At 42.5% G+C, this 576,513-nt stretch overlaps 22 protein-coding genes across 49 annotated transcripts; 12 read left to right on the top strand and 10 right to left on the bottom strand.

The window, feature by feature from the left end:
- Positions 1–1,172: 1,172 nt before the first annotated feature.
- Positions 1,173–3,118, bottom strand: lyrm7 (LYR motif containing 7). Its single transcript, XM_047604052.1, has 5 exons — positions 3,037–3,118; positions 2,768–2,840; positions 2,595–2,665; positions 1,805–1,886; positions 1,173–1,670 (listed from the first exon to the last, which is right to left on the bottom strand). The coding sequence occupies exons 1-5, from the start codon at positions 3,052–3,054 to the stop codon at positions 1,606–1,608; spliced, it is 309 nt and encodes a 102-aa protein (XP_047460008.1). The 5' UTR covers positions 3,055–3,118; the 3' UTR covers positions 1,173–1,605.
- A 16-nt stretch (positions 3,119–3,134) lies between these two features.
- On the top strand, positions 3,135–4,658 carry hint1 (histidine triad nucleotide binding protein 1). Its single transcript, XM_047604051.1, has 3 exons — positions 3,135–3,303; positions 4,073–4,177; positions 4,334–4,658. The coding sequence occupies exons 1-3, from the start codon at positions 3,193–3,195 to the stop codon at positions 4,496–4,498; spliced, it is 381 nt and encodes a 126-aa protein (XP_047460007.1). The 5' UTR covers positions 3,135–3,192; the 3' UTR covers positions 4,499–4,658.
- A 795-nt stretch (positions 4,659–5,453) lies between these two features.
- cep170aa (centrosomal protein 170Aa) lies at positions 5,454–43,831 on the bottom strand. Of its 10 annotated transcripts, none has more exons than XM_047603183.1 (23): positions 43,498–43,831; positions 31,266–31,325; positions 30,856–30,995; positions 28,201–28,290; positions 25,749–25,827; positions 25,572–25,630; positions 25,242–25,467; positions 23,709–23,846; positions 20,810–20,989; positions 20,184–20,489; positions 15,832–16,206; positions 15,346–15,635; positions 13,722–13,814; positions 12,906–13,017; positions 11,215–12,789; positions 10,959–11,009; positions 9,872–10,145; positions 9,546–9,726; positions 8,913–9,080; positions 8,705–8,793; positions 8,508–8,601; positions 8,345–8,396; positions 5,454–8,054 (listed from the first exon to the last, which is right to left on the bottom strand). In XM_047603183.1, exons 3-23 carry the CDS (start codon positions 30,958–30,960, stop codon positions 7,726–7,728), a joined length of 4,866 nt encoding a protein of 1,621 aa, XP_047459139.1. In that variant the 5' UTR covers positions 30,961–30,995; positions 31,266–31,325; positions 43,498–43,831; the 3' UTR covers positions 5,454–7,725. The 10 variants fall into 10 exon arrangements, with proteins under 10 accessions (XP_047459139.1, XP_047459135.1, XP_047459137.1 ...); XM_047603179.1 differs by having other exon boundaries at positions 9,495–9,726; positions 43,498–43,830; XM_047603181.1 differs by having other exon boundaries at positions 9,495–9,705; positions 43,498–43,830.
- A 2,735-nt stretch (positions 43,832–46,566) lies between these two features.
- On the top strand, positions 46,567–53,628 carry rtkn2 (rhotekin 2). 2 transcript variants are annotated; one of them, XM_047602365.1, is made up of 14 exons: positions 46,567–46,774; positions 46,906–47,109; positions 47,498–47,599; positions 48,758–48,957; positions 49,175–49,233; positions 49,361–49,414; positions 49,510–49,627; positions 49,768–49,968; positions 50,545–50,639; positions 51,093–51,199; positions 51,285–51,416; positions 51,793–51,961; positions 52,179–52,286; positions 52,582–53,628. In XM_047602365.1, the coding sequence occupies exons 2-14, from the start codon at positions 46,975–46,977 to the stop codon at positions 53,274–53,276; spliced, it is 2,175 nt and encodes a 724-aa protein (XP_047458321.1). In that variant the 5' UTR covers positions 46,567–46,774; positions 46,906–46,974; the 3' UTR covers positions 53,277–53,628. The 2 variants fall into 2 exon arrangements, with proteins under 2 accessions (XP_047458321.1, XP_047458322.1); XM_047602366.1 differs by lacking the exon at positions 47,498–47,599 and having other exon boundaries at positions 46,569–46,774.
- Positions 53,629–56,329: 2,701 nt separating this feature from the next.
- On the bottom strand, positions 56,330–128,819 carry arid5b (AT-rich interaction domain 5B). Its single transcript, XM_047602224.1, has 10 exons — positions 128,757–128,819; positions 128,177–128,431; positions 118,580–118,814; positions 96,903–97,133; positions 76,910–77,058; positions 75,132–75,408; positions 69,983–70,035; positions 68,855–68,952; positions 60,751–60,961; positions 56,330–60,557 (listed from the first exon to the last, which is right to left on the bottom strand). Exons 1-10 carry the CDS (start codon positions 128,775–128,777, stop codon positions 58,545–58,547), a joined length of 3,543 nt encoding a protein of 1,180 aa, XP_047458180.1. The 5' UTR covers positions 128,778–128,819; the 3' UTR covers positions 56,330–58,544.
- A 10,516-nt stretch (positions 128,820–139,335) lies between these two features.
- LOC125018414 (transmembrane protein 26-like) lies at positions 139,336–148,062 on the top strand. The gene is made up of 6 exons (XM_047602271.1): positions 139,336–139,760; positions 140,706–140,802; positions 140,989–141,081; positions 144,602–144,810; positions 145,036–145,115; positions 146,575–148,062. Exons 1-6 carry the CDS (start codon positions 139,570–139,572, stop codon positions 146,868–146,870), a joined length of 966 nt encoding a protein of 321 aa, XP_047458227.1. The 5' UTR covers positions 139,336–139,569; the 3' UTR covers positions 146,871–148,062.
- Positions 148,063–150,449: 2,387 nt separating this feature from the next.
- LOC125018854 (p53 apoptosis effector related to pmp22) lies at positions 150,450–160,033 on the top strand. The gene is made up of 3 exons (XM_047603250.1): positions 150,450–150,830; positions 155,878–156,015; positions 157,909–160,033. Exons 1-3 carry the CDS (start codon positions 150,626–150,628, stop codon positions 158,121–158,123), a joined length of 558 nt encoding a protein of 185 aa, XP_047459206.1. The 5' UTR covers positions 150,450–150,625; the 3' UTR covers positions 158,124–160,033.
- A 7,511-nt stretch (positions 160,034–167,544) lies between these two features.
- Positions 167,545–179,408, top strand: tnfaip3 (tumor necrosis factor, alpha-induced protein 3). Of its 2 annotated transcripts, none has more exons than XM_047603615.1 (9): positions 167,545–167,836; positions 169,291–169,712; positions 173,352–173,542; positions 173,850–173,991; positions 174,260–174,430; positions 174,525–174,705; positions 174,944–175,941; positions 176,108–176,289; positions 176,474–179,408. In XM_047603615.1, exons 2-9 carry the CDS (start codon positions 169,406–169,408, stop codon positions 176,753–176,755), a joined length of 2,454 nt encoding a protein of 817 aa, XP_047459571.1. In that variant the 5' UTR covers positions 167,545–167,836; positions 169,291–169,405; the 3' UTR covers positions 176,756–179,408. The 2 variants fall into 2 exon arrangements, with proteins under 2 accessions (XP_047459571.1, XP_047459572.1); XM_047603616.1 differs by lacking the exon at positions 167,545–167,836 and adding an exon at positions 167,846–168,141.
- Positions 179,409–184,951: 5,543 nt separating this feature from the next.
- Positions 184,952–225,015, top strand: sdccag8 (SHH signaling and ciliogenesis regulator sdccag8). 4 transcript variants are annotated; one of them, XR_007113962.1, is made up of 19 exons: positions 184,955–185,249; positions 186,284–186,439; positions 186,563–186,648; positions 186,769–186,882; positions 186,968–187,093; positions 187,338–187,430; positions 187,991–188,055; positions 188,146–188,346; positions 188,569–188,707; positions 188,818–188,970; positions 189,231–189,365; positions 189,955–190,071; positions 190,849–190,991; positions 205,346–205,473; positions 208,906–209,014; positions 210,437–210,568; positions 223,688–223,814; positions 224,091–224,190; positions 224,753–225,015. XR_007113962.1 is itself a non-coding variant. In XM_047602530.1 (18 exons), the coding sequence occupies exons 1-18, from the start codon at positions 185,183–185,185 to the stop codon at positions 224,127–224,129; spliced, it is 2,115 nt and encodes a 704-aa protein (XP_047458486.1). In that variant the 5' UTR covers positions 184,955–185,182; the 3' UTR covers positions 224,130–225,015. The 4 variants fall into 4 exon arrangements, 3 of the variants coding, with proteins under 3 accessions (XP_047458487.1, XP_047458486.1, XP_047458485.1); XM_047602530.1 differs by having other exon boundaries at positions 186,769–186,867; positions 224,091–225,015; XM_047602529.1 differs by having other exon boundaries at positions 224,091–225,015.
- Positions 224,514–274,198, bottom strand: akt3a (v-akt murine thymoma viral oncogene homolog 3a). Of its 5 annotated transcripts, XR_007113963.1 has the most exons (15): positions 274,080–274,198; positions 267,177–267,617; positions 247,292–247,417; positions 243,147–243,258; positions 240,946–241,090; positions 240,274–240,426; positions 240,060–240,125; positions 239,102–239,170; positions 237,084–237,206; positions 236,288–236,416; positions 230,898–231,112; positions 230,049–230,136; positions 229,527–229,629; positions 226,923–229,108; positions 224,514–224,915 (listed from the first exon to the last, which is right to left on the bottom strand). XR_007113963.1 is itself a non-coding variant. In XM_047602532.1 (14 exons), the coding sequence occupies exons 2-14, from the start codon at positions 267,220–267,222 to the stop codon at positions 229,023–229,025; spliced, it is 1,461 nt and encodes a 486-aa protein (XP_047458488.1). In that variant the 5' UTR covers positions 267,223–267,617; positions 274,080–274,198; the 3' UTR covers positions 224,514–229,022. The 5 variants fall into 5 exon arrangements, 4 of the variants coding, with proteins under 4 accessions (XP_047458488.1, XP_047458489.1, XP_047458491.1 ...); XM_047602532.1 differs by having other exon boundaries at positions 224,514–229,108; XM_047602533.1 differs by having other exon boundaries at positions 224,514–229,108; positions 240,274–240,405.
- Positions 274,199–293,065: 18,867 nt separating this feature from the next.
- Positions 293,066–303,085, top strand: zbtb18 (zinc finger and BTB domain containing 18). 4 transcript variants are annotated; one of them, XM_047603295.1, is made up of 2 exons: positions 293,066–293,514; positions 298,127–303,085. In XM_047603295.1, the coding sequence occupies exon 2, from the start codon at positions 298,144–298,146 to the stop codon at positions 299,848–299,850; it is 1,707 nt and encodes a 568-aa protein (XP_047459251.1). In that variant the 5' UTR covers positions 293,066–293,514; positions 298,127–298,143; the 3' UTR covers positions 299,851–303,085. The 4 variants fall into 4 exon arrangements, with proteins under 4 accessions (XP_047459251.1, XP_047459250.1, XP_047459249.1 ...); XM_047603294.1 differs by lacking the exon at positions 293,066–293,514 and adding an exon at positions 294,602–295,471; XM_047603293.1 differs by lacking the exon at positions 293,066–293,514 and adding an exon at positions 296,706–296,905.
- A 14,940-nt stretch (positions 303,086–318,025) lies between these two features.
- LOC125018807 (adenylosuccinate synthetase isozyme 2) lies at positions 318,026–341,841 on the bottom strand. Its single transcript, XM_047603173.1, has 13 exons — positions 341,551–341,841; positions 334,198–334,300; positions 328,799–328,867; positions 328,649–328,699; positions 328,415–328,481; positions 325,308–325,415; positions 324,835–324,916; positions 324,629–324,755; positions 323,324–323,478; positions 322,500–322,624; positions 321,859–321,956; positions 321,487–321,636; positions 318,026–319,666 (listed from the first exon to the last, which is right to left on the bottom strand). Exons 1-13 carry the CDS (start codon positions 341,737–341,739, stop codon positions 319,614–319,616), a joined length of 1,377 nt encoding a protein of 458 aa, XP_047459129.1. The 5' UTR covers positions 341,740–341,841; the 3' UTR covers positions 318,026–319,613.
- Positions 341,842–343,242: 1,401 nt separating this feature from the next.
- On the top strand, positions 343,243–345,422 carry LOC125018452 (zinc finger protein 8-like). Its single transcript, XM_047602354.1, has 2 exons — positions 343,243–343,504; positions 344,074–345,422. The coding sequence occupies exons 1-2, from the start codon at positions 343,324–343,326 to the stop codon at positions 345,042–345,044; spliced, it is 1,152 nt and encodes a 383-aa protein (XP_047458310.1). The 5' UTR covers positions 343,243–343,323; the 3' UTR covers positions 345,045–345,422.
- Positions 345,423–349,107: 3,685 nt separating this feature from the next.
- Positions 349,108–385,092, top strand: LOC125019267 (equilibrative nucleoside transporter 1-like). Of its 3 annotated transcripts, none has more exons than XM_047603939.1 (13): positions 349,108–349,182; positions 374,477–374,557; positions 374,713–374,794; positions 375,329–375,510; positions 376,536–376,675; positions 377,631–377,765; positions 379,414–379,511; positions 379,665–379,746; positions 380,413–380,498; positions 380,689–380,794; positions 381,017–381,102; positions 382,630–382,829; positions 383,569–385,092. In XM_047603939.1, exons 2-13 carry the CDS (start codon positions 374,529–374,531, stop codon positions 383,678–383,680), a joined length of 1,338 nt encoding a protein of 445 aa, XP_047459895.1. In that variant the 5' UTR covers positions 349,108–349,182; positions 374,477–374,528; the 3' UTR covers positions 383,681–385,092. The 3 variants fall into 3 exon arrangements, with proteins under 3 accessions (XP_047459895.1, XP_047459894.1, XP_047459893.1); XM_047603938.1 differs by lacking the exon at positions 349,108–349,182 and adding an exon at positions 361,829–361,900; XM_047603937.1 differs by lacking the exon at positions 349,108–349,182 and adding an exon at positions 373,472–373,636.
- A 1,093-nt stretch (positions 385,093–386,185) lies between these two features.
- On the bottom strand, positions 386,186–400,400 carry LOC125019266 (atlastin-2-like). Of its 2 annotated transcripts, none has more exons than XM_047603936.1 (14): positions 400,259–400,400; positions 395,398–395,564; positions 394,895–395,107; positions 392,466–392,603; positions 392,260–392,364; positions 392,115–392,165; positions 391,965–392,021; positions 391,417–391,509; positions 391,130–391,268; positions 390,898–391,025; positions 390,637–390,693; positions 390,463–390,534; positions 389,928–390,359; positions 386,186–388,304 (listed from the first exon to the last, which is right to left on the bottom strand). In XM_047603936.1, the coding sequence occupies exons 1-14, from the start codon at positions 400,329–400,331 to the stop codon at positions 388,185–388,187; spliced, it is 1,845 nt and encodes a 614-aa protein (XP_047459892.1). In that variant the 5' UTR covers positions 400,332–400,400; the 3' UTR covers positions 386,186–388,184. The 2 variants fall into 2 exon arrangements, with proteins under 2 accessions (XP_047459892.1, XP_047459891.1); XM_047603935.1 differs by lacking the exon at positions 386,186–388,304 and adding an exon at positions 388,311–388,849.
- Positions 400,401–444,995: 44,595 nt separating this feature from the next.
- Positions 444,996–447,043, bottom strand: olig3 (oligodendrocyte transcription factor 3). Its single transcript, XM_047603474.1, has one exon. The coding sequence runs from the start codon at positions 446,600–446,602 to the stop codon at positions 445,742–445,744; it is 861 nt and encodes a 286-aa protein (XP_047459430.1). The 5' UTR covers positions 446,603–447,043; the 3' UTR covers positions 444,996–445,741.
- A 16,070-nt stretch (positions 447,044–463,113) lies between these two features.
- Positions 463,114–471,353, bottom strand: si:ch73-52p7.1 (uncharacterized protein LOC100321084 homolog). The gene is made up of 2 exons (XM_047602174.1): positions 470,815–471,353; positions 463,114–465,235 (listed from the first exon to the last, which is right to left on the bottom strand). The coding sequence occupies exon 2, from the start codon at positions 465,167–465,169 to the stop codon at positions 464,396–464,398; it is 774 nt and encodes a 257-aa protein (XP_047458130.1). The 5' UTR covers positions 465,170–465,235; positions 470,815–471,353; the 3' UTR covers positions 463,114–464,395.
- A 683-nt stretch (positions 471,354–472,036) lies between these two features.
- On the top strand, positions 472,037–484,112 carry ifngr1l (interferon gamma receptor 1-like). 3 transcript variants are annotated; one of them, XM_047603141.1, is made up of 8 exons: positions 472,037–472,322; positions 479,230–479,347; positions 479,773–479,957; positions 480,600–480,802; positions 481,036–481,201; positions 481,275–481,349; positions 481,611–481,723; positions 481,794–484,112. In XM_047603141.1, exons 1-8 carry the CDS (start codon positions 472,259–472,261, stop codon positions 482,157–482,159), a joined length of 1,290 nt encoding a protein of 429 aa, XP_047459097.1. In that variant the 5' UTR covers positions 472,037–472,258; the 3' UTR covers positions 482,160–484,112. The 3 variants fall into 3 exon arrangements, with proteins under 3 accessions (XP_047459097.1, XP_047459096.1, XP_047459098.1); XM_047603140.1 differs by having other exon boundaries at positions 472,038–472,322; positions 481,033–481,201; XM_047603142.1 differs by lacking the exon at positions 481,275–481,349 and having other exon boundaries at positions 472,041–472,322; positions 481,033–481,201.
- A 3,456-nt stretch (positions 484,113–487,568) lies between these two features.
- il22ra2 (interleukin 22 receptor, alpha 2) lies at positions 487,569–492,372 on the top strand. The gene is made up of 6 exons (XM_047603418.1): positions 487,569–487,896; positions 488,535–488,655; positions 489,343–489,527; positions 489,954–490,096; positions 491,418–491,575; positions 491,974–492,372. Exons 1-5 carry the CDS (start codon positions 487,833–487,835, stop codon positions 491,565–491,567), a joined length of 663 nt encoding a protein of 220 aa, XP_047459374.1. The 5' UTR covers positions 487,569–487,832; the 3' UTR covers positions 491,568–491,575; positions 491,974–492,372.
- A 927-nt stretch (positions 492,373–493,299) lies between these two features.
- map3k21 (mitogen-activated protein kinase kinase kinase 21) lies at positions 493,300–519,561 on the bottom strand. 2 transcript variants are annotated; one of them, XM_047603789.1, is made up of 10 exons: positions 517,469–519,561; positions 505,143–505,323; positions 504,884–505,032; positions 503,984–504,159; positions 501,521–501,761; positions 500,320–500,442; positions 498,011–498,161; positions 496,929–497,023; positions 496,012–496,839; positions 493,300–495,921 (listed from the first exon to the last, which is right to left on the bottom strand). In XM_047603789.1, the coding sequence occupies exons 1-10, from the start codon at positions 518,259–518,261 to the stop codon at positions 495,557–495,559; spliced, it is 3,102 nt and encodes a 1,033-aa protein (XP_047459745.1). In that variant the 5' UTR covers positions 518,262–519,561; the 3' UTR covers positions 493,300–495,556. The 2 variants fall into 2 exon arrangements, with proteins under 2 accessions (XP_047459745.1, XP_047459746.1); XM_047603790.1 differs by having other exon boundaries at positions 496,012–496,836.
- Positions 519,562–519,706: 145 nt separating this feature from the next.
- pcnx2 (pecanex 2) lies at positions 519,707–549,048 on the top strand. Its single transcript, XM_047603948.1, has 40 exons — positions 519,707–520,185; positions 521,360–521,562; positions 522,198–522,315; positions 522,400–522,436; positions 523,409–523,926; positions 524,008–524,202; positions 524,535–525,017; positions 525,120–525,297; positions 525,923–526,073; positions 526,177–526,319; positions 526,680–526,758; positions 526,998–527,133; positions 528,584–528,726; positions 529,156–529,309; positions 529,574–529,606; positions 530,460–530,631; positions 530,755–530,865; positions 531,083–531,174; positions 531,463–531,572; positions 532,217–532,325; positions 532,804–532,896; positions 532,981–533,131; positions 533,714–533,855; positions 533,940–534,117; positions 534,562–534,670; positions 534,753–534,882; positions 535,716–535,774; positions 535,928–536,143; positions 536,245–536,498; positions 536,933–537,166; positions 537,410–537,513; positions 538,528–538,672; positions 538,852–539,082; positions 543,067–543,224; positions 543,361–543,477; positions 545,879–546,057; positions 547,048–547,214; positions 547,296–547,370; positions 547,453–547,629; positions 548,644–549,048. The coding sequence occupies exons 1-40, from the start codon at positions 520,033–520,035 to the stop codon at positions 548,815–548,817; spliced, it is 6,411 nt and encodes a 2,136-aa protein (XP_047459904.1). The 5' UTR covers positions 519,707–520,032; the 3' UTR covers positions 548,818–549,048.
- An 866-nt stretch (positions 549,049–549,914) lies between these two features.
- Positions 549,915–571,903, bottom strand: rgs17 (regulator of G protein signaling 17). The gene is made up of 6 exons (XM_047603410.1): positions 571,725–571,903; positions 568,608–568,991; positions 563,884–564,014; positions 560,290–560,364; positions 559,978–560,209; positions 549,915–559,491 (listed from the first exon to the last, which is right to left on the bottom strand). Exons 2-6 carry the CDS (start codon positions 568,608–568,610, stop codon positions 559,303–559,305), a joined length of 630 nt encoding a protein of 209 aa, XP_047459366.1. The 5' UTR covers positions 568,611–568,991; positions 571,725–571,903; the 3' UTR covers positions 549,915–559,302.
- Positions 571,904–576,513: the final 4,610 nt, after the last annotated feature.

Below are 576,513 nucleotides of genomic sequence, written 5' to 3'. Positions count from 1 at the left end.
GGAAACTGAAGGACATAACTGGCCCAGAGCCTCCAACGATTCCGCACCTCAAGTCTCCTACCCCTTGAGGACAACTAAGATTCATGTCACATAGAGAAATTTTCTGATGACTCTGCAGTTGTAGGGTGTATAAGCAGTAGACTGGACAAGGTGTATAAAGGACTGGTGGACAAATTTGTGGGGTGGGCTGGAAGCCACGGACAAGACCAAAGACATGGTGATGGACTTCAAGAGAAAGCTGCTCTCAGCTGCTCAGCATCCTTGGTAGGGACATGGAAGTGGTGGAGGAGTACAGATACCTGGGAATGACCATCGATAACAGACCGAACTGGAGGACCAACTGTACGGCTGCGTACAAGAAGGGCTGCAGCAGACTCTACTTCCTGAGGAAGCTGAGCTCCTTCAGTGTGTGCAGTAAGATGCTGGAGATCTTCTACCAGTCTGTTGTGGCCAGCGCCCTTTTCTCCGCTTTGGTCTGCTGGAGGAACAGCACTGCAGCCAGTGACGCCAATAGACTGAATAAACTGATCAGGAAGGCTTCTGGGGTGGTGGTGGGGAGGAGGACACTTAACAAACTGTTATCAATCATGGATAACCCCGACCACCCTCTCCACCAGATGATAGACAGACAACAGAGCTCATTCTCCAAGGGACTAAGACAACTCCATTGTCTCAAGGAACGCTCCAGGAAATCTTTCCTGCCTCAAGCCATACGCATGTTCAACTCCTCATCAGTATGTGACAGATAACACTCATATATTCATATATTTCAGTTCTCTTATTTTAATAATTCTTTAAATATCGTGTATATAGTATATCGTGTTTTCCTGTTATATAGTACGTATGGTGTTGAGTGCCTGTACATTGCTACTGCAACTGTGAAATTTCCCAGTTTGGCATGAATAAAACGGCTACCTATCTATCTTATTTCAAAATAAATTACATAATAACCATGTACCAATAGCATTTGTGGTCATGAAATGGATATCAGTTGAAATCTTTAGTAACATTACCAACTCTATCCTGTCAGATATATTTTAGTCTTAATGTGGAGGAAGCATAAAAAATATTTACATGAAAAATATGACTCAGAAAAAATACATTTCCATGTAACTGCCATGTATCCACAATCTGTTGTATGACAAATGTCTTTGATAAAACAAATCTTACCATTTAACCTGTGAAGAGTCACAACTTTATTATTGATACATTTCACACTCATGGGCAAATGCAACATATCAAGCTATTAGAATATGATCAGTGAGCTTGACAGCAGATTCAGTATGGGACTTTCAAAGAATACTCTCTGTGAATCAAAAATATTTATTTCATAAGTGAAATATTGCGATTCCTTAGGTTGAATCAAGTATGACTCAAAATGTAGACAGAAAACAAATTGCATTAATTATTACAGAACATGTCAACAAAAAATAATGTACAGGAAATTACAGCATGAAGTTTACAGCTCAGATTTATTGAAGCTTTTTTGCATCTGAAACATCTGTGCTGTGTTAATGAATGCTTTAAATCGCAGTATGATGGTTGATCAAATCATATGTATGAGTTTTCCTGATGAACAGGATAAAATGAGATGGTGTATCATGGCTATTTCCTGGGTTGGTCACAATAGGGTACGTTTTCTAGTAGTAGACTCTCTCTGGGTCGAAGCACTGTAGAAACAGAGAGTGTGAGAGAGAAAAATACATGTCAGATTATTATTTCCAGTGTTCTTTACACGTACAAATTGTTTTCACATGGATACTAAATTTTAAGAAATTGTCAAGAGAATAAAAACATATCATACAGAGTTTGTTTTCTCCTACGTGTTCCAATTGTAGCACATTCTGCCGAAGAATGGTTTCTACATCTGAGCCCATTTTGATCATCTGTAAAAAGACAGATAACGGAAACACACACAGATTACAGCAGGACATTCTTAAAAAAAATAAATACTACATAAACTCTTATACAACAAATCTTTCTCAATCATCACTTATAACCCTCTAGAAATGTGTGTTCTGGTGCAATCAGCAGCAGAGATCCTGTCCTGTTTATGTTGAGGGCATTTTAGGCCACGTGGTAAGCACCACAGCCAGTCAGCCATCAGCTCATCTAACATTTTACACCTTAACCATATATCTAACGTGTTGCTGTTGATAGACACTTCAGAATAATGTCACAGTTAATGATGTCTGACAAGCTGGTGTAACAACTTTCTATCTATTTAATTAACTATTTTGCGAGAGAGTGACTCTTAAACACCATCTTACATAAGGTGTGAATTGTGCTGTGTGCTTATTGGGACTCTTACTGTGCACCAGTATGAACGTACAAAACGAGTTGGACAATCTATTAGGTGCTAAAGGCAATCAAGATATTAATAATTCCCACAAGTATCTGAAATGGAAACATGTTAATTACTTAGTTTCTTCAGAAACCCACCCAACTCCAGATTAATGACAGAATACCAAGGCTTATATACATTCTTATTTCAATGTCAGTACACAACACACTCTGTACCTGATGACTGATGACACGTTACATTCATCTGAAATGGCAAAGCAATAACGCTGGATATGAAATTGAAATGGTACCTGCTGAATGTTTTCTTCTGACGTTTCATGTTTGTTTTTTCGGAACTCCTCGTTGATTTTTAATCTTGCAGCTTTGTGGAAGAAATGAGTTGTAATTATCTACTGCTTGATTTGTACACATCATCCATCAGTACAAGATACAGTACTAGACAGTCTTCTGATAAGTGCCTCACCTGTCAGCGCTCTGTTATCATCCTTGAATACCGTCATCCTTGTTCTGTGGAGCCTTTTAAACACTTCTAGGACCTGCGTTTATACAAATAGCTTTTAGCAAGTACAGAAACCTAGCAGCTCCATGAGTCGTATATTAACAATTTCGTACAACGTTCGCGCTTCACTTCATACATCATGCAATTCAGCTGAATGTACGTAAAGAAAACATACTAGTATCCACGTTATTTATGATAATAATTTAAAAAACATGCTCATAACCCAGCATCACCTTCAAACGAGACCCCATGTTGACTCCTTGTTAACTTCCGGCATTTGGTGTGACGTAACCGCGAGAACCAATCAGCATTCAGCTTTGTTTCACCTACCAGAAAGAACCGAAGGCGACGCAGCCGCAGACCTTCCGCAGTCTGCTGTTCATCCCAACATGGCTGACGAAACGGCTAAGGCGCAAGTCGCCCAGCCGGGTGGAGACACGATATTTGGAAAAATAGTCCGCAAAGAGATTCCTGTCAACTTCATCTATGAAGATGATCAGGTATGCAATGGGTGTTTCCGCTTACGGCTGCATTTATGTTCCAGGGGAAGCTCTGCGCAGCAGCACGAAATGTTAGCTCCGCGCTAGTTTTCTAGAAACTGTTATATTTGGAAATGCTAGTATATCTGTGATACGTGAAGACGGTGTGTCAGCATAAACCAGTTTAATGCGACGCGTTGGGACTGCGACAAAGTAGCGTTTATGCAAACTGTATAAACTATTCATTAAGTCAGAACAAGCAGTGAAATGAAATATTATTGGCAGGCTCTTGTGCACACTTGCTGCCACTTGGCGTCTAACGTTACACTGTCTTCATATCTGCCTGCAGCTATCAGATCATTGTTAAAAAGCCGATGTTGAGTGAATAATAAAAATGAGTTAAAAGTGTGACGCTGAATTATACCTGCAATCTTTGAGTGTACAACAATTAGAGAGACAGAAAGGCAACTCCCAGACATTCACTGCACCGAATGTTAAACTGGATTTACTACATTGTGTTCGTGCATTGGCACGGACCTCTTGTGCCCTCAGTTATAATTGCAAAAACAAACACAACACAGTGCAGATAAAGATCCTTGACCTGGCCTCAGAGGCAAACTGTCATTTGTTTACAGACAAATGAAATGGTTTCAGTTGCATCAGAAACGTACTCTTTCCTACGTGTCGTGAACTCACCACGCCGCAACTGCTTTCACCATTCATATGTGTTACATTATATTATACAGATGCTGCTGCACAGTCTAATTCTTATTCTCATTTTGTATTTCAGTGTGTGGCCTTCCCTGACATTTCGCCACAAGCTCCTACTCACATCCTAGTCGTCCCTAAAAAGCCAATTATTCAGCTGTCACAGGCCGAGGAAAGCGATGCTGCAGTAAGTATCGTTGGAGGATATTTCTATTCATCTATTTTCCCAATAGCTTTTTTTGTGTGTGACCACTAGAGGGAACCATTTGCAGACACTTCCTGAGCCTGCATGCCAACTTATTTTCACCTCGTCATTAATTAATTAATTCTCCCTGCCTTTTAGTTGTTGGGCCACATGATGATCGTCGCAAAAAAGGTCGCTCAAGATGCAGGCCTGTCTAAAGGATACAGAATCGTCGTCAACGACGGACCTGATGGAGGCCAGTCTGTCTACCACATCCACATCCACGTCCTCGGTGGACGCTGTATGGGCTGGCCCCCCGGCTAACCTCTTGTCTTCCTGCACAGTCCGACCTGCCATACGTGTTCACGTCTCAAATCTGATATCCTGTACTGTTAAATCTATGCTAAATTCATTTGTCATGTGTGACAAGAGTCAAAACAAAACCTTGGAGTTCATCTGTGGTAATAAAGTTCACAACAGTTGAGACTCTTGTTTGTCGTTATTCCTTAAACGCATGTTTTAGAATATACAAAATGCTTTTTTGAGACAAAAGTTTTGTCCCAATACAGTTGGAAAGGATTGGTTTATCTCTAAGAACTGCCACCATCATCGATAAGTTCTCGTGTAGGCCCTCACCTTATTTAAATCACATTAGACCACTTAAGTTGGTGTGGTTCATACATATGTCTAACAGAGCTCAAAACAATGAATAGCTGCGTTATTCACATTTTCAGTTGCTTCATTATATTCGTACCCTTGAGAAAGGACAGATCTATCAACTAGTAAATGATAGAAGTTCACGTCTGAATATAGAATGATGTCACTGTGTACCTGGTCTGATTAGACTTAGACTTAAACAGACTTTAATGATCCACAAGGGATAGTTGTTACAAAAAGATGAGCTGTTATACAGCTGGATAGAGCAGGTAGGGAATAAAAGAAGTTCTGTAGCGTTCACTATGGCAGCAGAGCTGGAGAATGAGCTTCTCTGAGTCTCTAGTGTTTGGTGTAGTGGATGAGATGGATGGTCCATGATGGAGAGCAGTTTACCTAGTGTCCTGCTGTCCCTCACTGAGACAAATGTCTCCAACTCCCTACCACTCACACTCATGTCCATTCCCTGATGAGTCACAACTGTTTTGAAGGCACAAGGTAAACCTACACAATATTAGGAAGGTGGTTATAATGTTATGCCTGATCAGTGTAGATTCTACGCAGTATATTGTTTTATAGGGGGAATGTTTGTTTCATTGGAGTCAAGTGCAAATGAAGAGAAACGTGAATGGCTCTGTTTTATTAACAGTAGGAATCAATGCAAATAGTTGAACAAATATAAAATGAAACATCCACATAATATTAAAACGAAAACAAAAAATAAATAAAACTGCTTTTCTTTACAAAAATAACAAGAAAAAAAATACAAAAAACACGGTTCATATGACACATGTAGAATTTAAAAAACAAACATGTACCTAGCATTCACAGTCCCCTCACTTCATTTTTCTTTTTTTCTGATAAAAATGGGGAAAGAAAAAAAAAAAAACACAATTAGATGCTTTGTACAGACAAAAGAGATCCAGACATGCAAGGCAGTCAATTCTGATATCAAACTAGGCGATATCACTCATTAAATGCAGCCTTGCACTCTTTTTGCATTTAAAAAAAAAAATCAATGCAATGTGCAAAATAAGAGAAATCTTTTTTTTGTTTGTTTTGTTTTTTTAGCCAACTACACATTTTTTTCGACTTTTTTTTAACCTATGCCCTTCTATTGTCAAAATGGGCACTTGGAGGCTTTGAAAACCATTGTACAGTACAGTAAAGAGAGAATGAAATGAACATGTATCCTGGTACCTAAATTCACTAGAGCATCTAAGTACTAATACACTGCCGTTATCTTACTCTAGAACACAGATGAAGCAGAATCAGAAAATGGTTAGTCCCCATAAAGTAACTACAAAAGCAGCGATGAATATGTAGTTAATTATACTGTCTGCAGTGCTACTGTACCAGTATGCTGCATTCCTTCTGTATGTACACCGATACGAAGCATTAAAAGCAAAGTAGAATAGAAGGGGAGCTTATTTCAACACACTGATTCTCCGTTTTAAATCACAAAAGGCCTTCTAGGGAGTCACTTGTGTTCTTTTTAGCACGTTAATTAAAACCATTTCCAGCAGCTTGATCATGCTCATGTTCTGCGTGTACTCACACTGGTTAGTGACGAGAAAACAAAGAGGACAAAGCATCAAAAAGTACAATACCGGTATCTAAATACTATAAAATATTTAGTTAAAACACTTTGACACGTTGTAAAAAGACGTCACGTCACCTGTGACTGGAAAAAGTAGAAAAGAAGCCAATTGGAAATCATAGGACACTTGAGTGGACGTAGTGCTGTAGCAAAAAAATAAGGGCACAGATTCTTGTAGGCTTTGTCGTATGGGCCAAATAAAATCTATCAGCAATGAGTAAAATAGTGTTTCGTTAAAATAAATAAGCTTCTGGAGTCTTTGACTTGTTGACATTCAGAGAAACAGGCGAACTGCAGAGGAGGATGAACCGCTTTTGCACAACAAGGTGAATTTCAAGATGGCTCTACTGTTTGAAAATGACTATATCAAGAAAGACGTTAACTTTGGTAAGTGATTATTAATCATTGGTCTCCCAAAGGCTGCCATTCGTTATTAGTAAGAACAACACAGACATCAACTTGCAGCTCTGTCCCGAACATGCTACTGCGGTGACGACTACGTGTTTTCGTGTTTAGCTACTGGGAGAGAAAGGAGGGGAAGGAGAGGGTGAAACAGATGGGGAGGCTCTACATATAAGTTTGAGAAATGGCTCGATGGACAGTTGCAATCCTGAAGTGTATAAAACATCTGTAACTCTGCTTGATTTGTGAAATAACTGTAACAGTTGCCATAAAGCGTGTCTATTCAGTTTCGTCAGAGTGGTTAATTAAGGCTGCAGAAATATTCTTGCTAATACAGCTGATAAATTATTGCAGTGTGTTTAATGTAAATAGATATTTGTTTTTTACATTGCATTCTGTTAGTCTGAAATGACTGTGTTAAAGTCTTACAGGTTGTCTTGTATATTTATCTGAGAGGACGAGGGGGGGTTAAGCTGCTACTATCGAGGGCGTGTTTTAAGGCATGTCCTTAGCGTAGAAAGGGTCCAGACACATGGCGAAGGCAAGAGGACTGGAAGAGACTGTACAACCACAGAGATGTGTCCACTGAGAGAGCAGCCTGGTAGAGAGGTTACGCTGGCCAGTTTGCATGAGCGGTTAAAAGTTGAAATATAATTGTCAGTCCATTCAAATCTTTCAGGTCAGTTTCTGTCCATGATGGATTAGTTGGGGAATATAGGTCAAGGCTGAAGCGACTTCCAAAGAGACATTTTTTTTTTTCCAAAGGATGTTTGTGTGAATACTAGAGTGGTTTACTAAGCAGAATGTCCACTTTTCTACATCTTCTCAGTTGTCATGAACACTGACCATCAGCTACTTGCTCCAATGCAGACTTCTATTCACATGAACCTCCTTCTCACTTCTGTGCAATGGCCTCCTCTCCGCTGGGCCGCATGCGGCTGAAGGGCAGTCCGACTCCTGTTAGCCCCATTCCTGTGCTGGTATCTCTTGCATGTTCCTCTGTGCTAACAGAGGAAGTCTGAACCCTGGCAGAGGCGGATGAACATCCAGGACCAGGGAGGATCTCGGGGAGAGATTCTTTGGCAGGAGGCGCTGACGCGGGACTGGTGGCAGACGGGGAAGTTGTTTTGGCGGTTTGGGGCTTGGTGGGGGTGGTGGGGCTGGTCAGGCCGAGGCTGGCCAGGGCGTCTAGAGTCCCATCTGGGTCGACCATCACATTGATCACTGAGACAGAAACAAGAGAATCGATGCATGAGCAGCTGTGATCTCTGTCTGCATTAAAGGTCACCTGAACACAGCACTGACGAGGCAGATCAACTGAAGTTTACAGTGTCAGTCAAGTAAGTCGTACTCTTAAGTCCTACGTAATAGCCCTTCCATTTATATTTTCTATAAATATTTAGGATTTGATGCAAAGTCAGTCACTAACTATTCAGGTCAGTCACGTATTGTGCACTTGTAGATCGTGTAATTTCATACTTCTAATGAAATCAGAGGTATATCTTCAAGTTTACCTTGAAGCTGCTTTTCAACCCTCTTCAGTTCAAGGAGAATAGATGAGAATTCCTGCAAAAAGGAAGAAAAGTAAAAACAAAACAATTACCTCCAGATATACTATAAATATACAGAAATGTTCTCTAGTCACTATGTATAATTGAGCCAGATGGGTTTCCGTACCTTGTTGGAGGTTTTAAGGAGTGGTATGTCACTCTCCGAACGCAGTTTATTCTCAATTTCGTCCCAGTTCCTGTCCTTATCCTTAAACAAAATCCTGAAAAGCAGCACACAACAGGACACATCAGTATTCATAGCTGACTTTCCAACACAAAGGCATGCAACAGAACCGCGAGGGAAGAATGAGACTATAACGTCACCTGATTTTTCCTGCCGTCTTGTCCACAGAGTGTCTGATCTTGCTGGACAGCTGAGAAACTGAGTGGAGCAGCAGGCTGTCCAACACCGCCTGAATACAAACAGGACAAGAAATTAACTCTGACGCATTATGATGAGAAGTTCATTTGTTCTTTGAGACACTTCACCCTCATATGCCTTTGATGTTAAGCGCTCTGGTTTGCCTCTCACCTCTTCTCGGTTCCAGGTTCGTCTCCTCAAAGCTCGGGGTTCCAGGCTGTCGGGCGCGCGGGGGCGGAGCTCCACTGGCTTACCGTTGATCTCTGGTGCCTTATTGGCTGAAATCACAGGTGGGATCTTCCTGAAGTTGAGGCTCTCGTCAAACACCCGATCTACCAGCTGGGAAAACACAAGGAGAGATGTAAAAGAGAAAAATTTAAATTCCAAAAAGTGTCCACAGTATTACTCCAGTTTTATTTAATAGAGTTAAACAAATTTTATATATATTTGTGGGAAATGAATGAATTTGCAGCTCCACCACAGAGAGTTAAGCACAAATGCAGCTTTATTGTTCAACAACGAAAGTCAGATTTCAATATATTAAGTCAGTTAATCCTTTGCATGGCAAAAGTTACAATAAACAAATAAAGGAACAAAAGTGGAGCAGATGGGAAAGAAATAAAGGAATACCTCTCAAAAAAGATGAACGATACAAAGCAACAGAGAGGTAGCCATTTTTACTGAAGCAACACAGGAGGAATGGCGATGGAAGCGAACGCAGAAAGGCAATAATAGAAGAAGAAAAACTGGCACCTTTTTCATGCTCTCCTGTATGTCCGGCTGCGTGGGTCGTGCAGAGCCTACCTCTTCCCGGGTGTCGATGGCCGATCCCGGGGTGGTTGCAGCGGTGCTGACGGTGGTGCTGGGCGCGGTGCCGGACGAGCTGACGGAGTCAATCTCGCCAGCCACGTCGTGGATCTCGCGCGCCAAGATGGCCAAGTCCTTAGCCAGGTCCTGGCTGATCCTGCGCACACAGGGGAATAACCTGTTAACCATCAGACAGGGCGCTTTAGGACTCAGGAAAGACATGGACACATGCAACATGCATACACCATCAATAGATGAATTAAAGTATGTATTTCAATATGAATAAGTGAATCAGTCCTACACAGATCAGTGTAGATCAATACCTGGCTATCTCCTCGCTGTGTGCTGTCCAGTCTCTGATGTACTCCTCCTGCTCCTTCATGCGGTGCTTGATTCCCACTCCACCCGGACCTGTCGCCGCACCGGGGCCCGGGCTCGCGGTGGTGCTGAGTCTGGCGTTGCGGTGCGGGACGAGGTGGTGAGGCCGCACGTGAGAGCGCCCTCCGTGTTTCGGGGAATTACGGTTGGAGCCGAACTCTTCCTCCGAGGTGGAGCCGTACTCCGGGGGCAGACGCCTCCATCTGCTGCTGCTGGACACTGTGATGGCAGAGGAAGAGGAATGACAATGTTCAGACAATGTTATCGTTACTCTAGAACGTGTGTTATTCATGGAGTTAATGAGCTTGAGGACATGAAAAGCTTTGTTACTGAGACAGCCTCCAGCTTTGTCGTGCAAAGGCTGGTAGTAAATCTGTATTTTTGGGCAACAGGCAAAAGAAAAACAAGTTCTACCTTAGTTCCTAAAAGCTCCCGACCAGACAACCTACACAAATCTAGATGGAGCCATGAAACTGTATGTTAATCTGCCTTAAAATGGAAACACAGCAGCTGCAATAACGTAACTGCACCATGATGAGACAACACTGTGCTCTATCAGCCTCATCATGGTAAAATGGGACGCAGCGGAGACAATTTGTATCTCCACAAGGTGGCGCACAACTCCAAAAACATTTCCTGCTGGGGCTTGAGCTCCAGTGTAAAATGTTTTGGCAGCAATAAGAGTTTGAGTAGAGCATCTGGGTCATCATTACAGCATTACTCTATGGACTTAAGGGAGGAGACGCAGAGTTAATGCAACATATGCTAGAGCTGGGTCATATTAATTCAGCTAAAACTAGAATTTGAATTTATATCTTCAAAATATTCCAAACCAAACTGGAAATTCATTGCAAATGTTCAAATCAAATTGACAGCAACACGTATTTTCTATTTATACCTAATAGCATCATCGTGTTAAACGAGGCTGTAAATCTGATGAGCTTGGCTGCAGTTTCTATTTCTATGACCCAGGTCTGACACACACACTACACACAAGCGGTCTAGTTACGCTCTGTGGTTCTGGTACAGTACCCATCAGCTCTTCTTCTGCATCATCACCTGCAGGTTCAGGCTGAGAGCTCTCTGGACGATGAAAACCAACGCACAAGTTCATCACAACACAGAGGAAACGTTGACACATGAGATATGCAACGATGTGGAATCTTTTGACTTGATCAAAATGAACAAACTTTAAAAGCTTAACTGAGAATACTGATTTTCCTCCATTTCTTGTTTCTAAAATCAGTCTGTAACAAGTCGACATTAGACTTAAAGCTGCTGTGCTCACCTGTGGGGGAACAGTATCCAGACGTTGTGGTCTTAGACTTGGTCTCGTTCAGTTTGGACACGCTGTTGGCTCTCATCCTGGGCGTCATCCTGTTCTCCGTGGGCGTCGACGAGCGGAGGCCCAGGCGGAGAGCGGTCTCCGCTGACAGGCGGGATGAAGAGGTGGAGCTTCGGGTCACTGTGCACTCGGAGTCACTGCGCGCAGAGATGGAGCCCAGGCGGGTCCTTCGTGGCTGAGCCAGCAGGTCCAGCCGTGACATTCCCTTCCGACCGGATGGCGGCTTAGATGTGGAGCTGGTGGTGGACACCTCGGAAGCCACAGAAACCCTGTCTGCGTCGGCTAGATCTGTGTCGGACGTGTCTCCTAGTCGCGCGCGGCGGAGAAGGGAGGCCCTTGTGGGTCGCGGCTGAGGCAGCGAGGCCTGCTTGCTCAGGGAGGAGGCTGTGGCTGCCTGGAGATTGCGACTGGTTTTTGAGGAACTACTGTTGGAAGTTTTGGTGGACCTGCTGTCAAGTTTGGAAAGGAGGACGTCGTCTGAGCCACGTCCGTGTCCAGAGTGCCCCAAAGGTCCAGAGTAGGTTTCCTGGTCTGAGGAGAGAATATCAGAAATGGGGAAGGAAGAGGTCTGGTCATCATCGGTGAGATCCAGAGAGGGCTGCCGTGCTCTGGAGGAGGCAGAGGAAGGCTGAACGGAACGACGTGCATCAGTCCGGGTCGTTGACTCCGTTGTTCTGCTTTTAGTCTTCCTCTCCAAGCGTTCCCGGGCGCTGGCGTTCGTGACGCTGCCCTTGGAAGCGGTGCTCATGTTGCTCTTCTCCCGGTGCATGCTGCTGAGAGAACGGCGTTTTTGTACGTCCCTAGCTGCTGTTTTCCTCTCTGCTTCTCCGGTCACGTGACTAGCAGTGCTGGCCGTGTCCACATCTGACTCAGGAGAGATGGAGTCAGTCCGAGGGGGGAGGCCAGAACCCTGATTCGTGATGCCAGTTTTACTGCTTTTCTGGTCTAGTTTGTTTTCATCCCTAAGCTTGGCCTCCAGGAAAGCCATGACCGCTTCGGTGTCCTTCAGGAGTGTAGCAGTGTCCATGCTCCCCACAGAGTCACTGCGTTCGCGCCCATTGCTTCCTCTGTTGATGCGTGGGATGAGCTCTGCAGGGACATTACCGCTGGGCTTCTCAATGGTGAAGCTACCCTGGCGGACTAGAGGCTTCCCAGACTTCTCTCCTCCTTCTGCTGCGGCGCCGCCTCCTCCTCCTTTCCTCTCCTCTGACCTCTTTCTCCGCTCAGTGCTGCCGGAGGTCCTGAGAGGAGCCTTGGATGGAGAGGATGTGGAGCTTTGTTTCCGTTTACTGGTCATGACGCTGTCGTCCATGGGAGTCGGGGACTCCCCGTCTCCCTTGTTCTCCTTCTCCTGAGGTTCAGTGTCCTGTTTCTCCCCTATCTCAGACCTCAGAGGTTTGGTACTGGATTTAGCTCGGGGGTCATCGACAGGGAGCTGGGGGAGGGTCCGGCGCTTGCGATCGGTCAGGCTGGAGGGCGATTCACCTCTAGACGCACCAGACTCAAAGGCATCAATTCCTACAACAGAAAACCCACAGAACTCAGACTGATATTTAAGAGCTTTCAATTATTGCTGCTTTAGACTTTCTTATTCCATTTAAAGGAAAATTAAAGATTGAAGTGACTGTACATACCTCTCTCTTTGAGCAGAAATGCAGCTGTCTCTGCTCCCGAACCCTCTGGATCTGTCCTGGTGTGATTGGCAGCTAGACTAGCCCACTGAGATACCCAGTCACCAGGAAGAGCCTGAGACGACACGTGAATGAGGAGCAACAACAAGAGACGAAAACAGGGTTGAGAAAACTGTGTTTCACAAAACATAGAGAGCAGGTCATGAGAATCTAAAAATATGTAAAAACAAAAAAAAAAAGACATGAGTTGCAATAATGGGGGTAAAGGAGGTGATAAAATCAAAATAAACATGAAGCTGCTTGTGTCCTGCTCTTTTTTTTTTTTACAATAGTAGACATGAACAAATCACCCGCACTGGAGACAGCCACCACTTTAAAAGAAAGATTTAAGAAAAGCAACTGCTCCTCATTTCACTTGGAAAAAGATATACAGTATCTAAACTGTATAAAAGAAATGACAGAAACGCTGTCAGTGCTAATACACACTCTTTCCTTCCTCTTGTGAAATTGCCTGGAGGGCAGAGAATGCTTCTCCTCATCTTAGTATGATCTAGGTCATCTCTGGGAGGACTCGCCTACTCCCACAGCAGAAGAGTGGTCAAGCTACAGGAGTAACTGTGACTCACATTACAACATCAGCCACGAATACTGGACTGGGAGTACCAATGAAACATGGTGCTTTCCTAATCAAAACGTATTCAACGAAAAATTAGTCACTGTCTGTAACATTAATAGTCCAACAACTGACTACTTGTGCATACGTGAAGATATAGGGACATACAAATGAAGAAAGAAACATAGAAAGACAAAGTTTTCTACCTCTTTCCCAGTCTCTCCTGTTTCCTTTCCTTTTCCTTCTCCTTGCAGTTCTGACAGAATAGAGGGGTCTGTGTTCTGCTGCACACCAAACACCTACAAGTAAGAAGGACATTTTGTTCAAGTTTGCTCAGTTCAAATGAGAACATTATGTGTGTATTGTATCTAATTTGTCTGTAAGTCACATAAACATATAAGAACCACATCAGTCTATGTATTGAAGTGACCTGGACAAACAGACGAAGACCCTACTGAATTAAAGATCAGATCTGCACGAGTTGGTTGACTACCATGGCAACAAACATGCATCACCCACACATACACACAGTATTTACAAAAGGCGAAGAGGGCGAGAGCGGATAGACTGTGAGCAGTGTGCCAATTAGTGTGTCAGCTAATTACAGGAATTAGCATAACAACACTTCCAGTTTTGAGCGTAACACACTCGGATGAACGCAGGACTAGAAATACACCCCGTTAATTATATCACTGCTGCTACCGAGATAACACCTGCATACAGCACTTGAAGGGGCATGTGTCAGTGTAAGATGTCATTAAGTAAAGTTTAAATTATGTCTGGGTAATAAACCAATTGCAACAACCTAAGTGCCTAAAAATAAATGTAAATGATACCTTTTCAAATCTGGTAGGTGACAATTAAAAAGCCCAGTGGACTTACGTCTAATCAGACAGTACAGAGGGAGGGCTTTTTAATTCTTACTCTACTGGTCAAAAGAAATGTTAGTTTTTTAAAATATTTTTAGCCTCTGCCAGTAAATTCCACCGTAAATCCCACAAAGAACTACTCCTCTCTAAGTGTATTGCTTAGCGCCTTTCAGATATGTTTTCTGTGACCATGAAAGAGCACTACGCCACAAGACAGGGGCAGCAGAAGAAAAATTGATGGCAGTTTTTCAGCCTCCCTGGAGCATTGCTTTAATAAAACAGGACAGCGCTTGATGGAGCAAGTCTCTCCGGGCTATTACAGAAGCATTAGGTTCACCAGTGGGACAGAGAGGATGAGTGGTGGTCAAGCAAGGCAATGGAAGGATGATAGGTTTGTTTTAGTGGGAACAACCCTGAGAAGTCTCAAAGGACTCGCTAACCCTAAAAGTGCCAGCGAAGCAGGTAATAAACAGACTGTTAACCTTGTTCTGCTCTGTTTGTGTTTGGCCTCTTTTAGATTTACTGATAGGCAAATTTAAAATATGCTTGTGTCATTTTTGTCTTCTGCTTTAATGGTCACAATTTGCCATAGAACGTACTTTGTTTTTATGAAGTTTCTGAGGTGATTAAAGGGGACAGAATAATATAAACAAGAGTAAAGAAGAAACAACAGACCTTTTAATAATCCAATTTTAAAGTTGCAAGCTACTGTAATGTATTCTAACGAATTTCTATCCACTGACGCTTTTGTGTGTCAGTCATCCAGATCATGGCAACAAAGGCAACTGGACTGTTCAGCTTATATGTATGTTTATATATACATTTATACAAAAAAGTGATTAACTCTCTGATTCCTAGCTGTTATTTATTATCTGAACTGCAGAAACTGGATTGAAACTGAAGCAGAAAGGTAGGTGGGAAAGATGAGGGGTTTCTGGAAACATCTCTGGTCCACTCCCACCTTGTCTATCATGCGCCTGGCCTCCTCTTCCTCAGGGTTCCTGTTCTCCAGTTCGATGGTGTAGGTCCCTTTATCGCTGTGGTCGTCCTCCGCCTCCCCTCCAGCTGTCCCTGCCCCTCTGCCCACAACCGAGGCGTCCTCGCTGGGGCTCGTGGGGCTTCCTGTCGCCAGCCCGGTACTGGCCGAGCTCCGGCCGATACTCGGATCCTCTGACCTCTGCTTCAGGAGCACGCGGGCAGCTGTCGGGGCGCCTGCAGTCACGGTGGCTGGTATTGGAGCTGGGACCTTACCTGGAAGGGACATAAAGAGTGGGAAACACATTTCACACAGGAGGTCTCTATGTGCTCTCTGAGAGCGGTGTCTCTGCGGTGCACTTCTAATTAAATTACTCCCACATAAACCTTAAAGGGCCCAGCTCTTAACTTGACATTTACTTTAGGAAGCACTAAGATTCTCATAGACATAGTGTATACAGACATTAAATACCTGAGTCGGAGGCTGTGGTGGCTGAGGTGGAGATGCTAAACACCTTGGGATGAGAAGGAGGCTGAGGACAAAGACCCTCCCCACCAGCTCCTCCCCCCAGCAGGGGTGCAGTCTGGGAGAACGAATAGGACCGACGCTTGCGAGGGTTTTCCTCGTCGTAGAACTCGATCATGAAGGCGGTGCGGCTGCCAGTTGTTTTGGTCCCGCTCACCGTTACGTTGCCCCCTCCTGCTCCTCCCGCTCCTCCCGCTCCTCCTCCTGCGTGGCCGTGCGCTGCTTTTAGGCGCTCCTCGAGTGCATGGCGGCGGTTGGCAAAACGCAGGCCTAGTCCATTCTCTGAGTCGCTCTGGGTGCCATCCTCATGTTTGCTGCCTACTGGGACACAGAAGAGAAATCCGGTCAGTTTAATAAAAGAACATTTCTGTGACGTCACATAGAGACATCTAATATTTATAATTTACAATTTACAATCGAACCGAAGCAGTAAACTAAATCCACCAGATAAGCCAACATAATTAAATTGCTATCATAACGTGCATAGCAACAGATAATTACTTTTTTACTTGATATCGATACTGAACTACACAGCTGTACTGTGCAAAACAACAGTATGTGAGCCTGTTCAGACTGCACTTCAGTGCACTTCAATTAAGAAACCACACGCAGAACCACATCCACCTGAAAGCACGTCCATTGTGGACACCGCAATAAGAAACAAATGTTTTCTAACCATTACAGCTAAAAGCCACCCATAAACTTTCAGCTGTGGCTTCAATCTCATCATCCAAAAGCAGACTATATCTTAACAAAGGCCAATTTACCTACCACATCACTGCATTTCCTACATTTTGATCAAGTCTGGGTTGAATCAGCATGTCCTCTCGGCGCTGTGCGATGACAGACAGTGTGCCACGCTAATCCAGACATGCCACCCACACAACTACTAGCCCTGCCTACTTCACTGGCAGCAAGAGAGCCAAGGGGGAGGGGAGGAGGAAAACGTGGAGGGGGAGGCAGACCACTGACTGTCTGTGTGCGGGGAAAGGTTGTATGGGATGGAGAAGGAGGGGGGAGCTGAAGGAGAAAAGGGAAAGAAAAGGGGAGGCTAAGCAGGGATGGGGGAAGTGGGAGAAGAGGAGGCCGGAAAAGAAAAGCAAAGGAATGGGATTAAGAGGGAGCAAAGAAAAAAAAAAAGAGACTGAAGAAGGATCAGGATATAGTATATTGTCATTAGAGTTGACAGCCACTCACTCAGTTAACCAGTCAGGCCCAACCAGGCAGTTAACAGTCAGCAAATCAGGGGAAGAAACACTGCATGACTGCTGCTGTAGATGACCACCGGAAAACTACATGAACTATTGTACGACTATATTTAATTCATATACTTTCTCCAACATAATACATGTTCTAGAAGAAATTACAACATGAAATTATATATATATATTAGATATAGCACTGCTCTGGGGTCTACAGTCTACACCTTTTGATTGCTTCACAACAAAAAGTAATTGTAAAATGCAATGTCTGTATGTTGGCATGTTGTTTTTGACCACATGGTTGAGTTTCAGGCTCTTTTTCCCTCCAGTCACAGAGTACAAAAACCCAAACCCTGTATCTATCCACTGATCTATCCATCTATCACTATCCATGTGGGTAATAAATTTTAAACAAGCACAGATGTTCCTGTAAGTACAACCTACAGTGTAAAAAGCACTTGTATAATGTCAGTCTGTGGAAGCTTGCTTGCTTGCAATGATAATATAGTATAATAATATAGTATAAGTTTGGGGTTGAACTTGTGGCCCTTCAGTTCCAAAGTTGCTTCTCAAACCGCCACAGCCCCCTATGTAATTTGGCCAGTACAGGACAGAAACCCACAACCTTGGCCTCATTAGCACCATGCTCTAAAAACTGATCTAACTGGGCAGCAGAGCCATATCAGAATGCACTCGTTTTCATTAGTGTACTTGTAAATGTATTTGCAGGTGAGTGTATCTCATCTCAGCCTATAATATCGAAGTCATCCACCTTTATGGAAAGAGCAACGTTAAATTGACGGAGTAGCCATTAAAGAACAGATTCTACAAGAGAGAGTAGAGTGTTTTTTCAGAGTTTGCAGCTACTTTGTTAAATTCCGCCACCCACGTCCTTCAACTTTTATCACTGCCTGTTAATGCACACTTTTCATTAAAAATACAGCATAAAGGGAATGAGAAAAAAAAAGTAGCAGTGTTACAGCAGCCTGAGCAGATGAGCAGATAAGCACCCACAGAGAGAGGCAGGTCTTTCATGCTGTGTGCCCCAGACAAAGAAGCCCTTGGCAGGGTCGGAGGAGAACAGAGATGTCTGTGAGAGTCCGGTGATGTGTCCCGCTCGCCCCACCATGACTCACAGTGGAGCCGGCCTCTGCCTCTGGATGCACACACACTCCCACTCACAATGGAGCACCCGTCACAAGCATGCACTTAATTGATGCGTGCCCACCATGCACAATACAACACAACACACACAGACGACTGAATGTTCAAGCCTTGATTATCTGCTAAGCAGCTCTACCTGAAGAACTCGTGATTAATTAAAATCACATACATAATCCCAGAAACACTGCAAATCACGCATTTAAATTCCTACGCTGCCGAGAATAACATTTTGCTGGAAACGCACAAATTTCCAGACGTGACAGTGACGAACACGTGGCAGTTCATTTTCCACACATCTAACAGTACGAAGCTGCATCCTGTGCCTGGTTCCCTGCAGCAAGAAGAGAAAAGACTCACCTTGACAATTAGAAATGAAAAGCTTCGCCCCAGCTGCCTCTGCCGCTTTCTCTGCCGAGCACCTCTACGACACACCCTTAGCACATCTCACACACGCTGCACTGCTTGCCTGCGGATCAGCGCTGAGCATGATTCAAACGTGCGCACACAGCAAACACAGACGTGGCGAGTTTCAGCCACACGGACCCACATGCTTCACGGACCATGCTTCACGGACCGCCAGCAACGGAAAGCGTTTTTCATTTTTGCCCTTTGTAAATTGAATTTTCTCTTTCCCTCCCATCATGTGCATCACTGTTACTATAACAACTATCTGCCAAAAACTGCTCCCTTCCTTTGCCACCTCCCCTCTCTGCTTCTACCGCAGTCAAGACAACAAGCCTCTCTCTGCCTTTCTCTCTCTTCTTTTTGCTGCTATTGCTGCAAATACAGCTGAGTTCTACAGACAAGTTTTTCAAGCTTCTTCACCCTCTCATGCATCTCCCCAGCTTTTCACACATCACCAACATCGACACAGCTTTCACCTACCTTTTTCTCAAGCTTGTCCTTCTTGTCCTTCCCATCCTTTCACTCCTTCTTTTCTCTGTTTCTCATTAATATACTTAATTTTCTCATGTTTTATCGTTGGCTAGAAAGACTGCAGTGTTTACAAACTGTCAATCAGTCAACAAGATAATCATCCCTGAGTATTCTCTCAGCCAGTTGACATGCATGTTGTGCTAACTCCATCTAATAAATGAGCCTCCCTGCCATTCGCGTCTGCCTCAGAGCTTCATTTCAATCAGCCCTTACGGTTAACCTAGCCCCCTAACACACTCACAGCGTCATAAATTGGCCTCCATTTAATTCGCTCATGACCAGCGTGTAGTCTTCAATTGCCTAGCATCCCATCAGACCTTGGCTCTTTTTACTGGAGAGCGAGCAAAGCCTCGCCTAGACTGCCAGCAGGAGCCTACTCAGCAATTGGCTGCATGCAGGTAAAGGGAACAAAGAAACACATAGGTGCAAGAAATTTACAGTCGTGGCATTCTCAAGCCTTAGACCAATGATACATAGCAACAAGCCCGTAGAGATAAACAGAGAGAATTTCCTGTAGGTCCCATGCTGACAACATCTAATGCTCCTGGAGTCAGACATTAAGTGCAATGAAGTAGCATTTACTGCATGTAGACTGTGCTCGTCAGTGGTTAATATTTCTGTAAATGGTGAAAAATTGAAAATCGATGTGGAGGTAATACTACAATACTCATGCAAAGCCTCGTCGTCTGCTCTCAGAACAGTAGACTAGGGTTAAATGTTTCTGTCTGCCATTTGCTAATCCCCCCGCTTGGTTACCACTGCCAACAATCTCTGGCAAAGACTCAACATAATGCTCTTGTAGCATAGCAAGAGACAAATGGAAAATTGAGACAGTGTGTTTTATAGTGTAATGTTGGGATAATGTTAAGTTGAAAAATCTCACAGAAGGATTATTTTGGCAGCCAGTGTGCTGTGAGAGAAAATAAACGACCAGAGCGAAGTGCGACAAAATCACAAGCTGCAGACACAAATGTAAAAGAGAAAAGCTGCCTCCACCTTTCAGTCGTTTCAGATGGACCGGCACGTCACTCTTGATGCTCTTACTGTCGTCCTCCGTTGACTCGCTCCGCACCAGAGTGGGGTCGTTCTGTGCCAGCCAGTCGGCCACCTTGCTCTCGGATGCCATCATGGCAGCTTGTAGCGTGCTAAGGTCCCTTCCTCCGCCGCCTCCGCTTCCTGCTCCGCTCTTCTTGGAGCGAGATCTCTGGTGGTCGGGTGTGAACTTTGACACGTGGTCTTTAATGGTGACTTTCCCGGGAGAAGTGTTGTCAAACTCTATGGTGAAGGAGGCGTGACCTTGAGCTGTGGAGAAAACATTGCAGTTTTATTGTTGTGTCAGATCGTGCTAAATATAAGGTTGCTAACTGAAGCACTTTTAACACACTGGACTGGACACATGACATGTCCTGCTATAACCGAATACACAAAAACACTGTATGCATCTGTTATTTAGTTTAGCCCACTGACTAAAACAGAGCTGCAGTGGTCTCTTCTCGTTTTGTTTCTTCGTGCCATAAAGGATTTCTCATTAAGGCCAACATGGCGACACCCACTTTGGCTTTTAAAGATACGATTTTATTCACAAATAAACCAGAATAAGTAAAATAAATGATCCATTTCACCTGTAGTGACGTGACTGTCGGTGGCAGCGCCCTCCGTGTCTTTGGTGGGAATCTCATGAATGCCGTTATTGGCCATGTGACCCTCCTTGGTCGGGATCTCAAAGTAACTGGAATCGTGGGCAGCGGACGCATGAAGGCCGTCCTCTTTAGCCCGCTCCGCTCGACGCGCCTCTTTGCTGTCTGAGTTTGGAAAGCAGAGTCCAAAAACAAATATTTCTAAGATTAATGGCATTAATTTGAATGTTTATGTGATTTTAAAAAAATGGTTAAAGCTTCCTGAATTCCACTGGGTTATTTAACAGATCTGTATGACCAGTGTAAAAAAACAATATGACTCCCCTTACTGTGTAATTTAACTTACTTGGTGGTATCCCTATTATTTAGACATTAGTTTAATGACCTAACATCCCAAAGCTCCAGATGAATACTCTAAGTTGTGATCAAAAATAATTAAAGTCAAAATTATGGTAGTCGTGTTAGACCCCATATGGGTCAGTTCACTCTGGATTAGTTCATCAGTAATGTTCATGGAAGATGCACATGTATGTTCTGTTTGCATTTTTCTTTCTCTGTGGCTCTATACAAGAACTGCCGGTACTGCCCTGTAAAACCTGCTCTGGGGCACGGACAATATGGAGCACTTATTTTCTCATCTGTTCATATTAACAAACAGATCCTCTGTGCAATCTGAATATGACAAACGATACTCTCAGAAATTAGAGGGGCCATCTGCTTCATGTTGGGGAGCAAATGCAGGAACATATGGCAATCGTCAAAAAGAAACAGAAACGGTCTTTTCAGAACAATATCACAACATATATTTTTAAGATGTGATGCAGTCATTTGCGCTGCTTGACTGCTCAAAAGACAAAAGCATCCAAAACACAATATCTGAATTTAAAAAGTCAAATAAAAGATCCAGTTTTTAACAGTGTTCACATTTCTATCTGTACCTTCTAATATACTCATCAAGTACTTCTTGGAAATTATGAATATTGAAAGTGACTAAACTTCCTCTATCTCACATAAGTAAGTGTGAATATGTCAACACCATCCACATGCCTCATGTGGGAATCACCTACCTTAATCTTTTCTAATAAAGAGTTATATCCTTTATACAAAGACAAAACAGTGAATAGCTCAGGTACCTCCTGTCATAAACTTGAAACAGATGATTACAGAATCATCTTTAGTCTTTGTGTTTTATTAGGCTCCATACAAAGATTAAAAGGGAAATGAAACTACAGTTTCATGATATCATTCCACACATAAAAAAGCATTTACTGTAAGATGTGACTAACTTATAACAGTGGAAAAACTTAACACAACAACCAACATTTAACCTGCCGAGACACTTGTGTTACCTTTAACACAGTTAAGAGATACAGAGTTAGCTGACCAAATACGTTCTGAAAGAGCAAACAATAAGTACAAGTGCAAGTTAAATGGATGTCAGACTAATACAAAACTGACTTAAATTAAAAGCGCTTTAACAGCTCCATTAGCTAAAGTATATATGGATTTTAGAGCAATAGTTACCAGGGAATTAGCTGCTGCAGTGTAGAGAGTGGTGTGTTTGTATGAATGTGTGTGTGAGTGTGTGTGTTGGGAGGAAAGGGGGAGCTGGTGCAATGGCGTAACCCAATCAGGTTGAGTGACAATACATAAGGAGGGGGGGTCGGTGGCTCCGACAACACAGCCTATTCACTGGGAGAAATAAAAGGTCACACACTAAACTTAACTGACATGCACATGCAAACAGAATCGCTTCCCAGCCTAAACCTTTCTCTCTTTCTTTCACTTCCTCTCCGCTGCTTTATGTTATGTGAACAGTTTATTGGAAAAACACTGCTTTCAAAATATGTACATTGATAAGATGCGGTTTAAATGCTGACGCCCGCATTACCTACATAAGCACTCTGCATTAGCAGTGGAGAACAGTGATTCACAAAACAAAACCAATTTCACAACAATGATCCAATGATACAAATGAGCAAACTGCCTTTCACTCACCCACTTCCATGACTGAAGTAGACAGCCCCATTCTCCTGTTGTTTCTGGAAGGATTTTAGGGTCTCACCCTTCTACTCTTGCACAGATTTACTCAACACTCACAGTCTTTTCTCATCTCACTTCAACCGAAAAATATTTTGCAATAATCCACGAAGTGATGATGCATGTTACAGCAGCAGAAAGAATTTCTAATAACTAATGTTGTTAAAAAGGCCTTAAAAAAGTCTTCCTTTTTTCAGCCAGTGAAGATGCTGCCGGGCCGTCTACCCAGATGTGGTGGGAGATTTGAGGACTCTTCAGTCTGCTCCAGTGTTTGTGTGTGGTTAACCTCCCCCTACCACTTCCAACAACACTGGTCCTCACTAAACCAGCCTGGCACAGACTGATTTTTTATCACTGAGCTGTAGCCCCTAATCCTGTTACTCCGACTATCCGCCAGCAGTTAACAGGATCCCCCCAGTCCAACGGTCACTATACAGACACAGTGTCCAGTGGGCAACAGTCATACATACAAGCTCTGAAAAAAGCCTTTGTGTGCGGTTGGATGTGGCAAACGCAAACACACAGTTTAGCCTGGCATCACCATTTGTGATGTGAAAATAGGAGACATTACTACTGAGAAACAAAATACTCCACTGCATGATTCAATATCATTCAACAGTACTACAAACCACAACCTTCAAAATGACAACACAGTTGAATCAACAGCTCTCTGATATTTTAAACAAATATTGAGGAACATAACCTTCATGTACTTAAAATAAATAAATGGCATCATCTGAAACTATATGACTGCCTGTGACTGTATTTAGATTTTAGCAACAGAAATGAGATGATGATGTGTGCGATGGTAGAGAAAATCACCGGAAATGTCACAGGTTCCTACCTGAAACAGAGCCGTCATGTTTTTTCGTGGATGACTTGGTTTCTTGTTTGAAGGAGTTTTCATCGTCTGCGTCCCCATCCCCCCACCAAGACGGCTGGCCATACAGGGGGGTCCCGCGAGGCAGCGCTGCGACATCGCCTGGGGAGGACGCACCCACCGACACATTTCAACAAAGCCTTGCCAAAAGTCGTTGTGGTCTGTCAAGTTAAGTGTTTATTATGGACTTTACATACTCGGGTATTGTCTTGATAAACAGTTCACTGAATCATGGAGCCACAAAGTGAACCCAGCTGCTCTTTGTGTGTATGTGTGTGTGTGTGTGTGTGTGTGCGTATTTGTGAGTTAATTCCACTCTGGCTGGGTCTTGCACCACTGACCTATTTTCAGAGCCTTAGCCAGCAGGATGGACACACACACACACACACACACACACACACACACACACACACGTAAACACTCCCTGTATCATGCCCCTCTCTCTTACAAGCGGTGTAAATGAAAGGGACTTTCCGTTTACTTCTCTGTCCTCACCAGAAAAAAAGCTCACATTGGACAAGCTGTCCTGTGGCAACTTATTTTCTAAACTGGGTAAAGGAGGCAGAGGAAACACAACCTGCAGAAAAAGTCTGAGAAATGTTGTATCTTTATGTCAGAGGATTACTTTCTACTGTTTCCGTCTCTTCTTTTATTCACCCCTTTTCCAGAGCTGTGTAACTTTATTCACAGTATATTCAGATAATTATAGATGCTCTGTACCAAATTACATGCAGGAAGTGGTTCCTTTCTATATAAAAGCTACTGAATGTATGTTTACTATGAGGTCTAATATCTGGGTGAGGCCTGGTACTACAGCACTAACGCTCCAGGATTACACCCTCAGAACCACAGAAAGAAAATCATTAAAAAACAAGTGGCAGATGGGGTCTACTGAAGCCCTACATGTGCAGAGTTACTTGTTAGCTACGTAAATTTATGTGCATGTCTGTGCGCATGCATTTGTGAATCATACAATAAAATGAGTGCTATTGGTTTGTATCATGCACGCACTGTGACTCTGTTACCACTTAATCTGAAATCACAAGGCTTGTGTGGCCTTGTTTTAACATCTGGAGATTAACCAGGACCCCTGCTAGTACCTCAGTCTGGCAAGTGATGTTATTAGGGACGTCCTCAGAACTAAACTGCCTTCACGATAAAACAGTGTGTGCATGCAAGCGTGGTGGTTGACGTCGACTTGGTGGCCATGTTCACCCCCTACTGGTCTGAGTTAAAACCCCACCCCATTTATTTCACAATATTTTGTCTGGAAAAAAAAAAAAAAAAATCAGGAATCCACCCACAATGATTAATCACAGTAAAAAAAAAAAAGTCTGTGTTAGACAGACAAGCATTTTGTTCTAGGGTGCATTAAATTAGTTTACGATGATAATATAATAGTTTCTCTAGAAGGTATTATTATTATTATAGAAGGTATTATTTGTATATTTAAGTGAAATGATTTCCTTGTATTTATTTCACTGTCCTGTCTCTTACCTGCCATCCTCTCCTCTATTTTGTGTGCCTCCATGGGTTTCGCTGATGGCTCTTTGGATGAACTGAGGCCATCTGCTACCCTGCTCTCCCCTGGTTTCGCGGTGCCGCCACTGGGGGACTTCAGCGTCTTTGTTGGGGTCTTAGAGGGAGACCTGGTCGTTGTGGTAGTGGTTTCACCACTGGACGGCTTCTTGCTGAGCTGGAGGCCACTGGTGAACTTCTCATGCTGAGGGGAAAGAAGAAATTGAAAAACAGATGGAGTAGAGATATCAGTAGTATAACATGACTGTTATGGTTATTGCTGACAGGACACAGGTGATGCGTTCTCACCTTTAGAGCCTCCTCTGGTACAGTGAGCTCTCCTCTCACCACGGTAAACAGGTTGGTATGTGAAACAGGTTAAGGAAACACAGACACAACTAAAAGAAAACTACCCATTTTTTTTTAAGCTCAACTGGTGGACATACAGGGGTAAAGACATTAAAGGATCAGACAGTGAAAGGATATCATATCCAAACCTCAGCTTGTCTTCCAGCTTCAGAGTGATGTACATCTGCTCCTGAATGCGGACATCATTCACAAAAGTCTACCGAGGGATGGTAAATACAAAAAACACAACAACCAATATGTCAATTTAAATAAACTGTGACGATATGTAAACATAAAATAAGCAAAGATTCTTCTACAGCTCAAATGGGAATGCGAACAGCTAAAATTTGGATTCTAAGTAAAGGAAAATATCTGATGAAGTTGGTCCACATCTGAGTCATGTGTGACGGTGTCTGTGGGAATAAACTGCAACTAATGATCATTTTCATTATTGAATAATCTGAAAACTATTTGGTCAGTTAATCTAGTAATATTTTGATTTTAAAGAATTTGGAAAGCAACACTTGTAGTAAATGGAACAATTTTATTGGTTTTACGCATTTCAACTCGTGACCTTCATCAGAGCCATTTCCAAACGCTCACAACAACAGCTTATTTTGTTTGATGAACAATCCACAACGAACATTTGAGAAACTCCGAAGAAGTATAACACACGTCTAGGTTTCTGGAGTTAGGAAAATCTAACTTGTCAGGTTGCAAACACCAGTATTAAACAAAGACCTGGTATGCAGGAAACATTAAGTCAGAGCTAGAAGCCTAAGCACAATAAAGCATGTATTCCTCTTTCTCTCTCCCACTCCCATTTCTCCCGTCTTCTACTATACAGCTCAGATTCAGATCAGGTTTCACTGAACTGCAAATGAAATACTATCACGTTTGCTCTGCTGCTGCAATAAAACAGTCCCGTCCTCTCTCTGGCGAGATGAAATCACAACAGCTTAACAATACGTCAGCGAAGGAACTTCTTTAAGAGAGCAAATGGCGACGCTGTCTAAACACAGCTCTTTATCTACAGCAGAGGCGAACCATCAACATATCCACTGACTCAGCAGGAGAAAACTTCCTCTGAATCCAGCCAAAGAAGCGGATGGTTAATGACGCAGCAGGAAGTGGCTCTGACTCCGGCTTCCCGTCTGAGAGCTGGGGAGGATGTGAGGAGCAGTGCGCATATGTGTCTAATCTGGTTGGCTGTGACTGAGTAGGAATCACTACACATGACTAACGCTGTGTGGCCACTGCAGCGGCCACGTTAAAAAGACAGAAGTCAAGGGTAAAAAGAAAACTTGAGTTTAAACGTAGTCATCACGGTCATGAATGAATATATTCCTGTAAAATGAAATACAGGTTTTTATATCTGCTATCTAAACCAACTTAATCTCATCAGTATAAATTTTATATATTTCCACAAATACCACTTTAACATTCAACACAGATTATATAGTAAATGTATCCACACACAAAAAAAATAGAAGATCTACAGCACCCCTATTTAAAACACATGAGCTCATAAGTTATTTTTCACTCTTCCTTTGGTCTGCTTTTTCTACGGTGTCTTACTTCCTGCCTGTCTCCTGTGTTTACAATATGTACTCATGTAAAAAACCCTTATAAAACACACTCACAAAACAGGTCTATCTATGAAGAAGTGGTGACACTTCTCAAGTCTGTGTGTTCACATTCATCGGCATAGTGACCCATTGCTTCAGAGTTTGCCCTTAGGTGGTGATTTGCGTAATTAGGTTTAGAATCAGATTGACCCGAGCCTCGATATCAATCTTAATCGACAGAGGTATTGATTAGCAGCAGAGACACAGAACTGACTCCTTAAAATAACTTCGTTTAACCCTCAGAACCTCATCTCATCTCCAGTATCATGAAAATAAAAGAAAGACACACATTGTAGACTTTGGCAATTCTCTCGGACGTGTTTCGATGCCAAATACTTTTTAAACACATCTAGAGGAATGCAATGACAAGGACAGATGAGCAAATGTGCTGCAGTCTCCAAAAGAAGTGCCGTGGAAATATTTGGTGTAATATTATCATTACTTTAATTGGAAAATCTGCTGTGCATCAGTTTGTAGCTTCATTTGGTGAAATAACTGTCCTGAAGTCATAAAATGCTCATTCTGGCATCTTGTTTAAACTACAAGCACACTCACAGTATAGTAAAGATGTTAAGGTAAAGGTAAAGCAAAGCCAAGAGAGCCAACTGTGGAACAGATTACCAGAGCCTGGATATCAATCTTAATCAACAGAGGTATTGATTAGCAGCGGAGACACAGAACTGACTCCTTAAAATAACTTCATTTAACCTTCAGAACCTCATCTCCCTACTCTAACCTTCAGTGCTTTGTTCCTGTTTGTCCTGGTTTCTCTCTATATGTGCAGTTTCTATCCACCTCCCTCTGCTCCTCTTCTAAGCCTACTGACCTACACTTCTACACTACACACTATCCATCCATCCATCACTCATCACATCTCCCCTTTCTCTGCGCCTTACTCTCCTGTCCTCTCTCGTCCTTTTATCTTTGTCCTCTGTTTTGTACATATTGCTCTGCGTACTCACCCCATTCAGGCTGCCCAGGTCCTTGACCTTGTGTTCATCAGTCCCAGCCTCGTAGTTGATGACTGCATGCTGCTTATCCACACTGCGGGACTTCAGACAGAAATATACATGGAACATTAACCCAGTGGTCACAGTCAATTCATTTACTTACTCACAGTAAAATCATTAAGTTCAGAAATTCATTCATGTTCTACTTTTCTTCACATCGCTTGTATATACTGTACATTGTGCTATATTAAACTAAAAAGAAAGCGTGGCCAGTAGGTGTTTCTTGCATAACCATCAGAGAACTGTGTGTGGCTGGAGCAATTCTTGCTATGCCAAGAGTTTGGAGGAGGAGGCATTATCGTTCAATGTCGAGAATGTAATGTCTGAAGGTAGACCTCAATATCACTGCGCTTAATATCCACCGTCATGTCATTGAGAGCATATCAGCAGGCATTTCAATGTCTGCTCACTTCATACCGATGCGCTCACGTTCATGTACACTAGTAAACACACACACACACACACACACACACACACACACACACACACACACACACACACACACACACACACACACACACACACACAAGCAGACAAAGGAGACAAAGGCGAACAGTGGAACAATGAAAGACTGGAGGTGAAAAGTATTGATTTGGTGCGAGCTGTGAGCACATCAGCTGTTTTGAGGATAAATAGTTTCAGGCAGAAACACTGCAAGCTTCAAGCTCTCATGAAAATAAAAGAAAGACGCACATTGTAGACTTTGGCAATTCCCTCGGACGTGTTTCGATGCCAAATACTTTTTAAACACATCTAGAGGAATGCAATGACAAGGACAGATGAGCAAATGTGCTGCAGTCTCCAAAAGAAGTGCCGTGGAAATATTTGGTGTAATATTATCATTACTTTAATTGGAAAATCTGCTGTGCATCAGTTTGTAGCTGCATTAGGTGAAATAACTGTCCTGAAGTCATAAAATGCTCATTCTGGCATCTTGTTTAAACCAGAAGCACACTCACAGTATAGTAAAGATGTTAAGGTAAAGGTAAAGCAAAGCCAAGAGAGCCAACTGTGGAACAGATTACTTTAGTTGGATTAGGATATATCAAACAGGATAGAAGCTTCTGAGCCCTGTGTCGTACCACACACTGGAGGAGAGATGACTCATGCTCTTGCTCTCAGATATAATGTTCAGTAACGGTACATGTGCAGAGGAAAAGTAGAACACAGACACGACTAAAATGCCTCAGCAAACTACATTAGCCTTGAAGTCTAAGCTAACGTTTTAAAATGTGCATATACCAAGAAAGCACCAGCCCTGCCTCACTTTTTTAAACCAGTATCTGACAGTATCAGTATCCCTAATACAACTGATGGGGGGAAAAAAGAAGAAGCTGTTGGAGAATTCCTGAAGATGACATCAAAGCATTTAGAAAACACTGTCATGCATTCATTTGGAAGCTGATAATCTGTGAGTGTGCGTTTGTGTTTTATTTGGTGCATGACACAAGCAGCTTTTAACGTTTAGCCATGTGATGAGGCCTTGGCTCGTTAAAGCAGTCACATGGAGGACAACTGTAAGCGGCTTCACAAACACACACATGTTATAAAAACACACACGCACAATACACAAAGCCGAGAAAATGTTTGGAAGATTTCCATTATCTTTATCTCATTCTGAAGACATCACAAGGATGGGAATACCAGAAAACATGAGGGAGAAATAAAGTGTTTGAAAAGAAAAAGAAGCTGGTCTTCAACGACTCTTAACTTCTTTGTGTATTAAACTAGCGCTGGAATCAACAGATCTACTGTACATGACATAACAAAACTGTGTAATAACTGGGAATCAGTGTGACTTTAAAAACTATTAAAACTCTCTCATAAACTCTTTTTGTTTTACATCTGAACAGCTTAAAGTCAGGGTTCAGGATACTGGCTACAAAACTGGCTACAAATCACACTGTCTCTTCCCAAGTGAAAATGGAAGTTAAAATAGAAACATATCACATTTTATCAAATACAGAATCCAACTGTTGTTTAATGCAACTCATCCTATTAAATCCATAAACCCGTTACATACTTTACACATCTCTGAATTTTGGATTTGACAGTATCAAATGATAGAGCACTGGGGAACCCAGTGTCCTAAATGTGTTTTTGATGGTCAAACTTTCAGACAGGCACTTCTCAGTTAGAGACTTCTCTCCAGATACGCTGTCATAACAAATATAGCTGCAGCCACGGATGCGCCGTCTATCCACAACAACCAACTCTGTCAGATAAGATCTAACTCAAGAGGTATCTGCCCCACTTTCTATTAATAGTGCGGTGACCAGAGGTACACATGAGCGTACACGTGGTTGTTCTGGATGTATGCACAGCTGCACAGCCCCACTTTCAGCACAGACTGAGCATACACACAAACACCAACACGTTCAGATACTGCAAGAACAACAGCATGAGAGTCGTTTTCCACTGTGATTAGTACAGTTAAGTTGTGGAAAAAGATCGGAGTGAACTCACCAGCTCGTCTACTCGGCTGAGAGAAAGTCCTCGCTGTGTTCACCAGTTATTACGATATCTCTAACACTCAAAAACAGCACTGCTGATATCAAGCTGACAGAGTGAAGAGTGAAAAAATAAATCACCAAGCCAGCTCCTCACCTGTAGCATGAGCTCACAGTCATCCCGGCCTACAAAGATCATTTCCCGGGGGAGTCGGTGGCGAGTTCCCCCGCTGCTCACCAGGAACCAGGAGGTCACACTCATGGCTGCGTCCTGTTGCTGCCTCGTGGAGACGCCTCCTGAACAAAAGAAATAAGCATTAGTTTAAGTGATCACTAAATGACCCTGTGTTGGGTCAATGTTGGCGTGCTGACCACAAACCAGAAGGCTTCTTTCTTTTGTCAAGTCCTGCCTAGTCCTACTTAGCATATTCGCAATTCTTGAAAAACATAAAAACTGTACAGCCAACAGCTGGAGGATTTAATACATGAAAAAAGACATCTCAAAGGAAGACGTTTCAGACATAAGAAAATAAACAGCACATTATTTTGGTGAGTAGCGCTACAGACCTCTGGTCCAGGTAGCTCACTGCTGATAGACCGCTGGCAGCACAACACAGCTAGGCCATCCTGAAAAAGATGAAGATGTTTTTATTACTTTATCCTTTGTTTTGTTTTTTTTTATTCCCACAGCAAGCAAACATATCCAGTATGATTCAACACATCATAAAATAATAAGCACAGATGCATGAACAAAAATGTGAAGAAGACACGGGCCAAGAAGTGCAGAGACACAGAGAATCAATACACTTGTTCTTTCTTCATTTTGTTTTGCTGCTGGGGGAAGGAGGTTGAGTGGGCGGTCTTGCAATGTGACGCCGCCGTCTGAAAACGAACGCTAAGGCAGCCACTAAGAGACATCCTCTCTTTCTCTCTGCCTGCTCTGATCACTGCCAGATGTTGAAGGAGGAAGTGACGTAGGAATGTTGGCTGGCCTCCCCATCAGGACATTTATTTTCCCTGCTGCCTCCTTCCCCGTCTCCTTCAGACGAGCTGGAAAGGAGGTCAAAGCCAGCGACTCCGACTTTTTAACTGCCCAGGCGTGGAAGAAGCCCATTAAGCAGATCTAACCGATGGCGAACGGCTTCTATGAAGTCTGACAATCCTGTATGTTTGATTTAACAATAACTGGCGTAAAACGGAGAAGTCAAAACTACATTTTTGAATTTAATTTTTTATACTGTCAGATGATGTCAGCAAAATTTTCAGCACAATGAAATTGAGAATCTGATAATTCTGTTTAAATGATTGTTTGTACACGATTTTGAAAGTTATTTGGAAAATAAAACCTCAGAAGCCAAGCTTTTCATAGTTATTCCAAGTGGCACTAGAATAACATTAGTTCTCTGTCGTGTGTAGAAAGTGCCAAGAAAAGCCCATCAAAGTGGAAACTAAAGATTATTGAGCTAAGCTCTTGCACGCTTGACCTCATAAGTACTTGGTATACCAACTCAATAATCCCTTGGGTAAAATTTTAATCAACTGCACACCTCCATGCACGTTCCACGGAACATGAATCTATCATGAGCTGTCTCTGATGTAAAACAGATCAGACTTTCATCCTACAAACCACTCAGAATATCTGACAATTTTACTGCTGAGTGAAAGATTTAAGAGGGAAATAATTGTAGGAGGCATTGGGTACTCTGCTATAAGTAACACGCAACAGGCTTACAACCCTGATGTCAGGTTTATATGACACACATCCTTCTCATGAGAAGGTGATACCACTTGTGTTTACAAACCACAAAACACTGCAGCTACCTGACAACGATATGTAGAAGACATTACCGATATGAGACAGGCATTGTGCTTGAATGCCACACTGGAACAATGAAGTATGCACAGCAAGCGCAGCAGCAGCGTTGGCATCACACTATAATTATGTGTGGTCTCCCTCAGGACTGTAACCAAAGCATCAAGAGCTTTCTGGCTCTATAACCACTGTACACTCACTGCTGAATGCAAGGTTAATGAGAATGTGGTTGAGGAGCCTGGGTATGAAGCATACCAGCCTTTATGGTGCCATTAAAAAAAAAGTCACTATCACACATGAAAGACGTGGCTCAGATGGAGGAATGCAGTGGTAGGTCTGAGGAAGGAGCCACAGCTGAGGACGACATACTGCCTGTTTAACATGTGTGATCGTGTTATTAGAGGGTCAGTTCATCCAAATTATAAATAACACGGGTGTAATTTTAAAAAAATAAGTACAAAAGAGAAAGTCTTAATGTTCTGGAAATTGTAAAATGTAAGACACTTGATGACACTAGCCAGGAGGCTACATGCCTTCATGGGGTCAAGTTATGAGAAAAATCCAAATGTCGGCTAAATGTAAATTTAAGTAAGTTCACAAGTTGTGACGTGTTTCCTGACATTTCTGGAAATAGTGGAGGTTGTATATTTCCATAATGGCTTTTCTTTATAATATTTTAATAGTGCTGACTTCAAATGAAACTTGTGGTTACAACATGGGAAAGTGTGTACCCAAATTACTTGGCATTTAAATGGTGGCATCAACTGTAAGTCACGTGAACAGTGGTGCTGGTTAATGATTCACATCTAGAAACCACGAGGCTAACAGTTTAGCAAGCTAATGATGGAAATGTAAAGACGTAATGAAAACATGAGCATGTTGGGAATATCAGTGTTTTACTCATACGTATTGTATACGTAAACCTCTATACAAGTCCAACTTCCTTTACTTATGAACAAACGTGTCACAATTTGTTCAGTTATGAGGTCGTGAATACCAATGAACATGATAAACACGACACCATTTGGAGGCAGCATGTGTGAGACAGCTCCATACTGTCATTATGTATTTTCCCAATTGTTGGCTTGCTGAAGCCTCGCTGGCTTCTAGACGCCAGCAGTTGCCTAGCAGCGGCCTTCCCCCGGCTCACAGCTGATGCTAACATCTGAACGCCAAGGCTTTTGTGTACAACACTTCTCAGTTTGTAACCACAAGTTCACCAGTTCCATTTGAAGGCAGCAAGCTGTTCGTCAAGCTAATGCTACTTCTTACAACTTCCAATATCGGCCTTAAGGAAACACTACGTGTTATCATCTGAAATGCAAACAGGAAAAGATGCTTCTCTAGATAATGGCATAAGACATCTTTAGTCTTTGGGCCTTTGCAGAAACACACCAGTAATACTCTTGGTTCTCATCTCCATTACACTCTTTCAGCAACATTTCTTGCTTGGGCTAATAAGGAGGAACAGTGACCTCATGGTTTTGGCAGGAATTCCCCAACCCCCAAACATGCACTTATACTATCTCCCACACACATATATACACACACACACAAGCAGAATTGAGTGAAAGAGCAGGATTATTCTAAGATGACTGTGAATTCTTTGTGCAGAGGAGACGGCAGTGGAGAGAAAGGAAGTATGAGCAGAATTTCTTACTGTGGACACTTATCTTTGAGTTCACCGCAATTTTGCAGCCAATTGGGACTCAGAATAACATCTATCCACCTACTTACACGTATATACATACAGTGGGGGAAATAAGTATTTGATCCCCTGCTGAATTTGTAATTTTGCCCACTTCCATAGAAATGATCAGACTCTGGTTTTTATGGTTGTTTACTGGTTATGGGTATAGACAGAATATCAATCGAAAATGCATAAAAAACACACAATCTAAAAGTTATAAATTGTTATGTATTTTATTAAGGGAAATAAGTATTTGATCCCCAACAATTCACTTAGAATTCAGGCTCCTACAGATTGGCTGGTGCGCATGTGGCACACAGCTGTGCTCAGTCAACTAATTACCAATACTCCTGATCTTAACTCGTCATGTATATAAAGCACACCTGCTCTAAGAATCAGTTTCTTACATTCCAACTTCTACAGCACCATGGGCAAGACCAAAGAGCTGTCAAAAGATGTCAGGGACAAGATTGTAGACCTGCACAAGGCTGGTATAGGTTACAAAACCATCAGCAAAAGGCTTGGTGAGAAGGTGACAATTATTGGTGCCATTATTCGCAAGTGGAAGACCCATAAAAGGACCATCAACTGTCCTCGGTCTGGAGCTCCCCGCAAAATCTCGCCTCATGGAGTGAGGATGATGATGAGAAAGGTGAGGGAGCAGCCTAAAACAACACGGCAGGAGCTTGTAAATGATCTGGAAGCAGTTGGGACCTCCGTCACCAAGAAAACAGTTGGCAACACACTGCGCCGTTATGGATTGAACTCTTGCAGTGCCCGCAAGGTCCCCTGCTCAAGAAGGCACATGTACAGGCCCGCCTTAAGTTTGCCAGTGAACATCTAAATGACTCAGAGAAGGCTTGGGAGAAAGTGCTGTGGTCTGACGAAACCAAAGTTGAGCTATTTGGCATTAACTCGACCCGCCGTGTTTGGAGGATGAAAAAACGTGAGTATGACCCAAAGAACACCATACCCACGGTTAAGCATGGAGGTGGAAACATCATGTTTTGGGGCTTTTTTTCAGCAAAGGGTACAGGGCAACTCCACCGCATTATGGGGCCAATGAATGCAGCCATGTACTGTAACATCTTGGACAAAAACCTCAGCAAGAACACTGAAGATGCCTCGTGGGTGGGTTTTCCAACATGACAATGACCCAAAACATACTGCCAGGACAACAAAGGAGTGGCTCAAGAAGAAGCATATTAAGGTCATGGAGTGGCCTAGTCAGTCTCCAGACCTTAACCCGATCGAAAACCTGTGGAGGGAGCTGAAGCTCCGAGTTTCCAAGAGGCAGCCAAGAAACTTGAAGGATTTAGAGACTGTCTGTAAAGATGAATGGGCCAAAATCCCTCCTGCGCTGTGTGCAAACCTGGTGACCAACTACAAGAAACGTCTCATCGCTGTGCTTGCCAACAAAGGTTTCTCTACAAAGTACTGACTTGTGTTGTGCTTGGGGATCAAATACTTATTTCCCTTAATAAAATACATAACAATTTATAACTTTTAGATTGTGTGTTTTTTATGCATTTTCGACTGATATTCTGTCTATACCCATAACCAGTAAACAACCATAAAAACCAGAGTCTGATCATTTCTATGGAAGTGGGCAAACTTACAAATTCAGCAGGGGATCAAATACTTATTTCCCCCACTGTATATGTGTGTGTATATATGTGTATATATATATATATATACATACACACACACACACACACACACACACAAGATAGATGTAACACAGACATATAATAAATAAACATGTTCATGTTTATCTGCTGCGACTAGATTTCCATTGTCCAGGGGGGGAAAAAACATTTAAAGCATCCTATCGTTGTTCCAAGAATTCAAATCTCTCCCCTCTGCTCCGAACCAGCCAACCACAAACACTGGCTGAATGCAGGAAGTGATGTCAGTCGGCGCCAATTTATTTATTCGCCGTCCGATAGGTTTTTCCAGCTACTCTAAACGTAGCATCTGCCCGGAGGATGATGCAACAGCTGGGTAACCATCAGAGGCACTCATCTGCTTTCTCTCTCTAACTCTCCGAGATGTCACGTCATGGCTGCGACCCTGGCACCACACTCATCCCACGCCACACACCTTGACAGCAGCCAGACACATACACGCTAAGCACGGCAAAGAGACAGAGGCTGTTGAAGACAGCGAGAGAAAGAGGCCCAGAGAGAAAGAGATGAACCGATAAACAGGGAGACAACTCATTTTCTCGTCACAGTCATTTCCACACGGTCTTATGACGAGAGCCAAACTCAGCCCCAGTCAGGGTGTGGTTGTGTGCTTACGTTGTAAAATCTTAGTGCAGCTACATTAAAACTTAAGAGCGGCTTCAGGAGATGCTACGTTTTACTAGCTTTTACTTTCTGATTGAGGAGTCTAAATGGTGATTAAACTGTAAAGCTTTTAGGTATTTGCTACACTAAACTTCCATGTGTAATCGGTCTTTCCCAGGAGACATCCTCTGGCAAACAGGAGGCGATGAGTTTAATGTTTACAATGGCAGCAAAAGCTGTTACAATACAGATGGCACGTTAGTAGCTGCTGCACTGATAGCCTTCCTGGCTAAAAACAGGCAAATAAAACACATTTAACTGTGTAATCCTTTAAAATTAAACTTATTAAAAAATTATGAGAAGCATATAATGACGCTCAGCAAGCATAAACATTGTAAAAAAATGCTGTAGCTGTGGAACAAGGGAAAGGGAAATTTAATTTGGGATTAGGGCTGGGTTTAAAAATTAGTTTTCTTTTCGAAATATCTAGTTTCCATTCATATAATGCTCTGATCAATTTGTTTGAAATATTTCCTGTATCCTCTCGTGTGACAACCGACAAGAATCGGGCAAACGCAGAGCCATATTAAAGATGAGCCAACTGGAGATAAAATATGACGGAAATACCACTAATCTCTGAAACCAGTGACAACATTAGTCTCGTGAAAATCTCTCTCATAACTAAACAATCTTGATTTAAAGCTGAAATAGCACTAAATCTATCAATTCAGCAAAGCAGTAGCGGTACCCAGTCCTAGTTGCATCTGATGCAAGAGAGAAGCCTATTCCCCAAATAATAGATATGGTCAGTTAACGCTTCAAATCCAGAACTAAGGCAGTAAATAACAGGTAAGGAACCCTGAATCAATTCTGCGAGCTCAGAGATGCTCTGGGTGCAGTGAAGCCCAGACACCCTGAGGGAACAAACAAGGGAACAGATTCAACACAGACAAAGGCTTTCTAGGCTCCAAAGGCTGAGTCTTCAATAGACTTACAGACTTGAATAACTGAGGTATACAGTCTATTGTTCTCCTATTTACAGGGCAAACAGAGCAGCCAGTTTGTTTTTTCAATGATACTTATAATAATGCAGACTGAGACTACACAAAATGTTGTCATTTACATGAGGGAACGCTGGCTGCTTTTTCTTTTTAATTGCTCTGTAAAATGTTGTTTCATACAGCTTACGTGTTCGTATATTGTGTAACAATTAACAGTGTCTTAATGGCTCATAATGGTCTTTGTCGGGTGATGTCACACTCACAAAGCTGCAGTGCATTTTGGGTCATTTGGCCATTTTTGTGGGTAAACAACAGGGTGAAGCGCAGTTGCGTGAAAGGATGCAATAATAATTCAAACGTGAAAAAGTTTATCTTGGTGTTAGTTAGCTGTTAAAGATGTGGAGGAGACTAGAAAAATACCTCACAGACCAGTGCCCAGTTATAGTTGAAGGATATGACAGCTGAACTATTCTTCGCAGTGAATATTTCTCACACAGCAAAAAAAACTTCACACTCAAAACATGCAGAACAGTAAATTAACATGTGAAGTGAATTGTTTGGTTTTGTATACTGCAACTGCAGTGTTTGAGTTTCACACAACTTTGGTGTTATTGACTACTGTTCTTCAACAGACTGACAAGCCAGTTGTGGATATAAATCAAATGAAAGCAAGATTTACAGAACAACCCTGTTAAAAAGGAGTTTTTCCTGCCACCATTCAGGGTCATTCTGGAGGTTTCAGGACAGGTTTTCTAAAGCATCTTAAGACATTGTTATGTTATCTATGCTATATAAATAAAATTGAATTGAACTGATTTGAATTGAATGCTATTACATGTTTCTACCAAGTGCACAAATCACAGCTCTTGTTCTGCATCCTCACATTTCCAGGGAGGTGCACGTCCTCTCTACGCAGGTCTGCTCCGCACTATCTCTGTAACTTCTGCATCCATTTGACGCAGAAGTCTAAAGCGCCTATGACGGAGAGTGTGATTATAGCTAAGCTAATGTCTCATCCATAATGGCATTGATAAGGGACACACGTGCATAACAGCAACTTCTTGCATAAAACTTAAATGTGTGTGTGAAGAAGGAGCAAATCTGTGTCAAAGTGAAAAGAAAAGAAATCCAGTATTTTACATCGCAGTAAATAAAAGTCAACAAGGCTTCCAGTCAGTCACAAATATTGTATCTAAGAAATTAAGTGTATCTTAAATGTTCTTAATCTAAAATTCAGAGTGCCTGGAGGAGCAAGTCACGGCCACTCAAGGGACATCAGTCTGTCAGATTTTGATTTCATTTGACTTTTGAGCTAAGATGACCTACTTTAAGTACTTTACCTGCCAAATAGTTGGCAGAGAGGAAAACACTTGAACACTTTTGACTTAGTCATAAGAATAACATTAGCTAAGCCACTTCCTTTATCCTGGTATATTTTGGCCGTGATACACATGTCTGTATTTTCACTTAGTCATTACACAAACTCATTAAGTGTCCTAAGGTTGAACGTAGCAGCCAAGGATGCTGTTCCAGCTGCCAAACACTGCTTTCAGCAGCAAAAGCGACATAGGGATTCATTTAAACCCGGATTAATTGTAATAATACAATAAACTCCATCGTTTTGGTATTTGTTCTCAAACTCTGTTACTGACATCTGACAACAACAACAACAACAATATACAGTACCTGTCAAATTCAGGCAATTTAGCAGCGATCAATAAAGTTTTTCTGACTTTAAGGATTTTTTGAGGTTTCACGCTTGAAACTTCGATGTCTGTGTTTTTGTAACTCTGTATCCTGCTTGAGGGTAATTTTAAACATTAAATAGTAAAATAAAGGGAAACAAAACTTTCATGCTATCGAACCGAACGTTTCAAACAGATTACACGTAGCTAGATGAAGACTATACACCAACATTAACCTATTTCAAGAGGATCTCAGCACTATGGAGGGAGGTAATAAATCATCACGGTGTCAGTAAAATACAGAAAGTGCAGAAACTTGGGCGTGCGTGCGCGTGTGTAGCTTTACATGCGTTAATGCAGCATGTCGGTGGAAAAAAAAAAATTGTCCCACGCAGCACAAAAGACCATATGGCGCAGAAAAACCTCAACGCGCATCACATGAGCAGTTGGCGAGAGGAACAAACAAGCAAACGCCTCCGTGCAGCCAGCATCCATCGTTGTTGTTACCAGTCACTGGCCTTAACACATAAGCTCGCCATGTGACCAGTGACCCCCATGTTCAGAATGACCTACAGACCTACATATGGAAATTTATTCTTCATGGATGTGGAGAACTCTGCAGTGCTATAGTTTAAAAGACATTGTGCCCTTCAGCCCTGTCGCATAGAGTAACGTTATTATTCGCGTTGCTTCTAAGGATAGAACCAACACTCTGAACAATGTCTTATATTGATAAGACATTGATTATTAACGATCCAAGAGAAATAATGAAGCACATGCCTCCAAGCCAAATCTTTTTCAGTGCACATGATGCATCCTCTGAGGCATGTGTACATGGAAAACGAGGAAATGGAGAGGAAGTGTGTAAGTAGCAAACTATAATTATCAATCCAAATGTTTGAGCGAGGAATAATTACAATACAGCTGAATGATTTATTCAGCTAATTATTGTTATTATTTAGATATTTTAGCATATATGAAGCCTTGGTTGTTTGATTAGGTGTATACATTTGCTCTGGTGAGTGCCCTTGTGGCCCCACATGGGCAGATAACGAGTGAGCAGTGGCCCTTTAACAGGAACATTAGTATCTGGCCAACCCCGCCATATTTATTATGGCACCAACATTTATGCTGCCCACTGCAACAGCCTCAGCGGCGAACAAAAATAGTGAACTCCCTCACATTGAAATCTACACTGGCACTTAGAGGAGGGGAAAAAAAACAAAGCGCAACAGGACAATCAGGGCAGGTCTGGCAGAGGGAGAGATGGGAATAGAAACCGCCTAAATACAAGATCAATATCTGCAGTGGAAAGAAGCACAAAATAAAGGAAACAAACTCGGAGGGGAGCACGCTACACCCCAAAACAGATGTGAAGCTCACTATTTTATTATTAATTTTGAGAGGTTAAATAAAGAAGGGGGGGGAAAAAACGCCCTTGATGTTCCATAACAAGGGAGAGGCTGATGTTTCTGGATATAAATTGCTCCGAGCTTCTTTTTGTTTTCTACTTTGCTGTCTCTCCCATTATTTAACCACAGACTTTTCCTATTCACCTCCCTAGTTTCACTCAGACTCTGAACACAAGCAGGAGTGTCACCGGGCGAAGCTATCCCGCTCTGCTAACCCTTTTCTGCCGTGGCAGATTGCAGAAGTGAGATTCACTGCTATTTTTAGGGAAACAGACTCCCTGTTGGAACGGTACTTTTTTAAAACAACTTCAATAACATGGAATCAATTGAGATATAAAGCTCCAGACTAGGTTGTTTTCAGACACAAATAACACTCCCTGGCCACAAAAGTAAAATGAACTCACTTCCTAAGCTTCCTTCTGTACACAATGGCCGTGGGCCGGCCGGACAACAGTCCTGACAAAAGTCTCCGATCCCAACTATAGACTAAAACAGCAAATATTACTGAAGGATGTCCCTGCTATACATGTATACGACGCTCTTTGACTAGAAGAGTGACGCAGGAGTTAGGATGCTGAATAAGAAAGAGACTGGGTTCAGATGAGATAGGAAGCTGCAGAGGATGTAAAAGCAGGGAGTCGCCAGCTCTGCTCAACCTTAACTCGTGACAGTGAACCTGAAATGCTTCTAAACTAACCAAAGAGCTCTGACAGCCCGGTGACTGCAAGAATTTACAATATGCTCTTTTCTGAGGGAAAACTAAACACAGCTATAAAACTGTGAAACCAGAATGTATCATCTGTTTATTTGGGAATCCCTTATCCCTAAATGTCACGCATAATTGTCCAACCTGCATATGGTACATCATATATTCATAGATTATTCCAGCCTGATCACCAGTAATTTAACAATTACCGTCAATGACACAGTTTTATGCCCCTTAGCTCTTAATTATTCTTATAACTGGTTGAGCTGTAAGATTTTCCACAGTGATTAATTTGAACGTAGCCTCTATCCATCCTTTCTATCCATGATCAATCTCCCATGTATCATGCACAATAAGGTCTCATATACCCTTGTTTGTATCATGTTTCTGACAGCTTTATGAAGCTTCTGCCTCTTTCTGTTTGCTGTTCTCCTCATTCGCTGCTCTTTCTTTCTTTTCCCGTCTCTCTACCAGGCTGGCCTCAAGCACATGCCCCCCGCCCCCTCCACACGAGCTGGGTTCTGCTCAAGGTTTCTTCCTGTTAAAATGTTTTTTTTTCCCTGCCACCCTCGCTGCAGTGCTTAGCAGTACTCTGGGGGTTCCAGGCCCCGGGTTCTGGGATGTGTCTCCAGACAGTCGGGATTGTTATATAAATAAAAAATTGAAATTGGCAAGGAGGCCTGTGTTATCATCTGCGGTATAGCAGCGCAGTGGTAGTCAGGCTAGGAGCGTTACAGCTAGGAGCGTTGCCTCCTCTCCAAGAATGCAGCAACCGCCCTGTGACACTGACACAGATTTTAAAAATGCAACCGCCTGTAGAGCCATCCAGCCTGCCTGCAGCCACATATGCGGAGAGAGGGACAGGAAGGAGGCGGGAAAAGTCAGGGTGAAGGAGAAAAGGGAAAGCGAAGAAAGGCAAGCCGGACTCGCTGGTATTATCTTGCACATTCTGTGGCTCATCCCCAAAAAAATTTGAATCCTCACAGATGAGGGAGGAGACTCCGGAGACTCTCACAGAACACGTCGGTCGCGTATGTGAACGGCTAACTGTCTACCAAACTCTGAACAGGGATGCAACCTTTGAACCAATTCAAGGAAATAGTAAATATAATGTATCAAACTGCTTTCTAGAAGCATCTGGAAAAATGTGACTTTTGTATTTATTCTGCATCTGCCTCAAGCATTTATACTGATTCAATAACCCTGATACGTGACAAATAAACAATAATTATTACACAGTTCTGCACAAATAAGCATTGCCCAGCCTTGGTTAGACCAATGGCAGCTTATAAGACACTCTTTAAATTTAAGGTTATCTTTGCATATTTATGACACATCTTTTGTCTATTTTCCAAAGTTTTACATCTAATGTGACGATGAGAGGAAAAAAACACTGAAACACAAAGAGAGCGGATGCAACCAGGCCAGCTACATCTGCCCCACGAAAACAAAGCCCCCACACAGAAGCAGAGGAGGGGGTCCGACATCGGGAAACACTCTGTACACACGCGCACACGTACATAAACGCACATGAATGTGCGTATTTATAACAAAACACCTAGCTAGAATCAGACCCTCAGACGATCGACTCCAGGAGGACCCGGGGGCTAGCGTGTTCCCAATAAAGATAAACAAAAGCGTTCAATGTGACCGACCTTCATTGATGTGCATCTCGTCTCGAAAGCCTCCGTGCGGCTGCTGCACAAGGATGCAAGTGATTCAAAAAATAAAAAAAAGCCAATGGTCAATAGTGTAGGTTTGACCAGGATGCAATCGGGACAATATGTGGCCGCAGAGGCTGTAAAGTGGCTCGGCTGAGTCGCTTTCCTAAGGTGGAGCAGGGCAGGCTGGTCATATGCTGCTGCTGACAATAGTAGCCATCCAGTTAGCCGGCAGGGAGTCACACCAGCCCGTTCACACACAGCCCTTTATATATATATATATTTTTTTTTATTTTTAACACTACAAGTTAAATCTCCGTCTTACTGTTTTATAATTTTCCGTGTCACCTCGTGTTTTTTTTGTATCAACACCAAATCATCAATAGATGTGCTGCCTGAAAATTGACTCTTTCCTCTTTCGCTCTGCCGCAAACTTCACGTGAGTGTCGGTCGACTAGCTCGTCAAAAAAACAAACAAACGGTAAGCTACATTATAACGTCGCTGTTAGCTAAATAAAACCGAAGTGTCCTGTCACTTACCCCCTCTCGTTATGCTGTGTGCTGCCTGCTGTTGAAGGTGTGTGTGTGAGTGCGTGGAGCCCAGCCCTGCCTGCCGTCGCTGCAGTTCAGTCTGTCTCTGAGCGGTGGTGGCCTTCTCTCCCTCCGTTGCTCAGCAATAAGCTACTCCCTGCAAAAAAAAAAAACAGCGGCGGCGAGTGGACCGACATCCCGAGAGGAGGCTCAGAGCGGCAGAGACCCGAGTCACCACTTCACTTCCGGCCAGAACTGTCGGAATAAAAGCACGTATCCTGGCAACGATACAAGATAATCACGCGATAACACCAGCTCACAACTTTTATTATTATTAGTTTATTGGATTGTGACAATGCACATTAATCAACGTTGATGCGTTAGTCATCAGTGTAGATGCGCTAGACTTAGCACAAATGCTAATTTAATTTAATGCTAATTTAGTAGTCCCAATGCAGGTACACAACACAAAGACTTTAAAACAACAATCATACAATAGACAGTTACAGGACCAGACACAGATAGACAATGTCAAAACAAACCAAAAAGTATACAGACAGTATCCAAACAGACATGGATGAAAAAACTATTGTACTAGGGAGTATGTACTATTAAGAACTAACTATTTAGGCTATGTGAGTACCTGTTTGATTTGTTTTTAATCAGTGTTTTTTTTTTTTGTTTTGTTTTTAAGTAGGTAGTTGTCGCAGTTTTGGATGTGTTGTGGTAACCTGTTCCAGGAATGTGTTCCTCTTACAGATAAGATCATTTATTCTGTTTTATGCCTGCGCACATTACAGTCACCTCTAGTTAGATCTCACATTCTTCGTCCTTCAGTGTTTTTTCTCCAGATGAATTCATTCAGTGGTGGGGGGCAAGAGCATTTAAAACTTTAAAAATGAGACAGGCATCAATAAAGAGTTGATAGCTGGCTAAATCAAGATTATTATACTCATTGCGTTTTTTGTACAGGGGTGTAAATGTGGGTAAGTCTAGCCTACAATAGCATCATCTCTATTGTATGAAATTTGTTTTATATGCCTGTTTACATAGTAACTATTGTTCCCTCGGTCAACAGACAACTAAAAGATCTCATCTTCTACTACATTTATCCTCATTAGGGTCACGGGGGTTGCTGGAGTCTATTCCAGCCTTGTCATCAGACGAGAGGCGGGGCACCAGTCCATTACAGGGCCCCATCAAAAAAATAGTTTAATTTGAAAAACTTTGTCCAATGTAATAATTACTCTGATTTGCAATGAATTTCTAATTCTTGCGTCTAATTGGGAAATGAAAATACATTTTAGGCTTTGTCATGGGGCAGTGTTTACAAAGTTTCCACACTAATGGGTAGATTCTTGAAATGTTTCTATTTATTATTTTATGTTTATTGTTGTTGTTATTTCCATTGAAGGAAAATCATATGATTTTAAAAAGACGAGACAAACTATAAAAACACAAAATGCAAGAAAATATTTGATAGGCTTCATGCTGGCTTGTACTTCTTTTACCATGTCATGTCCAGGATAAAATATTTAGCAAATGTATGTGACTGGTAAACATCTGTTAAGTTTTATAAGATAAGATACAAGGGTTAGTGTTCTGTCTGGAAATCAGAGCAGTCAAGTTATAGATTTCCTGTGAAGTAGGCTACTAAACTGAAGCTAAGATTTTTCAGCTAACATGTTCATACTGATTGGATTATCATAGCTGAGCTGCAGGAGTAATGGTAGAATTCACCATCATTTAAACTGCACAGGATGAAATAAAGCCTGAATTAATATATGGATTATGAAAGGTCTTTTGTTTATTTGTAACTCCCCTGCCAGATGGTAAAGCCAATGACATCACTGATTCAGAGGATTACACAGTATATGAATCTCATTAAATCACAGGTGTCAAACATAAGGCCCGCGGGCCAAAAGCGACCCTCCACAGGATCCATTCTGGCCCCAAGATGAATTTGCAAAGTGCAAAAAATTACATTGAGAACATGAAATGCATGTTTTCCAATAAAAGTAATTGTTATTCCTAGGTTTCACACAGTTTTAGTAAGAGTTATGGACATAACACGACACTCAAACCTAGAACTAAACAGCTAATTGCACTTGTTTTTCTTAAATGTCCAGTTGTTCACAAAACGTTTTGTAGTAGTACAGTTCTTTAAATGTAAATACTTTCATAATGTATATATTTGCACTAAAACAAAGGGAAATATTTGGAGTTGTCCTTGTTTATAAGTTAGTATTTATAAGTTAAGTTAATTATAAACTGAGATTAAATTGGACAGTATGTGGCAAAATGAGTTTGACACCCTTGCGCCCTTAAATTTTCAAAAAGGAACCTTTTAATTTTGAAAGAGGGTTTCCGGGGTTTGGATGTAGACTCTGGAGAACTTGACATCCATTTCAACCTCAGCAGCGCCTGCGTCTACACTTCCAACCATGGATGCTTCCAACGCGGCCAGAAGAGATGTCAGCTAGAACCGGGTGGGCGGGTTTCCTGGACTCACTGTTCATGTTCCGGGGTCTTTTGTTGCTGTACCACCATCTGGGTTGAAAGTGAAGGCAGTACCTGCTGCACGATACGTAGTTTAAATGAATAAGGAAGCACAAGACAAAAGGGATGTTCCCTTTAGTCTGATCCCTTGTGCTTCCTTATTCACACAACAACAATAGCTTACTTATTAATTTATTTTTTAATAATTTTTGTCCGTGACTTTAATCGCCTTAATAAAAATCTACAACGAAACGGATTGAAATCATTTGTGCATTTTTGTTTTATTTTATTTTTTTGATGTGCACGTTTATTTTGTTGTTTTTCTAAACATTAAGCCTACAGTGAAGTGCCACTACCATGCCATACAGACGGAGAATAATATGCTTATGTTGCATATATAGTATTTTGAAAATGGTTAAATGTAATTTGAAATGTATAAAATAAAATTATATTTCTAGTAAGATAGCTTTATCAATATTTATACGATACAAATTCAAAATCAAACAGAACGGTGGTGTTTTGTCCGGCACGATGACGCAATGACGTTCCTCCCCTGTTGGCGTGAGAGCACTCGGTTTAAATGTGAGGGTGTGCCGTCAGAAAACACGGAGCGTTTTCTCCATGTTTGTTTAACGGTAACCTATATTTCTGTTCATTTTTAACATTTAACCTCCTTCATCTGAAGTATACGCCCTTCTCCCCAGTTGATTATAACGCGGCGTCTGCGTCCGTTTTAAACCTTTAAACGCCTATGAGATATTATTTAAGTTTTAATTTCAACTATTAGGTAAGTTAAATAACTGTACTCTTATTTTGCACCGCATTAAACAAAATATAACAATCTACTAAATATATTCACCGTTTGAATTTCAATAGTCTTATTTTTCGATTTATGTGGTAATATTTTTATTCCGGCAGATAAGTTAACACAAATCGAGTCACCCCCGTCCGTTGGAGGGGCGTTGGACGTTCGTGTGGACGAACAACATGGAGGATCCGCGGGACGTTCAAACTAACAAGCGAAACGGGAGCTGCAGGTCGTTGTTATCGGCAGGTTCTGCGGTGGCCATGGAGGTTAAACGGAAAAAGATACGACAGAGTTCGTTGTTCCTTCAAACAGAGGTATGACAACGAGATATATAATGATTATTTTTATGTTTAACCGTCACCGATGAATCGTAATGACACCGCTGGAGGGTACAAAGTCCAGCGATACTAATGCAAATTAGCTAATATTCAGTTTTTACATCACACAGCTACGATTACACTATCCTAGTCGATAGATTGTGCTCTAATAAATACTTATAAATAATGGCTTCGCTCAGTGGCTAACGTCATTTTCAAGCATTCAAATACAAGCTGGCTGTCAGTTCCCCTGGAACAAAGCTCGCTGTGAGGAGTCGCCCCCTTTTATTCACTCCAGCCAGATCTTTTTGTGCTCCCTGCATTGTTGGACGTTGCTAAGGATTTTGTCTTTCCTCTAACCCCGTTTAAACTAATGTTCTTCCAGGCGAAAAGCATGAAACGATGCCCGAGTTTGCTGAATGACACCCAGCAGATAGTAGAGGACATGAATTTGTTGTACATTCGACAGATTTCCAGGAAGCTGCAGGTGCATATTTTAGATTAGATTAGATTAGATTAGATTAGATTAGATTAGATTAGATTAGATTGTAGCACCGAGAATGGTGATGTTTGCATCCCTGAAACCGCCCAAGACCATCATTTCTTACCAGAATGAAATGGTGGTATTGTAATTGACTTGAACAGGATTATATCAGACATCATCATACTCACATTTGGCCACTAATATTTTAGCTAGAATCAACCACGCATCTTTGTCATCAAAATAACTACATTAGATTCATCCAGCATGCAGACTAATCAGCCAAAACATTAAAACTAACAAACTTCTGACATGCCAGTTATGTGGATGTTACTTTGAAATGTACCAGCAAATGATCATTGGTGTGAGCCTGTTGTAGGTGTAGGACAACCTATCTGTGGCTACACAGTCCCATACAAATCACAATTTGATGAACTGTATGTTCTGGCACCGTTCTGTCAGAACCAGCATTAACCGTTTTTGCAATTGTGCCTAAATGAGCTTTGCCCGTCTTTGTACGTTTTTCCTTCCTTGGACCATTTTTGATAGTGACCACTGCAGACCTGGTGCACCCCACGAGACCTGCAGCCACCGAGCCATCACAATTCGGCTCTGTCAAAGTCCCTCAAATCTGCCTTTTAACATCAACTCTGAGTGCCTTGGTGGCGAGATTATCTGCGTTGTTCGCTTAGCCATTGATGATGTCATGGCTGATTGTTTTATTTTGGTCTTTGTCGAACCACCTCTGACTTTTTTGTATTTATCATTTCCTCACAGACATTGGCGTCACTGCCACAATGCTTTCAGGTTATTTATAGTAGTATAGTCCTTGATAGAATCACATTTCCTGAGAAGACTGTGCAATAATGCTGTTCTATATTTGTCATTTGCAATAAACTCTGAACGCTTTGGTTCTGTTTGTGCTATTAAAAAAACACTGACAGTTTGTATTGTTAGTCTTGTTAAAGATATCATTGTTTTTTATATAGAGAGATTATCTGAATCACTTGTTTCCACTGTTAAAATTCGAGGGAAACTTCGTTCTAACTTTTCCAATTTTCTTTGACTTACCAACACAGTCACTGTCCACCTACCACTCTGTATTTTGAAACTGATTCATTTGAAAATTGTGAAATTTCTTTTATGTGTATTCTGTCCATGAAGAGCACTAACATACAAGAGAAGCTAGACTTTGAGATGCGAATGCGAGAAGGCGCCTACAAGCTGCTGCTGGCTTGCAGCAAGAGAGAGCAGGTTTTAAACACTTCCAAGAACCTCTTGACCTGCAACGCCAGGATCAAGTCGTATCTCACTCAGCTGCAGAGGACAAAAGAACAGCAGGACATGATGGGAGCTGCCCGAATGTAAGAAGATGGGTGCTTCATTTTTTCTTCAAGTGTAACTGTAATATCTTACAATGTTCAACTCCAAAGGGGAAAAAGTGATAAAACAATTATTTGAAAACTTAAGACACAATATAGTCGATTTTAGAAAGATTGTTTTACATTTAAATTACTGTTTTACTGCAGATTAAAAATGGTCATCAACTGTAATGTTAAATCATTCAAAATTGTATTACAGGCTTTCTGATCCAGGTTCAGATGACCGTGTGCCCTGTAACGCAGCTATTGCATTGTCAGGTAAGGTTGCTTCCACTTTTATCCAGATTCTGCATTGAACACAAAATAAAGTCAAACTTTAAATGTTTTTGGGTTAAAAATGAAATTAACACCTAAATGATTTGATTTCTTGTTTCTGCTGATGTAGGCCTCCGGTTGCCTTTGATGTGGAGGGATTCAGACCACTTTAATAACAGAGGGAGTACGTTTGTGATGTTTTGGTCATATTCATTCTTTTCCTTTTGCTTGTTTTATTTGCAGCATTAACACATATTGTAAATCTCTCATATATGTTAGGCTCTCGTCGAGTGGCGGTGTTCTGTCTGATGCAGATTGGCTCGGAGGTGTATGACACGGACATGGTGGTGGTGGACAGATCCGTCACTGACATCTGCTTCGACGGAGTCACCATCTTGTAAGTACTTACATGAAATGTTGACATGTGCTGTGCAGTAATATGCAAAAATATATATATATATATTATTTATATGTCTTCGGTGTAACTCTCTTGGTTGTTTGCTAACTTTGAATTGACATTCCTGCCTTGTCTCATAGCAAAGAAGCAGTTCCCCAGTTTGAGCTGAAGGTGGAGCTGTGGAGCTGTCCCCTGGAGGAAGAGCTCACGTTGGTGAACACGCCAAAGAAACTGGCCAAGAAGCTCCGCAGCTCTTTCGGAAAGACAGCTGGAAAGAAGCTCTGCTCCCTGCTGGACGCTCCAGATCCTGACACTTTCCTGCAGTACAACCCAATTCCCTCGTATGTATTATGTTATCCCATAAAACCCTTTATAGCCCCCTAAATACCTATTTAAGATTTGTGCAGTTGGGAACTAACTCGATTATGACTTGTTACTGGAACAAGGGTGCAGCTGCAGGCCTTGTAAGGGTTTTTTTTATAAACAAATATTATTACTTATTGTGTACACAAAAAAATGAAGGTTAAACCAATATTTGTGGTTATGAATACTGATATGTTTAGCCTTCAGACATTCATCGCTGTTTTTGTACCAGTAAATAGAACAGTTTTATTGAATGTAAGTCATCGCTTTTAATATTTCCACTAGATTTTTATTTCCATCTGAAGAGAGAAGCTCACTAAAAAGCATTTGGGCATCAAGTTAGTCTCTCAGCTCATCGTATGTAAATGATACTCACCCTGTAGTGGTAGGAGAAACACTGGGATCATGAGATCCTTTAAAGGAGGAGATCATTTACAAAAACAAAATAGCTTAAGTGCATATTTTATTGTTAAAGGGACAGAGTCTATCATAGATTTCACTATTGTCGAACCAGGAAATGCTAAATTCTCTGTATGTGTGTCTACCTGTTGCAGTGGAGCCAAATATAGCCTTCTGGCCTACACAACTCTGAATCTGCCCGAGGCTGAAGGCAGCTTTCAGTCTCACTCCCTCATTGTCCTCCAAGGCGGTAAGAAACAAAGCAATGGAAATTTAATATCTGGGGATGTAAAGGAATTATTCACTTTAGCTCACGATTTGATTCTCTGCTGTGGTACTGATCAGCATTTTACACCACGAAAACTGAAACCTAAAATTAAACAAAATAATGTGTAATTGAAGTTTATCTTAGATTATTCTTTTTTCATTTTCCCAAGTGATTAAATGGATAAGAACGCTAAAGCTCAGGCAGCTTTTTCTTATCAAGTTTTAATTTCAGGGACAAACTTTTTGTATGTGTTTGCACCATTAGTGTTCAAGAGCTCGGTGCATGTTATGAGTTTTTTAAATGACCGTTCTAACAATAAACCCTATGGCAAGAACAGACATGAAATATATTACCTAATCAAATAAATAGGTTTAATTTGTTCTCTTTTCAAGCACCTTCATTTTCAAATAAATCTGTTGCTCTTCATCCTTACAGCGGAGTTGTCATCTTGGCTTCCACTTTATGGCAACCTCTGCTGCCGCTTGGTGGCCCAGCCCACCTGCATGACGCAGATCATGATGACTGGCTACCTGAGCCAGAAGGTGTGTTGACTGCTGATATCATTAGCTCCATAGCTAGCTCCTGGATCAGGTTCCCTAATTTAGTTGTTTTTCTGGTGATTTTCAGCAAAGTGTGGAGGGCTTAAACCGCTGCTGCAGCCTTTACTGTGTGTTGAGTGCTGGCTTTTTGTCCTGTTACTTCACCCCAGAAGAAATTGATGCTAAAGTGCAGCCGACCCTGAACGTACCCATCAATAAGGTAAGAAAGTACAAAAAATAATCAGGTTTTTTGATGAACATGAGAATAAAAAGTAATATGAACTATTCTGCTTTATTTAGTTATTTAACATTGTGGTAGCAGAGTTTACTCGAGCATTAAATTAAAAGCGACGTTAAATTTGTATTGATTCAAATCTCAGTTTAGCCTTTTCCCAAACATTTGCAGACTAACCAAAATACAAAATGCCACATTACTCACTGAGATCCTGCTCCCGTCTCTGGCATTTTGCTGCTTAATGTGTTTTTCCGTGGCATCAGCGCATGTGCTTTTTTAGCGCAGTATCTCACAAAGAGCTGTTTGTACGGTGTCAAACTCATTTTCAACTTCTGATAAGTCACTTGTTCCACTTCTGCAGGATACCCGGATCCGTGTGATGGAGAAGGAGACGGCCGGCCACAAATCCAGGACTATGTCCATCATCAACCCAACTCCAGAGGGATCTCAGACCATTGTCTTCACTACAGACACCAGGGAAGAGCTGGAGGATTGGCTGGATGCCCTCCACCAGCACCTCTATGATCAGAGTGAGTGTACTATTTGTGTGAACAAGATGTACTGTAGATTACTTGGATGTTTCTATAAAAGCTTTTATGTGTGTTTGCAGTCGTATAAAGCAAAGGTGGGGTGCATACATCAGTCTGGACTGGTGGCCATGCATACATTTAGCCGAGCTCCTCTTAGCAAGAGTGGATATTCTAACCTTTATCAGCGTCTCTCATGCCTGTCCTTGTTTACGACCAGGCCAGTGGCTGCACTGCTGCAACCAGCTAATGAAGATCGAGGTCGCGTCACCACGGAAACCATCACTCTTCCTCGCCAAGCAGGCTGACTCTGTTTACAACGACCTCAGTGAGTAGCATAATTGGAATGAGTGGCTGAAGTGAGTTAGATAGAGGTTTCTCGTTGAAGGTTTTATAGGATTTGTATTTGCATGGGTTCATCTAAAGAAGATAAGATACAAGTGCTTACAACAAATGAGACACCGCCGTCAAATATAATACATTCGATTGCGCATGCATCCTGGTTTTTATTTCAGTGGTAATGCATGCAAGTACAATTCCTTTTACACGCAAATTAGAGTACAAGAATGTGTGCCAATGTCTGTTTGACTTTATTTAAATGTTAAATTCTATCTGACTTGCAGGTATAAATTCACCGGGTAAGTTTGAAGGCATCACAGATATTATCCACAATAAAATCGAGGAGACCGATGGCCGCTTCCTTATTGGCCACGAAGAGGAGACGGAGGCCCCTAACTGGTCCACACTGTTTGATGGGTCCCACTCAGTGGTCGTACAGAAGGGTATTCTGTCCCAGAGCAAAACCTCCACCCCCTGTCCAAGCCCCAACCACAACACCAGCTCTACTACCACCAGCAACAAAAAGCGACGCGCTCCACCCCCTCCTTCTGACAGAGAGCCTTACTCACCTTCTACCCGTCCAGCCAGACCTCCTCTCCCTCCTCCTCTCCAGCATCGCCCTCCTCCTCCCTCGTACCAGGAGAAGGAGAACTCCGGCTCGTCACGTCCGGCCACGAGGTCCAAAACAGGCAGACCGTCTCTTGATGCCAAGTTTTCTGCCATCATCCAGCAGCTCCAGCGGAACAATACTGGAGGAGCCTCAGCCCGGAAAAATGCCCCGCTGGGTATCATTGATGTGCACCCGCAGGGTCAGTCTCAGCCGCCTCTCCAGCAGCTGGACTACCAGAACCACCACATCCAGACCCCTGAGTCCACAGATGACCACGGTTTTGTTAGAGCCAGTAACGGTCCTGTTCCTGCACCACGGAGCAAACTGAGGAAGTCTTTTAGGGAGAGGATGAACCTTAAAGCGTTGTAATCTCGATCTTATGTAGGTTAAGCTTAATATTTCTATCTTACCACTAATGTAAATAACTATAACATATCCTTTTTAACTGAGATTGATAAAAATCATATCACACAATATATTTGACGACAACCCTTCATCATCTGTGATGATATGTGATGATTGGGCTTGAATGTTGGTGTAGTCTAACAACGGTTAAAGGAATCTTTCTTGTCAAGTAAAATCAAGTTATTCATTATCATTCACACTGATCAGCCACAACATTATGACCACTGACAGGAGAAGTAAATAACATTGATCGTCTTGTGACAATATGTTCTGCAAGGAAACTTTTGGACTTGGCATTCATATAGATGCTACTTAGTCATGTACCACCCACCTAGACCAGACCAGGCACCCCCACCGCGTAGTAATGACACTCCTTGATGACAGCAGCCACCCCCAGCAGGATGCTGCCTGGCACAGACACACAAACGGTTTAGGAACAACAACAAAAACATGATAAACAGCACAAGGTGTTGACTTGGCCTCCAAATTCATTGATCCAGTATCTGTGGGATGAACTGGAACAAGCTTGATCCACAGAAGCCCCCCCCCCACCCCCTTCAACCCAGAGGACCCAAAGGCCCCCACTGACAACATCCTGTTGTCAGACACCACAGGACACCCTCCATGTCCATTCTCTGATGAGTCACAGGTGCTTTGGAGGCACAAGGGAGACCTACACAATATTATTAAGGTAGTCACAATGTTATTGCCTGATTGGTGTATATATGTATTTATAATCTGTTAATGTGGAGCCATAACCCAGTCGGATTAGGTTAAAATTTAGAAAGAGGGAAAATGGCTGGTCAGATTCTGTCCAAAAATAACAAACTACACCTACCTTAACATCTAAAACTCATTAACATGTTATATTTTTAACCATTTCAGTTCAAAAACTAAAGTGTAAAAGCAAAGTTATGTTCTTAGTTGGAACCCCCCCCCCCCCCTGCAAACACATACATTTTGACAACCACATTTCCCAACATGTCCACATATTATTTGGACCTAAAGGATGGTCTTAACAGCAGATCCTTCCTTCCATCACGACAAGTAGACGTCTCATATCACAGTATCAATACTTTACTGATACGCCTCACTTTCCATTTATAAAACTTTTCATGTGCAGCCAACCCACAGACGAAATGGAAAGCTGTGTACTGGCTTGGGCAGCACCGTCATCAATCCCACTAAAATGAAAAGGCTTCTTTCTCTGCCACTGGAACATGGAATGAAGAAAGAGCCTTTGCGAAAGCACTCAAATTGGAATTGATCCATCGGCCAACTGCGCACAAGTCATTCCTTTTGGAACTATTGACTTACTCTTCTTACTGTGACGACTTTATGACCACTAAAGCTGATTTTAAAGACAAGATTTTTGGAGCACTTGCAAGCACTAATGTGACTTCTCCAGTCCCCAGAGGCCTTAATAATGGAGTGACCTTGGTTTTCAGTGGCTACACACTATGTCTGACATAATTTAACACTGCAGCCAATAAATGCTGCAAATATAATTGAATGAATGGTCTTTTTGAGTGGCTAAAATAATGAATGCCCTTGTGTGTGTGTCTTGAACATATCCAGTGCTGCCAGACGCTAAATATTTCAGCCACTTAACAACATTGTGTTGAAGAATTACCTTCGCAATTACACGTAGTCTACAAAATATTAGGTTTAGCTACTTTCTCTGAAATTGCCTTCCCGGATGAAGGAGAAAGGCGAAAGCCACAGTCTCCAAATTTTCTCTTTACCCCCTGAATCGTGTTTAATTTAGAGAGGGAGATGTAGATTTGTGGGGAGGTGGATTACAGGAGGATTTAGTTTAAGCTCTAAAAGACAAAAAGGGAGAGAATGGATTAGACAAAAAGGGGATGCAGCTCTATATTAGCAGTGTGTCTTGTGCTTGGTGTGCATTACTGATGCATTAGTCACTTTGATCCTATACTGTATATACCTGGAAATACAAAGGAAGGTCGAGACTAAAACCTCATGGCATTAGCTCTTATTGATGATGATGATGTGTTTAGGTACTAAGCTGTATGAATACGATTATAATAGACTTCCTGCATCCTCCATCAATACCTTTTGCCATTTTCAGTGAAGACTAGGCAGACTAGAAATAACAGATACTGTGAAAGCGTGCGTTTGTGTTTTAATTTCGTCAGATAACTGTGTTGCCTTGGTGATATAAATTTTAATACAAGCATACAGGAAATAAATGTAGCCTCCGAGCACTGTGGCAAGCATCTCATTATCACAGCGCCAAATATATATTCATGCCAAGTGTTTTTTTTAAAAAAATTCTTTTAATTTCTCAATTACACAACAGCAATAACAGGAGCAGGAGTGTGCATTGTTTTTAATTAAAATGTGCTGTAACTCTTTCCCTGTCATATCATCTCAATGTTACTTAAGGCATATTAATTATTTAGTCCTTAAGTGGCACTGTGTTTATGCATATGGTCAGTAGAAATCCATTAATCTTGTCCTAGTAAAGTATGTGTGTAATGCAATGTATAAAAAATATAGTAATTTTTGTTTCTCAAGGTGCAATTCTCTCCTCACTCTCTGTTGTCTTGGAAGTTAACTGTGTTTTTTATTATTGCTGATCTGCAATAAAACGGCCTACATTCCACCCCGTAGAGGTTGCTTTATGTTTTTTGCTGAGCTAGGAAGTATTACTGAATATTTTTCATGTTAAAGGTTTACCAGGGGGTGGCAATAAAAGTCAAAGCATGGCTTTTATTGCAGCCCAGCACACATCCCATAGAGATGCATGCTCTGGCACATTTCTCTACTGCAGCAAACACTGGAGAGGCTTCTCTGGCTTCCAGCCCAGAAGTAGCCTGTTGTGAAGATGAAGGCAGATGGAATCTCATAGCCAGATAATGGCATTACAATAATAAAACCCCATTCACACTGCATTTTGAAAAAAAAGGAAACATTACATTGACATTTGCACGCTGGTTAAAATATTCGTTTCCATTTATCCGCCGTTCAGAACACAAGTGAAGAAACACGTGTAGATAGTAAAATATTTTAATTAAATATACAGGAGGTCATATCATACAAAATGTCTTTTATTTTTTTGTCTTGCTCGCCAACTGGGTGATTGGTAAACAGATGGCTGCTTTATCAAAAACACTTTCAGGATGCACATTAATGGAAATGACATGGAGGAAAGAAAAAAAAAAGGTGAAACGACAACAAACAAAGAGATTATCCTAATCGTTAAACTGTAGTGTTTGAAACTCACGTGATCATGGTGACCTTGAAACAGAGCAAACAATGACACGGCTAGATTGTGTAACCAACTTTTATACTGTTTTTTTCTTATACTATTTACAGGTTATAACAGTTTATATGATAACAGCCACACAGTACTATCTACAGTGCTATTTACACAGAAAATAAGACGAGAGAGAGAGAGAGAAAAAGGGACAGATAGAGGTTGCCATGAATTGATCCCGTATGAATGTTCTGTACAGGAGCCAGCACTAATGCCAGTTTTACCTACACACAGCAATGTACAGTACTTAATCAGAAATGAATGTCTTTATCTAAGTATTCAGTTAAACTTTACAGGTTTTTTTTCTTCTTCTTCTTTTGAAACACCAGACGTGTTTACTGTGTATTTCGACTATCCTGGATTGCAATTATAGTGGTTGTAAAAAGCCAGCACAGGTGTTGTCTTTGCACCTCAGGCTAAGGAGCATGGTAGGCATACTTTATGGAGTCTGGTACCTTTTCATCACTGCTAGATAACACGAATAGCACACATGCCCTGCAGGTGACAGACTTCAGATTTATGTCAACTAACAGTAAATCTTGCCGGTTTCTGTTTTATCAAAGTGCCTGACATGGTTAAGATAGGTGAATGGATGCATTTAAGCACAATCACTACCAATTAGTCGTGAAGCAGAACCGTTTCAGATTCTAAAAACACTGAATTTTGTGCCTTACCCATTAAGCCTGGTGTCTGATGGCCAAGTGTGCCGTATCGTTTTTGTGTGAGTGACAGTAATATTGACATTCCTACCCCGCGACAGAAGATAAACCTTAACAACTGTAGTGCTAGCTCTAATCCAAGACTGCGAAAAGGCACAGATATTTGCAAAGCAGTAATATCCTAAGTGACAACATTCCTATCAAATCATACAGTGAGTCTTTTCAGCGTGTTGAATAAAAGAGTCCGTTGAACAAAAAAAAAAGAAAAAAAGAGCTTTTCAAGTCACGAACAAAAAGATGAAATGCTGATTTTTTTTTGTGTGGTGAGCATTCCACAGCAGACGGCTGCTTCATTATGCTGGTCCTACAGACAACAACAAGCCGCTACAGTCTATTCATCACAAAAGGGTTCTTGGGTCAAATTCTGCTTAGAAAGTAAAAATTAAAATGTCTTTTCATTAACGCTTAACAAAAAAAAAAAAAAAACATTTGTGATTTGTCAACAGATCTTGAATATGAGCTGAAATACATAATGAATAAAAACCTGAACCGAGTTAAACGTAAGTCTACAGTACATCTGTCATACACAGCACCTCTGAATGTGATGTTATGATGAAGCTATTCATGTTACGCAGCACCGCGGTGAGTGTTAATGTTCCGAGGAATCCAGGTGGATTTACTGTGGCAAAAACAGGCAACAGAGTTCAGCGTGGAGACATGTAAACAGATACAACACCACTGGCTGCCTAAAGAGTAATAATGCACTAAAAAGCTGTTGAACATCGTTTGCGATCGTGAACGCACCTCTAGTTATATAAAGAATTTCATTTACATTGTCATGTTACTTGTAGTGTTTTTAAGCAACAAAGTTTAGCCCTCAGATGCAGTAAACAAATGGCTTTTCTCTGTTGCCCTCCACTTTTCACACATCCAGAGCAACAACCTGACTCATGTTTACTGAGGCAAACTGATTTGTGAGTACATACACACGAGCATTGTGCAAATAAGGATACAACAACGACAACAAAAAAGATACAGTAAGTGGTGATACAAATAAAGAACAGTGCAAAGTATATAAACAAAGGCATACACAAATAAAAAAAAAAAAAGGAAATGGAATTTTCAGTCTGCCTGACTGATGCATAATCAGTCTATTATCAGCCAAAGTTACATAATCAGTGTTTTGTTTGGACTGAGCCGCAATCCCCGAGCAAGAGAGACAGAAAGACAAAGAGAAGCTGAAACAGTTTCTGAGGATGAAGGAGGAGAGAGAAAACTGTCTTCCCTCCCTCACAGTCTAGTGCTGGGGTGTACCGAGGACAGCTGAGGTGGCGGGAGGGTTGAGAGAGGGTATAGATGGTGCAACAGGTCCCCGTACAGTGCTGCTCCACCTGGGTGCCGGTAGAAGGGGTGTGGGCTGGGGCTGGAGGCCAGCAGCTGCCTGTGGAGCATCATGGAGTGGAAGGCTAATGGGGGCACGAGAGGAGACACTGCTGACTGGCTTTTAAGGTACTGGAGACCTGGGTGCTGCTGGAGTCCGTCCTGGGTTCCGGGTGAGACCAGGCTGCCAGGCGGGTATAAGCTAGCGTAGAGATGTGCAGCATGGGGTAGAGGGTAGGTAGTTGTAGGGTGGCCCTCGGGGAGGTGGTTGTTGAGGTGAACAGCATGGGCCGGCTCAGCTGGTTTCAACTCTTCTGGGTCGCTGCGTCTCATAGTGCCGGCAGGGTGGATTGGAGTCACCACACGTACTTTCCTCTCTGGGACTTCTTCACTATCTGGTTCAACTAGGCTTCGCTTACTGGGTCTAATGGGACTGGTGAGGGACGATTCGCCCGAAGCTTTGGGGCTGGGAAACTGCTGCGATGACTCTGCTGGGCTCTGTTTGGGGGGAGAGATTGTCATAGGAGGAACTCTGCAGGCTTTGGGATGAGAGTCCAGACCCTGATGCAAGATGGAATAGGGGAGACTGCAGAAAGCAGGCTTTGAAAAGGACGAAACCCTCTGAGAGAGAGGTTTAGAAATTGTGAAGTCCCTGGGCTCATCTTCGGTCTCCCTGCTCTCTCTGTGTGTTTGAGTCCTGTCACTGTAGTGAGATCTGTAGGCCAAGCCCTCTTGCTCCAGGCTGCTCCAGACCTGGCTGCTTTCACGGTCCCTTGTGTAATGCTCTCTGCGCTCTCCACTGGCAAAGCCGACCATCTTCTCTTGGCTCAGGCAGTTCTCAGTTTGCCTGTACAGACTGTGGAGGTGAGGGGAGGAGTAGCAGTCACTTGCGTAGCTCCGGGACTGAGCAGCTGGGCCCTGGAGTAGCTTCTCCCCGTTGTTTTCCACACCATCCTGGGTATGGGTCCGGGGGAGATACGGCTGCCATGGTGCACTGACTTGAGGCTGAAGGTGGCTCGTCCGGCAGCTGTACGTCTCAGAAAGATCCCCAGCAGTGCTCCTCTCCGATAGGCCACTGGTAGCTTGTTGGTGAGGCTTACTGCTCTGGGCATGCTGGATGACTGACGGCCTAAAGATGGGCGCTACCTCCGGGATGCCGTCTGATTCACACCCATGCCTCTGCCCCGCCACGTCCTCCTCGCTCTTTCTCTTCTCTTTCTCCCTTTCAGCCGCTGATATGACGGGGAGAGAGGATGCAGCTGTGAGAGGTGGAGGTTGAAGAGAAAGAGGAGTATAGGAATAAGGATTGGACTCGCACACTTGGGAGAGTAGCTTCTTTTTGGCCAACGGAGACATGACCCCCTTGGTGGCCTTGCAGTAGGCAGTCGTCTGTCCGGGGCCCTGGGAAGAATCCTTCTTAACAACACCATAGTCTTCTTTCTCTGGGAAGGAATCTGTGCTCAAGTCTATACACTGTCTGTCCGCCTGCTTACACATGGGTAACACCTTCCCCACTCTACCGCCATGCATGTCTAAGGAGTCTTTGACCCTGGAGAAGGGCTCGGGGAGGGCAACATGTCCAGCAGGTTTACTCTGATCCCAACGATGAGGCAGATAAGGATTTTTAGGAATGAAATGACCATCAGTTTGCTGTTCACAGGTGAGTTTTGCTTGAAGGGCCTCAGTGATTTGTCTCCACTCAGGCTGGGGAACAGGCCCTGTGTGAAGAGATAGACCAGCATGTGGGGCTCTGCAGTCTGGCTCTTTGGGGCAGAGTGAAGGTGGCTGCTCCACTGCCAAGGACTCCTCTTTCTTCAGGGTAAGATGTAACTCTTCCTCCTCTATTACAATTGGTTCATCTTGCAGAGATACGTCCTGTTTTACAGCTGTGGGCAGCTCGTGATTCTCTTCTTTCCCCTTGTCCTGCAAAAAAAAACAGCCGTTACAGTTGTATCTCAAAGTGGAAGCTGTATTTTATTATTATTTGGCCATTTTCAAAGACAACATGAATTCAAGAGAGGGTGAAGCATTGATGAGAAAGCACATAAAATGAAACTGAATTTAGAGAGAGAAGGGATCTTGATGAGGCAGCAGTTGGGAGAGTTTCGTGACTGACCTGTGATTGTTCTTGCCCTTTTACCGTCTCCCCTCTGTCCTTTTTGCTCCCTGGCTTGGGATTGTTGGGGACTTTACATTTCTTGGCCCCTAGTCCTTTGGCTTTGGGCCCCAAGGCCTTTTCCTGGCAACCCTCCTGCTTCTTGGGTTTGGTCAAGGGGAGGGGTTTGTCCTGCTCGCCTTTAATGTGCCTCTCGTATGGTAGGAGGAGTCTGAGGAAGAATGCAGGTATGACCACGTTAAATCATTTTCAAAACAATGTAAAGTAAATACTTTTTCTTTTCCATCATCACACACAAAATCTTTCCTTTAACCAAACCAAACTTTAGATTGAGGAAAAGTCCCACAGAATTATACATTTAAATAGCTTAACGTGGGGTAAGAAAAACATTTGTTAAACAAACCACCTTTCTTTTTTAGCATAAAATACAATAAACCACTAAAATGACAGTAATACCAAAACCAGAGTGAGCAGCAGCTCCACAGCGAGCACACAGTGTATCAAATTCCTTGCTTTAAAACCTCCTTGTTTTAATACCTGGCAAGCATTAACAATCCCATTGTAATTAAACTAGGTTAGGGGAAATCCAGACTGCGATGGGTGCCAGAACGTATTTGTGTGTGAGAATGTGAATAACCAGTTATCTCCTGCTGAGACAGATCACATTTGGTATTACTTTAACCTTGACATGAGGAGTCTGAGTGTGTGGGTGTGGGAAGTTAATGGAAGAATATATCTGGAGGAACAGAAATCAGATTGTTGAAAAGAAGTTCTCAGCATATGATATCTAATTTAATATAGTAATATGATTAATGGCAGAGGCCGTTAAAGTGCTCACAATAATAAAATATTCCAGCTGGTAACATGCTCCAGTATTTAACATGTGTGATTAAATGCAGGATGGCTGCAAATGCTCCAGTGTAATTAAATCCATACAATCCAAGTGACAAGGAACATCCAGTAGAATAAACATTAAACTATTTTTGACTTCTGTTATTTCTCTTCTGAATAAATCCCAAGTCAATTTTCCATATCTGATGTCATAACTAATGGGAACATTAAGATCTGGATAACATAACAATACCCATGTGTAAAATAATGACATGAAGAAACCAGTGAGGGAAACTTTTAGACTTTTATTGCTCAGAAAAGAAAATGGAAATTGGCAGTAGACCAGAAATAAGAAACGCAGTAGAAGAGGAAACCAAGACAACTGAAAAACTACAACGCTCCAAACTTCAATAAGCTCCTCTGAAAATCTCTCCAGCTCCTCTGTCAGTTTTTTTTACAATAACAATCCATGAAAGCCAGACAGAAACATGACTTTCTCAGTCATGAGAAAAAAAATAAGGTCTCCTCGTGTAACGACAAGAGACGGTTGCACTATTCCTTTTAAGGGACATGGCGGTAAAACAAACAATGAATCAAGAGCTGTTTCGCCTCCTCTTCAAAAGGAAGAAAAAAGCCTCAGAGAGTTCAAGAGGCTCTGTGGGATTTTTTGTTATTTTTCCTCTGAACAAAAGTGCTGGCAGGGAAAGCGGTGAAACTACATTTCATACAGCTGGTCTGGCACCAGGCCCCAGGCCAAGAAAGGAAATGTACTATTAAATGTGACTTATTGGAGAGATGGAGAGCAAAGAGGTTGTGAAAGAGAAAAGGGGAGGGAAAGGAGGGCAAAAGGAATAAGAAACAGAGGAAGAGAGGGAGTGAAAGAAAGGATAATGATATGTTAATGAGGAGCAAAAATAATGAATGAATATTCCTAGAAAACGGATAAAAACATGGAGTCTTTTAAACTTTATAGTAGCAGTGGCATTTCATAGAAATAAGGACGTGCTTTCCAGACTTTCTATAATTAGCCATTAGAAAAGATATATATTGTACATATATATATATATATATACATACACACACACACACACACATATATATATATATTGCATGTATGCAATATAGTAAAATTATAAGGCTCATACATGGGTATTGAACATGCACATGTCCAGTTTATAATTAGTGATCAAAGGGCTACAAAAGTGGCATATACACTGCTTATAAGAGGGCGCTCTGTTGACTATCAGCATGATCTGTGGGAAAGAGATGGCTGCCTTGGCCTGGGTCAACTTTATGGAATGTCAATAAGGGACGGGGGTGGGTGGGTGGTGGTGGTGGGGCGGGGGGGCGCGTCGCTGGTCCGGATAATGTAAGAGCTGAGCCCGGGAAATTACTGGAGCCTTAAATAGTTTCAAATGGAAAGAAGTTATGTTGGCAAGCAAAGCAAAAATCCGTCTCAGAAAGTGCCCTTCATTGTCAGAATTATTTGCCTCATTACACGCAACAAAAATAAAGATGTCTTACTAAAAAATCGTATCATACTAAATTATATGATTAATTCCAGCCATCTGTCTTTTAGAAATTTGTTGCTTATCAAGGCACAAATGGTCAAACTTCATAAATCTCATTCTTTTTTTTTGTTTTTCCATTTTGATTCTATCAAAGTAAAATAAAATCAATCACTCAAGTGTGAAAAATTGGTGTAATTCCAAGCAGCGGACATATAACTTACTCATGATGATATAATAAGCACTCTTAATACAATACCACTATACTGTAAGTAGCAATTTCCTGCAAGGCAGGGGAAGGGTTGAGCTTGGCAGCCACTGCATTAGTTGAAAGGAAGCCAGGTGCAGTCAAGGATATGAGCCACTTGGGGGCGTACGCTGCACTGACAGATCCCAGTAAAATAATTTCATCAAGGCAGAAGAAGCAACATTTTTATGAGGTCAATAAATACTTAACTTCCTCTCATGTCAATTTATCACCTGGCTTTTGTTTAAGCAGCTGTTTTCCATGTTGATAACAGCTAAAATATACACTTCTGAGGTTAAACATAGTCAGGAAAAGAAGCTCTTTTGTATAATAAAGTAAAACTAGAATATATATACATATATAATATATATATTCTTTACATACATATATTCTTTTTACTTTATCTTATACATAATGCTATGTATCTGAGTGATCTTGGAATCGGGAAGATCAATAACTGTGTAATTCATCAAAGCACAATGGTCAGCTAAGCAGATCTGCCTTAGAAATAATGGATTACCCACAAAGCACTTCCCCCCTAAAGAAAAGACAACTTGGCAAAAACAAGGTGACTTTACCAGCAATGTGCTGCTCTCATCTGAGTTTTGTGTTACAGGAACAGGCAGCGTGCTCAAATCCAAGAAATGCCTAAGTCACCAAATAAGTGGAAAAAGCCCGCAGGCTGTTCCATTTCAACAATTTCCCTCCCATCCGTGCTGAAATTAATTTTAGCTGGTGTTGTGTTAAGATCACAAGCGCTGCTTCATGCGTAAAAAAAGACAGAAACTATTTAAAGAGTTGGTGCACAAGCCCCCGGGGATGTAGAAAGATTTAGAGGGGAGAAAAAAAAATGACTTACTTTTACAAGCTCACTAGGAAAAGAGAATAAACTTAAAAAAAAAAGGATAAAAATCACATCTATGTTTAATGATTATCACAGGGATGAGGAAACAATAACTGCTTCAGAGGAAAGATGAAGACAAGATGTGAGCAGAAGGATAAACATTGTAGGCTGTCCCTCTGCTTTGGATTCATGCCTCAAAGCCCCTCTTTTGTCTCAAAGCCAAACCACTTGAGGTGACCCTCATTCATGCAGTTAAAACAGGAGGGCAGCGCAGGAATGTATGAAAAACTTAAGTCCTTTGTCAAGTCTGAAAATACCAGATTTAAAATGACCTCTACTGTTCCCCCGGGGTTTGCTCTCATTAGCCGCTGCAGCTTTGCAGTAAATGTTCACCAAAGCAGGTGTGAGCCAAGAGCGCTAACTGTGTAATATAAATGTGTATCACTCTGCATTAAGGATCACTCAAGTCTTTAAGTCACTCAACTATTAATACCCCGTAATATACAGAATATGCTCCCCTTTTTCTGCCCTGGACTGAAATCTTCAGTGCGAATGTCATTAATTTAATTTGCTACACTGAACTAGTTATTAATCTCAGCGGACTTGAATAGATTCTCATACAGTCGATTGCCTGTCACACATCAGTGCCATAATTTGTGATTTCTCTTTGCCACCAGGGGAAAGGAAACCTCGGACCTTTTGATTAAATTCCGCACATAAAGAAATCAGCCTATATCGTGATTTGTTACTGCAAATAAAGAGGCTTTTTTTTTTTTCTTTGTCACTGAATGCTCAATGATGCATTAGTCTCCGAGCACTCAGAGGTTAAAATAGCTGCCTGCTATTTCAGTGTAAAGAACATGCTGCGCCTTGGCTGCTTTCCCACTGTAGCTGAAGTCCAGATTCAGTGGAAGAGTCATGGGTATACAAAGGATTTGGCCACGCTTTTGATATGGACAACGTGTTGAGACACTGTTTATAGTGTTAAGGAATGCTGACAGACAATACAATGTTCTCGTATTGCGACTTCCCCACTCTCTCTCCCTCCTCTCTCTGCTCCTTTATTTCTTAATATTGAATCATTTTAGCTTGTTTATTAAAATCTGTTGCTGTCTCTTTCTCTCTCCTCACCCCCCCACCCCACCCCAAAAGAGGGTATGAAGGCAATACTCCACAGCACCTTTTACTGCAATCTACTGATATCTCTGATTTAGAACGCGAGACCAGAGCAAGTGAAATCTATGCATAACAAAAGGCACGCTAAAGTAAAATATGTCACATGTGATTTATCTGCAACGCAGCAAGGACAATGCAGAGATGCCACCGAGCACTGGGAGAGAATAAAACTATCTCCTGCCCTTTTTTTTTTCTACTCCCCAAATTTTAACACTATCCATTTAAACTCTCAGTGTAAAGACTCAAGGTTTCCTAATAATGCATTTTTATATCTGGAGAGAGGCTTCAGTGAATGCGGAGGAACATCAATACCAGGAGGACTGAATAAAGGCTGAATCAATAAAACATCTAGTCGACTAAAATTGGAACAGGCGTGCGTCTGTCTTAAAAGAAACGCATATCTGCATCATCTGAGCCAGAGAATATTTCACAGGCCTCAGACTTTGTGGACACTACATCTGGCAAACATCTAACAGTTTTAAGATGAAATGATTTAATCCAAAGCCATTCATCTGCGCTCTCTCCGCTGTTGCCCAAAACCTCAGAGTTTTTAAATAGCAAATTATTCTAAATTGCTTCTCTGTTGCCATGGATACCCCCCTCCAAAACCCCCCTCCCGTCCCAATACCAACCCCGTTGTGCAATTACATTAGAGTGCCAAGGCATGGTGAGGTATTAAAAATCTGTAACAGGCAGAAATGAGCAGAGATAGTGGAATGTGATGTTTCTGTAACAAGAGATCACGTAGGAAACCAGGAAGATTAAATATGTAGGAGCTGTTAAAAGGCGCTGACCTGTATAATGAAAGAAACAGCATGAAGTGCAAGGCAGGGAGTGAGGGAGAGAGGGGAGAGCACAGAGAAAATGGCACAGCACAGAAGCAAAAGGCAGTCTATTTCAAGGTTATTGATGCCATCTTTTTCATGACCTCATTTTTAATTCAGAGCGCTGGGCCCTGACAGCTAATCTCGGGAAACGGTTTAAATAAATATCATTAAAGCTTCCCCGTAGCTGCAGCGGCAGACCTTGGCTTGGACATTTCTACATTGATTTTTTTTTTTTTTTTTTTTTTCCCTCCCTGCGCACTAATGAACGGCGCTCTACGACTAAACAACGGTAACTTTGAAAATGACAATTAGCTGAGGTTATCTCCTGTTCAATTCCAGCTATGTAACTCCATTTCTGCCAGTGATTACTGCCTGCTCCTGGACAGCATAAATATAGTGATTATGCCCCTGGCTCCATCTTTCACAATAACATCTCCTAGGAAACCATTTCATATGATTTTACCATTAGGGCTGTAAAGGGATAATGTGTATAATTTAAAAGGAGAGCTGAATGCTTGTGGATATTCACAGTCTTTAACCCAAATAACACAAAGACAGCCAAGAATATCCACTTAATTGAAAGCAATTATGTCCTGAATTTTTTTTTTTCTTTTTTCCCCCAGCTAGCTGAAGATTTTTTTATTTCCTGCTCTACTCCACTTCGGCCTGCCGAGACAAATTCGAAGTGATCGTTCTGAGAGAGGAGGAAAACAAAGGTGTTGTTTCAGTTTGTACACTGTACATTCTTCCCCGTGAATTATATTTCTGTAGCACATTGACTAATGATTAAAGGTGGAAACAAAGACGCCTCTGGGGAACAAACACACACTTCAGCGAGCCCACAAACAGCCTCATTCATCATGCAGAGAGAATGGCCGTGTTTGCTGAGTTAATACAATGAAGCTAATTGCCCTCGGAGCAGCCCAAACACCAAGGCTCAGCTAAAATGATTCCCCTGAATGGAAAGTTGCTCAGCTTCAGCTGATCTCTCTCTCCAACTCGCTCACTCACACACACATGCCCCATCACCCCCCCTCCCTCCCTCTCACACCTTCTCTCTGTCAGCCAGATATTCACTGCAGTGTGTGGATATTATTGCTTTGTATTGATTCAGCATTATTTTCTCTCAGCTGCTTCTCGGTGGCTGGAGAGGGAAAGGCCAGCGCAGCAGCAGTCACACCTCAGCGCTTCCCACGTGAATTCGCCCCGCTCCTCCCGCCTCCCTACGACCCTATTCACTACTTACAGACTAATGAACGCTACAGCTTTTCACATCTGGCTTTAAAGTCATTTCCAGACTCTCCACAACAGCACAAGGATGAAAGACACATTCCGACTCTTGCGATATAATAACTTTTTTTTTTTTTTCCCCAGCGCGGCCTGTGAAGTCAGGTATTTACACAAATAGTCCACGTGAACCTCCACCGTGTAGTGGCTCCTCCTTTAAAACACATCCCGTTCGAGGCGGTGAGAAACAACTGCAGCACAAATGCTAAATGCACCCACGGCCGAACGTTTGTCAGGCTGTCTGCGAACGCAACACGCCGAACAATGAACTCTCACACCTATGGTTTCACAAATTTCCTGGAAAAGAGGCTCGGCCCGCCACTGGCTGCGCTCTCGAATTCGCTTACAGCGTGCAATCTTGACACAATATGAAGCTTATGAAGCCGCCTGGCTCCCTCGTACGGCACTCCTGGCACACGGCTGCATTACTGACAGGTGTGTTTGTGTGCCCGGGCTGCGCTGATGCATGAGACTGCAGCAGCCGGAGGAAAGCGGAGGGAAGGGTCGCGGGCCTGGAGGAATGACCTGCTTCATGAGCGGCTGGTTATCTCTTGCTGGGAAGATCGGATTTGGCATTTGTTTAACCTTGGGAAAGTGGGCGTGTACGCGTGTGTTTGTGTGTGTGTGTGTTTGTGTTTGTGTGCGAGAATTTGCGCAAGCAGCCCTGCATAATATCCTCACGGCTCCCTCAGGATCACATCCATATGCTTGCTTTGGTTTGCTAATACCATCTGAGTGATTATAATGTGGAGGTTCAAAATGCTGCAGTATCTGACTGAATGATTAGATGAATACATTAAACGGGCGTTTTCATTTCATCTCGCGGATTTGTGCGCTTGCGATGCACATATAGCGGAAAGCGTAGTTAATGTACACACGTGTAGTCATGTAGGTCAGTTAATAATTCAAAACGCTGCTGTTATTTGCAGCTTTTTAATCCTCTTTGGTTCGCGTGTAGCACAGAATGGGCGGAGATTACAACGTAATTGTTTCCATAGTGCCACAAGACTAATCAATTAATCCTTAGAAAATAACTGAATCTCATCTTGAATCAATTTAGATCCATGACGAAAGTATTTTTTTTTTTTAATATATTCATTTATATATTTGATAAACAATGCCATAACAGCGAGAGACGGGGAGGAATGATTCACAGACTATCCCCCCGTGGGCAAGCGCGGCTCTTCATGTATGTGTAAGCGCATCTCTTGAATAAGATCAATATTTGTCTTGTAGTGTCCTGATGTTATGAATAAACCATTGTGAAATCATATTGGATGCAGCTGCGGAGGGGTTTACTCACTTCAGGCGACGCAAACTGTTCCATGTGTGTGTGCGCACAACAACAACGTGCCGTATAGACGCGGCAAAAGCGATAACTCACCTCTCGTAGTGTCTCCGCGTACACGTGGCGGCGCTTGTGCTGCTGGGGTTGCCGCCCAATTCATCATATACGTGCTTCCACTGTCTGCGCACTGTGATCTGGAGGGGTGAGAAACCAGAGGGATGAGACGGAATAAAGGAAGAAGGAGACCTAGAGGCACTAACGTAAATGAAGGAAAAAAGGACAATTGAAGAAAGATGACCAAAAAAAAAAAAAAAAAAACTCAAGTGGTTGACATCATTTCAAGGTCTCAGGGAGTTACTGAGTCATGATGTTCCAGTTATTGAATGCTCAACACTCAATTCTCTAACATAATAAGCTCTGTTAACATCATGCAGTCAGTTGTTCCTGCTACAACCCCTTATCCCATAACAGATGGGAATAACGGACGAGCTACAACACAAAACACAAAACCCCCGACTGCCACAAAGCTAACAAAGCCTCAACATGAAAAGTGAGATAATCAGCTGCAGATATGAGGGCTTTAAAGGGATATAAGCACCAAATTATATGAGCTGGATCCTGTTTACGGTCTGGTCTGGCTGTCTGTTTGGATGGCATTATAAAGCAGGATGATGAAGAAACGGGCATGAGCAATACACTTAACATCAGACATTGACTTCACTTTGGAAACACTTCGCACAGGAATAGCGAGTGAATAAACGGCAGGTGAGGCTGCCAAGTTAAATGGCTCATACACCCTTAATTCTGACTCATTGTGCACAGTACTGTACATGTGCACACTCATATGCATTGGTCTCCAACATGGGAAAAAATGAGCGATTTATCCAATTTCCTTCTGACCAGCGCAGAACAGAGGAACATGTGTTTTCCACTCCAAAGGGGGTTTTTGAAACAACAGCATCGTTTCTGCTAAAAGTAGCTCTGAGCACGACTTTCTTCTTGGGAAAATAGGGGCTGACCTCAAGGGGCAAAAGGAGGGCAGGAGAGAGAAAGAGAATGGGGAGGGGAAAGAGAGAGAGAGGGGGGAGAGAGACAGGTAGGAAGACATTGTTGGAGGGGGAGATAAAACAGGACAAGGCGGATATCACAAGGAGGGAAAGAAGGCGATGAAAGAAGGGAGGGACCTCGAGGAAAGAATATGCTGCCACATGTGTGAGTACTTACCAGCTCATATCCTCCAAGTTTCTGAGCAGCTTGAAACATAGTCCAAAGGTTGACTGTGGGAGGCAGAGGACAAACAAGGCAGTTAGGAACTCTGGGAAAGGACCTGAACTGAAACACATGACGTCATGTACAGTCATTACACCAGAGAGACTTGAATATTTAGGGCCTTCTTAGCCAAGAAGCAGCAGCAACAATACCAAAATGTGAAAATACATCATCACATATAAAGTAACTTAAGTAATACATATGCTTTTATATGAAAAGTAAAAGGAGTTAGTAAATAGAATAGCACCTTTCAGGGAACTGCTTTGTTATATATAACATTATGGGACCGTTTAATGAAAATGGAAAAAAAAAAAAAGAGTTAATCTTACAAAACATTGCATCATATAAGATGTATGATGCCTTTTGTTTGTGAAATCTAAATGTATTATAATTTTATTATCACTGTACATGGAATGCATTAATAAAAAGAAATGCGGTTTAGCGTCGAACCAAATAGCGCATATATGAATGATTTAATGTACCGCAAAAGCAAAGCAGAGAAACGGACAGAAGATAGTAATTACATATACGCGGACTGGTAAAATGTAAAGTGAATTTTATAATTTTCATTCAAAACAATGCTACACCTCAACAGACAGGATGCAAATAAGTACGGAGTATTTGTAAAATACAGCATATGCCACATCCTGACAAAGAGATTAGTTAACCTTCAGCTGCTGCCTGCAGGTATGAATGAAAACCATTATAAGCATCAAACGCTTGGCATTATGCTCAAACTTCTGTTTGAACTAATGCAAATTCATTTGCATTGATTTCCCCATGCAAATACCCCATGACAGGCCATATCAAAATACAAGCCTTGTGTAACATTTTCCTAAAAATAGCCATGTAAGCTTTCAGAAAGGCTTCATATGGCTGCCTCTCTTTGAAAGAAAATATTTCCCGCAAACAAAGAAGCACGAGTTCATTGGGGGACTTTTGTGCCAATGACATTTGTATTTGCTTTCTGTAACATCATTGTTTAACATTTTTTATATGAAGGCCTATAAATAAGAAAAGGAGGCCTCGCCTGGGGAGAAATCCATCAAAATTCAATCTGTGCGTACACAAAGCCTTGCATTTGTCAAAATGACATTTTCCTATCTCCGCATTTGACAGCATTGATTTTTTCCTTCCCTCCTCTCTGCGACCGTTGTCAATGCACGGGTGGAATAACAAAGGGAGCTGGGTAGGTTTTCCTGTTTGAACTGAGCACGCCGGCGTATTGTGCTTTCTGACTATAGAAGCAGAAAGATGGTCTATTTAACTAGCCTGTTATGCATCGACTGTAATTATCACAATAGCACACGGGACTGGGAGGGAACAGAACTCATAAAGGAAACGAGAGAACATGTCTTTTCATTAGCAATTTCTTTTCTTAATTCCCCTCTATTTGGCAGGGGCAATTATCACTGAGATAAGGATGACAAAACAGGAACACAATGCAGCCTCAATGACACACCGATGGCATGGCAATTAGACAACAAGGCTGAAAGAAGGAGACAAATTGGAACTGATGTTCGCAATCACATGCTGATGCCCGAGCGCTGAAGCACACATTTGTCGGAAATTGTCACACACACAAATGCGCGCGTACACACGCACGTACTTAACAGTTTAATCTCGCACATCAAGGGCATTCAGAATATACAGTGTACGCACTACTCCATTTTATTTCTCCTCAAACCACAGTTACAAGTTCTAATGTCTGTCCGTGCCAATACTGCACACATGCAACTTAAATGGCGGCAGCTGTAGAGATAGTCAATAATAAGTAATAAAAATAGAAGGACAGCAACTCAGATGAATAAACTGCACCCACAGCTATTAGTCATTTTCTGTGGTTCTAGTGCCAGTGTGCATTCAGCCTTTTAAATAGTCGAGGACAGCTAAATGGAGCCATCTCACATAATAGACGTTTATAAAAAAAAAAAAGGAGAAAGAACCGAAACAATAAGTCGATGGAAGGAAAAAAAATCTGTTTATGTCTTATTGTTTGAGTCATTTTTATAGTACATATAGTGAAAATTGATTTTTATACCCAGACTGTATGCAGATAGATTTCTGGTCTAGACAGAAAAAGCACACATGAGATTTTTGCAGCCAGGATCCAAACCACATTTGGAATTTCCATAGAACAGTTTCAGAAAGGAAGCTCTGACCACTCAAATTAGAAATCATAATGCCTTTTGCATGACTCCAAATGTGACACACAACAGTGACGTCAAATGCACAGAAACGAAGCTAAGGAGCATGCTACAAATAGCAGTGCTATGGGGGACAACACCGTGTCTGTGGAGAGAGACACTGAAATAAATTCTCTCCCTGTTCTTTTGCGGGAAGCTACTCGACAGGAAAAGCTGTGAGGAACCGGGGCCAGTGCACTGGAAGCCACATCACAACCCTAGGTGTGTGGTTACTAATGCCCAGGTTGTAACCACAGCAAGCCTTAAAAGATTAATATGGATCCATCTTGAAAATAACAGGCTATAATAAAGATCTGTTACAAAGCTTTTTATGTCAATGCCAAAGGAAGTTACTCTCTCCTACATAACACATCGCCCCTGGCCTGCACAAAATGACTTGTTTGTAGTCTGACATGTTATTCTGGTACTTATCTATATATGTCATAATGTAATATGTTAGCTTTATACCTAGAGGTTAGATTTGCATGCATAGCACACACTTGCCCAAAAAGAACAGCGAGGGTTAGGGCTGACCAATTTGACCTGGGCCTTTAGGGAAAGAGCTCTTAAAGACACAGGAGCCAAAACGGGGCATTTCACACCGAGACTGAGACGAGAAGCTGCAGCAGTGTTTTTGAAAATGAAAGCATATAAACTTACTTTAGCGGACCTGAAAAATGAAATTACGAACCCGTAAGTGGGCTTACCATGGCGTCTTTAACGTCTTAATCATTAGTTGCAGTTTCAAACGTTTTATTCTAAAGCAAAACTAGCAATTAACATTTTTTTTTTGTTTTTCACGCTAGCAAGTCAAGACAGCTATTCTACCATAAGATGTTTAACGCATACAAAACCTGGAGTAACACATAACTACACTGTGGGCAACTGGGCACTATGTTAAGCCAGCCATATTAATATTACTGGGTTTCAAATATGTATGAGCTATTCGAGTTAAAAGCAGATTGACTAAATTTCGGAGGTTCATTTCTCTCTGCTGGGCTGTAAAGTGAGACCGCACAGCTCAGAGATGAGGTGGAATACACTGAGGCAGTCCATGTCCAGACTCAGACTTTTCTTGTAGCGGAACCAAATGGATATTTTAGTGGATCAGCCAACAAAGCATGGGTAAATCTGGTAAATCACTCAACCATCTGTTGCTTTGTTAAACTCCAGAGAAACTTCATACAGAGATTATTCCTCCAATGCAACTTAAACAACACAATTTCCATTACAGGAAAGTGAGTTCTTGGATCTTTTAATACATTTGTAGCAAGTTTAAAGGGGAGAATATGAAAACGGCGCCTGATTACATCTAAGGGTTTGTTGTATTAATTATGATGTGTTTTCCTTTTTTTGCCTCCCTCCTCTTTACATGTGCTGATGTGTGCTCGCTGCCAAGGACGAAGTTTAAACAGCATGATTTCACCATTTAATGAGGGCCTTGCTTATGATGTGTCTGGTTTTGAGATTCAAAGCATGTACTGTATGTAAAACAGTTTGGCGCACGGACCTCGACTTTATTCTGAGCTCAAACCGAGAAATGCCAACTAAAAGTAAAGCGTGTTGGGTATGCAATTCTCCCTCCTGTCTGTCTGTCTGACTCTCTCTCTATCTCCCGCAACCACAATGACCTATTTAAGCAACAACATGTCGGCAGTCAAGATGACAGGACTGTCAAAATACCGCAGTGAGGTTGGCAGAGTCGGGGCGACCACAGCTTACCTTCATGTAATAGTTTAGGGTAATGAGTTTTACTATGCCATAAACTGTCACCGTTACATTCAATAGACATCTCCCTCTGCCTCTCCTGCCTCTCGTTAATTTGCCGGAGTCGTCGTATACGTTCTCGTCTGAGTGGCTAAATCCTTCTCGGTGCCTTTGACATGAATGCAAATGTGATTGCCTTGCCTGAGAAAGAAGCAAATCTGAAAAACCGCAGTTTGAGATGAGAGCACCCGTTCTCCTGTGCCTTTAGATCAAACACGTAAAACAAACACACTGTTTCGGCTTCAAGAGACCAGAACACGCCATTTATGACGCTTAGGTGTGCATGTGTGCGTGTGTGTGTCTCCTCTCACTGTCTCGTGCACGCCGAGTGCAAGCTAAGCATCCGACCTATATTAGAAACCTTTCATCTGGGGCAGACGTGTTTCCCATACATGTGATGTTCTTTTAGCACACTTAGAGGACGTTCTTGGCCTTCACAGGAAACTCCTTTGACAAGTGTGAGAAGATATTCTTTCTTCATATAAAAGCCATCCAAAATGTGCTCTGACAGGAAGCCTCCCGAGTCTTTTGCGAACTGCTAGATGTGATCCTTCTCAACAGAGACAATTATTTTTTCAGGTTTACTATCACCAATGACAGATGGCGTTTTTTTTTCACATTCTAACAGCAGTAATTGGCAGCCACCTCCACTTCATAACGTAAAGCAGTCACACTTTGGGCAGTTAGGAAAAACTCGGCCCTTCAGTGGATGAAAAACAGCTTCCTGTTTCTCATTTGATCACAGTATAGATAAGATGAGGCCGCAGATGCTGATTAAGAAAATAAACAGGGATTTTCCCCATTCTCCCTTACCAGTATATGTGACTTAGAAAGAGCAGTTTCGCTCCGATATCTTGAAAAATACACTTCGGTTTCTTTTCTTTTCTGCCAGAGTCAAATATTTTAGGGTTGAAACTAAGTTTTTTTTTCCCCTCCTCCATTTCGCAGGGAAATTCTGAGCGAGTTTGGTACTTTTATGCTCGCTTCTAAAGGTGTCTTTTACTCAACTTGTTAACCTTCCCCGACGGCAATGTTACAGCCTAAATATTCAAAATAAAATGTCTCCGCTCAAACTTTACAACCGAGTGTAAAGCACTCCCTTGTTTAAACACAGGCAGAGAGGGAGTAAGAGAATTAGCTGTGCTACTCACTCTGTTTGAAGCCGAGGAAGGGGATCCTCTCTATGGGCGTGTCTCTGTCTTTCATGTACTTGTAGAGAGATACTAAGAAAGCCTGCTCCTCCGCTCGGCTCTCCTCTGATGTTTCCTCCTCTTTCGTCTCTTCCCTCTCGCTCCTCTCCTCCTTTTCCCTCTCCCGTCCTCCTCTCTCCTTCTCCTCAGCTGAGGACTTCTTGCTGAGGCCGATGGCCCTCTGTTTGGATGGCGTGCTTATTTTCCCGTTGGGTACCGTTTTACAGTTGGGTTTGACCTGTGAAGAGACAGCGTTCGTGGTCAGCGGATGTGTTCAGAGGAAAATTAAACGCTTAACGGAGTTTCACCCAAACGGCGCGACACGTTTTGCGCGAGATGTTTTCGGGCTTAAGCGCAGACAAATATTGTTAGTGGCCACAGAGGAAGCCTCTCATTGATCATCAGTGAAGAAGCTCTTATTGTCGTCACAGATTAGGAAAAGATAAGTCTGACTTTTGCTTTGAGAGAGAATTGCTGATATTGATTTCACTGTCCAAGGTTGTAGGAGTAACAGCTGTGGGGAGGCTTTTAGGATAGATTGTCCCTTCACCTTGAATATCACAACCAGCGTCAGACAAAAAGACTCATGCAAAACACACAGATACACAGTTTTTTCAATAAGCACAACAATGTACCAAAGAGATGTGGCAATTTTACTTGTTTGTTTAAAATGAAATGTGATATTTCTAACATGATTTCAAAAGCAACCGAGGGATTCTTTTGTATTTACAGTGCTGCTTCTTGTTGAAGTGGAAAAGAAAAAACATCTTGTTCCACTGCGGGATCATGTTGTACTTGTTTAAAAGACTATTATGTCTTTGGAGGGGGAGAAAAGACACACAGACAAAGAGAGTGCTGCTCAATAACAGATGCTATTATGAATAATCTATCGAGTCCCACAAAAACAGATCACATCTTCTCCGAGCAATCGTTAGTCAGTCGGAGAAAAAAAAGAAGAAGAAGAAGAAGAAAAAAAAATCAGCAAATACTCCGATCGATAACTTTAAAAGCAAAACGCCAAACATTTAACAGTTCTAGCTTTCAATAGACAACTGTAACTACATCTACGGCGTGCTGCATTATGTTTTGCCTTTGTGCAACACGCAGCCTTCACGTTCACACTGAATGTAAAATTGTGACTAATGCACCGCACCGCTGTGCCGCGTCTGTCACCGGGAATCGTTTGGGAAGCTAAAATGCTGCGGCCTTGTTCTGTAACCGAAGATACAAGGACGACCTGGGCAGCAGTTGACTGGCAACACAAACTGCTCCATTAATGCAAAGCTAGTGCATGAAAGGGAGCTTTACAGTAACCTTTACTGTATACAGGAAACAAAATTATTATTTTTTCTTTGACAAACTTTCATACGCGTGCTACTTTTCGTACTACGGAGAAATGTAGGCATAACGCAGTTATATACTGGTCTAATGAAAACGATGATTACCACGCTATCATGACAGAATGTGGTGAATGAAAATCCATTTTGTCCTCAAAGCTGATTTTAGAAACAGGAAAATGATGCAAGGAACACCCCCTTGCCTCCACAATGTTCACCAGGGCTCGGATTTCCCAGAAGAACATTACATGTTAATGAGATCATCGATGCTGTTTGCTTCACAGGATGGTGATTTAACTGTTGTGGCCGATCAGTCCATTTTTTTTGTTTTATTCATTGTGTTTTATTTTTCCCGTCACTCTTGCGAGACGTGAAGTCTTTCCTCATCATGTGTTACTGTACCTTAGCCGTAGTTTTGCTCTCTGGACTGCAGGGGTCCTGCGTCGCTGCTGTTGAACCCTGGGATGACCCTGACGACCCGTGACTGTGGGAGTCCCTCCTCTGAGAGATGGACAGCTTTTTCTTTCGAGGTCGCCCCTTCAGGTTTGGAGCTGGGGGAAAAAACAAAAAAAAACAAAAACGGTATTTTAACCTCATGGTATCCAACATCTACTGTTTTTATCTTAATGCAGAGACATATATATAAAAAAAGAGGTTTTGAGCCAGAAATGCTTTTCCTGTCAGGCAACATTGACTTTCAGCTGAAGAGGACGGAGGCTATGAAGGGAACATTTACAATCAGGGAAAGGAATTTCACAAGCCTGCTAGCCTGTAGCTAATTATTTTTAAACTGGATTAGAGCAACATTGTGCTGAATGGGGTAGCTGGCTGCCAAATTGCTCCAGTGTGCTGGTAAACATGATTCTCAAGTTCCCCCTCAACATAAAAGAGAAACTAAATTCAGACAGATGTATTTTTAAGATTACAGATGAGGGCGTCGTAACAGTGGAGCAGTTAGTATAGTAATAGAAATGACTGATGCGGGTTAACCGACAAACCCACAAAAGGGAAGGCATTTTCTGCTGAGGACTATTTGATACAGATGCGCCAAAAAACTCAGAATGTACGGCTCTCGCCACAAAAATATATAACACAACAATGCTTTGCCTTGTTTTCTACTCGTCATCTCATCATAAGGAATTACGCTGAGCTTTAACAACCCAGATGTACTGATGATCGCGGCCCTATTTTTGGTTCCCCTCCGGTTAGCGCGCTCATGTCTTAAAGCTCAACACTGTTAATTAAAAACACATGAACTTGCCTGATAGGAGCTCTTTGTTTGAAAGGGTGGCAGATATAATTGCTCAGTTCACATTACACACACAATAAAGTATTTAAGCCCTCCAAGTCCTTTGTACACCCACGGTTATGTCAACCCGCGATTGTAATGTAACTTCTTGGCAGAGTGCCTTGCTTCCACGCAGCAACACAAACAGAGATAAGCTCAAAGGAGAGCGAGAAAATAGAGAGAAACTTCAAATAATCTAACTTCAGTCACGCATTTCTCGGTGTCAACTCTCTTTCTTTCCATCTGCAACGACAATTAAATCACATCCAAGGTTGTTTTCTGCCAAAAGGACTCTGTGATTATTTTTGTCGGTTCAAATTCCCATCAAGAAAATGTTACAACAACACCAGAGCCGAATAAAACCGAGAGGCAGTCATTAAAAGGGTAAAACGATCACGACTCAGCAACCTATCACTTCATGTTGTTATTTTCACAACCGCTGCGCTGTGGAGGAACAGCGCGGGGAAAATTCCAAGGACATTTGTTGTGCATTTGTCATCTCTTCAGCACTGAAAATAAATAAATAAATAAATAGTTTTCAACACTGTTGAAACGCTGGAGAACGCTGGGCGTGTTCCTCCCTCCTCTGTTTTCTAATTTTCCTGCTCGCTCTGCCTCCTTTATTCTCTCAATTACTCGGTAATGCTGAGAAGTCACGTAAATCCTATTTATTCATTTACTTTTGTTTATTTCTGAAGGCCCAAATACATGAGCACTAAATATTTACTGACTAGAATAATGCCGCAACACATCACAGTATTTATAGCCGGAGCCACAATTGCAGTGCTTGAGCTTCTGTGAAAAATTCATCTGTAATTAAACACAAACCATAAATAGAGAGTAAAAATGAGACCTTAGAGGAACACGATGACTACATGCCAGACATATACAGTATATAGAAAACATATGCAGTCATTCCAAACACAAACATCAAATGGCAGATGATTTAATTTGCAACATGTGACATTGGTTTAAACAAACAGGTCTGAGTGAGGTCACACTCTCTGTGCGGTTCTGTTTTTAGTCCAATCATGGACCTCCCTGACACCGTACACCCGGTTACATAACCTGCCTGTCTGTTTACATTTTTCATCAGGTCAAATACTGCTGTGTAAGAAAATGCCGCAATTACAGCGAAACCCTGCAGCATAACACCCGGCGACAGTGAGCGGGTTTAAATTTATTGAATTATTGACAGAGGACAGCCAGAACACATTGCAACAACACAGGCAGGTAATCCCGTGAACCCGGGTTAAACGGTGCGTTCGTGCATTTTTGTATACATGCACAAACAGGCACGCCAAGGTCAAGTCAAGGCAATCTTCTGGGCTGCAAAAGAAGACAATGCGCTGATCTGCTCTGTCCACGGCAGCGTTGCATAAGGGAGGAGTCATCAGCTGTAGAATAACACGTTGAAAAAAAATCAAACGCGCAACGACTCTGTGCAGATTGATTTTCACGAAGTGAAACACAGGCATTTATAGTCTGCAGAAAAGAAAAAAAAAAGAAATAAGCTAAGCTAACATCACAAGACAATGATTTTACAGCACCCTGGGTGATGTGGTATTTTTATCACTCTGTGGGCATTAAGTGTTTTTGTCAATGTACTAGAGGGGGAAGAAGCCATTTAAGTACACACGATACGTACTTCCCTCTACAGGCCAAAAATAGGCCCTATATTCATACACCAAAAATAGATACATACCAAGCTACCCAGTTCCTTTGTTCCCTTCTCACTCAGCCACTTATTTCCCAGTCTGCGGCTACTTCTTTGGGACGCTGTCTACATATACATGGCCACCAGCACCAACACTGGATCAGATGGTTTCTCTCTGTGGTTTGCCACACGTGGTGTAAACATCAGGTGAGGCATTTTAATGCGGGGCAGTTGTTGAAACAAGTGTTTCAAAAGGCAAACAAAGTTGGAAGTGGTGTGGGCAGTGCCACAGAAAAGCATTGCTTCTTCTAGTGCATGTATACAGTGTGATCAACCAAGTTCTGACTAAAAAATACAGACAACACTACAATAGAGAAACACAGTAAACAACATCCTGGGTTGCAGCTCGCTGGAGAGAGGCGAGGCCAAGTGCACACACACACATAGTTACAGGTGAGGGGGATTCCCAAGGGTGTGAATCCATCATGTCTCGTCTCAAAACAGGACCCCGTGAGCCACGGAAGTCGCGGCGACACGCAGCATGACAACTTGATCTCAGGATGCATCCGAACGCTCTGGGCTCTAAAAAGCGATCTCTGTCTAATAATTCCTCCTTCCTCAGATTGAATTAAATGCGGCCCCCCCCTCAATACCGCTGTTCCACTGCCATTCAGTTGATGTCAGAGATAATGAAAAACTCATTAGAGACAGGCTCAGGAAGGGTTCTGACGGTTCTTTGCATCAACGGAGGAGAGCCACAGGGAACCACAACAAAATGGACTGATTGATTGAGAGGCTGCTGGGAACAGAGAGACGTATCAAGCCGACAGGAGAATTCAACTGATGGATGTCTCAGTTGATAACGCTCACAAAACTGACTGGGGGGAAAAAAAGAAAAAAGAAAAAAAAAAAGCTCAATATCTACACGTTCACTAAATGAACAGCGTGTTTGAGTGGTTTCAAATATCCCACTAAAAGTACACGCACAAACAACTGATGGTGTTTTTCTATTTGTTTGGCAAAATTAAATTAAAGCCTCAGGGATCTAAAATCACTTCTTATGTACTTTATCAGATTAGCAGACGACTTATCCTTTCATTTAGCACTTTTGGAACACTTATGACTGGAATAAGCACTACAGATGTGTGGAGTGGTTTCCTATTTTTAGCGATGTGGGTTGAGGGACAGCAAATTCAGTTTGCCACAACCAAAAACATCGCAGCATCTACGGGAGAGACTCAGAAGAACCTGCGGAGACAGTCACGGCCTTCAGATGATGTATCCTAATAACTGATCTTACTTCTAGCGCCGGCACAAGGTTGACGGTTTCAACTGAAATGTCTTGAATGACAGAAATTTTGTACATTCATCCATTTTTTAAGCAGCAATTTAAAGAGGCCGAGTGCCGCCACTGTGATGTAAAAATTTTAATTTAATTGAGTTCATGACTAAAATAACTCTTAAGAAGGAATATAACCTGCGATCAGTCGTAAATTGCTTTAAATTAAACTGGTAAAAAGGGAGTTTACTCTCACTTGCTCTCGGGGGTTTCAGGCTCTGGGTTGTGTAAATCGCCTGGAGACAATTTTGATTGTTATTGACGCTTTATAAATAAAACGGCATTGAGCGCTAATTAGCGGTGGTTAGCGAGTCAACACACTAAAACTAAAATAATTAACATGGTAAACATTATATTAAACAAGAAATCACCATGTTTGAATGCCGATGTCACCTCAAAGCACCACTGCGAATAAGCCTCACAGAGCCACTTTCATGGCTGCAGACTCGTAGTCCTGTTAATTTACAATCTTCTTTGTAATCATATTATGCAAATACGCCACGATGCTGTTATGAATGTTGATAATTCACTTTATGAGCATTTACAAAGGTCAGGCTCAAATAAATCACTTATAAAAGTTGTTGAGAAATACTACAATGTCAAAGTTACTGATGACAAACAACTGCGATCAGCGTGGATCCAGAATACAAATGAAACTTCAGATACGACGACTGTTCTGACTCCTCAGATGTGAACATCTAAAGGTTTTTAACCTCCAGTCGAACCGATGAACTGATTAAGGAAGAATGTCCCTTCTTCACATTTTATGAAACTCTGAAACTCAACTCCTACTCGTGTCTGTGCTCTTATTGCCACATTTGAACTTCCTCTCACTATAATGAGGTCCAAGTTCAAACGAAGAGGTGAAGGTGCAGGAGCAAGGCTCGACTAGAACAAGCAGTGATAGCTAAAAAAAAAACAAACAACACACACACAAAAAAAAAAAAAAACATGTTTTGACGTATTTTGTTGTTGGTTGCAATTTCACTAAAGGCCTGACACCCACTCAGCAATTATCAGCATAGCTCACAGCCAAAGGTAACATTCGTGTTGCAATACAGGGCCTTGTCTGTACAATTTGTCCCCCAGGACAGAAAAGAATACAACGAAATATAACGTTGTTGGGAAAGTATGATTCACCTCCTATATAAACAGAAAATGTCTCCCAAAGATTAAAAGGCTTTATACAATGGGCAGCGAACAAAAGCTAAATGAAATGACGTTAACATCCTGTTAATAATTCTGGAAACAAAACTTTAGAGTAAATCTTAGTCAACACACTCGAGTAAGTTAAGCTGCACAGAGATATCGACAAGTGGGGTCACTTTCCAGCTGCTGCAATCAATACGAATTCTCCAATTCAACGTGTAGTCGCTCCCTAATGAGTTTCACAGCAAAGGGGGAAAAAAAGTGATTCTTAGATAAACACTGTGTAAAGTCATCTGTAAAACATCCTGCAATGACCGCAGCTTCAGAAAAGATGCGTATGTGTCTCCGCAGGTGAGGAGGAATCCTCCCCCCGGGAAGGATTTGTAAATGAAACTATCTGTGAATACGCCCACACGCAGACAAAGAAGGTCACTCAGGTCTGACATACCGGGTTTCAGTGGTGCGTTGGAAATTTACAGCGAGTCATAAAACAGCACGGCAGATGATATTTAAACCCGATAAGCACTGTGCACATGCATTTTTATACAAGTCTTCATCATCGAAATGCAGAAACGCCGAGGCTGGAAAAATAAAGGGGAACATTTTCAACGGAAAACAGAAGTTTTGAGGGCTAAAATTAAACAGAATAAAACAAAATTTAAGGGATAATAATGGCACCTGTCAGAATGCAAACAAAATAGCTACGAATGAATAATACATGACGCATCACGATACAAAACACCCTCTGATACATCTCTCAAGACGTAGGCTTTAATCTGCTGAGCAGCGGAGCATTAAATGTGTGATCAGTGAAGTGATATTACACTTTGGTGGAACATTTTAACTCCACTGGAGGCACAAGGAAGTGACAAGGGAGGCTCCAAAGCAGCAAGGCAACGGTACCAGAGAGAATATAAAAAAGGCAGCGATGACTGATTCCTCAGCCAGCAGTGACAGGCGACGGCGCGTCTTCACTATACATCAAAGATCTCAGAGGTTGGAGGGATTTCAAGTGTTTCTGCTCGAACGCTGCATGTTTCTGACCACAGTTTCAGGAGGCAATGCTTTTAAGAAATATGTCTGGGCTGACGTTACTCTCTCAAGCTTCTCTTGGTGGGATGGATTCACGACACGTGTTGTTTTCAGATCAAACGGTTCTCATGCACATCAGCGAGTCTATATCAAATCCACCACAACAAAGCGAGCTGCAGAATGTAACGCTTTACACCTGAGAACATGCCTGCTACACATCTAATACAATTACCACTGCTCGCTAGAATAAAAGGAGAGTTTTCCCTTTCAAACGGGCAATAAATCCAGATATGACAGATAACTTTACACTACTAGAGATTCGAAAAACACTCATTTGCTACCCACATTAACATTTTAAATAGGAAAGACTCACTTAAATCTGTCTCGGCGTTGTCCTCTTACCGTCCAGCTATCAAATTCCAAATGAAAGAAGAGAGGGAGTTCATTTAAATGTTCATTCATTAATTCATCAAAGACGGCTTTAATTATTACCACACACAGTAAATTCTGACATTCTTTTCACAATTTCGGTTCATGACTTTGCTCTTACAGCCTCCGGAGATTAAATTTTCTTTAAACAGGCAATGTGCCGGTGATGCAGTCTACAGCCCTGCCAATGGGCTCGCTCTGGTCCAATAATCTAGAGGCGGTGTTGGTGGTAATGGGTCGAGTATGCGGCCATGAGTCACTAGTAAAAGCTAGTAAACACGGATGTAAATAATGCAAGATTAAAGTAGCGCTTTTCAAATGTTTTATGAAGCAGACATGCTCGTGTAACTCAAGGAAACAGGACAGGTCGGATAAATAAACAGACAATAAACTATGCACAGATTTCAAAGAAATGTTGCCCCACCAGTGGCCCAAACCACATTCTCAATTTTCTGAATGCAAAGCTGCATTCTCCGCCCTCTCCGTCATTATGTTTCTGACTGTAGCCACGGTCGCATTCCACATACCGATATCGGCCGTTTCTGACATGCTAATAATTCTCACTCTGTCACATCTGACAACGGAGTCATTCCCCTGTTCCTGCACCGGAGCCACGTCTGAGCTCGAGGGGGGGGGTCATTCGAGAGACAATGGCAGCACAAGGAAAAGAAAATTAATGAACAGTAATACTTCAAGCATCTCTATCAACGCAATCACCAAAAATGACACAATGCGCCCACAGAGAGAAGCGAGTGCGTGGGTGGATACACAGGTTTTTTTTTTTGTTTAGTTTTTTAATTATTAATCATCAGAACCTACGTAGGTTGATAGATGATACAAGTGCTAATTAATTTCTCATAAATATACAGCGCAAGATTATCATTGATAAACTGCTAAACATTTTTGCATTTCGCGTCTCCCATTAGGTCAGCCTCGAGGGGATTTCACATCAATAACCTTGAAATGTTTTCATCAGTGGTATCGCCTGTTTTTTTTTTTTTTTGTTTTTTTTTTTTTGTTTTTTTGCCCATGAATGCCACTGCAACAGATATTTTTACACTGCTGTGCCTGAGAGCGATTCTGAATTTAATGAGGAGGAATGCATTTGGCTGCTTCCTGGGTCTGACAATGGATACTGGTTACTGTTATTACACGGACATATTCCAGGTTTTGCCAGGCCCTCAGCAACGACACCCAGACAGAGAGCGGGCAGCGTTGTGTTTGGTGACAGCACCTGTGCCCGGAACTTGGGCGCTGACTGCTCACACATAGAAAATCACTGTAATACAAGGCTATTAGAGCAGGGGCCCGAGTAAAAAAAAAAAAAGAAAAAAAAGGCAGGGATTAGTCCGGCTTGTTACTAAAAGAGGTGTGACAACAGCCCCCAGAGGTGCTGCCGACTCATCCGCAAGTCCTCAACAGCCTTCTTGTAAACACATATTTCCTTCTAACCGCACAGCAACGTTGTGCTTTTTACTTTAAAGAGCAGTTGACCTTTCCTGGTATTGTTTGTTTTCACCACTGTCTTTTTTTCTAATAGCCACGTTTGCTTACGAGAATATCTGGGGTGAAAAATGACGCGTAAAGTTTTTTCTCCGAGAGCCAGTGGAACAAGTCGAAAACACAACAATGACACATTATGACCCTGTAAAACCCTGTTAAATCACAGCTGCCCATGTTCACTTCCAACAGACATGAGGCAGCACTAGCATTCATTTAGAGTTTACTCATTGCAGTTTAAGCCAAACATTCAACTTCAAAAGAGTTTTTTTTTTTTTTTTTTTTTTTTGTTTTACAAAAACAACCCGTACAACAGGAAACGTTTTACCACTAAAAGTGTTTCCTTTCATATCTCAAAACAGATGTTTAGAACTGGATTTTCACTGGAACTGTGAGTGTTTTCTGCCAAAGAATTTATCCCAGCGTTTGTCTGTGGAGTGTCCAGAATATTCATTTCTGGAAAAGTTCAAATTCCAGTAACCTCCCTCATTACGGGGTGGAGACAGACCCCACCCAAACAAATTAAATCAAAACTATTTGCATGGTTTCATCAGTGGGAAAAAATAAACAAACTTTTTTTTTTCTTCATCTTTCACTCAAACATGCCTCTCTAATGGCCGACCCATTCATGTGTTCAGTGCGGATGCCTGAGTGTATGTGGACGCTGCAGAGATCCATGCGAGACTTTGGGGGGCAGATTTTCACCAGATCTCCTTGTTGCAACAACTCTGACATCCCGTTCCAGTCTATTTCCCAAACCTATCATTTCCTATACAAATGGCGCTTTATATTGGCAGCAGTCTGTTTTTATTCTCCTCAAAGATGATTCCCCTTAGCTGGCTGACTGACAGCTGTGTGTATATGCATCATTATCTCCTTCACAGAGTTTGTCTGTTGCCATAGCCCGTGGCAGACTCAATCACACAGTATTAGGGATGACTTCGGTTTCCGTGGAGCGCCGCACTTTTTGCCTGCTGCAGGTGTGCCACACATTATACGAACCAACGGGGACGTAGGTGATGTGCTTTCCCTGGCCATGTGGAACTACAGACATGTAAAATTAGATAAGCAGAGCTAATAAGTTAATTTGATTTAGCCTGAGGAAGCTTAGTCATAATGACCGAGAGAGTGTTGCTGATAATGCTCCTGCAAGCAAAGGTCACTGAGGCCAATAAACCGTTTGAATAAAGATTAAAAAATAACTTCATAAGGTGATTTCAAATGTACATTAAAGCACCCCGGGAAGCAGCTCAAGTTTGCTAGTTCTCACTGCTAAGAAAAACGGAACCCATTAGCGCCTTTTTGTCGCATAAACTCATCTTAACAGCTCCGATAATGTTGCCTTTGCAGGTGCAGTTTAGAGAAAACAGTAAGTATTGACTCGCTGCAATGTTTAATTAGAGCGTAGCCGAGGTTTAAAATGCAGGTCAGGTCTGAAGTCTTAGTCTCCACCATACAGTCAGGTAATAAGATTTACAATAGAGGGTGTATGCTAATGCCTCGGTAGAAAGTGCACAGTAGATAAATCATGTTTATAGATTGATGCCCTCTTCTATGGCCTCTGTGAATTTAACACGATTGCTTCCAATTGCATCTAAATATAAGCTTTATGCATGCAAACACAGCGCATAATAAAATACTGCCCGTATGGAAACGGAATAAAGAGTCTCACTTGCCATTTTAATCTGCAGTCAGGCTATTTTCTGGTGTTTATACGCTAAAATGTGACTATGCAGACAAAATATATATAAATATATATATATAATATAAATAATATAAATTTATATATATATAAAGGCTTTTTTGTGGCAATCCTTACAATTTGTCAAATTTGAATCCAGCAGCACCGCGCACAGCACATCAATTCAAAGTGAAATCAATTCTGTCCCCCTCTCCCTCCTCCGCCTGTTTTTGACTTTCTCCTTCTCCTGCGTCTCCTATCTATTCCTCTTTTCTTTCTGCAATAACTATGTGAGCGGCGGCAAATGTAATTACAAAGAGGTGGGGTGTTGGGAGGGGTGTGCGTCTGCGTGTGTGTACATAGTGGCGAAGGGAAGGTGGGGAGGCGGCGGGGCGGTGGGTGGTGGGGGGGCGGCTGATGATTGCTATGCATGCACAACAAAACGCAACATTAAAAAGCTATTATCAGAAAAGGGAACATTTTGGCAGATATATGGCGGAGGGCAGCTCCCGCCATATGTTTGTGGAGACGGGGACAACAAGTCAGGTAGTAATTATCAATCATCATCAGGAGAAACTGTCAAAACGCTAGGCCGGGCACGCTCTGACTAGTGTTGCCATGGAGACAAGCCCACATCCCAGCAAGTGTGTGTATGTGTGTGTGTGAGTGTTTACCAGGACATTAAAAATACTCACCCATATTTTTATCTAGCACTTATAACATCACGTAAATCATTCTTTTAGCTACTGTGAGGCATGAAGTACACACATACGCTCTCACACACACAGAATCACTGTGTTTGTGTTTTTGTGTGTGTTAAGGATTTCCTGCCAAGCCATACTAGGGAAAGAGATTTTTCAGGGATAGAGCTAAGGATAATTTCAGCTGAGGTTATGGTTTATGGTTTTACACCGGTTTCCTTGCCTTCAGGTCTTGGCATGTTAGGACGTAGAATTAGCAGATGAATATCTAAATGGAATATTCTCACTGTAGTAATATAAGATAAATGTGTATGTATATAATCTGTGTGTGTGCGTGTGCGTACATAATGTATTTACCAGTAATGAGCTCATTTCTGTGACCATACTGTTGCTGTACACAGACTCTGCACTCAGCCTGTCACTGTTAATATTCCTCAGCCAAGGAAAGAGGACATTCTCCTAAACCGTCACGACTTTGTCCGTTTCAATTTTACATATTTCTTTCTCCTCCTTTGCATAGCCTGCTCCACTTACACACACCACATGCCTTTAAACCAAATGTCACTACTTGCCAACGTGCAAGTTATTAATTTCCAGACCAGAGTCCAGTAACTGTGACTTTTCACAGAATCGCACGTGAGGAATGTTTCAGGAACGCTCCCAAATGTTTCCGACGACAATAGCCTCTCGCTTCAAGGGGGGGACAATCAGTTCCCGCGTGACCTCAATCCACCGCTCTTCCAGGAACCAGGATTATTTTCACTTAAAACTAGTTTCTGAAAACGAAAGACGAAAGCGAGTAAACATGAAAGCGATTTGGGGGGAAATGGTGTAAGTGCAATGTGAATTTTCCTGCTTTATAATGGCAGTCATTTTGGGAAAAAAAAAAAAAAAAAGGGTAGTGTTCTTAATTCATTATTTGTGCGTCGTTGTGCATGCTCCCCCTGGGGAGAAGCAACATTACTCTTTCATCAGATCAAATGAAGCGAAGCCGTGCCGTTCCAGGAAGAGCCAATTAAACAGTTCAAAGAAGTTTATTATTGCCATGGATTATGAAATCATTCTCATCGGATTCATTGGTGTGTGTGTGTGTGTGTGTGTGTGTGTGTGTGTGTGTGTGTGTGTGTGTTTGTGTGTGTTTCAGCCAGGGTGTGACACTGCGCAAACTCATAAACGCTGTCAGCTCAAGCTTTCCATTTGCAAAGTAAATAGGAAATGATGTTACAATGCTGCATGTTTTACAAGGGAAATTTCACCAACTTAATTTATAGTCAACATAAGCAGTAATTACAGGGAGAAAATCGCCCCTTCAACTTTCATTCCTTCCTCTTTTCTTCATCTTTCCTTCGTTCTATCCATCTCATGTGATCGCCTCATGATGGTAGCGTCGTCTGCTAAGTACTTATTAGCACACATCACATTCGAGACATTAGAGGGTTTAATCTTAGCCCAGATCCACTGACTGACACACACGCTGAGGAATGCGATGACCCCTGACCCCAGCGAAGTGAATAATATCACCCAGCATTTATCCCAGCACACGCGCGCGGGCATGCACGGTGTAATTACATGAGGAAAAAAAAACAAAACAAAACAAAAAAAACATGCTGGTGTTTGGGTGAACTCCAACGGAGAACAATGTCTTTCTCTGTGTATTTAAAACCATAATAATTCGCAGTGCTGCTTCTCTCTGTCAGGACAAAAATAAAACGACTACAACACAATAAAAGGCTGTAAAATATCTGACAAGTGAACATGTCACTTCAGCTTTTTCCTGTGCCCAAGTGTTGGCAAGTAGCTCTTAATGGCCATTGTTCCCGGAGAGGAAATTAAAAAATAAATCCCGTTTCGCGAACAACCGTCGCGGGCGTGCACGGGGACTGTCCCAAATTCACACACAAGCTCTGTTGTTCCAAGAGAATGTAAAACGCAGTCAAAGTTACATAATGTGGAGGATTTGCTAAAAACGGGATAACCTTCAAACGCTTCCACATCATTGATACTGACAGACTGCAGCAACAACTCAGGAAGAACGGGGCTTTAAAAAAAATACAGTATTTCAATTTGGCTTTTGGAAGAGGAGGGAGGGAGAGAGGGAGAGAGGGATAGACAGAGGGAGGGAGAGATGAAAGAGAGCAGTGGATAAGCTTCAAGGCTTATCCTATTCATTACTGGAAGAAAAAAAAAAATCTCAGCATCGACCTATAAATAAATGAATGCCAGGATAAACACGGAGCCCATACATCAATAAAACATATGTATTCTAATAGATCACGCTCTAGTTACGTTTGATGGGATTGAGCCGGCCAATGAGCCCAATCATGTGGACTTTATCATTCTAGAAAGATACACAGCATTAAGCCACGGTGATTAGAAATAATCATCATTCCCAAACAAAAAGGCCGCTGGATATTTTTATGTTTTTGCCCGTCTTCTTCTTGCTCATGTGCTAATGCACCGTATTTTGAGGATTTAAGGAGTTCATTCCAGAAATATAAGGATAATTAAAAAACAAACACATGTAACTAGATCACCAATAACATGAACTGAGATAAATATTTAAAACATAAACTGTCCCCGTTTAAGTAAATATTCTCCCTTCGAATAAATGTCACTTGGGAAAAAAAATTCAGCGAGCATCAGTCACATACAGTGTAATCCTCACTTTGTGGCAGCAGGAGCAGCGTAACAATGATTTCCCAACGTCACTCAAGTTACACAAGCTCTTTTGAGGAACAACAACTGGCAGCAAGCCTCTACCTGCAGAAAGATACTCAACACTTAACCCAGCAACCCGACTAAAAAGGCTGCATTCATGAGGTGTTTCTACAGCAGACTCACTGGCAGACTTTGTAAACAGCGTTTACTGTTACACAGATGAGTCAAACGCGTTCACTCCAGGTTGCAACACGCTGTTCCGTGAATTTTATTAGGGACATTCACAGGTTGTATCACTGCTCGCGTCTGGGATTTTGTGCAATCTGTCATAGTTTAGTTTATCGTAATGTTTTGCCATCTAAATATAATCTGGTTTGATTTAAAATCTCCGCTCAACCAACAGCAGTTCTTCAACAGCCGACAAGTGTATTAATGGAATAATCATCTGAGCTATTATGAATGAGGTCAAGGCGGCCTCCTCAGCTGAAGTGTAAAGTAATTAATAACAAGCGCTGCAGTTTATCAGTTTTAAATTACACAAAACCGTTTTGAAGGGAAAAAAAAAAAAAAACTTTCACATTTTGTTCCATCTTTTTTATCTCCCAGGCTGTTAATGACCTTTCAAAGTATTTGTAACAGCTATACCAAAGCGGTTAATCCCCTACTTTCTAAGTTCAGGACATGCATTTACATGTGGCTGTTCGGTAGCGTATATCTTTATTAAATATTTGCCAGATTTGTTTTCTTTCTAATTCCAGGCAGCCAGCAGATATTCGAACATACGTGTTACGACAAACTCGTTATGGGCGATCATTTCCACTGAATATTTCCCCGCCTTTATTATTTTTTGTCAGTGTTAACATCTTGTGGTACTGCATGTAGTAGCCAGTCTGAACTCATTCTTCCGTGGTGCGTTCAAAGACACTCCAACAACATCCAGCGTTCAAAACATCTGCCCCGCAAACAGCCATATTCAAAAATCACGTGTTGGGCGAAATAATTCTAACGTGAAGTGTGGAAACAAACAGACCAGCTGCGTTTGATTTGAAATGTTTCTTGTTTGCTAGATAAGTCTGATATCTCGGGTGCCGGAGTTTCCACAAATGCAGCAGCCGGGAGAGATTGCTCACAGCTGCAATAACATGTGACGACAGCAAGACAATAAAATGGTGACTAAATGATTCACTGTGTTGGATCACCTGTGTAAAGTACATTTTATGCTTCTGTAAAGAGATTTTCATGCCGTAGTAAAATACAAACAACAATAGCTGAATTAAAAGATTGGAAAATAAGTCTGTGAATGCCACGTCTGCATTTTAATACTGGACTAATACAATTAAAATGTACAACGATCTGTTCCTCCGTATTAACACACCATCCCTGATTAAAACAGAGCTTTTGTTGATAGAAACCTCACACTTTACGACTGATAAACATTTTATGTGACTTTTCAGTGTAAAGAGCACCTTTACTGCCTTATGTAATTGCGGTATTTTTCAGCGAGAGCAGTGACTGTGACCTATCAGAGAATCAAAAAAAAAAAAAGTACGTAGCCTGGGAGAAAAAAGCCACAGCGCAAAAACTGGGTTTGTCCTCATTCCCAGGGGAAACTATGCCCTTAAAACGATATATGATTCATTACACTGTAAAAATATAAACTGGTAGTAAATTAAAAGCTCAGTCTCAGATAATAATTATGGCCCTGACTGACAAAAACAAAAAAAAGGCAGGGATTAAAATAAGGGTGGATAAACTCCTGGAACCTGTCATATCATGTGCAATCACGATAACAATAGTCTTCCACTTTGTTTTATCTGCACACTGCCAATACATGCACCTGGTATGCTCGACATGACTCAAACAGGCTCAGTGACGACGTTTGGCTCATTTATTCTGATGCACTTTGTTAGTCATTTGATCTGATTCGTTGCATACGTTACTCTTCCAAATATTTCACAATGAAAGGCCTGTTGAGAAATGAAGAGTGTCAGCCGAAACGCTAACAGGCTTAAGTTCAAATGGTTACAGGAAGTGCACCTTTAATAGGGCAAATAAAAGCCTCGTACTATAATGCTGTCAGACAAAATAAACACCCGCTACACATACTGATCAGACGTAAGGTAAATAAAAAATCCTAGACACCATTATAGGAAATGAAGAATTATCTAAATCCTTGACCTGAAGTGCGGTCATATCTGAGTGTCCTCTCTTTCTCCAGTAAACAGTAAATTATTCTCAACCTGCTTCTTCTCTGAGAAACCTTTCATGTGAACCAGCAGGTCGACATCTCTGAAAGAAAGACTCCTCGCCTGTAGCCAGATGCTTTTTCTTCCACCTGTGCCACCTGCTATAAATATATAAGCAGCAAAAACAAAGCAATACGTGTCGAGCTGGTGTGCTGCTGATGACATAATAGGGATAATCAGAAAGATTGCGCCTCATTCATGCTAATGCTGCTGATGCCTGTAGAATAAAGTGCTTTTAGTTAAAATAGAACTGCCGCAGTGATTCTGCATGTGCATACCAGGTACATTAGAGCATCTAAACACAGCCACAAGTGTATTTTTATGACTATATTTGGTCATATTCTGTCTTTCACTCCTTAAATGAGCACATAACAATGTGTGTTGTCAGGTGTAAGCGGCCTTTCACCAGCTGCTCATTCAGTTTTACATACAGCCCTTGTCCTGATTATGAAATCCGACCATACAGCCACAGCCCGCGCTCCCTTTCTCCTCTCCTCTACGGCCGCCGTATACTATGACATATGGACAATGAAAAATTCATGGGCTGGTGGTTAACACAAATCTGCAGTGGAGATGGGAAAACATGAGCTTAGCAAGCGATTTGCCTATTACGTTAACAGACGGGGCCGTCTTGGGACGATATTGGCATATGCATATTTCATCTAATCAGGTTCGTGTTTAAAGAGCGGCGAGAAAGTGGTTTAAGTTGTGGAAACAATGACCTCATGCTGTATGTTCATCTGGTGGCCGAGCCCAATCAAGCAAGCGAGACTGAATGTTTTTAAAGATATTATCTCAGAGTTCGAGTTTAATGCTTTTCCTTTCCTCTTTTTTTTCTGCACTACAGTATATTTCAGTATCAGTTTCAGTCAGAGGACAAGCTACCTATCTTTTTTTTTTCTTTCTTTCTTTTCCTGTCAAACACAGATGCCAAACACCCTCATAAATGCACACAAAGTGAGGCCCAGTTCAGCCACAGATGTACAAAACCAGCATGCATGTAAGCGCGGTACAAAAATAGACTCCAGAAAATTCTGGCCGTGATCTTGCATCTGGACGACGCTAATATATTAAAGCAATAAATAGTTTTTTATACTCCTCCCACCCTAGAGGATTACAAAAGAAAAGAAAAAAAGGATTCCAAAGGATTGCACTGAAAATGTTTCTTTTTAATAAAAATCAAACCAGCACAGAGTGAGAGATGTTTCAAACAAAACACACCGAGCTGAGCATGAAATATAGAGTTTCTGTGCCAAGGAAAGAGACCTGGGGAATATAGAACAAATGAGAGAGCTAGAGCAAGAGGAGGGGGAGGAGGAGGAGGAGGAGGAGGAGGGTAGCTCTTCTCAACTGCTTTGCCTCAAACATGATTGCCTCACTAACTTTCAAAATACTGTTGATTTAAGCAGTGTGCACATAAGGAGTTAGGTTTCCGAAGGGGCGGGAGGAGGGAAGGGGAGAAGGAGGTCAGCAGTTGGGGAGCAACCTTCCAAATCAGAGAAAAATGGGAAAAATGCTGCTCATAATATTTTCCTTAACAGACGGCCATCTTGTTTAAATATATCATATGTGGCCCCTCTAGGTGCTGTAATGTTTATGTTATTGCTTTGCAGCACTTAACGTTTCCCTGCCAAATGAACGCCAACACTCAGCAGAACCATAACAGCTAATAACAAAAACCTGAACCTTGTCATCTGTCATTCAGCGCAGCAAAGGTCTGGCACACTCGAAACTATTTCAGGCTTTTTTCTCACAGCAGAGGAGCCTCACTAATGCCAATATTATTACAGTACAGTATGTCATACCTTTCTTATTCTTATTTATGTAAGAGATTGTTTTTCATTCAATATGTGACACAGTAAGTAGAAAAATATTTGTACCAGCGAGCTCTATACTTCTGAGGTTGTGCAGTGGTGATATTACATTCCTCCTGGCAAGGAATTAAATTGGGGACACAAAGTAGCATGGGTATAATCAATCCACGTTGGCAGAGAATGCACGATAATTATAAACAAAAACTGTGTCATTCCCCGTGAGGAAAGCAGCTGCAGGGGTGACAGGCGATGCTGAACATGAATATGGATCACAGGACTAAAGATCTGGGAACTGACGCAACCGCAGTTTTGCTCAAGCTGGTGCAAAAGCAGGGACACTGGCGGTGACGTGGAAGAGGAAAAACATGAATATAGATTGGAGTCGGATGAAGCGGCGTCTACGTCAGCCGTCGTTATGTTACCAGGAAAGGCTCTACATTATCGAGGAAAAAAAAAAAAAAAAAAAAAAAGAGTCCGAGAGGGGAAATCAAAGTTAGGGGAGGGCAGTCAGAGCTGATGCTTCATTGCTGCTAAAATGCAGATAAATAGAGCAGAGTGGAGGCTGAAGTATAACAACACATGCTGCTTATTACGCAGTAAATCTTCAAATGATTATATTGTACGTGTACCTGCTGCAGTGTTGTGTTAAATCGATAAGCAGGCATCCGAGAATAGACCGAATTTCACTGGCACACTTTCATCTGATGGCTGCACTTCACACGATACCTTACCAGTCGTCTCGCTAAAACTCCGCAATAACAGTTTTTATTTTATTTATTTTATTTTTTACTTTGCCTGGGCCCTCTCATCCCCTCTTCCCCCTGAGATACTTTGACACACTTTCACGAATTAGCTTAGACAAGACGGACGGCTATTACAGCTGCCACAGCAGATTTGGCTGAATCCAAAAGGTCAGAATTAACATTGAGGGATGCATACAGGAAAAACCCTAAAATCGTTCCCCAGATGCATTTTTTTTTTTTACTTTTTAATATTTCACAGCTGCGCAGCATTGCCTCCTTCGCGTCCACGGTGCTGGTATTTATCCTAATAAAGGTGGATTTAACGTGGCGTTTACGGCCGCTCCTTGACGTGGCAGGAGAACTTCACTCAGCAGCTGTGCATGTTTCTAAGTGCGCGCACGCAAGCGTTGGTGTGCGTGTTTGCGCCTATAAGTAAGACACCCTTGAGGCCTTATTCACCTGCCAGAGTGAAGGAAATTACTTAGCTCTGCTGTTATGAAACAAATCACAATCAAGTCTCCTAGCAGCAATTCAAGCAGAAATAAAACTCTGCTTTGAACCTAGTAAACCTTCATGTGAATAGCATTAGAAATCCGTTTGCCTCTGTAAGGGAAAAAAAAAAATAGAATTCCTTTAGGCTATGAAAACAAACCTTTAGCTTAAATGTGGCTCACAGAGGAATGGCATTATTGAGCCAAGTGAATGAGCAACAGCAGCTACAGGATGTTAGCGTTACTATTCATAACTTATTTTCCAATGCCTGAAAACCCATTTTTCCTTCTGGTCTCACCTCTGCTGCTCTCTTAAAAATGCAATTACCCACTTGTAAATTTACAGGAAAAGGAAAACAATGACTTCTGACCAGTGAAGCTGTTACATTGAATGTCAAATTGACGCCGCGTGAGAGCCCGCTGAGCTACAGAGCAGAGGAAATGTACAACGAGTGATGAGTCACATTATTCCCTTTGTTTTAGACCAGCTCGAGGTTAATAAAATGTGTGGATTCATGGGCGGCAGGGAAAGCACAGTGAGTGACAGTCAGACATGTTGAAGCACTCCAAAACTCCCCACTGAAACCACAGAATGCTTTTCATAGGTGTGACTGATGAGGATGGTTAAATGGCTCAGAGTACGAACTGAACTAAGTAAAAGAAGCATAATGTGAGCATGGATATGCTACTTGAAGTCATGTTCAGTTTAGATGTTAGTTTAGATTCAGCACACAGACTAATGACCTCCACTAAAATACAGATTACAGCTCAAATATAGAGCAGACTTCTTCATGGTGAGTAATAAACTCACTCCACTGATTTAACTTCCTTATAACGCAGGCAGACTCTCTCTATTGTCAAAGAACAATATTGAATTCAGTACTGAAGAACCACAGATATTGTTTCTTTTTATACAACAATTTGTCTTCCTTGAGACTAATCTGCCAACATTACCCACAATTCCACCGTTTGCAGACTCAGACGTGTTATACTAACAGCCGTTAATGTGGCCTCGAGCAGCTACAGTCACGCAGACATGCCAAACAACTACTTCTTTCCCACTCTACGGCTCCAGATGTGTTTTCAGACTTGTGACCTTCAGCCTCAGTCAACAAGTGACTCAAGCGATATCTCTCTGATGTGTAAACCCAGCGCACTTCCCTTTAAAGATGCAGCGGATTCGGTGCAAAAAGCGTAGTCAGAGGACCATAAACAGGGCAGTCTTTCTCAGCTCATTAAATGCTGTTGTTTTGGAGATTATGGGTGTTATATTTTGGAGCTCAAATAATACAGTAGCTCTGTTTTCTTTGCCCTTTGATTGTCTTCACTTTGATAGACCGCGTTTGTGTGAGTTACATTTTTAAATGGACCCAAGAACATTTTCTTCAGTTCACACAATGGAACTAAATGACTTAACACCAATTTCCCTCTAAAAGCAGACTTGAACAAATGGCCCAGCTAACCAAAATGACATAATTGGGAGTAGGAGATGAACCGTACAGTGGGAAGAGTGTTTTAAGAGCTTCTGTTCAGGGATCAGGACATGAGGAGTTTGATGTGCACCACTCCGAAGCCCCATAAACAGCTACTGTAATAGCTGCTGGCATTTCAGATGAGCTGATACGTCTACGGGCTACGATCAGACCTCAAAGTAACGCCAGACTCACCGAACTCGTCACAGATGCTCTCGTTCTGCAGCAGGGCGGGATGCTCGAAAGTGTCGCGGCAGTACAGGATCCTCGTGCTCCCACCCAACGCGGCGATGCCGCCCAGCGCCAGCACCGTGTGGTCTATGAGCAGAGAGGATGGCTGCTCTCTGAGCCGTGCCAAAACCGAGCGGTAGCGGCAATACTGGGGGTAACTGAGGACCAAAACTTTCCGGCCGTCCTCCTCTTGGCCTGAAAAACACACAAAATACAGACATACAGTTAGAAGGTCCACAAAGATTACAGCATATTGAATTTGACATTGGACAGGGAGAGCTCTGAAGGGAAAAAAAAAAGAGACATTTTGTTTTTCCAAGTGCTCTTGAGAATAGCAGCATTTAATTTAACAGGACACATTCGCTCTTCCATTCCTCTTTCACCATTTTATTCTCTCTCATAGATTATTATATAGCCGCCGTTATGTTCAGGCACATCCACTTGCCAACCGCTGCAAATGTGATCCTTTTACTTTTTAGTGCTTGTAATGTTCGAGATCTTAAACGTCTGTCCCGCTGAAGTTAAAATAAGTGAAGTTAAATATATTTTAATGCTTCACCACCTTGATTTCTGCCTCTGCTGTCCAACATAAACTCATCTCTCTGCAGGATATGCATCACCTTCAGGAAGCAAGATGCTCTAGCGTTGCCGTTTCATTGTGACTTTAAATAGCTTTCATGAAAGTTTCACATCCTTTCCTTGTAGTAATAATACATTTCCCCGAGCTGACAGGACGCCTTATCGCGTATGCTGTACAAATACATAAGGTTGTCGGACTGCATGTTTGAAACGCATGACATGCATAGCTGTTGAGGTGACAAGAGGAAAGTCAAAACAGCTCTAGGTGCTTGCTGCAATGACTGACCGGTGTTTTCTTATAGTCCTTCGAGCAATTCAGACAATGAAGGTGTGAATGGATGTTTGCTGGCTGGCTAATTGGGACGCCTGGACTTGTTGCCCTTCTAAACGCATGAGGAAGTCAACACTACAGTCTTTTATCAGGCTTTTAAATCTACACTCGGCTGTCTCATTGAGGTAATAGCGAAACCTCCCACTAAAGCCAAGACTTTTACCACCACACTGTGTACGCTGTTGCTGGGCGTGTGTCATTAAAATCCCACTGGCAACATGTACGTTCGGCTAATTCATTATCATCTGTGACAGCTAACTGGCAAAGAAATCTCTTCCGTTATTTGGAGAACCTCGGGACAGGAAGTACAGTTTGAGCTGACACAATAAACTGCCATAAAAGCTGGGGAGATATGCTGATAGACTATCAAACTGTTAATATTACACCGACACCGTGTAAGAACAAGGCCTCAGGACATATTCGCCGCTTGCTGATGTTCAGTAAGAATTTAGTTTCAGGTGTTCATGGAAAAAAAAACAAAAAAAAAAACAGCTGATGGAGTGTTTTTAGTTTTTCAAGGTATTTGGTCATAAAGGACAAATACAAATGTTGAAATGTGCTGACAGTGGTGGATGAATGTTAAAGGAAGTTTTCACAATTCACCCTGGGGGGGGGGGACGACTGTGTGTGTATGAAATTTCACAGCAATCCATCAAGTAGTTGTTTAGGTATTTAATATGTGGAGGTTCGCCTGCCATCCCAGGCTTATAAAAACACCATAAAGTCACAGTCTGAGAAGTTACAACGGAAAGTATATTATTATAGGCTAAAATAAAATAAAAAAAAAAAGTCAGATAAAGTCACGCTGAGTGTCGGAGACATTGCACAAGTCACGGCGTGGAAATAAAGTCACTACCAGATACAGCGTGTACACAGAAACGGTCTGTGAATTTTATCAGCGGTACGTGCTCACAAGATCTTCCCCTGCGTAATCCTCGCCTCACTCACATATGTTTCGTCGTTGTTGTTGTTATGCAACTAACAGGAAGTTGGCTGCAGGTTACTGCAGGTGATAGCAAATGCAGGTTGATACGCTTAATTACAACAGAGCACATCTCCTACCACCCACACGGCAGAGATATAATAATCTCGAGCTAATTACGTGCCTGGCTATTATTTTTTATGCAGCAGGAAATGGTTGAGAAAGTAACTTTAGGCAAGAAATACTGTGAATGAGAGGTTTCCCTGTTTTTAAAGACAATAAAGGTCCCAGTGTTTCCCTTTAGATTACTTTGGAGAGGGCCCTGTGCTCACTAAATCTGATTAGTTTTACGTGCCAATAAGTGCTACAGCCATAAAACAGGCCTTGAGCTTAGACACAAAAACACAGAGTGGAAACTCTCTGAATATATGCCGCAAGTGCTGAAGTTACAGAACGACTTTGTGCGATATATAACATCAGATAATCAGATTTTGAGAAGGCCTGAACGTCTTGCTCAAAATGACTCACGTGGATAAGTATTAATATCATAGTGACAGTAATTTTAACATTTATGAATAGTTTTAAGACATTATATAAAAAGAGATATGAGATGTCTTATTTGATCAGTTTAAATAATAAAAAATAAATAAAAATGGCGTCCCTTATCAACACATGACGTAGGAACAATCTGATCATAACACATCTCTAATCTTCGCACTGTGGTGGTTATATCACAACAGAACACACAACCTCAGCAGAGTTAACACAGAGGACAATGCCGTATAATAAACTGTCCAATCATAACGCGCACAGAAATTATGCATGCGCATTGTTTCTGGAAGCCGTCGCCTGTGCCACATTCTGCAGACTCACCACTCCCTCCTACAGACGGCCATTTGAAGTAAAGTGCTAATATTTTTATGGCTTACAAAGCCGGCTACACGGTTCAACAGTTGATGAAGCAGTGTCCGGCAGTTTGAAACACAATTTTTTACATGAATTATTCACCGTCCTGTCTGCGCTTTACAAAGCCCTTGGATATGACATTCATGGGAATTTTTGCTGGTAAGTTAATATTTCAGGGGTGGCCAACTATCCAGACTTTCACCTTGCCTTCCCAAAGGCAGGCGGCCTTAACAGATTCATTTTTTTTTTTTATTTTTGAGCTATTTTATGAAACTAGAGGCCGATGAAAATCACTGTAACGTTCAGCAGAAACAGGAGATGAAGGACTCCATTCATAACATTTTTACAGCAGCTGCATGGCCAACAAGCAGCGTAATTAGTTCCACTGTACTCCAGTGACGACCACTTCAAAAGAAATTATTAAAGCCTTTCAACCGCTGCGCAAACACATGCATGCATGCAGATGCCGTACGCCACAAAGGTGCCACAAAGACCGCAGATGTATAAATACTCATGCGTACGTGCACATCGCACCGCCACCACGCGCGTTTATCCAAGATTGCGGCGTGTGTCGCACGCAATTACAGCTCAGAGGTAGTGCAGGCTTTGTTTCCAAATGTCAGGGATTTTATTGTAAGCGGTCACCGTCAGACCTGCTCTTTCTCCCGAGGACCCTCACAGCATTTCACTTGATTAGATTCAATTTGGAGAGAGAGCCGCGGGGCATTAATAACTGTACAAAGGCGTTGTAAAGTATGCATGTCAGTGTGTGTGTTGGTGCGTGTAATGTGGAATGAGAGTATGTTCACTTAAAAAAATCCTCCTTTTGTTCCTACAGCCCGACCTTTCAAAATAAAGGACGTCCTTATCTCACTGTAAGCTCTCTAATTGGCTGGGGCTGTGTCGTCAAAGAGCTGGAAGACACTGTGAGAACAATTTGTTTCTTTCTCTCTGGACCTTTTTTTTCCCCCCCCTGTTTTCTCTTTCTGCTCTGCCCATTACTAGCAATAGCGTAGTGTGTTGATCAAACAGCTGCGGTGCGGCAGATTATTTTCAGAACACGCTGTAAAGCTCCTGACCTCATAAACTACAATAGTGTCAGGGTCATAACTGCTCTGCAGGACAGCTGACATTACAACCGCTCAGTCACTGCAGCACTCAATAAATTCAGATACTCTATAACACTGTATTATACATGTGTTGCTCTCTACAAATGTATTAAAGTTACAACTTACTTAACGCATCTACATCGGCCGGTGTGTCATGTTTATCACGGCCCTGGATAAGCTTTCATCAGGTGTCGAGTTATCTCAGCCTCAAATTTGTAATAGAGAACCCAAAGAGGAGAGCACTGAGTCGGGGGTTTACAAGCCAAGAGGGCCCTAATGAGAAACGCTATCAAGTTGCATTGTAGGACTTGATGCTTAACTCACGCTGAGGATTAAAAGCGGGAGTCTCTTCCCATTTCCTGCCCCACAGTTTTGATTGGTTCCTTTCGATACGCGGTCGCCGTTAATCGACTCCGCTGCTTAATTTTAAAAGACCCATCTCGGCTCCCTTTTCTGTCCGCCAATCTTCTCAAGTGGACGGCGCAATCTGCCAAAAAAAAAAAAAAAAAACCTGCATCTCCACTCTCCATATGCCTGCTGCGACTGCTCGATTCCAGACGCTTCTACACGTGCCAGGCCGTTTTCTACTAGTTGGAGAGTAAATACCTATTTACACACACACACACACACACACACACACACACACACACACACACAGCTTAAAATCATCTCTTGTTATGCAATTCATTTCACACACAATCGCAAGTGGTATTGTTATCTGAATGCTACATTGTCTGACAGCACACAGGCTCCTTGCTATGCTGCGCTATACACTCATACTCCTTAACCAGCATATATTTACGCAGATTTTTGGTTTCGAGTGACTAGGTACACTTGTGAGTTTTTCAAGGAACTTGGCAGTGTATATTTTCCAAGCTTGCCAGTTCTCCTGTGGATTTAGTCTTCCTCAGTGTCTCCTCACTCTTCATATAATCCCAGACTGACTCTGACATAGTGTTGAGATCCTGTTCTTCTTGACAATGGAGATGGTTCTTAAAGTCTCTGGCTGTACATTATGTTCTGGGAGGCAGCAGAATAAGACGCCGCTTTGATGGTACTGCTGCATGATGGATAAGGAACTCAACAGTGTTTTAAATCTAGAAAATGTGTTCCTGACATCATATTGTACAGTGAACTGGTGCTTAGTTTGGGAGCTATACATAGAAAAGCTGGTTCTCCTTTTGGTTCAGACAGACAGCTTAAAGGCTTTGATCTGTTTGTTAAGGATTCCTTCTACTTATAATAGTAATAGCTTTATTATTATCTAGTTAAAAAGCCCAGCAAAAAAAAATGATATAGCTGAGATATGGAAGACATTCTATATGACAATCTATGTCGTCTTAAAATCAATCTTACAATGTACTCATGCAAAAGGAGACATAAGTATATGTCTAGTCTTATTAACAGTGTGGCAGCAGAACTTTGTTCAAACTGCAGACACTTCAAGGATGGCTGATTTAGTCGAGTAAAGAGTGCATTACAATAATGTAAGCAGGATGTGACAAAGGCATGGATGAGTTTCACAGCGTCTGGAGATGACAGGCTGAAGCTGATCTTGCTAACATTTCCCAGATTAAAGAACCATGACCGAATCAGTTTGGTAATATGCAAACAGGAATCAGATTTTTACATTTTCCGACACAAGACACTGCATGACTACGGCAAGGGTCTAGAAATTATTGAGCCGCTTGTGCAACAGGGATAGGACCAGTGATTGAAATGTATGTTTCATCTAGAGGTTTGAGCCATTGAACCCCTGACAGTTATATAAAATGGTCAGCCTGCTAGAGTCATTCGTGGCCTGGAATACTTTAAAAATGACATCAGTCAGGAAGCACAACATTGGTTTTTCCTTTTATTCTTCTAGTGGAAAGAAGCACATTAGAATTGCAGGTATTGTTCTCGGCGTTAAGAAACACTGTGGTGTGGTATGGTACTGGTGTCATGACACGCAATGATAAAACAGATGCTGTGCAAATTACAGGGAAATGAGATGTGAACCGAAGCACAAAGAGTGAACAAAATGAGTAGGTTTAGTGCAGAGCTTTTGTTGTGCTGCTTTGAACCTATGAAATAAAACAACTGTACACCAGATGCCGAATTTCCTTCTTAAAGGGACATACCACTATTATGCCGACTTCCTGTCTCCCTGGCAGCCATTGTTCTCTATTCACCACAATATGAAAATCGACTCGCAGAGACTTTAAAGTTGCTAATAATATGTCTGGAAATCCATCATAGAGGAAAAAAAATAAAATGTTTTTCTTTGATGGTGCATTTAAGGAAATAAGGGAATTAGGGAGTCATCTGTCACACGGCAACTTTTTAATGCGAAACATGATGAAATTCACATCATCCCCTTTGCAACATCTGTTTCTGTCTCCTGAGAGTCTTCCAAAATTTGATTTCCTCTCAAAATTACTCATCAATGAGATGCTTTTTGGCACTCTTCTTTCTAAGACATCTTGCACAGTGAACTTTAGTGCATTTTAAAATGTACAAATCACTCGCAACTGCATAACAACAATGTAAAAGTGCGTGAAAGCAGATTTTCTTTCAACGCCCACAGAAACTGAATTGTGAAGTTTGATATTTGCCGTGCCATTTATGAGGATCTGCTCTCTAATGTGAGGATAAATATCTCAGACACAAGAACAATTTGTCAACATTTTACATATTTAATGGAACAATTCTTTGGTTTGTCACAGAAATGATCAACATTTATTGAACAATTCACAGAACTCAAAGTAACCACCCGAAAAGAGTAAAACACGTAAAAACTTTTACTGCATGTTACGGAAAATGCAAAGCTAACCACACGCATCACACTGTATGCGACTCTACTGCAGACCACAGCAGGCTGGTAAAGTCATTAGCTACGGTGGCTGTCATGAGACTCTAAAAATAAGCATCTTCATCTACTCCAGCGTTGCAAAAGCAACACGCTGCATAACATGTGCACAACTTAGCATCATAAATATGACAACATGCATGATGCTATTTGTGCAGGGAAATATTCCAGTGAGCCAGCCCTTCCTTTGATGAAATACATTTAGCAAAAAGGGAAGAGAGGAGGCCGTACTGCGCAGTCACACTGTAGACTGTATGACAGAAACAGGAAAGGAAATAAGTATGATGGGAACAAGCCCTGACACTACATTACATCAGCAAGAATATTTTCTGTAATTACCCCAAAGGAAGAATTTCTGTTTCTCTTCCATAACAAGCTTGATAAATTACTCATCGTAATCAAAATCTCAGAAATGCTGCATACGACATGAAACTCATTAGCCGAGGCTGAAGCAGCTGCTCCACTGGATGAATAGCTGCTGCAATGTTAGATGAAACATCATTGATATCATTGAATTTCCAAACAGGAAAAATAAATAGGTGATCTACTTGCTGCATTTCTTTTTTTTCTTTTTTCTTTTTTCTTTTTCTTTTTCTTTTTTTTAATTGGAGAATTTCTGTCGCGGCTTCGAAAGCTGGTAATAAAACTAGCTTTAATATGAGGGCTGGTGACAGTTAAAAGGAGATCTGCGCTGGCTAATTAAAAACCAAAATGTGACTCATGTAAACTGTGTCATTTACATTCGAGCGAGCTTAAAAATATTTGAGCTGCCCACAAGCTCTGACAAGACCTTTCAGGCGAGCGTGCTCATTTCTCTTGTCACAGAAAGCTGAAAACCATTACTCTCATGCTTTCTGTCACCCGCTGTAGTCCTTAAATCACTCACTCGGCTCAAATTTGCTGTTGTCAACATTTCCACATTATCTGCTCGGCCAAGGAATTTACTGGATTCCCCTGCTGCTTTTGTGGGGTTAGCGAAAAATGGCAAGGCATGTAACCCAGAGCCAATAATGTCAACCGTCATATTTTTATACCCCAATGTTTACACCAAACCGAGTCAGAAAGCTTCAAAAATAGGTAAAGATTAGCACATTGGTGAAGAAAAGAGGGATAGAGGAGAGAGGAGTATATTCTTATTTGGTATTCACACTCTATCCCGTAGGCTTTCTTATCCGTGCTCCGTATTGATCTCCGAGGCTGCCCTGTTTCCATTTAGCCTCTTCTCATAATATAGAACACATCTCTGATTCATCCACCTCCTCTCTCTTACTTTTCAATGAGGCGACATGACACTGAGAGGGGGCCATATAAGCAGCAGCAGGCGCCCGATCTGGCTATTGGTTTCATGTTATTGAAACCTGACCAAATAAAGAGGGAGCATCATCTGTCAATGACACCAAATGGAAATAATGTGTGCGGGCGTCACATTTGCACTAGACGCAACCTTGTGTTTGCTACGAAGAGAGAATTACATAAAACAATGAAATAAATTCATCGAATTTGCATGATTCATCGCCTATCCAATCTGTGAATGACTGCACCGTCTTGGGTAAGACAAAATGTGCTAGAACAATTCGCTAATTGCAACCTAGTCTTTGCTGTAAACAAAATCGCATTAATCACGCAGGGGATGCAGCAGCGATAAATCACCGCACAGGAGTAAAACAAAGCAAAGCGATCGCTCAGGCACCGGCACTCTGTTTATTTTCTTCAAAGGGAAAGAAATTGGAATAATATTACAAATTTGTTCAATGGATCTGCGCAGAATAACATACTGTGTTTGCAAATGACTCAGTGGCCGTCCGTCATCAACATCACATCAGTCACACACACTGACTCGCCTCTCCCCTGCTCATTATATCAGCTGCAAGCTGTGCTCTCACACACAAACACACACAATGTACACAACCCGCATGCTGCCTTTTTAGGCGGCTGACACTCCATCAGAATATTATTAAGGATTTGACGGAATTTCAATGAATGCGACTATGAAACAAAAAGATGAAGATAAAGACAAATGTGCAATGAATATTCTTCATATCGTATTAAAAATAGATTAAATGCCAAAACGTGATGAGAAAAAAAAAGAAACTTATTGTAACTCCATTACAACTATCACCGTATTTTAAAGTCTTTCAGCTCCAAGTTTTGTCTTTATGACTCATTTGTTTTCATGTGCTGCAGGCCAACAAGAGCAGCCGAACAACACTGAAAGGAGGCAGACAAGATTAGCAGCTAGCTTAAACCATTAAGCAGCTATAGCAAGATATTTCCTTCAGGAGCGAGTATGGGAATGATCTGTAATATTCCTCTCGTTTGCGGTCCTTAAAACCACAACCTCAAACACAAATAGAAGCCGTTAACAACCAGCTGGTTGTTGAGAGTAAAACATTTCCTCAAGGAGTCGGTGGAGACCAAAACAGAGCAAAATAAGAGTGGGTATCGGAATGAGATTCACCGGGTGGCCAAAACGTGGCTGCAAATGAATGCTACCACCTCACCATGTAATGTGACATATTAGTGACATATTTGCATATGTACCTCAGCAGCTGGTGGAGACTAAAACCGAGCTAAAATAAGAGACAGAGCTGAAATTAGATTCAGCAGGTGGCAAACATGCGACGCCGAGCGAATGCTACTGCGTCACCATATGATATATTTGCTGCATTTATGACCTGCCTGTTGTCATCTCCTTCGAGGCTCTGGGAACCAACAGAATGCCTTAAATCCAAATAGCTGCTGCTCGTTAGGACTAAGATATTTCCTTCACGAGTGGGCGGAGACCAAAACAAAGTAAAGTGTGGGAGCGGAAATGAGGTTCATCGGGTGGCCACAAAGTTACTCCAAATTAAGTATCAATATAGTAGACGTGTTCACAGGGAACGCAAACCACGGCAGAATTTAAAGAGAACACAACCTTGAGGCAGGTTTGGCAAAACGTGGGGACTGGAGCAGAAGCAGTGCCCATATTGTGCTCTAAATAAGATGTCTGGGATACAGTGAGCTCATGGAGGGATGTGTTGCAGGACTCGTTTGAGAAGGTGAAATCACCGCATCAGGAATTCAAGCCGATCACATTTGCTGCTCTGCACAAATTCTGTGACGTTAGAAAAAGATTCCGAGTGCAAAAGTGGGTGGAGCGTGGCTTTAAGAGCTATCTGGCTTTCACATTCACACGTCTAATTCTTCTAAGAGACTCATATTCTCACAAAAGGGCATCAACACCCAGAGGAAACGTTCCATTGAAACTGTGCAGAGAGAGAAAAGCGAGGGAGAGTAACACAGGCCGAGAGAGTAATACATAGAAAGGGAGAAAAAGAGAGCCCTCAATGCATGCTGGCTCCTGTTCTTAATTATAGTAAAGCACTAAAGTGGCTCATTCATTTCAGCAGGGTGGGGCAGCGGCCTGTGACAAAGAAAAAAAAAAAAAAAAAAAAAAAAACGTTTATATAATTTTTGCCTCAATTTATTCAAGTGTGATGCACAAGGATTGAGGACACACAGCTATGCGTGAAAAAACAAGAGTGCACACTGGTAATCACACTCATAAGAGCTGTACACGCACACACACACACACACACACACACACACTCACATAAACACAGAGAAAATTCAACTTCCCTCAGCTTAATTCCATCCCAGATGTTCTTGCGGTTGACAGAGGAGAGAGAGGGGGGGGGAAATGGTCGCACCGCATTCTCAAAAACACACACCCATATTAAATGTTTTCGGTTAAACAGGGGAGAGGAGAGGAGAGGATAGGAGAGGAGAGGAGAGGAGAGGAGAGGAGAGGAGAGGAGAGGAGAGGAGAGGAGAGGAGAAGAGAAGAGAAGAGAAGAGAAGAGAAGAGAAGAGAAGAGAAGAGAAGAGAAGAGAAGAGACAAAACAACATAAGCACTTTCCTCCAGTTGATTTATGTGATTCTATTACATTAAACATTCTTTCCCCTGAGCAGGCTCAGCTCCCTAGCAACCATCGCTCGCAGCCCTAATGTGTCTGGCACGGGGCCAGGGAAAGCTGCCTGCCTTATTGATTGCCAGATTGAAAAGTTTGCATTTAATAGGTCCTGTAATACATGAAGGAATTATTCAGTGGGGCTCCTTGTCAAAAACCCAAATTGGTTCTTTTGACTATCAAAAAAACAACGGGGGCCTCGTAACTAATGAGCTTTCACAAAACTCCAAATGGTCTACTTTGAGCCTGTGATGAAATTATGCGCGTCTTCGGCCCCTCAGAATCATCACCGTCGCGAGGAGGAAAACTTGAAACTGCGACTACCACGAGGTCCGAGGCCGGCCACGACGAGCAAGTTTGTGCCATGTTGATCCCCTTTTGTGAAGTGATGGATTGGCTCTAAACACAGTTCCCTGTCTGGTCCCCGGCTGCATCCTGACTAATGAAAGACTACTGCTGGGTTTGGGGGGTCAATCCACTTATGGCGCAGTCAATTCTGGGAGCAAACAAAGCTGCTGTGCGAGATCCTGAAATGTGCAAATACCACAGGGAGTAAATTTAATCAACTATCTTTGGTTGCAGAACTACAGCTGCTTTTCGCCTACACAAACAAGTGAAGCCCCTCTCGGCGTCTCTTCCCCTCTCCTTGAACGAGCCTAAAAGCTGTTATACCCAGGTGATGATACTCTATCCGCTATGACGGCCACTCTCATTTGTCACGCAGCCCTGTCCGACACAAACTCAATTGAGCAGCTGTGATCAGAGATCTCGGAGGTTGTCAGCGGCGGGAGAAAGAGGAATATACGGAGGGTTTCTTCGGCTCTGCTCGTGGTAGGCGGCGTTTTTCAACATGTCACACATCCCTCTCCTGCAGAATGAAACGGATGACATGTTTGGCTTTAAATGTATCTTTAATGGGACAGCACGTTCCTATTTGAGTCAGTTCTGCTGGAAGGTTAGAGCAAAGGAGGGAGAGGCAAAAAAAAAAAAAAAAAAAACATCTTATCAGGAGATTGGGAATTGGGTCAGGCAAGGAATTACATGCCATTCTAGATCAAAGTTGCCGTGTGTATTTCCTCAAAGATGGGCCCCTCATTATCAACTCGGACTTATTTCTCAGGGCGTATATTGTTTAAAGGGAAACATGATTTAATATGTTTTCAGGAAAAAGCAGGACAAAAGAATAACACTGGAGGCTATTTGGGACAGGCATGTTTCCCAATGGTAAAACTGTAATGAGAAAGAGGAGGGGGGGTGATGGGTGGAGATGTTTGGGTGGGTGGGGGTGGGGGTGGGGGGTGGGGGGGCGCTGTTGTCATTCAACATAGCTCCATTGTGAATTCCTGTCATTATATAAGAACTTCTCGTTCTCCCTCTCCCTCTCTCTCTCTCTCTCTATCATCAGATCTGTACGGAGGAGGAAGGCTTTAAATAAACAGCCCGTACAGTTAAGCCAACTGGAACCCTTTTCAATAATTACATCCAGCACAATACTCAATTTACATTGCATTTATTTAGCTGGAGGACTTGACAATGTGGCAAAGAAAAGAGTGACATTAGCAGCGGATGATAACAACTAGAGCGGTGCGTTCCCCAAGGGGAGACGTTTTAGTCTGTGGCTTAGAGGGAGACTTTACAGATAGCAATATGTCATTAAAAACCAGCGCCATCTGTTCAGATTTCTTGTTTATGTGCTGTCATGGATATAAAGCGTATTGAAGATACAAAAGCAAATCCCAGAAATGCAATCTGCAGGATTTTCTCTTGCATACTTTGCCGTGCAATTAGTTGTGATTACACATTCTAACGGCACCGCGAAAAAGAAAACAACAACCACTAACAATTGTTTTCCCTCCACAGTCCCTAATGATCTCCGTTTGAAGTTCCCCAGCTCGGTCCTGTGCAAACTGTTTTCACAAGACTGCCGCCCGATTCAAGTGACATACGCGGAATCTGGATAAACAGGCAGGTAATGTCTGATGTACTGCAGCCCGCTTGGCTTTAAACTCATTCATTCCAGATTACAGAACATGACCTCTGATGTGGCAAACCTCCATCCTCCGCTTTACTAACAGAGCTGTAATCACTGTAGTGCAGCACATACTGTGTTTGTAGCTGCTTGTCTCACATTGCACAGGAGTGATAAGGACTTCAGTGGAGAATATCTACCAACTGCGATAACAAGTTTATGTGCGCAGGTCACCGTGCACAAATGCTTCTGATTCCTCAGTAATATCGCTGTTGTTATTCCATCTCACAATAAAACTGATCCAATATGACAGTGAGAGGTATTCTGGTTTATGTGGTGTTTTTATTTATTCATTCTGGGGTTCTTTTTTTTTCCGTGTTATTATGTTGTGATTGTCTTTTGCGTGGACTATAATGACAGAGTGACATGAAATGGAAACAACATGAATCAGAGAAATTATTTGGCAGAGGCCTTTGTTGCCACAGAACGTGCCAGTCTTTGTGACGAGCGAAAACAAGGGCGTGCCATAAGACAGAATTGGACCCTCGCGAACGTCACGGCTGCATTTTTTCCCACATTCGGCAACAGTCTTTGAAAATATAATTCCGACTGTACCTGCGCTATGAATCTCTGACCGGGCCATTGTTAACTTTGAATGTTACGCTCCGATAAAATGAATGAAACAACAGCTTTCCTTGAGTTATGGCTGATGGGAAAATCAGAGAGGGGGGAAAAAAAACAAGACTGGCTGAATGCCTCTCATTTTGCCAAGTGCTCCTCAGGCCACTACATAACAAGGAAATGGACTGACAGGTTGAGAAAGAGGACACAGAGGCATCAATGATCTATTGTTTGCAGCGAGGGCGCAGCGTCCCGACTCCCCTGACAGTCAGTATATCAAAGAAACCAAAATATATATGACACCATCTGCACTGAGATAGTTTACAAATACAAATGACGTCATTTGTCGCTCTTTGGCTTAATAAAAGCATTAGGAGCAGTTATGTACTCAATGAAGTATGTGTGACTATGCAGCGCACACACACTCTGCTTCCAGTAAAGGTCTGGAATCTATCAAAGCCCACATTGGCAATTACCTTTTCAATGCAAGAAAAATGCATTACCTCTGCGCTGTGAAATGAACAGTGTTATTCCTGCAAGGCTAAAAGTCTATATCTTCCATACTACGTACTACAGAATATCTCCTGCAGCCTGGCTTTGTGCCGGCGCTCACTTCTGCCTTACAGATTATGAAAGACATTAAGTGGATGTCGAGAAGCTGATCTGCAATCAGCGACAAAAGCTATTTTTACCTTGGCACAGGTCTGACTGAAAGTGTTTTTCCAACACTGTAATGCTACGGTAGAATTAAATGGGTATTTAACGTTCACACGCTCCCACATAGCGTGGAAGTTATTATTATCGACGTGCACAGTTCAGTCTTGTTAAATCATGTAACTACAAAGCCTGAAAATAGTCAGCCAAGATCCGAGTCTCTCATCTCACCAAGAGACAGAGCGGGATGTTTAACAGTCGTGTTTAATTGGAAAGTCACGTTAAAAAACGAACGAAACGCGCGCTTAAGTTTGTGTACTGTAACAGCGAGGAAAAAAAAAAAGGAAAAACCTATAAGCACCCTATGAGCAAGCACTGAGGAGACCTTCTGTTTACTGTTTATCCTCCTTCTGCGCTGACTTGTCCGAGATAATGCAATAATCTGAATCATGTTCTTGTGCCTTTATCAGAAGCAGTGGAGCCCGCGTCACCAATATTGAGAAATAATTAAGTCATGGTATGAATACGGCGAAAAATAATTCACTGTGGCGGAAAATATAACTAAAATAAAAGATAAGACGATCTACCGAGAACAATGAAGGATTACGATTATGAATAGATCAATAAGGGGCATATCTGATGCTAATCATTACACCACTCAGGTGTCAAATCTTAATCTGTAAAGAAACAACTAATTCAAAGTCTCATAAATGTACGGTAAAAAAAAAAAAAAAAAAGCTACAGCATTTTATTGAGCAGCATAAAAAAAGGGAAATGCTTGAATCTGAAAGTACAGACACCTCAAATCTGTACCCGGGAGGAGAACTTGAGCATATTACTAACCTTGTTGTTGATTTGACTTTCGAATCCGTTTAATAGGCACGACAGGGTGTCCAGAGGAGGACAGTTTTACATGCATTCATAAAGCAGATGGACTGGCGTGCCCATAAAATATGCAGCGTTATTAATTGTACAATCTGTGATGTCTAGAAAACCCACTGAGCATCCATATCTATCTATCTGAAGGCAGAATGTGAAGCTGTCGCGCAGAAGGAAACATGTCTGGGAGAGATGTACAAAAGCTTTCTGCTGAAATATTAATGTTGCTGTGATACTTTCAAATGAGCCTCATTTCTGAAAAAAAGACTAATATAGAAATCTCTCCAGAAAGCCTGCCGGTTGGGTAACACTTAGGTATGAGTCAGAGTAACTGGAACAGGCAGGCAATTTGTTAAAGAAAGTGAATGTTGCTCCATCAACACGCAATCTCAAATAAAAACCTCATGATTCCTATGAATTACGAGCTTTTTATCACACGATAATCACTACAAATGATTAATATAAAACAAATCTTGCCGGAAATTTGCCTTAGAGTCAAACCAGCCTCTAAAGTGTATATAATGCAAGGACCTCAATCCCGTTTGTGTCTATTTAAGATGCTGGCAGAGGTCACATCAATAGCATCTCTGTTGTTCCAGACCTGACTAATGGAGAGAAGAGAGACACAACTGTTGTTTCAGACCTCCCTAATGGAGAAACGGAGCTCTTCATTTCCTCTGAGGCCAATCTCATTGTTTAAACATCCACCAGCCTTCTACCCCCCACCCCCCACACCCCCTTCCTCGCACAAGCCGAAAAACACATTATGTGACATTCCAGAAATAAAATAACACAAATTATTGATGAATATAGCCATCCAAAGGAGCTGAATTTGATTACAGTGTGAGCCATAACAGGATATGGCTCGGGTGTTGGTGGTCTCTCTCTCTCTCTCTCTCTCTCTCATTCTCTCACAGTGTGTCTTTCTCTCTCTTTCTCCCATTCAAATTCGAGGCATGCTCAAACATCTAATAGATTTTTCCACCCCGGCACACAATTTACTGCTTACAGATTTAGAATTCTCTGGCTTCCGGCCAGGCCACAGTCAGAAGGGAATTAATGATATGAGCACATCAGTGAGGAAAAACAGCTTGTGATTCTCTCTCCTACAGGTCTGAGCATAATGAAGAAGATACTGCCATAAACCCCTGAAAAGGAGAAGAAAAAAAAACATACTATAGGAGGAGAGAAAAAAAAAAGGGAGGGGGCGAGAGAGAGCACATAATCAATACAAACACTCCATTAAATTACTTCAAAAGGGATTTTGGACAGTTTCTAGAATTAGTTCTGCGGAGAAAAAAAAAACAGAAGGGGAAGCAAATATGTTTGAGGGGCGGAAAGCAAACAAGTGCAAACGATACAATCTGCCACATACTCTGAACGGAGGAGTACAGTGGCAGTGTGTCTTACAAAAGCCCGGCATTCCTTCTCAGTCACAACATACCATTACTCTTTGTAATGCCACAGCCCTGTTGTCATTATCTTTACTAAGAAACCGCTTACTCCTTCCCACGGTGCAGTCGAAACATAAAACAGCCTCACGTGTGATAGGGACTTCCAAATATTGTTCTGCATTGTCACCTAGACAAATCACCCATGACAAGACAGAATCTGTCTGTTTCCTTATCACAAGTTCCTACCTGCATAAACATTCGGCGATGGCCTGAACAGAATCTACCCTCTACATCAAATTGAAATGTTCCGACTGAAATATTGTCAGGATATCAACTTGGGTATATGTGCCAGGGCTGGCATGCTGATCAGATATTGCATCGGAGGGAAATACGGTGATTCTATCCCCCGAGAGAGGAATCTTGAAATGCAGATTCATGACACAGGCATACTGACCTATAGTGTCTTCAGGCTAAATCAACATAAGTGACAAAGAAAGCAGAAAGACAATTAAATGTCTGTACTACAGCTTGACAACATGAAGGCTTTGCAAAGTTTGAAAAAAAACTTTTTGTTGACTGCAGGTGAACTAAAAAAAGAAAAAAAGAAATAAAAACGAGAAGCTACCCTTTAAAGTCATTCTGAAATTGCATTTCAATCAAGTCTCATTTCCTGTTTGTATAAACTGATGTCAAGCCCAAAATGAGTTCCTAGTAGAGTCTGTGTGGCTCTACTAGGAAGCCGTTGGGGTTTTGCAGGTTCGCCATCTATTTCATAATTTCATCACTGGCCTCTCATTCACGAGTTAATGTGCCCTTGAGCAATATACTGCACTCTAAATTGATGTTGTGTCCATTGATGCAAGTCCCTTTTAGACAATAGCACCCTCTAAATGAATTTAATGTACTTACATACTTGCATACATACTAATCGAGGTCAGTTTTTATGGATTATTGGGAAAGGAAATCCATAAATTCATTCATTTTGCAACATAGAACTCATAACAAAGTGCACTCAGATTTAAATCTATTACGTGAAATTCGACTCTGGACACTGATGGAGATATTGGATGGGTAATGTCAATCAAAGGACACCATTTGCAGCTTTTCAGGCAGCAAAGAGCTGAATGAAAAACATCTATTTCCTTGGATATTAATAACAATAATAACCAACCTTAGTGACCTTCACACCACTGCCAGATGAATAGGAAACGGGAAAATATTTTCTGATATCTAATCCATCATGCAACCTCAGCTTTTGTGTGATCCACTGAATGCATTTGCTCTGTCAAACTAACAAATTACAACAGATACAAATACACCTAGGGATACAATTTTTATGGTTTTAGGGTTTCATTTATTTAAATGCTCAAAAGCCGATGCAGCACAGAAATAGTATAAAAAGCCAAGGAGATGGGTGAATATTTTTTTTTCCTGTCAGTGTGGTTACTTTTTCCTGTCTCTGTGCTTTGTCAGAGATCCCTGATCCTCGCAGTGCATAGGGATGAACGAGCCACAGATGATATTATAGGTGAGGGCAGGAGTCATGAACACCATCTGTGTTCTTTGAATGCAGGAGTCACAACCTTGTATAATCCGCCACATCATCTCAGCTCAACAATCTGCACGCTGGCTTCCTTGCTGAAGGCTTGAATTTGAAGAAAGACAAGACAGAAAGCCTATTGAGCTATTTTGTGAGCGAGAGCTTTCCTTTGTGTTTTATTTTTTAGTATTTTCCTTCAACAGCTCTCTGTTTCTCCCGGCACAAGCTAACAAACTGCATCAGCAGATACAGCTCTCAAAAGCTCGGCCTCGTAGTATACAACCAGAAACCAATTTCGGCAGGCAGCAATGAGAAAAAAAAAAAAAAAAAAAAGAATGAGGCCAGTCCTCTGGGGAGATATAGAGGGGCAGAATGTAAACTTCCCTGGCAAGCTATCCCTAGTGGATTGAACTGTAAAAAGAAGCCCTAATGCTCACTCCAATACAAGATAAACTGAGCGGACAGTTTGCATTACCCGATTAAGTGAATTACATTACAGATTACGTAAGGCCTGCAAAATACCATACATCAGCCTCTATGCACTCATACGGCTGTGTTATTTTGGTATTCTGGTCTAGGAACTTGTGGGAAAGTTTGTGGTATTTATGGACCACAACAGGGCTAACATAAGTTTAAGTACCATGGATCATTGAATAAACAAACAGCATAAAAAAATTTTGTTTGTCATTTTATCAAGCATGCTTATTTGCTAATTTGAAGATTGGCTTACTTTCGATAGAACCACGCTAGAGCGGTTTCCAAGTTTACGCAAAGCTAACTAGCTAAAGGAGAATCATATTTAGCATTAAAGTATTAATGTCGTGTATACATATATACATATACATACACATATATATATACATATACATACATACATATATATATATATAGTCACCTTGTAACAAAAAGGATACTAAAAACTAAAAGCAGAGCAGGATTCATTATCAGTTATTACGCTAAGCTAACTAACTATGGTAGCATCATATTTAGCATAAACATGGTATTGTTTTTTTATATAAGAAAATGAATAAGCATAGCCTACTGTATATACTAAATACTATCTTTGAAAGACAGCCACGATAGATTTCCAGTCATTATGCTAAGCTAACTAGCTACTCTATTGTTATATTTAACATAGAGTAATACATGCCTAAGTACTTTCTTTGGACAACGTTGAACTTGATAGGTTTCTACATGCTAAGCTACCTAGGGTACCATCACATTTAGCATGAAAATACTAGAATAGTGCTGATTGTCTGATAAGAAAGTTGATAAGTACATGTCTCTCAGTACTCAATACAGAGCCATGTTAGATCAGTCTACTCACATACAGTAGCATCATATTTAACATAAATCAGTTCAGCTAATAAGAAAGCTAATAAATGTACGTCCCTAAATACTTCTAAAGGATTAAAAGAAGACCAATTCAAGGCACTCTTGTAAAATACTTTCTCAAAAAGCCTCACTTAGGCTGGAATTTGAATCATGATACCAATCATCTCTGTTCCTCAAAGGCTTTAGAGAGCTGTGAGTGAACTGCAGCGAAGGTCACCTGTTTTTAATTAATTACTGCAGTTTGTAAGGGCATATTTGGTCATAGTTTTTCTGCATTTCAGAGGACACGACAAGAAAAACTTTCTGAATTCACAAAAACACAATGTCCCATGTATTACAGATCAAAGTAACACAACTGCCATCCTGCTGTTTGAGACACATTTGTTTTGTATTTTTCATATGTTGCCTGTGAGACACAAATGCACTACAGCGTGCTTCATTCACATTGGCAGCATGCCAGGAAAAGTTCGGATACGCACTTAGAAAAAAAAAAGAAAACATTTCCCTCCATAACAATGGCACACTTTATTGCTCTTTAGCTCACAATGGTTTTCAGTGCAGCTTGTGGTATTGCTGCAGTATCCTGTTATGGGGGAACAATCCAATTCTTCTGCCATAGTTACACATCAGCCTGAGAATAACAATTAGCCCATGCATCATTCAAGTCATACAAGCTGTAGCCACTGTGGGATAGAACAATCAAAAGAAAAGTATCACAAAAATGTACGTTCAGTCCATGAGCCAACATATTACACAGCATTACAGACACTCAGCTACAGGACGCTTTAAGGCTACTTTTATATCTCATCTGCTGCTGCTGTGCTATGAATATTTCATCTGGGTAGTCAGCAGCATTGCAGTGGCATATTTCATATTTCTATGCAAGCACTTGCTCAGAGTAGTGTTCATTTGCCTTGATGAATAAGAGATCTCTCTCGCTACTCTCTGCCCCTCTCATATTGTTAGACTGTCAACAACTGACACACGCCAAAGATGTAGCGAGCAAACAAACAAATGGATAAGTGAGTGCACACCACTGATTGTCGGTGTGTAGCATGTGTGCATCTATGTGTGTCAAAGTGTGTGCGTGTCTCTGGTGCCCTGCCAGAGTCTGAGCCCGTTCTGCTGAGTGGGCAGATTCTCTGGCGGAGTGTCCCATCGGAGTGACAAGTGCATTTAGAAACAGCCTGATGGAGTCATTAACAGCAGCGCTGCTCATTAGCAACACACGCACACACACACACACAAGCGCACATTCACACAGCCTCTCTGTAACAATAGCATTATTACACTGACTACAGTTAAATCTATAAAATCTAGACGATGCAGCACATTTATAAAAAGCCAAGTTATGGAACATAATACCATTTAAGAAGCAGGCTGACACATCTGTTTATGAAAGCAAGCAGTCACACAGACACACACCCACAAGCTCATTCACGCTGTATTGATTACTGGAATAACAACAAAGCATCCATTATTGATCACTTTGGCCTTTTTTGCGTATGAGATTCAAGCGGTGTCGAGTGATGAAGGACATTACAGCATCACACAGCATCACACAGAAACACACGACGACTTGTCTTCCTGGAAGATCCCAAGCAGAATAACACTACAAGAGTCATCAATAAACCACCATTTTCTACATAAAAAAAACACGCATTCTCCAGCCTGGAGCGGTTTCACTTCCGTGTAGGCTTTAGGAATATTAAAAATGTATTAATAGAAGCTCATGAAGCTAAAATTCTGGCTTATGTCACAAAGATACATACTTACAACCCGAACAAGAGGTGCTGCAACTGTGGTATTTTTAGCATGGTTGCTGTGCTTTATTATAGCATTATAATCGGCACTAGGTATTACATCATAGCCATGTTAGGGGAAGAGACAAATAAGTGGGAAACAGCATCAAAGGGAACATAATGTCCTTTGTGATTATTAGGCTCAAATGCCAGAGTTTCCTATTTGAATTGGATGACTCATCTGCGGAGACGTCCAGCTTTATGTTGGTTCTGATTCATATGTAACGCTGTAGCGGGAACCGGAGAGTTCCCGGTTGAAAAATCAAGCATTCGCTGACGCTTAATGGCACAGCGCACACGATGAATACACCAGACAACCATTCAATGATCCCTAAAGCTGCTCAGCAACACAGCCAATTATGATCTGAACTGATGGATAAGACGATATCAGAGGTGCTTCAGGCTGCAAGTTTGATGCGACTCAATTATTTAAGACGCAGCCAGCTGAATTCTTTTTTCTTTGTTGTTGTCACACTCAGAAAACAGAGCTGTTACACTGTAAGATGGTAATATGTTGGCAAACACGTTGCCATTAACTGTAGCCTGCCTCTATTAGCAGGATTCTCAGCTCATTATATCGGGAGTAATTTCAAGTACACACTGATGAATCACTCCAGTCAAGACAACACTTGTTAAACCAACCAAAGGACAATAAACACAAAATGATTTATGGTGAGCACATAACACAACTACATAAATATTCAGCACAGCACGGCTCACAGAGAACTGAAATACTGCAGTAACCTTTTGGTAGAAAAAAAAAAAAAAGTAATTGAGGTTTCTGGTGCCGCTCACCTAGCTGTGCTCTCTCCCTCTGGACATCCTTGAAGTTGAGTCCGCTGGTCAGGGTGCTCTCCCTGTAGCGGTGGAGGGCCTCCCGCCTCCCATTGGTCCCCAGCTCCCGGAGCACGGAGGGTTTGAGAGGCTCGGCCTTCAGACCGTCGGCCCATCCCGAGAAGTCCGGTACCGTCCACTTCACCAGGTCATCCAGCCGCACGATCACCTTCTCAGACACAGCGATTACCTCGTGCTGCAAGGAGGCAGAAGGACATTAAAGCAGCTGGGCCCGAGGTAACAGATCATTTACTTCCGCCGCGGTTTTACTGGCTAATACTGTTTTAGCCGAATAGACACAGACATTTCAAAACGGCACAAATATGCAGATTACACAACCAATTTAACAGATCAGAAAAAGCACCAAACAATTACCCCTAACAAAACAATACAACTAATGAGATTTTGTCCTGCACAACAACACTTTCAACTGTTTAATCTGCAAGTCCAGTTGCCTTTTTTTAAACGCTTTTCTGGATGACTGAGAACCTTCACAGACATATTCAATAAGAAAAGTAACAGATTATATTAGTATTTGTGGTAAAAGAACAGTCTATAGATACTGACAAATAAGAGTATAACATTACAATATTAAAGTATAGTAAACATTAGCAACAGATAAATTACACATTGTAATATCACAATAGCAAACAGCATAGAAGAGCATTTTAATGTCTGTCAGTGTGGAGACAGTTTTAGGTATTATATATACACAGTGGGGGGTAGATTAAAGGTTTTCACATCTCGTCACATGTGCACTTATTTGCAGTCCACTGTACATAATCACGGCCACAGCTTGACTTAAAAATAGGATTAAAATCAGGACATAGATCAGAATCCAGATCAGAGTCAGTCGAGGAAACAGGACCGACAACAGAACGTCCCTTATTTATCATCGAAATTGGTATGTGCGTCAAGTAGCATTACGGCTGTGGATGCACATTAATGTAAGTAAATTACTGCGCCATGAATATGGATGACGTGGATGATTGCTGAATTGAATTTATGCCAGCAGCTAAATCAATGTCAACGAGGACGGAGGTGTTTCAGACTTTTTTTGATTTGCATTTAGAAAGTGAGGCTCCTGGTAGCCGCTGTGAATGTTGAGAGTTTATGCTTTCAAACATCAAGTGGCTGTGAACACACCTTCAAAAGTGTGGAGGAGCAGATGAAATGTAATTTGTAATGAATTAAGAGGAACAAGCTGCGAGCCCGGGGGCCTCTCCGACACACAAAAAGAAAATTGTAAATGTAAATCTATAGCAGCGAAGGTACGTTTTTGTGTATACTTCAGTCTGTTCAGCAGGGTTACTCAGTAAGATTTGCTCTCCCTTCAGTATGCTCCAGCCTTTTTTTTTTCTCCTCAAGGTTGATTCAGCCGCTTTTAATAACTCATACTTGAAGAACTACAACTCCAGTAGAGAGGGAAGGAAGCCGAGATGCTTAAATGTGTTTCCATTTGAAGGGCTAATGGCTGAAGTGCTTGTTACAAACAGAATGGAGTGGTGTGGTGTAAGATGGTTATTGCAGAAACAAGGCAATCTGGAGGACAGATGTGTACAGGCAGAAAAACACAGACACACAGAGTAGGTCTCTGATGTTTACCTTGGTTATCTCCAGTTTACCAGGCATCTGTCAGCCTGTGTATTTCCCCCTCAGAGAGCTTGTCTCATTAAAATAACACTTATTTATGTCACATCTATATGTGTAACCTGAAGATGTGGACGCAATAAAGGCGGGCTAAGCTGAAGTCTGAAGCAAATCCTCCCTTAGCAAAGCTCGAAATGTAAAATTAGCCTTTCTTGGCATTTTACCCTGCATTTCACAAATTCTAAAGGATTATTTCATTCAGTTATTTTGTCACCACCTTCTAAAAACAAACACTTCTCAGAGTTTCAGACTCTCTCCAAGCGCTCTGTCTATACAATTACCCGTGTTCTGTTCTCAAATCATCAGCAACTACAGCCATATCAAATCCCAACCAGTTGGAAACAGTATTTCCTTATAAAGGAAAAGCCTGCAAGGAATGGCTTGATATAGCTGTGCCTCCCCACACTAAGTAGAAACATCAAACATGGGTTTTCGGTCTTCTTATAATGAGCTGTCTTCAGCTGTCAAGTGGTGGCGGGTGGTTGTAACCGGCTTTCCATGCAATGAAAAACTGACTGCTGTTTCTGCCTTCAGAAAAGCAGGCCATTTGAATAATGTAGAGCAACAGTAAATAGAATTCAGCCCGCGGCCAAAAAAAAAACACATTGCGCTGTATCGCTGCAGAATTATTTACTGTACTTTGATGCAATCTGTTGACAGAGAAACAATACCATAAAATATTTTAGTCCATTGAAGTCAAAAAAAAAAAAAAAGAAAATGTACTGGATGTTCTTTTGTGGATATACGCGGCGAGTCAAACAGCAATCCTTCAAGTGTTCTCAATAGCGCACCAGAGCAACATCAAACCTTAAAAAACACGCAGCCGTTCCCTCTGTATTAATCAGCTGAATGACACGGTGCCTTGTGTGAATGTCAACAGATCCTGTTTGGGGACTTGTTCGGCTTGAGAGCAAAACACAACAGGTGAGAGCAATTCAGCAGCTGTCAACACAGTCCAGAATATAATCAGTCTATGAACGGAGTCGCAGCTCTGGAAACAGCTTTCATCCATTAACTCTGCCATTTTACAGTTTTTTTGTTTTTTTTTGTTTTTTTTTTGTTGTTTTTTTTACGTTACCAGCCAACTTTGTACTGACTTAACCGAGCGAGCAGAAACAGGAAGGTGAACCGTCGCTTGTGGTTTGCATAAGTCATGATATGTGATTGAGAAATACGCAGATACTGTAGAATTAAGAAATGTTTGTGTGTAAAGGGTTTCTGAGAACCAGCCAGGCCAGTCAGTTATTGAGAAAGGATCACAACGACAGCAGCGTTGCACCAACCCCGTGTTCCACTTCGGTGACAACAATACTCTACTTTCATTATCATAACATGATCTTTCAGTCGTAACCAAAAAGGGCACCAGAAACCCGATATGATATCACGTAAAAGAGTCTAAAACTAAATCAGTTCTTGATCAAATAGATAAAATCAAACAAATTGGGAGATGAGTGAATAATTACATCTGAAAAGTGGTAACAACTTAATACTTTCGATCCAACTAAGAGAAGATTCATCTCAACTATTACAATATCTTTGAAAAGTCATAAAAAAAATGTTGCTTGGACAAAAAGAAGGAATTTAAAGTAATCATCTCAGGACCTATTCAGATTAAATAATTAATCGAGAATATCAATAATTCAACAATAATTGAAGGAATTGTTAGTTGTTAACCCTTTAAATGACTGACCTATTGCTAAAATTGATGTTGGCTAATGTTCAGTCGAACCCATTAATTGATTAATTGTTCCAGCTCCGGACGTACTGTAACTCTGCCGAGATGAATGATTCCAGCGGCTTTGCAGGGGTCCCTCGGCTCACTCGCTCGGGTTTTGGGCTTCAAAGATGTGCTTTGGAAACTCGGGGCCACGCTCCTCTGTAAATGCCGCCCATCCACACTGTGCTGTCATTTCGAGTTAGGCACTTGATAGCTTAGCAAAGCGGCAGACACAGCCAGCGGGCCACTTGATAATATAGGTCAGAGGACTGCAAGCCCACAGCCAAGAGGTGACACTCCACATCAGCAACACACCAAACAGCCGGGTGTCATTTCAGTGACACTTCCTACACAGATGCATTAGAAGCATTTATACACTCTGAATACTAAATATCTTAAAGTGTCCCCTGGATAAACACACACAAACTATTCCTGCTGTGGTTGGGTTTAAATGTAAGGTAACGTATTAAGAGCTAAACGCTACATTCTGTCTCCATCTCCATCCTTCCATCAATAATTCATGTTATTACTGCAGCAGCATGATATCACCAAAAACATTACTGAGTGAATTTATCGCTATGGCTGCACATAATGGACTGAAAAAAAAAAAAAAAAAAAAAAACTTCTGCTGTGAAACTGTAGATAACTCTGTTCCAGCAACACATGACTTCGGCAATCTCATTCAAATGAAACTCAGTAAAATCCATATCATTCAATTTATATGGACGCGTTGGCGCACTGGCGGCGAAGCAGCACATAAGGGATGTTTCCAGTTCTATATTCGGTGATCCAATTAGGAACAATGCACCCTGAAATATTCCATATCGCTCCGAACAATTCCCTGAGACGAATCCACGCCACCATCCGCGGACATTAAGGCGGGCATTCCTGACTGTCAGCGTTCTGCGGCCGAGCGTCTCATCGCTCAGACAGGACTTTCAGCTTGGGAGTCAAGGGGTGCACGCTCCCAGTGGGTGGGTGTCTTTCTATACTGTGGGCACACACGCTTACATGTACACACACACACACACACATACACAGAGTCCTCCTGTTATGCTGGGAAGGTTTCAGCCTGCTGCCTCAGAGAGGTCAGCACTGGAATTCCTAAGGCCAAAGGAGATTAGTAATTGAGTAATGGACATGGTGACATGGACAATGAGGAGGGAGAGAGGGGGGGTGGGGGGGGAGTGAAGGGACAGAAGGAAAGAGAGAGAACGAGGGTATGAAACACAATATGAGTTCATTATCTATCTCCCCTCCCCATGACTGACCTTGGCTTCAGTGTCCCAAAACAAACTTATCTGGGAATTAAAAAGGAGCTCTGGGGAGTAAGCCAGGGACAATTGAATTAGAATAAGTTTTCTGAGGCCGCTTTAAGACTACAAAGAGCTCAAGGTACAGCATTTAAAAGGTGAGAATTATGGTACATAATGTTCCGCCACCTAATTCATGCAGTTTATTCATATGCATGGAAGTTTCTGTAATATCGGCGGGGTGCTGAACTCATCTTTTATTCACTGATTCCATTAAGAGATTGCGCCTTCATGAGCCGCAGTTATATATGAACTTTGCATTCTCTCGCGCTTCTAATGACTGAGAGAAATAGTGAGATAACAGGAGTGTTTCAAAGCCTTTTCCTGAAACGGGTGAGGCATCCATCATGTAAGGTGACACCGCGAAAAAGCTGCGTCAGCTCCCTAGAATCACTGCAGCTTTGTATCTTGTATTTTAGCAAATGCACACGCAGACGAAAAAAAAAAAAAAAAAAGACTGAATGCACGATCCCACAAGCTCCATCTAAGAAGTTGAGAATTAAAAATACTGTCTGGAGTGTTGAGCAAGAGCTTCTCATCTGTGGCTGCATTCCCCTCAAAGGTTATAATAACGATCCACTGTAGCTGGGGGCGCTGGAGTCATGCATCAAGGCAAATGTTTGCCTGTTCAAGTGGTTAGTCAATGACAAAGTGGAAAAAACCAAGCTAAAGGGAACCAAAAGCCTCCTGTGTGTTGACAAACAGGCACCGCTGTAACATATCATTACTTAGGCTGCAAAGACGCAAAACAGTTGGGTGAAAAGAATCGGAATCTGAATGTTTGTAGGGATTTTTTTATGGCCTTTGAAGTCCAGGGTATTACATTTTAAAGGTTTTAAATTACACTATCCTAAAAAGCTGGTAATAATTTACATGCTATTTCAGCAATGGTGAGGAATTCACTGGAGGGCAGTGTTCAGAGTTAATGACTTGTTCTGCGGCAGGAGGAGGCACACACGCGCGCACGCCACACACGCACGCTAAAAAACACCGCCGCCCCCTCCCCACCTCTAAATTCCTGCCATTGTTGTGTGAATGGGGAGATTTGGGATAATGCACAGACCGGCCAAGACAAGAGAGCAGTATGGACACAGTAAAAAAAGATCACTGTAAAAATGTGCCATATCACATTTACACTCGAGTCATTCAGCAGAACGACCTTATCCATCAAAATGCTAGTCGCATATCTAAGCCACTTACACTTAACTCAACTAGCATCCCAGATGCCTGAATTACCCATTCAGGGTTTTTCCCTTAGGAAAAATCAAAGAAGCAGCAAATGAATACAATCTAATTTCCCTACAAGCTGCCTTTCCAAGCACTGAAACACATGCATGGACTACTGCCATGTACTGAAGAAATGGCTCTGGATGCATGCCAAAGTGTTTTCCACAGCAATCAATACTGGCCTACTGCTGCAGTCCCCAGCCTGTCAGAGGGTGTGTGTGTGTGTGTGTGTCTGTGTGTGTGTGTCAAAGCCTTGTCAGCTAGAGGGACAGAATAGAGGAGAAGAGAGGTCAGATGAAATCAGAGGTGATGATAATAGCACATTAATATAACATGATCCAGAAATATTCTCAGCAGTTGTGAGTTCCCATTAAGAGCTTCTTGCTGCATTTGCACTAAAGTGGGATATGTAGTGTAAGATAAGCATAAGCAATTAAAGGCCTGAAGCAAGAGTATACAATAAGTGGGTGTTTTGAGCCGTTATCTACAGGAGCTCTCTCCTGAAATAGGGAGTCCAAAAAAAAAAAAAAGGAAAAGCATTACAGCCAGTGAGCAGCACCAGCGAGAAGAGAGTCAGGCCATTTGGAGTGAGAAGAAATAATGTGTCACTCGGTGAGTTTTAAAACACATGTGACTGTTTAGTCGGTGGCAGTTTGCAGGCAGACAAATAGAGCAGAGGCCCCAATAGAGGGTTTGTCATAATGGGTGAGCAACCCGACACAAAGCCTGTTTAAAGAGCAAGCTGAGCTCAACTGGTGGGGGTAAACACTGCTTGTCAGCCAGATATACAATGAAAAATAGAGCTTCCTCCACATATGGACTTAATAATTAACTCAGTATAAATAGATTAATAAATTTTCTCAGGATCTGTTTATCAACTACTCAGCAAACACAGGCGCAGAGGGCTGCGTTTATTCAATGAATCATTATTTTTATTTTGAGCCAAAGCTGGCTGCATTTAAAAGGAATTGACCTCCAACCCCGCGACAGAAGAAAAACAAGCACAGTAGGTCATGGGTTGGTTCCTCTTGTCACTGCACAGCACAGCAAAAACACGGCAAACACAGCGCAGGAGAGGCTTCGAGCAAACAAATACCTGAGAAATAACCAGGAAATTACATCATACCTCAGCGCTGAGAACACAAGTGAATCAGTAATCCAATTCTGGTGAGCTAGTTCAATATAAGGCTGTTCTGATGTCTTGGAGAAAAAAAAAAAAAAAAAAAAAAAAAAGTGGTGCCTTTTGGTATTTGTAGGATATTGGCTGCAGGCTTAAGATAATAGCTATCTACAAGATACGAGCCCTGATCTCTCAGGGAGAATGAGCAACCCAGCACCAGCTGTTCACATGTCATAAGTCAGACACTGTTTTATGTTGTGTAAAAAAAAAAAAAAAATTCAAGAGTAAATCTAGCTCCATCTAAGAATAAATTTTACAAGCCACAATTTTACCAAGTGTGGTTTTACCTCGTGACGCTGTCTGAGCTCATTTAGTACTAAAACCTTGTGAAAACAACACACTTCCTGAGAGCTGTAAGTTATCAGGTTCATATCTGTATGAGTCACTGGGCTAATTTGAACTGCTGATTTTCAGCCAGTCAATTACAAATTTACAGTTCAGTGTAGCTCCACGGCCGTTAATCTGTCTTTATACACTACCGGTGTATAAAGAATAAAATGACTAATGTGAGATTTATAAATTCCACTTCTCAGCACGGCTAAAAGTCAACCCTTTGCTAATGTTTATCTTTTCACACATACATCACTGAGACGCAGAGTTTAACAGCTGCTGACTTTAGTGTCACAGCTTTATTTGGCAGGGCGGCTTTGCCGTTTCTGTTTTTTTTTTTGTTTGTTTGTTTGTTTTATGGATTATGTTTTGCATCTGTAAACGCTCCTGGCCGACTCATCCAGTGCAGATTAGCGTTGTGGGGCAAAGTCAGCGAGAATCTGAATGGGCTCAGTGAAGGTCATAAACTGACTCGAAGTTGTCAGGGCAATTTCCACTGTGTAATATACTGTAAGTAGTCCGATTCGCTAAGAGCTGAACGTTTGACAAGCCCTTTAATTGAGGCCAGCCTGCAGGCGCATACATTGCACTTAAACATATCATCCTCGAATGCTATTATTCCAGCGTCTGGTGTCTTCTGTAATCTGTACAACTTCAAAAGCAAGGCAGCCTTGCACGATTGTGTGCTGCAATTCATAATTTATGCAGGAAATTGCATTAATACCTCTTATGTTTTTACTAACAGGCACACTGCAGATGGTTTCCCCTTGTCTCTTCCCCCTATGCATGAACATTTGAGATTTCATTTGCATTGGCAGCACAGGCTCTCTGCTAGTAAAATATCATTTTTTTTAGATATACCCAAATGGACTGGAATGTAAGCACTTTGCAATGCAAATAAGTCTTTGGGAAAGGGGGCGGAGCTGACATCCCCTTGCGCAAGTGTGGCCTCGGAATTGGCAATCCATGCACTCCAAGTAATTACCAAATAATTGCAGCGTGTTAAAGACTAGAGCGAGAGGGCTTCGGGAGATGATACCCGTTCATAAAAGAATTCTGACACAAGGATGATAGCTTGTCTAAGCGGCAGCCCATAAATAGCCACCTTTCTCATGAAAGAGAAATGTGATAGCCACTCTATTACTCAAGAGGAAAGAATGTAAGTAAACCATCAGCGGAAGAGTCAAGTACAAACACGGCTTTGTCCTTCCACATAAACAATATAACAGCAGCGGAGAATTTCTATGCAACCGCAAGTGATCAAAAGCGGGGAGGAGTAATTAAAGTACTGCTGTCATATTAAGAGAGAAACCAACATTTGTTTCGTAGCCGGTGAGAGAAACTCTCAATAATCAGAGCTATGCAATTCAGTGCAACAATGTAACCGGATCACAAGCGCCACATATGGCCACAGTCAATCATAACTATTGCTTTTCTGTGCCAACAGCGGCGTAATGTAACGCAGGGGCGTTTTAAGTGCTGCCTCAAATGTGAGCCGACAATATCACATTGTCGAGGATGGAAATGCTCACATGGAAAATTATGCAAAACGTGGAGAGTAGTTAAAACGTGTCAGCACTGGCTGTGCTCTGCCACGCTTTATGACTCGCTCTGCCTCTTTCAACATCAGGCTGCATTACAAAATATCTAATAACTATCGTAGAGACCGATCTGAGCCAGTTTGATCCCGTGCATTCATTACCGTTTCGCAATTTCCGCCCATATGTCAGTATTTGACACGCTTTACCCAGAAATGAAATGACAGAGCACAGGCGCAGGATTGTTGCGGATTTTCCCCTTTATAACACAATTAACCCCATAGAGCGCAGCGGCAGCCTTATTGAGCGCAGCTGGACAAGTGCACATTCAGCATTTGACACCACAATAGACAAATAGGCTCAAGTAAAACTAGAGAACAAATGCCGCTGTAGGTCAGTCCTCTTACTGCCCGGATACGTCAATGTCAGTATCAATGCAAGTGTTTATGAAAGCCTCTGTCACCGGAGACATCCGCTGCCAACTCTTAATGCAGTAAAGATGCAGTTAAACAAATTCCTCGAACACAGGGAATAAACACACCCACAAAAATAAATAAATCCGCAGCGATTCATGATTATTCATCAGGCGATTGATATTCCTACCTCTCCGTGAGTGACTGTCCGTCCCTGGGGAGTATCCTCTGGTAGAAAATAAAGTTTGGAGCTTGATAAAAGTTGCTTGCTTGTTCTTTCTTCCCAGAGCAGCTGAAGCTCCGCTATGCAAATAGGATCCTCCGGTTTACATCTAACGAAGAAAAAGTCACCGAGAGACAGGATTCTCGGTTTGCCGTCCCGGTTAAATTTAAAGGCTTTATAGAATATATATGGTCCATGTAAACCGCAAGACGAGCCCACCCACTGTGGAGAGAAAAAGAAGGGAGAAATTAGTGAATTGCTTATCAACACATTTGGTAAACAAATCGTCACCAAGCGGACAGAAACATTTCAAACGCTAAACGCTTCATTACGCACGGCTGGCCAACAACACATGAAGAGATATTTCAATTCTCTGCACACAATTAGTATCATGTAACTATTTTTAGATGTTCAACATATGACACAGATGCAGTCATACTAGATGCAGTGTGTCAAAGTTTTGCGGATCGGGCGCAAGGGTGCAGTTTACAGAGGTAGCGATTAGCGCAAACTAAAAAACAAATCGACGGCTGATAACAAACATTACCTTCAGTGAGTTCGGCTCCATCTCGACGTTATGAATTGATTAAACTCAACACGCTCTCCAAACTTGCTGGCTTGAATGGATTGCCGAAGGTCCTGCAAGAGACATATCTCCGTGGAGTTAAAAACATCGCGGTTTAGTCAAAAAGAGGATCCGGAAAAAAACGTTTTCAATCACTCGCACTGAAAGAATCATATTATAAGACTATATCTTCATTTTTTGGGTTATTATATGGAATACACAAATTTTGGCGCATTTCGATTACGCGAAATACTGCAGTTGGGCGAAATATTGAACTACAACTATAAAGATATACATTATTTTCAATAATCAATAAAAGGCGACGTGTAGAAAGATATAAAATACAATCTGACAAATTTATATGTCGATAAAAGATTAATTTGTGCTTAAATGTCGTGTTATGGGGTTTTTCCTGGTCTATGTATCTTCCAGGACTGCAAAAGACGTTCAGTATGAAAGCACATTTCTCACAGTAATGACACTGAGGCGCTTGCTGTGGATGCCTTCAAGAAACAATGTTACATGAAAGTTAATAGGTCTATCAAATGATTCCTCAAAAGGCAATGTGGGACCCGGGAGGTTGCTTTGCTTTGAGCGGAACTCTGTGCCTGCATTATGGCTCAGATGCGAGCAGGTTTGCTTTAATGTTCCAACATAATGGCCTTTATATATTTTGAGGCGAGCATGAAAAGACAAAAAAAAAAAAAAAAAAAAAAAAAAAAAAAAAAAAATTGGCCGCGTTAAGAAAGAAAGGGAGCGGGGCGTCACGAGACGGTGTTCACGAGGTGTTCTCCATTATCCGGACATAAATCATATTAAAAACGTGGTGCTGACCTTGTGGAGACAGCGGGGTATATATTTGACACGTGTTAACACATTTGCTTGATCAAAGCCTCTTATGTAATTATGCTGAAGAATATTTATTAATTTAATAAGCCGGACATTACAGTCGCATTTTATTAAATATGAATTATTAATTGAAGCAACGTTATTGAAGCCAAGTTGCGCAAACTTCACGTATCGTATTTTTATCTGCGGATTCATTGTCCTTTGAGTCTCCGCTGGCTGTATGTGTCAGCTGTATTATATCTGCTGTCTGAAATTATTCATGTGTTGAAAAGTACCGAGTCAGTCCACAGCGCTGTGCTGTTTCTCCACCATCATCCCCCCCGCCTTCCCCTTGCCCTGCATTTATCCACCACTCTGATCAGAACAGGAGCCACATAGGCCTACTTCTGACACCAGCTATTTCAAGTACAGTATTACGCAATGCACCTTTTTTCTCCTCCTGAAATGACAGTCAGAGAATAGAGGCGCACCGATTCGTCCAGTAAACTGTGTATCTGCCTAGCATGTTTTCACCTTCTAGCTAACGGCTGGCCTTGTATTAGACATACAGACAATGATGGTGAAGAATGAATGTCATCATATATCTCTTAGATAAAGTCACTTATGCACTGTGACACTAAGATATTTTCGTTTAGATCATTAGCACGGAGTAAAATAGGTGGATCACACAGAGGCTCATTGTCTTAGAAGCGGCTGCAGCAGCGTTGGGATTCCTGCAGTGAATCCAATATAAACCACAGCTCTCAGTGTTATCTTTCCTGATTTCTCTCGCAGCCATTTCGGTGGCTGAATCAATGGGGTTGCATTGTTAATGGCAGCCACCATAATGAAGTCCCTGGTTAATCAATGGCACCACTCGAGCTCTTATCTGGCAATTGCCAAGTGTTTGCTTGTCAACAGCCAGAACCCAGCCACATTATGATGCGGATATTGATGCGAGTTGGTGAGAGCGGGGCTTCATGTTGTGAAATCTTTAATGAAAATGAATGAAAAGAGCGCCGTGGAAGAGAGAGATGGATATTTGACAAATATGATAATATGATGTTGAAATATGCGAGACGTCTGAGTTTAACATCCTGCTTCTCTTTATCTTGGCCTAATAAATGGTTAAACAGTTTCACCTCATGAGAGAGCAGGGAACACGAAAACAAAAATGAATGAATGGAAAGAATTAAGAGTCCCAAACATGTTCCTTAGACGAGTAAGTAGCTTAAGGGAGATGCTGGATGTTATTTTGAACACTGGATATTTGTTTAGTTTTCGATGCTCAGACAAAAAAGAAATAAAAAAACAACTAAATTTGTACCTTGTGTATTGACCGCATGTGCGCAAAGAAGCCTGAATAAATCTTCACAAGTGAACTCCCCGAAAGGCCTTACTGTGGGAAATAAAGGGAACACATGGATAAATACAGTATGTTCCAGAAAGACGCTGCCTATTTGTTGCCTGCAGCAGAAATGTGCAAGATACCTGGTGAAGTGGTAAAAGCTTACTTTTTCTCAGCACAGGTGTTCCACATTCAACATAATGAGGCGGCCTCAGTGGGGAGCCACAAATGTGGTTGCAAAGTCACCTCGGAATGGAGAGCTGGGGTTACACTTTCAACTGCAGCAAAGCAATACAAAAGCCATAAAATAGCACAAATAATTCGAACCACATGTTGACAGGCCTTAATGATGAATACGAATGAGTGCTAGGAGGGCTTAAAGATAATATTCTGCCACGGAGAGATTAAATCAGTCCTTTGATGACAAAAAAAAAGAAGAGGAAACAGCAGAAAAAACATTTATTTGTGTTACTTTGTTCCTTTGAGCAGTACAAAAGCAGACAACTAGTTATTGGTGTCTAGTTTGGTTGTTTTTTTTATAGCACTTTAATTACATTTAACTGTAAAAAAAACAAAACAACTAATGATTATATCGTTTATATGCAGTCACACTTCAGTTCACTCTGAACATCCTTTATATAGATATTGCACGCAACTGGTGACAAGAGGCGAGTGGGTCTACTGTGCACTTTAGCTGTTTTGGTTTACGGTCACCGCTTCGTTTTGTATTTGTTTGCTATTTTAAAAAAGGTACACTGATAAGATAACAATAGTTAGATGATAAAGCTAGAGAACACAGCAGGCAATTTAGCAGGTCAAAAGCCAAACATTTCAAAGATAGAGCCAAAAGTGGAAGAAATACAGTTCTAACAGCCATTAACACCACTTAATGCATATGCTGATATTTCTTTGCACCTACTGGAGGTGAAAATAATAAAAAAGGTTAAGAATAATAATGTGTAAAGTAATTTATCAGGTGGTTGTTTGTGTCGCCCCCAACTGGCCAGAAAGTCTTAAAACGTTGGATTGTTGAATAAATGTTATTGCCATTAATAGCCAACAGATGCTGCAGTATATATCTTTCTACAGTTACTTTCTACAATATTATTGTAATGTATGTGTTTGCGATTGGAAAACTATATTTTCCCTGAGAATAGTCCATTCTGTTAGAAACAGAAAGGACTATCAATTTTATTTATGACATGGCCAAGGTTTGGAGGTGGTGGGCTATTAATATATAATTTACAAGTAACAGTAACTTACTTCAACTCTATATGAGTATTTTTGAGTTTTTCCAAAAAATAATAGAAAAGGGACCCATATCCTTTAAGAAAGGCACAAGTACAAAATATAATAATGTAAAGTAAGAATGCCCCCACTGATGCAAAAGTTACAATATACCCTCATTGTATGTTATTGATTTCTTGCTCTGTATCATTCCCGATAAGTTTAGCATATATTTATATGTCTAATCTGCAATGGAGTTGAAAGTAGATTAAAATGTACACACAAGCGTGATTAACAAGTATATGGAGTATATGCAAATGATATGCTCCGCCAAAGAAGAGAAGACACCTAAATCCCCCTCATTTACCAAATTAGTCATCTAATAGAGTGTGGAATTATCCTGAAAGTGGAACTAATCAGACACATCCAGACGCATTGGGAACATATACAGTACATACATGGCCAAGCATCACTTTCACTGGTGGTAAAAGCTCTTGGCGTGATGTCACGATCCACATTTCTAATCGAGCTGCCAGGCATTTTGAAAATCTACTGATGACTAAAGCAAGAAAGCTTCTGAGAAATTAGGGCAACACACTCTATCTCCTGCTCATTTCACATGCACAATTGCATTACCCGGTGGATATCAATCTATCATCAGTGGAAAGCCCTGGGACATTAAAAATCCATCAAGTAAATTTGTCCAGGGGAACACGTTTCAATAGTAACTTTACACCTGCGTCTTTTGTGCTGCTGTAATCACATGACAATGGCACCCGTCTGCAGCACGACTTCGGGAAAGGTAACGGGAGATGTGGGAGATGTTGCTCGGCTAATTTTAGCCTCTTAGGCTCATTATAACGTGGTGTTACATTTCGGCCCGTTCAATCACACATGAGTCCACCTATCGCTGGAAAGCACAGGAAACCCAATTAGCTTATTGAAAGGATCACTTTTAATCAGGAGTGTGCGAAGTGTTCATGTGGAGGCTATTTGAGATGATTTCTGTGTATATTAGCTGGTGTCAGCCAGAGTACTGTAGGCTGAATATTAACTGATCTAGCTCATAAATATCTGGGATGCAGTAATATCTTCAGAACATCAAAGGAGCTGCTGCATGCTGTGAGCTTTGTGGATTATTACTGTTCAGCAAAATAGATACCCTCTCGAGAAAAAAAAAACTACACTTATCTCTTTTTGTTCTTATCTAATTCTGCGCTTGTTTATCTGAGGTACCCACCTCATCATGATTTATGCATAATTTATGGATTGCGTGATCCATCTTTTCAGTTTCACCGTTCAGCACCGAGATCCCTCATTTCCAGCGAAGCAATTGTTGTATCTATTTGTGGCCGCGACACCGATCACACCTAATGCTATGTATTTATATGTGAGCCGCAGTAATTCATAAGGCAAACAGTGGCCTGAATGACTGCCATGACAATGAACTAATTGCCTGCAAAACACAATTTCACATTCACGGGCGACTATTACAGTCGAATTGTTTGATAATGTCAAGTGAATCATTTTATTAAGCGCCACACAAATGTAATCATGCGGCAGGGCAACGTGAACTCGAGTGTATACAAGTGTTAACATCAGCATAGGTTTTAGGTTATTACTGCCACGGCAAATGTAAATTTGCCTCATTGATGGAGAGTGCTCAGCTGAATCAGAAATGTGCAAGCCACAAACAAAATAGGCCGCTTCATTCCCCTGCCATCTGCATACACACACACACACACAAACATCAGGACACACATACACACACAGTCGCATTTTACATCTCCCCATCTGAAACCAGGATTAGAACCATGAATAATGTATTTATGTAAATATCTGATGGGTATAACTATAAAAGATGAGAGTGATTGAAAAGGCATTTTGTTAGATTGAGTTACAGCTGCCTCTGAGTTATGGATGTTTTCGGTGCACGGAGCCTGGCAAACATCACTGAATCTAAAAAAAAAAAAAAAAAACAACCCAAAAATCATGTATTTTTGAAGCAAAGGAGGTCACAGAGTCACCTTCACATCTGAGGAATACATTAATACAAAACCCGATCTCAGCATTTTGAGGTTTGCTTTGCGGGTTTCAGACATCACTCTTGTTACTGCACCCAGTGGTCAAACCGTCGCTGACTATAAAATGGCTGAGGACAGTGACCCCGGCGTTTGGCATCTGCGTAATGCATCACCACCGCCCCGTGTGTCAAACGCTGAATTGTTATAAAATGAGCGCAAACATCAATGATCTGATTATTCACCGGTTCGCCCCATCTGGGCTGAGAGCGCTGTGTAATGTATATGTCAGATAAATGTGAGTGTATACTGTAATGCAGCCGTTTTACGCTGGCTGTTTTCAAGATTGGTCCCTAAACAATTCCGTTTGGGTACACATACGTGCGTGATCTGTGCGATCCCCCCGCAAATCAGAAACGGAGGCAATGTTTTGAAATATGACTGACAACTGCTAAATTGCTCCATTACGGCGATGCATGAAAGGTAATACAGCATTGTGTGCAGAGCTCAGAGCATGAGCACACATATTAAGGGAAAAGAAAAAAAAAAACTCTCAGCATTAATAATTTATCTCATTTTATAAGGCAATTTAGCAGTCACTTGAAGTTGCTATGGTGACAGGGGGGTATTTTGAGACAACTAATGACCTATGCAAAACCCACTCACTGTAAACTTCACTCAGGCTAAATGAGTGTTGCTGTCTGTGCTGTGTGTGATACATGGCTGAGAACTTAATCCCAACGCTATGCCTGGCCTTTTTCTGCACAGGACAAATTAAGGTTGTTAATATCAATGTAAAACATCTGTGGGCTGTTTACTGTACTGCGGAATATGAGCCAACGAGCAATCGGGGGCCCAGCTCTGCACTGCATAATAGTCTTTTGTTTTGATTGCTAATGCAGAATTCATAACAGTTGTCAGGTTAAGGTCAGGAAGGGAAAAAAAAATAAAAAAAATTCAAGCGACTGAAAGGAAAATGAATACTCATGATATGGTAACTCAATATGTTTCACTCTAAATCCGCCTGAATATCTCTTTATTTTTGGGCTTACGTCAAAGATTCCACATTGGGAAAGCTTTGAAGACTCGCTCTGTTCTGAGGCAAATCATATTTGTCCAATAAATGCTTGGCCTGTTGCAGCTGTCGGGGCTGAGACAGAATGAGTCATGTGTTACCCATTTAAGTCCAATTTCTCCCATGCAAATGCCTGACATGTGTGACTCCGCAGCGCCCTGAGTCGAAGCGGTATTTCTGAAGCGGAGGGAGAGAATCGAGGCCAGAGCTGTATGACCATTTAACCACCTGCTTCACCCGTGACCTGCGCTGTTTAAAGAAAGTTTATATTTGGGAAACAATCGGCTTGCGTTGTTTCTGACGGCGTTTTAAAGCGAGCGCAGCTGCCATGAAATTAAATGAATAAACAAAAGAGGAATGGATTCGGAGTTTCCATAAAAGGAGCTCGACAGCGTTGGAAAACATGAGTTATATGCAAAGAGCTGTGGTAACTGTGCGATGTCGAAACATGACATTTTTCATCTCCAAAAAATAAATTGGGAGCAGGAGTTTTAATCACGCCACTTCAGCTGCTCCTCCCTCGTTTTACAGCGTGCTGATCCCTTTGCCCATTAGCATGAATGTCAGATTGACTAATAAAGGTGACATTTTCAGAGCGCTGCTGCTGTGCCTCTCCTGGAAGCTGTGGTGTTGAGTGCCACCTGTTGGGAAACAACAGCAATGACATGGCCAAGGTGACGGTTGGATTATTATTATGAACATTTACATTGGAACATACACTAATGGTCATGTTGAGAGAGCCACAAACATCTGGTAAAAGCTACACCGTGGTCTTCACTTTCCACAATAAAAGCACACATTTCCAGATTGCAGATTTGTAAACAACCTGAAAAATATAACTAATAAATAAAGGACATCTGTGCTTGCTGATATTTTCAACTACTCCTTGGCTGCTTTTCATATTAAATTTTACAATACCAAAATATCTGCAGGAATTCAGTTTCTATTTAAATTTTCTTTTCATCAGAGCGGAGAAAAAGGGCCTTTTGAAGGGTGCACAGGCACGTAGCACTTAAACTGTCAGCTGAAGCCCAAACAAATGAAAATCTCGGGGGGTTAGTAGTTTCGCAAGGCCGTTCAACTCAACACATCTATTGACAGGAGAAGCTCAAGGCTACGCAGGCCTTCTATACTCGAAGCTACAGCCGTTCATAAAAATACACGGCGTGCCGTGAAGAGACAGAGATTAATAATGCAAGACAATAAACACACAATGTCTGAAGCTTAAAAAATAGCAATGCATTATTCTACACAACAGCACTATATCCTACCATCGCGTTTACCTTGTGTGGATCCGAGCTCTTGTGGATTAGACGGCTGAGGAGCAGATATGGAACCATCACTGTTCTTATGCACAAAATAATCCTTTATCCTTAATCCTTATATCAAGGTTTTTCTCTAGAGCCATAACCTTAATTAATAATGCAACAATTTAGCATTAATCCAATTATCGTCACAATATTACCCTCACAAAACAGTCTGCTTGCTGCAAAGTTGAGGGTTTGAGGGGTGGCTGAAGAACTCGAGTTGTGACCGTATCGCAAGTAAAGTACAAATCTTCACAAAGAATATCCACTCAGTTCCCCTGTTTGAAAATAAACCACTGCGTTATGCTCCAAAGAGTGGATCTCGACTATTCCAGGCGTCAACCCCAATAACTCCCAACTCTGCCCTAACTGGGCCAATGTAGCCAATAATGTTTGGTTAGATGAAGGGTAATGCGCCAGAAAATAGTTGTGCAATGTGTGTTTTTGCGTTTTCGTGTACTTCGGTTATCCAGGACAAAGGGAACCGGAGTTGTTTGAGCTTTCTTGAAGATGTTTCACCACATATCCATGTATCTTCTTCCGCTCTCAACGTGCTGTCCACCCGAAACTGGCATAACTAGAGTTTGCTTACGACCCGACACAGGTCAAGAATGCTGTCCTTGAGGTTTTCTCTAACAACCCATCAATGAAACTGAAATCAGGACCAGTCACAGGCCAGTTTTTTTCAAACTGGAGAAAACACTTGGATGAGTGGTTAAACATCTTCCAGAAAAGTCAAACAAGTCCAGCTGCCTTTGTTTTAGCTCTGCTGTAGATATGCCCTGCCCTGGGTGACTGTGGATCACAGCATACTGCATGAACTAATCTTAAAAATATGTTCAGTTCCATTTTCTCTCTAATTGCCACCATGCTTTGTGGCTATTTTGACTGGTGATATTACAAACACTGTTCCACTGTGTTATCCGTTTTGTTTTCTTGTGCTGAGACAGCAAATAACATCACTCTACGCAGGGCTTGAAGCGGCACCCATTGACGTAGCTTTATAGAGGGAATCACTGTTCTGTGATCCCTGACCAGAGCCCTTCGGCCATCTCTGTCATTACCATGTCCACACACGGCCGAGAGCTGAGTCTTGAGTCGCACACTCGCACAGAATCACTGAGTAACACCAGGCCTGGGGTGAGATGCTGGCTGGCCTTTCTGTCTCAGCCAACAGAGGAGATGTTTGTTCCCTTTGTGACTGACTGTCTGACAGAATAAACTACAAAGGGAACACTCTTGATTAAAACTGGTTTTATGTTTGTTTCAAGTGCTGCTTTTCTGCTTATAGTTTGTTCTAAGGTTCACTTGCTTGGAAAGGAGGAAACTGGACAATCACCAGGGAAATGATTCACAAATACACCAGGAGTTTCTCAAAACTCAACCTGGAGTGTGTTTTTTTGACGCAGAGTGTAACAAAACTCTTTTCTTCCTGCATGCAGATGGCTGCTCTCTTCCCTACTTTTTCTACTGAAATTCTCGTTGTGATTTTTGCGTGATGCAAGCTGAGTTATGATGATAGATGGTTCGGAACAAAGACAGGATGAGTCTGTCTCCTTTCCAAGGTCACAGGCCTTGCTACGGTTTCCTCTCTGCTACACAGACCGGCCAGATTCATTTGAATAGAAATCAACTCAGCACGCAGCCAAGTGGGACAAAAATGATGTGTGTGTTGTAGATTTCAGAAAGCCTGCACGGACTTCTGATGCATTGTTTCCTGCATGGTGAGATAATGACATGTGTGATTAGACTGCGTAATCATGGTTTTATGTTGGACCAATTCAAACAGTAGATGTTAAGACCTGTGTGTATTTCATTAAACAAAGTTGTTGTTTTATGAAAATAAACGTTGAATCTTTGTAAAAATTAACACGGCCTAATATCTTTTTTGAGTGATTTTGTCCGTAAATGTTGCTTCTATAGTTTCTGTGAAGTTTACTTTGCGTGCCAAGTTGTGAATAGGCCATTTGTTGTGCGGTACCTTAGCCCACAGAGCCTGATCTCGACATCAAAAAGAAACTAAATTCACACGACGACTGCGCCTAGACCTCCAGGATATTAAAAACAGTTTGACGATTCCAATATTGTTTAATTTGTCTTTTCTGCGTTGATCAATGACCAACAACAAAAAAACTACACATTGCATTTGTTTCCTCAAAACTTTGCCTGTTATTTATGCATGTGATACCTTTGAACGTTTGCATAGTTTTCCAATGTTGTGTGACACACAACAGTGAAACAAAGGAAACGTACAATTTGAATCTTGTGATTTAATGATGATCTATGAGCCTATTTCCTCTATGAAATGTTGTTATCGACCTGCCTGTTCATATAACTCAAAATGCATGTATTCATTTCTTATTATTTCACTACTTTGTCTTGTCTTTTTATTTCCTTATTTATTAATAAATCCATATTTCAGTAAAGATAAAGATCGTATCCTTGTAATATGCATGTATATGAAATAATACGCAGCCTAACAATAAATGATGTGTGGTTATGCGGTGATGTTTCACGGTGACGTTAACATTTGGAATCAATATTAAAATAACCTTTGAGATCATTTCACCACCGGTTACACTGGATTTGACTGGAAAAGCGTTCATGTGGGCTGCGAGCTAAAACCAGCTGTTGCACTTGTGACTGCCTAAACGAGGCAATGATGTGATGCTGCCATCTCCTGTACACTTCTAGATCTTGTGTTAAGCGGAAGTCAGGATGTCACACATAAATCGTTTTCAAAAAAATCCCAATGAGCTCTCGGTGACGGCGTTGAACTGCAGCAGACTAAGACTTTATCGCAGCGCCATAACTCTCCTGTATCTGATCGCCTGCCGGGGGAAACAGGATGGGACCTTCTCTCTGGGCGGGACTTAAAGTTTGGTGAATTGTTTCAAAAATCCACTTTTCTTTCATTTTTGCTCCCCGTGTGAGTAGCAGTCACCGGCTCTCTGTGTTCTGAACAGCTGGACAGCGACCAGTCGGCGTGATGGTCCTCTTCAAGTTTTTGTGTGCGATCATCACCAGGGGCTTATTCATCCTGCTGTCCCTGATCGGAGTGTGGAGGGTGACATGGGTGAAGAAAGACCCCATTTACTGGTTGCTGACTTTGCTGTTTTTACCGCTTGTTGTTGAAATGATAATAACGCTGAGGCAACGAAAGGGACAGGATTACAAATGGTATGTGATGCATGCTTAAATATTTCTAGTAACATTGTAATTATAATATAACCGGGGATGCATTAATCTGCCTAACTCTCTGCGCTATTTTTTTTCTGCACACATTTTCTTTGCTTCATAGTTGTGCAGTAACACACAATAAATTAAGTTTTTGTCATTTCCCCTCCAGACCTTATCCCTTCCCCCCAAATCCCTGAGCTCCCCGCATCCTGAATGTCGCTCTGCTACTATTGTTAAACTATCCTGGGACAGTGAGGATGGGGTGGTACCCCTACCTCCAGGAACTCAGCCTCCCCAAACAGTCTTCCTCCATGTATTCAATCGATCTCCTAAAAATAGCATATAGCATATTTTAATTTCCTTGAGTGTTGAACCTGCAAATTCATTCACTTTATTGTAGTGAAGAGATCTTTCATTTCAGGCCCCGTGCTCAGGTTTATGCAAAACAAATATTTGTGGTTAATTAGGAAGCCTCGCCAGGAAGAACAGTTTCTGTGGGAGTACCCAGAGGAGAGATATGAAAACAACGTGAGCATCACATACTTACTTGCGGGGCTGTGAGGAATGGTCCAACGTATTCTTCAGTATCAGACAAATCTAAGAAAAAAAAAGTTGAACAATTGAAAAATTATACATCTAACTGACGCACTTATTATTTTTTGCTTGAAATAAAATATGACACCAAGATACCATTATCATGTAGGGAGAGCTATGCTGATTCCCTACTCTATGAATAATTTCCAAATGTAACCGTAACATGCTTATTTGGTGCATATGTCCGCAAAATAGTCACAACACATCGTCCTTCAGAATAATCACCATTTGGGTGTTATTGCTCTACAAGTGGTAATATTCACAGATCAACATTACATGGACATTTAATTTATTATTATTATTATTGAATAAGGCTGGAGTGTTGATAAATTGTTGCTGATTGTCTTGCAGGTTTTCTCCACCTATCTTTGTGTTTCTGTTAAGTATCATTCCCACCATCTGGATCCTGGAGCTCAACCACCAGGAAGACAAATCTAGTGACCCACAGGTACTCCTTGCCAGAACCAAAGATACTTTCGCAGTTTGCAACTGCTTGAAACAATATTTCCAATTGAACTTGGCAAATATATAATCTATGGACAGATGTTGTTGGGCGTGGGGAATGTCGCATAACTAAAAAGTAAAAGCAGTTTGTGTAACTCAAAGTACTGAAGCATCTTTCAACTTTTTTCAGTGCAACAAGCTCAACTCCTGGGAGAATTTGCGTCGAGTGATCCACCTGAACGAGTCCATGGTGATGAAAAACGCCACAATCGACTACCTGGCCGTAAGATTGACTGAATCATATTCTTGTTTGATATGTTTTTTTTTTGTTTGTATTTCTTTGGAAACTACAAACCTTGCAGTTGGAGGCTTTTACTGGTGTTATGGGGTCACAGCGAGTGGGTTTATAAGTTTCTTTTCCCTGTTTTCCCTTGTGGGTTGTTTTACTTCCTGTCTTTGCATGTTTTTTTTCCTGCCCGTTTTCTCTGTCACTAGTGTTTATTCATTATAGTCTGCAACCAAACGTCCTCTGGAGGGCCATGGGGGCTCTGGAGTCTATCCCAGCTGTCACTGGGCAAGAAGCAGGGCATGCCCTGGACAGGTCACCAGTCTATAGCAGGGCTAACACAAAGAGACACAACCAAAAGCAAAGAGCTGAAAATGTTGAGCAAGTCCCTTGACATGCAAATATTTCCATGGCTTTGTCATTATGAGTTATAATGATTACAAGCTGTGTTTCGTGGAAACTGCTTGCAGGATTGATATATCACAACATGTATAACTTCAGAATTTAAACCACAGCTAACCCAATCATCTGACCCTCAAGACTCATGGTTCACACAAAAAATGTTCTGTCCATGCACTGCATTTTGGCATCTTCTGTATTTGCTATAAGCACATGTAGCTTTTCTTTCTGTTTTACATTCAAACTTGTTTCTTCGAATGTGAACCTAGTCCCAAATGATTTCTGCCAAGCTCTACAGTTGGGAAAAGGCTCTGATTTAAGGTTCTGATAATCCCTTTATTTAAATCACTTAAAACAAAGTGGCTATCTGAATCCTAAACAGGATTTCTGGTATGGTCATTTGAAATCTCCAAGGAGATTTATGTGGAAGAGGTTTTTATACAGACTCTTTGATTTCCAGTTAAAACACTATCATCAGTGGATCGGAAGTCCAGATGCGGTCTCAGCGTTTAAACAATTCAGAAAGAACTTACCAGTGTAGACAGATAAAGACTCTTTCTATATATACAGGCCATTATCTCCCCATTATCTGTGGATTTTGTTTTAGACAACTTGTAGAAGTCTTCAATTAACTGTGCTACTAACAAAGTTTAAAGAAATCTTTGGTGGAGGTAGCAAAGAATGTTGGACATCAAGGCAATAAATTAGCAAGACCTGAGAGGCCACAGGCTTCGCGAATACATTCACAGGCCACTATTAGGTACACCTTGCTAGTAAAAGGTTGGACCTGGATGGGTGCACTGTGGGTACACTGTGGTCATAAAGGGATGGACATGGTCAGCAGCAATACTCAGGGAGGCTGTGGCATTTAAGCCATGCTCAATTTGTACTAAGGGGCTCAAAGTGTACCAAGAAAATATCCCCCACACCATCACACCACCACCACCAGCCTGAACCGTTGATACAAGCCAGGATGGATCCATGCTTTCATGTTGTTTACGCCACATTTCTATCATCTCCAACCAGTCTGCCCATTCTCCTCTGACCTCTCACATCAACAAGGCATTTTCGTCCACACAACTGCCGCTCACGCGATATTTCCTCTTTTTCGGTCCATTCTCTGTAAACCCTTGTGGTTGCGTGTGAAAATCCCAGTAGATCAGCAGTTTCTGAAATACTCAGACCAGCCTGTCTGGCCCCAACAGCCATACCACGTTCAAGGTCATCACCTCTACATACCTAAATGCACTGAATTGCAGCCATGTGATTGGCTGATTAGCTATTTGTGTTAACAAGTAATTGAACGGGTGTACCTAATAAAGCGGCCGGTGAGTGTACATTACCAGCACGGGAAGGTTGAAAGATACATAAGATGAAAACGGAGTAGAGACGGAAGGATTAAAAGAAATTGTAGACTTGACCCAATCCCTGTGGAACTTCACTAAATTCAGACAAGCTGAATGAAACAATCTGTCAGTAATATAAACAAAAAACTTGCACTTTTATAAATAGAACGAAAAACACTCTACCAGATAGATAAGTCCTTTTTCTTAGAAAAACTATCCAGTATAATGATTATCACTATAATTGCTTTGCTTCTGATGATGTGAGACAGACGTGACAAAAAACTTACAGTTATATTTTTAAAGTAATTTCAGCGATAAAAATGAATGTCCATAATATGGACATTCATTTTTTGGTAGATGAACATATAATGCACAATGTACATGTACAATGTTCATTAATTAATTTGGTTCATTAATTTAAAACCACAGCAGCAATTCAGTCAAAGAATGTGGTGAATAGTCAACCATGAATAAATCATACTCAGGCAAACAGACTTTCTGCTATTCACTGTAAACACAAATGCCCTGAACTGTGTGTGTGTGAACCGTGTGAACTGTAACAATGGGAGGATCTGAACTGAGTAATACAAAAAACAGCCTGACCCCCACCACATTAAGATAAAAATTTAGTCAGACATACCTCTAAAAGCTGGCTCCGTGCCCCAGCTATTGTCCAAGCCTTGTGACATAATGAAGTCATTGAAGGATATGTGTGGCTATATTTGATTGCATTTTTCTTATTGTCAACAAAACCCATTTAAACTTGAAATGAGTGACGGGAATAACGATATATACATTGTCAGAGCCTAATTTGCTTATTCATTGGAGCCATAAACCTTCACCGTTATCTCAAGTATTTGTAAAATAGTCACAGCGTCACACTGGCTGACATGGGCTTTCATTATGAAGAATGTGGGTATTGTTGTTTATCCTGAGTCCGTTGCATACTGACCTTCCTGCTGCTGTAAACGCTCATGAGTGGACCAAATCCGCCGCTAAAAATAGCTCCGAACGACTGTACATGTGTGTTTTACCTGTGTTTTTTTCCTGTGTGCAGCTTTCAGGAAAGTTTTATGCCTTTTTTTTTCCAAAAGAACTGTGCTCACTTTGTGAGGAACATCTGGTTTACCACTGGTTTTCAGCCTTTGTGGTAAGCAAGGCTTATTTCATAGAAAGCTGACAAGCACAGATCGAAGAATGCTGAACACTTCCTAGACGTGGAAATGTGTCTAGTTCTAAAGAAAATTATTGTTAGTTCATGCTGTGGTTTTCGATAACCACTTACACTGCAGAATGGGTTTATCATAATCATAGGAGTAATAAAATTCTGAATTTCCAGCATATGATGACTAACCATGTCATCTAACACAGTATGTGCACTGCAGGAAATGAAGACTCTTGGCTCAAACATTTACTTAGGCTCAAATTATTTCTGTTGCCGTTACTTGTGCCATGATTTCTCGTGTTATCACTTTGTGAGTGGTTTTAGTTTTGAGTTTCACCTCCGCATCCTGTGCCTCCATGTTTATATGTTCCCCTGAGTACTGCATTTAGGACTGGATCATATGAAATTGGGAATGTAATACATTGTTGGTTTGGTGTTGCTGTTGGAGGGAAGGTTGAATTCCTGTTTTCTTATGTGATGACTTATTGGATAATGGCTCAACGTTCAGTAGGACGTAGGAAGTCAAGCTTATTTTAATGAAAAGCTTGACAAACGCAATGTTACAACTAATCAAATAAACGTTTGATGATCTCTCTTTCTCTTCCAGAGTGTAAACCAGATCTTTAACACCGTCTGCTCCAATGATTGGATCCTGGCTCTTCACCAGATCCTGCTCATCCTCCTCATTTTGGGGAAGTGGCTCCTACCACTGGGTGGTGGGGTCACAAGAGATGAGCTGTCTCAGCTTCTTCTAATTTTTGTTGGCACCGCGGCAGACATTCTGGAGTTTACCAGTGAGACGCTGTCAGATGTCAAGTGGGTGGATCATGTTGTTAGTTATTAAAATAACATTTCAGTATTTTATTTTCAGAGTGCGTGCGTTGTCAGGGTTTGTGGGTGATAAGGACCCAAGTGCATAGGGTGACCATTCCCCATCCCTGGTCTAGACAGAGCCTTATACAAACACACACATTTTACATTTACCATACACAGAGTAGAAGAAATAAACCTAAATAGGCAAACTCTTGCGTTTCTTTGCAGAGAGAGCAGTCCTCAGCTGGTCTACATCATCCTAGCTGTGTGGACCTGGAGCATGCTGCAGTTCCCCCTACATCTGGCTGGTCAGTGTGTGTGTTTGTTTGTGAAAATGATATACAGTATGTGGGGTCGATAGAGCAGTGACAGTGTATCTCCAACATTGTCAAATCATTAACCCAAGGGCCTGTTTTCGTTTCCCCGGCCTCTAATAAAGTATGAGGACTTTATCACAGAAAAGGGACATGTCTCTACTTTTAGACACGTGGCTCTGAAAGAACACACGCTGCCCCACAAAAAGAAATCAGTATTCCTCTTTGTTTTTATCAGTGAAGGGAATCCAATGTGGGAAATCCAAGTTGAATTAACAAGCTCTCATGTTCTCAGGAAACCGCTATCATGCAAGACCCAACAAGCAGATATTTTGTTTTTCATACAATAAAGAATGTGAGTCGATTTACTGAGCTCTGAGAGGATTTGAGAAGATGGGAAAGCCCCGCACAAGTTTGTTCTAGGGAATAGAACCTTCCAGATGATCTCAATTATTCATAACACAACCCTATAATTTCTAAATGGACATTAATAATGATACTACAGTGTGTGCCTTTACCATCACAGCGCATTTGCAACACAACAGAGCACTTGGGCTGAATGGACTCTGCTCATTTGTGTTTGCAAATGAAGCAGCCTTCCTGTCAGTCGCGTGGGTGGGTCTTGTTTTATGAGTGCGAGAGTAGACTTGTCCATTGAGTGTGAACGCCTCGTAAACACTCCAAGTGCTGACATACAAATGCAACATGTTCACAACATCCAGGGTAAAGGAAACAACTCGTTAGCTCTGCAGCTGTTCCGGAGTTTTTGATCGTGTTAAAATCCTCTAGGGTTCATTTTTCTTTTGAGCGTTGCAAATATTGTGTTGAAGGTCATTTGTCTGACAAATAATGTATTTTTTTGTCTTTTCCAAACTTTTGCAGAAGCTGTTTGTTTTTTTTTAATCTTATTGGACTGTTTTAATTCAATAAGGATATTTAATGAAGTGGGACTCAGATGAATGTAGAGTATAGGGACAGGGAGCCCTGGAGTGGCAGGTTGAGGTGGACGAGAAAGGAAGAGTGACAATGGTGACTTGGCAGTGTTTGAGAAAGAGAAAAGCAGATGACTGGCCAAGAACAGTAAAGTCGAAGTTGGCAGTTTGGGAAATCCGAAGTGATGAAGAGGACGGAGCAGCAGGACTAGCCCAAGCTGATCGAGAAAGAATAGAGACAGAATGTGTGAACACATCTACCGTTATTGGTCCACTCCATAAACTGAGGCCACAGGTTTTGCTGTTTGTCATCCCCTGTCTCTCGCCCCATTAGTTCCTGTCTTCCGTCACCACTATCTAAAAATATTAAAGCAATAGCTATATACTGTGATCACAGTAGGAGTTAAAGGCCTTGATGTAAATAACTGATGGCACGTAATGGCCAAAAAAACTGACGGTGTCACTGATGATGTCATTAAAAGAACACCAGTGAAACCTCTTTTTTTTTTTCTTTTGAACAGTTGTGAACTCCAAGCAAGATGAGGATGTCAGTCCGGGAGTCCAGGAGGGTTCCCTCTTGTCTAAACACAGCACTGACATTTGGAGCATCGTGGAGGCCTTGTTCATCCAGGATGGCCCTTTTCTGGTGGTCAGGCTCACCGTCATGTTCCACTTCAAAGTCTTCCACCAAATGCTCTGCTTCTTTGCCATAAAGAATTTTCTAGTTGTCATACTGAACATGTACAGGTTGCTCGTTATATTCCAGGACTTCAGATCGTCCAGGCAAAGCAGTGGTAATGGCAACCCTGTCCTCTGATTCAGACAGGTCAACTACAGGAGTAGATGGGACTCTGAGAGACGTAGGGGCCCAGCATTTTAAAGGAAAAAAAGGAAATGCTTGCTTTCTGTTTTCTTCTCACTCTATCCTATTTGGAATCAAGATATCAGTGAGTATCACTGACAGTAGAAGAAAGCTTTTAGCAACCATTTGATGAAGTTTCCAAGTTCACAATCTGCACTTGACTGCCTAGAATCCAAATAGTTTCAAAGCTCGGCCATTGCAATTTCAGTCTCTCTGTCAGCTCAACTAACAGCATTACATTTTATTAAGAAGCCCTGCTTCCAAAATAAATAAAGCAGGGCAGAACAGGAAAAAGGTGTGGGGTCCCAAGTAAAAAATGTCTTGAAATAAATAATGCACATTACAAAGCTTGTCAACATTGGGCATTGACTTCTTTACAAAAAAAAAGTGCAACATTTTCAGGCAGTAGTAGAAACCAGCCAACTAATGCGACAAGAATTTGGCAGATTTTAATCAGCGTGACTTCTCGTCTGAGTGGAAGTGAGGGCAGCGGGGACAGGAAGAGAGGACAGAGATATAATGGATTACCAGGAGGGTGTGAAGTGTTAGCTGAGATTGAAGGAGAGAAAATTCCTCATCTAGACCCAGTCAGGAAGTTAAGACTGATATCGAAATGTATCCTGTTATGTTAGAGAGAACCAGTTGGACAAGACTGGATCATCTTTCTAATCATTCGCTTTTGGCATCTCATGGATAACCGCTCTTTGGAATGCTTTTCACAAGATAAAACCATGATTGTACTGATTCATATCTTCGTGTCATTCTATGCTTACATTTACTCTGATGAGAAAATAAAGAGACTAAAAGCACATAAAGCTGCACTCAGGCAACAAGCTTTGCTGGAGCTGCATGTGTGTATGTGGCGCTTTTAAAAGGAATTTACATGAAGGCAATTTAGGATCTCAACTCAACTCAACAACATCGTTATATCCTGTGTCTTGTACTTACCTTATAATAGTCTCGTTATATCTTAATGTGGCTTTCTTGTATAATCTCTGCTCATGTCCACAAAGCAAAGTTATCCGATGTCCATGTTTCATTTATCATCTTAAATGTTTTTTTGTTTCTTTTTTTTTTCGTTTGTTTGGTGGTTTTTTTGTTAGTTTTTTTTTTTTTTGGCTCAAAGAATATAAAATGTGACACCTGCTCCCTTTGTAATATCAGTCCCCCCTTAATATTTAACACAAACTTCATCTGAGCACCAAATCTGAACCAGGTTGTATGGTAAATGTAACAAAGACAGCCTACTGTCTCCCCTCTGTGGACAACAGTGCATTAGCACTTACATGGTGGCATGCGGGGACAGTTTGCCTGTTGTTTGGGGCTTTGCATCAGAATCTGTTTTATTTGAGGGCAGACGTGTTTTCTTCTCTCAGTTCATCGTCTTGACAGCTGTCAACGTGTCATGAGAGCTGTCAAAGTCTGACTGACAAACCTTAAAATAGGAATCTGCAGTACATCCACAGAGCTTAACATGAGTATCAATTGGCACAAGAAGGTAGATAGATAGATAGATAGATAGATAGATAGATAGATAGATAGATAGATAGATAGATAGATAGATAGATAGATACAGTGGGGGAAATAAGTATTTGATCCCCTGCTGAATTTGTAAGTTTGCCCACTTCCATAGAAATGATCAGACTCTGGTTTTTATGGTTGTTTACTGGTTATGGGTATAGACAGAATATCAATCGAAAATGCATAAAAAACACACAATCTAAAAGTTATAAATTGTTATGTATTTTATTAAGGGAAATAAGTATTTGATCCCCAACAATTCACTTAGAATTCAGGCTCCTACAGATTGGCTGGTGCGCATGTGGCACACAGCTGTGCTCAGTCAACTAATTACCAATACTCCTGATCTTAACTCGTCATGTATATAAAGCACACCTGCTCTAAGAATCAGTTTCTTACATTCCAACTTCTACAGCACCATGGGCAAGACCAAAGAGCTGTCAAAAGATGTCAGGGACAAGATTGTAGACCTGCACAAGGCTGGTATAGGTTACAAAACCATCAGCAAAAGGCTTGGTGAGAAGGTGACAACTATTGGTGCCATTATTCGCAAGTGGAAGACCCATAAAAGGACCATCAACTGTCCTCGGTCTGGAGCTCCCCGCAAAAATCTCGCCTCATGGAGTGAGGATGATGATGAGAAAGGTGAGGGAGCAGCCTAAAACAACACGGCAGGAGCTTGTTAATGATCTGGAAGCAGTTGGGACCTCCGTCACCAAGAAAACAGTTGGCAACACACTGCGCCGTTATGGATTGAACTCTTGCAGTGCCCGCAAGGTCCCCCTGCTCAAGAAGGCACATGTACAGGCCCGCCTTAAGTTTGCCAGTGAACATCTAAATGACTCAGAGAAGGCTTGGAAGAAAGTGCTGTGGTCTGACGAAACCAAAGTTGAGCTATTTGGCATTAACTCGACCCGCCGTGTTTGGAGGATGAAAAAACGTGAGTATGACCCAAAGAACACCATACCCACGGTTAAGCATGGAGGTGGAAACATCATGTTTTGGGGGTGTTTTTCAGCAAAGGGTACAGGGAAACTTCACCGCATTATGGGGCCAATGAATGCAGCCATGTACTGTAACATCTTGGACAAAAACCTTCTTTCCTCAGCAAGAACACTGAAGATGCCTCGTGGGTGGGTTTTCCAACATGACAATGACCCAAAAAATACTGCCAGGACAACAAAGGAGTGGCTCAAGAAGAAGCATATTAAGGTCATGGAGTGGCCTAGTCAGTCTCCAGACCTTAACCCGATCGAAAACCTGTGGAGGGAGCTGAAGCTCCGAGTTTCCAAGAGGCAGCCAAGAAACTTGAAGGATTTAGAGACTGTCTGTAAAGATGAATGGGCCAAAATCCCTCCTGCGCTGTGTGCAAACCTGGTGACCAACTACAAGAAACGTCTCATCGCTGTGCTTGCCAACAAAGGTTTCTCTACAAAGTACTGACTTGTGTTGTGCTTGGGGATCAAATACTTATTTCCCTTAATAAAATACATAACAATTTATAACTTTTAGATTGTGTGTTTTTTATGCATTTTCGACTGATATTCTGTCTATACCCATAACCAGTAAACAACCATAAAAACCAGAGTCTGATCATTTCTGTGGAAGTGGGCAAACTTACAAATTCAGCAGGGGATCAAATACTTATTTCCCCCACTGTAGATAGATAGATAGATAGATAGATAGATAGGTGTTGAAATGCGCTGGGCTGCCGTCTTGTGGTCATTTATCGCACTGCATCATGTTGTCACCACATTGGGTGTACTCTCGTTTTCGATGTCTCATCTCATCCCAGGCACTTTCTCACACCCCAACTTGTTGTGATAACTAAGATGAACAATGAAACTTTTACACTGGAAATAATTTGAGTGTGTCGGGGCCCACCTTAGGCGCATACGCCTCAAGAGTCACAGTCTGCGTTTATACGGTGTGTAATACGACCCAGTGAATGGGGCTGGACCTGGATTAGCGTCTGTTACTCAAACAAGCCCTGCCCTTCGGGTCCAAAACCTGGTAAACGCCTGCATAACACTCTCGGGTGGGGCCGAGGCTTTTATCTTCTATCCACACCTCACCCAGCGACACTCTGCGCTAAGACGCATAAGACACCGGTCGGTAGAACCAGACGGACTACAACTCCCGCTGCCTGCAATTCTCTCCGTCCCGCTCCGCGCTTTCTTATCCTGATCATGTTTCGCTGTGGGATCGCCTACCCTCGATGCAGGTGGATCTTGCCCCTGCTGCTGCTCTTCGCCATTATTTTTGACATTATCGCCATCGCCGCGCAGTCGGGATGGGTCGAAGACGAGGACGCCAAGTCTCACTACGCCAGTATGTGGGAGAACTGCCGGGGCAGGAATGACGACTGGCGTTGCAATTCGCTCATGGAGTACCGTAAGTGTCAATTTACACCTCACAGAAAACACAATAGCTTACCGAAACTCACTAATACCAGTGGATAAATAATGGATACATTTAACGACCCCACTGCGTGTGTCTTTGTGCACACGTTGGTCAACTTGTAGGGAATCGACCTCTAAAACATTCCAGGCTGAAGGGATAAGGGAGGCCTGTAGTCTATCGGTCAGGCAGAATGAACTTTGGTCTATCATTAACTCTTCTTTTATCATATTCAGCCTGGACAAATACAGCAGAGAGTAGGAGAGGCTTTATGGAAGTGACGCATAACAAGTCATAACATCCTTCTTCCCCACATATTAACTTCAAAAAACAAACAAACAAAAGGTAATACAATGAGAATTCTTTCCAAAAAAATAATTTCAAACGTGGAAGAAGGCAGCTGTACAAACAGGAAAGAATGGGTTACTCAGTTTTCCTTTCTTTTGTCATGTCCACATCTTAAGATTTTATCAATGCAAGCTAAGTTAAGCGGTGAGAGGGAACAGGTCTACAGACTGTATTGTTACAGTAACAGTGAAATAAATCCATAATACTTAATCGGAACAGGTCCAGTTAAAAAGTCATGTATAAAACATACAAATGTCCACAGTTTGGTAGCCTTCTAAAACTCATCTACTGTCACGTTAAATCATTCCTTAAAAACACTTCCAATCAGACTGATTCACATTCACATGTACACACTTACAATACCTCCTTAAATCATATGTCCATTCCTTCCACTTACTTAACCACCTTTATTTTACTGTATTTTTTGAACAGGCGTGCTCCTACGGCAGCTACTTAGGCACAGCTAACACTCATGCTATTTGTCACAGATAAGGGCTTGGTGGATTCTTGTGAAGCAATCGGGGACTTTTGGAATATTTCAGATAGTTTTTGTTCCCCTCAGGAGAAGCAGATTTTAAGATGAGTCTTTAACACAGATACGACTATTTGTAGACATGGTATAGCATGTGTGTAAGGTCCAACCGAAGACACGCAACTCATTGACACACACACACACACACACACACACAGGAGTGCTGAACAATGCCTGCGAACAGGCAGGACTCCTGTTCTCTCACTCCCTTTCCTGCTCAGGTTGTATATTGTGCGCCCCCTACACCGACAAAGACGGTATTGTTCTGCTTATCAGACTGTTGATGTTGCCCAGCTAAGCTACAGACATGCAGCTGCGCAACACTACCTAACACAACCTGAGAACTAACCACAGATCTGAATGTATTTTTTTTTCTGTGGCACTTTTCTATTTTCATTCACGCACCAGTACACACTGACCGTCACCTCTGGAAATCACGACGGAAAGTGTTCCAGTATTTACTTTTAAATCTACTAGTTAGTGAGTGTGAGGCATGAAACGAAAACAATCCTTAGCTGCAGCGTTAATTGAGATCATTTTCAGATCGTGTGAACTCGTTCGGCTTTGTGACAGCTGCTCTGAGTCCAAACGGAAACAATTATCGGCGAAATAAACACTGATTACGCAGAAATGTCCTTGTTCAGTTCTCATAATTATGACTGGCACTACGCCATTATCATAGAGCCAGGTTGTGAGCACTGAAAGCACGAGTATTTTTCAGACACTTGAGTCTGGTTTCTTTTGATGTTTCAGACCAAGTTTGTTTGTCTGAACCGTGCTACTGTTTTGGCCGAGGCCTTCCTCGTTCTCAGTGGTACTCGAGTAGTTAAACAGAAGACGAGCACAGCTGCCAGAAGACTGCTGGCTGACTGCAGGATACATTTTTGCCCTGCGGTTCCCATGGCCTGAATACTTGTGGGGATGCTCTGAAAACCGAGGAAGCAAACATGAGGAGCTCTGATTTGGTGTACGGATAGAGGATGGTGTGTGTGTTGGAACTGGGCCAAACAAACTTTACATCAGCTTTTTTTTGGGACACTCCCTATATTGGTGGGGAGACTGTATTCCCAGGAACTGCAACAGGACTAAACGTGCCCATGACGATATGGAGGTGCGGTGATAAACATAAGAAAACAATATAATTACAGGTTTAATCTGAGTCCTGGCATGAGTTAAATGAGTTTCCATGGGCTGACATGACATAACACTGTACACATGGGTACAAAGCCTTAAGCTGGCATTTGGTCTGACATTTAACCCTGTAGTGATGAATAAATGGAGAAAAAAAGGGCAATTTTATGTTAATACCCAACTGTGTAGATCATTTTAAAATATCAGCGGCACAGCGATTTCAGCCAGTGTATATGTGTCATTGGTAAAGAAAAGAAGCATGTCCTCGCATTTTGAGAGATGGACATTAATGTGTTTTTGGTTTTATTTGACTTTAAACATGACTGAAACTATTATTTGTCCCTGACACCAATGTCAGTAAAGTAATCATTCATAAATTTCCCTGAAAACGTCTTTTTCACCAAGATACAAAAAACCCCCCAGTACATTCTGTAGTGTTAGTCAAACCTCTGTGTAGTTGCTGATCAGGCAGGTTTCCCATTAAGAGCCTCACACATTTATCATACACGTGCAAGGGTCAGCGTGTGTCAGTCAGCGTGTGTTTGTCAAACTTACGTCAGTCTTTGGGCGAAGCCGCAGTAAAGAACAGGTTTCAGGGTGCGTGAGATAATGTTAAATGTCTTTAGTCTTGATCAGAAGGGCGAAACAGGCATTGAACAGCTGGATGGCACAAAGTAAGAGTGGTTGCGACAGTCAGCCTGGGTGTACACTCACAGAGGGATAAAGATAAATAGATACTGTATTCATCTTTATGAGAAATTCTTTCACACCCATGCACACACCCAGATATGTGCTTATTGTAAGTTGAATACAAAACGTGTAATGAAGCAAAGCAGATGTGTTTGTGCACAGAACAAACAAGGTCTTTACATTGTTAGAAGACAATACGAACGAACTTCACGAAATTCAGTGGAAATGCAACGAGCATGACCTTTGTTTTCCCAAGAAATGTAGACATTTTAATTAGAAAAATGGGCTCATCAGCTGTTCATTTACTATGTAGTTAACTAGTTTATGGGCCCGGACACTGCTTAAAGCATAATTCCATCGATTATGTAGAGAAAACTCAAACTTTAGATCTTTATGAAGTAAGATACTTACCAAGTCTATCTTATTTGATATGGTGCGATTTTAACTCTATAGCGTCATCCACATAAAGTCTATAAAGCAATTTGCTCATTGCTGATATTTTTTGTTGGCGACAGTTGCTAGGTAACTTTCTTGTTTATTTTCCACTACAGATGTGTCTGAGTTTGGTCCTCATTTCAGAAGCTCAGATTACTTCAATTCACGCTACTAACCTTCGCCTTCCCTCGTCTTCCCTAGCCACGTCGCCCACGTCGTCCTGGGTTTAAGCCACTTTCTGTTAGACGAGGGGCAATAAGAACAAACACTGATGGAGTATTTAAAATCACACTGTTTATTTACGTGTGTGGCTTCGCCTTTTTGCTCAGGTCTAATTATTTTAATTGGCGCCCTCACACCCACACACAAACACGCACGCACGACGACAGCTTAAGAGCGTCTTCATTAACGTTAATGGAAAAACAGTTTCGAGCAGCGGTGGTTCTTGATCTGTGGATGAACCTCTTTCTGCCCCACGGGAACCCTGGATAGGTTCGCCGTGTCGTGGTCTGATTTACTTGGTGTAATCTTGACATGCTAGCTTAAGGCTTCGGAGTTAGCAGCAAGAGCAACAGTGTGTAGTTGAAAAGCTTTAACATTAACACGTTACTGTGAGGAGAGCATTCAACCAGTCAGACGAGTCTGATGTTTGTATAATAACAGCAATGCCTCAGGCTGAGGCAGGTTGGCCTTAACCCGAACACACACGCACACACATAGCTGTGAATAATTTAGGGTGTGGACGGATCCAGTATCGGCGACCTGGGTTTGACAGCGTGTAAAAAGTCCACCTGTATACTTACACTAAGCTAAGTGTTTTGGAAGTTCTACTTTACTCTTATGCTTGTCAAGTGTGTGTTTTTAGGGACGCGGGATGTTCCTAACAGAGTTTCTGATGCTGCTAAGTTTTCATAACTCGGTATCCATCATCCAGTTTATGTTCCAAATGACTGAAAAGCGAACACACAGTGGGAGGTGTTTTATTCTTCCCTATAATTACACAATTACATGTCTGCGCAACAGGCAGAGAAGTGACTTGCTGTTAAGGGTGTGGCGGGTGTGTGAGATGGAGGCAATCTGTCGCGCTGTCCTGATCGTCACTAACCTTAACGACTGTGCTGTCATGAGTTCAAGCCCTCAGTGGTACAGCAATAATAATAATAATAATAATAGGCGACACCGCGCAATTCATGACTCATTTATTTGCTGAGGCTTGCATGCAGTTTAAGAGCAGACTACACGCTGACTCGTCACAGTCAGATATTTTTTAACAAAGTCATACATGAAATGCATCTGGCAGATGTTGGGGGGCTTTGTTCTCGCACCTGGTTTCAGAAGTGGACGATTGAGTAATATATCAATGTAACAAAGCAAGGAAACAGGCTTGTGTAGTAGTAAAGCACACACTCAATAACTAAATACCTGTCAACAAGACGTAGTCTTGGTATTTACCACGGAGTTATTTCCATGCATCATTTTAGGATAATATAAATGGCAAATGCAAATATAACAAAATGTGTTTGCATTTCTCCACACAGCAGCCGGTAAAAGGATTGGCTGGTCTGTCTGTAGCCTGAAAGGGAAAACTGAGGGCAGAGAAATTATCCAAGGTGCTCCTGACAGCGCTGACTGCTGCTCAGAGCTTTGAGTGGTTGGTTATAACTGAAGGCGACTCAGATCAGATCAGACAGTCTCTGCACTGAGATGTTCGGATAGTCAGAGAAAAATGGAAATTCTAAAAGTGAAAATGGACAAAAGAGGGGTTTTAAAAATTGTTTTAAACACGTTCCAGTGTTTTCTCCAAAATGTTACTCGATGATTGAATTGAAAAATAACCCTCCTGTTCCTAAGGTACGAGTTTATGTTTGTATTCCACTCGTTAACGTGACGTGTGTTTGATTTCAGCTTGGGCCCAGGCAGTGGCTGCTCTTATGCTCATCGGCCTCATCATACTCATCATCGCCTTCATCGTCGCTGTTGCGGGAATGTGTAACGTCAACCCCGGTCTTCTGGTCGCCACAGGAGCACTGTTGCTCCTTGTTGGTAAGTTACACACACACAAAATAACGTGCATACAAATGCCACATTTCCACAAGAGCGATTACTCACACATCTGGGAATTAATTTGTATAGTTGGGTGAAGCAGTACCTGAGAAGAAAGCTAAAAGGATTAGGGAAGTCTTAGTTTTATTAGCTCTGTATATTCATTAACCGTGAGTCAACCGCAATGACTTTATAAGGATAGGATTGTCAAGTATCGGCCAAAAACTGTGGAGACTCAAAAACTTACTGAGGCCTCCTTATCGCTTTATGCGGAGGGGTGTGAAGGGAGTTAGACTTGGACGTCAGGGAGATGCTGAAAGGTTAACACAATGTGTAAGAGCAGCGTAGGAAGTGCTGTTGTGGCTGAACGTAAGAATTCCACAGAAAAAGGAGTCAAAGCGACAACTTGTGCCTGCTTGACCCTGAAAGGAGGAGAAACAAACAAAAAGAAAAAGGAGTGGTGGAAAAAGAAAGTGACTTGGATGTTTTCTACTTTTGTCTGACGTTGCTGTGACGACCGCTGGTTTAGTCCTTTTATCTGATTGAGTCACCCCACAGACAGTTTGAGAACATGGGAACGGAGCCAAGCCGGAGGGGAATTTACTTAGTTTGAACTTCCTGCCGTATCAAAGAGATTTTTTTCCTAATGCCACCCAGGTATCTAATAGGTACAGGTGTTGGATCTCCACTAGAACTGAACATAAGCTAACAAACTCATAAAATACAGTTTTTTTCCAAAAAGCTCTAAAAGAACGTGTGGTCGAACTTAAGGGAAGCATGGGCATTTTGTGTAAATCTTGACAAGTTGTGTTAGAGTAATGCTATGTATCTGGGCAGTGTCACTGGGATCCTTTATCTCCTGTGGCGTCAGTTGCGGTGTAGTCTTGGAATAAAGAGCTGACGAAACAGTTTCTCATAAACTGTCAACAGCTGTATTCTGACTAACTCGAACCTGTTTTAAGATTAAGAGTATAAATCGAGTTATTCACCGGTTGCCACGCCTCGACTCGGGGCTGAATGCAAATGAATTTTAGTGCATGAAAGAGAGTCACACCCTTCTCAAGTATAACTGTCTGGAAATTTTGACAATAAGTGCCAGGAATGATCACCGCCTGCGAATAGTCATGTGTGTCTCACAGATGTTGATGCGTTGATGCAACTCTTACATGCAGTCGTGAAGGTATTTTTCACGCCCTGCTGTTAGTGTCGGCGTTTGTTTGTTTGCTGGCTGCGCGCCTGAATAAGTATCTCAGGGTTCTGCTTCCTGGTTTTATGAGAATGTTTTTTTTAAATTGTCTTCCTTATGTAATTTATTATTTTATGGGTATGTTTTACTTCCATGGAGGACGCTAACTGATCTGATCAGGTGGTGCATTTTTCCAGTTTTCAGTGTTTGAGAGTTACACCGTTCCTCCTCTTATATGTGCTAAATTGTCATTTGATTCATTACCTGCTTCTCTTTTTTCTCTCATTTGCCAAATTTCGGACAATTACCCATAAAGTTAGGAAATTACGCTGAGCGGGCATAACGTTATGGCATTATGATCATCTTGGTATCTAGGCACGTGTCAGTGGGTGTGATATAGTAGAGCGCAAGTCAACACTTTGTACTCAAATGTCACAGAAGCAGGAATAAAGGCACGTTGAAGGATCTGAGCGACGTAGGGCCAGATGTAGAAAACAGCAGCTCTTTTGGGGTGTTTCACAGTTCTCAGTAATAAAAAGCAGTGAACTGGTGAGAGGGTCATGGGAGGCCAAGGCTGATTTCTGCTTGACCCAGCAGACGAGCCCCTGCGGCTTATGAATTGATAAAAACACGACATTTCAGCCAAATTTGCGTGTGAAAAAACTGAAACTGAAACTTTTCTCCCCCCCTCATCTTTGTGTCTGCAGTGATTGTCCAGGTGATCGCTCTGATCATTTACCCCGTCAAGTTCAATGAGACCTTGATCTACGAGGGCGACTACTTCTACACGTGGGCCTACGGCTTCGGCTGGGGCGCCACCATCGTCTGCCTCGGCTGCACCATCATCTTCTGCTGCCTGCCACGTTATGAGAGCCACCTGCGCGGCGAGGAGAAGATCAAATACCTCTACACCTCTTCCTAAACGCAAAACCTGCACACAGTTAGAGCCTTTACGGTCACTCCTCACTCTGAGCTGCGTCTGTACTGGCTGCTGAACTTTCTTTTTTTTATTTTACACTGTACCATTTCACCAAAGATGAAGATGAGTCTCAGTTCAGTTAAATTTGGTTCACAAACAGAACCCCCCCTCATATTACCTATCATATTACCTATATTAAGACCTATATTTTTAGTCAGCACCTTCCAAAATGTGTTTTCACATTTTGTTTTCACATGAAACATATTACTATTTATATAAACATTTTAACTGTAAATGCAAAATCACCCAAGTGCACTTAACTTACAGGTGGTAGTTTGATTTGAGCTCCTGAAACGTCTTTACAACAAACGAGTGCTCCAGAATCAAAATTTTGCAAAGCACGCAAAGTCGAATCTTTGTCGTAATTTGGTTTTGTCCCGTGTGTTACGATAAGTGTGTGCAAGCGAGAAGGAAAACTTGGACTCAGAAGCTGAATGTAGTCTGCACATAAAGAAATGTACATGCAGTATAACGGTCCCTTTTCTTATCTGCTGTTTGTGTCCAGGATTTTGTATTCACTTCCCAGCAAAGGGGTTTAACTGTGGGAGTTCGCTGTGTTGCTGTATTCGGAAGTGTGGTGAGCACTATTAATAATACACTTCACGGGTAGGGAGCGGTGTGATGGCTGATATGAAACAGAGGAAGAGGTGTGTGTGTGCGTGTTTTGTTTTCATTCTGAACTGTCGCTCTTTACTGGAAGCAAATTTGGATCATTTTCCTTTCAGCCCGGTAATTGATCTGACATAGTCTTTTTTTTCTTTACAATACATTTTTTGCTTTCACCTACTGAAAATTGTTATTCTGGACCTTGTAAATGTAAAAATCCTTAATGTACATTTTTAGTAGGGTTCAAACTCGTGTGAGCTGCCTTGTTTAATGACGATGTCAACATTTTGGTTCAAAGGGAACAATATACGATGATACTTTATTGATCCCCATTAGGGAAATTCAAATAAAGTGTTCTGGGTTTTTTTTCAGAATAATACATATATACTTCTTTTATATTTAAAAGATGGGCATAGCTACCAGATGTGCAAGTGAAGCCACTGTGGGAGTTAGCTAAAGCTGATGGTCACCCTTCTCTCATCCCCAGCTCCTCCTTGTTGTCCAATTATGGTCACACACAAAGGTGACAGCTGGAGGCTGTGTCAATCTTTTATAGACCTTCCATGGATTTTCATGTGTTTTGCCTCAAAGCAGTTTCATTTAAATAAAGTAGTTCATTTTTTTTTTTTTTATTTGAGTTATATTTTTTCCACAGACGAATGATGAGACGTGTATTTTATAATAACCTCCATAATATCTGATGATACCACTCTGGCTGACCATTTTAATGAGACGCTGAGACTACGGTCTAAAATCTTCAGACTTAACTGTGTGTAAAACCTGTGCCTTAGCTTCTTCTGTGTTGTGTTGTTCAATCCTTGAATGTCCTGTCTGACTTGCCAGTCTGGTTTTAATGACTTAGGCTGACTCTGTTCATGTCGCGAGCAAATTCACGTCCAAACAAGACCAGTTGACACTAAATGATTCTGAGTAAAATACGCTGTGTGGGGGGAGAAAAAAAGAGATGACGATTGATTGTAGGCTTTTCCACTTATGCTTTTATTTTGTGACCTCTTTTAGGTTGTTTACATAGACAATTACGAGATATAATGCTCCTATGTTTTTTAATCTGGTAGAAGTTTTAATTGATAATGAGCATCAATCTCTGTTTTTAGCACCAGCTTTCTAAACCATTGTTAGTCACTGTGTGGGTATGTACTGTACTATGGGGTATCTCTCACCCAACTGTTTTCCTGCTGTAGTATGAATTATGTATTTTTATGCAATAAAGAGTCTCCTTTTTTGAACTGGTTGATTTTCTGACTTTTTTTTTTTTTGCAATGCAGAGACCACATTTATATTTGAATTTTAGGAAAGGAGGACAAGCTTGTTTGTGTAATAATTGCGCAATTTGCCAGATGTTTCATTATCCAGCTCTGCTTTGGATTAGGAATTAAAGAAACACACATAATGTGATGCAAACTTCACAATAAATACAATACAAACATACTAAAACTTATTATTGTTAAACTCTGTGTGACTGTTGGTGTGTGTTTGTTGAAAATGTCACCCTTGCCAGGTTAAAATGATGGCGCAATTCATGCAAATGATGTTCCCGTCTCTGTTTACTTGTTACCACTCACACAAATGCAGGCTTGTATAGGAACATAGTTGACAAACACAACAGAGATCCACATGTGTGAGTCATGAATCATGACATGCTCCACCCTGGGACAAGCCTGAGTGAGAATTAGACCTTGCTCAGCATGTCCTGACAGCTCTGGCTTCTCTGTGAAAAGGGTGGGGAAGAGAAAGTATGTGCAGGAGATAATGAGAGCAAAGAAAGAAGAGAAGAAAATGACACGAGGTTGAGACACACACAGGTGGAGGGAGGCAGGAGGACAGCGGAAAGGGAAAGTAACACTGACACAGGCAGAGGGCAGAGAGGACAACGTAGCTCATTTATTGATTTGTTGTTTTTTACTTTAAGTCACGGGTAAAAAGCCTGCAGCTGCAAGGTGACATGTTCATGCAGCACCTCAGCACATTATTTCTCGTCTCTTCCCGACAGAAAATAATAAACAAATACAAAACCAATTCAACTCAGATCGTTCACAAAACCCGACTTTATGATGTATTTCTCCAATAAGTAAAGCAACATGAAAGCATTGGTGCACCAAAAAAGGCTAAACTTAGTCATAACACTTGCTTAAATCATTATAAGCTGTGGAGTAGTGGTTAGAGGCGCCGCTTGGGGGCCGAAGGGTCCCAGGTTTGCCTCTCGCCCTCTCCATGTGCCCTGAGCAAACACCTAACCCCCAATTTGCTGTGGGCGCAACCCACTCCACTATGTGAACAAATAGATGGGCCAAACAGCAGGAACAAGTTCCCGATTGTGAGAATTAAGGGTTACACTTTATTTATTTTTTATTTATTTAACCATAAAAACAAAAATAGTAACCTATTCATCTCCCAATGGGTCAACTGACTAATGATTGGATCACACTTTTCTAATCTTCTTATGCTGCTGTGTACACGTGTACTGTGCTGACCTCTTCAGTTCACACACGGAATTTTTTTTTTTTTTTTTTTCATTTGCAATCAGACCTTTTCAAATTAAAACCAAGTACTGAAAAACATATATAACTATTTAGTGGTAATTTAAATATATTCCGATATGTTCAGCTCATTAATCATAGCATATTTATCTCCTTTATATGAGCATTTTGTGTCATCACAAAGAAAATGGGAGCCTCAAGAGAAAAATATATTAGCAGCCCAAAAACCCAAGACAGGTAGGCCTGCAAGAGAGCAATAAAGAGACCTCAAGAGTCAAGAGCTAATTGATTCTGTGCTAATAGCATGTCTAATAGTGTATGAAGTGTGTATTCACTGTGTAATGTAGGCATCCTGTACTAAGGTTAAGACACTTTACATGATTGATCGTCGTCCATTGCTTCATTCCTCTCTGTAAACATGACTTTATCTGCCTCCTGGAAGCATTTTTTCACTTTAAAGAGTCCCACATGACATAACGAACACACAACTTCAGCTGTTGGTTTTTACAACACCAGCTGGGTGATCAGCCATCGCCTTGTGTCCTAGAAGTCCTTGATCCATAACCACCTTGATGCTTTTTTGGGAAACTTGATCTTGTGTCCATTTCTTCTGCCCTCCCCTGTGAGCTCAAAATATTTGACCTTCTTGTGTTGACGGGCCACCTGCACCTTGTCTTCCAATAGAATACGAGTTTCATCATGTCCACTTACTGAGAGGAGCCTAATGTCAAGGCCGAGTGTGGCCTGTGTGACCTCCTTGCAATGTGTTGTGGTGACTTCAGCTGTTTCTCTAACTCAACCTCCAGCTCGAAGACAACAACCTCAGTGACATTGTCAAAGTAAAGGGTATGTGTGCGTCCTTCAACATGGCTGCCATTGCTTCCAATAAAAAAACAAAACAGCTATGACTTACTTTAACAGTTTCGATCATTGAATGTCTTTAAGCTAAAAATAAAAGTAGATGCTAAAAAGATTTTTCCTTATATGAGTAAATTTGAAAAGAAGAGAAGAAAAATATATTTTTTGATTTGAAACAATTTCCAGCTGATAAAACTTACTGTATATAAATAATGTCTCTTTTAGATATTATCTCATTCTAGGTCACATCACAATAGTCAGACACAGCTACAACTATGACTCCAACTACTTCTGATCAGGAAGGCCCCGAAACAAAGTCAAAACATAAAGCACATGCAAATACACCACGGCACAAAATGCAAATGTAAATATCACTGCTACCACTACTACTAACATTGCAAGGTTTAAATAAGTAAACATTTTATCTTAAGGTGGCCACTATTGGTTTGACTTCTGACAGTTCACCCCCAGACAGCGTATCAAGGAGTGTCTAATTGTTGACTGGCAAAGATAAGAAGCTCGGCTCATGTTGAATGATTCCCTGTGGAGACCCAAGATACACATCGCTAGAGTGTGTTACGAAATGCTTAATGAGATTTTTGTCACCCAGTTTCAGATTAGCTAACTAGACTTTTGGAGAAGTGGTGGTTGTTCCCTCCCCGTGGGAAGTGGAAAAGACTCATACATTCTGCATCGCCACACCTTCAGCTGAATGGGTTTATCAGAAAGACATCAACTCATTCGGGCTGGTTCCTGACAAACTATTAACCACTCTGATGAAAGCCAGACCGATTCATATCTTTCACAAACTCATATTGGGAAGACACTTCTTCAGTGTTATGACATGAGAATATAGGCAGAGTACTGCAGCGTCAGATTTATTTTAGAAAAGGTTTTGCAATCAAAATATTTAAGTAAGAGTAAAAGTTTTTTAATTATTTTATCTTGCCATGACTGTATAACCTGGGAATCATCTTATGTGTTAATGGATTACTTTATTGTATCTGAATGCAAAGTGATGTTGTCAATTAAATAGAAATATTTGAGACGATCATAGCTGTTTGACGTCTGTGTTTGCTTGTGCTTCTTCATAAGTGCCACTAGATGTCAGGCTTGATCACTATATTGTCATCCATGGCTCTCTAATCTCTACCTAAGTCAGTGCCTGAAAATATACAAGTATCTTTCAAGCAAAGGCTCAGAAAAAGAAAAGTGTGACAATTAAACAATGTGAAGTTATTGTCTGCTTTTACCCCTAATCTGTGTGTCAAGTGCATTTCAGTAGGAGTTGGTTTCGATCCTCCTCCGAGGTGCTTTCCAAGAAGAGCCAGAAGAACACTGACATGTTTCCTCTTCACAAATCTCCTCTAGGGTTCTCCCCACTGTTCTGCCACCTCATACCAGGACAGGGTGCCGAGGCTTTTGGGGCTCTGATGGAAGGATCTGGGTTCAGAAGTCACTCTGAGGGACTGGCCACACTGTCAGAACACAAGAGACGTATGACTTTGGAGGACATATAAAGGTATGTGTTTTGGCTTTTAGAATAATGAGTAGAACAAGTACCCGGATTACCAGGAGATAGCCATGTAAATGACAAACATGAGTATTATTATCATAATCCCTTAATTACAGCTGCATTGTGCCCCTTTAAATAGAAAAGGAGCAGTCTTTTGCTGGTGCATACAACCCAACCCAAAACGTTGACATACTTTAGATTTATCTTTGTGAATCAGTAAAAGAGGATACAATAAGACACGTGATAAGGATTCTGTTCTTTTTTTGAAAAAAAAAGCACATTGCAGCATGTGCACATGAAGTAACATCGCCGTCAACCAGGAAGAAGAGCTGACATCACTTTTGTAAAGTGAAGGTCAAAGTGAGTCACATGTTCGCATCAAGTCTTAGCAATAGATGACTAGTGAATGAGTAAAGTTAAACAACATCAACAAAACGCCCTGCAATTAGATGATTTATTCACTGGCTGAGGCAGGTGATGCATATCAGCCAAATGAAATTTTATTGCTGTGTAGTTTTATTTAATTGAAGACAGAGCCCAGTCAGCAAAAGCACGATCTACCTGATTGTGAGAACACAAGTCATTATGGCCTTTTCGGTATGGGAGTGTTAATGTTTGACAATAGAGAAGTTGTTTAAGTTGTGATAAACCCCAATCAGACATAACACAGCACATGTCTCATATTGTTCAGATCTCCCTTGTGCCTCCAAAACAGTTGTGACTCATCAGAGAATAGACATGGTCCTTATGAAGGTGTCCCGTGGTGTCTGGTAACAGGATGCTGTTAGTAGGGAGAGCCCTTTGTGGATCATCCCACAGATACTTGATCAGTCTGGGATCTACGTCTACACATCTACTTTGTGCTGTTCTTCATGTTTTTTGAGTTGCTCCTAAGACGTTTTTATGTCTGTGTTTGTGTCAGGCTTCATCCCCCTGGGGATGGTTGCTGACATCATTGTTATGGGGGGTGCCTGGTCTGGTCTAGGTGGGTGGTACATGTCTTAGTAACATCCACATGAATCCCTGGTCCAGAAGTTTCCCAGCAGAACAACAATAAATTGTCACAAGATTGTCAATGTTATATTTTATATTTACTTCGCCTGTCAGTGGTTTTAATGTTGTGGCTGATTGGTGTATGTCAATAACACTGTGCTGTTGAAGTTAAGGAAGTACTCAAATGTTCTACTTCTGTAAAAATATCAAGAAGTAAGAGTTCTCCTTTCAAAATGTTGCTAAATATTACGTTATATAAATATGCTCCTATTATTAAGTCAGAAATGATATGTCAAGCATTATACCTGAAACGTGTACTTGAATACATGTGTGAGCGCCATTTTATTATTTATTTTCATATTTAGGAATTTTTGCATCATATCTTGTAAGCTCGTTGTGTGTTTTCTTAGGGAAATCTGGGTTTAATTAAGGGAAAAGGACAATATTTCCCGCTCGGCTGTAGTGAAGAGGACACATTTATGCTGATCTAACTGTGTGGTAGTGCCATGTTAAAGTGTTTTAATATGCGGAACCTAATGTTTTATTTTTGATCTAATACTGACCGCAGAGCCGAGCTCAGTCTAATTTAAATATGAGTGCTAAAAAGTCAGTAGCGTCACAGTCTGCTGGTCCGATACAGCACATTTAACGTTGGATGTGTTTTTTTTAAAAGACGCCCTCACACTCAGAAACAGCCCAGAGCTGATTGTTTTTGTTGAACTCCTCTCAGAACATCTGACCACCGCATTGTACTATTATGGAAGATTTGGACAGCGGGGAACTAATAGGATTGCTCATACTTGAACCACCTGGTGATCTGGAACAGTGGACTGGGTCAGTTGTCTCTTCTGGGGTTTTCCATGTGCTGATGACTGTGCCCCTCATTGCTTCAACAAGCAGCAGCTAGTATTAATGATTCTGGCCTGTGACTCAGACAGCATGTGATCCAACAAAGTACCTTTAAAATTTTTATAAAGATAAATCATTTGCATTGTTTCTGATAGCCACACTAATAGGTTTGAGCCTTTGTCACCAAATACTTCATAGATATGGGTGTATTCAGCAAAGGTGACATTATACTTCATCACTCTACAGTATGTGCTCAATGTCAACCGTGGGGCAAGAGCATGAGCCTTTTAAAGGTAAGGCTCCTTTAGTGAGCTCATCCCTCATGAATGCATGCTGTCTGGTTCTTATTGGAGTTTCTGTTCCCCGCATGAATAGGTGGGAAACTGAACGGTGGTTTACAGTGTTTGGATGGCATAACACAGCCGTAGGAGTATCTCCTCAGGGAAGAGAAAGGAAAATAGAAAGTGAGGACTCACACAAGATAACAACAAGTAGATAAGATAAAATACAGTAAAGGGGGGGGGTGAAAATATAGTTTGCAGTTTAGGTAAACATGTGAAAGTCAGGCCATTGTGAAATCTAATTTGAATTAATGATGTTGGTTAGAGTATAGATAGATATACTGATAGAATACTGAATATGATTTATGATGACGGAAGTCACTCAGGTTTTTTTTATTTTTTTCTTATTTTTTTCTTATTCATTAAAAATTAATCAACATATTAAATGAACATATAATTTAACTAATTCATTGTACAAAACACCAACTATACAGTACTCACTGATTCCTGATTCTCAGATTAAATTATTTGGTATTTTCATGTCATGTAAACTGTAAATACTTATGGTATCAGACTGTCTTGGACAATTCAAACAGTCTGGTTACTGCAAGACTATGGACATGAACTTTTTGTAATTGTGGGGATTCCTTACTTACAGAAGAACATTACCGCCATGCCAGGGAAAAAATTATCAGTATCTTATTATAACGTGATACTGATGCTTTTTTTTTGTGGCCTGTCAGCAATGCCCTTACGTATTCTCATTCGACCATCACACAATCATGTGTCTTTCTGCCTCATCTGTTATTCCTACGCATGAAGCAGTAGCTAGTCAAACCTTCTAGCCGAAGAGTTATGACTCCTGTTCGGTTGCACCGTTTACATTTGGTAAACCGCATTAAAACATTTGGTGCGCATCTCCACACACAGGTTTGTCTGAGCTGCTGATAATATAACTCGTAAACCACCATAACCCAATAGTACACAGATGTGTACCAGTCTGATGGCCACATGAGCTGAATATCTGGTATGGAAACCATTTTCTGTAAAGCCACAGTTGAGCAGAATTTAAATAACTGATTTCTATTTTTAGTGTAGAGCTGTGCTTTGGGAAAGTAGATTTATGGGTTCAGTCGGAAGCAATATATGTTTGTTGTTGAGAGAATCTAAATTATTCTGGATAGTTATTAAAACATATTCATTTTTGAGGAAGATAACAGGGTTCTTTTTGTAGCATATTTTATTTGTGGCGTTTGGTACAGGAGACATATTATAGTTCTTGTCATGTTTGAAATGTAATGTTGCAGGAAATATGTTATGTTCCTGAGAGCAGCTTTTAAGAGTCTGTGAGGGCTGGACATACACATGTGCACAATAAACCCAAATAGAAAGAAAGAAAGAAAGAAAGAAAGAAAGAAAGAAAGAAAGAAAGAAAGAAAGAAAGAAAGAAAGAAAGAAAAAGAAACCATTGGCACGCATACGCACATCAGTATCATCAATGCAACTGCAACATAAATAAACACATGCAGTAGTCAGCCAGTGTACTTCTGATCAAGTGATGAGTTATTCTTTCGTTTTCCTGAATCAGTTTACCAGTGCTGCTCTCATAGCAGCTTAATGATTTATTTCTGAGGCTGTCTCATGAAATAGAGTATGACGCGACCTGTCTGTCTCCGTCAGTGACGCTCCTTTGTGCTCGGTAGGTGGGATATGCTTCTCAGTATTGAGGCAGACAGATAGAGGCCCCCTAGCGACGGCGAGCCGAAACTGCACAGGTTGTGACTGAGTGAGGGAGGAAAATGGGTGGACGGAAAGTCCCCGTGTGGAAATCCCCTTCACTTTTTCCTTTTTTTTGAAAGACTATCGTCTGCGAACGTGTGTAGTCTTTTGAAAGCCTGCTGCAAGCTGCGGGGGCTCCAAAATAGATCTGATACTGAAGGAAAGAGAAGGTTGAATGGCGCCGAGGACCGCTGCGGTGAGGCTGAGTGAAGTGGCTGAGAGAGGACTAGCCTGAGCATCCGGAAGGCTTTGTTATTACCCCGACATATTACCCAGGTAAGACACCAGTCCTCCCCTCCTCGCGCTTCCACATGTGGACAACATTTCTCCCCGGTGGTGGGGTGAGACTTGGCGGCTACGTCGCGTTCGGGCCTCGAGTAAAAACGTACGGTCGTGTTTCTGGGGACATGGAGGAAGCTTGAAGCCTGCTCACGACAGTGGCTTTGACAGCCATTGTTTACAAAGACGTCACCCTCAAGCGGATAACGAGGCATTTAAACAGACGAATGTGGCATCTGCGCGGCCGCACCGTGTCGATACCTGCGCCGTGAGACGCGATTCAGCGCTACATTGTTTCAAAGGTAGTTGTCATTGGAATTACGTAAGCCTTTAACGTCAGCAAAGTCCTGTTATTGTGTGTGTTTTGTGTGTGTGTGTGTGTGTGTGCGTGTGTGTAGCCAGCCACCCTAAACCGCAGCGTCCACCTCTGGGTCTGCTGCCTGAACTCTGCTCTGTGTGGATCAACACCACCGCTCATTGATGGCAACACTTTGGTCTGTTGTCTGTTGTCTGGACCCTCGGTGGCGGACTAACCCCCCTTTAGCGTGGCCTAGTCTGTTGTTGCACCTGCTGCTGTTTTGGTAGTAAAACGCACAGAGGCCACTAGTAGCTCAGTGTCCAGGTGTGTCAGCTCACTTGACTAGCAGCTCTCTACCATACGAGGCAAAAGTTTAAAAGTCAGCACAACTTCGGGTCTACTTGCTGACCATCACTTTCTGCTTCCTGTGAACTCGTAATGCGCTGACACGCTCTTCGCTTGGGGTGAAAGGTTCCTTTAAAAACCCTTGAGTTGTCCAACCTTCAATTGTAAAGTAGGGTAAAAGTTTGTGTGGTTCAGTTGATCAGGAAATGGTCCAAACTTCAGGCTGCACTTTTGTTTAGAAGACCCTCTTGTGCAGATGCTGAATGTCACAATAACTCGGGGGGACGCGTCCAGAACTGAAACAAAGGACGGAACCGACGAAGTCACGGGGATTAGTGGCACGGCGTTTTCAGGAAAACCTGAAACAAAATGTCTGCACACGAGTTGTACTTTTCCCAAAGATCCCTCGCCCTTTGAACAAAGAGTGACGGCTGCTCTGGCGAGAGGGCAGGCCCTGTGACCTCCCCAGACGCCTGGGAAGCCCTGGGTGGCCTTCAGCTAAACGTCTGGAAAACACCAGTGGGACACTCTTGTGTTGGGGGAAACTCTCAAAAGCCATCAAGACAAAAAGGAGAATTAAAAGAACAAACAGGACTACAGAGGGGTCTTTGTGTACTTTATTCAGTTTGGTCTGGCAGAATCTCAGCAAACAGCCTTTGTGACGGGTGGTTTCCCGAAACAAAACTGTAAATTAAGTTGTGTCTTGAGTCTCAATTAATAAGGACGGGGAATCTCCACTGAAAAATTCCCATGAGTTTGTCTACTGTACTTAGCTTTGAAATAACACTGTCCTCTTGTCTCTATCCAGATTCCACGTTGTTCGGTCATCAGCGGTTGGTGCCTCCTCCTCCTCCTCCTCCTCCTCCTCCTCCTCCTTGGTCCTCTTCCTCCCCTTCTTCCATCCGCCGGTCCACCAGTCCGCCATGTCGCAGGGTCAGAATTTCCTCCCCAAGTTCCTATTTGTCTCCAACCTGCTGAAGGCGGTGAAGATCCGTCAGCGAGTGCCCAACGACGTGGTGAAGCCATCGGCCAGCGGCGGCCTCATGCACCACCTGCGGGGTATGCACCGTTACACCCTGGAGATGATCGCGATGAACCACTTCCCCCAGGCCTTCAGGGAGGTCGTGCAGGCCGCCATCCTGGACCGAACCATGCAGGCCTCATTGGAGCAGGAGAAGAAGCTCAACTGGTGTCGGGAGCTGAAGAAGATGGTGCCTTTACGCACCAATGGTAAGACAGATTTGGTCTACGAACTGTACTTGGAGATGGAGATGGAGATGGAGATGAAGGTGTTTTCAGTAGACCAGATTTCTTGTGTGAACCTGCCTGAAGTTGGGGACCGCGTTGTTGAGTTTATTTCGCGTGTCTTAGCTTTAATGTCTTAATCGGTATGAAAGTTGACATTTAAGACAAAATGGAACAAAACGACAAACGACTTCGGCCGTTTATTCTTTGAATTGAAGTTTTTTCCCCTCGATTTTAGGAATTGCGGCGATCCTCATTGCTCTTGACAGAGGATGTGATTTGCTTTTGTTTCATTTTCTGTGACAGAGAAGGTGCGCAATTATGAGTCAGGGCTATTTGATATGTAGATTCTGAGATGTCATTACTCACAAGTAGGGTTACTGTAAATGACAACAGTTGAGGGACGCGGGTGCCGCTTTCGCATAGACTCATTTAGCAGCCCCCCTTTTGGTTTTCACTGTGCTGAGCATTTGAGCTCAGAAAGCCCATTGCTAAGTCATGTTTTCTGTTACGTGGATGTTGTAACACAGGAACATCCCAAAGGCAGGCAAACATTCAGACCAGGGCCTGATTACTTGTGATCATAGCTCTGTACTGGGAAATTCTCTGGTGTCAAACACAGGACTGTTGTTTACTGTCAATGATGTTTCAGACCCGAATATTTCCACAGCTTTTGAATTTGATAACATTAGGGGCACGTCCCCTGTTTTCTGCGTAGGTGTGTGTATTTAAGGAGTGTGAATGTCAATGGGTCTAAAAAGAAAAGTCACATGATAATAACTTTCTGGCCTGCCCAGTGAAGGTTAACTGATTAGACCTTGTCCTAGTTCTTCATCTTGTGGTCTCCGCTTGACTTTTATTTAAATCTATATTGAAGTAACTTACACACATCTGGTATGTACATCAAATCTATTTTAAGGTGACGGGAAAAAAAACATTCTCTAAAGGACTCATCAGCTGTAGGGTTCACAAACGAAGGAGGAAGCGGAAACAAATCCGCAATGCAAGTTTTTCTTAAACAAGCGAGTTTCCAGAGGAAACTATTTGGTTATTTGTCATATGAGCAATTCCGACATTGGTGTTATCTCAGAATTTACTTTGAACAGTTACCGTATTAATGAGGAACTTACTGGATGTCTGTAAGATCACGACTCTGAAACTATTTGCCAGTGTCACTGCCAAATACTGAAGTCAGTAATGACTAAAAGAGTTGCTGTTGCACTCATCAGTACATGCTTCCTCTTCTGAAAGACCCCTGGGTTGGTGACAAACTCTTCTGACTTCTGCTGCCAGTAACTTGGATGGAATTTCCTGGCTTGCGAAGATGATGTCATAACGATGGGACAGAATTTAGAGCCGGAGCGTCTAACTCTGAAGGACCCAGACGTGACTTTGAGCAGAGGACGGAGAACACACTCAAACGCGCGCACACACACGTACACACAGAGGACTGACTGACCGCTGCTGAGTCACTGAAGCTCAGCAGACACACACACACAGAGAAAACGTGAGCGAAAAGAAGTCCGTCAGAGATCCATCTTCACGTCATTGCGCAGCTAAATTCACTCATTAACCCCAAAGTCTTCCTCCCAGACCTTCGGCTGTGTGGTAAGAACCACATTTTAGCTTCCCCCAAAACCAGACTTCATTACAAGACATGACTAAGAAATACAGCTAATAGAAATAAATAAATAAAACTCGTCAGCAATTAAACTAATAGGGCGATATCCGTTTTCCCGTTCCTAAAGGCCTTTCTGTCCAGTGGAGAATTTGTTTTCAGTGTGTCTTCTGTCTTGAACGTCTAGGATGCATCCGAAGGGTTTTCCCCAACCAGCATCCCATGTCTGTCATGTGTCCTCATCAGCCAGGATTTGTTCAGCTACAGCACACTGGGTCCACATACTGTAGCAGCAGAAAGGACACATACAGTACAGTGTGCCAGTGTTCCGTCTTACACGTTCAGATTCCTTCTTTGGTAGCCGCGTTATTCGGCTTTAAATTCTCCATTTCTCTTTTAGTACAGACGAGAAAAAAAAACATATGTTTTGGCCAGGATGGAGACAGAAAAGAGGGAGACATAAAGTGGAGGATGATGTTGGACACATACCTGAAACCCCACGAGAAACAGAACACTTGAAACTTGTGCAGTGGCCTGAATGGCGACCAAATAAAGTAAAGTCTGGTCCTACGCTCGTGTGATTTCAGGAAGTGCCCCAGCTCGCCAAAGAGGAAGTGTTTATATTTAGACCGATGGGACCTGCCGACCCTCTTTCATCTTTAGTCGCCAGGTTCCTCAGTTCAGGGTCAGAAGTCGGTGTGTTTTTGTGCACGAGAGGAAGTGCATTATGCATGCGGACGTTTGGGCGTTTTCACGTATGCCTGCGTGTGTGTGTATGCATCTCTATTGTGGATGGCTTTTTCTGGCGAGAGAGCTGTGCATTTTATGTTTTTGTTGAGTGATGCAAGAGCACAGAAACGCAACAACAGCTTGGCAGTCTGAAATAGGAGAGGATACTCTTTTTTCCTCAAAGTACAGAGAGATGTTTCGTGAATGAAAACAACAGTAATCTCACACCTTACGTAATGTCAATTGCAGAAATCTGATCACAGCTAACTTAAAAATGATTAGTTGTGAGGGTTAACATTTTCTTAGCCTCTCATATATTTAAATTTACATTCATTCTTGTGGCCACACTCCTGAAGGTCTTAAAGTTTTGGTTTTATACAGTGATATCATACAAAGGTGCGTAAGTAGATGCAAATATAAACATTAGAGCACATTTCTGTTTGTTGGTGCTTGTGAGGCACATGGTATCTCAGTGCTCATTAATCACAGACTACATCAAGTGTTGATAGCAGTAGTCAAAACGATAGCATTCCTTCTTGTCCAAGTCACGCCCCTGTGGAAAGTACAGGGACAGCTGAATAGCATTGATGATTCTGGATCATAGGAGAGGAACACACACACACACGCATGCACAAAAGGCAGAAGTTTGTGCAGGGAAATTCCTGTTCTTAGTGTGGCAACAGGGTTTTTCAGAGCTGCAGACGCACATGAGACAAATATGGGCTCTCCTGTTTCACAATGAGAAAAAGGCCCAGCACTGCCAAAGGACACTAAGTAAAATCCCAGGGTTTTTAGCCGTTTGTGCTCTCTAGCACACACACCTTTGAGCAACTGGTTCTTCATCTCAGTGCAATAAGTAAAATGTAGAAGAAATGATTTTCTGCGACATGCAACCACACAAAAAACTGTTGGTTATTCTCTTTGCCGATTGAATTAGTAAAAGATTTTTTAAATGTGTGTTTCAGGTGAACTCCTTGCTATTTCGCTTATAGGTCACCTGGGTAAATACTGAGCTTTATGTGTAGCGTGTGTACTGTTAAGGCATATGAGGGTCATATAATAGTCTAAACCAGATAGTGTGACAACCGGCCCGGCGGCCTGGAAATCCCCATACTTTTGTTACACTCGTGTGTGTCTGTGCGCACAGAACAATTGTCTGTTGTGGATACTGTGCGCTCAAAGCATTGTACACCCATGCACAGTTTTATGTAACTCATGTACAGAATCATTTACTAACGATGGATGTGTTTGCTTACCTCCTCTGTGTGTGTCTATAGGAGATGGGAACTGTTTGCTTCATGCAGCCTCTCAGTACATGCTTGGTGTTCAGGACACAGACCTGGTGCTTCGAAAAGCTCTGCACGGCGTTTTGAAAGAGACGGACACCGGTGTCTTTAAAGCTCGGTTCCAGGCAGAGCTGCTCCAGTCCCAAGAGTTCACCCAGACCGGCCTCCGATACACTACCATGGTATGAAGATTAGACTAGGTCGAATGACGAATGTCTCCTTCATTTATTTGTAGTGACATCAGTGCTCGATGGCAGGAGCCTGAGAGTCTGAGTTTAAAATAATATGAGTTAGTGAAACAGTAAAATAGTTTTTTTGTCCACGTAAATGCAAATAAATTCAAATACATGTTAGTGGCACAGTCCAAACCAGTTTACGTCCTTCCCTTCATTTTCCTACTGGCATTTTATGGAGGGAATTTTCTCAAATGTTATCCAAGTTTGCACAAGTTAATATCCCAACTCTGTGTGTGTGTGTGTGTTGTCCCAGAACTGGGAAGAGGAGTGGGAAAAGATTGTGAAGATGGCGTCTCCGATCTCTAGTAGCAACGGCCTCCAGTTTGACTCTCTGGAGGACATTCACATCTTCGTCCTCTCCAACATTCTCCGCAGACCCATCATCGTCATCGCAGGTACTCGCTGCTCTATCTTCTCGTTGAAGGTTTATCTCCCCAGCCATCAAAGACTCAGCCGTCTTGTGTCGACATGTCTGTCAGGGATAGAGAATGTTCCTCAACGTTTTGCCGTGCTACGAGGCCTTCGTGGTGTTGGATTTCACTGTACCTGTATAATTTGGAAAGCTATGTAGAGAGGAAGTGGTGACCGAAGTTCTGATCAATAGTATGTGCAGTGAGATAACACTGAAGTATTTCATAGTTGTTTTTTTTAATCTTTCAACAGACCAGGTGGTCAGGAGCATGAAGTCTGGCTCCTCCATCTCTCCTCTGAATGTGGGTGGGATCTATCTGCCTCTACACTGGCCGCCTACAGAGTGCTACAAATACCCAATAGTGCTCGGCTACGACTCCCAGCACTTTGCACCCCTTATCACCATCAAAGACAGCGGTCCAGGTAGGAAACACGAGGAAACATCTGCAGCTGACAGGATGAAGAGAGGAACAAAGAACCCCCGTAATACATCTGCTGTCTTGATCTCAATTTTCAGAGATCCGAGCAGTACCGCTAATCAACCCGAGACGGGTGGGCTTTGAGGAGCTGAAGGTTCACTTTCTGATGGAGAGGGAACAGCAGCAGAAAGAGAGGCTGCTTAAAGACTACCTGGATCTACTAGAGATCCCTGTCATAGGCTTGGGCCACGACACTACACGGATCATGAAAGCTGCACGGTACTTATTATACGGCCTGTCCCCTGAAATAGAATAGAAAAAATAAAATACTTTGAAAGAAGTTGCAGTTGAAACTCTTGGCCCCAGTGTTAAATGCAGTTTTGTACATTGCAACTCAGGGTTGGAACCATTGCAACTTTTTGGTTGATGATCAGTTCATTGCAGTTTAACTTCCCAAAATCCTGGCAGCAAACTGATCACAATAGCTGTATTAACTGTTTTGTATGTCTGTCCTAAGGCTGGATGAGGGGAACCTTCCAGAAGACATGAACCTGATGGAGGACTACCTGCAGCTCGTCAACCATGAGTACCAGCGCTGGCAGGAGGACAAGGAGCAAGCATGGGCAGCCCAGCCCCAGCGCCCGCCACCCTTCTCTGTCTCCCAGCTCTCCCTCATCGAGATCCGCTGTGCCACACCACGATGCACCTTCTACGTCTCTGTGGACACGCAGCCCCATTGCCACGAATGCTTTGAGAAGCGACAGGCCACGACGGGCGGAGGAGCGAGGATAGAAGGGGTGGTTCAGACCAAGGGAGGAGGAGTACAAGGTGGGGTAGGAGTGATAGGCGGATCAGAGACTGAGGTGAGCTCCAGAGGAGCCCGAAGCAGCAGTCCCCCGTGCTCTTCATCCGGGAGAGGAGTGGTGTTATCCAGCCCCCGCTCCGCCCCACCCACCGCTCCCAGCCTCAGTCTATACAGTGAAACTCATGCCATGAAGTGTAAGACACCCGGCTGCCTGTTCACCCTCAGCGTGGAGCACGACGGACTTTGTGAGCGCTGCTTTAACGCCAGACAAAACCATGGACCCCCTGGTGCTGGAACGGCTGCTACAGGACTCCCAGGCCCCAATGCGGGGCCTGTCGTTCCTCACCCGGCCCAGGGCTCCGGCTGGACCCAGTGGGGGGGCTGCGAGACAGAGACAGAGCGATGCAGCATGTGCAGACAGGAGGCTTTCAGGATATTCAATGGCCTGTGTCCACCCTGCATGCAGAGACAGCAGGCTCCGGAGAAGGGAGAGCCGCAGCAGAGCAACCCCAGGACTGAGGCCTCGTCTTCAGCGTGGAGCCAGGCCAGGGACACTGAGCGGCCATGCCTCAACCTAACCCTAGGGCACACCTCAGCCTGGCAGACCCCTCTGGCCCGGCCTTGTAAAAGATCTGGCTGCCAATTCTTTGGGACACCGGAGAAGTTGGGTTTCTGCACTATTTGCTATGTAGACTATCAGACCAACCACCGTAAGTCCTGAAACTAATCTGGAATACTTCTGTCATTTTATAGCGTTTTCACCTATGTTTTATTGAATCTTTCTTAGTAAATCTTTCAAGTTATTTCATGAATCTGTGTTGTCTGAGATGTCAGATCAGACGGGATATTGAGTATGTTGCCTGTTGTCTATTCCAGACCTGACTCCACCTACTCCTCCGGTCCCCAACCAGCGCGAGGTAGGCTTTCAAAACGCCTCACGGTGTCGTGGGCCTGGATGTGGTGCAGTCGGCAAAGCAATGCTGGAGGGCTACTGCGATAAGTGTTACGTCAAAGAGCAAAGTGCACGGCTTAACCAAGTGGCCCCACCTCTGGTTATGGTAGGTTCCTGCCATACCTTCTTAAGTCCTGCTCTTTTCTGTACTTCACCTATTTGTCCTTTCAGTTCTGTCTGCGGTTTATCTGACAATCTTACAATAGGCTGCTGACGCTCAGTTGCTAATTAAACTTTCTCTTCTTTTTTTTTTTTGTTCCTCTTTGCTCCTCGTCTGCACAAAAAAAAAGCGGGACCGAGCAGCAAAACCCAGATCTTCGCAGCAATCCCAGACCCAGACCCAGACTCAGTGCAGGCGGAGTGGCTGCAGTAACGTGTCCCCGGGCTGCACAGACCTCTGTCCAGAGTGCCACACGCGTGGCCAGGGCAGAGAAGCAGGCAGGAGGGCGCAGGCGCCCAAAGAGAAGTCCAAGCAGCGATGCAGGACGCAGGGCTGCGACCACTACGCCAACCAAGAGAAACAGGGCTACTGCAACGAGTGCGACCACTTCAAACAGATTTACCGCGGCTGACCACATACTCACCCAGGCACACAATGAAGACACACCTCTAGCGCGCTAGAGCCGCCGCCCTGCTGTGGGCCCCCCATGCCAGTCAATGCACCTCTGATACTAACTAACCAACTAACTAACTAGCTAGTGACTAACTAGTAACCTTATGGCCTGAAAATCAAACCCCCCATGTAGAATGTGAAGAGAGAGTGTGTGTACGTGGGGGGGAGGTTGTGTGTGCGTGCGTGTGCGTGAGCGTGCGTATGTGTGTGCGTGCATGTATGTGTGTGTGTTCGCAGTAGACATGGCCTCCACAATACCTCTTTGTGCAATTATTATCATCTGACGTGCCCCGTGCACTCACACGGTGAGAGGTTTGGCTAACATGTCAGAGCAACTGACTTAACTCTTGTGTACAATATGTATTTAGAGGTACGTAAGTGAATCGTGCCGGACAAAATGATTGTATGTTGACATAACAAGAAGCATCTGACATTGCTTTCTAGACCACAGCCAAGGATTTATACCCCCCCGTCTGTCTGTCTGTCTTAACCTATCTGTGTATCTGTCTGCCTGTCTGTCTAGCATTTGCTCTGTAGAGTGAGGGATGCAGTAGTTCGGCAAGCCCAGCAACCAACCTGCGGGAGCAGAAAGCGAAACGTTCTCCAAAATGATTTATGTCCTCCCGAAATAGATAAAGATTTGCCAAAAGAGGCTCTTGCAATCAATATTGTAAAATGATCAAAAATTTATTTCTTCCATTAGTCGGTTAATAGGAGTGTTTACTCATCTGTTTTATGAAGTTAACAATGTAAAACTGTCGCGGAACGTGAAAAACAAACCATGTGTCTAAACGGTGCAAGACAGACAGGGCAGGCCCCTGCTAGTTCTGGTGCTACATGTACAGAAATACAAGCCTCTCCATTGTAGCCAACACGCTGGTGGTGTTCGCGGACAGAAGGCAGAGAACACAGAAGAGACAGGACTCATTCTCTTTCTATTCCTCCTTTCCTTCCTCTTATTTCCCCTTTTCTCCAAAACGGATCTGTTGCCTTGGATGTTGTTTTCCTGTTTACTTACCACTTAAGCACCTAGAAACGCATAGACACATGCGCACACATACCTACATACGCACGCACAAAATGTAGTGTCGCCGGTTCCGTCGATAGGGGATTGCCAGAAGAAGAGAATGAAGTCTGGAGAGTCATCCACCTGACCACAACATATGCACACACGCACGCACATACAAAACGCAGCTCTGTGAGATTGTAAGCCCCACCCCCTGCCTGAGGTGTAGGTAACCAAACACATTGACGAATGCATTCCTTTCCGCTCCACCCCACTGGATGTGCCAAGGCGACAATTTCAAAACTTCAGAGAGCAATCCCATTGCCTGCTTCGGCTAATCTTGTTTATCTGAATGTGTTTTGTGCTGCCTCGACAACAGCACACTATTGGGGCTGATCCTCGATAAGTTTTTGCCTTTAAGTAGTGATTGAAATTTTATGGACCAGAGGGGCCTGATCAGTGATTACGAATCAGCGCTCCCACCTATAAAATACTTTTGTGAATATGGATCTTAGTCCATATTGTAGGACCTTCCAACCCGATGCCTCATCTCCAACACACAAACACACACACACACACGCACACACACATACACACAAAACGCATGCAAGTGTGCGTCTGGAATACACGAAAAACTGACATTCCTATTTTGTTTTTGTTATTTTTTTTGTTTTGGAATTTTTTATTGTATTTTGATATATTTGGTTTTGTTTCTGCCAAAAAAAAAAAAAAAATATGTGCCATCAATTGCCAAACAGTTGTTGTTACCTCCTTAACAATGGCCAGCCTGGACCATTCTAAACTAACTAGGCTGCCACAGATAGACATCTCCATTTCTGTGAAATCACACGTGAGACCTAATCAAGATCTCTCGTGTTAAAAATCCCCGAATGGACACCATCTTTCCACGAGTGTCGTTTTTTGTTGTTTTTTTTAAACCAAATTCAAAGAAATATATATCTACAGAGCAAACGTCAATTATAAAAACGTGTATCAGATTAACAGAAATGCGATATCAACTGTGAGTTAATCCCCTCATACTTCTGCTGAATCACTCTGCTGTAGGCAGATGTCAATCTGTGGCTCTAGTTAGAGAAGCATAGACAAACAGGCTCTTGGTCTGCCTTTTCATTCAACTGTATCTGAAGCTGTCAGGCTAGCCCACATGTTGACAGCCTGTACGTAGATCTCTGTGTGCTTTAATCACCTCTAGACAAACCTTAATCAATTAAAGGCCAATTAGCGGTCAGCTCATCAGGACCCCTTAGCAAGGCGTCCTGACTGAGTTTGACTGGGGGGAGATCATAGAAGTTGCACATGACTTGTCTAAGCTGCTGAGGCATTTAGGAATGGTACTCCGACTTGCATAGGGACATTCCAACAGTAGGACGAGCATTGGCTTAAGAGCAGAAGGTGTAACAAAACATGCAAACGGTGTGGAAGTTTCTTTGTGTGACTTTTTCGACAATAGGGTATTGTATGAAAAAAAGCCTGATTTTATTTGTTAAGTATTTATTCATATCAAGATATCTGTATTGTGTGATTCAATAATTATTTATATGTTGTCCTGAAATGAATTATTTTTATTAAGAAATCTGAAATCTGACTTGTGTGATTCTTTTTTGTGTTATCAGTGTTTGTGTGTGCGTGCGTGCGTGTGTGTGTGTGTGTGTGTGTGTGTGTGTGTGTGTGTGTGTGTACCATTGGTTTTCACATATTTGTTGGGGCCAAAATGCTTCACCCCACAAAGTATTAACCCTTCAATTGAGGGTTAATACTTTGTGTCAGGGACACACCAAGGCCTTCATCTTTGGGTCCATAGTTGAACCACCTATGGATCCTTGTAGGTGGCTGTTCAACTGCATGAATCATTGAGAGAGATTGTTCTCGTTGGCTGTTCATCTTAGAGAACCATGAGAAGAGATATGGAAAAAGATGAAAGTAAACAAAACATCTAAGGTCAAAAGGAACACGGAAAATACAAACGTATTTCCACAACCTGATCATCAAGTATAGTGGATTAACATGATTCAGATGAAGCCACCTCTGCACAGCATCTGGTGGATCTTTATAGCTTCCAGGCCTTCCAGTTATTTTCTCGCACACAGGTGCTGAATGTACACTATTCAGCCACAACATTATGACCCATTATGATCTTAACATTGTGTATTGTGTAACAATACATCCAGATACTTGATCAGTTTGGGGTCTGGTGAATTTGGAGGCCAGGTCAACACATCACTGTTGCTGTTTTTCATGTTTTTTGAGTTGTTCCTAAACAGTTTTTTTTTTTTTTTTTTTGTGTGTGTGTGTGTGTGTGTGTGTGTGTGTGTGTGTGTGTGTGTGTGTGTGTGTGTCAGGCTGCTGAGGATGGCTACTGCCATCTTGCACTGTCATTGCTATGGGGTGGGGGTGTCTGGTCTGGTCTAGGTGGGTGCTACATGTCTAAGTAACATCCACACCAATTCCAGGTCCGTACGTTTTCCAGCATAACATTGAATTGTCACAAGATGGTCAATGTTATTTACTTTTGTGGCTTTAATGTTGTGGCTGGTCGGTGTATGTGCTAGCTGACCATCAGCTGTGGTCTTTTTGGCGTGTCCAGCGACTTTTTGGTCCAGACACAGGTGACAGTTGGCCTTCACCTCCTGTATTTTCCGATGTCAGTTTTGTGTCTCTGTCATTGGTGGTGGTTAAAATGTAAAGGAGTAGGGAATGAGTTGGAAGATAGAACAAACACGTATGTGTAAACCTAGTAACAGGTTTTATGGTTTAAGTTAGTTTTAAGGGTTCGGTTTGGCACCTCGTTGTGATGGCTAACTGAATGCATTATGTCAGTGAATGTCCTCAGAAGGACAGAATTAAAAATGTGCACTTGTATGCTAACTGTGCAAGCATGAGTTATGTTTCAGACATCAGGAGCAAAAATATTTTGGCCTATCTGTAATTCTCTTGGGGTCAGGTATACAGAAAGGCTGGTTTAAGTTAGGGTAAGGGGCTGGAGAACGCCTTGTGTTAGAAAATGTCCCAGAAAAAGAAAAAGAGCCACACAAATGTGGTTGTGGGAGAGTAGTGTACATGTGCCATCGCAGGATATTCAGTATGTAAGCAACGCAACGTAGTTTGTTACCCTGCAAGCACTTGAACATGCAGTGTGTTTGTGTGCTCTCCGAGACATTGCACTCTTCTTACAGCATTGCCTAAGCGGCATATTGTTTAATGCTGTTTCTGTCGAAATGCACTCGCTTACTGTTGGTAATAAATCCATCTCCAGTGTAGGAAGTACGGTGGGTGCTGCAAGAAGCATCTGATAACTGATCACAGAGGCCTGGTTTAGATATGGCAGAGTGCACTATTTTCCCATATGCTTAACTGGGTTAGCGCTTTTTTTTTCTTCATCTTCTCTCCTCCTCTGTTCTTCTGTTTTCTTTTGTCATGTCAAAGATTTCCATGCGACAAAAAAAAAAAAGTTTAAATGTTGAGGTTTTTCTGCGGTGCTTTTTTTTTTGACACTATTCAGTTGTTTCCAGTCTGTCGTTAGGGCGTCGAAAAATAAGGGAGCCCCCACCCTCACATAAAAATTCACAGCTGACTCGGGAGGAGTGGATCATGCGGTGGGAGGGGGGAGTTCGGAGTGAGGGGAGCTATGGCAGTTACAGGTGGGGAATTGACGATGATTATATATGGCAGAGCAGAGGTGACATTTAACAAGTGTGGGACAGCAGGTTTGTGCGTGGGCAAAAGATCGGTAGGCTGATGTGGTTTCCTGGAAATACCCGAACATGCAAACGCTCTTGTACAACCATTCTTCTGCAGACAAGCACTGTTTCACTTAAGGTATGAGTGTCTCGCTGGTGTGATGCAGTAAAGAGTTCTGTGCATATTTACATAATTCTGTGAAGCAGACAGGTTATATTATATGGGAGGCCTATTTTTATTGCCAAATCCTGTTGTGAAATGTTGCGCACAAAGTCAAGTGGAGCCTGAAATTCCTATGAAGATGACTTACTATTTGAGAAACGCTTGCAAGTTCACACAAGATAAACAGATTTTACTTGATTCCTAATTTGAAATTCCAATATTTGTAGCATAATGAGCAACGTTATTGCTCCAACCATCTTTAGCGAAACGCTAACAAGGGAGTTTTCGTTTCTCTAGGTTGCTTCCCTTCTCTGTGCCTCATAGGTGAAGCTGTCAGAAACACTAACCACAATTTTAAAATATGTAAAGGGAGAACCCTATCAGAAATGTGCCTAGTGTTTTTGGGGAGAGGAATACAGATATTTAATATGTCACATATTATTTAATACTAACGCTATATCTATATATAATTTACTTCCAGGTTATGACTAAATTAACCTGCGGTTGGGGCCCCCTCGAAGCAGTTTAAATGAAACTGAAATGTGGTAGCCTACTTTAAAAAAAGTTCTGAAAATGATGCATTAGTTGTTGAAATCCCCTCACAAAAAGAAAAAAAGAAAAAAAAGAAAAAAGAAAAATACAATGGGGACCCTGCAGACCATAAAGCAGCCTGGGACTTTAGGTTCTTCAATATCTAACCACAATCACACCTTGTACAAGAAGGTGTTCATCTCGATGTTCTTGGAGCTTCACTGAGCCAAAGTGCACCAGCAGCAACAAAAACCAGCTGACTTTAAGTCCCAAACTGTGTGTTTAAGCTGTCAACAATAAACTGTGAATGAAAACGTCAAAGCTAGATTACAGCACACTGCGTGTTTCATGAATGGATCCACCGAACTCTGACTCACTGCCTCTTCTGTTCAACGCCGAAATGTCGCAAAAATCAAAAGTACAGCCAAGGCTCATTTGACAGGAAGTTATCTGTTATTGTGCAATAGGAAGAGGGTGTATCCATGGTTACCTTTGTCTGACCCTTTTTTGTAAGCGACAGCAAACATGCCTTACACCCTTCCATTGAACCTCCCCCGGGTCTGTGTCATTTTATATATTTTTTTTTGCCTGAACTTCACACAGCTTCCACATTTGGGTTATAGACTCATTGTGCTTCATGTGTCTTTTAGGGAGTCTTTGTCTTATCGTGAGTCTCACTCTCGGTTCTCGGGCTGTTAAGATAAAGCGCTGATTCAAAATTCATGTAATTAAGTGAGACGGTCTTTGTTTGGAGAGGGAAAAGAATAAGAAATAATTAAAAAAAAAATAGATGAAAAAAATAGCAGTAAAAAATGACAGTGACACTAAATGGTTCAGTCTTTTGTATGAGACTCCCAAGACATGTTCAATAAGTTGATCGGTGATTCTAAATTGACCGTAGGAGTGAATGAGACAGCTGGGATAGGCTCTAACAACCCCTGTGACCCTAGTGAGGATAAGGAAGACCACACCAAATATAAACATATGACACATATGACCTATGTAAAAGCTTTTCCGAGTAATCCAGCGAGCAATCACCTAAAGTTCCTCTCCTCACATCAGCAATCATATCACAGAGTGCAAGCATGTGTGTACATGTAGCAATATGACGTTGACGTCACCAGGCTGCCAAGACAATGTGATAAGAGAAGTGAAATTGATCACATCAGTGACAAGCGCGCTGAGCCAGCTGCAGCAGGTGATCGCTAACACAGTAGCTTCTAGACTAGTCGCTTGCTTTCCTAATGTTTTCATTCTTTAGTAACTGTTGCAATAAGCTAGTCAGTTGTTATATCATATTAGTGTCTGCATCATACTCTCCTCTATAGTAGTAACCTAGTTCAAACCTAACTTTGCAACCTAGTATCCTCATTTTATCTTGTAAAAATCCAAAACAAATGACACGTCTCTAAATGATCCAGATGTCCAGAAAACTCAGCAAAGAGTTTTTTTTATTAAAGTTCAGATTTTTCTTTTACAGCTGCACTGAGGGATTAAGGCCAACAGGGGGCAGAAAAATACCTGTGAACACAGAGCCATCTATATTATCTAATACATGGCTCTGTGAAGTTTCACGTTTAAAAAGTTAAATAACAACAAAACCCTTCAGTTCATCATAGCTTAAGTTTTGTCTTCACAAATGAGTCACCACATCTGAACTTCAATGATCACAGCCATGACAAAATGATGAATGTCTCGTATTCATTGACATTTTAACTCTTGGATCTCTGCTGGTTTGCTGGTTGCTGGTTTACATCATTCCATGACAAAAGAAATAAAGATAAATAACATAAAGAAGTTGTCCAGACTGTGTAATCGCCTAATTTATAAAGTTTAACCGCTTTAATACAATAATGTTTCCTATATTAATTAATTTTGTTTTACCGTATGCAGGACTCATTTTAATAGGTCAGCACAGAAGAACGTTGAAGTCTTCTGAATATATGTCATTCTGCACAGTTAAGATTAAACATCCAAGAAAAGTAACACATTGTTGATTATTTTAATGGCCAACATATATGTTTTATGTTTTAGTGGTAAACAGATAACTTAATTGTTGTATTTTTAACAATTTGGTTTTAGCATGTTATAATGCACTTGTGAGGAGATAATGAATGAATAAATTTGTCAACAGCCAGCCAATAACCTTTCCTCTGGACATTTATAATTGATGGCCACGGTATCAAACATTAAAAATATATGTGAAGCTTTATGATCACAAATATATTTTACTTTTAATATTAAGTTATCTGTTTAAGCAGTTGCAAATGTCTCACACAAGAATTTATAGCTGATAAAAGTATAACCCAATATTATTCGAAGTTATAAACTATTTAAGCATTTACTGTTTATAAACAAATGCAGCTGAGGCTGTTTCAAATTAAGTGTTAATATTTTTTCGTGATTAAAACATAGTTGTAATCATATAAATATGTAGACGACCTCGTTGTCGTTCACAAAGACTGTGCGGTTACTAAAACCTAAACTAAAGATGTTTTAGTGTGTTTTAAATTATTTACTTAAAAATGTGAAATTTAAGGACTGACTCCGATATTCCGCCATTTGCATGTTTAGATAAATAGTTTATATTGTGTTTTCATCTTAAGAATAAATCGGTATTTTTTTATATTGCGTTATTCGAATTTAGTATGTTGTTTAAATTTGACTACAACTCCCAGCATCCTCCCGAGTTTACGGAAGTGGCAGCCATCGGCAGAGCATTGCCTCGCTTTGGTGTTCACGGTCCACACAACGGAGTCCACGGAGGGGCGGTGTTATTGTTTAACGTACAATACGAGAAATAAGAGCCCCGCCTTCGCGGTACGCTGTTTTGTAAAGCAAACGCAACATGTCAGCGACTCGGTGACCGTTATGACGTAACGAATACGATGGCTGATGTTGTGGTTGTTGTGTTTAACTCATTGACTGTTACTTAACCTAGCATCTTTAATCAACAACGTAGTGTGGTTTAACGACGCCGGTACATCTATGAAGCCATTAGACTCAGATGAAGAGGAGTCAGAGCAGCTCGGCGCGAAGCAAAAGGAGCTGAGACGTACGTTTACGTTTTATAAAACCATGTTTGCTAACTTGATAAAGGGGAAGAAGGAAAGAAAGGGGGAGAGATAAGTTAGATAGTTTATTACAGTCTGGTATCTTTAAGCTAGCTTGTTAAAGATTTGTGTGTTAAAAGGCTGTGTTCATAAACTTCAGAGATACTGACACTGTGGTTGTTAAGGCGGTGAATGCACATCACTGCCACCTGTTGCTGTTTTGCTACCAGCGTAGCTGACTTCAGGAAAACACATTCATTTCTCAGCATCTGTGTTCAGAAAGGCAACATTACTTCAAAAATACCAGCTGATCTTTGCAACCAGCTCTTCCTGGTATTCGGACCAAAACGTAACAACCAAAACTAAAATAACAAGGAACTCTTTGCTCCTCAGTCTTTGCACATGAGATACAGAGACCTTAACATCTAAATTGACTAGCCACCATTAATAAATCCTGCTAATCATAAACATAAACATAAACCAGGGACTTCTTTATATAGAAGGAGTGAGTTTGTTGTTGACAATTGTGCAACATTTGTTTCAATGATTTGGGACTCAAACCATTACCTGCAATCATCACAATTTCATAATCACAATCATATAATTCATTGCATTCATTGATTTGTTGTCTATAAAATGACAGATAAAGGTGATCAAAAAGAACAACCATTAAAAATCCCAAACAAACAAATGTCTGAGCCTAAAGTCTAAGAGCCTAAAATAATACATTCCACAAAAATACTGGTATAATTTACTGTGGTTCTAGTTCCTCAAATGACACAATTAATGCTATAAGATGCTATAAGATTCATTTTGTTGTGTAAACTTGCTTCTTCATTCATGGTCTGTAGATAAATGTTATTTCATCCCTCATCCCTTCATCACTCATTAATTCGGGTGATTGTCAGGTTTTTTTACACCTGCACCTCTTCAGTTGTCCTTTAATTTAAAATGAGGTGTGCACAGACATTCACTGAACTTTAATTGGGTGCGGCAATCATACACTGCATGAGAATGGTGCTGATTTTGGTTTTAGAGCGGGCCGTGAAGAGCATGCAGCAGCTGAGTAACGTTTTGGAGCAGCTGCACCAGGACGGAGAGGAGACGGAGGAGGTCAGAGGCAGCGATGGCAACCGCTTCACGGCCGCAGCTGAAGAGGCCACATGGAGCCCGAAGACGCAGAGTGAAGCAGGTGACATTAGTCGTGACCTGGCCATCTGAGAGAGACACCGCCCGGAGGCTTCGCTCATAATTTTATTGACAGACAATTCAAAGTTATAATAAAATGTGTTGTGTGTGTCTTCTGGCATCGTAGTCAATCAGCTGAAGAGCCTTCTGCTGAAGCAGGGTAGAGAGATCCCGACTCCTCTCTCTCCTTCAGAAACACAGTCTCCATCCAAGGTAAAACATGCAACTAACCATTTAAATGAGGTTGACCTGTTACAGAAATCTGTCAGGCTGGGCTACATTGTCATGTGGCGTAATTTTCTAATTAAAACTGACTCTTCTGCTCTTTGTTAGAGAGGGCAGCAGGAGGGCAGGTCCACTTTGCCTGCCTTTCAGGATCTGGTTCCAATGATTAACAACCAGTCAGAGTACATCCAGCACCTGGAAGCTGAGGTCAAGTTCTGCAAAGTTAGTGCACAAACATACAAACGGGTGTGTGCCAGTTCTGATTTGGGTGATCCGTGTTAGAGTTCCTTTGTTTGTGTGATTTCAGGAAGAGTTGGAGGGACTGAAACAGAGGATCAGAGTGGTGGTGGTGGAAAATGAGAAGCTGCATTCGGTCCTGAAATCAAAAGCTGCGGAAGAGACCCTGAAAGATTACACAATCCAAAACTCCACAGTAAGATGTTTGTGGGAGATTCGCTCGTATTATTTATGAAAATGTATGTAATCTATGTAGATTCTTTGTTCATACTGTGCACTAGTGTATGAGGGTCCATTGATCTCAATAAGTAACAATAGTAAATGTATGTAAACATCATTCACAGGTTATCCAGCAGATGATACTGGCATTTTTTTTTAAAATAATGATCATATAATAATGGGAAAAAAGTGGCTCATGATCTGTTCTGATGTTTCCTCAGGTTAATGAGAGTATGGCCAACAGCCTCAAAGCCTCCAGTGCAGATCATAGTAAGCTGCAGAGGGCAGAACACCACACATGGAAAAATGAGCTGGTAGGGATATCGCATCTCTCTTACCTTTCACTGTTTAGGTAGATAGGAAGATCTGTTCTCTCGCTCTTTCTCCTTCATCTTTGTCCCACATTGTTCTCATCATATGTCAGATTTTGTCTCATGGGAAGATTGAAAATGCAAAAGAAGTTCACACATGTGTGACTTTAACCCTCCTATTATCCTCGAATATTACTAACACATTTTACCCTCAAGAAAATGATTTGCATCAACTTGTTGACCAAGTTTTTGTGTCAGGTACTTTGTTTATTTGTTGACTGCATAAATAACCCCTTGCTACCAGTGAGTTGACCTTCCCTCTACTGTTATTTTCTGAATGATGAACTTTGATTGCGATCAACATGACCCCAAAAATAATAGGAGGGTTAATAGAAAATCCAGGGTTTAAGTTTGTTTTCTCTACGTGTTTTGTGCATTTTTTCTTGTAAATATCGAGCACTGAGACTTATATAGTAACATTATTTTAGTACAGTTCTTATAGAAAATTGTGACAAACTTCATTTTGTCCACTGTTTTAAAGTTCAAACATTTGTTATCCTCAGGAACAATTGAAAGGGATCTACCAGGCCCAGACTGAAAGCTTGGAGGCTCAGGTCATCTCACTCAGGTTGGTGATAAGCTTGTGTAGCCAGTGACGACTCTAATGTTAAAACATGTATCTGCTTTTCTGCCTCATATCTTTTGCTTCCATCATCAGGAAGGATCTCTCAGTCAGTCAGAGGGAGTGCGAGGAGCTGAAGGTTCTTCTGAGACGCAAAGAGAAGCAGGCCGCAGATGCACTGAGGGCGGATGGAGCTCCCCGTGTGTCGGGATTGTGTTTGAAGTGTGCACAGCACGAGGCCGTGTTGGCCGGGACGCACACAAATCTGCACATCCAGGCTATTGACAGACTCACAAAGTCAGTGGTAACATATTTTGCAAATCACACACAAAATATTCATACTGTAGGATTAAGTCTGGCTGTGTTACCAGTCTTTGTTAATGTGTCTAATTATTTTTTTTTTGCCACAAACTGTTTTTATTATTTACTACATGTGCATAGATAAACATCCTTGCTTGTTTTATTATTATTATTCTTTTCTATGTTGACCGGACATTTTCTTGTCTGTTGATCTTTCAGAGAGCGTGATGAGTTATTGGTGGCTCTGCGTTCTCTGCGGGTTAGTCAACAAGAGGCGCAGCAGAGAGAGTGGTCAGCCTGTCTCCAGGTCAAACAGGCCGTGGAGATGGCAGAAGAAGCAAATCTGCAAAAAGCGAGGGTCAGTATATACATAACTTTCCAGCCATGTTCACTTAAACTGTATTTTTTGTTTTGCATTAATCTTCATTGGCATTGTTAACTTGTGTATGTGTGTATGCTTGTATGCAGGTGGAGGTTCAGTGCGAGCAGTTATCCAGGGAACTGGCTCGACAGAGGGAACAATTAGACCGAGAAGCACACGCTTTGCAGCAAAGACTGACTGAGGCCAGAGAAGAAGGCCGGGCTGAGGCCCACAAACAGAAAGAGGAGCTGGTACATACAGTAAGTCTTGTTGTTTACTTTCTTGTATGTACAGAAAACTCAACTCTAATGTTTTCCAAATGTTGCTTCAATCCTCAGTTTGTTTACTGAACTTTACTCACATAGCTGAAAGTGCTTTTTATTTGTGTAATACTTGAATCTTTCAAGCAAACACGCCTAGAGCAAAAACTAGTATTTATTCTGGACGTTCTTCTGAAGTTCTGAATGAACTTGCAGTGACATATGGCCATTTAAAAGCAGTGGTGTGTTTTGTGTGTTAGGTGGCCAGCCTCTCTCAGCGTGTAGCTGAGTTAGAAGGTCAGTTGGACAGAGTTCACAGAGACAAGAGTTCATTGACAAATCAGCTGGAAGATACTCTCCACAAACTTACCAGTCAGGAACAAGACAATACCCAGGTAAGCTGTGTCCTTTGTGCAAGAAAAAGCTCATTTTCACTTATTGTTGATGTTTTCATTGTCCAAACTTAACATAAGAGTATTTGGAATCAACATTATCCAGGATAACTGGTGTCACGCCGCTTTAGCTTTGGGAGGATACAGTTTAAGTTTTGCAAGCAAAGATTAATTAAGATTAATTAAATTAATTATACTGAGACCAGTGTCTAAAAATGTAGTTTTAATGAACAGAAGTAAATCACAATACTTGTTCTCAGATGGAGTCAGTGCTCTCTGCTTGTTATTTATTTGTGAATCCACTGGAGGGCAGCAAACTATTGCCTATTCCAGTATTCATTTATGTTAAATTAGTTGGTGCTTTCCGGAGAGGAGTGAAACTTGCAAAACAAATGTGTGTTAAAACATGTATTTATATCAGTGAACTTTAGGAGATGTCAGGACGTAATGGTTCAGTCGAGGGACTTTCAAAGAAGGAATGTAAACAAAAAAAAGGAAAATCAAAAATCTGTAAATAATGACACGACGAATGTGGGGTAATATTTGTTATTCAAGAGTCTGGCAGTTTTTAATCAGTTCTTGTAATCTCTAGGTGTGTGTGGATCTGCGATATCAGCTCAGTCAGGCCAAACTGAAGAAAGAGGAAGCAGAGAGAGAACTCAGAGATCTGAACGGCAAGACCAGCCGACAGATGGAGAAGGCTGCGCAGGTATGTCTGCATTTAAACCATTCATTAGTTTAGATTTACTAGATTTACTCAGCTTCTTTTCATACAACCACGCAGTCTAGTTGATAATATAGCGAGCGGTCCAAATTTAATGAGGAGGCATTGCAAATGCAATGAACAACTCAAATATTTATTTCCAAAGTTACTTAAATTAATTTTACCAGCATCTGTTATCCAGATAGCGTAAGTAATAATTGGATATTCTGGAAACATATTCCTTTGACTGTGAACAATAAGATCCTGGAAACTTTGGAAACCTGGAGACTGCTGTGAGAATGGACTCTTTGTGTCTTTTGAACAACTGAAGAGGAACTACACTGTGCCCTACCGACACCCACAGAGGTGGAGAAAGAGTTACAGGAACAAAGTACACATGTATTTATTTCCAGATATTCCATGTTGCTGAAAGAGTGTCCACTCCAGAGATCCATAGAGAGAGGGAATAAGATTTAAAAATATCAATTGAAGAGCTGCTTTCATTGGATTCTTGTCAAGGTCCCCAATGAAGGTACAGGCTTGTCTCCTAGAGAAATTACACAAGTCCCAACCTGAACTATTCGAAATGTACTCTAGATGCAGTAATCAGTTCGACTCTTTTCTGCTCTGTATTTGTTCCTATAATATTTAGAATTTTAGGTGACATTAACTCATATTATTAGCTGGGCTTTAATGTTGTGTTTCTCCGAGGACATAAGGTGGGTTGATGTAAAATATTTCCTCACCTCCTCTACCCTCTCTCCTTCCATCTCTGCGGGACAGGAAGTGGAAAGGCTGAGCTCAGAGCTGGTTGGCTGTCGGCAGCATCTGGAGGCGGTCCAAAAGGACGGGAGCCAATGGCAGGCCGAAGCCCTGAGCCTAGCAGAACAGCTGGCAAACGCCCAGCGCCAACTGCACCTCACCAGGTAGTACCTAATCCTATTATACATGCCACCACACTCACACACATACACACAGAGCTCCCCTCTGCCCAGCTCCTGCCCAGCTCAGCCCAGTCCAGTCCAGTTCAGACCAGCACACCAACTGTACCGCACCAGGTAACGGCTAATCCTATTATACAAACCACACACACATAAACACACACGCACGCCGCTGTGCCATGGTCCCGGTACCAACTGGACCTCACTAGGTCACCTCTAATCCTGTTAAGCATGCCACAACATAATGCAACACACGCACACAAACACACACGCAGGCGCACACGCAAACACACACACTGCCCACTCTGTGCCACCAGGCCAGTGCCCAGCCCAGCAACAGCTCCAGCAGAGCCAAAATGGCGCCTGAGCCTTTCTTCTGTCACTGGCGCGCGCACACACACACACACACACACACAGACACACACACACACAACAGCACGGCTGATGGTCACTGGACAGCCTGCCCTCAGTGCCACCTGCCAGTGCCCTGCACCCGCTCTCACGACGGGCGCTACCGGCTCCCCCCATCTCCCATCTTCTGTCTTATTATCTATTTTTGCATCATTCCCGCCTCCCTCCATCACTTCCTTTATTTTTCTTTCATCCGTTCATTCCATCCGTCGTCTGTGTTTTCTACCGCAGGCTCTTTTGCCCTCGTGTCCTCACGCGTCCTGCCTCGCGTCTTCCGCACTTTAAACCGTACACTTTAATCCTCACTTTCCCAGAATCCATTCCTGCATTCCTCCCTTCTCCTTTTCTTCGCTCCGTCCCTCCCGTCATCCGCTGGCTGCTGCTCCCTTCAACACCATCCACTGCCAAGGCCACGCCGGCCCATGCCAGCCGCTCATGGCACTCTCTCACCCCCGCTGCCCACAGCCGAGGTGTCTGAGATGGGCACAGATGTGGCGACGATGCCCTGTGGTGCCGGAGGCTGCGGGATGCAAGTTTGTGTAATCTGTGTGTGTGTGTGTATCCACTGCTGCTTCTGGCTCTGATCTGTGTTTAAGTGTGTTTGTCTGTCAGCTGGCCAGTGCTTACACACTGGCTGCATTGCGCACTCTTGTGTGTTTAAAGGAGAGCGTGTGTGTGTCTGTGTGTGTGTGGATGTGTGTGTTTTGCAGCCAGCTGTGGAGAATGACATGCATATTAATGTGGCAACATGATGACTTTGACCTGTACTAGAGGAGCCGCTGGACTAAACCGTTTTACTGCCGTGTGTGCGGCAGTGTGTGCATGAGAGAGTTTATAGTTTTATCTGTCCTCAGATGCATACTAGATGTTTGACAGCTGTTGACTTGGCTGAGCAAGGCGCCGTTCAAATTCAATTTCGGTCATTAGCGCTGAAAGCCACTTCTGATACTAATTTAATGAGGATATTTCTTTTCTTCAGCATTAAATGACAACAAGTCTTCCGTAGTTGGATGCACTATTCCAAATTCACATTTATAGTGCAGTAGTGTTGCAAAGTAATTTACAGGAAATGGTATAACCACTGTAAAAATTATAAATCTGTAGTAAAGATCAACTGAAAAACAGCACAGAAGCAAAATACAAAGACTTACATGTGTGTGTTACATGTGTGAGATATCACATGATCTGCTGACAAATTTTGCATAAAGTTTGGTATTGGTATAAGTATTTGTTTCAAGGTTTGAAGTAACATGATTAATCCTAATCAGACATTGTTTGAAACTTTCTTCCTGAATGATTCACAAAAGTTTCATGAAGCAACACAAATTAATTTTACACATCCAGCGTTAATAGTAACATTATTAATGTAGGGAAGTGTCATGAGATTGAATGCACAGTTCACATCACACATTATATGCTGGCCTCTTGCCTAACTCTTCTTTGCATTTCTTTCATCTAAAGAAACAGGACCTGTGTACCTAGTCAGGCTACCAGCTAACATGTGTGACAGTTGACCACATTTGAAGGCAAAACCGTTAACAGCTGCTCTGAATAAACTTTGTGAAGGTTTGCCGCAATACACGGGGTTAGACACAATAAAAAGTTATGATTTTTCACATTAACATTAACACATAAGATATTTGTGACATATGTGAAGTTAAGGGAGACGTTCAGCCCATCTGGTCAGCTGCTGCATAGAAAAGGTCTGACAGAAAGTTACAGAAATTATTGAATGCAGCATCCAGAACCAAAAGTACGGCTCCCAATGAGACCCCAAGAGAAGCCACAAGTCCTCACTGTTATTTTTGTCACTTAGCATTTTGGATTCCTGAACACCAATTGTCATTGATCATGGACACAGAAAGACCTTCTCTTCATACTATTCAGAGATGTGTCAAGAATAGATTTATTCCTGTGAAATATGCTTATGGATCACAGAGTGTTTAAATGTGTTTAAATATTGCGTTCACAAGTTTCATTTAACACACACAAATGCACGTAACCATGACTTCTAATTTGTTGACATAACTTCCCTACCCCCTTATCTTAACCCTGATCAACACGTTTCCGGTTTTATCCCAACTAATCGGAGCCTAATTCCGCTCCCATGATACGAGGACTGTATTGCTCCCCACTGCTTTCAGTGTGCTCACTCAGGTTAAAAGCAGAGAGCCAGTTCCTTGCGTGTGTACATATTATATAAACATGGTAAATAAAAGCTGATTTGATTTGAATAGTAACATTAACTTTAAACCAGATATTTACCCTCAAACAGACAAAAAAATATGAAGCCAGAACAAAATGTAGAAAAGTTCCCACTACTATGACAAAAATGTGTTCACACAGAGATATAAAGACACACACCACATGCGCATCTGTTGAATTTTGGTCACAGCCCCTGTCCCTACTCAGGCCCGTATTGTGTCTTTCCTCTTTTTTTTTTTTATTTCTGTTGTGCTTTCAGTGATTTTTTTTTCTCTTGCTGTTCCAAATCTAAATAAATAAACCCAAAGCTGTCGTCACCTTTTCATCTCTTCCTCTACCTCCGTCTCTTTCGTTCTCTTTCTGGCCATCTGTGGGCCTTCAGGGGTTATCCAGAGCTGCGTGTAGTTCATTCGTACTCTGTCCAATGCGGAGCCGTGCTCGAGTCTTTGTAGCTGCAGTGAGCTGGTTTGTGTCGCCGTGTGTGTTGTTGGAGAGCACCGTCGAGGAGAATTTGATACCGGGAGGCATTTGTATGACCGTGGCCTTCAAAGGTAGCTCTTTGATTCCCTCTTTGCGACTTTTTCTCTCCCTTTTTTTCCATTCTGTCCTCCTCTCACGGCCCAAATGATCACAGCTCGCCTTCAAACGGGGGACATGAAGCGCAGGCTGCCTCTGTTTGCTTTTTGATGGCCTCACCTTCCTTCCTGATGAACACACACGTACGTACGCATGCCATGTCCACACACCACACTTAGTTGTTTATACAACTGCATCTTTGCAAATGCTTGCACTGATATGCACATCAGTCGAGCCCACATGCCTATACACACAGACGCGATCGCACACACAGATGCAGGCACGCATCCGGGGGTCCCACGGCGGCTGGTGTGCTGTGCTGTGCTCCAGGATTGGATCATCAGCCAGCTGTGAGTTGGACAGCCCAGGATCTGTCCTAATCCCCGCCACTCTGTTCGCATCGCCTCGCACACACACACACACACACACACACACACACACACACACACACACACACATGCACACACGCACCCGGCCCCAGCCCAGCAGAGGGCTTTACCAAGTTTGTTTTGTTTGTTTGCTCCTGTCTTTTTTCCGCTTTCTTTCCTTTCTTCTCTCCTTTCCTCCATCCGGCCTCATCTCTCCCCCTGTTGTGATCACACATCCCAAAGGCCACGGTGAAAACTGTCCAGCATAACTTCTGTTTTCGGCACATGCCAGAAAGGAACGAGTGGATGGATGTGTGTTTGCATGCGTTAGTGTATCCGTGGCTAGATGAGACTTTTTGTGTTCGGGACGATGTCTGCGAGGCCCCGAATCTATCGGCAGTTTTGTTATCCCCATGAAATCGAGCATCCATGTTGATGAGGGTGATTGCTCAGAGATGGAGACGGACCTGGAGCTGAAACGACTTCAGTGAATTAGTTTACTCGCTGTCTCTTTCTCACCTTGAACTTCTAGATTGTGGCTTCCTGGGCCAGGAAATGTCTGAACATGTCTGTTCATCTGATCTGTGGCTTGGAAAATGTTGGATGGACCCACTATGACAAAACTTACACTGAAGGTCATGTTTGATTCGTAGGATCTGTAAAGATCTGTCGGCTAAATCTTCGCATTTAGAAAAAAGACAGTACTCGTATAACTTCCAGTGGAGCTGTTCAGGGCACCTTTAACATGGAAGAAGAGACGCCATGGAGGATCTAACATGTGTCCTTGCTGCCTCCTAGATAAGTGCTTGACATAACGACCTCTTGGAGCGTAAACATACTGCATTTTCATCATTTGACCATAGCAGTGTGTTTCCTTAACCCTTGACCTTTGATCCATACCCAGGCACCAGTGTGTCCCCACACAGCTACTTTGTGTCCATGGCTCTCCTCTCTTGCTCTGCCTCGCCTGCTTCGGTGGTGCTGAAGATGACTCTCCTCTTCTTCTCCTAAGATGCCAAAGTACTGAAGTTACCGACGAGAGAATGTGCTTCCTGCTTGGAGAGCTTCCTTTCAAAGGCTTTTTTCAAGCGATCTTCCCTCGGGGCTGTTAGTTCCAGTAGCATGACATGTTTTGTGTGAGTCTGTTACAAGGACGATGTCTGATTGTTTTGATGTAACTGGTTAACTGAAGCTCTTGTCCAAGGTCCACCAACAGCTGCAGTGACGGTGAAAGATTATCAGTTTAAAGGTGTGATGTAGTGAGATAAACATGTTTTGCCGATAATTAGATTGCAGACAACATACCACCCATTAAATATCATACTCAGAACATCTCATGGTCATGAGTACAGGTTGATCTTGGAGTCATGTCTTTATGGTGGACCTTGATAATCATATGCCTACCTTCTAGTGAGTCTTATTCACTTGGCTGATTTGTTGTGTTTTCTCAGTAACGATTGCCTTTTTGCACTTGTATCAAAAGCTCCTTTGTACGCCTTTAATTTCCAGAAACAAATGTTCTACTTGTGTTCCAGACATTAACCTGCTTAATTTAAGGAGAAATAATGAAGAAATATCCCACGTCTGTCCCTTAAATCGCTTCTTAGTTAAATTGTCCAATTACTTTTGTTCCTTAAAAAAGAGACATCTAGGGATCTGTTTATTCACAGAGTAATTCCCCTTTTCTCTAATTTGGATGGGAATACTTAAATTAAATACAAGAGTCTACACTTTAAGCTTCTATTCACTATGGAACTGTAACATAAAATTGTGTCCTTATCTAAATATACATTTTTTAACTGTACATCATCTAGGAAGGATTATTTAACAAGAGAAGAAAAGGAGGCAGATCCTGTGTTTTAGGGCCGTGTTGTCCTTTGTGTGACCCTGAGTGTGTAGATGGATGCTGATAGTCGGAGAGAGAGCTCAAAGCTCCGGACCAACCGCTGTGAATCTTATATACAAAGTTCCCCAAACTCTATTAAACATTTCACGCTGCTGCTGCTCTCTCTCTCTCTCTCTCTCTCCCCGTACCTCCACCTAGTTCTTGTTTTTCCCTCTCCCCTCGGTTGTTCATCGTGATAGCAAGGTCTGGAAAGGCGGCGAACAGAGCTGTGTGTGTGTGTGTGCGAGGGCGGAGAAGTGTAAATGAGGAAGGTGAGGCAGCAGATGCCGCGTCCCGCCAGAGGCTCGCTTTGAGCAGCGAGCGAAATCTGGGCACGACAAAACTGCTGCAAACCAACTCGGCGGGAGGCCCTTGTCCAATCACGGCCCGGAATAAAAGGGCCTGGGCGCCACGCGGGCAACAGTCGCTCAGGAGAGGCGGGGGCAATAATGAACCTTCAAGCGCTGCCAGCGAGTGCACACACACTTGAGCACAGCATCCTTCTTTCTACCTGGCATTAACAGTGTCTAACCACTGTCTGCGCACACACACACACACACACACACACAGCCTCCACAGCAACTGCGTGCACGACGTTTTGTGTGTGCGTGCGTGCGTGCGTAAACACTCATAGCATCCCTGTATCCTGATGTGTGTTGTTCGTGAGCGCGCGATTAGTTGCGTGCGTGTCTTCGAGCGAATGTTATGTGTTGATACCTTTGGGCTACACCTGTGTCTGCGAAGTTTGATGTGTGCGTCTCTGTGTGACAACAGCGGGGCAGTGCCAGGTATGAGGCTCGTCGTGTATTTTTTTTTTTCGTGCGCCCCCGTGCCCGTGTGTGCGTGTGTGTCTGTGTGTGCCTGTCTGGTCGGCGGCCATGTTGTTGGGTAGCAGATGGCACCATGGTTGGCAGGGGAGGGGCTGCTTAGCACAACTAATCAGACAGTTACGGATAGGGCAGCTGGGAGGGCCGTCGGCCAGCCGTGTGTGTGTGCGCGCGTGTGCATGCGTGTGTGAGTGTGTGCGTGCCGCGGAGTGCCATGATGTTGACAGTGGTGGGCCCGTTGGCCCGGTGACGAGACCTTGCCGCGTTCCTCTCTCCTCGCTGTCGGAGTGCCCTCTCTGCCATCCTGCCTCCTCACCTCTCGCTCTCTTGCACTCTCGCCGTCTCTCTCGCTCAATCTGTTGAGACCCACTTTTTTGTCTTTTCTTTAGTCTTTCTTTCACTTCCTTTGACTCTCTCGTGTCTTTCTGTCACACTGTCTCACTGTCTGCTGCGTCTTTCTTCCTGTGGTCATTAACTATTTGCGTGACAGTAATGTTTTAATGCAGTGTTGGTGAAACACTCACTAAACCTTTTAATAATGTGACCTCTTGATGAGAAACATTTCTCTTGCTCTGACACGGCCTGTCACAGTTATTACATAAACGCCCACCTGCAATCATTTTGATTGATTAAATAATTTCCATTCACTGGAATAAAAACATCAGCATCATTTTCTACTGTCTCAGGTATGACCTGTTCCTCTTAAGGACTTCCCATGTTGTAACCATAGGTTCATGAGTTCCATTTAATTTCTTTTCTATTCATATAAAATCTAAATTGTTTCATAAACGCTTTACAAAAGCCAGAGCTTAAGGGAGGGAGGGAGACGGAAGGAACCATGAGCAGAACCCGGCTCATATGGGGGAACCATCTGCAGCAATAGTTTACCATGAGACACCTAACCTCTAATATGGTGACGGCGTATAGTCACAGAAATGCAGATCCTCCAAGACTCTTGAAAAGCAAGTGTCTGAAATGTTTAATGTTGCAACAGATGTCTCCGATTGATCCTTTGATTCTTTACCAAGATAGTACCAACATTTTAGTTTTTCAGTTCGTGTGAAACTAATTAATGAAAAATGTTTTGTGTAAAAGTAGTTTAACACCCAACACACAGCCTTATTCTTACTACACACTCCTGTAATCCTAGTAGTATATGTAGCTCTGACACGTGTCTTGCATCTAACCGTCAGTCCTTCGTTCTTTCAGACACATGTAGGTTTGCCTTTCTGCATGACACTCAGAAACCGTGAACTGTTCAAATTCACATGCTACGAACTGAGCCGAGGACGCTCGCTCCGTACGTACAAAGATTATTAAGCAGAGCTGTAATGTATCCGTCCTGCGGGGCTGGAAATGGATAGAATAGACAGATCGCTGACTGTGAGACCTCGGGCAAGATGGAGGCAAATCTGTCGGCTACAACTGTTGTCACCTCGGCCAAGTGTGCCCTGGGACACTGGCCTACATACACACACTACTGCTGGAGGACAGCATCCGCCGTTCACCTCGTACACTCCTCTTATATAGGACACACAAGACGTCTTCAAACTGCGTGCACAAAATTTTGTTTTTTTACTGAATGGGCCCGGTGAGGAGTTTGTACAATTTATCCACCGTGCGGTGGATTCATTGTGCTGCAAAATACATTCGTGTAGACGTGTACATGTGTACGTGTGTGTATGTGTCATCTGGTCAACATTGTGCCTTCACACACCCCTGCTGTGAGGGTGGCAGCATCAGTGGCTCTACACAGTACCCGCTGCCTAGTAGGCACAGCTTTCATCCAACATGACAGAACCGCTCCCTGCTCTTCCTTTCCCCTCATTTATCTCTTTACCTCTGTCACTCTCTTTTTTTTTAATTTTTTTTTTTTACCTGATAGATCTGTACTTTTATCTTCATTTTTACCCTTCATATAGCTGCTCTTTGTTCTGCTTTTTCAGCCTTCAATCATCACTCTCACTCTGATGCCCTTTGTGTGCACAGCAGTGCCAGGCAATGGCTCATAGGTAGTAGGCCAGTGCCCCCGACAGCAGATTGTATTGGGAGATGATCAGAAAGCGGAGCAGGAGACAGAAGGGAGAGGCATAAGATCGGAGCAAGGTAGCAGATGAGTGGAGATAATCTGCAAGACTGAAGGGGAGGAGAGTGGCAAAGATTTGAGATGGGTTAAGATAAAAATGGGCAAGCCTGGCTGTGAGACACTACCATCAGTTACGAGAATAATTCTTTATCAGAAATTTATCAGATCTGCGTACAGGTTTTGGGTTTTTATTAATGGCATCTGGTAGAAACCCAAAGCTGTTGTGACCGTCAGATGCATCAAAATGCTTTAAATGAATTATAATTTAATGAAATCCTAGAATGAATTGACACTCGTAAATTTTTAATATATATAGCAAATGCTTCATCACAGCTACTGGTTATACACTCACTTGCCAAAACATTAGGTACACTAGCGGAAGTGAATGCATTTGTGTGTTCATGTGTTAAGACTACAGTCCACAGTCCTACACTGCAATCTAAATGATTTTCAGCTTTTGTTCAAATACTGTTTGTAATACTACTAACGTCTAACTTAACAGTTATGACATATACATTTGTTTTCACAAATGTGCCTAATCAACTCAGCATATAGAGAAAATAATATTTAAGGAAGGATTGTATTGAACTAACCCACATTTCATACATATGTATAGTTTTGTGTTAAGCCTAGCAGGTGATGCCGTCTAGCGGAGTCTGTTTTAAAGCAGATATAGTTATTACAAATGAATGGAGAGGAGAGTGTGAGGAAAATGAGGTGAAAAAGTAGGGAGATAACAGGAGTTTGCAGAAGATGACTTGGATTAGAAGAGTACGTTTTTCTCCCTGCCAGTTTGCCCCCAGGCTTGTGACCGGGTGGGAGGGGTGAGGGGCGTTTGAAACGACATCAGGTATGTCTCAGGTGTGAAGTTAATTCCAGCACAGGTGAACTGTGCTCACACCAGGAGAGAAACACCCCATGTGGTTCAAACTTTCAGCACGAACACCTTTCCCCCTCACAGCTATGTCTGGAACTTAACTTTGTCATCGTTAGTTTAACGTTTATTTGTAATTGGGCTCATTTTTTAAAGTATTTAGCTTATTTTCCTAATCTTCTTCTTGTATCTCAGCTACAGCAGCGCTGTAGCAGGTAGCATGCCTACGCTCGATAAAACATCTAACGAGATGTAACCTGAGTGAAAGAATTCATTTTGGACCATCACTTACCTTCTCAGCTGAAATAGATTCGACCTCCAGCACCGCCACATATGCTACCCACAACTATTTCTGTGGGCCACAGATTTGACACCGACGTCGAGTCCTGGGTTTCTGGATTGGGTCAGCGCGAGAGCATATTGTACGTATGCTGTGTGTTTATTTTTAAAAAATCACAGATGCCTGCGCTGCCAGTCCGCTCTTCTTGTGTTAAGACCATCAGTCATCTGTGCCAATTAAGATTTTTTAAACTTCTCTCGTTCTGTTTTGTGAGCGGATTGATGATGACAGAGGCCAATCAGCGGCTAATTACTTCAGTCCCGGAGCTGTTTTTTTTTTTTTTTTTTCTTTTCCTCCAAGGGAATGTGTGCTGCAACAGCAAATGTTTGTTTCTGTGAGGGTCGTGTCTATTTGTGGAAGTCTGTGTGTGTGTGTACGCGTGCAGTTATTTATATGCAAGAGGGATTAAAGACAGCTTTTAATATGGACAAAACTGTCAGTAATTGTCCATACTTTTGTGTACGTGGGGAGGGTATTTTTAATTATTTTTTTTGCTACTTTCGTCAGTTTTTCGGGCACGATTGGCTAACCGCTGACCTTGGTGGCGGAGGGGGGGCTTTAGTGCTCCTTGAAGAAGAAAAGAGGCTTGGGCCGCCCGCTGTAAACAAAGTTGACTTGCCGACAGATGGATTGAATGACAGAGAGGCTAACTGAGCCAGGAACGGGCCTGGCACCATCGCACTGAGCTGAGAGAGAGAGGGAGAGAGGGAGGGAGAGAGAGAGAGAGAGAGAGATAAAGGGGGGGAGAGAGAGGGGAGAAGAGAGAAGAGGTGGCCAACAGGAGAGGAGGTGTGAACAGGTGCAGGGCCGCTGAAGGAAGAACCAGCAGATGGAGAGAGACACAGCCAGTTTAGTTACAGGAAAAAAAGGGTGGGAGGGAAAAGAGAGAGGGAGGAGGAGGGAGAGAGGGGAGAAAAAAGGATCGTAGCAGAGACGCGATGGATAGATGGAAAAATATATGTACAGAGGAAACAAGGCTGCATCAGGCCGCCTCTGTGCTTCATAAAGTGTAGAGGACGGAGGGAGAAAGAGTGCACGAGCGCAGTGATTGACTCGCGTCACCCCGAGGTTTAGTAAAAATGTGCTAAAAACACATTGAGGTGCGTGCGACAAGAAGAAGAAGAAGAAGAAAAAAAAAACTGGTGCGACACCGTGCGCGGTCTGCTACGCAAAACAATTCAGATGTTTATCGCGCAGCACAGCAACCGTTCAATATGTCACTTTATTTTCTCGTCTATTGTTGGCAGCACCGTCAGCTAGGCCTCCGCCTCACCGTCTCCCAGTCCCGCTCTCGCATGAGCAGAAATCATCTTTGTAGTCCCCACGTAACAAACTGTTGAATATTAATGCCGTCTGATTGATGCGGTCTATCATAAATAGCCGTGGATGCGCTGGAATTCCTCCACAGGAGTGAATCATCGCGAGTGTCACCGTTTTGAGCAGTTGAGGAGCAAATAGTTAACAGTTGTAATTTTATAGTACGCCGTCGGTTCGTTTTAGATTTGGCTGCATGACTGATTTGAATGGAAATCTTAGCTTGTAGATGCTGTAATAAGATCGCAGCTACAAGCAGTAAAAGACGAAACAGGTAATGCATAAACACACTTGATTTAAATATTCGTTTATTTGATATTTTTGAGATTTATAGTGTGTAAAACTATGCATGGGTGGTCTCAGCCTGTGCTCTTTCCGTACAGATGGCTCCCTCTGACGGCGTCAGGTCTCCTCCTCTTCACCTCTTTGCAGAGATCATCAATACCTGCAACAGTCGCTCTCTTGGTTGTGAACAGAGCCCGCGTTTTGCATGTTTTCGCTATCCGCTCGGTTCAGTCCGTTCACCTGTATGTTAATTTCACACCTGTTCTTTTCCAACACAGGAACATGGTGAAGCACTCGTATGAATATGCATTGAATTGAGGCTCTTTTTTTTTTATTTCTTCCATTTGTAAAATTACACTAATATTATTTTGTTGAACATGTTAACTTTGCATGACTTTGGTTTGTGTGTGCGTGCGCGTGTCTCTGAGTGATATTGTGTTTACTGGTGAGTGAAGCCTGTTTTTACTTTAGTCTAAACAGCGGTCAGTGGTGTCTGGCGTTGGCGAATGTCTCCAATTCCTCCAAGTCCACCGTCTGACTCCAATTTGTGCTCGTTCTCTGATAAACCGCGGCATTTGGTGGTTCTGGCGTGGGATGCCGGCTGCACCATGGGGTGCTGCAAACTCCGCGCTTGGTCAAGCCCTGGCACCCCACATCTAATGGGCAACAGCTTGAATAGTGCCCACTTAAGCAGGCAGTGTGGACTGGGCTCCCTCTTCTTCCTCACCGCTCCAGCCAGCTAGCCAGCCAGCCAGCCACCGCCTCTGCCACCTCCCACTTACCCAGCAGCCACTGTACCTGGCCGCAGCCCCAGAGCCATTCCAGCCTACCTTAGGCCCCTGGCCCATGCAGCTCTCGCCATACTTATCAAGCTGTCCTACAGTGCGTCAGGCCAGGCATAGACAAACAGGCCCAGCTATCTGCTAACTGAACATTCAGTCTATTGCCTCCTAGGCCCAAACAAGACTTCCTGCCACAGGCAGCGTCCCAGAGCCCATTCACCAATTAACTGGAAGGCAGCTTATTGCCCAAGGAGAATTACACAGCTCCAGCCCCACACATTCAGCCTCTGCTCTAGCCGTCACCCCTAACGCTAGCTCCGGGGCTTGGCTCTCCGCTGACTCTGGATCCCTCCTTTCTGTTTTTCATGCTTTAATTTGATAGCGCTCATCAGCAGCCATTTTGTGACAGCGTTTTGTAAGTAAACATGTTGCGCTTAATTGGGGATACAAAATGGCGCAGAGGACGGAAGAACATGACTTTCAATTTGCCGGCTTCGGTTTGATGTCCGACAGGACTCTCAGGTCGTTCTCACGGAGACAGAAACACTCAGACCTGACTTATCGAGCCCAAACTTTAAGTGGGCGCTCCTCCTCAGGATCCCCCCACCCCCACCTGAAGCAACGGCCTCGAGTTTGGTCGTTTCCTTTCACTTTATTGGATTGTTCTCGTAAATGTTGCCCGAGCGGATGAGCAAGACCAAACAGATGTCATATGTTTACGTCTCCGTCTTTTTACTTTGCTCCCCTCAGTTTTTTATCACCCTCCTCTTCCTCGCCACCACTCTATTGCAGACTGCTGGAACTTTCTGGCGGTCTGTCTGATGCTAATTGGTGGGTAAACAGGTCTGGTGCGAGTCCCCCCGCACCACCACCACCACCCTCCACCCCGATCGCACACGAACGCACACACATAGACATACACAAATACACACACGGCCCCCTGGAACCTCTTGCAGGACCAAATGGCTGGCAACGCCTGCCCGCCATCTCCCGCTGAGCCCTGGTGTGCGCTTTGGTGGCTCAGGCTGCTGTTCAAGCCCAGCGGGGGTTCATTCACTCGCGCACACACTCGTACGCATACAGACACACACAGTCTCCTTGTGTCCCCTGCACACCCGCCACCCGCTTTCACACCCCAGACAGCAGGACAGCAGGAGAACACACACACACACGAAGGAACAGACAGACGCGGTCACTTTAGAGATGCAGGCCAAGCGCTGTAGGGGAGAAAAGTTTTCACTTAAACTGGAGAATTCTCTCTTCATTAGCGCCTTTGGACTTCAGGAAGAGTTCTGTTTATTTGTTCGTTTTTTTTGTTTTTTTGTTTTTTTTTTTACTCTCTTTGTAGTTTTTTTTTCTTCTTTTGTCTGTTCCTCGGTTGTTTGAGCACGTTTTGGACTTAGTTGAGTCGGAAAGTTTGTTTCAAACGGGGAAAAAAATGCAGTGTCGTTCAAAGCCGACAGCACCTGAGTCTGCGTTTTACCTGCACACTTCCGATACAGATACAAACTCAAGTCTAACACACACACACACTCACAGCGGCCTGAACCCTCCATATACATATTTACACATATGTGGACCCTCTTCTGTGGATTTTTCACAGATTTAATCTTGCGTCACTGTGGTGTTATGTGTGTTTTTAGCGTCAGCGTTGCATATGCAGAGCTGAATTATATTGCTACAAGTTATGCAAGACGCAGATGACGAGCAGCTTAAGCTAAATAAAAATCACAGTGTCCTTTAATGTTTATTGCGACACGGCACATTTATTCTTTGCCGCTCTTTTTGAGTGCGTGTGTGTTGCAGACAGCTGCAGCATCACTCAGGGGGTCTTCAGGCCGACAGTGGCCTGACACGTTTACCCTTCAACCCCCCGAGTCTTTGCTGTCATTGTCCTTTCTGTCCTTTTCTTTCTTTCTCTTGTTGTACAGTGTGTGCTCTCCTCCTGCTTCGTCCCTCACCTTTTCACCACCTTCACACAGTTGTTCGGTTTGTTCAGGAATGCGTTAGGAATGCGCGGCCGCAGATTCTCACTGATAAATATGAATTAATATGACCACACTCCACATGACTCTTAGTTAGCGCATCTCAGTTTAAGAGCAGTTGACAGTAAATAAACGAATGAATAAAGATCTGATGAATATGGGTGCTCTCACAGTAGGATGAGCCAGCTTTGTTTTAGTTAGACAGGTAGTTGTTGTGATCCTCAACAGGAAAGTGATTAGAAACTGCAAATAAAATGCACAAAACATCACAAGCAGTGTATACTTTTACATGATATGCCACTAACAATAAGATAACACTGTTCATGTATGTTTAGTTCATCACTGCTTGTTTGAAAGAAAGCCTTTAACGTACCTATAACGTCTCTGTTCCTCCTTTTCAGACAGGACAGAGAGACTGCAGAACGCAGTCATGAAGAGCAAATGGCATCTGTGACCAATTTAGCACGGGAGAGGGAGAGAGAGCTGACGGTGATGCTGCGACAGACGGACGCGCAACACCTGAAGAGAGGTCGGTGACTGGCAGGGAGTTTGTCTTCGGCAGTGGCCTCGCGTAAAAACACTTTTGACCCGTGACGCAGCTTCTTGTGTCGTCTCTTCAAACACATTACGATTGTATCGGCTCAAATATGCTGTTTTTCACCTTGTCCTCACCACTGGTGCAGCTTTGATTTGAGCTGGTGAAACCTCACACTGATCACCACTGGCATTTCACGGCATCTCACATCTCAGAGTTGCAGTTCAAATGTCATGATGCTTTGTCTATACTAATTAGTTACTTTATAACAGTACTTTGTTCATTTATTGTACTTAGCCTGTCATTATCTTTATTTTTGGTAAAAAATGCATTCTAGCGACAATGTGAGACATGCGAGAACAAGCAGCTAATGAAAGGCGTCATAAAATACTGAATTTACATCAACTGAAAATGCACTAACTTGTCAGTTCATTAGGTACACTACTTGTGAAGACAAATGCATTCTAATATAGCAAACCTGCATTAAATTATGGCAGTATTCAGAATTTATTTAAAATTACTGAGAGAGGTGTTGATTTGTCGTCCCAAAAGTCTGCATTAATACATTTTCAGTACATGTGACACAATCTTTATAACCTCTCTACGTGAGCTTTACTGTAGGGCCAGACATGTTAGAGGTTATGTTGTTTGGAGCGAGTCCGAAACAAACAGCGGAGCTGACGGAACAATTAATATCTAAAACGAGCCGACTGGGGTCAGCTACACATCAACCGCCTCTGAGTTGGGAGGGGTTCGCTCTCTTCCTGAAGGATAACTCAGCAGGGTGGATCTTTGAATGCGGACAGGAACAAGGTCTTGAACTTGCAGTCTTCCAAGTTTAAGGACGTAGTTTTTCTCCTCCTGTCTCCTCCCTCCACCCATCGCAACACGGACGGGTACGCAACTCATCCGAGCTGACCTCAAAAGAGCAGAACAGAAGCCTTAAGAGGAGAATAGAGACTCTCAGGGCACAGCAGAGAGACCCGGCTCAGAGCTCCATGTCTGTCTCGGCAGCAGAGCTGCTGCTGCTAGCACATCTGTTGCACCATCTGGATCCACCCCCCCCACCCCCCCTCACATCCACCTCCCACCCTCTACCACACTCCCTCCCTTCTACCAGCTTTTTATTTACCTGTGGTTCCCTTCGACAACCAGGGAGCCTGCTGGTACGCACAACAAAGATGGAAGGTGCGGAGGGAGGAGAGGATGGAGCGAGGGAGGAGGGAGGGGGGTAAACAAAGGGTTTGTTTCTGGCGCGTGTCGGCAGCACACATGTTGTCTAAAGAGAGCTGACATCAGAGCACAGCAGGACACTGTGGACGGGGAGGGGATAGAGGGGTGGACGTCCTTTAGTCGCTCGCATCACTTCCTCTCCCCGTGCAACCCAACAGACGAGCTGGATAATTAGCTTTCTTGCTCTCCAAATCCCGCCTCTCCGTCCATCCGTTTGTCCTTCCTTCCTTCCATCCGTCCGTCCCCCCTCTCCTTTCTTCTCCGCTCCCTCCCACCTTTTATCAGACTTTTTTTTTTTTTTTCCCCCTCATGTTTCTTTTTTGAGTAAATGTGTACAGAGCAGCCTCTAGATGATATCAGATATTTGTTTCTCTCTCCGTCCCTCCCTCCCTGCCTGCCTGGCTTCCTCCCTCCCTCCCTCCCTTCCTCATTTTTTCCTCTGTTTGTTTCCAGTGCCAGTTCTGCTGTGTTTCTGTGTCCCAGGGTTCTTTTTGGCCTACGCACGGCCAGACGCATTCAAAGCCTGTTCGGCTAATTAGCATTCTTCATGCAACTTTTCCAGCACTGACCAAACTTTGTTGAGAGCGCGCGCGCGTGTGTGTGTGTGTGTGTGTTTGCACGGCCGTGAGTGTGTAGCTTAAGTTTAATAGTTTAATGCTCTGTGGCATTCGGTTTTTGCTCTCCATGCAGCGATATGAGGACGGAGACTGTATACAGTAGACTAAAACCTCACGTTAGAAACACAATTAGAGGACGAGAGGCTCATGATCCTAGAAACCTTCTCCTATATATTTTATTAGCTGGTCTATTACAGAGGAGATTTAAATGTCTGAAATGGAACTTGCAGATCAGTGCTGTGTGTCATTTAGTGCAGAGATGTACCGTCACATCTCTTCCTCTGCGATTTAAACCATCTACTCTTCTCTCCACAATATGCACAAAAACAAAAGTCCAAGCTACTTTTCAAAGACTGCGAGTCTTTGGTGCCTTTGGTTTTTTTGGTTGGCGCTAACAGAATGCCGGAGCAGGTGGATCATTGCCTCAATCCAAACGGCAGCCATTGTTATTTTGAAAGAGCGGACATATGTTGGAGCGCGGGACGTGGACCGTTTCAAAGGAATGATGAAAGCCCGATGTTGGATTGTACAGAAAGAGGCCCCCATGAGCGGATGAGGACGTGGCAGGGAAGGGGTGGAGAGGAGAAGCGGAGCTCTTCCAAACAACAAAACACTCTCCTACTCCACCTCACACACTTTGTGTTTCCGCTCTCTGCGCTCGCTTCTCTCTGTGCATCAGTTTAACGTAAATGTTGACGAAAGCGTTTTTGGGAAAACATTCAAAGACACATATGTGTTTTACAGTAGGTTTCATTGTTCTGCTCCGTAAGGTAGATATGTGAGGCCATTTGGTGTCTAACGTGTTAACAGAAGTAGCCGTTATGCTCTCTCCTTTTTTTTTTTTAACTTTTATTTCTTCCCACTAATACAGTATGTCAGGCAGTCTGTTGAAACCAAAAACGCGTTTTTTTTCTTCCTAAATAGTTTCAACAATTAAATGAAAACACAGTGAAATCCTGTCTGCAGTGAATCCCACATATTGAATTTAATCCATTATATTTGACATTTTTTATTAAAATATTATTATCTATTATTAGAAACGTTGCAATTCACTAATTTGAATATAACGTAGATGCATGTTTTAGAGTGAATAAACATTCCTCGTTACCTAAACTGACACTAATAAAATGAAGCATCAGATTAATGTCAGGAGCATTTAACTGAGCTTCTTCACGTTAAGTGGCTGCATGTGTAGGTTTCTACATGTAAACAGTGTTGTTTGCCACATATGTGCACTGGTCCCCTCTGAAGTCAGGTCTTGGGTTCTTTAAGCTACATTATCCCACACATTCCACATTAAGGCCTTTTTGACCGTTTCCAGCATTCAGTGCTAGCCGCCATAAGTTGAGTGTTATCTATAGCTCAGACTAATAATGATGTTGAAGACGCATTTATCGTGAACAAGCCCTAATTAATCCTTTTAATAATTTAAGAGTCCTGTAACAAGGCCAGTCTCTAAACGTTGGCTGGAATGATGGATCTGAGTTGAGTTATTGCGTTATTGAGTTATCTGAGTCAGGTCATGTGTGGTGTTTCACCTCAGACTAACCGTCACTTTTCCCATGAACGGCTGCAGTCGGAGAGTTGGATGGCCTCCTGAGTTCCCAGAATTCCCTGATCAGGAAGCTGAAGGAGGAGTGTTGCACACTTGGGGCCAGACTGGAAGAATCGACAGAAAACAGCAGGTCAGTGTTTTATGTCGCCACTTTTTACTTTCTCGTTATTATTATTATTATCATTATTGTCATTACACCAGAGGGCCGTTTACCCCCTCTATCTGCTCGACATCCTCGTCATCACTTCACAAACCATCATCATCTATTGAGACCGTTTGGAACGGAGCGCCACACTCCGCTTTCCAGTCTGACCTGTTTTCTTGTTAACCTGATGCTACAGTAGTCACAGCAGGCCAGCCCAGCTCTCCATCTGGGCTGCCCGGGTGTGTGTTTGTGTTTGTCAGTGTGTATGAGAGTGACCCTGGGCCCAGTGTCCTGTCAGCTGTTGGAGCTGTGCTGCACATTAGTCACATGACAGCCCCCAATCTGGCCCTGCCAGACCACACTGGCCTCACCAGCCACGGGACACACGCACACAACGCACACACGGAGCGTAGTTTCTCATGGACAGACATGAACAGATGTACATGTACAGTATCCGCGCTGTAGTTTTCGTGGGTACGAGTCCACTGACACGCGTGGCTGCTGTATGTGTGTGACTTGGTGTTTAGCAGCAGTGTGGTGTTGGTGTGTTTTGTGCCTCGGGCTGTTTGAGCTCCTGGAGTCCAAGCCCAGTGTAGCGGTTAAAGTCCTGCTGGACAGCCTCCGTCGGGCTAAGTGAGGTTACACTGAGACAGTTGCAGCAAGATGAATAAGAAAAGTGATGAATTGTTTTCAGCAGTTAGTCAGGCTGACTATGTGTGTCTTATACGGCAGACTTCTGCTGATCGGCCAGTGTGACGTTGTGAAATAGACACCGGGGTTCAGGACATCCGATGTAACAGAAAACAAAGCCTAGATTAGGATGTTAGTCGCGCGTTACCTCCTTCTCTGCTGCTGCTAAAGCTAAAGCTCAGCTCAGAAGAGTGAGAGATGACGCCACTGAGCTGAACCTTCTACTTTGTTCAGATACATTTCCTTTGTAAAGTCAGTGTTTGGTTTGTCCATTCAGGGCTTCTGTAGAAAACACAAACATTTTTAGTGATGAGTTATTGACGAGTTATTGTTATTGGCTTTGCTTTTGTTCTTCTCTACTGTCGTACTAATCAGCTTTGAGGCCTGACTTGTAACTTCTGTCATGCGTTGGATCTCCCTCACATGTGGACTGATCTTGTTGTGTAGTCTTGCAAGATAATTGTCACAACGTTGCAACAAATGCAGAAAATGGTATTTAAAAAAAACATGTTTAAATCTTTTATAAATCAGTTTGCTCTTTTATGTAGTTTACTCAGAAATTATTTTTTTAAACTTCTGTAAATGGCTCGGAGCTTGTTGCCTTTGCGCTGTTAGTATGAACGCAGCTTTACAGCAAAGCGTCATTTTTGTCTTTCTGCTTGAAAGTGTTCCTGGTGCAGTGGAGTTTCATCTGTAAGTGTCTGTGTGTACGTGCAGAAGTGAGATGGAACAGCTGGCCCTGGAGAGGCAACACTTGGAGGAGACGGTGAAGAGTCTGAGAGCTCGCTGCTCCAACATGGAGGAACAGTGTGTCCAGCACGGACGCATGCACCAGCGCATGAAGGACAGGTAGGTAAATGCACGGAACACACACAGACTGAGAGGGACATTTTAAAACACACATCATCCTAGAAAAGGAAAAACTGACTTAATACTGAGCCTCTCATCTAGTAGAAGAAATCTACAAAAGGTTTCCAGACAAAGTGAATGTCTTGTTATTTACTGTTGAATGAGACGCAGTTAATACAACTCTGGTTGGTTGATTCCCCTAGAAAGACAGTTCAAGGATTTTTTTTCCCTTTTTATTTGAATGATTAACTGCCACGTCTGCAGCAGTGTCCTACGTAGGAATGAATATTAAGATCAAATCGTTTTAATTATTAGAATAAGCGCAGCCTTGATGCAGTTTGAGCTCTTCAGAGTTTATTCCTTTCCATTTGTGGAACGATGACAGCAGAGAAGTACAGCCTGTCCCCAGCCAGTCAATCTTCTGCACATCTGATGTTTGTTTTATTGTTTTAACTGTTGTTGACATGGAGGTTTTTGAGTCAGCAGTTTATTCTCCTGCTGTCCAGATTTTTGAACTCATCACGCTGAAAAACACAAAATGTTCCTGAGTAGTTAAACGAGTTTCAGTGAATCAGTTAAAGATATTTAATAGGCGCTCTGTGAAAAGATTAAAAAAAAAAGGATTCACATTAGGTTGTGAAGAGCTCGTTTATCGGCCGAATCATTAATCGCTGCTGATTTACACATCGGTGGCTCAAATGAAGGATGCAGTTAACAAGTAGGTACGTCGTGAGAAGTTGTGTAATTCAGTGGTGACTAAATAACGTATCGCACAAACTGATCACGGCAAAGTTTTTGTCTTTCCGCCAGAGGAGGACCAACTCGATAATGGATTAAAATAAAAATGAATCTGCAGCTATTTTGAGATTTAAATATTCGTTTCCAAGATAAAACATCCAGACGTCTCTGGGACGAGCCTCTTAAATATCGGTTGTTTTTTCCAACGTATTCAAGCTGCAGCTAAAACGTCTTCTTATTCTACAGTATCTGTGAGAGTGGAAGACGCAGGGGTCCCTTCCTCCTTGAGTGCGGGGCCTAGTTGGTGTGTGTCTCCACGGGGGGGGTGAGGGGGGGGGCCTGGCGTACAGCCTGGCTCTGCCAATGTGGGCGAGGGTGTGTGGGTGTTGTTGCCCCACTCTGCAGGATCTCTACCCCAGTGCACCCCCCCCCTTCTCCCCTCCCCACCAACCAAACTCCCCTCACACACAGCCTAGCGCATACACCCTTCTCTCCTGCTCCGTCGATGTCACTACATATTGTCTACCACCCACCGGTGTTAACCTGCCGACAGTTACACGCTGCCAGAAAAACAAAGTTTACCAAGTCACAGCTGCCTCCTGCTCGCGCGCGTGTGTGTGCGTGCGTGTGCGCGCGCGGCCGCTTTTGTGCGCCTCACGGAAAAGAAAGACCGGTATAAGTTGTCAAAGAGTGCGAAGTATGAATATTCTGTATGTTTCCGCGCATATGTTACGCTGGTATTTTAATGTGTGTGTGTGTGTGTGTGTGTGTGTGTGTGTGCATGGGCTGCTATTGCATGTTCTCAGGAGGTTTAGCAGAGCAGGAATCCGGCTGCCAAAAGTGGATTGGCTGGGAAGTTGGCACCTAACTTCTCTCTTCTCCCAACTGAACCACGATAATCACTCTTGGCATTTGCAGGAGTTTTATTTTCTGCTTTGACACTTAGTTTTTCGACGAATCCTCCTGATATTTAAAAAATCTCTGGAGTTGAGCTTAATAACAGGTCACTTTAAGATGTATTGACAACATATTTTAGGTTTCATTTTCCTCTCGGTTGAAGGTTTGAATGTGTGTATAGTATTTATTATTATTTATGTTTTAGGTGCTTGTCATTAGGTACAATACAGAGAGGATGGAAATATGAAGTATGACTCACATTGATGATGATGATGATACACATTGCAGCTGGTACTTGTTTTTTCTCTCGGTGTGTTTTTTGGTTCTGATAGTACTCTGAGGGCAAACAAGAAAACCTGCCAGAAGTATCTTGTATACAGCTTTATTAATGAAGAGAGTTTGCGATGTTTAGTGGCTGAACTTTTCTATTGTGAGCGTAGTTTTCTTTGCGTGTGTATTTGGTACTTTTCCTGCACTGAATCCCAGATATACACGTTGTTGGTGATCCTCAGCGTACGGCCCCATACATCGGGTGTATGCTGGAGCGCTCGGCGGCGCCCTGCCGCGCTGCTCGGGGGTTAAGGTGTACGTGTTAACAAGCTGGTGCAAGTGGGTTCAATATCCAGCGCCCCGCCCCTCCCCACAGCCTCTCCATCGGCCTGCAATCTGTGCTGCGAAGAGCGGCAACAGCGCACCACGCACAAAACATTTGGAAAATCAGCTTGATTTATTTTTACATGGGCAAGCCGACTGCCAAACTACACAGGGGTTTTAGCACACAATGTTTTTGCTGCACCACTTAATTATTTATTTCACTATTTGTGTGTGGCTGCGTTTTTTTATTTATTTATTTATTTAAAAACGATAGAGCGGATGGTGGAGCGATGGAGCGGGGCAGCAGTTAGTTATAGAATAATTATGCAAAATAATTCATTTAAAAGTTTTATGTTGATTCAAGAAACGATTTAGATTTTTTGAGGTTAAATGCATCATTTATGCACTTTATTTTTTTATATGCTCACATTTGACTTTAACTTTTGGGTGACATAAAATAAAAAATAATAATAAAAAATAATTAATCTTTATTGCCTCAACACCAGTCAAAATTTTATACAGAGCGTTTCTCCATGAGGACAGATTATGTTTGTGAGAAAGCTCAGATTATAAATTGTACACAAAATATCTAATTACGGATGCAAAAAGAAAAATGTGCAAAAAAAGAAGTTTCATATTTTCAGAGGGAAGTGGCTCGTCATGTTATTTGTAAGTTTGGCAAAATAAAAAATCTTAACACAAGTCAATTTAGAGAGAAATGTGAGACACCGCGACTCTTAACATACACTCACTCACTTCATTCATACACGAGTGAAAACAAATGTATTTAAGAGTCCTGCTCTAATTCTTAGCTTCATGAAGGTTGTGGTATTTATTGTTTGTTTAAAGAGCTGTTGATTCAACTGTGTGTTCATGTTGTACCATTTAATTATACTGCGTTGTACCTACACATGTTTCTATTATTTTGACAACCCTATTTTAGTGAGTGAACTACAAAAAATAACAGAAACACTTTAGTGTTTAATTCAATCCATTTTAACAGCACCACAAACTACATCCTCCAAAATGATCTCACTGCTGAATCACCATCATTCTGACGCTGTTTTTACAACAATCATAAATCTAGGATTTAGTGCACAACTGTTACATTAGAATGAATTTGTTTCACTATTGTACCAAATGAACTGGAGGTTAATGCATTCAATGTAAATTTCTTCTCCTCTTCTCAATGGAACAGTTTTTGTTTTAGATGTGTCACTCTTAAATGATTTATTTGAACTGTAAATTATAACTGTTTCCCACTGATTGATTGAACCTGGGGGAAAAAAAATACATTTAAAAACATTTTTCTATGATTTAGTTTTTTTTAAAGCCCGGTTTATTTCTGACAGGTTTGCGTCAGTGAAAAATCTGAAAACTACAGAGAGAGAAAAGTTCACAGCGAGCGCTGTTTTCTCCTCGTACCTAAGATTTGTTCTCCAGTTTCACTCCAACTTTCCTCCCCTCTCCTCCTCCTCCTCCTCCCCTCTGCTTTCTGTACGAAACACCACGAAACCTTTTCTCACCTCACAGCTGTTCGCAGGCTGTTTCACCAATTATCACTACGCATGTACACACTTAGGTCACATACGCAGACCCACACACGCGCGCGCATGTACGACATAACACTTATTTAACCGCGCATAGTGACAGCAGAGTGTGTTTGTCAGGCCCGTGTGTGTGTGTGTCTGTGTGTGCGCACAGACTGTATAGGTGTGTAAATCTCACTGTGCAGCCCTTTAAGGGGAGTAGCAACATATACGCAGATGTGTCTGTAGATCCACAGGCTTCACTGGGCCATATGGCCTCCGCCAAGAAAGATGGTGCGTGCGTCTGGAGGAGCGCGGGCGAGGGGAGGGGAGGGACGGAGCGGCGGATGGAGGGCGGAGGAGCGACGGAGGGGCCATGTGTGGCGTGAGCTGTGCAAGCAGTTGTTGAAGTATGTACGCCTGTGGATGTGTGTGTGTGTGTGTGTGTGCGCTTGCACCAGAGGCTCCAGGAGATCGGTTAATGGAACAAATGGTCGCGACGGGCCGGGGAAGAAGGAACCGGCTTGCTGCTACCGCGGGCGGACGGCGAGCCTCGGGCGAGGGCTGCTTCATCTGGGCTCCTGCCACGCACACACGCACACACACACACACACACACACACACACACACACCCTCTGTCAACCCCCCCGCCACCCAAACACACAGTGTGCTGCCATGCCCCACGAGCAAAAGGACGCTCCTCGCAAAACTTTTCATTTGCAAATTAAGTTGGCAAAGGCTGGGCAGAAGAAAACAGGACAGCTTTTATTGCTCTCATCTGTGTGTGTGTGTGTGTGTGTGTGTGTGTGTGTGTGTGTGTGTGTGTGTGTGTGTGAGTGTGAGAGTGAGGAGTTGCAATCTTGGAGGTACAGAGGGATAATAAAGGAGTGAGATGTGGAGATATAGAGAAAAGAGGCCCAGTTAGAATTGTTATGCTTCGTATCGTGTTCTGCAGGCTGCTGCCGCTCATTGCAGAATGTTTCCCCCTTACAGGAAGAGTAGTGGGTTCATGATTTTACGTGATAAGAAGCATCTGCAGCTAATCTCTGCTTTTAGAACTCAGCAGCTTTGAATGTTTCTCAAGGTGTCCTATACATTTTATGAGCTTTCTGGGCAAAGGAATAATCTTCAGCTGGTAACCCATACAGGAAATGTAGAGTTTAAAATGACTCAAGAGGACTTGACTTGATATTTCAGCCGTGAACAGAAGCAAAAATGTGAGGAAATCTCGCTCCTTTTTCGCTCGCCCGCGTTCTTACCTCTGGATGGCGCTGATCAGTCGTCCTTCCTTCCTCCTCCTCCGTTTCTCCGTTTCATTTTCTCCGTTTCTCATCGGCTCCGTCTCTGCATTGCCCAGCTGGCTTCTGTAGCCGGGAGCGACCGCAGCGCGGCCTGCTGAAAGAGCATTGTCAAACGGTGGCTTTACAGCTCAGTCGCGCGCACACACACACACACACACACACACACACACACACACACACACAAACACACAAACACACACACACAGACGCACAGATTTGCAGCTCAGATGTCGGGCTGTAGCCAGAGGCTTGCAAGCTGGAGCGTTAACTGTGCAAAGCGTCACATCTCGAGCCCCAGTCAGTGACACTAACACTACTTCATAAAACTACAAGTAGAGAAGTGGCGCCGGAACACCTGCCCCTTCTTTAGAACAATGCTAAAATTAACATCAGCAGAAACACTTTAATGCCGGGAAAGTAAACGCTCAAACAAGAGATACTTAAAAAGGAGTCGTCGGGCCTCCAGGCAGCAAATACTTTGACATGGAATAGTTGATATAGCAGCCCGCAGCCGCACCGACACCTCTGTTAATACGAATGAAAGCAGAGATCCAGAGCTGTCAGATCATGAATATATTTTAGATTTTCCCTGCATGAACAGTTTTAATTTAAGTTTTTTATTTATGCGTGACTTCATTTGAAACCAAAAAGAAAATACTTTGGTGAAATCCTAGAAGCTAGAAGCTTTATCAGACCAAAGTCTGTGTGTATAATTGAAAAAGATGAATTGATTTCCGCATTCAGTGCCATTTATTATTATTTATTTTTTTGTTTCTCTGTTCATAGTATTAATAATATTAATAAATATTATTTGTTTGGTAACCAAAGACACAGACAGGTATGTAGACTGATGCTTCTGGATGTTTAAGCTCATTTTAATAGTGAACGCAGAGGAAGAAGTAATATTCCAGATATGATATTTAATTAAATAAGTTAAAGTTTGAATACTTGGTCACAGGTAAACTGAACACATTAAAGGCCACATAAATGTTTTCATATCTTATTTTATTTACTTTTCAGACCAGCATGCTCTTTGGACTCCATTCCCACTCAGCAATAGTGTCACTCTGACAACAGAAGACATTGTGTTTGCTGTCTTTCTGTATCTCTATTTATCTGACTGTAAAGTCATTTAACTTCATTTTTCAAAGTTTAATTTGGATTATTCAGTAAAAATTATGTGAAGTAAATGGATTAAAACTTTTTAAAGCTTTAGGTTACTAGAAGGATTTAAAAAAAAAATTTAACATGAAATATGAGCCTGGTGTGGTAATAACAAGCACAAAACAAATCAAAACAAATACATATTAATGAAAACATAATTCAAGAAAAGTGAGAAAATAAAAGTTTAATTAGTTTTTGTAAAAGATCTGTTATTTGAATTATGTCTAATGGGAAAACTAAATATCAGTTGTTCAAACATGGCACGAGTTGCAAGCAACTAACATCTGGCGCACAAAAGAGAACGTGGGAAACCACTGGAGAGCAGCAGATTAGTCTGAAAGCCAAGTAAAACCAAAATGTTTTTACACCAAAAATATTTATCCTGAAGGAGACATCCTACATGGAAATCAAATTTAACAATAATTAAAATGAAAGAGAATCTATCTGAAATTAAACATAGAGGAGGAGGATTATATCTTCATTTACAACATACTCAGTGTGTGTCACCGTGTATTCAGACCTCAGGCTGCTGACGCCGTCAGGTCGTCTCTGGGACGCAAAACGCTTTCAAACACGACTTGTGATATCGTCCGTACATTCACAGAGTAACGGACATCTAAACGACCTATCGGGAGATGACAGGTGGCATCAAATGAAATCGAAAAAGGAAAAAGAAGATCAAACGACAGTGAGGGAATGCACGCCGGCCCCGTCCTAATCAAAAACCCACAGCGTCACCGACGGTGTTCCCATGTCAAAATGTGCGCGTTAGCGAGAGCAACAACTGGCACGACAGGTTGGAGGAGAGGACGCGAGGCGAGGCCTGCGGGCGCGCGCGTGTGTTCCTGAGTGCAGTGGTGTGCCAGCCAAGCTTTAGCTCGAGCGCCGGGGTGTGAGGGTGGCGACGGTGGGCCTGGGGTTGGGGCGAAATATGGTTTCGTGTGCGCGCGTGTGGCAGCTGCAGCCTCGGCGCCCCCCGGCAGTGTTGTTGTAACCAGGCAAGCCGAGGCCGTCTGCCTGCGTTCTCCAGCCTCCGGGCACGCTGCACGCTGCACACACAGAGGTTCAGACAGTCAAACGCTTGTGTGTTCAGGACTGAAGTTTCCATTAGGTTTGACGTTTACACACCGGTTTCATTGTCTGATTTTTTTTTTTTGTGTGGAAGTTTTCTCTCTCCCGTACACGGGAGTTGAAATTTAATTACGCTTCACTCTGAAAATCTTCAAAATCGAGCAAAATTCTCCAAACTAAACCTAAATGCTGTTTGTATGAATGCGTCCTGGTTATTTTTAGAGCTAAATAACAGATTAAACAGCACGGCATTAGTCTAGTATGTGGCTCTTTTTTTTCCTCTTTTTTTTCAACTTGATAATCTATGCACTGTGCGATAAATATTTTCTTAAAGTGACACGCTCCACCGGCTGATCTGCTCCGTAATAAGGCTACACACACTCATGCGGGGCTGATGAATGACAGACCTTAACGCTGCTTCCAGATCTTCCTCTGTTCCTGTCACCGCGTCTCTCTGCCTCTCTAACGTGACGTTAGCACTTTCCCTTTGGACCGTGCCTTTAGGACATATGCTCCCACCTGTAAATAAATATGCAAACGCAGACGAACACAACGGAGTTTAGACACTAGCTGTGGGCTACGACTGATGTATGCCGCAGAGAGGTAACTGTGTGTGTTGTAATTAATCTCCTTAGTAGCAGCAGTCAATAGAGAGCGCGCCGGTTCGAGGTGCAGACTGCGAGCGGAGTTTGATTATTGGGCCGTCAGGGGAAATTACTGCAAACTGCCTCGCAGCAAAAACTTGCTTTTATCATGTCTGCTGCGGAGCAAAATACACACTTACGAGCGGGGCCGCTCTGGAGGCCGTTTCAGGTGTTATTACGGGGGATTATTCGAGCGTGGGTGTGTTTGAGAGAGTAAACCCTCAGATCCAGCAGGTGGTGTCCTTTCACCAGGTCAGTGGGGAAGCTCTGTAACCTCGACCGCCCAGCAGCCAGCCAGCCAGCCAGACCAGCAGCAGGCGGCGGGGAGGCGATGGCCGGAGACCTCTTTGTTTCAGCCGTCCCTTCACCTGACGCCGCAAACCGTCAGCCGTCGTTTTTCTCCCTCCGCAGACCCTCTTCACCCAAACATCCGTTCAATCTGTCTCGCCATCAGATCCATGCAGATCCTTCCTTCCTCACCGGTTCCAGGCAGCGGGCAGAGGCGAGCCAGCCTGCAGTGCGTGTGTGTGTGTGTGTGTGTGTGTGTGTGTGTGTGTGGTTTAGTGCAGGGCAGTGCCTGAGCATTAAGCCGTATTAAGCCCTAATTAATGAGTGTGCCAGTCGATAGAGGCCAGTTATTGGATTTGCTGCTTTAGCTGCTGGAAGGAGCGCTACTTTAATCACACTCAGAAACACACACACATGCACACACTCAGCCCTCGGAGGCTGGGTTTGAAGGTGAAGCGAGGTGGATTACAGAAAGCGCGTGTGTTGTGTAAGGCCAGAGGTTGGCGGCTCTCTGGCCAGTCAAACCGAGTCGGGCCGTTTATATGTGTGCCAGGGTCAGAGCTTTTACTTGCCGCGTTACATAAACCTTCAGCTTACAACCTGCAGCCGCTTCAAACATCTCAGGCCGCGACCTGACCGACTGATTCACTGGCTGCCCGTTTAGCTCGCTTACTGTCGTGTCAGCGGCATGTGTGGAAGCCTACTGGCTTTCACCACAGCTTTATATAACTCCAGAACTCTTTAGTAATTGGTTTGGCTCGGTTACTGTTTGGAAACGGAAGAGCGTCGTCACACACGTCTTTGTTATGTGATATTAAAGGGTCGGTTCAACCAAATCAATCCAGTGAGTTCATTCAGACTAGTATCTATCTGGTTTCCTCGGTAACCCTCTAGTATATTTCCCCACCCCAAATGTTTCAGGGCGAAATCAGAAGAACATTCACATACTGGATGGAGCAAGCTCTTCTTGCTGTTATCGCTCTGTTTTTGCAAACAACACACCTCTGACTCTCCCAGCCTGCTGTCAGCACGGTGACTTTGGTGGTAGGAACCAGAGTGGACGGTGTTTTTATGCATTTGGAGAACTTAGTGTTTGCGTCACGTGTCTGTCAGTGGTATCGCTTCCTTCCAACAGTCGTCCCCTCAAAGCTGATATTAGTTCATGTGAACTAACACCGCCAACATCATGTGGTGAAAGGTTAATTTTCCTATCATCAAACATGATTGCGTCTATTTTGGGGACAAATAAAGTGGTTTAAATTGAACTGAACTGAATTAACGTCCCTCAGTCTCTTGTCGTCACATGACTGTTTGTCTCTTCCTGTTTGTGTGCACATTTAAAGAGCTAAGGGTTGTTGTTGTTTTTGGAAAGAAAAAAGGGACATTTTGATTTTTGATTGATCATTGATTTTGAACTTTAACGTCGACTTTGCGTTAAAAATGTAGCAGTAAACCAATACTTTCTAGAAACCTGCCGCGGGTCGACGTCTTTCAAATGAAGGAAGAAACCTGAGCCTTTTAAAATCAGCCTAAAAACAGCTGATGAATTTCAGGAGACGCCGTTTGTCCCGGCAGGACGTCGCCTGAGAAGAAAGAGGTCGGTTCGCTTCAGAGAAATAACTTCACAGACGGAATCAATGAGCGGACGAATCCTTCAAAGTGCAAAACTGCGGATCTCGTAGCAGGACGGCCGTCGCCGCAAAATCTCCGCCGTCTCCGGCTGTTTTGAAGGTGCATCGGTGTCAGAGGTCGGGGATGGATGAGGACTGGCATTTTCTCAGCGTGACTCAGTTTGTTGGTGCGCAGCTAAAGGCCCTCAGACGACACTTTCTCAACACTTCCCTCATCAAACATTTACAGCCTCAGAACAACAGGCTGTGTTTGTGACCTTTAGGAGCTCCGCTGTGTGTCTGTATGTGTGTGTGTGTGTGTGTGTGTGTGTGTGTGTGTGTGTGTGTGTGTGTGTGTGTGTGTGTGTGTGTGTGTGTGTGTGTGTGTGGGTGTGTAGCTGATACCTCTTGCGCTTTGTGAAGCGGCACATCGCTCGTATCTCCAGCCTTCGCTCGCCACAGCAGGGCTCTTTCTGCGTGTGCGGTTGTGTTATTGTGTGACGCGTCGATGCCCTGCTGTGCGGCGCTGTGGTGCTTGTAGGATGGCGTGGGAGGGAGAAGCAGAGAGGGAGGAGGGAGCGAAGAGGAGGAGGAGGAGGAGGGGGGAGGGAGGGAGGTGGTTGGTCAGGACAGCTTGGCAGCCGGCTGTAGGAACACCAGGCAAGGAGGGGGAGTCTTCGCCCTCGGCCTCCAGGACAGGACAGAGCCTCCAGGTCTGAGATAAACCACTCGCTCGGGCCTTCGGTCGGGATGGGGGGAGAAAAGGGAGGCTTGGGGAAGGAAAGGGGGGGGGTGTAAGCAGGGAGGATGGATGGGGATGAAAAAGGATGCAGAGACACTGATGATGATGGAGGAGTGGGGCTCCTAACGAAGAGGGCTGGAGAAGTGGAAAATAAGAGAGCGCAGGGCAGAGCGAGGACAATGTGGGGGAGGGAGCAGGGAGCAGATTGCGTAGCAGAGTTGGGATGTTCGCCTCCCCCGTCTGTCACACGCAGGCAGCCCTGCCACTGCCAACATGACCAGCAGGGCAGGGGCATCTGTCTCCCCCCCAGCTACCTCTCTCCCTCTCTCTCTCTTTCTCTCTCCCTCTCTCCCTGCCCTGAGCCACAACCCTCTCCACCCCCCTCCCCCTCCCCCTCCACCTCCTCCTCCTCCTCCTCCTCGTCTGTATTCCTCACATCTCATTCGTCGCCTTCTGAACCTGTTGAAACCGTGACAGACAGAGCAAAAGATACGTAAAGCTGCGGCTTTTCTAAGCGTTGGGGTTTATATCTGACATCCAGGAAACTCCTACTTGAGATTTGTCACCACTGCCTGCGTTTGTCCGACTTTCTCTGCTCAGACTGAAGGTTAGAGACAGAGAACATTCAGGTTTCTTTCCTTTCTATCAATCACGTCCTTTAATTAAAATGTCTAACCGTGCTTTAATACTTCATCAGAAGCTGAAAAATAGCCCGTGTGATTGATGCATGCTGTTACATTTTGATATTATGGATTACAACCGAGGAGTGGCCAGATATTTTCACAGGCCTGTGAGACGATTAACAGGAAAAAAGTTATCGAGAGACAGAAATATGGACGACTGCTTGAATATGCAAATGTGGATTCCTGTGCTGAGAGCTTTCTCTGTCTCATTATTTGTGTGTGTGTGTGTGTGTGTGTGTGTGTGTGTGTGTGTGTGTGTGTGTGTGTGTGTGTGTGTGTGTGTGTGTGTGTGTGTGTGTGTGTGTGTGTGAATGAGTTCACCGCTGCACTCGAGCAGGGGATGACCGCCTGGATGGATGAATGAATGGGTGAAATAATGGGCTGCTGGTGGGAAATATCTCGACAGACACTCATCCTCCACCCCCCCAACACACACACACACACACACACACACACACGCACACACACACACACACTAATCCCAGCGTGCAGTGAAAGAGCTCATTGTCTGCAGGAGCGGCCGTGTCAGAGAGGACGCACTAATTGGGACGTCGTAGATCAAAACTTCATAAGTGGACATTCAAACAACTTTTTAATCGGGTGATTGTGAGTGAGATAACCTAAAGAAGCACTGAGTTATTTGACTATTAACTAAGGGTTCTCATTTCTAATAAGTGATTGTCATCGACTGATCCAACCTCTAGACACATACACATAAACAAACCTCACAGCTCTCACTGATAAACCATGTAAAACACTTTTTAATGTTTTTCAACAGAACCACAAAACTGTCACAAGTTATTTCTTTCACACCTGACGTCAGAAGTTTCAGCTTCTTTTATCAAACCCTGGACTAAAACAGGGTCAACCATAGATGTACGTTAACAGCCTCTGTGTTACTGTTTTAGAGTCTTAATTCTCAAACTATGAGCTGGGACATTGAATATATTATCTTAGGTTTCCTCCACGTGATTCATGTAGGGAAACAAGGCTCAGCTTGGATCCTTTTACACTCCCATGGACAGTATTTTACCACTAATGACCAGACTAAACAACACGACTGTCCTGATACAAAGGACATTTTAAATCTGACCGAACATTTGATAATCTGTTCAGCAGGAAAATATTCCAACCCAATAACCATGTAAACGACTTCTGAAAACAGAATCCATGGAATAGATTTTAATCGATGGGGACAGTGTTTCACTCGTTGCTTTTATGAAAGGGATCATGGTAAAGATGTAATTTTTGTTTTAAAGAAACTCTTTAATGTCACAGTGAATCTGTGGAAAGTAAAGTCAATTCTTAAAAATATTGAATGTAAAATAAGTGGATATCCTGAGTGCATAGCTCTCAGTTACATTTACACATGTGGACAATGTAAATGTGACCTGCCTGGAAGACATCCAGCTTCATTTATGGTCCCTAACCCTAACCGTTAAATCTGAATCTCTGATTAAAATGATCTCAATCAGTTATAATATAATATATATAAACACAGCGAGGGCTAATGATTGTTAAAGATTGTGCGGATGAGGTGTGTGAACTTGAGGCTACTTGTTACATGGCTCAGTCACATCTGGTCAACGTCCCGTTCCTTTTCCTATTCTTCTCAGACGTGTCCTCATCTACACTCTCGGCAGAAAAAAAGTTCCACTGCTGTCATATCCCCCGCAAACACTGTTGATCGTTTGATCAACACAAAGTCCACTGATATTAAAGGCTCTTTGTGGATCCAGCTCTCTTTCAATATTTACAACATTTGGCTTTATATTAGCCAGGAGGGTACGTTCTTCTCACACACACTTTTGAGTCAATATTGTGTGTGTGTGTGTGTGTGTGTGTGTGTGTGTCGCAGGCTGCAGCAGTTGGACCGTCACTGTCAGAGCAGCGCCCAGCAGGTGTGTGAGCTGCTGGCCAAACAGAACCAGCTGATGCAGGAGAGAAACACACTCAGCGAGGAGATGCAGAACCTACGCATTGAGGTACAAACACGCAAATGCAGAGGAGTGTGTGTGACTCACTGTTCTAAATGAATGTGTAGTCTACTCTCTCCCGGGGCACGGTGTAGTTTTCAGTTGACTAAAATAAAATCGGTGAGGAGACGTCGGTCCCTCCGCGACCGATGATCCCGTCTGGTTCTGGATTAGCTTAAAAAACACGTCGTCTATATTCTGCTGTGATTCACCGTCAGAGGTTGTGAGTGTGTGTTAGTCGTCCACATACCGTCCTCACTGAATGTTTGTCGTTTGTCTTTCTAGCTCCCAAACGTGAGACGGGCTGACACTCTGTCCACTTGAGTCCTGTCTTTCTCCTCCTCTTCATTCTGTGGCTGTTCCTACGCTCTGTAAACATAAACCGGTATTTATATTTTTTTATTGAGGACACAGGAAGAGGGAACGTTATCATGTGAATATTATTTAAATAGTGATGGATTTTATGTTACGTGCCGCTAGTGTGACTGATGTGTTGCATGATTAAAGGTGCTGATGCTCAACAAAAAACAAAACTGGTGGCAAGTTTCTTTCTTTCTTTCTTTTTTTCAAATCAGAACAAATAATATGTTTCGTGTTCATTTCCTTTTATTTCCTAATATTTCCTCAACAACCAGCTGACAAACAAACATTGACCATGAGACCTCAACTCCCCAAGTTGAGACGGTTACAAATGACACAAACATTGCAGCAGATTGACATAGTGCTTTATTGAAGCTGTCTGTAAGAAGGAAAATAATGTGCATCCCTATCATATACATTTATGTGTAAAAATACTAAGGATGTACAGTGTAAAAAAACAGCTTCATGTTGATGGTAATTTGTTGTTTTCACATCCTCGCGGCCTCACTGGCCAGCAGCACTGCATCCTGACAGCAGGAAGGACAGAAAAAGGGCTGTTTGATCTGCTTTTCTGTCAATCTTTCTAGATCCGCTGAGTTTCCCCGGCACCGTCTCAGAGTCAACACGCTCTCTGCTTCGCTGACACGTCAGAGGGCAGAGCTGACTACAGCGGTCCGGCGCTCGAGGGAAACGTGGCCCGCTCTGCGAACAGCTGGAGGCTGTCCAGAGGTGTCTCGCACGACTGTAAAGCTACAGTAGATGGACATGGCGTTAAAACTGTTATACTTTGTAATATTTGTACATGTTTGCTGTTTATAAATAAATGCATCTCATGCTTGTTTTATGTTAATAACCATGATGATAGTAGACTAGTACCAGAGAGAGAGAAGAGAAAGGAGGGGCTCGGCTGTGGACGCGAGGTCACATACTTTCAGAAATGCTTCCAGACACTTGAGCTGTTTTACTTATCATCTTCATTAAATGCCAGGCGGAGCACGGTTTGTGATTTTTTGGCCCGACGTCGTTGCTTCATTAACAACAGACGTGATCAGTACAGAGCTGTAGGTCTTTGACGGGGTTTTACATGTTACTGAAACTCTACTGGAGGCAGATCCGCTGTGTGATAGATGTATAGTACAAACAGTGTCAGTGCAGACATCTCGCATACTGTTTGGTGAGTATGGCGAGGGCCCCAGTCAAGCTCCAGTTTGGTGATAACCTCTGAGACGACTGATTACAAAGCTTCACCTTCTCCACTTCTTCTGAGAAGTGAAGGAGAGCCGGCGGGAAAACTTTTCTAATCAGAGGAGGAATCAGGGCAACTATTCATCTGTGGGTTTTTCACAAACATTTTCGTTTATAAACACTGAGCGAATCGCTAAAAAGTTCCCACTGCCCAGCCTGTACTGACCGCTCTGACTCGTCTCTGTGTGACAGTCACTTCATCCGCGTCCTGCCATCTCTGGACATCAGAGCAGCGTCAAAGCTAGCGGCTGAATGTGAAGGGTAGATGTGCTTTAAAAATCCTTGTTTTTCTTAAAAACATAAAAAAGCTAAAAATCCTCCTTCAAAGCGGGGCTGAATCAGATTCCTCTGAATCATATAAAAAGTGATGGTGTGAAAGTGCCGTGGCCAAAGCTACAAAGCGCTATATTTTTTATTTATTTTTTTTTATGAACTCTGGTTTCTAATGATTTTAGGCGTTAAGCGTGCACATACAGCTAGAGCTCCTCAGTCGCTCCCAGACCTGGGTCAAATCAAAGCTGAACACGTTCCAAATAGTTGGGAGCATTTGCTCGAGCCCGTGTCGGGGTGCCAGCTGGGTGGGATTTGTACTCATTTTGAACTATTCAGCTGCTTCGGCTGTGCCAGAGAGGCGCAATCGATCACAGAGAATTATTTTTCATTCGGGTTCTGAGTGCTACTTTGACTCAGGCCTGGTAGAGCAGGCAGAGGAGGACGACAGCATGCAGGCCAGCGCCATCCTTTTAATTTCTGCCATGAAGCGCCTTGGCTAGCTAGTAGCAGTTTAGTGGATGTGCAACAGTAAAGCACATGGACTTAAGAGCAGCAGGAAAAAACAGGTAATGTGTCGTATAAGAGATATCTGTAAAGAAAGATAAAGGAGACATTTATTTATAGAACAAAACACGACTACACCCCCCTTACTGCTACACGCCAAAATCAAAATGACATCAAATAAATTAAATAGAAAATAAATTCAAGTCAATGATGAGAATAAAAACATTCAAATAAATATACTGGAATACAATTTTCTATGCCTAATAAGAGCACATCCCCATATACTCTCTTTAATCTGTCTGCCAGATATTCGAGGTGTCGTCTTCCACGTGATGTTTCTTTTTCGATGCAGGTGAGATTTTAGATTTTTCAAAAATATATTTTCTCACATTTGTTGATTTCTTTTGCCTCAGAAATGCTGGATGTCAAAGGTCTTGACTTACTCTGAGTTAAACCGTAAGGCTTACCCGGCGTGTGGAGACAGAGGAATCGAGGGGATTTTAAACGTCGTTGGTCAAACTGGAAGACATGACATGATGCAACGAGTGCAAACAAACAAGACCGGAGAAATGACGGCGCGCGTTAAAGACAGAAGAGTCGGGGCGACGCTCTGATCATCGTTAAATGAAGGTGGAGAAAAACAGCTCTCTTTAGCTAAACATTAAAAAAAAAGAACTAACTAGACTTGACAAACCCTTCCTCCTCTCTTCCCTTACAGTAAACAGTGGCACTTACACTTCAGTATTGAATCTCTTCCTTCCTGACATTCAGACTTTTGTGCTGCACTTGTTTTCCTTCTGCTCGACTTCCACTTCCTCTCTCTCTGAACTCTGCCTCAGCCATCACCAACACACACCTGGCGTGAGATCAAACATCCGTGTCAATATCCTGCTGGATGGATTCAGAGACAAAAAAAAACAAAACTGCAGTGTCTCCGTGTTCGTCCCGGACTTTCAGGATCTGTCTTTAGAGCGCCCCGTCACCTCTCGGCTGTCACATTTTGTCACAAAACAACACAAAAACATTAAAATAAACGATGGAGCAGGAAGGCTATCTGCTTTCCCTCCTACATTCTTCAGCCATTTTTGTTTCTTGAGGTGCATTTTTTTTCCTCTCAGCCCTAAGAAATAACAATATATAGTTTTTCTAGAATAATGTAACAACAATAGAAAAAGTTAAATATAAAACCGATGAGAAGAACAATAAATAGAACATATATTATATTATAGCCATTGCTGTGATTCTTGTAAACCCATAACTGTTGATGTATACCTCCTCACAGACCATACTGTTTTATCTTCTTCTTTTTTTCTTTTTTAATTCTTCATAAGAAACTCGCAGGAAACAGGAAACCTGCTGTTACCTCGCTACTCATCAATACGTCATAATTTACCACATAATTTCTTTATGGATATTTCCACCTGTACTCCTCACCACCCTGTCATCCAAGACTTTTTACAAATCTGTTCCTGCTGCAGTTTCTCTTTCCTGCACAAAGACAGAGAGGTACAGCCGTGTGGTGTGGATCCCAAAGCCATGATAACAATATGTCACAGTAAAGCTTTCTGCCATCGAAACTAAGTAACGTTTCGTTTTCCCTTTTGGGATAGAGGAGATTTAAACTCAGAGGGACTTTAAAGTTTAGAAGTACATAAAAAAAATTAAATAAAATAAAAAAACAACTTTGGGGGCATTCAAACATTCAAACCAGCTGTTTTCCTCTCATTTTCACCTCTGCGGTCGTGGAGAATATCATCGACCACTGCATTGTGGGTAATGTAGTAAAGCTCTTGGTTTGGGAGCTTCATCGTTCTGAGCTGCTGTGCTTTGAGGTACGTTCTGAAACCGTAGCTGGACTAAGCACACACACGCGCACGCACACACACACGCACACACACACACACACACACACACACACACACACGCACGCACGCACGCGCACAAACAAACAAACATGCTATCGTTACCTTAACCTACAGATGTGTAATAGCTGTACAATAAGAGTAGCAGCTGTACAAGCATAGATGTTAATACAGGAGGTTGATGTTCTGCTGGCGCCTGTATAATGATCAGCAGCAGTTAGCTCAAAGTGTAGCACCAGATTTTAGTAGTAGCAGTAGTATTATAGTAGGAGTAGTAGTAGTAGGAGTAGTACCTGTAGTAGTTGTGGTAGTAATTGAAATAGCAGCAGCAACAATGATGATTTGCACGGAGCAAAACCTGAGTCAAATGAGGTGTGTAAGATTCTGCTCACGGATGACAACTACTCTATTTCCTCGCGGCCAGGCAGCCTCAATCAATCCCAGAATTACTTAACTGAGGATTTGACATCAGACCCAAATGAGTATCTGTCTGTTTGCAAAAGCCTGAGATAGAACCAATAATGGCAGTTTGGTTTTAAATGACTTAAAATGCTGTATTTCCATCGTACAGATAAGAAGCCACAAAAAAATGTCTCCTTAAAATGCATCAGCTCTATTTTTGATTTTTTTTTTCTTTTTTTTTTTTCTTCCAGATTTGCAGAACCGTCTCACATCAAAGCACAGCAGGCCACCGGTGATGCTCCTGTAATTAAAGGGACATTACATATCAACTATTCACAGTTCGGATCACCTGGGGTTGCAGTGCATGATTAGACTGTAATTTAGACTGAAGGTTTTCACTTGGAAGGGAATCACAAAAAAAAAAAAAAACAGAGAGATGAAAAGGAGAGGAGGAAGAGAACTGTAAAATCCTTCAAGTCAGTCGTAAAGGTCGGTCCGAAGCTGTGGGTCTTTTTGTCCCACGCTGATGACCTCAGGGACCAGGTGGGACGATGTCACTGTAATGGACAGTTCATTCCCGGCCGCTGGCAGAGTACGAGAACTGTGGGAAGTGTGGTCTTCTCTCGTTGTCCAGACAATCCATCCCATCCTCATCGACTAAGACCAGATAAGACAGAGTCAGAGGTGATTAAAGAGCTGCGTGTGGCTGGAGGACCAGTACAGAGACACGTGAATAAACAGTTCTTTTGATTTTTTTTGTTTCTCCACTTATCCAAATTTAATCTAAATGTAAACCTCTCACATAGAGAAATAGAGCAGCTACAGTCATAAATGTAATCCTTGTGAGGACAAAGCTTGACAAATATTTCAACAGTAACATATAATATTTAACTCCATGATGCCCGATAAACACACGAGCTCCAATCCAAAGAATGAACTTATTCTGTTTCTCTGTTCATGTCCGTACTTCTCCCTGAAAATATTTACAGCTATGTATAAAAATGGAAGTGAGATTGCGAGCATATGTTTGTGCACGTATGTGTGAGGGAGAGAGGGAGAGACGGATGACGCTCACATTTCTCTGGTGGAGTGATTGTGATGGTCTGGGCTGTGAACTCCTCATCGAAGTATCTGGTGTCTGTCTCTGACGTCACCTGAGGCTTGAAGGGAGGGACGAGCTGGGACAGAGATGGCCAAGAGATCAAATTGTACAGTGACAGTTGAAGGCTGTTACGCTAACACCACTGCTCACAGGACATTAAACTCTGAATGTTACAAGAAAACACAACAGAAGTGGGAGGTTAGTAAAGAAGTATCTTTTCACCATGTCAGTGTTCTGAAATGTGATCGGAAAAGTTAAAAGTGTTGCCACGCAGGACCTGACTCACTTAGTGGTGTTATATGAGTAAACGCGTACAAAGCCACACCTCTCTATAATGGCCTGCATGCTTATAGGGTATTTATCAAATGCATAAAATTTACTCTGTAAAACAACAAAACGGACTGCTGAGTACAAGGCTTTATAGTGACTTATTTTCTGCCCTCCTCCTGGACAAGCACAGAATTTAGCCATGTCACATTGTCCCATGCCCCATACCTTTTTATCATAGACATCCTGCCAGTCAACGCCAGAGAAGAAACTGTGTCTCATTATTTCTTTGGCGTCATCTGGTCCTCCCCCAAGTCTAGAGAACAGGAGAGAAATGTTGTAATGTGAACTGAGATCGCTAGTTGAAGTTATACAGGAAATAATAGCACCACACTGATGGAGAGTTTAAGCAGGGACCCCCTACTTACTATATGTATTCTATATTAAATGTGGCCTAGTGCTATTTATAAATATACTATAAATATACTAAAATACTAATATAATAATAATAAATAATAGTTTTATAATAATAATATACTAAATATATTATCATAATTTTCCATTCAATATTAAGCTATCTCATATCCCTTTACTAAAATATCTGGATTCATGTTAAAGTGTGTTTAAAGGAATTTAAAAAAAAAGTCTAATCAAAAGATTTTGCGACCCCCCCGTAGTGGCATTTCTTCTTCAACATCAATAAAACATCACACTTTCACATGATCAGAGCCTCATCTTCATGTGTATGATGAAGGTTTAGTTCATTCATCCAAAACATTTTAAATAAATATACAACCACTAAAAGAGATGTTGTGTGTGAAGCTTCCTTTAGGTATCAATTATTACATTTATCAAAATGACTAAAATGAATTTCTCAGTGGAATATATATAGTAAGGGAGTAACTGAGAAGTTCCTTATAAACCTAAACTGCTCCCCTCCTTAGTTTGACAGCTATTTGTTTCTAAGTATTTTCTCACCACGTAGGTTGATCTTCTAATCAATACTAGGCAATTATGTCCAAGAGGAATGTAGTGTTTATTACGCTTCCTGTTAAAGGTGTGAACCTTGACACACACCGTTTGTTGGGGTCTTTGATGAGCAGGCCAGACAGCAGGGACTTGGCGTCAGACGACAGAGTGCGTGGGAACTTGATGTCCTCCATGAGGATGAGCTCAAACAGCTTCTCGTGGTCCTGGTTGTAGAACGGCAGGCGGCCGCACATCATCTCATACGTCACGACGCCCAAACCCCACCAGTCCACCGCCCGACCGTAGTCATTGTCCTCCAGGACCTGAGGACAGAAGAGAGACAAAGATTCATAATTAGCTTAGCAGTTTTTTTTTTTGTTTTTAATGAACCATTTGTTTTATTGGACATCTGCTTTAATTCTACTTTCCTGCATTTATTTTATTGGACAATACGGACTGCCCAGGGTATTGGGGGAAGTAACAGACGAGTGAAGGAAGGCAGTAAAGGATAGTCATGTGCCGTTACACCAGAGGGACAAATAAAACATTAAAAGTTGTCGGGAGATGAACGGATAACAGGGACTAAGGTGTAGATGTCAGGTCCCAAATACACGGACACACACACAGAAGCAAACATCATGGGATGGCAGGTCTTCAGAGGCCCCTGTTACAGTAAGGGAGTCGGTGTGTTGGCGTGGCCCACCAGATGCCCCCCTCCCCTGGTTGCTGCCAGCTCTCCCTGGCAAACCGATCCTCTGCTGGCAGGGACAGACAGGAATGTCCCTGGATGGAAAAAGGCAGGAACAGCCTGCAACCTGAACCAAGGCCAGTCCAACCTTTCGAGCCGCGTAGCACAGGTACTGTCTGTAAGCTGCTGTCGTGCGTATGTGTTGAGAGGAAGACGCGCTGTGTAGTCAGTCACTTTGGTATCAAAGTCTCGTGTCTGGGCTGCCTTCCTACCCCTACTCCCCGCCTGCTCTCCTTGCACTGTCCTCTCCATCCTGTCTTATCCTGCCTTCTCCATCCTCTAATCACGCTGTCCCTCGCTCGCACCTTCTTTCATCCTCTCGTTTGCCCGCTCGCTCACTCCTGGAAGGGAGAGGAGGAGGAGGAGGAGGAGGAGGAGAGGGAGAAGGAGGCACACCGAGAGGTACAGTATTTCAGGAGCTGTTGAGGCCTTCATTAACATAATAAGCTTATTAACATGATGAGTGTGCATTAGTGCTTATGTTGCACGTGTGTGTGTGTGACTGACAGACAGACAGACAGACAGACAGAGCTGGAGAGCGGCCAAAACAGCATATGTTGTACATCTTGCCAATAATAATAACATCTCACTCACTGTTAATAATGGACCAGTCAGGGTGGACGTGAGCAAACGCTAACACGCACAAACATTCTCACACAAAAACCTGTGTGTAACCGTTCTTAAACTGGAAGACACAACTGCGCACTAAATGACATTTAGAACATTTTAAAATAGTGCATATACAGCATTAACGCCGATCATTAGGGGTAGCTGTGTGGCAGAAGCAGACAGGACAGTTGTCAAACTGCAGACTGCACGAAAACCGACAAGCTGTGCGAAACGTGAACCTTTAAATGTAATACATGCTGAATATTTCTGCTCGGGTGTTTCACGGTGGCATATGCTCAAGCCTCAACAGAACTTCAATGGCTCCTTCAAAGTTAAAAGTTGAGTTCATAAAATTTGAGTTTCAGACAAAACTGCTGGCGTTTTAGAAAAGAAAATCCATGAGTATGATAATTCAAGATGAATCTGTAGGAAACTATTGTGTATAAATCAGTTTCGTGTGAAGAAGGTCATATAATCAGTCAATAATTGCATTTTACCAAAAGGAGTTTACATCTCTGCTGTAATTTAAAGTCAGCCATGTGCAATGAAGGGTTGTACTGCTAAGGTAGGAAGGAAGCTGACTTAGTAAGTTCTTCCCATCCCAAGTATCAGGCTCAGATTAGGTTCCCCATCTGTAAACTGTGTGTAATGTCGTCACGCACCAGGCACGTAAAAACACCAAACAGCTGCCTGCCAGTCTCCACAGCAGCTCAACGCCATAGAAAGCTGGTCATTAACTCACTGAGCTCACACACTTGACACTGAAGTGCTAATGATGCGTGCGGCTGCTGCAGTGTATGCAGCTCCACATGTACTGTACGTGGAAGTGAATAAGAGCGCTAAGAGCGCTATTTAATGTGTGAATGTGTGTTTGTGTGAGAATTAAAGCTGGTCACCCAGTTGGCAGCTGCGGAGAAGAACTGGAAGAAAGAAGATTGCCGCCAGTTCCACATATACTATTGACTAGTACGGCTGGAGGGATAACGCTGGCTTAGACTGCTGGGAGACTGTCAGACACACACACACACAGCAGATGGAATATTTATCCATCCTCATCAAATTCATAAAGTTTTGAGAGTGAAGCAAACTAGGAGATGTGTGTTGTTGTTTCGGTCCCTGTAGCTTGAGGACACAGTGGGCATGTATATGTATGTGCATGTCAGTGTATGTATGATGGTGTGTGTGTGTGTGTGTGTGTGAAGGTGTGTGTATGTTTGCGTGTGTGTGTGTGTGTGTGCCAGTCCGTCCTGGGACTAAAGAAAGTGGTGGCAGCTCGGTTGCAGGCAGGGAGCAGATTAATCCACACAGAGCCAGAATGCTGCCCCACAGCCCCTAGGCATGGAGGCACTGGAGTGTGTGTCGGTGAGCGTGTGTGTGTGTGTATATAAATTAGAATAAGACGGGACAAATAAATAGGACAACACAGATGAAGTAACAAATGAGATAACAGGAGAGAAGGGGTGTATATTTGAGGAGGGGAGGGAAGGAGAGAGGTCTGATTAAAAGCAGCAGCGGGGGACAAGGTCTCGTCCTGTCCCGGTCCCTGTTGGTGCGGCCATGTGGCAGCTAGCTGCTGCTCGCAGGACGAGGGCTTTGGCAGCTTGGACAGAACTAGATGGGACAGGACGAGCACACACAGCCTGTGGCTGTACCAGCCCAGATACCCAGTAGAGGAAAAACACACACACACGCACACACACACGCCAATGCTGATCTGAGAGACCAAAGTGTCGTAATGCGGAGCTTAATGTATGTTTATGTTGCGCTGACATTTTTGAAGCATAAGGGCCGACTGTCTACATTTGAGAACCATATACATTAAGAAAACATCCAATATCCATCCCCCTTCGACACTTTCAGAAGTATTTCAAATAAATGTGTCAAACTGAGAAACAACGTGAAAAATGTGCTTTCTCTGATGCTGTTCCATAGCTTTGCAGAGACCTTTCACTGCTCATTGTTCATTAATCCCACGCTAATCTTTTTATTTTTGACTATCCTTGAAACAAACAACACTTCAGTCTGATGCTTTACACATTCAGCTGTAGAATTCACTTTGCGTTGTGTTACTGAAGTATCTGCTTATGAGTCCCTCCAGGCGCACAGCAGACACAAGCACTCTTTACTCATTTCTCATCTGCCCTTTTTACTGACGGCAAACACGGGAACTGTCTGAATTTCACTCCTGTAACCCTGAAATATTTTCTCTCCCTTCTCATCTTCCTCTGTCTTCAACCCCCCTCTCTCTTTTTAATCCCGGCTACTTTGCATCTCTGTAACTTGGCTCCGAGCAAACTGTGTTATTTTTACACGCGGGCGGGCGAGCAGAGCGTGCGGGCGGGCGAGTGGCGGCGGCGGTGGTGTAGATTTCCAGGTTTTTTCCGAGCACCTTCCTCCAACCTCGCCCATCTGCCGCCATCTGCCTCGCTTTAGCCCGCACTTTCTACTGCAATCACACACACAGCGCACACACACATGAACGCACACAGACGCACATCCTGTGAAAAATAACCAACAGCCTCCAATCAGCTTTTGGCACGCAAAGGAAGGGACTCTAAAAAAAAAGCACAAAATGCTGCGCCAAATTGTCCTCCATACTTTTTTGAGTGGGATATACACTATGCCTCTCCCCTCCTGCCTTCATCTCCACATCCACCGCTCTGTCTCCGCCACCCACAGTCCTGCGAGCCTCTCGCCAGTTGATCTGCTGGCCTTCGAGTGAGACAGCGCTGATGACTGGACAGGGGATGAAGAATGTAGTTGTGTGCGTGTGTGTGTGTGAGGACTGTGTTGTGCCCTTTCCCAATTCAACCAACACCCTCATTCACACGCATAAAATGCATATTTACGGTTCACCCTGATATTATGGAAATTGTTCGCCTGTGAAATCGGCAAGTGGAAATGTACATACATAAATTTCACCAAGAGAAGGTCTCGAAAAGTCATTACGACGCACAGTGTGTGAGAGGTGAGGGGGTGAGAGACCCTGGATCGTCACTTCGTGTTTCGAGTGCACCGTGTGCGTGGCTCCTGTTGGTCCTTCGTGAAACTACCCAGATACACCCATTTATCAAAGGTTAGTAATGTTCCCGGTAGCCGGGGCTGTTGTAGATAAACAGGCGCTGTGCAGTGGGCAACGTGGGTCCCACAGTTGACAGGGGCCGTCCTGGTGGAACCCCGAGCGCTGCAGAGACGCTGCCTAATGGACAGACCGCCTGTGGGTGACACAGATGCTTGTGTAGTACAAGGTCTCAATCTGCTCAGCTTAAAGAACGTAACATGCAGATGCTGAGATTTCTGTCATTCATCATTTGATTGAAGCAATTTGTAAAGATTTTTCCCATCACATCTTTACACTCTGGACACTTAATGTCCAATCATGATGCAAAAAAAAGTGTCAGCATTGTGAATCTCACGTGTATGAAGACACAAAAGTAATCGTTTATTTTATGTCTTCTGTGATAAACTCTCTCTCTTGTCATCTACTACGTCAACCTACCCCCTCTCTCTAAGAGTCTGTTACATCCCTCATCACGATGTGGAAAGACTCCAGTGCAACAACCATATGTTGTGTTTGGTAAAAAATCTACTGTGTATTTTTATACTTTTCACAAAGTGAATAAATAATAATGTGTATTTATTTCTCCTTCTCTGCTGCTAGTTTAAATTTTTACCTTTGCTTTTGCTACATTTTTATTTTTTTGTAAAAAAAAACTGACTTACACAAGAATTCCAGTTTACCTTGTACCTGCATGGACTTATTCAGGCTGTTCAACGTGATGTTACAAATATTTGTAGACCTTACAGTACATTCTTTGATTGATTGATTATTTCTTCTCCATGGACTGCCAAGGCTCAAATCTGCAGAATCTAGTTCACCAAGTTTTAGTAGATGACATTATACTTCACAATGTACATATTTCCCTTTAGGCGCGACATGAAACAACACAGATAAAGGTAGAATTCTGCTGAAGTGAGGAAGAATAAAGATAGAAGTTATTTAAATACACTTCAAGAAGTGATAAAACAATAAAGAACAAGAAAAGAAAGAGGTGAAGGGGCTCAAGAAATGACAGAGAAACTGAGATTAATGTAAAGAGTCCGATTAAATGAGAACAGTTAAAAAAAAAGAAAACATTACCTCAGGTGCAAGGTACTCTGGTGTGCCACAGAAGGTCTTCATGGTAGCAGCATCAGTGATGCCCTCCTTGCACAGTCCAAAATCAGTGATCTTGATGTGGCCGTCTTTATCCAGCATCAGGTTTTCCAACTGGAAGAGAAATGAAACACACATCTCACAATTTGTGCAGAGGACCTACACCGTACTGTTTTGTTAACCGGATAAAGTACATCTTGTCGATTGTGGAGTCAAGGTTTTCAAGTTTGTATTGTATCACCCCACACAGTGGCAGCACAACCTCTCAGACACACAAACTCAGAGAAGAGGAATAAACTTGAGGCATGTAGCGCCGCCACTCAACCTTTTAATTTTAATGGCTGAAGTGTTTTTCTCACTCTGTCTTGTTTTTTTCTCCTTTTGGTTTTCTTGGCTGCTCTCAGCCGGGCTGGGGCCAAGGCTGCCAGGCAGGCACTCACACAGAGCAATCTACCTCTCTACCTCTGTGGCATCAGCAACCCCCCCCCCCCCCCCACCCCCCCCCACCCCTCACTCTCTCCCTGCCTGCCTCTGCCCCCCCGCCATTCTTTTCTGCTTCATGTCTGCGTGAGCGTGTCCCCGTCCCTCTCTTTAATTACCACACATCCTGAGCCATTCGTCTCCTTCTGGATGGATGAAAAAAACAACGACCAAAAAAAAAAAAAAAGACACAATAACACAAGAGTTGGGGGCCAAAAACAAAAAGAACTTCTCCCTCAAATGTCTGATCGCTCTCGTCCATGCCCACTAGCCTGCCCCCCCCCTCTCTGTTTGTGTTTACCTTGAGGTCCCGGTACACAATCTTGGCTGAATGCAGGTAGTCGAGAGCTGAAACAATCTCTGCACCGTAGAAGCGCGTGCGCTCCTCTGAGAACACCCGCTCTCTGGACAAATGGAAAAACAGCTGCGGGAAAAGGATGGAGGAAGAGAGGGTGAGAGGGAGAGTAAGAGAGAGGGAGTGGGGGAGAGAGAGAGAGAGAGAGAGAGAGGGGGGAGAGACAGCAGGGACGGCACAGCAATAATTACTGATTTATTGGAGGAAATTAGCACAACACAAACTGGCTGCCCGCACCATATTGAGATGATAGATAGCGGAGGGAGGGTGAGTGGGGTGTGTGTGTGTGTGTGTGTGTGTGTGTGTGTGTGTGTGTGTGTGTGTGTGTGTGAGGGGTGCATGTGGAGAGGGGTTGCATTGAGAGGGGGGGAGGGTGGTGGTGGGGGCGTCTCGGAGGAGGGCTGGTGGAGGCACTCGGCAGCTGGCGCCTCATCTAGCAGCCCCCTCACCACACATACACACACACACACCTCTTCACGTTACCCTCTGGGCTGGGTTGGCACGGCGCTGGTGTGGAGTTTGGCGATGGGGGCCAAATCAAGGGTTTAATCAATACACCAGTCTAGTTAAAGACAGGCCGAGCGCCGCTGCCGCCGCAGCCAACACACAGCCCCGCCGCCCCGCGACTGCCTCCAGTGTAGCACTCATCAGTGGCCTAACTGTCCTCGCCCCCTCGAGCCTCCGTTTTCCTTCGCTCCGATCTCGCATCCACCCTCTCTGCGTTTGCGGCAAGGAGCTCGTTTTCGTACTTTGAAGAGCGCACATTCTTCCCCAGGCGGCCTGACCTCCCGTCTCTCCTCTGTCTGGCTTTCTAATCGCTCACCTCACACTCCCCTTCCCCTCTTAGTCGTTCCCTCGCTGTCAGTTGTCAAGTTGTCACTGTCACACGGACGCACATGTGGCACCGAAATGACACCAGCCTGCTGTGGCGCACCAGTCAAGTTGTACAAATTACCCATGAGGCCAAGGGGCACACATCCCCCCATTAATTGTTCAGGGAGGTTTGCATATGGCCACTGGAGTGATGCTCACGGACCACCTTGCTCCAGTAGTGTGTGTGTGTGTGTGTGTGTGTGTGTGTGTGTGTGTGTGGTGGCGGTACGGTGAGAGGGGTAACACGACAGGTGGGCCTTCATCAGTGTACTGGCAACTGTGGCTGTGGCAGGTTTGTAATGGGTTATGCGCGCGTGTGTTTGTGTATATGAGGCATGTGTGGTCACAATTTGTCAGTTGAGGTAAAAATTAGCTGTGTGTGTGTTTGTCTAAGTGTGTGCGTGTGTGTGTGTGTTTGTGTGCGTGTGAGTGTGTGTGTGTGTCTGCCTAACTAACAGGGATGGGAGCAGGTGACAGGTACACTAAGGGAATGAACCAAGATTGCAAAAACGGACCGATTAAAAATCTGAGAAATGGAAAAGTGGGGGAATCCAAACTCATTTCGTCTCCGACTGTCATCCTGGCTGTATCTGCCCCATAGGTGTGTTCATAAATAGACACGGGCAGGAAAGGGAGGGAACAGAATAGAGAGACGAGAAGGCAAGTAAGAGGCCAGTTGGCTGGCAAATTAACTGCGTTAGAAACCAATCCAGCAGTAAAACTTCAGCCACTTCTTGAGTGTTTGCACGTTTAAACAGTTACCGAGCTGCCTCAGTAAGTCACCACCTTTTCCGATATCGTGCCCCGTGTACTATTTAAAAACCCACACAAATGTTGAGGAGACAGTCTTTGAATATAGTATCTTACAACTGATACATTATTAACATTTTAAACACGTAATAACTACTGTGCTTAATTTAAATATTCATATATAGTCATTCGTGCTATCTAAGCTCCAACTCAGTAAATACGTGGAGAGTCACGTTGCTGTCAGTTATTGTGGTGGAGTTGTGGTTTGACTAAGGCAGAAACACAAAGATGTGTAACCACATATAGCACAACCATCCAGAGAGCATGTGTGCACGTCTTACCTCTCCTCCATTCACATACTCCATGACAAAACAGAGGCGGTCTTTAGTCTGGAATGAATACTTCAGTGACTGAAAGGAAAACGACACACGGACAATTCAGAAGAGAGTTTACTCAGGTGTGTCTCAAACAACACAACACTCTATTCATCCACTTTATTATCCAGTGTACAGCCCTGAGTTTACTGTGCAATTTTGTTTTTATAATTACAAATGAACATACTGTGGAGCCAAAGCATCCTACAATGAAATGGACAATGAGGAATACAACTGATTGTCACCAATCAGGAGCCCTCTCATTAACATCATCACAGACATAACCAGCTGCACAGGGGGATAACCCGAACAGCATTAAATATTGTTTTTTTTTATTATAAGTTTACAAAATAATTACATTTTTTGTAAGAACTCCCTGCAAAGTGAAATGAGTGAGTGGGTTTTGTGCGCAGCAAGACGTCTGGTCCCATTTTAACAGCAGGAGGAACAAAACATGATCATTCTTAGCTTCAAATTGTTTACGTCTGTATTTGCTTATTCAAAGCGAGCGCGTGCATGTGTGAAGTAGTCGTGTGTTTTCTTTTGAGGGAGAAAGACGCTAAACAAAAGAACAGTTGGTCTAAGTCTCTTTGTGGCTGCAGGTGTGACAAGGGTAAACTCAGATGTGAGCTCTAATTGCGTTCTCAATACTGTATGTGTGTGTGAGTGTTTCAAGGGAGTGTGAGTGAAATAAGCAGCAGCAGCTAATGTGTGTACATCAAAGCTGACAGATGCAGACGTTAAAGTACAACAATTTGGTGTCTACCTCATAATTAGCCTCAGGAGACACGGGGACGTATAGGATCAATGTGCTGTTTTTGTGTGTGTGTGTTTGCACATGTGTAACATGGAGTCTTACAGAAGTCAGGACGTTTTCCATATGTACACATGTATACATTTAAAGCAGTTGTGATGAGGCACTTACAGTGAGAAAGGGATGTCTGGTGTTTTTCAGTACTCTGCTCTCTGTGAGTGTGTGAGCCACTTCATCCTGTACAGATGAGAATCAGACGAAACACTTTGAACCCAACAACTACATGAGAAGGCAGCTGAAGAGCAAAAACATGTTAAGAGATGAAATAAAACAGTCTGAGTTCAATTTGATTTGATTTAACATTAAGATGGATATCCAGACGAACCTTTGCTATGATGACCTCTTTTTTAAGGATTTTCATGGCGTAATATTTCCCGCTGGCCTTTTCCCGGACAAGAATGACTTTACCAAAGGTTCCCTTTCCCAGCAGCTTCAGGTAGTCGAAGTCACTCATTGTCTGGTGGAGGGACGTGTAGGTCTGTTCAAAATGTCACTTAAAATGTTTTCCATGCACAAACATTGATTTCGACTACATGTATTTTGACCAACATGATCACAAATTTCTACAAAGGTCATTTCTCATTCTTCATTTTTCGACCAAAAAACATTCAAATGTGAGTGTGAACCAAGTTTATCGGCACATTTATCCATACATTATAATCTGTGCTCCTCTCCAATAACAGTTAATAAATATACTGAATATTTAAAAAAAAAAAAAAAACTCTGGGCGTGTGTGGAGTAGTGAAGGTTTGAGCTGATTTGATTATTTAGTTTAGGATATACTGAATATGCATAGCTTTTGCCTTTATAAAATAAAATGGTTTGCATTGCTGATTTTACTTGGTTAAAAAAACTTTCATTACTTGACACAAACCTGTTTACGAAAAGACATTTTGTTTTAAATTGTAAGCTGTCCCATTACATGATATAGCTGGAATAGTTTCTGTTAAAATTATATGAGAGGGAGCATGTTCTTGTTTGTCTGTGTGTTTGTTACCTTGCGTTTGTGGTGTGTAGTGGAGATGTCCATCTCTTCCTCAACCATGTTGTCAATGTTGGAAGTGGGGCTGCACTGGATCCTTTCCTCCTCTTGCCTCTGCAGCTTGTCAGCCACCATCTGAATGGCCTCTGTCCACTCATCTCTGGGTTTAAAATGTACAAAAAATGGACAAAGATGGACAAAGATGGACCGTTACTTGACACACTAGCAATTTTGTTTGTCGAACAGCCTAATCCGTAACATAAGAACACACATAAATATAGTAATACGTGACGTATATCAGTTTATACCGCAAAACACACAGATGTAAAATATGACTTTGGATCCATTTTCAAATATTAAAAGTAGTGCACTTATTGAACCAGGTTTTTAAATGAGCTGGAGTGTTTTCAATTAATATAAACACCTATTTGTTCAACAGCGAGGGAACGTGATCAACTACAGAATCAACAGAATCAACCAAATGAGCAATGATCACAGAGTAGAACTAATGCCTACCAGCCTGTGTATGTGTGCAAGAGAGGATGAGTGTACACAACACACACCACTGCATTAGAGGGAACAATGCGCTGCTGTTTGCTAACATTGTTCCTCCCCATTGACTTTCCATTAGCAGTGTTGTTCAACATCTGTTGAGAGAAAGACTGAGTTTAATTGTCTGTGTGTGCGTGTGTGTGTGTGCGCGTGTGTGTGTGTGCGTGTGTGTGTGTGTCATCTGTAGCAGACGGCTAGCAATGCATAAGGATGTGTAGGAACATTAACCGTATTTAACAGTGGTGGATTTAATGTTAATGTAGTGATTTATTCCAAGAGAAGAGAAGAGAAGAGAAGAGAAGAGAAGAGAAGAGAAGAGAAGAGAAGAGAAGAGAAGAGAAGAGAAGAGAAGAGAAGAGAAGAGAAGAGAAGAGAAGAGAAGGATTTTAACAGTGTCCTGTTCTTCAAATAGTCATAAATCCGCAGGTGAGCGTGCACTTTAAATTATACAGAGTAAGCCATGAGGAGTTTATAATAATGAAAGCTGTCTGATTGGTAAAAATCACCGCTCTGTCTCTTGTTATATTTAGAGTTAGGTGCACATATGTTTCCTAGTGGGATTTGTAAAAAAAAAAAAAAAAAACATTCATCTGAACCTAAACAGACGAGCGCGTTTTTTAAGATGCGAATCCCTTTCTTCTGCAGAGACTTCTGAGCGTGCCCTACACACTCCAAAACAAGGGCAAACTCAAGTTACACTCCATCTACAACAGAGGAGCACTCAATTTGTGGCACCTACGATGTGTGTGTGTGTGTGTGTGTGTGCGCGCGTGTGCGTAGCAACGTGAAAAGCAATGGGAACTCTCTCAAGGTCAGGCAGCAGATAAATGCTCTTTCTCGGTTAGAGTGTTTTTTGTGTAATGAGTTTTTTTTTCCTAATGAGAGATAATGGGCCTGCCTACAGTCGGGCGCCGTGCCAACACGTGCCACCCTCTCTGTTCACGGCTGGGGCTGCGGTAGCTGGAGCCTTGCCAGCGCTGGTACAGTACAACTGATACAGTAACGCACACACACACATTCACAGAAACACAAACACCCAGTTGTGCCACACACACACACACTTCTTCTTTCCCACCCACTTAAACATCAATGACGCACAAATCCTATGCATACTCACTCACACATTTCTACAACAAAACACAGAAACATCTGGCACTCACAGTTGTCCACTTGCATGTTGAATGCACTTCATAAACTAATCAACGGAAAGTTATTATGTGAACTCTCAAATGTTTATTTGATTATCTGGAGGCAAAACTATTACAAAAGCAACATATACCGCTGACAAAGTTGGACAGACAGCTGCAACCCACACACACACATAAAAAAAAAACACACACACACAAACTCAAAGGATGCACAGAAGCATCTGTGGTCTTCTGGGCAAAGCTGTTCATTTTCTGGAGATAAACACCTCAGCTCCTCAGAAAGGAACAGAGCAGCTGGAGAATTTATGCCAACGCTACTTGAAAGGTCTCCTTTCCACTCTGTCTCTCTCACCCGCTCCCGTTCTCTCTCACGCCACCAAAAATACATAAATTCTCTGTAGTGCAAACCTCCTCACACACACAGTATTTCCGCCCTTGGCGACGCACTTATCCGTTTTTGTTTTCTTAACGCAAGCAGAATGAACTTCTAGTCATTTTGTCTGTCTGGTAACTGACCTCTCATCAGGCGAATCTACGTGGAAGGTCCTCTCGATGACGGTCGTCCACTGGAGGCAGCGTATGATGAAGGTATTTGGCTTCGGCCTCTCTGTCTTCATCAGCTGACATTCTGCAACGAGCAGCCGGGGGAACGGTTCAGCCTTCAGAGTGCAATTAACAGTGATTCAAGATTTAACAGCACAGATAGAGAAAAAGTTTGGTCTAAACGTTCAGACGCACCAAACCAGCATCGAAAAGCAAACGCAAGCAACAAGTCCAAATGATGACAGCCGATGGCCAGCAGAGACACACTGAATGTCCTCAGTCTGTGGAAGAGGATTTATCTCTTCTTACTAGAACTGGTCTGTGTTTGGCATTAAAAAAAAGATAAACCTGAGTATGAAGCAACTGAGCTACAAACTGGCCTCTCCTGAAACCTGCTGATCCGTTGACCTACAGTTTATTCATTATACATAGTCAGGCCATGAATATCCGAAAAGACTTGATAAACGAGAAGAGTAATCTGTGTGACCTTTGACCTTCGATATTTTTATTTTCTGCCAAACAGCCAATTAAAGAGATTTCTCACAACGATTAATTTTGTCACCGATAGTTGTTGTGTGTCACGACTCTTAGCTCTGATATCAGTCTCAACTCTGTCCATAGTAAATATTTCTGTTTTCTCAGGTCTATGTTTGTGTATGTTCCTTGTCCATGTAAAGTCATTTTTATTGTTATCAGCAGCACCTGTGTTTCTCTTTCAGTGACAAAAACGTGTTACAGGGACAGAATATAGGCCTAGATAGTTTGAAGCCTGAACAAATTCACGCTGATTAACAATATTATTGTTAAGAAATCATGTAGTTTGTGTAATAAAAATAGACAATAAGTTCAGTCACCAGTGGCTCAAATAGAGACGCTTTCCTCTGCCAGGGGATATTATGTGCTGCTCCGCATACGCATCTGGCGACTCTCCACGGAGACACTTTTCAGTGAAATTGGGCAATACAGTAGGCCATTATTACACAAACGCATAATACAGTACACAGACGCAGAAACGTATGCACACATAGCCAGATGGGGCCGTGAGCTCGCTGTGGGAAAGAACGCGTCTTCGGCGTCCCTCAGCAGTCTCCGCGCTTATCGGGAACAAGGACTGATGTAAAGCGGCATAATGATCCATCCTCTGGTCTACCCCATCACCCTCCGTTTCCCTCTCATGTTTTCTCCTCCCCTCTGTCCTCCTTTTGTCTCCTGTCATTCTCTCGCCGTTTACTCTCGTGTATCCTTCCGTCCGTCCCTCCCACCTTCCACTCCTCCAATTTACTTTGTTTAAGCGCGGCACAGCACAGCGTGTCACGGCTCAGCCTAAATATAGACAGGAAGGTTAATGACAACGCCGCACAGGTCGTGCGCACAGCAGTGCCTCAATGTAAACTCGCTCGCACACACACACGAGTTGCTACCTGACTTGTGAGCGCGGCCTGCTGAGCTGCCAGAAAACAAGGTCATGCTATGGTTGATGCCAAAAACACACACACACACACACACATGTATAAGTGAAGTTTTAATGTTAGCTCAAATTGGGTTGTTTGCCACAGCAGGCAATTGTGAAATCTGTGTAGCAGTTTAGGGGGTGTGTGTGAGTGCATGCATCAGGGTTTGTGTGTGTGTGTGTGTGTGTGTGTGTGCGCGACAGGCTTGTATGTATGAGTCCCTCTGCAGGGAACAGGCCTGTACCATCTCTGTTCCATCTGACCACTTCTGTTGTTCACACGCACATAAACACACACGCAGGCGCGCACAAATAAACAAACGCACACAAAGACACACACATATAGACACACGCGCGCGCACACACACACCACCTGGCCTCCCAGCTTTGGGCAACAGATGTGGCAGAGCCGGTGCTGTGCCAAGCAGCCGGGGCCGGATGTATGGCCTGGCTTGTCCTCCTCGCAAACTCTTTTCCTCTCCCCTCGTTCCTCGTTCTCCGTTCCCGTCTTCATCTCCTCCTCCCTGTCTGTTCGGCACTGATGATCCTCCTCTCCTCCCTCATGCCCCCTCCCTCTCCGCCGTCCACAAAAGCCTCACTCTCCCAACTCATCCACTGCTCTCCACTCTAATCATCCCTCCATCACTTCTTCCTCTCTCCTCCCCACGTCTCTAATTTTCTCTCCCTCTGCCCCCTCCTATCAACTCCCATCGCTCATTCAGCGGACTTGTCCTCCCTTCTGGACTCCTATCTTTCCTTCTCCTCCTCCGTCCTTCAATATACCATTCTTTATCATTTTCTCAGCTTGTATCCTGCGATTCATCATATTCAACTGTCCTCTCCTCTGCCCGTCCTACCACCACTCCTGACTGCGTAATGCTTCGTCTAATTTGAGAACAACGATCGATGGTGCGTCCAGACCTAAGACCCTGTGCAGTATTATAACTGTGATTATATGGAAGTAAAAATTATGGCATCTGCATCACACCTTGTGCCAAAAGAGGAAACACCAGCTTAGTACATATCGGATTATATTAAGTAGCCAGTGATGTATGAACATGTATGAAGAGAGATTTATTACCAGTACTAGATATTTTTATTTATTTTTTTCATAATTTCTATGGATATATGACAGCTGAAATAGGCTCCAGATTATGTTTAATCCTTGCTAACAGAAATCCTTGCTAGTATAATGATTTCCAACAAAGTTTACTTAGATTCATTATTATTATTTATGATATTTGCACTTATTTTAGGCTGAGAAGACAGATTTCAAAGGAGTAAGTCATCTACAAAACACTGTAAAACTCACTATCCAAGTGAGGCCAACTTTATCAGCCACTTGTGACACAGGCTTAAACTCTGCTCCTGAAAAGTTTCCCCATCTCATTGGAGGAAGAGATAAGAACAAAATAAATTCCTCCAACAGCAGGTGAAAACCTGGTTGTTAACAGACCGTAGCCATGTGGCTTTGAAGAGAGCGCCACGCACAGATGTGCTGTACTGGAATGACGAGCCTTAATGTGTTTATACTGTAGCTTTGTATTGTGTGTCCTGTACAATTAAAAAGATTCAATGTTGGTTCAACGGTTCAATGTTTCAAGAAAGAATAGTGTTTCTTTTTTGTGTTCTTTACAAGTTATAAATAATATAAGAGTACATGAAATGTTTTGTGTCTCCCTCAACATCATGACACATCTTAAGTGTACTATGAGTTAGTAGGAAGTCAGTTCTTATCAGGCGGCAGGACGCCGTTTAAGGAAGACTATCATTTTATTCCAATGCTAAAAGCTGTTACGAAGTTTTCCACAGAGCCTGTATTCCCCGTATGAACAATGTGAGGAGATGGAGGCAATGAGAGCGAGAGACATTAAAATTAATCTTGTTAACTCATTAGTTGGCTAATTACACATGTCAATGGTGCTGTGGAGCTTGTTAACCAGGTGCAGACAGATGATATACTGATAAATGGTTAATTAGAGCCTTCAGTGAATTCTGTTAGACTGATGAGTGACAAGCAATGACTGTGGTACCATTTCACTGTGGCTGTGCGTGATGAAACCACAGGAACATTTCAGCTACGACGCCATAAAAATATAATCAGAAGTGTCCTAGAACAGCCAATTACAGCTGGTGTCAATTTATCAATATCACTGTTATTAAAATGGTGTCGTGTTTATAGTGTTTACAAGGAAATATTAATGACCCGCTCATTGTGTTCGCAAATTGTTCAACAAGATCAGTTCACAAGTCGTGATGCGTTCGCTTGCGTTTTCAGAAATTAAGTTAATTAAATTTAATGATAAGTTTCAATATAACAATTTAGTTGCATTTCTTTGTAGTCCTATAATATGCATAAGTAAATTACTGTTATCCCCAGCGGCCTCATCATTTTGTCTTTATATTTTATGCATTAAGCTACATGGTTATTTTCTTGCTGCGGTTTCTACATGCAGCAAATGTTTAACAGCTTCTCACAACCTATAGTTGATGTTACCACTTGAATGCCAGTTTGTTTACACAAACTTCCAATGACGTGACCACAAATTCACGAGTTCCATTTGGAGGCAGCATCTAAGCGGATTTTCCCACTTGCGTCCTCCATCTACACGAGGTAAAGATACAGGTGCCACGCAGCTATTTGACGTATGCGTGTTAAGTGACGTACTTGCTACAGAGAAGTTATTTAGAGGGTAGGGCAGGTCTGCATCTTGAGGTTTCTCTTTGTAGCCAATGAAAGAGCCGTCTGTCTTCAGCAGGAAGTAACGTGGTCGCCAGTTCTTTATGTATTCACCTGTAGAGACACATGAAGAGAAAGATGAAATATATACATATATAATATATACATTTAAGTGTGTTCAATCAAACACCTGAATTCAAGAGTGATGACAGCACTGAAAGCTGTCAAGTAGTTAAGTATCAAGCATCAAATCCTACTCGTATACACAGAGTAGTATTAACATCAGCAATAATGATGGTGATGATTTTAAATACAGATTTTGTTCCCTAGACAGTTAAGAGCTCAACTCTCATCTGTTCAACGGATCACGCGTATTTACACACTGTAGTGTTTGCACGCACGCAGATATACACACAGATATCTCCGTGTCTCCCACTGTGCTCGCCAGATTCAGATCAGATTATCATGTAAAAAATGACAAAAACATGTTTACCAGGACAACACTCAAACTTTCCCTGCCAGAAACATCATCTGGCTGATACATGGGCAGGTGCTGAGGTGATACCACCGCTACCAAATACACACACACACACACAGGCAGGCAGCACACACTAATATACACGAATCAATAGTCGCCAGAAAAGGAGGAAGAATAGACAAGAGATGAGATTAGATGAGATTACACATAGAATAACCCTTCTTAGACGGCAACAACAAATAATAACATCTGCTGAGCAGCTGGTGGCCGAGTATTACCCAACTGGCTGGCACAGACTGGCACTAAGGTGGCACTACAGCTTTATGAAATGACCCGCTGCAGGATTACATGGGTGTCAAACATTTCCACACCGCAGTGGCAGATAACACTTACTGGAAACAGCATGGATACGCACACGGATTAAAGCGCACACATGTGCAGATTCGCACGTAGTTGGGACAAGCACAGTGAGTACAAACGCAGGGATGAAACCGCACGCACATGTGCACAAAAACACACACGACGTAGCCGGGCGAAGTAATACCGAGACACGCAGCTTGGACGGTGGAAACTTGACAATCAACAACGCTTTCCGAAGCCGGGAGCTGCGTAAACATTTCGATTTCTCATTTAAGAAACAGAAATAAAAATCCACAGAAGGACACAAACGCTCCCTACTTCTCAAGCCCTTTTAATTAACCAGCCGTTCCTTGACACGCACGCACACCTTTATGCAACTTGTGAATAGGTACTAACAAACAACGACGCACACGCGCATGCATTCGCAGAATTATACACCGACTCACAAAGCTCAGTAACAGCTCTGATCACCTTGTTTCGGCTAATTCGCTGGGAGAGGAGAATAGGCAGAGTGTATATGTGTGTGTGTTCTATTTGTGACATCCATTTAAAGCGGAAATGACAGCAGGCCGTGCTCGTTAACACATCGCGGAAAAACACCTGCTCCGCCGAAGGAACCATGTGACTGCGGGCCCTGTCGGTACCTCTGGGTGCTGGTGGTGGAGGTGCGTGTGTGTGTGTGTGTACTCGCGCGTGTGTGTAGCGGAGCGTTCGCGACTGATCGGAACCACATAGGGACACAGAGAGACGCAGACAGAAAGACAAAATGCTGCCGGGTGCCAATGCGTCATCAGGACTACCAAATCACACCTCTCCTCTCCTCTCTCAGCCTCTATTTTTCTTTTTCGCAAATCCACCCACTCGCTCCTCCTTTTCCATTTCCTTCTCCTGTTCTTTCAGAAACAAAGCATATTCTTTGGATCACTTGCTACTGATAAACAGAGTGCTGTGAGAGGGGCCGAATGGGAGGGGTGTAGAGAGACATAAGGAAGAGGAAGGCAAAAAAAAAAAACAATAAAAGAAAACCAAACAAAAAAAAATGGATGCGGAGGAATGAGACGTAAGCATAGAGAGCATCTTATTGACTCTGGCCAAACAACCAGAGAAGATCAGTTCAACACATGTTTCTATTAATTTGAACCTCATTTCAGTCAGTGGGCTTGATTACAGAAACACTTTTGTGTTTAATTCAACGCAGTTCAACGGAAACACAAACGACATCATCCGAAATGATCATGCACAGATGAATTATCACATTTCTCACAACGTTTCAACGTAAACTAAACCATCACGAAGGAGGATTTATTGCCGTTTCCAGAAATCAACCGTGCAGATGTTTATCCATCCCTGCCGTGAGGTTCAAACATTAACGACAGAAGAAACTGATCACACTTAGATCGGAGAAAGAGATGGATTGACTGTCAAAACGGGTGAAGATAAAGAGAAAGTTAAACTGATAAAACTATTATAAACTGGCAGTGATGAGTGTCTCTCTGGTCCAAGTCCAGTCATTTCTATGAGTCAGTTTCTAGATGAGGTGTCCAACCAATGGAAGCCTGTGGTTGGCCACTTCATCTCTCAGCTGTCCAGTACAACTGAAAACATTTAAGCAATCCTTCTGGCCGGGCCTTGATGGCGTGCATGTGTGTGTGTGTGTGTGTGTGTGTGTGTGTGTGTGTGCATTTCTGTGTGTTCACTGGGGGGTGGGGGCGGCACAGCCAGGGGTGGCACAGACGGAGGGACGGACAGTTGTCCACACGCGCTGTTCCAAACAAACACAAGCACACGGGCGCACACACACACACACAGACTAAAACAATTCTGTAGCGACCGTTCCAATCCTCCGTATGATCCAATGGTGTTCTGTCAAGCTATCCCGTCTTGGCCCTGCCTGTAATGAGTCCAGCGAGCTCTCCCACTCTGGACAGCTTGTCTGGGGAGCCACATGTCTCTAGTTTGGACTGCTGGAGAAAACCGAACAGCCGGTCTCCTTCCCACACCATCTCTCTCGGACTCCTCACTTCAGTTTCATGTAGTTTTCTGCACAACTTTACTTTTCCCTTAAGGCCAATTAGTAAATACTACATTATAAAGTGCTTAAGACAACAGGAGGCTCTGGTTTCCTGATAGAATGACAGAATATCAAGAAAACAGGAGAACGTGGGTGAACTGAAGGATGTAAGGGACAGAAGATGTTCAAGGGCATTTTGAAGTGTATTTCAATGGGTTCATAACTCAGTCAAATGTTAACGTGGTCAGTAGATACTCAACCTTTTTTGTTTTTCAGTTACATAGCAGAAACACCAGGATGATAATGTGCAGGAAACTCTCACCAAGTAACTAAGCATTAAAAACCCAACTAGACTTTTCAAAAGTCATTTTGGAATTTCTGGGAGAAATAAATCTTGTTGGCACATCCTCCAGTTGCAGCTTGTGGATTTAGCTGTAAGAGGCAGAGATGAATCAGCTGTGACTGTGTCCGTTCCAAGCTTTCTGATTGGACAATTACAACAATGCACGAGCTAACTGTCACTCAATTAGCAGACTGATTAACTATTCGTTTCAGGACAGAGGGGAGGATAGATGCAAAGAGGAGACAGGTACAAATGACAGGTCTGAACTTCAGCCAGCGAAACGGAAATGAGACACACAGACTTGCACAAACTTCACAGTCTGTCCCCGTCTCCCTCTGTCGCCTCGTACCTACTCCTTCAGGACGTCGGCGCACCTCTGCTCTCCCACTTTAGCTGAGAGCAAAACAAAAACGGAAAGCAGGAAAAGCCTTGATGACAATAAAATAAATAACTCCATAACTATGTGAGCTCACCAGCCATTTGTTAATCAACCCAAACAGGGATTTAATCTAATGCTTTGGCCGAGGCTGGAGCTGATATGCAGATGGTGCAGAGACGGGGCTGTGTGACTGGCACTCTGGAGAGGTGGCGAGTGGAGGGTGTGTGGAGGTAGGGAGAGGCGGGTATTAGGGTGGAGGGTGAATTCAGCTGCGTTCCAGCACATATACAGCAGCTCAGCATCAGAACGAGGTCTGACGTACATTCAGCATTGTGCTCAGAGGACTGGATGTAACAGAAAAGAACAAATAACACATTTACTGAGAGAGGAAGTGGACATATAGAACTTATATTATGTAACTAAACTGTGAATTAAGTAATTAAATGGCAGCATAATTCACAATAAAACAAAAGTGACTTGTGACAAAAATATCTGACAACTTTGTCGTATGTACATTTAACTTAAAATAAGTGGGAATTAACTACTGGTATGTTGCGTGACTTAAGCTGAGTATAGACAAACTGATGGATGGATTTAAGCTGAAATGATCGGCTGACTGATCTACTCATAAACAAAGGTCAAGACATCTCCAGACACAACAGCGTGGAGAGGGATTTCAAGTTTCTGTGTATGTGAGCAACGACTGTCGATGTGTGAGTGAAAGCATGAATAGACTGGGTGGAGGAGGAAGCGGGACAGAAAATAGCTTAACATTAAGTGCTATTACGGGAGAAGGCGGAGAGGGAAAGGTGGAGGTAACCGTATGTGGCACAAAGGTGTTACGAAAGTGGGGAATTGTGTGTTAAGACACTTGAAGAAGACATCTGTCTGAGAGTCTGTCCATGGGAGACTAGACACAAGCATGGATACACTGTTGCTTGTAGCTGGACAAGGTTCATTGTCAATCTAGCTGGTGCAGAAAAAAACAAGACCAATGAAAAGACTTAATATATAAAATAATTTTATCCATTGTGCATGTGTGTGTTTACAAGAGTATGGCTGTGTGCGTGACCCCGACCCCAGCAGTTCTAACTCCAGTCTGCTCAGACATCTTAAGGCTCTGCAAAGCCAATCCACTTACAGTGCATTAGTCTCATTACCACATTGGGGCTGGACTGGTGTTAGTGTGTGCGCAAATGCTTTAAATACAGTCACCACCACTGATGACATAAAAACAAAGCTGGATAGTACCTGTAAAAGCTCAGAAGGCATTTTACCACTTGCATAACAAGATAAGAATTCGCGAGGAGTCACATTTGAGTGTGCGGAACAAGAAGATGTCTGAACAGAGGATGAGGGAAAAGGAAGTCTGAGCGTGAGAGAAGCATCTATGGCAGTGACAGAGAGTCGGGACGGGGCAGGGCCGCCACAGGGCGGCCAGATTGAGAGGAAACCCAGGGGAGTGTGGCCGTCCCTTGGGGGCCACTAGGAGATTTCATCCAGCCAGCTGCACACAGCTAGAGCCTCCTGGTAGGCTGTACTGGATGCGCACACGCATACACAAACCCATGCAGGCTGCCCTGGTGCCCCTCTGCTCCCCCAGCTGGTACAGAAGAAGGTACTCGCATATGCACTGCAACATACTGCAGATTCCCAATACTTAGATTAGATGCGATTATTACTATTATTACTACACAACTCTTTTTGTAAATATTACTTCCTTCCCCTTTATATCCTTTTCCCCCGTTCTAGTCATCTATGCTTTGCTCTCCTGCAGTCCCCCTACACACCAGTAGATGGCGGTGGCTCCCTGGAGCATGATGGCCACTGCTGTGACGCTGACGGGGAACAGGATAGTGAGTGACAGACACACAGCAGCCAAGATGCCTCTCATTTTAATTCCCCTCAGAGCGCAGTATGCAGAAGTTGGCGCTTCTGTGTTTATATGTGTACTGGTATAAGTACGAGTAGTTCTGCATGTAGTCAATCAGTCAATCTGTAAACATGTGTTTGGTTATTAACAAGTGTTTGTCTATGTGTGTTGCTAAGGACAAGGTAGGGTGAGTTGCTTCCTAAAGCACTAAAGGATTACTGTGGTGTTAGCATATTAGCATCTTAGCTGGAGGACTGCTGCTCAACACCACCTGTGCCAGAGAGGAGGCTTTAGGCCCCCCCACCACCCCACACCCCACTCTCCCACCCACACACACAAACAGTGGGTGGGAGAAGGTCACTTGTCTAAGGAAACTCCTACTTTCCAACTTAGTTCATTATTAGTAGCAAAGCATTTCATCTGCCTCATTATACCATGTGTATGATTACAACCAATATATCTTTTCTATTGTTATTTTTTCTTGACACATTAAAACGTTCAACTTCGACATTTTAAACCCAAGGTCGGGCATGTTGGTGGATTCTGTGGGCCGACCAATAAATCAACAGCAACCCATAAAAACAGCTCATTTCCTGCATTACATATAATTACAAACACAACACTCCATCGCAAATGCCAGTGCACTACTATTTGTAGGCATCAAACACAGCAGAAAGAACTAACGTGGACTAGCTAACTACAGGCAACAGTGGCTAATGTTCAGGCAGTTGTACCATCTTTAAAATTATTTACAGACAGTATATACCAGAAAGTGAAACCTTTCTTAACTCAGATTACTGTGCTGAAGACTGTGGCCTTGTTTCGACACAAAGCCCCACGTTTCTCTTTTGCATTCCAAAGAGAAACAGACTTGTTAACACCAAAGGGGGGAAATACCCAAGGAGGCTGTTGAAATTTAGAAAGTGCAAAGAGTTTTCTGCCTTAATGATGTAACTCAAAGGAGTTTGTGGTAGCCCTTCTGCCCTGCTCGCTGGGTTCCTGCTCTGTGCCCTTCTGCTTGAAGACGCCCGTCCTGTGAAGAAGGACCATTAGTGGCAGGAGACACACCTGGGCCCCGAGATGACCTCCTGTACAGCACACAAGGAAGGGTTCACAACAAACTCCTCTCGGTGGCTTATGTTTCTGGTATTATTACAAAAACAGTCCATTTCTTATCATCTGTGCACAACAATACTGGCTCACCCAGGTGAGTTTGTATTATTTAAATTCATCGGATGAGTTGTGAAACGTCTGCAAGAAATTCTACAAGTCCAGTTGTCTTTGTTCAACGCCTTTTGATTACCATGACCTGGATAACTGAGAACCGTCACAGACATTTAAATTCATCATTATTTTATTATTTCTTTTAACAGTGCTGTGTCCAATTCAATCACATAAATGTTTTTTCACTAAAAGTATAAATTGAAAATAGAAAAAAATAATTAAAACAAAGGAAATTGATATTTTGACAAAGAATATGAGCTCGTTGTCTTTCATGTGTTGATATTATATGGTACGTCTTCGTAATCAATAAAAACGAGGCTCCGCAAGTGATAGACACACACTGAAAGATAAAAATGAGAAGATATTATTCACTGGTAAGTTAAACAAAGGGTTAATCAACTAAGCAGAATAATAATGCTTAGTTGTGGCCTATAAACACGTACTGTATCCAAGTGCAGGAGGCAGATAGAACATTCACCAGGTATATCTGCAGTTAGTCCTATCACAAATTAAATTCAGCCCAGTTTAATGCTCTATTTCCCATAAATACAACACACACACGCACAGCTACTGAGGCATAATGTGCTGCTAAAAACACAAAGAGTGACCCGTCTTCTAGCTACAATCAGAGTTAAGCAGAACAAAAAGCCCTTGCATTCAAATAGCCGACATCATTAGGAATGCCATGCTGCTTGTGTTCAGAATGCAGTGGATCCAATGCGATTAAGAAAGGCACACACAGCCAATGAGCAGGCTAATCAAATTGCACTGATTGCTGGTATATTGCCTCTCTCTGTTCTCTCTTTTGGACGACATTGTGTGTTGGCACCAATGATTTATTTATTTATTTCACATCACTGACATCTACATTAAACAAAATGCTGCATGTCACCAGTTTAAACCAAAGCCACCTATTTCTATCGTACAGAGCTTTAAAGAACAATGCGTCTAATATACAGTATATCCTAAATTTAAGGATGTCTTAAAATGATCCGGTTTAAATATAAAAATCACAGCAATCACACGGACCTGACTACCCTGTTAGTTATCATTCAGTAATACTATACATTAATAATTACACACCAGAGTGCAGCGCTTTGAAGTTCCCCATTTAAATCTAACATTCATATTCAAATTGTGATTCGGTTCTGTTGCCTCATTGGACGGAAAAACCAGCCAGTCAGAAGGGCAGAGTAACGCAGCTGGACCAATCAGTCATTAAGAATAGCTGTCATCAGAAAAAGAAGGGCAGGGTCAGGACACAGCTGTCTTAACTATTGCCTACAACGTGCAGGCAACAAGGGGTGTGGGTGGGTGTACGTGTGTGTGTGTGAGTGTGTGTGTGTGTGTGTGTGGTTGTTGAGCCCAGCCCTATCCAGTTGAGCAGTGGTGAACAGGTGCAAAGCTTTGTGGATGGATGTGTGTGTGTGTGTGTGTGTGTGTGTGTGTGTGTTACCATTATTCCAGAGTGGTTGGCTCTGTATTATTAATTCAGAAATGCTGGGCTGGGGCTGAGGGCGGCAGCTGGCGTTACATGTGCACGTGTGTGTTTGTGTGGACAACATAAGACCCCCCCCCCCCGGTCTTTTGTGAAGGCCCCGTACTTTCCCGGAGCGGCTGAGAAGCTCCGAGTTGTCCGTCCGCAAACTTAGACACATGCAAAGCTCACGCACGGCATGCTCTGTAAACACACACACACACATGCACTTACATACACTACAGCACAATAGTCTAGCCCAGTAGGCAGGAGTAAACAACCAAGTACTATACTCCAAGTATTGTCAAGAGCACCACCCCCCACCCCAAACTCCCCTTCCCACACACACACACACACACACACACACACACACCAGCCCAGCCGCACCTCATTCAAAGGCTCCATTCATGTGTTGCGCTGAGGGGCCGACACTAAGTGCTCTCCACCTCACTAACTGCTGCTCCCTGCTCTCCCCTCTGTCCTGCCTGGCTACCTGTCTGTCCCTCCACCTGCCCCACTGTATGCCCATCTGTCCGTAAGGGCGCACTCACACTGGGTGTATCTCGTTGACTCATTATCTGGATCATTTTTGTTTGCATAGACACACGAGACCCTTTAATCTGTTCTTAATTTAACCGATTATGTACACTCACTTGCCAGTTCATTAGGTACGCTAGTGAGCAGTCCTGCTCTAAATTAGCTTAGAGAAGGTTATGGATTAAGCGTTTGTTTAAAATAACTCACAGAGCTGTTGATTCAATTATGTTTTCATTTTGGACGCTGCCGATTGTGGTGCTATTGAATCGTGCTGTGCTCTACTGACACGCGCTCCTATTATTTTCACAAGCCATTTTAGCGAGTGGGCTAGGCTAACTAATGGAAACACTTTGTGTTTAATGCACTACAGTTTAACCGCAAACTGCATCCGCCAAACTGGAGATGAATCACCACCTTTGTTTACGCTGTCTCAACCTAAACCTACAACTGTAACTGGAGGATTTAGTGCAGGACTGTTATATTATAATACAGTTGTTTTACATAGCGTTCCTAATTAACTGGCCGATGACAGAAAGTTCGCTATGGAAGGACACATGGTTGTATACAGTTGAGTTTTACTGATATAAGGAAACGAGTTGGACAGAAGTTCATCAAGCTTGTAAAACACAACATTAAAAAATGACACAAAACACAACCCTCATCCAACTTCTGTAAATCAGACCACTCCATTGTCTATAACGTCCGTGCATAAATTACAGAGACGTCCTGATGTCTCACAAGGACAGTTTACCAAAACACTGTTGAACAAAAGGGCTTCTTATTAGTCCATGTGACTTCCCGTTTAGTTATGATTCGACAGATTAACTTCATGAACTGCTGTAGAGTTTGGACAACAAATCACAGTGTGATTGCAATTAATGAGCGGTTGCCCCTCTGTCACACTCTGAAGTGACAGGCAGCTCTATACGTCAGTTCATCTCAGGCGAACACTTCACTCCTCTCTCCTTCCCTGAGAGCTGGTGTTTGTCGTGGTGCAACGTCTGTCTGTCTAAGAGGCTGTTTCTGACAACATGTCCACCTCAGCTGGTCGGCATCAGGCACTTGAGGCTCTGAGACAGTTCAAAAGAAAAAAAAGGCAACTATATGAGCTATTTATGTTGAAATGCGTTTAGGAGCAAAAATCTATTATGTGAAAATAATCTCTCATTTAACATTGAAGTCTGTTATTTGCACTTTAAGTCTGGACCAAAGTATGTAGCAAACTTTTTACCATTTATGAGCAAAAACTGCTATTAAAAGATGGTATTATCAGATGAACTCATCATTTCATCTTATCCATTCTAACAATAACATAAAAAAAAAAAAACATTCATCACTGTGGACAAGATGATGAAAACGGACCATACATACTGGAGCTATGATGGACTCTTTAACTCGGGCACAAAGTGTCCAGAGGTGACTTAAAAGTCTCCTGAACTACCAGCTAGAAAGAAGAGTTTTAAATATAAATCATCTTTATCAATTTTCAGGGTGCCCTCAAGAATAATAATTAAATCCCTATTTAGGCACCCAAAGTAATAAAAACATAAACATCTTCTTAAGAAACAAAGAGGTGTCTCCCTCTTTCCCATTGTTTGATTAAATACTGAGGGATACACGTGAACTCTAGTCCTGCGCGATATTTAATGAGCAGGCCATTTCCCAAGACCATTCAAACTCAAGATATTGTGTAGAAACACTCAAACCACGGAGCAATATGTGAATATGGCAGATGTTCGTCCTCTTTTCTTCTCCGTTCTCCCCCTCCACCTCCTCTCATACAGCAGTCTGCTGTTGAACCTCATGTTCCAGCCGCTATGCTGTGAGACATCTGCACCTCACTCGCTGTTTCTTTCTTTCTTTCTTTCCCGTCTCATCTTTCCTTTCTATGCACACACACTCAAAGAGAGAATTCTTTGCTTGATGACAGATGGCAAGTCAACAATTGTACTGCGTCAGTCTCTCAAAACACAGACACACACACACACACACACACGCCACATGCAAACACAGAAACAAACACCACCTCCTTGTCCTCCTGTCCCTTTGTGCCCACTCCCCTGTCAGATGCTTTGATTTGTTTCTTACAGCTGAGTGTATGCATAGTGTGTGTGTGTGTGTGTGTGTGTGTGTGTGTGTGTGTGTGTGTGTGTGTGTGTGTGTGTGTGCGCTCCTCTTTACCTTGGTATATTAAGCACTAGTTTAATGAGAGCATGGTGAGGACCGGGCCCCAGCCAGCAGACCATATGGGGGCCATTTAGCCCCCTCTGAACACTGAGCCAAGCCTCGCTGACATGATTACTACTGCCGTCCGCTGCTCTACACTCGTGTCAGAATGGAAATGGGGAATTTTATCATGGACGGCTAATTAATGACTGGAGATTGGCAACCGGAGACGGAGGAGGCTGAGAGGATGAAAAACTCTGTCACTGTTTGGTCTCTTCCTCCTCTCCGTTTTTAGCAGGCTGAATAGCTCGGATTCGGTCGGACGCGCGTGCGCGGAAACGTATTTTTATTTCTTTACCCTCACCTGGAAATCCTAATTAATTACATTTTATGCATTCCTGCGCATTGCGTGTACCGAACGCACTGTTCCCGCTGTGCGTCTGTGTGAATGCATGCATTTATTCAAGGCTCACATTTTCAGAGCGTCTGTATGGCACAGCAGACTGAAGCTCACGGCTTAGTTAATCCTGTCAGAGACAGATTACAGGTGGGAAGATATAAATAGACCAACAGTCCCCTTAACCTTACTACTGTGACATTAGCATGCAGCTCAACTATTAAGTCAGACATAACAGGAGCAAACTCAGCTGAAGGAAGTATATAACAGGTGTTAATTTAGCCATATGAGCAAAATGATCAGTGGCAAGTTTTCTATATTTACTTCACATCTGCATTGCAGTTTGTAATATCGAGGCTACGCTGGAACTGTATTTTAGCCGACATATTAACCACAATATGTTAAGTTCGATGTAGAATATGATCATTTGTAAAGTATACTCTGTTTCGACAAGTTAAAGTTTCTTTCGAAGAGAAGCCGGGAATATGAAACGACAAACTCCCCGACATATATGAAAGTTGAGCAGGCTTCAAATCTTTGCGACGCCTTTTTTACCAACCGATCATATGCGCTTGTTGCTTGTTGCACCGGTTAAGTCTGAACAGATTCTCCAACTATGTCAAAAAACACTTGAGCCATGTTTGGAGAGCGGCAACGACTTAACAACAATGTAGCTCGCTACGCTGTAGCTTTTGTGCTCGTAGTGTGAACACAACATAAGAGGCCTTTCTCAGACAAACTCAGAAGTGTTGGTATGTCCTTGTTTCACACACAACTGAACTCACTATCAACTCTCTTCACCGTGGCTCAGTTCAACAGTAAACACATTGAGATCCCTCTGTCTTTGTCTGAAAGTCATCAGGTTAGATAATCAATTCAGAAAGTCAAAATCTTTTTTTAAAGCTTTGTGTTACAGAACCACAGTTTAGAGGAGAAAATGCAACAAAGATGTAACTGATGTTGCAGAGCCACGATGGCGGTTAAGTTGCCTTTGACAAACAAACGTAGACCACTGATTTTCTTTACAACCCCCTTCAAAACCACCTGTCCGGTGCAGAAAAGCAAGATAAAAATACATTACCTCATCGCTCACATAAAAACGTCGAGTTAAATTAAAACTGTATTTAAATAAAAAGCCTCACAGAACAAATCTGTGCCAAAAACATCAGCAAAACTTGCTTTTATTGAACTCACATTATGAGCGCTGACACACGCAGTAAATATTACATGAACTGTTACAGGGATGGCAGTCACTTTGTCAACTCTTGTAAGCAACAGACAGGTAACTTATACCCTGAAAGGCCTGTCTAAGACACACTATCAGACTGTGCTCTTTCATTATTTAATACCAAGCCAAGAGACTGTTGATTTGATTCTCTCCTGTACTGGAGAATCAGCTGTTTGCAACAGCCACTAAATACCATTTCCAATATATTGTGCATTCTATCTTTTGAACTGAAAATCAAGTTTTAACGTAATAACACTTGTAGGATCAATGCTAGACTCCTCACACTCTGGGGTCCCTCTCCCACCAGTCAACACTTACACTAGTTGTTAACTACTAGCCACTAATCTGTTGGCCTAAATCAGCCGAAGCAACCCCCACTCTACTCTAACCTGCCTCCTCTGATCAGCCCAAAGCCGACTCCAACCAGCCCACAATACCTCAAGATGTTAAACTACACACTAGCCCTTCGGTCTAATCTCTGTGTTAGCACATTTAAACTGATTCTGGCTTCTGCTTGAATTCAAGGTGATGTTTGTTTTTGAAGTGAGGACAGAGCGGCCGCTGTCAATAGATCAAAACAGAGCACTACAAGAACAAACTATAGGTGTCTAAAGAGAAGTGGATAAAAGGCTTAATGAGAAGTGCAATTTGGGATTCATAAAAAATGTATAGGGTTTGCTCTTGAACAGCAACCCCTTAATAATGTTGCAAAATGTACAAACAACATCAGAGCTAGATCAGTGTAAATAAGACAATCTACCAATGTTTATAGAAATCCATGTCAAATCATCTGTTTGTTGTTTTTATTTGCGTTCTAACAGTGAAACGGTCTAACAAGCTTAATTTAAATGCGGATTTACAGAACATTAATATATTGCCCAAAAAATGTGAACTATCATTTTGTTAGAAACTGCAACAACATCACCTTCTGCTGTTTGATTAATTATTCCCAGCAGATGACATACAATATGTTTGGCTGAGACTCTGCTTCTGATCACACTGATTACTAATGGAGCAACAGGTGTTCAGACGTATAGTGTGTGAATGTGCCTGAATAAAGGAAAGTTTTGGCAGCTGAAATGTTAAATTGCGACAGGGTTTTATGCACTGGGTTGTTAATCAACTCGACTGAATGTTGAATAATCTTGCACATGCATAAACGTACAGTATGTACATCCAACCACGCTGTGATCAAATGTTTGAGGTAAGCATTTTGATGATCCTGAGCTGCAAACTAATCCCATTACTCAACCTCTACTCCCTTCAATCCCCCCCCACCCCACCCCCCCGCTTCCTCTATCCGAGTTCTCCATCTGCAGTGATCAGCACTCCATTCATTGATCCATTCATTCATTTATTCAAGACTGCCTCTCTCCACTTTAGTCCATTCACACACCCATCCATTATACCATCTCTGTTTGCATTGCTTTTACAAGGTTGCTTCCCTCACGGCTGATCTCACCGACTGAGTTTACGGAGTTTTACTGCCGCAGGCTATTTAGCTACGGAACAGGATAAACTTATTCTAGATAACGTTGGGGCAGAGTAGTGCCAACACAGTAATTATGCACCATCATATCTCCACAAGACCTATTACTGACTTTCTGCTATACTAAAACACAAGGATGGAGAGAAGAGATGTTAACACCTTTGTGCATTTTTATTCATTGCATCCCTCAGCGTATGGACCAGATTTACAGTCTACAAACATAAAGACCTTTTTTCTCTTGTAGCATAAATTTGTGACATTTAGTTTTTCAGGTAGGATGCGCATATTTTCATATTCCTGCCCACTATATTCAGATTGGACACAAAGGTGACACACTGCCTGTCTGGGTGTGTTACCCATCTGCCTTTCATTTCGGTGTCTGTACCCGCCAGTTGCAGGTCCCTTCAGCAGGCAAGTCGTCCGCCTCTGTTCTACGGAGGCTGTATCTGTCACAAACTATCCGTCTCTCTGCCCATCTTTCCTGTGCCGTTTGTCTGTAGGCTCCGCAGACTGGTCTGTCTGTGCTGTGCTGTCAGTCTGTCTGACTGTCTGGCTGACTGCCATTCTCTGCAGTGTAGAGTGAGTCATTCTTAGGACAATGGAGACAGTTTGTAAAGCCACACTGGAGCGTACACTTCCTCCGGATGTGCAAGAGGATGCCATTCATAACAAAGCCTGCACTGTCTGCATGTCTGCCGCTGCCCCGTATATGCATGCGAGTTTGAGGAACAGAGGGGTTTGAAAGAGGGGCACGGCGAGATGCAAGGGAAGAAGAGTAATAAAACGGGAGAGGAGAGGAGAGGAGAGGAGAGGAGAGGAGAGGAGAGGAGAGGAGAGGAGAGGAGAGGAGAGGAGAGGAGAGGAGAGGAGAGGAGAGGAGAGGAGAAGGGCGACACAGCAGACAGTGGCGGCGGCTGGTGATTGATATCAGAGATCTGGCACTGCCACCTGATCCAGCCAGCCAGCCAGCCTCCAGCAACACTGAACTCACTGAACTCGTTCAGCCAAGATGGCCGCCTCACTGCACTGCACCCAGTGAACCCCACAGCAGTCTAATGTATACAGTACAGAACATACAGTTCCCAAGGGGATTAAATTGTTGAGATAGATCTCAAAGAAAAACGTGTGAAGAAATAAGGAAAAAAAAGGGGGCAGGCGTGACGCTTCCATCTCATCACGATGTCTCATAAGATCATGGCAAGAAGCGGACAGGTTGGGAGGTTTGGAGACACGAATGGATTTTCAAAAAGAGAGACGCTGAATATCTCACAGCCACCTTTCAACTGCCTCCACGCTGAGGAGGTCCATACTGTGACAATTCTGCATGTTATGAATGTGATTTGCACACAAACCAAGTCAAATATGGGCAGTGAGAGCAAAAGAGATCCACAGATACCGATACACGTAGAACGAGCATTGCAGTGAATGTATGGGATGTAGAAATGCAATTTAAGACCGAATAGCACACAGGACCACTTTAACTTTTTAACAACTGTACTGAATAAGTAATCAATAACAATAATCTCCACTTGAAATTTATTGAACTGCCAGAAGAGAAATTCTCCAACTTCCTGCTGTGCCAGTTCTTATATTATCAAGATGATGATTAAAGTCATATTTCTAGCTTATGGTAGCAGATATGCAGTTGATTATATTCCTGTACAAAGAGGGCTTTATAAATTATTTTAAACCGTTATCTAAGAAACGCACAAAATACACTGGCTTGAAACAACTGAGTAACATGAATGATCAAATGACCAAGAAAAACAGTTCAAGAAAGAAACACTTACATCTACAGTAATTTTAATAAACTGAACTTCAGGGTCGACGAAGACAATCGGTTATCAAAGGTTTGTGACTTTACTATGAACCTGGGAAACGCATGAAAACCTATGAAACTGTAAAGACGACTGTAAATGCACGTATGTACAGTATCCTCCTGATGTTATCTTACGTCTGATCGTTCAAACCCTCCCAGGAGACAGGGAATCATTGATCTTCAGAACAAGTCTGTGACAAGACACAGACCACTTTGACATGACTGCATCTCATTAGATTATTATGTTGGAGGAAATAAAAGATTATGCCATTCTCCCCGTCTCTCTCCTTCAGTGTTTCTCCTTCCTCCTGGCCATCTGTTATGCTGACTGCTGCGTGAGCTGATGCTAGTGGAGGTAACAGTATCCAAAACTACAGTGGCTGACTGTGACCTCTGTGGCCTCACATGGGCTGACAGAAGATAAGTCGTAGCTTTTGCGGAACTGAAAGAGGATATACTTCAAATTTAGATTTCCACCCTGTTCCACAGCCACACCTGCATCTTTAGTAAGTATTTTGTGGATTATTCAGATTTCGTAACTAGGAAAACACATTACATACTATACATTACTTCTGCTTACTTGTAAGTCTTTATGCTGCACTGTGTGAGAGATTACGAGATTAATCCACTATTTCTTATTTCAAAGGATAAAGAAGTGATGCAGCCAAAGCACACTCCTCACTCTGGTTCAATGAAAGGAGGAAGGAAATCATCAACACACTACTGACTAAGTGAGTACTGAAAGGCTCGGTCATCTGAGGACATACTGTGAGGCGGTGTTCCCGAGATTTGAGTTCCAAGACGATCATTAAGTGGTGGTGAGGTTTGCTTTTAGGCTTTCATTCAATTTTCTTCTTTAATTTCTTACCATTTATGCTGGTTTCTGTTTGTATCATCTGTTAGGACTTGATTGTGATTTTAAATATCTTGTGGGATAGATAAAGGATTATCTTATTTTAATTTTGAGCAACTGTTCAGAGTAAGGATTAAAGAAACAAAGAATAGAAAGAACAAAATAAAACAAACATATTACTTTGATATTATTACAGCGCATTCACAGTGTCAGTTATTTGGAACGGTTGGTGGCTTTTCCCAACAAAACCTACCGACTCACAGATACGTACAGTCACTCCGTAAAACATGCAGGGGTGAGCACTCCCACGAGGAAGGACTCATCCCCATTCATCAGCGCTTTTGCCATGAAGGGGAAACACTCTCATTCTTTGATCTATCAATCACTTAACTTTATGACCAAACCCATTAGTCAGACTACAAAAGACAAAGCAAAACATAGACATACCAAAGCACTGGAAAGCAGCCTTCTCACGAAATTCTCTTCATTGTCACCATTTATTTATTCTGGTCAAGTGATTGAAAATAAACTGAGACGTCACAAACGCAGCCACTGCGAAGACCAACTTTAAACCAAAAGACACATACACTCTTGCCACTTTCCAGTTCATTGGGTACACTAGTGAAGACTAATGCATTTAAATACAACTATACTAAATGCACTAGTACTGCACTTAATCCTCCTTCATGGCTATTACAATGATCAGTTTATTTTGAAACGGCGTACGCAAGGTGGTAATTCAACTGTAGGATTATTTTGGAAGACGTAGTTTCGTGTGCTCTTAAACTGTATTGAACTAAACACAAGTGTTTCTGTTATTTTTCCTAGTCCACTCAATAAAACGAGGTTAACAAAAATAATAGGAACACGTGTCAGCACAACACAATACACTTAAATAGTGCTACAGAGGACAGCCTTCAAAACGAAAAGACAGCTGAACCAACAAATGTTAAATACCACAATCGTCATGAAGCTAAGGTTTACTGCAGGATTGTTATATTTGTACGCATACATTTTCACTAGTGAACCTAATGAACTGGCAAATAAGTAAATCTCTGCACATCAGTAGCATCATCAAAGGGTCACAGTGCAAATATTAATTCATGTAAAGTCTTTTCTTTTACACTTAGATTATGTATAAACTATCTTAAACAGTCGACCCAACAAGATAAGTGACATTTTTTTGCACGACAGGAACAGCAGAATTACATGTTTCCTACTATATCTACTTAAATTAGTATTTAACAACAATGTCTCAGAGTATTATAAGCACATCCTGTAGCTAACATGATGAACAATGATTCACTACTAAATCCAAAACCTTAGCAAGCAGTTACCAGCACGATATAGCTAACATGAAAAGGAAAACAATATTACTCATCTGACCTCGCTGGCAAACAACACTCACGAGCCTAGTTGTTATTTAGGTACTCTGATTTAATAAAATAAACAGGTTTCTCATGATTGATTTAATTAAAAGCCTTCTTGTGAAAATCTCTCTTCTATACAGAGATGTGCTACACAGTTTTTCTCTGTTGTTTTCCCATCGATTTTCAATGCTCTTTCTTTCTAATCCTGCTTCGGTTCAGTCTTTTAATCTTTCTGTTTGTGTCACCAGCTTCACATAACTCAATTCGAAAACAAAACAGTGCGCATTATTTTGCAGAATAGGTAGAAAGTACGGGGCCTTCCAGACAGTCAAAGCGCAACTGAGCGGAGCCTTATTAGTACAATGGCTTTTGGGATTTCACTATATTTCTGGGTCTCTCTGACTCTGTCATTTGAGTAAAAAGACATCTAATGACTAAGACTGCAGTCTGTGCTGTATCACGACCTGGACAGTGAGTCAGCACCCCAACCCTGCTTCTCTCCACACACGCAAATACAGACAAAGATTTAGCATATGATGCAGACAAACATTCATATTCCTGACACAAACAAACACCCCTCCTTCCCTCCCTAACCTCCAGCTCTCTCTCATACTGACGAACACTGGTATTGCTGCGTCGTGACTGGGGGCGATGTGTTCCTCTTAATATGCACAGACTGTCTGAGGATCACACTGGCACGCTGGCACACATAGACGAAGATTCCCCCTCTTCTTCAGCGATTCAGACCGTGTACTGTATTTGTGTACGTGTGTCTGACTCCGTCCAGTCTGCGTAGTAAGGAGCACTCTAACGTCCAGCATGTCCTCCTGCTGTGCACTGGCGTTGGCCTACATTACCCAGAAACCCGCTGTCTGCTGTGTATGAATGTCACTTCCTGTTCGACAGTTTTTGTTACACATTCCTAGACACCATCACAGTCAAGGGGATGATGCTTATTGGCCTAAAAGTCTGGAAATCCCCCCCCCCCTCGCTCCAACCCTGAGGTTCTGTCTCTAAAACACACACACCCCCTTCTCAGCATCAGCCAACACACACCCCAGGAAACTGTGTCCGCTGCGTGCCCACCACTCAATGATGTGGCCACGACAGAGCTCGTGTTCTGTACATCACTTTTAGGCGGTTCAGTTTGGTTTCGCTACAAATGACTTTTCACCTGTTGCAACAACCACACATAGAGGCGAGATGTCTGAGAACAGGGAAGTGCTATTTCTGCAACATGCTATTGCAAGATTTTCCCTATTTCTCATTCATTCGGTTGTAAACAGGATGTGTTGTCAGTACACCCCCCCTCGACTTTATCCCAACCCCATGTCATATGACTCTCGATGACACCACTCAGGACTTTCTACGGCCTTAAGACATAACTTTGTTGAATAATACCCAAGAGACAGAACTAACTTCATTTCACAGACTAATAGACATAGTGGCGTGACAAAAAAACTAGGCAGCAGCAGTGTAACGAGGGCCTGATAGATGTTATTAACTGCACACACACACACACACACACATGCTTGTACACACATATAAATGCACATACCCATGCACACATTGCTTTTTTTCAGACACAGAACAAGCAGCCGTCAAGCCAAGCTTATAATAAAAACACATACAACATGTATCCCTGTGGGGCAAAAACACACACACACACACACACATGCACTGCTTGATAATCAGACATCCGCGGGATCACTTACACACACTCAATCGCAAACACTCTCATCCTCACGCCGGCACATGTGGACAGGCACGACCAGGCCCTCAGTCTAGACGAGAGGCAGAGAAGAAGAGGAGAGGAGATAGAGGCACAGAGGACCAGAATAGAAGAAGAGAGGTACTGGATGTACTTACCCCGTTTCTGGAGCCATCCCTCTCTAACGATGGTGACATCGCTCATGGTTCCTTCACGCCGAGTCTGATGCCGCTACACGCCTGCTCCACAGAGAGAGAGAGGGAGGAGGGGAGGAGAGGAGGAGAGGAGAGAAAGAGAGGGAGAGGAGGAGGAGAGGAGAGGAGGGGGGGGGGGCGGCTCTCCCAGCCTCCGCGTCACTCTCCCTCCCTTCCTTTCCCGTTCACCCTCTCGTTCGCGCAGTCTCTCTCTCTCAGACGCACGCACACAAACACGCGGTGTGTATGTCTATGCGCGTGTGTCGTTTTGCTTCCTGTTGTGGCTTATCTCCCTGCCTCCCTCCCTTCTTCTTCTTCTTCTTCTTCTCCCCCTCCTCCTCCACCTCCTCCTCCTCCTCTCTCGTTCCCTCTCCAGACCTTCCTCCTCACCAGCAGTGACTCAGCCTGGAAGGCAGTGAAAGGAGAAAAAAAAAAAAAAAAAAAAAACAATAAAGAAAAAAGAAGGCATGGATTTATTTCTCCTCCTCTGCGGGTCCCTCTGTCCCCTCTTCCCTCCAAAACCTTTTCACAGATTCTGACAAGAAAAACAAGTAGTTATTGTGAGAACAAATGCTCCCTCCACCCAGTTCCTCTTTTTATCACTCTCTCTGGTAAACAGGATGAATTATTGCAGAGCTCCTGGTGAAGAAAAAACTGACCTTGATTGCCAAATCAATATGTTCTAGCTCTACTATTCATTCATCCATTCATTCATTCATATATACACTAGATTTGCTCTGGTTAGCAGGTTGTGGGGAGTACAAAAGCTAATCTACTTTTCTGTGTTCAGTGTATTTCTGGTTGTCAAATTACTTTGTGTGTGTGTATGCGTGTGCGTGCGTGAGTGCGCGCGCGTAGGCGGATTTGTCTGTCTGTATGTGGGAGGTGGGAGAGCATCTCAGGACTGTGGAGTAGGGCTCGGATAAAAATAGCAACAACGGCAGTTAGGGATGCTCTCACACTCTCTTTCTCTCTGCAAAAATCTGCACCTCTCTGTCGTCTCACTCCCGTTCTCTCCCGCCGCTCTCCCTCTGCATAACTGCTGCGTTCACCTCAAATGCACCCTACTACACTGTATTACACAACGCGCAACAACACTACGCCGCTCAGCTTGAATGGAGATCAGCACTACGGAGGGTAGCCTAGTAGTCGTAGCTATCTAGCAGAAAAATCAGTATTCAGATCAGCTACCGTCTGCACTGCTGCAGACGGTAGGAGGGACTGCAGCGTCACAGCCGAGGCTGCTACAGACGCACACACCCAACTAGGTGACATGGAGCTTTTTTTTTCATGTTGAGGCAGCAAAATCGTGACCAACTGGGAAATCGGTCGAACAAACGCAGCCTGCTATAAAACATCCAGGTAGTGGTGACGAGAGACGCTGCAAAGCTCATCTCGTGCTTTAAATCAATTCCCAGTTTAACCCTCATGCATCATTAGGGACGTTTTTGTCCATTTGGGCAAAATGTTCCTTCACACCTGGCCATTATTTTGGCTGCGTCTCACTCTGTGTTTTTGTCTCACTCTTCACAGTTAAAAATTCAAGGAAATAATAGACCTTGAAATAGCCCGCTCAGCTCAATAACACAAGCACAAAAACTAATGAAATATCAAACACATTATGCATTGGCCCTATAATGGGGAAATGGCAGATTTTAGTCCTGAACACTAAAAATGGCAAATTTTCCTGTTTTTTCTCAAACATGAAAGCTTTTGGTCATATCCGGATTTGAAAAAAAAATAAATAAAAAATGCCCCAGTACCCGACCTTTAGTTTTATGAAAAATAACTACCTTTTTTGTGTCAAACTGGTATTTAAAGGGTTGGGATAAATTCTCAAAATGATTGAATGTTTGCTAGTTCTGTGAAGTGCTGAAGTGGTTTAACACATTTATGCAGAAAATAAACGCCTGCCTGAGGGTCAGTATCAGTTTCCTTACAATACAATTTACAATACATATGCTTCGTAGTTTTAACAAGATGGTCACAATTACAGCATTTACATCTAGTGAATTAGATGTGTGCAGATTTTGTAAACTGTAAGATTGAAAATTATGTTATTTGACAGAACTACTTATATTAGGAACATTTAGTTGTGGGCTGTTTTGCACTAGCATATTTAGAATAACTGTTTGATTTCAAAGAGGATATACACTAAGTAGCCAAAACATTCCAGACATTAAGTGAAACTCAGTGTATTTTAATATATAATTAATATATAAATCCTGCACTAACTTCCTGCGTGACTCTTAAACAGAGTTTATGGTGAAACAGTGTAAGAAAGGAGCTAATTCAATGGTTTGATCGTTTTAGAAGATGTAGTTTGTGGTGCTCTTACACTGTACTGAATTAAACCATAAATACTTTCTGTTAAATTTGAATTAATTCATCATCACTGTACGTGGTAATGGCTGGGTATATTTGTTCTCAGTCATCCAGCTGATGGTACATGTAAAACAAAGACTTGCCAGAGTCCAGTTTTCTTTGTCCAAAATATTTCTAAAACACAGTAACAAAAACTAATGGCTAACCAGACTAAACATTTTATCTGCATCTTTTTTTTTTATTACAACTTTATTATGTCTTTATTTCTTTACGCCAGTGTATAACAATAAAAGGGCTAACATATTAGCCCTACCAGTACCAGACTAGAAAATCTAGTAATTACATCCAAAGGGATTAGATTCTGCTGACAGACACCATACAACTCTGTATTAAGCCTCAACACTAAAGTGTTTTTCAATGATGTTTCGGTTAGTTTTACCTCTAATCTGCATGAGTAAAGCCTGGACTGAACTAGAGGAGAGGAGAGGAGAGGAGAGGAGAGGAGAGGAGAGGAGAGGAGAGGAGGAGAGAGGAGAGAGGAGGAGAGAGAGGAGAGAGGAGAGGAGAGAGAGGAGAGGAGAGGAGAGGAGAGGAGAGGAGAGGAGAGGAGAGGAGAGGAGAGGAGAGGAGAGGAGAGGAGAGGAGCAGAAAGTCCAGACAGTGGCAACCCCTTGTCACCAGGGTGGCTGTTGCTATGGTGATATGCACTGGCCTGGTGTACCAACATTTATTTCATAACACTTCATTTATGGGGCAAGAACAATGGTTAAAGGGAGTCGGCTATTTAATCAAAAACAATAAGTCAAATGATTAATAATATCTTATGGCAATAATAATATCTTATTTCCATCATCATAGACAATAACTAATTAAGTGGCTAAATTCACCCACGCTTTACCTAGAATCTACCCAAAAGGGAACTTATAAGAGCTGTAAGATATTTTCTCAACTGAAGTTTTTAGTTATGTTTAGTTTTATGCTTCAGTTCTAGCGATGATCCAACTATGAGTCAGTGACATTGTCTGTGGAAAGATGAATGGGATGTTTGCTTCAAGAACTAAGGACAAACAACCACACATTTTTCAGCTCTATAAAAAAAATTGCCCCTGGAAAAAAACTAAAAAAAAAAAAAAAATGACAGCCATGACAAATGATAGCGTGACCACATTTATATTTACATTCAGAAGCTATTGTTAAACTGCTCAACCTATCCATCCCCACCAGTTCGAACTATTGAGTAATAATTAAAAATGTCATCTAATTTTGACATTCGATGATATTCAGCTCATTAGCTCATTACCTATTAGCTCATCACTTGATCTTGAAAGGGACGACCCTATGCTTTAAAGCCTCACAATGTCCAACCAGTGTCCAAAATAAATGCTAAATGTTTTATTTAGGAATATACCAACAGGTTAATTCTTTTGTATATATTTTTACAATATTAGAATTAGAAAAAAATGCTGTAAGAGTGACACAAAATATTAGATGTTTCAAATATGTTTCTGAGTAAGCTAAGCTGGCTATGCTAGTTACAAATACACTAATACACTATTATATGCAAAAGTATTGGTGTTTGTTTTATGCTGCATCTTGTTCTGAAAAGAGGACACTACAGTGTAATATTAGTTGTAGGTTTCTATTCCTAGGAAAATCTGCAGCTCAAAAGGAGAGGATTTTCTTAACACCCTCTTGTCAGGACAGCACATCTCAACTTATCTCACTTCACCCCTCCTTACCTCAAACTGTGGCTTGTGACATCAGCAGCCTTGGTCCACTTTCTAAAATGAAGGGCAGCCTTTGGCAAGACTTCAAGTGTTACACTGCGCTAAGACGGGCTGCACTTCAGCCGCATTTCTTTTTTCCAACTGTCCACATGTGTCTGAGGAACACATGAGTGAATAAATGCTCCTGTACTTAAATCCATACAACAATCTATCTATGCTTCGTTACCGTGTCAGATTTTGTCTATGTTGATACATTGGTGGTGAGTGATGCCAGCACATAGGTAATCATATCGTAGTCCTGTCCTGTGCATCCACTGGTGGACAACACTGATAACATGACTTACTTTACTTTAATTACTACACAGCTTCTGTAGACAGTAGCAATGAAATGGTTAATTAATCAAGTCGACAGTTGAGTTCAACAAGATAACAAAGATGCAACCACTGGGACAAAATCATGAAACTAACAAGATGTGCTACTGCAGTTACTGAAATGGGCACTTGGGACTGGATCCAAAAGCAAGTTAATCCCCATAGACCTCCATGTTAAAACGATCGACTTACTAATTAAACATTCACCGCCTGGCACAAAATACGGGTTTCGGCTCAACAGGGAATGTCACGATTCATGACAACTTCAGGGTGTGGATTTTTACATAACCAACCCATTTCTAACATATCAAGGCCAAAAATGATGCATAATTGAGATTGTGGCTATTTTGAGGTAACTTTGGTGCCATCTCAGGTTAGGCCCACCCACCTCAGTTATACTCACACTCCAACTCTCCCCATCGCTGTACACAGAGCAACAGAGGCAACAACAAGGTCAGCGTGGCCAGCTTCATTATTGCAGAGTTGCTGTTGAAGCATTAACGAGCACAGTGAAGCACACATTGTTGATGGCGTCATCTATTTAATGTTGACTGGTAAAACAAACACATATGATTGGTAACTGCATAGCTGTGTAATTGGAGCATTAAAAAAAAGCTGGGTATGTCCATCATCAATGAGTGTGTATCTTAGGCTTATAATACATATAAAAGAACATTTTATTTTATGTATATAAATCTTTATTATCAACCCCAGAGTGTTATTGTTAGTGTTATTTAGCTGGTGTCTCTGGCTTCTAAATGCATTTTGCCTCAGATCATGGCACAAGGGATTGTAACATCTCATCCTGTGTAATAATGAACACTACCAGTCAAAAGTCTGGACACACGTTCTCATTAAGTTGAATAAGAAGGTGTGTCCAAACTTTTGTATTTGTGTATTAAGAGTATTACCACATAAGTGATGATTCAGCATTATCACATTATGCAACATCAGGTCTCTTCTTTGTCGTACCTAATAAAGCAGTTATGCTCGGAGTTCAGAGGTGGACTTTGCACACAACATTAAACTCTGGGAAAACCCTGGGAATGTTTCCTTGATCTTCTTCGATTGGCGAAATGAAAACTACATGCTTCTAAAACTCACTGGGACGCCATTTAAAATGTGTGCTGAAGTTACCAAATATGGTTCCTTGCTCCATGATGGGTTAATATTCAAATTTCAATGGGACTTGACCAAAAAGTATTCAAGCGCAATGACCTGTCTTAAGGCCCGTGTGATGCTAAAGTAGGTATCCTCACCAGTAAAGTGTGTGCCTGGGCCTACATCACTTTTCAGTGTTACAGGTTTTTGTTGTGTTTTACCCAGTAACACGTGGTTTATCCATCAAAGTAAATGTGGAAGGCAGGTGTCATCCATTTTACTTCCTTGCACTGAATGTGCAGTAAAAAACTAAGGCATTCATTTGTTTTTCCTTAGAAAGAAAATATCTTTCATGACACAGTCTCTTGGCTATGATATAATGTAGCATTAATTCAATACAAACTGTTCAGAAGCCAGGTTTACATGCTGCAATTCAAAGAAAACTGAAAAATAAATAATGCAAGATCAAAATAGTTGGCCTGTGACACGTTTCTCGATGCTATTCTTGGCCCAATACATACAAATGAGGGAGGATCAATGTTGTCTAATGTGATAAGGTTGAAGTGTCTGAATCAGCATTTATGTTTAATGGTCTAAACACATGTTTACATTTGTTTACCACTTAAGGGCAATGAACCATATATGGCAAATTCATTCATCTTGATTTTTCTCCATAGAAATTTAGAAAATTTCACAGAAGTAAAAAAGTCTTGAGGCCCTACAATAACACTGGGGTTAAAATTTAGAATTTCTAACTCTTTCAATGAATGCCCTATAAAGGGTTAATCACTTGTGTTGCATTCAGTTTGTTTTTTTAAACCGACTCTTCTTCCATTTAACGAAAACTAATTGTGGACCTGTTTTTACCTGCCTAATACGCCCCCACCTCCCATGCTACCTTTAGCTGGGCTCAGCCCATTCACTGTCAAGCTAAGCTAAGCTAGGCTAAGCTAAACTAACCAACTAACTAAGTGACTGACAGTGTTACCTGTAGCATCAAGGTGCGGCGATGGTGGCGGTGTTCTCGAGCACCTGTTCCACGAACCTGCTCGCGTTATTTATTTATTTATTTATTTAACTATGTTTAATTTCATTTCCTTCCCCTTCTGAGTGAAGCTATGTCGGTCTGCAAGATAAACCCAAAGCAGCGGTTCGCCTCCCTCAGAGTCAGGAGCCGGTGTCGGTAATGACCCGAGGAGCTACGAGGAGCTACGGTTGTTTTGACTGTCATGAAAACTATGACGTCACCCACGGAAAAGGCACCCCCTCCTCACACACACACGCACACACACATACACAAACATACATGTAAAATGCACAAAAACACACATACACATCCTACCGTCTCGCCTCGTCCTCCCGTTTTCGGTTTTAACGCTTTCAACTCGGCGTGTGTTCGTCCTCCGCTGTGGATCTCTCTCATCCTCATCCCAGTCCAACATCCCGTGCGTCTCCAGCCGGCTAATGAGACGACTATCGCGAGAATTAGGTCTTTATCTGCGAGATCCCTGCGGTGATTGTACAACATTCATGTCATGCAGGGAAGATTTGTGGACGGAAGTGATGGAATTACTGTGCAAGTAAATATAAGCTGCTCCGCTGCAAGTTAATTCGGTGTGGTTGAATTAATATAATATGCCAAACCATGCCATTTTATTTATATAGCACATATAAAACAACAAAGTTGAAACCAAAGTGCTTCACAAGTACAAAACAGACACAAACAGTATACTTTAAGACTACACTAAAAAATATAAAAAAGAAATATAAAAGTTCAACGTATAAGTGGAAACGGCATCTTTAATGTATACTGTTATTGATGTATGCAGCTATATAACATAAGTGTGAGCTGAAATTTGGTTCTATAATAAATGAACAATGCTTGCAAAGATAGCACAGATGTCTATGGAGCAAAGTTATATATAAAAATGTAAACGGTGTTGTGCAAAGGTGAGACAGAGCAAATGTCCATTGTAGTTAAAAGTGGCTGTACGGTATTTTGTCTGTATGTGCTACATGAATATGTATACAAGCATGTGTTAGGTCAGTGACTTTCAGAGGGGGAAGAATGAGGTGAATGTTCAGAGTTCTTGTGGACTGAAAGAGGAAGCCTTTGCTGAGTCAGAGTGTCCTGTCCCACAAGGTCCAGAACCTTTTACCGGAAGAAGAGGACAGTTTGAGAGAGGTCACCTAAGATGCTGGAGGTCTTCCTGATGCGCCTGTCTTAATACGGAAGGTGCTTTAACTGTACTTGTTTGGGTTTCCCTAAAGATTTTTCTGCTATAAATGATTGGTGGGGGGTTCAGGTTTTTATTTTGGAACATCTGTGTGTGGTGCACACACAGGGCCTGTTAACCAAACAATACTCACCAGTAATTAGAGGAAGTTGTTCTAATTCGCCAGATTTTCTGTTAAAAGCAATAAACAAAGAAAACCCTGATGATTTTTAATGTGTATCAATAAATCTTTTTAGTTTGTTTAAGTTTTTTTTTCTTAGTTCATCTTTTGTGGTGGTTTTATATTATAAGGTTTGTTACAGAGTTGTTTCTGAGCAACTATGCAAACATATAACTGTAAATCAGTAGGGCCGACAGTCCCCGCACTCTCTTTACATTAGCAGATTGCTGTATCTCAAATGCCGTTTACAGCCGGAAGCATTAGACAGCCGCATAGCATATGACTGGAAATCTCTATGCAACAGCCTCTTGTGTAAACCAAAACGTTTGGTGCACATTTAAGGCTCAGAATGTTAACACAATGCATGTTTTGAATTCCTGTGCAGGTTGTTTCAAGTCAGTGGGGTCGGCTGTCTTAATATGGTGCTTTAGTTATGTTGAAGGTAATGGTGAGTTTGGACATCTTTGCATAGGGCAAGTTATTCAAAATGTATATATAATATTTTAATCATTTAAATTTTTTAAAAAATACTGTAAATTCAAAGTGGAATCTAGTTGGCTTTCTGGAACAACATCGCCCTCCATCATCTACTGTCCTGCTCTGCTCCCCTGTCTCTCTCTGTCTCCCTAAACCGTGTGCTGTGTAGAGCTAGGCTGCAGTTGCGAAGGGTATAGGTATGGAGTCATGGCAGGGCACAGAGTGCAGACACAGGTGGGCCGAGCCTGTCAGATAATACAGTATATGTGTGTTTCGTTCTGACCTCTCTAAACACATATTGCCGTCAGCTGGCCTTGTGCTCACGACCTTGTGTGCAGAGGGGGGAAGTACTGACAAAAAAACAGCAGCAAAAGAATGTGCATGTGTGATGGGGAGGCAGTGGAGGTGGGGGTAAAGAGACAGCTTGAAAAGGAAAAAGGCAACACAGGGGAACCCTTCTGTTACCGTTGCTGTGGCCAGACGTGTCCCTTTGACATAAATGCACATATAAACAACTTCAGACAGTAACTTTTGCCCACAGATAAAATGTTAGTCCTGCAGTGTAGCCAAGACAAAACATATTATATTATTAAAATGGTTAAAAAGTAAGAGATATGCATCTGAATCTTAGCTAGCGCTAGACAGATCAGCTGATAGTAATGTCATCAAACATTTGTCATGAATCCTGTGTTGATGGTGATAACTGTAGTGATCACTTTTTACAGGTCTCAAAGTCCATGAAATGACTGTGACATCACTTCGTGTGTCTTTTGTCTGGACCATAGACTCTATGTAATATGGACAACATGTCTCTACTATCTTGCATCTTGTGACTCTGAGGAGTATGAGAGTGGAGCCACGCGGAGCTGTGTATTGACGACCCACCTACGCTTCTGCCAGACCTCCTCCAGTTACAAAGAAATGTTCTATTTACACTGAACTTTTTTCTTTTTTTTCAATTCCAACGCATACAGTCGAATGGGACTGCTTCACTGAGCAGTTGGCATGGCAATTGGTAGTGATCATGATGTCACATCCTGTTGCTATGGTGTTATATAACTGATATTGACTACCTAAAATAACTGAAACCATCTTTGAAAAAATATAATTATTTGACTTGTATTTTAATGTTTGGCCCAAGTCCCATTCATTAACATGGAGGAGGTGGAGCTTATGACCTATACTACAGCCAGACACCAGGGGAACTCTACTTGCTTTGGCTTCACTGCTCTGTCATCCATCTTTATACAGTCTATGGACTGGACCAAAACGTTGCATTTGAACACTTCAGTATTGGCTGTACGTAAGTTCTGCGCCCACACGAGACGACATAACTCTTTATTCCAGTAGGTGACAGTAGTCTGTATTTATCATTCAAAAGGGGACACAGGACCATTAGCTGAGACGCTAGGAAGCACTACCAGCTGTTGCACAGAGCTGGCATCTTCCGAATCATGTTGATCAACATTTAATTCATCCTAGATGTTAATGTCATTGTGAAAATATTTGTGTACTTTAATGTTTAGATTAGAAAAAGATGTAAAACTAGACAAGCTGTTTCTGTGCCCTTTGAAATGTTTTTAGTTATTCACTTTTGTTTTTATGTTAAACTAACCAATTTCTTATGCAAACAATTCAACATACAGAATCTTCCAAAAAGCAAGCAACAGGGACTAGTCAAAGTCAATCAGCTTCACTGTCAATTCTGCCTTATGTACAGCACATATACATGATTGAAATTGCATTACCCCAAAACCCAAAGTGCAGCAAGCTGAACACTAAACTAGAGACATAAACATCTGAGATTTAAAAATAAATAAATAAAAAGAAGAAGAAGTCCGTAAAAATAAAAAAATAGTTTGCTAGAGTGAAAAAAAATAATAAAACAGAGCATCTACACAATATTGCTTGACATGTGCACATTTTGAATGTGTAAGAAAACAATAAAATGCCAATGTACACGTACATACTTTAAATGTTTCATAGGATGTGTTTGAAATGAAAATACTCTAGCTAATACAGTTTCATTCGGCATATTAGCACTGGTATTATTCTCCACATGACCTTCATTTCAAAGGGATTTGAATAAACAGTGATCTTGTAAACAGTGCATTAGTGTGGCGCTGTATTAGCTCTGTGCTCCCTTGAGGCATCATTATGAACAGTCTTTGCAGTGGCAGAGTGAATCCGTTCAGTTAGTTCACAGATCAGCTGTGAAAGAGCAACACCTTAAGGTGGGATCCTCTAGGTATGTTTTGCTCATTGGTGCATGCTCTCACACACAAGCGCACCACATGGTCTATATTTGTGAACGTGTCTGTGAACTTAAGGCCTGTTAGGTTTTCATGTATGCGTATGCAGTATGTTTGCGTATGGAAATTAGTTCTAAATTAGTCCATGGTGGGATCTGTGGTAGAGAAATTAGTGTACAGTATATAAAAATATATACACTAATCAGTCATAACATTATGACCAACGGCCTAATTTAGGGTCAAAATCTCTTTTGCCCTGAAGTATGTAGATGCAGACCATCTTTTGTCCAGCACATACTGCAGATGCTCGATTTGATTGAGATTTTAGGATTTAGGAGGCAAAGTCAACATCTTGAACTCGTAGTTGTGTCCCTCATACCATCCCTAAAACATCACTTGCTTGGGCAAGGGTTCATTAACTCAGTAATTAATCATTGCATTAATCTTTGCTCGTTAACTCAGTAATTAATCATTAATCAGTAATTTAAAAAAAAAAAATCCGTTGTTGTAAATCATGCTGGTTGGAATGAGCAGCAGAGCACAGAAACCCAGGAACATAACTAAAATGGATGTCAGATCTTCTGGAGCAACAATCAGAGCATCTGTGCAATGAGGTATTATTAATATAATGTAAATAATCAGTGCCCCAGAACTGAGCCTTGTGGGACACCCAGAGAGAGACATTCTTCTGAAGAATTGTTTAAACTTCTGTAAGTAAGTTTACATGCAAACCAACTGTGCTAAAGGCAGAACGGACGTCAAATTAGACTCGACACTGGCTGACCAGTGTCAAGTCTAATTTGATGATGGTGCTAGACAAAGAAGTTAATGGCAGCATTTTTGAAACCATGACTTCCAAAAACAAAATAAATAAATACATAATGTATAGTGTAATATAACATTGACAACACAGAGGTTTGAATTTGCCCAGTGGCTTGTTTTCATCACCCTTATTATTCCTTTTTTCTTTTGGTTTCATCCTTTCTCTTTGTTGTTTCCCTTCAGTCTCTCCACCTCTGGTTGTAATTTTTAATTTTTAAAATTTGTATTTTTATTTATCTTTGGGATGTATTTATGTCAGGGTTAAGCCAGATTCCATGATCCTGTCAGATGTTCTTGTTGTTTAGCCCATCACATATGGATGTGTGGTTTATAATCTCTCATTTCCTTTGGGACTCCCATGCAACGGTGGCCCCTAGGTGCCATCAGTTCTTACCAAGCTGGACCCATGACTCCCTGTGGGTGAGACGATGAGCTGCCGGGTGAATCACACACATGCACACACACACACCGAAGTGACACCAGAGCACAGACAGTCTGTCCAGGTTGAACAGCAAACACAAATACGAAGCTAAACTTCCAGCCTCTGATCATAATAACATCCCTACTCCTATTCCCATACCTCCTGTCTCTGCCCTCCTGCCACCCCTCCATCGCCCCCCTTTTTGTGACTACCTTCAGCTTCTGCGACTCAACCCAACCCACCCCATTCCTTCCACCTCCTCTACCTTAACTCCAGCCCCAGGTCCCCAGCTCCCAAAGCCCAGGGAAGCAGCAGCCGTGCTGGCCAGCCCAGCAGCCCGTGCCCCTTCAGCCCATCCCTGCCCTCTTTGAAGTGGCTGCAGGAGAGAGAGGTCAGCCTTGCCCCGGAGACCTGCATGGAGGTTGGGACAGCTGCGGTCAAACAGACCCCTTACAGGGGACACATACAGACAAGAGCAGTCACACATGCACACACACATATGCACACATGAGACGGAGACAGAGCAGCTGCAGCCACGGTGTTGAAGGTGTACTGTACAGCAGGACAGCTTGGGAGCCAGTATGGTCCAACATGAATCTGCTCTGCTCCATTCTGTTCTGGGTCACCTATTTTGCACTCAGGTGTGAAATGTCATCTCTGGAATACCAGATGACTAAAAAAATGTATACATATTTTCAAACAAGGCTCCAGCTTACATCCTCAGTGTCTGCTGCTGTTGTGTGCTACATTTCATCTCACATTATTATTATTAATTAGCAATCTCAGAATCACAAATATATCACTGTCTGAAAGCACTGTCCTCAATATAACAAGTGGTGAATGTTTTCATCAAAGTCATAAATTCAGATGATAAATCTCACTTAGTGTTACCTAAGGTACTAAATACTGTAAGTGTAAAAGAGAAACTGTACACTCAGTTATATTTCATGTACACTCCTGACAGAGTGTAGCGTTGAAAGGATGTCACATCCTTACTTTCTTATGGCAAGGATGTTGCTTTTGATTGCACCACATGTAATTCTGCACCACCATGTGACGACACAAGAAATATTTACATTTGCTACATTAAACGAAGCAAAGCTAAGTGAAAGACACAATGTTGATGTGCTGGAGGTTGAAAATACACTATGGACATTATGAACATCTTGAGTATTAAATATAATACTTCTCTTACAGTAAGCTCTGCCATCTCCAATCAGTATTATATAATAAGTATTATAGCGCTAGAGAAATACTGCATAGAGTGACACAATAAATGAGTAAAATACCTAGAATTATGTTGTGGGTGTTTGTCTCTGCACACAAGCCTGTTTACGTGTTTAGTTTTACACATATGGTCAAGAATACACATATGGGGTATGTGTGTTTGTGGATACCTTCTGCTCGCATGCAGACAGGTTAACCCAGCCCCCCCACCCCCCCACATGCACACAAAAAAAGAAAAGAAAAAAACACCCCTGACCCCACATCATGCACACACTGAACACACACTCACATTGTCCTCCACCCCACAGCCCCCTCCTTCCATACATGCCTCTGCCCCCAGGTTGGAGCTTTCTCAGGTTGCTCAGCAGTGTTCAGCTGCTCTGCCCTAAAATAGAGGCCAGAGGAGAGGGAAGGGGTTTTGATTACAAGAGTAGTAGTAAGAGCTGCAGTAACCTTGTCGTTAAAGTATTAATCTGAGATCTACAATCAGTCATCACTTGTAGATCATCAATAAGGTGTTACTGATATCAGCTGTGAATTTTCTTCTGTGTTTGCGTCTCAAAACTATAATACTTCTCTCAGGCTCTTGTTAGCTCAGTCCCAACTTAATATTACATATACACACTGATCAAGCATAACATTAAAACCACTGACAGCAGAAGTAAATTATACTGATCATTTTGTGATAATACAAAGTTCTTCTGGGAAACTTTTGTGTTGGGTATTCGTCTGGATGTTACTTAGACATGTACCACCCACCTAGACCAGACCAGACACCCCCACCTCATAGTAATGACACTCCTTGATGGCAGCAGTCATCCCCAGCAGGATGCAGCCTGACAGTTTAAAAACAACTAAAACATAAAAAAACAGCACAAGGTGACCTGACCTCTAAATTCACTAGATCCCAAACCAATGAAGTGTCTGTGGGACGCGCTGGAACAAACCTGATCCACAGGTTTGGAACCCACAGGACCCAAAGACTCCCACTAACAATATGTCCATTCTCTGATGATTCACAACTGTTTTGGAGGCGCAAGTAGACCTACACAATATTAGGAAATTGGTCATAAAGTTATACAATGCACACACGATAAATAGCAGTCTGGACTTCTTACTGTATGTCAAACTTTTCATCTTTGTAGTATTTTATGTTACAGTGAGTGCTGGGCATTAGCAGCAAACTGAAGGTTTATTTTTATAAACCTCCGCTGCATTTAATTCACACACCTACCCTGCCTACCTACGCTCATTTGAATCTGCAGCGTTCGCTTGCTGATATAATACTAACACATAATACGCTTGTTTAAATGTGACAACATGCTGATGATACACGGTTCATTAAACCATCTCGGCTCGGACACTCGTGAAGCAGAATTATTACTAAAACACCCACCGACATGAAACTCACGAGCAGCTTCCACGTCAGCAGGTTATAATTTTAGTATTTGTGACAGCGTGTGACTGCAGGATTATTTATGAGTGAGGGTAAAAGCAATTTTGGAGCGTAGGGATAAAGGGGACAGCTAAGCCACGAAGCTCCTGATATACCGCTCAGGTTCGCTCTGACGACAAACATCACACACTCTCTGCAGTGACTGTAAGAATGAGACTGCATACTTGTTGGTTGTTTGCGGCACGGCTTATAAACTGAGAGGAGGTAGTTTTTCCTTTGTCTTGTATTAACTCAGTAGTGTGGATGAGGGTTTGCAGACAGATGTTACCTGCGTGAGGCGGAGGGGGCATCCAGAAACCTCATCACACCTGCAGCGGCGCCAACATCTCCAGGCTTTTGGACTGCGTGACATGAACATGCACGTGAGTCCTCTGTCGCACACACACACTCGCACACACACTTCTTCTGTCTCTTCTCTTCCAGCTGCATGCTGGAGTTCCACTGGGTGCCATCAGTGCAGATTCTGCTCAGCGGTCGAGTCAATGAAGCAGTGGGAGGACGACGGAGTGAGACGGAGGGGAGAACTTTGAACTGTTTTTGTTCCAGAGGAGGGCAGCCATAGCTGAGGCGCGTCCTTGACATACGGCTGAACACAAAATAAAATGTTTTTGGAAAGCAGCCAACACAAAATAACATATTTCTTTGTGTCCCAAAGTAAACTAAATTATTATTTTTGCCTGTCTTGTCATTCTTTGTGAACCTGTACTCACAGCAACATTGAAACTTTTTCTCTTTTTTTTTTTGTTTTTTTTTTTACCAATTTTAAACTTTGGTTGTTTAATATTCTGTCATAAATAGTAAGAACAACATACACTGAATCTGTAATAAGAGGGTTTTGGTACACTAAAAAAAAAAAGAACAGGAAATACGAGGTAGGACTGAACGAAAATAAACAGCTGCAACCCTAAAACGTCACTACCATCTCGACCTGTACCACAAGACAACGATATCCCACCAGCGCAAACAGCCCATCGAGTCGCCTACATCCTCTCTGCATGCGCACAGCTGCATGTGTGCAAAAAACACTCCAAGCCACTAGGGAGAGCTGCATTGACTCCAGCTATTAGCGGAGTGCCTGTCTACCTCTCCGCCTTTCTCTGAGAATGAAGTAAACACATCTGTACGAGACAAGTCCTGTGTGTTTTTCTTAGCCATAAGACATCTGGAACACCACTGGGGCCGAGGTTGGTTTTAGGAAATATTGCGATGTTTGCTGAGTATCTGAGTGTCTCCGGTGGGGGTACAGGAAGGATGTGGGTTACTGTCTCTCCTCGGTGGGCGCGCGTGTGTTGTGTGTCACTGTGCACTGTGCGTGTTTCGGAGGAAGCCGTGTGGTGCACTTCACATCTGTCAACATCTGGGTGCACAGACTGTGTTTGGCTTTCCAACAACTGTGTGAAATCAACATCAAAAACACACACAGTTAAACTACAGCCAGAGGATAGAGCTGCAGTAGCTCCCTGCACACACACGAACACACACACACACACACAAATGCACGCGCACTTCCAAGGAGTCTGATGGCCCCCAAGGGTCCCCGCTTTCCAATCCTGCCACTTCTTATTTCTGGTCTGCATCTCCTCTACCTCCTTTGTATGACACATTCTCTCTCCTCCTTTGTCCCCCCCTACACACCCATACACACACACACACTATAGAGACACTTTATGTGTAAATGTGATTTTCCCAAGGCTACGCACTCCTTGGGGAGGCACAAGAGGAATCGTCTTCTCCTTCTCTGAACAAACTGCTGTGTAACATCTGTGAGCAGGAAGAGAGAGACAGATGTGAGAAAGATATCTGTCCTGGGAAGAGATGTCTCTCAGTCGTGTTTTTCTTGCAGCAATTTGCATTTCCCAAATGTGTCGTACGCTGTGTTTGAAAGAAAGCTGCACACTAACACGGGGAAGATGCGACCAATTCTGCTACTATTTCCTTGCCTTTTTTTTTAAATTTCCTTCAATGTTCTTTCTTTTCCTTTCCTTTAATATTCTTTCTCTTTTCTTTTCTTATAACATCGGGCCGGTGGTGTCAGTGACATCTGTTAGTGTCCGTGTCGTATGTTGACAAAAACAACATTTTACAAAAAGGATCAGCGGATTTTTGGGACATCATTAAAGTATAAACACTGACATAATTCACGTGAGAAATAGATTACAGCAATGTCATCTGTGGTTTTTCGTCACAGATTTAGGAGATAATATCCTGCCCAAAAAAATACAACATCGTCGCTCCCTGTCCAGTTGTTGTTTACCCGGTCAGTCTGATGGCTAGCTGGAGGTCCTGCGCAGGGGAGGGCCTGCATCACATTGCCCCTGTGACAGCTCACCATATGGGGGGACACTCTCTAAGCCCTGTGGAAGTCCACACACATGGATCTCGCAAACAGAGCTGAAGCGGCCTCGCAGATGCCGCCTCTGTGGTTACCATCACGCATACACGTACATATACACACACATTCTGTTAAATCTGCCTCAAAATCACAGTTACACCCATCCAGATGATCAAGCTAATTGTGTCCCACTGTTTGATGGAACATGTTGTGTTTTCATTTTCACTGCTCTTCTGTTTATGCATGGATATTTGGTCTGACTGGTTGGAAAACACAGGGTTTAGAGACGAAGCTGAAGGTGACCTGATCATAAGTCACCAGAATGGATTTAGTGACGCCTCTTTTTTTTGTTGTTCTTTGCCTCTTGTTGATGCCTGGTTATTACCAGATATTTCAAAAACATGCCCTTAACTCAGTGTTGATAGCTTAACGCTGGATACATGTTTGTGTTTTACAACAATGAAATGACAAAGTGAAAGGAATCACCTTTCGTGCTGCAGTTCCTCTCAGCTTTATACACTGTTTTACCGTCTTTGAGCTCATTGTTTTGAAGATGCTGTAAAACTGTGATTTTGGTTTACTCTCACCATTTTATATTGTAATTTTTCGACAATTCGCTAAAGCTAAGAAGATGACACCAAGATTGACATGAATTATACTTTACCAGCCACGTGTGTTGATATCTTGATTGTTCTTTAATCGAGGTAGACCTTTAGTACGAATCAAATGGCATCTCTCTTTCATCCCAGTGCTCTTTCTATTACTCCTTTTCTTTTGACCTTTCATGCTGTCTCTCTTTCCTCTCTTCTATTGAAAAAAAAAACAACAACTGAATAATGAGAGAGTGGCTCTCTCCATTTAGCCTAAGGCTTACAGAACTAACATCTGGGCTGTTTGGCAGGCCGGCCAACATCGGCCTTGTTGGAAAGCCTCTCCAATGCTGCTCCAGATGCAGGCAACGGAGGCCCAGCGCACACAGATGGAGACACACATACACGTCAGAAAGCGCTGGGACGTCCATGCATTCACGTCCGCTGTGTATACTACACACGATTAAAGGCAGGGCGTCCGTGCACGCAGATGCAAATACAGATGTGGTAAGAGCTGAAGACACAACGCTGACGACAAATGCACACAAATCCAATCTCGCATCCAGATGGAGACAGAATGGCGGGTGATGTGCTGGGCAGAGCTGGCGCATTGTTGGCACAGGTAACATGTTCTCAACAGCTGGCGCAGGTTAGGCATTCCTGGGAATTGGAGCCACAAGGCAAATGTTCCCGCTGGCTCGGGGGCTGGCGCTGTGGCAGGCAGGCTGGCAGGCTGGCACGCCATCGCCCGTACACACACTTTACGCAAAATGGATGAATCCGGGAGAAAAGGAAGACACATGAATACTGTCAGAAGCGCACAAAAGCGCTGGACTGGTTATAACGAGTATCCGTTAACATGCATGAATTGGGTTTGGCCTCAAGAAACCTTTAGCTTCACCCCCTGCACGGTGTTTTGTCATCCACTGGTTCTTTTCTGAATTAATCTGTGGGTGTGTGTGTGTGTGCCGCCGTGTTTTGTTTTGGTCTCTCTCTGTGTGGAAGTGTATTACCCTTTTCATTGCCTGGGGGCTCATTTCCTGCTGCAGCTGTTGGCTAGTTCCTCTGACATCTGGACTGAGGGGAGGCAGACAGGCCGCGAAGCAGACAGACAGAACGGAGGCTACAGTAGCTCTTTTCATTTCGTCGTGAGCTCTGAGATCTCACAGTAAAGATTTGAGCAGATCACAATGCATTTTTGCCCCCTGGGCCTGAACTCGGCTGCATCTGCTGCATTTATTTAAAGCTTTGTCCATGTCAGTGTTTGTGCCTGGACAGATGTAGGAGCTGCAGCGAGCCCGATTATCTTCATATTTGATATTTATACGTATGATTTTTCTAGCAGGACAACAAAACCATGATCTAAAATTAGAAAAAACGGTTTCAAACATACTAATAAAATAATTCTATTATCTGAAAAGTGATTCATACAAGAGCTGTGTAGCATCCCAGTGAAGGTAGCTTCACATTTTCTACAAAGTGTTTCTTAAAATATCCATGTGAAGTGAAATATCAGTTCAGCAAAGACATATGTAAAGAACTCTGACTTTTGTGATCCTTTGTGTTTTTTCCTTTGGTGCTCCTAGTTGGTGCCTTTGTTCACATTTCCAAGGAAAAGTCTGGAGGTGTATTCGACAGATGACATATATTAATGTTAATTTTTGAAATTCACTGTAACGTAACTTTAGTGATCCCTGACTTTTCCTCTGTTGCTCTCACCTGAACATGCGGTTCGGTAGCAAATAAATACAAAGGAAAACATCAAACAGTAAATTAACTGCGGTTCAGACCACCTCCGAGGAGTGGTCAGAGTGGTGGGATTTCAGTAACTATACTTCAGTAAGCTGGTCACTTTCAATCAGATCCCTCAGGTCAGGGCTCACGTTCACACCAGGTCTGGTGCCACAGCCTGAGAGACCGCGGTCACATTAACACTGGATGTTCATCAAAACAGGAAATACTCTAAATATAAGGAAACTTTTAAACTAGTCTAACTCGGCTGCCCGCAACATGCTGCTTCTTTGCGGTCTTGAACGCAGCTGTTTGCAGGTGCGAGCAAAACAAATTTGATTTAGTTTGCAGTTTATTGTGAAGACAGTTTAAAAAAAAAGATAATAATTTGGAAAGCAAAAGGCCTTAAAAGTCTAGCAGGGGTGTTTGTCTTTGACAAGACGGCTGGCCAGATGTATCACCCCCCCACACCCCCACCCCTCGGCAATCCAGCGCCCACCCCCTCACCCACCCTACACACACACACTCACACAGACACACACCTCTCTTAGCTGAGCGAGGAGACAACCGGCTGGCTGTTGGCTTGGAGGCGCCATTAACCAATTTAGCTTCCAGATGTCCATCATACAGCCACAGCCAAAGCTGCACAGTTCTCTGTGAGCTTCACACGAATGGGTGTGAATCTCACGCGCGCACGCACACACACACACACACACACGCTGCTAAGCTGTGATGTGCTGATGCTGGGACACAAACAGATATGTATAGCATGGCAGAGACTTCAAATATACAAAAGACACATTTACTTTAACAAATGACACAAACAGCCCAGATGACTCCGCCAGCACAACTCTCCCTGTGCGTGTACGCGTGGGCCTGCGTGCGCGAGTGTGTGTGTGCGTGCGTGCAGGCGATATTTGATTGACAAGTACAGATCCTGATAAAACTGAGACTTGCTTTTTGATCATCTCAAAATGATCCTCCACCATCTGGAGATAAGCAAGTTAAACACACAGTTGTTTCTCCTGATGTCTCGTCCCTCTGAGACGCAAACACACACACACACACACACATGCATCAGAATGTCTGCTCTCGTACACGCACGCACACACACACACACGCATGTCTAGAAAGACACACAAAGGCACGCATGTAAACGCGAGCATCCACTCGCACAAACACATATTCACTTTCTTCAAATGGACAGATGCTGCACCTCTAGAGTCACAGAGACCCAGCAGCTGTTCCCCAGCCAGTCAGATGGGCTACCATTGATAGTTCATGAATATTTTACACTCAGTCAAAATGGCTGCATTCCAGACCGCCTACAACAGCAGTCGCACTGGGCCAGATGATCAAATCATTAAACTATAAGGACGGACTTCCTCCCACTGTCAGCTGAAACTAAGCTGTTGAAGTAGTTTTTGGAGGTTCTCACACAGGCAAAAAGTTTGTCGTAAAAATGTGTTTCTCATTTAAGTTTTGGCAAACTTCTTGTCTGAAATACTGTATAGTTTTAGAAAATCGTGCACAGTTGTGAGCCTTTCTCTGATAGCAGTGTCTTTGTCCAGAAGGGCAGGACGGTTTGGGGTTTGTTGCACACCTCAGCTGAGGAAAGGAAGAGGATCAGGAGAGAGGAAAGAGGGCAGCCAATTGTACTAATAGACATTGCTTCCATTTCATTATCTATGTCTCGCTTTCTGCCTTGGAGGATGGATTAATCTCATCTGCCCAGGGGCTGAGATTCAAACATCTGTCTGCTCCCCACTTCCCTTCCTCTTCCTCTGTCAGCCAGCCAGTGTCTCCCAGTGTGTCTCCCCTCTTGCATGCCTCCATTAAGGGCATGATGACGGAGGCTGTGGGATGCAGTGCACAGGACTGCTGCACGTTTTTGCTTGTCGATGGATGGATACAACATCCAGGACACAACAGCTAATTCTTCACAAGAAGAAGAAGAAATGCACTAATTCATAGTAAATGTTGTCACAATAATTCTATTTCTCTGTTGCCTCTGTAAGCAGCTTTTTATACGTATATTTCATTATTTTGTCCCCGTTCTGCATTTTCTCTGCAAATGATCTGTTCATTCTTTTGTTCAAATTCCTTCAGAGTAATTTACAAATAATCTTAAACACCTTGATCCCCAAATTTACCGGGAACTTAAAGGTAACACTCGCACACAAACTGGAGACAGATGGAGCAGCATTTGTCGTGTTCAACATACAGAATTCATCAAAAGCGCTTATTGTAAAAGAGTTTAATCATTTGTTAAACTGTATTTTCAATGATGAAACTTCCCAAATCATTATTCGTTTCAGTAGCTCGGTAGTGGTAAAAAACAAAAAAACAAGGGTCGGGGTTGTGTTTAGCTCAATGAGTAGAGAACTCTACCTCTCTGCCTCCCCGTTTTCTGTCTGTTTCTCACTGTGTTTTCAATTAAAGGCTGAAAATGCCCCCCAAAAAAACAACAAAAACAAGGGTCATAATCAGAATCCTCTTCAGAGGTGATGAAGTGTTGGATTCAAACAACTGCTTGCGTTGAAAACCTTTAGATTAAAAAATAAATAAATAAATAAAAATCTAGGCGAAAATGTAATTAATGCTGGCAGCTAAAGCCAAAACCCATGAAGCATACAATCAGAACATCTCAGGTATCGCCAGAGGTTTTCACAGAAACTTGTCTTCCTGCCAGATACACAAAACGCTTCCTCTGTTCTTCAGATAGTAAATAAAGCTGCACTCAGGAGTCTCTGCTAATAATAACAATAATAATAATAATAATAATAATAATAATAATAATAATAATAATAATAATAATAATAATAAAAGCTGAACATCAGAATCTAACCTTTTTGCTCCAGAATCAGAGTGAATAGAGAAATGTGTGCATGTGTCCGGGTCACTTTAATCATTTTCCTGCATTATTTCCATTCTATGTCGTGCACGTGTTTGCACTGCTTCCTTCATGTTTGTCTTTGGAAACAAGTTTTAATGAAAATACTGCATAATGAGGCTTAATTGAATGCTAGTGAATGCAGGGAGAACCGGAGTGCAAAACATGGGATCTACAGCGACCTCCAGAGGCGGAGAAAACAACTACACAAACCAGTGTACTTGGCGTGAAATATAACACATGACCAAATCTAAATTAGTGTGGCTCTCTGTAATTTCACTGTGTAACTCATATTTAAAGGAAACGGCTGTTGTCACCGTGACAATGTTTCACAGATGTTTCCCTCTCTCTCTGTCTCTGTCTGAGACTATTTGTGGATGGGCTCATTTGATTCCCTCTTAAAAGACTTAAACTTAAACAAAAAGCTGCAGACAGATGAATATAAGCTCTTCTCTCTATATTGGTCTCTTTATGTTTTTTTGTTGTTGTTGTTGTTGTTTGTTTGCTTCCCTGCCTCCCTTCTGCTTTGTCTTTAGTTTTCCGCTGTAAGGAGGATGAAACAGTGGTTTTCAGATAATTTCAAACATCAGCCTGGCTCTGCTTCTCATTTGGCTCACGCACACACGCGCACACTCAGAGACACAAACAGGCTGTTTTCTGGCATCCGTCAATGGCAAAAAAAACAACGTGTGGATCAGAGGGAGGGGAAACACAGGAAAGGTGAAAGAAGTTCAGAAAACTGTGCAGGAATCTCTCGAGGCATTCGCACACAGAGACGCACATAGCAGAGCTTTCAGGGCGTTCGAGGTCTGTGTGAAGAACAGCAGTCACACACTGTAGGAGCTACAAAAAAAGGCCATCTGACAGCCGCACGTCACATCTTCATCAACGCTGACACAACTTATTCCTAAAATGATCCTAATGTTCAGTAAGTTCTGCAATTGCCCCCAAAACCCATGCTCACACCTGCTAATAGTTTTGAACATTCTGTGCAGGCCCCTCGTTGAACCGCTCCTTCCTGAGGGCCTAATTGTATTTTCGTGCGTGAACAAGGGGCTCATTGTAATGCACTGGTAACGTGGATCCCCAAATTGATAGACACATAACAGGGTCATCACTCATTTGCATTTTAACAAGTCCTTCAGCTATGACACCAGATCGTGTGAATTCATTACCATACAGCGCTGCGGTTCATCCAGCCATCTATTAGTAACGCCAATTAGTTTACTGGGACAGTTTTAGAGGATGCAAATGGGCCCGCAGATTCACTCGGGCTACCAGAGCTACGCGAAAAAGTTTTTCATCTCGAGGCTCCCATGACAGACGGACAGTCATCGGGTAAAGGTTTTTGTCCTGGTGACCCACATCGGAGAGGAATTTCAAAACTAGTTCTAGGCATAAGAGTGAAACAACCGATCTGTGGGATTTCAGTTATTCAATGTATCTATGAACACATTATATTTAAGCTGGTTATAACACAATTAATATGCTGTGTTTGTGAGATTTTGTTTCATCCAAACACCTCCTGAAACGGGGAGCCTTGTTTTTCTGCAGAAAGTAGAAGAAAAAAGAAGTTGCTGATGTTACTCTGTGTCCTGGATTTGCTGTTCTCGTGAATATCATGTGGGAAACAAATCAAATATCTCCATCTCTGCAGAACTTCACTCTCGCAGAAGACGTTCATCGTGAAATAGGTATGAAAACCGAACACATCAGGACATTACGTAACCCGTGTTAGGGTTAGTAGTTACGTGTGATAAAAGGTTACGCTTGACTTTCACCCAGCTTACACAAACGTCTCAGACCAGTCTGGCTCAAGGAACACCCTGTTTATTGTAAACTCCCACTTACAGGTTAAACAGGCCTTGCCACACAAAGCCTTGGCGTTCTTTCAGCCAGGCACAGCAAGTCATAGGTCTTCCATAAAAGTGGCAGTCATGCGTCTCTTGAAGCAGATCAACTGTGTTAACACCTGTCAGCCTGAGCAAGAAGTTGTTACATTTATCAGAGCCCTGCCCGACTCACACGTGTAATTTGGAAAAGAAGGTTGTTACTTTTCTTTCTACTCTTTTCAGTTAGTTTTGTTCTGAAGGACTCGCCTGTGACATGTGTGTTTATAGTGGCAAATCCACTTTTTTTTTTTTTAAACAATTATTAGTGTAGCACAGAGGTGTGTGCAGACCCCAAAAAATTGCAGCTACACTGTCATCTCTGTAGATTCAGAGGGTTGCTTTCAGACAGGTGGTAAACTGGTCAAGTCCATAAACAAATTTCGGAAAATTTAACTAGATTGTGAATTATTGTCTAGTTAGATGTTTCTAAGACAGACAAATTAAACGTGCAACATGTGGCTGATTTATCTGTTGATTTATCTGTTCTTTAAAATGTGAGTGTTTATCGCTTGTTTTGTCTTGTCACTCGATCAATAATAGTGATTTTCACAAACTGACTCATTGATTCAGTAATTGTGCACAGCAATTAAAAAGAGCAAGATATTAGGACAGTGGAAGGTAATGGATAATTCTGGTGACATTTTACATTTTTGTTCCAGTCAACAAGTAGCAGTTAAATGCCAAAATTAAGAATTAATGACTGAAGCGTCGCCAAGTTAGTACGAGTCTCCCTGCTGCTTTAAATTCACACTATTGTCCATCAAATCTCAAAATAATTCCTGACCAATGCACAAGTCACACCAATAAAATCTTGGAAGTTTCCACAGAAGACATAAAGTATGGGTGTATTAATGATGGCTGCCGTTCCATTTTTCCAACTTTATGGTTTCACTGTCATGAAATATATATATACGCAAGAGTGAAAATGTGAGGCATGAAAAAAGTCTAGGGGAAGAGATGAGGAAGGTGGTGATGGTCTTCAGAAGTGGAGGAACCCAGAGAGTGAGGCTCAGATTAAAGGGCATATCTCTTGACAGATGTTTCCCTTGTGCTCACAGGTATGTACGGGCAATGTTTGTCTTGTTCCTGAACAATAACTTCATATAAAGATACGGTTTAACGTCTAGCAATCAGTTTACCAATAATTAAATGAAAATATATCAGTGAATATTTGTCTTCTTTGAAAAAACAGATGATTTGAAAGAGGAGTGAAGAGAGGAGCGTCTCTGTGAAAAGGAAAAGGCACTTTCTGAACGGGGGCTGAATTATAATGTATGAGCCACTTATAACACATATCTGTCCCCCGAAAGTTTCACCCCTCTCTCTTTCTCGCTGGTCATTAATTTGTTGTTTCAGTGTCGTTAATTGAAAGAAAAGAAAAAAACAGGATAAAAACATAGTGGTTGTTAACAGACCTTGTGTGTTTCAAAGTGAACACCATCCGGCTTCAAGAAAACCTGACACATCCAGCTGCCTTTGCTTTTGCGTTGCTTATGGATAATTAAATGCAAATAAAGAGATCTATGGATTTGCCTAGCTACTGCGGTGTGTCTGTGTAATTCTTAATAAATATCCACCACTCTGGAAGCAGTGCAGCTGTTTTATGCCACTGGCTAACATCTGTTTTTAGGCTTTTGTCTTTACAGCGATGAATTGTTGATGAAGCACCACCGGAAACCAACAGGTTATATATGTTTTGTTTTTTTTTCCTGTCAAGGTGCTGCACCTGCTCACGCCAGCTCCGCCTACCCCTCCACTCCCCACCTTCACACCCCCCACCAGCAGCTCCGGCTCGACTACAGTACCCAGAGCGCACCGCGCCTCTCCCCACTCTCCCCGTCCTCCGCTGCGCCAGTCCGCCTCGCAGAACCAGTTGGTTTGGCCCAGCTTCTTCTTCTTCTCCCCTGTCTTCTTCTTCCACTGTGCGTGTTCCTGCTGCTGCTGCTGTTGCCTGGTGTCAACCTACGCCGACGAGAGAACAAGACATATCCCTCCCTCTGCTCTGTTGGAGGGCCGCTTCTAATTTGCCTTCACTTTCCTCCTCGCCGGCACCATTGGCTTCCGCGCAGTGCCACTCAACTCGCCTCCTTTTTCCCAGCCCGAGTTGAGCAGCAACAGCTCGGAAACATCTGGCCGCCGCAGAGTGCTAGACTCCCCGTCCCCTCCGCCTGCCTGCCAGCCTGCTCGCCTCGGCAGCCTGTTATGGAAATTAGTCCAAAGTCGATCTAGTTTTGTCTCCGAAGAGGGAAAAGGATTTGACGGAGGAAGACGTTGGACCTTGTTGTCTGTAAGTGCTGCCTCTTAATACCGGAGTCCGATTAAAGGAGGCTCAGGAGAGGGAGAGAGGGTGGGTTACGGAGAGGGGAAAAAGTAGCTAAACCTTCCTTAGCATGACTGTGTTGTTGTCTCCGCTCACTAATAGTTGCTATGTGAGCGGTCCCTCCGCAGCTGTTGTCATAGCACCGGGGCCTTCCGAACAACTGTAAATAGCTCAATATATATTAGCCTATATATTAGCCTGTCTGCCTTACTTTAGTTAGCCGTGAACGGGCTATAGCTAGCTGCGTGGGTCAGTGTGTCTCCGTGTGTGTGTGTGTGTGTGTGTGTGTGTGTGTGTATGTGCTCTCTCTCCGTGTCTCTCACTCTGTGTTTGTTGTGTCTTTCTGCTAAGAAATTAATTACAGTTGTTGTTCGGCGGGTTTTGTTGTTTAACTGCTACTCAACGGCTACTTTGGAGTTTTCTGATAATTTTCCCCGTCGCGTTTTTTTTTTCGCATGTAATTGAAATTAAAGTAAAATTAAGTTTAACCGTGCGTTAAGTCTAATTTTTAACTAACTCCGATCGCAGTGTTTCCGTTAATATAATGGTTATAACAGTTAGTTGTCATGGATGTCAAAGTCATACTGGAATTAATTAGCCCTTTTAATAATGTAAATAAACGGAAAGTTTTTTTTTTTTTTACTACGCTTTCTTTTACAGCGCATAAATGGAACTATAAATGCTTCCCCATAAACAGCACTAAACTAATAAAAAATAATGAATTCATGTGCCGCCTTTACAACTTTTCAACCTTTTATTTTGAAATTCGGGAAACGTTTTATTATGTGCTCTCAGACGCCAAAATAATAACAGAAAATAAAAGCAAGTAAGATAAAAACCGAAAGCGAAATAAAGCTGTTGTGATGAGGTTGTCTTCCCGGCTTGTTAACGTCTTGTATCGCTTTTGTTTATTGCTCTCATTATTAGGTGCTTCTTTATGACTTGCTCTCATTGTTACCTCGTTTCATTTTTGTTCCTGTCACTTGTCTGAGCAGGGGGTTGGATGGATGGATGGATGGATGGATGAATACAAGACGAGGCAGCGGCAGTGAACCGTAAAGAAGTGGAAAACAATATCAGCTGCGTGCGTCTGTCACTTGCAAATGTGTTGTGTTGGCCTTTGTTTATAGTCACTGGAAGGAAGGAGACAGAGGTGCCTTCAGCACCACAAGAAAGTTTTTTTACACTTATTCTGTAAACTCCTCCTTTCCTTGATGGCTTTCGTGATGGTGGGTGGTTGTAGTTTTAATTATTCTAGTGTGTACGCTCTTTAAAAAATACATTTATCTTTCCAGAGAGGCCGAAAAAAATAAAAAAGGGGGGGAGAAAGAGAGACAAAGTTGTGTTGGTAAAATGAAAGAGGAGTCTGGTGGCAGGAGTGTAGAGGAGGCAGCATATGGCTGTAGAAAGAGCACAGCTGGAGGTAGCATCTCCATCTGAGGATGATGTCAGAGCAGCTGACAGGCTGCCATCCACCCCACCTCCTCCTCCTCCATCCCTCCACTGCCTCCACCCCTCCCCAGTCCTTTATTGTGAGTCTCAGCGGCAGCCTGGGAGAGTTAGTGCTGTGTGTGTGTGTGTGTGTGCACGCTGTGTATGTGTTTGTGGCTGCCAGTTAGGAGGAGGAGGAGGAGGAGGAAGAAGAAGAGGAGGAGGAGGAGGAGGAGGGAGGTGGTATCTCGTTCCCCCTCCAACATCTCCTCCACTTTGCATCTGTCCCTCGCAGTTTGAACAGTGTGGGTTTTTTTGCCTGCCTCCTTCTTCTTCTCTCCTCTTCTACCCACTCATTGATTCAGCGAGAGAGCGAGCGAGGAAGAGAAAGAGCAGAGAAAAGAGAGAGAGGGAGATACACAACCGTTCCCAGCCTGAGAGCCCGGCTATTCTGCTACAGTGGAGTTAATCAAGTTGATGCATACTGCTGCAGGTATTGTTTTGCTTGTGTGTTCGTGTGCGTCAGTGAATAGAGTACAAGAGTCCCGGGTGGTTATTTTGTTGTGTTGTGGGGATCTCCGGTGTGTCAAACCAGTGTGAGAAGTGTGTGAAACTGCTGCAGAGTGCTTCAGAAGTGAACGGCGAAAAAAAAAAAAAACCTGGTTGGTGCTGCCTGTCTGAGAGGTAATTGCAGTCCGGGAACACACTGCTGTGTTTGTAGTTTGTAGTTGAGAGAGAGAGAGAGCATTGCATTTAAAACTCAGCTTCCGCTCCCGTTTCCTATTTGTGTTGACAGGCACTTTGTTTGGACACTTGTTAATTAGAAGCAGTTTTTTTAAAATCCAATTTTATTCCATTCATTCAGCATAATCATTGCGCGTTTTAGAAATTTAGTTAAATTCATACTTATTTTGGTTAATAAAAGTGCAAAAAAAAATATAAACAAATCTAATCGGTCTTATTTAATTTTTTCCCATTAATTCCAACTGTAAAATTACTTGAAAGCATGTGCAGCCTGCTCTACCCACTTTTCCCCCTCCTGTCGGCTGGAGTGGAGGAGACTAATTTAGAAGTTGCAGATTTGAGCTGCCTGAATTGGCTAGACAGCTGTAATCGCACTCCCTCCTAGTCTTAATCTCTTTATCTGGCTAGCAGCTGCCATATGGCCCCCGTCAGCTGGATCAGATGTGGGTAAGCCTCCCTCCCCGGCCGTCCCTGCCTCTCTCCCTCACCCGATCCCTCCCCGCGTGTGTGTGTGTCCCCCTCTCAGACCCCTGCCTGAGCCGGCTGGCCGGGGCTGGGTGAGCCGGGTGGGCTGGGTCGACGGGCTGCTGCCCTCCTGAGCCTCCGCCGATGGCACCCTCCCCTCCGCCGCCGCCGCCGCCGCCGCCGCCGTCTTTATTTTTAGCCATCTTTAAGGATTAGGATTGATGCTGTGACGAGCAGGGCACTTACAGTGATTGTATTGTAAATCTTCTCTTCTGGGTGGTGGTGGGTGGAGGGGTTAAGGAAGAGGGCAGCTTCTACTATGGGGCGGATGTGCTGGGTTTTTCTTGTAAGATTCAGATGGTAAGGAGTGCGTGAGTGACGGATGGTGTGTGTGTGTGTGTGTGTGTGTGTGTGTGTGTGGAAGGAGGGTTCGGCTGGACAGAGGGGAGGGGTTGAGGGGGGTGGGAGGTGGTACACCCTTGTCCCCGTAAGTCCCCCTCATTAAAAGCAGCCTGAACGAGCCGGAGGGCGAGCACCCACACACACACACACACACACACACACACACATAAACGCAGACGCACACACACAGTCTCACACACGCTGACATTCTTGGTTTAGCTTCATTCAAATGAGGTGATTTAACTGCTTTGGTTAACACAGAGCAGAGCGGGACCAATGTATTTTCTCAGGCAGGACAAATCAACTTGGCTAACAGGTGGGACTTTTTTACAGATTATCCTTCTGTCTAATTAGCTGCTCATTTATTTTATCCACTAGATTACTTTTCACCTTTTTTTCTGAGGATACTTGCAGAGCATTATTGTAAAATTTCCTATTTATTTTCCTCTCTCGCACACACTAAAGTCGGCGCTCGCAGGTTAAATGGGGGACAAGCTGCTTTGTTTTTGACGGTGCTTTTTCAATTGGCCAGTTTTCCTGCTCGACTTAGCCTGTGGAGGTGGTAGGTAGGTAGGTTGGTAGGTAGGTAGGTAGGCTGGTACTAAGTGTGTGTGTGTTGTGTGCATGAGGACAGTGTGTGCAGCTGAAAGCCGGTTACCTAAAAGGGCTGTGCCAGGCCAGGCCAAAGTGGGTTAATAAAAATAACCAGCGTAGGAGCAGCGACAATCCAGGAGTGCAAGCAGAGGAGTTAGAGAGATGCAGAGGGAGAACGGAAAGACAGTGTCGAAGAATCTGTCGCTGCTGCTTTACCCGAGTCTTTCTCTTGGTCAAAACCCAAGAACTGCTTGCTCTAAAAATTACACTTTTTAACTGTAATTATCGTCTGTTCGTTTTTTTATCTCTGTAAGGTAAATAATAAATTAAAAAAAATATAATCGAAGGACTACTGAAATTGTGAAAAAAGAAAAAAAATCCTCGCTCCCTACGATACATAAATAATATAAACAGATTTTAATACAGTTGTATTTTTTTAACACATACATAATTGAATTGCTTGTTACGTTTGGTTGTATTTTTTAGATCTTGTTCTTCCTGTTTTAATTGACCTATCTTCTCTTGAAGTGCGTCTTTCGCTTGCTCGTCGTCGCCGTCGCAGCGTTTTGTTTTCAGCGTCTCTAACCATATGGCTATTTGGTGTGTGTCTCTTCTCTCTTGCGTTTCTGTTTTTTAATTTTATTTCTTAACCGGCCTCATTCAGTAAAATTTTCAGAAAAGGCAGATTGAAGATCCTTACAGTTAACTTAAAAATGTCCTTGTCTTCCATCTATTTAGTATCTGTTTTTGTCGTCTCTCATTTTATTCAGTGATTTTTTGGTTTTGTCAACTACAACTCAAAATAACCTTAAAATGTTTCAAATGTTTTTAATGCAAAATATCATTTAAATCGTGCAAAAAAAACACCATGGCTGTAAATGCGCGGATGCCGAGACCTTTATCGCATGTGTCTAACTTTGGCTGTGTCTCCGTGTGGCTGCAGGTTATGAGGACGGCAGGATGGAGTTCCCAGACCACAGCAGACATTTACTCCAGTGTCTGAGCGAGCAGCGGCACCAGGGCTTCCTGTGTGACTCCACGGTGCTGGTGGGCGATGCCCAGTTCCGCGCTCACCGCGCCGTGTTGGCCTCCTGCAGCATGTACTTTCACCTTTTCTACAAGGACCAGCTGGATAAGAGGGACGTGGTGCACCTCAACAGCGACATTGTCACAGCCCCGGCCTTTTCCCTGCTCCTGGAGTTCATGTACGAGGGCAAGCTGCGGTTCCAGGACCTTCCCGTGGAGGACGTGCTTGCAGCGGCCAGCTACTTGCACATGTATGACATTGTCAAGGTGTGTAAGAAGCGTTTGAAGCAGAAGGCCACAGCAGAGGCGGACAGCACGCGCAGAGAGGATGACGGCGGCTCCAGCTGCTCCGACAAGGCCGACAGTCTATCAGATGGTTCTACGGGCCGACCTGCTACCGCCGACCTGCTGCACAGCGATGAAGAGGAGGAGGGGAAGACAGAAGGAGGACCTCTGTGGCTGAGGCTGCCCGCCGCAGACAGAGCGGGGACGCCCGCCATTGCGACGACCAGCCCGGGGCACGGCGAGGCTGAGACGCCAGGTGGGGAAGGTCTGGGGGACGGTGGGAAGCTCCTCTCCCCTGCCGGCAGCCCCACCAGCTCCACCGGGTCTCTCTCCCAGAGGTCCCAGAGATCCCATCGCTCCGTGAGCTCTCGAGGAGGACACAGGGGCAGGAGGGTGTCGAACGACGCGGCCGACTGCGTCCTGGACCTGTCAGTCAAGCCGATCGCCGGTAGCAACCACAGCAATCACCACCAGTCCTATTTCAGCGGGGCGGCGACGCCGGACAGCCTCCAAAGCCCATTGGCTGTCAGGGTGAAGGTGGAGAGAGGCGTGGCTTCGGACGAGGAAGAGGACCTGGGAGGCGGGGAGTATGACATGGAGCACAGCGGCCTCACCAAGGCCACGGGTCCCAACACCAACGGGGGCCTGAGCCACCACGGGGTCGGGGGTCCGCTGTCAGCCCAGCGGAGGCTCGGCCTGGAAGCGCACCTGTCCGCTCTGCGAGAGGCCTCCCTGGCCTCAGAGCTGGAGCGGGACGAGAAGCCCCCGGCCTCGGCAGACGACGAGGACATACTGGGGGGCGAGAACGAGCGCGCCCAGGCCGAGGCGGCCAGCATGGATAACTCGCTGCTGCCTTACGTCTCGAACATGCTGTCCGCTCAACACACCCAGATCTTCATGTGCCCGCTGTGCAACAAGGTTTTCCCCTCCCCTCACATCCTCCAGCTCCACCTCAGCTCCCACTTCAGGGAGCAGGAGGGCATCCGCTCCAAGCCCGCCGGAGACGTCAACGTGCCCACCTGCACCATCTGCAGCAAGACCTTCTCCTGCATGTACACGCTGAAGCGCCACGAGCGGACACACTCCGGTGAAAAACCGTACACCTGCACCACCTGCGGCAAGAGCTTCCAGTACTCTCACAACCTCAGCCGTCACGCTGTGGTGCACACGCGCGAGAAGCCGCACGCTTGCAAGTGGTGCGAGCGGCGCTTCACGCAATCCGGGGACCTCTACCGACACATCCGCAAGTTCCATTGCGAACTGGTCAACTCGCTGTCAGTGAAGAGCGAACCGCTGGCGCTGCCCAATGTCAGGGATTGGGCTATTGAGGACAGCTCCCAGGAACTGTGGAAGTAGAAGCAGACCGCTCGGTTTGACAAAAGGGAAAGAGACGGAGGATGAGGGCAGAGAGGCTCGGGGAGGTGAAGGGGAGGTGGGGTTTAAGTGAGTCATGTTCTTGTTTGTTGCAACATCTCATTCAATTGCACTTTAATAGCACATGAAAATGTTACTACTGAGTTTTTTTTTTGTTGTTGCTATTTGAGGTAATTTTGTTTTATCCTATTTTATTCTGAACTTTTTTATTTGGCGTTAAGTTTTCTTCTGTTGGTGGTTCTAACTGCGTCTACGGACACGGGTCCCAGTGAGAATGTCTCGCCTTTTTTGAAGAGTTTTCACTCTGTTTGTGTTTCATCCCAGACACAACACTCCGACGCTGGCCAGCGTGTCGGTCCCCAGTTCCAACAGACAGCAAAACACCACTGCAGGAGTTCAGGTCGAACACACTGAAGTGAGAAAGCATTACAATACACTAAACGGGTACTGTGATCACCGCAAATCGATGCCACCGCACACGCAGTTTGAAGAAGTGTGTGTGTGTGTGTGTGTGCGCGCGTATGTGTGCGTGTGTGATACTGCACTACTCTGGCAAAAAAAATTTCACCTGATGTGCGTGAGTGTGTGTGTGAGCGTGTTTTGTGTGTGTTAATTTTTATTTTTCTTCTGGCATGGAGGTGTCGGCGAAGCGCTCCCCGCTTCTCCTGTTAAGCTCTTTGGTGTTGTGTGTTCAGGGGAAAGCTGACTGACTGACAGACAAACTGATGGCACTCATGCAATGCACAGCCTCCTTTTTTCACTTCCAATCAATTTGAAGTATTTTCTAAACACAAAAAACCTTTACAAATAATAATAATTATTATTGTTATTGATAGAATTTTTTCTTAAATCTAGCTGGCAGTCTTTAAAACATCTCTTGTTGAAAAGGTATTTAATTTAAAGTTGTTGTATATTGTTCTGCTATAGTTTTAAAACTTTAATCCTTTACATTTTTTAAATTAATGATTATTATTAATATTATTATTTTGTTACTTTTTTTTGTAATGGGACCTGCTGTTGTTGCATGACGTCCAAACCTGTATATTTTAAAATAAAAATGTGAATTTGCTGTATTACTGTACACATTGTAATTGATCAAATATTTGACAACGGGCTTTTCCTTTTTCTTTTCTTTGTGAATACTACTCCAGGGTGCGGTCTGTTGAAAAAATATTATTCTCACGACTACGGGGGAGAAATGCATGAAAATTTTTGATTTTGTCTTAAACCTTTAAGTTGTGGTTTTTCGCATTAAGGGGGAAACGTTTGAATTTTTGACAGTGAAAAGTTTTTTCTACTCGTCGTAGGTCTGTCGCTGGGCTCCTAGAAGAATGTTACCGAATGTGTTTTCCGTCGGGCGTTGAATCGAAGCGATATGATGAAGCATTTTAAGCCTGTGTCTATATGCACTGATCTCTCTGCTGTGTGTGTGTGTGTGTGTGTGTTCGTGTGTGAGTGTTTATGAGTGTGTGACTCGGTCCGTACCAGTCAATTTAACTCGCTGAAGATCTACATCCACCCAGCACTTCTTCTTCTTCCTCCTCCTCCTCCTCCTCCTCCTCCTCCTCGTCCTGCTCCTTCTCAGGCGTTCTCCTCCATTACGTGTTTCCCATCTCTTCTGTGTCCGTCCTCTCTACTACTAAACGCGGTCAAGCCATTTCTTAAATTATTCCCGCAGTTTCAGGCTCTTATTTCAGGTCTGTCGAGTGCAGTTTTTTGTGGCTTGGCTAAAGTGTGAAGGACACAGGGAGAAAAAGAAGGAGGCCCGAACCTGAGCTCTCCTGCTGAAAGTTGAAGGGTCAGATATCTCCATCACTCTTGCTTCGTGTCGAGCTGAGCTGAGCTGAGCGAGGCCGACAGCTCGGCGCGTTTTCACATTAGATGCAGTGAATGTCACGAGGCGTCTGTGCGTGTTTCGCCTCTTACCGCGAGATAGATGCAAGAGAATTGGCGTGCACCTTTTTAAGCTAAAACACACGAAATCAGATTTTTGCTGAAAAGATGCCTTTTATTAAAAATTTCTGACTCTGTGGAAGTATTTGATACTGTAGAGCTTTGAGAAATGGTTGTGTAAATTCATGGAATTTATCAGAAAAATTATGTCTTATTATATTTTGATCATGTGATTGGAGTTTTTTTTTTTCTTCGTATGTGAATGTGTCGGGGCTACATCAGTTTATTAATTCAAACTAAAGTAATGGTCGAGCGTTTGTACAATCCACGTTTCCCCTCTCCGCTCAGACGTGTGCGTTTGTGTGTGTGCGCGCGCGTGTGTGTGCATGGCGGCCCCCACTGATGTGCATGTGGCATGGGGTGGGGGTGGGGGTGGGGGGTGGTGGTGGTGGTGGTCGCATGTGCCGCCCCGTCATCTGGTGGCACCTACAGGCTTTGCCAACGCAACAGTGTGGGTGACATTGCGGCAGTTTGCACCACATCGTCTCATTTTTGTCTCGAAATGTTATTTCTTCACGGGCAGCGCCTCTGCATATGGGCTCCCTCCATCCTGCTGTTGTTTTCATCATTACTGCTGTTTTGTTTTTTTTTTTTTGTTGTTTTTTTTTTGTTTTTTTTCCCTGTCCCTCTGGTTGTACTTGACCGCCTTAAACTGCTGTAGTCCGCGCTGTTTTATTTTTATTAATTTAATTTAATTTTTAAAAAAAGTGTGAGTGTGGGGTGGAGTTGCGGGGAGTCAAGACGCTGTGAAATATCCACCCTGACGAGACATCTCCATATTTTGCTGTGCTTACTTGAAAATCAAAAGGGGGGGGGTGTTTTTTTTTTGTTTTGTTTTTGTTTTTTAAGATATAAAAATAAAAAAAATGTCATAGACAGTTTTATGGACAGGCAGATGAGGGGTCGCGGGGTGGGCGTAGGGGTGGGCTGGTGGGAGGGTCCGTGGAAATGACTGAGTGTTTTGAAAAAGGACAATCACTGTCTGGGGGGGAAAAAAAACAAGCAGATTTTGATTGAGATATATTTGCTCCCTCTTGAGATTACAATTCCTTTCTTTCTTTGCTTTTCTCTTTATGTTCCTTTTTTCGGATTTAGTCATTTTAGCTTTGACAATCATAGCTGGGTTGATTTATTGTTATTTTTTGTTTCTCGAGGGGAGTAAATTCTAATTGTGTTTAGTTTTGTAATTTTTTGGTGTGCTGTTGTTGAACATTTTTAAATTGTGTGCAAACTGCAATAAATTATAAGAATCTTGAAATTCAAACGGCGTGTGAAGTTTTGTTTTGTTAGACGCGTCTTTGAGGGGCACGTCTCTGCAGAGGTGGCGGTGGGGTCCCGCTCCTCAGCGTCCTCGGGACGTGGGAGGAAGTTGCGCGTTGCGCGTGAGGAGCTCGACGTCGGAACGCGTCGTGGCGGCGCTCGCTCTGTCTATGATCTATCTGTGGCAGTAGCTGCAGCGTCGGCTTATTTTGAAAATGTGCAGCAGCCTGTTGAGATCCAATCCTCTGCAACACACACACACACACACACACACACACACAGCCTCCTTCCGAAGATCCTCAAGTACAGGTTTCCAGTAAAGAAATCAGCTTTAGCTAATGTCTTGCTGCTCAGTAAACCCACTCTTACAGATGCATTAAAAGCCCCTGCACTCAGAGGCCAAGGAGCAGCGTTCATTAGGCCACAGATGGCCTCTTCAGTAAGCCCCCAACGCACACTCACGCGATAAGCTCATTCCTAATCTTTACGACATCTTCCTCTGTCTGAGATATCGGTTTAAGTAACTTGTGAAGTATTTAAAAAGAGTTCGAGGTCCGTCCCGAGCCGGCGTTTGAAACACTCAGGATTTTAAAAAAATGAACCGTGGAGTACGTTTCTCATCGGACACCACGTTAAAAACGAGCGACCGTCTCTCGCGCTCAGTCCTCACTTCAGAAGCAGAAACCGCGTTAACCCTCTCGTTTTGGAGCCGCGCTGCAACTCGGTGATCATTAATTGCAATCTGCAGCGTTTGGAAGTGAACATCTGCTTGCAGACAACTGCTCTCTCCCTCTCTCTGCGAGGAGGCCGTGCGAGATTCGCTGTGAATGTAGGTCATTAATTTGTTTCTGTCCTTTGTTTACTTAAGGAAGGGGGACAAAGGGGCAGCTGCAGAACCATTTGGCTGTGCCCAAGGCGGGCCAGCTCAACATGTTGGGAGGCTGAGACCAGCTTGGGCTCCTGTCTGGGGCCCGGGCCCCTGCACTACGCCGCTTCGCGTGAGGGAGCGGACTCTGCCAAGCTGCCAGGGAGGGCTCCCCACTACCATGGGATACGAGGGGGGGGAGGAGGAGGAGGAGGAAGAGATATAGAGCGTCATGTGGACGCGTCCTGATGTTTGACTGTAGCGTCTTGTTTTTTTGAAACCGACGTGGCTGAAAGAACATCCTCTAAAATGAGCTGAGGCCAGATGTTCCCATGTAAAACCTGACTTTATGGAGAGCACCAGGCCCCCGCGTTCCATCTTCACGTGGTTTTATTTTCCGAGCAGGGATGCCTATGTAGGTTAATTTCCTTGTGTGTGGGGCGCACAAATGAAGCTGGTTAAATGTACAGTAAGAACAAAGCTCCATAACAAACAGGATTCCAGCCTTTCAGCCGTGAGAGCGTTCAGATTATAGCGCGCTAACGGGGAGAAAAGCCTCCTGTATCCTTTTCATGCCGGAGACTTGTTGATTCTCCGTGAAAAAAAAAAAAAAAAGAGGAAACGTTCCCAGGCCAGGTCTAGCCATGGAAGAATTGACGGAGGGAGACAGGGGAAGGCAGAGACGAATGCGTGCGTGCGTGTGCGCAAGTGATCCAGGATTGTCTACATATTTTAAAGAGCTCCTTTTGTCAGGCACTCAGCACAGCAGGACAGAAGGCAAGCAACAAGCGGCCCGCCTGCGAGCAGACAATACAGTGGCACTACACTGGCTGGGCTGGGGCTGGGGCTGGGGCGGGGTGGGGTGGCTCGGGGGGGCGAAATGGGGGAGGTTTTCTTTTTCTTTTTTTTTTTTTTGGGAAAATCATGAGGCACAGTGTCCCAGCAAGCCATCCATCCATCCAGCCACCCACTGCACCCTCCCCCCCTCTCCTCACCCCTCCAGAAAACAAAAGACAACTCGAACTTGAATATCTGTGTGTCTCTGCCTGCGAGAGGGGGGCCCCCAAATACTACTTACCCGCTCACAACCCCCCTCCCGCCCCCCTCCACCTCCCACAGCAACCCACAACACAGCCTCCACGCAAAAATATGTAAATACGCTCGTAATAGAAACTCGCATAAGACAGATAAACTATCCCACACTTGGACAGTGTACACTAGGGTTGCGCACACAAGTAACGCAGGTTTATATAACCTGTCATCCAGCACACACACGCACACACACACACACACACACACACACACACACACACACACACACACACACACACACACACACATGCAGACACGAACACAAAAGCCTCCAGCTGGTCTGTCTTTAGGGCTGGGCTGCGATGGGATTAAACAGTACTTGTCCTTTGTGTGATTCTTGCATGGAAGGAGAGCAGCCACGAACTCTCGACAGCCAGAACAGGGACTGAGACAAGGGGACGGAGAGACGGACATCTCAGCCAGGAGAGCTCGTCTGTCGGTGACGACGACGTCGACGACGCGTCCGGGATAAAGAGCCAAATTAATTGGATTTCAGGTTAAAGCAACAATGAGGCCCCGCAGAAAGAAACGAGAGCCCCCCCCCCTTCTCATCCCTCTCCCTCCGCACTTGTGCCATCCTCACCCAGCTGTGTGTGCGTGTCAGATAAGAGGCATTAACGGGGTGTGTTCGGGGTGTTGGTGGAAACTGCTGGCAGCGGGACACATGTGCACAACTCAGCACTTTATCATCGCCGCGGTGACCTGACGGGGTCACGCAGGGAGGGGTCCTATAGGGTCACTAACTCAACCTGTCGGCTGCTGCTGTCTCCTGTGTTAACAAAGCTACTGAACTCTCTCTCTCTCTTTCTCTCTATGTGTGTGTGTGTGTGTGTTGTACACGTAAAAACACACACACACACACGACAAGCGAGCAGCAGTCGGCCAGCTGTGGTGTTGTGGAAGAGTCAAGTTCATTCTCTTTTCCTCCTGCTGGAACGCAGCAGAGACACGATGAAAGGGTCTCACACACACACACACACACAAAAAGCACAGCATTGTGGGTAATATCCCCTCTGTTGCTTTCTTCTGTTTCTTACCTGGCAAATCACAGAATTCACAGTCCGATTTGACGTGTCACAGCGCTCACAGGCTCACAGGCGTTCTTAAATCAGCAGAAATAAGGCACAGTGTGTGTCTTAGAGCCGACCGACAGTTCACGATAAAGTTTAACTTCATAGTTAACTGTTTAAAAATGTCATACTACAGAGGCGAGGTGACAAAAATCTATTGACAATGTGTGATACATCTGCACAGGTTCACAGGCATGCACAAAAATGATTGTAGGAAGAAGGATGTTTCCTGTTAAAAATTTCCGCCGTGGCGACTTAGATGTGCCTGCGTTGGAGAGTGGAATGAATGTTATTTGACACAAAACGTCAGTGTTCAGTTTTTTTGTGAAAGAGTTTCGTCTTGGGGACAATAAACTTTATTTATATGGTGGAATAAAATTCACATTAATGCCATGCCACACATATTTACAGGAAGAGAAAAAGCAGGAAACAATAAAAATCTGGAGCTCTACTACAGTTCGAGAGTAATATGAAACAATACGCTGCGGTGTTATAGGGCAGTGTATATCTCAGTGTGCAGTGAGGCAGAGCTGAAGAGGAGCAAGCATGGAAATCCATATCTCAAATATATCATGCAGTGTTCAGATTCTGCTGTCGTGATTCTTGCCACGATTCAATGTGGATAAAAATTATTTTTGGCTTCACACAAAAGAGAGACAGAAAATCCCTCTACTCTTCTTGACACTGAAACAAACACCGCTTAGGTTTTTGGACGTTTTCTCCAGTCGCGTCGTCTATTCTTGTCCCGCACACAAAAGAACATATGACGCCGCGAAGTGTGTTGATCGCGCTGACTGAGAATCTGGACTTTGTGAACAACTTTGTGAAATCCTGACGCGAAAGCATGAATTAAACTCAACATATTGAACTATTATCTTTGCCTGCCAACGGAGAAATTGACTGCAGGAGCAGAAAATAAATTTATGCAAACAGTATGTCGAAACATGTCCGCCGTGCCATTTATTTGTCTATTTATCATATGGTCGACGTTTTCTTGACACAAGGAAAGACACTGAAAACACTCCTGACAGCAGAGAGTGTGCACGAGAGGAGTTAAGTGGCGCACACACACACTTGTGTGCGTGCGCTCATTGTGTGTACCGTGTGTGTTTGTGTGTGTTCTCTCACCCTGTGATGCCAACCTCTCCGCTCCCTCCCAGCTCTGGCCAGGCACGACCCATCTGTCACATTCCTCCTTCCATCCCTTCTTCCATCCCTCCCCCATCCGCCACACTCTGTCCATCCCTCCCTCTGCGTATCATCCTTCTTTTCCGTCCCTCCTGTTTCTTTATTTACCTCCATCCCTCCCGCTGTCTGCCCGCTCGCTCCTGAAAACTCCTCATCGCCGTCTCTTTTTCGCTCTGAAGAAGAAGTTGGTTTTCGGTGTTTACGTGCCTCTCGTTCACTGATCTCCTTCCATTAATCTCCATCTTTATTGCCTGCCTCGGCTCTGCGGCGTCTGTACGCAAGGTTTACACCCATCAAAACATGTGGTCACTCCAGCTTGTGTAATAACAGTAATAGCCGCCATCAAAAGATATTGGGACGAAGCCTCCGAGCCTTTTTCCATTTTAGTTCCAGCTACTTGAGGCCAATGTGAGACCCTGCAGGCCCATGTAGAGCCCTTAGGCCCAGTGTTCCCGCTCCATGCCGAACCAACGTGATCCAATCTGGGCTAGGACAGGGGTCCTGCCTAGGGAACTGGCACTGTCTCTGTGTGTGTGAGTAGTGTAGCATCAGGGGTGTAGCCTGGGGTGTACTGGCATGGCTGTGCGTTGGATTATTGAAGGCAGCTTGGGACCATCTGTATGGTGGCGGGGAAGAAGTACAGGAGGAGGAGAGGAGCGGAGAGAGGCGAGGAGACACAAACCAAAGGGGTGAAAGCGGGCTGTTAAAAGAGATGTTGTCTTTGATTTCTTTCTTACTTGGCCTTTTTGCAAACCAATTCAACAAATTTGCACGTCTTCGGGGACCTGGACTCCTCTGTTGAAACAAGACAGAGGACACGTAATTCTACTAAATCATATTTTGTACCATACATTTTCTAATATTTCTTCATTCTTTGCAGCTGCATTCACTCTCCACAAGTACCAGACTAATTACATTTAGCACATTCATCTTTCCCAGATGATGTACCCTAATGACATTTGCTTGGATGAATTGATCATTTTCTCCATCCACTAATGTTTAACCAAGAGCCATCATCAAGTCTAAATTTCAATTTGTCTTTGATTCATGACCTAATACTCACACAATCCCCCCTGGCCTCATCTGTCCTCAATGTTTAGTGCTAATTAGCAAATGCTAGCATGCTAAACACCCTCTAAAGCATAGACTGTAAAAGAAAATGGACGACCTGTCTCCACTCGCTCCCATTTTTCAAACTGAGGCTAGTGTCCTGGGGACACAGGCGGCGCCATCTTGGAGCTAGAGCCTGTGCAGTGCTGCGTGAGAGTGGAGCCACGCTATCGATGACCCACCCTCACTCACGTTTACAGCTAGCTAACTGCTCCACCTCCACCAGTTACATAGAAATGTCTGACTATATTCAAGCACTATGATGAATTCAGATTTTGTAAATGCTAACTACCGATTGCTGACTTTTTTCCCACAGTGCTTCATTTAGAGTTGTTTTTGCTAGCAAGTAAATCACACTAATTTACTGACGATCTCACAAAACAAACATTTAACTCAGGGGTCTTCAACATTTCTCAGGCCAAGGACGCCCAGACTGATGGAGATGATTTCAAACAACTGGTTATTTTATCTTCCTATGTCTCATGTAGTCAGACTTTCACGGTGCCAGCAGGTGGTTGATGGAAACTTTCACTAGTAGACACCAACAAAGAGGTAAAACTGGAATTACTGGAATACTTAATAAAGCACATCCAGAGGCTGATGGAGAAATGGAGGAAGAAGGATCACAGGTTCAGATTTGTGAACCTGGACATTTTTTTTTTTAAAGTATGAAATTATGAAGAATAATAGAACAGAATAACTTTCATGCCACTAAAATGACTTGCACCAAGTGGTTTTGCTGCTATAGATCATTGAATCCATTGTAAATACAAGACGTTTTCCTCAACTTTATTGACAACACTGAGTTCAATGGTGCTCAAATACTTGTGTGATCAACTTTGTTCTCCTGAAAAGTCATCAAAACGTCTCATGTTTACCCCACGTGGGGCCAACATGCTCAGAAATTATGGATTTATTGCAACCAGAGAGAAATGCTCTAATCAAGTATTTATATTGTCATTGAGCTCTAATATTTTCCTGCTGGTACAGATTATCAAAGGTTTACACCACCCCTCTCAATCCGATTCAAAATTCGGACCAGTCTCCTCAGACTGACGAGGTTTTATTCTGATTCGATGATTATTCTGATCATTAACGTCCACGTAAATGTAACAGGTCCTTATAAATCCAATCAGTGCTTCCTTTGGCTTTAAGTGAAACAACATGCTTCTCAAGAGTCTAAAAAGGCTGTAACCTCTTTCTCCACTTCAGAAAGTTTTTTATTATTGTTATTATTTATATAAATGTAAAAGTGTCCTCAAAGCGCTGCGTGTCACACACAGGAAGCACGTTGGATGACTAAACAAGCGGCTCCACATTAAAGGGGCAAACAGCTGTGTGTGTACGTCCATGTGACATGTATGGTCGTGAGATGTGCGCGTGTGCATGTAGTGGGTCTTCCAGAAGGTCTTCACAAGAAGGCAGACAGGCTGGCAAGCAGCTGTGGTTGTAACTCTCTTTCTCACACGCAGACACACACACGCACACACACACACACACACACAACACAAGCTGTTGTTGCTTAACGACTGGGCTGCTCCGGAGCACATCTGCACTCTGCATTATCATTAGCTCTCTCCCGCATCCCCAGGATCGCTGACAAAGTGAACAATACCGACAATCACCCCCATCAGCTGCGGCCATATGGGCGCCATCCATAGCTGCAACCCCCCCTCCACCTCCACCACCACACACACACACACACACACGCACGCACACACACATCTAGCTGGCTAGGTGGGTGGAGGAGGGTGAGGCATAGAGTTGGTGGTGGTTTTAGGGACTGTGTGTGTGTGTGTGTGCGTGTGTGTGCGTGCAGGGAGGGTGGGGGGGCATGGCAGCAATTGTACCGGCATCTGTTTGGCACTCACTTGCTCACTCTGCCATTTTTGAAGATGAGTCGGCTGAGCTGGCCATGAAGAAACTTTCTTTTTGCTGTTATCACAACAATCCTGACGTGTGTGTGTGTGTGTGTGTATGTGTGTGTGTGTGCGTGCGTCGTCTAATTATCCCACTTTCCCACCCATCTCATTTGTTACTCCTCCTTTGCTGCCTCCTTCTCTACCTAGCTCTTTATCTCCCTCCCTTTCTCCCCTCCCCTGGACAGTTAAATGTATTGCCAGGTACGTTCCTGTCGGCTGTGTGTTGTAATTGCCACCACCTAATCCTCCATCCTAATGGGCTGGGAGGAGGAGGAGGAGGAGGAGGAGGAGGAGGAGGAGAACAGGAAGGAGTGATATATACTGTATGTGTGTTTGTGGAGGGGGGGGGAGTCGGCCCAGATGGTACGACAAGGTGCGCTCCACCACTCTTCTGCTAGATCCCCAAATCTCTCCCTTCCTGTGGCCCTCTCTCCCTTCCTCTCTGTCTTCTCTCCTCCTTTACTCCCTCCTGGACTTTGAACCCAGCTGGCGGAGGTGTTTTTTCTGGGATCAGCAGCAGAATCCTTCACTGCTGTTCTAATTATCTTTCAACTCCAAACCCCCGACTGTATATCTGTCTTTTATATCCACGTGGCGAAGCTTTGGACGCTCTCTTTTAAATCGCTGGCAAAACGCCACCCATGTGTCACCGCGAGATTCGTATTTGCTGACGCCCTATCAGGTTTTTGCGGCGCTATATCTGCATAAAACACAATCAGTGTTCACTGCGGTTGATTTCTGTTTTTATTTGAACGCGACGGAGGAGATATTATTTGGAAAGTCTTGCAGCAGGCCCCCGTGCAGTATCAGAGGGAATAATAGATTCACTTTGTCTGCAGAAAAGGAAAAAGAAGCTGGTCTACGTCTCCTCTTTATACCGTGTAGCATGTTAAGTGTTTGATTAAAACTAAGACTAACTCTGTCCACTGATTTAAAACAGTTTAAAGCTTCTAAAAAAATAATTTGGTCAAATCACAAAGTAGATTTCTACTTGTGTTTCATCAAGTAATAAGGTAAATCTGACAGTGCTTGTGAGGTGAAACATTTGCTGACGCAACGTAGATGAGAAGTCACTTTATATAAGAGATATGACCAGCAACATAAACCTCGTGTTTTGGAGATTTAGCTCTGTGTGACTCTCCACCAGCTTTTAAAGGAAATATCTGCTTTAGGTGTGAACTGCAGAGTCAGATCAGAGGGAATCATCAATTTACTTTGGTTCCAGGGAAGGTGAAATGTTGCACACAATAGGAGCTAAAGCCACACTGAAATAAAAAACATTTTTAAAACAACAGTGAGCATTAAAGTGAAGCCTCTGCCTTAGATCAACAACATAAGCTGACGGGAACCTCCTCAGACATACGACAACATGTCACAGCAATGCCGACAGATGTGATTGGTCTGGAACGGATTTCCTGGTCAAAGTTTGCAGGCAGGTATAGCAAGTTCTCCAACTGCCAGTTCTTTTCTCTGAAACGACTGACTTTAGTAGAATGACAAGATGGATAGCGTATGTCTCCGGCCTGGAGCTGCGGGTTTCTGATCTGCATATCACTCATCTGTGGCCCTGACCCACCTGCAGTACAACAACTACCGTCACTGACGATGCCTCGGCCCCTGTGCTCCTGTTTATGTCTATGCTCTAAACCTTTCTACAATTAATATTTTGAATTCTGCCTCTATCCATTTTTTTTCATCCATTATTAATATATCATAATATATCAGCTATATTTAAGGTTAGGGTTAGGGTATATGAGCTGGGTTATCCTCAGGGTTACTTCCTGTTTAAAGGGGATTTTCCTGGGAAAGGACAAAACGTCTTGACAATCTGAAATGATGTCTACGTTTTATATTTGTTGTTTCCGCAGGCGATGCTTCTTAGAACTGCCAGCAAATCACGAGTTCTCTGAAGATCAGTTTACTACAAAGTTGCGAATGATTCCGGTGGTTTTCCCAGCTGCCAGCTGATCTCCGCCGTTGGGGCCAAAGTTGACTGTTTTAATCCCCTGTGTTTGTCTGCTAACAGGTTCTTATGCCGCTGAGTAACAAACGAGACGGACCAGCTCTCAACCTCTGCCCATACAGGTGTGTGTGTGTGTATACAAGAGGGGGAGGAGCGACGGCGGTCGTGCATATTCACACACAGCAAAGTTTGTTTGTTCGAGTATGTGCGTCGTGTCGAGAGAATGCCCCGCTCTTCCTCAGCTCCCCCCAAACCCTTTGCCCGAAGAGAACAAGTGCCTCCTGGGCAAATATTTAAAGTCAAAACAGGCTGGGCCCATAAAACGCTGAAGAGGTGGCGGCGGTGGTGGTGGTGGTGGTGGTGTGGCTACATCTGTCAGGGGGGAGGAGGGGAGAGATGAGAGGAGAGAACTGAGAGGGAGACGAGGGGTGGCAGCAGCTGCCGAAACGAGTCTGGACACTGCTGACGCCAACACCTGTCCTTACTGGAGACATGCGGCTAGCAAATGTCCAGCCACAGCCCCTCAAACACACATATAAAACATGTGTAAGTGTGTATGCAATCGTGGGATAAACCATCCGACGAACGCACGCATAAAGACCAGGGCGCACACAAACACACACACCTAACCCAGCCCTTTGTAGCTCACCACACCCCTTTCCTCTGGCTGACCCCCATCTGTTGCCTCCCTGGGGAGTGTGTGCATGCATCTGTGTGTGTGTGTGTGTGTGTGTGTGTAAGGGTAGGAGGTCAGGGGAGGGGACAGGCAGGCGTTGGCCCCGGCTGCCCATTGATCAACAGCTGCTAGGCTTCTCATGCTGGGCCGGACGGCCGGGAAGGCGACAGCAGCTGGGCTGGAGAGGAAGGTAGAAGCGCTCAGGGACAGAAGCCGGGACCCGGGGTTGGATCCGAGGTCGGGGCCGAAGAGGGGTGGGGGGATGGGGGGATGGGGGAGCAGGGTTGAAGCCGGGGTTCGGGTCACGGTAAAGGCCAGACAGGAGTGGACTTTCAGGTGAGGGGAGGGGGGAGCGGACCGGAATAGAGCAGCCAGAGGATTGGGCGACGAGGTCCTGGACATGAGCCAGATGTAGTGAAAGGGGGGGGGGGGGGGGGGGGGGGGGGGGTGTCAGGAGGAAACAATGAGGGAGGGGGGGTGAAGTGTCCACACAAGACAGAGAGAAAAGCGGACTTTTTAGTCAGCCCCTCCTCAGGTATCCTGCAGACCTCCTCACACCTCAGTCGCTACTGGAGGTGATGCATGGATGCTGTGCTGGTTTCTGAAACCCAGTTAATATTAAACTCATGTTGAGGAGGGGTATTCGGACGCTGGTTGACAAGCCCACATGTAACTAACTGGGAGCACTTCGATGACTAACTACTTTATATGTAGATTGATGCAAAAAACAAAAGATAGATGAATAATTTGACATAATACTGAATAAGAAGCAAGCATAAATAGGGCTCAAAAGAGAAGAAAAAGAAAAAGAAAATGTTTCGCAGTCATTTCCAGTGTTTAATGAAACCAGTTTCAGATCAAATGTTTAATAAACAGGAACATGGTGTTATAAGCCAGTCAGGAGGGTATTTAACTTCATTTTCTGAACCTGTTTTCTCCTGAGACTTTTTCTAAGCGTAAAGTTCCCTTTTGAGAATGTCTGGCCTTCCCCTATCGACAGGCTTCATTTCACCCTTGAAGTCTGCGCTACAACTGCTGGGCGTCGTCTGGAGATTATATACTGTAGGCCGGAGCGTGGAACAGGAGCTGATATAGGAGCTGACAGCTGTTAACGGCGTCGGCCGTCACACATCTGCTGCGTTTGGGCTGTTTTACAGAGCGGTCACAGTTCAGGGGAGGAGGAGGAGGAGGAGTGGGAGGAGGAGGGGGAAGGGCTGGACGGAAAAGGAGGAGAGAATAACCGGAGCAGGTGAAGGAGGGTAGAGCGAGACAGTGAGTAAAAACAACTTTATAGGCTTTTATGGCCACGCATTCCACAGAGAGGTCAGAGTACCAGGTGAATGCAGAGCGGATCAGGTTGCTCAAGAGCGCCGGTGCCGTCACACACCTCAGCGGCTTTTACTGCAATCAAAGATTTCACTGGAAGGATGTTGTTGAAACAAGTCATATCTATCGGCTATAAAAGAAAAAAAAAGCCCAACAACATCACACTCTCAGTTCAGCAGAGGAGGAAAATATAACCAGTAAAAGAGACACAAATTCCGATGCTAAACTTTTATTTTCCCTACCCGCTTTGGGCTGGAATGTCTCTTTTAAATGTGAAAATGCAACGGGCAAAATCCGGCGTGTGACCTAAACGCTGCTGGCTGTTGACCTTTACTCCCACCTTAACAGAGGGAAGATAACATGGCTCGTCGGCCAAATGCACACCGTCACCTCTACAGCAGGTAAACACCGCTAAATAAAAGCAAAGCTTCACATTTTATGACTTGATTGGACGATGTGATGCTTGAGGCAAGTAACTGTTGGCTTAGCATACGTTCTGCAAACAGCTGCTGTAAATATAACAAAATCTGACCATTAGCATTTTTTAACTCAAATGTAAAAATAAAAAATTCCACTTTTTTTTTTAAAGCCACCTGTATGAGCTTTTAGGTGAAGCAAAACTGCAATAAATAAATAATATTTTAATTAGATACAAAATATTAATATTTATTGTCTAAAATGTCTCCTAGCTGCAAAGATAAACCAGCTTACTTAGTCTGTTTATGTGAATTTAAAGCTGCAGAAGAAATAGCTTGTTCTCTTTTCTTTTCTTTACTGACTGATGTTTTTTCAAGCCTTGAATAAGAAAGAAGTCACTCATTTAATTATCTGATATTAAGATTTTAATTGTAGATGATGATTTTGTCTTCACTTTTATGTGTTTTCTCTGTTTGAATTTGTCTGTTAAATATCTATATATAAGGACCTGCCGAAGGACCAGTAATCTAATAATCTTTATATAAAAACAACAACAAAAAAAAGGTCAATTGCAGGGACAAACCTCAAAATCCTCTTTTCTTCGGTGAAGCATTTTACCACCTTTCAGCTCTTTGTTTTGGTTTTAAAGCCCTAGCTCCTCTAACGGGTAAACGGAGAGAAAAATCAAATGAGGAAGCTTTAGATAAATAAGACTTGCTCTCCTGTCGGGACGCCCTTTTCTGAAGCAGGGGATGGCGATTGTGCTGATATGTGCCATCACCGCAGCCCTCCCATTCATACAGAGGCCTTTGTTCCCAGGTCAAAGGTCAGGGATGCAGAAAGAGAAGGCGCTCAGGCCAAGGAATTGTTAGCTTCCTGAGTGGGTGTGTCTTTGCATGTATGTTTGTTGGGAAATGCTCCATGTGTGTGAGTGCGCGTCGGCTGGAGGAGCAAACTCATTTGCTTGTCCATTTACTCCGCTTCCCTTTACGGCACAATGCAGCGGCAGCTACTGGACAAAGAGGCCTCACTGTGGGATTCAAATGAAGAGGGGTGGGGTGGGGGGAGGAGGAAGGGGGGAGGAGAAGCGCGCAGAGGTGGGGTACGGAGTTTGGAGGCCAGGCAGGACTGGGTGAGTCGCACAGGAAGGAGGGAGGTGATAGATGTTGAGGGGTAAAGAAGGAGAGGGGGGGAGGCTGGTCACAAAATTAGCACAAACCCTGGCCCAAATTGCGGGGCAGCGTTGCCCCGCGGCCTGCTGTGACACCGTCCAGCCTCTCATCAGCGCGGACACACAATGCAGAATGAAGTTAGGACTCATGCCAGACGCCTCCGTGTGCGTGCGTGCTTCAAGGTGACATACTTTATCCAGGGCTTGACCTCACTCCCGGCAGCTGCAGCGCTCGACACGCCCGGGCCATGAACGTCGAGACCTGGGTGTTTGTTTAGTTTTTTTTTTTGCGCTCTTCCCGCTCAGAAACACGTCTGAGCAAAATTCTGCAAGTGTTTCTGGGTATTTAGAGGACGTCGACGCATTCAGATTCAGTCAAATAAGGAGCGGATGCTTGGGAAAGGCAGGGAAATGAGCTGCAGGTGAGGCTGCGGTTAAAGCCAGCCTGTGGTCACGAGTTCCTTAAAAATAAACACTTAACAGAGACAGAAGCATTCATTTATCCACGTTTAGTGTGTGTGTGTGTGCACGTGTGGTTTGAATCGCCTTCAGAGGAACTAAACGTGAAATCATTTCTACCTTCCGTGGCTGCATGAAAATTCCTGAGGAGAGAAAATGAAGCTCTCAGTTCATTAACAAGTGATTAGCGGTCATTTGCAGCTCAATAGCTCCCTCTAGCGCCCGTGAAGAAAACGGTTCTTTACATTTACACCATCAGTGAAAGTAAAACATAACTAATTTTGGCTATCCTAATTTTTTATTATGAATAAAACCACATCAGTTAAAAATGAGACATTAAAATGTTCTTCAAATTCAAATTTTAAATTAAGGTTCAAATATTTATAACTTTTTAAAGACTGTTCTTGTTATTTCCTCACCAATACTGTTTTACCATGAAACCAGAAATTACATGTTTTTTTGGTATTTGTGGAAAGTAGATGTAAGAATTTCAAAACCCAGGAATATTTCTACGCTGTATTTATTCATTTGTTAAGGTGTGTTCTTAGCTAAAATAAATAAATAAGGCCAGGTCATTACTGCTTCGTGTACAGACAGTGCAACAGTTCAGCAGGTTTCACCGGTTCATTAACAAATCATGGATCCGAGGAGTACACAGGCCACATTTATTCAACGCGCAAGGCCAAATATAAACTCTTTACCATCTAACGTCCTGTTAACCACAGATTTTGTGTGTCGGACCTTGACAGAAATAATCTGTCCTGATATTTGGCAATCAAATTAATTCATTTTATTATTTTATGCATGTGTGTTACTGGCCGTCGCCGTGAAAAGCGAAAAACATCATGACAGATGTGCACAGCTGATAAGGCTGTTTTCAGCATGAGTGCCTCCATCTAGTTCTGTGAAATATGTAAAGCGAAAAGGGAAGAATGAACTCTCAGTTTGCCGGCGTGAATGAATGAATTGTTGCTCTCAGGTCTCACTGGCAAGCTACAGCCATTAACACCTGGGACTTTTTTTTTTTTATCTGTGACAAGTTATGTTTGCTGTGAAGATGGTCAGCTGCCAAATAAAGACCACATGTCACTTATCTGCTCACTGCAGCTAAAGTTAGCTAGCTAAACCAAACCATGCTAATCTCCAGACTTCATCTCCTTCAGAGCTTAAAGTTTCTACAGTTCATACTCTGTTAGCTCTGTCCATTAATTTTACCCATCACCAGTCTCCCATGTATCATTCATTACTCTTGGTTGTATCATGTACATATGCTGATGTATGAATTCATCCGTTCATATTTAGATTAATATGTTCCCCAATATTATAATTTCAGGCTCTGCTGCAAACATGATGAAGTTTATCTGAAGTTTCAGAGGACAGTCCAGGAGAGTGAAATCTGTCAGTGTGAGTAAAGGGATAAATGTCAGGAGACAAAACACTGCGCTCTTAAACTGTTACAAAAATAAAAGGTCACAAATGCGTAATACATAATGATCAACACAGCAGACAGTGATAGATACATGGAGCTCGTTATCTCGGCTGTGAGACAAATACTGTGCCTATAAATCATGAAGGATTTCAGCAGACAACACCATTTTTAAGTTCAGGTAATATCCTGAGTTAATCTTGAGAAGAGCTTCAGTGTTAAAAAACAAAAAAACAAATAAAAATCACGACCTGAAACATGTTGTTAAAAATCCCATTTTTAATGAATGTCCTGAGGTTTAGACCATATGAGTCACGTTAAGTTCACCAGAACAGATGGATCACATACCATACTATATAACCGATACTGACAAACAAGATCTTGATTTCAAAAGTTCCGTGTTTACAATTTAATTGAACGCTTCCCGTCACCCATCGTGTTTATTCGTTAACCGTGTTTTTGAATAAAACGCCGTAAAATCCTGATTCTGACAAATAAAATACATTCAGAGTGCACGTAGCTGCGGAGGAAAACAACCAAACACTGTGAAAGAATAAGAATCTACAGTGCATTTAAAGGACAATTACTTTAAAACAGGAACCTTCACTTTAGTGGCAAAGGTCCTGATTAATCAGACTGTCTGCAGATTATTAAATGGAAGCTCTGGTAATTTTCCATGTTTCCTCTTTAGCTCTGGAGGAGCTTTCCAAAGTCTGCTCCAATGCTACATTCAAGTCAAACTTGTTGTATTGAGTTCCTGCGAGACGACCGGTATTTAAAATATTTCTAATCGTGCACATTTTTGATTGTTTTTCCTTTTCTTCTCTCGAGTTGTAGAAGCATCTGCAGCCAAAATCCAGACGTCAAAATTAAAGTCGAGAACATACGAGTGGTACGTTCCCGGGTTTAAAGAGGCGTGTTAAAGCTCTTTCATTTTTGCCTTTCTACCTCGTCAACAGAAGTTTGTGCTCAAAGTGCAACTCAATCACCAGGATGTGAGTATAGAGATGTTCACCAACTTAAAGTCTCTGCACTGGTCTGCAAACGTTAAAATCTTAAAACAGCGCGGGAAGAACCTTTTTTTTTCTTTTCTTTTTTCTTTCAGTAGCAGCATTCAGTGGAAGCAACCGCAGGCAACGAGAAGGTTAAAAGCTGATGAGCGACAAGGCAATAAAACATCTGTCTGACGACGAGATCACAAAAACACACACACACGAAAAAAGACAAAAACCTTAAAGGATCCCTTTATGGTGTCAAGATGTGCCGAGCACCTGGCAGAATAAAACATGAAGCAGATGAAGTCCAAAGCATCTAAAGTGCTGAGGTTAACACTTTTAAACCGATTTACACCTATGTGGCACAGCGCATTAAAATCACGGCGTGGCTTAACGGAAAAAATACACTTGATCAGACTTTTGATGACCGAACAGCCGCGGGTAGCTCCTGGAGGCAGCCGTCCTCTATCTGCCGTTCGTGGAGTCCGTTCCCTCTCTCTCAGGCCTGACGGCAGCTGGTGTCGCCGGGCGCGTTGTTTTAGTCAGAGACACTTATATCAACAACTAAACGAGGGATGTGTAATGCTGTTAGAGTTTGAAACTGTTAAAAATCCCGATGCTGGGAACCAATCTGATGTGAGTCTGGACCTGATCTGACGTTACAGTAGTAAAGCGTTAAGAACAGACATGATGGTCTCTGTCGGAGAGTTGAGACAGGTAGGTAGGCTGTGTGTGCGCATGTGTGTGTGTGTGTGTGTGTGTGTGTGTGTGTTGGCTGGGGAGGGGGACTGAAGAAGGTACAGTTGATTCACTGCTCTGCATCGTCTTTGCTGGAGTGTCTCCTCGTCCTGTCTAGAACAGCTGGATCATGGACTCCCTGGACTTTCCCACTCCGATCCACTTCACTGAGGAAACAGGAAGCAGATGAAGGTGTTTATTTCTCTCACAGGCTGAAGATGACAGATCCTTAAAGCATCTTGATCGCCCCCTGGTGGCTGGATGCTGCAGTAACCTTTTCGCAAATATGATTCCTGTCATATTAAAGGCAGAACATGTAAAATCTCTCTCTTTTTCAGTGTGGAAACAGGTCATATAAGTCCGTCTAGACATTTTTTTGTTGTTAATCAGACTGGTACAGAGTGTGCCCAACTCCAGCACAGACATCTCTATGGAAAAGTATTAGGGCCACCCATGAGAGGAAAAGTCAGAGGAGGTAGTTTTTTTTTTCTTGTCACGCACTTTGAGAGAAAAGTCAAAAGTAGACCTTTAAAATTTTGTTGTGATTATTTTTGCAGAGACCTGGCTTCAGGACTCTATGGGCCTGGATGGGACACGCTCCGTAGAGTTTACGTCCTTCCCTCAGCAGATAACAGTGTGTGAAGATCCACGTCACTGTTGTCATGCAACAGTCCAATATACAGTAATATAGCAGCAATATAACTGAAAAAGTAATCACAATACAATTTTAGCAGTACCATACGTATACGTTACTGGCGGCTTAAAGGTCTACTCTCTACTTTTTTCTCAAAATTTCAACTTCAAGTGCATGATGAAAAAAACAGTCTACCTCCTCTAACTGCTTTTCTCATGGGTGGCCCTAATACTCTTCCGGTACCAGTCGCTGTAACATGCGTAAAAAAATGCCTTCACTAGAAATGGGAATGTGCAGAGACTTATGAAGAACTACAGGAGGGACGCCCAAAACAACAACACTCCGTGAAATGGGCCTGTGGTTGGTGAAAATACACCATCATGGGGTGATTTTTATAAAGCTTGCAAATACAACCAGGAGGAGGCACATACAGTAAGTCAACAGTTCTCTCATAATACTTGAATTACAATATGCTAACAGGCTATTATTGAATCTGGACAAAATATAACTCCTTGTGACATAATTTACAACAACCGGCAATAGCATTATCACTGCATAATATTGTGCAACAGGCGTGACTTGTTGAAGCATGAACTCTTCTTGCCCTCTGAAGGTGCGCTGTGGTGTCTGGCACCGACACGTTAGCAGCAGATCCTTTAAGTCCTGCATGCTACGAGGTGGAGCCTCCATCGATCTGACTTGTTTGTCTAACAAATCCCAGAGAGATCAGGGGCATTTGGAGGGCAAGTCAACACCTTTAACTTGTTGTTGTCTTCCTCGAACCTTATCTGAATCATTTTTGCTTTGTAGCAGGGTGCGTTAAAGAGACCTAAGACAGATGTTTTAGGTAGGGGATTCGTGTCAAAGTTACATCCACATGTACGAGCAGAACACGGCAGAACACGGCAAGCAGGAAATACTTCTATCAGAACCATAGACAGAGGCAAATAAATGACTGTAGATAACCATGTTGTCCAGCAGATGGCGCTCTTGCAGTTACCATCATAACTACCGTACCATATCACACACACTATATTAATTCGTAAACTAAGCCAGAAAATGAAAAAACAAGGATGAGGACACTAGTAAAGCAGTAAATATTTAAAGTTTATCATCACAGAGATTAAACATAATGTTTTTCTAATTCAATATTTTTTTTCTTTTTCTTTTTTAATTTAAACATGATAATTAATTGAGTTTTTGGCTTCTAATTAGACAAAACATGAAATTCCTCTCTGGTGAATGATGACTTTGTGACAGCTGAAGTACTGTATTAAAAGCACTGATGATAAAAAAAAAAATGTAACGTACAGATTAAAAAGTTCATGTATCAGTCAGTGTGTTTAATCATACCAGGCACTCCCACTTGCTTCTCAATGAAGCGGACATATTTCTGTGCGTTCTCAGGCAGCTCCTCGAAGCTCCTCGCGGCCGACGTGTCGCTGTTCCAGCCGGGCAGCGTCTCGTACTGGACCTCCACACGCTGCAACACCTCCTGATTGGCTGGCACAGATCAATGAGAGGAGACACAGAGGAGAGTCGTCGCTCAAACCGCTTGTGACAAAAGATCAATAAGTTCCTGCCTTGAAGTGGAGCTCTCTCTAAATAGTCACATAGACTGGAAGAAGAGGAAAGGCACCTCCTCCTCTTCTCGATACACTCGTCGGGACCGAAAGTGTATTTTTGTTCGACAGACACTGCTGACGCATTCACACACCAACTCACCTGGAAAGTGAGGTATAGTCTGGTCGTCAACTTTGTACGCTACGCCCACTTTGATCTCTGGGAACACGTCAAGTATGTCGAGTTTGGTGAGAGCTAAACTGAAAGACAAAAGAAGGTCGTCATTATAGAAACAACACAATAGTTTATATATTTTTAGAGAAAAGTACAGAAGTTATACCCCTCTCGGGGCTGTTCAGATCATGTATCAATCTGTTCATTAATAACGAGAGCCTTTTAAAATATTCTGCATTCAGGATTTAATATAAGGACGTGAACGTGATTCTGTATTTATCATTGTTGCGGTCATGTTGATGGGTGAGGAGCACTGTGTGGTTTGGAGGGTTGGAGTTATAATCTGAGTTTTGTGCAGGTCTAGCCTCTAGTTCTATCATCTAGTCAGCTATAATGGATGCTAATCTTCCTGGGCGCATTCAAAAGCATTTTAACTAACAATAACTGAACATCTAGTCATTCTAGACACAAATAACCAAGACTTAGTAGAATCAAGATATATTAGGAGCATCTCGAATGACGCATATAATAAGAATACTAATAATGGGTCTTTTTTATCGTTTGCCAATTCTTTTAAAATAGAATTTAATACAAAAAAAAAACAAAAACATAAACATATCCAAACTCACGCGGTAAAGCCATTGATCATGTGAGCGTATTTGATGAGCACCAGATCCAGCCAACCACATCGCCTCTTCCTGCCCGTGGTGACACCCACCTCCTTCCCTCGGGTCTGAAGCAGCTCCCCGATATCCTGGAAAAGGACAAGGTGAGCGCAGAAAGCCCTCCGTCTCATTCTTTGAGTTCTTTCTTGGCTGTAAATGTTTATAGAGCTTCATATCACCCTGGAGTCACAGAAGCTAAAAATATTCAATCATGAAAGCTTCAGGCTTCAGTTTCAGCCATGGGCAGGTGCATCGGGCTGATTTATTGACGTTAATAAAGAAGTGCAGCTGGTTATTGGCGGAAGTGAAGCAAAACATCCTCTAGAGGGAGACAAGCTGTGTACTACAGATACTGTACTGTGTGTATACCTGCTGAGTGTGTGACACAAGAGAAATATTTTTAAATCTTCAGGTCATTTTGATGAAGTTATATTTCACCTCCTGAGACCCAGCGTCCTCATATGGGGACGTTAAGTTCTAGGTTTGTGGCAGCTTATTCTGCTTCATTTAAACTTTTATCCTCTTAACTAGATGCTAGTTGGTGTAAAAACATGATAGGGGACAGTTCAGCTGATTCATTCAGCAGCCGATCACGTAACAAAAGTGCAAAAATGTGCAAAACCTCATCAAATTTGTTTTATGCTTGTTAACATTCCTAGATTAATATTACAGGCAACTTCTGTCAATAGTAAAAAGCTATAACTTCACTAACTAGCAAGTATTGGATTGAGGACATTGAGACTTCAGTGTTTGCAGTGTTTTTTTAATCGCGCTGCGTGTCCTCTTACGTTGCTCTGCTCTGAGGGGAAGGCACCGATGCCCACTCTGGTGGTGTACGCCTTGACGACGCCGTAAACCTCGCCGACGTTCTGGGGCGGCATGCCGAGGCCCGTGCACACCCCGCCCACCGTGCAGTTGGACGACGTCACAAACGGGTACGTCCCTGCAAAGACACCAGGACAGAAGACTGGTCATCATGTGAGAGAAAAACGCTGAACAAACTACGCAACTGGACGCAACAGGGACGAAGGTTTTTGTGCATTCCACACACTGAGAGACTAAGGACACATTCTTAGAGTAGGTTTGTCATTGGACTCTCTCTTGATTGATTGAGAACTCTTTCACTCGGTGATTTATCACTGAAAGACCGCCGCTGGATGTGTTCAGCCTGTCTGCCTAACATTGGCTGAGTCTGACCTGAGGCCAACGGGCTTCTTGTTATTACCAGTCTCACTGTTGTCTAACCAGACCTGATGATGTCCCTGGGGTCGTAATCACTGGCGGACTGGCATAAACACGAAAGTACATTTAAAAAAAAAAAAAAAAAAAGGCACATTCAGGAAACAGCTTCAACTGTAAGAAAAACAAACAAGGAACCAAACCAAGACACAGGAAGTGGAGACAACTACAGTGCTTAGAGCGAGCTCTGTGTAATCACAGGTTTGAAGTCAAGTGTGTCCATCAGCAGTCATGTCCTCTTATTAAGCGCTGACGAAAAGAGATGCTCCAAACTTTCAAACAAGTTTTGTGACGCTTAGATGATACGGTGGCATTTTCTAATCAAGTGTAGATACAGTCAGTCAGAAGCGGAGGCTGCCTGGGTATCAGTGTGCTGGACACGGTGCCCTGATAGCGCCAGAGCTGATGACAAGTCTGTTCTGTGTAGTCTGAAAAGAAAATACGACCGTCATGCTTTAAAGGAGCACCCTCGAGAGAATATTTCTGGGTTTGAGATTCGTTGTAATTCAGACTGGCAGGGTGCTGACACACGGGGCCCTCGTGCTCATGCACAGGCAGGTGGCGTCGAGTGGTTTGAACTGGTGAGCGTGCACGTATGCCGCAGCATGTCAGTGACAGTTCAAACTTACCGTCGTGTCCCTAGTCTGAGCTCCGAGCAGGCTTTTGTAAAGAGCAATCGCAAAGCTTAAGCGTTTCTGTTGTGCAACGCCGCTCGGGTGCTGGAGATGCACCGATGAGCGCTTTGCAAGCAGAAATGAAATTTATTCCGAGTACAGGTTAGCAGAAAAAAAAAAAACATTTAAATCTACACAGCGTAAATTGCGGTGGACACGCTCACGCTGTGATTTACTGACCAAAGTCTATGTCCAGCAGCGCTGCGTTGGCTCCTTCCACCAGGATTTTCTTAGAAGGACCGTGAAGAGCCTGGTACATGTAGTACACACCGTCCCTCACCATGGGCTTGACCCGCTCCACGTAGTCCTGAAAAGAAAAATATTGCAAAAGGCTGATGCAAAAAACAAAAAAAAAGACAGACTAATGCTGGTAATAATAATAATACCTTTAACTTGATCAGCTCCCCATCTATGTCAATCTCCAGAGTGGGGTACATAGCCTTGTACTGCTGGGCCAATACTTTATACCTGTAACAGTCAACAGTGAGTAACTCAAATCTTTTCCTCCGTCAGTCAGTTTACAAATCAGGTTCAACATTTATCCCTCATCCGTCTCTTGAATAAGGCAGAAAAATGCCTGAAGCAACTTGCAGGGTTCGTTTAAGCTGCATTCTTCTCATCAAAGTTAGATAAAGTTCCTGAGAACCTGTGTTTCTGGAACTGTTCCTGGGCTTTAAAGTGGCAATAAAACCAAACAATAAGCCCAATAAACTCATGCGTGGTTGAACTACAGGAAAGGTTTTTCAGTTGTTTGATTCAAGCAAACGTTACGGTAACTCACCAAACATTCCTCACAGACTCGTCTTACAGCGCTGAGCATTCAGAAGTGATATAGTCTTGTGATACTGTTGGGACAAACCTGTCAGAGAACTGAGTGAAGTCCGCCAGCAAATCACATATCCTGAGACCGCTACGCGCCGCCTTGGCCGAGTACACCGGGCCGATCCCCTTCTTCGTCGTCCCGAGGCTGGGCAGGGATGAGGGAGGGGGCGGGAAGAAGGAACAAAATACAGTATTGATGTTATACGCTCAGTCTACCACCTTATTACACTTTCACACTCCATCATGTCATTCACACAAGCTCCGGTTAAACTTTAAACACCTCCAGATCAAGAAGCTACCCAGGAAAATCTTAATGGAACTATAGATTGGGGGTGTGAGAGGTGTTTGTCTTTGATGTCTTTGAACAGTCTGCTGATTCTCCCACCAGGCAAAAAGCAAATGTTCAACAACATCACTGAGACATTTTCTGCATCTCTACATACTTCTAATCCTGAAAACATCAAAAAACAAAGTCCAGATGTAAAATGTCTTCTCACATAAATGTCTCACTTTAGATTCAGCTTTTACTGGCACAGACTAGTCCATTTATTAAAGACAGAAACTAGCAGAAGGACGATCCATGTCAACGTGCTGCACTTCTTTTGAAAGGAAAGCTTGGTACAGCAACATTTGCTTACATGCAAACTAGAAACAAAGGTCATCTGTGGTTAGTGAGTGTGTGAGAGCCAAAGGCAACATGTCGAAGTCAGTGGAGGAAAGTTAAACGGAACAAAGCAGCAGAAATTCGGGCCATTTCTTCTCTAATTTTAATTTTTATAGTGAAATAACTCATCAAAACTCATCGAAATCCAAAACCTAATGTTAAGAAACCCATATAGATGGACTTTTCATTATTATATCTGTATATTTATAGTTATGTGAAATCAGAGGTTTAAATAAGTTGTAATTACAGCTATTAGACAAATGTGAAGGAATTAAAGGAAGTAGTACCCCACAGTTTCACGCAAGTACTACACACAAATACAGTCTCTAATCTAGACGTGCTGTCCTTGGAGATGAGACCAGGTGCTGCGAATGAGTGATGAATCAAATTACACGAGTAACAGTTTTCATTGCTCCCTAAATGTTCCCTCTAAAGGCTTTCATTTGAAATGTTTGAAAGCTTTAATGCAATAAAACTGATTCATAGAATCTCATTGTGTAAAAACAGGACACGGCCCAGGATAATCTGATCAATTTCTCTAATTGCAGGTGACTCTGTGTTAACAAACAGTAGCCTTCTGAGTTTTAGATGGACACACCCCACAGATGTTCCTAATAAAACCTAAACCATCGGTCGATAAAGAACTGGACAGTCCGGTTACATTTGTTTTAGCTTTCGTTTTTTTGGATATACTCTATGTGACTGAGAAACTTCCCGGACAACACATATTAACTTGATCTTTGGTAAATGATCTGTCACGATCTATGACAACAGAAGGAGCAGGAAGGAACCTACATGCGCAGCATTCAATACGTCTGAGAGCTTTCAACGCAGAGCTAAAGACAGGTTTAGGAAATTAAGATCGCATTTACAAAACCCCTTCTTTTGGCTGCTGCAGTGATTTATAAATCCGAAGTGTGTGACTGTGACAGCGTGACTTCCAGAAGAGCTCGTACTGCAGAGTGCCTGAGGACGCTGGAAATCCACAGAGCCTGACATAGCAATGTGCTGAAAGCCTATAATGACTCTGCCATTAAGGCACCCTGGTGAACGCGCTCTGTCTATCTGTTGCGCACACATAGGAGCCGGCTAGCTGGTAGAGGCAGCCCAGCTTTGAACAGAAATATACCGGCTCTCCCTCCAGCTTAGTATTCTGAATGCTCCTCAGGCTCGGCTTAACATTCCTCGTATACACCCGTAAGGTTCACTGCCTCGGTGAAGTGATCACAGAATAGATCAGAGTAATGTGCATTTAGTATGCGCAGAAATACTTGACTTTGGAAAAAGTGAAAAATGCGACCCTGCTGGTACACTCAGTTACATAGAGGCGACGTTGCTGCTACTCCCTCTGCCTGTGTTCAAAGACTAGCTCCAGGGCTCCTTAAAATGAATTCCTTCTCATTCTCAACTCAGGCGCACACTAGTTTTCCTCAGACACCTGCTGCGGTTGATTACTACTGGAGGATGGATTGCAGTGACAATCTTATAGGGATACATACATTGGTGTCTTTGAAGTGGGACCAACCTGACTATACATTTTACTATATATTTTAACAACCTAAGACTTTAAGTGTAGGGCTATATCGGGAATATTAACACTACCATAAAGGCTCATTGAACCCAGTGACAAAAATGTGAGTGGAGCCGACACAAGCCACACAACAACACATGCAAACTAACCGATCTGGGCAGCAGGAGACCAGCGACGTCCGTAGTTTGCAAGGTAAATTTAGTATTTTGTCCGGGGGCTTTGAAGAGAGCGATATTACTGGCTTCCGCTCCCTCTTGTAAAATGCTGTCTGACGGCGAGGCGTTAACACTCCAAACATAGCTTACACTTGAACCGATTTTTTTTAAGGCGGCTGAAATATGTCAAGGTCCCGTCTTTCAAGCATGTTCAAGTTTTCGGTCAAGACACATGAGCTGATATCACAGGCGGCCTTCTTAGCTGGTGTTTTTTGATTCGGTGGAAATAAGGCGTCTTGCTGTTCTTGTGCTAAAATCCATGTTAAACATAAAGTCCTGGTCTGCACTTTGGTGATGAGTAGCTAGTGTAAAGCCAGTTTTTGAGCTTGTTCACCGAAAACAACACTGTGAGAGGGGTGAACCAACACAGGCAAGCATTTAGCAAATAAATCACTTTTTTCTATATGTTAACTCAGTGCTTTAGGTAGAACAGTGTTGGCTCAGTCACAACGGAGATAAATAATGTACAAAATGCTAAAGGAACTTCACGTGAAAATGTAAGTGATGGGACGTAAGAAGTTATGATGTTTTAATGCATCATCTACGTTTTTTGCATTTTTTTTTTTTGTTTATCCAGTAGTAGATAATGATCATCCTCTCTCAGAATGATCTGATTTCTCTGGATGTGTATGGTCTTGTTTGTCGTTGTTGTTGGGGAAGTGTTTTCCAGGTAAGGGGCTAGCTTGTGTGTGTGTGCGCGTGCAGCAGCCATTTTTAAACAACAGGTTTCTTACTTCTTGCCTGCTTGCTCTTGTCTCTGCTGTTCCTGAACGCCATCAACCGCTTGGTGGAAGTCAAACACTGCGGAGTAGGGAGAGAGGACACACACACTCTCACGCACCTCAGAGAAAGCAGGGCTCGCACACATCGGCGCGCACACACACACGCACATGTACACACACACACACACACGCTTTCACGCTCACATTAAAATAAGAGAGTCCAGGAGACGGCCTGGGAGGACTCACCAATGTGTGCTCTGTCTGAGATGATCAGCCTCTTCTCCCAGTCGTTCAGGCCTGCACGCACAAAAAAAACACTTAAGTGTTCACAGTAAACACAAAAGCACGTCCCTGTTCTCTTCCTGCTTGCTAGAAAAACAGATTTAAGCCACTTACCTTTTCCTTTCCGTTCATTTTTTGCTGCCTCTTCAAACAGGCCTGGAAGGTGGATCACAACACCATTCCCTGAGGTAAAAAGAAATGACTTTAGAGTTTCTGATTAAACAGAAGAAGAGTTTGATGGCTGTGTCAACATGTTTGACATGAGCGGTTCCAACCGGCCACTTAGGAAAACAAAAACAAACACGAGCATAACTGGAAAAACGTCTATCCTTTATCAAATATTTTTATTTCATTATCAGTGGAGGAAGTACGCTCTTCATTCACCCTTAAGTCAACTTTCCTATGAACGCAAATTTATTGTGTAGCAAGATTTAGGTGCAAGTAAAGAAGAACCGACACCACCTTTCTCTGTGATTATACATCCCTGTATTTAATTGCTACTCACTCATCTTGTTATGACAGTAAGTTATTGTGTTGGTGGTGAAAGGAAAAGTTCAAAAAGCTTTTAAATGCCTTTAAATGTCTCTTAAACACTTTCACATTACAAAACAAATAGCAGCCCGTGTAGAATTTCACAGAGCTTGGTGGTTTAGTATTTAGCTATTATGAATTTGCTGTCAGGGCTGCAGGCTTGACCTTGTGATGCCTCCGAAGGTCTTGACCCCTTGATTGAGCACTTGAGAGAGGATTTTTTTTTTCTCACTGAAACCTGAGATGCTTTGTAAAGGAAATCACCTCTTTTACTGAGGTGTACACTGTCACTGGCAGGACAAATCATCCAAACGTCTTAAAGAAACCCTACAGTACAGTACAGTGGCACTTTTATTATTTTTTTGGATGTACCCTGACCTGGATGAGAGACAACCTTCACAGGCGACCTTCATTAACGTTATAACCATGCGTTCTGTGCTACTATAGCATGTCAAGTAGTTGCCTTTTTAGTTTTATACAGGCATTGATTCAGCTTCATTCAGCTAATAGTGTCAGAGACAGAGACATCCTGATCAATATCGAGATCAATCCAGACTCATTTTTTGCCCACTGTGGGATAATTAAAGGATTACCTCGCCTTAGCTGCTCCTTTAAAGCTAGCAGCGTTTGGCTCTATAGAACAACAAAAGGTTAAGGCCCAATGTTTCCAGTCGTGGGTCATATGAGCAATTGCTAATTAATGTTTACTCTGCAACTGACTTGATGACTGTGTCTTGCTGCAACAGCTGAACAGTGTTGGTTGTAGAGAGATACGTCTGCACGTCTCTAGCTTAGAAGAGAAGCCAGTCAGTATTTGGATCAAGATGATTATGAAAATACAATTTATTGAAGTTATTTTCTTGTCTTTTTGTACATTCATTAGTGGAGAAAGTCAGGAAGTCATCGAGTGACAGAGATAGTAGCGCTGCAGCGCTGTGTTGAGGCTACAGCCTGAGTTTAAACCACGGGTCTTCAGCGTTTTTCAGGCCAAGGACCCCAAACTGATGGAGAGATTAAGTAGCTACTACTACCTACCTACTGCATGCGTTCTATATAAAACTTGGCCTAGTGCTTCTTATAAATACACATTGTCATTATCATTTTGCATTCAATATTTAGCAATTCAAATAATACACAGGTTCAAACATTCATTTTTTATTCAGTAGTTGGCTGATAGGAGCTGATGGAAGCGCTGGCTGAAATAAAATGTCTTCTGCCTCCATTTATACAATATGTTGGATTCATGTTAATGTGTATTGAAATAGTTTGTGGGTGGAAATTAAAAAAAAAAAAAAAAAAAAAAAAAAAAAAAAAAAAAGTATAAAAAATGTTTAATCAACCAAAGATTTTGCAGCCCCCCCGGCAGTACCTCTGTGGAGCCCCTAGGGGTGGAAGACCTATGGCTTGAACCAAACGTAGTAGACAACGCTTGTTATTTTTAGTTGCTGGGATTATTCATTACACATTAAAAAGACTTTAAACGACAGGAAAGATTGGGTTCAGGGTTCAGAAATGTGATCAGGACTGCCTACTCAAGACCTTTGTGCGACTGATAAACTCGGTCATGTACTTTCCATCTAATTAAAAGTTGCGTTGATGTCTGTGTTTTATAATCAGTCCTAGGTGTGTACAAGCAGCTTTACTGTGACGTTAGGGGAAGTGTGTCTGTTAGGCAAAGATATAATCTATCTCAAGAGTATTCAAACAGCTGGCTCTAATTATCTTTTAATTGGACTGCATTAAGAAGAGGAGGTGAGGTAATTACTTTGACCAAATTAAATGTAAGAAATGTGGACCGGGATATAGATCTACAAAATCTCTTTCAGTGACACCGTGGGAATTAACGTAGATACAAACCACTTGAAGCTCAAGTAGCTGTAAAGACCTGAACACTGTTTTTCTCACAGTGACAGGACACTGATAGTGTAATAAATAGAAACAAGTGTCCTGTCTGTGTGAATGAAACAACCAAACTGACACCATGAAAACAAACCATCAAAGTCTCAATGAAAAATATGTTTATCTACAAGCAGCATCAAGTAAGATGAATGAATAAAAGTATTTAATGCTTATATGTTGCTGCAAAATAAATCAATATTTTCATATTAAGAGAAGTAGGTGTCAAAGTAGGACAGCTGTACAAGTAGATCTCTATTCTTTTAAAGTCCTTGTGGTCTATATTAGCAGCACATTTGGTGCAAGAATGCTGAAGTGCTTCAAGAATATGCACCATATTGTGCAACATAAGCTCTATCTGACACTGGAGGACCTGGAAACCACAGAAACAGTTTAGCAAGCTGACGAGTGGCTAATGGAAAGGCATAACAAAAAGATTAAGATGTCAATAATTTACCTGTACATATTATACAACTACAAAGAACCACTAAACTGTAATATATTACCATTAATGCCCAATATTTCTGTAAATAAAAATCAGCAAACAAATGAACATCGCCCTCCTGTGATATTCACAACTTTGTAAGGTGAAACTGTTTTGGTGTGGTCCCATAACTTGTGATGTGTTTGCAGACATGTTGAAAGTTAATATATTGAAATCTACACTCACCGGCCACTTTATTAGGTACACCTAGTAAAAGGTTGGACCCACTTTTGTCTTCAGAACTGCCTTAATTCTTCATGTCATACTTTCAACAAGGTATTGGAAACATTCCTCAGAGTCTTTGGTCCATATTGACATGACAGCATCACACTGTCATTGCAGATTTGTCAGCTGCTCATCTATGATGAGAATCTCCTGTTCCACCACATCCCAAAGGTGATGGTCTATTGGATTGAGATCTGGTGACTGTGGAGGCCATTGGAGTACAGTGAACTCATTGTCATGTTCAAGAAACCAGTTAGAGATGATATGAGCTTTGTGACATGGTGCATTATCCTGCTGGATGTAGCCGTCAGAAGATGGTACACTGTGGTCATAAACGGATGGACATGGTCAGCAGCAATAATCAGATAGGCTGTGGTATTTAAACCATGCTCAATTTGTACTGAGGGGCCCAAAGTGTACCAAGAAAATATCCCCCACACCATCACACCACCACCAGCCTGAACCATTGATACAAGGCAGGATGGATCCATGCTTTCATGTTGTTTACACCAAATTCTGACCCTGACATCTGAATGTAGCAGCTGAAATCGAGACTCGTCAGACCAGGCAATGTTTTTCCAATCTTCTATTGTCCAGTGTTGGTGAGCCTATGTGAACTGTAGTCTCAGTTTACTGTTTTTAGCTGACAGGAGTGGCCCCCGGTGTGGTCTTCTGCTGCTGTAGCCCATCTTCTTCAAGGTTGGACCTGTTGTGCGTTCAGAGATGGTATTCTGCATTCCTTGGTTGTAACCAGTGGTTATTTGAGTCACTGTTGCCTTTCTATCATCTCCAACCAGTCTGCCCATTCTCCTCTGACCTCGCACATCAACAGGGCATTTTCATCCACACAACTGTTGTTCACTGGATATTTCCTCTTTTTCGGTCCATTCTCTGTAAACCCTAGAGATGGTTGCGTGTGAAAATCCCAGTAGATCAGCAGTTTCTGAAATACTCAGACCAGCCTCAGAACACATATTAAAGTTACTTAAATCCCCTTTCTTCCCCATTCTGATGCTCGGTTTGAACTTCAGCAAGTTGTCTTAATCACCTCTACATGTCTAAATGCACTGAATTGCAGCCATGTGATTGGCAGGTGTATCTAATAAAGTGGAGGGCAGTTGTATCAATGCTTCTTTGTAATTTTACATGTCAAAGTTAAATACTGCTTTTACAGTATTTATTCACAAGTTGCATTTTAAGGCAGCATATTTATTGAACTTAACAATTCAAGCACATAATGTTTAGCACCGCAGCATACCGGCACGCTAATTTGCACCAAACACAGAACCGCCCGCTCACCTTTAACATATGCAGCCACGCAGTCTATCAATATTTAATAATAGTTCTGCTTTTTCCTGTTTGATACATGACTCATTAATGCCTCTCTGCAGGGTCTGACCATCAGGGAGCTCAGGGAATGCATTGCACACACCAAACTTTCAGCCTTGTGCTGTTGCTCGATAAAAAGTCTGGGAGTTGTCAAAATGATTACAGTTCATCCTGGAAGGGGCACGAATGTCTGCGCCAAATTTCATGCCAAACTCGCAACCACAAAGAGGAAACTGCTGTCAGTGTATCCGGCACATGGTGAGATGTTTCGCCTGATAAGTGAAAACTCTGACCTGCTGATGGCACTAGAAGAAAAGTCAGAGGATTCGATGTCTAGTGGTCACAAATGTGCGTACACTACCATCAACAGAGGAAGATAATGTAATGATAGAGAAAACAGTAGATGACCGTAACTGTTTTAGTACTGCTGGACGACTTTGGTAAAAGCTTTCACCAAATTGAGCGTATAATTATAAATGATTCATGCCTTATAAATCTTGTTTTTAGCAGGAAACAGTCCACAAAATACCCGTTTTGAAAATTTGGAATAAGCCCCCCCATAAAAAAATTATCATTCACAATAAGTCTAAATAATAATTGCATTTCATGAGGTTAATTGTGATATTTTAAATTCTGAAAATCTAAAAGGATGGGATGAGTGTCACAGTTAAGACACCGTGCTGTGAACCTCTCTGAACGTTAAGAGCCTGCAGAGCGGCAATAATGTGAGATGTATCAAAGGGGAAAAAGCAGAAACGTGATTAAATATTGACAGATCGCACAGCTGCGCACGTTAAAGATGTCTGGAGGGTTGGGAGCCTTCAGAAAAAAAAAGAAAGAAGAGTAAGCCTCCATTAGCTAATGAAGTTACTGCAGATGAGTGGCTGTAACGTAGCCTGCAGTCTGGCTCGGAGTCAAACTGATCACACTCACCGGAGCAAAGAAAAAAAAATAAAAAAGGAGTCTGTGACGGCAATGACGAGCACCCGGCTAAAAGAGAACGTGTGGAACTGTGTGTGTGTGTGTGTATTTTCACTGTAGTACACACCGATGAAGGCGGTGACCTTGGGGTTGATGATGCCACTGGGTAGGAGGTGAAAGTCGTACTCCACCGAGTCGACCACCACCGTGTGTCCCGCGTTGTTGCCGCCCTGCGGAGGAGAAACAGAGACTAATGAGGAGAGGCAAACACAAACACGAGGCCTAATGGAGGCTCTGCAAGTTTGTTTTGACGAGCAGGAAGGCGGCATGAATAGTTTGGCGAGTAGCAACAAGCATCACACATAAACCACTAGCCGCCGCCTGTTAGTATGTGTCGGCTGTTGCTTAGCGACTTCTGCTCGTGGACTCAGATCTCAATAAAGGTCTTACTGTGGTGTAAACGCACTGTCAAATGTAGGATGGGACAGGTCACGAGGAACGGCCTGGGATATGTATATAGTCAACACATGCAAAGCCGTCCAGACACTCACAGTTCATGTCCTCAAACTCCTGACTCAAGCAATAAACTGCTTTATGCTCCTAAGTCCTGCAGCCGAAAGAATGATGTGTTCTTTTACAACCGTCTATACAACAACTAATAAATAAAATGTGCTGATAAAAGTCAAACAACACTAAACAACTTGGCAGGCATTCACGCTTAAGTGGTAAACACGCAGCTGAATCTAACAAACGTTCCGCACACAGTGCCGGCCTTGAACGCCATCTGACTCGTGTCGTCGTTTTAGTCGTGGCATTCGAAGCTGCGCAGCACACAATATCTTGCGTTTCATGTCATTCGCGGCCAATAAGGCAACAAACTTCAAGCAGCAGCGCGGAACAACTAACAGAGCTCTTCATTTGTGCAGCTTTCTCTTCAGCCACAAAGGCGTTTATGCCAAATTTAGAACAAAATAATAAGGAGCATTGATACCTTAATTAATTTTATTCCTATGGAGTATAACAAGGACAAGCTCTTACAAATGAGTTTGGGTTTACACATGACCAGACACAGCTGACTGCAGAGATCCAAATGTAAAACTGAACAGTCCTTGGAACACAACGTCACAGTCTGACCTGCTTTGCTCCTCTCTATCTTTTTTCTAACTAATCATTAAATAATAAATGGAGGAAGGATGTTTTCTGTCGCGTTTTGATGTTTTTGCTGTGAGCATAAGGCAGCTGCTGATCCATCCGTGCCTCTGCAGCCTGCGTCACAGATCACTACCTGAGGTGCCAATTCGACTCAGTCAGCCCTGCGACCCGGGATGTGTTCCCGACGCTGTAGCTCGTGGGTATAAATCAAGCAGGGCATGTGCTTTGACCACGTGGAGTTATTCCTGGCCACAGAGGGACCCTGAAGGTGGAGGGAGGGGGGCGGGGGCGGTGGGGGGGAGATGCCTCTCCATTTTAGACGCTACTTTTACGACGCACGCACCCCACCCCACCCCACCCCCAACAGAGCTGAAGAACTCGGGGGATTCCTGCCGTCCCATGATTGGCGTCTCGTTTCCATCACGGGAAACTCGACTTTTGTCACCTGCTACTGTGCCGTGGCTTGTGCGCCGCTGCGGCCAATGCCGATTTATCTGCTGGATTGTTAAACCAAAATAACACAGCGTGGTGACACAATCTTCACAGCAGCTTCACACATTAGGAGAAAAGCGCAGAACTAAAGCACTTCTTATGGAAAGGTCCCCCTTAATACCTCGTTTGGAAAAGGATTCGGGAAAACTTGATCTTACTGATGGTGCAAATGGGCAAAAATATGTAAGCCCTGCCCTGACCTTGGATAAACACAAGCCTTACACCTCTCTGCATTGGTATGTCAGGACAACCATGGCGTATTATTCCTGCTGCGAATGTCTAATGCTGCGTTTAAACTTCAGGAGGAGCTAGAAACTGGCGTTTAGTCGCTATTTGATAGACATGACGATCAAAACTGACCTGGCTTCAACTTTTTTTCAGCCCTCCAACAAGAGTGTGACCAACCAATCGTACAAGCTCTGCCAATCCAGTACATTTACAAGGGAGGGTGACGACAACCTCAACAAGCACTTGGACAACAACTCAGTGGCAACAATACAGCAGTTGCTGGTTTTTGTGTAGACTGGTTAATGCTGACAAACAAGATTTATAAAATATGTTATGAGTCAAACTCTAAAAACTGCCACCTCCAGAGAGAAAGCTGACAATCTCTTCTAGGGTTATAATTCAATCTGTTGAGTTTGGGCTTTACTCCGGTTTCCTCTCACCTCCAAAGACGTGCTTGTTAGGTTAATTGGTGATTCTAAATTGAGGAGTGACTGTGAGTGTGAATGTTTGTCTCTGTGTTAGCCCTGTGATAGGCTGGCGACCTGTCCAGGGTGTACCCCGCCCCTCGCCCAATGACAGCTGGGATAGGCCCCAGAAACCCCCACAACCCTAGTGAGGATAGGCGGTAATAGAAGATGAGAGGAGTTTGGGCTTTGAGAGCTTGTGAAGGTCCATGATTGCTGCTTCTTTTATTTAATGACTCTTTACTATGTGAAAGTGCAATGCAGCCCTAGGTAGTCACATAACACTTTATTTTATAATTATCAATACAGCCTGTTCTTACATACTGGGGATTACTTTTCAATTATCAGGTTCTTTGGTAAAATTCATTGCAGAAAAGGTTCAGTTCCCAACTCCCAAAGAACCACAATGAATAAATTAATCTAACTAAACGCAAATGTTTCAGCAAAAACGAAAGACAAAGTTTTTATACACAATCTCTCATGTACTTGTGTTTTTCTGCAGCGACATGTAAAACAGCCGTATGTAACTAGAGGTCAGCTAATATCCGACACTGACACAAGAGTTGTGTTTAACATTTGTCTCCGAGCAGCACAGTGTCAAGGTGAGCACAGGTGCCGCCTCCTGAATGGACTCAAGGTCCTGTTTTGAAGCCGTGGTTTTGGAAACCGTGTTCACTTTAGAAGAATAGCTCCACGTTAAACTGAAAATTCTTCGGTTACTAACACTGTCAGTCAGTGAGCGCAGCCCAACGAAGGGAGACAGCTGGAAGGACAGCGGCAGTGGGCTTAAAGTTTCCAATGTAAAGGCAGAGACATACCAAACCGAAACAAGACCGACTGTGATGTCACCCATGTCTTGACCGAAAGTCCACAGGTCCTGCAAGGAACTTGCGCATACGTTCTGCATGAAAGGGAATAACTCTCCAATGCCTGCATAGGCATAGTAGTTTGTATTCTTCATTCAAAAGGGGAAACACAAAGAGTTGGGAGGTGAAGCGTCACAAACTGTACACAGCTGGTCTTTCCTGTTGGTCTACAGTTTGTTCTCTTTCTGGATGATTACGTTGCTGTTGAAAATATTTGTGAATTAAAATATTTAGATGAGATTAAAATGGGAAAACAAGAGGAGTCCTCACTGTGTGTCTCCCCATAAAGTTTATTCAATTAAAACAGTGAGATAAAAAGGCAAATGAGACATGCTCAGCCTCTGCAGTTGAAATGCAGTGCATCTATTGGCTAATAAGGGTGTAGTCTCTTTCCTCTTCGGGTACATCTTTATCCTCTTTATCCAGACATCTTCAAGCATGACAGATTAGGGCAATTAAACAAATGAACCCAACCCAAAGACACTTGCACCACCACTGCAAAGCCAGTGACAGTGCAGAGGGACGTAACGTGCCCTTTAGGCTTCGGTGTTCTCTTTACTTTCCACTGCACATTCAACATAGTGAATCAGTTCACCAAAACTCCACTCAAACAAGCAAACAAGCCGAATAAAATGAACAATTACGTAACCTGTTATTCCACATCTGCACAATCTGAAGGACACGTAAGGATGTGTTACGTTTCCTCCATTATTATCAGATTTATTCACTGCTTTATTCACATGGTATAACAAATGTTGGAGAATCAAAACTGACTCCTAATATGGAAAACAGGGTGGAAAAAGTCACAAGTAGCTTGTGTGCGGGCACTTTTTCTTTTCTTTTTTCCTTTTTTATTAAATTTACGTCAGATTAATTACAGATTTTTTTTTTTAAAAAATGATCAAAATAAAAATCATCAACATTCTGAAAGGTGAGACACATTATTAGCTCATTCTTGACCAAAGCCAGTGCTTGGGCTTTATAGAGCCGTATAGTATGGGTGTTTGACTTCATGACATTTGATTTATATCGAATCCTTTAAATGCACTGAGTTAGGGTTCAAAAGATCTCACCCATACAAACTCCATTTATCAGAACATCTATTGAAAGGGCTAACAAAGGCAACGGTCTTTTGTTAGCCAACAAAGCCTTGTTTTGTTTTTTTTAAGCAAAAATTTCTTTAGCAACCAAGTCCACTGCAATGAATTTGTTGTTGGCAACCTCAACTGAATTTATACTACGTTATAATATGGCCAGTGGCCACCAGTGTAAGAACAACTGTCTATTTGGAAACCTCTTTAAACCTGCTAAGCTTGTTTTGTCAACCCCTTGGTCTGGCCGCCCCAAGCTTTATCTAACCAAATACAGCTCCATAATGAGCACAATGAGGGTGTGAGGTGCTCAGGTATGTGCAGTATTTGCTTGATGAAGCATGATGTGGATATACGATATTCCACAATAATTACTGACAAACTACCATTAGTCTCATGAGACTTGTTTAGCTGAGATCAGCTACACACCCCTGAATCCACTGTAAACCCAACTGTGACTTCTAGGAACTTAGAGGTGTGGACTGTAAGCAACACCGAGCAAGACTGCTGGCAAAGCCTATTTTATAAAAAGATCAACACTATCTGCTCCAGCACTTCTCCGCTCGCTCACACACCAGCAAGCGCCCCCCCAGCAAACATATAAGCACACACCGTAATCTATGATATGGACGGGCCCCCCCTGCTAGAAAATAGTTTATTTTTACACATCTCCAGCTCTTGGCAGGACGGCTGGAACAAGGAAGCTTCAACGATCAGGAGAATCCATGTTATGTCAACTTGTTATCAGCACAGACAATTAATAGATCTCTGAACTCCACAGTTATTCAGAGCAGTTGTATTAACGCGAATGTCTGTGAAGGAGCAGGGTGCCGTTAAGCCTTTTTGATATCGCCCAAGTAGCAGAACAGGGAACTCACTTTCATTAAAGCTGCTCTCAGTCAAAATTCATGTTTCTTAATGATTTAATATTTGAAATGATTCAAATTTTAGTGTCCAAGAGTAAAACTCTGAAGACATAACTTTGCAGAAGCTGTACGTAGGCCTAGGTTTAACAAAAATGTAAGTAAATGTGACAAAAAAAAAAAAATAATAATAATTGTCGGAATAGTCTGCCAATAAGCAGTAATGACTAAGGCTGATCCCTATTGTCACGCTGTCAGCCAGGCTTAAAAGACAGATTATGAAGACAAACATACTTATAATCCTCAACTTTAGGTATGAAGATAAATCTTTATTAGTATCAAATATCAAACAATACTACTCTAGCTCAGCAGAGGAGATTCAAAACGTAGAGAGGTTATCTGCACGTCCTGCATGTTTTTGGCCAGTAATTCATAGGACACTGAAATGCAGGCGAGCTAAATACATTTGAGGACCTGTCTTCACTGCACATTTTGTTATAAAAACAACACCAAGTCAATAGAAAACACAGAAAACCGAAAAGCTGTGACAGTTTAATATCTACTCAAAAAATAGGAAGCACTCCATGTTGTTGTTGTTGTTGTAACACAGATTCAGACTGAACTCAGTCGTGTGCTTTGGAAGTGTTTTGTTGCCTGGACAATAGGTGCACAGGTCCAAAACATGAGGTTATTACCATTCCAGACAGGTTGACTAAACTGTATTACATGTTTACATGCCACACACCAAATATGACCTGTCTCCTGCTGGTTTTCTTCTTGGGCTAAATATGAGGCTCCATGCCAGAGGCTTTTTAAAGATTTTGGTCAGGGACTCACTACTCCCTCTACAGCATCCACTCACTATCATAACTACTATTATTCATGGCGATCAAGGGCAACAATATCCCCAACGTGTCGGGAAGTGGAACCAGTGAGATAATGCGCTGACCAACACAAAACGAGTAAACAGAGGGGTCAGTTGACTAGAAAATAACATCTTTTCATACATGTACTATAGGTGCCACATGTGTGCAGGAACTGTTAAAAACCATTAGAGAGGAGTCTTTGAACACACAGCTTAAGCCCTGATGACAGATGGGCTTTGGTAAAGAAGTAACATTTGTTTTTACAGTAGGCGCACATGGACCCTATCAGCCAGTCTGAACGGGGTGTAAATATGGTTTGTTTAGATATGTACCAAGCGCCAAACAACTCTGACATTTATTTAAGAAGAGAGGTCAAACACAAACTCAAATTTGACAATATATATCGCGCAAGACGTGGTTACATGCTTGTGTTTCCCTGCTTGTCTTAAACCGATCTGGTGGGGGACTCTAATATGTAGTACTGTGGATGCAATAAACACGCAAAGACCTTCATTCCATTCATTTATAATAGTTTAACTTGTTCACAGCGGTTAATGTGCTACTGCTGCCTTCCAAATCTGGTAAAGATCAAAGCACAAAACAAAGCCTGTTTCAATGTTAGCATGAGGCTAACTTCCAGACTTCCAGGTCTGTGGCTCCAGACCTGCCCAGCTTTGACAACACCACCATGAAAGGGATGCACCTGGCCACTTCAGCCACCCCCCCACCCCAGACCATTTTGTCATGTGTACACGACACTGTGCAATTTATCACAACAGTAAAGGTCTCTGTGGAGCGTAGCAGCTAGCAGGAATTCAAGGTGACATTAGCAGAAACACGGACAGGACCCCTCGCTGAGATGCTGAGATGTTCCTCAGATAGCACACAGCTGTCAGCTTAGCGACAAATAACGATGCGTTCACGACATGTTAATCTCCATCGAGGTGGGAGGGTGGTGGGGGGCGGAGGGAGGGGGCGGCATCCATCCTGACTTTCAAGGTGGTTAGCCTTGGTGCTAACTGTACCATCAAACCTGTTAACAGCCTGTTTCTGTGGTCATTCATTTGTAGCGTTTCGCTACAAAGTTAAACCAGAAATGACAAAATGTAAAATATATCATATTTGATGTAAACAAACCGCTGCTACTAAGCAGTGTTGCGTTTGCAACCAACAGTTTATTGACATCTTTGTAGTCTTTCAACAAGTGCGACTCATCATAAACTGTCACATTATGCAGAGACGTGAAGGGTTTGACCCCCCCTCCACTTGGATGCTCGTGATTATGATCTATCCCATAACGACACTTGGTAAAACTAGCTCTGATGCTCTCTGATCACACACATGAACCTGGCTCTGACAGCTAGCCTCACCGGTTACCTGCTGGGTTTCCGGTTCAATAGCTCTACCGGTAACGGACGCCTGACAAGGAGGAGGAGGAGGAGGGGGGGGGCAACCTACCTGACATCTGCACACCATATCCGCGTCTTGTGCCAGCAGATCCACAACTTTTCCTTTTCCCTCGTCGCCCCATTGAGCCCCGAGCACCACGGTCACTCTGTTGCCCACGGACGGTCTCGGTGTCCGTGTCGTCGGGTTGTCGCTGCCGTTCGGGGCCACGGCGGCTTCCTGGCTCCCGCTTTCCGACATTTTTTTTATGTGTGTGTGTGTGTGTATGTGTGTATGTGTGTGTGCCGTGCTGCTCTAGTGTTTTCAGTCAATCAATGGTGCAGCACCAGACGGCAGTGAGGAGGACTCAAGGAGGGAGACTATTCGCACATGCGCACTAACGTTTAATCAGAGTGAAATTATAATGAAAGTAATGAGCTGCTCATCGCTCATATGTTTCATATTCTCACTTTAAAGACCTTTTACAGTTTCATTTAAACATAAACATTAAACAAAGTCACAAATTAAACAATTATATACATTACATTTTTGACAACATTTATTAAGAAACTAGTTTCTAAGTCAAACACCTGCATCCTGCTCTTGTCTGTGCACACCAAGATTAAGATTACAGATGCTATAAACCATGATAAGTTTTCTCTTACAGACCATTAAGCATTTCATTATAATCAACAAACAAGACGTGAGTGAGTTTGTCGTTTGGCTCTATCTGGTGGTTTTGTGGAGCAAATGTCCACGTGGTCTAGACATCTAGATTTGGTTGCAATTCTTCAGATCGACATGAAATATGAAACAAACAAACAACTTATAATGATAGTATTTTACAAAACGTAGTGGAAACAGTGAATGTGAAATGTTTTCTACAAAGATAAAAGTAATCAACAAATTCTCTTTGTGTGTGTGTGTGTGTGTGTGTGTGTGTAGACTTGTGAATCTGTACCTGCAGCATATGAAGGTCAGCAGAGCTAACATCACGACTGTCCTTTCATCCCCTATGTGCCTAGAGTGAGACAGATGGAGGTGGGTGGACGTGAGAAAGCGGTGGGAACAGTAGGTGCAGGTCACGACTCTGGCTCCGAAGGCCTTTTGTTGACAAATTAACATCTAACAGTGACCTTATTTTATGAAAATAGTCAGACATTAGTGCACTCTGAGTCAGTGGGGGCAGGAAGGTCATACTATATGTTTCCCATCAAATTCATCTCATTACAGGAGAAACACAGTTTTATGATGGAGATGTGTGTTGCTGCACACATTCCTTAGTAGCAGGAATCTGTTGCCTTCATTATGTCTTGATTCTTTACTTTGAATGTCCTACTTACATAAAACATCTGAAATTCTATCCAGTCATTGGCAAAACTAATAAAAAAAATTGTCTCTGCTTTTAAATTAAATCCTATCTACAATTTAAACAAATTAATTTTCTATTTCGATTTATTTTGAAGTTTTTATTACACTGCTATGAATAATAATAAAACGTGTAAATTTGTGAAATTAAAGTAAGTTAAATACATACACAAGCTTTATGGATTTATGATGAGTAGTTAAAAAGCGGAATACGTTACCATATTTATCTAAGATGTTGTTAAATTTCAGTATTTGTCAGATAATTTGTAGATGATCTCCTGTCCTGCAGGGGGCAGCACGCACTTACTGCACCGGTGGTGTCAACTATGGTGTCGACCTTATCTGACTTTTTGTTTGTTGCTACTTCCGTAGCACGTCAGCTAACACCACGGAAGTTGCTTTCTGTTATGCCTTGCAGTCCATGTTGCAGTCCTCATCTCCTTGGGGTTAATTGACATTTAGAGCCGCTAAATTAAAATGCCTCGCCCTCTACTTCTCAGGACTTTCGTGAACGAGCGGCTGTCAGCTGCCGCCGAGGAAATCATTCAGGTTTTTGAAAGCACGATAGCAAAATATGAAGAGGAAGCATCCAGCTCAAAGCAGGAGAATGAGCGGCTCAGAGGTCTGCTGCGGGAGGTTATGTCAAAACAGAAAGCAGGTACTCCATCTGTCGGTGTCAGACGAGACCAAAACTAGCATCCTAAACGTAATCTGTGCTACTTGTATTTAGTTTCTGTTTCACATCTGTTTATGTGTGTGATTCTTTGTCTTTTATGCTTCAGATGACTTTTATATCACTTAAATAACTTCCTTTAAAAACGTTTTCAGATACAAAGATTTGTCCCAAATGTGGTAGCTTAAGTGTTGGGTGGTAAATAATTGTAACCACTGCACACAACCACAAGTGGTTACTCATCCTGTTCTCTATGTTTGTGTTCCTACACATTTTTATGATGTGGTTATGAGGTTATTAATGTGCATACATACAATAGATATTTGGTAATATTTATTGGTTTTATTTCATATTATTTGTGTTTTTATTTGTTATAAAATTGTTGCAAATTTTCTTAAAGTTCAGCGGTCATTAAGTACATTCTTAAACAACCAAAACAAATAAATAAATAAAGTTCCTACTTTGTATCATCAAGTACAAGTCTGCAAAAATTTGGCGATAAAACTGATGCATTCACTCTTACTTTCTTTTTCTTTTTTTTTTTTTTAAATCAGAGCCGACGCAGTTATCCGTCTATAAAGAGCACAGTCCGCTGGAGCAGAGTCGGTGTGAGCAGGAGCCGAGCACCTGCATCCATCAGGGCGACCCAGAGCTTCGACACATTAAAGAGGAAGATCATGAACTCTGGGCTGGTCTTCAGCAAGAGGAACAGCAGGCAGTGGAGTTTAAGGACGCCGATGTCTTATTCCCTCTTCAAAATGAGCAGGAAAATACAAAACTGTCTTTCCACTCTCATATGCAAAACTGTGAGCGAGGGGAGGTGTTTCAGCAGCTGCAGGACACTAAAACTGTAAAGTTTCCCGACTCGGTTGCGTCTTCACAGACTCTGGTCCATAATGTCCCAGAGGGAAGGGAAAGTGACAGATATGCAGCAAGTTTCACATCAGAACAAACACAGACAGAACAAAGTCCGTCCTTTGCAACTACCAGAGAACCTACAGATTTATCTTTTTTAAACTCAGATGATTATCGTTGCTATTTGTGCAGCAGAGCTTTTTCCTCCAATCTGCGCTTGATAAATCATGCTTTCCAAGAGCATTCAAAAAATGCGGGCGTCCTGTGTGCCGTGTGCGGGACATCCCTGGAGTCCAGCGAAAGTCTCAGCCTGCACCTCAAATCGCACAAGGGCTCTAAATGCTGTGTGTGCGGCAAACACTTCAAGAGCAGGACCTCTCTGACTGAACACATGGCCGGCCACAGCGGGGTGAAACTCCATCGCTGCCACGTTTGTGGGAGAGAGTGCAGCCGCAAAGGAGATTTGAAGATCCACATGAGGATACACACGGGCGAGAAGCCTTTCTGCTGCTCCGTCTGCTGCAAAGGTTTCACCCACAGTGGACATCTGAAGAAGCACATGAGAAGCCACACGGGAGAGAGACCGCATCACTGTGATGTCTGCGGCAGAGGGTTTCTGCAGAGCGCGCACCTGAAATACCACTTAAAGACTCACACTCAGAAACACTGACTTCTGACCACTTCTGAGGCCTTATTTATTGAACAAACAGAAACTGAGAGTAAAAGAGTTCTTCACAGTGTAACACTTGAGCAGCAAGTGTAAAACAAACCGTTAAAAAAACATTTAAATAATGTTTCAGAGCCTGTCTCAGGTTAATCATTTGTTCTGAGCAGGAATACTCACTTTATTTAGTCTGAAAGACTATTTTTCAGTAGTAATACATTTGATAAATAGCATTTATTGTTAAATTTACTCAGGTTACAGGCTCTGAAATATATTTTTTCTTCCTATTCATTGTTGACATGACCTGTGCTCTGGTTGCTGGTTTGAATATGTGAAGTTAATAGTGTGGATTAATGAGGAATAATAATGATATGGGTAATTACACAAATTTTGTGTTGTCCAATTTTATTGCTAAAAAAGTGTATCAGTCCTCTGATATTCACCAGAGACAGTGACCTTTTAGTTATTTGTTGTTTTTAGCTCATACAAGGGAACAGGTTTGTTTGGAATCAGCATTAATTATGATAATTTTTAGACAAGTTTTATTTCATTTCAGCCACAACATTATGATAATCTGCCTGATATTGTGTAGGTCTCCCAAAACACATCGGACTCACCAGGGAATAGACTCAAGCCTTCTGGCAACAGCACGTCGTTAGTGGAGGTCTTTGGTTCCTAAAGGTTTAGAAGAGGGGCCTGTGTGGATCTGCCTGGTCCCTGCTGATCACAGTCAGTTTTGATTATCTGGGGAGTTTAAGCTGCTGCTGTCAGGGAGTATCGCTGTTATGAAGTGGTGGTGCCTGGTCAGCAACAATGTTTACAGGTGGTAGTTGTTTAAATAAATTCCAAATGAATGCCAGGACCAAAGGTTTACAATTCTCATCAAACTGGCTTCAAATCTATTTTACTGTTTTTCCTAAATGATGCTTTAAATATTATTTTTAGTGAGGTAGACAGTTTTCCTCCTCAATTCACATGATTACACATTGATGTTCTTCCCAATGCCTGTGAGGAATCCAAGTCACCAGTAGGTGGCACTGCAGCAGCCTTTATTTGTCCATGTACTAGTTAAAGAGTTGAGCTACAGCTTTTTTAATACGATGATCACTTAAATGTTAAAAAAAATATTAGTTATGCAACTGCCCTCACTAGTACGTTATTATTATCTTGACCATTGGCATAACTTGCCCAATGTTGGTACAGGCAAGAAAAACATTTTAGCCCGTGAATTGCCCGCAATATCTCACTTGCTCACATGCTATAGTAAATCTAAAATTGTGTCAGGTTTTGAGCTGGTCATCCATTAAAGGACCATGAAGGCCAACTTGGATCTCTCCCAGGTGGCCTCAAAATCTCTCCCAGAACAGGAGCTCATTCAGGAATCTCTGTGTTTGGGAAGCGGCTCCAGGCGATCCAGATTTCAGATTTGAAAGCTAAAGACCTAATCAGGCCTCAGCGACCCCTGAGCCTAAAACTAACTGCCCTAATCTGGTTATGCAACCACCCCTAAAGACAGGATCACCCGCAGACGCCTCTGGACCCTTGGGAACAGTTTCCCACATGTCAGCCCACGTCTGGCCCCAACAGAGATTCAAAGACTCAAATCTAATCAGGAGATCCTCAGTTGGCCTGATGTGCTAAAATCTCATCTGAATTATAGACACTGAATGACTAAGTGGGGCCAACTGTATTGTGTAGTTTTCTATATGTACTTGTGGAAGGATTTGATCTAGACTATTTGAGAAATGTGCCCCATATGTTTCTGGAAAAAAAAAATACAGGTCAAGAGGTTAATCTCCTGTGATTTAAATTATGTGAAACTTACTCAAGGGATTTTCTTTATGTGGGTCAGGCATAGTTTAACACCATAGAAGAGGGGGTTACGTTGGCGGCTGTTATGTGTGTGAGTATTTGTGCAGGATTTGTGAGAAGTGACATTTTTGCACCCGTGAAGAATTTATCTGGAGCTCGGGCCGTCATCAGGAATTCCACGTCCTCGGTTGCATAACTGGGTCAATGAGTTAGTGGGCGAGGTCTCGGAGCAGGACGGATCCGGGCCAAAGTATTTGGGGGGAGTCCAGGTGTGGATGGGAGGGAGATGGGCTCTCCCTCGCATCGGGATCATCCTCATGGGTATGGTGTGGAGGAGGAGGAGAGCAAACATCTGGCAGACACGTCCGAAAGTTAAACACACACGCACCAACAAGTTAGGGTGTTGCGCAATGGATATTATTTATTTTGGAGGAGCAAGTGGGAGGGGGCATTCACACGTGAACACGAAGGCATTTCCTGAAACACAGATGAAGGTTTTACTTTTTGTTGCACCGGCCGTCCAATCACATTCCTGCTGTAGATGTTTCGATTTCATGGCATGAACTCGCAGACGATTTGTTTTGTGGAAAACAGCAGTGGAAGCCCTGAGGAAGGCCAGATGATACATTTGCCTTATTGTTTACTTTCTATTGCTAGCCCCTGTGTATATTAATCACATGCTGGACCTTTCGTGCAGCACGGAGTTCGGCTATTAAAAGCAGAGGGAATGAATGCCGTTGCAGTTGTTGCTGTGGGAAGAAATTGTTTCCTTACATGCCCCCCGCCCGCCCCGCCCCACTCGGTTGCCCTCAACAGATCTGATGAGTGGATCAAGCAAAGCCTCTCTTGTCATCTCTTACCTTATTACACTTGATGGTTTTAGCCACAAACATGAACCGTGCGATTTAGCACGTCTGAAAAAGGGCAGTGATATAACTAAAGAAGGACTTTAAGAGAAGTAAACAATAACATTTACTTCTAATTTACTGATGAGTTATCCAACCATCCCTACTTGAAGAAGAGTCTCTCCTGCATCTCCTCCATTTCGTACTTAAGGTCTGGACAAACCAAACCGACATCAAAGCGATCCTGGCAATGAAGGCGAGTGTCTGGACCAAAAAGTTGAACACGCTTCAAAGACAACAGCCAGCCCTCAGCTGACACATGGGTTCTGCACCTGTATGCTAGGAAATAAGTCTTCATACCAGCATGTGGCAGTAATTTGTATTTACATTCAAAAGTAGAAACTGGAAGAGCTACAATTAGCTAGGGAGCTGGGGTGAGCTGTGGACAGAGCTGTCCGCGGTTGATTTGTTCTAGATGATCATGCTGAAATGTTTAGATAAGATGAAGATCCTTTCCCTCTGAACTTTGATATCTACTTAAGTCACTTCCGTTTCTCTGCTTGTGCACCCACGGAGTTGTTTGGCTAAAACTGTGGCCACAGATGCTCAGTCACGCTTGGTGTGTCACGTCCTTCACAAGATAATAAGCAACGAAAAGCGTCCTCCTCCACTAGCTTCAGCAATCATCACATCGTTTCCGTCCCAAGATTTTAGTACCAAAAACTGATCTTAAGAGAGTTCTTTATGAACATATCTCCCGCACCACAAAATGTCATGACAACAACAATTAATTAATTCATTTGCGAGTATGTGTTCATGATATTTTTATTTTTATTTTTCGAAACATTTTTTTTATTTAATGTTTTGACATTCACAGCATTAGTGCGTCGTTTTTTATTAATATTTTACAAACTTTGCTTTAAGCAAGCATACATTTTGACGGGCTTTGTGTGCCCTCCATCTGCCCTCTCCTCCCAAATTGACTGGCATGTTCCACTAAATACAGAATGTTTCAATTAAATAAAAACATTACCAGTCAAATAAAGTGTAATTACTATTGGAGCCATTCTTCCACTTTCTGCTTTATACTTCTGACTGATCAATAAATGAACCAGTGGCTGGTCGTTAACATAAATAAAGAACCTTGTGACTTCCTCCCCTGCCTGACCCACTATCTGGCTCTGGACTCTGACGCATGTATTAAAGAGATTTGAATCTCTTGGCTTATTTATAAAAATCCAAAGTAACCAGCTGGCCTGCTATTTGTCGGATTCTGGACCAAACCCCTCGTCCCCCCCACCCCCTCCTATCACCCCCTGCCTCCCCCCCTGCAGCCTGACTCTGTGCAAGCTGCATGAATGCGATGGCTGTGAGTTTTACAGCTGAATGAGACAAGGGACAAACGGGCGAATGCATGCATCAGCCTTGTTGCCCGGAAACCACCGTGCTGCTCACATGTGAGGGCGTCGCAGGCCAGCTGTACGAGGGTAAGTCTGCTTCTCATACATCCGTGATGTGTAAAGTAAAGGACGGTGGTGGGACTGCTGACGCTGACTGCCAAACAGCACCTAGGGGGAGGTGCAGGGAAGTGTTTGGGATGCACACTGAGTACATGCTATTATGCTCTGCCAGGCAGTTTAAATGCTGCAGATTTTGAGTTTATAGCAGGCTCTGTAGAGCTGGTGCATCTCCAGCAGAAAACTGTTACAAGGTCAAATGGATGCGACTGGCGCACGGTGCTAAAAACGCGCCACATCACGCGTGGCCAAGGGCATTTGCTGCAAGCGACACTTGATTTGCAATATCGGACAGTCCTGCTGCTCTGATAGTCCACATTAATACTTGGAACATCAATCACTGTCATTAGCCCCGCATCCATGTTGTGATAGCTGCAGAGGAAGTTGCAGGACGACAGGGTTTTGGGGGCCAGAGGTCGAGACTTGTACACAGCGTGAGTTGCGGCATCGCAGCAGGTGACGGTGTGAGAATATAGATCCTCCTCAAAGACACACACCACAGCGGGACATGAAAGAGCTCTGGGAATAAATCCCACTGAGCCGAAAACACTACTGTGCGATGTAAAAACGTGGCAGCCCACTACGTGTTCAGTGCGCACACACACAACATTTGAAACTTCCCGCTTCTCTTGGGTTTGATAACTTTTGAAGTTGCTTGGATATCAGTGGTCCTGGAGCTTTGGGAAAGCTGCCTTTCTCACCGTGATAAGTGGCTCTGTTGATGTCAGTTTTCACCTGCTGTGCATGCAAAGAGTTTCAACAAGCTGATGCTGCTAACATTAGTCCTTTAAGGTTCGTAAGGATTCACAATTCATGATCTGAATGTTTCTTTTGCAAGCTATATAGAAACTCGTTTAATTTTTTATAAACTAGATCATTTAAGAGGAGCTTCAGCAGTTTTATTTGCGCTTCCATAATGTGGCGGGACTTGCGAAACTCAAAGAGGAACGATCCGAATCTTTTATTCCTGTGGATTTATCTCCAATAAACCTTAATTCCAAACAATCCCAGTGTTGTAGTAAACCAGCCTTTATAATCAAATTCTGGAGAAAGGAACCTTACATGACATCCCTGATTATGTTTGGTCTTACTTTTCTTAAGTAGGACAAACACACTGGCCGAGATTACAGGCTAGAAGCCGGTCATGTCGTGTGTTTGTCTTTGGGTGAGATTCCAAATCCCCGTACAAGTTTTGTAATCAGCCTTGAGCGCCGCCTCAACCTTAACCCCGTTGCACTGTCCCTTTCTTCCCACTTGATATCCTACCATGGCCTTGTGTCATGAAAAAATTACACAACTATTTAGAAAGTTCAGTCTTAAAACCAGGCACGTCTTACAGCTTACAGCATCCTGTGAATATGCAGCAGGGTAATATGAGCAAGTGGACTTAAATGAGGAAAAGACTAGACCATCAAATGCTTCGAAGAGGCAACAACAGGGACCTAATCAGTTATTATTTTATAGTGCTCCACCTGTCTGCCGGAGGCTGAGATGACGTCTTGTTGAAACAGAATGTGGCGCAGACAAAACCAGAAAATCCTCAAAGCGGAGAGGCCGAAACAAGCGTATGTTTGCCTCCTTTTACTGTGCAAACATCCCAGCTCTAAGGATAAGCTGCTGGCGTACCAGGTGTAATTTGCTCGGCAAGTATTTGGTGGACTGACATGGACTCCTGCACAAAGTGCAGGTTGTTACCTCAGAGGTGTTAGTGATGAAAATAGGTTTAGACTCATTATTTGTCACTCGACCACGTGCTGATTTTAACGCCAGTATTTTTTGCACTTATGCTTGCAAATGTGTGTGGTCTGTTCGGATGTTTACAATCTGACCGGAGGCCTAACACACAGATTGTAGAAAGGAAAAAGGGATGAACAGAGAGCTCATTTGGAAGAAAATACAGTGAAGAAAAAAAAACTATGGTAAAGTATTTGAGCATATTTATTTTGACAATATTTTGTAGTTATTTTATGGGTCAGTTTAGTTTAAACATGCTGGAATGCGGTCTCATTAACTTTTATGGGTAAATAAGCTCAGGTTTGTTTTCACATCTTGAGCAAAGCATCTTATGCACACACAGGGACAGGAGTGTTTTGAGTTCAGAGGAGGTGAACAGGGGTCATTTTGGCTTTTATCAACAAATAGTTCAAGATTTGGATTCCTCACAAATGAATACTCTCGCTTCACGATAAAAGAAGGAAGAGGCCTCTACATGCATGAAGAATGAAAGGCCCGAGAAAGACATTTTTCATCATGGGATGAACGCTGTGATTACATAACTTCTCCACTGCTGGTTCATGGAAAGTCCCAGGAATAATCGGAGACATATGGTTGCCATTTCATAGTTTCAAATAACGTAGCAGCATTGTTATGCTGCATGTGTCTCTGTTGTGGAGAATGTCTACAAAGAGAAAAACCCACACAAAATAAAAGCTTTTATTCAGAACGTTTCACACTTCTACAGTGTACAATTGAGAGACGAACCTCACATTCAAGAGATAATTTTTTCATGAATGGAATCTGTGTGTCACATCCTTCCCGTGTAAAGTCAAAATCCAATTCTCTCTCTCTCGCCATAACAATATCACATTAGATGATCACTTGCTTCCTATTTGAAGGTATTCACAAGAGCTACCACTGTCTTCCCAACAAAAGTCACAGACCAAGTCAGCAAAGGACTACCGTACGTATGCCACTAGAGTGCAACTGCTTCCAGCATACAGGTGTTTTCCTAATACGGATGTGAAGTGTTGGGGTCGATGCATGCAACTGTAGACAGCGTGGCAGTTTCAGAATACAGCGCATCTTCACCCAAACCTCTCTGGAGTTAATAAGAATCCGATTTGGTTGTGTTGACTTTCTGAGTTAACCTCTCTTTTGGATTAAATGGAGCACATAGGCGGTTCTCAATAGTTAAGCAGTCCACTTCATTTCCCTCCTGCTCCCAGAATTCATCAATTTTGTCCATTTCAAATGGCAGTATAGTCACAGGTCTTGTAGTTCTAATCCATCTTTGACTTTGGGGCTGCGGAATTTGCGTAACTCAATCCTTTCTTCCCTCTTCATAAAAACTGTCAGATTATGTTTTCATAACTTCTTGAAAATAGTAATTGGCATTATAGCTACATAGTTTAATGGTGGGGGCTATGGTCATTTTATAATGTAAACCTTTTTCCAGAGTGTGAGGATGAACTTCTCCCATTTTTAAGTATTCTTTGTGACAGCGGATTAGACGTTCAGCGAGGTCCTCTCTTCTAATTCTTGACTGAGTCTGGTTCCTAGATACTTCATACTGTACCTTGAAGGATCCACAGTATGTGTCATGGCCTCCTATCTATCCCAATTTATAGTGTAGCCTGAAAAATCCGATCAAGACTGAATAGTTTCCAGCAAGTAAGTGATCATTTTTCTGACAGTGGATCCAATTTATCTGATGACAGCAACTAAGAATGGCGGTAAACTAAGTGTGGTAAGGTAAATAATGTGTGTGTTTTACCCACACATGTACTCCCCGATTCAGGTCTGCACAGCACATATATTGAAACCAGAAACATAAAAACGTAGCTGCCCTGTCCTGTGACTAGACCATGGGTCATCTCTGAGAGGAAATTAACTTGAAATCTTCAGACAAGCTTTGCGTGCAATTAAAAGGAACATATATATGTACACACATCATTGTGGTAAACTTGCATTACTCAACCTTTTCTCAGTATGTTTGCAACGACCACAAGTTCAATGTGGTGCAGTTGCCCACATGCTTCACTCTCATGATTTGCATACACTGTTCAGCCTCCATAATCGATGGTTTAGTCTTTGCTTGTTCACAGTCTAAATGACGCCGTTTCTTCACGCTATATGGAGGGATTTTTGTATCTTTAATTCATCTACAAAACCACTGTTGAAACAACAAATAGATTATTTATTAATCCAGAGATGATTAGTCTCTACTAACCTATACAACCCATATGATTATCAAAAGCATATTTGCTGATTTACTGTGCATATTAACTCCTTATTAATTGATTTCTTTAATCATGTTTCACAATATTTTAAAGTAAACGCTTTATTAGGAATTAAAAATAATACCTTCCATCATCATATATTAACAAAATATTGTGATCATGTTTAATCAGCTTGACAGTTGCTGCCACTAATGAGATACCTAAAGATACTCACAGACTTCACTATCTCATTTTCATGTAAGCTGACAGGCCTCATTCCACACCTGACAACACCACACTCAAGGGACATCCTGTGGCCTCTCTGGCTTTTCTTTATATTGTTGTCTAGAAATATCACCACCGCGCATAAACTCCCCTTTCATTGTGTCATATAATGGGCTATTCCGAGACTAAAAAAAGCACTAGAACGTAGTAAGTAAATGCAGCCCTCTGACTTTTGCTGCGTGTATTAGATAAATATTTAAGAGTAAATGTTTGTCAATAACGACATGGAGTTGAACGCGTCACTGATCTGCGTGTTGGCTTTGCATTTCAGTGTGGTGACGCTCACTAGGGTTTATGGCACATGATTCGTCCGTGCATGTGGCAGATGCGCCTCATTTAATCATATGAGTGTCACACTGCCATGTGGTTCGCATGCAGCTGAGGGATCTAGTGTCAGCCTCTGAAATTGCTGAATCTAAGCCTGTAAAAACGCAGGAGCTTGTGGAACGTAAATTATTTCTAAGAGGGGCCCGTTGTTCAGAATTGCACAGCAGAATATCCACACACAGTTCTTCACAGGCAACAAAGGCTAAGGAGAACTGACATGTGTCTCACTCTTCTTGTTTAGCACCTGTGGACAGCTTACTGATTCCGTATACATAGATTTAGGGGTTTGATGCAACCTTCAAATGGAACTCCTGAGCTAGTGTTTATGACATAAAAAGTGGTGTACACAAAAATTAGTTCATTTGATATCACAGACGTCGGCGTCTGGGAGCCATCGAGGCAAACAGTTTAACAGGATAAGAGCTTAATGTAGGATACACAAAGGCAGAAAGAATATCTACATATGCCACAGACATAAAATTATAAAGTAAACTTGGTACAGCCAAAATAAACATATTAACCGTCGGGTTAATAACTACAGAAGAAGATTAGGGCCGCTGTAGAATAACCAAATTCCTTTTTTTTTTTCTTAACAGTGGCCCTAATCCTCTTCAGCAAGTATCCACTTCTGACATTTCTAAAAGCTTCAACAAACTCTTACCTAAAACACTTCTGGTTACGAGGTTATGACATTAACGTTTAAATGCAAAAAAACATTTTGTGCACGCAACTTCTCCACAACTTCTCATGTTAAAACCACAAGTCCACAAGTTTGCATTTGAAGGAAGCCTTCATTTTTTTATTATTTTTTTTTTTTAACTAAACTCAAAGTCAGTCACAGCGGTGGTATTCCAGGTTGAGCACCTTTGGGCGTGGAGGGCCTTTAGAGTTAGGATGAGACTCTGTAAATAATACCACACAACCATATGTCTAGAAGAGTTGACTAGAGAATTAAGGAAACATATTCAAAACGTTCCTTTCGACAACATCAAGTGACTCACTGCATGTTACAACATGAAATATCAGGAGGAAGGTGGTTATTCAAGCCTCAGGGGAAATGCAGGTGCGCAGTTGCTCCCACATCATAGATACACAACAATGTGACCGTACACAACAGAAATAGGTATTGATTGAAGATACAATTACCAAAAAATGTCTCAGTAAAATCAGCTCAGATGTGCTCTTGAAGCTGGCCACCGAACTGTCTCCATTAAAGTGGATGTGCTCAACGTGGTTCTTTAAGCTGCCTCCATGTGGGGTGAGCAAAAACTGGAAAATTTCAATTTTAGAAAATTGTGTTGTGGAAATCATTTTATTCAACAATATTAGCCCCTGGCATGTCTCTGTGGTTGTGATTGCTTCAACAGATGGTGTTAAGTGGAGCAGAGTGAAGGTTTAATGGGTTTGTATCAGCCTGGCTGGAAGATATGACTGGTGCCCTTGCACGCAGCAACAGAGAAAGAACAATTGGGTAATGGGTTTCAAATGGGCAAACAAGATGTTAAATGTTCATGAATGACCACACCACAGAAAACACGGTTAATGGCAGCAGTCCAGAAAGTTAAATAAATAAGACCTCAGCCCTCGGTAGCCTTGGTTTGATCATTTTCCACATCAGGTTAAGCCAACAGGATGGCTGTCAGCTTCTGATAAGATAAGAGGGTGGACGAGGATGAGAACTGATAAGGATGACATTTTAGAAAGAGTGACAAAAGGATAAGCATCACGGAAGAGAAGAGTCAATCTTTGGACACGCGAGAGCTGAGGAAATGTACGTTTCGCTGAAAGTCTTTAACAGCTGAGACTGACAGAGGGGAAGTCAAATTTCCTTAATTGATTTAACAGGTGAGAAAATAACACAAACATATTTGACAGCATGTAAACACGCATTCATTCGAGCAAATACATTGACACATACTTGTGATGCATTTCATCTAGCGTGCGAGTTACGGGTGAAGTAAAAGAATGAGCTGACAAACAGGAAACCCCGAAACCCCACATGTTGGTACACACTGTGCTACGACGTGACATATCTTTGTTGTGGAACATTTAACTGCCAAAGGGATAAATGTCATCATCTATAAGAATTTATTATACCTTAAAATTAGCTGTACTATAGAGGTTAAATTTGACAAATGCTGAGCTGACTTTTTTTTTTTTTCAATTAACAAACTGTGGAAAACAAAGAACATTAACTGGTTATTATTCTACGTTGGCTGTAGGTGTGTATGTAAATTGCTGTTATGCATAAGTGCATTTAAGACAACAATTTCTATGCACAAGTTAAAATTGTAATTTTAAACTATTTAAACTGGCTTTGTTATTACCAACCTGGCACAGTCAGACTCAGACTCAGAATTTCAATGGTGACCTGCATAACCATGTGACTGTTACTCTTCCATCGATTCATAAAGCTCGCCTAAGCAGTTTCTTTGGCCCCTGCGGGTCTTTGCTGAGGCATATTCACTTCCCAACAGAGCGATTCCAGACTAAATGTGACCAAATGTGTGTGACGGGCGTTTAAGCTGGCTTTGAGGCTAAGGCATTTCACATCAACACCATCAAACTGCCAGGTTTGGCCAACTGAACCGGCAGCCATAGCTAATGTTATATAATGTGAGACCCATTAAGAGCGAAGACTAAAACAGTAGGTTCTGCTTAAATATTTGAATACTTGGATGTAAGATGTCATCCTTTTTGAGTTAGAAGATGTTCTGCAAAATCTTATCACAGTAAACTCATAGTCAGAGTAACCTTTGGCCGTTAACAACCAAATTCTAATAACTGAGTCCAAGAATCCAAAAAACTGGCATTTCTTAGATATTGGTTTCACAAAAATGTGAAGTTATCAGAGGTCTTGTTTCCGTTTCCCTTTTCATCCATCTCGTAAAGATAACCCTTGACCTCTCTCCAGGAAATGTTGAGAAAAGCTTCCATTTTAGTTCCCTTGTTTATTTTTTTGTGTGTTGATTGGGCACTAAGATAATGAAGGCATCTTTTTTTCTTGTTAGTAAGTATCTCTTCCTAATGTTCTGTTTGTTTTTTTTTTTTAGTTGTTCGCACTGATGACAAAGCAGGACTGATGTGTTGATTTGGCTCCTGGCCTTGAGTCCTATCTATCTTTGTGGCACTTTCCTTCCTCCCTTAACGTTGACTTTTTTTTCTCATGAAATGTCGACGTTTCGTGTGCGAGAGGCTTTGCCATTTTGAACAATGACCACATTTGGTCTTTCTGGTCGGGCTGCGCTCGTGTCAAATTTGTGTCGTCTGGCCCGGCATGAATGCAGGTCTTTCTCTAGAGCTGGGTTCAACCCTGTTTCTACATGTAAAATCCAAACGTGAGGGCATGGGAATGCAGAAACGGCAGGAATCCACAGTAACACAGTCCTCCTCCTCAAATGCAGAACACAATCTGGACTGCTGACGTCAAACAATTCCTACATTTTATGAGCGCTTGGAGGAGGAAGATTCAGAACTGTCCAAAATAACTAAAGTGAACTTCAAGGCCTGTTGTGATTTTCTCATTTCTGTCATATGATGTTTTGTAATCATTGAGTGAGTGAGTGTGGTTGTTCCAAATTGGATTTACCAGATAAAGACTAACAGAGAGTGGTGGATATTATAAGCAATACAGCCATTATGGTTTACTCAACCTGAAATCTATTATTTTTGGGAGGACCCACTTCATTTTTTGGATTAGCTTCTACCCAAAGTCTTAGTCATTATTTATCTCATACCAAAATACTGATAAATGAAAACTGTAAATGTCTGAGGAGTGAATTCATTAAAGCCTGGTGTTTTCTGAGGACTTTGAGAGATTTCCATGGTTGCACAGAGGAATGTGAGAAACAGCTCCACACAAGTGCGGCGTTCTAGTGCCGGTGCCAAGTTTGAAGTTGCTGGATTTCAACTAAATCGAGGTGAATCCTATAATGGGCTGCCTGGAGAATAGTTCTTGTCCCTGAACGCACCTCAACTCATTGTCTGTGCAGGAGGAGATTTGCGGACGGTCCATCGTGACAGGGATTTCACACTAGAGCGTGATCCTTTCAAAACCACTCACACTCAGTTGGGAATGTGAAGGGGCTGCTAAGGTAAAAACGAGGGGCCATTTCTTCCTCACTGACCTCCCTGAGGAGTCGTTTCTTTGTTTGCCCGTCTTCATCGCTTCAGCCCCGGCTTTAATCCCCCCCCCCCAAACTGACTTAAGCCTCTAGGCGTCTGCGTCTCATTTAGCAGTTGAAGAGGCCGTCCATTGGAATTCCATTTTATAACGTGGTCCCCTTTAAATCTCAGTATGTGGTCAGAAAGCCACTTCCAGCCCATTCATGTTTCTCCGAGCGCCCCTCGTATGCCACAAACATCACAGGATGTTCTCAAATTAGACATATGTCATGTTTATTTGTTCATATAACTTGGGTTCTAAAAATGGAAAATACGGGGAACCGTCTGGGGTCAGCAGGAAGGGAAGGAGTTAAGAATTCAGTCCGACAATAGAACCGCTACAAGAAAAAGGGGCCGGTGATTATTTTTTCAGCTCCTCGACAATGTGAGATACACACTGGATTATTATTGAGGTGATTTGACTACTGGCTCCCTGTTGTGGGAAGATGTCACGTGGCGCAGGTGTCTTAAAGAAATCTGTTGGTGGCAAAGACCTCAAACGCCTGTTGAGCTACAGCTGAGGCAGTTTTCACTGGCATCTTTCTTATCTCTCCTTTCATATTTCTCTTTTCTGCATGGTGAAAGAAACGCCTCCTAGACACCACACGCTGTTTTTCTTTTTCTTGCCTCTAGTTTTCTTCTCTCCTCTCTGTGGAAAAACACAGTCAAGGTTGTGCCCTACTACACTGAGAGGCTGCAAACTGACCTTCCCTTCTGGCTGCACGAGCCAGTAAACAAGGCCCAGAAAGGAGCGCTGAGGGGAGAGACACACTCAGCTTAATGAAATATATGCATCTGAATGGAAATGGATGGAAATGAAGTGCAACTTCACGCCAGGAGAGAGCAGAGACAGTAGAGCCTCAGTCTTCTGTGGTTCAGCTGCTCCTCCTTAGTGGTTAGCAAGGAAGAAACCAGACCAGCTCTCCCTCGCACATGATTTCTTTCCAAGCCCACGCCAGGCTTTTTATAGACAGGGGGTGAGACAGGGTGTGGATGACTGTGTACCTACCACAACTGTACAAGTAAACAGACTTAGTGTGCAGACAACAACGCCTTTGAGTGTTGGTTCAGACGGTTTATGACGAAAATTATACATAAGTGTAATTTTTTGCGTACTGTTGAAAACCTGTAGCGTGTCTCATTCGTATTTTCTTCATCAATTTTCCATTCTGTTGTGTAGTAGCACGAACATTTCTTCTGAAGTAAGTCACTTTGTTCCATGTTATGTAAAGAATTGGCCATTTTCTAATATCTTTTTCATGCAGTCAGATTGCATACAACCACACCATTATCCACAAACTCTGTTTTTCTTATCGTCTGCTGGGTTGTTTTGGACTTCACTTCATGCCTCAGACTATTAAAAACAAGCTCAGTCTGGTTTTATGTGCAGTCTTTGTATTTGGAAAAAGATGTGAATACTGTCGAATCCCTTGTACTTTTGAACAGTACAAGGGATTTCATGATTCATAGCACGTTCGAAAACATCTCCCTGCCCTGCCAGTCTAGATTTTCTTTCTCTTTTGTTCCACTTTGTTGTTTTTGTCAATTGTCACCTATTGTGTCATGCAGCTTTGGTCACTTTAATGTCTTCTGCCACTACTCTACCACTGCTGTTTCCAATCAATGCTGTTAAGCCTCTGTCTTGTCCCAGAACGATTCTCTTCCAGGAAGTGACTCTTCTTTTTTTTTTTTACTGTGCAGTTCAGCTCAGGTCGGACGTTTAATCAATTCCAGCAGTCCTTGCTTCTGCCTATGTGTCCTGCACACAAAGTAGATTGAGAAGCCAAGAAACTGTTCTCTATAATGAGAACAACTGACTATATTTGTTGTTTTAGGCAATCAATCAGCGTTGGAGCTTGTTGGGGTTCTTTTTCCACCAGTGTGACAACATATCTTGATGTAATTTGCTAGTACTGGCTAGATTTAATTAACCCTAAGCTCCCCGGCCACCTTATTAAGTAAACCGTGTTAATACAGGGTCGAACACTCTCCTGTCTTAAGTACTTGATTTTTCATGGCATAGATTCAGCAAAGTGTTTGGTCCATATTGTCAGTGTAGCATGACACAGTTGCTGTAGAGTGCACACCAGTGAAACAAATGTCCCGTTTCACCACTTTTCCAGTTTGTTGGATAGAGGTCTGGTGCCTGTGGAAGACATTTGATGGTGTGCCAAGAAAATATCTTTGCAACATCTCCAAACCCCTGAACCATTGACGCAAGGCAGGATGGATCCATGCTTTCTTGTTGCTCACAACACATTCTGACTATCTGAATGCCACAGCGGAAATTGAAACTCATCAGACTAGGCAATGTTTTTCTGGTATCCAGCTTTGGCGAGCCCTTTTTTTCTCCCGTTCTTTCAAAGATTCTTTTCTGCACAGCTCAGTTTAGTTACTATTAGTAACATTGGTCTTTTATCAGGTCAAACCCCTCTGGCCATTCTCCTCTGGACTCTGTCATCAACATGGCATTTTTACAGAGGAAACTGCTGCTCACTGGATATTTTCTGAATCAGTTTCTGAAACCATGCTGCATTTGAAGGCACTCAAATCACTTTCTGGTGCTTGGTTTGAGTTGTTGCCATGTGATTGGCTGATTAGATATTTACATTTATGAGCAACTGGCCAGTGAGTGTATAAACGGTCAAATATTAGGGCCATTATATTCATCTTTAAGATTCTTAGCAACAGTGTCATGGAGTTTTCAGTTAACAGATGAGTCTCTGAAATGGTGGGATTTCTTGCCCTCTTAATGACCCTGAATCAGTCAGGGTCATTGTGTTGTTCTGTGGTGGTGATAGAGGCAGATAGCCCCATTAGGCATTTATGGTATTCCATTTTATTCCAAACTAAAAAAGATAAGCAGCCTTTCATCATTGGTTCAAGGTACAAAGGTCAGGACGTTCGGAAAGTTTCTTCTGATACCATGAAGAAACTGACTCTCATGAGGATCTCCCCTGCAAAGCAAGACTCCTCTGCTGCAGAGGATTTAAAGGTAGTAGCGGTAGAAGTGAATGAGTAACAACATCTCAGATTAATTAGAGCCCACATCAGCAGCTCACACTGCAGATACATTTCAACTTTAACTGTTGAGAGGAGACTGTGGAGAGAAGTACTTTATGGTTCAGCGATGGCAATTATTTGGAATTCACGGTAACATTAGTTTGAGCTCAGTGGCACACCTTACTTGTATTTCAGTTGGATAGTGAGCCAGAAAACACTTTGAGGAGGGTGTGGATGTGGAGGGGCTGTTTGACCAAGAAGCAGAGTGATGGAGTAAAATTCAGATGTACCAAACTCCTCAATCACACGCACCTAAACTCGGCTAAGGTTACTTGGAATGAGCTGAACTGAAGAGTAAATGAGAATCACTCAACAAGTGTAAGAACTTCTCATAGACTGAAGAAAAGAGAGTTCCGAAACACTCAGCGATTACCACAATGTTAGTTTCATCCACTAGTCCTCCTACTTCTCCTACTCTTCTTCAGGGAGGGGAGGTGATGATTTCAGGGACAATCGGAAAACATACAATTCTGAGATCAATGCAGATGAAATCAGTTTGCAGCGAAAGAATTTACCCAAGTGCAGAAACACACACCTAAAGTCTCATAGTCAAGTTTTACCTATGTATAAAAATAAAATTAGTAGAATTGTCAATTTAATAAACTAAGTTAAGTCTGGGTTGAATTTAAAGTTTTCTTTATATTAAAAGTTTATAATACCTACATTACTTATCCGCTTAGATTTTGTGGAGAAATTTTATATTATACTCTGACAGGAAGCAATATAATAAGGTGTCGGTTATTTTTATTTATTGCAAAAATATGTAAAGTAATGTCAAATGATACGTTAGTGGAATTGTGTTGAAATGGCTGAAGAGTCAAGAGTGGGACGGGATCAAAAATTTACGGGGGCTCATGAAGGCGCAGTAATGAGCGTGCCGATCAGAACGAGGGAGACCGAGGCGGCACAAGGTAAGAGGACCTCTCAGAAACGTTTACTGAAAAAAAAACCCACTATAAAACGACTAAAAGCTGCTGCTGGACGACTTTTAATCGTCATTTTAGAAGAACGGCGGTTCAATGAGTCTGTATTCGGCTCAAAACTAACCCTTAAATGCGAATTTACCGTTAAAGTAGCGTTAACGGTTATACTTGTTTTAGATGCTTTCTTCTTCTACTACTGTTTTTTTGTTTTTATCTGTTCGTTTTAAGACAGTCACCAGTTAAGACCCGGTATGAGAAGCCAAAACGAGGACTAAAAAGTGATCGTTTTCTTCCCGAGGCTGTGTGCCAGTTTTACTTTTTTTTTGTTGGTGATGGGAACTTAAATTTACCGCTCCCGTTCGTCCAATGATTCCGTCCAGGCGGAGATGAGAGGAGAGAGAGGTCAGCTAGAGCCGGACTACACGTTTTACCGGACCACGTTTTAATAAATTATTCATATTCGTCGCGCTTTTGTTCAATTTTAGCGGGGTTTTCTGCCCCACCTTCAACTGAAATAATATGCGAGTTAAGAGTTTAATTTTGAGATTGCTGTACACGGGATAAAGTGGGCTTTGATTTTAGATTTTAGATTTTTTTCTATTATGGTGGAGCACGTGGTTGACCTGAAAGCACGTGTTAAATAGACAGCTCATATTTTGAGTGGAAACGTGCGTGGGCGCTGAATCGCAAGACTGGCAGCTGAATGATCACTATTACTATGTCGGTTAAAATCAAAGTGTTAAACAGGATCTGCTTGCAATGATACTATTTTAGTCACTTTTATCATCCTGCCATGGATAATTGATTTATGGGCTGGTTTGGTGTCCTATAATAGGTTACTCCCAAGTCCTCTGACTGAATGATTTCGTGGCTTTGCTCCATGCCACACGTGTCTGCGCTATTCCTGACTCTGCTGACCCTGAAGCAATCAGAAGACCCAGAATGGTGGCTTTGTTTTTCTGTTAAACAGCTGATTGGGCAGCAGCAGCACATGGACCCACCCCTGGGTGCATCAGCTTTATAAGAGCAGGAGTTAAGTCTCACCACCTGTTCCTCCCGGAGCTGACCAGAGCTGCACTCGGGAAAGATGCCAGTTGTTATTGTCTGGCAGAAAAAAATGAATCATTTTCTTGTGGTGTGAAGAAAAGACCCACTCATCAAAAAAAAAAAAGTGCTCATTCAAACCCGCAGACGCTGACTCTAGCGTGGTCATGCTGATAGTTGGAGTTGCTGCTCACCCGTTCACAAGTCTGACACTTATTCTGACCACAAGACAGGCAGCTGGAGCTGGCTTTTGTTCTTGCTCTGAGTGGCGGGAAAGGTTTCGGCTTGTTAAGAGGGGGGGGGGGGGGGGCAGGTCACGGTGAAGACAATAGATTTGGTGAGCTTTTTATCTCCCTCCTTTCTCCCTTCTTGAATTTATTGTTTTTTTTTTTTGTTTTTTTACTTTCCAGACTTTTCCCAGAGGGTTTACTCTCATTGTCCTCCAATTACTGTCTCACGGAGGTCTTTTTTCCTGTTTTTGCTATTATTGCCAGCTCTTGTTCTTGATTACATCCCTGTTGTTATAACGCGTGACAATCTTTGTGCTTTACTCTCTTGCACGTCCTGTGTCAGCCTAGGTTGGTATATTGCTCACATATTATACACGTGCCACATTCAGATGAAAGCTTTAGTGTGAGAAGTGACAGTTTTTAATTCTACATATGGCTTAAAGCAGTGTATTATGCCCAGCCTGTTCCAGTCCAGCTGGTACAACCACTCCCTGGGTTGGTACACATCAGGCTATGACAGGATACAAAGCTGCAGAACCACAAATCTGGCTTAATCGTCAGCTTTATGTGGATAAATTAAAATGGGACAAACCTTTTAGGGTTTGAATGGTAAATGGTCTTCCTCTTATATAGCGCTTTTCTACCTACTCAAAGGTACTCAAAGTGCTTTTACAGTCAGAAACACATCCACCCATTCACTCACACACACATTTACACACCAATGCCAGTTGCACTGGGAGCAACTGGGGGTTCAGTGTCTTGCTCAGGGACACTTCAGCATATTCGGGGGATCGAACCACTAACCCTTCGGTCCATGGACAACCCGCTCTACCTACTGAGCCATAGCCGCCCAATGAATGACTCACAATTTTTTAAAGTCGACTAGTATGTGGTGAAAGTTGAGCCCACATTGGCTAGTTGATCACATCACACACTTACACAACACACACAGTAAAAAGCAACAATGAAATCTATATTTTTGACCTGAATATACATTGTAGTGTCTCAAAACAAACAAACAAAAAAACTCTATAATCTCAGCAACAAATTCAACTAAGAGAACGCAACAAAACTGAACTTAAACACATGAATTATCAATACTGTATGGAGCAGAAATGTATAGCCTATATAAATTGGAGCTGTCAGTTGCATAGTTTAATAGCATTTCACAGCATGTTGTAAGATAAGATAATGTAGCCGGGATAGATAAATAAATAATAATGCAGAATATCTCACAAGCCTTTTTTGTGTGCTGCAGATAAAGGTCTATTTACCAATAGTTGATGTTCAGCCTCCTTCTCTCCTTTATGGCAGGGCATTTGGTGAACTTGTTAACTGAGGATTTGGGCACTTCCTTCTCTAGCGTTAGACGATGCATTTTCAGGGGATAGTGTAATGCAGTACATTTGTTGTATTTTAGTAATGGTTTACATATTCTGCATGTCATGGTAGAATGGGCTTCATCTTTAGTGAAGTATTTCCACACACTTGATGAACAGCTGCTAGTCTGATGCAATGACCCCATGGGCTCCTCACATGTCTTCACAGAGGGGTGTTGTTACTGTCACGTGACCGGCGACTAGTCGTCTTCCTGCTTAAAGCACCATAGCACGGTAGTAAGGTTGACTGGTCGCTACAGCCCTTGGTGAATATACACTATATTGCCAAAAGTATTCAGTCACCTATCCAAATAACTGAATTCAGGTATTCCAATCACTTCCATGACCACGGGTGTATAAAATCACCCGTGGTTCTACAAACATTTGTGAAAGAATGGATCGCTCTCAGGAGCTCAGTGATTTCCGGTGTGGTGCTGTGATGAGATGCTACATGTGCAACAACTCCAGCCATGAAATGTCCTTGGCACTAAGTATTCCACAGTCAACTGTCATTGGTTTCATAACAAAGAAGAAGTGATTTGGAAACGATCTCCGCGGACCTCCATACTTCATGTGGCCTTCAGATTAGCTCAAGAACAGCGCGTAGAGAGCTTCATGGAATGTGTTTCCATGGCCGAGCAGCTGCATCCAAACCAAACTTCACCAAGTGCAATGCAAAGCATCTGATGCAGTGGTGTAAAGCACGTCTCCACTGGACTCTACAGCAGTGGAGATGTTCTCTGGAGTGACAAATCACACTTCTCCATCTGGTTATCTGATGGTTATCAGGAGAACGGTACTCATCTGACTGCACTGTGCCAAGTGTGAAGTTTGGTGAAGGGGAAACTGTGAGCGGTTGATTTTCAGGATCTGGCCTTAGCCCTTTAGTTCCAGTGAAATTCCCATAAACACACTTGCAATGGCTGAGCAGATGGCATGTTTAACCCTATGGATTAAGAATGGGATGTCACTTAGGTTTGTATGCGTGTGAAGGCAGGTGAGCAAATACTTTTGGAAGTATACAGTGGTGGAAAAAAGGTTCTGGACACCCTTAAAATTTTACACATTTCAAATAATGTCATGAAATATTTGTTGAAAAACCCTTTTTGTGGGTCAAAAGGTGTGGCTGCACTAGGCAGACACAACCAAATGTAAATTATCTCGTTTACTGTTAACAGGAAAGACTAATAAAACTAAATTCTTGACAGATTCAATAGGTCAGTTCTCAACATTGTTGGTATCAATGTCAACAAATAACAGAGAGTGTGTTCAGAACTAAACAAAAAATACATAAACCATCACATCATCAAATTAATATTTAGTACTTCTGGGTGTGTATCCAACTGTTGAAGGAGTGCATCTGCACTCTGGCGGCAGCTGCACCTTTTTTGGCTGAGAATCTGTATCTGCGTTAGGATCCTTGTTTTAGCTATTTTTGTCCCTGAAGAACTTTTAAATGTACTGACTTTACATAGACACGAAACATGGCAACAGAAAAATGTGTCCTTTAATAAAAAGCACATCCTTAATTAGTGGATCACTGGTACCGAAATGACCCAATATTCAAAAATGTCTTATGTATTTTTATGGACTCAATCAACTTTAAGTTTTTTAATGGCTGTTTAAGGATTTGTTGAGTATTTTGTCTGTGACTGCAAAGAAAGAATGTGCACTTTGTGATTCTTAATGAAATATTTCACAAATGCATTGGGTGTCCAAAAACTTTTTTCCACTACTGTAGCGTATGTGGTCAGATACATTTACAAAAGAAAGACGATGGAAAAGATGTTTAAAGAAAACACTAATAGTAATGTTTTGGTTGGAATTTTTATCAACTATCACGTCTTGCTGAGACTTGCTGCCACCAACCTGAATGATTGGTTTTTATTTTCCCAGCTACAGTGTTGTCAGAACTTTGTTTGGCTTCATTTTATCTGTTGCCTATCAGAGGGTCCTCACAGTGTTACCTAGGCCTGCTGTGTCTGTTTGGTTTTTCCTGAATACTCATGTGGCAGTGGTGAGTTGACTTGGCCAGTTTTCCTATTCACAACCTGTATTCTCTGAAATTAGCTTTGTTTCATTTTTCTTATTCATTATTTTTGTTCAGGCTTCATTTGCTGACATGAAAGGCCAGTGTAGATGAGCTGTTTGAAAAGGCAGCTACTCACTGTGATGTTGGCTTTTCAACAGTGCATTTTTATACAATGTTTTATTTAATGCCAGGGCTACAAATGAAAGCAAAAGTCAGATTAACATTCCCTCGCTGCAAAATGTGTTTTCTGTTCTTGCAGTTGCAGCAACAGACTGAAATGACTGGAGGCTACGTTTTCATATCTCGTGCATGATTACTGCTATAATAAAATATTAATTGAATTATTAGTCTGGACTGTAGGTTCTTTTCATGAATTGACATCCGAGCTTGCAATATGCATTAAGTGTTTTAAAAGCTGAAGTGGGACAGTTCGACTTATGTTCGCTTTTTCCTCCTGTGAATTTCTTATTCTTCCTTGTTGCATGTTGGCTCCCTTCCAAATGATTAATACTCAATCATTTGGTAAGCACCACCACAAGGAGTTACCAAGTAGCCAGAGGTGTTTTATATATGATTATGTTTTGCCATACCCCTGTTTAATATTACTGATATCTTCATAAAAATGTGACCAGTGATTCTAGAGGTAGTTTTTAAATATTATATATAATTTTTTTTTCTTTTTTTGAAAAACATTTTAATTTTCTTCCTTTCTGCAAACTGAATATCGGTTCAGGATTTTGATGGAGAACATCCTATTTCAGCAATCAGAAGATTTCTGAAATGTCTCCTCCTGGCCATACCAGCTCAACTTCACAAAAAAAGGCTCTAAAATAACAGTGTGCCATAAATTTCCACAAGGTACGTATAAGTAGATGTACCTCAGCAAAGAAGCTGATTTATGATCCTTATTATTCAAGAACAGATATAAGGCTTTCCTCAATGTTGTAATAATTTAACGGAGCTTTAAACCTTTTAACATTGGGTAGCTATTACCCCCACATTCCTCCTTATCACGTCCTGTTGAAGGCCTCCATGTTTGTAATACTGTTCTTGAACAGACTGTTCTTGAGCAGGAGGAAATGCATCGTGAAATTGGAATCAAGGTTGTGAAACTCGATGCATTACAATCTGACTATGAAGTACTCAGTACGGATGTCCGTGACCTTGGCTGTAGAGCAACCTTCACTGTATGTGTATCCCTGTGTTGGTCATTCTAGGAACAGAGTGAAATTGGAAACTGAGTTGTCGGGCACGAGTGGAAGCATGAATCATCGCTGTATGGTGAGAGGTACAAAGGAGAACTTTTGGAATGGTGTGACGCCCATGTTGGACTTTCTAATTATGTCCTGAAGGCTTATTAATACTCACCAATCAGAGGCTCATCATTTAATCTTCTTCTTATCAGTCTGGTGTTTGTTGTTGTTTGCAGTAGAGGGCTTCCGGCCTCGTTTTGTTCTCTCCATGACTTGAACACTAAAGGGAATAGAGCGTGCATTTCACTTTTACTACGTTTGTCACTGCATAAAAGTGTGCCTGTTAAATCACTGGTGCGAGAAATTAAACCTTGTGTTCTATTTGTGTTTTTGTTTCCTGCTGACAATTAATTGCATTTGGATTGTGTTTCATCTATGATCTCTAATTAGATTACTAGAAGGAAAACCATTAGTGCTTTTCATAGCTGATTAAGAATCTTACATTTTTGTTAGTTTCTTGTAAGAGTAGATGCAGAACATTTTTGTATATTTCCAGTGTTATTTACATTGGCTTTAGGAGACTCCCTGATACCAGGTACAGATTTCTGTCAGAGATCTTCAGATAAATTTATCGCTGCTGGTTGTGTAAAAACAAATGCCTCCCTCTATCAGGTAATTCCTTGTATGGTATTTCAGCCCAATACTACCCATAGAAACATTTCATGACCTCATGAACGTGTTTGGCTTCCATATTCACCGGGAAATGACCCCAAAGAAAGAGGTTATTCTTCCTTTCGCTTGTCATATGACCAGCATCGAACTGTTCTGTCTATTGTCCCGGGAATAAAGGCAACCCTGTTAGAGAGGTGTATTGGTGTGGGAAATTAACTGATGTCCTTTATCTAAATGTTAAATGTAGCCCTGATGTATCAGGGTGATGTGAAGGGTGATTTCCCTTTGTTTCTGTTATTTATTGCAGTACAAACATCTGCATATGGACTTCTTTTGTCTTCACAGAGACAAGAAAAGAAAAGCACTGAGGGTCTACTCAATCCACAGAAAGACAAAAATCATTAGTTAACCCTCCCTCTTTCACTGGAAAATAACTGTTCCTAGTTTTCCAAAAAGTAACCTTGCAGACATCATGACCTTGCCTGAAGATGATAAACAAAACTTCAGCTGTGTTTAAGTGTGTGAAAGCTTTTCTTTCTCACAGCCAGGTATACAGTTTGTAACAACTACACAAGCAGTTTCACTACAGTGCAGAGTTTTGAACGTTTTTGCAACCTTGTCATTGATAACATCACTGTTGATGTTGCACCAGTTGCATCTTTTCACATCCCAGCAATAGTCTTCATTCAGAGGAGCCACTGTGCACCAGTTTTATGCCCTTCAGCCTCCCATGCATGTAGAGGGGCCAACCAGTCGGTGGGTTAATGCCACCTGGTCTTCAAGGTTACCTTTTATTACGATTCTTGGATTTCGATGACTTCTCTTTATACAAAAAAAAAAAAAAAAAAACTGTTTGAGGTCCTGAACACTGCAGAGTCAACTTCTGGATTTAATTTATCCTATTGGCAATACATTGTTTCAAGGCAGTTTTCAGGTCTCATGTCGAAGTTTGATCGATGTTTTGTTGTCAGTAGATTCACATGTTTATGCTTCAACATAAATGAACCATTGAAACTGCACTGAAACTTGATCCTACAATCCCTAGTGGCATTTGCAACTTCTGCACTGTTTTTAAACCGTAAGAGTTTTAACCATGCAGTATCTTTGTATCAAACAAAAAGGTTGTATATTAAATTTGACTTCATGTGACCAATCAAAAATCTCATTGACAGTAGAAGGAAAGACTTTTCTAATATGTATGATTTTATGTAATTTTGGGAAGTGGTAGTAAAACGTTGTCTAAATATGACACCATTTAGAAGCAGGAAATGTAGATTTGAGTACTTCTAACACCATGTGAGGTACCACTTTCAAACAGGCTAGTCTGAACTGGCCTAGTTTGGCATGATTTGAGCCTTAACATAAGAGGAGGAAACAATAAATTACAGTCACTGCTGTTAAGTCTTTGTCCATTGGAGTGCTGGTTGTTGGAGTTGGATGTTGCTCAGAGGCCGAGTGTTAAAGCGTCCCGCTCTTCAGACTGCAAATTGCTCATGTGAATGTGTGTGTGGTGGGCACCGGTTCAGCACAAGGCAGCTTGTGCCAGCTGGCTTGTTTTGATGCCACGTTAGGTTTAGAGAGACATACTTTACAGGAATCTGGGACATGTCTTAAACTGTGTCTGCAATGCCCATGGCTGTTTTGCCTCATGTAGCTGTGCTGATGACATTTGTCATGGTGACCAGAGGGAGGGAGATGGAGGACCGATGACTGTGAAATGATATTTTGGCTTTGTGTTTTTAAGAAGTTTATTAAAGGTGCTTTTCACACTGAGAAGCAGAGTGAAAAGTTGGTTCAATGGCCAGGCAAATTGTAAAGTTGCTGCTTTCAGAGAGTCTGTTTCTAAGTGTGCCAGGCATACAAAATTCACTGTGCGTCACTAATAACACAACTGTTGACTTGAACTTTTAACCAGTCACGTCTTTCAAACGGCACCAAAAGTCTTCATTCAACAGAGCGTAATGTGCAGAAAGTTGACACCATCTCCCCCCTCACCCTGCCATACTCATCATGCATGCATTCTGACAGCTCGGAGTTAAACGTTTGGCTCCAAATGAAAGGGGATTGATTTTTTTTTTTTTTTTTGCACGTTTGTCACAACTACATGTCAAACAAATGTAAATACACGGGGAAAACCAAACGTACATGTCCATGTGTGAATAAGCACACCAACATAATTGTGGTTTATCACACCATCACACCTGAGTTCAGTTTCTCTAACCACGCTTGATTACTGTCACATCTGTTCTCAATCAAGAAATCACTTCAACAGGACCTGTCTGACAAAGTGAAGTAGACCAAAAGATCCTCATAAGCTAGACATCATGCTGCGATCCATAGAAATTCAGGAGCAAATGACAAAGAAGGTAATTGAGATCTATCAGTCTGGAAAAGGTTATGAAGCCATTTCTAAAGCTTTGGGACTCCAGTGAACCACAGTGAGAACCATTATCTACGAATGGTGAAAACATGCAACAGTGGAGAACCTTCCAAGGAGTGGCCTCCCGACCAAAATTACCCCAAGAGTGCGGCAACGACTCATTCAAGAGGTCACAAAAGACCCCACAACAGCATTCAAAGAACTGCCGGCCTCACTTGCCTCAGTTAAGGCCAGTGTTCATGGCTCCACCATAAGAAAGAGACTGGGCTAAAATGACCTGCATGGCAGAGTTCAAAGATGAAAGATTGACCAGAAAACATCTTGAAGACCACCAAGACTTTTGGACAAATACTGTGTGAACTGACGAGACGAAAGTTGAACTTTTTGGAAGGTGTGTGTCCCATTACATGTAGCGTAAAAGTAACACAGCATTTCAGAAAAAGAACATATCAACAGTAAAATCTGGTGTTAGTGTGATGGTCTGGGCTGTTTTGCTGCTTCAGGACCTGAAAGACTTGCGGTGATGAATGGAACCGTGAATTCTGCTGTCTACCAAAAAAGGAGAAATGTCCGGCCACCTGTTTATGACCTCAAGCTGAAGGGAACTTGGGTTCTGCAGCTGGACAATGATCCACAACACGCCAACCTTAAAAAGGCGATTCATACTGGATAACTCTCCAATGTGGCTGAATTACAGCAATTCTGCAAAGATTAGTCGGTCAACATTCCTCCACGCTGCTGTAAAAGGCTCATTGCAAGTTTTTGCAAACGCTTGAGTGCAGTTGCTGCTAAGTGTGGCCCAACCAGTTATAACGGTTATTAGGCAATCACTTTTTCACACAGGGTCATCTTCGTTTTGATTTCGTTTTTACAATAATGATAAAAACCTTTATTTAAAAAATGTTTACTTGTGTTATCTTAGTCTTATAGTTAAATGTATTTAATGATCTGAAACATTTAGTTGTGACAAACATGGAAAAAAAATTAGAAATCAGGAAGGGGGCCAACAGTTTTTCACACCACTGTACCATACGTTTTCAGTCCTTCCTAGAAGCCATTCATTTGGGACACATGAAATAGTGATGGCAAATAAAAATGCAGTCAGAGAAGATCGACTCTGGCGTAAAGTGGGTGTAAATGTCAGATTGCTGGTTTTGAGAATGGTTACAACTGTCCTACAAGTTCTGACACTGGAAATGTGCAGCAATTAACCAAATTTCAGTTTTGTCTCTTGTATGTAAAACCATCAAATTAGTGTCTAAAAGTTCAAACCCGTGAGGGGTGGTCCCATCAAATTAGGATTTAAATTGGGGGTAGTAAAGGATTTAGTTTTTGTGCTGAGATGAGTCTTTCGGGAAGGGGTGGTTGCCTCTGGTCTATCATTTTGTCCAGATGTTTCCTGTCTTGTTCTGAGAGGTTTCTATTTCACACAGTCGTCCCTAACATGACGACTTTTGTGGAGTTCTCAGACAGTCTCCCGTATTTTCAATGCATAACACTTAATAGGCTACAACCTGCGTGGTTCCGTTCATATAGAGGTCTCTCTGTCCTCACTCGCAGCACATGACCAGATCAACCATGGGATGCATGATGTCGAGCACTTAGAGGGGAGCTGCCAGCGGTCATCTGTTGAACTTTGACTAAATCTAATTGTACGTGGCAGTTTTATGTTTACTCAACTCGATTAATGAATGGTTGACGTTTTCTGTTTCAGTCACTGCATGTTGTGATTGGCTATCAGAACGACGCTTTGCCATTGTTGAAGTTTGTAACTGTTGAATGATTTTAGCGTAAGCTTACTCAATCACACACGTCAAGCGAAGGCATTGAATGTATTGTCATCCTCACGAGTTTTGTAAATCAGATTTTTAACTCTTTACACCCTTTGCCCTGCCATGCCACACTGCTTGGCCCGTCAGTGACACCTATTGATCAGTAGAATAGTATGCAACCCTTTCCAGGACTTCATAGGACATTGTCCCCTTTTCGTCCTCACAAAGAGCATTGATTAATAGCACTGGCAGTGGCCGGTCAACCAGTACATTTAAGTTCTCGTGAGTCGAGTAATTACTCAGACAAACTAAACTTGGGTTGTTTAGCTTGATTTGATGCCAAAATGCTGTGTGTTTTGTAAAGAGGAAGCGTCTTTAAGTGAGGTTGTTGTGTTTGTAGAAGGTGTCACTCAGCTATCTGAGCACATGTCTTCCATCAGATGCACTGGAAAAGATGCAGGGAAGGCAAAGGGGACGGTACAAATAGTCTCGGCTACAACAAGTCTGGCGCCCGGAGCAAAATAAAATCGAAAAGGGAGGGATATGGGTGATGGATGAGCACGTGAGAGAATATGAAGTGCACAAAAAAGGCCAGGGGCACAGCAGACATAAACATAGTCATAATAGAGGTGCTGAGGAGGAACAGTGGAGCAAATGAGGTGAGAAATTACAAAGCGGGAGGAAACGGGGGGTAAATTAAGAGGACGTGGGTGTGTACATTGAAAATTAGGATCATACTGAGAGCAGAACAGTTGAGAGTGTACAAGATGTGAAAATATACCATTTTAAAACTCTTGCTCCAAATTGCTCAAAATGTAGATTTAGGGGAGTTTAAGAGAGAGTTTTTTGAGGAGAAGGGAAGAGGGAGGGATGGACACTGAGGGGCAGGTCCACTGGGCTGAAGACAGCTGGGAGTCGACCATTTAAACCTCCTTATAACATAAAGTGAAACATGCAGAGCCTGTTGAGCATCTGACCAGTGAAAAGAGGACTGTTCTGTCTGCGCTCGAACTCTTCTCCACGTAAGTCCTCTCTAATGGTTAACAGCTAGCTAATCGTATCGTTAAGCCTCTTTAATCATTTGTTCCGCCATAGTTCGGAGATGATGCATGTGTTTCTGGCTTCTTTAAAAGTTATCTTCTGAATTTCACAACTGCTCCACATGTTTCCCACAGAGCTTCAACATTCTTTGAGCTGTGTTTTTTCTTTGAGTGTTTAACCACTGCTGTGGTTTGTCTCTTCTCTGTCTCTGTGGACTGAGACAAGTTTACGCAACAAAATGTGATAAAGTTTGAGTTATCGCTGACAAGGCATGCAACTTCTTTCCTTAAATCCAATTGACTTTTTCCTTTCAAATGACATCTGCGAGGTTTTTTGGAGAAAAGTGGAATATATGCCAGGTTAATATTGGATTCTATGAAGAATTATAAGTACCCTAGGAAAACTGAAAACACCCCAAAAATGTAACAACATCTCTGTACCTTATTCACTTTGGATGCTTGACAATGGAAAGCTGTTGTGCCAGCTTGTTTTGAACTCCTGGCAGGAACTCTCATTCAAGTCTGTCGCGCTCCGGGAAACCATTTATAAAACAATTGACCTACAGCAATCGTTTGTAACGGAATAGATAAATACGATATGTTAACAGTGGAAAACACATTAAAAGACTAAATGTTATCCTAACTCTTCCAAAGCACATTACAACAGGACTAATGCTTAGCAACTCAGGCCATTGTTGAATTGTTGTGGACTAATAAGTTAACATTAACATATTTGAATACAGAAGTTTGAAATGCGTGGCTGGTGTTAATACAAATTCTGTTTAATTTTGGAAACTCGTATGTCTTATCTGTATATTGCAGACCTGCAGAGCACCCAGAGAACACGAGCCTCTGACTGACTCTAACGGGAGCCATGACGGCCATCAACGCACCTCGGGACAAGTAAGTGAAATTCTTTAGAAAGAAACAACACCGACAAAATGAGATTTGGTTGAGACCCGTGGAGCAAGTAGTAGGAAATTGTTTGTTGATGTGATTAAGATGAATCGCTTCATTGAAGTACTTTCTTGTGAATTTTCCATTTGCTTTCTCCCCAGATACCATGCAGTCTGGATCATTTTCTTCATCTTGGGCTTGGGAACCCTCTTGCCATGGAATTTCTTCATGACAGCAACCATGGTGAGTTTTTAGGACAGTCGCGTTCTGAATGTGAAAATGTCTGCATCGAACGTCTAATCCTTGGAGCGGGAGACACGTGGAAGTGAAAGTAAGAGCATGATGGTTGTTTTTAATAAGATGTGTGACCTTAGCTTAGAGGAAGGTCACCTAAGCTAAAGGAAACACAGCTTGTTTATTTACGTTTCCTTCTAACAGCCTGGCTTCATTCAGGATGGCTGAAATGACTCCAGCCAGGTGGATTTATGAGCAGTGGTAGAGTCTCCCTAATCCCAGCCATTCTTTTTGAGCTTTAAGGAGTTAACTTGTGGAATTAGAGCATTATTGTAGACTCTGAAATGAATTTGTTGCTATTTAACTTCGCTTCGCACATACTCGACAATCCAGATGTCGAGGAATTGCTAACCTCGCTGGGATTTTTGCGGTTAAATAAATTTATATCCATATGACACAACCTCGTAAATCAATGATGCTGCTGAGCTGCAAAAAAAAAAAAAAAAAAGGATGAGCATTCTTCCATCCGTTCTTCTTCTTCAGTACTTCACCAGTCGGCTGAAAGATCCACCCACCGACGTCCCCTCCAATCAGACAATCAACGTGACTCTGGCGGCGGAAGACACTCGCAATGTGCTGGAGTCAAAGTTTAACAATGTGATGACGCTGTGTGCCATGGTGCCTCTGCTCATCTTCACCTGCCTCAACTCCTTCATACACCAGAGGTATCCACACTGACCTACTCAGACCAAATTATTGATGTAAAATCATGACTCCATTAATAGCATTTGTTCATTATAGTCATGTTATGGGACTTTAACTTATGGCAGTAGCGGGGGACGTGTTTGTTAAAGCCCTGTGTCTCTACTTTTACGTTTCAAAGTTATGTCCTTAAACTTCTCACTGAGTCAGTGTCAAGCAAACATTTCATATTCCTTCCATTTCTTAATAAATAAGATTATACTGTAAATAATTCAGGGAGTAAAAGCATTTAAATCCCTGTTGTAATAACTCAAGTATGACCAGTATGCACTTTACTGTACTCGTCGAAGTTGATGTATTCCAAGTTTATCTAATAGAAACACGTTTGTTTAACACAAGATTATGTGCAAACAATTTTTTGCTGCATCTTTACTTTTCCCCGCTCTTTCTGGTCAACTTTTGGTAAGCCCATGTCGGGGCAGGTAACATGATCCTGTTACGTGAACGTATGTCTGTATGTCTCCAGTATGTTTGCTTTAATTAGAGTGGGATTGAGGGAGATCTGGGGTGGACCCCGACCATGGTCGACTCTTGCACAAACACACCCAGGAATGCTATTTATGTTCCCACCCCCCTTTTCTTTACCTCTCCCAGATTCTCTTCTGAAATTCATCTCTATTTTTTCGTTATTACATTTCAGTTCTTTGACGCTTTTTAACTCTCCTGGTTTTCTTAAACCAAAAGTTTTCTCCTTCTTTGCTGAAGTGAAACCGATTCAGTAGTTACTATTTAAAGAACTCACATTTCCTTGGAAAGGGCAGTGACCCTCTAACAGCATGATTCAGAAAATGTTTAAGTGATGATTCGCTTTCATTTTTGCTCTTATAACACTCTTAAATTGCAAAACTTCTCCCCCATCGCCCTCCACTTTAGTTTTAAAAGCCCAATAATTTCAAGCTGTTACTGTTACCAGATTTCTTTTGCTTTCGTTTTGCAGAAACTGACACGATATGTTGTTGTTGTTACACTTCCCCTCTGTGTTTTTCAGGATTCCTCAGAAGCTGCGTATCTCTGGCAGCTTGACGGTCATCCTGGTGGTTTTCCTGCTGACAGCTGTGCTCGTCAAAGTGGACATGGCCCCTCTGCCTTTCTTCGCCCTCACTATGATCAAGATTGTCTGCATCAACTGTGAGTTTGTGATGCATGTCGAAGACGATGAGCTTGATTCTTTAGTAATCTCTGCAGGAAATGCAGAGATTAACTTATAACCAATACATTTACCAACAGTCACTTTGTCAACATTTTCCAAGACTGTACTTCAATAACAGGATGACAGCGTCATTCTTCCTGATTGGTGATTATTGTTTTCTAACAAGGGAAACTGTACTTAGTGGGCACAACACAAAACATATTTAAATTTAAAACCGTTCTCTTTGTTATCTAGTTAAAACTAATGTAGCCTATCAGACCTGCATCGCACCGTTCCCCTATAAATATTGTAATTTGCTCAAATTTAGATTTTGAATGGGTTTCTAAAGTCGGTTTGTACACATCTTAAAAACCAGACCCTCATAATCTTGATGTATGGGAAATACTTATTGCACACTTACTGTTATATACATAAAACCAGGGATCGTCTTCCCCTCATGTCCACGTTGAACTCACGTCTCTTTGATCTAAAGTCATCTGCACACACCGTCTTCTGAAGATTCACACATGCATTTCCTGACACCACACTGAGCTTCAGAAGACACTCTCTGTATTCTCACAGTGTTTGTTTATTGACGTTGACTCACTAAGCAGCAGGGATAAGCTCACCCCCCCTCCTGACATCCCAGTGGGCCAGCGCTGACCCCAGGCCTTCATGTGGAATAGCCCATGGTGTCTGATTTAAAGGGGAGGATGTGGGGATCTTTAAAGCTTTGATATTGGCACATTCCTCCAAGTGGACGCATGTCACAAGATACTGGATACAACTTTGCATAAAGAGAGAAAGAAAATAATTATGTCAAATATTTACGTTTGTTAAGGTGCCATTTCACTCAGATATGTCATGGGGCTCTGTTTTCTGTGTCACAGTGTCTCTATGAAGTTGTGTAACTCTTAAATCCTCTTAAATCTTGTTCTCTCTGTCCTTCCCCAGCGTTCGGGGCGATTCTTCAGGGCAGTCTGTTCGGGCTCGCCGGAATCCTCCCTGCCTCCTACACCACTCCCATCATGAGCGGGCAGGGCCTGGCCGGCGCTTTCGCCGCTTTCTCCATGATCTGCGCTCTAGCCAGTATGTCTCATGCACTAACTACAAGTACACCTCTTCTATCATAAATCATCACTGATGCACAGCCAACCATGACTATAAGCTAATAAGTAGGACGTTTGAGACACGCATCCGAAACACAATTTGATTTAAAAGGTTTAAAAGTTCAGCTGCGTATTCGCCGATTAACTCTGATTAAATTCAGCCGGACACTCTTTGAATTTGACTTCTTCGACAGAGTTATGATGAATGAAGCATTTGTTGGGCTGTAGTTGTTCCCAGAGCATCACATGACATTTCATAAAGAATCAATAAAGACATAATCCTAATTAGAGTTCATTTTTTATAGTAGTGAGAATGAACTATAGCTTCATCTCGTTAGTAGGACTTGATTGTATAGAGGTCCGCCCTGGGTAATGCAGCCTTCTAAGTTTCCTTCATTGAAACAGGAATATTATGTTTGTGCATTTGTTTATTCAAGAGAATTAGCCAATATCTGTTATTTGAAAATGTGAGGGAGTTCAGTTCAATGTCAAAATTCCATCTGTTCAGAAGTGTGTCCAATCCATACATGAGGGTGTTTTTTTGATGCCAGGTTTGTTCAAGAAATCAGATATTCACATTCTGACTATCACAGTAAATGTTTGTGGAAGTGTGCGATGGCACCGATAAAATAGGTATCTGGATCAGGCTGGAAGAGTTTGGAATCCACAAATCCACAGTGAGACAGATTGGCAACAGCTGCAGTAGACTTAAGACGATTTTCTGCACATGCGCAATTTGCTAAACGTCATGTGAACAAGCTAGAAGATTACTGGGAAAATGTTTTGTGGACGGATGAGACCAAAGGCCAAAATAGTTTGGTTTAAACAAGAGGCGTCATGTTTGGAGATGTAAAAAAAAAACCCTCCGCATTCCAGCATCAGAACCATAAAACATGGGAGCGGTAATGTCCTTGTTTATGCCGGTGTTGCTGCCTCTGTGCCAGGACGGCCCACCATTGTTGATGGACCATTAAATTCTTAGTCTGGGTCAAACTGGGTCATGCAGCAAAACAAAGATCTCAAACACACAAGCGGCTCTACAAAAGTAGATAAATAAAATGGATGTTTGTAATGGCCAAGTCAAAGTCCTGACCTTAATCCAATAGAGATGTTGGGGAAGGACCTGAATCAAAGCATGTGAGGAAACCCACCAACATCTCAGAACTGTAACTGTTTTGTACTGAGGAATGGGCTGAAACTCCTCCAGCTGCTGTAGACGACTGAGCAGAAGTTACTGGAGATGTTTAGTTGCTGTTATTGCTGCCGAAGGGGGTCATAGCTGGAAAGAGGGGGTCTACTTTCAGGCACTTTGTGAAAATTGGTGCGGATGTCCTGAGGGGTGCAAACACGTTAAACGTTTTTATGCTTGTAGAGGATGAGTAAATAAAGGTTACAGTATGCTCACTATACAGTCCTTCCACAATTAACGTCTATTATGTTGGAATTCTTGGCCGACTGGTATCAACCGGTAAAAAATCAACCCAATATATCACCTGGATGAAAGTTTAGAGTCATATTCATTGATAATAAAACAGCTGTACTAAAATTGGATAAAACATCAACTGGAATTCCAAATATAATTTGAATATCAGGCCACAAACCAATGCTTCTGCTTCTTTTGTCTTCAGGTGGATCAGAGCTGCAGGACAGTGCTTTTGGTTACTTCATCACAGCCTGTGTTGTTATTCTTCTGGCTATAATATCCTACCTCACTCTTCCCAAGATGGTAAGACCTCGTAGTCTCCAAACTAGGAATTAGAAATTTCTGGATTTGTGTTTATTTGAACTTTTATAGCATTTCAGGGGAACACGTTCGTCTCATCTCTGCTGCATGGGCGCAGGGGAAATGGCTCATTGTGGTTTTTGTTTTTGTCCACAGGAGTTCTTCCAGTACTACATGGAGTCCAATAAATCCAGGCCTTCTGCTGATGAGGAGAACAAGATGGACTTACTCAAAAAAGGTACGTACAGAATCCCCACAGGCCGTCCGAGCTATCGCTAAGAAAGCTCAAGCTTTTTGTTTTATTTGGAGTTATAACATGCGAAAAAGGTACATTTCATCCGTAAATCATTAAGCTGCTGCTTATCTTTATCTGAAGCTGCACAGAACCTCAAGTTGCAGAACTAAGCAGACGGATTTTCAATTTATAGCATCCTAAACAAAAATGTATATTTTGTAGAAGTTCATTTAATAGATTTTAAACTTTTTGTCTAATAGTTGCTCATCTGTTGTACTGGTGATTGAACCAGGGGAGTTTTAATAATTTGAAGACTTGTAGAAAATGAATAGGATGAAACGAGACTTTGACAAGTTGCAGAGTGCCGTTATTTTTTGGTCAACAGTGTCTCCTTAAAACCCAGGATTGCACTCTTTTATTTTTTTTACACTCTGAGTTAAGCAAGACCAAACTGTTTGCTTTAGTTTGTGTTCGTTCAACAGCCTGAGTCTGTCTGTGTCTGTGCTGTAATTTACTCGTGTGTGTGAGAGCGTAATGGGAACCCTGTGGTATGCAAGATTGAAACCTTATGCAGACACCGTCTTAAATGTTAAATGTGGTAATGATGGTCCCAACTCCAGGTATCACTTGACCAATATAATGACAGAGAGTCATTTGTTTGTTTCCCAGAAAGTCCAGCAGAGAAGCGGCCGGTGGTGAATCTGATGGAAGACGAGGCCAAACCCGGCGTGTCTGTGTTAAACATCTTCAAGCAGGTGATATGAGCACTTATTTAACAAATAAAGAAATGTGCACGACTCTTCTGATCATTACTCCAGAGTGTTTTATTAATTGAAACACAAGAAGAATGACATGTCTGAGATCACACATCTGATCTTCTAACCAGAACTTAGCTTCACTTTCCAGCTGGTCACACAGTATTGACGATGTCCTTCCTCTGCTCAGATCTGGGTGATGGCTCTGTCTGTGTGCTTCATCTTCACCGTCACCATCGGAACCTTCCCGGCCGTGACTGTCGAGGTCAAGTCAATAGCAACTGAAGGCGCCTGGAGTGAGTCTACCATTCTTCTTTCTGCACAAAGCTATGTTGTTGAAGTGGTTAGTGGACCAGGGAATGTCTATTCATAGAAACTGTGATCCTCCATGAACGAAAAACCAACAAGCACTTTCCACCTCTGGAGCCAGTAGACGTGTACGGTGTTTTATTTCAGGCAAAGTCGACCTCAGTCTCGCTGTAGTTGACAGCACGTTGTTTGTGTTCCTCTCCTTTCAGATACTTACTTCATCCCTGTGTCCTGTTTCCTCCTGTTCAACGTGATGGACTGGGCTGGCAGGAGTCTGACGGCCGTCTGCATGTGGGTCAGTAACAACTCTACAAGACAGATGAAACATTTCGCCAAAAGAAACCTTCCTTTTTCTCGGTGCGTTCACTGGGTTGAAGGCCCGACTGGCTGCTCATAAGTCGGTTGATACATTTACAGACAGCTGACTGTAATGGTCGGTGTTTGTATTCTACTAAAAGCTCATCAGAAACTGGTTTTACTTTCCTGGCTGTTCCGTTTGGAGTCTTTGTGGCAGCAGAATCCCACATGTTTCCATGTAATGGCATCAATAATACGCTCCCGCGGACCAAAATCTACACAAACTGCATGTTGTGATGGCAGCGGCCAATGCTTCAGCGCACCAGTTTCTAAACACGTCCATTTAAAATGACCTCATCGAAATATTTGGTGTGATCAGCAGCCATACAGCACCTTGGCAGCTACACCCAGTGTGTACCCGTGAGCACGTCATTTAGTCATTGGAGGAATGGTAGAAAACAAGGTCACTGATGGTTCGAAGGTTGAGGAAACACGTTTTGTTGCTGAGATCATAGATTTGCTTTGTGCTCTGTGGAAAGGGAGTTTCTTTAGTCACGGAAAGGTGACTGGAGAGCTTCCTTCACATCTGGATTAGCAATGACAGCTACATAAGATTAGAGGAACTCGGAGCACTGTCTGTTCAAAACACGAAGTTGTTTCTGGCCGACTCCTATCCTCCTACATCCTTTAACAGAGACTCTGTTTGCTTCACAGTGTGTTTAGTTGTCAGCTGGTCCCAGTGTGATGCCGAGCATCTTAGTCACATGATCCTGATACTTAAGTTTAGTTAGCAAACCGGTAGCTCGTCCTCCTCCTGGTTTAATTATCCTGACTTTTATTTTATACATTTTAAAATACATACATTAAACATAATGCTTATGTTTTCTTTCTCTTATTTCCTGGCACAACTTAAACGTAGCTCTGTTGAAACCTTTATCGACAATAAAAGGAATTAATAACGAACCCTTCATTTCCTGCGACCCAGAGGAAGTAATCTAATTTATTCAGGTCAGTGTGCACACAGAGGCAACAGTTGGCTGACACAGTCTGACCGACGTAGGAATGCAGCATCCTGGTTTGGATAACGGTAGTCAGCTGCTGCAGGACCATGTGAGTTTATTTATCGTTATTAGTCGACACTGATCTGGGTCCCCTCGGCTTCCTGTCAACTCTAAGAAATGAGTTTATGAACTACGGTTTACGGCGTCACACACATCTCATCTTCCACTGCCTATTATCCTCACTAGGGTCGGGAGGGTTGTTGGAGCCTCTCCCAGCTGTCCGTCCACACACATGTAAAGCTGAAAAAAAAAAAAAAAAAACATTTAACAGTACAAAAATCTCTTCAGAGGAACATTTCTGTGATATTCTTTCTTTTTAGAGTGTGTCCACAGCCGGATACACCACTGTTGACAGATGTTGTTATGTGTAGTGTGGGGTTAATACATTACACACATGCACCAATACACTGTACATCTTTCTGAGCCAAGCTGAGTTCCTTGTCTCTGTCTCTGTCTGTCTGTAGCCGGGTAAAGACAGCATCTGGCTCCCCGTCCTGGTGGGCCTGCGGGTCATCTTCATCCCTCTCTTCATGCTGTGTAACGTCCAGCCTCGTCACTACCTCCCCGTGTGGTTTTACCACGACGCCTGGTACATCGTCTTCATGATCTTCTTCTCCTTCTCCAACGGATACCTGGCCAGCCTCTGCATGTGCTTTGGACCCAAGTAAGTACAGCACACACACACACACACACACACACACACACACACACACACACACACACACACACACACACACACACAAACACTTTTCTTTCCAAGAACTGGATGAGGAGATTGAGACCACTCCCATGACAGTGTATGAAATCAAAATGGAGGCGATTTGGATACTTGGAGACTGTCCATCATGAATTATTTTATAGATGGGAGATTAGCCTAGCTTAGCATCAAGAATGGAAGAAAAAAAAAACTCACAGGGAGCTCAAAAATACTCCATACTGCAGTAACTAACCCTCAACTCAATGTGTATTTAGTTAAATTCATACACCGTGACAGCGGTCGTGTGAGGGAACTATTTATTAGCTGAGGTCCAAGTTGTGACTCCTTCTGTTAATATTTGGCCCCGTTCAGACCTGAGACTTCCTCGCACCCAGTTCCCAGCTTTTAGTACTTCGTCTGTTCTCAGCTGCTGTTAAAATGTGTCTCCACATCTGTCCCATGCCAGCTCTTCATATTTAAGGCTGATGTTACCACTTGAACTCCAAACATTTTGTGTACACAACTTCACACGTCACGAGCTTTGTTTGAAGGCAGCATTTGATTTGTGTTGTACTTTAACGCACCCGTAATATCAAATATGTAAATAAAGTGACTTTAGTGGTGCTGCTTGCTTTAAGCTGTTCCGCTAAGATAATCCTCTCTGACCTGTATTGTCTTATTTTAACTGCGTGGCTTCTCTTTCCAGGAAGGTGGCGCAGCACGAGGCGGAGACGGCGGGGGCCATCATGGCCTTCTTCTTGTCTCTTGGCTTGGCGCTGGGTGCTGCTTTCTCCTTTGCTTTCCGGGCCATGATCTAAAGCCTGCAGCAGGACGTCAAGTAGATATAGATTAGACCACTCCACCCTCAAACACACCATGAGTCTAAATAGGCTATTTTTTTTATTTTTTATCTGAATTCATGCAACACAGTCCACAAACATGTGCTGCCCCTGGGGGCATTTTCTAATCAGTACCACTGTTCAAACAAACTGTTTAAGCACAAATCAAAACCAAAACTGTTAAATAATAAGTTGTAGTGGACTCGTTGAAGTAGAGAGAGAGGAAATTCTTTGAAAAGCCTTTAAAGTTGACATCTTGAGCCCAACAGTGTTAAAACGACCTGCAGCATCGCAGCCCCACTCACAGAACGTTCTTTCGCACAAAATTAGTAAAAAAAAAAAATTTTTCAATATCCCCTAAAATAATCACATTTGTAGGAATCACAGGATGGTGGGTAAAAGTGTTCCACAGTCTTTTGTTATAGATGTTCCTGTTCATCTAGACTTTTTGAATTTTTAATTTGTAAGTTGTGATTAAGTTTTGGGTTGTTGTTTTTTTATTTTGTTATGACGTACATCACTCTTGTTGCAGCTTTTATTTCCCATCAAACCAAATACACAAAAACAACCTGGGAAAACTATTAACTCTGAAGGGAAATCTTGACCCGTCGAACAGCTTATGAACATCTTCACCTCTTCTCTCTGCTTCAGCTTTTTCATAACGGCTCTGTAAAAGAATGTAATGACGGACAGAATCCTAAAGACGAGGTTTACATCAGCGATCTGGGCCGTCAACTGTCTGGGAACTTTCCTGCTGAAGCTTCATCGTGTTAGTGTTTGTAGTTTTAGATGAAGTTCTTGGTCTGTTTTCCATCTGAAAACATCCTCTTCCTTCACTTTGACAAGCTTTGGGTTCATACTGTATTATCTATGTGATGTGTTTTTTTTTTTTTTTTTACTGTTGCTGTGTCTTCCCGACTAAGCAAATAAGAGATTTTGTCACCATGTATTTTGAAATGCAACACTAATATGCAAGAGAAATGCAGCTGTGACATGAAATGTGCCATTGTGGGTGAGACTCTTAAATCTCACTCCTCCTCTTGTGTCGTTTACCATTAATCATGTTATCGAGGGAGATGAGTTTTATACCAGGACTAGTTTTTAGTATGTTTCTCAACCTGATAAAAGGCCTGTTGATGTTGTACCTTCATTTATTTGCATATTTGTGGCCTTTTGATGCTTTTTTTTTTCTTAAAAAACAAAAACTGCTTTAATTGTACACATTCATTACACCAGCTGTTAAACATCCATGCAGTCTGTTTAAAAGCACAATGTTTGTCTGGTCCTTGTACTTTGTGTTTTGCGTTGAAAGTGTGACACAGACAGTTAAAAAGTTATGAATATTTCAATCTAAGACGGTTGTGTGATAAAATAAATGTGTGTTTTTAGGACTCTGGCTCACTGTTGGAAGTGCCCGGTGCAGAATTCATCGGTTGCTCAGACGTAAACTTCTTTACTTACCAATGGGGAGAAGGGAGATTTTTTTTTTTTTTAATCAAGTAGAAATATTAATAGTCACTGCAAACATACCTCCTTATATTACCAGTTAGGCATAACATTATGACCACAGACAGGAGATGTAAATAGCATTGACCATCTTGTGACAATTCAGTGTTTTCCTGGAATCTTTTGGACCTGGCATTCATGTGGATGTTGCTTTGACATGTACCACCCACCCAGACCCAGACCAGACACGACACCTCCACCCAAGAGCAATGACACTTCATGTCGGCAGCAGCCATCCCCAGCAGGATGCCGCCTGACACATCCTGTTCGTGACTCATAAACCATCCCACAGTGAATCACTGCCAAGGAGAAATATATCTCACAATTCATTTTCACTCAGTGGCTAAATCGGTTAACAGTCGGCTCTAATGTACATGGGAGTGTTTAAAGAAACTAGTGGAAAAAATTCAACTGCTGTCTAATCCCCTTTAACCTTCTGCAGTCTTTGAAAACTTTTCCATGAGCTGCATGTGACTGAGTAATGAAGTTTGCAGAAAGACACGATTTAAAATAAATAAATAAAATAAAGTCTCAGTGTAGGTCGCTGAAAGAAAAAAGGTCTTTTAAATGAAACAAAGCCACTGGTTCTCTGCTCAGATGAAGCTCTACTGGAGATCTGAAAGGAAACAGCAACACTTCTCAGCATTTTTAAGCACTAAATACACCTTTGAAAATGGTTTATGACACTGTAACATGTTTATAGATTGATGCAGGCCTACTAGAAAGTTGGAGGTGTTAACTACATTACAGTGCATTATAAACTATTAGATGTTAAATGCTAAATAGGGGCATATAAAGTCTGATGGTTCATCTTAATCACCAGCAACAACAACATGTAAACTACTACTGAGTGAACTTCTACTTGTCTTTGGCACCATCTAGTGGTCAGATCACACCAAGCAACAACAAAAAAGTCATGAAAAAAGTCAAATAAACCGCTTTGGTGTTACAACAGACACACAAAATGAGTCAAAGGAGTTGTATTGATGATTTATTCTTAAAGGTAAACATTTTATTCAAAAATAAATTACCAGAGATATCTTTAAAAGGCAGACAGACAATGTCTCGGACCCACTCGTCACAATCAACAAGATCTTCCTATCTGAATATTCACACGTTTCTGTTGGTTCCCCTCTAAAAGGAAAACTAATGTAAACCTACAGCATGTGTCTTTAACAAACCACCGACTGGTAAGTTGATCAGGAGGAGAAAGAGGAAAAAACAAACAAAACAAAAAGTCATTGTCAACTGATTCACTATAAAACGTATACAAAGTGTATTTAAATATTTAATCCGACATACATGCCTGATCTGTAATATGAAGACAAAGAGACTGTACAGACTGGCGCTTGAGGTGAGAAAGTATGTGGATGGAATCAATGTGAGAGAGCTCAGACAGATGTGGTGCAGCTGTTAGTGTGATGAGCTAATATAAAATTGCTGATTTATTCAAAGAAGTTACTGTAGCGGAAAAAAATTACAGTTTCATTATGAGCTGCTTTGAGTAGATCCAGCTCAGTTAGAGAAATCGTCAGCAGTGGACTGAATTATCTTGTCAGTTAAAGGAACATTGGGAGACAGAAAAGATTGATACTACTCTTCAGCCGTTCAGTTAAACATAAAGCTACAGCTGGTTAGCTTAGCATAACGACAGGACACACAGGGAACAGCCAGCACGACTCTGTTCAAAGTTAAAACCAGCAGAACAGAGAAGAACACAAGCTCACTGGTTCCAGGCTCTATGCTAAGCTAACAAGCTTTCCATCAACAAGAGAGTTGATTCATATATTTTGCTTCCTTAAAGTTAAAAATGGCAACAACAGGTGTTTTAATCCATGAATGATTTAGCAAACATCTGAGCTGGACTAAGAATGAAACGTACAGCCTGTGGTTCTTACGCCTCAACCACCTGCAGCAGAGGAGAGGACTTGAAATGAACTACATCACTACATCTGGGCTCTAAAAGCTCCTCACCACACAACACAGTCGCTCTGAACACCATGCACAGGTCCGCTACAAGAAAGTGAAGGCCAAGTAAAACACGTCAGGTCCTAAAATAACAAAACAAACAAAAAGAAAATGAGCCGAGAGGATTCGAGGCTTCATACAGCTCTTCAGTTTGACGATCACAATATTTCCAAGATGTACAGGTATGTCATCTAGAAGCAACCTGAGCCCAGAGTTCAGTTCTGTAAATGTAGTGTGAGACAATAACTAATGGAGGCAGACAGAGAAGAAATACAGCTTAGCTGAATTTTCTGTAATCATTTTTGTTCCAGACAAATTTGACCGTTTCATTTGTCTCTCCAGCTTGTCAAGGATCAAAGAAGAGAACAATCATTATCAACAGTTTTCTGAGTCGATTAGTCGTTGTGCTTGTGTTGTGTTATCATCAGACTGAAGAGGAAGAGCTGTGAAATGTCTGGCCTTTAAGACAAAATGATTGCATTAAAAGGGTTTCAGTTTGCATCCAATGTTGACAACAGCTACCTACAGCGATGTCAGTTTTCCCTGAATTACAGCTCTGTCCTACAGTGAGTGCAGTCTGTGTGTGTGTGTGTGTGTGTGTGTGTGTGTGTGTGTGTGTGTGTGTGTGTGTGTGTGTGTGTAGGTGTGTGTGTGTGGGTGTCAGTCAACCTAAATTACAAACTCATCTATCACAGCATGGCACACGGCAGAACATCCTTCAGGTTTTGGCAAGAGTTGACGCAGCCAGCTTCTCTGCTCTGTCCTCTCATGCAGTATCTGATTTGAGGCACTGGGGGGCGATGAAGAGCAGGGCAGCCTGCGAGCCTACAGGTCCACAGCAGACAAATAAAAGACAGGGCAGCCAAGTGATTTGGGAGGGAGGGGGGGCAAATAAAAAGAGCTTTGGTGTTGAACTAGTTCCCCAGTCCTACGGCTGAACGCGATGAGTGAGTATGTGGGAGGGTGAAGAACACGACGACGAAGAAGAGGAGGAGGAGGAGGAAGAGCATCAGTGAGTCTTTAACTTGGTATGCTGTGAGGCCTGTTCAGTCAAACTGGCTTTGAGGGAGTTTACCACCGTCTGTCTGACGCTGTCCTCCATATATTGTTCACTTAGAGGCTTCAAAACCTGCGGCAGAGAAGAGAGGAGACAGAAGGGTTCGGTCAGCGTAAGGTCATTTTAGACTCGTCTGAAACGGAGACAGAGAAACTGAAAGAAAGCAGGTTAGGAGAGAAAAAGGAACAAAAAGGGGATGTAGTCTCCAACGTGGCGACCACAGCAAGACACCCACTCAACAAAACCTCTTTAACTGAAAAGTTAAAAGACAATCTTTCCACATTCATCAGAATAAGATGATTGAAAACCGTTCGGGCAGGATGCTCCGGGTCCTCGGATCCAAAGACGACCCCTGATCGCGTCCGCATGTAAAGAATAAGAATCCAGCACCGTCGGACCGACAGTTAAAAAAATAAAGAAGCCAGCAGAAGTTTGGATATGAGGAGTAAGTTTAAGAGTCTAAGTCAGCCAGCCAGCAGCTAGTTAGTCTTCTTGTAGTTGTTGTTGAGAGGATGCAGAACGTGGAGTCCCAGAGCGGCTCCTGAAGGGAGGGAAGGGAGGAGAGAGACGGGCCACGCCAGGCGGTTCCTGACTGGCTCCAGGAGTTTGGAAAACACCTGAGAGGACAGCAGGGAGGAACAAGAGAGTTAAACAAGGAACAAGACCAACACAAGAGGACAGGGTGGGAGAATAAAGGACAGGAGAGGTGGACGGGGAGGTCTGGTAGGAGGTGAAGGAGAAATAAAAAACGCACCAATACATCCACCAGACAAATGAATATGGAGGAGAAAGGAAGTCAGGTAGAAGATCAGAGAAACAGGAAGAGACACGTCTCACCTTTCTGACCGTCCTCTGTTAAAGCAGGGGAGGCAGGAAGAGGGAGAAGTAACAGGAGACACCAAACATTTATGAAACAGATACAAATCAGATTTGTCCTCCTGAGAAACGTGAGTGTGTCACAACAACGACTGAAGAAGGAATGAAGAGAACGTGAAGCAGGTTTCAGTGTGGAAGTGAAGGATGGGGAGACGATGGTGGCAGACACATGACATTTGAGTTGGTAGGAGAAAAAAAACTGAGGAAAAATAATATAGATGAACACATGTATATTATATATGTTAGAGGAAAAACAGCAGTTAAACATGACTCACTTAAAAAGCTTCAAATACCCAGTGTTTATATAACACAGTCTTTCACAGCAGAATAAATAATTATAAAACATATGATAAATTAAAATAATTCATATAACTGTCCAATGCACTTTTTTCAAACTAACAAAATTGAGAGCCAACTATTACTAACTTATTAATCGGCACTTCTAAATTGTTGCTGGTTCTAGCTTCATAACTGTGAAGCTGTTTTTTTTTCTGGCAGAAAATAAAACATTTACAAAACAGTATGAACAAACTGAGTTTAAAATCGTCTCTCTAGTGTCTGAGAAATCAGGCTATTTATCTGTATTTAAACCTCAAAATGTCAATAATGATAAATGATCCTTAGATTCAGGGCAAATGTAATTAAGTTTCCAACACATATCATTAAATATAATTATTGTCGACTGTTTATCAGCCTTTAACTATAATAATCGTTACTATTTTCTACATTTATTATTCAATTCAAGCTAAATATTTTAAGTAACCTTTACAACCTCTCATCACACAGGGTGAACAAACACACATTACACCAGCTCCTCACCTGTTCCCAGATTGTGTCGGCCACCAGGTCTATCGCCGCTCCCACCTCTCGAAACTCTCCAGAATACTTGACGTACGCCCAGGCGCAGAGCGTCATCAGCGCAACTCCCATGACCAGGTTAGCGAGTGCCGCTAAGGTGCTAAGGCCGATGAAGCCCGTCACCCCAGAGACCACGTAGGTAACGAACATGACTGCGAAGAGCGTGGCGGGCGTCCGTGCTGCGTAGAAGATGTTTTTGCCGTCGTTGTGTTTGGAGAAGTTGGTGTAGGCCTCGTCCAGCTCTGACTCCAGCTGGTTCTGGTAGCGCTGGCAGAACTCATCGCCGCCCATTTTCTTCACGGAGCGGAAGAAATGCACAGAGTGCTCGCGGAACTCGTCGTGGCAGCGCTCCAGGTCAGCCGGGGCAATGTAGGGCTTGTCCCCGCCGCAGATCTGCTCAGATAAATGAGAAATGATGAACACCAAAGGCTAATAACAGAAACATTACAACTTACTTCTCTCTGGCGTTAGCTTGAACTGATAACAAGGTTCTCACCTGCTCCATGTTCTTGCTGTACATGTCTTTGGCTCCTGCTACAGCGGTCAGGTTGTTAGCTTCTGCTGTCGCCTGAAAAGCAGACGGACAATCAGACACATAACATAATGTATGAGATGATGATTAAAACCTACAACGTCAGACTCTAAAAGATGCCTTTGAATTTTAACTAACCTGCAGCATGGACTTTGGGTGAGGCAGTTCCTCCCCTTGGTAGATCTTGATATAAGCCTACAGGAATAAAAAACAATGCAGATGGTGAAGTGTTTCCTGTCCAATGTTGAAGCTCACACGGGAATTAACAGCATGGAAAATACTTGAGGCACAAAGCGGGTGTGTCCATGTAACATCAGGCTTCAATGAGGTTTATTTGCTCTAAAGTTTTTAGTTTCAGTTTTATCATCCCCTGGCTAATCAGTATGAAACTTTACATACCTTGAAGTACTCCAGAAGATCTCTGCAGGTGACTTTGTTGCCTCCGATCTCCTTCTCCACCAGTCGTCCAGGAGCCAGGAGCAGAGGCACCAGCTTGGTCAGCTGCCTTTTAAAGTCATCATCGATGTCTGAAACAATCAAACACACTCACTGATTGTATTTCTGCCGCACGACGTCTCAGTTCAACATGCTCTCTGCATTACTAATTCATGTGTGTCGCTTTGTTTCTCACCTTTCAGCCTGCCGTCAAAGTTCGGGTTAGTAGCCACCTTGAGGCCGGGATGTGGCAGCAGGAAGCAGCCGATGTTGGAGAAGCAGGAGTGGATGTGCTTCCTCACGTTCTGCAACTCTTCGTGTTGGTTCTGTTTAACCTGCGTCAGCAAAAAGCAGCACAGTGAACGGGTTTGCTAGTCTTCGTCCCTCTAACACGGACTCCAACATGTGTTCAAATATCAGGGTAGAAAATATCCAGCAGTCTGAGTTCTCCAGCAACAAATATGCATGAAAACTAAATCTCACCTGCAGTCTCTTCTCCAAGAAGGAGTTTCCTCCTTTCAGTCCATAGTCGTGTTCATAAGGGTAACTCCAGTCCCGAATCAGGAACATAAGGGACTGAAACACAAACAGAGATGCAGTTAGAAACATTATGCGGTTTCTAAAAAAAAAAAATGCTGATGTAATAATATTGATCATCTTTCATTACAAAACGTGCGATTTAGCTTTCTTTTTCTCCCTTAGTGTTCACACCTCGTGTTTTATTTAACAGGACCCCTCCCTGTCTCAGTACCGGTGCCCACCCCAAGTCTGAGTGAATGTCTTTGTGTGTGCTTTTATATAGTGTGTTGTCTCGTCTGTGCTCATGATGCTGCTCCTTATGTCTTTGAAATTGCCCCTCGGGGACCAATAAAGTGTTTTGAATTGAGTTGTTTTATTTAACAATCACTCATATTATCCATTTTCTATCTGTACATGATGATTTGTGTGCATGTTCAAACCTACATGACGTTCATAAACTAAATTTACAAATGTTCTCCTCCTATTCACGTGCACACAATGAACAGAAGTACCTGGAAAGGTTTCAGGTAGATCTCTTCCATTGCCAGCCGGCCATATTCTGTGAAGAGCTGAACATGAGAGAAAAACAAATTGTGTTTAACAAGTACAATGTGTGACAGACTGATGCTAGATTTTCCTGGGAGGAGATAAAAGATACAAACCTGCAGATGCTGCAGATCGTCCTCCTGTATGTTCTGGGATAGATTGTAAACCTAACACACGCAAACAAATAAACAACACGACACTTAATGTTTTGTGAAGAAAGGGACAAAAGAATAGTTTCTATATTAGTGCTGTAAGTGTTACCTGCACGGAGCTGGTCATTGTGCTGAGAGCAAACACCGTGGCGCAGTCCTTTATGGTGGACTGGCTGTCAAATGCTCCCTGAGTGTCAACAAGCAGCACGGCAACCTGTTTGAACAAGATACAGTAATGAGTGTGTGTTGTTGTGTGTTTAACAAAACGTAAATGAAGTATTTAAGAGGGGGCACATCCGGAGACACACAATCTACCTTGCTGCCATCAGGCTTGTCCACCACAAAGACCTCGCTCCAGATTTGAATTCCTGTGGTTTCCCTCTCGCAGCCTCCTCTCCAGGTGAACCCTGTCAGAGGCTCATCGTCGCCTCCTATCCACGTGTTGTTCTCCTTCTACGGACAAATAGAGAGGGACAGAAAAAAAAAACAAAGAGACTGAAGTTCACATGGAGTAAAAGGGCAGATGAGAAAGTAAAGAGTGAAGGGCTGGAGGAGGCGGAGTGATAATGATACAAGAGAAGGGAGGAGTAATAAGAAATAAGTCAACAAACTGAAGTCCACAAGGGTCTGGCACAGATTCGCACCTCGTGGACTTATACAACTTCTGTGACAACACTATATTACAGCCTTGTGTCCATATTGGTGTCAGGTTTAAGCAGCACGCTCACACTTCTGTTAGAAAACATTACTGATATTAGTCACCTAAGACTCCAGCTACTTTTTGATGTTTATGTGCCTCTGTCGTTCAAACAACTTGTCATCAACGCAAACTGGGAAAGTCAGTTACTGATCCGCCTCATTTTTAAGTGTTGATGTGATTTACAGTTTTATTGTGAGAACAGTGACATGTTTGAACAGATCACTCTGCAGCAGGAGATCGGATTAGAACTAAGGCAAGAGGCAAAAATATATTCTCAGTGATGCGTTTGTTACCGAAACATTTGTCATGATTGTGAAACAAGCTTCAACACATTGTGACTATGTCTGTTTATCCCATACAACACAGAACCGCTAACCACAAGAAGGAAATTTAGCTCCAAAGGCAAATACTCGATTTGCAAGTCAGAGCTGTGATTCCTCGTTACACAACAACAGAGAGTCAATAAAGAGCATTCAATCCCTTGGATGTATCATGGGAAGGATTCAACATCTTTTACTGCTTTTATAAATGGAATAATAGTCATCATAATTTTGGGTTTTTTATTTATTTATTTTTTATTTTACACGTCAGGACAAATAATTAGAGGCCTCTGGTTGGTGGTCAGCAGTCCAATCAGAAGGACAACAGAAAGTCACCTGGTACTAGAAATGGAGATCACCTGTTTACTGGGAATGTCTCTTAAGAGGCTGAAGGCACCGGCCACATTAAACTGACCTTTATTCAATTTATTAAAATCAATAAAGTGAAAAAGGGGTGACTACATTTTATAGGCACTGTATGTTTTATCTCTGCTCAGAGTCTAACTACAATCTGATGAAAGCACGTAACAGGATCATTTGTCATTTGATAATAAATGCACACTGATAATAAATGCATGCTGTAAAAGTTGTCTACGTGCATTAAGGCTTCATGTAGCATTACCTGTTGTCAATAGCTGAACAAATGGCATCATTGTGAACATAGTAGCCCACAGTTTCCTAGAGTGTGTACGTTGTATTATAAAGAGTGCTTGTGAGTGTAATGTGATCCTGAGTGCTTCTATATGTCCAGCTGCCGTCAGAACGTCTACTTGCGTCAGAAACAGTTGTTAGATGGACACAAACGGGAAAGCTGTGTGTGGTGCACCATTATCTGTTTACAAGTCTGGAACTCTCACTCTGAAATCACATTATGATTCACTTCAAGACACTTGTTTTTGCTCGCCTTCTACACACAAGGTACACAATATACTATCAAGTCCCAGAGGAAGGAGGATGTGTTGTATTGTTTTTTAGCTGTAAACTGAAACTGTGATGGATGATTCTTTAACCATAAGGTTTTTTATGGCTGGTTTGTTGTATAGGTCTACATTATACAGTACATATGTGTCAGGAGTTATCCAATCAGAAGTAACCATCTCTAAGTACATACATGTGGCCTACAGGTAACATTTTAGATGTGGTAGAATATTACGCAGAAGTGATGGATGTCTTTCCACCACTCTTTCAGGACTGTGAATAGTGTTATTTGTGGTGTGTGCATTCTGACACAGGGACATGATCCACATTACAGAACATAATGAGTTGTGTTATGTTGAATTATTATTCATTTAGGTATTTCTATGTCTGTCAATGTGGCCAGGGCACATGTTTATACAATGACACTGTCAATTCTGCTAATCAATCCAAAAATTTTCTCTCATCAACTCCTGATTAGTTTTCTGTGGGTAAAACAGCAGGTAGCATGGTAACACCTAACATATCTAACAATAAATTACTTGTACAACATGGAAAATACCATAATAAATAAATTGATCTGCATTTGTAAACACACATTTGAGATGAGATTTATTTTTTGATATCAACACAGGATTCACCAGCGATATAAACTGAATCAGAATGAATGTACATCGATAGCTTGGTGACCTCCTTAGAAACAGATTTAATGAAATCATTTCACAGCTTTTCAAGCTGTCAGCATCTACGACAACATTATGTGTTTGGTATTTAACAGTAGGTATGAAAATAACATAATTTCATCTCACCTGGTTGTACATGTAGCGCAGCATGAAGTCCAGCAGGAACGACTTGCCCTTGCGAAAGGCCCCGGCCACAGACACGACCACAACGTTCAGGTCCTTCACGTGATCCTGCAGCAGGATTTTCTCCAGCGCTGCGGCATCCAGTTCAAAGCTGTGTTCATCCTCGTTGGCCAGAACAATCTGGATGGGTCTGGCCTTTTCTTCCTCTACCGCAACCTGGAGACAAGACGTTGCAATCAGTTTTGTTTTTTTTCGACAATGTGAGAAGTGATTAACTGCTGATGAGGCAGGAAGGAGACAGAGAACTGAAAATAAAATGGAACCGAGGCGGCAAGTGTCACATGAAAACTTTCAGGAGACGTTTTTTGGAAAGTTCATACATTTAAGAGCCATGTGAATAGAGATGACATCTCAATCTTTGCCTATTCCTTTCGTTAAAATGTATAGCACATATTTTTCTTGTTTTCTTTCATATAGATTTACCTTAACACACATTAAAACCTTACCTCTTCCTGCAGAAATTCCTCATCTGTTGACGGGGTGAGGCTGGCATTTTTGCGTGATTGTGAGGCCCTCTTAGTGAGAAGCGGTTCTTCATCCAGGTCTTCGGGTCTGGCTAAAGGAGGCGTCTGCTTATGCCGAAAATTGGGAACATCTTCCACACCGCTCAGGCCTGTAGATAAAATGACAAAATGCAAAATGTAGACAGCAAGATAAAATTACAGCGGTTACGTAACATTATGCTGCGTGATAAGAGAGCGAAGGAAGAATGTGGAGGCAGGTTTATGTGGTATGACATCACGTTTCTGTAGAATAGTATTTTTCTCACATAGTATCGTTTACATGAGAGAAACTATTATTCAGAGAGATTAATGAGAAAGTGAAATGCTCTATATGGATCAAACTGAAAACGGGAGTGTTTCCAACATTTTTTGCTGGGCTAAATACTGTTATCCTCTCTGGTCCTCCCATCTAGGTCAAGCCCCAAAATAGCTTAGCTCTGAAAATCACAAAGGGCCAAAAAAAAGGACACAAGTAAAGTAAGTTACCAGGACAGTGTTGATGTTTTTTTTTTTTCTCACTAGTTTTTGTGTTTCTATGAAAGTTTATTCCTGCAAATCTAAGGCATTTTCCTCTAAATGTAAAGATGTAACAATACAAATCGTCTCAAGACGCTTCACAAAAACCAGCCTGCAACCTCCAGAGCAAACCTGAGGGCGACGGTGGGAAGGAAAAACTCCCTTTAGTCACCTCCTTTACACAGAAATCACAGGTGATGATTAGGAAGACACCTTGAGTACATATTCAACGCGACTATCTCCATCCACAAAACAGGTTGGACCACTAGTATTAAGTGTTACTCACTCAAATATTTAACTGATTACCCATTGAGCTGTACTGCTGTCTCAGCTGTGTCTCGGACATTATTCACACTAGGGTTTGGCCAAACAACACGACCCATCCCTTCTAATTTGGCTACCATCCTCCATTAGCGACCGACCTACGTAAAAGTCACTGATGTCTGTCAGACACACAAAAAAGGGCACGCACAGAAGAGTAAAAGTTCATCACAAGCTCCTGTTGTTGTTTCAGAGACGCCCTTTAGATACACAATGCAGGTTGAACTGTTGAGAAACTTTCCAAAACCTCACAAAAATATTAAATTCAGCATCACATGAGTGACAAAGTTCAACAGCAAATCCTCACAATTAAGAAGCTGTGTGTAGGGAGTGTACATGAAGCACTGTAACTGTGTGTTGATCACTACTGAAAGAAAATGCATTTGTAATGCGGCTTTTACCGGTTAGACCGGGAGACTTCCTAATCAAACGTCTTCCAGATGCGTGATAACAGAAAAGACATCAAAGTGCAAACACATTTTTTACAGCCTTCTTCCATGCCTGCAGGTAATACCATCAGTCATTATTGATTTCACATTAGATAAGTCCAGTTTCCATCAGCTCAGAACTATTTCAAAAATCGTGTGCATTCTATCACCCTCCGACCTAGAAAGAGTTATTCACGTGTTCATATCATCCAGGCTGGACTACGTAACTCCCTCTACTCAAGTATTACCTAAACCAACATCTCCAGTCTCCAATTAGTCCAACGCGCTGCCATCCGGTTATTAACAAGGTCAAAGAAGCGAGACCACATCACTCCCATTCTTGCATCATTACACAGGCTCCCCGTTCATTTCAGGACACACCTCAAAATTCTTCCTAAATCTCTGCGCTTCCCACCCCTTACACCACCACCTCTTCTGTTGCAGCCCCTCAGCTCTGCAACCAGAAGCCATGAGAAGCTCTGACTCTGTTGAGGCTTTTAAAAAGCACCTGGAGAACCAAAAAACAGATCAGATGTTTAAACATTCAGAAGACAACTTGAAGCGAATTGAAAATCTCTTTCTCTTGTGAAATAAACCGTGCTCTGTGCCTAATCAAATAGACAAATCAATAAGACAGATTGCTACTAGCTGACTAGTCTAACTCAAGTATCCAGTAACATTTAAGCCTCTGTGGCCCTAGATTTGATGGTTTGTCCCTGCTGCTTATCAGACGATTCAACATGATGAATTAGCTGCAGAACGCGTAGGTGAGAAGGAGCTCTCTCTGATTGGCTCGTGAAGAGGCCAAGGCCAAATGGCACAAGGACGGCACTTCATTTTTCCACCTCATCCTTCTTTGTCTTAAGTCTTTGTGTCCACACAGGCGATGCCACGGTCAGCCTTTACTGCTGGTAGTTTATTGATGTTGGCTTGATGTGTCAGTACATTTAAGCTTGACTGTACAAATTGTACAAACAATCGACAATTAATCATTAATGGTAGTTTAAAGAATGTCAAAGATACTTGCTCAGTAGGATCAGCTGTGAACGGGACATCCAATCTGTAGCTGCTGCAAAGAGCAGCTGCAATGCTGCAAGCTCACGGCAGTTACAGTAATCTGCTCCGCACACAAATTAGCTCTGAGCATTTTCTCAGTCTGTGGCATTGCAGGCTCACATCGAGTCCAGAGCGGCACTCAGCAGAATGAAGTGGCACAAACTGCAGCCGTAGAGGGGACTCGCACAAAGGCACTATTCTGCTGGGACTGCGAGGAGCCTGTATTGCAGCAGAATGCAAGTGAGAGACAAAACACAGTAAGCATGCAAGGAAGCACAACGGAGCCCGTGAAAAACCATTAGCTCTGCCGATGTGCGCACTCACTACCACAACTTTCACACTTCATGATAAAGTGCCTAACGCACTGTCCTGCTCCTCAGCTTGCAGAAAACGAGGACACAACTAAAATTAGCCACCTTACCACTTCTTATCTTATAGAGTCACTGAGCAGGTGTGAACTAGCCTGTACGTTTCCCATCCCATTCCCACGCACACAGAAGTTAGCAATGGATTTGTCTGCACGGCACGCAACACAAACTAAGAAGGAAGCATCACGCATAAACATACTGTCGCATCCATTCCCATCTCTAGTCTATCTTTAACTGGGCATAGCAGGAATAGCCTGCATATGCAAGCTAGCCTACATCTCAGCGCTATATCAGAAATCGGCTCGGCCTTCCCTCGACTCCTGCGCTATATCCGAGGCTTTGATAGCACCGTGGTCCACTTTACTTAAGCAGCTGTCTAAATATGGAAGATTTCATGCTTTCTAAGGGCATTTTTTTCCTGGCGCTTTCAAAAGATTCAGAGCAGGAGCCCTGGGGAGTAGAGCTGCATCATGTATTAGTCAAATGTCACTTTACATTTTTCATAAGAGGGAAAGTTTAACAGTTTTAACTGTTGAGAAAGAAGCAAAAATCTTCTTTCTGCTGTTGCAACTCCTGATTATTAGTTCCAGGGATTTGCAAGCAGGGTTGCAACACCTTCTTCTGACATCCAGAGACATGCAGGCATAACCGAGTTGACGGAAGAGAATGTAGCCCATTAAAATGCAGGTACAGTGACTTATACAGTCAATAAACAACCTGACTTTGTTTTTCCGAACACGAGTGAAGGAGGGAAAATGTTCTGTTGCAGCAGGAACACCAATAGCTTCCCTGCGAGGACAAAGTGCAGATTAAGAGCGGCCACGGTTTATGAATTGCCACAGAGACACGCTGGCATGCATGAAAGCAGACACAAGGGTTATCTCAATAAGAGACTATGGATCATATCTCAGCGATGAGTCAAGAAGACCAACTCTTCACTATTTGCTTACAAGCCTTCACAAGGTTAAACAAATGGTGCAGACATTTGCATTATTGCCACCTCTTTTAATTAGAAATTAAACTGCGCAGTATTACATCAAAGTAACACTGTCAAACATGCTAAGAAAATGCAAGAATTTCAGACTGAAAAATTACTCAAATGAAAAAAGTTGCAGAATAATTTTCTCTTGATCAAGCGATAGTTTCAGCTCCACACCACACTGCTTTAGGTCATATTCAAGGACAGTGCAGTTATCTTTTGGGGCCTGTATGAGGCCAACTTAAAAGTAATTTGCACATTTAATGGTTTGCAAATGAAAAGTTAGACCAGAAAACAACCTCAACAATGAATCTTGAGAACTGCCATCAAAGCAAACAGCCCTGCAGGACATAAATGAAATCACATCCACATTTTAAACAACATTTTCAAGCTTAAACTGAGTTTAAACCAACCTATGTTTATGTCCATCTTTTGCTTCTTTTCATTTATAGTTCCCGATCAAACACAAATACTTTACTCATGTAAATTATCCCGTTATTTAAATGGTCTTCCTTGCGTGTACAAGTCTACTTGCAAACTGAACACACTAATAATAGGGTCTTTAAAAATATCCGAGTCATTAGTGTGATGAGATTAGCGTAACGTAAAGTGCTTTGTGAAACTGCGGCACAGAGAACTGGTTTCAAAGTTCAGAAACAACACGCTGGTACCAGTTCCCGGTGACGGTGCAGCTGTAGGAGCCGGTTGCGAGACAATAACCCGGTGGGCCAGGTGAAAGTGACGAGCCGGACAAACGAGGCGACAGGTGTCGCGTCGAATTTTGTATCCGGGTCAGAAACAGTTTCAGACAACAAGCTTTTCTGTTCGCCGCCGAAGAGAAAGCGCATTGCGCGAGAGAGAAAATACAACCTGATAAAACGCATCTCACTACAGCTCATGTTCACAGAGTTTGAACCGTGTTGCCACCGTGTTTGAGAGGAGACACATACTCTGGCAGGGGTACCACATTTCGCGCAACACCGCGGGTCCCCAACTGAAAACAGAAAGAAGGCTAACGGAAAAGCGACAAAGACCGATGAAAGACAAATATCGTCTCTTTTAATTCCCACTCAAATTGAGTCTCCGTCGTCCGCTCACTCTTACACGTTCACCACATAAACTCAAAATCAGTTTACCTTCGCCAACGACTCGGTTTTTGCAGTTGGGCTCGAAGTGATTTCTGCTCCTCAGCCCGCTCACCTCCGCCATCTTGGACAACTGAACTGTAGCGTGGCTGACGTCAAGGAAGCTGTTTTCTTCTCCGCTGAAGTTCAGGCCGCAGCTGGGTCAAGAGCACCGCTCCACCAGGACAGGAGCTGGGCTTTTTGTTTTAATTAGCCTTTCTTTTCAAACATATATTATTTTTAATGTACTACCACCGAATATGTGAACATTTTGTGATATTATTGTAAACAATTAACCCCCCGAAAGAATAAAAAATATTGGCAGGAACTGGGTCATTTTTTTTTTTTTTAATGTTTTATAGGTGAAGGGTGAGTTGGGTGAGTTTACGGTCTACAAAAACACACTAACTATAAAGTACTTTACAGATTTGAGTTACAGTTTTTAGTTTAAACTAAAAGTCAATTACCAACATACAGCCACTTTCCACTTAGTTGGGCAATTTTGTGCAGGATTGTTACATCGGAATCAGCTTTATTGTTCCAGGAATGTGTGCACATACAAGGAATTTGACTCCGGTCGCTTTGCTCAACAGTACAAGAAAATAAAAACAACACTTGAACAAGCATAAAATAAAAGCGTATGAAAAATAGAAAAACTGTACAACATAAATAAGACTTTCAGATAAAAAAAAATGTATATACATCTGTAGATGTAGACATATATACAGTGAATTTGAACAATAGTATGCACACGTAATGAGAGTATTAGATTACAATCAAATATATTGTAATCTAGCAATGCTGCAAAACATTTTGTTCAGTATAATGTTCACTTGATAAGGTCACTTTGGAGGATGTAGTTAGTGGTTCTGTACTGAACTAAGCACACAAGTTTTTCTTTTATTTAGCCTGGTCCACTGACTAAAATGAGTTGACAAAATAAAAGAAACTTGTGTTGGTACTATGACAAAATGCAATTAATAAGTGGATTAGTGCAGACTGTTGTATTAGAATACATTTGTTTTCACTAGTGTACCTACTGAACTGGCAGGTGAGTGTATAATCACATCTCTAAGGAGCACTGAATGTGAAAGACATAAGATGTTTAAGAATTTAGGTTGTGGGACCCTGTGTTTTGATATCAGTGGATAACAATATTTGATTTAAATCTTAACATACATCTGCTAGTCCAGGACAAAGTTCAGTCGCTTACTTAATATTCGACATGCTCATATTTAGTAATTCGACACCCAAAACATAACTTCATCAAATTGCAGAACATCATTACAATATAAATATTTTCATTTTTCTGCATCCAATCCTGTCTTTATCCTCAACAACACGTCTACATTCCAGGAATGTGAAACAGGAATCTAGGAGGAAATTGTCTTGGGATCCTGCCCACACTAACTCTTCAAGAACAACCCACTGTATGAAGCAGTAAATCTCACTATAGTGTCAAACCTCAAGGAACTGTTATGTAGGGATTATTTAAAATTTAAATTTAAATATAAAACTGTTGTCAGGAAACAGTTCATGTCTCCACTATTGTTTTTGTAAATGTTTTATAGGTGAGGTAACTAAGCTACTATGACCAATTAATCTTCCTTGTGAAACATGCAAGTATATATACATATAGTGTGTTAGCATGTGTGTTAGCATGTTAACATGTTTACCACTAAATGACTTTAATATTGGTTAATTGTGACATACACATAACATTTGTTATCATTCTCTTGTCAGTTTAGTCATTCCTTCACTGTTATTGCCTCTAGTCTAGATGTACTCCTAATCATTAGATGGCGTGGTGCACACAACCTTGGCAGAGGTTAACTTTGTTTTCACAGGTTGACCTCAGTCAGTACAGAGATAAGCTCTATCTGCTGCGTTTAACCAGATAACTGTGATCCAGTAGAGAAATTGCCGTGCTCCTCTTGTTGGCTTTATGGTGTTTTAACTGCGCTCAGTCATGCTGTCCGCTAAACAGAAAGTCGTAAAAACTCTTCTCCTTGTGGATAAACTCACTTCACATGTTTGCCCAGCTGTTCAGCATTACCCGACTGACACTGTCGGCGGAAACACTATCTGCTCGCACAGACACATAAATAGGTGGATGGCTTTCCTTCAGCCCTTGTAATCCTACAGTATGTCAGGTCCCACTCGACTGGGGACACCTAGACTGGTCCTCAGTTCGCTAACAAGTGAATATGTTTAAATAAATCAAATACAATTATCAGAAAGGGGGGCACGTGCACATGTAAGTGCTTCTGTAATCTTTTTAACAGAGCATTTTAAATAGTTTTTCTGCACTATACTGAGCACAAGTTATAGCACAGATGTTAATAAACATATCCTGTGTTCCAGTGGCCTAAAACTAATTTATTCATACCCACAATAGAATGTAAGATATAAAGTGTACTGATTTGTGTAAAGAATGGCAACATTTCTGATGTGACTGTGCTTTGACCATTAAAGTATAAAGGGATGGATAATGAAGGATAAACAAGCATCATCTAAGCAACAGCACTTTAATTTTGGAGTTTTTCATTATATACACTCAGACTTTAGAGCATATTTGACACAGTTTGATCATCCATGCCGCTTTTTTTTTTTTTTTTTTTTTACATAATACAAATAACATTATGTGGATTTAGCACTTCCTCTGTAAAGTTATTTAATGAAAACTACCTAGAAGTAACCCTAAACACTACAGCTTGAAAATGCATCAAACAGCCTTCAGCCACTGTACTTGGTTTGGTCTGTGCTGCAACAGTCTGGTCTATTTGCACTCGCATTAAAGATCTGAGTGCTACCAAACAAAGCTGCTGTTTGGAGGAAGTAATCAAAGGGAGTATTGTAACCTTCTAACTGATGTGAACCTGGACACACAAGCACACGTATCAACACAAACACTCGTACGCTGAGAGGAGATTGTATGCGGATTTAAAACTCACCCTAAAACAGGCGCCAATGAGCCAATCACTTCATAGCCGACTAACTGTGGTTGGATGTTTGGCGGATGTTCTCCCAGGGCCAACCCCACATATCCAGGAGATCCTGCTCCATCCCAGGATTAGATGTGACATTTAGCAGTGACTGGAGGTGACTCTCTTGTCGTTCCCGTGAGTGGATACCACTGTTAAATTCAAAGTCACTAATACAGCTTTGTGTTTGAGTTTTCTGGTTGTAACGGGGTATTTTTTGGACAAGAAGTAAAGAAAGAACAATTTTTTTCTTGCACCACAATGCTCGGTAGATGTGCTCCAATCACTGTATATGATTTCTTGTTAGGATTATTATGAGCTGTATATGGTCTACAGGAAGCTCTTTGTCCTTACGTTAAGTGGATGAGGTCAGAGGTTAAACATAGGAAGAGGTCAAGACAAACATGGTAGGAGGAAGTTCAAGGGTGTCAAAGTGACAGATGGAAAATAATTGGTTTTTTGAAAGAGACACAGAGAGAGAGAGAGCTAGCAGTCGTGTTAATCTGCGTCTGCGCTATTATTAGCTAGTCCCATCGACTGGCAGAAATATGAGAGACACACACGTGATGACTGATAATTTTAGAGAGAGGGTCAGTGAACGGGGACAGAAACCCTCAGATCACTTCTGAACTCCAGATGTGTGCGTCTGGAAGTCTTCTACAGGGGATGTTTGGTTAAAGCCTTTCCTTTTCCCTTCCCTTTAACTACCAGACCCTTGGACTTCTGTCACACTTAGTTTAAATATATTTCACATCCACTGTACCTTCAACTAAACTGCAAAAGTGTGAGGCTCCTGAGTAGAAGCCTCCATCTAGTGGCCAAACCAAAAGATACATTACCTTTAAAGAAGAAAAAGAAAACAAAAACAAAACAAATCTATTATAGCAATAACAGGAACACTGTGTGAAGGCAGAACTCCTCCCTCTAGTGGCCAGAGGACAACAGTACAGAATGACCGCAGGAGTGAAGAACACTCATTTTCCAGGAAAGAATAGACCTCACTTGTACTGACACTATAAGGTCATTGGGAAGAGACGTGGACACATCTCTATTTTACAGTAAAAAAAAAATAATCTTAAAACAATATGCTCTATGATTTTTTTTCTGTACTCTACAGACCACAGTGGTATGTCACTTCATCTCAAAAAACAAAGTAGGTTTAGTTATTTCAGTGCCATAAACCACAACCACAGGATCACATTTCACTTAAACAATTAGACGATACACGGCCATTGTAATCCGGGAGGACCAGTGGGACATGGAAGAAATGGGGGTGTTTACAAATACCATATCTGTCTCTGTCTTTCAACTTGGATTCAAACTGCCTCACCACTTTAAAATGTACTTTCACTATGAAGTCTGTAAGACCTCTGAGCTGGACTGTGTCTCTCCTATCGCCGTCTGCTTTTTCTAAATCTGGACCTTGCAAACAAGGTCACGGAGATCTCCAAATGTATGAGCCAGCCAGTAGTTTTAAATTTCCTCCCACAATGCGAGGCTCTTGTCACCTGACGAAGGCTTAGCCCGAGAAATGACGACGCTTCTTCTTGCCTGGGTCAAACCGGTGACGCTACAAACAACTCCTGGATGCAGAGACTGTCCATCAGCTGGCAGCTCCAGCTGCCTTGACCCATATGGAGGCTTCCTCTAAGTTCACCCCATCTGAAGCATATCTTAGCAAACCAGGGATAGTTAATGGTCAAGTGACGTTTATAACAATCACGTCCCTTAAAATGAAAACAATTCCTTTATATCAGGTTTCTTACCACGAGGTGGCAGTGTAAACCTGCTGTACTGTTTCCTCACCGAGCGATTCCGTGTTTTCTTTTTAATTAGACACACTTTTACACTCCGTGTCTTCGTTTACAGCAGCAAACATACCAGTAAACGACCACCACAGTTTTATTTACGCTGGATTTCACTTTGTTATTTAACTGGTTGTAATGGGGATGATTTTGGTGGATTAAACAAATCTGGATTTTCTTAAAAGAACAAAAAGTCAACAAAGAAGGATTCTAGATGTGCCACAACCCTTGCTGCTTAAAAAAGGATTGTTTTCCTCTGCTTTTGATTAAAAGTGCCCCTTAAATACCTTAATTATTTTTTTCTTACATCTCATTCCACAGTATTTTAATTGATTGATTTAATTCATTTCATTGTCCCATTTATTCTCCTCCTAAATCTGAATCTAAATCTATTTTTTATGCCTCAGTGTATAAAGCACTTTAAATTAAAGCAGTGTTTCAAAGGTGCCATGCAAATAAAGTTGCATGTCAACTGTCAATGTGTAAAAATAAGTCCCAGAAATCACATGCGTCTTGTGCTTTTGCAGAAGGCACATCAGATTATTATCACCACTGAGATATCTGATTTCTAAAAATAGTAATTTTACATACATATAGAGTAAAATATATAACACAACGTTATGTTGTATTTAAAAAGTTTAAAAGTCTTAGATCTTGGTAATCAGTGATCTGATGTTGATAACAAGGAGAAAAATTTGTGATTGTTAATAAGAATGTTAAGAGCATTAACAAAAGATCTTCTGCACATTTGTGCTGAAGTTAAATACTCTTCTTTTTTCTCTTCTCATACAAACCAAAAGATCAGTATCAATGAGACACAATCTTTTAGAGTTAGATTATTTATTAGGCAATAAAATAATCTATGTGCACAGAGTTTCCATAGTTAACTTCTTGTTTCTCTCTTAGATAATCTCATCTCTCTTCCTCTTGAAATTTCCTCATTTGTTTCATAGACAGGGGATTTTATCGTTGATCCCGGGACAGAGACAACATCTACACACTGAATAATGATTTTAAAATGATACAAAGATTTTTGATAATCATGCATAATAAGCAAAAGGAGAGTAAAAATGAACTACAACACAGAAAAAATAAAAATACTATTGAAAAACAAATCTTCAATCTGTTCTCCTTCTGCAGGTATGAAAGCACAGCCGGTATCCACTGCAAGACTTTGATCCCGCTCCACCAAACCCTGCAACAGGTTTATTGTCCCCTCTCTCCAGCTCCTCATACAGTCTTGGTTTCAGGCTGCTGAATCAACAGCATTGCTGCCAGGTTGTCATGGCGTCTGATTGTTGAGTATCATGTCACGCGCCCCATCACAGCCGGACGTCCCCTCCGAGCCCTGCAGCCGATCCCATGGTCGCCAAGACGTTTACCTTGGCAACCACAAGAGGCTGGCAAAGACCGGGAAGCCAGGAAGAAGTCGGTGGTGTCGTGTCACCACCGCGTTGAAGTCGTGAGGGTTGGAGGGTTGAAGGCCGGGTCTCCCGTGTGAACAGCGTTTGGAGGCTCTGCATCTGGAGCTGATAATCTTTTTATAAGCAAACAAATGTTAAACATGCAGATAAATCAGTTACAGTGGCATTTTTAGTTGTGAATCGCAATACACAGTTCTGCTTTCATAAAATTATTAACTGAAAATGAATTTGTATTGTAACTTGTTCTGCAATATGTCCTCTTTTGGAGACTAGTGCTAATATTCATTCTGTGTTATTTGGTTGTTACAGATGATGCCCTAACACAATGATGATAATTAATTCATACTGATTCAATGCAATGTTTTTTAATATCTTAATTTGGAGCAAGTAAATGATAAATAAAATAAATAAAACTAATAACTTAAAAGAAATCTTTAAGATGTGCTGGATCAGCCAAAGTGAAGCACACATGCTTTCAGTCCTGACCTGAAACCCATCCCAGTAACAGATCACTGTAAGTCATATTGCTAATGAAGATCTACATAGTTTCACAATTTTAAAATCCACGTCCCAAGTTTTGTTTGCGGTTCGGAGACATGTTTTGAAAGGAATACAAGTGGGCTACACCATTTGCATGAGAGGTGACCAGTGGTAAACCCTGAGCCCAATGTCTCCATGGCTCTGAGCCCTCAGGGGCATGAGTCTGAAAGGGAAAGCCAGAGAGGAGACTCTGAGGCCGGGCAAGCTAACGCACCAGCAGGGGGTCTCATCACTCTCTCCACACTTCTGCTGTCAGAGCTTTTGTTTCAGCAACATTACTCACCCACAAGCCCCTGCCTCCCAGGTAACTATACTGCTGAGCTGGTGCTGCTGGAGCGGGAGAGACGGTGCGGCACAGTCTCGGCACAGGGCTCACAAAAATGTGGAGCAAACCAAATGAGACACAGTGAAAAAGAAAAGTACATTAACTGCTGGAGAAAAAGGACAAACCCATCACTCATTATTTGAGAACTGAGGAGTTTTCACCATTACACCCTTATGTAGGAGAACAGTCAAGCAACAAAGGAGTCATGTTTATTACAGTTTTATATACAGATGTGCACTAACACCCCAGGCAAATTTAAACATAAGTCTGCACAGAAACCACCTGGTTTATGATATATGAAGCAACGCATGAATGTAATGCTTATTTGAGCACTTACTGTTCTTTTACACATAGTTGTACAATTTGATATTGAAAACGATTTGTACATTGTATGTTGTTGTCTACTAGTTGGTTACATTAATGTCTCTACAGTATATAACAACAACATCCTTCCTGGATCTGTAGGCAAACAGCAGCCATAGTTCTTGCACACATATATATAGTTGGTTGTGCGAGTTTTACGTAAACGCTTGTATGTAAAAGAAAGTTTGACATAATGTCACTCCCCATGGTCGCCAGAGGCAAACATCTGTAAATATTATGAGATATTGAACAAGATGTGAGTGTCAACTCGTTCATGTCACATTGACTCTATGAAATTTTCTGATCAATGCTCCTCCACTTTGAGCCTTTGCATCAGTTGTGGATTTGACGCCTCCGTATCAAATCCACAACTGAAATATAGAAAAAACGCTTCTACCCTCAAGCTGTCAAATCCCTCACACCTTCAACCTGTCCTTCATAAGATAATAACCCCCAGACTTATTCTCCTGTCCACCTACACTCACTATTGTTTAACGTTTACTGTTTCAAAATGCTACTCCTCACTGTACCAATGACATTCATTTCCATGCTGCTTGCCTTTATTGTATATATTGTATTTTAATCTGTATGGCTGCTACAGTTTTTTTTTTTTTTTTTTAATCTTTATGTCTTAAGGTATTTTTTTTTTCTCACCAGACACTACCAGTAAAAGTTCTTATTCTTATTTCATCTGAAATCTCTTCTGTCTCTAAAACCAAACAAACTAACTAATAGAGTCAATCTTTGTGACAATGTTTGAGATTGTGGAGGAGGATTTATACTCCTGGAACAGCTTCACATACGTCAAAGGTGTGTGGCAGTAACATGAAGTTGTCAAGGATTCATGCAACACATAGTATAAAAACTACTTTAAGCCCACAGGTTTTGGATTGTGGCTTTCATCATTGTTGGAGACTGAAAAAACATCAGAGGAAATATTCATTTACATGAAACGTTGAGTTCTTTCGCTGCCTTATTAGATCTACTCAAGAATTATTTAGCATTATTCTATAATTGCTGTTTGTCACGGTGGTTGAGCAGAAGCGTAATAAATCTTATCTTATAAATTACCCTTCTTGTCAGATGAGTTTGGCTGCTTTTGTCTTATTTACTAATGTCTTGAAGAAGAAGACATTTTGGTCTAAATTTTACTTTTACCGCAAAAAGCTACAAATCAAACAAACTTTCATCAAAACAATCAAAACAAACTTTCCTTAGATTATTACACTCAAAAATAAGGCATTTATCTTGTAGAAAGACAATTGATTGTTTTGTAATATATCAAAGTTGAATATGTAGCAGGTAAGTTGAACTTGCTTCCTGTGCTAAACCAACACTCGAGTCATTCTGAGAAATAATGTGCCTCATTTTGTGCTTCTTTGAGTAGAAACGTTTTCTCCTGATGCGTCTCTGGTGAAAAGATGCGGTATAATAACAGGGTGCAGATCTGAGCCGACGACAGAACCGCTCTCGTTCACCCGGATCCTCCACAGACCATAGATGGATTTTAACAACGTTGCGTCTTCTGCTTTCCTTCACCCGTCTCCCTTCACGTCCACCGACGATTCAAATTTACAGCATACCCCCTGGTGTTATGGCATATAGGGGGAAGAAACACCTCAATAAACAAAAAGGTAGCATGTGGAACGTTTTTGCAGGAGTCACGCTGTGTTTTTTAAATGTTGTCGGTTTTTTCGTTCTAAATGTTTGTGCATTTACTCGGTAATTATCTATGCTTTAATTCTCATCTATCAAATTTGAAATGCTCTCAGTAAATATGATTGTTTACCACGTTTTGTTATTTCAAGACTCTTGTCAATCATTTCCAAACAATTTTCTCTTTCCCTCCAAAGTACAATTTTCATTCTTCTTTCACAACTCAACACAGTTTCTTTGCATTGTGTTATTTTGTTACACTGCATTTGACTTTTTTCTCTTCTCTTCTCTTCTTAAATAAATTAACCTTTATTTATTGTCTATTATACTCTTATTTTACCCATGTACAGCACTTTGTTTTGGCTGTAGCTGTTTTTTAAAAAAGTGATACATAAATAAAGCTAAGTTGGGAGTTGAATTTTTTTTAACCACAAAGTGTTTATAGAGCCATTATTTCTTTTACAAGAGTGACCTGACCTAAATGGCAGCCTTGATAATAGTCACATAAATTAATAGATTTTATTTTATGAACCACATTTGATTGGCCTCAGAGTTTCTGAAGTTCATTGATCTAGATCACCATGTCTGACAGACTACAAATGTTCAAGGTTCTCAGAGGAATTAATGTTAGTGGCTGTCTCCAACAACTAAAACAGATTAAAACTACGGGTCACAGAATAAATATGTCACTAACTAGTCTTTTCCCATCATCTTTGGAACAACGATTATTTGATTTAATGCTGCACACAGCATGAGTCTGGGAACAGCAGGGCACAGTGAAAGACTTTTAACCTCAGTGAGAATTTGGATGTGTGCAGCTCTTCATATAACAGCTCACTGTGGCTGCTCCTTGTTGTTCCATTACTCCCTCCAATATTTCAGACTCATCCCCTGTCACAAACATGGCTCACTGACTGTGCCTATTTCACGACGAAAGTCAGCTCATGTGTTACCCGTTTAAATGCTTTAAATGTGAAGCTGCAGCAGCAGTCTTTGAAGCCACTGGCTATCCATTAGCCATCCGCTAGCCATTTGTTAGCCAACATAATTCGTTGGCTGCCGTTATCTTATTTATACAATGGGGGGACTCTGGCTCAGTAGGTTGAGCTGATTGTTCACGTACTAGAGAGCTAACAGTTTGATCCCCAGCACATGGACCACATCCTAAAGTTTCCTCAAGCAAGACACTGGACTTTTGCATTGCTCCTAGGTCTTGGTGTAAATGTAACATCGTGACCATGAAGTGCTTTACATACTTACCTTGCAGGGAGAATTCACTGATCAAGTAGGTGGGATCAAGTAAGAGTCCACCATTGTACTCTAGGGCATAGGTCTTCAACAAGTGGTCTGCGAAGGCACTGCAAATTTAAATTTCTTTCCATACACATTAACATGAATCCAACATATTTTAGTAAAGGGATAAGGGATAGCTTAATATTAAATGCAAAATAATACTGTGTATTTATGAATAGCACTAGGCCGAGTTTAATATTGAACACAATAGTAGGTAGGGGGTCCCTACTTAATCCCTTGGGAGTCGTTGGCCTGAAAAACGTTGAAGACCCCTGCTCTAGGGTGTGGGAATTTCAACTGCATAATTTTCAGTAGTGGGAGTCAGAGTGGTTAGAGAAGCAGCATTGGGACCATTTGCCTCTTCACACTATTATTATTACCAGTAGGTAGTCACTTACCATTTAACTCAATACGCTGATTAAGGATTGGGTTCTTTAGCAAAACCAATAGGTTGGGATGTTCTGCTATACTTTTTTTTCAGCTGTTTCTATCAGACACACTGGTGAGTTTTCTACAGTAACATACTTTAGGATTTTTTTTAAGGTGTGTTTATTTATTAGACAGACATAGACTTTAAAAAGTCTGTGTACCAAACTGCTGACTTCCTGCTCCAACTCCTGTCACACCTGTGATTTAACCAAGATATTACCATACTTTTGTCCTCGCCCAGTGGCAGCTATATAATCATGGTGATATAAAGTCAAAGGCACTAAACTCTTTGATGATTGCTCAGGTTGACTTTAATCAGATTTGTTTTCACAGCACAAGCGTCCGTACCTGCACTATGTGTGCATGCACTGGCTTAGATAGAGATAAAGAGACGTCTGCTAACATGAGTGCAGCTCCACCACCTCTCCCTCTTTTCGGGAGCAGCTTTGTGTGCCATCAAAGGCCCTGAGCAAAGAGACATGAGCCTTAATTGTTGTGCTTTATCAGGGGGATAAAGGCGGGATGGGCAGCAATTTAGGACGCCTTTATTAGACTACAAAGAGTGACAGACTGACGGAGAGATAATTGGCAGAGAGGGGAAAAGGATGGGATGAAAGAGGAGAAGGATGGAGAGATGAGGAGGAGAGGAGACGTGGATGAAGGCATATTTGATCAGCAGAGAGGGGCAGAAGAAGACTCAGATGAGGGTGAAATGAAGTTGCTCCTCCTGTTGAAGGTATCGAGCTCGTTTTATAGGGAAAAAAATTGCTCAACAACGGAAAAATCAGACAACTTTGCAAATTAATTTTATTTTTTACTGCTTACAGTCATTTTAAAGGGATCGCAGATTTATTCAGGGACCACATTTTTCTCTGCAACATAAAATTAAAAAATATTAAATTCCTTAAATGTTTGCAGTAAAGCTATTAACTGTCTTTTCTCAACATTTTGAAGGATTTCCTGAATTGAAATGTCCGAGTTGAGAGTTTTGAGGTTTTTAGGCCGTGTCAGGAGCTGTGTTAGCTTTCCTGCACTCCACAGCTTGTTAATGTGACGGGATAGTGCCAGCCTCCTTCTATTTCATCTGAACTAATGTGTCTGTGTGATTATAGTGTGGCGATACGTGGAATGCAAAACAAAAGCTTAGGAACATTCTCAATCTGTCCTGTACTAACACGTCGATTAGATTATTTAGTTTTGATGCACGCTGAGAACCAAGTCAGGAAACGGTCAAAAAACTATTCCTGTACTATTCTACTAAAGGAACGTCACATGCGATGCTGTCATTCCCACAAGTCACACGCACTCTCATCACTCCCGAGTTCACACACTGATTGTGCGTCCCAGAGTCCCCCGTCCTCCGCTCCTCCTGTTCTCCACCCCTGACATGAATATATGAGTGTTTTTATGTGCGCAGTGAGAAGGCGTCGCCGAGTTAAGTGGCCTTGTTGTGTTTTGCCTGGGCCCTAACGGCTTCCAGTGGGGGGTGTGGACAAGAGGGGGGCGGAGGTGGGGGTAGATGAAGGAGAGGCCTGCAGCACCATGCCTAATCAGCCTTTCTCGCCAGGGTCAAGACTTTCTGTCTGGGTCCGCGGTGCTCCCTGCCACCGAGGACTCGCCCATTCAAGCGCACAATGTCCCTGTCAGTCCCGACAACACTTCCTGCCTCTGCTGGCTCCAGCCCTCGCAGGGATACACAATATTTCACAGCTCCCAACAATGGCCTGTCTGCCTGCACCCACCATATGGTTACTATGGACCACAATATTGACACACATCACTAATTATTCAAAGAGCGCAGAGAGTGAGGGGAGAAGGGGAATGAAGGCGGCGTCTACCATCACTTGTGTGTGTGTATACAAACACTGTTTCATTAATTTTTGTAGTTTTCTGGCGTCTTTTAAAACGGTATACATGGTGTCATTTTATTTAACACAAACTCAGTTGCAAGTCTGATTTCTTATTTTATCGATTTAACAAAGAAAGGTGACAAAGGAAATCAACTACACGAAAAGCCTTCTGTTGGAATAATTTAACTAATGATGCACTAATGAAAAAATGCCTATTATGATGCAGCTGCAAATGAATAATTTACAGTCTAAAACATTTCTTTTCACAAATGTTTTATTATTTAGAGGCAAGACTCGACAATTTCATCTTGTTTCCTCATCTGAAATATGCTGATGTAGGAGCGAAAATATTTTTCATCTCAAAACTCTTTAATTTGCTGAGTTTGAGAAACGAGAAAATCTGTTTTGTTGTGCAGTGAGAGTGAGAGGATGTGACACACATTGACTGCTCTGTGGTGGACATCTGTGCTACAGTCTACAGGCATCCAGGACACCTCTGCCTAACATATGTCTCTTTGTGCGCCCACAGAAGCTTCCTCATAGGCCGGAAAAACATACGACACCATTTAATGATACGAATTTCCAATGTTATTTTCCAGTGAGATAGATATAGTTATATATTCTACTAAGAAAGGCATAAAAAAGCAAATATCTTCAACTTTCTGACCATCTCACGCCACCGTCTCATGCCTACGTCCTATACATTTGCATAAACTAAAACAAAACATAACTGCTTGCTTCAGCCTCACCCTGGAAAGTTAGCTAATTACCCGTTGTCCGCTCTACTGTGAAATTGTTCTCCGGTTGTTTAATTGAGCTTCAGTTGCTTTTCCAGTGTGTTATTATGGTTTACCTCGTGTTGTATATTATCTGAGAAACTGCACTGAAATACTTTTTTTTATTTATTTTCCTTTTTTTTTTTGAAGATTTTTCATCAAAGCCTTGGCAGGAGGGAAAGTTGTTTTCAAAAAATACTTAACCACATATTGTTGTTTTCAAATCTTGGAATTAGTTTCAGTTCCAGGAGATTTTTACAAACTTTGCGTTTCAATATTTTTGGGGATTGTTAACCTGCAGTTTCAGAGCGAGATAAACAGCCTACTATTAACAAAGTGCACCTTTACAAAATGTTTTTAGATTACCCCTAGATTAAAGGGCTCATTGCTTCGTGTTAAGACCTTCTTATCTACATAGCAAGTTGTTATGTCATAGTTCTACAGCAGCCAAAAATGGACAAACCAAACACCCACTTTTAAGAAGGTTTGTTTTATTTTCATGTTGAAGTCGGGGCCACTTGAAGAAGAATTAAGGAGGATTTTTCTTTTTGGTTAAAATCCGCAACCTCACCACTAGATGTCGCTAAATCCTACACAGGGGTCCTTTAAGCTTCTTAGTGGACATGTGCAGAGGACACATGAGCAAGACAGCCACAGAAAACCAGCAAAAATCAGTAGGCTGCCCAGCTCTCCGCCAAAGGAGCTATTAGGTGAACACACCAGAGTCTGTTTTAAATAAAGCGCAATTATATTCTGGGTGTAGGGCCGAAACAGAAATAAAATTTGTTCATGGTGGACATGGTTGTACCTTTGTCGAAATCATTGCTGTTAGCTGCGAACTAAAATCTAATGCTAAATGCTAATATTACAATGCTAGGCTGACTTTTAAGTATACAATATTGACTAATTAACTACTAATATTCACTATTAACAACTTAAGTTTAATATGTTAACAAAATGTGAAGCACAGGTCAAGGTTAAGGTACTATCATTGGTATTTTGTCATTATAGTGGCAAACCTTTACCTCATTTTGATAAATGATTCATCCTTTGGGTAACATGAATAAATAATAAAAAAAAAAAAAAACACCCCATGGTTGTGCCAGAGGAAACGCTGAGAGATTCTTGCACTGGAAATCATACATGTCTTTAAATATGTACAAATCCACCTTATGTATTTTGAGTTCTTATACTGAAAATGAAATTAAAAGTGATCATCATGGCAGTCCTTAGCCTTAAGTTGTCACGCATTCATAGATATTATTTCCTCTATTTTCCAGAGATAAGAGATAAATAACGCGTTATCACATGAAAGCATATTCATTAATACACAGGACAAACATAGAAAACATTAAATCAAAAAAATTACAACAATATTACTTGCATTAGTGTTAATGAAGATCCATCAGACAGCACGGCAGGTCACCTATGATGGAACACTCTCAAATTAAATATATCAAGACTGATAATGAGATAAATAATACAACAGCTTGAGGAAACTGAGGAAATTAAGTTGTTATCATGGGAAAACAGGAAATCAGATGTGAATTATTGACCAACTAATGTTTCCATATAGTCCATCTTTTTCATTTTTGACAAACCATATCGCTACCTTGTACCAAGTATGTACATATATGTATGTACAAATAACAACAGACTCCAGTAGTGTTGTTTGTGATATTAGGTGTTGTCTTATTTTACATATACAGTGAGGATATGTGGTGTATAGATATGTCAAAGGTAAATCACCAGAGCCAGAAAAAAATATGTGACCGGTACAGAACCAGAAGTGTAGATTACTACTAACTATATTTAAGCACATAGACAGTATAAGCAGGACACTTTTACTAGTGTCTTCCTTTTTACAACCTTGTCTCCTGTCCTCATCACTCTCTAACTTCGTAGGCCCTCCTAGATGTCCCAGTTTGTCCCAGTCTGGCTGACCCCTGAGTGGTGGGAATGTACTCCTGTGCAGCAGGCCATGACAGGCCCATGTTGGGACAGGCCTCAGCGATCCACTCCACAGAGCAATTGATTGACAGCCCTCACTGAGGGAGGTGAGAGTCCTCATATGTCAGTCAAACTGCGGCTGGAGATAAAGATGCGACGCAAGGGATCGCGGGCATTAGTGACATGCTACGAGCCAGGGTTTCCTCCTCGCGCCGCTCCTCCCAGGTCCTTAGCAGCTAGGTAAAGTTAGCTTGTTGGCTGAGGGTGAAGGTTGCCACAGGTCCAGATGTTCCCGAGGTTTCTGATTCCTCTCCCGGCTCACAACGATGTGCTGTGCCACATCTGTCTGGGCAGAGGTGTGCCATATTGCTTCCCATCTGCCACATGGCACACTCACATTCGCGCAGAAACAGAGGCGCACACATGCAGCGTGCCCAGAAACTGCCCATTTTAACCAGGCCCATAAATAGTGTAATTCATGGGTGTGAAACAGCGGGTTTTTAAGAGCGCTCAGAGGAACGGAGTGGAGCTGGAACCTTTGGCAGCTGATGGACAGATTTTCTGTTCCTGGTACCCACATGAAAGTCTGTGAACTGCACTCTGAACACACTGAGACAGAACGGCAATGAAGACCTGCTGGTGCTGGAAAACGAGAGACAAACCAACTTAGTGTTTCTGTCTGTCTGAATTTCTCTGCCCTTGTGCAGCTCGCCATCTGTCTCCTCTCGCACTGCAGCTCTGTCCCCGTCTTTCTTTTTTGTCTCTTTTCTGTTCTCTTTCCGAGCCAGGGGTGCAGTACTGAAGTGAATGTCACCTCTGTCCCAATGTTACTTAGGGGAAATTGACTCCTTAGCCTCTGTGCTGTCAGCAGCCATATGCTGATGTTTTCATATTCCAGAGAAATGAGGAGAGGGAGTCGTAAAGACCGCTAAAATCAGAATTACAACCCTGGCTACCACTGCCGAGAAGAGGGAGAGGCCCCTTCTGTCACACCATGAGCGCTGTTAAAGCCCCAATCCCTCAGTCCTAGAAAGTGCTATGGGCTTCTGAAGCACCACATTAATGTCGGTTTTTCATTCAAAGTTAGAGATTTTTTTGCATCGCTCCACTGACAGTCTTATTCATGACTTGCGAGGCAGTATGTTTAGCTTCGCTTTCTTATTAAACATTCACAGCTGGGAGGAGGAGGAGGAGGAGGAGGAGGGTGCGCGGTTTAGTCGCTCTGCTGATTGTGGCTTTAGGAGACATCACTGTCTTCCTCTGCATGAACCGCGGAGCTACAGGCAGCGTTTCCAGCTTATCTATATTTCATGCTTTTATCTGCTCTCAGTGTTTAATTAGGCAGTTAGCGGCTCATTAAATTCTATTGGGAGCAAACTTTTACCTCATTGCAAAGTTGTGCTGATGTCGAGCTTTTCCCGGCGATGGGGGCTTTTGATTACCTTGCATCCACTGTGTCATAAGTTATTATTGGGTTGCGTTGCCTTTGCAGTTTAGTAGCTCATTTTTTCAGGGAGAGTCTCCTTTTCTGACATTTCTCCTTTCTTACTGAGACAGATGGAGGAATTAATTGTTATTAAAGTTTGTGCATTTGCATTCACATGGAATCTGGTCACGGCTCTGGAAAAGTTATTTTTTTTTATAAAGTATTAAACCATTATCACCTCTCAGTAAATGTAAGTGCAGTATTTCTTCTCACTCTTCGTCTCCACTGGCTCCTAAGAGAAGGTCTCTTTAGCAGCTAAATGCCTCATTTGTTCACAGCTAGCCTCTAACTTCTGTGATGGACAGGTTGTGTTCAGTGTGTTCAGTGTGTTCAGTTGAGGACAAACAAAACTATAAAATGTTGGTTGTAAAACCAAAAAGAAAAAAGGCTAAAATGCAAAGATTTTGCAACAATTGACCATTTTCACATGACCTGACCTGTTATTATGATATAGGAAGTGATCATAGCGTTATAGTGTGAATACTGTGTCGTAGTTATAACCTATGTTTTTACAACCCACAGTCCTCAGGCCCTTAAGAACTCAAACCCAGTGCAATATCCTAATGTTTGGTTTTTATATGTATCTCTCAGTTGTGTGTGACATTAGTTGCTATTAAAATACCTGGACTTCAACTCTTACCCTGGAAGCAGCTTTAATAATTTTTTTCTTTGCCAATCTGCTCCTCATGACAAAATTGCACGTATTGACCTCTGATATAGCAGTAAGGGAGACGTGCTTTGCGTCCCTCCACGGCTCGTCCCGCGGCAACTTTTCTCGTTGAAGTCCGCGCCACGTGAGCCAATCAGGGAGGTTATGTAAGTGCGAGGTGTTCGAAAATGGAGGTGGCCGGTCACCGAGACACGGCTTGTTGCTGATAATCGGCGGTGTGGCGTGGTGTGGCGTGCGGCTGACAGATGCCTGCTCCAGCTGGTACGGGGGGGGTTTATCGCCCGGTTGGAACGCGGGTCCTCACACCCCTCCACTGTGCTGGCCACCGTCGCCGTGTTTAATGAGTCACGAATTGCCTGTTTGTCTTCTGCTCCCTGCTGTTTCTGCACTCCCCCTTCCAGAACAATCCCTGAAACACATGCTGCTGCGCTCCGCAGAGCAGCCAGACAGGCAGGCTGAGCCAAACTGTTGTAAAGAACAAAGTTGTCATTTTTTATTTCTTCCTTTTTTTTTTGTAATTTTTTTTCTTATTGGGCATTCATCTAAGAGAGGGATGGGTTGTTCTGTAATAAAGCTGCCTTTTTAGATGCTGTGCCTGACCTCGCCAATATGGCTACCCCGAGAAACCAGTGCCCATTTGAAGCCCCTGACAAACACATAAATGGCTCTATAATTGGGACGCTTTGTTGTGTGAGGCGCGGCCTCGTCTGAAAGTGCTGTTCAACACTTTGTGGTAAATGGAGTTACATTAAGACAACACATGGCAGTAGCTAAAGGAGCAGAAGCTGGCACCCTGATAAGACATAAGCAGGTGGTGTTGACACAGAAATGTTTTGTTTTAAGTCACTAGAAAACCACAATTCAAAAAGCAAACTTTTCTGTGACAACTAAGCAGACCCAGAATTAATCTTCAAGCCAGCCGCCGAGCTGTGCGACTCGGAGAGAGAGGAAGGATCTGCCTCAAAGTCCAAGTAAACACACAGAGACGCTTGGATGACCATCAAATGGACCGGAGCACGCACTCACAAACACACACACATAGATGCTCACAGAAGGGGTGCTTGTAGTCTGTGTTAGGGGATGTTCTGCAAGCTGCCCAGAGCTTTGCCTTACCTGCAGTTTATGCTTCAGCATTAATTGACGCAGACCCTACACCGACTCTACACAGAGCCTTTCACTGCAGCTCCCTGGAAATGTAACAACACGCTGAGCGCAAGAGCTGTGATTGGTCCGCTTGGTAGTTTTTCGTGTTTCTGCTTTAGTGTGTCCGACTACTTCTCCATCGCCGTGATTTTCAAATTGATTGTTTTGTTTTGGGTCAATAAAGAATCTGCAAGGTTAACTGAGGAGATTTGAGGATACAGACATATGTATGAAAGTGAATTTAGACCGTTGTTGAGCGTGAAGCAGGAAGTGGAAACAAAAATTAACCCGACTGATGCAAAAGACACAGCGCCATCTAGTGTTCAGGGGGTGTTGCAGTTCGAGCTTGACTGACAAGCACAGTATAAATGTCTCACCCCGGCGTAGACTCTGTGCCTTTAATCTCACCTGTTTAACCTGCAAGGTTGGATGACAGCTTCTGTAGCTGGAACGGGTGGCTTAACAACTGCTGCTACTGTAAGTTGATTCAACTCCAGTTTGGTTCTTTTAGTACATTAATTGGAAATTGTTTAAAACTGAGGTAAAATAAATAAAAATTAAAAATCAGTGGACCTAACAGGTTTCTTGTAAATTGCTTGTCACTGTTGGATGCATTTGCAAACTGGACTTTGAAATAGTTTCTGCAGCTGCCATACTTGTGTGTGTCAATGAATATTTGCAGTGGATATTTGAATAACCATTGCCCTTGCACAGAGATGACACTGACACGGAGGGAGTATCTCAGAGTCTACGATGGTCAGAAGAAGTGAGAACTATCCCTGGAATCTTGGCAGCGTCCGGATTCGGCCCAGTGCCGTGAAATCCTCATTCTGCAGGGCTGCTCTTTGTGGTCGGCTCTGGGTTCTCGCCGTGGCATTCTTCTCATTGTACAGGTCACCGAGACAGAGGCGGCCAGCCTGAAAAGATCCTCGGTGGGGGGAAACAATGGCTTAAGGCAGCCCATAAATGTCTCCTGTTCAGCTTCGGCCCATTGACTCTTCGCCTCCCTGCCAAGCAGGGCCCTGTCAGACCAGCCCCTCTCTCTAACAGCTTAATTAGCAGAAAGAACAACAATGTCCGAGCCTGTTTCAACTGAAATAAAAACAAGAAAAGACCCAAAAGCTGCTGTCTCCACCTCTCATTGTCCCCATACGGCCCATGATAACAGAGCTCTGACTTTTCTGTTCAGAAAGTACAAATAAAACAACATTCCTACACTGTTCCATGAGGAGCATGACGACCGTCCACGGACAAGGAAGGGGGGATTTCTCAGCTCTGTTCATGCCGCCCTCCCGTTTAAAAGGGCGGTTTCTGATTTATTTTTTCACTTTTATGCTAATTTTACAACTTTTGCCTTTGACACGGCACGTCAGAGTGTTTTTCAGAAAACTCCTGATAAGCACAGACACAGAGAGGTGTAGCCTCAGCATTCCTCTGGAGTGAATCCTTTGAAAGCTGTCCGGCGGCTCCGAAGGCTTTGCTCCGAAACTCAATATGATTTTCATTTTTCATGGTAATGGTGATGGTGATGATGATAATGCAGTTTGCATTGTGATGATAATTTGAGTTCCTGGCGTCACAGGGAGACTGTGCGAGGAGCCACTACACTGGTGTCCACCACGCTGGCTTTGAACCTTCCTTTGCCCTCTGATGTCTGACTGACTGATGGATTGTGTCTGTCTGACTGAAAGACAGTTTGTCTTTGTCCTCCTACTTTCATGTTTCTGTCAATCAGTTTGATTATTTTGATCTTTTTGCCTGTAGAGTTTCCCTAAAGTCATACTTTCTAAACCTCCTCTTCCCTCTTCTGTCCTGTCTTGTTCACATGTAACATCCCTGTCTGTCTTTGCTGAGCGTTGCCCTCTGACACTTCTTCATACCTCGACATTTTTTATCTGCCTGTCCCATTAATCTCCCTGTCTGTTTGTGCCCCATCTTTCCATATCTCCCCGCTGTCATTCTTTGTTTGCTTTCTTTTATCTGCGGTTCACATCAAACACTGGCACCAGATTGATTCTCATGTGAACAAGGCTGCAGTGGGGGGCCAGGGACCTCTTCCCCGCGCTTTGAAGCTCCTTCCCATCCCGTTCGCTGCTTCTCGGACCCCCTCCACCCCAACACCACCCATGTCCCCTGTGGAATAAAACAGACTGGCTTCTATTTCGTCATGTCATAAGAAAGTAAGGCGTTCAAATGCCTGTAATCGGTCTGACACTCGGCCATCATCAGGAGACACATTACAAATATCTATAAACTCTATCCAGGTGAAATAATCTGCATAAAACAGTAAAGGTCTGTGGGGCTGTATGCTGCACAGTTTAAGAGAAATGCTTCAGCATGATTAAGATGGGCAGTGACTTGGTCCTCGTTTAATCCCAGGTTGATCATCCTGAGCTGATATTTTTTAAATCTGTCTATTCTGTTGTTTTGTTCTTTCCCAATATGCTGTTTAATTCAATTGAAATCTGACCTGTGGGAATTTCTTTACATATCATCCTCACCCTTGCAGTTGTCGAGTGGTTGATTTGTGTACACGGCAGAGAGCTGACAGGCAAAAGGCTATATGTCACAAACTCTGGTAAAAGCCCCAAATGAGTTGCATCTTCTTAGTGTGTTGTGAGCTGTTCATGTCTAAAGAATATTCTCCAAAAACAGGACTGTCAGAGAAGCTCACAAGCCTTGATCAGAAAGCGCTACTTTCAGTTTTTCTTCACTCTTCTATACTCGATTAAAAGTGGAATATTAGTGTTTAAAGGTCTGGACACACTAAACCACAAAGAATGACTTTCAGCAAAGCCCGACTGTGCCTCACATTACCTGTAAATAGTTGAACAAACCGCAATGGCCAGCTGACGAATACTGTACGCTCTGTGCGTGCATGAGAGGAAATAGCTGTTCATTCCAGCAGGTGACAGAAGTCTGCATTTGTAATTCAAAGGAAAGACCAGACTAGAAAACCAAGGCGACTACGAACTGCTCTACTGACTAACAAGCTGAAATGGATGAAAATCCACTTGAAAAAAATGTGACAATGGAGCAGGACTCATTGCCAAAAATAGGGTCAGCCGGTTTTTCTCCATGTTCACCGTCTTAGTTCCATGAGGTTGCAGAAATCATCAAATATGTTTCTTTTGCTTCTATAATGACCACAGCGGACACTGGATTCCATTGTTTTGGATAGAAAGCTGCACTCAGTAACCCTCATAACCCTAACACTTCTCCACAAAATCTTAAATAACAATAAAAATCCATTTGTCAAGCTTGTGCACGACCTTAGGGTGATTTTGAACCACAGACACCTTTTTACTGATCTAATAACAGTATTTTCTGTTCACACTGCATGTAACTGCTATGTATGTAGAAGAAGAGCAATCAACTGTGTGTATGTGTCTTTTTGTGTGAATGCTCTGAGAAAAGAGGCAAGGCTTCCTCACAAATGTACTCTACTCTATATTCACTGTCCATAGTCCTTCTTCTCTTGTTTTCTGCTCACTGCGGTACGATGCTGGTGTTGCTGCCGATGTATTGAGCCACATGCTTACTCATCTTAGCTGGGTCTCATCCCTCAGCAGGTGGTTCACTTGTGCTGCTAGGCGCTCGGTTAGTTTCTTCAGTCAGTATGTATGGATCACATTGGGGCCTGATGCTGTCCAGCTCTTCATCTCTGACACTCTTTGTTGGACATCTGCCATTGAGATGGTTACTGGTTCTTGTTCTGGGAGGATGCTGTGGTCCACTCAGGTACACACCACTAACCATTGGGCATTGGTGTTGTGTGATGCCTATTGTTCCCATTTGTCCTTAAAGTAAGTTTGTGTCAGCTAAAGACAACAATATTAAGGTTCGCTGTACACTCTGTGCTGGCAACACAGTCATATCTAGCTTCAAAAACACAACATCCAGAAAGAAACATTTGGAGATGCAGCACAGCGCGGTGAAGCTAAGCAGAGAGCTGCACCTAATGCAGGAGGAACTCCCACCACCCAAACAACAAAAGCTGAACTTTGGTGCAAAACCAGTAAGTGGGGGAGAGTTGAAGACGTTGGTCGGGCAGTATGTTGTAGAGGAAATGCTGACTCTTTAATTAAATACTTAATAGTTTTTAAGTTAAAACTGTTTAAAACGCACTTCCAATAAATACAATGAAAACCCATGGTCATTTTTATGATCAGGCGGGGCGAGTGAATAAAGTCATTTGTAATCAACCCATTTCATGTAAAGAAGTAATCAGATTACATTACATACATCAAGGTAACTGTGGCAACACTGGATGCTGCACATCCTGACTGAGCTAAAGATGTCACTAACAGCGTTGAAGTCCGTTGGCTGGAGGAGAGAATGTAGACGACCCTTTGAGAGAAAGGCCTGACTCTTGAATGTGTGGCACATGTCCCACCTCTGACATGACATGATGACACGAAGTGAAAACTAAGCAAGTAAATATAAATTACATTTTCCAACTTTCTGCAGTAGACAGATGTCAACATGGGCACCATGGTTCAATCAGAACCAGCATTTGATATTTCAGCAGTTTGAGCTACAGTAGCTCATCTGTTGGGTCAGAAGACATAGTCCAGTTTTCATTCCATACCTTTCGTGTGAATAGCTCCTCCAGGGGGCACACAGTGGTGCGGTGGTGATTCCTCACAGCAAGAAGTTTTCATGTTCTCCCTGTGTCTGCGTGGGTTTTCTCTGAGCACTCCCTCTAAAGACACACTCATTGGCTCTAATGTTAATTCTAAACTGGTCGTAGGTGTGATTTCACCTGTATCTGGGACATCAACCAGTAGCTCCTCTGTAAAAATGTCCTCAATATTAGTCAACACAGAAGTAATCTCTTTTGTTTGACTCACCCTCTCCAGACTTGAACCAGTTCTGTAACAAGTGTCCACTAAACAGAATTTATAGCGTTATGGTTTCATATTTTTTAACAACATGCACCTCAGATAATTCATATTGAATTTTTTTTTTTTTTTATCAAAGATCGTTTCATTATATTATGTATGGAATAATTAATGAAGCTTCGTCAAAGTTTACAACTCTGTGAAATGGAGACGACTGGAATTTAAATGTGCTGCTCAGGTCACTGAATCCTTATCAAAAGCAACATAAGTTGAAATGGACAGACCATGACCTAAGGATCACTAATTTGAGAAGCAACTACTTACCAAAGATATTTGAACTATATACGATTATAAATGTTTCTGTCGCTGAGTTCAAGTTTATTGTCATAGTTTTAAATGCAAAGAGGTTCAGTGAATATAACCATTATATAGACATGGTCATTGTGTTGATTTTACACCTCATGTCTAGCCGGGCCTTTGATGAACCGTCAATAAATTCACCGGAAACAAGTGAAGTTGTGATTCTTTTTTTCAACCATGAAGTTCAGCTCTAGGACAGCCTTGTGCCTCACTGCGCCAGTATTGTCAATTTCCTGACTGCGTGAAGACGTACAACCCACATAACTTATTTTTTTAACAGCGAGGCCCTTTGAGAGAGTCCATGGCTGAACCATATTTAACCTTTTGGTGTCAGACCACCCGCTAGTGGCTGGGCCTCTGGCGACCAATTCACCACCGCAGCGGCACCGACAAGCTCGCCGAATATGATATAGAGCCGGGCCGCAGAGGAACCGCGCAATTTACTCCCTACAAAACACAAACATCTTTAGAAGATGTGTTGTTCGCTGCATCACAAAGGCTCGGTGGGCCACAATGCCACGGCAGCAGCATAAATTGCCTTCAGTTTGAGGTGGTGGGTTTTTATGTAGAGAACATCCACACCCTGCCCTTCCCATGATTAAAAAAGTACTTTTTCCCAGGTTACATCTCACACAGGGGGTCCGGTCCGACAGAGAGAGTTTGTAGAAGAAGCAGAGTCTGGGAGTTGGAGTTATTTTGTCATGTTTGGTCCATCTTGGCACTTTGAGAACTGATATTTAAAATGTAGAAATGACCTGTCTCACAGCTTTTAAGAAAAACAATTCATTACATCTAGAACATAAGAAAAATGCTTGTGGCTTCTATCATTGAATGTGTAATTAATTGTTGACCAAATGAAAAAGATATTCAGTGTTTGATTTGAAATATGGTTTAAATGCTTAATTTAGTATCAGATAGTTATAGTATGAGATTTAAGGTCTGTTTGTTTTATTTAAACATTTTAGGAAAACAATAAAAAACACATTTTTTTTTTTTTAGCAAGCATATTGGTATTTTTATTGCTATTGTAACAATAAGTCAAAAAATTACTCATGTAATTATGCTTTTGGGTAACGATTTTAAAAATCTCAAGATTGTTCAGTGAAAAGAAGCTATCTGTGCCCATGTTAATGTTTAGATGATATCCTAGATTTATGTGAATGAAAATAACTAATATACTTTTTATTTTATTTTCTGACCTACCAACCACAACTGTGGCTCTCAGCCCTAAATTAATTCCTTAAAAATAAATGCATCAACCTAAAAATAGTTTGAAAAGTATTTAATTTATAAAATACCCAAACAAATGGGCTTAAAGCCACATCCAGACCAACCCCATTCATTTGGGCATCGTCGTCAGACGGCCCATTTCATGTAAAATATGTGCAAATGCAGTTCTATAACTGGATGTGATGATTTAATTGTCATTAACTTTCCAGTGTAATATCAGGTTTGTGAGTATTACAGATTTGACTCGATTAAAAACAGAGAGCTGCTTCGAACCAAAACGATGCAGATGAACACATCACCAAGACGGCAGTCAGTGACTATACCTAGCACATCATTACAGCAGCAGTTTGTATAAAAGGAGAAACCAACAAAAATAAACGATAAGGCTACAAATTGTTGTGTGCAGAGCAGGCCTCTCCTAAATTCATGCCAGTATGTGGATTTAATTTTTTTCCACTGCAGAAATTATGAAAGAATGTTCAGGTGAGATTAAAATTAACTCTCTCTCTGCCCTTTTTATTTAATGGTTTGCTGAGATGATTAACCAATCGGAGCGTTCTCTCTCACTGACAGGCTCCTTCACAGATTCAAAGTGGTGAACTGGATGAAAAGCTGCCAGTAGGGGCAACAGTGTGGGAAACTAAACTAGACACACATCTATGACCGGTGGCCGACCATCAGCTCTGGGGTGTCACATTCCTGGGTTGTACTTTCAACAGCACCTTTGCTCCAGCTCCATGTGCTCTTTGAATGTCTGTTATTCTGTTGGTCCGAACATCTGCCAACTCAGCCCGTTCTGTTCTATGTGTATTAGTGGCCGCATTAGTCACATATCGGTAGTACAACTCTGAGGAACTCTGTATGCAACTAATCCACTAATCTTTCTCTCACTAATCTTTTTCTCACTAATCTTTTTAACTAACTGCAGAGCCGACCCGAACACTGCTGAGAAATGGAAAGATACTTGGACTATTCACTGCTGAAACAAAGAAGTAATTTTCCATGTTTTTGAATAGAATTACTGAATTGCTGAATTAACCCTTTCATGGTGTTTTAACTTGGAGCACCTTTTAAATGCAAGAAGAAACAATATCTAGTTATTTTCCACTTTGGATTTAATTGATCCGTCAGTCTCATTCTGTCTGTTTTTACTCTCTGTATTGCCTCGTCATGACCTTTGCCAAATGACACTCAGCAGTCCCAGATGACCGGAGGGATGCTGGACAATCCCAGTAGGTTAATAATTACTCCGAGTCCACAGTGAAGGTATCCTGACCCCAAGCACAGCACAGCAAGGCACGAGCAACCCGTGGCATCCCTGATAAATGAGACAACTTGTCTTATTTGGAAAGAGAGTGGGCAACATACCTTCAAAGCCTTTTTTTTTTTTTTTTGCACAACTAAAGGCATATAAAGACTTCAGAAAAGAGTTGGAACATTTAATTTTGATATGAAGGCACACTGGGAAGAAATTTAATATAATTTGACTTCTGAAGAATCACAGTTCTCAACATTAGTAGATTTTGTGTTGTGATTGGATTTTATGCAGCTTGAAAAAAGAGCCTAAGAGAACCGATGCCCACAATGAAATAGAAATAAATGCAACAGATAAAATTTGCTTGGAGTTATTTTATTGCATTTTGTGGTTCAAAGAGAGAACAGAGTTCACAGAGTTGGAGTTAAAATAAAACAGAGAAGAGAGAGAAAGTCCAGCAGTGAGAGAATGACAGAGCGATGCAGAAGCAGCGAGCCAGAGGCCGTGGCTTTTCTCAGAGATGAACATTAATAATATGACGAGCCACAATGGAAGCACTGAGATCAGAGAGATCACCTCCATTGTCCCGCCATCTCCTACTGACACCGACCGCTCTGCGGAGCGAAGAATAAGAAGAATAGAGGAGCGTAACCTGGCCGCTCACCATGCCACTCTTTTTAAAATACATAATGGCCTGTGGTCTCTGCTAGGCCTTTTAGTGTGTGTTGTGTTAAGATGCTGAGGTAAAGCTTGTGTTTTCGACTCAAATTCAGCTCCGACATATGTTGAGTTTACTGTTAAGATATCCCAGCAGCTTAGGCTCATTACATTAAATCTAATTTTGGCTGTTCCTCTGTGCAATTTTCAGTTTAGGTACGTCTCAAGTATGGTCTTTACATAAAAAACACATTTATATGTATTATACAGTATTTATTTAGCACATACGCACACATACAAAATAAATGGTTTATGACATTATGGCACAATAGTGTAAAATGAGCAGATGTATGTATGCATGAGGACATTTAAGAGTATGGTGTAATTTACTGATATTGCATGCTTTTTCATTTACCCTTTTTATTTATTTTATCTTATATTATTTTATCTTATTGCATTCAAGTCTTTTCCATATTTGAACTCTGTGAAGATAAAACATAAAAGTGCTTATTCTGCAGAATTACCCTTGTTGCACTGGAACTGACTTTAACAGATTCATAAAGTGTTGGTTTGTTTGTTCTGCAAATGTTTTTTTTTTAGTATTACTTCAGCCTCATTTAAATCGATAAACAAATGTTTTAGAAAGTTATGCAGCATTTGGCATCCATAACAGTTTAGCAAGCGAGCGACCAGTTTACAGTTTATGTCAGAAATACAAAGGTACAATGAAAGAAAAGGCCTGTTGGAAACATCAGCGTTTTCCTCAGACATATTATAAAATGACAAACTAAACTCCACGCAAGTACATTACAACATATTAAAATATCATCCGCCTCCACCGTATCTGCTTACCAAAATAATAAGTTGAAGCAAACCAATTTACAGTCAAAATAAAACTGAAAAACCAAATGAGTCACTGCACCGACCGAAGTTAAACAGAGTGGGACATGCAGAGACAACTTGGGACGGCGGCAGCAGAGATGCAGATGTATCGTCACGACGAGGCAAAGCTTTTGATTTACCGATATGTCCACGTTCCAGCTACCGCCTTTTATCATGAAGTCGTCGGGCAGAGAGCAAAGAAATGGCATCATAGATACAGACGTCAGAAACCAGTGTCCTCCATGGGGTAGCTGGGCTCGGCCTTAGCTTTAGTGATGGTACAAGGAGCTCTGACATCTGGAGGGAACTTGGAGCACAACGCTGCTGCTTTGCATTGAAACCAGAATGATGAGGTGGTTAAGGCAGTAGATTAAACGTCTTCAAGAAACTCTACAAGTCCATCATCTTTTTTGGTCTCCCTTAGAAGTTTACCTGGCACAATGTGGTCAGCTGAGAGGAGACACTGGGACAGACCCAGAAGTCACTGGATTTGGATTAGTTTTGGATTCTGTGGATGGATGCATTGGAGCATCAAAGCACCCTACTATGCTTAGCCGGAGGAAATGGATGGGTGAACATTTAAAATCCTTACACTGCACTGCTGTGGACTAGGCTAGGTAGCTGGTGTCTGGTAGTATCTTACTTGTGATGTTGGCAGAAGGTAGAGGTGTTGGTTGAAGTGTAGTTGCATGTCCCATCACCTCTATTACCTACTGCTGCTGCCAGGCTAGGCTAGGCTAGTTAGTAGCTGCTTGCTGGTCTGCTGGTCGGTTTTTCAGTTGGACTGGGCTTCTAAATGAGTTTTGCCTCAGATCGTGGCAGAAGTCATTGTAATGTCTTGTCTTGTGTATTAATGAACAGTTACAATAACAGTGTTACAGTGTGAGATAAACTAATCAGCAGAGAGTGTCATCACACTCTTAATTGGGATGTCTGATGATATTTGAAGGCTCTGTGAGGCCCTGAGGTGCTGCAGAATATAGTGAAAGGTGGACAAGTGTCAATGGAGCAGAGGTTCGTTGGCTAACCAGGAGGATCCCTCCGGTCATTAATCATAGGACTGGACAGCCTCAGACATGCTACTCTGAGGTGGACAGGTCTGGGCCACTGGACTACAACATGTCCTTGACCTCATCTGCGTTTTTATCAACCTTATGTCAGAGATTTTATTCACAGCTTTTAACATTCATTACTGTAGTTATTTATCTCTTGCATTTGGTTGCGTTTCCTTTGGTGAAACATTTGTCATGGATACATTTTGATTGACTGATTGATTAACTGCTTATAGAGGACAGATCTGTCTCCCGCTGAGAGGACCCTGTATAGCAGAGGGCAGTGTCCCAATTTAGCTTCTGAGTTGTTATTGACCCCTAAATCAGTGTCAGCCCTAAAGCAATGTTGTTCCAAGATTAGGTCACAACCTCAAGGTGGGTCACAGCGAGATTAATATGGATTATTTTGGGGGGGTTGGTATCAAAAACTACAACATAGCACAGTTTTTAATTTACCAAAAGGTACCCATGTCAGAGGAAAATGAAGAAATCTGAAGAGAGGCTGCTGTTTCGTCACCCTTCTTAGTCCAGTCCATCGAGTGTTTATTCAAAAGCTGATGGAGCGAAGTGTTGGAGCTCAACCTTCTAAGCATAAAGCCACTTTGGCAAATAAAGAAGATGAATGTGTACAAATCTGAAAGCAAACAGCCGAGATTGTCAGCACCGCGGGAACACGATAGGGGCCAAGTGAATGATGATGTCGCTTAGTTCGCTGACAGATCACTTAGTGGGCTTCACAAGGCTCGCTTCAGACTCCTCTCCTCTCCTCTCTTTCCTCCTCTACCTCTCCAGGGACTGAGCCTTCATCCAGAGCCATTTTTCAGCCAATTTATTTCTTGATGTGGTCTAACCTGGGGCATCTCCCGCTGGGGAGGCTTTATGTGGTGATTAATGACGGGTATTTAGCCCAGGTACCTGGGGGAGCCGGAGCCCATCTGCACAACACTGACAGGTACAACACTGCACTCCAGGGCCAGACAGGACAGGACAGGACAGGCCTGCAGCAGACTGGAGAGTGGCAGACAGGTGTGATGAGTGTCACTGTGCCACTACCAACCACTGATACGTGCACTTTATTACTGCCGCCAAGAGTCAACAAAGTAAAAAAAAAGATAAAAGTTTAACCGACTTAGAAACATCATTTATCCGTCACTGGTTCTTTTTGGCTTTATCTTTATCGCGTCCCAGATAGCTTCAGAGGCATCACATGAAAGAGCAAAAGGACTCGCTGGCTGAGTCCACATGATTTAGACATCTATTATACGCTTGAACGCCTTGTCTTCTTCACTCCATCATGGGCCATCCGTCAGCAGAACAGGCCCAGATGCCAGAAGGACCCTAATGAGATTAGGCTGCGGACAGGTTGGTGGCCAGTAGCTGTCACAACTACTCTGTCTGAGTGCGGAGAGATGTATGTGTGTGCGTCCGCGTGGAAGGCGTACTTGTGTGAGCTTGCCTTACTGCATGTATGTGATACACAAATCTATGCGAGCGAGCGAGCGAGTGTGTGCAGGCTGCCACGTTGATGGTGATTAATGAGCGAGGTAATCCATAGTCTCGTTCTGTCAGTGATAGACACATCAGCAGACCCCCAGAGCCTGATGAACAGACTGTGCAGCTCCGTCAGTCAGAGCGCATACACGCACGCAGGTAACACAAATAAAGTAGAAGAAGCGTTGTTTACTTTGTAACAGACTCATTTTCAGGTTTGCTATCAGTCCAGAAAAAGGTATTTACACCCTATTAACTGATGACTCACCTTAGCCAGCTAGTTCTGCTTTTCTTCTAAATCTTTAATTGGCGTGCACAGTTTAGTAGACGCACACCTCAACACTGAGGGTTAAGACTGCGGTAGTACAACGCTAACGTTAGGCTGTCCATAAAGCCACAGTCTGCGTGCACAATGCTTGAAACCCTGTGGCCCCAGACTCCTTTGAAGCCCACTGAGATCAAAAAGCATTGCTCCATGGAGCACAGACTAGGTGAGGAATACGGGCAGAACAAGAGACGAATGGTTGGAAGCAAGGAGGGAGGGACGCAGGACAAAGCCTGCAGGACAGGGCCGCTGACTTCCGAAGATAAAATCATATTTTGAGGGCAGACGTCCAAAACTCCCCGTCTGCCTCCGTCTCCCCTCCCGCCTCCCCTCCTTTCTTCTCTGAATATGGACAATGACTGTTTGCGTTTACAGAACCATAAATCAGAGGTGCCCATTGCCACAGAGCAGCTGGCACGTTTGCCAATAATTATAATTATTAATCATGCCGATTTCACGGTCTTCAGCGGGACGGCGGGGGACTGCACGGGACAGGGTGCGGCTGGCGCCTCCGGGACCGCAAAGCAGGCTGGGAAGGAAAGGGCGGCCTGCAGGAGCGTGGTGGTGGAGGAGGAGGAGGAGGAGGAGGAGGAGAAGGAGAAAAGGGAGAGAAGTCCTGTACAGAGCAGGAAAAACAACATAAAGTGCAAAGTAATCTCCATCTTTTATAAAATGATTCCACCATTTGTTTGCATTGAAATGAAAAGAAGGAAGCGGTGAGGGTGGATGGATGAGACAACCAATTATCAGGCTCCACCACAGAATATTGCATCTCCTAACCATAACAAAGTGCTGTTGTGATCCAAACTAAACCTAAGCGAGCTGTTTCTGTCTGCAGTGGTTTTCAGAGGCACAAGCACGTCTCTGTTTCCATCAACGCAGAAAGAGCTCTGTTTGTTTTCTCAAAGTCAAGTTCTTCTTGTCTTCTCGTTTGGACGACTTGCTGTTTTTGAAACTGCCTACTGGCTCCCACACCTCCCCCTTTTCATCTTCTTTTCTTCATCGTGCAGCGGTATAAAGCTTCAGGTGATCATTCTGAACGCGGAGCCTCTGGAGGACTCGTGTTTAACTACTCACATTCATTCCAACAGCTGTTGCCAGTTCCCTCCTCCTACTCAGGCCCTCTGCTAACCAGCTGCCTCGCAGAGCTCAGTAAAGCATGGTGAGGAACTGCCAGCTTGTGTCATCTGCCTTTCACGTCTACAATACTGTAAATACGAGGACGACTGTATAATTAGACGGTTAACTAGTGGAATATGGTGTTTTCCTTGTTAAAACGTGTGTGCCTTGGGAGGCTGCCCGCGTGTGTCTCTGAACTCAAATCTGTTTGTGTGTGTGAACATATGCGCTCCTGCACGCTTGTCTGTCGTCGCGCTTTACGTATTCGTCAGCGCCCTTACTTGTACATGTATATGTCGCTCGCTGGACAGATGGTCGCTGCCTGGGTGTGATCAACAGAGACCTGAACCCGGTGGCTCCCGACTGCCTGCGCCAGCCCAGCAAATACCTTGAGACCTGCACGGTCCAGCTCTGGTCTGGGGTCAGCACATGTCTGTTCTGGCACAAACACACACAATGAACAGATGTGTTATTCAAATGTCGGATCGGAGATGTGCTTCGTTGTGATTTGAAAGTAGTGTCGCTGCTTCCAACAGGTAAAACTTGATGAGAAGGAATACGTTAAATATGTTTAAAATCTATAATTGTCCTCACTCAGCGACATGTATGTCCTTGTGTTAATTGTCCATTTTTAGCATTACATGTCCTAAATCTTGTATACAGCTGTGTGTAGTCAGCAGAGCATCTCATGCGGCTTATGTATAATTCAGCAACTTAACTCTTATTTGAAAGGCAGTGACACGTATGCTGACAGTATTTAATCTCTCCCTCTTTCCTTCTTACTTTGACTCTGCGGGAGGTGAGAAAATTGACGGCAGGTTTGATGGATGACCTCCGGTCAGCTCTCCCTCTCCTTCCTTCTCCTCCTCTCTCCATCCCTCTCCTCTGGCTCTCCTTATTTCCCTCCATGCATAACACAGCCACCCCTGGGCAGGCCTGGACAGGGGGCTGGTCTGGGAGGCCAGACCCAGAAACAAAGCCATCTCTGCCATTCGAATGGCCTCCCCCCGGGCCCCTGTCCTCCAGGGAGAGTGCTCTCTGCTGAGCTGAGGTTCTTAATAAGCTGCTAATGAGGAAACAGACCTCTATTCTCTGCTAACATCAAGACAGATGGACGCACACGACATGTTTGTTTTAAACTTCCTACTGATATGATGGATTAGAAGGAGAGAGGCTCTGATTGGTGCTGGCGGCTCCATTGGAAGTCACTGGAAAGTGATTTCTGTATGTCATACCAAAGTTTATTAGAAATTATTAGTGTCCTTTATGAAAGTGCCCGTTTAAAAATGAAACAACCTGCTATTTATTTTCACTGCAAAACAGTTCCCCTTCTTTCAGGAGAAACTGGGCTACACATAATTTGCATAATATATAGGTTTACATGCTTGTGCAGAAAATTGCAAATGTAAATAGACTCAAATGTTTAAAAATCTGTTGAAGCACTCAGGGGAGCTGCAGTGTGAGTTTGTTAAACCCCAACACTAAAATCACACATGCAACAAACAAAATGTGAACTTTTTTCATGAAAGACAAATAAAAATCAAAAATAAAACTCATAATATGTTGATTAAAAAATATCTGTCATGTGACAAAAAGCTCCAGAAAAGCTAGGAAATTGAACCTGAAGACACCATTGCCTTGATGAGCAATGCTAAAATACAGCATTAATATGCAGACCATGTGAAACCTGTCACTTCAGACATCAGTGATCTATGATGCTTTAGGACAGCTCTCATTTTACCCATCGTGTGACTGTGGCATCCAGATGTTAGAAGTTAAAACATCAAAAAAGGCTCAGTGGATCAAGAGGTTTAGATAGAAAATAGTAAAAGTGGCCAAATGTGACACATGCTGTGTCTTTGTTTACCTGTTGTCCTGTGACTAAATGTGATGATGCTGTGTTCCTCTACCACTTTCTCCTGGCCTCCAGCCTCCTGTCTCTCAGCTTGTTGGAGGAAGCGGCATGCTGTAATCTCTGCAGGCCAGATGTGATCCAAAGACACAACTGATGGAATTAAAGACACCAACAGCAGTAGGAAGTGTGCCTTTTCAAACTCTGCATTGTCTACTATGGTCCATCAGTGCAACAGGAGGACTGACAGGAGGTCCGCACTCAAGCGCCGCACTCGCATTGAAACCTCATTCTCCCTGTGTCCTGACAGGAGGCCCATGCAGGGCTGTCTGTGCCAGGCAGGCAGCCTGGCTGTGTCAAGCGGCTGGAGGCAAAGCAGACAGGTATTGATATGGATTTCTCTCCAGTAGGCCCCAGCAGAGAGCCCGGGGACCGTTAATAGGCCTCTAACGGGATGACCAGCCCATGGACGGCCCCCACCGACCCCCCAGCACTTGTGGAGAAGGGAAGATGATAACAGATGGAGGGGGGGTTAGGCGCTCTTCCTGCTTGACAGACAGACGGAGAAAGGTGGGGATGAGCAGGGGGTGGAGAGGGGTTGAGTGACAGCTCTCTGTGAGGCACCGGAAAGCGACAGTGCTCATGTATTGGTGTTTGATCAGGGCAAGTTTTCCACTTTGCAGCATTAGTTTATAGTTGAGGTGGTTCTTGTCCAAACTAGAAACATCCAAACTTGTTCCGAAGTTGAACGCAGTGAAACCTTTTGTGGCTCCAGACCAGACTATAACCAGCAAAATCATGTTGATTGAGACTAACCGTGCTTCAGGTCCTAATAATGGGGCGAGAGCTGACTCCTTTTTGAAGCAGGTTTTTAGTAGGGATGTTCTGACCTTTTTTCTTTTTTGGCCTCAACAAGATACTGATGATTTAATATTATCTAAAATAAACTTAACTTCTCCCAGGAGATTCATAAAGGCTTTCATCTGTGCACCATGTGACTGAATTATCTTCAACAAAAAGGGCCGTCAAAGTTAAAGTATTGTGGAGACGGAAGCTCGTACTTTGGCTCCAGGAGCTCCGACAGACTGTTCTCTACTACGGAATGAACTCATCGTCCAACGCGATAAACTCTGGAAACCTTTTTTACCATGATACTGTCTGTAGGAAACTGTTCTAGTCTTTCAAAAGCAGTGCTAAGTGTTTGTTGTTGTTGCTTAACGCCAATACCGATATCCCAATACCAATGGAGACATCCCTAGTTTTCTGTGTGGATATTTATATATAGTCTATGATTTGGACCAGTTTGGGAATGTGTGGTGATCTGACTTTAGCAAAGGAACAAACCCAGTTCACTTTCAGCCACCTCTTGCCACTGTATTGGATCTGATTATTATACCTAGATTATTTAAACTGGTCTGACTATATATAAATATTATATATAATACTATGTATAAATTATACCCAAAATGTGTATGAATCTATGTATCTATAAACAAGGGATGGCAGGAACTGCACCTTTTGGCACTTTTGTTTTTGGCTTAATTTGTACTGCCTCAGGGGGTTTTAATTTAGGGCAACCAATGTGAGACTGAAAGTAATGTGGGTGTTGTCAAGTTGCATTATGGGTAATGTGGATGCCATAGAACATAAATGTGTTATATCTGGCTCTGCTGGATTGAGTATAAACACTTCTCTTTACTCAGCTAGTATGAATTGCTGCTAATCTATTGCTTTGCCCAAAAAACTCTGATGAAGTGTTGCACGCTGCTGCCCGACTGCAACAGGGTTGTGGATGGCTTCGCGTTTCTCCCCGGTGGTAGTTAGTGTCATGGTTACCAGCTGCTAGATTCCAGCGCAGCATCCAGTGGTTATTAGCACAGCATCTGCTACTGCTGACATTCTCAGTATAGCAAATCAGAGCACTGCTGCTCTTATGACATTATGTGCAAGGGAGACAGTCACCAACACAAAGCTACATCAACTTCTTTTAAAAGAGTGCCATCGTATCTTTGCTAGTTTCCAGAGGATTGTATAGAGGCTGTCAATAAAGGTGTCTTTAATGGTTATCTATAAAAGTAAAGTAAGAGTATCTCTTTTGAAAAAAGTGAATCAAAAGGAACAAAAAAATGCGAAAAGAAAAAGGAAGTACAAAACAGCTGTTAATGGGAATTACTAGCACCAGTTTCTGGTTGTTACAGAAACAAGTCAATCAAGTTTCTGATGGGTCTTTACTCAAAGCATTTCCTGTTTAAACCTTCCCACCACTCTCTTAGAACTGAAGAAACTTCTAGGATACAAGTCCAGTTGCCAAATCAGATTATGATTAATATTAATAGTCAAACCCAAAAACCTACCAATTAAAATAAGAACTTTTAAATTCTTATTATCATCACTTAGAGCGGAAAAAGTCACACTAACCACTAAGAGAGGTGGGCCATCATCTTCTACGCTATAATGCGAGAATCTGTTTGCACATGTTCAAAAATAGCAAACAGCCTAAAAACAGTAGTAATGTAACATCAGTGTAGTTGGGCAGATGTGTTGAAAGAAAATAACATTTTGTCAAATAAAGCCTTCCTTAATTTTATTTAGCAGCATTTTACTGCGATGTACAATATAAATCTGGTTATTCTTTAAAATATGCAGTAGTCAAGCATGAAATGACTCTCTAGTAACAGAAGGGTTCCTCTCTCTCTCTCTCTCTCATACACACACACGCACACACACACACACACACACACACACACACACACACACACACACACACACACACACACGCACACGTTAAACTCTTTGCCTGAAACCTCAGATTAAACCAAGACACACGAGATTCAAACATTACAGATGTTCAACAAGGTTTAACGGCATGTATGAATTTCAAGATCATTGTTTTCACCACACAGCTCACTGTTGCAGTAAACACACAAACACACACACACACGCGTGCACACACATCCCCCGGCATATCACTGTGTCCTGTCTGATTGGGTGAAGTCTTGGGGGAGTCATTAAGTACAAAGCGTTAACATCTGCCAGACATTACTGAGCCAGAGCAGTTGTGATTTGTCCATATGATGACTCTGGCCCATACAGCCGTAGTTTGTGTGTGTGTGTGTGTGTGTGTTCACTGCTGCTGTCACTTCTGGTTTCACACCCATGATGATGTCTATTTATAATTAGAGTTGTGCCTTCCTTCCTCGTGTGTTTCCTTGCCTGCGCTCTCATCAGGTTTACTCTGTTGACAAGTTTAATCAATGATCAATAAATTTCTGAGTAGCGCAAACGCCTTCAGATTGACTCGCGCGATTTCCTCCAGCATGGATATGTTGTATTTTATCCTGGCATGTCATGCAGCAGAGAGAGGCAGGTCTAAACCCAACCACAGGACCCAGATTGATAGTAAATCAAAAAGCTGAATGATCGTAAAATCATTGCATGTTAGTGAGATTCTTTGTTTTTATTTTATGCATTAACATAGAGAATTAAATGTAAATGTAACAGCCTTTAACTTGTGACATAATGCGAGACACACATGCTAAATAAGCAAAGCGCATGCTGGTCTTCATGTGTCTCTGTCCACCAGTCACCACCTCATCCAGAACGTCAGAACGTGTTGACGCGTTATTTACATGTTTGTTTGTTCTCCGACAAGCTGTCTGGGTGTTGTTAACGTTGATATTGATCAAAATCACCAACTGTGACGGAGTCCGCCTGGCAGCGCCATCAATGAGGTCCGAACCTGCCAGCTGAATCCGGGCCAGAGGGAGGAGGATAATGTCTGCTTTAACATCACCGCCAGCTCACATGGAGGGTTAGGTAGCGGGCTAACGCCTGGGTTAACAGCACTGCCAGATCACATGGTCGGAGACAGACCTGAAGAAATGTGATGAGATCTTCGGACAAAGCTTAAAAGTGACGGAGACGTCTTAGTAAATCTCAAACATGTGGTCAAAAAGAGTAGAGTAGAGTGCAGAGGTGTAATGTATATTTTACTTTCGCTCCCAACTGGTGAGCAATAGACATGAAGGTTGGATTGGCTGCAGGGTGTGAACGTGGGATGATGCCAAGCCACGCACCTCCAGTTGGAGGGGTGTAATGTCTGTCTTTACAATGGTGCCAACAGAGATGTTAGAGGAATCCCCAAAGGCCTGTTTGAGTCCTTGTTCTTTGAGTTTAGTTTAAAGGGAATGAAAAGATAAAAACGGACATCATGCACCTTTAAATTAATCATTTGCTTTATATTCACAGCTATAGTGTAGTACAGGTCTTCAACGAGGGATCAAAGTACTGCAAGGAGGTCGCAAAATATTTAGTTGATTTGACATTTTTTATATATATTCTTTTTAATTTAACACAATTTTCCAGCACGGCCACCCTACTGTTGCACATGTTTGACATAAAATAATAAATGAAATTATAGTGAATGCAAAATGATAATAATAATGTATATTTATAAATAGCACTAGTTTAATATAGAACACATATAGTAGGAAGGGGGTCCCTACTTAATCCCTCTAATCTCATCCAATCTAATCCAATCAGACCTTAAAAATGTTGAAGACCATAATAAAATGAGTTTAGCATGAAGAATAGTTAGTGGGAGGTCACCTGCTTCCTGGCTTTATGCTAAGCTAACCATTACCTCTCTACAGCCGCCCATTTATTGTGCAACTATATGAGAGGAACCTATCTTATTATCTAACTCTTGGCAAGAATGAAAATGTGTTTGATTAATTTAAGTGACAAAATGGTTAAATCTGCGCTTACAGCAAGGGTCCAATAATGATTTAAAGATGTTCATTGCTCTACTTTAACTGCAGCGTAAATAAGTCTATGCATGTTGACTTGAAACCTGCCCTCCTACTGGTCTTAACTCATTTAAAACTTCTTTATGAGACAGACTATTCCTGTAAATGCTTCTGATTTACTTTGCTGGTCATCTTGCTGTAAGAATCCCTCCCTCCTGTAAACGTCACATGTTGTCTGTGATGTTCACAGTCTATTAATTAAACGTTTCCACTTTTATACCACAATCTAAACGTCTCAAGGCCGTAGGTTCAGGATTAGCGTGGAATCTAGTCTTTTAAGTCTCACAAAGAAATCAAAACCAGGTCAGTCAGTCTGACATGGTGGTTCTTTGCCAAAGCTGTGGATGTTAAACATTGCAGCATTACTTTACGTTTTACCTCCAATTCAAGTAATTTGCCCAAAAGTTCTTTGTTAATGCAACAAATCATCTAAATGTTCATTTTTGACTTGGTGGTATTGAAAAAAACTTTCTCATTGACCCATTCACTGATGAGCTCAAATTGCCACTGGGAGCACCCTTGGGTTCGGTGTCTTGCCCAGATTTACTCTGAAGTGCCAGTCCTGCCTTTATTGGACATCTTCATCTCTACCACCCCAGCCATTTATGTATCTAGACTCCTTCTCCAGATATTAAGTAATTAATACTGAGAGTGATTCAACAGAGCTGATTTTGGGTGGGTGAAACTCTCTGCAGAGAGATGATGACATTTAGCATCTCATTCGTTCTGAATCTCTGAAACGTAAGCATGAGTGCAGCTTTGGTGACTGTGTTTTGAGCTTGTGTTCTCCACTCAGTCCTGTTAGACTGACTCTCGTTTTGAGTCACAGTCAATTTGAATGTATCCACAATGAGGAGATTTCACAGCTGGCAAAGCCAGAGTGAGCTCTGTCGGCTCTAATGACCATCAACAACTAAAAACATTGACTGCATCAATTACAGACGGACGTCACGCTGGCTTCAAAACTTCAAAAAATAAAAATGGAAAAACTTGGTCCACATTCCAGCTCCCTTTATTTTAAAACTTTTCATTTAGTTTTCAGCTGAGAAACATCATCAAACACATTTATATTTCATTTCTGGACTGGGCCGTACAAAGGGGTGGTCTGATCTCTCTATTTGTGTTGTCTGTTCTTGGCTTCAGTCGTGGCTCGCTCTCTTCACGACCATGTTTCACTTTGTCGCCCGACTCCCCCCCCCCTGCTGAGAGGGGACTGTCACACAGCACTGTGCCAGGCCCGGAGCTGGAAGACACACAACCGCGCACAATCTTCTCGCCGTCTCCCGTATTCTAGACAGAAAACACCTCCTGCTCGGTTTTCCCCATGTCACCGTGCTGTGAGCCGCGTTCCTCAGGGCAGATTTGAAGCATGTGGTGGCAAGAGATTTACATAGATATATCTCTCCCATTAACATCTGCTCCCCTGGCCTGCTTCCGCTCTCCTTTCCAGAAGGCCGCCGCACACATCCACGTGCGCACACACGTACGCGGCCGCTCGTCCGCGGTTGACAATCAAGGACAGTTGGTTTTGAGCGGTGTCAGGACAGTTAGACTCTCACGGGGAGTCTCCAAACTACAGGCGACTGGCACGCGGACAAACACTCAGAGAGCACATTTACGGCCAAACACTGAACGCCATCTGTCAGTCACTGTAGGAGAATATTACTGCTGACACACACACACACACACACACACACACACACACACACACACACACACGCGTGCGCGCACACACTCTTTCTGTCTGGCTGAATCTGTATTTATCCCACAAAATTCACACCGAAACTGGCTCGTGTGCAGGAAAGTGAAAGAGTGTGTGTTTGTGTAAACACAGCATGTCCGTTTTGTCAGGAAGGTTGTAGTTTCTTCATGTTACAGCCTGTAATTAATAATATCGATCCTGCTCACGTGATTGATCATTGGTGGAATAGTTAACCAATACCAGGATGAGAATTACTTTGTCCCACAGTCAGATTCATTAATTGTATCAACTGATGATAGTTATAGTTAAAGTAACATTTATGCTGCATTTAAATCTTGCAAATAGACAATTAGAGGTCATTTCAACTGCTTTAAAAACATTTACTCAAGTACTGTACAACATTCTGAGCGCCCTTCCTGCCTCCTATCACATTTCAGAATCAGATATTGTCCTTGCAAAATAAGAACTAAACTTTTAAACGACCAATTATTATATTAAGAGGTGGTACATTCCTATTTTAAAGCATGATGCTACATGCATATCATATGCAACATCAAGAAGAAAATTATGTCAATGCAAATGAGCTATTAACTAATATATATGCGCTAATTTGAAGAAATATATGATAAACCTTGTGCATTAAAATAAGACAAAATGCGCATTATGAATGTTTTCTTTGACTAGTCTGAAATGAGACACATTCTAAAAGCAAAACAGAATTTTATAGCACAGTGTTGCTAAATAATGCTGGTATTTAGCGCTAAAATCACTAAAGCATTTTGATGCATTGTCTTTTCTACCCACCTGAACACTTCTTCCTTAACTGCTGTTAGATAATTTAATTTCCATCTATATTTCATATGTTTTACATTTACAATAGTAATTATTAAAGATATTAAAGCTGTCAGAAAAATGTTGCTGAGCTACAACATATATCATACAGCTCTGAAATGTAAAGGAAAAATACAGCAGCAAAAGTATCTCGGAATTGTACTTAAGTATAGTACTTAAACAAATGTGTGGTATTTTTTACCGTGCCAACCAATTTACGTCTGGGAAACGACTCGATGTTAGCTGGCCTTGTAATTTATATAACAAATGCCACAGATGAGAGCTTTATTCCGGTGCTGCTTCATAAATAACTCCTTATTAAATTAACTTGATCTATTTTCCGTTGTGTTCCGAGCGTCCCGTGATAACAGATGATACAACCGGCCTGAAACAATAAAGCACATGGACGTCACTCCGCAGCCCCGTCCTCTCACTTCCCTCGACCCTGCCGCGGACAAAGGGAAGTGTCAACACCACTTCTCTAACTGCACAATTAACATGCAAATGAGCTCAGTCGCTAATGGCGATGGCAAAGCGCTCTTATGATGGAAATATGCTTTCTGTTTTGGCAGTACGGGTTAAACATTAGTCTATGGAATCAGCTGAGGACAGGAGGGCAGAGGGGCCTCGAGGCTTCCCCCAGGGCAGGGAGAGAGAGAGAGAGGGAGAGGTGGACTCAGAGAGGGATTGGCCTTTGCACCTGCTTCACTATGACTATGACACGCACACACACACCGACCAGGCGGTTATAATCAGCCCCGTTCAGGCTGTCAGCCCGGTCAATAACTTATCCCCTCAACTGCTTTTGTTCTAGCAGCAGCTCGGGCTGATGCGGCCGCTGCCCCTTATTCAACTGAAATTTATTTTCAATTGCTGCCCTCAGGCTCCGGCCCCGCAGCAAGCTCAGCTCACTGACCGAGCAAGCAAACAAACCAGCAGACCACTTCACATTCACATTCACACACTGACACGCGGGCGGGACCCTTCAGAGCGAATGCAGCTACAGTCTGTGATTGCCAAATGAGATGTTTGTACAAACTCTGGAGATGTAATAGCCTTAACTGCCCCTCCTGTTTGCGCATGTCCGACTAAAAAGCCTTTACATTTGCAGCTTTGTAAAACTCTCAGAGTTGGAAGGGGTGTTTTCATTACGACAACTTTGCAGATTCGGCTGTGGATGAGGCAGCTCGGTCACAGGGCCACTGACTAACGCTGACAGGAGTCCCTGTCTCGTTAGCATCGGTGCCCAAGAGAAAAAAAAAAAAAGAGGCCCGTTAGTGTGTGTGAGGAGAGGCCAAACAAAGCAGGGTTGCTCTAAGTGATAAACCTCGAGTGGCTCGCGGTAACAGGTGTGTGCTCTGTAAAGGGCCAATCATTTGTCAAGCAACGTGAAAAGAGGAGCTGATGGCCACAAGTCCATTCAGGCGTCGCTGACCGGCCCGGCAAACAAAAACACAGATGACTTCTGAGGAAATTATAGCTTCTGTCTGTCTGTCAGTCGTATTCTCAAGTGTCAAATAAACATTGTTTACAGCTGTCTTGTAATCATTTGCGCTACTTTGCACATTTAACATCTTGGCTGCATACTTCTGGCACTTTAACATGCATTGTATTCACGTTATGTGTGAGAAAAGTGAAACAAGTGAAAAGAGAAGTTATAAGCGCTTCTGCAGATTATAAAAAAAAGTTGCTGAAATGCCTGCGAGTAAACAGCAGTAAACGTAGAATGTTGTCTCCAACTTTCCATCTTTGCTTTTTCTGCTTTACTGAAAAAAAAGAGGATTTTTGAATCTCTGTGTGCATTTGCATGATTAAAAAGAAAGCTGAAGTCTGATGAGGATCATTTTTGTGAACCCTGCCAACGAGATAAGCCTGAGAAACACGGAAAGTGTATAATTCCCACGTAGTGTTCAGCTACTTTTAAGCTTTTAACAGCATTGGGGGAAAATCCTACATTTCGGTGCAATTAAACACTCCTGTTATATCATATGATCGTCGTATCAGACCAAGACCCACAAAGACAAAGGAGGACATACAGTGATTTGCATTTGTCTTGTGCATGCTATTTGCATGTGCATGATTGTTTTGTGGCTTACTTACAAATGATCTCCCTGTCTGAATGAACCAGTGCCTGATAGTAGCAGCAGCAGCAGCAGCATTCTCAGCTCCTAATTAGCCAGAATTAAGAAGTATTTCTCGGCCCATTGAAGAGTCCATTTCCTTTGAAACCAGAGCATAATAAACCTTAAGTAATTACCCCAACTCATGACTATTAACTCGCAAACCGCCAGCTTCCCCTGACAACATCCTCCTCAGTGTTGTGTGGTTAAAAGGCCATTGCAGCTACCCAGCTATTTACATCCCATCTGGCAGCCTGCGAGAGGACAGACAGGCTATACTCATTCCTAAAGACAAAAAAAAGTGTAAAATGAACTCTTTCACTCTTTCTCAACTTAACCACAGAACTCGTGTTTTCATCCATCCGAATAAGTTACAAAAGGGCTTCTTCTCCTTTTCTTTTTCTGTCTTTCTTTCTCTTTTTTAATCCACACACTCATTTACATGCAACCGGGTAAAAGGGGGGAGTGTGAATGTATAATCTTCTACGTTTAGTAGCCTGTAATCCCGACGCTTTCCTGTGATGTGATTTTCTCCTTTCGGTCCCCCATGAACAATTAACTTGTAATCTCCACAAACATGCATTCTGTCGCTGCAGAGATGAGACGGGAGAAACACCCAAGGGACCCGGCGGACAAACCGCTCTGCGCTCCCCGAGGAGGACCACTTTCTCCCCGCTGCTGCAGGGATCAGCTCATCTTGGCTCCATTAGGCTGCTCCCCTCATTTCATCCCGATCTCCCCGTTTTGTTAAAACATTTTGTGTTAAACAAACGTTGTCTAGTCAAATGCGCGTTAAAACTCACCGCGAGCTGCCGTTGAAACACGAGGCCTATAAAAATACGGGAAGGAAATTATATTTCTGTTTGAAATTGAGGTCAAGCGGCTTGTGGTTGCAGAGAACCGACCTATAATTATTTCAGAGTTTCTACACTTAAAGCACTTTCGAAATCTGATTTTTATTATCACACACAAAAAGAAATCCTTTGTAGACAGTTCTGTCTACAGCTTGAAATTTGATTTGATATTTGAGTTACGGTGTGGGGTTATTTAAACGATTAAAAACTGATTTAATTGTCTGACATAAATTTTCATTTACAAAAAAGAGGAAATTATATACATATATATATATACTGATGCATGTTCTGCATCGTGAGTCCTTTTATTTTAGACAAGTAAAAAAATCAAACGGACCAGTAGAAATAAACCGTCTAAGTAAGCACATCGTGGTGTTTTAAAACGAGGCCTCTTTGGAGTTTGGATCATTACGCACACACAAAAAATACAATTAAACTGTGAAAAATTTAAGAATTAAATAGATTTGGTTACAATAAGATGTCTAATTGGGAGAATGTTTGACTGTCAAAAAGTTATGAATGTGAGCACCATTGAAAATAAATAGTAATAAATCATTTAAAAATATATATGTATAAAAACCTGACTTAAGGAACTAACTACAAAGTTGACCTTGGATATTTTATTTGAATGTGTAAAAAAAGGAGGGAAAAAAAGAGGTGAAGAGAGAACAACTTATTTATAATTTCAGTTTTATTGAAATGTCATCCAGGGACTCTCTGGGTGATAATAAATATTTCATCAGTCATCAACAATGTACAAAAATAAAGACACGGGGTCTCTGGGCATAACAACTTCGGTTCAGCAAAAAACAATCATGCTGTGATCATTACACCATCATGCAAAAAATAAAAAATAAAAATAAAAAACAGAGAGAAATCAGAGCACAGGTGGATACACAATGAGCCACATAACTGAAATAAATCTAAAAACTTAGATTTTAAAACTAATGTTTCACTGTGCCTGAATCGATTTATCCAAACACATAAAGGTCATTATTTTTTTAAAGGAGGAGTTTAAAATCCTTGGTACAAGGCACAGAGAGCATTCTTTGTTTTCACAAAATGACGCCTAATAAAAAAAAAAAAAAAATACAGAGTTAAATCAAAATGTTCATGCAGCCTCCTTCAACTTCAGCACCGCTCTGTGAACCGACTTCTCAGTCAAACTCGGGAGGTTAGTGGCTTCTTGTTTCATGACACAACTTTTTCTTTTTGCCATCAACTGGCAAAATCTTCAGTCTTTATAAGTCCTTGTTACAAGGAGGAAATGAACGCGTTTTTTTTTCTCATACACCAAACAAGAAAACAGACTAAACAACAACATGCACCAGCGAGGTCAAATTCACCCTCATGCCCTGAATTCTCTATTTACAAACACCATCACATGTGTCAGTCCCGGCTGTTTGCCGACACCGGGCATCATTTCAGCCCGTCCTTCCCCTCCCCTGTGAGTCTCGTGAGGCCGGTGGACGTGATGGGGATGTGTGGAGGGGGAGGCACCTGGCAGATGGTGCAGGGACACGGCAGTCCGGCCCAGTGCTGGAAGCCGGAGCCCAGCTGCAGGGCCGGGGGCGCAGCCGGGGAGGCCTTCAGCAGCGAGTGGGGCGCTCTGATGGACGTGAGTCCCGGCAGCGCGCTCGTCAGAGTGGAGGACGTGGAGGAAGACAGCGCGCTCCCGAGGAGAGGGTGCACCTGGTGCGCGGCGGCTGCCGCCGCTGCGGCCGCTGCCGCCGGACCACCGGAGTGTCCGCCGGGCCCGCCTGTGTGCGCCATGGTGCCGCAGTGGAAGGCTGAGTGCTGCCCCCCGTAAATCTCCCCCACCAATCGCTTCATCTCGTCCAAGGAGCTGGTGAGCATCAGGATGTAGTTCCTGGCCAGAAGCAGCGTGGCAATCTTGGACAACTTCCGCACCGACGGCCCATGTGCGTAGGGCATCACCTCTCGCAGGCCGTCCATGGCCAGGTTGAGGTCGTGCATGCGCTTCCTCTCCCGGCCGTTGATCTTGAGACGGAGCTGGAACATCTCCTCCTCGGTGACCTGCTTCTTCAGTTTGTACTTGTTGCTGCTGCTGCTTTCTACGGACGGTGACTTGGCGTTTGCAGACCGCAGGTGCTCGCCGCCGGGTATCTTCTGGCGCAGGTGCTCTACGCCCTGCGTGGAGGAGGACACGGAGGAGCCGACGTGGTGGTGGTGGTGGTGATGCGGGAGGTGTTCTCGTAGAAACATGCTGTCCATGTCCGGAGAAGAGGCTCTGCTGCTCGGGCTGGAGTCTGAATTCATTTTATGGGTTTGCTTCCGAGGTTGTTGGGTAGGAGGTCGCTGCTGGCTTCCTCCCTCTCTCTCTCACTTTCACTCTCTCCTCCTCTCTCTCTGACTCTCCGTTTCTGGAGCCTTTGGTGTCTCTGGTCACCTGATGTTGACTGTATTCCTCCTGTCCTGCGCTCTTGTCCCCTCTTATCACATCGGTGAGCGCCTCGCTTGTGCCGCCGCTGACTTTCTCTCCGTGTGCGTGTCTCGGTGACTCTGCGGTGAGGAGGACACTGATAGTGGGTATTTATACGTGCGGACAGACAAAAGCGGCTCTCCTATTCATAACGCCTAGTTAGGAGGATGACGTGCCCGCGAGAAAGGGGGCGGTGTGCTTTGACTGTCCCAGTGACCGCGGTGGGCAACCATTCACTGCCATTGTCAGGACACTGTTGGGGGGCACAGCGTGTCTCTCCTCTCCTCTCTCTGCAAAAAGGTACACATGCTCTTCGCGTTGGTTTATTTTGCAACGGTCCCTCTGAATATTTTTGGTAACACCTCGAAGTGTGTTTTACGCACGGAATAGACGTTAACGCTGCAAATGGTTTAGTTACTTGAACGCACCAGGGATAGGAGAGCCCCAAAAATCCACTTATCTCACGTACACTTCTAAGAGAGGTGTTTTATCGGATGGTTAAAATCTAAACCAAAAGTCTCCGCGGTTCGGCGGGTGGTTGCCTGAGGGAGTGAGGAGGAATGAAGGGAAACTGCGCTCCCATTCAGCCGCAGGGGAGCAGAGCTGGGCCTCCGCGGGGACAGAGGTAACAAGCTCCGCTCCGGCTCTCGGCACTCTGCTGGCCATATGGCAGCATGTGGGCGTCAGAGTTTACCCTCATGTCTGGACCTTCATTAAACGCATCATCTTCCTTTTTTTTTTTTTTTTTTAAACAAGAATGATAATAATAAGTAGAAGAGTTGTGTCACTACAAAATAAAATAGAAATACAGTTTTAGAAATACATTTTGAATTTAATTATTCACACAAATACCAAATAAAACACTGGAAGAAAAATCTTAAAATCAGTCTAAGTTCATTTAAAATACCCAAACATATTTTCCCGTAAAAAACACTACAAAATAATTAAAAAGGACAAATTAGGAAAATTATGATGCATTTAAACTGTTCATAAAAACTAAAAAGGTGACAACTTAAAAGTAATTAGCAAATACTTAATTTACACGTTTATCTTTTATATAAACGGCTTTATTTGTTAAGGAAGTCAGGAGGCAGATCTCTAAAGGTGCATCACGTTGCTCTAAATTGAGTGAGCATTGTGTACATTGAGCTGCTGAGAGGAGCTCTCTCCACTCTGAAGAGTCTACTCCAGATCTGTTTTGTCGATGTGGAGTGGAGGAACGGGCCGCCAACAATAACAACGTGGAAGTAACTGAAGCACTCGTCCTCTGACCACCACCTCAGCATCCCTCCATCTGTCCGTCTATCCGCCGCGTCCGTCCGCCGTCCGCGCTCTCAGCCACCCTCCCACCCACCCAGCACTTCAAACCCGGACAATAAAGTCTGCCTCAAACTCCGCTCGGTGCTCTATCCCTCCGCCAGTGAGGTCCCCCTGGTAGAACAGTAAAAATGTGTATTCACGGCCTCATTGTTGGCCCAGCAAAAGAGCCCTTCTCATAAAGGTGCTGCCAATGCAAAGAAAAGCGCTGGTCGGCTTTGCTCTCTCTTGGTGGCATTTGAAAGTGTAAAGCTTTGAATACCAATTGCTTGAACTGGACATATGTGAATCCGCTGTAAGCCTACTAATCCTGTCCCCAAGTGTTTCTTTGTGTGCGGGGCAGCCTCGCACACCCAAGAGAAAGTGTTCCTAATCCGGCCAATGTGGAGAAATGTGTGAATGAGAGGGACAGGGGAGGTGCGTGAGCGTTGTGTGTGTGCGTCAGGTATCAATTTGCGCAGGAACACATGCTTTTCACGAGGGCTTCTTTCGCTTATGTGTTTTGGTGTTTTTTCGAGTGTGCGCGTCCGTCAGAGGCCTTTAGCTCCACACCACCAGGACACTGGTCTAAATGGAGGCAGTTATTCACCGTTCCCCACACTGCCGTCGCAGCAGGTCGCCCGTAATGTGCTCTTTTCACTGCATAAGCTCCTCGCTCTCCTTTCATGCCTCTGTTCGTATCATTTTTTTTTTATCTCTCTCCTCCTCTCACACTCTTTCTCGCTCTCCGTCTCTCCGGTCTCTGGCCTGGCTCGCTTCGTCCATCTTTTCTCTCTTTTTGTCTTTCGCAAGTGGCTCTCTGCCTCCTCACGTCAGTTTTCTGGGCAGCAAAAGGACAGTTAGTTACACACTAAAAATCACTGGGATCTAAATTAGGTCAAAGCCGTTGTGTCGTTATAACGAAGCTCTTATTAAACTTTACTGGTAATACTGAAAAGTCTGTGAAGTAGACTAACGTTCCTTTCCAGTTATTAAAGTTGTGCATTTACGCTTCCTAATACTCATCTTGAGAAGGTCAGACATCATTTTACATCATATCTTCGTTACTATACTCAAAGGATATCAGCTTGTGTAACTTCTGCTCTCGTCTCTTTTTAGTTTTTGTTCTTTCCTTTTGTTAATTTTCAGATTTCACAGTTGTACTCCTGAATTGCTGCAGCCCCAGGAGCCAAACTGGTATCCCAGATCCTCAGGATGGACTCTTCTAGGTTTACTTCTGATTGGGAGCTCTGACGGTTTGTGATACCTTGTTGAAAATTGCTATTGTACTTGTCAATAGCAAAGTTTAAACCTCAATAGCGCAACTTAGTAGGAACTCTCAACAGGCGGAAGAAATCTATCGAACGACCAACATTTAAAGGATTGGTAACATTTTTTTAAGTGCCAAAAAAATTGCTGTTCTTCATATGGCTATTTCAATGTGGCCTCTGAATTGACTTCCATGGTTTTAACATTTCCAACAGTACAGCAGGAATGAACATGTTTTCAGCCCAGCACATAAACAGTTTTTGTACATAATTTCTGGCTAATTCCTCCACTCATGACAACTGACCTGGAGTGATTTTTTTTTCATCTCATCTGCTTGAATCTCACTAATTGTTACACTTATTCTTCACTTTGACTGACAGATAGATGCCCTCACTAGCTAGTTGTTTACCGAGGCATGAGCCACCTAAGTTTACTCATGCTCCACCTCTTAGTGTATTTTCAGATTTGCCAGGAGTTAGGTGGAGTCAGACACTTCCAAAATGGTGAGGGAGGAGATTTAATATGACTGTTATCCTCCACAGACTGACTGACAAGGAAACCCAGGGTCACTTCTAAGTAACTAAAGGCCTATTTCACACTGACATCAGTAAGTCCGACATCAGTGGAAGCACCTGAAACAAAGAGTTTAGCTGCACAAGGAGGTCATACTAGATACTGAAAACAAGGCTTCATGTACTTCTACAACTCACATTCGTACGAGAAATGATTAATATAGTTTCATCCGTTTGTGCATGGGTTCCCTTTTTCTTCTTTCAGGTGTGAAAATCCATGTAATTTTATGCCGAAAATCAAGAAAATCCTGAGGCACTGTACAGCATGATGAGTAACATAAATGAGTGACAAGCTTTTTCAAGTAAGTTACCTGTACAGTCACCACATGCAGGCTTCAGCATCCCATGATATTTCCCTACATCCCTTATTTCTTCTTTTTAATGATAATAAAAACATTACATTATAAGAAAAGCGCACATCATTTTTGGTTGCAAATGTAGTTAATGGAGGATCTTAATAGCACAAACTCTCAAAAATACACTCAACCTATCTCCTCCCCGCCTCTCCCTCCTGGGTGGGCTTCCCTCTAATAGTCTCGGGGCAGTAAACGGTGAATGGAGGCGTCCCACTAGCAGTTAGTGAAGACAGTAGTCGGCAGCAGTGACACAAACTGTGTCAGCTGAATGTCCCCGAGCTTAAAGGATGACGCTGCCGGACAGAAGACAATACACACTCAGAGACACACAGGGTCAAAGTCACAGACAAGGGTGTCAAGGTTACCTTAAAAGGTAGGTATGTGCCTCCCTTTGGTTTTAGGGATCTTTTCACTAATTATGAACTAATTTCTGTTTCTTTTAATCATATTTTAGTAGTAAAATCTCTGCTCTCGTTTGTAGCTGTGTCAGCTTCGGGACTTTGCTTTGAGTTTTAAACTGCGCTGACCCTCTGGCTCCATTAACAGTCGAATACAAATGTCTAACCCCTTCACATGTTAAAATTCACAATATAGGTAGAAGCTGAAAATAATGAAACTGCTCCTAATCCGGAAAAATAAATACTATTTATTTGTACTCTAATAGAGACTGTAAATATTAGTCTTCTTACTTGTTATGATGTCTGGCAGATTTTCCAGTAAAAAAAAAAAAGGATGCTAAATAAATATGAAGGATGATTGCCATAAAGCAGACTGAGAAAAGATTTAAAAATATATATAAAATGTTCATGTGGAGTTTAACTTTTCAGATTTCCATCTCCTCACTGATTATGGATTATTGTGTACTGGGAGGATATGATTTATGTTTTATATAAATATGGAAAAGAACTTTCTTGCTTGGGAGAGATCAACCAGTGTTATACTGTGAAAAACAAAGACTGAAAACATGTTTAAGATGAACAAATATATATGTCATAGACTTAAGAAAATCTATTAGAAAGAATATTAAAGAACTTTAGAGACTAATCTGATGGTTTTATTTGGATGGAGAATCTAATTAATCTTTTAAAGCTATCCAGGCCCATTTCACTGAGTAGACCTGCAGCACGTTAAACCAAATACATGTCTCAACATAGACGTATAATCCTTTCATTTCCCCCTTCAAAGACACCTTAAACTACAGTTTCACAAAGTTTGAAGCACTGCAACGGCCGCCACACACAGTTCTGAGATCTATGCTTTTAAATGACAGCTCAGTAAATCTGAAAAGTAAAAGAACCTCTCAGAAACTTTTAAAAGCTTTATCCTTCTGTCTGAGTCTGTCTGTGTGCGAATTCTGGGCAAAAGCGAATATCAATAAGATTTCTCATTCCTATTTTGCGAAAAGTAAACAAACCTTCAAATTGCAGCAAGCCTTTAATTAAAGAGATGATCAAACGATTAAAATCTCGTTAATTACAAGCCTCAGCCAACGTGAATATTGAGGTCCTAATTAATATTTGTGGGGCTGTTTTGTTCTTAGAAGACACTGGCGTTAATTAGGCAAAAACAAGTCAAATTAACATTTCAGTAATGAAGAAACATACCTTCATGTTCTTATTCCTCTCTGTCTGAACACGCTCTCGTGCACATTTGGCATCTCAAAGCTTTCTGAAGCATGTCGATGGTGAGGTGTATCAAACAGAGGCAGGGATGGTTTCTGTCACACGTTTTCCGTCCCGATGCACAACTGATCAAGGTGTGTATTCCTTCACTGTCTTTTCTACTCCGCGAAAAGACGGAATTTATTCATTTAATGCTTTGTTTTGCCACCTATGAACCACCTGAGAGCTCCTCACATCCGTGGTCGTATGTTTGATCGTTAAGTTGTAGAAACAACCTTAAAGCTCAGCATTTAACATCTAACGTGTTAAATCTGCACAAAGAAAATGTGTAATTTTACAAGTTTATGCATCAGACTATTTCTAACTCGGTCCTCTTTAGGCTAAACCATCTGCTCGCCGTATTTAACGAAAGAAATGGAACATTATTTTTTTAACCTTTACAGTCATCCTCTACAGTATCCCCGTCCCTTGGTCATCAGTCATCCTCCTCCTTATTAGACCCGCACAGACACCGGCACACAAAGACACACACGCAAAGCTACACACACCCACCAGCATTTAACCAGCCTCCCGCCCAGCCCACCAGCTTTTGCAACAAGGTTCTCCTTTTAACTGTCCCTTTCAGCGCGGGACAATCGGACACCTCCCATCGCCTCCTTTCAGGCTGCAGCCCCAGCCTCGCCTCCTCTCGTCCCCATTCTGCTCCCTGTGTCACTTTGTGTCCGCTTCGCCCCCTCGCAATGGGTGCACATGACCAGAAAATGAAGCCGGGGTCTCGGCAAGCGGGGAATGAAAGCGAGTGTGTTTGTGTGCGTTTGAGGGAAAGCAGGGAGAAGCGGAGAGATTAGCGTGTCGGGCCTAAGCCGGTGCGGCGGGGTGAGGGCGGGTGAGCGGGGTTACATGTAGGGAGGAAAGTTCGGATCAGGTGTGGACCGTGCGCCAACGACCGTCCGTTCGTCTCGATGTAAAACGTTCACCGTGTGTAACGGGGTCATAAAAATGTAGATTCACGAATCTCCTCTCACCGAGGCGTAGCCGCACACACTCCATTAGAGGAGCGCTACAGGCTGCAGGGTGTAAGGCCTGGCTACTGTCAGAGAGATTATCACATCATTAACTGCTAATGAAAAACCAATTCAGACAGACTCCCCTCCTGTGCTCGCCGTTTCAAGCAGATTCTCCAGGTAACAGGAGCAAACGCAACATGAGACGCCTACGCTTCTTATTTTAGTAGAGGCTCTGCTGATCAGCCAAAGAGGAAGAAGACGATAAACTGATCGTGTATTAGTTTCTTTAGCAATAAAAGTTCTTCTTTAAATTGAGCCAGAGCATTGCTGCATGAAAGAAATGCTCCGAGATCTCACATTTTCATAGGTAGTGCTTATGACCAACATCTTTTTAAGCTGTAGTAGTGTGCAATGTGTTTACTAGAACAAGTGGCCATGTTCAAAAACTATTTGATATTATCCTGTTCTTTCTACCTGGATACTGAAGAAATGCTGGTGCAGTTTAGCTAATATTTGGTCATTTAAATTCCCTGAATGACTCCTACCCAGTAACAATTACAACACACCAGACGTCTACATGATTATCAGAAGGATGTAAGCAGAGATTTAGTGAACCGCGAACCATTAACTATCAACTTTACAGCCTGAAGGGTTCGCAGCAATAAATAATTGAAATGCTCAACTCAGTTAGTGGTTTGAAAAAAAAACAAAAAAACAACTTGAACATCCAGACACCATTAGCGAACAGATGTCTGCGGCCGAGCCGTTTAAAGCAACTCAGGTTCGCTTCTCCTAAAGTCCAAATCTTTAGGAGAGACTGTTCAGACTGTTGCTTGTGATCAGATCCACACATGCTCAATCTGTCTATATCAGTGACTCTACAGCTATGGGAACGGTCCCTCCTGCTACAGAAGACTTCCATCAAAGTGACAGCAGACAATTTATTTTCCACGGCGCCGGTCCACAGTCTGTCGTTCTCCATGCTGTCCTCCAGCGCTCTGCTGCTAGACTCTGCTCGGCACTTCTCTCACTCTTTCATAATTCCACTCTCGCATTGAGAGAGAAGCAAAAAGTGTTGAGTGTCCGGACACATCTGCAGAACTCTGACTGCAGAAACGTATCAAATCAGCTCAAACTGCGGGCGCAGAAATCGCATTTAACAAGATTTTTCGCTGGCCAGGATTTCTAAAATCAATCTGGACAGAAAAAGACATGGATTTAGACAAGAAACAGCTCCACGGTTTCTTTTCGACCAAACAAAGCTTAACCCTATCTACAACAGTTACAGTTTGACCTTGTCTTAATACAGCTTCAAAGATCAACACTCTTCTGACTCGAGGGCCACTAAAGAATCACTAGCAGGACGAGCAGACACAGCAGAAGGTGCAGACGCGTCAGACAGTTCATTATCATTGCTTGAAAGCGGCGCTTCTTTTCTGAAACTCAAGGAATTAATCTTCAATGAAATAAAACATTTGCATTTTTTTATTGCTCTGATAGAGAACGATTACGGCGCGAGAGAGAAAGAGAAGGAGACGGACGCAGAGAAGAAGCAAAATAATCACTGACTCTTTCCCTCCTGACATCAGTTTGCTCTTCTGCACAGCAGTTTTATAGCAGTTTCATGTGTTTGCCTGTGCACACTTTTCTGCACGGCTTTGAGGGCACGTGTGCCATGTGCACGTGTGTTTAGACTGCACACGGCAATAATAAAAAAACACACCAGCGCAGGCCACATTTTTCAAGTTTGTTTGACGCATTTAAAATGCTAATAACCAGTTTATTATGTGCTACATCAAATGCAAATGTTCTGTTTTACTGCCGCGAAGTTCGGTCGACGTTAGCATTTGCATATCTTATGTCTGTCTTCTTAGCATGCATGGAGGAACTGGGTAGCGGGCAGACTCCTAATAAATAACATTAACAGGCACATTAGATAAACAAGCTCCGATGATGCCGCTATTAGGGAATGCAGCGCCATAACCGGCTTAAATGTAGGCGTTTGACACGGCAGCATATGGTGTGCAAATTCCCCCAAATCAACCTAATGCCAGCGTTATCTGGAAATGTCAGGGAGAGCAGACGGATTGAAAAAACATCCATTTAATGGCAGACGCTTTACGATGTTGAGAAAATGCTGTGGAGGAATTTGCCTCTTTAAGACCAACTGGCGGCTGGTGCTCCTTGTGCGAGTGTGTGTGTGTGTGTGTGTGTGTGTGTGAATGAGTGAGACAGCCGTTAAGTCTATAGTTCAAACTCTAACTGTAAGCGTGAAACTTTGTCTGCTTTAATGTTCCCTTCACTCTACGTCTTTATCGCCATCAGGCCTCATTCAGACGCCCACCAAGATGTGAAGTAAACATTCCATAAAGAAAGTCATACATCCCCGTTAAAGACTCTCTGACTGTCGAGGCTGTAACTCATTATGAATATGAGATGGGACACACTGACACTTTAACGTGGTCGCCTCTGTAACTTTGTTTGATTTTTTTTTTTTTTTACAGCGCCTTTGCAGAGTGGCATGTTTGACAGGTGTATTTTCACGTTTCTTACACACACAGAGAAAGCGATTGAAGAGAATACACTTTTGGCATCGATATCACCAGACACCAGTTGTGGGAGATCGCCATAAAATTAATACGGGTCAAAAGGATGAGACTAATAATATTTTGGCGGGTCTTTGGGGACCAGGCCGTAAACACAACACTGACATATTACGGCCTTATAAATTTGATATAGTGAACATGTGAGCAAACAGTTTGCTAACATTTAGACATCCAGCAGAATTTATTTTGTCCTCCCAGAGTAATTCACCTCCAGTGTTTGCCTCCTTTTTGCTTCTGTTTTGTTCTCTCCACCAGCACCAGAGGGAAACATCTGTCTCTTAACTGAGTCTGAAACAAAGGTGCCTCTGAAAGTAGTTTAACTGAGTCACAAGAGACGATGCTGGAAGGAGACAGGGCAACAGGCTAAGATGTCAAGCAGCAACAAACAGCACAGCCCTTGAGATTAAAGTTGTCCAGTCAATGTTACCTAGCTAACTTTTAACCTAAGGGCTATTAGTAAGTAATACAACTTCAAATCTCACCAGCTCGTTGAAGAAGAGACATCGTGTGTTGTTCGTGTTGTTATAAATATTTTTTCGTCCACATCGCCTGTTTTTTTAATTCCAATTTGCCGCATTTCACTTTTTTTTTTAACTTCCGCTTCCGCTCTGGTGATATCACGAGATCAGGTGTAGTGGTGCATTCAAAGCCCCCTGATCTAGTACGACAGTCATGTTATGTCTTGTAACGCGTGTGTTGCAAGTGTCACTTTAACTCGTTAAGGAAAAAAATAGATAAATATCCCTGAAATTTATTGCAAAGTGTGGGGTGCAATATAACTTTAAAATCTACTAGCCTTTTAAAAGTCTGATCCAAGCTTAAGGCCTGAAGTGAGTAGGCTACTGTGTTGTGTTTATTTTTGTTCATCAAAATGAGAACTGAAAGAAGGTCTAATATCCAGATAAATATCCACCGATGATGTGCAGTAGATAAACATATAGATTACTAATAATGAGTCCTTGATGTTGCACTTTGAATCAGACTGAGCCTTGAAGTGTGAAACCAAGGGGGTCAAATTCATTTTAGTTCAGGGGCCACATACACCCTAATTTGATCTCAAATGGGCCGGACCAGTAAGATAACAGAATAATAACCAGAAAGTTCACATTTGGACTTCAGTTTCAGTGTTTTGTCCAGTCCTCTTCTCGTCTAAAACAATGCACAAATCGGGAACAGTGGTTATTTTCACTGAAAAATTCAATGTAGTTTGCTGTGGGCCATTTAAAAGTCAACATATATTTATGGTGAGTTTTGTTGTGCCCTACAGTTTATGTGATTATTTCTGCATTAGGATTGTGTATTAGGATTAACCCAACCGTCTTCTCGCTCTTCTCCTCTAAAAGGCACTTGTGATGAAACACCAGCATTCGCTTGTTCCTCCATTTGTAGTCACTGTACGCTCGGGCACTCCTGATGAGTATCAGCTCCATACCACAGACAAATGCTGCAAATGTAGATACTAATGCTCTCATTTTGTGATTCCCTCCTTCCTCCTTCCACCCTGCCCAATAATCTCCTCTTCTCTCTCTCTCTCTCCCTCCCTCTCTCTCTGCTCCTAATCCGCTCCACAGCCGTGAAAACTCTCCATAAGAGAGAGATGACCCGTTCTAATGGGTGGAGGCAACCACCCACACTCACAGCCGCGGAGGGTCCAGCCAAAACACACACGCACACATGCACACACACATCAGATCACGCTAAACTCGGCTTAGTCTTGATTGCCCAAATAAGAGGTGCTGAGCCAACAATGCGCTACACGATTTAAACCCTTAACAAATGATTTTACAGGTTGTGGAGATGATCAAAACACTTGTTCATTCATTAGAAGGACATTCACTTGTTCATCTAATGGAAACTTGATCGCAGTGTTATTGTTCTGTGAATTTGCAAGTAAAAATGTGAAATATTCTCACTCCGTTTTATATCTTTTCGAATAAAATGAATTTTGATGGCTTGTCCGAGAACAAAACTATTTAAAGAGAATATTTGAATGCTGTGAACACATGATGCTCATTTTAGATTCAAATTAAATTGGCATTTTACAAACGGAAAATGATTCACAGCCACACATTTCCCTGCAGTTTTAGTATTTAAAAGTATTTAGATTTTTTTAGGTGATTAACTGCAGACATATGGTGTAACATGTCACATCTGTGGCCTGCAGCATACTTTTCTTTTGTTAGTGGCCAGTTTATTTAAACCAGCAGTAGGAGAGTTTCAGTTCGGTGGAACAACTCATGAATGCTCCATTCACATCATCTCTTGCGTTTTTAAGCCGACATAGCAAACTTTAAAACTTGTCACGTCGTTAACCTTCTTTTGGAGGCGGATGAAAGTCCAATATTCACTTTCATTTAGTTTTTGGTCTCCATCAACCACAGAGGAAAAAATAATATGTCACATTAGCATCTAAATGCTCTAACATGTTCACCGGCTATTTGCTAAATGCACCTGTCTGCTGCTGTTTTTTTAGAGCTTTATCAATGAAAACTGCTAATGTAAACACGCGATGTAAACCTCATGGCAAGACTACAAGTAACATATCATATCAAAATCAAAGATGACTCTTGAATGAGCGAAATCAAGCCAGCTGTTTGCTTTAAATTGCAGCTCTCCGTGGGAGCATTCAACCTGAATGCTACTTTATTAGACTCCTTGAAGGACCACACAGCTGCTTTTGAATGTTGTTAGCCAGTCGGGTGCGTATTGCATATGTTCTACATCCCCGTTGACCATTTTACAAATTTTAAGAGTCATCACTCAGTCGATCGTTTCCGCTCTTTAAACCGAAAACCTGCCGGAGAAACGGTGTGCAGGATGCTTCGGCATTTTGGATTTCAGAATGAGCTGAAATTGTTTTGATGCAAGTGCTCATTAAATCCCTTTTCACAAAGCCCGTGTTTGCCGATTCTGTGAGTCAGATGTTTTGTTTGCCGGGAAACGAGGCTTGTGCTTGTGACTCGTTTGTTCAGAGTGTCCTTAAATGTGACACTGAGGACAGTTTGTTTACAGCTGCATGTGATGAACAACACAGGTTTAAAGAAGATTAAAAAGAACATTTAAAAGAATGTGAACTGCATTAAAAAAAAAAGTTTGTGACAACAACAAATATTAATTTATGCATTTGGAAAGTTACATACATTGATCCTGAATGTATTCCTTCATAGATATTTATTTCAAAACAAAATACCAGAACTTGAGGTAAAAGACACACTTATAGTAACAACAGCATTATTAAACTTTTTTGCGATTAAGGGCTAATTAGTTAAGATTAGGGAAACATAGTTGTCAGAATTAAAATCTTAACCAAACTGATTTGTTTACACAGATGGGAGCCTGGACTTAAACCCTTTCCCTCAGGTGCGAGAATCTCGTCCTCCTTTATTTATACACTAATCCAGCCAGCACGACTGGCTTATGTAACTTTCGCTCAAGGAAGGCGTCTGGGGCCACAAATGGTCGACTAATGAGCTGCTCTCCAGTCAGAATGAGAACAGCAGTGGGTTGAAAATGTAATGAAGAAGAAAACTGTTTTCTCACAGGCTGCGGCACTGATGGATATTAAAAGCTTTAATTTATGAGCATCACAAGCACGAGTGACACCTCGTCTGACAGGCGTTTAGAGCTTTTTCATTTTTCACACTGGACACAGCTGCTTGTTGTAGCCAAAAAAATGACAGTGTATCGGCACAAGTTAGAAGTCAATACAAAGGTGAATAAAGCCCCAAAAGCTGCAGATTCTTAATCGTACAATATATTTGCATAAGTATTTAATACTTTTTTTTATTAAAGGTACATCACATGTAATTTATATTAGCACACATTTTTTGATCCTGCAACATCTTTGGACAATTAAAATGATGCAGTTGACTAGATATTAAAGCATATTCTTCTTTAAACAACACAAGTAGTCGCAGTTCATATAGTGCTTATTTGCTCTGTGCTGAATGTTAGGCTGGGATTAATCACATTTTTAAATTGCAGGGAGAGACTGTTGATCAGATTATTATTTTAATCTGTCACACTCTGATCAACCTTCCATCTGATACGAGGAGCAGAGTCAAACTGTTTAAGACTCAAGATTACAGATCCTTTAATCTGATACTTTCAGATCTAGTCTAACACTAAGTCAAGTGAAAATGCTGTGAGCCAGTTTTGGCTGTAAAAATGTAAAAAAAAAAAAAAAAAAAATAGTAGGCACGGGGTCATAATGTTAAGGCTGGTCGGTGTTAAACTTTCTTCAGATTGATGTACGTGTCTCTCAGTGTATTAAATCAATCCATTGTTACAAACAGTGGAAATAGAGTATGTGCTATGCTCTCATTAATAACTTATGGAGGCTTTAAAGCTTAGAGGAAGACAACATCCTCCAACATTCAGCAGCAATTTAGTTTTTGCTGGACAAATATGTCGAGGGATCAACTACCCCGGGACGACCCGTTAGACACCCCTGCTGGCTAGCGACAGAAACACCAACCACAGAGCCGCGGTGGAGCAGCACTTCCTCTGGACCAGCTTCAACAGATGGTCCAACAGATCCCTGGACAGGCCTGTAAGGTGGAGAGAGACAGAGAGTGTGTGTGTGTGGGAGGATGGGGGAGAGAGGGAGAGGGAGAGGGTGGGAGGTTGGCACCCTCTTAGGAGGGCTGACGGGGGTGCGGGGTGGGTGAGGGAGGAAGGAGACATATGTCCACAGTCCTGGCCCCTGCTGACGGACCGTCTCTGCTGGCTGCTCGGTGGCTGGCTCGCTGTTTCTCTCTCTCACACACACACACACACACACACACACACACACACACACGCTCATTAATCTATTTCTGTCACTTAGGAGGACGTCGCATTGACTTCCATTTATCCCTTAACGACTGGCTGTCAAAAAAACAAACAAAAAAAACAAATATTAACCCAAAAGAATGTACATTGTTGGTAGCAGCTTTTTGTGTGTCCCTGGAGAGGAGGTGAGGCCTCATGATGTGACTCTATGAACACATCTTTGTCCTCACAATGAGAGTCACAAACATACACACACACATGGATACATAAACTTACTCCACTAAGTCTGGCAGATCGCTGGCGTACAGCTCGCCTCCGTCTCCATCTGCACCTAAAAGACCCACACACCCCGACAATGAGGTGACCATGTCACCGCCTGAGCCGAAGCAGAGGGATGGAGAGAGGGAGGGAAAGAGAGATGCAAGAAGAGAGGGGGGAGAGAGCGAGAGAGAGAGAGAGAGAGAGAGGGGGGAGAGGGAGGGGACAAGGGAGGGACACATTAACAAGCTATAATCTCAACTGCCTTATCCATAATGCATTGTGTGGGCCAATTTACATGGTGCTGGTCCCTCTGGGAGAAAGGAGATCATCCATCACATTACTTTATTAGCTCCCTCACACTCTCTCACAGGCGCGCGCGCGCACGCACACACACACACGCACACACACATCATTATTTGTCTCTGCCGCTCCCTCTGTTTTGTGGGCCTGTTTTGTCATGCTTGTTGTTTCAAACTGCTGCTGCCTCTATAAAACAACTCCAACCCGAGTCGCATTGTGCAGACTGTGACAAGCAGGGAGGGATTTTTTTTAAAAATTTATTTATATATTTTTTAAAAATACAGCAGCAGTTTGTTTTTAAATGCGACAGCCGCTGGTTTCAGGGTGAGTCAGAGGAGATAGGTAAACGCCAGGAAGCTGCAGCTAAACTGTGTGAACAAATCTGCCAAGTGATTTCCTCCCGTTGGTTTTTCCTCCGTTTAACATGGAACTGAAGAAGTCAGGTGATGGTGGCAACCAGCACAGTGACTTCAACTTAACATTAGTCTGCATAAAATTTGAAAATGGTCATTTAGGTCCAAAACTTGGAGCAAACACTGCTGTTGTGTTTGATTTGATTCTGTTCAAACATTTACGACATAAATTGAATTGCAAAAATCAAACTATTCAATCATTTTCTTTGCGGAAGTTTGCTTAAATGTAATTGGACTGCATGTTTAAAACTCAGTTAAATGACACATTGTGGAATATTTAGACAGGAATGCACTAATACAAGCACAGAAGACAGTGTTAAATGTAAAGTTTATAATAAAGAAAAAACATGTTTTTGTTAAAGATTCTAATAAGGTCTATAAGCACATAAATTAGCAAATGTTTGTTTGTCCAGCATGATGCATGTTCTTAAACACAAATCTACTTCAGTTGTATAAAACAAATTACCAATTGTTGTTTTAATTCATCTATTGAAGCACTAATTAAATTTTGAGAGAGTAAAATATTTTAGAGGATATGCTACAAATACAGTTCAGTGTGTGTGACGTGGAATAGCCTACCCGTGGTTGTACAGAGCCAAATCGCCCAAGCTCGTGTCAGGGAAATTAATAGTTGGCACTTTAGCCGCACACGCACGGACCACAGATCCATCAGAAGCCGCAGCCGCATCCTGAGAATAAAAAGAGCTGTAATTGCAATCATATATGTGCGGCTCCAGCTCTGTCCGCCATACCGTGCCATTAGTATCACAAATAAGTAATAATTTGCTAATGACAACATTATGTTGAGTCAGTTTAGGGGCAATTAAAGTGAGTGATATTTACATATGCCTAATGAATCACCGAGCGTGGCAGTTCGGGCGGGCCCTAATGAATATTCATCCAGGCATTTCTCCCCTGCGCGCTGCAGTTTATAAACTGAATTATGGCTGATTTGCCCTTTTAAAAAATGAACATGGGCGCATCTCCCACAAGGAGGCGGCGAACAATAACGTCTGATTATAAAAATGTTTTACTGCTAAACTGCCGGTGAGGAGACGGCGGCAGCGTGGCTGAAGACCCACTCGGAGGGGTGCACAGAGGAGGGAGAGGCTGGCCAAAAACCTACCCAATTTAGTCTCGGCCCCTCCGACTTCTTTAGACTGGCATCAATATTTACGGTGCGCGCTCAGAAGGTCCCTACATCACCTGCAACACACCGAACATGTAATTAATTGTTTTGTTTTTTTCATTTACAGTGGCGGTAGTTTGACTTGAAATCAACGCAGGCGGAGGTCACGGTTCGCACCAACCTTTACAGATGTTGTCACCGCCCTCCTCTGAGCGCATCACCTCCGATTCCTCCGGTAATTTCCCTCCGGTGTGCGCGCTGACCTCTCAGGTGCGGGATCAACAGGCGGTATCAGTTTGCATTCAGTTCGGGCGCTTAACGAGATGGGCTTCACGTTTATCATGCAAATAAGCAGCGGCTCTCTAGCAGGTGTCAGCGCACACACACCCCGTGCGTGTGCGCGCACCCGCGTCCTCAAACAGCACCGGCGTCATTATGAAATTACAAACGCAACCACAGACACACAGCTGTGCCTCATAATGACCACTGAGAGAAAACAAGTATTCCTCCAATCACACTAAACACTGAAATCTAAGAAATTCCTCGTTGAAGTTGGAAAAATTATATTTTAAGAACGCTTTACACCGTAGTTATCGATTATGGATTTTTATGTCTACAATATTCTGCCCGTATACCACATTCCTTTTTTTGTGTGTGTTTTAAATTTTATTCATATTTTGTGTTTTGCTGGTGCTTTAGTTTCCACACATTAAATACACAATCAGTAACTTTACAAGCCACGAATGACAAGTAAATACATTTATTTCTGCTTTTGTTATAAACAAATGCAAGTGGCGAGTAACATTGTTAATTCATATTTTTTAACAAATAAATATCAAAACATGCGTTATTAACTCTAACTTAATAAGAGAACATTCTCATACAAAAGAAACATCCCTCATCACAAGTTTGTTAAGTTTAAGATGAACTGGATAACTTTAAAAACTTGCTTCCTCATACGGTGGGTTTGTTGCTCCTTCTTTGACTCAAATGTATTTGCTGCCCTCTTGTGGCTCAGTTTGGGAATAAAACATTGTCCCACCAGTCACTGAAAACTACACATTCTTGCCAGTTTATTAGGTACATTCGTGAAAACTAATTCACCCTAATATAAGCCCTCCACAATGATCATCCAGTTGAATTATCGTCTTTCTGTTTCAACATTGTACAGCCATGAAGGGGGATTTACAGCAGAATTCTTTTGTTTTCACTAGTGTGCCTAACTAACTGGCATTCGATTTCTTCACCCGGAAAGTGTTTGGTTCTGCAAAGGAACCATAGGTCAGAGGTCAGATCCAGGTTAGCTCTGTGTCCCTCCCTTTGGCAACATTTTTTTTGTCTCACAAATTTTCTGCTTCAGAGTGAGAAATAAGACACATTGCCCACAGTGTTAAAGTCACAGATCAAATTGTGAAGTTAGCACGTATCAACAAAAACAGTGACACTGCATCGACAAATGTGGTGTAGTAAAAAAAAAATTTTTTTTTTTTTTTTAAAAAAGGCCTTGCTATGGGCTGTAGCGGGGATTCACATTATGGTTGAAGTACGAACAGAACAACACTCAGCTGGTTACCAGAAGATGGAAGATTTGTTTGTACCAGTGTCATTTACCATAAACACCATGCAGATACACTGGACGGTTTGTTCTGGGCTCTCTCCTTCGTTAACATATTTCATTTTAGGCCACTTGGCAAAAGTATGATCAGAGATATTGCACAAGAAAATCTAAGAGTGACTCCAGGAAAAGAATGTAGAAACAAATGTAACAGTTTTGTTTTTGTCAGTTTCTATTAACCAAAGTTGAATTATTTTACCATTAAGCAACTTCTAGAGAATTGTGGAAGTTTTTATAGTTAAACCATTCACTTTAAATAAAAGCTTCTCATTTTCTCTTGACAGCAGCTTAACTTTAAAAACAACATCTCCTGTAACTATTTCATCTCCATCTTAAGAGGATAAAGGAATTATAGAACTGAGGCCTGCGAAGTAATAAATCACAGAATCACGTTCCTCCCTCTCTTAAGCCTCAGTACACAAAGCTGACATATATGACAGACGTCTCTGGTAGTTTTGGCAGGTGGAGGTCCGGGAAAGGCAGCGCACCGTCGCTGTCTATGTGTGTCTGAACTGTGTAGGCTTTGACTTCTGCTCCCCACTCCAGCACTGAGCTGTGGATTATTCCCAGTCTGGCCTGTTCATGATAGGCCGCTCCGAGCTCCCTGCCCAGGAAGATGTCCTGGATCTCAGTTGAGGACAGAGTCACGGAGTCTCTCTTCGTGTCTGCAGTCAAGTCCAAATTTGTGTCCCTATCCCTGTTGTATCTATTTGCGCCAAAGTCACCGTTATCTGTGTCTGTGCTTTTAGCTCTGTTTGCCTCTGGACAGTGATGGAGTGGCCTCTGTGGCAGGTTTACCACTGTCAGTCTCTCCAGGTGCTGCACTGCAAAATGCCCCTCCGGGGGAAAAGCAGGTGCCCCTTTGGGTCCTTCGGCGCCACAGTGGATCAGGGTGAGGTGCCTCACCTCCGAATTGTTGAGCAGACGTGCTGTGTTCAGCGGCGACGTGAACCAAATGGTCAGTCGCCTCCTACGGAAGACGGGATACAGGGTGGAATGAGAGATGTCCTTGCATCTGCAGTCTGTGAGAGATGAGGTGCTGCACGGTTGAGGGTCCTGGCTGCAGGAGTAGTAGAAGAAGCCGTTGTGGGTCACATAAGCGAGGCGGAGGTCAGAGCGTTGCAGGGCCACAGACACACACAGCAGCATGCAGAGGAGGGGAGCAGGAGGGCTGAAGGCAGGCATCACTGCAGGAGGAGAGGAGGAGGCAGCATACTGACTGGTAGTCACATGTGGATACTGAACCTGGGCCTGAAGAAAAGAGCATAGGAATGCACACCTAAAAGTTAGAGAAGTATCCAGTCTATACAAGTGATACCTGGATACAAGCATATTTAAAATACTTAAAGTACAATATCATTACAACATCTCTCTGTGGTATATTTAGTACTTGATATACATGAAGTTCAGAAACTAGACGATGCTAGTGGTTAATCCTCTCCCTCATCTTAATTCTCAACCCCGAGTCTCCCCATCCCTCTCTTTTGTGTTCTTCATCTAATAATTATTATTATTCCTTTATTGATCCCTCATGGGGAAAGCCTTTGTATGCGTTGCTTCTATCCATTCGTCCACACATGGACTCTGAGAAGAAGCCAACCTGTGGCATTTCGGTCTCAAGCTGCGTCTCTAACCACTACGTCACAGCTCCCCTAGATCCCCGAAAATGTCCAAATGTGCCTCCACCCTGAGCCTTATTTTCATTACTGCATCCATCACGGTCTGGTTTGGATCAGCTGCCACACAGGACAGGGACAGGCTGCAGAGGACAATCAGGTCTGCAGAGAGGATTATCGGCACTGAGCTTCCCTCCGTCCGGGACCCCCACCGGTCCAGGGTCAGGAAGCGGGCCGGTAGAATTTCTGCTGTCCCCTCACACCCAGGACGTTATCTATTGAGGCTCCTCCCTTCAGGCCGGCGTTACAGAGCACTGTACGCCAAAACCTCAAATTCCTTGTACGTGTTCACATACCTGGCCAGTAAAGCTGATTCTGATTCTGACATGTAAGTGTGTATGGTAAGACTACAGATGAAGAAATGTAACGGGCAAAAAGAAGCAGAGCAAAAAAAAAATGAAATGAAGAAGTGTCAGGAAATGTTTTATTGTGCCGATCACGCCTGTGAATACAAAAGAGCTCTTCATGTGCGGCTGGGCTGAGCCGTGCAGAAATGACAAGATGCGTGCTTGGACATGCTTTGGGAATGACTCCTTGCTTGCTTGTGTTTTGCAGCAACTGCCCATTTACAGTTGCGTTTAAGCACTGACAGACTCAGATTAGTCTTTTGTCCTCTCCGTGGCTTTTTTACTCTTGGCAACGTCTCAGGCTCACATTTGTCCGCGGCAAGATCGTAAACATTTCAGCTCAGCCAAAACCTCCCGCCCTGTGAGGGACGCTGACATGGTGCTTGCAGCATCAGCATCACAGACAGGAAGAGGTTGTCAACTTTACTTCAGAAAGTCTCATGACATGAAGCAGTTTGAAGCACGTCTCTTTGTCATTACAACATGTGCAAAAATCTCATATACCACTAAAGATCTCTTTTGTTGTGTACTGTTTGCATTGGTTTAGTTTTACCGTATCAACCCTCGTGAACCGGCACTTCCCTTTTAACCATACCACAAGCTAGGTGTAAGACACACGGGGAGGCAGCATTCAGTTATTATGACCCCTGACTGTATTTTATCACACTTGGTTTTTATTTATGTCATTAGTGTTTTACATGCCTCATTTTAATACTTGTATTCCACAGCACTGGCTGGGACCCAACTTTGTGTGGACCGGCCGTCCCAAAGGTAGCGCCCTCCTTGCCTCAAGCCTCAGCGTCCTGCCACGTCTTGTCAACGACTTCCAGTGTGTATATGGGCGTGTGTGCGCCTGTGTGTATGTATGTGCATTTAAGTTTATTTGTGTGAAGCACTTAGAGTTGCATTCGATTTAGCATTCAGCATAATGACGACGAGTAACTTGATTAGTTTTAAAACTCATCCAACCCTTCGCTTAAGAAAAAATAAATCATTCTTTCATCTAAAAACGCCCCCTACATTTTGCATATGCATTTGGGACGCTGACAGACATTTTGACATCACGCTGGTTGCAGCTAGCCTCAGACCACTAGACTTAGGGATCTATGAGGATCTGAACAATCTGGAGTTTCCGTGTGGTTTGTTACCGTATCACTAATCGTGACAACGGAGATTACCACCCAGACTGACCTAGAAAAATTCCCCTAACTCCAGGAGAGTATTGAGTTGCTAACAGACTCTTCCAGGAAGCTACTTGGCAGTGATGCAATGTCTTCAAGAAAATCAAGTATAATTAGTTTTAGCTTTTGGATGTAGCATCCAAAAGCCTGGATGATTGAGAATCTTCATAGACATACTCCAAACTGGAGGAACCCCAACCTACATTTACTCTAGCCAACACACTGACTGTTAAGTACCTCACCTTGGTGCGACTACATCTTTGCCGCTTTCACGTCGCTTCACAATTTAACAGCTTTTTTGACAAACCACGGCTGTGTGGGTGGGTGTGAACTCCTGGTGCTTCATTACATCGCCTCACGGAATTTGCTTAACATTAGATCATATCTCTTACTCTTTGGCGGCAAAAATCCAACCATTACATTGTGTACATGACGTGTGTTTATTCGAGAACAAAATACTGGGGCTGTGTAAATAAACCGTTTGAGTCCAGGTCAGCACACAGGAGATCTTTGTTCCTGGATGTTGGAGTCCTCTGAGGTCAGTCGCCCTCTGTGTTTCTCATCCATTAAGTGTTTTCATTCCAAGACATGAAGATATGGGATGTGGACAAACTCACAGCTGGTTTGGATCAGGACTCTCTCTCTCTCTCTCTCTCTCTCTCTCTCTCTCTCACACACACACACACACACACACACACACACACACACACACACACACACACACACACACACACACACACACACACACACACACACACACACACACAGTGTGATGTCTGTGATGGGTGTGTTCTTCCTGAGCTACACTTACAGTACATTGTTTGGCACTGAAGGCCCTCATTTAATTTCACACACACAAACACACGCATTTAGAAAATTATAAGTGTGGAGACTGTTTTGAGATTCCAGGGAAAGCACTGTTTTGAAATCTTGGCTTTTACAAAGGTCTGGGTAGAGTTTCTGGTTTGGCAGTAGTATCACAGCAACATGACTTTTTAAGAGTTGACCACTACATTTTTCCTTCGGCCCTGAGTTACAGTACATTAAATAAAAGAGAATTATTATATACAATAACTTTATGAAGTTCATGTTTTTATTTAAATAGTCTTCTTATTCTACATTATTGTCCGACTGTGCGGCACATGATCCGTGTCAGCTATATGATGCTGTTGTTCAGCCAAATAAAAATACTCTAAATGTCCTGTGCATGTGTCATTTTAAACACCAAAAAATTCTCAACATATCTTTGGAAACGTCTCCACTGTAATTTAAAATGGGTTTTGACATCGCTGGACTGCACAGTGTGAGCTCGCGCATATTGATCTGCTGAAGTGACAGCGAGGTTTAAGGGGTTTTTAGGGTTCTTTATTATTATTATGTAATGTTTACTTTCTAGCTGATGGAAAAATACCTGAAAACGTTTCTGTTGAAGTCAGATCGCCAATCGATGTTATGGACACATTATTTATTAATTGATACACAAATTAGCCATAACATTACGACCTAATATTGTGTAGGTGACCGCTTGAGTCTTAACCCAGTCTTAACTGGATTAAAATCATGCTCAAATGAAGTCTATTCCCTGGTCTGCAACAATGCTTAAACAGGTGGTGTCAAAGAAAGCAGGACCCAAGATCTCCCAGTTGAACTTTGGTCAAAGCATCACACCGACTCTGTCTATAGTTCATCCTGGTGCCACTGTGGTTCTCCACAGTATGACACAAGTATGACACAACAGTAGTGGACCTTATCCCGGACTATGATGACCTAGTGCATAGAAGGAGGTGATGCAACTAGTGGACTGGTGTATTGCTAAATGCCAAAAAGATAAAGGAGTTTGTTGAGGGTTTGTTGAGGGTCTTGTCCCTCAACACAGAATCATTTGTAAACTGAGCACAGCAGCACATACAGTTTTTCTGATGGTTAGTAAATGGTCTTGTATTTGTATAGCTCTTTTCTACCTATTGGTACTCAAAGCACTTCACAGTCACAATAACACATCTACACACTCATCCACAGAAGTCCTCGCACATTCACGCACTGAGTGCAACTCAGGATTCAGTGTCTCGCTCGAAGACACGGTCCAAACCGCTAACCCTGGTTCATGGACAACACACTCTACCCACTGAGCCACAGCCAAGGAGCACATCTTTCCCCTCCTATCCTCAGCAGCTCTCTGCAGAAGCACCATAGAGAGCATACTGACCAGCTGAATCACAGTCTGGTTTTGTGGCTGCTGTGCCTCAGACAAGAAGTTGTGCAGAGGGTAATGAGGACAGCAGAAAAAACAATCGACAGCTCACTTCTTCCCACGCAGGACATTGCGAAAAGAAAAAAGAAAACAAGAAACGCTTGTCTGTCCAGAGCCAACAACATCATCCAAGACCCCAGCCATTCCCACCGTGGAATGTTCTCCCCGCTAGCCTCTGGAGCAAACAACCAGCTTCTACCTAAAAGCCCTTTACTCAGAATAACCACACAGCCCCATGCACTGAGTGCTCTGACACCTTCCTATCGGAACCATCAAGAACTTTTTCAGCAATGTGACTGATAATATATCAACTCTTTACTTGCTGCCTAATGTGTCCCACACACTGACAGGTGCCATGATAACGAGACAATCAGTAGTCACTTCACCCGTATAACGTCATAATGTTATGGCTGATTGTGTCAGAATAATAAAAAAAAAAAAATAGAACAATAAGAAAAGAGAGATCATCAGTGACCATCAAAAAGAGGAGGTAACAGTAAATCTGTATCAAACGTTTGTCCAGGAAATTAAGTCTTTTGAGAGATAATGTGAGAAGAAAAACAGTGCAACATAAATCCACATGTTCCTGGATCACAAACAACCGTATGCGAAGTTAGATACTGCAAGATGTGACGACGAGCTGTGTTATGTGCATGAGGACTTGTCACTTGTGCACATTGCGTTATCAGCAACCAGTTACAAAGCTGGTGTTACCACCAACGTGCTACTGCGGCACAGGAGTTTTGCCTCCTTGTTCCCAGTCTTCATTCTAAGCTAAGCTCAACAGGTCCCGCTTATAGCGTCACTTATACTCAAAGAGGACATGAGGCAAATACACCAAATTAGAATCACCACAACATCAACAGCAGGATGATGATACTGATGATGTTTAGGAGGAAGAAGTATTTTTCTTGGCATTAATACCAGTTTGGACAGTCGAGTTCCTTTAGCTTTTTTTCCCAATCTGGCTGGACTGAAAACACTTTTCACCCACTAAGATACGACAGAGCAAGGGTCTGACTACATATCTGGTTCATCAATGAGTCACAATGAGACATGGACTTGTAACAATTCAAGTTTACAGTAACACAGTGGGTCAGCGAAGAGGTCCGTTCCTGGGAAACTAGTGCCAGTAAAAATGTCTGATTTCTTATCAGGAGAAAACTGTGCAGCATCATTAGCAATTTACAGACTAACAAGAATGTATCTATTACATAACACTGACACGGGAATGCACAAGTACTGTAACATGAGAGTATAGGCTACAATATACAGTCTAGGAAGACAGTTTACTGCAGGATATATCTTTAACAGCTGTAATAAATGACCCGTGCTAACACGGATTTAGTTTACAGTTTTCTGGTGCGTTACTTACCTCAAATAGCCGTTGTGGAGATGTTATGTGAGTGCGTCAGTCACAGGCTGGGATGGGGAGGAAAACTCACACATCCAGCCGACGTCATAGATTGTGGGAAGTATCCACAGCTGGGACTCACATCCAGTGGGATCTACTCAGAGGTTGTGTATAAATCCCTGAAACAAAGATGTTTAATACCACTTTTTTTGGCAGCAGGAGCGTCTGTCAGGAGTAAAAATGTTCATTATTAATATAACGTTACACTCTTGTCATGTGCAGGTGTGCGCATGCCCACAGCCGAGCCACGGTTTACTTATTTATTTATATATTTTGGAAACGTTTCAGTCCTTTGTGTAAAAGTCCCATTCAACCAACGCGTAATCGTCCACCTGTCTGAAAAAATAAACATTAAATGTCTTTATCGGAAGGAGCTGTTTGTTTTGTTTTTGTTTTTTAATCCGCTGGGAAAAACTGGTATTTTCTGTAAACAGTCTCTGGTAATTTCCCGACAATGTGAAAAGAACGTGAGCCACTCTTGCTGCATTCAATGCCATCGGATAGCTGTGTACTTGGACTTGAGCTGATTGAATCACGAGCCAAAATGGATGTTATTGTACCAAAGTTGTTGAAATAAGAGGAACTAGAATAGATAGATACGATGGAATTGATCTCAGGTTAATGGTTAAGTAAAGTAAGTAGGCCAGATTCTTGAGATTGAGTTTGCTTTCCAGTTTGTTTGGCAATGTTTTATTGATAACGCTTTTTTGTTACTTTTTTTGTTTTTAAAGCAAATGTTTTTACTTTGGCCACTTTTTGTAATCTACCTTTTTAAAAGACTATCTTTAGGCTATAAATATTCATAAAGCAGCCCATGGTTTTCACAGCCCGGCTAATTTAATAATTTATATGTATCGATATTTTGTTTATTTTTGTCTACAGAAGAACACTGAAAATATAAATCAATATCAAAACCATAAACGTATCATTTTTAAGGGAAATTTACAGTAAATAATATTAGTATTAATATAAATACTCAAAATGTAGCTACACCGTGAGAAAATTGGTAAACAATAATTTATGAAAATCATAAACAAATTTTGAAGCAGACAAATTACTGGGCGAATCCAACATGCCTTTGCTAATGTTGTTTTTAGTTATTTATTTGTTTAGTGCAGCTTTGTGCCACTTCCCTTTTTTAAATGAAAACAAAAGAAAATCGGATGGCGAAGTATCAGGAAGTGTACATTTCCGAGGGTTGGGAAAGGCAGCACGGCCCCTTGGTACTGTATCCGCTCAGGTCTTCTAGTTCCACGGATTAGAGTCTCCAGTACAGTCTCTACGTCTGGGACCACGCCGACAAAATACAGCCAGCCGTTCTCCCGTCGCTCCGATATGACTCGTTTCATCTAGCCAGCCTTTCCATTACATATTGGAAGCCTTCTTGAAGCGGTGAGCTGTTGATATGGCCTGGTTGCAGCTCGTTCCCATTCCCGTCCTTCTCTGGACAATCGTTGGAGCCTCCGACGGTGAGTAACATGTTGGCTAACTTCGCCCAATGCTGAAGCCGTGATGTAAACGTCATGTTACACCCCTCCGAAACCCCGAAACAGTTGAAAAATCGACATTTTGTTGACTTGTTTGTGTGTGAAGATGTGAAGCGAAGTGTCGCTGTCGCCGCGGCACCGGGAAACACGGTAAATCCCAGTTAGCTGATAGCTAGCATGCTATCTGAGGTGCGGGTTGTTGTTTGTAGTCAGGTTAAGCACGATTATTGGTATATTTATGATTTTTCTTAGTTTGGTAGACAGGTTTAGACACTAAAGCTGAATTTCCTGACCAACTAATGTGCAGTTTAAAGCGTCTTTGTCTGATGCGTTGTGCCTTTATTTATTTATTTATTGGGATATCTCATAAACCCCTTTTGTTGTTACCCCCCCCCCCCCCACCAAAAAAAAAATATTCATCATAATCATATGTAAGACGTAAAACATAATCATGTGTTTAAAGCGAACTCTTACACCAACCACATGTGAGAGTGAAACAATTAAGACGACGTGAAACTGGACACACAGCTCCATCTTGATGGGTTCTTCTTTATTTCCTCTTTGTAGTTTTCACTATTACTCAATGCATTGTGTAATAGATTACTGCACCCATGTCCCATTTTTCTTTTTCACAGAGCTACAGGCGAATGTGCTATGCATTAACAAGGGTGAGAGTTACACTATGCAAAAAAAATGAAATGTTCAGCTGCAGCATGCACACAAATACATTTCTGATGCTGTAAATCTGCATCAAAGGTGAAAATAGAGACAAGATTCACAACTGGGGTCAAATACTCAGATAAATACGCAGAGAAAGGTGCTTCGAGATTGAAGGTGTTTAATATGCACGATTAAAAACAGCAGTTAGTGTAGTTCAGTCTAGTCGATTTATTTTGGTCATGTAAAAACAAGTACAATAAACAAAGTATAAAAGTACACTTGATCAGCAAAAACAAAAAAAGCAAAGTGGAAACAATACACATTGAAGCAATATAATGCACTCTGTCCAAAAAAGTGTAGGCTGAATGTGTTTAAAAGGAACTCTTACACCAACCACAAGCTTATTTTGCCTACCCTTCTTAAATTAAGTTTTCTTTCACACATTTTACTCACAGCAGTTTATGAGCTCACTGGTATTTATAATTCAGATTTACATTTATAAATAACAGTATTTTGAAATACTTCGGCTCTGAAACGTCCTCTGGACACCATCTGGAAGCAGATTATTATTTACTTAAGCCTGTTGATTATCCTTATTGCTCTCTTTTGTAATAGTTTTATACATATGTCCCTGGACCTCTATGCAATAAGCAACGTATGGCTCAACAAATGTTCGGTACAATAAGTGTAGTGAACATTTGTTGCATGTATTTAGTTTTATTTAATATTGCGATGGATTTTGATATTTTGTTCTTTGTTTGATTTATATGTGGTTTCTTTCTTTATTTTTTAATGTATATAATAAATAACTTTGGACCCAGCACAGACCCTTGCGGGACCCCACATGTAACCCTCAACACGCCAGATTTTTCATCATTTATTTGCAAATATTGTTTACTCTCATCTATATCATTTTTTTAGCCATGTATATGCTATGCCCCTGATTCCATATCGTTCCAGTTATGATAAATGGTGTCAAATGCTTTTTGTAAGTCCATGAAGACACCTATTGTGTATTCTTTTCTGTCTATTGCTTTTCTGTAAGTTCTGTAAGTTCCATGACAGCTTTTGTGGTTGATCGATTAGATCTGAACACTTACTGATGTTCATTTAGTATGTTTTGTGTTTCTATGAAATGATCGAGTCTATGGACAAAACGTTTTTCTAATATTTTTGAAAACTGTGGAAGTAGAGAAATTGGCCTGTAATTAGAAAATTGGTGTTTATTTCCATTTTTGTATATTAGAATGACTTTTGCTGTTTTCATTAGGTTGGGAAATATACCGGTTTGGAGTGACTGGTTACAGATATGGGTCAGGTCTAGCTATAGTGTCTACAGTATCTTTTGCTAATGTCATATCAATATCAATACAGTCCGTAGATTTTTTTATTCATAAAAATTATTTACCACAACAATTGCTCTTAGTTATCTTCTTAAGGAAGATTTTTTCAGACCATGCAAGGAAATTCTTTCTTCACAAAAGTCAGTAAGTAAAAGAAAACTAAAACCTACAGAAGAATAAAATAAAACAACAAGGTTCACGAGAAATCTGTTAAATTCAAAGCTTAAAACCTGAATTTGAGAACATGCTCTTTGCCCTGTGCTGAAGGTGCAATTGGTGGAAGTGATGGAGAAATGAGACAGTGTTATTTGAACTGTTCAGGACTCTGATGACTTGAGGGTACAAAGTGTTTGCGTATCATTTTGTCTTGGATTTCACACTCCTGCCGTGTTGTGGGCATTGTCCTTGAGGATGTTTTGGGCTCTCCCGGCAACCCTGGTTCTGTTGACGTCATTTAGTGATGCAGAGGTCCTCCCTAGTAAGTGGTGGGTTAATTTCCGGCCAGGCTGCTAATTGTTGACATAGACAGGAGAAGGGTTCCCTGTTCCAGTGTTGTCTGTGCAAGATGACCCACACACATTTATATTCAAACTGATGGCATGTCTAGGATGTAGCCTGGTTCTTAGGCTCCAGGTCCCTGCAACCCTCTACAAGATTTGTAGTTTGAGATGATGGATAGATGCATTAAGATATCGCCGGACAGACTGCATTGTAAGCAGTGTTTCCCTTGTGAGTCATTCAAGTCTGTCTAAGCCTATGTATTGTGTTATATTTTGTTTTAAAAGGTTTAGTGTAAGTTGGTCAGGCATTCTTTAAACAGCATGGGCATTAGCAGGCCTCAATGACTGATAAAAGGCTTCAAAACTGACGAGAGATTGAACAGTACTTCAAAATGTAAACAGAAAAAGTCATGTTTCTATAAACATGAAGTGAAATTTGTGAGGGGAATTGAAATCCGGACTTCAGAATTCCAGAAGTAGCCGATCAAAACATGCATCTTAAGCATTTTATTTTGCTGCCACTGCACTGCTAATGTCTCATACAACCCCAATTCAGGGACATTAGCATGCAAGAGTAAGTTAATCGAAATTCAAACCCACCTCAGCCTGCTTGTCTTGTAGTGCTGCTGTCCTTTCCCACGGCCACCTTCTATGTTACAGTCGCATGTCGGCCTTTTCGTATTGTTCCCTTAATTTCTTATTGTAAGCGGATGAGAATTTGGCAAATAAGGAAATGCTGGACAAATGTATCCTTGTTGTTTTGTTTCCTTAGTTTGTACTTTTGGTGCGACAATTTTTCTGACGTTTTGAAAGTTATTTGGTAAATGATCAACCTGTAAATCAAAGGATGTTTTAGTAGAAACTGGCATTTGGAATGGTTTTTGGTTGGTTATGATGATTTATGTATCGCTGTTTTATGTAAGGTAAGTGTTTTGAAAGGCGCGCACAAATAATAACATCTTATGAGGAGCTCCATTACTTAAGTTTTTACTTTTGTAGTAAAATATTGTGATGAGTAGTGTCCAATGCAGTGCTGAGATTTAATATGACGAGCGCAGAGGCAAGTCCCATCGTCTGAAAGCACGAGGTGAGAAACAGAGCTGTTTCTGTACTATAATGAACTTTCTGTGTAGCTACTAGCAAACTGCACAACCCTGTGGCTGGGGCTTTCCTAGAGGACATACACCTTCATATTTGAACTTGAACCAGAAAGTGTTAGTTTGACACATTTTGAAGTGTCGGTATGTTAACACTCCCACAGTGTTACTATTGATTCGTCTTCTTTAAATTGAACACTTCTCAACACTAACCAGTTATAGTTTATCTCAACACTAGTGTGTTACTGTTGGGTATCAACTCACTCATAGTGTCACTTGTTAACTAGGTGTTTGCTCCATATTTACACTGTATGGTGTAAATATTTCTTCTGGTTACATCTTACATGTGAAATAAATTAAAGATAAAATAAAAAGGCCATGTTAAGCTTAAAACATTTATTGTAAAACGCACCACAGTAATAAATATAAAATACAAATGCAGAAATACATTTAAATCATGTAACTGTTTGTACAAGACTTTAGACGTCACTTTCCACATGTTTCCCACACGTCAGGTAAAATGAGAGAGAGTGAGTCCAGGTGTTGAACTGTCTCTAGATAATATTGGGCTCAGGGTCATAGTACAGTATCTGCTTCAAACACAAACACAAACATAAAAAGGTTTTTAAAAGGGGCCATGGAGGAACCAGGACACAGCAGACTGCACCCAGCTAACTTTACCACCATCGCTGTCTGTTTATTGTCAACTTTACCAGTATTATAAAGAGGAAGACAGAAAGCTCCCAAATAATCCGTCCTTATTTGAAACTTCTTCTCGTTATAACGGCTCCTGTTGTGCTAACCCATCACAGCTTTGCTCGGGTCAAACATGTTAACACCAGTACCGCATTTATGCATAGTCTTTGTTTATCTGGTCGCTGTCTCTAGCTGTTGGATTAACTACTGTTTCTGCCGTCAGCTGTAACAACTGTAATAACCTACGTATGTTAACTGTGTAATTGTCCATGAGGTAGTTTGTCCTGGTTCCTTTGGTAACTTCAACACACAATCCGTCACGTTAAAGACCGTCTACTTATCAGGTGTCCTCTTGTCTCAGCGGACATTTGCCCTTATTCATTCAAAAGAATTAAAGTAAGTGAATAAATAAATCTAAACATTAGCTGTTAGCCTAAACGATTTGGTGTTTATTTGCAACCTGAGATTTGTTCTGAGAAGCTGCCCAGAGACCCACGTGGAGACGCGTTTTAATGCCGGATGTGAACACGGGCATTGAAATCTGGTTGTTTTTTCCTTAAACGAACTCTCTCAATTTCTTTATTACCCTATCAGTGCTCTGTATCTACTTCCTTTTTGCTCCCCCTGTAGACCATTTTGACGTCTCTTTCAGTTGCTGTGGTTGAGCCGAATTTCATTTTGACACCAAATGCCACGTGAGCTTTACCGTCACTTCAGGGAATGTGGAGTTTCACAGTCAGTCAGAGATCCAATATAAAAAAAGATCAATCAAAGTGTCAAAGTGTACAATCGAATATCTCAAACTTGAAATGTATTCAAGAAAGATGAGAAAATATGAAAATGTATTGACTTTTTCCCCCAGGCGTGTTATGCTTGTTTCATGAAAGTGGTTTGCAGCCATTTTGCTCTTTGAACATCAGAAGTAACCTACTTTTTTTTTTTTTTTTTACAAAAAAAAAATCTGCTAGCATCTGCTTTCTCTTCCTGCCTCAGATGGTTTTGCTTTGCAAGCAAAATCAAGTCTTATCTGCTGCGGGTGCTGCTGCTGTTTGTGCGTATAAGTTGACACAATTTGACAAGGAATTGGTGCTTTTCCTCAGCAAGACTTTTGACTGATTTTTAAATGTGTAACTTAAAGGAAGGACACGAAGCAGATTTTTTTTATTTTATTTTTTTTTAATTAAATCCCACAATTGTAAATTGAAGTCACATATTTTTTAGCGAGTGTGGTTAAGTATGTGTGCATAAGAGCAAACGTGTGGTGACAGCCCTCAGCAACCAAATTTACTGTTGCGGTTATCACTTTTACAGTGCGTTCGCTGAGTTCTCCCACTCCGCACGGCTTCGTTTGCTTTTGAACTGCTTTGTTTGCGTGGGGCGGATCTTATCACGTGCGTGCGTGTGAGTGTTGGTTCGCAGAGGAAACGAAACCAAGATGCGCCTCTCTTTATGATAATTAAAGTGACTCACAAGTGTGTGGGGGACGTGTGAAAAGTTTGATTGCTTTTTGAGGTCCGATTTCATATGTTGTAAATCCCACAACGTACTTATTTTTTACCTTCATTTCAGACTGAAGTTTCAGTAGGTTTTGCACCGAAAGAGAAAATATCATTGCAGATAATGTGTTTGTCCAGTCTGAGCTTGTGTAGTAAATTTAAATGAACCACTTTGATTCCATATAATGTAGTCAAAGAAATTAAAATTTGACAGCATTGTGTGAAGTCTCCATGATGAACCTGCAAACACAACGGGTCCTGCTGGTATCGCTTGATCAAAACTTAGAGTTTGCTCTATACTAGTTTGTCCGCAGAAATAAAACTAAAAACGAGCAGAGGAATCAGTGATGTGTATCTGTGTGGCTTCGTGCTGTGCAATGAGTTGAATGATGTCTGTTTCCTGTAATAAGGTGGAAATGTCAGGCTTGTGTAAACCTGTTGCAACGTTACCGTCCACAGCGCTGATCAGAACAATTTTAGAACCGGTTTAAATTGCAAGCCGCGGCTACGAAGTTAAGAGCCGTTACAAAGAGGGGTCTGTGTTGGCTGCTTTTCTTTTCTACTGTCCGCCACCTTGGATTTGAGGAAGTGTGTGCACTGAGAAGAACTATTAGGAAATGTGTGTGTGTGTGTGTGTGTTTTTTTTTCTCAGTCTAATGGAGCCAGGTTTACCAGTTGTTTCCTAACCGCCATGTTCACAGAGCTTAATACATCCGAGCTTTGTCTGCTTTTGGATCCAGGGTGTTCTTTTAAAGATAATTTAAGGCGTCTATGCCGGGAAAAGAAAACCCTCGTCTGTCACTTTGGTCACCAGTTTTCACACTGTTCCCTTCAGTGGTAAGTTGATGGTAATTAATTAGCCCAGCCTACCTGACTTTTCCAGACTCGTTCCCAGGAAGGGGAAGTGTGAGTACTGAGATGAGAGTTAGTGTTCAAAATGTTCATGGTTTTTGTACGGAGGGATAGAACCCTTTTTTTGGGGAATTGGAGGTCCACTAATGTCACAGCATCCTGGTTGTCTGGTATTAATTTCTTGGTTATGATTTAGTGTTTTAAGACATCCATCGTCTTAATTCTGTGTCGTCTTTTTTCTGCAGTTGCACCGCCGACAAACATAACCTTCACGTGCCACAACTTCACCAACCTGCTCGAGTGGAGTTACCCTGATATGCAGCCTGGTTTGAGATTCAGGGTCGACGTTAATTGCCTCTATAGGTACGAGTTTGTTTTTCTCTTTCTCTCTCTCTCACAGTGCAGTCCTCCAGTTAAAATATCTGTAAGCCTGGTCTGTGCATGAAACTGTACGTTAGAGCAGACTTGAAACCGGTCTTCAGATATAAATTGTAAATATGAATGTTTCAAATTAAAGTTATGTCTCTAGTATGTATGCAATTAATATTTTTGGAAGTTCAGTTTTTTTCAATATTGCTACAGATATTGAGCCTAATATATGTTTAAACCACTGAGGAGAAGTTTCTTGTCACATTTGGTCACGTGTGTTGAACCTCTCAGACATTTTTCAAACTCCCTGTTTCAATTTTTAGTCCGTACAGTAGCTTGGAGCTGTGATGAAATAATGCGTTATCAATATTGTCTCTCGCCAAAACTCAAGTTTTCTGTTGTCTTCTTTGCTTTACCAGCAGCGAACAAGTAATCTGGATTGACGCTCCCACTTTGCAAGCTGACATTGGCTATCACTTCAATGAACTGGAGGCCTGTATGGTCCAAGTAACTGCTGTAATTGGCCAGAGGGAGTCTGTTTCCACCTCAGAGGAAGGGATCGCGTTCAGCTATGGCCAAAATGTCTTAGATGTAACGTATACGTGTGAGTAGTGATGTCATTTGGATTTTATATAGCGCTTTTCTACCTACTCAAAGGTACTCAAAGCGCTTTTACAGTCAGAGACACATCCACACATTCACTCACACAAGCACACACACATTCACACACCAGTGCCAATTGCACTGGGAGCAACTGGGGGTTCAGTATCTTGCTCAAGGACACTTCGGCACATGGCACACTCAGGGGATCGAACCGCTAACCCTTCAGTTCATGGACAACCCGCTCTACCTACTGAGCCATAGCCACCCCCATATTAACACTTTGATGCTTTGACCTTCAGATTAGCATCAGAGATTTTCAGATTCTCAGCAGCTGTGACGTTGACCGTGCTTACAGTCTTAGTTTAAGATCAGCACGTCTTTACAGGTCGTGTTGAAGGGGACTTTAATGTGTGTCCTGGCAGCTGGGACATTCGTCTTTCACTTGAAACCACGAATCGTCACCAAGTCAAGATTTCTCTTTATTCACTTAGACTTTAGGCCAAGATAGAACACACGTAGTAGGTAGGGGGTCCCTACTTAATCTCTCCATCAGTTTGGGGTCCTAGGCCTGAAAAATAATAAGGTGTAGTTAGGTTCTGTTGATCAATCTCGTGCATTAAGGTGTGTTTGTGTTGGTTTCCAGGCTTTGTGGATCACCCTTTCGTTAACATCACTGTTAAACCCGATGACATTGTGGTGTTCCGCTTCGAGCATCCCTGGATGGTGTACCGTCAAAAAGCTTTGAACAACAATAAATTGAAATCTGTCAAGAAACGCCATGGGGGCATGAGCCAGCGCACATTACTTCCTGAATTCAATTATGAAGTGGTCGTCGTCCACCACCAGGTCAGACTTTTTCCATCTGCTACCTCCATCCTTTAGTTGGTTTGACACAGATGAAGCAGTAGCAACAGCTTTACTGTTTGTTTACTAGATGCAGGGAATACTATGTTATTATTATCAGTCACAATATCAATACAGACCTGCTCATAGGTCAACATGTGTACAAATGGCTTGTGCCAGTGTCGGTATCAGTGTTGTTTTTCATCGCTAAGAAGCCTTCGTTGTGTGTGCAGCAGGAGAAACACTTCAGTTTCCTCTGTGAGACGGAAGTGTGCGAGCAGACGCTGCCAGTGCACACTGATGAGCAGCAACATTGTTTGAAGTTTAAGGGAACGATCCAGCAACTCTTGGTTCAGGGCCGAGAACCGTACTGTGTTCCGCAAAACCCGGGAACGTTTAACGGTAAAGTAGAATTTTCTTTCTTCACGTTATTTCTGCTCCTGTCCCACCAATTCTTGTGAATGTGATCCCTCAGGAATACCTCAAGGGGAATTTCTTCAATCCCAAGCACAGTTACAGATGAACACACATCGTCATACCTCATCTCTAAGCAAGCTAATGCTGCATGTCCAACATTTAACAACTCACTGTAAAATCTTCTGAAGCATGATTCAGTTTCTTCTGAGTGAGCGGTTACCGTTTTTTTAAATGTGCAATTTCACACGCCGCCGCTGATCACATCTCAGTATTTCCACACTGATGACCAGCTCGGTAAGAGCAGTGCAAGATGTCTGAGTTCGTAGGTGCTAGATTCAGAGTTGCAACAGTCTTCTCTGGGTGGTGTGTTGACGTTGGCATCTGCTTTGTCTAGGCGACGTGTATCTGTACGTAGGAATCACCGTCTTGGTCTTGGGTACAGTTGTGCTGATCGTCTTCATGTTGTACCGCAAAACCATCAAACCATCATTTACGATGCCCCCTAAAGTAAGTTCACCCAAGATTTAAATGGAGATGATTGAGTTTCACAAACCTCACTAACGACCCCTCTCTGCAGTTTGACAGAATTGACAGCCAGAGGCCACAGCAGATCATGCGAACATATCCTGACCCCGTGGTGCTGGTGGAGCCCACCACACCCACGCTGCTGTTGGACGACACGGACGACGACAGGAAAGACTTAACGCCCGACGTATCCCGCTTTCCCTGTGGTGACCTTCAGTCGTCTTCTGTCATGCAGCAGGAGGATCAAGGCGTGTCTGATGATTTTGGTGACTTGGAGGAACCAAAGGATGATCCGGAGTACATGCGAGGTAGCAAAATGGACGAGGACGACATGTTTCCCGAGGAGTCTGCTTACGAAAGGCGTATAGTGCTGGTTGAGTTGGGGCCGGACGATGTAACAGAGGGTTACCGTGGGTAAACTTTGACACCGTTACATCTTCTGCATTTTCTCTGTAGGTCAAGCGATAATTCAAGTTTGTTGGCATCATACTAAAACATAAGGAAAATAAGGTCATATTAAGTCATGGCTCATCGAACAAAACTAAATATTTTCTTTTATCAGCCTGTGGCGAATATATGCGGATTTTATCAGCCATGGGTAAAATTTCAATTTTAAAACACAGCAGACCTCATCAATAGAAGGCAAAGGTCACCAGTGTACACTGATATCCTTTATTTATTTTACTAATTGCGGGTCGAAAATCAAATTAAGGGTCTTTTTCTTTAATACGACCCTTCCCCCTGTGAATATTGTGTCCCTGCTGAGAAAGAGACAAAGGCTGCACTATATGAGAACTGTTAATGAGAGCATTATTATGTGAGTTTTATCTCTGTGACGCGAACGCTTGAGCACTTTAGACGCCACTTTCCGTAATATATAGCCAAAATCAAAGAATGACAAACACGCACCACAAAATGCAAAAAAAAAAAACCACCAAATCTAGGCCTTTTCAGTTACAGCCATTTTCTTCTGATGAGTCCTTAATAAAAGAGAAAGTTGTCAGGAAAGACGTGAACACGTTGAAGCTGAGAGAGACTCTTTGTGATGAGGAAAACTGGTTAAATGGAACAGGCCTCTACTAGTCTTGGTTTAATATTAACATTTACTTGCTTGCTGATCTGTTTTTGAACTGGTCGGCGTGTTCACTGTGACATAGTTCTTGCTATTAAAAAATAATAGGTGCACTTTTCTTCTCTGATTGAGATGCTTCAGTTTCTAATTGACAGCTCAAAATTGCATTAAATGTAATTAAAGTGTGACGTCTGCCTGTATTAATTGGCATTTGTTGAGAAATGAGCTTAGTCAGGTCCAAGACCATGATGTGACTGGATGTTACTTCCTTTTTTTTGGAGCGACAGCACAAATGAGACACGCCAACTTCTCATTTTGTGTCTCTGTTGAACTCGTCAAAATGGTGCCACTTGGCTGTATGTAGATTTATTTGATACAGTGTGTTCTCTTAATCTTTCCGTGTTCAGTGTATCATTTCGCAGTTGCACGTTCTTTTAAACGATGCTTGTCATGTAACAACCAGCGAGCCAACATGTGATGAAGGGAAGGTCATTTCATCCAGAGCTAGCGTTGGTGTTGCTGCGCACCTCTGTACAGTTTGGTTTAAGTAGGTATTGGTAAACGTTGCACCTTTTTTCCAGGCTGTTAAGTGAACTGCACTTTCCCTTTTGTTCAGGCTGTTTACTCTAATAGCTCCTCGTTTTGCAAATGAACCAGGCAACCTTCTATGTCTGTGTCATGGGTGTCTAACTTATTTTTGATTTGATCTCAAGCTGGCCAGATCTCTAAATTACAACAACTCTAAATTGTTGCCTTTTGTTTTAGTACATTATGACTGTTAACATTTAACAAGCTATTCTTTTACAAATAATTTTCTAATTTCTTAAGAAAAATAAGTGCAATTTGGGCATATTGCTGCCACCTACTGTTGAGTTCTGGGTGTTGTACTTCCTCCGCTTCTCTTACTGAAAGAGCAGGAACCTTAGTGGACAAATTGGGAATAGCAGTTGCTTCCTACCAGCACTACCTACCTCCCTTGCCCTGTCCATACTACCACATCTTCTCTGTCCTTTATTACTGCCTATATTCACAAGGTCTCTCTACTCATTAAAGATCAACAAACACACTCAAGACTATAACTGCTTCAATCTAATATAATGTTGACACCCAGGGAAAAAAAGAAAGAAAGGCCGTTGCCTTGATTTAAAGATGCTGTAAATTTCTGAGTGTTGGTCTCACATATTGTACCTTAAAAACCAAACATTTCTTTCCATAGCTTCCTGTGTCAGTATATCTCCTGTTTGTTTCAGTGCCTCCATCTAACTCTTTCAATAAAAAAATAAAACACTTATATATGAATGATCTGCCTTCTCTTGTTTCTGTCCTACTTAAATAAAGACTGATGTGACACGCGTGATGTGGAACAACCTGCTATTATTAATGTTTCTGGTCCGATTACTATGAAATGCTACCCATTAAGGAAGGGAAGTTGACATTTCAGTGTAGTTGAGCACCCGGCTTATTGCAGTGGCACCTACATTTCTGTTTTAATTATTACATCAGGTTCTGTCACTCTGTGCATAAGGGAAGAAACACACATGCCACGAGCTTTCATGACATTTGAGTAATCCGCAATGTTCCTTCCTCCTGAACCGGTGACGTGAGTGATGATGGGGACATCTTTTGTGTGTTTTCTCGTCTGTTAGTTATTTTTCCTTCCTCTTCTGTGTGTGTGTGGGAGTAGGAGACCTTTTTTGCTTCCTGTAATGGTCGACAACAGACTTCGTTATTACCTGTTTATCCTCAAATGATTTTTGGCTTTTGGACTGCACGTAGTAAAAAGAAATGCTTTTTTTGACTAACACGCCTTCACTGTCCTTCAAAACAAACTCGTGTTCAAAATATATTTCAGCTTTCGATTGTTCTAATACTGTAAACGTGGACATGAATAAATAAGTGATAAAATATTACAAAAATGTGTTGGGGTTTTTCCACACAATTTTAACTAGTTCATGGATTATCCTTAACTCCACTACTTTAAACTGTATCTGGTGTTTCTTTACTTTACCATTAATTATTTCTAATTATTTAAACAGTTTATCTGCATACACTGCCTGGCAACAACAACAACAAAAAAAAACATGTCGCCACCTGGATTTAACTAAGCAATGTGAATGAAACTCAACTGAGAATGAACAGCTGTGTAGCCGTCAGAAAAACACTAATCAGTGAGTCTAACTGGAAAAATGGTTTCGGTTTGCTAGGGAGCATAAAGATTGGACTCTGGAGCAATGGGAGAAGGTCATGAGGTCTGAAGAAGAGAGGCAGATGAAGTGATGCCCCCATCATGATCTTAGTGGCCACTGTACCAGCCTGTGGGGGCAGTGCTATGACCTGGGGTTGCAGCAGTTGTACAAGAATGATGTCAGCTGACTACCTGGATACACTTATTCCATCAGTGGATTTTTTTCTTCCCCGATTCATTGGGCTTAAATGGTGAACGAGTGGTTCAGGGAGCATGAGACATCATTTTCACACATGGATTGTCCACCACAGAGTCCAGACCTGAACCTCATTGAGAATCTTTGGGATGTGCTGGAGAAGGCTCCGAGCAGTGGTCAGACTCTCCCATGATCAATACAAGATCTTTGTGAAACATAAATACAACACTGTACTATTCTATATAAGTATTCGCTCACCTATCCACTTAACTGAATTCAGGTTTATAAAGCCAAGCACCTAGGCTATGGCACCTAGACTGCTTCAACAAACATTTGTGAAAGAACTGGTCGCTCTCAGGAGCTCAATGAATCCCAGCGTGGTGCTGTGATAGGATGCTGCATGTGCAACAAATCCAGTTGTGAAATTGGGGAGGACAGGAACTCAGCCATGAAGTAGTAGGCCACGTAAAATGACAGAGCAGGGTCCACAGGTGCTGAGGCACATGTTACGCAGAGGTCGCCAACTTTCTGCGGAGTCAATCTCTGTGGACCTCCGAACTTACGTGGCCTTCAGATTAGCTCAACAACAGTACGTAGCTTCATGCAATGTGTCTCCATGGCCGAGCAGCTGCACCCAAGCCAATGCAAAGTGTTGGATGCAGTGGTTTAAAGCACGTCACCACTGGACTCTAGAGCAGTGGAGATGTTCTCTGGAGTGACGAATCGCACTTCTCCATCTAGTTATCTGATGGACCAATCTGGGTTTGATGGTGACCAGGAGAACGGTACTCATCTGACTGCACTGTGCCAGTGTTGATTTCCAGTTCCAGTGAAATGAACCCTGAATGCTTCAGCATACCAAGAGATCTGGGACAATCCCATGCTCCCAACTGTGTGGGATCAGTGTGGGGATGAACCGCTTCCTGTTCCAACATGACTGTGCAACAGTGCACAAAGCAAGGTCCATAAAGACATGGATGAGTGAGTTTGGTGTGGAAGAACTTGACAGGCCTGCGCAGAGTCCTGACCTTTGGGATGAATGAGATGAAAACTGAGAGCCAGACCTTATCGTCTAACATCAGAGGGTGGGCCGACAAGCAAGTTGGTGGTTTCAGCCTTTTTCACTCGGATACATTGCACTTACCTTTGTGTTATTTTTATCTACTAAGTGTAGATTTCACTATATATCACATATTCTCTGTTATTTTTCTCTTTTGAGTCATTTTTAACCATTAATGCTCCTTTTTCATTTTGTAGTTGTAGTCTGTAGTTAAACCATTTATCCGCAATCTATTTACTTTTAGGCTTTTTAAACATAGGCCAACCTGCCAAAAACATTAAAAGCACTGAAGGGAGAAGTAAATAACACTGACCATCTTTTGAACCTGACATTCGTGTGGATCCGTGGGGTGATCAGCCCCCACCAACCACACTCTGTAGCCAGACACCACAGGACGCCCTCAGATGGTCCATTTTGTGATGCATCACAACCGTCTTGGAGGAATAAGGGAGACCTACACAATACTAGGACTAATACCAACTAGGTCATAATGTTATGCCTGATCGGTGTGTGTATATGCATATATATATATATATATACATATATATATATCTATATATAGATAGATATATATAGATAGCTGTTTAAACTTTTGAATAGGATTACCTAGTGTTCTGCCCACTCAGTGTGTAGTTAGATAACATGCAGAAGCTACTGTAAATATGTTACCCAATAGCAAAGTAAGTAATAATTAACACAAAACATGAAGTGTGAGTAAAGAAGTAGATAAAATGTAGCATGTCATGTGTGACAGCTCGTCGAGGAGAACTATTGATTACGTAACAGTAACAATCGACAACACTCGATGTTGCTGGTAAAAAAGAAAAGTTCAGGCGGGCTGACATTTGTCAGTATGTCTAAAACTGGGTCAACCTGAGGCAGGGCAGCGTGACAAGTCTCCAAACTTAAAGAGAACAATTACATGTCCGTTTGGAGAACTACAGTATGCAAATGATCATACAAACAATGGGCGCTCTCCACTATGCTGCTACAGTTTTGGGGTCTTGATATTCTGCACTCAGAGACACTTGGACCGTCTCAATGTCCAGCAATTTATTTGTTTATTTAATAATTCTATCAATTATTTGCAATAAATTTTTACCTAGATTGGAACCTTTAATAACATCTGAGTGTTGAGCAAAGAAAAACAAGTGGTGATGACAAGACAAACATCAGCTGTTACATCACTGCTGCGTGATACGTGACAAGTTTTTTTTATTTTATTATTTTACCAGTTAAAGCGTGAGGCCAATTCCCGGAAAGGTGGAGGCGTGGTTTGTTATTGTTACGGGTCTTTCAGGAATGTAACATCAGATGTCAGGTTTACCAGATACATACAGACACACAATATCATGACACAGGGGTCAGTACATTGGTAAGGCAATACACAATTGTGGATGTACACAACGAACAAAAAAAAAAAAAAAAAAACGGATAAAGGCTGTGTCATGTATGGCCAGCATCGTTGTTGCTGGAAAGGGGGAAGTTGAGAGCTTGTTAAAAGGAGCGGGGGTTTGCTGACAGCATCCAGTCCAGTGTGGCTTGTCTTGTTGTGACTGCACAAACGGCACCAACACCATGACTTGCCTGCTGCTCGGAGCCGTCCTGCTCGGGAACCTGGCCGTCCGCACCACGGCACAAGGTACGTCTTCCATAAATCTCTATCAGCACAATCTTTGTGTTATGAAACTTTACCTGAGTGGAGTTCAGAGATTTACGGGCGCCGTTTCTTATTAGGAAAAACACTGACATTTCACACAGCTCTACTAAAAAAAGAAAGATTTGAGAGGTGCTGTGGTTGTGTCAGGATCTTCAGTGACCATAGTTGGAAGTGGAGGTTTTTTAAGTCGTTGCTTTGAGTGGTGGGAGCAAATAGTCTGCAAATACTCTGTAAAGAGTCTGTAAAAAGTCTGTAAGGAAAATAAACGTGCTGTTCTGATGAGACACATGACGCATGAAAAAGGTCAGTGTTTGTCTCAGATTTCAGAGGCAAAATATAAAATGAAGTATTTTTTTTTCAATATCATGTGTTAGGATTGAATAACACTGACCGCTGGTGTGTTGTTGTTGTTTTTTTTTTATTATTTTTTTTTTTTATTGCTGTCTCATATAAATCTAAACTAAAAGCTCTTTGGTACAACTGAACTTTGAATCCTTACACTCGATTCTAGGGCCTGGATTGAAGCTGTTTAATTAACCCAGATCACTGGGTCTGTTTAAAATGCTTTCTTTCATCTGTGTTTTCATGTCTTACTCACACATAATGATTCACTTCCTCAGTTCTGGCAATGCTCCCTCCACCTGCCCAGGTGAAGTTTGAATCTACGGATTACAAAAACATCCTGCACTGGACTCCGCCCACCAACAGCTCCTCGCTGCAGTACTACACCCAGTGGAAGATGTGAGACATCACACACTGACAGTACATTTAGCAGGGCAGTCGATCAAGGGTGTGAATCCTCAATTACAAGTCAAAGTTCTGTCCCAATTGTGTACACTGAGAGTGACAAAGTTAAGGTACGCACTGTAGCAGTGTTTCAGCGGTAGTAGATCTGAACCTATTGACTTTAATCAGTAAAAACACCATCAGTGGTTATTTTTTATTTATCAGATTTTAATCCCACAGCTACTTTTTTCCTTTTCCTTTTTTTTTTTTTTTTTGCAGAACGACTGCAGAAGTAATCTCTCCATCTAATCATCAGGTTTACTACTAAGCCTCGTTTCCTTTTTAAGAAACCCAACAGTGCAGTGATAGCGCTCCAACATGTAATAAATTAATTTGTGAAAAAGATTGAACCCGTTACAAGGTGTTTTGAAGTCTAGATGTTTGTGTTTTATTGGAGCATCTTTATACATCAGCTGCACTCCAGTTCAGATAATAAATAATTCAAAATGCAGCCAAGAGTGCGATGCAGCTTTTACATCAATATTTCTTGCCTAATGATGTCATGATTATCCTGACAAACTCGAAGGGGGAGATTTTATTTGTAGCTCAGTGTTTCTAAACTTTTATTTAAGCAAACATTACATGTAAATAGGGCAAATAATCAAATGAAGAGTGAAGAGAGTTCCTGTTTATCTCCTCTAGTTACGGCGAGCCCGAGTGGCTGGACGTGGACGGCTGTCAGGGGATCCACAAGAACCAGTGCGACCTCAGCAGCGTGACCTCCGAGCCCAGAGAGTGGTACTACGCCAGGGTGCGCGCCTCCTCTGTGCCCTCCAGCAGCAAGTCGGCCTGGGCCCTCTCCCCCAGATTCAGTCCACGCTGGGACAGTGAGTGTTTACGCAACTCCTCTTTGTCGTCTGCGTCCTCTTCTCTTTGTCCTCTCACTTCCCAAGACGGATGCAGCAAAACGCGGAAGCGTCTACGACCTGAAACAGACACTGATGAGACTAGTTCTTTATTTACCTCTTCAAGGGCAAGAAAATAAATAGTTAATATCTAGACCAAGGGCTGAAATAAAGAGTCATTAAACTCTAAATGTTTAACAGCCGTTGCATAACATGACCATGCAAACACGCCTCTGCACACAGGAGGCGTAATCTGTATGCAAGAAAGGTCAGATTCCTTCCTCAGATTAAAGACAATAGTGCTTCCTCTCTGTGTTTGTATTGCACAATGACTACAGTCTTTTTATAACTTTGTGTGGATCCTTACGCAAATAAACAGAATTTTTTTGTTGTTTTCAATCCCAACAGCCAAAATCAGTCCTCCTGTGCTGAAGCTGAACATCACAGAGCAAGGCCTTGTGGTCCGACTGAAGCCGCCCAAGGTGCTGGTCCGGAAGATGCACAGCAGTCTGCACTACAAGGTCTACGTCATACACCCCAGTGGAGAGGAGGTACTGACACACACACACACACACACACACACACACACACACACACACACACACACACACACACATTATTTGAATGCCAAGAAGATTCCCTCGTGCTTCTTTTGGTGGTTTTGTCAAATTTGAAACCACAATGGGCTCAGGGATATGCTAACCTGCATGTAAACGCTCTGCAGTCTGAATATGCAAGGGCTGAATTTTTACTTGATTTACACTTAAAATGACGTTGACTCTGTGAATTGCTATCATGAAACCAAAGACAAAGAAAAAGTATGAGGTGAGGCAGAGGAGGAAGAGTCGTGGAAGACTACCAAAACAAATAGGACAAACGAGAACAATGGCAACAAAAATGAAGAACAACCTGGAATTTTCTTCCCTATATAGTCATCCTTTAAAGGTCCAGTGTGTAAGGTTGGGGTCATTGTCTTTTCACAGTGGGAATTAAATATTCATAATTAATCGTATGGCTACTTGAGTTACTCAACCATAGTGACAGAATAACTGCAGAAATAAACATATTACATGTTATTTGCACAAAATCTGTTTTGGACTTTAAATTATAAATGATTATAAGCTACACCTCAGACACTGGCAAGATGGTGGTGACCGCTGCCACTACACTAAGCTTCAAAACTGGACACATAAATCCTATCAATGATGCCATGGGATTCATTCATCTTTATTTACACTCAAGGGTTTCTAAAGTAGCCCAGATCTGGAGACGGTGTTTTTTTTTACATTGAAGTGGCTGCCATGTAGTTAGTTGCAATCTACAACCTCACCACTAGAAGGCACTAAATTCCACACAGTGGTCCTTTAATGTTCAGTTTTCTGTAAAACTGCAACTTCAGTTACACATTTTCAAAAGTGAATTGCCATTTTCAAGCCTCTGAATGACATTTTTCCTTCAAACGGATTTATTAGAGAGAACATTGTTATTTACGTAAAACAATTATAACATTTATTTTATGATTCAAATAAAAAATTCAAACCGTGATTTACTGTCCTTAAAAAATCCATAAACATCGATTTTAAATATTCAACATGGTATTTCTCTTAAGGATAAAAATAATTAATTCTCCATTAACACACACACACATCTTCTCTTTTTTCTTTTCTTCTCTCTTTCATGTTTTTATTTATTTATTTCTTGTCCTTGTCCTTCTGAAAAAAAGTTGTTGTGTCCAGATTCTTTGTATTTGTATAGTAACGTATGTTAGTGAGGAAGCTGTTGTACATATAAGGTTTGTTGAATTAACAAAAACAAGTTACACATCTCCTGTGTGTGTTCCTGATGATCTGATCACCTCTCTATCTTCTTCAGGAGGTGTTTCAGATGGCCTGCTGCTCTAAAAAGCTGACTCTGAAGGAGCTGAACCCCAAAGAAAAATACTGCCTCCAAGCCCAGACCCTCATCCCCCAACAGGCCAAGAGCAGCGCTCGCAGCTCCGTGAAATGTGTCTCTATGATCTGATGGCACAGGTATGAACACTAGCGTCTATGATCCCGCTATAGTAAAACAAGCTCCTATATCCGTGAGAATGTGTTACAAGCGTCTGTTTTCTGTGATCGAGCCCGTGCTGCACACAGACGGCCGATGGTATTGTTAACAAGTGAAAGGTGACATCTCTGGTGTAACAAAAGACCTCCACAAGAGGAGTCACGTATCAGATGTCACTATACAATCGCCCGAGGCTGCGAGACAGAAAGAGGGAGGGAAAATGAAACTCCTGGAGGAGAAATCTAAGCAGGAGAGCTTCTCCACAATGCCTATAATTACCTCTGCTCACTCCTCCCTTGCCACTATTTTTAGAAGGTTATCTCCATTTTTCCGTCTTCACCTTTTCTCCATCATCTAACTGTACCTCTCTCGTCCGCAGACTCACTGAATGACTGGACCTGTCATCCATCACTTCAGCTTCAACCATCCTTCGCTACCTCGACGACTGCCGCCACAAATATCTGTGCTCGTGAAAGTGATGCACTGTATTGTCTGACGTGTGGTTTTGACACTGTTCTGACCAGAACATATGACTGATTATAGAGTTCACTGCATTGTTCCTCTCGACCTTTTGCTCTCCGTGGGAAGTCAAAAAATAATATATAATAACTCAGGTCCCATTATCACTATCTGTCAGTGCATTTTGAGCTGAGACTTAACTTATTTTGGTTAGTTTTGTTGTTTTCATGCAGATCACTAATACACACTTTGATAGTGAAAATGGTGCATTAAACATGTGTTGCATGTATTGCTGCCAATAAAAGACATTTTATGCACATTTCTCTCTCAAATGTTTTCTAGTTTAACCTGACGACCTAACTGATGACGTCTGTGCTGCTCTACAGTTATTGTTTTATTTCCTTCATTCCTCCGCTGGAGCCCAAGCACAACACAGTCCCAGATAAAAAGTTACATTTATAGTCACTTCCCGGAACAGCTGGACACTGATTATTTTAAAGCACAGGTGTCAAACATACAGCCCGTGGGCCAAAAGCGGCCCGTCAGAGGGTCTAACCTGGAACGCAGCATGAATTTGCAAAGTGACAAAATTACATAGAACTGACCCAGGACTAAACAGATTACACTTATTTTTGTAAATTAATTTCATATATTTTAAAGATAGTTTATTAAATGTAAACATTCTCCTGATTTGCTTGTTCTTCTTTGCACTAAATGATCTGGAGTTGTTGTTACTTACGGTTATTATTCTGTTGTATTACTGGTCCGGCCCACTTGAGATCAAATTGGCCTGAATGTGGCCCCTGAACTAAAATGAGTCTGACCCCCTGTTCTGAAGTAACGTTACTTCAAATGCATTCAACCTTGCATTTGTCTGGGACTACTTTCAGCAGCGGATTGATACATGTTTAGTGTGTAGCTTGTATTTGTAGCAGTAGGATGGTTTGATTCTGGACTATTATGAAGAAAAATACAGACCATATTTGATGACCATGCTGTTGTTGGACCTTTTATCAGCTTCAATAGATTTAAATACATGGGAAAATAATAAGTTAATGTACGTTTCCCTCATACAATATTCATTTTTATTATAAGCAAGCCTCGTGCATCAGCACTTACAGTCTAGTAGTCTTCTAATATTAGCTGCGGCCTTTACTCTTTGATACCTGTGCACTTAAGACTGTTCCCTTTCATTGCTACTTTTGAAATTCTGCCTGGGGGAAAAACAACAACACAAAAAACAACATTAGTCTTGATTTAGACTTTATTCAAAATGTCAATAAACTTGATACTTTTGATCAATCAGGCGTGAAATACTGTAATGATAACAAAACACCGTTCACTGAAAGAGATGCACTGAAATCTAACTCTGACACGTTCGATGTGACGAGTGGTTTAGAGGAAGAGTCACTTTTTTTTTCTTTTTTTTTAACGGGAAGTCATTTGATCGAGAAGGTGTCAGAGGTGGGGGGTGGGGGGTGGGGGAGGTCTTTCAGCAGCAGCAGCGCCGCGCTCTGAGGTTCTTTGTGAAGTTTTCTTTGTAACGACTCCTCGCTAGCAGCTGGTTCATTTAGTGGTTTTGGTCCTGAAGACAGAGAAGCCTCAGTGCTGGTCGAGTTGAATTTGGTCCCATAGCCAGACGCCTGAATGTTCTGTTACTGGAAGCTGGTTTCACAAATATTATTGCTGCAGTTTGTCTCGCACAGAGGAATGTCAGAGTCATCATTAACAGCAGGCCAAGAAAGTTCAGTGACTCTGGAAGACAAACCATCCATTGAGGGGAATGTTCAGTACCAGTGTGTTCGCGTGGTATTTACAGGTAATTCGTAAAACGCTGGCTTTTCAACGGCTTCGTGATTAGCAGGGCCTTTACAGTGTCGGACCTGGCTTGAAACTCAGTGGCCATAAAAGGCAGAGCATGGGGAGACTTCACATTCTAAGTCATCATAAAACGCAGCAGTGGTATACACATCAGGAATCAGATCTATTTACACCATTGGGGAATTCATATCTCCAATCCTTCAAAAGTGGGACATGTTCTTTTAAAAAACCTCTGGGGGAATATAATCACCCACAAACCAAAAATCATGAGGATACTGAGCCCTTTGTGAATCCTGAGGAAATCTTTAAACTTGTTGGAGGTTTACGGTATAATAATAATAAAAATGTGTCTTCGCCTGCTGTTCTCAAATATCCCCGGACCTTCCTTGGCTTCATGAAATAGAGCTATAACGCTAACCGGGAAAGTTTTTGCTTAATGCTACATAATAAATGTTACAAACAAATCCATAAATGTGAGCCGGGTCAAATCTAACCGCACAGTTCAATTAAACCGGGGCTGAAAGCGAAGACACAGACTGAGCTTTAAAAATCAGACTTGAAGGCACTGGATCTGTCAGGTCAAGTAGGTATTGCCATTTTACATGTTCGTTTCAAGTTTTAATCCTGAAAATCAGCTGTCATCAGGGGGAATTTCATTGTAAATTCATTCATTCATTCATCCGGGGCAGTTTTCCTGACATGAACAATCATGGCTGAAGTGTTCTGAGGATAGGAAATATAAACCCATACAAACATTTCTATAAATACTCTTAGAAAAATCTGTATCAGCAACGCACGACCACGTGTTTTAAATGAGAGGATTCCACGTCTGCTTTGTACGACGTCCAGTGTTTTTCTACCCGCATCGCTAAAAAAAAAAAAAAACCCTTCAGGGTGTTCTGGGGGGCGACATACGTCCACCGCTGCTACGGACCCAGTACGTAACCTGCCCCCAGAGCACAAACTGTACTGCAGCATTGCTGACTTTTACAAACAGTCGCACAACAGCATATATGCAATACAAAACGACTGCCAGCATTAGGCCGATAAACGATAAAAAGAAATATTTACAAACAAGGTATCTTTTTTTTTTTTTGTTTTGTTCAACATTTTAAGGGTACACGCATGCATGATTCAAGTCGAAACATCTAAAAGCGTGATCACACGGCTTCGAAACTGACATGGAATGTACTTCCTGCTGGTCGCTAAGGTCAAGTCTCTTCATATTAAATTACCTATAAAAATATATATATAAATAAAAAGGTGAGGGTATCGTGTTGAGAAAGCTGCAGCGGCGGTCAACGTTTAGCTGCACCGACAGGACGAGACAGAAGGAAGGAAGGAAGGAAGGAAGGAAGGAAGGAAGGGGACAATGAGGGAGATAATGAGAGAACAAAGGTGGCAGTGGAGCACCGAGGGGTCAGAGGAAAAGAAGAGCTCTGGAATGTTCCGTGTAGATCTGAGACTTGGTCACGCTCTAGAACACTGACCTCACTATGTTCTAGAACTAAGACAAAGCTGGATTCTAAAGTTCTATGTAGAACTTTTTTTAAAAAAAAAAGAAAATAAAATAACTGGAAACAAAGGCAGCCTGGTGCTAAACCCTCCAGGAGTTCTAGGCCGAAACTCGGTACGTTTTTTCCCGAGTGTTAACGGATGAGCAGTGATCGCAGCAGGTCCTCCTACGAGAGGAACTCTTTCTCCAGCTCGAAGACGGAGGCCCGACCCGGGGAGCTCTGGATGCGACACAGGGGCACGGTGCAGTCTCGTTTCTGGCCCTCCGTGTCCATGTCCAGCAGGGAGCAGCCCACCCCCACGTCAGAGGTCAGCACCATGTTCAGGTTCTGAGCCGTCTTCTCTCCGGAGTAGTGGCCCAGGGAGTAGCTCTTGTTGCGTCCCCGCAGCAGCGCCCAGGTGTGGGGTTTGGCCCTGAACGACACCGGCCGCGGTCTGGAGAAGGCCTCGGGAGGCTTTTCTGACGCCCCGCTCTTCTCTTTCTCCTGCTTCCTCTGGAGGGCGGGAGGAGGGAGACTGGGAGGACCATTGGCTGTAACCAGACACATTCATTATTGTAAATAAAAGCCCTTTTTAAAGCTGTACACACACGCTTACCCCCATCCTGCTTTGTGTTACTCACTGTTGTGGTTGGTGGTGTATTTCTTCCTCCGCAGACGTGTTCCTGTGTTGTGGTTGCTCTGCTCTGGGGGCTGGCTTTTGGTTTGCACTGGGGTCTGCGTTTTAGGCGCCGTCTTGACGCTCTGGCCTTCTGTAGACGCCGCCGTTCCGGGTTTGGATGGCTCCGTGTGATGATTGGCAGTCACATGCTCCACCTTCCCAGGCCTGGACTCTGTCACCTCTACCTCGGACTGCAGGAGACACTTGGTGGAGTTGCATTCCATGATGGCGGACATGGAGATGAGATTGACAGGTGGGGTCGCCACATGGTTTGACGACGATGTTTCGTCTTTGCGGGCGCGGCCGCCTGGTGGCGACGTGCTCCGGCGGAACCGGGTGGCTCGCTGGAACAAGCCCTCCTTCTTCTTCTTCTCCTCTTTTTGAGGCTCACAGTCCTCCCCAGGCGTCGAGTTTTTCAGAGCCTCTCTGATGTCGTAACCGAGCACAAGCGAAGCCAGCAGCGACCCGCAGCCGTACAGCACAGAGTCGGTCTTGCGGCGAGCTGAGGTCCTTTTCAGGCTGTTGGTGGGGGTGAGCTGTGGGGTGGTGGAGGTGGAGGAGGTGGACGTGGTGGTGTAGGGGTCGTCCGGGGTCTCCGGTGGGCCGCCTTGACCTGCCGGCCCGACCCCGGCATCTCCTGGCCCACAGCTCCCGGCGGGGCTCTGAGGCTGCTGCTCGTCCCTCCACAGAGGTAGATCGATGTACACCTGGTTGGGGAACTTGAGCTGCTTTGGTTTGGAGCTGCTGTCGGGACATTCCTGGGGGAACGCCTCGTCTTTACTGGCCCCTGCTGGAAACACATAAGTGCAAATCGAACATTATAAGAAGGAGTGAGCCTTTCTACTTATATTCGTGTAAATTCAAATTTGACTAGCGCACCTTGTTCATTGAACAGGGCAGCGAGGGGCACGGGCTTCTGAGACTTGACCAGGCTGGTGGACCAGGGGTTACTGCCATCCGACAGAGGACGCACTCTGAAAACAACGCACAGGTAAACAGGTGAGTATGTTTGAGTTAGGACTGTTATTACCTCGGATTTCTCAGACTTCTCTGGAACCAAAAAGTACTTGATGCAAACACACACTCTATTTTCTCTCTATTTTTCTTCAGCACCGGTTATATCTGCATCAGAATTTCAACTTTGCTGTTGTTGCAATGCAGAACAGTTAGAAAATGGTGCGTGTTGGCTACATTCATTTGTAGTTTACTGACAGAGAAGTTTAAAGAAAGTAGCAATGTAAGCCAGTTTGATGCTGTAAGACTGTTGGTTGCAGTTTTAACGGATATGTTAGAGAAGTTCAAGAGTAGCCGTTCGATTATCTGCTCTGTGATCATTCAGAAACACGGAGACTCGTTTATTACCAAGACTTATGGTAGATTTATGGTACCGTAGGTCAGTCTCCAACGTTTTTCAGGATAGGGCCCCAAACTGAAGAGAGATTACGTAGGGACCTCCTACCCTATTTATAAATATACATCATTATCATCATTTTACATTGAATATTAATCTATTTAAATAATACACTGGTTTAAATATTCAGAAACATAAACATACAGTGATATAACTGTATACACACACACACACAAACATACATACATACATATGTATATATCAATTTATCCCTTTACTAAATTGTGTTGAATCATGTTAATGTGTATTTAAAGACATTTAAATCCGTGGGGGGAAATTAAAAATATATATAAATAAAACGTCTAACCAACCAAACATTATGCGACCCCCCTGCTGTACCTCCATGCGCCCACTAGGGGTCACAGACCCCCTGTTGAAGACCTACGCCGTAGGACCAGTCCAAAATAAATGTTGACTCTTTAAAACAAGGATGTAGTCAAGTTGTTTTGAAACAGGAACCGATCGGATGTCAGCCTCCACCCAGATAGCACAACACTGCCTTTTTTGTGTGTGTGTGTTTACACTCTACGTGTGTGTGTATACACTCTACCTCTCAGCGGCAGCCGGCCGTTCTTTGCTCTGCACTGAGCTGGGGCCCCAGGTTCTTCCTTTCTTCTTGATTCCCTTTTTCACGTCATCAAACTCCTCTGGCCTGAAGAGGGAGCTGCGGCCCCACGTACGGTTGCTCTCGTCTTGAGTAACTGTTAACGGAGGGATTTCAAATGTCACCACAGGCTCAAACTACAGAGTTAAGAGTCGGAGACACCACAACCCTGACAGGGAGTTTGGAAGTAGACATGTTAGTAGGAGTATTATTAGAGGAATTGTGGCATTTGTATAATTCCAATAGTAATATTTCTCTCCTTCTCTGTAGTTCAAATACTGGCCACATAAATCCAGGGTATTCTCTTAAATGTTGAAACATTTTAAGTCCATCCTTTACTGGATAAATAGAACATTTTAAGTAAATTAATGACAGGGATGTTACTACTTAAGTTACTATTGAACATTTTCATTAGGGCTTCAACAAACTATTATTTTCAATTCGTTGATCCATCTTTTAGTTAATCACTAATAAACAGAACTTTTATTCAAACATGTTTACTCACTGAGTGTATAATAGATTTTGTGCTGCAACTACCTCACTGTATTATTTTTAAATTTTTGAAGTGACCATTTCATGCTTTAATGTTACTTCACAATTAAGTTTTATTTAGCGCTGACATAATTAGGAAAGGTGTCATTTATTATATTCTGTTATTAATTAGAAGGTGTTATGATTTAATTTGACTTGTGCTGTAATTGGAAATAAATCTGTATGTTTCATCTGAAAATGTGGCTTACAACCATTTAGAAAATAAAGTAAAATCTATGTTGTTCAGTTTTTTTTTTTAGGTTTGCATGTGCAACAAAAGTCTGCTTTCAACCTGCAGTGTTAAGTCAGTGGTGCCATGCTAGTTAATAGTATCTGCTCTGGAGAGCCTTGGTTGAGTTCTTGTCTGAACGAAAAACAGGCGAGGACACAATGTCGACTCCGAGACTCTGACCAACAGAACTCACTGAAAAAGTCCAAATACAGGTGTTGTTCTGGCCTGAAACAACATGAGCTACCAAAAGCCACTAAAAGTGGAAAGGGACACATTGTGATGCTCAGTGAACACAAGCTGACTCGTTGCAGCCCTAATTTTCTTACTAGAAAACATCACCAGCTGGTGTACTTTCTGTTTAGTTCTGCAGACCAACAGGCAGAAACCAATCCCTTGTTATAACAGCTTCTCACAGCTGCTGGTTAGTCGTTGTAAAATTAAGAAAAGATGTTAGTGAAGGCAGGATTTACCACAGAACTGTGTTAATTACCACCACTGCCAAAACAGACATTTCAGACAAATCTGGACAGAAGAAATGGCCCATGTCTGCGGCATGAAACTCATCATTATCACCTATTGCTCGTTGGATTTCCAGGTTAAGTTAAGCACCCAAAATTTAACCAGCAGCAAAGACAAGTCAGAAAGAAATCTGCACTGGTGGGAAGCTGTTAGGCATCAAACCCTTTAAACGGTCAAAGTCACGTGCAGGGCCTGGTGCTACTATCCGCGCCCCTGGCTACATGTGCGTAGCCAACCGCTTGCCTTTCCTCCCGAACCCAGAGTAGCCTGAGAGCTCGCTGGTCAGATCAACATCCTGTTGGTAAACATACAAACTTTCCCTCCTCACATGGGACGTCACTGAGGAGGGAAACATACACGTTACCTCCAACCTACACAGCAGTTTTAGCCATGAATAAAATCCACCGCTCTGCTCTGAATGTTAATGTTTAAATACGATTATACAGTATGTGGGGATGTTAATGAAAACATCAACCTAGATGCACATTCCTCCACAGGATGTATACTCACTTACCAGTTTATTAGGTACACTATCCAAAACAAATAACTTGAAGTTTTAATCTGGTTTATGTTAAGGTGCTTTTAAAAGCGCACAATTTCATTTGTTGGGCCGTTGTGCAGAATTTGCATCCATTATCAGCCCCCATTATCTGATAAAGTTAATCTCAGCGGCACCCTGCGCCCTCCATCTGATCTTTACCATCTACCATAACTGCACAAGAGGAATGTGCTTCTGTTATTACAAGGGCGTTGGTGCGTGACTAACGACTTTATCAAACTATTCAAACAACTGGCTGGCTGCTCGTGGCTCTGGAGCTTTTGTTCACATGGTCATTGTGATTAACACTCTTCCTGTGTTTCCAGAAAACACATTTCTTCATTTCACATTTGATTGTGTGAATAAACAAGAAAAGAGACACGTGAGTGACTTCAAATGGAAAACTGGAGTGTGTAAAAAACAAAGTGAACCCACGTTGGATGGCTCGTAGGCGGGGGATGAGCGTGGGACTGCTGGGAGGAGAGGAGCTGGTGCTGTGAAGGCTTCGCCTCTTGTCCATGGAAGGAGACGCCTGCACGGTGATCTTGTGTTGGAAATCTGCAACGTGAAACACAGACATATGAGTCGGTACCACAGACTTCAGGCAGGTTTAACACTGGTAACAGCAACAGACAATGACAAATAAACTCTTGGACATAGTATGATGATCTGTCACTTTTTACGTGAAGATCCCTAAAGTTCCCAGCGTTCAGAATAGTTGTTTCATAGGGAAGTAATTAAGTTTGCCAAAGTTTTCTCAAAAGCCTTGAGATAACCAAGATAGATGATTTTATTCTACTTCTTTATACAAGAAATCCATTCATTCCAGTCCATTGAATTTTACCAATTAATTCACTTAATTTAACTTAGTAACTGAGTTGTAGGTAATAATGTTGGACAATCTAATTACATATACTTATACTTTTTATTGTACTATTTGGAGACACAGAGGCAGACACTACAGCTTGTGGTTGTTTTGTGGTTGTTATATGAACATAAAAATGTCGTGGTATGTGGAGTGTATTTAAAAAAAAAGTCAATCCAAGGTTTTTACGAATCAACTTCAGATTTTTCAAATCAACATCAATGTGATTATAAAAACAAAAGAGGTCATGAAAGGATGGGTTTGGACAGAATCAGGTGACTAATAAAATACAGAAGATATTACAAAAACTTTAATATAATTTAATTATTCTTGTTTTCTGAGATATCTGCCATTCATGGGCACTTTATTGTGTAGCTCTTGATTCTGGATTCGATGCAACATAAGATACATCTTCTCATCCCCTCAGAATAACTCTAATAGGGACGAGATGCCCAATCCGGTCCAGTGGAGACAGTGGGACTTTCTTTCAGACAAAATATCTATGGTAGTCTATGACAAATAATGTGACTTCACAGGTTTCTACCTCACCCTTTACTTCCTGTCTCTCTACTGGTAGCTACTTTGATGCTGTGATGTAAGATGTAAGTATTTATTAGTAACTTCTTCCTTCTTCCTCTGACATTCTCTTAAAAGAAGGACTGCCAGTCAATCAGAGCAGCATAAAACTTATAGAGAGGGTCGTGCAGATTCTGCGATATCAGCGGACCTCACATCACTGTGAAGTCCAGACCTCTGGGTGTGTTTGCTGACCTGAAGGCAGGCTGATGCGGTTTCCATCCTTCAGTTTAAGGCGCGACCGTTTGAATTTGCCTTTCCTCTTCTTCACGTTGGGCTTGTCTTTGTTGAGCTGGAAGATGAGGATGTTGAGCTCTCTCTCCAGCACGTTGATCTCCCGCTCTGCCAGCTGCTGCTCCCGACGCTTCAGCAGCTCCTCCTGAGACTTCTGCTGCAGGGCGGCCCGAGTCAGCTCCTCCTCCCTGGAACGTAGCTCCTGGGAGAACCAGAGACTCAGACACATCACTGGAGGTTTTGCTCATCTTGAAGTGAACAGCGATGTCAGATCATTATTAAACTTGGTCGGATGTTATGGACGGCGATGCCTGTGTCAGGTTTCAGCTGACTGTGTCTAAACAGGAAACAGGTGGCAGCGAACCAACACCCTTAAGAAAGTTTTTATGCACTGGAATCTCTTCTGTCAAAGGGTGGGTCCATAAACTTCACACATGACAATCTACAGGTGTTGGCGAGCACTACTGAGAGTTACTGTGGAAAATTCAAGTCTCTTTAATCAGGTCAGTTTAAGGTTGATAGTCACAGATTTGAAAACGAAGTTTGGACAAAATTAAAGGGAGCTTAGATGGATGGTTGCTGTAAAAGGAATAAGAATAAAAAAAGAAGATGTGTGTTTCTGCTGTACATTGACTCTGACTGTTATGGAAGTGTAGAGCTATTACGATGGAGTACCGTTTTAAAGAATAGATAATATTCAAAGCATCATGTAGACGCAAACTGCCATATACACCAATCAGCCATAACATGTCGGGTCTGGTCTGTTCAAGTCAATAACACTGATTATCTCACGGCACCTGTCAGTGGGTGGGATGTATCGGTCAGCAAGTGTACATTTCATCCTCAAAGCTGGAGTTAGAATCAGGGAAATCGGACAAGTGGAAGAATTTGAGTGACTTTGAGAAGAGCTAAATTTAGATAACTAGACAAATGGGTCAGAGTATCTCCCAAACTGCAGATCTTGTGGGGTGGTCCCAGTCTGCAGTGGTCAGGGCCGATCAAGATAAACGCAGTGAACCAAGGCAGGGGCCAATACTCAATGATGCATGCGAGGAGTAAATGTGCTGTATGATCCAACAGACGAGCTACTGTCGCTCAAATTGATGAAAATGTTGCTGTTTTGTTTTTTAAAGAAGGAACGTTGAAAGAACACACAGTGAATCACAGTTTGTTTTGTAGTTCAGAGCTGCAGACCAGTCAGTATGTCCATGCTGGAGTTACATCCACATGTTTCCCAGAAGAACATACACATCGTAGTGATGAACCACTTCACTGGTTGGTGATTTCAATATTGTGACTGATGATTATACGTCTAGAAAGTATTTCTTTGGACCATTACATATCTCTGAGATTCTTTTTCAATTTTACGCTGATTATCAAAGTTGCACTTCTAGATTTTAAAAAGTCAGAAGAGAAACAGGTCGCAAAACAGACAAACAAACAAAGCTCTCACAAAGAGACGTCTTTGAGTTGGGGAGTAGCGAGTGTATTAGATATCTCCATCAATAACGAACTGGCTTCAGGAGATTACTGCCTGCTGTTTCAGGCTGTGTTACAAAGCCAGACAGTCTCCTCCCATGGCTTTCTTCATTCCCTCTATTTTCTCTTTAACTGCCCTCAGCTCAGTAATAATAATCCTTACTGGATGACTTCCATGAAGCAGCTTTACAGTCAAACCCTTCAGCCACCCACCTAGACACAGATTACTGTGAGATGTTTATGGGAAATGTGCTGATGCAGGAGATAATTCTACAAGTATGTGTGCTGGGAAAATGTTCGTTAATGCTCAAAGAAAGCTAAACATTTTCCCCCCCTTATTATCTTATTTGTTACTTATTCAGGCTTTATATATTGTGCAAACTTGATAAGGTCGGATGAGGCAACAGAGATTATCTGTTTAAGTGGTTAATCAAAGTAACTGTAAGTCACGCAACACAAAGGTTTAAATATGGCTTAACATAACTGATGAACTGGAGCAAAGCAGAATACAGAGAAACATGGAGACTGAGTCGGGTAAAACAACACCACCTGTGGATTTTCAACATCTGTGTCGTTCAGTTCACCATTCATTGAACCAGTAGCTCTGTGCTGCTGATCCCGCTGTTTCTCTAAACACTAATTAACACCCGACTTTAAGCCAGCAGACTTAGGCAGGAAGCAGATTAAGGTCTTAACGAGGGGAAGTACGCTAAAGCGCCTCGCCATTAATGACTCAGTTTCTTGAACATCCCATTAGCTTCACACTGAAAGTAACCAATTAAACTTTTTAGTCCGTAAGAAGCTGTCAGGAGTGACACGTCATGGTCTTAATAATAGATTAGTCTGCATGTATCATCACTAAAATAGAACAGCTATCTAACAATTACTTGCCAGCCGTTGTATTGTGTGTACTGGATAATGACTCGGTGCATCGCTCCGTCCTACCTTCTCTTTGGTCCTGAGCTCGTCAAACATCTCTTGGATCTCCACGCGCCAGTCGTCCTGCATGCTGTGGAAGGAGTCCTGAGGCATGGTGGCCATCACCGCCTCCTCGATGGCTGACAGCTGCTCCAGGATGCAGGAGAAGGAGGGGCGCACGTGGGGGTCCTGGTCCCAGCACTCTAGACACATAAAAAGCAACATAGACATTGAAAAACACTGTACTTAAAAACTAATTAATCTATGCAGTAAAATATAGTGATAACCAACACTGGAGCCAAGAAATTACATTTTCCCATTTTCCTTTGCTACAGAAGACCTGGAAGCAAACTTTGGTAATGAGGAAACTTCATTGTGGATCCACTTAAAAGTCTCTAACGCAAAATCTCAATTATATTCGCTGCCTTTAACACATTTAACACCCAATGAAAGGCAACTACTGAAGAGAAATCCTCACATAAAGCAAATCTGATCTGTGTGTGTAGAGTTTCATTCCAGTACATTACCATTAGCTAGAGAACCAATTGGGTGTAATGGATTCTCTGAAGAGGAAAAAGCTTTGTCATGTTATTTAGGTGCAGACGAAGCGTTTTTAGGTTTTATTGCTGACTCTATGGTTATATGAGGTAAAACAGTCTTTATCTCTGATGAGTCGTTCTGGAGGAATTGTCTTTACAGATGCAAACCCATTTGTGGCACAATTAATTGGCAACTTTGCAAAGTAATTTTGTCTGTAAGAAGTTATTTTCTGGTTTGCCTCGTGTTAAGTTAATTCCTGTAAACATGACGCTCTTTGTGACTGTTTTCCATGGCTGTTATAGATGTGATCTTGGTCGCATACAGTGTGATTTGTTCTCAGGTCTCTTACAACAAACCTCAGTCTCATTCAGACGTGGTCAAACTTACCTTCCATGAGCTTGGCGAAAGGTTCGGGGCAAGTGGAAGGGATTGGTAGAGTTAACTTATTAACTGCGACGCCGTAAGCAACAGCCAGGCCGTCAATGCCACGGTACGGCACCTCTCCTGTTAGCAGCTCCCACAGCAACACTCCATAACTGGTAGAGGGTTCACATTCAAAGGAAATAATAAACAGAACAATTATTTAACACGACAACGTGAAAGAGCAGGCAGTATTGGGTAGAGTGTACTGTGATATTCATCATACCCCCAGACGTCACTGCCTTTAGAGAAGAGGGACGACTTGATGACTTCAGGGGCCATCCAGGAGTAGGTGCCTGCTGCTGACATTTTTGTGGTTTTGTGCCACTCCCTGGCCAGGCCGAAATCTGTGATCTTCAAGGTCTTCCTCCCGATGTCGTCATTCTCAATTTTTTCAAGTAATAATACTGAAAACAGGGAGGATGAGGAAACGATACATTAGACTGAGGCAAAAAAAAAGAAAAGGCGGACAAAGATACATAAAGGAAAGGCGGAAGAAAGCAATGTGTGATTAAGAGAAAAGGAGAAAAGTGGAAAGACAAGATTGGAGGAAAGTGACAGATGTGAGGAGGGGGTGGAAGAGACGGGAGAAAGGTGAATGAAAGAAAGGGACGCACAAAAAAAAAAACAGGACAACCACGCAGGTGAGGAGATGATAGTGGATATTCAAGAGGGCCAACAGCGGTATGCAGGTCATTTATTACTGTAGAAAGAGAAGGCTGACAGCGCCACAAAGCACCTGTCCCCAGGTCCTAAAAGTGTTGAGCACATTAAAGACGGCCGGAACCCTCCAAACCTGATGGTAACACTACACCTGGCCTCAGAGCACGGCCACGGTGAAGACACAACCCACTGACGTGTCAAGTAAAGACCCCGTGTGCCAGTCATGGATGGGAATAAGACAATGACTTACACACGCATACGCTCTTCTAAATGTGAGAGAAGATTGTCACAGGAGAATGACTGGTCTAATTTATTTTGTATTAATATATATACATACTAACAAAATGTGACTGTAAACTAATTGACACCACGGCAATGAAGTTGTTGGTGTGACTGTGTTTTGTTGAACTGAATGTAGCAACTGAATGACCAGACTGTTTGTAGCTTCTCCTAGCGTCCTAGCGTCCCCGCTAATAGTACGTCTACCAGTTTTACTTTCCAGCAGAACATGCCAGCTATTAGATTAATTATTCTAACGAGAATGTGCAGATTTTATCTTCCCATGTGACCACTCCATCAGTCGAAGAGTTGATGCATATTTAGTTCCTGTTATTTTCACCCAGTGAAAGCTTCCTGTTAGTGAGTCTAATTCTTATCTCCTTACAAAAACAGATGTAGATAAATAGTAGTCGATGAGTTTCCATTAAGAAGCAAGTTGCTCCAATTCTAATTGTTCCTGATGCCACAAAGTTATTTTTACATAAAGAAAGAAAATTAAGAGCAACACATCATACAGGTGTAAAATGTAGAGCAGCAGCAAAGGATTGTGTCACAATGTGTCGTTGTAAGACGGGGAGCCAGAAGTTAAACAGAAAAACGGCTTGGCATTAATTATGAAAACAGTCGTCAATAGATTGTTTCAGCTACAGGAAAATGTCGAGAATTACAACCAAAGGCAAAAAGGGGACAGAGGTGGGAGAAAACTCATCACTCAACAAGACGCAATCTGTGCCAGGTGACGGCTACAGAGTAGAGTAGCAACATTTTTCTAATGTTCAATGTTTCCTTTCAGAGGTAATAAACCTATTCACTGCGCCGATACACCAACTGCCAAATATTCTTGTTATCCCTTTGACAACAAGACGCAGCCCTTCTCTACAAAAGTTGTGTATCCTCAGCCAAAACAGACTCTTTGATCCTTTCGTCCTCTTGGTATTATTTTCCTCATTTGTTTTTACCACTGCCAAGTTCTCCTCACGTTACAAACTGTCCCATTTCATTATTTACACACAGGGCTATCACTGCAGCTCCTTATTGGCTGGGTCGACTACACTGAACAAATGCAGCAGAGAAGCTAAAATCTGACAGGATGAAGGCTGCCTTAGGTGGCTTGACAGAGAGCTTAACGTCTAGGAAAACAGTAAAGATTCCAAAACCCCTTAAGGCCTGGTTGGCACATATGCTCTGTGTTAATGTTCCCATGGGAAAAAAAAGATGTAATGATAAAGATACATAGTGGAGAGCACTGTATCACAATGTACACTCACGTTAAAGGCTATTTGTTAACAGCCTTCAACAATAGCTTTGTGATATTTGTGTGCAAGTACTACGTGAAGCAAGTCATTCACTCGCTGACCTTGGACTTACTCCAACACATCAGCACAAAACCAAGACATGCCTAAACACACGCACACACAAAGCTTTCCTCCGCAACTCAGTTATGCACAAGCAAGCACCTGTAACACATTTACGTGTTCATTTCATATCAACGAAACAAAGCTGAAACAAAGACAACTGGACTTGTTGGGTTACTTGAAGTCCAGCTGTCTTTGTTTCAGCTGTGTTTTTGTATGTACCTGTGTGACAAAGAGCATTCACAAACATACTCAATTAATGACTCAGCCAGCGTGGTGAACCTACAGGAGGAACATCTGAATATCTTCGGACAAGACCGTACTGTTAATAGGACAGCAAATGTGTTAAACTTCAACCAGATCTGTTGAAAGGTGTAGGAGTGGTACAAAGGAGGACAGCTGCTGAGCTGAAGAGCAGATAGCGTGGGCAGAAATTAGCTCAGAGACCTTGGGCCAAGCGCTTAAAACTCCTCTGAAACTGAAACAATTAAATACAGATCTGTATTACGTATATATGGATCCGACAGCTGTAGTTCGTCTGTGCGAACGTTTGAATTTTAAAATAAAGTCATTCAATAGCCTAAATATTTTATTTAACAAATCTAACTTTATCACATGGTTTATTGCAATTCTGGAGCATCGATGGCCGATGGGCAACTACAACAGAAAGTACTACTACTAAAATATTCATCACAGGTTTTTCAGCAAAAACAGATCTGATTTCTTTCCAAACTATTTGCATCCATATCACAAACAGTCAATACTTGACTAACTATTCTGTACAGACCAGTCCAACATTACTCACATCCATTAAGTTGAGATACATAATCAGTAAACCTAAAACTAGGTATACTTTGAATTCCCACAACACTGTTATATCCTAAATTAAGTTTATACACCGACAAGGGACCTACGCAGAGCATCCACTGATGTCAGCATTTATACTTGTGCTGCGTAACAATGACAGTGCTAAAAAGCCAGTTGGTGGCCAGGTTGCTGTGTTGAGCTTGGTCTCCATGTACTAAGTTCCATCTTGTCAATGTAAGATGCTGTATACAAATCTACAGCACGCTGACATTTCACATAACACTGATGTTGCAAATGTGTCCATGGATGTGTATTCTTGTATCATATTTCTAACACGGCCCTATCATCCTTTGGAAAATATGCCTTTGATTTGCACCATCCACACATAAAAAAAGGAAAAACACTTTGCTTCAATTATCAAAGGAAACACTTAAACAGACAACTCCTGGTTGTAAATAAACTCCTTTCAAAAACAAGCTGTCTTGGGGAAATTTCTTACAGTCTCAAGGGGCCTGAAATGATTTCAAGCATCATTCTAACTGTAGTGTGACTCCTGTGGGTCTCCACTAATAACAGGGGTATTGGTGCCATTACTAGCCTCGGGCTCAGAGGGGATCCTCTACCCAGGCCGCAACAATAGGAATTCCATTACAAACAGGTTTCACTAGACCAGTGATATACTCCGACTTCCTGTTATGAAGTCCTCTCTCAGTGATTCCATAGATTCCTCCCAGCAGGCTCTGTAGGTTTATAATGACTTATGATGGGTTAGTTACACAACCCAGAAGAACAGCGGTTTAGAACTATCTGTGTTGATTGGCCTATAGGATATCACGCCAAATACTTTCTTTGTACCTCCATGAGACTTCAGTGTCAGCCCTCTAGAAATTTCTGATAAAAGACCGAGCTCCTGTCTACATGACTCCATGCTGACGTTATACCACAAATTAGACGACCATTTTGTTTAGCTACTGGAGTCTATTAGCAGCTAAACTAATAACAGTAACACTAAATAGACACTGCTGGTCAAACTACCTTGATTATGAAATGTATGTTCTCAAACCTGAATTGAGCTTCTGCGTTTCTTGTTATGTTTAAAGGAGTCTCTCAATCTAAATCTACTGTATACTCACTAAATGTCAACACCAAATCATCAGTTAACTTTGTTTACCAGTCTAAAGGGAAAAACTGGCATTTTTCAAACCTAAATAATGCTCATAATATATACTATGGTTCTCTCGTAATTCACCACTCTTCATCATTATTGAGCAGTGGCTACATCGTTGCTACTTCACCTGAACAGAGACTTCAGGGTCACCAACTGAGATATTCAGGGTTGTCACAGGTATCCCTGCAGTACCTCAAATGGCCACTCGTGGCAGGCTCCAAAAGCGAGTCAATACCCATAGTGTGTTTAAATTATCCAAGCTTAAAATTATAAGTTGGCTCAGGTTGCTAGCTTCATCTCTTTGACCACTTGAATAAGCTGTGAGGTGGAAGGAGGCACAGGCAAGATGGCGAAAGCTGGTGTAACTCACATTGACCTCCAAAACCAATCTTAAAAGCCCTGAGTGTGACGTCAAGGAGGGTTTGTCCATCTTAGTATATAGACATAGGCGATATGCGTTTGAGAAGTAGAAGTTGATTGCACAATGGTAGTTTTGACTTGCGGTTTTCAATGACCATCGACTGGAATTGTTACAGAAGTTATTATCTTCAAACTTTCTGCAACTAACAATAACTAACAATCTGAACTGCACATGGATGTAATGAGAGATGGGCCACAAATCACCCCTCATCACTTAAATAGAGCAGTGGACAAACACTTTTGCCACGATCAAACAAAACTGAATTCACTATGAACTTGTTTTTGTCCATTAATTAAGTGTAATAAAACTACAGATTGCAGATCTCAAAAAGCTTTTATGTTTGTCTTACACGCTATATTAATTACTGAGGGGAATGCAATTTTACACTGCTGCAAATCACTATATATATAGCTGACATATTACACTGTAATGTAATAAAACCATTCTCATGAAACATATTATGGAGCAATGTTTAATGTAAGAGACTAATCTGGTAATAATGGTTAACAGAGAAGACACATGCTACTTCACTGGCTAATGGCTCACCACCAACACCAGCCCTTCTTTGAAGTCCATTTGTTATGACCCTCTCACCCTTTTCTAATTACTTGGGTTCATCTTTGCAGGTTCAAAGAAACTGCAAGTCATTGAGTCTAACCTTGAAATATAAGCCTGACCTACAGGGAAAGTCCCTTCTGTTTCATTTAAAATTCTCAGTGTTTTTTTTTTACATTATACTTCCGTAACCAGAAAGGAACATTCCAAAACTTATACCCAAATTGTCGCAAATCTCGAATGAAGAAAACAATAAGGTCATGAGACATTACGTTGAAATGTATCTTGAAAAACGCCTTGAAGAGAAGAAGAAAGAGAGGCTTTGGCTCCTCTTTGTTAAGGGTCAACCTAAAAGTCAAGCCCCAGGCAAAACCCCACCCTGTACTGGAAAGATAAATCCAGTCCGTACAAGCTAAGAATAAAGTCGGTGCACGTTAAGCCTTTACAGCTGAGCTAATGCACAAAATGAGGTTGTGACTAGTCAACTTTGAATACTGGTTTGGTTACGGACCATCTACACCCTGTTTGGATAAGATGTTGCATGATTGGATCCTACACAGGGAGGTGGAGTAAGTGTAACACTAATTTGAGTTTCACTCTAAACAGGCCATGACGGTAAATTTTAAGAACTGCAAGCTCACACACTCACATACCAGTAAAATATCCCCAGGTTAGAGCAAGTGCGTAACAACTGACATACTCGCTGGTATGCTAGCATGATTTTTCTAAGCACAAATGGCTTATCAGCGTTTGTTAGTCCAACTGTGACTTGTAAGTATTTGGCAAACTAAATGGAAATACGCTAAGCTCCCACTTGAAAGTGTGTGCTTCAACTATAAATCCCTTTTCTTACAATAAACTATAGTTGACATTTGTAAATACAGCTCTATCCTTCAATTATGCTCTATGCTCTAATTACTGTTGGTAGTTTTGCCAGTGTCTACAGCTCAGGTTTTAACTCAACTATATGTTGTTCCTGCTGCTTCTTGGTCTATATTTACTTACTCCTTTTAAAAGAAAATGTTTTGAAGCGGACAACAGTTCAGCGCAATTGGAGATGGATATGCCCCGAAGGCAGACCCCACCCTCAGTCCAACCCCCATTTAATTCCCCTTTCCAACAGTGGATCTCGAGGCAGACCCATCTTTCATGGTGGAACAGTGGGAAGATCAGAAGCACAGCTCCTGTCTTCAAAGCAGGTCCCACGCTTCTTCCCATTGCTTTCACAGCCTCAAGCTAAACAGAAAATAAATACAATTTTTGGGCAAACATGTTAAGTTTTTTCTCTTGTTAATAATTGAGATTTATCTCACTGCAAATACACATCAGACATTCTGCAAACCATTGATAAATTAAAAGTTTTACAGGACAAAGTCCCTTCATCTCAAAGTAGCTTTGATGTAGCTGTATCATACACACAGTATTTCATGCATGCAACACAAAAGGTAACATGTTATTCAGCATTAGTTTAAAATAACTAAGAGATGTATTTTCATTTCAGAGGCTGTGGTTTGTACTATTGAACTGTGTTGTGTATACTGACACACAAAGTTTGTATTACTTTGACAAGCCCATTTTAGTCAGTGGATGAGGCTCATTAACAAAAGCACTTGTATTTAATTCAATCCAGTTAAATGGCACAACAAGCTACATCCTCCAAAAAGATCAAACAGTTAAATTACAGCCTTTCTTACTCTGTTTTGACATAAACTGAACCTTACAGGAACCATAAAGATGGATAGTGTACCTAATGAACTGGCAACTTAGTGTATTTGTCTCTAAACCAACAGTGCTGAGTGAACACACACAACACTTTTACTGATATGCATCAACAAATTTATAATTAAAGAATCTGCAGTAATAATATGGAGAGCAGTGCTCTAACTTGATGTGCCAGTATTTTCCTAACCGTGCCATCTGACTAAGCATGAGTACGAGGAGGCTTCCTGTAGTAAGCAGAAACCAGGCTGCACAACATTCAGTGACTGGTCTGTCTATGCTGGTTGAAATGAGAGTGCCCCCAGGCATTTTGGTTGATGGGAAAAGGATCGGGGCTAATGGTAGGCTAAATCCATCTATCATGGTCACATCTCTTCAGGCCACTTGCTCTTTGTCTGTCCTCTTCCTCTACTAGTTCGGGTCTGTGTAAACCCGAATTAACCCATAGCTAGACTATTTAAAACACATCAAATGTTAAAGCTGTACATTTAGTGCTTTATGCTGTATTAGCATCTATCGGTGTTCCTGGGAGCTACAGAGGGGAATGGAGGGGATTGGCTGATTTGGAAGGCAGTTCTCTTCTCAGCTGTGGGCCTTTTTCCTTTTCACCCAGCCCTGCAACAATAGGTGCAGTCAGGGAGAGGTCATAAAAAACACAGTGAAAGCATCTCAACTCCTCCTCTCTCCCCTCTGCCCATTCTCTCGTCAGAGAAAAGACAGGCAGTAACTGTCTGTGTGTCACCAGGGGTAATTGTAGGAAGCCAGAGAAAAGTTGCCCTGCAACACCTAGTCAAGCTTTGGTAACTTTTCCTCTCGTAGTCTCCTTATACCAGAAGTGGAGCAAGACAACAGAGAAATTCGTGGTACAAAAAAAAAAAAAAACCTTCTCGAGGGATGCTTCCTCAGTGGAAGTGTAGTGTAGCTCATTGTGACCTAGTAAAACAAGGTTAAAGAGAAGTTCTTGTGCAAAGCAGTTCCTAGAGAAGTATGGTGGTTCACAGGGCAGATAACAATGATTATAAGCAGTGTGCTTGGAAGTCTATTCTCTTACTTTGGGCATAGGGCAGAAAATGCATCCCAGGGGCATCACTGCAAAGTCACGGCTTGTGATTAAGATTATGATTTACTAATAACATTACGTTCATTAGGCAGATGTTAATGCCCGGAGCGACTAATAGTAAATCTCTCACTTACAAAATTAAGTCTCTACTTAAAAAATCCACTCTTGAACCATTTTAATCAGTCATTTATGATTTAGTGTAATGGTTTAGTTCTATATATACTTAAAACTTAAAATGATGACCCAAGCAGAGATGCAGACAACAGGTGCATTTATCATCTTCAAAGTCCTACCACTTGTGCCCTTGCAGCTTTCATAACAGTCTCGTCTGTGTTTTGATAGTCATTATTCTAAACTCTGAATCCAACACATCCTCTGCATTTACCACCACAGCTGTACAAGTTCCACTGCACCAACATAAAAGAAAGGTTCTCCCTGTAAGCTGGGTCAGGTTTTTGCAGATGATGGGTGAGCGGAGAGAGACAGGGGAGAGGGAGGGGACTGTGGGACGGCGTGATGAGGTCTAACAATAGCTTCAGATTGATGGGGGAATGCAGTTGCACACGCTCCAAATTGAACTCCATCGGTTTCAGTGGCGTTCAAGCACACATTCCTGGCATACTATCGCTCGCACCAAGATGTGAAACTCAGAAGTAATGTGGGTTATGAGCGCTGGCTCGGAGCCAGGTTTCACTGTGATTTCTTGCTCTTATCTGACACTGTGTATTTTACCAGTCCGAGCCTGAAGAAAACTTTTCTATCAAAGCGGAGATGGTTAAGAAGGGAGGATCAGTGAGTAATAAGAAGTAAAGTAAGCAAATGGAGATTAGAAAGAACGAATCCCTAAAAAACATAGCAACACATTTATCCTGTTAACACATACTGTCTACAGCCCTACAGCTTGACTTTGCCTATACATCCTTATAATCTATATTTGTGTGAGTTATGTTATTGCATTCGGGGCATGTACCCCCATTACAATTATATTCACAAAGTCTGAGCACACACACAGTAACATCCATCTTACATGGAGCAACTTTCCAGAAATTGTCCATAGAGTTGCAGAGTTGTTTCAGGACGAACTATATGACATGCACGGTTAATGAAGTGAATAAAGGGTGGCAATAAAAAAACAGGCCAAACACTACTTCTGAGAAGGATAACTTCTTAGCTGGTTTTGATCACTTCAAGAGCTTGTTGTTAAAACCATTATCCTTTATAGCCTGAAAATGAAGAAAAAAAGGTAGACATGAAAAATAATAAGCTACAAGTGGGAGCAGACAAGAACAAGAAAAGGCCGGAGAAAAATAACGAAGTAAGAAGGGAAACCCCCTCAGTTTGTGGCAATAAAAGAGTACCGCTGCTCTCTGGGAGATTAAATATGAACGGAACAAAACAAAACGAGGGCTTTGAGACCCTCCGAGTCCTAGCCATTCTTCTGGCCACAGTAGCCTAGCAACCGCTGCTTGACCAGTCCATTGTGTAAACGTATGTTAAGCTTTTATCCCTCATTAGCAACATTCCTCCCTGCAGGCTGGGATTTTACAGATTAGGTTGAAAAATACAAAAGAGATTGGACAAATCTTGCTGACTTCCAACATATTACTTTACAGGCTAATCATTGATCAAATAGCTGTATGTTTGTCTGTGCGGAGCATGTGTACACTGCAAGTTGATAAATGACAGGCAGAGAAGTTGACCAAAGTTTTGCTGTTCTTTCTCTGTATGCTTGTACCTGTTCATGTCCTGGTTTACACTGAGAGGATGCACCCACACCGCTTGACATTTTGCTAATTAAATCTTTAAAAAAAGACAGATTGCTATTAAGACTCATCGCAGTCTATCCGTTTTCCTTTTTACCCCCTGCCTGGATGATTCTCACTCCTTTTATTCTGTCAGCCTAGCCGGCGCACATTTAATGCCAAGACAAACAGACCTCAGGAACAGATGCAACAATTTCTCTAAGCTGTATTATTCTATTTTTTTTTTGTGGCTTTTTCTACTGGCAAAACAACACAACACACCACAGGGTGCCATTTGTGTGTTTGTGTGTATGAGAGGGTCTTGTGTGAACTCACTGCCCTGGCTTTGAGCAAACACATACAGCTTCTTTCACTCTCTCCCTCTATTTAGCTAACACTGCATATTGACTGCAGGTGCTCAGACTTCTGACCCTGGGATGATCAGTTATACACAAGTAGTGGTGCTCATTTTGTGGCAACAACTCAGCATCCAGATTCATCTACTGTGTGAAGACAGAAAAACTTAATGGCCGACCATACTTCTGGTGAAATCAGGTTTCAACAGAGCACAAACCACACACAGTTAATAACCTCTCCTGACTCTAAAATCTCCCTCTTTACTTAAAGCTTATGCTGTCTGTGGGTCACAATGAAGTGGCAGGACAAACACACTGACTGGTGTTAGCAGCACAGTGCCTGATCGGGGGAGTTTGTTTGTGTATGTTCACCAAACATCCGATTAGGTGAAACAGCCTAAAACAGCAGTTAAATCCTTTCTCTCCATCTGCCCTATAATTAATGCTCATCTTAAATAAGACTACTTGTAAATCTGGGCTCTTGTACTCGGTTCATGACATTCACAGACACACAGATTTAACAAATTTGGAATAATGCAATAATTATGTTTAATGGAGTGAATATGTTTTTTTGTTTTCCTCCGCTGGAAAAAAATATTTACCACATACTTTACATCTTCTTGTGAGCTTAATTAGCGTTTGCATTAGTTTTAGTGTTTGTCATGTTTGCATTTTGAAATGTTATAGTCACATCTGTATTAGTCCTGCATGTGCAGATTTCATACTCTGCATAGGGCCCTTAACATCTGTGCAGCACTACCTTTTTTCAAATTGAATTGAATTGTCTGGATTTATCTAACTCTAGGGCCTGGTCCGTTTACGTTTCACATGTTAGGTCCTTACATTTACACACTGGCTCCCACAGCTGGAGATAAACAGACATTAGTACCCCAAAGCTGCTCTCCACATGGCTGTTGAGTTGATAAGAGTCTCTGGTCACAAAAAGGTAGAAATAGTGTTTAGAGTCATATTACACACGTAAACACACCTGAGTTGAAACCTGTGTCAGTGGGTATATGACGCAGACCCCTTTCCTCATCGACTCCGGTCCATTCATTATTCAGTCCTGGGAAACTAAAGTTTGCTGGCCTGTTGTCAATTACCAGTCCATGGAACAACTAGAACAGTCGGTCTACTGCACTGATCCAAGTTCAGCTACATGCATTGTTACAGAGAGACTTGATCCATTTTTCCAAACATGAATGCCTAAAAGATGAATAGTTCCTGTTCAATAAGAGGCCAGTCCTCCATTACAGAAAGCCCTTAAGTATATGGTAGTTTCTATTACTATAACTAGATAATTGCTATGTCTGGGATTTTTTTTTTTTTAGCTTGCGGACTCTGGTACTGGCTCTGGTTGGTCAAGCACATGAGCTGACAGTGTGGGCTGAGTGGCTCTTGTCATGTGTTTGGTAAATCACTGTTTTATTTGAACAACATTTCAGCTTACGGTGGAGAGGGGGGCTGGGAAGGTGTGTGTTCTAAAGGTTGAGGGAGGGGGTGAGTGCAGGCTGAGCAGCCCAGCTGAGCAAACTCTGACTTTATTTCACATCCTCTCGATGGCATCCCCCACCCCCTCATACACTGCAGAGTTTTTACACCGCTTTAAATCCATCCTGAGTAAAGGGCAGACCTGTACCAGTGACGTGGTGAGATTTACAGGTCGTTTTCCAGTTCATTAGGTTCACTGGTGAAAATAAATGCATTCTGTTATAACAGTCCTGCACTAAATCTTATCTTCACGAGGGTTATGGTATTCAGCGTTTTATTAAAATAAAGATTGATTCAGTTGTGTTTTCATTTTGGAGGCTGCGGTTTGCGGTACTAGTGAATTGTAATGTGTTGCACTAACGCAAATGTTGCTATTATTTTGTCAACTTAATTTCAGCCAAAGGCTAATCTAAATAAAAGAAACATTTTTGTCTTTAATTTATTGAAGTTTAACAGTACCACAAAAAGAAGTCCTACAAAACAATCCTGCAGTTCAATTACCACCCTTCCTAGATGGTTTCCACATAAACTGAACATTATAACAGTCATGAAGATGGATGTGGTGCAGGACTGTTGTATTAGGATGCATTATTTTTGATTTTTGTGTTCTTAATGAACTGGTTAATAAGTGTATGAAGATTATGAGTTTGGAGCAGCAGTTTACCCATGTGCATATGGTAGAAATGCTCCAATACCTCATATTATTAACGAAATACTAAACAGTCATTAATTATGCTTCAGGTTGCGGCATGTGGACTGATAAAGTGAAAATGAGAATTGTTGTGGGGGGGGGGGGGGGGGGGTCTGCTGCATGTGCAACAGGTGCATGGTTCTCCTATGGTCCAGGATCTGCTATATCATTTGTTGTTACCTACATTCATTCCTTCAGTACAGACAAACGCACACACACACACACACTCTTCCATATGTGCTTACTGTTGCTAGACTTCAGGTCACGGTGGATAATGGGTACCACGGCCTCCTCGTGCAGATAGTGCATCCCGCGTGCGATCTGCACGGCCCAGTTGACCAGGATGTGTGGAGGGATTCGCCTTCCGGTCAACGCCCGGTTCAGTGTCCCGCCTCGGGCGTACTCCATGACCAGGCACAGGTTGGGCTCCTCCAAACACACCCCTTCCAGTTTAATAATGTTGGGGTGCTGCAGCATGGAGAAAAGCTTCGCTTCTTGTTTAACACCGCCGGCGGTGGCTGTTATGTCCTCGTCTGGGTCCTGTCGAGCCGCCTTCACGGCGACCTCTTGATCTTTCCATGTGCCCCGGTAAACTTTGCCAAATCCACCCACGCCTATGATCTCCTCTAAAATCAGTTCGCTGAAGGGGATCTGGACGGGCGAGCTTGGGACTCGCTCCCGTACCCCCACCGACACGCTCGTAGCGGGGAGCCGGTAAATAGCGGGCTGGTACGTGACATAATTGGAGGGGAAAATCCCGACCCGGTGGTTTATCTTGCCCGTCCACCATCCCTCGTCCCCGGAGATAGCAGCGTCCTTGGACAGGACCTCTACCACATCCCCTCTCCTGAGGCTGAGCTCGTCCTCGCCGCTGGCCTCGTAGTCGTACGCTGCTGTCCACAGGGATCGAGTCGGGCACAGCGGGGCCGAGTGAGCCCACGCCCGTACTGTGGGGGACTCTGTCCAGGCATGCTCCCCGGTCCCACCGCCGCCCGGCCGCCCTTCACCGTTTGGGAAAGCGGCCTGCGAGACATCCATTTCTCGGTGGCCGTAGCGGCACCATAGGGTGCAGAGCTTTTAGAACAAAATGAAAACTTTAAAACGTTAAAATGCAACTTGTTGCAAGCATCGCGGTGTCACATCTGCAAGACTATCAGGCGAGCACGGAGAGGATTTCCCTGCGCGACCCACGGCAAATTTTAAACTGTGTCCAAAGTCCTGAGGGAGAGAGAGGGAGAGCGTCTCCAGCCGCGTATCCACGTCGCCACTCCGGTAACTTACAAGAGAGGGTCAGTAACTAGCTAGCGAGGAGTAGCCTGAACACGGTGTAGCTAATACCACTGCTCTATGGGCTGACGGATAAAAGACAAAATAAATTTGGAACATTAACAACTAATGCCTCCAGTCATTTAAAGCATAGAAGAAAAGAAAAAAAAAAACTATTCCACAACACTGACTGATCCTGGCCAATGCTAACGAGAACGAGCTAAAGTTAGCTCTCAACCGATGGAGCTAAGTTATCAAGTTTTCGCAGGTGCCGCAGGAGGAGGTGCACCTGCCCCGTCCGCTCCGACCAGACCGGACACAGAGGCTCCGTGGGGCCGCTCTCACTCAGAGAGTCGCTCGTAAGCTTCATACAGTCCCCGACCCGCGATGTGGAAAAGTTCACTTGCTCGCCTGTGGACTTTTAACAGGAATACCAACTGCATTCCACACTCCTGGCTAACGGGTTAGCTTAGCACAGGGCAGCCCGTTGACTAGTTCGGCAGTGGAGAAAAGTTGCTCCTCTCTCCGCTTTAAGGTCGGTAACTCCCAAATGTATTTTGTCTCCTTCGCGGTTGTGAAGAGTGAGGATTTCAAAGGCGCACAAAACATCCTCGGTCTCAACGCATCAATTCGGGAATTAAAAGAAAAAAAAAAAAAAAAAAAAAAACATGAGTGGGGAGGGGGGAGAAAAAAAAATCCTTCAACCCTAATCAAAACAAGCCCCCCACCGTGGTTGTCGCCAGACTGGAGTCGGACCGAGCTGTGGCTGGAGGAGCGAGGGTCCGGGGACGACGCAGCTGCTCATGCTCCTGGTTATGGTGCACTGTGATTGGTGGAAGGGCGGACACGTGACCCGGGTAGCAGGAGGGGGGGTGGAGGAGGGAGGAGGAGTTACTGGAGGAATGTGAGAGAGGAGAGCAGCACGCAGTGAGGGAAATGATGGGAATAATGGACCATATGATGACACGAACACACACAATCAACATAATATAATATAATATAATATAATATAATATAATATAATATAATATAATATAATATAATATAATATAATATAATATAAATCGTACTCATAATATTTATTGCCTATATATATATATATATAAGCCTATAGATGCGCGCACATATCCCAAATACTGAAGGTGAGACTCGCATCATATGAGAGGGTGGATAGGCAGAGGAGGAAGAGGAGGAGGTCTGGGAAGGGAGGGGGCGGTCAGAGATGCGCATCTGTACAGGCAGCTAGAGGGAAGAGAGGGAGGAAGAGGAGAGAGAGGGAGAGATACGAACAGGACAAGATGAGGACCACGGCAGCAGGGATGCTCGAACCGACATTGGGATGGACGCGGGCAGACGAGAGGACAACGCCGAGGGAGACCGACGAGGCATGAAAGGAAAAGGCTCTGGAGACGTGCCGTATCGCTCCAACATGGAGGCGTAGCGCGCATTAGAGGAGATCGTTTCATTGTAGCCTAGCAGCAGCAGCATCATCATCATCATTCTTCCGTCCAACTTGAGCGTAGAGGAGGAGAGAGGAGGAGAGATGGGCTCCCAGGTGGTGCAGACCCTGCGTCAGGGTGTCTGGGCATCCCTGACCGGGGGCTGGTACCACGACCCGGACCAGAACAAATTCAACAACTCGTGCCACCTCTATCTGTGGATATTTCTCCTGATGTTACCCCTGTCTCTCCATCTGGTGAGTTTGTATTGGGGGAACATGACGTTCAAGGCCGCGAGGGGGGTGTAAGGTGCTGAAGGTACCAGTAGGTACAGGCTAACGTTTTATTTACCCATCCCTGGGGCAGCTCACCAATAGTATTCTGGTGTGGTCGGTGCTTTGAGAGAAAACGTTCTTGGAAAAAAAAAGGACACTGTCGCAGTATTTCCACCCGCATGCATGCAGCGAGGGAACGCATGGCTGCTCTTGTATGTGACAGTGTTAGAGGCAGGGAGCGTGAAACTGTGGTTCAGTAATATATCCACAGCCTTTGGAATACGTGCAGTAAACAGACTGCAATGGAGATAAATATAGAGAAGTCAAAAATGTGTAGACACACATGACTTTATCTGCTGGATCAAATGAAACTCCTTCTTGTATGTGACATCAGTGACCTTTGCCTTTCTCTCATACACCAGGAAGGTTGCATGAATAAAACACACCTTAACCTCAGCTGTGCAGGAACGAATATGATGGCTGCCACGTGTGTGCACCAAACGGGTCTAATCCTGCAACTGAATACAAACACAGCTTGTCTGTTGCCATATGTGAAGAAATGATTTAAGTTTCATCCTCTTTACACATTGCTGATTATGTGCACATTAAATTGCAGCCGCTACGCGGACAGATAATGTATGCTATCTATGAATGAGAGTTACTAAAGCAAGTAACAGATTCACATGTGTGACTAACACTTTCACTCTATATTAAACTGTTGTCACTGACGGTTTCCACCTAGTGTGAAAACATCCACTGCTGGTCTCGCAAAACACCACAAGCTTTCTGCGAGGGATGTTTAAGATTTCAGGTTTATTGGGGTTTTTATTTTTGAAGGTCACATGCAAAACAATGATTTAAAGTTCGGGAGCAATCAAGTTAAAAAGCACCGGGCTGTAAATGTAAGCTGCTGCAAACACTGAATGAAACAGAAACAGGTCTCTCCACACCAGTATGACTCATGAGGCAGCATGGTGCAGATGCTTTGTCTTTAATTAACCTGTTCTTTGCTATGAGCCGCTCCTACAGTAAACTGTATTAATGTACCAATGTGCCTTAACAGATCAATCAGATCAGGGGTAGATAGACTGAATCACTGTCAGGAGATTTGAGATCTGAATATAACAAAGCTCTTCTCCTCCTTCCGTCTCCACAGGCCTTGCCTCCTACCACCATGGCTTTGAGCATCTACTGCACCTCCATCACTGTCTTCTTCATCGTCATCAAGGTGGCCAACTACCGCCTGCACATGATGTTCGATGAGGGCGAGGCAGTGGTTCGCAGCAGCCTTTCTGATCTCAGCAAGGCTCAGGAGAAAAAGAGCAATGCTTCGGATTCCTGCCTGCCGGCCACCATTAGGTTAGTAGTTAGGAATACAAATGTATTCAACGTGTGTTTTTGCTGATTGCTTTGCTCCCCTGCCACGTTATTCATTACAAAATCTGGGCGATAGGTCTAAATCCCCAAAGATACAGCTTAATTATGAACACATAACTGTTAGATCGCCTTTTAGACTAATGTTGCTAAAAATAACTATGACCAAGTCTCCATTTTTAGCCTTCTCAGTCTCTGTCTGTGTCTATTTTTCTCGGTCTTTGAAGTCAGGTGTCTCAAAGTGGCATACAGACTCTGCCTGTAACTCATTTCAAAGACTCAGTAAAGCTTTGGTGAATGAGCGACCTAATGAGGGGAGGTCAGTGATGTTCAGTCACCCAATTTGCTGTGACACACTTCATCTGCTTCGAGACTTTAAAAAAGAAAATCCAACACTTCCTGCTTTCTGGTGTGACTGTTTTTTTTTAAAACCAAAATGAGATGATAGAGCAAGTCCAGACACAAATAATACTTTTGCTTTTCCAAACTCTGAAAGCGTATTCATTGAAGACATCAGAGGCATAGAATGAGATGATTACTTCTAACAGTGACTGCCATGAACCCTCCATCTCTATCTTCATCATCTAATTTCACCCGTCCCTCTCATCCTTGTCCACCAGGAAGAGCAGCACAGTCCCCGACAGCGTTGCCATGACAATGTTGGGTCGGAAGCGCCCCAGTCCGGTGATCCAGGTGACAGTGAAGCAGACCGAAACTGACCCGGGACTCATTGGGGTGGTGAGTGAAGTCTCAAAGACGGACACCCGCCAGTGTGAAAACCCTGTCCACATTTTAATCCCGTGTTTGTGATTTCTCTATCAGGACTGTTCAAAGTCAGATGAGGTGAAGGCTGCGGAAGGTAACGCTGACCTTTCTCTTCTTTTGACTAAGATATAAATAGTTTATTTAAAAAAGAAATGCCTGGATAAATGAAAAGCTAATTGAGATCCTTCCATATGTGCACTGGTGGTCAGTTTCATGAAGTGTAGACGGGCTTGGAGGTAGATGTCTAAATTCACACACTGCAAAAACCAAGATTTTCCTTCTATTTGCTTTTCGAATTTTGGTGTCAGTTTGGCAACCGACTATAAATATAACCTGCAGACGCATTTCCACCAACCTGGTACAGAGGAGGAAGTGAACACAAATCAGTTTTTAGAAAGATGACTTCATGATTCTGTGGTATGCTATAAATTATACGATGTGATCATTATACACAGAATCAGCACTCAAAGTGGAAAAGCAGAAGGAATTGTATTGTAACATGTAGTCATCTCCATCAAAAACTTCCGCATCAGTCTTTATATATGTGCTTTGAGGGAAACGTTTATTTTTTTCTCGGAATCAGTCTTTGCTGGAATCAAACTGCGTTCTCCTCCATGAACCACTGGAAGTCTTTTCAGACAACCCAGACCAATAACTTCCTTTTCTGCAAACCCATCAGTATTGTAAATATGCTCAGAGAATCACAGAAGTAGCAGCCAGCCAACAACACCAGCTGACTGCTCCCAGTAAATCCATGATCTAATGCACGGGTTGATTAGTCAGAGCAAAGTCAGCTGATTGAATTTAAAAGGGACATAAACGCTCTGGTGCACTGCATCAGATGTTTGAGCAGCAAAATGTTGATATTTGTTTTTAATAGCAAAGGGATTGATCTTCACTTCGTTTATTGTATTTATCCGTCCAGCACTGCTTCAGTAGCGCGCATTATGTGTTTTACCACTGCAGCCAAATAAAAGACTACATCATGTCCATGGCAGGAATTTTAGGATTAGAGCAATTTAATTATTGTTACAATTCAAAGAAATGAATCTGGATTCCATCTCAGGACAGAGTGAGACTGCTGCAGAGGAGAAGCCTTTGGAGGAGGGCTTGCACCCAAGCCCAGAGCCCTCTCCAGATGACCTCTCCAGCCCCAATCCGGACCATGCCACCCCTCTGCTGCAGGCCCAGCAGAGGCCCCCTTCCAGAGCCGAGAGAGACGAGACGCGGACCGTATCTTCTAGTGGGAACGGGAAAATAGATGAAACCGAAGCTGGAAATGAGAAAGAAGGAGTGGAAAGTGAGAGCGCTTTGACAGTAACTGACAGAGAGCAACCTGAGCGGGAAAGGACAGCGGAGAAAAATTTGGAGCAGGAGGAAATAGGAGAAAAAGACGGCGAGGACAAAGAGGCTGAAGACAGGGAAACCGTTGATGAAGGCTTGCCTCCTTCCAAGGGAAGCGAAGGCGAGAGTGAGGAGGAGAGTGAGGGGCATAAAGAATACTCAGACGCCAACAACAACTCACTGGAGACTCCCCAAGACGACCAAGATGAATTCATCGACATCCCCGAACCCCCTGCACAGGTAGGACATAGATAGAGGCGGCTAAGAGTGGATTTTATAGGATGATTATAAAACCTTTTCTCACCTTTTGCCATCTCTCAGGCTGAGCTGGTGGAGGAGACCTACTGTTCTGATGAAATTGAGGTGGTCCTGGTGGATAACTCTGGTCCCAGGCCGGTGTCGGTTCAGCTGGACGACAGCGACACAGTCAAGATCATCATCACCATGAGCTGCGACCCTCAGACAGCGGCCCAGCTGGAAGAAAGTGTCAAGCAGAGCCTTCTGGAGAACGCACAGGTTACAATCAACTTCAGTGTTAATGTTTAATCCTCTACTAGGTTGTTCCCCTGCATTTCCTCTTTTATATATATTTGATCTCCACCAGCCCTACTTGTGAATTGTGTATCAGCTTATTTATACTCTGCACTATACTCTGTATTGTTAGGATGTTCAAAACATTAAGACCACAGACTAAATATTTTTATTGCTGCATCTCACCGTCAAATGGACGTAGTTTCATTATATTTTCTCACACATCTTGTCTCCAACATTCAGCCATCTATTGATAAAACGGTTTGATCTCCGCTATAACTTGTGATATATTTTGGTGTCTGTGTGTGACTTGCAAGGCTCAGAAGGACGCGGGAGAATGTCACATCAAGATCCCAGTCATCACCTTTGACTCCCCCGAAGAGGAAAAACAGGAGCCCGAAGAGGGAGAGGAAGGGACTGGCTCGGAGGATGACCCCACCCTGAAACAGCAGCAGACCACAAGCCAAAGTGAAGAGTTTCACTTATGTAGAGAAACGATTACTCCTGACTCCACCACACTGGAGTGTCCAGATCAAGATAAGGAGCATCTTGGTCTGCAAATGCCTACTGACAGCACCCCGAGCCCACAGCTGACAAACGATAACAGCTCGTCAGGTATCGACGTCAACTCCCACCCCGACGACACAGACCCTCTGGATCCTAACGTGGACTCACAGGGGTTCCTTCGTCTTCCGCAAACTCTGTGCCGCTACGGACCCGGTGGAAGGACTCACATCCGAGGGCTGAGCATGGACAGCGGGAAAGATGCTGTTCTGCTCTCAGATCGATCACACAACACAGTATGTTGGCAGAGTAGCTCTGCTTCTATTTCTGTGTCTCTGCTCTTCTAGCCTCCAGCCATCTGCCCATACATGCACGCTAATTTTTTGTTTTTCTGTCAGACCACCATGACCAGTTCCAAGTCAGACCTGGAGGCAAAGGAGGGCCAGATTCCCAACGAATCCAACTTCTTGGAGTTTGTGTCCTTGCTGGGGTCCATCAGTATGAGAGCCGGAGGTGCCAGCACACAGGAAGAGGTGGGGCCAGAGAGAAAAGAAGAATTGGACGCCGCAGAAAAAGGTGAGTTTAAACATCTACAGGGTTGGAGTAAACAGAGCATCCATGAGTGAAGTGTCTGCATCGGTTTGTGTATAGCGCTGTTACTGTTTATGTTAATGTAAATACTGTAACACATTCCAAGTTTATGAACCATTTTTCCCATTCTCAGGCAGCCATAATTACCAAGCACTATTATTATTTATTTGGATGTAATTCCAATAGTCTCTGTACTTTCAGTTCTGTTTTGATCTTCATCAACATTGTATGTCTAGGCAGATAAGTTACTACTGAACGATGCCAAAACCCTCTGTAAAAACATTTTGAAAAGGGTTAAAGTTTAATCCCCCTTCGACTTCTAATGCTCAGTATGTGTTAAAGGTGTGTGAATTCTTTCTGATCATTTTGGTGGATGTAGTTTGTGGTGCTATTAAACTGGATTGAATTAGCCTAGCCCACTAACTCTACGAACTGCAGCCTCCAATATGAAAACACATTGAATTAACAGCTCCTTAAGTTGTTTTAAACAAATGCTTAATACGATAACCTGATTATGATTCAGTGCAGAAACGTTATATTAGAAAGCCTAGTGTACCTAATGAAGAGGCATGTGAGTGCCAATTTGTGTTTTATAAATCTCTTGGTGCAGAGAATCAGAGTGCAACTTCTAGACCAGATGAAACGATAACAGAGACCAACCCTGACGACAAACCAGAGAGACCCAAGCCCCCCACTAGTCTGCCTACCAAGACGCTGCAGGCTATACCACCTACACACATCCCAATAGTCTCCCCTGACAGGTGAAGGAGACTCATGTTTCAGTAAAAATGTGAAGCTGCATTCAACCAAACACATCTGTTGCACAAATTCAAGGCTTTGGCTGATTTGGTTTCTTGTCTGCAGTCCACAGACAGATAGAGAGAAGGATCCAGACTATGATTCTTTGCCTTCGCAAACATCTCAGTCTGAGAGCTCCATGCTGCAGGTCATCTGCAGACCAGAAGCCACCAACAAAGAAGAGGCTTACACCTTCCATACTGTACACAGTAAGCAGCTAGTCCTGTATGAGTTGTTTACATAGCCGTGTCCTTCCAGCAGTTCATTGAAACGAGAGTTGTGTGTGACAGTCAGTGAGCTGAGATGGTCTTATAATATTTAGATGTTTTGCTCAAATACACTCAGTGAATGGGAGGCTACGCCAGCAGCTGATAGCTTCACTTTTGAAACAGCTCAAAAAGCTGGCAGATTAAATGACATTTTTCTGGAACAGCCCCAAGGTGTTCATCTGTTCGGTCTCGGATGTCTGCCTGCTAAACAAATCCTGCTTATCAGTTATTGCACGTTACTTATGCAAACAGAAAAAAGAAAATGTGTGACAAGCTTTACATATCTGTTTGTTGCAACAGGAGACAGGCCTCGCAAGCTGTACGCGGAGAGGGCTCTCAACCTGCCGCTAGGAGCAGAGCTCATTACCGGCAACATGTGGTACTGCTGTCAAATCTTCATCTCACGCTCTTTTCCTCCCTCTCTTCGTCTCCCATCCCTCTCTCCTGCAACAAGCTGTATTTTTTAGACGGTTGTCATTCCGCACTTTTTCTGCTTTTTCCACCTGCTCCAGCTTCTCCTCCACTCCTCAGTCATTGTGTTGCCTTTCCACCTCTGCCTGTGTAATCAGGTTTTATATCACACAGTCACATCAACCTGCTGTGTGTGTGTGTCCTCAGCGACCTGCTGTCAACTTCTTCCAACTCAGAGTGTCAGGACGGCCTGGCGGGCGGTCACACGGACTGCCCTTTTCAACGACGCATCATCCCGGCACACAGGCTTCGGCCACGAAGGACGCACCCTGAAATCTTCCAGGTGCCCATTTTCTGTCACTTTTTGTCTTTTTACTCCGCAAACCGAACATCTATGATGTGACATATTAACACAGAACAGTAGTGGTCCAGTCAGTGGTTATAAATCTGTTATCTGTGCTATTATGGAGCCATAGTTTATACATTGGATCACCATCTGGTTTGTATCTCGTGCATGGAGGAGATGAACTCCCACATGATAGGCTTCATAGTACTCCACATGGTTTCATGCTGTTTCAGTGTTAATGTCGGGGGGAGGGGAGAGATGCATTTAAGACTAACTGAGTGGTTAGTAGTAGGGCTAACCTAATCTCTCAGTTGAAAGTCACACGGTTTTGTAGTGGCAGCATGCAGGGGGTGACTCCAGCACGCTGGAACTCACTGTCAAGCCTTCTTGAGGTGTCGTGGGCCTAACTTAACGAAACATCAGTGAAGGGAGGTGCCCACGTGAAAAGTGATGTGCTGCATACAGCCTGCTGCTGTTGGCTAGGCTAGTAAGCAGGTGTCTTCTTGTTGGTAGCTAACTGCTAGCCTGCTGTTTTTTTTAGTTGGACTGGGCTTCTAAATGTTTTTTGCCTCAGATCTTGGGATCAAGGGATTGTAACATCTTATCCTGTGTAATAATAAATGACCAAGGCCAATACTTGTGTGAAGCAAGAAGAACATAAAAATATATCTCTTATATCTCTAAGATACTGTCCAGTACTCTCCATGTGGGTTCACCTGACGTTTCGAGCGTGAATGGTGAATTTCACTGCAGGAGCCAAAGTTGTGGACAGTGTTTCCTTGCTGTAAATATTTGCGTCATGTCCTTAATCAGCTGTATCAGTCGCTCCCCTTGAGAAGAGTCCAACTTGGGATCTGCCCAGGCTGCCTCACCAAAGTCGCCTCAACTCACTTAATTTCATCTCCTGGTCTCTTGTCGCTGCATCGGTGCTAAGCTCTCCATGTGTGTACACTCATTTAGTCGTCTACATATTCATGAGGCGAGAATGCAAACACTGAACAAAATCAACAGTCAATCAGTGATTCTAAAAAACTCGACAGATGAATTGAATCTGCCAACAAAAAGGTCAAGCTTAGAAACCGTCAATAAACCAGCTGTTAAATCTGGTGGTCTGTCTCGTTCAACCTGTGATTAACTGAGCCCACATAAATATGAGTCATTGCTGCTGCTGTTTACGTGTCCATCACCTCTGGATGTAGACCAGCATGAGCTGCCTGGGTCGAGTTGTTGAAGCCCAAACAACACAAGCACTGAATCATTAATGGACCACTTTATGTAGCTACAGTGATGCTGACTGTGTTCAGATTGTGCTGCATGGGGAATCCTCAAGGTTTTAAATAGCAGACTATTGTTCATTTGTTGATTTGCTTCCATTTTTTAAATTTTTTTTATTTTTTTTATTTTGCATTTCGGTTTCAATTGTTTGTTGTGTTCATTTCTGTGTCAGGAAGAGGACTCTTTGGACGAGTCGTCAGAGACTTCCACTCAGGAGAAGCCCACCAGGAAAATATACTACAAGCTCAAACTATTTCCTGGGAAGTGGATCAACATTTTATATGACCGCCTCACACTGCTTGCCCTTCTCGACAGGTAATACACAACATAAATTACAGTTTTTGGAGATATTAGTCTTATTTTGCACAGTTCTCTATACCACTGAACTGTTTTTTTTTTTCCCGTCACGTACTATTTTCTGCTTTATTTCACCAGCATACTGAATATATGGTGTTGTCTTGTCTCTTTAAATCTAAAATAAACTGTTGCATGCATGCATCACGTCCTTTTCATTAATACCACTGTGCTTTTGTCAATTTAGTGGAATGATTTGTGACAATATGTGCCTTGTATTTTCATCGTGGCCATCAACTGAGCAGCAATTCTGTAGTAAATTTAGTGAATGAGAATTCTGTGCATGACGGCCTTAATTAGCCAGGTTATAGGCCCCCGTAAAATCCCGTGTAAACTGCCGCGACCTGCCTCAGGATTTAAATGCTGTTTATTTATTTATTTTTTTCATAGAAATCAAGATGTCCTGGAGAATCTTGTTGCAGTCTTTATGGCCTTCCTGGTTTCCTTTCTGGGTTTTGTACTTCTCAATCATGGCTGCTTCAAAGACTTCTGGGTCTTCCAGTTCTGCCTAGTCATTGCCAGCTGCCAGTATTCTTTACTGAAGGTAAAAAAAAAATCTCAGTGAATGTTTGTTTACAATTGTTTCAAGTAAATATCTTCTCGATATTAAGCAGCTGTGCGCCAATGCGTTTGATGATCGAGGGAGTGTGGCATCAAAACATATGATGTGGTGACCTCATGCAGACTAGAACAAACTGTCCCCACATTTACCAGTTTGCGTTTGCTGCTCTTATTCACTTCCTCTGTTCTGAACTTGGTTTCATGTTGATGGTGATTCAATACTGGCTTCTGTGGGTTTCTTTTGCAGAGTGTTCAACCAGATGCAGCTTCACCAACACACGTGAGTTTGTTTCTTTTCATACAGACTCAGTAAACTGCTCTGGGTTGCATGGTATTCACCAACATCTTTGGAACAGATGAAGTCTTTTGTGTCTCTGCTTGTGGACGCTCTTCCTCTTCACTGTGAAAGTCAGCCTTGGACCAAAAACACTTCCTTTTTCCATATGAGGATATTTCCGCTGTATTTCGAACGATGCTCACCCAATTTGGCCACCTAGGATCTGATCTAATCAGATCCTAGGTAGCTGTTTCATGTTCCTGAGAAAACACATGGAAGTGCAAAGAGTAATCACATGCACCAATCAGCCACAGCATTAAAACCACTGACAGGAGAAGTAAATAACATTGTCCATCTTGCAACAATTCAGTGTTCTTCTGGGAAACTCTTGGACCTGGCATTCATGTGGATGTTGCTTAGATGTGTACCACCGACCTAGACCAGACAAGACACCCCCGCCCCACAACAATGACACTCCTTGATGGCAGCAGCCTGACACAGGAACACACAAAAATGGTTTAGGAACAAGTCAAAAAACCACATGACAAGCACAACAAGGTGTGACCTGCCCTCCACATTCACTAGATCCCAAACTGATCAAGTATCTGTGGGATGCACTGGAACAAGCCTGGTCCACAGAGGCCCCTCCCCTCAACCCATAAGACCCAGACACCCCCATTAAGAACATCCTGTTGAAGGCGGTCATAATGTTATGCCTGATCGGTGTGCAATCTAATATAGCCGCTCCAGCTTTAGAGCAGTGTTTGTTAACTTTATCAGGTGTATTTTCAATCTAGATTCGATGGAAACCAGGGTAAACCTCTGTGTTCATGAGTGTTCCTGTGGGTGTCTCCAGGGTCACAACCAGCTGGTGGCCTACAGCCGCGCGGCCTACTTCTGTATTTTCTGCACTCTGATCTGGCTGCTGGAGCAGCTGCTGAGGATGAAAGACCTGCCCGTCTCCACCCTGTACGGAGTCACCATCGTCTGCTACGACATACTGAGCTTCTTGCGAGACCTGCTAGTGGGTAGGGATAGATAAAACCAGAGAAAAGTTCAACAGCATGCACATATTAATATGTGATTTAGTTTCCTGTGAGAAACAAGCGGACAGTCGCTAATAAATGTATTTTGTTTTCTGCATTAAACAGGGTTTACCTACTGCTTTCCTATCACCTTCCTGGTGGGACTTTTCCCTCAGATCAACACCTTTACCATCTACCTGCTGGAGCAGATTGACATGCACCTTTTTGGAGGAACAGGTTGACGAAATATTTATGAATTTACATTGACTTAAGATCTTTAGAACACATTTTCTTTAGTTGATTATACTCTATAATTAATACACAGCTAAGACTGTGTGGGTGTATGAAGCAGATAGAGAAAATACATTTTAGTGCCTTTAACTAAATGTGCACCTGCTCAGTGTTTAATTTGTCTGCTCGTGTTTCCATATCCGCTCTGATTTGTGTCTCTCAGCTGCTACGAGCCTCATCTCTGCGATCTACAGCATCCTCCGCAGCCTGATCGCTCTGTCTCTGCTGTACGGCTTCTGCTTCGGAGCTCTCAAGGTGGGAAAAGAAACAGAGGCAGAGTAGGCCGAGGACGTACAGCAAATACAGTCATTTTTATCTCCTCTTTTTTGCGTTTCTTCCCCCTGGTACTGAACTGAATCTGTGTTTATCTTCCTGGCTTCAGAGGAAGGCGTTTAGTTCAGTTATAAATAGCCTGCAGTAAGGGAATTTAAGATAAGCTGCTGTGAGATACAAGAATGGTGCTAAGGGAGGGAGATTTTAAAGTGAAGATTTAAAAGGAGCAGCTGTAAAAACGTGCGTGTTTGTGTGGTTCACATTTAACAGGAGCCGTGGGATGAGCAGCACACCCCAGCCTTGTTCTCTGGTTTCTGTGGCCTTCTGGTGGTTTTCTCGTATCACCTCAGCCGGCAGAGCAGCGATCCCTCCGTACTTCTGTGAGTAAACGACTGTCTGCGTGGAGAGGAAAGCTGATTTCTCTGACACAGGGACAGGTTTGAGTGACGGTTAAGGGAAAATGGACACAATTCTATGCTTTTATTCTGGAGAACTAGCTTTATTTGCAGAACAGGGGCAATGTTACAAATGCAGGATAAAAAATCAGTCAGTTAAAGAAGTGACAACATGTGAATTTGTGCAATGAATAATCTAAATTAAAATTTGCCATCACTTTCTTTAGGACAAAAGACAATCTTCTGATTATTTAACACTTAAAGACCATAGGTCTTCAACAGGGTGTCCGTGACCCCTTAGAGGTACTGCAGGGGGTGGCCCCAAAACCTTTGGTTGATTAGACATTTTTATATATTTTTTTAAATTTTCCCATACAAATTTAAATTTCTTTGAAAACACATGAACATGAATAAAATATATTTCTGTAAAGGGATAAGGGACAGCTTAATATTGAATGAAAAATGATAAAAACAATGTGTATTTATAAAAAGCACCAGGCAGAGTTTCATATAGTACGTACATCTCTACTGTCACTACTTAATCTGTTCATCAGTTTGGGGTCCCTGGCTTGACAAACGTTGAAGACCCCTGATTTAGACCTAATATACTGTAATCCTTTCATGGACAGATCCCTGATCAAGGCAAAGGTAATGCCTGCTCTGGTGGAGAGCGAGGAAGAGGAGGAAGAAGATACAGCCATTAAAGACCCACTGCCTGAGAAACTGCAGAACTCCATGGTAACTAGAGACTGCTACAAAAGTAAACGGATGTGTTGTTGTTGTTGCGTCTGAATTGTAACACACTTTCCACTGTCTCCTCTCAGCATTAATCCAACAGTCCAGCCCCCTTTTTAACAAATGCCGACAATAATTATTATTGTACAATCAATGCTCATTACCACCGTGCACCTGTGAATTGTTACCAACCGTGTGCGCGGAGACAGACCGCATTAAAGATAATGAGACGTTTGCTGTCGATCACTCTGTGCGATTACAGGGAATTAGGCGTCAGAGAACACAGGCCTCCCGCCGCCTTTTACAGTATTAATGGGGATTGCGAAGCTGTTAACGCTCCTCAAGCTGCCGCGTCTTTGATCTCCACAACCCGAAGGCTTGGAGCGATTAGACAGAAGCAATCACACACATTAAACAAGCCTGACAAACGCATGCATTTAGCGTGGGTTAAAAACGATTGCTGCTCTCCCTCCCTCTGCAGAAGGAGATCCTGCTGTCGGATGTTATCGTGTGCTCTGTCGCCTACATCCTAACCTTCGCCATCACAGCGAGTACCGTGTTCCTGTCTCTCAAGGTGAGATCCCTTCCCACCTGCTGTAGACCTCTGTCGCATGTTGCCTGATTATGTTCTTTAAATTATAAACACACTCGTCTGCAGCCCTTTGTGACCATCGTGCTCTACGCTCTGGCGGGAACGGTGGGGTTTGTGACTCACTACCTGATCCCTCAGCTGAGGAAGCATCACCCTTGGTTGTGGATCTCCCACCCGGTCCTCAAGACCAAGGAGTACTACCAATTTGAACCCAGAGGTCAGGAACCCTATTTTTACTTTATGTATGGCTGATGGTGGTCCACACTTTAAACAACCCTTTTCCAGATTGTAGTTAAGTTTTTGAAAACTGTCCAGTTTCCGTTTATCAGAAATAAGACTGTTCAAAGTGCTCATCGATCTGGGTGGGGTTACAATCTTTATCATCTTTATCATGTGCCACCCATTGTAATATTTTGATGTGGTTTTAGCAACATTGATTTTGATTGATTTTTTTTATAGTGCCCAATTTACAAATATTGCCCTAAGAAAGCCCTAAAAATGGTATATGTTAATATTTTTTTCTACTTTTTTTTTTTTTTTTTTTTTTTTACATATATCTTTTAATCCCCTTCAGTACTAATCACAATTACAAGATGTGGATTAAAAGATTTATGCAAAAAAAAGCAGAAAACAATATTAACATTTGCCATTTTTAGGACATTTCTGTTCCTTAATGGTAACAACAGTTTTAAAATCTCAGAGTATGAGGGTTAAAGATTATGACATTTCAGCGTGTGCTCCTTTACAAACATTTTCTTTGAAACCCTTCACAAGCCCTTTATCCTCGTCCGTGTTCCAGAGGATGCCGTGCTGATGTGGTTCGAGCGCCTGTACGTGGGGCTGCTCTGCTTTGAGAAGTACGTGGTGTACCCCGCCATCGTCCTGAGCGCACTCACCAACGACGGCTTTGCCCTCAGCCACCGCAAGAAGCTGGGTATCCAGTGAGTTGGACGCACACGCCCACAGAAAGGCACAGCTTCGAGGTGTGAGTGCGGTGATCCCAACGTTTAATCTGTTTCCTCCAGCTGTGACGTTCTCCTGACGACTGTGGCCGGACTGAAACTCCTGCGTACCTCCTTCTGTGACCCTAGCTTCCAGTTCCTCACTCTGCTCTTCACTCTGGTTTTTTTCCACTTTGACTGTCCGCACGCCTCCGAGAGCTTCCTGCTGGATTTCTTTATAATGTCTATCGTCTTCCACAAGGTAAGGGAATTTGGCAGACATCCGTTGTCAATGTGTGCTCATGTTGCCTGCTATGAGGCTGTGGTGGAAGCATCCGGTGATGATGTGCGACAGGTAGATGCAGAAATAAACTCTGCAAAAAATGTAGTCGTGATCATTTAGATTTACATCTTGACATCTTAGTTCACTCCTGACCTTTGAAATGAGATGAATCATTGCGTTTGAAGGGGAAACTCCACCGAGTTCACACCACAGTATACACATCACAGGAAGTCTAGCCTGATAAAGAAGTTCATTGAGTTTTCTGAGTTGCTATAGTGTTTTCATGAATACATTATGCTGACCAAACTGAAGCCACTGTAGACATACACCAGAGATCTGCACTGAAATGTCACTCTAGATCTAGCTTAGTTCTTGTTCAAATGCTTGATATTTTGATAATTTTGTGTTTCTATTTGGGTCCAGATGCGTGAGTTGTTGCTGAAACTTCACTTCATCCTGGTTTACGTCGCTCCCTGGCAGATCGCCTGGGGCAGCGCCTTCCATGCCTTCGCCCAGCCCTTTGCCGTGCCTCGTATCCTTCCTCGGCCACTTGCGCACGTTTGTCCGTGTGTGTGAGATATGATGTGTTCTCCTTGACTTGTGTGCGTTCCCAGACTCAGCCATGCTGCTGCTCCAGACTCTGCTCACCACCATCTTCTACACGCCACTGGCCCCCTTCCTGGGCAGTGCCATCTTCATTTCCTCTTATCCGAGGCCCATAAAGTTCTGGGAGCGAAACTACAAGTAAGGCCCTGGAGATGCGACTGAGCCTGTTACTCCCAAGTGACGCTTAAAAGTGGAATTTTCTACGTTTCTATGTGGAGATGACAGTTTCACACAAGCCCCGAAAGGAAACAAAAGAAACCCCAAACAAACAATTGAAGCTGATATATTTGTTTATTCAGGGAAATTCGGGAAAAATATTACATGCACTACTATTCAAAAGTTTCTCGTCAATTAAATGAAACAGTGGGTCCAAAATTTTGACTGGTAGTGTATCTGTGTATTGCAAAAAGTAGGTGCACCTCTTGGATTACAAGCCACAAGTATAAGAGTTCAGGAAAATCCACCGATGTTCTGATCATTTTTAAGCAGAAAGACACTTTTAAGTGTTACTGTGGGTGTGTTCGTCATGTGAACATTTCACTTCCCTCAGATTTGTACAGTGCAGCCTCTCTGTTCCTTTTTACTTATTGATGTGTGTATTTTAGCTCGCTAAAAGCTCCCCAGAAATAGTTGCACAGCGTTGTTTTGGTTATATTTAGTGTCGGAATTGAAACTCATGACATTAAAACTATCTCTGGCGGATCTCAGTTGTCGTTGTGGACCTCGGGCCAACGAGAAACACATGACAACAAAAAAAGCTCAACAAACTCACACAACAGGGTCAGTTTAATGCTGAAGTATTTCATTTCAAGTGCATCGGAGGCTGTGGATTGATCTGCTTTTCAGAGATCTTTTATCAGCTGTTTTCAACTCTTTGTGAAGGACGCATGTGAACGTGTCAACTTCGTTTAAATTGTAACGTTTGACTTCTTTTTTGGCTGTATAGATTTTATTGTTTTGGTTTCTTGCAGTACAAAGCGTATTGACAACTCCAACAGCAGATTGGTGTCCCAGGTGGACAAGGAAACAGGTGAGTCCTTACTAAAGACGTCCTATTTCCCTATTCATGACAGTCTTTGTGTGACTCACACATTTAAATTTTATTTTTCTTGTCCTCTCCACATCAAGTCCTTGGTCTTTATAGCCATCCATCCACCTGACTGTGAGCGTTTTTCTCTCACAGGTTGTGATGATAACAACCTGAACTCCATCTTCTACGAGTACCTGACTCGCTCACTGCAGCATTCACTTTGTGGTGACCTCATGCTGGGCCGATGGGGCAACTACAGCGCCGGGGACTGTTTCATTCTGGCCTCTGACTACCTCAACGCCCTGGTCCACCTCATAGAGATTGGCAACGGGTTGGTCACCTTCCAGCTGAGGGGTCTGGAGTTCAGAGGTGAAGTCCGACCGTTCCCTTCCCCCTTCCATCCATTTATCTCATCCACTGACAGGATGACTAACTGTCCCACTAATCACCTCCGTGTCTCGCCATCCCAGGTACGTACTGTCAGCAGCGGGAGGTGGAGGCCATCACGGAGGGCGTGGAGGAGGACGACGCGTGCTGCTGCTGCGAGCCGGGCCACTTGCCTCACATGCTTTCATGCAACGCCGCTTTCAACCTGCGCTGGCTGGCCTGGGAGGTGATGGCCACCAAGTACCTGCTGGAGGGCTACAGCATCAGTGAGAACAACGCTGCCACCATGCTCCAAGTGTACGACCTGCGAAAGCTGCTCATCACCTACTACCTGAAGGTAAGCTCATACATTGCTATTTGTGTGACTTGTTGCTAGATTCACTATTCCCATACTGTGATTTCTGCATTTAAGCTCAGACTGAGTTATTTTATTGTAAAATAAAATGAGTCACTGCTGTAGCTGGGTAGTTTTATTTATTATTATACATCCACTCCTGACATGCAATCAGCCACTATTCAGAGGCAGAATGGAAATTGAATATTCCACTTGCCTCAACAGGCTTTTAAAGATTTACCTGTCAAAAGGTGAAGCAGTTTTATTGGGAAATACTCCAGGATCACAGGCTTTAATCGTAATTACATTTGGCACCTTGCCCATAGCTGGCCCATAGGCACACACATCCATGTACAGTGTACAGGTTTTAGCTTTCTTTCCTCTTAGCATATGTCTGACCCCCCCCCTCCCCTGTCCGCCTACTTGTCTCCTCTCAGAGTATCATCTACTACCTAGTGCACTCTCCCAAACTGTCCACTTGGCTCAAGGACGCCACCATTCAGGAGGCGCTGCAGTCCTACACCAAGTGGCACCACATCGAACGGGAGCCACAGGTTTTCAGTGTGAAGATCGATGAAGACTACGTGCACTGCCTGCAGGGGGTGACGCGCGCCAGCTTCTGCAACGTCTACCTGGAGTGGATCCAGTACTGCGCGGGGAAGATGGAGACGGTACATCACTACACTACATTAAGGGCTGTAATTATGTGCTCTAGTTATGCTGCTGTTTATTATGGCTACAACAAAGGTTCATTTTAACTATCATCCAGTCAACAGTGTAATTAATTGAAAATGACTCACATATTTGTTGCGAGATATGACATAACTGAGCTCATTGTTTCAGCACAAACACACCGTGCTGGGCTCTCTGTTTACTTTCATCCTTGGCCCTTATGTGTTTGTGTTTGTGTCCAGCCCGTGGACAGTGATGAAGACTCTCCTCTGGTGACTCTGTCTTACGCTCTGTCCGTCCTGGGGAGGAGATCCCTCGGCACGGCGTCGCACAACATGTCCAACAGGTAAAGCCAGTTCAAGAGCAGCACAGATACATTAATGAGTACCTGAGATTTCTCTCAGATGTGCAATTATAGCCCTCAAGAAAAGCCTTTAACAGGAAACAAACCACAAAGCTGTAGGACGGATCCTTGGTTTTGGTTTCTTGAAGTATGAAATGTGGTTGTTTGAGGTACTTCTCCACAGGCAGTGTATTACCTACAGTAGTTTAACCTTAATTTAAAAACCTTGTGTTTTAATTTTACCTTGTGTAGCTCATCTAACTCTGCACCAGCCGGTTAATTTGTGTGTGTTACATGTACGCACGATGGTGTTTTCGCGTGTTGGTTAAGATTTGAATAATAACCCCAAATGACAGAAAATCTATTTATTTATTTATTTTTTGACTCAAGACAGTTTTCTGGAGGCAACAAGAGCAACCTAACCTTGTACAAGTTGTAAAGTTGTGAGCAAAACCGGGGCTCGAAAATACCTTGAAAATGAATGCCTTGAAAATAACTTCTATGAATCGTAAACCAGTGAATATAACAATCCGCGTCTGAAAGTGAAGTGCACTCAGTTGATCAATCTGAAATTATGATAAATAATTTATATACATTTCTATTATTAAGACCGGCTAAGTAACAGGAACATACACAATGTCAATCTAGTTTAATAGCACCACAAAGCACGTCCGCTAAAATGACCATAGGGTTGAATTTTTTCACGCTGATTCAACATTGACTAATCCATTAATATACTATTAAAGCAGGGCTTTAATAGTATATTAGAATGCATTAATTTCCACTAGATCGAAGTGAGCTGCATATTCACTTGCAGCTAGACAGACTCACCAGAAGAGGGCATCAGCAGCTAAAGCTAAATCTAAACATCCACATCATTCAAATTGATTTCTCTCTCTGAAATAAAATTTTCTTTTATTTACTGAAATTACCTTACAGATCCATAACCCTGTGTTTTATTTATTTATTTATTTTTTATCTCTGCTTTCCCACAAACCCCTGCCTTCCACCACACAGCCTGGAATCATTTCTGTACGGCTTCAACACCCTGTTCAAAGGCGACTTCCGCATCGCCACAAAAGACGAGTGGGTTTTCGCTGACCTGGACCTCCTGCAGAAGGTGGTGGCTCCTGCAGTCAGAATGAGCCTGAAACTGCATCAGGTAACCAGGACTTGTGCCTTGAATGGCTGCTGCTGTGTCCCCCCAACTGTAACTTTGGCCCCTGTACGCTCATGTTTTCTCCCACCATTTAAATAACATTGTCCTGATTCTATAGAGTAGACATTGTCCTACAGTCTGATGTTATTCGGCGCCTCGTGATGACTTACCTGTCCGTCCAGGATCACTTTACCTGCCTGGAGGAGACAGAGGAAGCATCTATTTTGTACGAAGCCATCACAAACTACCGCAGCAGCCTGGTCATCTGCCACGAGAGTGACCCCGCATGGCGTAAGGCGGTGCTGTCCAGCCGCGACACGCTGCTCACCCTGAGGCACATGATCGATGACGGCACGGACGAGTACAAGATCATCATGCTGTACAAACGCCACCTCAGCTTCAAGGTCATCAAGGTAAAAGAGACAGAGGAGGAGATTTATGTACAATTTCCGGGCTTTGGCACAGTCAAAATATGCGCGGTGCTGGAAAGTGACTGAATAATGTGAGATGGTAACAAAAGCATGAGATCACGTGTGTTAGAGTCTGAGTGCAAATCCATCAGACTGCCCGAAAGGTTTATTTAGTTAGCTTTGTAGCGTGCACAAAGCATGACAAACATAGTTGGACAAGGTTCCTCTTGGAGGCACCAAGCACTTTTCTGTATATGACTGAACAAAAAGGTGAATTAAATTTCACTGTGACTAAATCAGATCACAGCAGAAAAAGAACCGATTCGTATTTCTGGCACATAGAGGAGGAAAAGTAAAATGAGAAGGCCAAAACTCTAGCTATACATGTAGTATTCACCGATCAGCCATAATATTAAAACTACTGGCAGAAGAAGTAAATAACATTGATCATTTTGTGATAATACAACATTCTGCTGGGAAACTTTTGGACTTGGCATTAATGTGGATGTTATTTAGACATGTACCACCCACTTAGACCAAACCAGAAAATGACACCTCCACCCCATAGCAATGACACTCCTTGATGGCAGCGGCCATCCCCAGCAGGATGCAGCCTGACACAGACACACACACACACAAAAATGATTTAGGAAAACCAAAATAAATTAAAAAAAAAAACATGACAAAACCCAAACTGAACAAGAATCTATGGGATGATCCACAGAGGCCCCTCCCCTCAACCCATAGGACCCAAAGACCCCCACTAACAACATCCTGTTACCAGACACCACAGGACACTCTCAGAAGATCCATGTCCATTCTCTGATGAGTCACAACTGTTTTGGAGGCACAAGGGAGACCTACACAATATTAGAAGGTGGTCATAATGTTATGCCTGATCAGTGTGTATATTCAATGTCATTTTAAAGTGCTCAAATTTCAGCTTCACTCTGAGGATGGACGTTTTGGAAAGTTTGCTCCACTGTCCTTTGTAGGTAGAGTCCGCAGCTAGCTAAATTATAGCTCTAACATAACCCCGCCAGTGTTTCTGCAGATCAATTATTACACCACACCACTGTTGTTGTAATGTTTCAGCAGAGGAGGCATTAGTGTTGTCAGTCAGTCAGTACATCCGCTCGGCACATTCTTATGCGCAATTACTCTTGCAATAGCTCAGCAACACCTCGAGGGAGTTTGCTCAAATTACGAAATGTCCACTTGGACTCAGATGTGAACTGCTTAGGATAAAATGCTTCGAGATTACTATCCGAACCTCGCCGTAACTCAAGAATCCATGTGCTAACGGTGACTGAATTTCACATAAATGTCCATCACGGCAAACATTATGAGGCTGTTAGGAGTTTATGTGACTCTTGTTGAACAAAGCATTCATTCAAACGGTTGTTTGGCTGCTTGTTTAAAGAGATAGTTTGCTTTGGGGTGGTATGAGATACTTATCCACAGTTGGTGTCCTACCTACAGTAGATTGTGGCTGTAAAAACCCTAGTCTGTACAAAAAAAGGCTTCTGCAGTGACACCGATCCCAGGGTGGACTGGGTTTGCCAAACTTGCTTTACTATCACTGGGCAGCTAATATTCAGAAAATCATATACTAGTTTGATGCTCCAAAGCTGTCATGGTGTGAAATTGAAAATGAGTCATGCATTCTGACATCGCTTCCCGTCTTGGTTACTTCGAGACTCCCTCTGTCTACTCCACACCATACATCCAACCCTGTTGTTATTAATACTTTACGAATTTGGTCACAATTTCGAAACCACTTCAGTTTAACAGACTTCTCTCTTCTGGCCTCTGTCTGTAACAATCACCTTTTTGTCCCGTCCAGATTAGACAACACGTTCACCCTGTGGAAAAGACTTGGCCTCTCCAAATTTAAAGATCTCTACAGCGAAGGTGTCTTCTCCACCTTTAGTTATCTCTCTCAAAAATTCAACCTCCCCGGCTCTAGTCATTTTCGATATTTCCAGGTCCGACTTTTTATGCAAAATTTAGATCATCCAAACTTCCCCAATGTACCTCACCCTACTGCTATGGATGATATCCTCCAAATTCCCTCCAATCTAAAAGGCTTCATTTCGAGAATCTGTTCCAATGTATCATCTCTCAGAGACACTTCCCTCAATAAAATTAAAGAGAAATGGGAGGAGGAGCTTGGGGATGTAATACTTGAGGAATCCTGGATTAAAGCTCTGGAGAGAGTTAATGGAACTACTTCATGTGCCAGGATAGGTGTAATTCAGTTTAAAGTCTTGCACCGAACCCACCTCTCCAAATCTAGGCTGGCCAGATTCTATCCCGAGGTGGATGAGAATTGTAGCAGATGTCATGTTGCCTCTGCAACATTAACACACATGTTCTGGTCATGTTCCTCCCTGTCAGATTACTGGTCAGCAACCTTCAGAATTCTCTCACACAGTGCGTTTACATGCACGAGAAAAAAATGAATTATTGCCTTAATTGGACTATAACAGAAGAATTTAAGTGCATGTAAACACGTTACTCAGATTAAAATCGGAGTACTCATTATCCGATTGAGACACCCAGATAATGCGATTGGAATTCGATTTTCTCCGGCATGTATACGGTGAATAAAAGTTTTCAATCGGATAATGCATGGCATGCTCCACAACCGCTGCGCTGGCGTGTGACCCCAGAAACAAAAACATCCAAGAAAGCCAGTCGTAGAAGAAGAAGAAGAGAAACACAGCCACTAGAAGAACCATCTGAGGGATAGCGCGCATCTTATCTGCACCAGAAGTAGCGAGAACATTAAATACGAGATTTAAAAATGTACTATTATCCCTTTGAAATGCCGGTCCACCGCATGAATGACTCTTGTTTATTGTATCACGCAATAGGTGAACTGGAAATCGGGCTGTATTAACGTGGTATTAGCCCTCTGAAAAGACACATATCGCCACCTAGTGTGGAGGAGGAGAACAGTTATTCGCTTTTCTTGCGCTGCATGTAAACTTTGACAAGGACTGTAGTCAGAAAGTCAAATTTTGAGCTTTGCATGTAAACGCACTGACAGACACTATCCATAAATTTGCAACTTAACGCCTACTCTGCCATCTTTGGGATAGTGCCAACTGACCAGCAGATTATCAATAAACATAAGGACATTATAGCTATTACAACTCTACTTGCACGCAGAAGGATTTTGTTACACTGGAAATCCCCCAAACCACCCAGCGCCTCCTTATGGAGGAGTGACCTTATGCTTCATTTAAGCCTAGAAAAGATCAAATGCACACTTAAAGGATCGAGAGGCCTCATCTATTCCACCTGGAATGTCTTTTATTAACAAACTTTCAACCCTCCCTGACAACTCATAAATCCATGATTGCCAGATCCCAAGGGATGTTGCGTGATGTTGCACAGCAAACACAGCCCCCTCTTTCATTCTCAAGCTTTATTTTCAAACCAGCTACTTCCACTTTACCTTTCTTTTTCTCTTTGTTTTATTGTTCATAGTTGAATGTTGAATGAATTATTTTATTTCCTTAGATTGGGATGCACTGGATGTTGTAGGGTGAGGTGGGGTGGGGTCATATTTTTATGTGTGCTGTGAAAAATCAAAAAAATTATCTTTCTGTATAACTGTATACATATACCCCACTCTCAATAAAAATATTTTTTTAAAAAACAGTATGGATGAATATTATCACCAGACTCCATTGACCAATGCGGTAACTTCAGTAACAGGTTGCTAGTCTACTACAGCTTCCTTTAGTTAATTTGTTTGTGTTGTTGTGTGATTTTAGGCTAAAATGTAAATTCAGATTTGCTTCGCTGTGACATCACAATAAATTCCTATTAATGTGTTCACTACATACTATTAAAATAGTCTTTTCTCTTCCTAAATGCACCCCCATCTTACAGTTTAGTGTAATTGCAAGGGTTGTATTATTTCCTCTGTTGCCAGGTGTCCTCAAGACAACCTTTTGTGTCACCTCTTTGCAGATCAATAAGGAGTGTGTTCGAGGTCTGTGGGCGGGTCAGCAGCAAGAGTTGGTATTTTTACGAAACCGAAACCCGGAGCGCGGCAGCATCCAGAACTCGAAGCAAGCGCTGAGGAACATGGTCAACTCGTCCTGCGACCAGCCGCTGGGATATCCCATGTATGTATCATTCACAGCCCTGCAGCCACATCACCAGTGAAGTGGCACGGTGAATTTAATGTTCCATAAATGGGAAGCCAGGCTCACCTCACCTTTGCACGTTATGTCTCAGATACTGAACGTCTTTATTTCCTAGGTACGTGTCGCCACTGACGACGTCATACGCGGGAACGCACCGTACGCTCCGCAGCATCGGGGGAGGGGCTTTGAGTCTGGAGGCCATTCGTTCCTGGCTCTGCTCTAAATGGTTACGGTCAGTGGATTCTTTTTCCTCCTCGAGTCATGAGAGCAGGCTGTAAGTCAAGTCTCCTCTTCCTTGCCTCCTCAGACTCAACCTTCCCCCCCCAAAAAACTTCCTGTGACTCTGCTCTTAAATCAGCATTCTTCACATCCTTAAGACAAACAGAAAACAGATGTTTGTTAGTTTGTTTGTTCTGGTGACTAAGAATATGATGCTGCAACTTAAAGGCCGTGGGTTCATTTGAGGATCAACCGTCAGCCTCGGAGGATCCTCGAATAACACTTAGACAGACTTTAATGATCCACGAGGGAAATTACTTGGTCACAGTCGCTTCGTTGCGCATAAAAATAACACTCTTGAAAACCACAAGAAAGATGAAATAAAATAAGATTAGATTAAAATAAAATAAGACGTTCACTTATTTAAAACAACAATTTGAACGCTTCCTGCACTCATCTAGCCTCAGAGCCCATGTGACTGAGTTCCGCTCTGCTTGGACAACACATTCTAATTAATTAAGATTACAAACTCTGCTGCAGTGTAAGTTGTTTGATCGTTCTCCGGCACTCAGTGAGACGTTCGGCGGGCCCATCGCGTCCCCGGTGGTTACTTCCTGTCTAAGGCTGCTGTTTCTTTCCTTCAGTGCCATCTCTTCGCGTGGCAGATGTTGGACGTTTCCCTTGAATTTTTGATTGGTGCAGAAACCTAAAAATATATTTGAGTTCTCCGACAAACGCCACCAATTGTCACCGATGTGACTGATGCGTCAGTGCAGCCAAGTTCCTGAGGAAACTTTCCAGGAGCTAATGTTCCTCCTCTCTGCTTTACAGTTAATCTTTCATGAGATCATATCAGTTGTTGGCCTCTTGCCGTTGTTTAAATATTGCTGTCATGGGCTTTACTTCCTGATTGTTTCGAGGTCCTCTTCCTGTGGTGTACTAAAAAAAGTCTCATCTTCGTCTTCTACTACCGCTTATCCTCACTAGGGTCGCGGGGGTTGCTGGAGTCTATCCCAGCTGTACACCCTGGACAGGTTGCTAGTGTATCACAGGATTTACTTAAAAAATAACAATGTTCAATCAGTTTTCTTCTTTAAATATTTTCGTTTTCGTCTGACAAAAGCGGAAAGTACGGAAAACCCTTCCATTTGGTACAAACTGTTCCCGAACATTTGATGAACATGATTAAATATATACAGGCATAGCATTATGACCGCCTTCCTAATATTGTGTAGGTCTCCCTTGCGCTTTAAACAGCTGTGTCTCATCAGAAAATGGATGCTCATTCCAGTAAGTGTGGGGCCTTTGGGTTGAGAGGTCAATGTTAATTTCTTCTACGGTCATAATATTGTGGCTGATCGTGTATACACATATATATATATACACTGTATATTCGCAGGAAGCAGTGGTATTGCTTCCAAATAAGTGGCAGATAAGTGAATATTTGCTGTTTTTCTTAAGCATATTTCTGTTCAGAATAAAACCCTGTTTATAACCCACTCTGATAGAAGTGGTTAAAGTCTCAATCAATCAGATAAATGTGTTTCTCAGCCATTAAGGCTACACGGCTCTGCAACGAGGCACAAATCTTGCAATATGTGGTAATTTTATAATGTTCACTCAGTCAGCTGGTTGCGTTTGACATAAATCATTCTGGATAAGATGCGAACTGCAGCGTAATGCCCCAGCCGACTGCTGAGAGAGTGCTTCTCTGGATTTACAGATATTGACTTGGTGGAAGTCAGTGCTGGGAAGAGACTTGTCTGCCAACTTAATGTAGTTTTAAATACGTGTTGAGGGACTGTGGGAGTGCACGCTTGAGAGGAAGAGACGGCTGGACGACAGAGTGGGAGGGCAGCCAGAGGCTTTGACTTTCTGCTGCTGTGGCAAATGTTCCTCCTGTCTTTCCTCCTTCCCTCACTTTCGCCCTCCCTTTTGTTTCTCAGCCGCTCTTTTACACATTACCGTCTGCATAGCTTATCATACGGGCTCTGCATTAACCTCTGCAGGTCAGCTAATGTGTGTCTTCATGACTGCGCGGCGCTCTCTTAAGCTTCTTAGGGGCTGAGTTTTCCTTTCAGATTAGATTAGACTGTTAATCCTGTTTCATCTGCCTCGAGTTAAAAGTGTTGTCTTAATTTCGCTAAGTGGTGAAGGAGCGGAGGAGACGGATCGAGCCTCGTCAGCCAGAACACGTTTAACTAATTTAAGAGTGTGTGTCACATATGCTAGCACAGTTATATAACTTCTCTCTCTCTCTCTGAGCATATGTGTGTGTGTGCGGTTAACCAGATGGGATAGTCAAGGCTGGCTAAATTTTTGATGGCCTGCTGCGTCCCTTGCACTGATGTGGATGAGAAGAATAAACCAGAGCGGTGTGTGTGTGTGTGTGTGTGTGTGTGCGCGTCGTGCAGGGTGCGTAAGGACAACCTGACCAGCTGTAACAGCGGCGTCAACATGGAGGATGTCGACTGCGGCGCTGGCGGTTCGTCCTCGCTGAGCCACAACCGTCCGTCGTCCGTCACGTCCAACAGCCTGAGCCTCTACCAGCACAGAGCCAGGACGACGCACAGCCACAGACACCACAATGCAGGTACACGTCGACCCGCCATCCACTGACTGTAAATGGAGAAACCCTTTGTGGTGTCATCTGCATGATTCCTGAAGAGTGATTTTGGAGCTCTGTGGAGTGGCTCTGGCCTCTGCCTTAGTGCTAATTCAGAAATGGACAAAGAGGTGGAGCGGGAGGTTCGATCCAAACAACTTCAAAATCTCACCTGTCTCTTAAAGTGTCTAGAACGTCGGTCTTCAACAGGAGGTCCGCTACCCCTAGGCGGAGGTACTGCAGAAGGGTCACAAAATCTTTGGTTGATTAGACATTTGTTATGTATTTTTTTTAAATTTTAAATTTCTTTAAATACGCATTAACATGAGTCCAACATAATTTTAGTAAAGGGATAAAGGATAGCTTAATATTATTAAATGCAGAATGATAATAATAACGTACATGTATAAATAGTGCTACGCTAAATTTTACATAACACATATAGTAGGTAGGGGGTCCCCACTTAATCTCTCCATCAGTTTGGGATCCTTGGCCTAAAAAATGTTAAAGACCCCTGGACTACAAGTACCAAAATATTAACTGGTTTTGCACCAGGTTTTAAACATTTTGTCATCTTTTGTCATTTTAAACTTCAAAGTGCAACAGCCCTCTGACATATTAAAAACTTACTTTGGCTATACTTTGCCTGTAAGTTCATAGGTTCATGCAATTTTTTTTTTTGTTTTGTTTAGTGTGAGAATAAATCCTGTGGAACAAAGAAACACAATGAAACAATATATTTTTCCTACATTTTATTGTCTTTTGTAAGAACCACTGGGTTTGTATTTATAATGAACTGTAATTCTTTTTTAAGCTTTCACTGCCCATAACTGAAGATCTTCTCTTGTAAAGTGCATAGATGGATCAAAAACTAAACTCAAACAAACCATCTTAGCACATGTGATTTAAAATGTTTGTGTAGCTGTCATCTTGTTATTTTCTTTGTGTAAGTGTTCACGTTTCTGTGTGTGTCCTCAGCCAGGAGAGAGTACCGCAGTCGCTCGGTGCAGCCTCAGAGTCAGCGTCCGCCCGTCAGCAGCCAATCGGGGCCTATCCTGGACTCAGGCTCCAACCACGGGCTCGTCCAGCGTCTGTCCAACAGTCAGCTGTCCTTTAACACATCAATAGCCTCTATATTCTCCCAGGTACGGACGCACTAACCTCTGTTGTTACTCCTTCGGTGTGTCTTAACTGAGAGAGTACAGAGAACTTTCCTCTGTCTTCAGGTCCCTCGTCTCTCTGGAGCAGGTGGGATCAGCTCGCAGCTTCAGGCGGCGCAGCATCAGCAGCGCTCCAGCCAGGTAGTAACCTTGTGCACACATGAAAATACGCTCTCATGTTTAGCATTAAATGCTAGAAATGCATTATTTTCTGTGTTGCTAGGTCTCCTCATCTTCGTCCACTCTCAGCCTTCTATTTGGGAAGCGTAGTTTCTCCAGCGGCCTGGTTATCTCTGGGCTGTCCGCCGCTGAAGGGGGCAACACCACCGACACACAGTCCTCGTCGAGCGTCAACATCGCCATGGGGCCCTCGCACAGGTCCAGCAGCAGAGCCACACAGGTAGGGAACGAGTCTAGTGCTTGCTTCAGTATCCATGGCTCCGTGTGACATCTCCACCCTCCTCTACAACTACAACATGCCCTTCAGCAGTAAATGGAATCGTGCACTGGACATGAAATGCACATTGTACAGTGATAAACATGTCTTGTGAATTTCAATTTAAAGGGATATTTAATGTACCATGACATGAAGATTTGACATTTTCTGCCCACTTAGTTTTTATGGCCGGTAGCCAGTGAAATGTTTCCTAATTGATTTGATTTTGACCTTTATTCCAGCACCACCCTCATGACAACACTGCGTCATGAACTCCCATCATTAAAACGTTTCCAGCGAACAGCTTGACTCTGACTTTGGCAAAACCTTTCAACCATTAAACTTTTATTTGCCCATTTGCTTTTTGGTGAAGGTTAGATAAGAAGATCCATATCGCACTCATATCTGCCAAGACATAGTCTTGCATGTAACTGAACCACACCTACTTTTATTTTTTTGTATAGATTAAGCATACACCATAAAAATTTTTACTTGGTTAGTTCTTTAAGCTAATTGTCACTTAACTATAAATTTATAATTAACAACCTATCATCACATCTAACTCTTGGTCAGAAAGCACATGAGTCCAATTTTTCAAAAGTCACAATAAACAAATGTGATGTGATCTGTAGGCACGTTCATGCTCCCTGGAGGCAGAACTCTTAACCTACTGGATGCTGCATGAGTTTCCTGTTTGCACCACTTTGAAGGCTGCACCAAACAATACTGCAGCTCATAATCAAATTAGAAAGGAAAAGGGAACATTCACATTTCTGGTAAAAGTCTCTGGGCTTTTGATTATTTCTAAAAATGGTCATAAAGCAGTTTTATAGGATTTATAAAAGGTTTAGGGGGTGGGTATTTTTGCACTGTGGGAAATCTGAAAAGCTTTTTCTTTTCTATAAACAAATAATGTTATTCTATTGTGTCCCTGCTGTGGCCTTCCCCTGACCTCCTCCATCTTCCTTTCCTCCTCAGTGGACATCAGAGCCATATGAGAGTATAGACGCGACCAATTCCAACGCTGCCACCACAGTGAAAGACGGCACGCAGTCAAGTGACCGAGGCTGCAGCCAAGAATTAGACAAGACCCAGGAGGACTCGGCGTCTGCCTCAGCGGCTGCAGAGCCGCCCGATCAACAGACTGTCTGAGAGAGACAGAACACATGAGCGTGCCCATATACTTGTGCCCATACGCAGAGAGGACTGTAAGAAAAGTACACGCATACACACATATACACATACAGAGAGAGCACCCATGCACACGAACCTGCCTCCTCTCTTGTCGTCCTCAGCATGTGGTCTCACCCTGTTGTCTGAATGTAAAGTCTGAAAACATGATCTTGGAATCCGGTTGATGAAATAAAGACGTTTTTAAATGAAGTGGGGCCTCTTACTGTGGTTAAAAGTCCTGGGTGGTTAGTCATAGACCTTATTGTTACTTTGAGACGAGAATAAGTTCTATAATTTTGGTTTTACCCAGTCTGTAAAAAAAAAAAAAAAAAGCCAAACATCCCCACACATCCCCATTTACAAAGAAAACTGCGTATTGTTAGAGGCCAACATGTGATTCTTGACCCTTTTTTTTTCCTTCAGACATTTTCCCCAAGGCAAAGGAAACACTGTGGAAAACTTCTTCCCTGTATGAATACATTTAAACTACAAGCTGACTGAAACTGTAGAAAACCCTAGAGACTTTTGTTTATCTTGTTATAGTTAACAAAGTGAAGGGTGACTAACTAACATTCGCCCTAAACACATCAGCAGCTGTGTGAGGCTGCAGCACAGTGGTTCCTTCAGCTAAATGCTAACCATAGCAATGCTAACATGCTGTTACAAATGTGTAATGGTTATTAGCACTAAACATAAAGCACAGCTCTGGATGGCGGGTCATAAATATAAATAGATATTACAGATTTGGTACCAAACCTAATGTTCTATCCAATATTTCCTGACATTGCTTAGCTATCTGCGATGCTAGTTGTGTGTTGACAAAAATACCTAGCAGTCCCTCCAACAACTCATGAGTCTGGTGTGTTTCAATTGCACCCATGAAACATTTGTGGGTGGGAAACTCTTCTGACTTCCAGGATAGAGACATTTAGGACAAAAGAGGTGGCCTGACAAAAAGACATAACACAGACTTGAACAATTATGACAAAAGGGGAGAAAAACTAGCCCAGTGAATTTCACGTGTACTGGTGATTCCCCCAAACATTCAGTCAAAAGAAGACACAATCACATTTGGCAAAAATCTATTAAGTATTTATTGTAAGTTGTTACATTTAGATTTCTTTCTCTAGCAGCACTATTTAAATTACAGATATTCAAGGGCAGTTACCATAGTTTTCTTTTAATGCAAGATGTCATTGTGTAAACAAAGACAGAGACAGAACTGTAGATTAAAATGTACCACAACTGAGCACGCCGTTAACGTGATGCTAACTCATATGAAGTTAAAGGCTGATGAACAACAATTTTTGTGTCTTAGGACAAAACAAAAAACTAAACAATGACTGAAATAAATCATCAGCTGAAATAAATAAAAACAGTACAAAACAAATTTAAAATAGTGAACAGCTTGATCTGATGAGGTTGCTTGTAATCTACATCAGTCAGTCATTTTGCAAACATGTTCAGTGCCTGTTAAAAAAAATAAGTTGGTTACATGTTGATAAGTAGAATACATGTGGATGATTCAAAGAGATGACACAAACCCACAACAGCATTGTGAAAAGACAACAAAATGTGTTTCATCAGGAACATATTGAGTCCAACAGAGCGTGTTTTTATAACCAAACAATTTCTTTGACCTCTTTACAGTGAAACAAAAGGGAGATTATTATTTTGGCACATTTTACTCAACAAAGAGGCATTGCTATTCTTCAGGTTTCTCAAAAATTTTACATAGCTCAAATAATTTTTTAAGTTTTAAACTGACATTTGGCAAATACACTTACTTGCTTGTTTTTTTTTTTTTATGAGAGTCGCACAAGGCAATAAATACGAAGCTGGAACAAGGCGCCGGTTAGCTTAGTATTCAACATTGAATAGTTTGACACATTACCCACTATAATCAATAAATGATTATTTTTATTGGTCTTAGAACCTGTTATGTGTTTTTATCTTGGCTCAGTTGAGTCAATTGAGACAGGAGTCTCACAGGAGTTTGGCTAACTAGCTTAACGGAACTAAGCTAGCCGGCTACCTGCAGCTTCATAGTTAGCATATAAATGCAGTCTATGTAGAATTTTTTTCTTTTTCACATCCATCACTTTACAAGAAGTCTTACAGATCTAAGGCAATCGTTTAAATCCTTTTACGTCCACATTATCTGACTTGATTTGGGCACAAATATTTCTTCAGTCTTAAATTTTTCATCTTATCTGTATTATACTAGCATATGCAGAGAATTAATGTCGCAAATGCCGAATGCTTTAAATTTTGTTCCCATTCTGTCTTCAAGTACCAATTTACATCGCTGTCAGATGAAGCTATATGAGGTGACCTGCTTCATCAGTTTAGAAGGTAGAAAAGTATTTTCAATGCTACAGTTGAGGACTGATGATCAGTCTCCTCTGAAACTTTTCAAAGTCATGATGAAAACAATCATACTCTTGGGCAGCACGACCCTGTAGGATGGGGACACAGTGCTCTGTTTTCTATTGGACTCATGCATTCACCCATATACTGGCTACTGTTTAAAGCTCAATGGTCGTTTTCTCATCTCTGTTATTTCAGATCTTAAAATGGAGTTTACATCTGCTCTGTGTGGCAAGATGAGGCTCCCCATGAGAAATAAAATGTCGCTCCCGCCGACCATTAGTGACCACAAAGGTCAAATTTCACTTGTCTTGATGTAAATAAAACAGTCATCATCAAAAGTTGTGAAGCAACCAGTGGAAAATAGTGAAAAGTTGAGCCTGACTGACCAGAATCCTGATTAAAAAGCACTGTCCTGGTAAAATTTCTCTGCAAATCATGCATGTGGAAGTAACCAACCGTAGTCTATATTTGTTAATACAAAGAGGGTCACTTAGTCATTCTGGCAATTCATGAGACACTCAAAACAAGAAGTACCCATAACCGTCGATATTAGTCAAACATACTAGAAGAAAAATATGAACCTCTCAAAAGAGCTTCTCATATTTTTAATTGTCTGCATACTGCAGTACTTGAATACATACTCATACAGTATCGTTTATAGCAAATAACTGAATTATTTCATTTATTTAGCACAAAGCATGCTGAATAGAAAAAATGTCACTTGTTTAGTCGCCTAAAGTGACGGTAAAATCTTTTTTTATTTTCACCTGCAGCTCAGTTCTCCACGACTGCAATCTATCTACAAAGGCATGACAAAAACCAAGAGGCTTAGGCATCTAAATCAATAAAGAGAAAAGTGATTGCCTAAAACTGTTAAAAACCAACTTCAAGCTGTACCTGCACAAACGTAATCTCTTTCCCAAAGTAGCACAAACACCTCTGGAAGAGGTACGAAAGAGACAATAGGAGGGTTTTCTCACGTAGGAGTAATAAAACGTCGATGTGATTTTTGTCGTAAAGCAGGCCCGTCTCTGCTCTAGCTGCTAATAACAGTGTCGTATGTGTAATGTCACAGAGAGAGGAAGTGAGAGCCCAAGAGAGGGAAAGCGAGACAGACAGAGAAAGAGATCTTGAGGTCTGTTGTGAAGCATAAAGAGGCACCAAATCCAACAGAAGTGAACACACAACGTCAGTCAATAAACCCGTCTATCTTTAGCCACGCTGCATTGTGGGAAAGAAAAATCTATACACCATCAACCTTCCTATTCTATTTTCCATTATGGGTCACGAGTGAAAAAAAATTAATGTTAAAAAATAAATTACTAAATCCAACCTCAACTTGACGCTAAAAGTGAGAGCTGAGTAACTTATTACTATGAAAACACACTTCTGCTCTCACTTAAACGCTACTGTATTAACACAGTGATAGTCTGACCGGATGTGGCTACACAAAGAACAGGAAGAAGAATAGAAAAATAAGTTGCTGCTGTATTCTGATGACACAGTGCTGCACTCGCTTCGTTACAAATTCACGATTCAGCGCAGACTCCACTGACAAACAACAAAATATAACAATTGTGATTATAAGTATTTCATGACAAGAGGAAACTTTAAATTTGAATCCATGAATGAATGATGCTTATTGTACTGGCTAGCCTGTTTCCAGTTCGCTTTAACTCAGTCCTTCAAAGTAAGACCATGTAACTTTTGAATGCTGGAATTAAAAATAATAAGAAAAAAATAGCGGTGGGACCACTAGCTTGTGGCGGCTAATGTTATCCTGCTTGAAGTTTGCTGATGTTACAACTTGGTTTATACTTCTGCATCGGATCTATGCAGAGAATAAGCCGTAGCCAAAGTGAACACCCTCCTACGCCAGTGTAAGCATTTATAGTTGGTGTGTCAGCCTTGTTCTGTAATCACGTTGCAGCTTCTCTGCTTTTTCTGTGTACTTCAAATAATGGAGTTGATGTTAATAGATGTGGAACAACAATTACTTTTGACAGACGCCACAGTAATTTATTATTATTTTTTTTTTTTATGTTGGCACCAATCCAGCCACTAAGGCCACGTTTACACGAATCCGATTTTTGGGAGAAACCGCATAGGGCTTGTCTTGCACAGTTCTGCCTGCCGTCAGTGATGGATCCGGATCTTCCTGAGACTGAAACTACACCCTTTTGAATTCAGGTCTCAGGGTGAAAAAGAAAACTGAGGAGCCTGTGCGGTTCCTTTTTTCATTCGTTTTAACAGCCTGATACGAACACGATGACGCCATCGCCCCACTCTCGCGCCTCGACCCAACGTCTCATGACAACAACGTTAACGGCGGACTACAGGTTTGTAACGGTGCTGCATCAGATATTGACCCTTGTTGGGTGGCCAGGTCCAATATATACTGTTGCTTCATCACTACCACTAGCTAAAGGTAATTACGGGCTGTACGGCATGCAAGGTTGATGCGCATGCTCCGCCTCTTCCTCTTCTTCCTTTTTTGGTGTCTAGCCGAAACAGCGTCACGCACAGGCCTGGGATATGTACTACAGCCTTTCTACAAATGCGGTTTCGCAATGGATCCACATTTACGGAGAAATACTCGACACGACGCCAAGGAAAACCGGATCGTTTTCGTATGTGTACGTGGCCTAAGAAAGTAGGCAAGAGCCAAAAAAAAAAAAAAAAAAAATTGAGTGGCCGTGGTGTATTGTTACATTTCTTAAGGTAAATATAACACTGTGGGTACACTAGTGAAGATAAGAGAAATGAACAGCAATTTGTTTTCAATAGAAGATGGCGTTATGAAGCGTCAAAGTGACACGGCGCTACTAGATAGGCGTAATACGCTACATATCAAAGTTGAAATGGCTTATTTTTTTCCCCAACACACCACAGATGTAGTGATCAGTCATGTGCATTTGTTTCTCTAGTTAACATTTAAATGTCACCCGACACTTTGCTGTTTCACAGATAAAACAGGCATCTGCAACTGTGAACCAGCATTTGAGCAAAACATCAACGGCGACTCTGCGATAAACGTAGCCGCTCATACTGACTCACCTGTAACTTTTGTTGCTCTAAGTGTGAATGTAGCGTAATGCATATACGGCATAGCCCTACACCCTCATGCCTACAGGCCAGAGAAGCAGGCCTTAGCCTATGCGAGTACCCTGTTGTCTTTACACTTGTGCGCTGGTGTGTCAGATTTATTGTGTAATTACACAGATGACAACTTTCAGTGAAATCACTGCAACGCAGAAAAAGGAAGACGCCTAGTTAGGTAGGTAGGTGTTGTGTAGGAGCCAGGCGGAGGGTGAATTAGACTTTTTTGGGCTTGGGATGTGTGGTTACATTTTTGAAGAGGCTTGCCTAAAGCTACAGCGTAGGCTACGGCGATGGTTTGGAGCCATGGCACACCTGAAGCAGAGATCTGACGCAGAAGCATAAATCTATCACGTGCTACTTTCAGATGATGTTTTATTAATTTTTTTTATATAATGTTTTATTTTTGCCCTCAACCGTCACCTGTGGCAACAACAACCATAGTCTGGCTTAAGTTACATAGTCTCGCTTTAAAAAAAAAAAAAAAGACCAAATGTTACAGTGAAAAATGACGGGACAAGGACAAGCCCTGGGTGGCCCTAACACCTCATTTACCTCACAGGCTGGAGCTGGGTATGTCACAGCAAGTCAGGATGTTGTTGCTCCTCACAGTAAATAAATAAAAAGTTTCATTCCCCTCAGTTCAGAAATACTGCACACGGTCAGCTGCTACTCTTGTAGCCTGAGTAATGAGAGTTTTCCTGACAGTCGCTCAACTGCCAGTTGAATTCCAGTCGTCTAGCTCACCAAGACTCCAGCACACAGCCACATAATGTCAGACAACACATTTATTTGTTTTCAGCAAGGTTTCTTTTTTATCATCACCAAGGCATATACTATTTTCTCTGTATATTTCTGTGTGTGTGTGTGTATATATATATGTATATATATATATATAAACAAAATAAGCGTACATTTTTGCTGAATAAGATTGAAGAATATCAGCAAAGGGCAATGTAAACCATGGTCCATCTAAAACAGGTGAAAGGTGCGCTAGCTGGCCCTTTCCCAACTCACCCACAGTAACAGATTTGCATAGGCAAAAATGGGATTAGCCCTTAGACAGTGGATTCCTGAATTCTTTATAGAGATGCAAAATCTAATTCAGCTCAGCACAATTAAAAACAAACATACATACAGACAGACGAAACAAAAAAAAAATAAAATAATGTTGACTAGGCCAAGCTCTCTTTAACCCCTCTGGTCATATACATAGTCATTTTCTGTGCACATTTTTGTTTACAGTGTTAGGCTTCAAGTAGATCTAAAAACAACTTGTACATTGACAACTAGATGTGAAATAAATTAACCAACATGAGAGGTAGTGAAAAGCCTACGGAGACGTTTGTTGTTGTTTTTTTTTTCTATACAAAGGAAAACAAAAATAAAACGTGTCAGTAAGGCCAAAGCTTCGCAAACCTCCTCTGTCCTGTCAGGACACTTCGGCTCCCAACCTTTTCTCTCTTTTTCTTCAGTTGATAAAACCGCAGCCACGTTTCATCAAAGACCCACTCACTTGGAAATTCAGAGACAGAAAAAAAAAAAAAAAAAAAAAATTTAAAACAATAAAAATAACCTAAATTCAGCGATGACACTACGTCACTTCACATCATCGTCATTGCTTGTAAAATCCACATTTGAAATGCAGTTATTAAAAATAAACAACCGTGTACTCTTTTTTTTTCTTTTTTTTTCTCCCCACACCGCGTAAAAGTCACAATAAATTAAGAGGGAGGGACGTGAGCAGAAAACCTGCCTTGCTCGTCCTCCCTGTAAAATGCTCCCAGTTTTAAACTCAAGACTGTAGCGCTGGGCAGAGACTCATAACCAGCTTCAAACCTGCTGGCGGTTGGCTCCCCATAGAGTATCTAATAAGCTACACACATCTCACTACTTATAAATGTAAACTTGGTTTGATTGCACCATGATTTCATTATCTGGTTCTTGGTGAAACATTCTCGTGTTAGTTACTATATAGACTCGGCAACAAGGAAACGTGTGCAGAAGAGGGATTTACTTCGGCGAGAGAGCGCTTCATGAGTGACAGGCGTCAGAGCGTTCCGGAGATGTCCAATTACGACGCCTAACAGGCTTCTTTCCGGGGAACGAAAGCCGCACCGAGGAGTAAAAATGATTCCTCAGTATCAGAATTGGTTCTGTATTCCTCTGCTTCTAAACAACTGGGCGCATGCATGCACAGCTCTTCATTAAAGCAGCCAAGCAATACCAATCAAGCCCTTAATGGATATATTAACGTAGTCTGCGTATGAGTACTGTATTGCCAAAGGTTAAATAGAGTACATTTTAATAAGGAACATTGCAAAACTTTGGAGTGATTATTTGACTCAACTTTCACGGATGAGTCGCGCCCAGTAAATCACAACAGCTTTTGTCGGAATATGACAGGCAAACTGGCAGTTTCCTCTAGTTAGCATTTTTAACACTGCAAGTGAAAATAATTGTGGAGGACACTTTTCCATTTGTGGTCCAGCAAAACACCACGATTTCTGTTTTTCAAGATTAACCGAATGTCCTTAGTAGTTCTTCTGGTGAAACTCGCAGGTGCTAACTAGAAAAAGCCAGTTTTGTTACGTGATCCGACAGCGGCATTACAAGGTTTTCAAACAGCTGACTCCCGTCTCGAAAATGTACAAGATCTGACAATTCAAAACAAACCTGACATAGCGAGCCACAGCCTAAAATCAGCTCCAGTCTGTCATCACTACATACATCCAATTGCACTTTAAAAGTCTGCCAGACATCCCGCTCCGCCTGCTCTTTAACTGAATCTAGACCAAGCTTGGCACGTGAACTTCAGGTAGTTTAAAGGAGGCGGCAACACGGACGCCTACATTTATCAGTGAGGAGTGGCACTGTTTCATTGACACTTTAAGACTGCACTAACCACCAATCAACCAAAACCAGGAGGTCAGCTATCCATCAAATGACATATAGTCGGAGGCTCAGTTCATTAAGAAGAAAAAAAAAAAAGAAAGAAAAAAAAAGCATATACTGCACTCATGCACTTTCTACTGCACGTCCACAGGAACAAAGTTCATGTTCACATCATAAAAAACATCTTTTTATTTACCAAAAAATGTTAATGGGACATTTGGCAAGACCCCCATAAACTTTTCTTTTTAAGTGTGTAACTGTACCATACACACACAAATATCCGTTATCATTGCATGCTGTCAAAGTCGGATTAGAAAAACAAACCAGAGTGTGTGAGGGCTGGCAGTGGGGATGGAGGGTTAGCATGGCTAGCACAGGCATGCTAACTGCTTGCCTACAGCATGCTGAAACCAAGTCGGCTTTTTCAAAAAAGGCTAGTGTGTAGCACGACAAACTCCTCAGTTAATAGAATTACACCAACCCTCTTCACTAACTCTGGGGAAAAAAGCGAGTGTCTTGAGCAGGCAGTAGCTATCTGAAGGGCTACCACAAGCTGGAATGATCGATACTCCACAGCTTGGGCACAAGCCACATCAGTAAATCTTCACAGCATCTTTTGACATCATGTTTGGCACCAACACCTCTGCTCCTATCGGACGTCCAACCCCAAAACTGCTGTCGAAAGCTTAAGCCTTACAGACAAAAACCAGGGTTTAGTAACCCCTTCTAATTCTATTAGCGTCTGTGGCATCTGCTGCTGTCCTCCAAGCAGAGCCAGCTTCCCGTAATGCTCACTGTAGAACACTCAAAAGGTAAACCCTCTTTTTCTGCTCAAGAATTTCAAAATGTCGATGACCATCTATTTGGAGTGGATGTGAGATTCTTTTTTTTTTTTTTTCTCCCCCACACTGGGCACCTGTGCTTGTCAGGCTGTAATGGTCTGAGTTGGAGGGAGGAGGGGGGGAAAAAGATGGGAGGTAGGGATCGTTGGACAAACTGTGGTTGCTTTCCAGAAAAACTCCAGCAGCGCTTGTGGTGCCTTTCCTTGCGCGTAAAAGGCATTTTCTCACCGGAGAGATATTTTTTGTTTAAAGTTCAAGAGTAACAATAATAACAGGTGTAGCTGCCCAACCACAAGTCTAGCCCTTACTTCTCCCAGTGAAAGAATCCTAAAGAAAGAAAGTGCTTGGACGGACGGATGAATGGATGGACAGGTGGATAGATGGATGGGTGCTGCTGCCTGTGCTGCAGAAGCCTTCAAACCTCCTCAATAAAAAAAGTAGCAGTAAGCTTAAAATTGGCAGAAGTGTACTTTTTCCCTTCACTGAACACAGACAGCCAGACAGAAAGACAGCTCCCTTGCCTTAATACCTCTCAGTATTCAAAAAATGGTTGCAGTCCGCGGCTTGTATCGTCAACCTAGTGTAGAGAGAGAGAGAGAGAGGGAGCTGCATGCAAAGCCAGTGTTTCTACTGGTTAAACGGGACAGGATGCCCCAACTCCCACCAGCTACTAGGTGTCACGTTTGGACAGTGAAGAAATCAAAAGAAAAACCAAATCCAAGGAATGGGACAGATGTAGAAAAATAAAACAGAATGATTAAAGACATGTTATCATTGTGAGCAAAAAGCATCGGGTCTAAATGTTACAGTACAGGAACAGAGGGCTTGTCCTCTCTCTCTCTCTCTCTGTCTGTCCCCACCGCCTGAGGAGTCCTTGTCCACAGTTAACCAACAGCTGGCCCTCAGCTTGGCCATTTCAACTGATAGCTGATACGTGGGTTGGCCAGTCAACCAAAACAGCACAAATTGCTAGCAAAACAATCACTGGCCAGCATTAATGGTCTCAAACTGACCAATAACCAACCAGCAAAGGCTGACCTGGCTCCAGTGGAGAACTGGATATAAATTGCTTAAAAAAATATAAATAAAAAACAAAACAAAAAAAAACAACCAGCTATCTTGGATGGCATTCAGTCTTTTCAATCAAAAAAGAGGGAGAGATTTTCCAAACCCAACTTCTGGCACCATAGTAGTATTCGAAGTTTAAGTAGTAGTCTTGTTGGCGTACGATGGCAATGTCGGAGGGTGGAGGAGTCTAGGTGTCGAGGCAGGTGCGCCTCCTGCTAGCCAGGAGGTCTCTGTAAACGGAGGAGTTGAGGAAACGGGGGAAGGAGTCGCGGTGCATCAGGGTGTAAATCTGGAGCTGGGCCTCCTCGTACATCAGGTTGCTGGGCTCCGCCAGGCTCTGGTTTATTCCTTCTCTGACCCGCGAGTCCAGACTCACCTGGGAGGACAAGAAGAATGAACTTAATTTATAAACTAGTGGTTTGTTGTTTACCAGGGACTCTGTTAAACCGTCACACAGAGACCAGTGGAATATGTGCTAAAGAGCGTGTCAGCATTGTGTGTTAGCATCCTAACATTAAGGCTATGGCTTATGGGAACTTACTGGATTTTCCAGGTATTAAATAGAAGGGAAGGGATTTCTCTGACATTTCACCACAAATTCATCAGGATAAATCCTCTTGGGATGATAAATGATTAAACTAAATTTCACAGCATGGGTCATATGCTAATTAATCATGGCTGTGATTGTCTACCCTACCATTTGTTGTAACTTCACTACAAGAGGTCCAATGCACTTGTGTCACACAAGTAAACTCTACAGTACCACAATAAGAACAACTACACAGGGTGTCAGTATGCAACCACATGAGCATAACTGAGGCCTTATTTAAAATGTTTTTGACCTCCTTCTGCCGTAGCTCACCTCCTTGGGCGATAATATGGACACGTAGTCTTCGTATATGATCCTGGCCTTCTCATCCACCACGGAGGGACTCGTCTCCTTCTTCAACTCTTCACAGGCCATCCAGAAAAGCAGGTTGTCCTCGCTGTACTCGGAGCGCAGGAACTCCCGGAAGATCTCCCGGCCCTCCAAAGAGCGCAGCATCATCTCAAAGCTCCGTGCCCACGACAGCAACTCCTCCAGGCTGGGGTGTCTGCAGTTGAACATGAGTGTGAGAGCAACGGAGGCACGCAGATGCACAAACACGCCGCATAAACAGAGAACTGGACTCACTGTTCTTCAGCAGCTTCAATACTGTCCATCTTGGTGCAGGTTTGTCGTTCACTCCTCTCCATCCTGTCTTCATTCCTGCATTAGAGGCAACAGGGGATTAAGATCTTTTAAATTAAAAGCCTGGATGTTTCTCTGGCAGTTGGTACATTTGACTTATAGTTACATAGATCTAAACTATTTCTACCTACGTATTCTACATGTATCGAATCTTACAGCTGCAACATTACAGAAACATATTTATTGGCGCCATGTGGATCAGCTTTGTAACCTTTGATGAGTAAAACTCCTCTGTACTCAAACAACTCCATTTGTCCTCTCGCTCTAGATGTCAAAAGTTAATCAAGATTAAAAAGATTAGCATCATAGCCAATGGAGTCAGTTTTAATCAATTGATCGCTATTTAAATCCAGATTTGTTTTCTGTCCTCTCTCTATTGTTCCATGGCCACGCCAGCTGTCAAAATATCCCGATATGCACTCGGTTAAACCCTGGAATTGCTTCATAACGCACAGCATCACAAGGAGGGGAATAAATGCATGCACGAGTACCTTCTCCGAATATTTTTTGCAGAACGGTTCCTACCTTAACTCACCAAATTCAAAATGCACTTTGGAAGTGTCAAAAGAAAGGCTTCGATTGGCTATTGTCACTGTACGCCTTCGTGCTCAGAAGCAGATTAATCTTTTATGTAGGCGTGCATTCAACTAATTTTACACTGTACAGCTGCACACTGTATTAGCGCCTAAATGAGGGAAACGCATAGTTTAAATATAAGGACCTGGACTGGGTAGATACATATATATATATATATATTAAAAACAAGGGCTTCACACACCACGGCCTCACATTAATCAGAGAGGAACAGAAACTCAGTAATGGGTCATTTTCATATATCAGCTGCACATATTTAACTTATGTGAAGTACTTTCATTTCATTAAACGTTAAAACTAGACCGTTTAATAAATGTTTATATATGAAGTTCAGTCCACTGGTCATGAGGACTTACACTCACGCCTGTGAAAACAGTCAAACAGTCAAACGCTGTGGCTCCAGAGCTTTCAGTCATGCTGATTTGCATTGTGGGAGACAGCCTTTTATGAGGGGGCTCAAATAAAACAAGCTCTTATCTCCCTTTTTATAGCCAAAATTATTCAATCATAAGAAAATTTATTAAAAATATTTCTGAAATGCAAAATTCAAACATTATGCAGGTACACCGTCTCGCCAGTGTCTCGGTGCTGGTTCCGCTGCACTCTCCATCTACATCCACAGCTCATTTCTCTCAGCTTCTCTCGCACCATAGCTTCAGTTGAAGCCTTTATGTCAACACTCGAAAACACACATGGTAGCCTCTCTGTCTATCGTAGCGCAGTCACACTTGCTGAGTCCACAATGCAACACACACTGCGCTGTCTATTTTTGTCCCACCATGGAGGATCTTTCCTTCCTCTCGCTGTCTCTTGTCAAAGTCCCCATTGTGCAGCAGTAATGGGCTAAGCTAGCCACAGCCCCCTGGCGCCCTCACAATACAGCTAAATATACAGGCTGTTCTTCACAGCTGTTTTGCATGTGATGTGTGGATGGAAATAGAAGGCACCCCACACAGATAAGGGCCTCGTGTAAGGGCGGGCGAGGAGTGGTTACAGAGTACATGAGTGGACGGGGTCGGAAAGCAGGGAAAAGCCAAGAGAAAGGAAATGAAAAATGGTCTGTTAACACTTACTCACCTCCAGTGTCTAAACTTAAGCACAGCGGCTGACAAGAACTCCTGTGATTCACACACACACATCTCTACGATTTCGCTTCGTAGCCAAAAAAAAAAAAAAGAAGAAGAAGAAGAGGCACAGAGAGCTTACAGTGATTTCCAGGTAACTCATACAAAGGTCTCAACTGAGCTCCCCTAATTATCCCACAAATAAACACAGAGGCTACCAAAGACAATTTTCCAGGCTCTTTCTGGAGGTCCGACACCAGCGTCTGACTGAGAGGCACACAGCGGAGTCACAGTCCGCAAGCTGCCACCACTTCAGATGAAGTGGTGTGAAAGAAGCAGCACATTCACCATTCACTGGCTGAAAACAATGTTTCATTCACTCGTCTCTCCCGGCGAGAGCGGAGCCTCAGCGGGGCAGCTGTGGGAGCCGCATACCAGCTCCTGGTCTTGGTGCCTTGCTCAGGGGCAACGTGGGGCAGTTCAGTCCTAAACTATCAGGGCAGTCTGCGGGTGTCAGGATACTGATATGTTTTCTGTTGTGTTGGCTGTGTTCTTGCATACAAAGTTCCAGTATCATTAAATCGCCCTATACTACATATTATTTTGCTATAGTATAGTATAGTATAGTATAGTATAGTATAGTATAGTATACAGTGTGGTACACTATAGTATGGTACTGGATCGTATAATACAGTATAATACTTTTAAATGTAGTATTAATTGTAGTAATACTGCAAAAAAAGTTGATTGCTGAGCACAGTACTGCTTCCCTGAAATACCAAAACTGATTTACCTTTCTGTTTGTCTCTAGATTAAATTAAGCAAGACATGCCATGTTAATAACAATTAGAGGGCTTAGGCTTTGGATAGTGCCAGACTAGAACCCTCCAGCCTTATACTTATACTACACACGGACATGAAACCTCTCCTCTACCTCTTAACATGAAAGCACAAATAGCCACATATATATTCACCAAAACATCTCAATCTGTTTTGTTTAAACCCATCACTCGAACCCAGAAGTCAGAGTTTCATCAGACCCAAGGCCTTCGGCTCCAACAATAAAAACTGTGTCACTGTCCCACTATTCACATGCTGAACTGTGGTCACCTAGTGCACCAGCTAAATAGGGGAAATACCTGTCTTTCCCCAAAAACATTTCCATTGCAAATAACAGGCTCTCGCGTGGAAGTCACAACAACCACCCTGCTGTTCTAAAAATATAATGTAACGGTTCCAAAGCCCTGCCCTTCATTTATACATAATCTCACCTATCACATCTGCTCTGTCTCCACTGATACATGGTGGTGTAATAAGAGGACGGGCCATCCTTGAACTTAACACACTGGGCGAAAGCCTGCCTTATCAAATGCATAATGCATTGGTGCATAATTTCTGCTCACTCCAAGAGTTGTTGCTCGGATGGACGTCACATGGCTCCTGTACTTCACTGTTGCTGACTGATGGTTGGGCAGGAGGGGCCAAGCAGAACCCAAACTCACACACACACCTCGTCTTATATCGTATATAAATAACGTGAGACTTAAAAAGGCAACATTTCTGCAATGAAATTCAATGGCAAAAGTTAATGTGTTTGCTGGATTCGCTGCACCGGGCAGCTCCTCTGTGTCAGTATAAACTCTGCCCTTATTCAGCTGAATTTTAGGGAACTCAACATCACAGATTACGCAACAGGATTAAGGGCAGCACCAACTGTGTGTTGTTTCTGGGGTTATTTCTTTCTAAGTACTACTACTACACGGTGTTCACCAGCTAGACACCAAAGCTGATTAGTACCTGACTACAGAATAGCACACTATAGGACTGTGTGATATAATATAGTGTGGTTAGTACAGTTCGTTACATAGTAGGTTCTTACCAGAGACACTTGCAACAACCGCACCAGCAGAGGCAGCAGGTATTGGGTCGGGGCTGTCCAGGGGCCTGGGGTGGGGCCTCGATATGAGCCGCCTGCCTTTTTCTCATCTCCACTCCACTCACACTGCGGGGCTTCACAATGAATACACACAATGAGTGCACGTAGAGGTTAAACACAGCTAAATACTCCTCAAATGAATGACACTATAACAGAGAGCACAGTTAGTTGTAGTTTTTCCTTACCATCAATATATCACATTAGAGGGGTAAAATAAATCACTGTGTGTGTGTGTGTGTGTGTGTGTGTGTGTGTGTGAGATGAAGCCAGACAGAGAGAGAAACAGGCGGGAACAAGAGGATTCCCTTCCTTGTACGGTAGGGGCTTTCTGGCGTTAAGCCAAGTCTTTCACTCAGCTGTGACACACTTCACATGCATTTCAATGGGACACAGGCAGAAACAGCATCTTCACCCCACATACACACGTGCGGAGTAAACACACAAATGCACACGCGTGTGCACATTCGCATTAACCATCGCAGTTCTTTCTACTTTCATCTTCCGCGCCCTCACAACATTCAAATCCACAGCCTGCACATGAGGATTCAGAGAGTGTAACAACATAAATAAAGTGGTGCTGCTCTTTTACAGTGACCCTGGTCAAACTGAATTTAGCACTAGTGTCTGAGGGACTTAAAAATAACACCAACACTTCATTCCACTGCGGTTTAATATTCTCTCTTCCTGTAAACCACAATTTAATACGTCCTCTTTGCCTTTTTTTTGCTATTTGCCTATTCAGACCTGCTAATGTGCAACCATCCTCTTGGTCCTAGGATTCCTGTATATTCATTTGTGAAGTTAAGTCCAATCAATAAATCTTTTTCCTTAAATAAAGACTGTTATTCACCAAGTGACCTCTTCTCTCAAGTCAGATGAGGTGGAATGGCTGACAGACCAATGACTAAAAACTGACTTTGTCTTGTGAGACAGTTTTGAAGGTTAAAACTAATACCAGTGGACACCAACAACAGAGTCCTTGAGGTTGCTTATACATGTACGAATGTGCTCATGTTTTGAGGTATCCCGCCTGTACCGCCACCTGGGAAAAGAATTTTATTTAGGCTTGGATTTGAACAACTCAAAAAGCATTGACTGCTTACACAAAATGAACCACAAATCTCACTGGGGGTCGAGTGCCTGTACATTGCTGCTGAAATGGTAAAATTGCCCAGTTTGGGCTGAATAAAGCATCCATCCATCCATCCATGTCTGCACATTTGAAGCCATTAGTTACCAGATATTATCTCCATTTTAACCCATTAAACGGAAACAAATATGACATAAAAATATAAATTTCATGCCTAGTACCCAAGAGGGATTCTGTTTTCTTGTTCTGAGTAACAATCTGAAACCTTAAACGTATGTTTCGTAAACCGTAGTTCATTGCATTCGGCACCTGCATTCAGCTGTGAAACTTGCTTAAATGATCATCATCAGTGATCACTGATGCCACAGAGAATCATTCCAAACTGTGCACTCTGTATCACTCTCAACTATTCCTAGAATTTGACACACTTGGGATGAACTGTGCGTTGCCCAATGAAACGTTCCCGTTGAGCAATTTCTATGACACTGCAGCTACGCCTAAGCAGTTTTTTTTCAAAGAACCACGGGCCACCAAACCTTTCTGTTCTCCGTTAAAGTTTTATGCTGACCATCGCTGCAGATCTCCCCTGGCCTTTGCTTTGCCCTTGCAGGTAGAAGCAGTGAAGGAGTCGCTTTAACAATAAGCCGCCTCTAAGCCCTTCAGGTCTATAAGACTATAAGTAAAAATACCACTATCTAAGCATTCATTCTAATGTGAGAACAAATAAGATACAGTGTTGTCTGCTAATGCTATTTATCATCTAGTCATAGATTAAGAGGCTGGGAAAACCCTTATCCCACAGTGCAGTAAGCTTAAACTATAGCAGCTCTGTCTGAGAGCCAAACTCAACATCAGGAAACACCGCAAAGATCAAAGAACATTCTTCTTTTGTGACCACTGACTGAAGCGCCTCGCACTCTGGAAATCTAAAATATTATTAAGGAAGCAGGACTCTTACCTCTAAAGCCATTGTTCAAATTTAAACAACAACTCGAAAATCCACATAAAAACAACGGCGCTTCATCAGAGGAGTCGTCTCCCGTCTCTATCGTTCCCTCCACTCTGCACAAACGCGTGTGATTTATTACAGTGATGATGCACGGCAGGTAAGGCCGAGGCGACCAGCCTGATATGCAAATGCCATCGCCTGACCAGCCGAGCGGCCATCAGTTATTCAGCGAAACAGGCAGCACCATTGGAAAAACAGGCTGCTAGATGCAAAACGACAGCAAGGCTACGGCTTTGTTCCAAACCCGGAGAAGGAGGCCGCATTGACAGGACATGCAAATGTGGAGTGGAAATACAAATACACTGAGATGAGAGGTAGGGGAGAAAATAAAGAGATAACGAAAAAGAGAGCCACGAAATTGGCATTATGTGCAGCGGTTTTTGTAAACTCCTCAGACATTTCCTACATGATTATTAGAAAGTAATCTAGTTTGAAAACTCCACTTTCTTTCAACATCACATCCTGTTGCACAAATGACTGCCAGTCGCACAACTGCAGATGAGTTTGCAGCTCGTGCATTATGACGTGGACAAAAAATCCAACATTAACACAACAGAAGAGGATCTCAAGTTGCAAATTTCATGAATCTACAGCTCAGCATTCAAGGACACCAATGTTGTGTACTAAAAGTAGTATTAAATGATCTGACTGACGCAACGTAACCAAATCTCACACTAGAATCCAAAACAAAGATGAAATAAGAGCAGACTTGTAGGGTTTCTTGAAGACGTTTGGCCACACATCCATTGGTTTTTCAAGAAACCCAATCAGTCCAGTTGCTCTTACTTCATCTTAGATATTTGGATATAACATGACCTGGATGACTGGGAACTTTTCCAGGCATGATAAATGCACTGTCATGTACTCATCAGCCAGACTGATCAGTTATTAGTGATTTACCAATTGCAATCAATCTAGATAGAACACCAGAGAGGAGAGGTTGTTTCATGGGTTGAAACAATACAAACGGTCCAAGCTATCACGACGCACCCCTTTAAAAGTAACCACATTTCTTTTGTTTTTTTTTTTCACTAATAAGAAGTGTTATGGAGTGCTGATTACATTGGCATTTTTATCCGCCTCTAGCTTCAAAAAAGATCTTAACTTTTCAACTTTACATGAGTGTGACATCAAAGAGCAGCAGAGATGTCAAAACAGTCCCTCTTTGTTCCAACGGTGATTTAGAGGACTAGACTGCCATCATCCAGAATCTGGATAAGGTCATAGGGAGTGTAAAAGCCCTAGGATGGAACGGATGGTAAACAAACGTTGTTTGTTCCTTGAACATCCAAAACCACTATCATGTATTGGTTCACATTACCATTCAAATGAGACACTTGGGTTTATGTTGACGTAGCTAAACGTTTCTTTAAAGTCCTCATCTGAAGCATTTTAAAGTGTCAATCTTGTTCAAGTAAATAAATGTCTGTGTAGTTACCATTTATTGACAAAGGAGGTAACCCAATGATCAATGAGCCTTTGGCTATAGACACAGATCCGGCATAACATTATGACCACCTTCCTAATATTGTGTAGGTTTCCCTTGCGCCCCCAATACAGTTGTGACTCATCAGAGACTGGACAAATGGGCATGGGCTTTCTGAGGGTGTCCAGGATGTTGTTAGTGGAGGGGCCACTGTGGATGATCCCACAGATACTTGATCATTTTGGGATCCAGTAAATTCTGAGGCCAGGTCAACAGCTTGTCCTTCTGTGGATGACTGCTGCCATCAAGGAGTGTCATTGCTATGGGGTGGGGGTGCCTGGTACACCTCTAAGTAACATTTGCATAAATGCCAGGTCCAAAAGTTTCCCAGATGAATATTGCAATGTCACAACACGGTCAATGTTATTTACATCTCCTGTCAGTGGTTTGAATGTTGTGGCTGATCAGTGTGTCGCTATAAAAAGATAGGTGGATATTATTGCAGAATGCAAAATATTTGATAAGTGATAACTGATGGTTTAAAAATGGAGCCTAACGCAATCTAAACACTCTCTGCTATTTCAGCTTCTCTTTAAAAGCATTTAACTCCAAAATCTCGAGTCAGCTTTCATTATGACGTAGTCAGAGGGAATGCAGTGTGTTTTGCTGGTGAGTTAAGCAACTATGCAACTATGAAAACAGGAAATGGAATTTATTACCATTTACTGACAGTGGATCAGTCTGAAGCACATTGCAGAGAGCAATGATACCAGAAAGAGCAGCCACAGCGAGCTGTTGGATGAAGAGCTGCACACCGCCAACATCTCAGCTGAGTAATTAACCTTTTTCACTGTGTGTTGTCATTTGAAAACTCAATGTGTGCAACATAAGATCAAGTTACTTCAAGAATGAAAGAAAAACACCAACTATTGTTTTATCTTTTTTTTTGATAAAAGGAGGTATTTTTTGCCTCCACACTTCTGTAAACTCCCATTCCTGTCAATGAGAAACTACATGGGTCTTGAATGATTGAGACTGATACCCCAAACACACATTTTAGGTTAATATAACGCAGCCTTTACATTCAAAAGATGCAACATCTCCTCCAGATGTCATTACAACTGAGCAGATATCAAACTTACCATGAATTAGTGAGTTCCTAAACACAGATCAGAAAGAGCAGTCATTGCATGAGGTAATAGGTTGCTGGATGATAGCAGGCTGGTGGACAAAGTGAGCGACTTGTGGAGCGTCTCAGTGTCTGTCTGGCTAACGGACTGGCTGGGCAGGGCGAGGAGCTTCTTTTCACCACAAGGAACAGAGGTTACTGGTGTCACCATGCCTGACCGACTGGCACAGAAAGGGACACGAGTGCTGAAGGCGAGATGTGACCACTTCCTCCCCCCGTTTCCTCGTTTCACGTGCTCCTTCTGCTTCTCTCTGCGGCGCCTCCTAGGCTTCCTTGGGTCTCGGTGAAAGGGTCATTTATGGACTTGAGAGTACAGGGAGCAGTGACAGTACAGCATCTGAAAAACAGAAAAACAGAAAATACAAGCTTTACAGTAAGAATTATTTTAACAGTTAACATAAAGATGAAGTATATTATCGTACATATGTATAAAATGAAAATAAAACTACTACCTAAAGGGCCAAAATCAAACAATAGCATAATAGCCATGATCCCCTTTTAACATCAACATTTTTGGTTAGAGTCTTCATTAACACTGAGTGGGGCACACAGTTTACGACCTGAAATGATGCTCTTATTAGTCAGAGAGTCAACTGACAGCAAACTAAACACGAACAGTTATTGTAATTGCTAAATACTGAAGTTATATATCCATTTATTGCGTGTAAAAATGTAAATATTCTGTATTTTCCTGTTTCACATGCATAGAAGCTGAATACCTTAAGTAGCCTTTTTCAACTTTTTGTAACTGAACTGAACTAAATCTATTACCAGTGATGAAGTCACTCATCCGCTGTAGCGTCATCCTGTTTCTACGTTCTACATATTTCGGTGCAGCACCCACTCTGATGCATCTGTGATAAGCTCAAGGATGTGGCTAAAACAAGACTGAATAAAGCAAACCAGAAAATGAACCAAATGCAGTAAGTGACTGATGATGCTGTCACCGTTATTATGTGTAGTTTAAACATTCATCGTCAAAGGATTAAGCTCATCATTGGTGCCGCAACCCAACACTCAATCACAGTCAGATGCCATATGCTGGGCTTTGTCCCTGAGGGAGGCCTAATGGTTGCAGAGCCTCGGAGGTTGCATGTTTTTCATACAGGAATTACTGTTCCAACAACGTGCTTACTCATAACAGCAGCTTAGGAGGGTTCACATGTTCACTTCAACCCGGCAGACTCTTTACGTTGTGAACAGATCGGTGATCGGTGGACGAAAAAATAGTTGGACAAATTAAAAATGATGAGTTAGACTAAGTTTGCGGATGTTTTAGCATTGACTTAAATGTCATGTAGTTTTGATTTTCTTAAAGCCAATCCAGAATAAATAGCAGCGCAAAGACAGACAGAGGGAGTTCACATGTAACTACAATCCCACGCATACAACGCAATACGCTGCTCTACTGTAAAACCAGCCTCTCAAAGAGGGAAGCATCAGTAACTGTTCATGCCAGTTTAAACTGCCCCGAACACAAATGTTTCCCTTGTGTTTTAAAAGACTATGAAATGGGGTTTTGCATAGTTGTGTCCAAAGATAAGGCTTTATGCGTTGTGAGATTCTTCACCGCTTGTTCCCAGGAGGAAGAGGGCCATAAAGTAACTTTGGTAACATCCTCTCTTACAAAACAGAGGAGGATTATTTAAGTGTTGGAAATCTTGACAGGCCGGAACAGCAAACAGAGCAGGAGGGCGGCATCTTGGTGACAGTAAGTCGGATGAAATGGATTGTTGATTCACTGATTGCTCAAATTAAAGAAAAGTGATTCCTTTAACTCATTGTTTTGCTACCTCAGTTCCTCCCGGAAACTCATCGCCTGATGTTTACCCCACGTGGGGCAAATGATCACAGAATCTTTTTTTTTTTCATTCCAACTGGAGAAGAACAATTGGATCAAAAATTTACAAGGTTATTAACCTTCCATGATCCTATTGAACGGGCCATGAAACGTTTAGATTATCCTTCTAAATCTGATTAAAACTTCCTTTCGATAAAGCCAGTCTGTTCTGATTGAGACGAGGCATTTTTTACTCTGGCTGGACTAATATTCAGATTATTAGTGGAGTACTAGTGCACTGTGTTTGACTGCTGGCCACACAAAACAAGTAGTTGTTACAGAGAGTAGTTGGATGAGAGAGCACAAATAAGGTCTAGACTGAACCAGCAAACAGAGTTTGACAAGTAAATGGGACAATTAAGGTAGGTAATCAATGAATTAACTATTGCAAATTAAGCTGGAAGCCAACATAACATCATTCTGTGTCTTTAGGGATGACTTAAATGTGCACACTAGTGCTTAAGCCTCTCTTCGGTACAAGTATACATCTGCATGTACAATATCTCTCCACCCTACAAGTAAATAACATAAATCTCCGATATGATGATAAGACAGATGGCATTCTGTGGAACTCTCTTAATGAGATGAATCAGGAGGTCTCCCAGCCTGGGTTCATCTGACTCAACACACCCATGGGAAACTGCAGAGTGGGTGCTCCCTCAGCTGTACACTGCAGGATCTCCTTCCAGTGCATAACACTTTAGGAAAAAATAAGCTTGGACAGACAAGAGAAAAATGCACTTCAAAGTGAGAAAGTTGACAAGATTGTTTGTGGTGGATGCACCATCTGCACGAAGGCCCGTGCATATCTTCAGATAAACAGCAGAACAGGCTCATCGGACCCTGCTCGCACCCTCTGTGCAGTGTGCACTAGCTCTGCTGGCTAGCTACCATGTTTTGCATGGTTTCTCCTGCAGCTGCCCCCGAACCATCCGAGCCCAGCCGCTGCAGCTCCAACCCGGTGGGAGAGGGGATCCCCTCTCAGCTGACACCACCGGGTGACAGCGTAATTACAGAGAGGACTGCACGGGGCTGACAGTCGCGCGGACATTTTTTTTCTTCCTCCCAGAAATCAAACACCACCCACTTTCTTTTTGCTAGCTTTAGCCGACAGATCCGCTATCTCTGGCAGCGAGAGGAGGCGGTGGCAGCTGAGCAGCAGCTAGCGCCGTGCTAACGCCAGCTAGCCAGTCCGTGTGGAGCATTAGCGCAGAATAATCAGCATCTTACCCCTTTGTGTCGGGTTGTCAGTGTCCTACGATGATAGGTGTGAAAGCGCGATGCTCCGATGCTCATTTAACGACATCGTAAATGGGAATCCTGGGGTGTAATGGCCATCGCCGCTGTTTTTCTGCCATCCGCCCCACTTCAGCACCGAACGCCGCCGAGCCCCTGGATGCACTGCGCAGGCGCGCTGCCTGCCACCGCTGCTCCGTGGCTGCAGTTGGTGAGAAGATGCACTGCTGAAGCTGTAATGCACGCAGGATCATTACAGCCCTGCCGCACGACGACGACGACCACCCTCACAACCACAAAATACCATATAGAGACAATGCTGCTGACTTCTTTGGACATCCACAGAAACGGTCAGGGGAACAGAGTCACTTCCGAGTCCGGAATAGAGTTAGAAAGGTCGCCATTCATAGCACAGAAGATGTATCCTCAGGTTATAAACCGTAAAAAAACAAATAAATAAACTCACACACGCATCATGCCTCTAAAATCACAGCAAGTACTTGAGATGAATTCATAAAGAAAGTTTTGTCCAATTTAGTAAAAATAATACTTAAATTATGTACACAACCAGTCAAAAGTTTGGACGCACCTTCTCATTCATGAGCACACTCACAATCTCATTTAAGCCATACATGACCTACTGCTGCAAGCTATATTCATTTGGTGGGTTTATAAAACCTCATTATACTTCCTACAGTGAATTAACTGTACATGCTGGTGATTATTTATGAGCAAATATTTAAACATTGACACGAGGTATCTTAATTTTTAACACCTGACATGGAAAAATATATCCGTGATAGACTCTCCTAACTGGGAGCTACTCCATTTAACGCTGTGCACTTGTTACATGCATTAAAAACGGTTGTATTGTGACGTTATTTCCTTTTGACACCCATCAGGTAGCTCACAAAACCTCTTCTTTATGATCCAGGGCAAACCACAAGGCCTGCCAAAAATATTAAACTGTAGATATTTAATGAAATTATGAAGTAAATAATTGCCCTTCTGCTTCGAGACACGCAGATGATTCGTTTATCTGTGCACTCACCGGGACAATCCATGGGGTTATTCAAAATTTCTGTAACTTTTAAATATCAAACATTTTAAAACTACTTTTAAAATCACTGTCGCTTAGAACAGAACATTTGGATCGGTCACTTCATCAGTGTGCATCTGCACTGTGAATCAAGACAGGTACAGTGGTGATGTAAAAACTATATGTTCCTACTTTTAACACAGGGGGGCACCAAAACTCTGCTCTCTCTCTCTTTCTCTCTTTCTCTCTCTCCCTCTCTCTCTCTCCCTCTCTCTCTCTCTCTCTCTCTCTCCCGTTAATTTCCTGTGAATTTGCTGCTATGCTGCTAAATAAATATATAACACACAGTTCTCTCTTGTCCCTCTCAAACAGTTGTGGCTCATCAGAGAATGGACATGGACCTACTGAGAGTGTCATGTGGTGTCATGTGGTGTCCGGAGTTATTCGGGGCCTGTTGTTACTTGGGGTCTTTGGGCCCTGTGGGTTGAGGGAAGGGGCCTCTGTGGATCATCCCACAGATACTTGATCAGTTTGAGATCAAGTGAATGTGGAGTCCAGGTCAACACCTTGTGCTGTTTTTTCATGTCTGCGGTTAATCTGAGGGGCCACGAGTATGTCTCTCAGGCGGGGTTCATCTTTCTGATCAGTAGTGGACGAGTAAAATATTAGTAAGTGTTGGGCATGAGACATTCATAATATAAATATATTATATTATATTATATATAAAGATTATATACAATATAATCTTTGAAAGGATTAAAGCTGTCAACCTGGGTCCATGCTAAAATACCTTTCACCAGATAGTATTCCAGTCTTAACTTTAAACATAGCTAAATGTAGCACCAGTCATTTTGACCTTAGCTGGCTGATCAGCTTCTCTTCCGCTAATATTGCAGCGTGCTTCTGGATTTCACCTGGAGACTGAATAGGCTCTTGGTGAATTGTGGGGAACTGGACAGAGTCAACTGTAATATGCAGCCTGGTGATTGGATCAGTAGCGATAGGGGGCGGGTCCCACTGTGTGCAGGAAGCTTAAATTGACAGGTCTAGTGTGGCACTCTGAGAAACAGTGCGCTGTTGAGACAGCTCCTGTATCGCTGAATGAGTGAAGTGCTGACTGAAAGATAACGTCTTCTGCATCCATTTATCCCTTTACTCAAATATGTTAAATTCATGTTAATGTGTATTTAATGTGTATTTAAAGAAATTATTATTAAAAAATAATATAAATTATAATATATAATTATACTATATATATATATATATATTATAATTATATATATATATATATATATATATATATATATATATATATATATATATATATATATATATATATATATATATATAAATGTCTAATCAACCCCCCTGCTGTACCCCCACGGACCCCCTAAGGGTTGCGGGCCCTCTGTTGAAGACCTATGCCTTTTCCCATCTTAGTTTTACCAGAAAAGAGGAATTGTTCTTTAAATAAATGTTTATCTATTTCAAACCAGCGTGCCCCGAGCAGTGCTATCATATCATCTCGCCTATCTATATCCCACTGAGTAATAAACGTATTGTGCGGTCAGATGCAGGTCTATAAATCAGGGGAAATAAATTGTTCAGCGGGTGCTGGATGGATATTTTATGCATGCATGAAGATTCTTATAAAAGAGGGGTCCAGGGCTGCTTTCCTACAATGCTGATAGAGCCGATCCACACCATTGGTATTAGCCAGTAGTTTCATTTTTAAACAGATGCAAATCAATATTGGCCAGACCCGTAGTGTTTTCAGGAGATTATTTTTTATAATCTTATTGGCAAATCTTAGACTGAGATTGTTGTAAACACCAAATATTTTCATATACTCAGTGAGAGCACATTGTCTTCGCATTAAACTCAGCCCAGTGCTCGGCCTGAGCTCACCTTCAAAGAGCTGTGAGCATGACTGCAGACTTTCAGACTTTGACTATGGTTGAAACGAGCAGCTTCACGGGATGTGACGTCCAGCCATGCTGAAAGAAAAAAGTGTTTATAGCTGCTGCGAACCGCCACAGTGAACCAGGAAGAGCCATCCATCACAGCACAGAGAACTTTGAGACATAATCTTTATTTAAATATCAGGATAATGGTGCACATTTTCACGCACAAGAGCGGCAGAAATTACTTCTCAGTTCAAACCCTCGCTTCTTTCTCACCCTCACAGGTTTCTTGACGTAGGTGAAAATGTGTTTTACATATGATTTCATCCCAAGAGATGCTCGCATGCTCTAATTTTGTCTCATCACAATCGATTGCACGCAGAGGTTATGAAATAAAATGCACAGACACGTTCCTACATATATGAACATCTGTTACAAGCGCATACTCAGTTGTCGCATGTGTCTGTCTTCTCCAGAGAATACACCGCTGCATGTTTTTGCTCTTGCCCTTTTCACATGCAAATCAGTGCAATCGTCTTCAGCGTGTGGGGAAAACAGTAGATGATCCAGGCCTTTAATGAGCCAGCGGTGTCAAGAAATACACACGTATGTTCAATCTTGGCCTCAGTCTGGAGAGTCCCAGCTCCACATAAATATAGAATGAGAGAACCAGATGCATAGAAGACGGAAGACAGACAGACAGTAAATCAAAAAGGTAAAACCATCTATTCCAGTACAATTTCACTGATTCAGCTTCTTTTGGGAGCACAATGAGTTACACCGATCAGACATAACATTATGACCACTGACAGGAGAAGTAAATAACACCAACCATCTTCTGACAACACAATGTCCTGCTGGGAAATTTTTGGACCTGGTATTTGTGTGGATGTTACTTGGACATGCACCACCCATCTAGACCAGACCAGACACCCCCAGCCCATAGTAATGACTCCAGCAGGATGCAGCCTGACACAGACACACACACAAAAAATGGTTTAGAAAAGACTCAAATAAAACAAACAAACAAACAAAAAAAATATCTATACAACAAACTACAACTTTCTGGACACAGTGTCCGCTAGAATGAGGTGGACTTCTCCTCCAAATAACATTCAGACTCATCCAAGTGTTACCTAAAGAAAAGGTATAATTAATATAAGAACCTAATGTTGCGTTACACACTCTAAGATGCAGTGTGACAGGCGTAAAAGAGGGGATGCTCAAAGCAGTGTCTTCTCTTGTCTCCAGAGAGCAGCTCAACAAGGGTCGCCTGTTCATGTCTTTGTCTGACTTTCTGAATATAACCCTCCAAACTGAATCTCTACCAGGATCCAGAAACATTTCTGTGGATTTCGACTTTGAAATTTTGTGGAATTTGCTAAAGAGCAAGACCTATCTACCAAAAACCTACTCATGTTAATATTATTAAAATAAATGTGGACTGCCCATTGTACACCTTTAGTCCCTGAAAATAGGAATGTTGTAATAACTAAACTTGTCCTCCAATCTGGATGTGAATACCTTCAAATCAAAGCAGAGATTATGTAATTTAACCCACGTATTGTGTTCCCATGGACCGTACAGCTTTTTAGAGTTCATGGGAAGTAGATCTTGTTAATATAAAATTATGTGACATTTGTTATTTGCTTCCAACTTCACTATCTTTTGGTTAAAAGACAAATAACAATAACAAAAATTGCATCAGCGTCCAGTCTAAGCTTATGTAGCCCTAACTCCCTGTGTCGCCCTACTAGATTTGACTGTCAGTATTTATTAATTCATATAGGACACTGCACATATTCATACATTTTACAGTTCCTTACAGCACTAACATGTC

This window comes from Mugil cephalus, chromosome 13 (assembly GCF_022458985.1).
Source record: "Mugil cephalus isolate CIBA_MC_2020 chromosome 13, CIBA_Mcephalus_1.1, whole genome shotgun sequence".
Classification (NCBI taxonomy): Eukaryota; Metazoa; Chordata; class Actinopteri; order Mugiliformes; family Mugilidae; genus Mugil; species Mugil cephalus.
The sequence above is the reverse complement of the archived record's forward strand: the minus strand, read 5'-3'. Positions and strand labels throughout refer to the sequence as shown.

What these genes read in the sequence shown, in the direction of transcription:
- lyrm7 (XM_047604052.1), bottom strand. An exon ending in TGATAACAGAGCGCTGACAG is followed by an intron (nt 2,666 to 2,767) that starts GTGAGGCACTTA and finishes TCTTCCACAAAG; the next exon opens with CTGCAAGATTAAAAATCAAC. An exon ending in CAGAAGAAAACATTCAGCAG is followed by an intron (nt 1,887 to 2,594) that starts GTACCATTTCAA and finishes GTCTTTTTACAG; the next exon opens with ATGATCAAAATGGGCTCAGA.
- hint1 (XM_047604051.1), top strand. Translation starts at nt 3,193, where the DNA reads ATGGCTGACGAAACGGCTAAGGCGCAAGTCGCCCAGCCGGGTGGAGAC. An exon ending in TCATCTATGAAGATGATCAG is followed by an intron (nt 3,304 to 4,072) that starts GTATGCAATGGG and finishes TTTGTATTTCAG; the next exon opens with TGTGTGGCCTTCCCTGACAT. An exon ending in CCGAGGAAAGCGATGCTGCA is followed by an intron (nt 4,178 to 4,333) that starts GTAAGTATCGTT and finishes CCTGCCTTTTAG; the next exon opens with TTGTTGGGCCACATGATGAT.
- cep170aa (XM_047603179.1), bottom strand. Translation starts at nt 30,960, where the DNA reads ATGAGTGTGACCTCCTGGTTCCTGGTGAGCAGCGGGGGAACTCGCCAC. An exon ending in CCAGGCGCATGATAGACAAG is followed by an intron (nt 13,815 to 15,345) that starts GTGGGAGTGGAC and finishes TCTTACTTGTAG; the next exon opens with GTGTTTGGTGTGCAGCAGAA. An exon ending in CACAGCGAGGAGATAGCCAG is followed by an intron (nt 9,727 to 9,871) that starts GTATTGATCTAC and finishes GATGGTTAACAG; the next exon opens with GTTATTCCCCTGTGTGCGCA.
- rtkn2 (XM_047602365.1), top strand. Translation starts at nt 46,975, where the DNA reads ATGGAGGATCCGCGGGACGTTCAAACTAACAAGCGAAACGGGAGCTGC. An exon ending in AGATTTCCAGGAAGCTGCAG is followed by an intron (nt 47,600 to 48,757) that starts GTGCATATTTTA and finishes CTGTCCATGAAG; the next exon opens with AGCACTAACATACAAGAGAA. An exon ending in CCTCATTGTCCTCCAAGGCG is followed by an intron (nt 50,640 to 51,092) that starts GTAAGAAACAAA and finishes TCATCCTTACAG; the next exon opens with CGGAGTTGTCATCTTGGCTT.
- arid5b (XM_047602224.1), bottom strand. Translation starts at nt 128,777, where the DNA reads ATGGAGCCGAACTCACTGAAG. An exon ending in GAGCATCTGTGACGAGTTCG is followed by an intron (nt 77,059 to 96,902) that starts GTGAGTCTGGCG and finishes TTTTTCCCCCAG; the next exon opens with CTCCAAACCTGAAGGGGCGA. An exon ending in AAGGGCAAGAACAATCACAG is followed by an intron (nt 60,558 to 60,750) that starts GTCAGTCACGAA and finishes TTTTTTTTGCAG; the next exon opens with GACAAGGGGAAAGAAGAGAA.
- LOC125018414 (XM_047602271.1), top strand. Translation starts at nt 139,570, where the DNA reads ATGGTCCTCTTCAAGTTTTTGTGTGCGATCATCACCAGGGGCTTATTC. An exon ending in GAGACGCTGTCAGATGTCAA is followed by an intron (nt 144,811 to 145,035) that starts GTGGGTGGATCA and finishes GTTTCTTTGCAG; the next exon opens with AGAGAGCAGTCCTCAGCTGG. An exon ending in GTTCCCCCTACATCTGGCTG is followed by an intron (nt 145,116 to 146,574) that starts GTCAGTGTGTGT and finishes TCTTTTGAACAG; the next exon opens with TTGTGAACTCCAAGCAAGAT.
- LOC125018854 (XM_047603250.1), top strand. Translation starts at nt 150,626, where the DNA reads ATGTTTCGCTGTGGGATCGCCTACCCTCGATGCAGGTGGATCTTGCCC. An exon ending in CAATTCGCTCATGGAGTACC is followed by an intron (nt 150,831 to 155,877) that starts GTAAGTGTCAAT and finishes GTTTGATTTCAG; the next exon opens with CTTGGGCCCAGGCAGTGGCT. An exon ending in AGCACTGTTGCTCCTTGTTG is followed by an intron (nt 156,016 to 157,908) that starts GTAAGTTACACA and finishes TTGTGTCTGCAG; the next exon opens with TGATTGTCCAGGTGATCGCT.
- tnfaip3 (XM_047603615.1), top strand. Translation starts at nt 169,406, where the DNA reads ATGTCGCAGGGTCAGAATTTCCTCCCCAAGTTCCTATTTGTCTCCAAC. An exon ending in GCCTCCGATACACTACCATG is followed by an intron (nt 173,543 to 173,849) that starts GTATGAAGATTA and finishes GTGTTGTCCCAG; the next exon opens with AACTGGGAAGAGGAGTGGGA. An exon ending in AGACTATCAGACCAACCACC is followed by an intron (nt 175,942 to 176,107) that starts GTAAGTCCTGAA and finishes TGTCTATTCCAG; the next exon opens with ACCTGACTCCACCTACTCCT.
- sdccag8 (XM_047602529.1), top strand. Translation starts at nt 185,183, where the DNA reads ATGAAGCCATTAGACTCAGATGAAGAGGAGTCAGAGCAGCTCGGCGCG. An exon ending in AAACACAGTCTCCATCCAAG is followed by an intron (nt 186,649 to 186,768) that starts GTAAAACATGCA and finishes GCTCTTTGTTAG; the next exon opens with AGAGGGCAGCAGGAGGGCAG. An exon ending in AGGAACAAGACAATACCCAG is followed by an intron (nt 189,366 to 189,954) that starts GTAAGCTGTGTC and finishes TGTAATCTCTAG; the next exon opens with GTGTGTGTGGATCTGCGATA.
- akt3a (XM_047602532.1), bottom strand. Translation starts at nt 267,222, where the DNA reads ATGAGCGATGTCACCATCGTTAGAGAGGGATGGCTCCAGAAACGGG. An exon ending in AAATAACTTCTCTGTAGCAA is followed by an intron (nt 243,259 to 247,291) that starts GTACGTCACTTA and finishes TGCTCGTTGCAG; the next exon opens with AATGTCAGCTGATGAAGACA. An exon ending in AGTATGTGAATGGAGGAGAG is followed by an intron (nt 237,207 to 239,101) that starts GTAAGACGTGCA and finishes CTTTTCCCGCAG; the next exon opens with CTGTTTTTCCATTTGTCCAG.
- zbtb18 (XM_047603293.1), top strand. Translation starts at nt 296,866, where the DNA reads ATGTATTTTCTCAGGCAGGACAAATCAACTTGGCTAACAG. An exon ending in CAAATCAACTTGGCTAACAG is followed by an intron (nt 296,906 to 298,126) that starts GTGGGACTTTTT and finishes GTGTGGCTGCAG; the next exon opens with GTTATGAGGACGGCAGGATG.
- LOC125018807 (XM_047603173.1), bottom strand. Translation starts at nt 341,739, where the DNA reads ATGTCGGAAAGCGGGAGCCAGGAAGCCGCCGTGGCCCCGAACGGCAGC. An exon ending in CTCAGACAGAGCACACATTG is followed by an intron (nt 328,482 to 328,648) that starts GTGAGTCCTCCC and finishes CCTACTCCGCAG; the next exon opens with TGTTTGACTTCCACCAAGCG. An exon ending in TCCCCTCAGAGCAGAGCAAC is followed by an intron (nt 322,625 to 323,323) that starts GTAAGAGGACAC and finishes GTCCTTTTCCAG; the next exon opens with GATATCGGGGAGCTGCTTCA.
- LOC125018452 (XM_047602354.1), top strand. Translation starts at nt 343,324, where the DNA reads ATGCCTCGCCCTCTACTTCTCAGGACTTTCGTGAACGAGCGGCTGTCA. An exon ending in TATGTCAAAACAGAAAGCAG is followed by an intron (nt 343,505 to 344,073) that starts GTACTCCATCTG and finishes TTTTTAAATCAG; the next exon opens with AGCCGACGCAGTTATCCGTC.
- LOC125019267 (XM_047603939.1), top strand. Translation starts at nt 374,529, where the DNA reads ATGACGGCCATCAACGCACCTCGGGACAA. An exon ending in AACTCCTTCATACACCAGAG is followed by an intron (nt 375,511 to 376,535) that starts GTATCCACACTG and finishes TGTGTTTTTCAG; the next exon opens with GATTCCTCAGAAGCTGCGTA. An exon ending in TGACGGCCGTCTGCATGTGG is followed by an intron (nt 381,103 to 382,629) that starts GTCAGTAACAAC and finishes GTCTGTCTGTAG; the next exon opens with CCGGGTAAAGACAGCATCTG.
- LOC125019266 (XM_047603935.1), bottom strand. Translation starts at nt 400,331, where the DNA reads ATGGCGGAGGTGAGCGGGCTGAGGAGCAGAAATCACTTCGAGCCCAAC. An exon ending in ACGATCTGCAGCATCTGCAG is followed by an intron (nt 392,022 to 392,114) that starts GTTTGTATCTTT and finishes TCTCATGTTCAG; the next exon opens with CTCTTCACAGAATATGGCCG. An exon ending in CTTTGACGGCAGGCTGAAAG is followed by an intron (nt 391,026 to 391,129) that starts GTGAGAAACAAA and finishes TGATTGTTTCAG; the next exon opens with ACATCGATGATGACTTTAAA.
- olig3 (XM_047603474.1), bottom strand. Translation starts at nt 446,602, where the DNA reads ATGAATTCAGACTCCAGCCCGAGCAGCAGAGCCTCTTCTCCGGACATG.
- si:ch73-52p7.1 (XM_047602174.1), bottom strand. Translation starts at nt 465,169, where the DNA reads ATGCCTGCCTTCAGCCCTCCTGCTCCCCTCCTCTGCATGCTGCTGTGT.
- ifngr1l (XM_047603140.1), top strand. Translation starts at nt 472,259, where the DNA reads ATGGCCTGGTTGCAGCTCGTTCCCATTCCCGTCCTTCTCTGGACAATC. An exon ending in GACGTTAATTGCCTCTATAG is followed by an intron (nt 479,348 to 479,772) that starts GTACGAGTTTGT and finishes TTGCTTTACCAG; the next exon opens with CAGCGAACAAGTAATCTGGA. An exon ending in TGGTCGTCGTCCACCACCAG is followed by an intron (nt 480,803 to 481,032) that starts GTCAGACTTTTT and finishes TTGTGTGTGCAG; the next exon opens with CAGGAGAAACACTTCAGTTT.
- il22ra2 (XM_047603418.1), top strand. Translation starts at nt 487,833, where the DNA reads ATGACTTGCCTGCTGCTCGGAGCCGTCCTGCTCGGGAACCTGGCCGTC. An exon ending in CGTCCGCACCACGGCACAAG is followed by an intron (nt 487,897 to 488,534) that starts GTACGTCTTCCA and finishes TCACTTCCTCAG; the next exon opens with TTCTGGCAATGCTCCCTCCA. An exon ending in TACACCCCAGTGGAGAGGAG is followed by an intron (nt 490,097 to 491,417) that starts GTACTGACACAC and finishes TATCTTCTTCAG; the next exon opens with GAGGTGTTTCAGATGGCCTG.
- map3k21 (XM_047603789.1), bottom strand. Translation starts at nt 518,261, where the DNA reads ATGGATGTCTCGCAGGCCGCTTTCCCAAACGGTGAAGGGCGGCCGGGC. An exon ending in AAAGGCAGTGACGTCTGGGG is followed by an intron (nt 505,033 to 505,142) that starts GTATGATGAATA and finishes ACCCTCTACCAG; the next exon opens with TTATGGAGTGTTGCTGTGGG. An exon ending in TGCCCTGTTCAATGAACAAG is followed by an intron (nt 496,840 to 496,928) that starts GTGCGCTAGTCA and finishes ATGTGTTTCCAG; the next exon opens with CAGGGGCCAGTAAAGACGAG.
- pcnx2 (XM_047603948.1), top strand. Translation starts at nt 520,033, where the DNA reads ATGGGCTCCCAGGTGGTGCAGACCCTGCGTCAGGGTGTCTGGGCATCC. An exon ending in GCCAGTATTCTTTACTGAAG is followed by an intron (nt 529,310 to 529,573) that starts GTAAAAAAAAAA and finishes TTTCTTTTGCAG; the next exon opens with AGTGTTCAACCAGATGCAGC. An exon ending in CTCTGCTCTAAATGGTTACG is followed by an intron (nt 543,478 to 545,878) that starts GTCAGTGGATTC and finishes CGCGTCGTGCAG; the next exon opens with GGTGCGTAAGGACAACCTGA.
- rgs17 (XM_047603410.1), bottom strand. An exon ending in ATTGAAGCTGCTGAAGAACA is followed by an intron (nt 560,210 to 560,289) that starts GTGAGTCCAGTT and finishes GTTCAACTGCAG; the next exon opens with ACACCCCAGCCTGGAGGAGT. An exon ending in CCATATTATCGCCCAAGGAG is followed by an intron (nt 559,492 to 559,977) that starts GTGAGCTACGGC and finishes TTGTCCTCCCAG; the next exon opens with GTGAGTCTGGACTCGCGGGT.